Here is a 576716-nt window from a genome sequence, read left to right on the forward strand (position 1 = left end):
CTAGTATTTTAATGCCTTTCATTATGTAATCATAACATAAACCTACCTATATTCTATTCCTTACAATAGCTTATATAATATTATAACTATTATAATGATAATTGATAACATAACTGTTATAATTTATTTTTTCTCTTATAGGTAATATTATAGGTGTTCGTGTGAGTATTATAGTGAGACAACTCATTCGGTTCTCGTATGTCTCTTTTATCCTAATGAATGTTTTAATTATACAATAATTTTTCTACGAGAATTCTAAAATAATACTTTTTTTTACTAAATATAAAACCTTTTAATGAAAATTTGACAAGTATCTCAGTAGATATAAAAGTAATACAAAATATGCCCCGCGCCCGTTAAGTTTTTTCTATGACTACAGCGTATCTAAATCTTATAGTTGAGTTGAGCGCCCATACATGAAAAGTACGCAATTATAGTTAGGTATACGAAATCTTAATTCAACCAATACAGTCGACGAGTAGAAAAATTAATATATTAGCCAATCATACCCAAATCGATATAAGTTTTTTTTTATACTACGTCGGTGGCAAACAAGCATACGGCCTGCCTGATGGTAAGCAGTCTCCGTAGCCTATGTACACCTGCAACTCCAGAGGAGTTACATGCGCGTTGCCGACCCTAACCCCACCCCCCTCGTTGAGCTCTGGCAACCTTACTCACCGGCAGGAACACAACACTATGAGTAGGGTCAAGTGTTATTTGGCTGCGGTTTTCTGTAAAGTGGAGGTACTTCCCCAGTTGGGCTCTGCTCTAGATCTGGAATGACATCTGCTGTGCTGTGCCCTACCACACAAGGCGAGATGACATTCACATTGCCCATATCTCTCTTTTGGACGTAGTTTAAAGACATACCCGGGTCCAATAATTACAATTTTATAAGTGAAAACATGCTCGGTATCAAGCTTCAAGATCGAGTAAGGAATGTCGAGATCCATCGTCGCACCAAGGTGCTAGACGTGGGTTGCGTCATTAAGTACCAACATAAAATGGAGTTGGGCGGGACATATATTGCTAGGCAGAGTGATGCAGGCGGACTAAAATGTTAACGGAATGGTGGCCGCTTTCGGATGAAAGATGGCGTCCGTTGGCTCGTTGGGTGGACGACATTCGGAAAATTGCGGGTCACTTCTGGATGCGATTAGCTCAGGACCGGGACAAGAGGCGTATTATAGTCTGTATCTTTAGGTATTAAAAAAAAGGTAAACAAAATCTACCCTCAAATGGCTCCTTAAGGCAGCTGAGGGTAGATGAAAACATTACATGATCAAATAATGTAGGTTTAAAGTAAGGTCGTTCAGTGACAGATCCAGGCGGTTTTGTATTTGGTTGGTTAACCAATAAATATTAAAACTACCCGAAAATTTACAAATTGTTTGTTTACCTTTTTTTAAATGCCTAAAAATACAGACTATAGAAGAGAGGCCTTTGCTCAGCAGTGGGCGATAAAGGGCTGATATGATGATGAAGTGACAACCGTTAGAACGCTCGCATCACTTGATAATTCAAGCCAACTCGATGAGCACACAAAACATTTCACAATGTGACCCTTTCAAACGGTCATCCTTAACGATAAAAAACCCGCTATAAAATGCAAAAGCATTCTTCAACACCCAAAAAAAACTCGAACGAAGCAGTGTGCGAAAGCTAGTAGCAAATAAATTTGAATAATGGCCGGCAGAGGATTTGTTGGCAAATCTGACTTTCAAATGCGGCCCAAACACGCGATGGCGAAAAAAATTGGTATAAATGTCGTTATCTACCTACTCGCCGCAAAAAGTGGCTTAATTCCGGATAATTATGCGATTCGCGGGCTTTGCTTAGACGGCGATACCGCTCCGGTTTCTGTTTCTGGGGAGTGGGAGATTATTTTAACACACCAGCTCGTAAATACTTTTTTTAATCTTCAAAAATGGATGAGAAATTTGCATTGCACAAGTAGCAAAGTAATTTCAGACTTTTGAGTGCTTATTTCATGTTGACTGGTAATTTTATTTAATATATTTTGTATAAATCAACCCCATTTTGGAGATGCTGCAATGAGACCCCGATCTACCAGCAGATCAAGCGCCGGAAATGGAGTTGGATTGGGAATACACTCCGAAGGGATCCTAAACACATACCGAAGCAAGCCCTAGACTGGAATTCCCAAGGGAAAAGGAAACGTTGCCGTCCAAAGCAGACCTGGCGCCGGACTATAATTGCAGAGGCGAAGGCTATTGGGAACACTTGGAGCGAACTCAAGCACGAAGCTCAAGACCGATCCAGATGGCAGCGCACTGTGGACGCCCTATGCCCCATCTAGGGGACATAGGACAATAAGTCAAGTATTGACACAATAAAAAACTATATTTATAGGATTACAAAAAAAAGTCTTAAAAATCGAAATCTATAAACCTGGAATATATTATGCTGAAGCGATAGACATCAAAATCAAAGTGATTTGTTAAGATTTAGTTACTGGAAACCGTTTTCTCCCGAAAAAGAAATTTCATAGAAAAAGTACCGTTATTTCGTTAAGATCGCAAAGCTATTTTTCACTCTTAATTTAAGCTTAGAAATGCACACTTGAAACTTAAAAAGTAAAAATAAAACACGGCGTCTTCAATTTAAAATGAATTCGCCCGTAAAATACACAGAAGTATTTCAGAATGAACGTCACTGTTTTCATGATCAATTACCCTGACGGTTCTAATTGGGAGCGATCTTCAGTTACTTGCTAATTGATGGCGTAAGGCTTGAGTCAGAGGGTGAGCGGGAAGCGTGACGAGTTGAGCGTTAAGGCTATGTCCTAATAGAAGCAATAACGCGTAAGCGCATAATATTATTATTGCAAATACTATACTATGACTTATAAGTTATTAAAAATATTATGATCGGTGTCAAATGTGTGAATTAAAATTAATAAATGTTATTGTATTTCAATTATTATTGTAATTGTATATAGTACCTCCTCCTTACAAAAAACAGCAGCCAAATAACACTAGACCCTGTTGTGTTCCTGCCGGTGAGTAAGGTTGCCAGAGCTCAACGAGGAAGGGCGGGTTTAGGGTCGGCAACGCGCATGTAACTCCTCTGGAGTTGCAGCCGTACATAGGCTACGGAGACTGCTTAACATCAGGCGGGCCGTATGCTTGTTTGCCATCGACGTAGTATAAAAAAAATGAGCTTGTTATTTTCAAATTCGAAAGTATGCTTGTTATAATTTTAATCGAGCTCGTGTAATATCTTATTTCCTGAACGTTATTGTTAAATTCAAAATACCTAATAATTGTACTTATTTTCGGAGCAAAGGAATTTTGTATTGGCTATAAGTGGAAACTGCTTTGGCTTATATTTTAACTATATATTTTACCTTATTGTATTATTATGTGCTGTATATTTCGCAAATAAATAAATGAATAAGATTTTGTCGTAATTCGAACGTGTCGAATAAAGCCCCGGCAATAACGACCGATCTGGGCTGTTATTGACATCGCTGCAAATTAACTTGCTACTCATAAAGCACAAAAATGTATATTAAAGTACTGAAACACAGTAATTTGGGATTTTAAAACAGGCTTCTGTTAAAACTTCTACGCGAGTATTTAACTCAAGCCAGTGTAATTTACCTACGTGTGAGGTCACACTGGTGCGTTGCGTCGTGTTGCGTCGTTTTACATATATTTTTTATGACTTTTTTTATACTACGTCGCAAACAAGCTTACGGCCCGCCTGATGGTAAGCAGTCTCCGTAGCCTCTGTACGCCTGCAACTCCAGAGGAGTTACATGCGCGTTGTTGACCCTAACACTCCGCACCCTCGTTAAGCTCTAGCAACTTTACTCACCGGCAGGAACACAACACTATTTAGCTGCGGTTTTCTGTAAGGTGGAAGTACTTCCCCATTTGGGCCCTGCTCTAGATCTGGAATGATATCCGTTCTGTTGTGCCCTACCACACAAAGCGAGATGACATTCACAATGCCATTCTTTTAGACGTAGTTTAAGGACATACCCGAGTCCTTTTAAGGACTTATCCGGGTCCCAATAAGGACATACCCGGGATATGCCACAGTAAATGCGTTGCGACAACGAGACGCGACGCAACGCACTAGTGTGGCCTGGCCCTACAATGGCGTCCGCGCGGGTGCTCCCGCTCTGTGCACCCGCGGCAGCTATTTTAAAAAGCGTTGTACATTTTTATGTAAGGTACTGGTAGAATACAAGCAGTGTGGCATATCCCGGGTATGTCCTTATTGGGACCCGGATAAGTCCTTAAAGGGACCCGGGTATGGCCACATGGCCGCATCACTATGCTGAGCCAGCGCGTTTTCTCTGCTACGACACTTTGGCTTTATGATGTACCTACTATGTTTTTACTAATTAAGTTTGCATGCTTTTATTTATTCAGCACACAAGCTTGTAAATGCTCTCTTGATACTTCTAAAAACTGATAAGAATGGTGCACTTTATCCACAAGACATTCTTCTATTTTTTCTCTACTTGTATCTGCAATCAGTCAAACTGTACGCAGATTGACTGCACAACCTTATTCCTCCGTCCCCATTTCACTATCGGACTACCAGACAATCGGCACTCCGGCATCGCTTCATGGTAGGTATTCCACAAATACGCACGAAGCGTTTTGCTTCAACATTTCTTATGCGAACTGCCAAGGAGTGGAATGCCTTACCCGAGTCTGTGTTTCCGCATGAGTACAATCTGGGTCTCTTCAAGGCTAGGGTAAATAGGTATCTCATAGGTAAGCGTGCTCCACCGTAGACCGCATCATCACTTGCCATCAGGTGAGATCGTGGTCAAACGCTTGCCTATCGTTATATATATAAAAAAAAAGATTGGTTGAATGCTGTATATCATGACGAGCGAGTCCTCCAGTGAGGGCTTCTACTCAATTAGCTTCAACATTTTTAGGGATGTCTATGTATGAGGGAAGATGTATTTTCTTGTTAGCCTTTTTCATACTCGTTGTCTGTTAGTTTTGCTGCCAGGTCCTTTTGTGGTGTCATAGTTTATGTGATATGTTTCAGTTGCATGAAGGATTTCTTCCTTCACAGTATTGATTTGATTTGCAGGTATTACGTATTTCAAAGTTGGTTGTGACTCTTCTAATTAGATGAAAATTTTGTGTTGTATCCTCATTTTGGCAGGTGCAATTCAACAATCGGTCTGCCCTAGTGGGTAGTGACCCTGCCTACAAAGCCGATGGTCCTGGGTTCGAATCCGGTAAGGGCATTTATTTGTGTGATGAGCACAGATATTTGTTCCTAAGTCATGGATGCTTTCTATGTATTTAAGTGTTTGTATATGATATATATCGTTGTCTGAATACCCACAACATGAACCTTCTTGTACTTACCGTGGGACTTAGTCAATTTATTAAAGAATGTCCCTATCCCTGTAATATTCATATATTTATAAATGTCTTTTAAGTGATGATTTCGGAAGATAAATATTTAATAGCGTTCCTTTGGATTTGATTTGTAGTGTTTTACAGTTAGTGTTTTCATCGCATTGGAGTGGTGAAAATAATTATGTATCACTTGGTTGGTGATTTCGGCAGCAACGTCTGATGCAGTCGGCAGTTATGTCGCTGCTATTATTGCTGCAGTAACGCAGCCGACTGCATTGCTGCAAAAAACGTCATAAAGGACATTTTTTCGAGAAATGTATATTATTTTTGACATTTGCGGCAGTTGTAGGTATTCGCAATTAGACGCGAATCCACGTGCTGCGAGCGGGACAACAATATACGTGCTCAGCGGTGTCTCGCTCCCACACCGGAACGACGTGCGGGTCGACAAAAACCTTTAAGAAAACTGAAGCAAACGTTGGCTGACCGCTGTCGCTCGGTAAGGAATGGGAATACGAACACGTGGAGTCGAACCGTAAAAACCTATTTAAAATGAAATAATGTTATTTCAGACTTTTTTTTATATAGCTGTAAAATTGTTTTAACTTAAAGTTATAAAACGTGTTGATCGCTTTTTGAACAAACCTTTTTTTAATATACCAATTTTATAGGTTCAACATTTGACATTATTATTTTCTCTTCAATTCCTATATTTTTAGCAACAACCATTAAAAACTGCTAATAAACTTTAACAACGTACATTTTGCTAATAAAATGTGTCTATTGTCTATTGTGACCGTATACACTTTGATATTCAATAAGCGCTGGTGACCTAGCGGTAAGAGCTTGCAACTTGCAATCCTGAGGTCTCGGGTTCAAACCCCGGCTCGTACCAATAAGTATTTCGGACCTTATGTACGAAATATCATTTGATATTTACTAATCGCTTTTCGGTAAAGGAAAACATCGTGAGGAAACCGGACTACTCCCAATAAGGCATAGTTTATCCTCTGGGTTGGAAGGTCAGATGGCAGTTGCTTTCGTAAAAAGTCGTGCCTACGCCAATTTTCGGAATTAGTTGCCAAACGGACTCCAGGCTCCCGTGAGCCGTGGCAAAATGCCGATACAACGCGAGGAAGAAAGATACATTTTGACGCCCAGGCCAATCCGAACGTTCATTGACATCAGAATGATATTTGGATCATATTATTTATTATCGTGTCCATGTCAATACATGTGCGGACAAGTATGAGCGAAAAGCATGATAACTAAATAATATACTAACTTAAACTTTCACGATTTTACGCATGATTTAATTATAGACACGGGATTTAATCGCGTATTGAGTTTTAAAACCACCAACGTTTCGAGGACGTCGTTGTCCACGTGGTCTCGGAGAAGACTGGATAAAGTTGACATCGTCTTCTAGCCGCGCGAGTTGTTCGAACTACCCGCACTCGGTCTTGTTTATCATATAACGTCTAAGTTCATGTCGTGTCTTCGTGCTGCCCTAGCGCCACCGGAGAGATTGCGAACTATTATTTACAGCTGCCAGCTGGATACTTTAGCAGAAGTTCTCCTATAAGAGATTGTTCTCCCTACCTCTACCCTCCATACGTCGCTTTTAATGACGCGACGTCACAACTGTCACAATTGACCAAGATGTACGAAATGCATTGTCGTTAGAAATATTTTCAAAAAATAATTGTGCTCTGGTAGGTACTTAGTTAACAGAACACAACTTACTTACTGCTGTGGCGCAGCGACCCGAAGTGGATCTTGGCCTCCGACACCAAAGACCGCCATGCTTCTCTGTCCAAGACCGTTATCCAGTGACGGCGCCGAGTTCGCTAAGGAACACTTAGTTATTCGTAAAAAAAAACTTTCAGAATTGTTTCTGAGCACTAAAATATACGTCTAGTTTAAGTTTGCGGTTATATGAAAAATACACACTGTATAATGTAATATTTATCAATGAAAGATTTTTTAATATTTAGGATGCATTTAATTTTTTGGGGTTGCAATGCAAATGTTTCGTTATCAATATACAATAATAGTAGAAACATCAGATATTATATTATACCCTATAGCAGAAACGTCTACAAATTTCACCACAAAACTTAAAAATAAATGAAAACTGAAAAAAATACTGTCTCGGCCGAGACTCGAACTCACGACTCTAAATCGCTAGCCCATCGCTCTTCCAACTGACCTAAAGAGACTTTACTCGATGACAGCGCATATTTCCACCATATCACGCATCGTGACAGTGATTTTTTTTTTTTTTAATAGTAGAGGAGGCAAACGAGCAGACGGATCACCTGATGGTAAGCGATTACCGCCGCCCATGGACACCTGCAACACCAGAGGGGTTGTAAGTGCGTTGCCGGCCTTTAAGATGGAAGTACGCTCTTTTCTTGAAGGTTTGAATTTTTCCGCTTTTCGTTTATTTCTAAACTTTGAGTTAATTTTACGCAAGAACAGTAGGTCTTTTACATTAACATGAGCCTGTAAAAGGGGTTTAAAATGACCAAACCCCATTTCAGGGAAACTCCAACATAATGAGGTAGGAAACTTAACCTTTGCCCGAAACTCATTTCCTCCCTTCAACTCTTAAATTGAGGGCACCTCGGCATTTTAACTTTCTGTCCTTTTATAACATTAGAGAATAATTTGGAAGTTTTTAAACTCGTCATACCTCAATATTACTCATTATTTCGTTGGATTTGAATGTCAAATATTTCCGTTAACTAAGTTTGTATCTGTTATAGCTATAAGTATATGGATGTACGTATAGGCTAAGAACCGCTGGCTGCGTCCAACGGCCGAGCGAGGAGTTGATTATAGGACTTCTATAAGCGAGCACGTTTGTTTATCTTCCTGCCTCCTAACCTCCAAACGAACAGTATCGAGGAATTATTTTAGTTTCAGTAAAATATAATAAAAGGACTGCCACAATTTAGTTTTTGATAAATTTTGAATAATGATTATACCGTAACGTAAGTACAAAGTCTATAACGATAAAGTTAAAATCAGAGGCTATAATATATGAAAAAGCGGCCAAGTGCGACTCGGACTCGCCCATGAAGGGTTCCGTACCATTTATGACGTATTAAAAAAACTACTTACTAGATCTCGTTCAAACCAATTTTTGGTGGAAGTTTGCATGGTAATCTATATCATATATTTTTATTAGATTTTTCATTCTGTTATTTTAGAAGTTACGGGGGGGGGGGGACACATTTTACCACTTTGGAAGTGTCTCTCGCGCAAACTATTCAGTTTAGAAAAAAATGATATTAGAAACCTCAATATCATTTTTAAAAACCTATCCAAAGACACCCCACACGTATGAGTTTGATAAAAAAGATTTTTTGAGTTTCAGTTCTAAGTATGGGGAACCCATAAAATTAATTGTTTTTTTTCTATTTTTGTGTAAAAATCCTAATGCGGTTCATAGAATACATCTACTTACTAAGTTTAAACAGTATAGCTCTTATAGTTTCGGAAAAAAGTGGCGGTGATATAATCGGACAGACAGACGGACATGACGAATCTATAAGGGTTCCGTTTTTTGCCATTTGGCTACGGAACCCTAAAAACTAGTAATAAATTTTATCCACTACAGAACTTTAATCGTCTAGTGTCGCGCTGTCGGCCATTTTGTCTCGGGCTTATGAAAATGGCGGCGATGAGCGATTTACAACGCTTATTTAAGTCTTCTTTTCATAGTTGGTTTTGTTACGATAAATAGTGAAATATTAATGAAGTTTAATCACATTTCATGTTTGTTTTTGTATTTTTTTTACTACAGTCGTGGTAAACTAGTGCACGGCTTGCTTTCATGAAAGTATACGTTGTAAATGGTCGAAACTTATGACGATAGTGGACAACCCGACCATTTCTCCATATAACCGCAGTCCCCATTTTCCTACGCGAAAATATTTTTACAGAATTTGATAAAAATTGACCATAGCTATCAGTGGCGGCGCGTCACAAATATTCGTAGGGAACCCGGAGCTAATTTTGGTTTCCTTTTCTCCATGAACTGATCGTGAAAGTACTCAACGGGCTGAAGTTTAGACAAGCCGGTGGGAATCGAGTTCTTTGAACGATCCGCCACTGATAGCTATGCCTTTTTCTATTTTATTTTTTATATATAAAATATTCACCATAGCCTTTGGTGTATTTTATTTTTATTTTTAATTATTATAGGACTTAGGAGCTTTAAAAAATTTACATGGAATTTGTTTTTGGTCCTTATAACAATAAAAACCGAAAAAAAAAACAAATAAAGAGGCATAACTTTAATAAACATCTGTTTTTTTAATAATTTCCGTAATGCCAATATCGGGGACTAAATTTGTATGGAGTACCGCTCGTCCACTTTCCTCGTAAAGTTCGAGGGTTGCATCCAAACAGACCCTCTTTATTGTTACGAATATTTCTATTGACAAGAAAGTTACAAAGAACTTGTGACGTCGATAGTGTCACGCTGTCGGCCATCTTGTCTCGTGTTTATGCAAATGGCGGCGACGAGCGATTTAGCCGGTTTATGGAGCGATGTTGTTGGTTGCAGCTGGCTGGATATAGTCACGACAACGAGGACTGGCTAGTTTTGTTGAAGTTAATAGATTCGGGAGAATATCATTTTTCATTTTAAGGTTACCTACGATGTAAGTGAAACTTAACCGAACGTAATAAATTAGACAATGATAAAAAAATACAAATATTGGGATATAGTGCGTGACCTTTTAGTAAACGTTTTAGTAAACGTATACTTCACTATCGGAGTTAATTGACATTTGTTGCATCTCAATTTCTGCATCTTCATCTTCTGCCGGTATGTAAAATAAATAAAAGCCGTTGTTAGTTTGTCAAACATGATTATCAATCTCAGGGCATTACAATCCTACTAATATCGGAATCGACCTATATCCATCATCATCTGAGGCATTATAGCCACGGGTGGGTCTTAGCCTGGTCAAGCCGATCTCCAATCCGATCTATTCATGGCTTTCCTTCTCTAACTTGTCACTCCTAAGATCTTGATCCTGGTATACGCCGTCCAACCATCTGAGCTTGGGCCTGCCTTTACTTCTGCGGAGAAAATAAGAGCCACTTTCACATGTGTGACATAAAAATGATATCCCAATAAGGTCAATGTACAAATACAACTCTTTATTAACAACGCCAAAGTTACAAGTCAAGGTCTTAATTATAGGTACAATAGTACTTAAACCAAATATTTCAATATTACATAGTCATATTTTAGATAGATCTGATTCATACTAATTATTCATTTGCAATTCATAAAAAAAAACACTTAGTACATGATAATAAAGAATAGAGGTAAGAGTTCCTAAAGCATGATTGTTGCTTTTGGATGCATTAATATTTTTTCACAAAAAAAAATCTACACTGCACAATTCAGAACAACCCAAGTACAGTCACCATCTGTGCCCGTATCATTCTTCTACGCGAAATATTCTTAGTTTGTCTTAATACGCCGTCTGCAGCACATTACCATTTCTCTGCGCGACTGTACAGTATACAGTCAACTTATTGTTTTCGAACATCGTTTGCTACGTCACTGTATCTTGGGATAGTGGGGAAATATTGTGTTGGTCGCTTGAAGTTATTAAATGTTGAAATTTTTTGTTGCAGTTTACTTATATTGAAAATTCTTGAACGTATTAAATTTATAATGTAATTTTCATCGTGAAATAAAGAAATATAAATTAAATCTAAATCTTTTTATGGTTTTTGTGGTATACTTTTCTTCTTCTTTTCATCCTGTTACCCCCTGCTGGGGTGTAGGGCTCGAACCATTTTCTTCCACTGACTCCGGTCCTGGGCAGCTTGGGTAACCTCTCCCACCCCATCCCCAATACACCCAACTCTTGCTCCACGGAACGGCGCCAAGTAGATTTAGGGCGACCATGTTTCCGTTTTCCGGGCGTTTTGTGGTATACTATAGATAATTAATTGTTTAAGTGTTATTAAACATGTATTGAAACAGGTCTTCACGTATCTTAAAAATCGCTCCACTTGTTTCACTCCGTGCGTAACATGTTGAGCGATTTTCGTCTTAGAATACGTAAGTGACCAGTATATTTAATAATATGTCTGTGTGTCACGAAAATTTTGTGTAAGTAAAAGGTTTTACAATTGTGTGTGTTTTATTATTATTATAATCTTGTTTTAACATAACATTTACAGAGAGACATACATAATACATGAAGACAGAGGTTTAACTATCGTGCCTTAAAACCCTCGCAATGCTCAAGATTTTACTTCTCGAACCACTCGCTACGCTCGTGGTTCATTTTCGGAATCTTTCTCTTGCTTGGTTAACAATTAGTACGAGCAGTTAAACAACAACTTTGTCCGCTTGTACAATAACTAATACATTATTAAGATTATACCTCGCAAATGAGACAAACTTAGAGTCAAAGCAGATGTCTTCGGCCATTAAGAGAAGACAAGACTTTCACTTCATTTCGCACCTATGAGCAGTGTTGGCCGTACGTTAATTAGTATTGACCATTAACCAATACAAATTGAACCGTAAACTATAACCGTCCGTTTCGGTTTACGGTTCAATTTCTAATGGTTAATGGTCAATTCTAATTAACGTTCGGCCAACATTGCCTATGAATGTGAGGTTCTTCAAAGTCATATCAAAACAAAATCCAAACTATCACAAATAATTAAATCTGAATCGAGCTCGTGGCCTACTTTAATCTGGATTAATTACAGCATGATTGCCTCGAAACAGTTTAATTAAGTCAATCTAGCCTAGATCGATGTCTGAAATCTAGGTAATAAAGCCAGTCTAGATTTTAATTACCGCTATTTTCACTGTCTTTAATGATCCGTTGGTCGCCGACAAGAAACGTCTTTGATTGTAGCTAATTAATTCCTTGGTCATCAAAAAAATAAAATATCTTAAACATAATTAAGCCATTATGCATTATGTCCACCATGTATGTTGTGCAATAAAGTTTGAATAAATAAATAATTACCTACATATAACTATAACATTCCAAATTCTTGCGTTTTGTACACGACCTTACCTTTTTTTTATGATAGAGGAGGCAAAAGAGCAGACGGATCACCTGATGGTAAGCGATTACCGCCGCCCACGGACACCTGCAACACCTTCAAGAAAAGAGCTTACTCCCATCTTGGGGGCCGGCAACGTCTTTTTTTTGATACTACGTCGGTGGCAAACAAGCATACGGCCCGCCTGATGGTAAGTAGTCTCCGTAGCCTATGTACGCCTGCAACTCCAGAGGAGTTACATGCGCGTTGCCGACCGTAACCCCCCCCCCCCCCCCCTTTTTGGGCTCTGGCAACCTTACTCACCGACAGGAACACAACACTATGGTCTATATACCCTAGTCTAGTGTTATTTGGCTGCTGTTTTCTGTAAGGTGGAGGTACTTCCCCAGTTGGGCTCTGCTCTAGTTCTGGAATGACATCCACTGGCTGTGCCCTACCACACAAAGCGAGATGACATTCACAATGCCCGTACCTCTCTTTTGGACGTAGTACCCGTACCCGGGTCCCGGGTTTCCTGGCATCTTCATAACATAAGATAAAAGATAAAAGATAAAAAATATGTTTATTGCACAAGAAAGGACACAGAAAAAGTATACAGCGGTTGTTTTTAAGAGTTGGTGCATAACTAGATTGACAACAGAGTTTCCAGGAGTCCCCGCACTAGGCTAGGCCTGTATCGCGGGAGACCAGAAGTACATATAAATGTCATGCAAGTCAACGAAAAACGAAAATTTATTTTTATATAATAAATATGACATTCAGGTTTATACCTAAGTTGATACATGCAATTTTCAGTTTTTAACTATTTATCTAATGCTTCATTCTTTATAGCTTCGGTTCTATACTAATCTTGTAGTCAAGTTCATTTTATATAATTAATAAAGTTAATGTTAAACAATTCTTAGGAGTAATGTCTCAGTTTCGCTATAATCAAGTGACAACAACCAGTTGAAGAGTAACCTTTTGGCTACATGCACAGTGCAATTAATTAATTCGCTCTGAAACTTTACGGCCATGTTGTAAATCGAAGAGCAGAGGAAGTCGCCAAAACGTCTCCCAAAAGCAGTGTTAACCCTCGGAACAGGCAACTTGAATACGCGTTTAGATAGTAATTTCGAGTAATATTCGGATTTAGCAGCGCGTTTATGAATCGAGAGACAGACTTTATGTATGTAAAGCTGGCGGACTGTCAGTACTTTAGCTTCCTGGTAGAGGCTGTTTGTCGGATATCTGAAGGGCTTTTTGAGCATTACCTTTAAGACCGAACGTTGGGCTCTTTCAGCCATTAAGATTGACGTCTTTGCAGCACTGCCCCATACTCCAATGGCGTATGTAATTAGAGACTGACATAGAGAGATGTATGTATTTTTTAAAAGGCTCATGTTCGCGGAATGTCGAAGTTTCTTAAATATATACATCGTTTTCCTAATCCTATTGGAGAGACAGTTAATATGGGATTTGAAATTTAAGTTTTCGTCTATAACTAAGCCAAGATATTTGATAGAGTTGGAACGACATATGACTTCACAAGAACATGCTAAGTTACTGACATTGTTGCAATTATGAATTTTGATTAGATTTGTAGAATTAGTGGGACTGGAAGCGGCAGATTTATGAAAACACAAGAATTTAGTCTTTTTACTATTTAAGGTCAGTAGGTTATCTCGAAACCAACAAGCGGCGCTACTCATACCCTTTTCTGCTGCAGCAAAAGCACTCTCCCAAGTATCGCCTTTAAAAAGAATCACTGTGTCATCGGCATAGCAGATTATTTCAGCTTGGGGGAGGGAAATTTTATGAATATCGTTAATGTAGATTAAGAATAGTATAGGCCCAAGCACGCTCCCCTGCGGGACCCCGAAATCGACTTTATCCAGACCGCTGCTGTGGCAATCCACTTTAACCAGTTGACTTCTTTCTGATAGATAACTATCGAACCAGGCCAGGGACACGCCCCGAATCCCCATTTTCTCAAGCTTTTTAAGAAGTATTGGTCTAGACACAGTGTCAAAAGCCTTGGCCAGGTCCAAGAAAACGCCGATACAATTTATGTTATTATCCAGGTTTGAAGATATTACATTGACCAAGAGTGAGATTGCATCTTCAGTGGACCTGTGTGCCCTAAAGCCAAATTGTCTCTCCGAAAGCACTCCGCTCCTTTCAAGGAATTTTACGAGTCTGATATTGACTAGTTTCTCCAGCATCTTCGAAAGAACACTAAGTAGGGATATAGGTCTATAGTTGCTAGGTTCGTTCTTAGCTCCATCCTTATATACAGGGGTGATAGATGCTATCTTCCACTGCTCTGGGAATTGACCTGAACCTAAACTTAGGTTATAGATATGCGTTAATGGTTGCAATATTAAGTGACCAACAGACTTTATCAGGTCGCTGCCCATACCATCTAGGCCCGGTGCACTATTTGTTTTGAGCTGCGAAATGATATTCTTGATTTCGCTGGCATTTGTCGGATGCATGAAGAAGGATTCGGAAGGACTTTCTCCTATGTTGACTTTGGCAGCTAAAGTCCCCTCAGATTCCCCAGTTTGAGCAAAGATTTTATCTGCAAGCTTTTTTCCTGCCGACGAGAAGACGTGGTTGCACTTATCCAAAGACTGCTTGGGGTCACTAGGGTCAACTAGGTCCGGGTGTTGAGTCGGTTTCTTTGGAATGTTGCATATATTTCTTATCGTACTCCATAACCTCTTGGGGTCCTTGTTGTGGATCAAGAGAAGGCTTTGTTCATATTCGTGTTTTAGCTTTCTTAGAAGGTTGTTAAAGTAATTTTTGTACCGGTTGTAAGTTACTTTTGAAAATTCGTCATTTGGATTTTGCCTGGCCTTTAGGTGTAATCTGTCTCGATGCCGAGCACATCGAAGCAGCCCTGGCGTCATCCATGGTTTTAACGTAAACTTTTTTCTACTAAGAATAACTTCCCGCGTGTTATTTTCAACTACAGATTTGAAGGTTGTCATAAATAATTCAAGGGCCAGATTCGTATCGTCAGCTTCTAAAACCGGAGCCCAATTGACTACAGATAGTTCAGCCGCAACACCATCAAAGTCGGTAAGTGATCGGCGCCTATTTAGGACTGCCGGCCGGGATTTCGTTGAGGTGATTCCAACAGCGACCATCTTGTGATCTGTAATGTCTGTGTCGCACACCATGCCCACTACTTTAAATTTGGATCTGACAAAGATATGGTCTAAGCAAGCGCGTTCTCTGGTGGGTTTAGTTATGGCTGACGCTAAACCGTGTTCATTCATGAGACATAAATATTCTGAAATATTTGCACTATGCACATCATCTGAAAGTATATCGATATTAATATCGCCAGCAATAATAAATGGCTTTGTACTATTAGAATCGCTTATTAAGTCATCCAGAGCGACCAAGAAGTTAGCGGTATTCTTAAAGGAAGGTGACCTGTATAAGCCCAAAACTGTTAAATAATTAGGTATATCAATTTGCAGGCAGCAAGCCTCATTGAAGGGAGGTTCGCATACGGAAGCGTTCCAAGAGCTCTTTATATATGCTACAACCCCGCCATTTTGGTTAATATTGCGCTTAGAACAGTAAGAGGTATAGCCCGGAATAGGTTCTATTAATGTTAGCGGTTGTAACCTACACTCAGTCAAAATTATAACGTCAAAAGTTGCCTGAAATCTGTGTAAGGAAATTAGAAATGGATCTAGGTTCTTATTTATGCTGCGAATGTTAAAAGTTATTATTTTAAAGTTCGCGGGCTTAAGTATACCCGTGCAGGCCTCGGGGCAGTCCAGGTCATGACAAGTAATATTTAAAACCGAATCAAGATCGTCGGCTACATCAAGTACTGACATTATGTAAAAGTGTATAGTATTAATATGCATAAGGATTTGCAGAGGTGAGAATTATAACACAATTTGTTTAGGTATCCAGATTCAAAACTAGGCACTTGAGGTTCCAATTTATTACTTTGGTTTGGTATCGGTGAGAACTGAGTATAGTGGCTTCGAGTATAGAAAGTATAGAATATATGACCGTAAATAGTGGCAGAAAGAGTAACATTATAAGAGTAGCACTGCTTCTGGATTAATATGAGATTTAGTTTTAGTTTAATTGCACTATTGCATGTAACAGAAGTCATCAAAGTTAGCATACACATATATATCTGAGACTGAGACAACGGCAGGTTATCCTTAAAAATAGTAATACTTTTTAAACTTATGAAGACAAAACAACAAGTATAATCCTTATAAATATAACCGTAATGAGACATAACAAGATATAACACATATGATATAATGAGTATCAGGCTACTTACATACTTAACAAAATAGCTCAAACCCTTGTTACGCGCCCGGCCCGCCCCGGGCCGCGGCCGGCCGGTCAGCGACACCTTCTCGTAACTCATGAGGCCCTGGTACTTGCTACTTGCTAAATTAAATTTTTGGACAGTTTTTTCTCGATTTTGGCCACCGTAGCCTACGGAGACTAACAAGCAACGCTAAGCGGTCTTCGTAGTCTATGGGTGTGGCTATATTACGGGTGTAACATGCGTGTTTCTGACTTATGAAGTAATTGTTTTTACTATGCAACCAAATGAATATTTTGTAAGTTGGCAGCAATGCACTTAGTTTAAAACTGTATTCGTTTTGATTTTGTTAGGTTGGTAGCCATTAATCGCAGTAACGTTATAGCGATTAAAAGCACAAGTGCTGTTATGAGGAATAGACAATATAGACTTTTCTTGAAACCTTTTATGTATGTTCTTATATTCGTGTTAATGAATGCATAAATGACAGATAACAGTAGAGGAGTAGGAAAAATTATATAATTTAGTATACATACACACACGTACATAAATTTTAGAAATCATTACCCTTCCTTATAATAACTTTACTATAGCACAGAAGCGGCTAAAGAGTAATAAAATCATAAACAACCGATCACCCCATAAAAACATGCAAAATGGGTCAATAACTGCCCAAAGCAAAATAACCAAACGAAAAAGCCGAAATATATAATAAAATTCGGGCCGATTCCAAAGTAAGTGTTTATTTTCACCATTTTTTATGTTAATTATATTTGGATGGGTACGTTTTTCTGTTTTCACGGTCTCTACGCTCCCGTAGCATTTGAATTTCAAATTAAGAACAAATCCTGTTCCACGGTTATTCAAATTTATATTCGGAGGGCCAATGACGCTGAAATATGAATGCAGTCTTTCATTGCGTCGGTTTAATTGGGACTTTTATATGCGATTGTACTTTTGTTTCGATCTGATAATTAGCTTTTAATTAAGTATATTAATTTTACTATATATGCGATCGGAGTTCGCGGGTTCAAATCCTGGCTCGTACCAATGAGTTTTTCGGAACTTATGTATGAAATATCATTTGATATTTACCACTTGCTTTTCGGTGAAGGAATCATTGTGAGGAAACCTGCATACGTCCGTGGAGAAATTCAAAGTTGAATGTGAAGTCCCCAATCCGCAATGGGCTAGCGTGGGTACTATAGCCCATGCCCTCTTGCGCAACGGAAGCCTGTGCCCAGCAGTGGGACGTATATAGGTTACGTATTGACGACGTTGACGACCGGTTTGGCCTAGTGGGTAGTGACCCTGCCTACGAAGCTGATGGTCCCGGGTTCAAATCCTGGTAAGGGCATGTATTTGTGTAATGAGCATGGATATTTGTTCCTGAGTCATGGGTGTTTTCTATGTATAGTATTTATATATTATATATATCGTTGTCTAAGTACCCACAACACAAGCCTTATTGAGCTTATTGTGGGACTTAGTCAATTTGTGTAATAATGTCCTATAATATTTATTATTAATATTTGTATATGTATATATTTTCGATAAAAAATCTCGAGGTGACTTCGCCATTTCGAAGTTCAAACGGAAATGTTGTCAAAGGGTAACTTTTGGTATGCATTAACACTGATCAGTGCATCCTTACATTTAACTTAATTATGTCAACATTAAGTTTAAGTTTTACGCAGTGTCTTACGTAAGCGAAAATCTCGACAGCGCGAAGCGAAGCGGCGCGGTGCGGCGCGGCGGCACACGGCATTCGCATTCGCAACGGGATCACCCACGTAGGTCTAAATAGGTAGGTCGTAGGTGTAGGTAGGTAGGTCGTCTATAGATATTTGCAGGCGTGGAAGGAAGAATGGGCGGAGGCGACTACTGGTTACCACAAAAGTACCCAAAAGCTTACTCAGAAGCCAAAGGGCTTCTCGCTGCAGAGGAAATACTGGTGCCGCCTCAACGGAATCCGCACAGGTCATGGCAGGTGCAATATAATTGGTTCATTAGTACTCATTCGTCACTAATGAGGATGGAACGAGAATCCGCTGTATGACTGCGGCGTTGAAGAACAAACTACCCAGCACATTGTTGAACGATGCCCAAAGAGACGGTTCCAAGGCAGCCCGGAGGACCTCTATACCAATTTGACACCGGACGCGATTGGTTGGCTGCGTGGCCTGGATATCCACTTATAATAAGTTATTATATTAGTATATCTTACCTACAATGTCACGCTATACGCTTAAATAAAGGATTGATTCACTCGCGCCGCGTCGCTTCGCGTTCGCGAGTTGTTCGCATACGTAAGCCGCAGCGTTAAACAGGCAAAATTTTAGAACAGCATACGAAAGGGTTAAAATAAAGCAGCTACTATGGAACGATTTTTCGATGTCTCTTTTAGGTTTGAAATAGCAAAACGAGCGGTAGTAATGTTTTGTTTCAAACCAGTGAGCAAAGTAATGGAGCGTAGTGATAGCAACACAAGCTCATCTTTATTTTCTCCGGATTTTATGCTTCAACTATATAATTTTCCTTGGATTTAGACATTCCAGTTTTGCAAAACAAAAAATAAGCGGCAAACGAGCGGACAAATTGCCTGGTGGTAAGACATTACCGTCGCTCATGGACACCTGCAGCACAAGAGGGCTTTTTTATTTTTTGGAATAGGTTCGAATTATTCCAGAAATTAAACCTATTTCATCAAAATTTTGACAGACATTTTTGCAAACTCAAGGGTAGTTTAATAAATTATTTAGATGGCGAGATGACCTGCACAGCTTCCTTAACAACTGATCGTGGTAATTATGGGGAGAAGCCTTTGGAGTGGGAAACAAAAATCGGCCAAGAAATACGTTATCTCCTTAACAAAAAACAGAACCAAAAAATATTTAATTAAAAAATTTCTAGTTGTAAGTAAGGTAGAAGTACTAGTGCGCGATGCTGCACTAGTACTCGACATGGGCACTTTATGTCAACAAGGATTAAGTTCGAATACAGAAAAATCTTCGCTGTTCAAATTTAACCTATATTTCCATGAAATAAAGTGCCCATGTCGGTGACTAGTGCAGCGTCGAGCACTAGTACTTCTACCTTACATACTTTTTTTTTTTCTCCTCTCACTCGCTACTGGGTGGAGGTGGCGATTGGCAGGGCCAAGTAGAGCAGGTTCTCTGCCCTGCTTGTCCCTGGCAATACTTGTAATATTCATACAAGTATCTTTTTTATTTTATTTATTTATTTTTATTTTTATTTTTATTTTTTGATTTTTTGCTTTTGTTTTTGTACTGTGCTACTAACATAGTTATTAAGATACGCTGTAACTAACCATATATGGATCAATTTGGTCTGAAATAAATGTTTTTATTTATTTATTTATTTTATTTTCAAACCACACACGCCGAAAGGTTCCGTGCAACTATGTAAAGTGTACTCACCGTAACATAGTTGTTTTCTGTGTGGCTCAGCAGTTTAATGTGGTAGTAAACTCGTTTAACCACGCCAGTAATCACTTTGTTGTGTTTTTTAGTATTTTCCTTCAAATTGAATGAAAATTTAAAAACTACCTAATAAAATTGCCTCTTTTCTTAACAGGTACGAATTTTCATCAAAATCGTCCAAAAACCAACAGAGTTAAGAATGAGGTCATTAGGTAGGTATTTCTATGTACTTCATTTAGTTCTATGGGCAAAAAACAGAATTCCATTGCAGAAATGACTGAGATATTTGTATTTTAGTCAAGATATCATCACCCTTATTACCTACACTAGATAGATACATATTGGCTACAATAGAGTCCGTGCTGGGAAGCGTGGCGAATGGATTGCCGCGCTCGCAGCGGTGCGCAAACTCTATTGCCTAGGTAATACTTACGGTTGATGACATTTTGACTAAAATATAATCATAAAAAATACGTAACGCAAACTAACCTTAACTAAAAATATCACAAAGCTTTGCATCACTCCTAATTATAAATATGTGAACCGTTTCAGCTTGGGCAAAATGCTTTCGTATGTCCGGATGTTTTCCTCTACAGGTCACATTCTCGTGAAATTTTGTGAGAAGTTTCGATGATTAATCGCCACTTGCACCAATCACTAATCCGGGATTAACCGGTTACCTGGAGTTACTATGGTTACCAGTACTATTTGACACTGGATTAATGGTTTGACCGGTTAACCTCGGGTTGGTGGGGTGGTGCAAGTGGCCCTAAATAGATTGTTTTTACCCGACTGCCAAAGGGAGGAGGGTAATGTTTTTCGAGTGTATGTATGTATGTCTGTTTCTTTATGGCCTCCTGTAGCCTAAACGGCTTGATGGATTTTGATGTATTTTTGGGGGTAACTAAAAAGTTATAAAAAAATAAAAAAATATTAATTTAATTGTATATTTGCGTTTTTGTAATTTAATGGGTTGATACCTGAATAAATAACATTTTTATTATAAAAAAAAAAAACAAAAAACCCGACTGCACAATAAAAAAGAGTAAAACAAGCCCCACAAGAATATTGTTGTTGATGGTAAGTATCGCAGGCGGGGACCAACAACCAAAATGACTATAAGTAACCCTCTGTTGGTCCCCGCCTGCGATACTTACCATCAACAACATTATTCTTGTGGGGCTTGTTTTCCTCTTTTTTAGTGTGCAGTCGGGTTTTTTGTTTTTTTATGATAATTATCGTCGATTGTTTTTGGAAACTTTTCAAAATGGCGGCGCTATACATTTATTGAATTAAAGTTATGCTCCCGTGGTCTACAGCTCATAGTGACTAGTTAAGTAGGTAAAATCAAGAAGAAGACGCTGAAACTAGAATAACTTTTGAAAGTCTGAATAGGATGCTGCCATTATCCCGTTATATTTACATTCTAAAAATATCTGTACACTGTTGTTTTGTTGAATGAAGCTATGAAAAAATTTTCATGAAACATTAAAAAACTATTATCACCCATTCTTTCTTAACCAAACAAAAAAAAAATACAAAAAAGAAAATGCATTCATAAAAAGTCGCACGCAATTATTTCGTGTCTTCAAAGCAGCAAAGAGTTGACGAGAAGCACTCGCTCGGCTCGACTTAATGAGCTGTGTCGCGGTGGCTGGTTTAATAAGAAGGTAATTTAAACTAATTAAATTGCATTTGAATCAAGAAAATTATACAATGAAGAACATTTTTGTGGTTTTGGAAAATAATACCAAGTTATTTGTGACAAATAAATAAATAAATATTATAGGACATTATTACACAAATTGACTAAGTCCTACAGTAAGCTCAATAAGGCTTGTGTTGAGAGCTAAGTACTCTCCACCATCAGCTTCGTAGGCAGGGTCACTGCCCACTAGGCCAAACCGGTCGTCAAATAACAACAACAACGTCAACGTCGGTGACAAGTTTTAGTGACTGCAGTTACTAAAACTGACTTACTCGCTGACTTTATTAAGAATCTTGAGCAAAAAGGCGTCAATAAATAATAACCTAAAGAAAATACGTCTAGAGTCCGAACGCAATTGTCTCGCTTCTTGAAAACACGGCAAAGAAAAGAGTTGATGAGAAGCACTCGCTCGGCTCGGCTTAAAGAGCTGTGTCGTGTTGGTTCGATAATCATAATCATAATAATCATAATCAATTTATTAATAATAAAAATTACTGGTCACAGTAATTGCCTATATCTATAGGAAAATATGGCTGATAACTGCACTCATCTCATACATGCAGAGTACGTTATATTATTTACATATTTGATTTTGTAAGATCACGGCTGTAGAATTCTTTATGGTCATAGAAAGCCTGCGCGATTAGCCAACTCTTCAGTTTTGTTTTGAATATTGTGTTGCTGTGTGTGTTAACTATTTCATTGGGTAGATGATTATATACCTTCGGACCCATAACGTGCACGAGTTTGGCTGACTTGGCCAGCTTGTGCGACACGGCTGGGAGTCTTCTCCCAATTCGAGTGGAACGTACCGCATAACGGCGAGACGTTTCGTTACTCTTGCTCAAATCCGTATTTTCCAACTGTTCTCGCGCGTGCACTGCTGCTTGGAGTATCAGCAGCGATGGCAGTGTTAATATGCCCAGAGACTTAAAGTGAGGCTTCGCAGACTCCGTTTGTGAGATGCGAACTATGGCTCGTACGGCACGTTTTTGGAGACGAAATATCCTTACCCAATCTGCAGCACTACCCCACAGAGATAGCTATCAAACAATAAAGAGGTGCTTGTTAAATGTAGGAATACTAAACCTTTAAGTATGTAATTATAATAATCGGATGAAGTAACGTTTTTTGGAATTTAAATTTGACATCCGATATCACTATAGGCTAGATGACAATTCTTTATTAATGATATCAATCGTTGGGTCGTTTTTAGAATCAAATGTCTATATGGGACCCATTGTATTAAAGCAATACAAAAGTCAGAAATTCGTATTTAACTCGCGAAACGCTCCCAACAAAACGATAAGCAAACGTGACGTCACGGTCACCAAGAGCCTATCTTGAAGTGTGAAATACATTAAAATTGCGATTTTGTCGGTAAAATATTGCGTTTATGTATATATTTGCTGTTAAATATTTTTTTGATTAAATGTAAGCACGAATGGTACCCTTTCTTTATTCCTTTTTGGAAATAAAAAAACCTTTAATTTTGAAACTTTCAGGTCCTATATTTTTTTTATCATTTCCATATATTATTTTAATAAATACATTATTGAGATAAATTGCTCATTTGCTATCTATTTTACTAGATTTTGTTATAAAATTCAACATGTGTCATCCATCATCCCTATTGACAAAAAATTAAACATAAATTGACTATAAAATAAACTGTGGTAAAGAAACTATCGTGCTTTTTCACTTCAATTCGATAAGACAAAACAGCCAGCCAAGCCAAGCCAAGGTGACAACCACTATCGCTTCGACAATGAAACGCTTTGTGTCCCTCTCTCACTCTTCCATATTAGTGCGACAGGTGACAGTTGCGTTTCGATCGCGATTTGCATGTTGCCTATGCGGCCTGTTGTTACACAAAAGAGCATTGCATACTTACATTAGAGTGATTCTCAAAAAAGTGGCATTGCAGGTTAAAGTTAATAAAAAAAATTTGTATTTTTCTTTATACTACTTCGGTGGAAAACAAGCATACGGCCCGCCTGGTGGTAAGCATTCTCCGTAGCTTATATACGCCTGCAACTCCAGAGGTCTTTCAAGTACCCCAAATTTCTAAAAGGGAACGGAATGTTAATAAGAATGAAGAAGTTATGGCAAGTTAACGTTTTGAGATACAGATTAAAGTAGTGTACTACACAGGTCAGGAGGGAAATGTAGCAGGTTAAAGTAATTAAACTGTAATTACAATATCTTCTTGGATTTTACGGGTGTATAAATCCCGGTCTTTTGATAGGCTTGCATGGGGATATAGATCCAACACGTAGAGGCCCCTTGGAGAGCTTTAATGTCATGTAGAACGCCTGCTGGAACCCGTTCACAGGCCCAACAAAAGGCACCCATGAACCGGTCGCAGCAGGCATTGTGACTATTGTAGTAAAAGGGAACAGTATAACGGTCTATGGATTGAAGTTTGGGAGGACAATAAGACTGGGTTATTGCAAAGAGGTCCGGACACCCTGCCATAACAATGTTTTCACTAGTTATCGAGGCAGGCGGTGACTCGCCGCCAACTAGATGGGCCCCTGAAAATGCCGTCGTGAAGACGACCAGGAGCAACACCGGTGTGAGCGGCTCAGGGGTGTTGAGAGGTGTACGCCGCTTTCTACCCAGTTGTCGCGAACGTATTGCGAACCGGCTAAACAGCCACTGTGCCAACTCGCGTCTTAATTACAGTTATTATTACAAAAGTGATGTTTTTAAAGAGCCCTAAACAAGAAACTAGTAAAAATACATAAATATAAAAGGCGTCAGCACACAATTATTTCGCTTGTTGAAAACGCGGTAAAGAAAAGAGTCGACGAGAAGCACTCGCTCAGCTCGGCGTAATGAGCTGTGTCGTGTTGCCTCGCGAGCTATTAACTGACTAAGTGGTGCCGGGTTAATAGTAGACTGAATTTTAAAACTATGTTTAATACCTAATTATTTACGGTGACCTCTTCCGATGCTTAATTTTTTTTTGTTTTAAATTAATAAAAAAGGGAACACAACTTAAGTATTGAAAGAATGTGAAATAGCAGTGACGTTTTTTTTTACCGTAAAAAATATACCTGTTTTGCATATACTGGTAATTTATTTAAGAAAAGCGCGCAATTATTTCGGTTTTTCAAAACACAGGAAAGAAAAGAGCCGATGAGAAGCACTCGCTCGCTCGCTATTAACTCACTAAGAGGTGTCGTGTTAATATTCTTATATTAAAAAATATATAAATTATGTACGAGTCTTCTAGTACATAATATATATTTTTATATAATGCGTCATTACCAACCTAAAATGGAATTGGGCGGGACATGTTGCTAGGCAGAGTGATGGCAGGTGGACTAAAATGTTAACAGAATGGTGGCCGCTTTCGGATGAAAGAAGCCCCTGGCGTCCGTTGGCTCGTTGGGTGGACGACATTCGGAAAATTGCGGGTCACTTCTGGATGCGATTAGCTCAGGACCGGGACAAGTGGCGTACTAGAAGAGAGGCCTATGCTCAGCAGTGGGCGATAAAGGGCTGATATGTTGAATATATATATTTTGACGGCCTCCTAGCTTAGTTGGTAGTGAAACAGGAAGTCCCAGGATCAAATTCTTGTAAGGGCGTCTGTTTTTTTGATTATCACGAATTAAATTTCTGATTTATTGATGTTTTGTACGTGAAGGTATTTACTATAAGTGTATATCTATTTTTTAAGTCTGTGAACCTAAGTCAATTTCTGTATGATTGTCTCATAATATTAATGCTTATACTACGTATCGTAAGCAATCTTCGTAGCCTATGGAAGCCTGCAACTCCAGAGGTGTTACAGTATGCGCATTGCCGACCCTAACACTCCGTACCCTCGTTGAGCTCTGGCAACCTTACTCACCGGCAGGAACACAACACTATGAGTAGGGTCTAGTATTATTTGTCTGCGGTTTTTTGAAAGGTGGAGGTACTTCCCCAGTTGGGCTTTGCTCTAGATCTGGAATGACAGCCGCTGTGCTGTGCCTTACGACACAGAGCGAGGTGACTCTTTTGGACGTAGTTTAAGGGCATACTCGGTATTTATTCAAGTATGATGAAAGCTGGGTTATTTAGGAAACTGGCAAATAGAGAATTAAATATCTATTATTTATTAATAAGTAAAGCTTTAGAGCAACAGAGTTCCGCTTGATATGACTAAGATCCCCAAAATTTCTCATTTCACTGTTTTTAGCTATATATATTCAATCATTAGAAAGCAAGTAATATCACGATATTTTATCGCATCGCCCCGATTTATCCCGTATCGCCGAGTGGGAAATATTACACCTTATTCGTCCCGTTTTAATTAAACTTTTGATAGCAGCGTACGTTTGGGGGAGTGAGGTATGTAAGTGGCTGGCACTGGCATTTATAACAGTTTAAAACCCTGAATTTACTGGGATTTTACAGGAAGTTACTTTACTAAATATTACGGACAAAAACCTGATAAACTAGTAGGGAGGTCAATTCAAACTTACATTTTGATATCAGAATAATATCTTATAAATAAATTGACGTTACATAGGTATATCCAATACAAAAAATGTCATTTAATAAATAATAATATCTAAACTAAATCTTTAATTTAATTCCAACATACAGTGACATCAAAACTATATTTGAATCATGGTATTTGCTTATCGTGCGTCTCGCTCTCGTCAATACATGTACGGATAAATATGAGCAAAATACATAATTTAGATGTAGGAATGTAAGTTAGAATTGGCCTCAGGTATTCCAGCAAAAACGTACCAGTGCCAGTAATTAATTAAATATCGACTCAAGTGTTATTCAATATTAATTTAATTCAATCGTTTATTTCAGACATAATAAGCCCATATTATTTGTTAGTAATATAATAAAATAAATATTAATATGCTAATGTTAGTAAAAACGCATTCAGATTAAAATAAAAATACAAATACAAATATTTTTTAACATAAAGAAGACTGTCACATTCTAAAAAAACTACCGCTGCACATGCAGCAGCATCTACTGGTGCTGGAACGGGCAATCTAACCTCTCAGCCAGCACACGTAGACTATTGGAGCTGCCACGCAACCGATATCGGTAGTAAGAAATTTCTAAATCATAATAAGAAATGTGACAAATCCTTAAACATTATATTTATATTAAAAGTATTAGTTCTTCTAATATCTAATACCGCATCTCCAGCATTTCCTGAGGTTGCCTCGTGGAGTGGCGAAACACGTGTAGAGTTTTTTACTTTTGGTGGTGGGTTGTTATATTTATTTGCGTATTCATTTTTGCGGTGGGAGGGTGTACATTAATTGCATGTAAAAATACGTAAGTAAGTATAACGGGTTAGCACTGATTGACTAGCACGTTATCTTTCCGCGGATCCGAAAAGTAATATTTTTTGTCCTAATTTCTTTTAATTACCATTTATTCTCATCGCAACTGTAATGTAAATATCCAACTTTATTCACTTCATCGAAAAACGTTAAAAATAATTCATAAATTATGCCAATATCATGCCTAACAGCACCCTAAAGCGGCAGGCGTTGAAATCGAAGCTGCTCTCAATAACTGAACTGATCAATTGTAACTGCGAATATGAACGATTAATGAACGGCTTGATCAAAGTATCGAGAACTCTAGCAGTTATACGTAGGTATATTACGCGATACGAACGTGTGATTTATTATGATATTTAGCTTTTACATTTATAGATCGTGTCATTCACGAGGACGTGTGTCTTGACTCGTAAGGTCATGTTATTAAAGGTTAGATTTGACTAATCTGCGTGACATCGTGGATGACACGAACTATAGCATCAATGGAAGCAGATGAAAGAACGCGCCAAAAGTAGTTGCCACTCTGGGACACTTTTTCAAATAGAGATATATCTCTACAGATCGCATTCGAAAGTATCTGTAACAATGCAATTCCGCCGTTCCAGCAATTGCCGGCTCCGGCGGTCCAGGACGCGATCTGTTTCTATATTGAATAAAACTGACCTTCTTTATTTGATACAAGAAAGTAATTCTTGGTCCAAGATCTATAGAACAAGGCATTTTATAGTTCATATTCGCATTATATCGAAATACAAAAAGATTTTCAGAGAAGTTCAAGACCTTTTTTTATCTTTTCCGTTACAAATCATTGATATTTGTCTTTACATTCCATTATCAGAAAATCACCTACTAAGAACTTAATTAAGAACCTCTTCAATAAAATAATGTCGATCAATAAATAACTATTATGCCTACAGAAACAGCTAGTCGTGCTGAATCACAGCCATCCATCACAGTTCTATTAAACCGCTCGACTAGGCCTTTACCTCGCGTTATTACCATTGTTTAACCCAAACAATCCAGTATAATGTGAGCTCAAGATCTCAATCAACTATACGTAATCGGAGGCCGTATAATGGTTGTTCATTAACTTGTTCTTACTCTGTCGTGGTAAGCGGTTGGGATGACTTGAGGGCTGAAAGCTGAAATTATGCGCATATGGCCGTTATTATGGTGAAAATAAATAAAACATTACCTGAATTACTGTACAGTAGAGTGCTACTACTATTTTTATGAATCATTTTATGAATTTAGTCCAATAGTCAAAATCAGAAGGCTTACGTCCTTGACGACCGGTCTGGCCTAGTGGGTAGTGACCCTGCCTATGAAGCTGATGGTCCCGGGTTCAAATCCTGGTAAGAGCATATATATTTGTGTGATGAACACGGATATTTGTTTCTGAGTCATGGGTGTTTCTATGTATTTAAGTATTTGTAATTATAATATATTATATATACATATATCATTGTCTAGGTACCTACAACACAAGCCTTATTGAGCTTACTGTGGGACTTAGTCAATTTGTGTAATAATGTCTAATAATATTTATTATTTATTTATTATTATTACGTGAATAATGAATGAGTGTGTCAGTTTTTCTTTCTTGTTGCAATTGTTTTAAAGCACCCCAGCGGTGCAAAGGGCCTTCACAGGCTCGCGCCACGCCTTCCTATCTTCAGCTCGCATTCTGGCCTGGCTCCAGCTCAGCCTGACCGCTCGTTGCTCTCTTAGAATGGACCGTTTCCAAGAGTGTACTGGGCGGCCGGAGCCACGGCTTCCATTCCGCGGCTCCAAGATGAATGAGATACTTGTATAAATGCTGTAACAACTCCTGATTTTTACCATGATAAATGATGATGATGATTGATTGATTGAAAGCTATGGTAGCGTTATTCGTTCCCCCTCTTCCAATAGTATGTCATATCCATCTCCATTTCAATGTCGCGATTTCTTCGTCAATGTGTGTTTGCCGGCATATACTTCATAGGTTTTCATTTCGAATGATTTATGGCCAGAAAACGCGACGGATCGACCTGAGCTGAGGGCCTTGTTGGCGAAGACCTGAAGTCAATTTGTTAGACCCTTAGTCACTTTCCATGTTTCGCAGTCAAAAAGCAACACAGATTTCACAATGGATTCAAAGAGGGAAAGTTTAACACGTCGCGTAAGCAAATTCGACTTCCAAACAGCCTTTCACTGTTTTTTTTAGTATATGACATATATTTCAGTTTTAATTTGATTCAAACAATTCAATTCTGCAAATGGTTACTTGACTGTTTTTTGAAAATAATGTCAAACGATCTTGATTTTCCTGAGGATCAAATGTCTATATAGGACTCATGGCATTAAAGCAACACAAAGATCAGAAATGAGAGTTAAAGTCTGACGCTCGCACTCGACGATTGAAACGCCTCTAACAAAATGATAAAGTGATGTGACGTCACATCATATAAGTCTGTCCTAAATGTATGGAAGATCAAGGAAATCGCCATTTTGACCCTGAAATATTGCGTTATGTGTATAGTTGTCATACAATAAAATGCCTATTTCAATAAAATGTAAGGAATCGAATGGTACCATTATCTTTTCTATTTTTGAAAGACAAAAAAATATATATATATGAGATTTCAGAGCCTTGTATTTTTTTTAGATCTCAATATAATTTTTTAAATTCCACTTTTTTATAATGGATGGCTCATTTTCTATCCATTTATAATATTCAACATGTGTCAAGTACCCAATTAAAACAATTCTGACGGCAAAATAAATATAAATAATATATGAATAAATAAAAATATTTGGGAACAATCTTATACAGATTGACCTAGGCCGAAACTAAGCAAAGCTTGTGCTATGGGTCCTAGGCGACGATATAGATACGCATATATAAATACCCATGAGTCAGGAACAAAAATCTGTTTTCATCACACAAAAATGCACTTATCGGGATTCGAGCTATCGGCTTCATAGTATAGGCAGGGTCACTACCTACTAGGCCAGACCGCTCGTCAAAACCAACTCATAAACTTGAATATTTAATTTAAAATGCCATTTAGTTATGGTCTTATTTTAATTTATTCGAAACAAGAAAACAGTTGTGCCAATTATGCTCTTACATCATTATACTCGAAAACTCAAAACGCTTCTACCACCTCACCTAAAACAAAAACGCGCTGCAGTGCCACGGCACAATGTAATAGCAGTAGGTTCATTTCTTACCTAATAATCATAATCAGGATCGCAAAATAAAAACTAGGTTTAGTATAGAGTTATAAAAGCCTTTTATTTCGAGTCCAGGATTACATTACATTACATTTGTTTTTAAGTCAGCGTTTACATAATTTGTCCGCTACAAATAGTTAATCATTTGTTAAAAAAAAAATATGTTACTTAATCTCTTCTTCCTCGCGTTGTCCCGGCATTTTGCCACCGCTCATGGGAGCCTGGGGTCCGCTTGACAACTAATCCCAAGATGTGGCGTAGGCACTAGTTTTTACGAAAGCGACTGCCATCTGACCTTCCAACCCAGAGGATAAACTAGGCCTTGTTGGGATTAGTCCGGTTTCCTCACGATGTTTTCCTTCACCGAAAAGCGACTGGTAAATATCAAATGATATTTCGTACATAAATTCCGAAAAACTCATTGGTACCTACCGAGCCGGGGTTTGAACCCGCGACCTCCGGATTGAATATGTTACTTAATATCTAAAAAAAAAATGACTGAACAAATAACAATCTAAATTAAAAGAAAATGACATACTTACTTAAATTAAGTATAGAGTTACTATGGTCGTATTGTGTTGAGTTAGTTATGTCAACAATTTTATCATTCATGCCAAAACAAAGTACGGTAATAACCTAAGCACGAGTATCTCATTTTCAAAAATAAAAACTAGGTAAAAATTACGTAAAAATCAATAGATAACATGGCAAATTCACACAATTCGGTACTTGACACATGTAGAATATTATAACAAAATTTAGTTAAATGGATAGAAAATGAGCCATCCATTATAAAAAAGGTGGAATTAAAAAAAAAATATACTGAGATTATAAAAAAAATACAAAGCTCCAGAGTCTCTAAAAAAATTTTTTTATCCTTCAAAAATAGAAAAAAATGGTACCATTCGATTTCATATATTTTATTGAAAAATAAATTGTACGACAACTATACACATAAACGCAATATTTCTAGGTCAAAATGGCAATTTCCTTGATCTTCTATACATTTAGAACAGACTTATATGATGTGACGTCACATCACCTTATCATTTTGTTAGAGGCGTTTCAATCGTCGAGTGCGAGCGTCAGACTTTAACTCTAATTTCTGACCTTTGTGTTGCTTAAATGCCACGAGTCCCATATAGACATTTGATCCCCAGGAAATTCAAGATCGTTTGACATTATTTACAAAAAAGCGGCCAAGTGCGAGTCGGACTCGCGCATGAAGGGTTCCGTACAATTTAAGACGTATTAAAAAAAATCTTCTTACTAGATCTTGTTCAACATTTTACCACTTTGGACACACATTTTACCACTTTGGAAGTGTCTCTCGCGCAAACTATTCAGTTTATAAAAAAATGATATTAGGAACCTAACTATCATTTTTGAAGACCTATCCATACATACCTTACACGTATATGTTTGATGAAAAAATTTTTTTTTAAATTTTATGACGTATTAAAAAAAAAACTACTCACTAGATCTCGTTCAAAACAATTTTCGGTGGAAGTTTGCATGATAATGTATATCATATATTTTTTTTAGATTTTTCATTCTGTTATTTTAGAAGTTACAGGGGGGGGGGACACACTTTTTTTCACTTTGGAAGGTTCTCTCGCGCAAACTATTCAGTTTAGAAAAAAATGATATTAGAAACATTAATATCATTTTTGAAGACCTATCCATAGATACCCCACACGTATGGGTATGATGAAAAAAATTTTTTTTTTTTAATTTCATGACGTATTAAAAAAAAACTACTTACTAGATCTCGTTCAAACCAATTTTCGGTGGAAGTTTACATGGCAATGTATATCATATATTTTTTTTAGATTTTTCATTCTGTTATTTTAGAAGTTACGGGGGGGGGGGGACACTTTTTTTCACTTTGGAAGGTTCTCTCGCGCAAACTATTCAGTTTAGAAAAAAATGATATTAGAAACATTAATATCATTTTTGAAGACCTATCCATAGATACCCCACACGTATGGGTATGATGAAAAATTTTTTTTTTTTTAATTTCATGACGTATTAAAAAAAAACTACTTACTAGATCTCGTTCAAACCAATTTTCGGTGGAAGTTTACATGGCAATGTATATCATATATTTTTTTTAGATTTTTCATTCTGTTATTTTAGAAGTTACGGGGGGGGGGGGGACACACATTTTACCACTTTGGAAGTGTCTCTCGCGCAAACTATTCATTTTAGAAAAAAATGATATTAGAAACCTCAATATCATTTTTGAAGACCTATCCATAGATACCCCACACGTATGGGTTTGATGAAAAAAGATTTTTTGAGTTTCAGTTCTAAGTATGGGGAACCCCCAAAATTTATTGTTTTTTTTATATTTTTGTGTAAACATCCTAATGCGGTTCATAGAATACATCTACTTACCAAGTTTGAACAGTACAGCTCTTATAGTTTCGGAAAAAAGTGGCTGTGACAGAATCGGACAGACAGACGGACATGACGAATCTATAAGGGTTCCGTTTTTTGCCATTTGGCTACGGAACCCTAAAAACTGTCAAGTAGCCAATTCAAATTACAGGCATATAACCATTTACCCCATTATTCATAAACGTATACTAAAGTTACGATGCCGCTAATAATCGTTTGTCCCTTTCTATCGTACCAATACGTCGGATAGGGACAAACGATTATTAGCGGCATCGTAACTATAGTACATGTTTATGAATAAGGGGGATAGTGAATAAAGTAGACTATCCAATAAAAGGTTTCTCAATTGACATATGCGAAGATATGAATAATACGTTTTGAAATGTTATTGCTAACATACCAATACCTATTTAATTTAGATGGATTTGTTTTCACCTATGTTGTTCTGAATGATGGGTATTAATTATTATGTTTATTTCCTTTTATGACGACCGGTTTGGCCTAGTGGGTCCTACGCTACGAAGCTGATGGTCCCGGGTTCAAATCCTGGTAAGGGCATTTATTCGTGTGATGAGCATGGATATTTGTTCCTGAGTCATGGGAGTTTTCTATGTATTTAAGTATTTATATATTATATATATCGTTGTCTAAGTACCCTCAACACAAGCCTTATTGAGCTTACCGTGGGACTTAGTCAATTTGTGTAATAATGTCCCATAATAATTTATAATTTTATACACTTTGAGCAGGCTTTTTATAAATGACTGTTTTTCTTTTGGCCAGTCCACTTTTTCGTTCACCTATCTCACGTTCACGTTGGGTGCGAATACCTGACGTTTCAACTAAAAAGGTAAACTAAGCCTTATTGGCATTAGTCCAGTTTCCTTATGATGTTTTCCTTCCCGGAAAGCGAGGGGTAAAATATCAAGTGATACAATTTGTACGTAAGTTCTGAGAAACTTATTGTTAGGTATGAGCCGGGGTTCAACTGTGACTCAATGTAAAATGAAAACTGAACTTTCTTGACTTTCAGTAACCGAAAATTACTATAATACGCGCATAGAGTTTTCACGCTCAAACAACAGAGCGACGTGTGAAATGGCGCCTTTCACCCGAGTTAAACACTCTATTTCTTTTTTTTTAATACTACGTCGGTGGCAAACAAGCATACGGCCCGCCGGATGGTAAGCAGTCTCTGTACGCCTGCAACTCCAGAGAAGATACATGCGCGTTGCCGACCCCCCCGTTGAGCTCTGGCAACCTTACTCACCAGCAGGAACACAACACTATGAATAGGGAGTGTTATTTGGCTGTGGTTTTCTGTAAGGTGGAGGTACTTCCCCAGTTGCGCTCTGCTCTAGATCTGGAATGATATCCATTGGCTGTGCCCTACCACACAAAGCGAAATGACATTCACAATGCCCATACCTCTCTTTTGGACTATGTAGTTAAAGGACGTACCCGGGTCCAATTTCGAATACGATGTACAATTTCCATTGTGACAATTAACTCCTCATTTCATAACTAATGATACTTATTTTAACCTGAATTCTTAATTGAAAGTACCTTTTAGAAATATTACTGAAGGTTCTTGAAAATACATACCTAAACTTGCCCTACTCACTAGGGTTGCTTCTGTATTAATTTCGAATTTTAAAAAGGAGTAGGTAATATAAGTTTACAGACATACATACATCGATTCGTTTATACATACATCTTATCATGTTCACATTCCTTAGAGACTGCATTTTGACGTACATGACAGTAGGTACCTACGTAGCGGCGGGGACGTGTCAAGTGAGCAACGCGCGCACAGCCAGACTAAGCTCTGCCCGAGAGTGCCCGAGAACGCCTGTAAATGTAACGTCTGTGTGCGTAAATGTCACGTCTGTGTGCGTGCGGCGAAAATGGCACTTTGTACTGAGCGGACTCTCTGCTCCGGCGCGCGCCGCCGCTATTTACTTTGTACACATGTATTCGAAATGTGTGGGTGAAATGCATCATTTCAGTCTCGGACTACTACAAACCGACTACGTCGACAGAAATGGGTGCCTTTCATCCCTTGGTTAACAATCCACTATTTCAAACGTTTTACTTGTTTAACCACAACCCATAAAACTTCTGCCCATATCCACCCTGCGGCCACTCACGGGAGCAATTTGCCCTGCGTTTAACCCTTCCACGCGGAATTATGTTTTTTCTCATGCTCTTAGTTTTTTTTTAATGATCGCTTGAGAGTTTAATGGGTGTCGAAGCGTTGTGAGCTTAAGTGCTAAACGTGCGGTGATTTTTATGTAGGTATTTTGTACAGTAAAGTTATCAAAAGTAAAAAGCATTTATTTGTCCAACATAGGTATATGTACTTACATGGATTTACGATTTTATTCTGTATTAACACTTTGGCTGCCATGAGCTGATGCTCACCGGATCACGTAATCTTCTCTGTGTGGCGATGAGCATAACCAGTGGGATCACGTAATCTTCTCTGTGTGGCCCTGAGCATCACCGGTGGGATCACGTAATCTTCTCTGTGTGGCCCTGAGCATCACCGGTGGGATCACGTAATCTTCCTTTAGATAGTAAACTGCAATGGGCCCCTCACATATCTGCCCTGGCGAAAAGGTTGAGCTCTGCCGCGTATGCAGTAAGAAGAATCAGGCAGTTTACTGACGTGGAGACAGCTCGCCTAGTTTACTTCAGTTACTTTCACAGTATTATGTCTTATGGCATACTGGTGTGGGGCAAAGCAGCTGACATAGAAACCATCTTCGTTCTTCAGAAGAGGGCAATCAGATCCATTTATAACATGGCTTCTCGTGACTCACTGAGAGAACGATTGAAGGAAATAGATATTCTCACAGTAGCTTCACAATACATACTAGATGTGATAATGTATACGCATAAGAATATAAAGTCCTTTAAGAAACTGTCTAATATCCATAGTTATAATACGCGAAATAAACATAAGTTAGTAGTCTCCAAGTTTCGTCTACAGAAAGTTAAAAAATCGTTCATGGGAAACTGTGTAACATTTTATAACAAAGTACCCTTAGAGGCATGGAACCTGCCCTATACTTCATTCAAGCAATACGTCAAAAATGCACTTCTCAAAAAGGGATACTATAAAATAGATGACTACTTGGGAGACACGGAATCATGGCCAAGTATCCAGTCTCAAAAGCTGTAATAGTTTTGCGTGCAGTGTCCCGGAGAGGCATATGGCGCTGTTGTTTCTAGCTGTTCAACCTTATGTATTAATGTTTGTTATGTTTTAGTTATTTTGATGATGCCATTGACATATTAAATACATAGTAGTTATGTATTCTGTAGAACTAGTTTTAAGATTGTTAGCTTAACAGTCTCTTGACGTGAAATATGTATTTCATACAATTTTTTTTTTATTCTTTGACATTTGGAGAACCTTTACACCTCCAAATCTTATTATTGTGTATTATTATTTTTCTCAGACCGTGGGGACCTTATACATCTCCAAACTTAATGTATTAACCGTGGAGACTATACGTCTCTGTCATATTGTATAATATACTTGACTTGGTACATACTAGTTATGTACAGAATGTAGCATTAGTTTATGAGACTGCTAGTTCAACAGTCCAGACGCGGTTTATTTATTTTGTATAAATTTTATTTTGACACTTGGAGAGACTTTACACCTCCAAATTTCATTAGTATTAGTACTCTGACATTGGGGACCTTTTACATCTCCAGATTTAATGTGTTTTTAACCATAGAGACTATACATCTCTATTGTATTGTAGTAATTATTTATTTTAAGATTATTATAATGTAATGTTTACCCAGGTATTGGCTGTTGTATTTATAAAATGTTGTTGTGTATTTTTCATGTCACTATATGATGTTACTATAAATGTTGTATTGACTTGTAAAAGAGCCCTTGAGGCCTACTTGCAGAATAAAATTTTGAATTTTGAATTTTGAATTCTCTATGTGGCCCTGAGCATCACCAGTGGGATCACGTAATCTTCTCTGTGTGGCCCTGAGCATTACCAGTGGGATCACGTAATCTTCTCTGTGTGGCGATGAGCATAACCAGTGGGATCACGTAATCTTCTCTGTGTGGTCCTGAGCATCACCGGTGGGATCACGTAATCATCTCTGTATGGTCATGAGCATCACCAGATTTCGTAATCTTCTCTGTGTGCCCATGAGCATCACCGATGGGATCACGTAATCTTCTCTGTGTGGCCCTGAGCATCACCAGTGGGATCACGTAATCTTCTCTGTGTGGCGATGAGCATAACCAGTGGGATCACGTAATCTTCTCTGTGTGGCCCTGAGCATCACCGGTGGGATCTCGTAATCTTCTCTGTGTGCCCATGAGCATCACCGGTGGGATCACGTAATCTTCTCTGTGTGGCTATGAGCATCATCAGTGGGATCAAAAGCTGATTATTCTCTTTATTAAACCTCAGTAATAGTCCGATGCTGTGATCACCGGTGGGATCACTAAATTTGTATGGGGCGTGGGAGCAACACTTTAGGTGAAGTATGCCAGGATCTGTATTGTTTCCCATAAAATTTTAAGTCATAATGTATTGTTTGTCCGCATTTTCGTTAGCCATAATTTGGTTTTCCTCAGAAACGCGTAACTTTTCAGGATTGCCATAAAACAAACCTAACCTAACTTAACCTATCTATAGGGTAACTTAAGGAAATTCCTGAAAAGTGAACGGTTTCAGAGTTATGACTAATGATAATATGACTATCATAATGTTATGACTTTCAATAATTATGCCAAACAAAGGGATCCGAGTATGACCAACGTGTTAATAAATTGCACGTGTACGAGTAATGCGCCTACATTTACTAATTTCCTGGTTGAAACTTAAAAGGTCTGGGGTCCATTTTTGAAAACATAATGTCAAGAATTGACGCAGGTTTTTATAAAAGCAACTGACATTTGACCTTCCCAGAGTCTTCTTAAATTTTTTAAATAAATAAATATTTGCCTTTGCTTGGGTTCGAACCCATGACCATCGGTTTGAAAGCCTGCCTTACCGCTCTTGGCAGTTTTATATCTTCTCTACGCCTTTATTTATAATTAAATTCCCTGAATTAATTTTGTATCAAGCAGAAGCTTCTGCCAATGCGTTTATCCTTTTTTTTTTCTTTTTTTTTTTTGCCTATTTGACTAAAGAATATTTGACTCTGAAATAAAATAAAAGTGGACAAATTCACTGTCTTGGGACTTAAACCCATGACTACTGGATCACTAGTTCAGTGCTCTGCCATCTGAGCTACCAAAACCGTACCTAATACAGCGAATATTTCCACCATATATGAGCCCTGGTATCGCAGTCGGCGGATACGTCTGAGAGGATATCATTAATTCACTACCATTAATTATATTCCATTGACATGGGGTTCTTCAAGAAGCAGGTATTTAGGGTTCTCAAAGGTTGGCAACGCATAAGTGGCTCCTCCGATGTTGCTTATGTCCATGGGCGGCGATGACTGCTTCCCATCAGGCGGCTCGTCTGCTCGTTTGCAGCCTATGACAAAAAAAAACTTTAAGTTGCAATTCCTTTTAGATTCCATAGTTCTTAAACAGGGGAAAATCCAAGCTGATAATACAGGGGAAAAAAACCAAGGCAAACGAAAACGTGGAAGAGGACGTACCTCGTGGCTCAAAAACCTCAGGTGTTGGTTCAACATGAACACCAGATCGGTGTTTCGAGCTGCCGCGTCAAAAGTAAAAATAGCCCTGATGATAGCCAACCTCCGGCAGGAGACGACACCATATGAAAAAACCGGCCAAGTGCGAATCGGACTCGCCCACCGAGGGTTCCGCGTACTTTTTAGTATTTGTTGTTATAGCGGCAACAGAAATACATCATCTGTGAAAATTTCAACTGTCTAACTATCACGGTTCATGAGATACAGCCTGGTGACAGATGGACAGACAGACGGACGGACGGACAGTGGAGTCTTAGTAATATGGTACGGAACCCTAAAAAAGAACGAGTTCTGATCATAATCATACACTAAATATAATCAATTTAAACTTTATAAACCCTAATGTGTTAACCGATAACTCTTTCTTAACTAAAAGGCACAAGCTACTAGGATGGTCTATATAAGATACATCCTTCTAGATGCTGCATTAGTAGGTTAACACAATTTATAGCGGTCCGCATAGCCATTAGCTAGTGATTACTTTAGAGCTGATAATTACCTTCTAAATACTAATGTTTCCTTTGAATGAGCGTCCAGCGACAGCCCTTTGGTAAAGATGGGGTTAACGCAGAATTTGAGTATTTACCATATACGCAATAAAAATCATACTCGGCCCGATTCGAAGAATGAGATACACTAACGATAAGTTCTGGTTTAGATAAGTTCTCATTAAGATATCGTTTATACATCGTATAATTTTATTGATAGAAGCAGCTCGATTCGGGCAACCAATGTCACTTTGATGTTAGAAATATCGTAGATAGATCTTATTGGGATCACAGCGGAATCGAAAGAAACGTCAATTTTGACATGTCGTTTAGTTATCGATCTTTCCAAAATCTTAAACGTGTCTTAATCATTTTTCGGATCGGGCCGACTGTCATTTATATTAATAGGTAATTATTAACTGAAAAAAAAAACATTTGAAACAATGAAATTGCATTAACGTTTAATGCTTTAAGCAGTTCCATATGAGCATATGGAACAAAACAGTAAATTTTACTGTTCTTAAAAAACAGCAAATTTTACGGTTTTGAGTCGCTAAAATTTAGTGAATGTTCGTTTATTTTTATCGCTTTTTCAATACTTAGATATGTTCAAACAGTTAACGCTACTGTTTTATATTTTACTGTTATTCAAACAATTCTTGATATTGTATAAAGCAGTTAATCTTAATGAAAACCACTTTATTGTGTGATCTATTTTTTTTTTCAGTGTACCTAATAAGCAGTTGTAAGCGTGTTACCAAAACCGTACATTTCTAAATTTACCCATAAACAGGCCCAAGTTTTCGGCATATAGAAGACAAAGTTCAATTTGCGATGCTTATTGCGCATCCTCCGCAGGATTAAAGTAATGGCGCTGAATACTAAATGAAAGCGGACCAGGCCCGTGGAGAATAAAATCGGGGAACAATAGAAGCAGAAGCGACGTGTAGGTAAATATTTATTTATTTTATAGCTGGCATTTATTTATATATATGTCGCAGAGTGACGACAGTGGCACCGCACGTGATAGATTTTTAAACTCTTAGGCTTGATTTCCTCCTACGCTGACGTCGGTCGCTGACTTCGGTCGCGCGTACCATCGGTCGCGTATGACATTTAAAAATTCCCGCAGTGCGAAACCGATCGCTGTGCGGAACAGTATCAGCCATAGTTACCCGGTTAAACCCTTTTCTGATCGCCTGTGCCACGTACACGTGCGTACAGCGCAGCGGTCAGCTTCGCACTGAGCGCGCAATAGTGATCTATAACGCGTCAGCGCACCGACGTACGCGGCGCTGACGAGCGAGACCAACGCGCGCCATCAGCGCCGCGTAGCAATAAATCGTCGGCGTTGCAGTGCGGCGGCCCATTGATATTGTGGATATTCGTAAGCGCGACTGACGTCAGCGTAGGAGGAAATCAAGCCTTAGTTACGTCGGCGCCATCGTTTACTGATTTTGTAACTTGTAATGTCATTTATTGACAGTTATCGAAAACGTCAAGCGTTTACTGATTTTCATTACTTGTAACGCCATCTATTGGCAGTTCTCGGAAACGTCAAGCATTTTGCTTGGGTGCGGTCGGCGCAGAACTAGTAATGGTTAGTTGGCTAACTTCAAGGTAAAGAAAAGTGACAGTTACCATCCTGACGATAAAAGTTGGCGGGGAAAAGGAAGCATGGCCGCCATTCTGGATCTTGCCTTCAATCGTGACGGACGTTAAGCTAGTTCTGCGACGAACACACCACGTTTCCAACTTAAATTAATTTAAATCGATCTGTATCGAAGTAATCGTGTAACATTTTGTTTTAACTGTGATTTGAAAATACACATTTGAACTTCACATATTGGATCTTATTTCTTGATTACAAGCATGCACGAATCTACTGATGACGACACCCCGGGCGGTCCGACATATATACATGTCGGAGAACGACAGAATCGTGCCATCTATTGCCTTTAAGAGGCGTTTCATCACGCCATATTTGACAAATAGAGCAGGCTAGAGTGTTACGTTACACCTGAGTGGCGTTCGACGCAGTTCCGACAAGGCATCATAGAGTGCGTTGTTAAAACAATTGAAATCGAGAACAATTGAAGTTATGCTGTCTATTATTCTTCAGACGAAAACGGAAGATAACCTCGGTGGCGGTTCCTGGGTCAAACGCACTGGCTTGCTTAAGATAAGAAATGTAACGTGTGCTATGATTTGTAATCAGTCTTGTGCAGTAAAGACTGTGAGTTGAACATCGTATTTCATTGAAAGCCCTCGTCAACCACTATTGAAGGTTACGATGTGATATCTCTAGTATGATATGCTCACAATTCCGGACATAAATATATGTATGTATTTTATTATGTTTTTATTTGTATGATATATTGTTTTGTTATATGTATTCTGTGCTAGACTTTTTTATTGCAACTGGAACACCTACTGACATGACATAAATTTATTTAATTCCACTACCTAAATGTTGCCTGGAAGAGATCGCTTTTTAGCGATAAGACCACCTGTTTTTTACCATTTCTTAATGTGCTGTATTTTTTGTATTGTTAATGTATTGTGGTGTGCAATAAAGCGTATTTCTATTTTTTATACCAAGCATTTATGGCTGACTGTATTTCTCATTCAACAGGCATCTTATACTTATCGAGATAATTCTAACTGTTAGCGCGTTATTGCGCTATTTAAACAAAAAACAATATATTTAAAGTAGTACCATTGTTTAATGGTGTATCACAAGTTACAAATGATAGGTTCTTAGTCTAGGACACGCGCGTTCAGTTCAGTGGTTAAAATGCAAGAGGTCGATGCTCGGGTCGCGCTGCTCGTCGATGTGTCACATGTGCGAAACTCCGGCGCTGCTGGCATCGCGCTCTCTGGTTGGCCGCCGTTTTGTCGTCTATGTTGGCAGACTGGACCCGCATCTCCATCAATCATTGGTTGTAGACAAAACTAGCGGTGATGCCACAGCGCTAACACTAACAAATCCAAATACAATTAGGTTGCATTGTTTAATCACTATGGCCACCTCCTGTGGCAATCATCAGATCAGCTCAATGATACTATAATATTGGATTGTTACCCAATTCACATATTTATGTGAAGTTTCAGCTCAATTTTATCCCACCAACTATTGACATTACATCCCGAAAATTTTGTTTATCTGGGATAATCCAAACCTAAGTTGAGGGTTAACAAAAATTACGAAGCGCTTAGAGAACAGATAGGGAGTGCCCTCGCGTTTTGCTTCTACTACTACACCGTGCCCCCAGATAATAGGAAGTGAAGCTAATTTTTCTTGCAAGGTTTATCCCGAACAAACATTTCAAGATAGGTCGATGAAAACTTGTTATTCCAGTTGCTTTTATAAACGATATGCCTGGATAATAATTTTGTAGATTGTTCTTTGTTTAAAATCAAATTTTAAACTTATATGAGCATGTTGCCTCAGAGAGGCGCGTAGGTATTATACACTCCACTTTATCGGGCATTATTCTCGTCTCTATCCTAAAACGCCTCGGGCCGCCCACGTCCACATCGCGAATTGAAGAACAAACAGGATTATGTCCGCGGCCCTGTTTGTTTGTGGCATAATAAATGGCTGTACGAATTTTCGTACAACTGTACGAATTAAGAAATGGAAAAAATATTAGTCCGTCTAAGTTAAGATAACATAAGATAAAAGTTACTCGTGACAGTCACAAACATGTACGAATATGTACAGGCAACAAAAACAGAAGAACAGAACATTAAGTGCGCATCACGAAATGGACCCAACTCCAGCCCAATGCTGGCCTCATTGGGCTGGAGTTGGGTCCAGTCGGTGATGCCACGACGGATAACACGTACAGTTACACACGTACAGTTGTTTTCATTATACTTAATATTACAAAGAAAAAATCAAAGAAAAAGAAGAATTACTACTACAGAGCAAAACACATGAAGACAACAAACACAAAAACACATCGCTTTTTAGGGTTCCGTAGTCAACTAGGAACCCTTATAGTTTCGCCATGTCCGTCTGTATGTCTGTCTGTCTGTCTGTCTGTCCGAGGCAATGCTCAGTGGTCGTTAGTGCTAGAAAGCTGAAATTTGGCATGGATATATACATAATTAAAGCCGACAAAGTCGTACAATAAAATCTAAAAAAATATTTTTTTAGGATACCTCCGCTTTACGTAAAGTGGGGGTGAATTTTTTTTTTTTGCTTCAGCATTACAGTGTGGGGTATCGTTAGAAAGCCTTTCAAAACTAATAGGGGTCTTCATCAAACATTTTTTTATAAAATGAATATGTTCGGAGATAATCGCTCCGAAAGAAAAAAAAATGTGTTCCCCCTCTAACTTTTGAACCATAGGTCCAAAAAATATGAAAAAAATCGTGGAAGTAGAGCTTAAGAAAAACATTATATGAAAACTATAGCGGACATGATCTGTTTAGCTGTTTTTAAGTTATTACAAAAAGTTTACCCTTCATAGTAAAAAGACGTACATCCACAGTTCATCCCTTGGTTAACAATCTACTATACTTTAAGCTCCATTTTAGCTTATTGTGACGGAAAAGTAACTACGGAACCCTACCCTGAGCATGGCCCGACATGCTCTTGGCCGTTTTTTTTTCACATTTCATCGACTTTACAGAGAAAATAGTGTTCCTTTATTTTCATACTAGCGCTTAGCATTTGGGCGCAGAATTACCTATTTCGAAACGTCTTAATAGTAGATTGTAAAAACCGAGGGATAAAATGGTACCTTTCACCTTGTGATGTATGTAGGTAGGTATAAAAAAAAAACCCATACACACATCCCATCCTCGTCGCCAGTTAGAATGTATTAAATGAAACACAATGGCGTTCATGCAATACTGTTTTATTATAGATAGTGACGGTGGGTACCTATACTTATTTTTATACCTACCTACATACATCACACACCTGAGTTAAACACTCTACTTTTCATTTCGAGGAAAGTAAAATACATGTGCATTAAAAAAATACGACGAAGTTTAAACTTCAGTACCTAATATTTCTTGAGGGTTTTTTCAACTTACAATTTAGGTAAAAATATCGTTAATTATGGAATGGAGAGTTAAGCATCAGAATGAAAATTTTACAACAAATCCATTTAAAACCACCATTTTAATTGCTTATAGTAAAAAAAGAAAACGTATTCAGAAAAACCGTGCTCTAGATCAGAAACGTATAATTTTCGGCACACTTTTAGAACTACAACGACCCACTTTCAGAGAATGAAAAATGTAAAAAACGTATTAACTTTTTTTATGATGTAAACGTCTTGGTTTTAATGGTAAAGCCGATGGTCCCGGGTTCAAATCCTGGTAAGGGCATTTATACGTGTGATGAGCATGGATATTTGTTCCTGAGTCATGGGTGTTTTCTATGTATTTAAGTATTTATAAATATTTATATATGATATTTATCGTTGTCTAAGTACCCTCAACACAAGCCTTATTGAGCTTACTGTGGGACTTAGTCAATTTGTGTAATAATGTCCTATAATATTTATTTTTTTATCACAAAATATTCGCTAACAGGTAAAATTACTTGGATACTATTGAATTATTATTTATTAAAAAAAAATTCTACTTGCCAAACAAAAGATTTCTTCTCTATATATTATACGGCTTTGTTTACTCCATTAAACATTATACCTTATAAATCTACAAAACATCGATAACTTCCTATAAGATAGGGCAAATAAGATGGCTAGGAGGCCAATTCAAACTTACATTTTGACATCAAAATGATGTCATTTTGTTTTCATTTGCCCGTGCGTCTCGCTCGCGCTAATGCATGTACGGGCAAGTGCGAGTGAAATGATGGCGCGAATGATAGAACTGATATATCATTAAGACATCGTTTTGATGTCAGATACTCGTTCAAATTGGAATATGGCGCGAGCGAGGTGCAAGTGCGAATGACATCATTAAATTTAGATATCGTTTTAATAATAAATAGAATGTAAGTTTGAATTCGCCTCTCGCACTATATACAATTTTTTATTTACTTTATTCTTTGACATTTGGAGAACCTTTACACCTCCAAATCTTATTAATGTCATTATTATTGTGTATTATTATTTTTCTCAGACCGTGGGGACCTTATACATCTCCAACAATCTTATTATTCTACATACTAGTTATGTAAAATAATAAAATAAAAATATTTTTTTTATTTTATTTATTTTAGTTATGTATTCTGTAGCATTAGTTTATGAGACTGCTTGCTTAACAGTCCAGACCAGACGCGATTTATTTATTCAGTATACATTTTATTTTGACACTTGGAGAGACTTTATGTAGCCGCCGTGCAGGTCAGGATCTCGACGACTTAAATAAAACTTCGATTTATAATGAAGCGAAGTATAATCTTCCAAAGGGTACTGGTTTACAAGGGTTCTTGTCAAAACGGTTCAATGTAGAAAGTAGGTGTTGATAGTATGGAGGATGATGAAAGAGTGATTTGCTATATATGATCAGTACAAAAAGGTAGTTTAAATTTAGATGCTTCTAATTGGCCGCGATACAGAATATGTGGAGCGCTCCTATTGGTGCTTTTAAAAAGCCTCCGAATACTAGCCGAGCCCGACGGCTGCGTTTAGCTACTGCATTGATTTTTATATAATAATAAGTTGCATTCGCAACACTTTACACTTCCAAATCTTATTAGTATTAGTACTCTGACATTGGGGACCTTTTACATCTCCAGATTTAATGTGTTTTTAACCATAGAGACTATACATCTCTATTGTATTGTAGTAATTATTTATTTTAAGATTATTATAATGTAATGTTTACCCAGGTATAACAGCCAATAATTGGCTGTTGTATTTATAAAATGTTGTTATGTATTTTTCATGTCATTATATGATGTTACTATAAATGTTGTATTGACTTGTAAAAGAGCCCTTGAGGCCTACTTGCAGAATAATTTTTTGAATTTTGAATATTCCATCTTGTGGAGGGTGATCAATACTATAAATATAACCCAGACAGAATATCTTTTTTCATACCTGCGGGGAACTATCCGCGTTTTACGGCGTCTATTCCAAAGCTCGTAACATCGGGGCATCGATTTAAAATTCATAGCGATCGACGCATTTATAGTTTTGTACTGGGAATATTTATTTCAAAGAAGGATTTTTTCGATGTACATATGTATGTATGTCACTTTATTGCACATAAACAGGTTAACATAAGACAGACAAAAAAAATGTTATGTACAAAGGCGAACTTATCCCTAAAAGGGATCTCTTCCAGCTAACCTTCCTTAAAAAGTAAGTCCTTAAGTCCTTCCGTAAGTTCCTTAGAGAAGTCATTTTGGCGTAACCCGGGTAACTTTTTACAATAAAAAAAATTTTATTTGCTTGAAATTGACCAGAGCCCATACTTTAGCGCCGTACACCGGCATTTTGAACTTTCCCTGAGATTCGCAGGCCAATTCGAACATACACTGATATCAGAATGATATCTCCATGATGATATTTAGCTATCGTGCGTCTCAGGGCATGTAAGATGGCTAGGAGGCCAACTCAAACTTAAATTTTGACATCAAAATGATATCTTAATGACCACATTGTTCTCATACATGTCCGTACATCACAAGTACGAGCGAAATGCATGATAACTGAATAACATGATTCAAATATCATTCTGATAGCCTGTAGGTTCTATCTAGTGAAGGCTGATCAATGCTGTAAATTTCCTTTTTCCCTACACCTGCGGGGAACTATCTGCGTTTTATGGCATCTATTCCAAATAACGAGGCATCGGTTTAAAATTCATAACGGTTTATTCATAGTTTGTACTAGAAATGTTTATTTGTTTGTATAAGTATGAAGAACAAGAATTGTTTGATAAGCCTGGTTGCGGATTTTTGTTATAATTAGATACTGTACAATATGCCAACTTTGCTCTGCAGAGCGACAAATTTGCGTGCGGCAACGACGGTATGCTGGTGCGGGTTGCTTCGTAACTTCGCCCAGATCATAGGGCCTACCGCGAACCACGTTCGACATGTTGCCTCCCTGTCACACTTACGTACGAATTTACAAGTGCGACAGTGAGGCTACATGTCGAACGTGGTTCGCGGTAGGCCCTCTGCGGTGTGCGGTGAATCGCGTTTATGAACCAAATACCGTGATACGGAGCTGGGTATCGCATGCCCCGCGGCACGCACCGCATCTCCATCTTCATCAAAACAAAAACATACGATGAGACAGAGAATATAATTCGATAATCTTTCACACACACTCACACACACACACACGCACGCACGCACGCACGCACGCACGCACGCACGCACGATTTTTTGTATTTGTATCTGAAAGCACGAACCGTCGCGTCGCGCAATTCTCACCTTTGCACAAAGAGGCGGAATCAATGTATTGTACCATAGTACAAGCTTAAAAACTGTAGCACCGGATGCAGCAGTGTGATAACCGCATACAATTTTGGAATGACGCGGATAGTCGGATACTGGACAATGAAACTTGAAAAAGTATCATTAAAACTGCCTAACATCAGCGTCAGTGTTTCCTTATAAGAAACAGAATAATCCGATATTTATGAACTTCCACGTGTTCACATAAAATTGTAAAACGTTAATACAGATATTTTTGTTCCACTACATGCTTATAAATATTTGAAAAATCCTTTGCGTAGTTACTTGTGTACTTTCACTTGATTAAATAATTTTGAAAAATATTAGTACAGACATTTATCAGTTTTCAGTTGCTTACATATTATTGTGTGACTTGCTCAGATTAATATGTGTACATATTTTTGATTGGTTAATCTGTTCAGATGTATATGTACTTTCCTATGCTCATTTATTTTTGAAGCCTTGGATTTGCTCATATATTTATGAACTCGATTGTACAAGTATTATTTCCGCCATAATAGTAGGTAAAATGGTTTCGTCCAATAACAAACGGGGTCTGTGTAACGGGATCTGGGTACTGAAGTCGTAATAAATTGAAACGCCCTGGATGTGATGGAAATACTATAAAGCTGCGTCCACATTGATGTTCACCAAACTGTACTATATAAAACAAATTCGGCTTAATACCATTTAGAACTCAAAAACGGCTAGACCAATTTTTAATATTTTGTTTGTGTGTTAGATTCGTCATTGCCCCAATTAGCAGAAAAGGTAGTAATATATCAGAAAAATCATGAACATAATTGTGAAGAAAATTAATGGGTGATATGTGGGTACTTTTACGTATCATGGATATAGACAGAATCAAATTGCTTGACAGTTCTGTTATCAATTTAGTTTTACTCGAGGTCGATCAACTACTATACTATTGGGATACCCTCCTCCAATTGAGCGGAAATATAATCTTCTCGGGTCAGAGTTAGAGCCGATGTAGCTTTATTTGACGTTCATAAGCGCATTGTATAATGCCTACTTGAATAATAAATTATCTTTATCTTTATCTTAACTGCTGTACTTCTAAAATACATCTTTGACGCCTGAGAAAATGCAACAAAATGCTGTTCGATTTTTCTGTGATTTGTCAAAAGCATTTGATACCGTTAATCACGAGAATTTAAAGAGCTGTTTTGTGAGAGCTGATCTTGTGAGGGCGCGTCACTGTCTGCCGGAAATAAAATTGCGTACCGTTTTATAAGCAGGAGAGGCTTCCGGTTTTTTATCCCGTAGTCCAATATTTAGTTTTTTTTTTTACTACGACGGCGGCAAACAAGCATACGGCCCGCCTGGTGGTAAGCATTCTACGTAGCCTATGTACGCCTGCAACTCCGGAGGAGTTACATGTGCGTTGCCGACCCTAACACTACGCACCCTCGTTGAGCTCTGGCAACCTTACTCACCGGCAGGAACATAACACTATTAGTAGGGTCTAGTGTTATTTGGCTGCGGTTTTCTGTAAGGTGGAGGTATTTCCCCAGTTGGGCTCTGCTCTAGATCTGGAATGACATCCGCTGTGCTGTGCCCTACCACACAAAGCGAGATGACATTCACAATGCCCATACCTCTCTTTTGGACGTAGTTTAAGGACGTATCCGCGTCCAAGTAGTTTGTCGCTTTCACCCAGTAGCCCAGTTCATTTTAGATTTCATCAACTCTCAAATAGTCCTTCAACCCTGGCGGGTGCTGCCTCTGCGTGCGTCCTACGACTTGTGTTGGCTTCGGTTCCGCGCACGGCTCCCAAAGGGCCGGAACACTGTTCCGTGATGGGAAAGACGTCCAATAATAATGATATGATATCGCACGCATGTGAGGACCCAGCTTTACAACACGTAGAGCGCAGTGGAAAACTAAAGAAAATACACTTTGATTTACCTGGTTCGGAAACCTGTTCTTACACTAGAGTAATCCCGTATGCAAACGTGGGTAAAAACTTAAGATATGTTGTTGTGTTACCACTATACTTTATAATACAAAGTTCCCTGTGCGTTTGTTTGTGTGTATGTATGTTCGCGATAAACTCAAATACTACTGGACGGATTTTCATACGGTTTTCAACTATCAATAGAGTAATTCTTGAGGGAGGTTTAGGCATAAAATATATATTATAGGACATTATTACACAAATTGACTAAATCCCACAGTAAACTCAATGAGGCTTGTTTTGTGAGTACTTAGACAACGATAAATATACAATACAATACAATACAAATCCTCTTTATTGCACAACCTCTGAAAAAAATGTACATGGAAACATATAAAAAACATGAAGATAGAGGTAAACAACAGGCGGCCTTATCGCTACAGAGCGATCTCTTCCAGACAACCTTTAGGTAGTGGAGAACTGAAACAAAAATAAAAAAAGAAAATAATATGATAAAAATATAATATAGTGAAATATAATATATATAAAAACTTAAATACATAGAAAACACCCATGACTCAGGAACAAATTTAATATTCGTGCTCATGATACAAATAAATGCCCTTACCAGGATTTGGGACGGGTCGCTAGTTTTATATATTTATCTCAGGTAATAAACATTTAATTTTATAGAAATATTTTCCATATTGTCAATGCCTCTGCGCATGTAATGCCTCTGATGTTGCAGGCGTCCATAGGCTACGATGACTGCTTACCATCAGGCGGGCCGTATGCTTGTTTGCCACCGTCGTGGTATAAAAAAATAAAATATTGTCAATATTCGGAGAAGAAAATGAAGCCTACTTTTGTATGGAGAACCGATAGTCCCCTTTCCTTTTAGTAGAGATAGTTAATTTATGAAAGATCAAACAGAATTTCTAAATTTAACATCTAACTAACTAACTAACTAACTGCTTTGGCTCAGCGAACCAAAACGAATCTTGGCCTCCGAAACGAGAGAACGCCACCTGTCCCGATCCAGCGCGGTTTCCTGCCATGAATTGGCATTCAGCCGACGCAGGTCCGCCTCCACGACATCACACCAGCGGTACCTGGGGCGCCCGATCGAATTTAACATCAGCATTCTCAAATTTACACATGTACTTAAGATTTATATACTCGAATAGTATCGAAAATTGTCTAGCCATAGACCAAAGAGTGAGAAACATGTATCCTTACCACGAGTTTGACAATGACCTGACACTCACATATACTAGCGTGTGTACTTTCTATGCATCTCACTTGTACTGGCATAGTGAAAGCGAGATACATAATATATAAAAATAATAATAAAATAAAATAAAAATAAAATAAAAATCATTTATTTCAGACCTTGGTCCATACAGTGTTAGTACGACTTACTCTAAAAAATTATATTAAATTATTATTGAAATAAATTAAACTTACGATAATTACGATAAAGTAAGTTACGCAGACGTTAGCGAATATGTCAGTGACAAACTTGTGGTAGCCGTACTGGTTTAAAAATTATAAAACTCACTGAAACTTACATCGATAGTGATAGACCTAAAAAAGACCTAGCGATAGACCTAAGTGAGTGACCCATTTTTAAGGTGCAGTCAGCAGAGCTTTAAAAAATCGTACCGCTAAAATTAGATCATAATAAAGTTGCTAAAAATATGAATAGCAATCTTAGGCCTTTTTCTAGTAACTCCATTGATTCGAAACCTGTACCCCTAGTGTAAATTTAGTCGATAGCGAAACGTGACGTACGCGTTTGCGTTAAGTCTCATTTTGTATGGATTTTTGAACAGCGCGCCAAGCGGGACGTTTTGGAAAGTCAAAAATCTCATACAAAATGACACTTAACGCAAACGCGGACGTCACGTTTCGCTGTCGAAAATATTTACACTAGGGGTACAGATTCAAAAACTTTCACTCGATAGATAAAAACACGAACATACCTAGTTGGTTACTAAGTTCTGTTACTCGATTTGCACCCCCTTTATTTCCGTTAAAACAAATGCTACCGAAAAAATAAAAAATAACGTAATGTGGTGGATTTGTGAGCTATAATTATTGGGAGCGTGCACGACTTTCACGCAACCTAGTGTCCGCAAGTCTAGGGGAAAACGTCAATTCACGACATCTTATAAAACTACTCCAAAACTAAAAACTACTGAACGGATTTTCATACGACTTTCATCTATCAATAGAGTGATTCTTGAGGAAGGCTTAAGTATATAACTTGTTAAGGTTTTGTGTAAATTGTTTGAAATATAACGATGTTGTCGGAAAAAATCACGCTGGCTAGGAGCTTTAATCGAAAACGCTGCCTAATCCGTTTGAGCTATAACAACACAATGTATGGTGGAGTTGTTTCTCATTCATAGGTCTACAAAAAAGTCCGCGATATTAAATGTCTATCTTTTAAGGATAACTTACTATATCCATTCTTAACTTCTAGAAAAAGATCACGTAATATGTGGCATTTGCAAAGCTATTTACATGGATACATTATTAAGAATTATCATAATAAATACGTTAGTTATATTAAGTATTTCATACAGATTACAATGGTCCCTTACACCATTCAATTTAAATGAATATTTCAGGAGTAATCGTAAATCAAAGTTTCATTTCGAGCCATATAATTGTACGAAATGTTATAGACGCTATCCGCAGTTAGTTCAAATTTTTACCACCTTATGCGCTGGGATCGCTTTACTTACCCCCACCATGCACTTCGCACGGTCCCAATATACCACATATAACGCTTATCTCGTATCTATAATGAATTGGGGCCTAAAAGACAATTGCACAGACAAAACAATTGCTTCTTAAATGCGTAATTTTATAACTGACCGAACTCATGGATTACGTTTTTGTTAACTAAAAAAAAATAAAGCGATCCCCCACACGCACGGCCGTCCGCTCAGTGCTCAGCTGCGTTCGGAGAAGGACCTGAACTCACGGCGCCTAACACATAAAATGTACTAAGGTAGAAGTGCTAGTGCTCGACGCTGCACTAGTACTCGACATGGGCACTTTATGTCAAAGTGACAAAGATTAATTTCGAATACAGAAAAATCTTCGTTGTTCAAATTTAACCTATATTTCCATGAAATAAAGTGCCCATGTCGGTGACTAGTGCAGCGTCGAGCACTAGTACTTCTACCTTATGTGTCTTATGTTGATCAAAGGCCCATTTCTCTAACGGTATAAGTCTAATATTATTAGTGTGTTGCCATGGTAACCCATACGACTTGACAGTTCATGGACTAATATTGTCCAATATCGTTCGAGAAATGGGCCCCAGGCGTTGAAATGTATCCATAGCAGCTCCATCTGGTGAGAAAAGAAACTTTAATATTATTTGTTCCAAATATTTCATTTCTGATACTGGCTTTTATCGCTGAATGTACTTTTCTTTCATCAGGCAACTAATACTCATCGAGACAATACTAACAAACCCAAATATAGTTGGCGTTGTTATATCACAGAGCTTCTATGTCCATCTCATATGCCCGTTGTCAGATCAGCTCTATCTTACCATAATATTGCATTGTCACCCAACTTACGTATGTGAAGTTTCAGCTCAATCGCAGAAGGCTAACTGTCTCCTTTAGATTTCAAGTTTATAAATATCTATAAAGGAGTAAGTAAATATACAATTATGATTTTCGTGAATATAAGTTTTTTCTTTTATATTTTGGCTGGCGAATTTTTGCTGGATTTTTTTGGCGGCAATGACAGGCAGTGGAAAAATCCCCTGAGACTCAGATATTATTATTTAAATATGGTCACTATATATTGCTAGTCATTCATCGATCTGTGAAGAGGATCGCCAACAGAATAGTTACCTACCTACTTACTGCCAAAACGTGGAACATTCTAAGCCCAGATGATGGCCCACCATACAAGAAAAATTAACAGTCAAATTTGAATCAATGGTATTAGAGAAAAGAATAGATTTTGTTTTGTTCTAAATCGAACGAAACAAAATCAAAACAATTCTGTTACGTTAATAATGATTTAAATTTTACTACAGGTAATTTGTACTAGTATTACTACTTCGAACCGCAAGAGGTTACATATTCCAATATGACAATATTTGAAGGAAAAGAAAGAAAGAAAATACATTTATTTAACGCCACAACACATTACATTTGGAAAAAGAAGAACATACAGAGAACGCTAAAAAAAGTAACGCTAATATATTTGATACTTCGGTGTAACAACGTCCATCCCAAGTGCTCTCGTCTGAGTGTTTGCAAACGTACGAAGCGTCTATAACAGCTCCTCCAACCAGACGTAGGTAATATAAGTGGTTAATTGTATCGACGACCGGTCTGGCCTTGTGGGTAGTGACCCTGCCTATGAAGCCGATGGTCCCGGGTTCAAATCCTGGTAAGGGCATTTATTCGTGTGATGAGCATGAATATTTGTTCCTGAGTCATGGGTGTTTTCTATGTATTTAAGTATTTCTAAATATTTATATATTATATATATCGTTGTCTAAGTACCCTCAACACAAGCCTTATTGAGCTTACTGTGGGACTTAGTCAATTTGTGTAATAATGTCCTATAATATTTATTTATTTATTTAATTGTGGACAGCCATTTGTATTAAAGAACAACGCATGATGACATTAAAAATAATTTCAATTAAATTATATAAAAGACCCATGATGCACGATGACATTAAAAATAATTTATTGCGGAATCTTTAATGATTATTGTTTTTTCCTACATATGTATTTTAGTATGTTAACACGTGGTCGTTTTGCCTCTACGAAGCATTTCCGCTACATGCCGGGAAAACCATGTTATCGGCTATGACCGTAGCTCAGCGGTGAATATGTTAAATCATTTATTTCCATTGCAGGCTGATTCTCTATTGCCTACAGTATCAGTGGCCAATTTAACATACACTGCAAAATCAAAATGATGTCAGTCGCGCGTCCATTTCGATCCTATTTGTTGGTTCATGTATTGGTGCAAACGAGACTGCGTGTGACTGACATAATTTAGATATAATTTTGATGTCAGGCTTTAAGTTTGATTTAGCCTCAAGATCATTTAATTTAATGGATTTAAGACAAATGCAGCTATGCATCCAAAGCTTGGAACACTTTTCGTCCTTTAGATTTAGTTATAGATTTATTTACTTCATAATACAGATTACATTATAAATTGCAGGCAAGGCAAAACAGATATACAAAAACATAATCAATAAAATATCAATCTAAAAATTAAATCATTACAGGAGACTAGGATTCCAAACTAATATCAAGATAGTTTCTCCTGTAGAGGATCGTCTAAATTCACTAACAGAGTCCAACAAAAAAATCTCTCAATCGGCGTTTGATTTTTTGATCACATAGTTCTTTTCTTATATCGGCCGCAAGTCGTTAATAATAAGTTGGTCCTATCACACGTAATAAATATTTATTTAAAAAAATTATACCATATTTGGCCTAAAGAACATTTGATTAACTGGATTTAATACCAATTCAGCAATGCAGCTAAAGGTTGGAACACTTTTAAGCCTTGCGACCGATTATCTTATACCTTTAAACGAGCGATTCTTGTATATATATATATATTTCTGTGATCTCGGAAACGGCTCTAACGATTTCGCTGAAATTTGGTATATGGGGGTTTTTGGGGGTATACAATCGATCTAGATTAGTCTTATGTTTGGGAAAACGGCTGTTTTCGAGTTTTCATGCGTGTTTCTTTCGACGCAGAATATGGTCGCTAATTTCGTGTTGCCGGCCACTGTCCGTCTGGTCCAGCGGGTTAAAACGCGGACGGCTAAGAACGAGTGTTACGGGTTCGAATATCGCCCGGTGACTAACTTTTGTTTTTTTATATGTTCAAGATTATATATAATTTTTTTTAATTTTTATTGTTTTAGACAAGTTTAATTTAGTAAAAAATGTAGTTAAGATTATCACCTATACACCACCATATTACAATAAATAGTTATAACCGAGCAAAGCTCGGTCGCCCAGGTACTAAATATTTATTTCAAGATTCACTTGGTCGCACTTCGGTGTAAAAACATCCATTCCAAGTGCTCTCGTCCGAGTGTTTGCGAACGTACAAGGCGTCTATAACAGCTCCTCCAACCAGACGGAACACAAGTGTTTTAATTGTGGATAGCCGACGGAACATATCCAATTGGGCAGACGTAGACATTTAATTTACTGGATATAAGACCAATTATTTCTGGAGTGAAGCAATTTTTCTTAATTGGTGGGATGTGGATGTTTAGTTTGACGGCTGTTTGACCATTTTGCTTCTGATTCGGAATGTTTGTCTGGTTATTGGGTTGGTAATGTTTATCTAAGGTGGATGGAGTGATTTTTTTCATAGCAATAGCCAGCCAGGTTATCTTTGTCTTTAATATATGGTTCTCTGCCTTTTCGCCGAATTTCATTTGCCAACCAACTTTTCGCCGAAATTTCATTCGGGCGAATTTCATTTCCCAACTTTACATAATCCAACCTAACCTAACCCAACCTAGTACGCAATTTTCATTTCCCAAATATGGGGTTGGGAAATGAAATGGTAGCGAAATAATTATTTGGTAAAAATTATTATGCCGACTAAAACGTCTGCAAAAAATTTGGTTGGCAAGTGAAATTCGGTATTACAATTTTCGTCAAAAATGCAGGATACCTTAATATATTCATGCTAAATTATAAATTAATAGATAGAGACCATCCCGATGAACTAAATGAAACTAACAAGATTAAAATTAATTTGGTCTAAGCATCTAAATTTAGGTTTCATTATAATTTTTTTTTACCAGTATTTTTATATACAATGAAATATAAAATTCTTAATATTAATTATAATTTTTATGAACATTAATAATTACATCAATAAATTGCTCTGGTAAATAGGCTAAAGATCATCATTTTTAAATAAAATTGTACAATATATAACGATTTAGTACCATAATATAGCATTGTGACCCGACTTACATATGTATGCAAATTTTCAACTGCATCGTAAAACGGGAAATGGGTCAAATTGAACTTGCAAGATTTGATTAGCAACAGACAGACAACGGGACTGAAACTAAATAAAAGTTTATAATATGTCATAATTCACGTAAATCCTGGCGAAATAGCGTGGACGGATTCTAGTGACGGACGGAAAACCACGATATAGCGTCATTCTTAAAACAACAATAGACCCCAACCATATTGGAGCCATAAATTCGCATGTTGAGCAGGTATTTACTAGAAGAGGACGTAAATCACCAGGCCGGCCAATTTCTTGACCGAAAAATTTATAACTCCGTCCCTCGGTGGATTTATAGAGGAGACATTCTGATGTCTATGGAGACATCACTCACGGGCATAGAGGTGCGGCCATAAGATCCCCCATTGTGATAGAGGAAGAGGTGTTAAATTTTTGTGCCTGGGAAACAAAGTTTAATGTATTTTTTATACAAACTATCTTTCGTATTAGGACTTTATAGAACTGTAGGCCGACCTCTTCTTTTGTTTGCGATAATCCCATCTTGAAGATTTATTCTGCTACACCTAACCACTTGCGGTATACCGAGTGATTCCTGGGAGAAAATTGCGATACGTAGAATGGAATGGCACGCAACTGTTCATAAAAGAGTAGAGATCAACGGGAGTGCGGAGTGTTAGGGTCGGCAACGCACAAACTCCTCTGGATTTGCAGACGTACATATGCTGTGGAGACTGCTTACAATTAGGCGGGCCATATGCTTGTTTGCCACCGACGTAGTATAAAAAAAAGAGCAATACGAGCAGCTGCGCTTGGATAACCTGCATGCTAAAAACCATTCTCCGTCAGACGCCTACCTACCTACGAGTATATCTACAACCCAGCCGGCCAGATTCATTGCGCACCATGTAATCGCATTTTCAAAACCAAGTTTGGCTTCGCAAGTCACATTAGAGCGTTCCATGTTTACGATTAAAACAGTTGGACGAGTCGCCGTCGTCGGATAAGGCGAGGAGGACTATATATAGAATGCAGCTGCATTTGACATCCGAACATTGCAGTTACAAGATCAACCGTGCCAGTGAGTAGTGTGCTGGTGAGAGCGAGTATTCACATAACGTTCTGTCTAGTGAAGGTAATCTCCTCTACAGAAGAGGGTGCGGGCTTGAGTGATTTTTTAACCAGTTGAGACAAAAAAGGTTATTGTGATAAGGAAGGGGCGGTTGATGAAGTATTTTGGCCTGAATTGTTTTGTTTTGTAGCACGCTTTAATGTGACGACGCAGAAATGTTCTCGAAAGTAAATTGAATTTTAAATGTGAAATAGCCTTGGTTAAAAAACTTGCGGATGTAAATGATGACGGTTCGGAATTTTAAGTAAAGTTTTGTAAAATATAAGCATTTTGAGATTATTCAATCACAGGCTTTATACTTATTAAAATTTTGTCGTATTTATGAAATATACCTACTTACTTATACTTGGCTCAGCGACCCAAAATGAGACTTGGCCTCCGACACAAGACAGCGCCACTTTTCTCGGCCCTGTGCGACCTCTCGCCAATTGTTGACTCGAAGTTCGCGCAGATCCGCCTCCACCATGTCGCTCCAGCGATACTTGGGGCGTCCGATAGGACGTCTTCCTAAGCTGTTAAGCGATCCAGGAACGCTTTTTTCACATTCCGATCTTCATCCATTCTCTCAAGGTGTTGCCACGAACTCAGTCTGTGAGCTTTACTTCTCCCATCATGTTAGGTTCAGCCACTAGGTCTTCAATCTCACGGTTCCTAAGGACTGTCCAGCTTCCATCCGGTCTTCATTTAGAACCCAGTATCATACGGAGGATTTTTCTCTCGGCAACTAGCAGCATAATATATTCCTCGAGTGTTAGTGTCCATTGTCATATATATACTTCCATATGTGTGGGTAGATGAATAAAGTTAGTCTTACAACCAGCTTACGTGTGTTACTTATTCCTCCGTCACAATACATATTTTGTCTTATGGATTAATTTGTAATATTGTAAAAGTATAGGTTTATGAATTGTAAAATAATCATGAAAATGTATATTTCTCAAAGAATATATATAACTATTAAAAATAAATAAACATTTTATAACAATGTATTGTAAAAGTAGTATATTTAAAATAAATAATAAATTAGAATTTAAAACTAAAAATACCAAGATATTGTAAAAATGAAATTTTATGAATTATAAATAATCAGCATGTATAATTTTGAAATAAAAATTGCATGTAGCTAATTAAATCATCTAAGAAATCCTCTCATGGATTCAGCATTTTTTATTATTATTGTTTTTATATAAAAAGGGAGATGTCATATATATACTTCCATATGTGTGGGTAGATGAATAAAGTTAGTCTTACAACCAGCTTACGTGTGTTACTTATTCCTCCGTCACAATACATATTTTACATCCATGCTTCGCTTCCGTAGATTAGGATATTGGGCGAATCATTGTCTTATAATTTCGGATCTTAGTGCGTCTGCTTAGAAGCTTGGACACTAACACCTTATGAAGGGCTGCACTACTGCATCGCAATGTATTCTTGTGTATTATTAAATATATATTTAAGTATGTAAACTTAATTGCCTGAAATGCAAAAAATATACAAATGGCAGGCTTAATGCCTGATCACATTCTCATTCGAAAATAACTGTTTGCAAACATACAGCCCTGCTAAAGGAAAAAAGATCTGCAGGCGATGCAGTGTGAGAGGCAAGCATCAACGATAGTCGATATTTATGAATCCAAATAATAGCTGCCAGTTATCTACCATGAGACTGTAAGGTTTCCAACCATGAGCTTTGGCAACCTTACTCACGGGCAGGAACACAACACTATGAGTAGGGTCTAGGCTGCGGTTTTCTGTAAGGTGCGGTACTTCTCCAGTTGGGCTCAGCTCTAGATCTAGAATGACGTCCTCTGTGCCCTAACACACAAAGCGAGATATTATACTATTTTGGACGTAGTTTAAGGACGTACCCGGGTCCAAACTTGTTTATGTAAGTACTCTATCTAATTATTACGATGTACGTACAGAACGTACATTCTAAGAAAACATCAAAGACGTAAACCAATATTTACACTTCCCGCGAATCCATATATTTACAAATATACGCAATTAAGTTACGTTGAGAGCAAATATTAATATATTATTTACCGAGAAAATTATTATAATTGAACAAATACATCGCTAATTGAGTGAGCTTCAACTTAACGTCAATAACTCGAACTGAAATATACAGGACAATCGAACAAAGTTTATATTACTTTTGGATGGCGCAAGTTACAAGCGAAAGCGGAGCGGCGGAAAAATTTCGAACATTAACCCGCGGTTTCTTATCTCTATTGCTGTCTAATTATATAACTGTCCCGCTTGCAGAGGCATTGACCACCGGCATCATCCGCAGGACAACAATATCGTACGATAGAGATAAAAACAGGCGGGTCAAGGTACGAAATTGCTCGAGCTTAGCGTCCTTTTTTTTATGGTAGAGGAGGCAAACGAGCAGACGGATCACCTGATGGTAAGCGATTACCGCCGCCCATGGACACCTGCAACACCAGAGGGGTTGACTAACTTTAGATATAGTAACAAAAATTTGTGTATTACGAGGATTTATTTCATTTAATTGACTTATTATTTTATTTACAATAATAATATATATAATGGAATTATACAGAGGATTACTATAACCAGCCTAAATCTAAAATAGGACCTTGGTACGATGCCCAAGGATGCTGACGGCATTTTCTCGTTGTATCGCAATACTGATATGTTGTGCGAAGAAGCCGCCAGCTCTTCGGTCACCAGTTACGTCAAACACACTTACTTTACTTACCTAAACAAACTTACCTACTTACTTTACTTACTACTTACTGGACCTAGAGTTTCAACGCCAAATGGTACAAAATGGTACTCCTCGGTAGCTCTTATATTTATGCATTTTTATTTATTTTTATCTATGTATTTAAGTATTTATATATTATATATATCGTTGTCTAAGTACCCTCAACATAAGCCTTATTGAGCTTACTATGGGACTTAGTCAATTTGTGTAATAATGTCCTATAATATTTATTTATTTATTTATAATTTACGAGTACATACATGGACCCTACTAGGCTCTAGCTATGTTACACTTACATCTAGGAATATACAAATATTATTTACAAATTAAAGCATAGCATGCAATTTTTGACACATTATAGGCACTAGTTTATAAGGAACAGTTTAAGTTTTTTAACAAACTTGCGAAGTTTATTATATTTTTTTTCCATCACATAGGGACCTTGACATTTGAAAGCCTAAAAGTAGGAGCTCCTCATAGTAGAGTAGTATCCTCGTAACAATGGATTTTAAAAACTGAAAAAATGTTATTTATAAATAATTACAATAAAAACTTATTTTTTAGACCTTGGTCCATACACTGTTGGTTTCAACTTAATTTCTTAAGTACACTAAAAATTAAATTATTATTGTACTAAATTTAACTTAAAATTAAATATTCTAGTGTTTAATTGGAGCCAGGCACATACACCCGTAATAACTACATACTTTCTAATCACACACACGCTATACTTCCGCACACGCTAGCGAATTGGCTCGATTCGAAAAATGAGATACGATATAAGTTCTGGTTCGTTTATGCGTCGTATAATTGACAGAAACAGCTCGATTCGGGCAACCAATGTCACTTTGAAGTTAGAAATGTCGTAGATAGATGTTATTGGGGTCACAGCGGAATCGATATAAACGTCAATTTTGATATGTCGTTTAGTAGTCGATCTTTTAAAGATCTTAAACGTATCTTAATCATTCTTCGAATCAGGCCGAATGTCACTATCAACTTGGTGGTAGCCCAATTAGTTTTAACTGGAGAAAACAAGTTTAAACTAGAAACGGGTTTTAACTGTAAGTTATCGATTACCTTCGTAAGATGTTTAAATCATCTGTGCCTTATTTTTAAACGTAAATTTAAGCAAATTTTTTAATTGTTAGTTACATAAACTCAACTCATTACGCAAGTGAACTTTTTAGTCATTTAAAAGTATAGTTTGTCGGAATTTTTAGCCGCAGACAAATCTGGACGTTATTTTGAGTATAGCAAAACTTAATTTGTTGACTTTATCTATAAATTATATTATTTCATTTTCATTTCATTTATTAATTGTATAGTTATGTACATACATTATTAAGGTGTTGCAATACGATTCAGTAAGTCAGTCCATGACGCCCTGTGAGGACACATTTATATGCACTGGTTATTATATAGGTACAAAATCTCATAAATTCGACATCCCACTTAAATGTTTAATGTACGTGGAATTATATCTATATTTATTATGCTTATTTTTAATATATTTATTTATATAGGTAATAAATAATTCCCCTCTCAAAACTTCAACCTACATCTATTCACACGGCACTTTCGCGGCTGATTAATTTGCCCATATTCCTATTATATAGTTGCTCTATATTTTTTTACTTCTTTCGAATTTTTTGTTTATTTTCTCCATTCATTTTTGTGTAATACATGTTTATCCTATAAATTATGTATGTATTTATATCCTTTGTGTTTCTGGTACCTTGTACATTTTGCTGCATTTGTCACCCTCTTCTCACTCTCTCCTCTCATCTACTCAAAGATTAACTGGTAGAGATCCCTTGAAGGGATAAGTTCGCCTTTGTACTACTTATTAATTTTAGTTACTTTTTATATGTATTTTTGTACATTAAAGAGTTTTGTACTACTACTAATACTTTCTGATGAATTTTGATACTGGCGTTTTTGTCATGGGTTCCACAAGTTCCATAGCCCCCTGTATCAGGAACTCAGGATTGATTAATATAGGCCTCCATATGCATTCTACAACGACAACTCTTCCGCCTCCTTCCAAAACCTAATATTTCTCGTTATTCATACGGATACGGAAATTGCGTACGCACCTCGCGAACTCACATTTTTCATCTGTTACAGAACATTTACCTTATAGACGGGACATTACTATGTAAAACACTACATTGCACAAAACAAGTACATTACAAAGAGAGAATACAATAGATGTGTATCACTCTCTCCATCCATCCACTCTTCCATCAGCTAACAATAAATTAGGCATAAATATTGCGAATAATGTTCATCTCCATATTTTATGTATGTTATGTCTTACGTTATCTGAATAAAACAATTTTAATACCATAGCTATGCCCCTTCGTTTGACTTTTGTATTATAAGAATTAGGAGCGATAAATAATTTCTATATGAATTTTCAAAAAAGCTCCTAACTCTTATAATAATTTGAATTTCAAAAAATATCAAACAAAAGGGCATAGCTGTGGTAGATATACATCTAATTGTGTACAAATATTTTCAATGTTAATATCCAGAAAGGAACATGAGGACTCTTTGTATGAAATGGCGGTTTGAACGATTTCACGCGGTCATCCACTTTCGTCTACGGAATTACAATAATAAGGAATTACGGGCATTAGTAATGAACTTGAAAGGGCTGTCACAATAGATCACTGCCTGGTCGACGTGGTGCTTTAAGTTCCACAAACTCCAAAAGAAATAAATAAATAATAATAATAAATAAGAAATACTGCGAACGAAGCTTGAGTAGTCTGTGCAAGGTTGTCCGTGACACCAGGTGCGGACGGAGTCAAGCGGTCATCAATCATCATTCTCGGAGGACGGCAGCGTTGACCCGTGAGAGGCTAAGTGCTGCGAATGTCACATTTCTGAATACTTTGCAGGTTATATATGAATTTGGGAGTTTTGCTTTTAAGGTTTAACTTGAAATTGTTATTTTTCAAATTCCTGTGCTTTATAGTGGACGAACTAAGAAACTGGAACTCAGTTTAGGTTAGTTTGCAGTATTATTACTGACAGTTTATAATTGAACTAGCGAGATTGTAAACTGACGTATGTTTACAATTTTATGGTGACATATATAAACAAATACCGAGTGATTTTATGTCTGACGATACTCTGAAGGGTGAATATATACATTTGTAGGTCATACTGAACAACTTTTACTATGGTGGTAACGCCGAAAATCCCAATGGGTTAGATTTTGTTATCTTCTTACACATATTATTAGGAATATCAAAATTACATCATTTAGATATTTTAGTTATTATTCATTTAAACTTAAATGCAAAAAAAAAAACTGAAAAAAAGTTACAAATGGCAGACTTAATATTATATAGTATTGTGACATCAAAATATATGTTTGAATTAGCCTCCTGGGCAGGGATCGGAAACCGGTATTTTTTGTATGGAAACGAAACGGTATTTTTTCGTTCTTTGTTAATTGTTTATTACTAATTGGGAAATCGAATAATACGAAGTCTTTATTTCAGAACACAACTGAGTTCTACATTTGGAGTATAAAATAAACCGAAATATATGTTTCGGTTTCGGGTTTCGGATTTTATAATAACCATATGGTTATTTAGAAGTTTTTGCATAAAAACCGGTTCCGATCCCTCCTCCGGGCATTTCACCTGAAAATCGCTACCTCTTGTGCCTTAGTCCGGCTTGCCGCTCGAGTACTATTGGCTGCATTACCATACAAATTGCCCCGACATACACTACGGTGAACTTACGCACTATAAAATTGGTTGTATGTCGATGGAGCGGACAGATCACACACTTGGTTATAAGTTTTTCTTACGGGCTTTATTTTAATCTACCGAATTGGTGTCACAGGCTTTTATATTTCACAAAAAAATCCCTTGCTGCTGTACCTTCCTAGACATATATATAATAATATTTCGGAGTAGTACTCATATGATATTACAGGGCAATCACGTATTTATAATTATATTTCACAAAAAATAAACACTATCTCCTGTACCTTGCTAGGCTTATGTTATATATATACTATTTCAGAATTGAAAGGTACTTCTGAATTGGTATGATATGGTTATTAGTGCTCGATTTTCACTATTGAATATCGCTATCTCCTATACCTTGAAGCCTTGCGTCGCTCGAGTGCTATTGGCTGCATTACCATACAAATTGCCCCGACATACACTACGGTGCACTCTTGAGTGAACTTGCGCACTATAAAATTGGATTTAGTCGGCTCGGCAATCGATACTTGGTTGTAGATGCAGTTTAGAACTTTAGACACTAACTAACTATACAAATACCGTAGGCCCGACGTAAGCTTGTCAAGACAATTTGATGATAACTATACAAATAATTGAATTGCCCGGGCATTATACATGTCTCACACCTATTGGGCAGAGTAATGAAAAAAACATGTTTCTATACTATTTTTTTTTTTGTCATTTAACCTAAATAGTACGCAAATATCGTAAAATTCCTTCGTTTCCTAAGATGCATTTACCTATACTCAAGTCTTTTTTACTGGAAGTATGGATAGATAGATAGATAAAGCGTTTATTTGTTTGCTGCAAATACACACAATTTAGAAACACATAGGCAAACATAGGAATACACAATTAATAAAATACACAATCAATAAAAACAAAATATATAAATATTATAAACATAACAGGAATGGTGGAATAGCAGCAATGGCAAATTAGAAAAAAAATATAATAGCTGATTTCTTACTATGATTAGCAGAGATCGGACAAATTTGCGTCATTGCTCGCAATAAAGTGGACATGACTCCAAAATTAATCAATTATGTAATCATTTAATTAATTTCTTACTTGACTTAAATTTTAATTCCTAGTCAATAAATACAAAAGTTTGTTAAAGTATAGATTTATTAAAGAAAATAATCAGTATTTCTTCCAAATTTTCTACAGTCAGTCTATTTCTTTTTACATCAAAAATATACTTAAGTGCTGAAAAACTCCGATCGCACTCCACTGATGTTAATGGGGCAAACTTAAGTAGTTTTATAGGAATATTCTTATTCCAGTATAATTCAGAGTTTATTTTCTGTTCTTTGTTTAGTTTATCCCGATTTTGAGGTTATCGCCCACAAAATTTGGAAAAAATACTGATTATTTTCTTTAATAAATCTATACTTTAACAAACTTTTGTATTTATTGGCTAGGAATTAAAATTTAAGTCAAGTAAGAAATTAATTAAATGATTACATATTTGATTAATTTTGGAGTCATGTCCACATTATTGCGAGCAATGACGCAAATTTGTCCGATCTCTGATGATTAGTGACTTAGTGAGTGTTGGTTGTTACTGACGATATTTGTAATGGGGCCCACTGATTAACAACAAAATTAAGTTCGCCAAACGATATCGGCCTGTAAGTTATTGGCAAAAGCTGAAAATCGCGAATAACTGACAGGGTGACATGCCGATATCGTCCGGCGAACTGGTAATCACTGGGCCCCTTAAGAAACACACACACACACACACACACATGAATAAACAAATTGAAAAATGAAAATTGAAGTTTATTGATAACAATGGTTACAAGTCGTCAAAATTCAAAATTCAAAATTCAAAAATTTATTCTGCAAGTAGGCCTCAAGGGCTCTTTTACAAGTCAATACAACATTTATAGTAACATCATATAGTGACATGAAAAATACATAACAACATTTATAAATACAACAGCCAATACCTGGGTAAACATTACATTATAATAATCTTAAAATAAATAATTAATACAATACAATAGAGATGTATAGTCTCTATGGTTAAAAACACATTAAATCTGGAGATGTAAAAGGTCCCCAATGTCAGAGTACTAATACTAATAAAATTTGGAGGTGTAAAGTCTCTCCAAGTGTAAAAATAAAATTTATACTAAATAAATAAACCGCGTCTGGACTGTTAAACTAGCAGTCTCATAAACTAATGCTACATTCTGTACATAACTAGTATGTACCAAGTCAAGTATAGTATACAATATGACAGAGACGTATAGTCTCCACGGTTAATACATTAAGTTTGGAGATGTATAAGGTCCCCACGGTCTGAGAAAAATAATAATACACAATAATACACGTCTGTTTACTAAAGTATCTACATATACTGAGGCCTGTAAATTATTATGAATAAGGGGTTGCTATCTTCCGACATCCAAGCCTGCGAGCCTGGGGGGCTCCCATGAGCTGTAGCAGTAATGCCGGAACAATGCGAGGAATAAATAAATAGATGGTTCTTCCCACATTCGATATTTGATTGGACAAAATAACAGAACGCTCTTAATTGTTTAAGGACTGAAGATTTTTGTCTCTAAATACGTATGTATGTTACGATCTTCAATCGCGCGCCAAGAAAAAATTCTCACAGGCGTCGAAGGAGAGGAGGCCGCGCAAGGCGCCTCGCAACTCTCGCAAGAGCCAGTGTGGCACTGCAGAGCCGGATATTGCTTCTGGCCTGAGGGTTGCCACACCGAACACGGCGCTATATGTGTCGCGCCTGCATGTTTCCGCCACGGAAGAAGATGTGGTGGAATATGTCCGCAAGAAGATTCGTTACGAGCTGAAAGTATTCCAGCTGCGATCGTGGCCTTACGTCCACTTCAGCTCGTTTGTGGTGCGCGTCCCGCGGCCGCTGCTGGAAACCATCGCGAGCGCGGACTTCTGGGAGAAAGGTGTGATATTTCGGCGGTTTCGTGGGAATCTGCCGAATCCCGCACCAGAACAGGTGGCGCAACCGAAAACTGCGTCGTCAAAATGATATTTATATTTAAGATTTTTATTATTGTATGTATGTTAGTCTGTAAGGTATGTATATATTATGGGCCATAGTTGCCTGAAAATAAATGATATTTAATTTAATTTAATAACATTAAAATAAATAATCGTTGCGAATATTGTCTCTAATAATACAGATATACTCGTACAAATAAAACGGTAATTCTATTTACAAATAATATCTCGACAGTAAACGTGTCATTATCATCAAGATATTTGTTATTTACTTTGTCTGTTTACCTTGTTTCCTAGTTATTAATAAATAATACTTGTTTACAAAGATATACTAATGTAATATGCACTATTTTGCGATTTCAACCATGATGGAAATATATTCAAAAAATGTATATTTGGGGACAAATCTACTCATAGTGTTGTATTCCTGCCGGGAGTAAGGTTGCCAGAGCTCAACGAGGGGGGGGGGGGGGTACGTATATACTCGTACATAGCAAACATCCATAACTCTGGGACAATTATTTAATTATTTGTGATAAACACACAAATGCCCTTACCAGGATTCGAAACCGGGACCAACTACTTCATAGGCAGGGTCATTACCGCCTAGACTAGAACGCCGTCAAATATTATGAGGGCTAGGTTTCGATATATTGAAGATTTGACATTTCTGTGACGGCTGTAATATCAGTTATATTTCCGTGAAATTCCGACCGTTTGCTCGAGCTCTCCACGCGTTTGGGTCACCAAAGCTATAGACTACCTCCAGTGGACTTCACGTTATTCTAAATTGAAATTCTAGTACACAGAAAATTTAAATTTGAAATTTGAGGACACACTTTGCGCAGTCTTCGAGATCAGTAGGGAGTGCTCCACTTTAGGATAAATATCTGGTGAGATTTAGAAGGAACTCAAATTAGGCCAGGAGGAGCAGGGGTTTCTTCAAGGTGCGGGGTATGCCTTGGCCCCGCACGGACCCTTAGTTTTAGAAGAAATCTCCGTTTAAGAGCTGAAATCAGACTGAGCTAAAATGGTTGCTGATTCAATTAATTAGACCTGATAAAGAACTAGGAATATATAATTTTAATATTTCAAAATTAGTTCTATACCAGTTACATACTAGTATAAAATTATCATGACATTGACAAATTACTTCAATCATGTTAATAAACATAAACATGTTAGAGGAATAATAATAAACTAAAATGAAGAAAATATATAATTATATAAGCAAGAACCATACGAAAATAATAAGGTTAGATATCAGGCGGCTCAGAACTACATGCAGTATAGTAGGATTTAAGGGATTTCGAGTTGCTTGTCAGAAAGTAAGTTATTTTCAAATTACAGAGAGTATTTGGAAGCTGAGAATCAAAGAGAAAGACTGGTGCCCGAAGAGCTGACGGCTTCCTAGCACAACGTATTTTAGATTTAAACTAGTTATTGATTTCGTATTTGTACAGATTGTAATGCTTCTGTATATATCTATTATATAAATAAAGAATTGCAAAAAAGAGAGAAAGACAAACCAAAACACTATGTAGCATTTACCGACTCGTCCTAGCCGTGTCGTGTCGCTCGTGGAAACTCGACACGTGCTCGCTCCGTCTAGTAGCAATTCATCTGTGTCCAAAGGTAGCGTTTAAAGGCTCGTCACTGGCCGTGTCGTGTCGCCCGTGCCCAACACTCGACACGTGCTCGCTTTGAGGCTAATCCCGTTACGCGCCAGGTGACACACTTCTCGCTTGCTTTTATAACCGCGTGAAGTGTACTATTACAAGCCGTAGTTCTGTTCAAATAAAAAGGGTATCATTAACTTCTTTTGAAAAAGCTAACAACTGCTAGGTTATTTGGGGACGACTAGTGATTAAAACGAAGAAAAAAGCGTCCTCAGTTTTCTTTACGACGTTCTGTAGAAAATGTACGTGAAAACGCGTCATGAAACAGACAATTTCATTCCGAAATTCTTACTTTTTTAATGGTGAAAATTTGATGGAAATTTTGAGAGGAAACAGAGTGCCTATTACGATGAGTACCATTACACACACATACACACACGCGCACGCGCACCCGCACACGCACACGCACACGCACACACACACACACACACACACACGCACAGAACGCGCAGTCAATTTGGCCCACCGATCCGGGTGCATACGGCAGACGTGTCCCGCTCAACCCCACTTAAGCTAAGCGGCCTTAACACCCACATCTAAGATACCAGTTCTGGAACGCAGTTCGGTGTTCCTAACCCGATCGGTTCTCCGAACTATGTTGTACTGTATGCTGCGCTTCATTGCTCGCTGGAAAATCTTGAGTCGGAACTTCTGGGCTTCCGTTAATGACCAAGATTGGGCGCCGTAGGTTAGGATACACATGTCGACGAGTTTGCGCTTTAGTGTCAGTGGAAGTCATTAGTGCCTTCATGGAGAAGCTCTTCCAGGCATTTTCGATGCGTCGATCGATTTCTTAGACTGCCTGTCATCGAAGGATGCTATCTGGCCCAAGTATATGTATTCGTCGACATATTGGATATCCTGCCCATCAACCTTGACCCCAGGTTTCGCGCCATTGGTCAATAACTGGGTTTTGGCCCTGTTCATTTCGAGTTCGACTTCAAGACTTGCCGGGCTAAGGTCTTGCAGCATTTGTTCTAGATGGGGTACACTTTGATACACTAAACGGCTTCGTATTAACATTATAATTATATTTTTGACTATAGCATCAGGAATTGTAAAGTTAATTAAAACATGTTAAGTTTTACATCACACTTTGTATTTTAAGGAGTTTTTTTTTGTAAGATTTGACCGATGTATGTCTTAGGGCCCATCATGTTACGCGAGAAGTAAACGAAAATGAAGATGAGATGACAACATTAGAACATACGTCTCACGTCATTACGTCACAAAGCGAACAAAGCATTACGAACCGTTTGCGGAGCTCGGTTTGTTAAGGTGAGTATAGACGGGATTATGACGTCATCTCGAGTGCTCACTGGCGCGGGGCGGCCCGATAAGGCGGGGGACACACGGCCGACCAATCTTACCAACTTAGAAATTTTTGTTTCAATTGGCCTGATAGGCTGATAGCCGTCACGCGAGTTTTTACCTTTACGCCATTTTCCCGTCAATTTAAAGTAAAAAGATATTGTTTAGCTTTCAAGTAATTTACTTTAAAGTAAAATTATAATTAATGTTGGATGTATAGTTGTTCGTTTTGTAGCTGGCCTCGTACGGCTAGTCCTTTGTCTATTGTAAATAAAACCGCACGTGCTACTTATAAAAAAAGGTTTAGTCGTTTTAACCGATGATTGAATTCCGACTCTATGCTGATTGCAATAAAATTCAAAATGAACTAATGGGAAAATATTTTGAAAAACTGTGGGCATATGGATATATACTGAGTGCCGGCGAGACGAACGCTTACAGAACCAGTCCTAAATGTGTCATCGAGATGCGTAACAAAGGCGCTTTCTCGGAGAGCGAAACTTACACTGGTTATGGCGTTTAGGTGCTAATTAGAATTATGCGCAAAGCCAGAAGAGGACAGCGGTATTTCACAATTTGCCTATGCGTTATGTATAGTAGACTCGATCGAGTCCGCCTGGAGTCGTCCGCGTCCGCGAGGAGCTCACCGGCACTCCAACGCCACCCGGTTGGTGAAAATCGTACAATAATCTGCGTTGCTGGCTAATTTGTGCGTCTGTGTGTGTCCCCTCCAAATAGATGATGACTGAAATAACTCCATGTGTTAAAGCGCGCCGTTTGTCTCGCTTTAGCGAAGCTATCCGTCTCGCAGCGATAACGAAAACGTATAGCTATTACAAGAGATTTATCGTGTGCGTTACGTGGGCTATTATATTGACCGTATATCGGACCTACAGCTAATGTAGGGTATATTAACAATCTGATATCAGAAATGATTCAGGCACACTGAAGGTGCAAGATTAGACAATGCGTTATAAAGACAAACTATTGCTGCCAGCCTCACAACTTAAGATGATTTCAAGTTTCTTTAATGTATACGCGCCACAAAAAAAGTGAAACTGAATGAATATTGTAACGTAATGATATTTTAAACAATCATCGTCATTTATATTGATAAATTAACAAACATTTTTTTTTTCATACATAAATTAATATTATACGACATTATTACACAAATTGACTAAGTCCCACAGTAAGCTCAATAAGGCTTGTGTTGAGGGTACTTAGAGAACGATATATATAATATATTAATATTTATAAATACTTAAATACATAGAAAACACCCATGACTCAGGAACAAATATCCATGTTCATCACACGAATAAATGCCCTTTCCAGGATTTGACCCGGGTCCATCAGCTTCGTAGGCAGGGTCACTACCCACTAGGCCAAACCGGTCACCAAAGTCACCGATTTCATACATTTAATTATTAAATACAAGTTGTATATTTTTAGGGTTCCGTACAACGGGACCCTATTACTAAGACTCCGCTGTCCGTCCGTCCGTCTGTCCGTCCGTCCGTCCGTCTGTCACCAGGCTGTATCTCATGAACCGTGATAGCTAGACAGTTGAAATTTTCACAGATGATGTATTTCTGTTGCCGCTATAACAACAAATACTAAAAAGTACGGAACCCTCGGTGGGCGAGTCCGACTCGCAGTTGTCCGGTTTTTTTTAATAATGCAATGCAATTGACAATTTTTTTTTCGATAGTACTTATACTTAAGTGTAAAAATGCGGAAGCTAATATGAGAGCTTAATAAAGCTTATAAACTAAATAATATGGCATATATTGCTGTCAGCCGTTGCTCGAAGGACAAAAAAAAATCTTTCCACCCTAGGGTTGAAATTGCAATTTTCCACCCGGCTATCAGCCCGCGAAAAGTTGACGTTCCGAATATTTTAAACTAAATACCAGCTTTCAAAAGCCGAATCGCATTATTTCGCATGTAATTATCGCGCTGTGACGTCATTGTGCTTTAAATAGGACCGTACTATTTATAGGACACAGTACTTTATATAGGACATACTAACGAGGGCGCATTGTGTGACGCTCGTTAAAACGGGCCGACCATTAAGAAAGTCTTTTATATAGAGAAATCGCGCTTTCGAGTCAACGTGTGATTTTTATACTACGGTGGCAAACAAGCATACGGCCCGCCTGATGGTAATCAGTCTCCGTAGCCTATGTACGCATGCAACTCTAGAGGAGTTGTTTGCGCGTTGCCGACCCTAACACTCCGCACCCTCGTTGAGCTCTGGCAACCCTCACCTCTACAGAGTAGTTCGTTATTTGAAATATTTGAATTCAGTACCCCTAGTGTAAATAAATTCGATTTCGAAACGTGACGTACGCGTTTGCGTTTAGTCTCATTTTGTATGTGATTTAGAAAGAGCGCGCCAAGCGGGACGTTTTGGAAACTCAAAATCTTATACAAAATGAGACTTAACGCAAACGCGTTCGTCACGTTATGATGTCGATTAAATTTACACTAGGGGTACAGTACCGCTAGTGTAAATAAATTCGATTTCGAAACGTGACGTACGCGTTTGCGTTTAGTCTCATTTTGTATGTGATTTAGAAAGAGCGCGCCAAGCGGGACGTTTTGGAAACTCAAAATCCTATACAAAATGAGACTTAACGCAAACGCGTTCGTCACGTTATGATCTCGATTAATTTTTTTTATTTTATGTTTATGAGACTGCTAGTTTAACAGTCCAGACGCGGTTTATTTATTTAGTATAAATTTTATTTTGACACTTGGAGAGACTTTACACCTCCAAATTTTATTAGTATTAGTACTCTGACATTGGGGACCTTTTACATCTCCAGATTTAATGTGTTTTTAACCATAGAGACTATACATCTCTATTGTATTGTATTAATTATTTATTTTAAGATTATTATAATGTAATGTTTACCCAGGTATTGGCTGTTGTATTTATAAATGTTGTTATGTATTTTTCATGTCACTATATGATGTTACTATAAATGTTGTATTGACTTGTAAAAGAGCCCTTGAGGCCTACTTGCAGAATAAATTTTTGAATTTTGAATTTTGAATTTACACTAGGGGTACTGATGTTCCAATAAAAATGTATGTCAGTCGTGGCTCATGATCCTTGCGTTTCCTTTGTATGTATATTACGATCTGTGTAAGATTGTCCCAAAATATTTATTTATTTTTCTTTAGTCTTCGTGCGCCTCGCCCGTGCCAATTTTTTTATACTACGTCGGTGGCAAACAAGCATATAGCCCGCCTGATGGTAAGCAGTCTCCGTAGTCTATGTACGCCCGCAACTCCAGAGGAGTTACATGCGCGTTGCCTACCCTAACAACCCTCCCCCCCCTCGTTGAGCTCTGGCAACCTTATATGCAAATAAATGCACTTTACATATAACACCAGTTAGATGACATAGATGTCATTCTGATCTAAGTACGTTCTATTTGCCATGTTAAATAATTTTGCAATCTCGATGTCAAATCTGAATATTTTTGATAGTATGGAATTCAAAGGTACTTTATTTTAATGCTTTAGGCATCTGCATCTTTGGTAAGCTATTGCCGGCGCCCATGGACAACTGCAACATCACAGGGGTTGTAAGTGCGTTTAAGATGTAAGTACGCTATTTTCTTGAAGGTTTGAAGGTAACGGTCCGGAAATCAGGGATCGGAAACCGGTATTTTTTGTATGGGAACGAAAACGGTATTTTTTCGTTCGTTGTTAATTATTTCATTCCTAATCGGGCAATCTAATAATACGAAGTCGTTATCTAAAAACACAACTGAGTCCTACATTTTGAGTATAAAATAAACCGAAATATATGCTTATTTCGATGTTTTTGCAAAAAACCGGTTCCGATCCCTGCCGGAAATACCGCAGGCCACAGTTCATTCCACAGTTTAGCCGGGTCAAACAGTGCGGAATTAACTCTGTCTGTCTGTCACTTCTCCACAAGGCTCAGAACCGGTTTATAAAATACCGGTTTATTTCGGGTTTCCTCCGAGCTTTTATAAGAACGTAAACGTTTTAAGAACTTAGTTGTAACCTACAAAAACTGGTTTATTCGACGAGCGACCGGCCGGCCTGGTAGTGTGTCAAGTTAACAACCGGTGTCAAGTTTACATGAAGAAACCGGTTTTTATTGCTCTAAACAGGTTAATTTTACATGAACTGTTCTCATAAAAACCGGTTTCAAAATAACGGTTTTTGGAGCGAAACCGAAATTAAAAGGTTTTGCGCTAAGTACATGATACTAGTTTAGAAATTGATCCGGTTTCATTGAGCCTTGCCTCTCCACGCGTAAACTGCTGAACCAATTTTTATGAAATTTGGTATAGACAAAGTTTGAGGCCTGAGGTAGGATATATAGGGGAGGTAATCAATCATCATCATCCCACGCAGACAAAGTCACAGGAAGCAGCTAGTATAGTATTATAATAATAAGAGCAGCCACCAGATACAAGATAAAATAAATAAATATTATACCAAGCTCAACGAGGAGTGTTAGGGCAGGCGTCCATAGGCTACGGAGACTGTTTACCATCAGGCGGGCCGTGTGGTTGTTTGCCAAACACGTAGTATTAAAAAAAATAGGACATTATTACACAAATTGACTAAACCCCACAATAAGTGCAAGTAGTGTTGTGGATACTCAGAAAACGATATACATAATATATAAAATATAAATACTTAAATACAGGTAATTAAATAATTTATTTGGATAAAAACAAGACAAATTACATAATATAACAAAAACAATGAAGATACATACTAAAATATATCTAAAGAGAAGTGTTACTACACGGTAGAGGAATTTTTAAATGTAGGTAACTAATAGGTATGAATCGACTTTTTTTTTACATTTATTTATTGTATTTCCGGTTATTTTAATTATTCCAGTAGGCACTTATACATATTTTATTCAAGGTTTTTGACATGTTGTATAATATTAATGATTGTTGTAAATATTTTTTTCTGTTTATTTTCAAGTTTTTTTGTAATGGTAATGTGTACCTATATTGATTATTGATTGATTGTATAATTATGTTTCATACACACTTAATGGTGTTACTGAATAAAAAATAACTAAACTGAACCTACCTATTGGCTACCGGGCCGCCCCCGATGCAAAGGTGCCCATCACGCTCGCTGCATTGCCGCGTTGGATTGCGATGGATAGCCTTTGCATCAGGAAAAACCCAGAGCGGGGGTCAAGGCCCCTTTCTAGCAGGCGACGACCCAGATCCCGGAGGAAGGACTTACCCTCAACGCACCAGCACCCCGAAGTCTCCACAGAAATCGTTCCGTCTTAAATACATCGAAAACACCCAACTCGGGAACAAATATCCGGGCTCATTACACATAAATATATATGTCTTGGATTTGAACCCGGAACTATCGACTTCATAGGCAATGGGTTAAAAGAATGTAAATAAACCACAATTAGGTATTTCTAATTGTGCAGGAATATTATTCAGGTCAATTAATTCAACTCGATGTGCCAAACCCAAAACTTACTGAAGATTTACTACGAAATAGTTAGGTTATAGCCAGAACGATGAAGGAACAGATCAGAGCCCCTAATATAAATTTATTCGATAGCCAAACGTGACGTACGCGTTTGCGTTAAGTGTCATTTTGTATGGGATTTTGAGTTTCCACAACGTCCCGCTTGGCGCGCTCTTTCTAAATCCCATACAAAATGAGACTTAACGCAAATACGTACGTCACATTTCGCTATCGAATAAATTTACACTAGGGGTACAGATTCAGTCAATTTTCTATTTTTATTTGGTCAACTGATAAATGTATCTAGTACGCGAAAATGTAAACATACATTGGTTACATTTATTTAACTACCTAAAGCTACAGACTATAGGTCAGAACGGTCGTCTAATAAATATAAAATAAATATTAATTTTAACTACTTGAATAATACACTAAAACAAACTAAACTTTCATGACATTTCAGCTAAGTACATAAGCGTGGCACTGAATTAATCTAAATTGCTGCCCTTTGAAGGGCTCCACAATTTCTCATGGAAAATTAAGGCCTTCAGGTGAAAATTGCGTTGGACGGCAGTGAGCGGAATTTAATCACGCCGCCGGCCCAGAGATGGCGTTGTAAATAAAGATATAAACAACGAGGAAAATTGTAATTCTCGTAGTTGCATTTGTACGCGACATTAAAAGGCCAAATACAGTTTTCTCTGAACCGAAGGTGTCCTTTGGCTGAATAATATTTGTGTTCCTAAGTATTTAAGAAGTGGAGCCACCCAGATTTTGATGTAGGTGGTGGGAGGGGGGGGGGGGGGTCAGTTTTGGTGACAGCTGAGGTTGATAACTGTTTAAGTTTAGGTTCTAAGTCACGTTTGGTATCATTGTGAACTAATTCAAATATATAGACCATACCAAATTTCATCTTACGGCCCGATTCGAAGAATGATTAAGACACGTTAAAGATCTTTAAAAGATCGATAACTAAACGACATGTCAAAATTGACGTTTTGTTCGATTCCGCTGTGATCCCAATAAGATCTATCTACGATATATCTAACGTCAAAGTGACATTGGTTGCCCGAATCGAGCTATTTCTGTCAATTATACGACATATAAACGATATCTAAATGAAAACGTATCTAAACCAGAACTTATCGTTATCGTATTTCATTCTTCGAATCGGGTCGTTACTCGGTTTAGCGGTTTGAGCGTTAAGAGGAATCAAAAAAAGGTTTTTGTTTTTAATTTTATACAGCGTGTATTTTTGATACGACCGCATAAACAAAGGATAGTGAGTTCAGGCTTTAATGAACACACTTTCATAGATTTTATACAAAAAAACAGACGGCTTTCATTTTTCCGTATACAATAATTCAGCAAGAAATGCAAGTGACTATGTTGTACGAAATACATTGCTGGTGCTGGCTACTTCGAAATGGTGTCAATATTATACCATAAATGAATTTGGCATGCCTTATACGAAAACAATACCAGACTTGGCCAAGTATGTAGCTTAAATGATATAGATATCAAGACAAAGTTGAGAGATAAAATATTTACATCAAAAAGCTTGTTAGCTCGAGTTCTTAAATGAATATATGTCTATACATAAAATTTTTAGAAATATAATATTATGTTTTCGAAACGCCGTATTTCATCGGTTGCCCCGGGCACTATAATGAGTCAAAGGTATGTTTATGTACCTACATTTTTTGCCTTATTACAAAGGAGTTACAGTTAAACATATCTTTGACGGGGAGTACTTTCGGGACAGCGAAATAACATTAAAATACATACTTCTAAAACTTATTTAACGAATAATAGGTTGTTGGCATAAATTTCATTTTTGGCACAGGCTTTTTATCGCTGACTGTACTTTTTTTTCCACAGGCAACTAATACTCATCGATACAATTCTAAGAACCCTTTTTTTTCAGAGATGTTCGAAATTTGAATGTCATTACCAAATCGATTTTGATATAATAATGAAGCCATTACAACATTTTCACAGATAAGAAATTTGTTGTAAAAAAAATATATATCTTAATTCCGGTAATTATTTGTGGATTTTGAAAGCATCATAGAGGGTTTATGATATGTGTGTAGATAAAAAAAAACTAAAATTTTTGCCGTATTCCAAAGTATACATACAATTATATAACACCAAACTATGTACAAAATGGAAGCTTTCAGGTGAAAATTCCGTCGGACGACTGTGAAAGGAATTTAATCATGCCACGCTTCAGAAAATAAGGTCGGGACGTTATACATAAAGATATAAACTAAAATTAGACGAGAAACATTCCGATTACTAAAATACGATCTTGATTTGATACTACTCTCCGTGCGTATGCTTATAAGCGAGCGAGCGACTGAGACGAAAATATATTTTAATCAGTTTTTTTTTTATTTTTTTTTTGATACAAGCATTTATCGCTGACTGTAGGTACTTGTCTTTCAACACACAACTAATACTCATCGAAACAATTCTTACAAACCCAAAGGTTGCGTTTTTTATCACAGAGAGGGTCTCCCCAAACCAGTCATTTAGCCGATCGACCGTCTCCGCGGTTGGACACCTGCGTTTAGCAGTCTCATCCTCCTTGCGGCCGTAGAGACGCCCGATTGCCTGCGACTTGCTATCGCAACAGTTGTAAAGCGACGGTCGGCTCTCCCGTGCTCCGTCCTGCTGTCGAGACGTCAGACAGCACACGTACAGCCGTTGAGTCCGACGAACAGATGTAGGACAGCGGGTGATCGGCAATCGTAAATCTCATTTTTGGAGACTGGTTGTTAGTAACAACCTGAGTTTGAAATTGAACAGACCTGTAAGATTATTTTCCTTGGTAATTATTACATATTATATAATAACCTGTGATGATGGATATTTTACGTAGACGGGCATGGAAAAAAAGGCTTACCAGCATTTTTATCGTAGCCTACTTGTTGGAAGAGCTAGAACAGCAGCAAAAGCGGAGGCGACCGTGGGTTAATTTTTTGTGGCAATATAGATTAAGTGAAGGTGAATTTAATTTACGATATCCTCGTTTGAGACTCGATCCAAAAATGTTTTACGATTATTATGGAATGACCGCAACAAAATTTGACTTCTTATTGGATTTGCTAAGACGAACGGCTTCCGCCAGCTCTGACCGGTCCTTATCGTAGGTACTCGGCCGTGATCGGAGCCGTTCAACTCTTTCCGGCACCGTACGGCGGTATAAGGAGATTTATGAATGCGAACGTGTGCGGTAGGCTGCAAACAGCGTCGTACGAACGCGAACAGCTTTACGGCAAAACGCCGTTTTCCCGTCGAAAGACGTCGTTTCGCGTGGGCCGAGCCGATTTACGACTTATTCGCTCTTATTGCGTTGACATAAAGCTTTTTCCGTACGCGATTTGCCGAAACGGCGTCGACTAGTTTGGGGAGACCCTTACTCCTCCTGTGTCCATCATCAGATCAGGTCGATGGTACCATAATATTGCATTGTCACCCAACTTATATAAATAAATATAAATATTATAGGGACATTCCTACACAAATTGACTAAGTCCCACGGTAAGCCAAGAAGGCTTGGGTTGTGGGTACACAGACAACGATATATATAATATACAAATACTTATATACAAAGAAAACAACCATGACTCAGAAACAAATATCTGTGTTCATCACACAAATAAATGCCCTTACCGGGATTCGAACCCAGGACCATCGGCTTCATAGGCAGGGTCACTAGGTCACTACCCACTAGGCCAGGCCGGTCGGCAAACATATGTATGTAAAGTTTCAGCTAAATCAATCAATGGGAAGTGGCAAAATTTTCCCCGAATATCCCGTACAAAAATATACAGTCACGAACTTTACTTAATTGTTGAAATGTTATTTAATTGTTTAGGGTCTTACATTGGACATTTCATATCGTTAGTATTGAAAACCAAATTAGCTTGAACCCTAAATGGATCAGCAATTAAAGTCCGTGTCTGTACATACTCGTGCATACGTACATACATGCAAAGATTGTAAGTTAAATAAAAGCTTGAAAAATGTAATTAACCTTCTAATTATTACAATGGTCTACAATAAACTCTTCAACCTTAATTAGAAATCTTTACCACACACAGGGAACATCAGAATGATAGCCTTAAGGTTTACTGGTAGGAAATGCCTCGTGGCATTAAGTCCGCATTTTATACTGTAAGTGCAATAAATATTAAATATATAGATAAATAAATGATGACATGTAGTCCTGAAGAAAGGCCAGGTCAAGAGCACCCTAAACCGACGAGCGTGTATGAGGAATGTCATGAAAGTGAAGGAAGCGAAAGAGGTATGTCAGGATCCTAGCAAGTGGAAATCCGTGGTCTCTGCCTACCCCTTCGGTAAATAGGCGTGATTATATGTATGTATGTATGACATTTAGTTATCAATATCATGCGTCTCGCTGGCGCTAATACAAGTAGGTACGGATGAGTATGAGTGTTTTTAATAAGAAGTGACCCATTTTCTTGCTACTCAGTTTTTCCCGAAATCGTCGACAAATTCTGAATTTAAAATCTCAACTGCCTGATAAGCGTTGGCCAATTGAAACTTAAATTTAAACATTAAAAAAATATCTATACCTACCTACATGTATTGGCGTGAGCGAGATGCACGAGCGAATTATAACAAAGTGATATCATTTCGATGTTAAAATGTAAGTTTAAATTACGCCATTGAAGCAACTTGCAGTGTTTCGCACTCACCAATAAATAAATAAATAAACATCGCAAAAAAATAAGTTTTTGGCAAAATACTCATCGAGCGAATTCTAAAAACCCCAAACACAATTAGGTTGCGTTGTTTTATCACAGAGTTCCTATGTCCACCTCTTGTCTCCATCATCAGATCAGCTCAATTGTACCATAATATTGCATTGTCACCCGACTTACATATGTATGCAAATTGTCAGCTCAATCGGAAACCGGGAAGTGGATCAAATTTAACTTGCAAGATTTGATTACAAACAGACAACCGTCAGGTGAAAGTAAATAAAAGCTTGTAATTACAAATCAAATCAACATCCAAAACAACAGATTTCAATATCTGAATACCGCTCTAAGTATTACAGTTATGTACAGAATCTGTTTCATGTCTCCATTCATTATTCCTCTGATCTTCATTAAATCCGTATTATAAAACTACAAAGCCATCGTGCGCTAAGTGATTTCCATATTGCTAAGGATTTAAGACAGAAATTCAAACAGACTGCTAAATATTCCGCTCACGTTGTGTGTTGAGCGTCTTTTTCAGCTCGCGGTGCGCGCAGTGGCAGAAATGACAACAGTAAGTACGGGTTCGTACGCGAACTCCTGGCTTAGTTATGGTATAATACTCTGGGGTGCTAGCACGGACGCACACCTGCTCTTTGTTATCCAAAAGGAATGTATACGTATCTTGACCAACACGCAGATACCTAACAGCTGTCGTCCGCATTTTGCACGACATAAAATTCTTACTTTACCAAGTATCTACATAATTGAAGCGGCAATGTTCGTTAGGAATAACCCGAACTTATTCCCATTGCGAAAAATCACATCAAATAGACGTAATCATAATAAACATCAGTACTTCTTGCCAATGTCGAAACTAGCTATGTACAGAAACGGTCCTTACTGTCGATGCGTCATCATAGCGAACAAACTACCCGAAATATTAAAACAGGAAAGTAATGACAAAATATTTAAAAGTAAGTTAAAAATGCTGCTCACCGAAAAATCTTACTATTCAATTGACGAATTTTTAAATGATGACACTTTGTTAAATGAAATGCGTAAATCATTTTAATTTGATTAATAATATGTAGTAGGAATTAAAATGATTATGTATAACAATAATTGTTAATAATAACATAATATGACATCGCATTGTATATACTGCTTAAGTTAATTTAATTTTTGTTTGACATACCATTTTTTTTGTTGCATGTACTTACCAGATTAATAATTTTAATTAGAGTTGTAAGTACCTACCTGTTAACATTTTGTGCCCTATCAGGGTGTCATGTACCAACTACCTGTTACTAACATCTTTTGTAATGAACATGACATAGAATGTTGAATAAATTGAAATTGAAATTTTAAATTGAAATTGAAATTTAATATTGCCTGATTGGATGCTCGAGTTGGGCGTGCATATTAAATAAATGCAAACGTAAGGAGTGACCTTAGTGCACGCTGTCCAATACACTTGTGAGGCCGACGCCATGCTGCACGCCCCGCCAAACGCTTCGAGTGTCCACTCAGGTCTTACATGCAAAGCAAAGCATCTAATGTATTGACCCATTGAAAGTTATAATTTGATATCATTTTTCTGTCATTGTTTTAAAATTCATTCTTCAGGTGGCCACGTAATGAGAAGACCAGACGATCACGTGGTTAAAAAGTGCCTTTCCATCGCTACAAAAAAGAGGGGAAGTGGAAGGCCCCAAACAACTTGGATGACGAATGTCCGAAAGGATATGAAGGTGTTGGGACTCCACGAACAAGACACCCAAGAAAGGAGCAAGTGGCGTCGCATGATTGGGAAAGCCGATCCCGCGTAACGGGAAAAAGGCGAGGCAGAAGAAGAAGATTCTTCAGGTGGCTTATCCAAGGGCCACAGAACGCATGCTCCGAGCATGCACACTTTACGTTGACTCCGAACTCCATACATTTGTTTTATCAAAAGTATGTGTGGACCGACGCCATACTTGTGTTGTGGTTGGATTGGAAATGAGAGTTTTCAGTTTTTCGATAATAACTTTTATTGTCCTAAAATTTAGTCTTAATCTTGGTAATTCCTTCAGGACATGGATTATACATTTTACGATTCTTTATCAACGCTTTAAAAAGTTATCATCGAAAAACAGAAAATTCATCAATCCTGCAAATAAAAAGATCGTAGTCTGGTCTTCATTGAGTGTGGTCATAAACAGACTGTAGATTGCGTGGTGCAGGCTGCCGCTCGCTGGCTTCTTCGCAGCATTAAACCAGCTCATGAGTGTATAAACACAACTCATTCGAACTATTGATAACTCGGGTGTGGTAGATTTGGAGGTTACTTGAAACTCAACCTTGAGACGAATACTTTTATTATTCCACTTGTAGTAAACTAGGTAGGTGTTGTACACGACTGTCTTTCTTCACGACCGACACTAGAATGTCGCAACTGGCCCGGTTCCCAATCGTCGAACCTCGTCATCCCCTCCAATCGATCATCACCTGACAGATTTCAACCAATCACCGATCAGTATTATCGCGCCATTTTACTATAGACAGCTGTCTATGGTAAAATGACGTATCGCGCATTTCATCGACCAACCGTCGATAAGTGTTTGCCCGCCATTTCAATATAGACCGATATTGTTATTATCCATATGATTAAGCGCTGGTGGCCTAGCGGTAAGAGCGTGCGACTTGCAATCCGGAGGTCGCGGGTTCAAACCCCGGCTCGTACCAATGAGTTTTTCGGAACTTATGTACGAAATATCATTTGATATTTACCAGTCGGTTTTCGGTGAAGGAAAACATCGTGAGGAAACCGGACTAATCCCAACAAGGCCTAGTTTACCCTCTGGGTTGGAAGGGCAGATGGCAGTCGCTTTCGTAAAAATTAGTGCCTACGCCAAATCTTGGGATTAGTTGTCAAGCGGACCCCAGGCTCCCATGAACCGTGGCAAAATGCCGGGACAACGCGAGGAAGAAGATTGTTATTATCCATATATACCATTAATATTTTTTAATTAATTTATTATTATTATTTTTTTTTTTTAAAAGCAATCAGATACACGAACCCTAACAAGTGCTGTTTTTAATATGTAGACTGTGAAGTTTGCGCTAAAATTCTCAGTTCGAGTACATTTGCATGACAAAGGTAGCGTGTTTATATATCTGCGATCTCTGCTTGCCTTGGGCTGACTGTCAAAAGATGACACGGACCTTAATTCAGAAGACATAAGTGCTTTTGGTCAGACGCTCAGAGGAAATAAGATTTACTAAAAAAACAAATTGGTGTCCGTGAGCGATAATTAAGGTGACGTTTGTATGTTAACTGCAGTTGAATTACTGTTGCGGCGTAGTTGTTGCCGCCGCTGTATCCGTCAATTTCTTTGATAAAGTGAGTGACGTTCGGCTCTAATCAAACTTAAAGATAAGTCAATATTTACCTGATGATACGATATGGATGTTTTTGTTTGAAGAAACGTCACTTTTGACACTGACATATCTAATTCATGTCGTATGTATGGAGTGTGGAATTAAAAGGAGTGAAATCTCTTATAGCAGAACTGTTGCAAAAGCTTCCAGCTGTCAGCTATAAATAATAGTTCCAAATCTCTCCAGAGTAGCGCTAGAGTAGCTAAGAACCTAGGCGTTATTGACCGAGTGAAGTGCGCTGTCTATGATTAGATTTTTTTTTTCAAGTATTCTATGTATCGTAGCGCCACCTATTTAAGGTTTTTTGATGACACTTTTTGGTACATGGAGATTTCATTCCTTACCTCCACCTTCATAATCGTACGTTTAACAAATGTTTGACATATCTTAAAGTTCGAGTCGGATCGATTCGCCACGACGATGCCGAAACAGTAATGCTGCTGCAGTTGACATCCAAACGTCAACATACAAATTAATTACTCTTAACTTCATAGAATCCTTGTTTGGTTCTAACACATTTGTGATGATTATTTTTAAAGGACCTATTTATATATGTCCGTTTTGAACATCACGCGGTTGCTACGACACCAACTAGGTAGTACACTAACACTAACGTTCAAAGGTACTTTATTTATTCCATATTTTATCGATAGTTCTGCTATAAACATTGTGGTATAGTACTAGAGTTGGCATCTCCAACGAAATGATTCCACACCTCATTGGAGTGCCGGCACTTCATTGCGTTTATTACGTCGCCGACTACTGGCGAGATGCCACAGATGTAACGCAAATAAAAAATAAAAAATTGAAAATGCCTATATGCGTTATGAAAATGTATTCTAATAATATCTAGAAACATAATAAAAGCAATATAATAACAATCCACTGCGAAAAATGTTTTGTTTTAAAGCTTATTTAGATTATTTTGAAACGTCACTTTCAACACTCGCGGTGGTACGCCATTTTCTTTGGCGCATAGATTACATTTCTCAGATGTAACACGGAGGTGCTAATGATAATCTACCTTATTGTTTGTAGAATATATACACAAAAATGATTTATTCATTGTTATCTTGTAATGTTTTAAAGTGATTTTATTATATTTAAACAATATATTATGTTCTAAGCGCGATTTGATCAAAATTAATACAAGTACGAGAGTCAAACACAAAAGGTTTTAAGACTATATAAATATTTATAAATTTTAATATCGGCAGTGACACAAAATAAACAAAAATCATTACACTTGAATTGTAATTAATAGATTCTTTAGAGTACGTATTTTGGCAGAAATCGAACAGTTGTCATAATCATAACAGTTTCGCCTCTGACTAGCTATTATTCCTAAGCTTAGTGACATATGTCAAACGCCGAAAATGGCGGACACAAGTTGTTCTCGATAGCGTGTCTAGTACGTAGTACATTTATGTCAGTGGCTATAAAAAAGGCAGTAATGTTATTCATAATTTATCGTTAAAATCGCATTGCGTCACTTTTGTAACTCAACTAATAGTTCGTGTCATCCACGACGACGCGCAAATTTGTGAAATATAACCTTTAATAATATGGCAATACGTGTCAAGGCATGCGTTGTCGTGAATGACACGAGGTAACACCTCGTCACAATTGAGAAAACAGCAAAAATTGGCTGCATATTTGAAAATAACTATTCGAATTTCCATCTCAAACCACTGTATACAAAAGGCTCGAAAATTAACTGCAATATATCAAAACTCGATACAATTTGCACACACGAGCAACAAGGCTATCAAAGTTACGAATTCATACAGAAACTTTTAACAAAACGTTTAACTGTTAACGTTTGTTCGGTACAGTTTTGTTAAACGAGTCTTTGATGCTGCGGTTGGTAGCTGCGGATAAAGTTGTGAGTTTTCGCCGAAACCCAGCTCTGTTTCGCCGAAACACATTTCATTATTCGATATATTTATCTATTGATAACGGAACAAAGGAGTGACTAAATAGGGTCCCATAACATTTTGCACTACTTTATGCGTCTTAGGGCCTGTTTCGCAATGTCAAAGTCCTCTATAGGTACTTGCCACTTATCTGACGAATAAAGTCATCGTTGGCGTTTCACAATCTTAAAACAAGTTGAACTGATAGATAAAGTGAAAAGTTTTGTAGGAAATTATATCTGGCAGTTAATTTAGTTGCCAATTAGTTATCCAATACTTTACTTGGACATTGTGAAACAGGCCCTTGGCATTCTTTTGTATAATATACCATAAAAGGCAAAAAATGGCTGGGTGCAATTAAATTTGATTATTGTGTTTTATACTGTAGAATTTTCTACGATTATTAAAAAAATGTTTCCAATGAATGTAAATATGTAACTATTTGGAATATGAACATTTTGTGTACGAATAAAAAATAAAATTAACAAATTAAGGGGAAATACTTTATTGATCCTAGTGTAAAAAAAAAATGTAATGAGTACTTTATTGGTAAACACAGATACAAAGACGAAACTTATTGTAAATAAACAGAAAAGAGAGTCTGTCCTGAAATGGCTTCATCTCGGCATAGTGGCTGACCTTGCCATGAAAATTGTATTTACGTGTTTTTTTAATATATTTTTAGCCAAACAATGTATCTACGAGGTAAAATAAGTACTTCGTCAGTTTTATTTAAGCCCTCATTACTTGAGCTCGGATTATAACCAAGTAAATAAAATTCTCGGGATATAATGTCAATACAGGGTGATTTCTGGGTCGTGATCCAGAACCACTTTTTCTGAATCTATAAACGATTTACATTATCATACGGTAGTATTTGATTGAAAGATAATTAGTTTGACTTTTATTATTTTTCAAGTAAAATTAATCTTATACGAAGTAATCATGGTCAGCCTATGACTTTTGACACGCTGTATGGAAAGCGACAAGACGTCACATTGAGTAGGGTGACCAAACTGTATGCTTACATGTTTTTTTCTACTTGTCATCTGAAAAATAATCATAATTATTGGTGATATAAAATAATGAGCAACATCATTAGACTCATCTTTGAATTTTGTGTGATGTCTTGTTCCCTTGCTCCACGACCCGGAAATCAGCCTGTATATGTAGTAGACTTATTATACATAAAAAAATTTAATTGCGTAGCTCTTATACTTTATATTTTAATTAAATCTAAAAAAAAAACGATTTCGTCTCCCTGAAATGCTAGAAAGCTGAAATTTGGTATATAAGCTTGTATTAGTACACAAACAACAAAAAACCTAAAACATGAAACTTTACTGCTTTCAGCTGAGTTGACTTTTACATTACGCGCGTTGTTGTGAAACATAAGTATTGCAGGTGTGCGAAACGGTTTTTGCCGAAACCCAAGTTTCGGCTACATCGCTCGCTCCCCACAGCTGAGTTGACTGTTTGCAATAATTTTATATTCCATAAATGAGTTTCGAAATATTGACTAACACACTTTTATGTCAAACATAAGTAATGCAGGTGTGCGAAACGGTTTTCGCCGAAACCCAATTTTCGGCTATATCGCTCGTGTATAAAGCTGAGTTGACTGTTTGCGATAGTTAGAAGTTGTTCCGCACATGAGTCCACAAACTTCAACTTTACCAGCCATAGAAAACGCATTAAGCACTAAGATAGAACTTTCAAATTCAAATGTAATGCGTGGTTGCGGTTCTAAAAAGTTTTGGTGATATGACAGTTTAAGTTAGGTGTCACAATATTGTATATTGACTGTTAAGGTACTGTTCGGATTCAGAGTTCAGACTACACTGGCATTACTGCTGTAGTAGTGCAAAGCAACAATACTGTCGACTGCATTGCTGCCGACAGTATACGACAGTATTAGACAACGTAAATACAGATTTATAATGTAGATGGCGCCACATGTCGAAATAATAGTTTAGTCACAAATCTCTCTCCAGCCTAAATATACATTTTACTGCTTTGACCTGCTGGAAAAAACTGTGAATAATACGGATGTGGCCTGTAACAGTAGCAAAAAAGTTAAGGTACTGTTCGGATTCAGAGTTCAGACTACACCGGCATTACTGCTGCAGTATTGCAGTGCACCAGTACTGTCAACTGCATTGCTGCCGCAAATGTCAAAATTCCGGGCAGCAACGTCGATTTTGACATTTGTGGCAGTAATTCAGTCGATTGAATTGTTGCAGGAAATGTCAAAACGGTAAGTTTTCGAGAAATTTATATTAAATTTCATAATTGCGTCAGAAATACAGTTGGCAGCATTACTTCAGCAGTATTGCAGCGCAACACTCATGCAGTCGGTTAGCGTGATATGGTCATGCGAGGCGAGCTCTTAATACAAAAATTACACATTTACTTTAACACATTTTTATAAGAGATTAAGTGGGAAATAGTTTCCCTGTTTAGTAACTAATAAGACAACGAAAATACAGGTTTATAATATAGATGGCGCCACGTGCCAAAATAAAGTTTTGTCACAAATCTCTCTCCAGCCTAAATATACACTTAACTGCTTTGACGTGCTGGAAAAAACTGTGAATAATAGCGGGTGTAGCCTGTAACAGGAGTAATAAATTAAACTGTAGGCTGTACTCCTCAAACTGACCAATATTTGTTCAGCTGTGTTTTAATTTTTAGCACACTGTAAAGTTTATTCCAAGACGCAATGTAGCAACGTATATTACACTGATGATAGCGTGCATTGAAAATAATATTTAATTAGTATGAGAAATTCTAGAGACTTCATATTTTTTTAAAGTAATTGCAAAAAAGTGTCATAGTTTGAGAAATACAATCTATGGTATAAAATGATTTTTAGTCACTCGTGAAAACATAAATTTGAATAGAAATATATTATTTATAGAACGGACAGAGATAATGTACATATTACGTTGTTACGTTTGATCAACGTCCGTGTATATATGAATACAATATTTCCCTACGGAGCACCGACCATTGTATCCTGCGCCATACGCTCAAATACAACACTTGCCATTACAAAGAAGACCAGTGAGGCAAAGGGCTCAAGATATTCTGGTTCCTAATACTCCATGAGTTGAAAGATGATACGAGAAAATATAAAGAGGCTTTTAGAAGACGTTTTGGGAGTAATTTTGTGTCAAAGAATATTTAAAATAAGGACAAAAAGTATTTAATAATGTATTTCAATATTAAGTTACAAGATCTATTATTTCTAAGTAGAAATAATAATAATACCTTTAAGTTTTGGCACACTCACAACATAATTTGTGTTTGACGTCGACATTTTCACTAATTTATTAGCGCAGCATATTCCCAAACTGCAAAAAACTTATCCAGCACTAAAATGCAAGTTTATTGCGAGAATAAATAGGATTTTACTGGGGACATACTTAACCTATAATGAAACCACCATGTCGTGTGCAGAATAGCAAAAGCAATATATTGAAGTATTCCATATTCAAAATAAGACATCAGTCACACAGCTACAATAGAATCCAAAAAGTCTATTAACTTAATAGTTTATATATCAATATAGGTGGCGCTGCTATCTATTATTAGGATATCAAAACACAACAGATCTTGTAACTTAATATTGAAATACATTATTACTTTTTGTCGGTAGGCATACTTATGCCTACCGACAAAAGCAGGTTGTTATAATAATGCCCATAGTTTTAAATATTATGAATTGTTATTGTGTAGTTCTAAATAAATTCATTGTGGAATTTGTTTACTGATTAATTACTTTTTTAAATATTGAAAATTCAGCATCAAAAGTAGCGGATCAGACTGCACGCCAAAAGTACCGTTTTCAAATATGTAGCTCAACAAAAAGAGATATGACTCTATATGTAGAACATTATCGTTCGTTTTACAAAAATACACAGCGTGGTCCAAAATAAGGCAACGAAAAGAATTTCGACCCGAATACGTTTGGACGCAAACTGTACAGTACCCCTAGTGTAAATATTTTCGACAGCGAAACGTGACGTACGCGTTTGCGTTAAGTGTCATTTTGTATGAGATTTTTGACTTTCCAAAACGTCCCGCTTGGCGCGCTGTTCAAAAACCCATACAAAATGAGACTTAACGCAAACGCGTACGTCACGTTTCGCTATCGACTAAATTTACACTAGGGGTACTGATATATCTCTAACTGGAAAAGTATCCCAGGGTGGCAAATATTTTTGACGCGTTGTTTCATCTGACTGTACCGATGGCAAGTCGATACACACCACATTGGTTATACTGATACTTATATATTAATAATTTGATTTTGATAACGATTTTATGTACTTATAAAAAAAAGTATTTACTCCGATCCGTTTTCAAGGGATCGAATATTCTCAAACTCAGTGGTGGGGCAAGGCCAAGATTTGGTGTGGACAAGGTACATTTAGCGAGGCCCTCTGGTGGCGCAAGACATAATGAATATTTATTACGTTCCATCCGAGTTACACGTATTTGAGGCGCGAGGCCCTCGAACCGCGAGGCCCTCGGTCCGCGAGGCCGTAGGCGGTTGCCCACGTCGCCCACGCCTAGCGCCGCCTCTGCTCAAACTTGCAATGAAATATTGACATAACTTATTTCAAAGTAGGTCCGGAAATACTACGTATCCGGTGCGCTGAGTGAAGATGATATTTAAAGGAATTTCATACAGCCTTACACACTGCCTCCTGTTCCTGCCGGTGAGTAAGGTTTCCAGAGCTCAACGAGGGCGGGGCGGGTTTAGGGTCGGCAACGCGCATGTAGCTCCTCTGGAGTTGCAGGCGTACATAGGCTACGGAGACTGCTTAACATCAGGCAGGCCGTATGCTTGTTTGCCACCGACGTAGTACAAAAAAAACACACACCTAGACCGTAAAAGCAACCTTCTTTTGTTTTTAAACGTCAATTTGTGACATATTTTGGTATTCAACCAACAAATAGTAGTAGATTCGTAATTTGTTTTTAGCTGTGTACTACGAATAAAACAAATTGACCACATATTTTTTTACACACAAATCTCGGCAAGAAACGGCATTGCCGGCTGCGTATCCCTATCCGGTTTTTCCCGGATTTTAAATTAAAGCGCCATTAGATCATTTTAACCAATTAAGAAGTAAGGGCAAATTATTCTAACCTATGTGTAAACAAAAGCATATCCACTCAAATAAAACAGATACCTTCAAATGAGCCTACTTTGCTCCAAAATTCTATTTTTTCAAAATTCTATTCTATGTTGGTATAACTAACTTATACGTTGATTTAAAGTAGACATCACTCTTATCATGTTAAATGAGGTCATGATATAGTTTTCATAAGTATATAAAAACTGTTGGGGTACAGTTAACCAGTGGCAATCAAAGTAGGCACATTTTATGGTACCTACTCTTAATTGTACTGTTGTTCTTCAATTTCTTTACATTCGCATTATTTTAATTAGAATTCAGTAGCAAAATTAACTCCAAACCCCGCAATATAGATACGTTAGTCTCCTCACAGCATGTACCGCGCAGATAAAACTAAACAACAGTACAAGTTCGCAGACGGGGAAAACGCTTAGGCACAGGTTGAGAGGAGGCGCGGGTAGCGGGAAGCGTAGCCCCACACATAAAGGCCAGGGGCCTGCCCAAGACAATCGTATAAACACCAAATAACCTACAATATTGGTAAAAAAGACAGCACCATGTTCAGAGCGTGCATGGAAGAAGAGGAAACAACCAAACACATTTTCCTAGACTGCAAACAGGTAGAAGTATACAGGAACAAATACTTACTCCGTGTATACTGAAGAAGGCAGTTAGCAACCTGAAAACATTGCTAGGCTTCGTGGAGGAGCTGGGATAGTTAGAGTAGCGCTACCTCGTTTCACGCACAATAGGCAAAATGGTAGTCGATGTGCAGAAAATGTCCAGACAGAGGCACTAACTTAACACCGAACGAAAAAATAAAATATATCGGGATGGCAGATGCTACGAAAAGTCACTTGATTATTTCCATACATTATTTAAATTTTGATTGGCATTTTCACGTCCCAGCTGGAAGCCAAATACATACAACCCAAATGATGTCATTTTGTTATCATTCATGAGTGCATTATTTCGCTTGTATTTGTACGTACATGTATTGGCGCGAGCAAGACGCACGGGCGAATGATATTTGGCCTCCTGTGTACATTGTCTGCTATGCGTGTCGCATTCATTAAGAGTATATACGAAACGCAAGCAATGTTCTTCGATAGATAACGGAACCGTGCTACATTAGGCTGCGGACGGGACGCAAGCGGCGTGCGGAGTGGCGAGCGGCAAATCCTTGCAAGGCCTTGATTTGCCGCTCGCCGCGCCTCGTACCGCTTGCCTCCTTCCAGTCCGCGACCTAACGCATCGACCTTAACATTCGATCGCCACTTTGTATTGTGGGGAAGAATTGTCAGTGCAAAATTTAAAAACCAGAAAAGTGCGAGTTGGACTCGCTCACCGAGGGTTTCGTGCTTTTTTTAGTATTTGTTGTTTTAGCGGCAATAGAAATACATCTGTGAAAATTTCAACTGTCTAACTATTACGGTACATGACATGAGAACCTGGCGACAAACGGACAGCGGAGTCTTAGTAATAGGGTCCCGTTTTACCCTTTGGGTACGGAACCCTAAAAGAGCAATTTAATTAGCGAGACGGAATTCAAAGCATAAAGGAAAACCGTTTCAGTTCGCACCCTATTCTCTCCCTTAAAAGGGCTATGATAAAACATTAGTAAAACAGCGCCATCTGTTGCAAACACCCCGAACTTTTATCACCACGAGCTTGCGTCACAGTTCAAACACTCCCGATAATACGGTCCGATGTCTTAATGAGTCTTAATGCTTGTTTAGAAGTTGGGCAAATTGAATTGGGGTTGCCGCAAGGGGGGGAAAGTAAAGTTCGAAGTGTTTGTGACGCGTTTGCTGCTTGTGTGGGTGTTATGAAGAGTTATATTTTTATAGGTATTATGCTGGACTTACAGCTCAATATTATTAAGATTTTGATTTGAACTAAAGGCCAAATTAAGTCTTTTTACTTCGTCCATATTGATTGATTGATTGATTGATTTATTTATTTATTGGTAAAATCGTTGTTTTACAAGTCAGGATTACATTAAATATTTACATAATTTATAAATTAGTTAAAACTCCATTGCGAATGTAAACAGCAATTTTTGATTATTTTTGTTAGACTAGTTTAGTGTCCCAATGCTCCACTCGACCCTATCATTGGCATTTTCACTATTTTGGATGGAATGCGTCCAAGTCGTCCCGCCATCTCCTTGATTTATTTTTTATGATTTGTATTAAAATAAAAACATAAGTAGTTATTATAAAAAAAAAACTTGCCTCCAGTATATATAAATGTTAGTAGCTTCTGCCCGCGATTTTGTCTATGTTAAATGTTTTTCCCCGAACCTTAAATTATCTTTATACAAAATTTCAATTGGGTCATCGGTTTAAGCGTGAAGACGTGACAGACGGCCCGATTGGAAGAATGAGATACGATATATAGTTAACGATAAGTTCTGGTTTAGATAATTTTCCATATAGATATCGTTTTTATGTCGTATAATTGAAAGAAGCAGCTCGATTCGGGCAACCAATGTTACTTTGAAGAAATATCGTAGATAGATCTTTTTGGGATCACAGCGGAATCGAAATAAACGTCAATTTTGACATGTGGATTTAGTTATCGATCTTTTAAAGATCTTTCTGATATCTTAAACGTGTCTTAATCATGCTTCGAATCGATAGATAGAGTACTTTCGTGTTTATAAATTAGTAGGGGTTGCTTTACACATCAATACATGCTTACAAATGAATTATTGAAATATTTATGATTTTTTTTTCCAAATAAGGATACCAAACAATTCGCATTCAAAGTTAGTGTCACAATCTTATTCCTCTAGATATTATAGAGACATAATCTTTTTTTGTCAAGTTATTAAAAAATGCTTGATACTTTTGACGCCTAATTTGATACGCTACGTTTATTGCCTTTGCTCATTTCCTCTATTTATAATGTGAAGCAGACTCTTTTACCCAAACTTTAAATGAATGACTGTAATTTCCTCTTCTCACCTTAAACCTTTTTCCTTAGGGGTTTCATAATGGTCAACACAAAAAAAATCGTACTAAATAAAGATGAATATGGATCCCTAAAGCCAACCAAAGTTTTAATATCAATTACTAGTCTCTTGAGAGTTTTAATGACAAAATGGTCGCTAGGGATCAATTAGGACCAGCCGAAAGATTGATTTTGGCTTTAGTTTCCAGCCGTACCGACGACACGTGTTTTCTTCTGTAAATCTCCTCTAAAAAAACTGTGTTGTTTTTATGATGGTTATCAAAAATACCATTGTTTGTTTCAAGAATTTAATTATCTTTGAATGTTTCTTGTGCATTAATCGATCATATCTCCTGATGAATAATACAATTAAAACCATCTGTGACTATTTATATTATTCTATCTATATATTTGTCTTCAGTGCCGCTTCGTATGACTTTATTTTTTACTATTCAGATATTAATTTTAACATGTTAGTGTTTCAAGTGATAAAAGCATTTGAATTGATAGCTTTATCTATCACGGCTAGATATTCAAGAAAAAAATATATTGCTGTTGACAAACTTGATAATAAATTTGGTTTGGATGATGAATATATAAATATATTGAAAAGTAAAGCTGATGTGGCTACAATAGCAGCAGTGGTTTCATTGTTAGCTGATGTTTGTGGAGTGATGCAATTAACAGTGAGACCAGGTCTGATGATGATATTCTGTTTGGGATCTGCCGCTCATGATGCTGAATTGATCTTCATTTCTTTATTCATCAATATCATAAACATCAGGTTGTCGAAGTCCATGCATTCCCATCCAAGTTTCGGTTGCACTGTTTACAGGCATATCTTGATTGCATCTTCTTATTTCAATGATGGATTTCAATTTACTGTACGTATTTGTAGCAGTAGTTTTACTTTGCCTTTCTTTACTTATATAGGTACTTTATTAAAATTTATTTGCAGATTCTCCTCATGTGGTTTGTCACTTTGATTAATACCATTGTATTTGGTTTTACCATTGTTCTTGCATATACTGATATGGTACGTAAACATTATTTGTAAGTTCATTGCTATCAGTCTTCTTTTCATTTATGAAATCAAATACCTACCTTGAAACTACAACGTTATAAATAATAATTTAATATTTTATTACCAATTATGTTAAGGTTTTCATACAAAATATTCTTATATTTTTTTCAGACTATTTTACTATTTGGATACCTCCTATGGCGTCAATTAAAATCTTTTTACTGTTTATGGGTAGTTTGTGTAGGAGCGTATAGGACTGATATGATTTGCAAGCAAGTAGGATTTCACCTGGCTTCAAGATTAATTTTTGATCCGAGATTTTCTAATGGTAAGGAAGACATATTATTATTACTGCTAATTTCGAATTGTTTTATCTTTTATTCCTCACTGATCACTATCTTACCGCTCCCTTTCTTTGTTATATTCAATTTTTTGTTTCTTTTTCTTTCTATTTCTCTAGTTCTCATCAAATTAAACCTGATATTTTGTCACATGGCTTTCATCCTTCCGCATACGTATTTACCCATCATTTAATCAATCATACATAGTCATAATCAATTATTTAAAATATTGTAATTGGAATTATTTTATTCAGGCACATAGTGTTAGTACAAAAATTATTATTTAGCTACCTTATATTATATATATGTTATTGTACAATATAACATATGTCATACAAGTTATTAGACGTTATTCAATTGTTATATAACATTCAAATTAATTAAAATACAAAGTAGGTACAATGTCATATATTCAATAAAATTATTAAATTTGGATTATTACATTATTATTGATAAATTCCATTTATAAATTGTTAGGTTGTAATTATTATCTTGTCAATTATCATCATTATTATCATGTGAATAAGCCAAAATATTTCACTTATCTAAGTACCCACAAGACAAGCGCTATTGAGCTTACTGTGGTACGTAGTCAATTTGTGTAATAATAACCGAAATATTTATTTATTTATTGTTTTCTTTTGTGGCCTTATCCTCTAGCTGCCCAAGGACCTTAAACATGCCTCCCATTCCATTCTATTTTTAATCTTTATTTTGACAAATTAAAACTGCATTTGCTTTGGCAAGTTCTAATATGTAGGATAAGAGGATAAAGCATTTTTTCTACTTATCGACTGTAATGGTTGAATTAAAATTTCGCATACCTAACTACAATTGCGTACTTTTCATGTATGGGCTCAACTATAAGATTAATTTTGATACGCTGTAGTCAACTGTAAAAAAATTAACCAATGACGTGCCGCCGCGCTCTCATAGAAAAAACTAAACGAGCGCGGGGCGGGAGTCGCGCGTTTATGTCTACATTTTCTTCTATTGAGTTATTTACCAATTTTCATTAATTATTTTAGATGACTCGTAGAAAAAGTATTGTATACAATAGTGATATAATCAAGCTTTTCAATCTCGTACCTTACTTAGGCGACTCAGCAAGCTTCGTTGCCTAAACTTGGTACTCGACTGAAAAGCTCTCTATTATATCACGATTCTATAAATTTATTTTATTTTATTTTATTTTATTTTATTTTTATTACAAGGAGATAAAACAGAAGCATACAAGTCAAGAACAATATAGGCAGTGTATACGTAACTAGTACAGTATAGATTATGATGATTCCTTAAACATATCTCACTGAGAACATAAGTGGTATCAGAATGTAAACCTAGCAACATGCAAACTCTAATATAACTATTTCCGCTACAAAACCTATATGCATTTACAACGAATCCTACTTCTTATTGTTTTATTTTGTACAATTTTGTGACAGCAGCCTTGAATGAGGCACGGGAGCATGAGAATACATCTACATTTGAAAGTAACTTGTTGTGGTGGTCGCAAATTCTGTGTATAGGAGCCCGTTTGCCTGACTTGGAACGCGTAATCGGTAAGCTAAATAAGTGTTTGGACCTGGTCAACTTCTGCGGAGTGCGGAACTGTAAGGCTGCGAGGAGCTGCGGGCAGTCTACATCGGCTACACATATTTTGCGCAGCATCACTATAAAATACTATTATCGCCACTTGAGTATTTTCAACAGACACATCATCAAAATCCTACCAGACCCTGTTCCGCTGGTACGCCAGTGTGACGACCGAGAAAACGAGCTTTAAGGCTGGACAAGATTTGCCCATCGGACTGTCCGTTCCGGTTACCATCCTGGACGTTAGTTGCAACTATCTACTACTAGTAATTCAGGTAAATTCCTTTATTCTACCTACTGTTTTTTGGGTTCCGTACCTGAAAAGGAAAAAACGAAAGCCTTTGGATCACTTTGTTGTCCGTCTGTCTGTCGCCCAAGACGCGAGAAGGTATCGAGTTGACATTAAAACAATATACTGAGGTCTATCTAAATTAAAGTAAATAACCGGCCAAGAGCATGTCGGGCCACGCTCAGTGTAGGGTTCCGTAGTTACTCTTACGTCACAATAAGCTAAACTGGAGCTTAAAGTATAGTAAATTGTTAACCAAGGGATGAAACGGTACCTTTCACCCGAGTTAAACAAATAGGCAAAGGAGAATGGGCAATTTGTCCCATGGATGTATACTGTTGAGACATATCTCGTTTGAAAGGGTTTACTCTTAGCATTATTTTATTGTATGACACCAACTTTGGATAACGTGCAGGGACTGAGCAATTTAAAAAAAAGAGTGGCCAATATAAACTGTTGTTTTACAAAGTACTTGTTATGTAGCCGGTTGTTAGGTGTTTTGTATGAAAGAATATGAGAAATTCTAGATTTCTGTTTACCACTACTTACGTTTAAGTACGTACAGGGCTGGAATTAGTTGATATAACATATGCTTGAATTAAAAATACTGCTATTAAACACTGAAACTTGCTTGTATACTCAAGCCATATATATCATTTAAAAGACATTTTTATAAGGTATTTTAATATATATATACATGCACTCAAATGCTTGCAGGGGCGGTAATAAAACGAGTTTTTTCGTTAATTAATTGTGGTAAATGCCGCTTTGTTTGTTCTACCTGGCACTAGATGGAGCCTTGGTAGCAGTTTGGGTAATTTTTACTATTGGTATATACATTTGAGTCATATCCTATTTGGAAGGTCTTCAATTAAGCATTAATTACTTATATGACACCAAAGACCGAAAGTGTCCAGGGAAGATGATATTAATAATTTTGATCATGCGCTGCGGCGTAAACTGGAACTAAAAAATGTCATTCATATAGAGTTACTTTTGTAACCATTTACATCACTTTGCATGCCTGAAATATAATGAAAAAGTAATTTATATATTTTTTTAAATTATTACCGCTCAATAAATGGCACTAAACTACTTAATTATGATTTTTCAAATCCTCTCTAGTACTGACATCTTGCGTGCAATAGGAGAACCGAATGAGCGGCAAATGCTGGATCCGTATAGTCGCTTATAAACGCTAAAAAATGTCATCGAAGAATAAGTTTGTTTAATTCGGAACTTTGACAATAAAACGAGTGGTTACCTTGAACTAGTAAGTTTCGTCTATTTATCTCTCTTGCTCTTACATATTCGAGTGATAAAGGTAGAAAAAGCATTATATTTTTTAAAGTTCGCCTTATGTCCCGCTAGAAACGTTATATAAACTTATTATTAAACATGAAATAAGATTCCTAAGCAATAAGTAGGTAAGTAAATGTATTTATGGAGTAGTTGGAGTACCATAATTAGCAGCAAGAAAATAAATCTAAGTTTATATGTTACGATAAAATAAATCGTAAAAAGGTACTATGTACATACTTGTTTTGTCTCTCTGCAGGAAAATTGTGTAAAAGTGAAACATTTGAGATTGCGTCGCGGTTCAAAGCAACGTTCCCTTCGTTTGCCATATGAAGCAGGATTAAATTGTGTAGTTTTAAGTTCTCATGTAAGTGAATTGTCAAATTCTTAGTGAGAATAAAGAATCTTAAACCTAAAATTAACGCAGTGAATACATTAAAAGTATCAGCGACTCTTAACTGCTTGCCAAGCTAAGATAGTAGCTGTATTTCGTTCCATTATATATTATATACATATAAAATAAAAACTTTTGAATACATTTAACCTTTATTTCATATAAATTTAAAAATAACTGACGGCATACATTTTCTTCACGGTCGCACAAATATTATCAGGACGAGTCGACAAGTTACTTTAAAGCAAGCATTGGTGAATAGGTGCATCCAGATCCAGATAAGGGAATGCATAGTTATTGCGCCAATCTCGGACCATTTGCGATTAGTTTGCTAGCTGGAGCGGGTTAACGAAAAACAGTAACTGGCGCGGACGCATGCGACGAATTTTACCTACAAAGGCACCCGCGCGCGTGCACCCGCTCCGTGCACTCGCGCCAGCTAGCAAACGCCCTTAACCTTTTGAACGCCAAGAATACCTTAAGGCGTCGTAACTAGCTATGCTCAAAGCGTCATAAATACATTATAGCTGATATAGCGGCTGTCAGAGTATCCTTCACACTTTCAAGTAAGGTTTAGGGCATAGGGCGTCCGCAACGTCGCGCGTGTGCATGGAGCGGGCGTGCGGCTTACAGTATGAGCAACGCTAACTGGCGCGGACGCGTGCGACTGATTTTACTTACAAAGGCACCTGCGCGTGTTTGCCCGCTCCGTGCACTAGCGCCAGCTAGCAAACGCCCTTAACCTTTTGAACGTCAAGAACACCTAAAGGCGCCGTCACTAGACATGATTTAAGGGCCATGAACACATTAATGATTATAGCTGTTATAATCGCTGTCAAAGTCCCTAATGTAATACTCATGCACTTTCAAGCTCACTTGCGCCTGTGACCTTTGCATGTGAGTAACGTTTTTGTTATGGCGTTCAAAGGGTAAAGTATCAATGTCGTGATGCGTCGCTAGCACGTTATTTTCGAATCGCACCCGTGCTCCCGTGTTGGACTGCACACGCGGTGTACACTTCTTGTTATTGTAACCGTTTGTGCGCCTAGATAACACAAGTACACATACACAACTCGCAAAATGCTCGCGTGCTCTTGTTTATATGTAACGTACGTTTTCTAGGGCCGCGGATTGGACCCACGCGACCGGCGGGGCGGTGAGCGGCATACATTGGTCGCAATGCAAGTTGTAAAGCTAGTGCAGTGCATTAGGGACGCGCGGCTTTCTCTCACCACATCTTTAGGTGTTCTTGCCGTTCAAAAGGCTAAAAGCACCTAATGAGGTGGCTTTACATTAGCTAGATGACGGCCCACACGCCGATCCGGTGTGCAGGCTAAGGAAATCGCTATGTAGGCCAATTCGAAAGTGCAACTGACATTAAACCAATTTTAGAATAATATTGGAATGATACCAGTTAGCTGTCATTCGTGCGTTCATTTCGCACTTATACGCATGTATTTGTCCGAGCGAGACGCCCGCAACTAACTGATATGATTCCAATATTACTCTAATATATCGGTGTGCACGCCCCTTTTTATTCATAAGCAAGGTAAGATTGAACCACTATAGAAGGCAGCGAAGAGGCCGGCAATGGAACTGGTAGCGTTTGATGGAGACAATCAGTTTTCTGTCAAATGCAAGTTCAAATTGGCCTGACTGTCTCACTCGCACACCGGAGCAGCGTTTCATATAAGCGTACTTTGTTATATCCAATCGACCCGCTCTATTCAGTAGGTTTCATTATCTCGATCCATCAGTTAAGTAACAATCTCTTCAATCTGGTGGATCGAGATGGTGGATCCTACTGGACAGATGGAACCTATGGATAGGAAAACGTTATGCTCATCAATTTGATAGCAGAAGCGATGTGATTTTTTTAAATCGCGACTGTGTCATTGACATAATATGTATATCTGAGGACGGGTCTTACGGGCAATAAGAATGGGGCCAGTACAGCGGTGTTACGCACACGAGTTTGAGCCAATCGTGCAGTCTAACGCCACAAGTACCACAACGTTATTGGTTGATGAGTTCGCATTACGCACGCGATTGATCGCATCTAGTTGCGTTAGACAGCACGATTGGCTCGAATTTGTGAATGACACAACTGAACTAGCACTATCGTTATTGCCCCTAAGGTCAGTCCTTAGATATATGGTAAGCGTCAGGATGGCGGTGGACCTCAGCGAATTTCAAGGAAATATTTATAAACATATTGTACCTTCTGTGTACCTCAGTGTACCTTTAATAGACCGAGACGAGATATTTTACTAAACGGTCCACCCGCCAACCTGACGTCAGGATGGCGGGTGGACCTATGAAATCTTGCATTATACCGCACTAAAAGTATGCAGTTATATTGTGCATGAGCTTAGCCTAGCTTGTTTTGGGGAGAGGTACACCGGTTTCTATTTCTATTTACAGAGGTACACTGAAGGTACAGTGCGTGTTTAGATATCTTTGAGCACCTCGGCCACTCCGATATATCTGATGGTGACTGTACCATATAACTGCATACTTTTAGTGCGGTATAATGCAAGATTTCATAGGTCCAACCGCAATCCTGACGTCAGAATAGCGGGTGGACTTTTTCTTAAATATCTCGTTTTGGGTTAGGTACACAGAAGGTACAATATGTTTATAAATACTTACTTACTGCTGTGGCGCAGCGACCCGAAGTGGATCTTGGCCTCCGACACCAAAGACCGCCATGCTTCTCTGTCCAAAACCGTTTCCATCTAGTCGACGGCGCCGAGTTCGCTAAGGTCTTTTTGCATTTCATCTCTCCAGCGGGACCTACCTGTCCTGAGGACGTCTAGACGGTCTTCGGCCATTTGGAACTTCAGAGTACGCCCTCCAGGCTGCACGATCCTCACCCATCTGGACTACGTGCCCGAGTCATCGGAGTCTGGCAGCGCGAAAAATCCTAGGACCCACACGTGGAGAGGATGGAACCTGGAGACTCCACAGGAATCAGGAGATTGAAGATCTGGTGTCCGAGCCGAACGTCATTGGATGTTTATAAATATTTCTTTGAAATTCACTGAGGTCCACCCGCCATCTAGACGCCAGATGTCAATGCCGTGTGCGACCGCCCTTAAAGCGGTGTATTATCTCTAGTCTCTCCAATATGTTCTCCTGGTGGGTCCACGGGGTTTATTTTAAGTGTTATCATAAACAGTGTTCACCAGTGGGTCTACGGGTACCTAATTATTTTTACCATGGGCCGACCATGAACACGATTCTATTTTGAAAACGTTGCACGCGTAGCTACTTCAGTCTTAGGCGGTATATACTCTACACCACGTTCACAAAATATTGATATTTTAGGTAAAAACTCATATTTCGCTATTTTGTCCATAGTAAATACTAATTCAAAAACTACTGTAGGGCCTAAAATCTTCTGTGATAGTAATGTAGAAATAAATACTGTTGACAGGCGGTCAACGGTATTTAGTACAATAATTACACTAAAACAATTCATATAGAATACAGAACCTATGAATAATATATACCTAGAGAATCTAATTTTAATGCAATATAAATTGAACAAAAGAAATACATTAGTACGAGTAGTACGATCAACCTATATGTCTATTTTTAATAGTCTTAATGTTCATGTATCGGTTCTGTATTCTATGGCCATTAATTATGCTTTATTTTTCAACTTTCTTTGACTACACACAAGTACACATTATATTTGCTTTTTTCTTGAACTTTATCTTGCCCATGTTCGATTCTTCTTATGTCGATGCATCCTCATTATTGCCGTATGGTTTCTGAAAATACAATAACAGTTTTTGTATTGTTTTCTAATACCTATGTTTGAAGTCGGTTTCCTATTTTTAAGAGAAGTTTTTTTTTCATGTAAGTACCGTCAAGTGGGGTAAATTAGAGCAGATGGGATACCTATTGACAATTATGTCAATAAACAGTTTTACGTTCCATCAAGAATTGAGAGGTTGCCTCAATTCCTCATGGAACCCATGATGTAAGCTAGACCTTTACACAAATATTCCTTAAACCTCGTTAAGCAAGTAGCTTCTTTACAAACATAACAAAGAAGACAAATCGTCTAGCGTGAAATACACATCGTTAAAGAGTTCTTTTCTGGTCCTGATCAGAAGTTCCACTTCTTCAAATAGCACTTTTTTGAATGGCAATGCTTGGTCTGTTGATGAAACTAAAAAACGCCTATAAGATTTGGGGATTTCCCTCAATTACTCGTGGTTTTGTCAAAAATAGGACCATCTTGGAACTATATACCCACTTTCAAACGATAACTAATTTTCAACATTGGTTCAGAAATGACGAAGATCTTACTTAACATATATGTATACAAAAAAAAAGTTTTTGAAGTCGGTTAAAAAGTAGTATCTTTACAATACTTCCGTCCTTTTACTAGGAAGGGATGACTACTACAATTTGCTTACTAAATAAGTACTTACTATTAGTATCAGATTGGAGTCGACTCTAGAGTCGATATAATGGGCGTCGCTACCCTTTCCGGGTGGGGGGATTTCACCGCATGAAAAAGAGACACATATAGTGAGTTCTTACTGTTCTACCAAACTACATATATAAAGTAGTCGTACTTTTTGAGTCAAATTAGTTTCATTCTAAAGGTGCGACGTAATGGCCTGAAGCCCGCTCTTAGCATACCTAGTTATACTATTTGATGAAAATTGGTGTCAATTTATAATACGTTTAATTATTCATTGTCTTTACCTAATTATCTTTACCTTTTGCCGACCGGTTTCGCCTAGTGGGTAGTGACCCTGCCTATGAAGCCGATGGTCCCGAGTTTGAATCGCGTAAGGGCATTTCTTTGTGTGATGAACACAGATATTTGTTCCTAAGGCATGCGTGTTTTCTATGTATATACGTAAATATATATTTATCTAAATAAGTATGTTTAACGTCGCCTAGTACCCATAGTACAAGCTTTGATTAGTTTGGGGCCAATCTGTGTAAGATTGTCCCTACATATTTATTTATTTATTACCTAACGTAACCTACATTAGGTAATGAAAGCATTTTTTTTTTGTAAGGGTAACAGTTTTGTTGGGATATAAAATGGTTAATGATAAAAACTAATACTTTTACCAGCATTTTAACTTTATATTCATGTATTCGAAACCTATACATTTATGACAATAACTTTTGCAAGACGATAAGATTTTTTATTCACAATAACTTGTCCATATTCGAACTGTCTGGCGACCCGGCTAGCCGTGGCTAGCTGTGTACCCGGCTTTTATACTCTGAAACTGGAACTAGTGACAGATAAGAGTCGATTGATGTTTTTTTTTAAAGTTACTTATACTTAAATAGAATTACTTACCTATGTTTAATTAAAAGAAAGACTACTTATACATAATAATCCTTACAGTTCTAACCTATTTAACCTACCTACCTACTTTTAATAGTAGCAGTTCGGTTCACTTAGTAGAAATACCTGTTCTAAGAATAATGAAAAAGAAAGAAGAGTAATAAAAATAAAGAATCTGGAAGTTGTTGAGGTGTTCCGTTCTTCATCAGCAATTCTATAGCATAGCAATCAAATGTCACTTTATTGAGTAAAAATGCTTGTAATATTGATGAAAATCCTAAAATGACTTAATATATGTATGCCTATACAATATGAGAAGCTCCTTCGGTTTCTCGTAGAACCTATCATCAGAACTGGAATATGACACAAATGTTCCTTAAAAGCCTTACATGCTATAAACGAAATGAAATAAAAAAACGCCTCAGGTAAAATACTTGTTTTTGCTCAATATCAGCAGTTTCACTTCAACAAATGTCACTTGTTCAAATAAAAAAAACTTGATATGTTGACGAAAATCCTCAATTCCTCCCAATTGAGAATTCAAATCTATTTAAAATCCTCAATTCCTCATTGAATCCATCATCATAGCTGGACCTTGACACAAATGTTTCCTAAGAACCTAGCTTGCTACAAACTTAACAAAGAATAAGAATCGCGCGCGTTGAAGAGTTCCGTTCTGGTCAATATCACTAACTTGTTTAAATAAAAATGCTTGATATGTTGACGAGAATCCAAACATTACTGTATGTATTGTATGCCTATAAGATTTGAGGAATTTCTTCGATTTCTCATGGAACCCATCCTCAGAACTTATGACACAAATGTCTTCAAGAACTTTACTTGCTACAAAATAAACAAATAAAACATATCGCGCGCGAATTGGCGAGTTCCATTTTGGCCAGCATCAGCTGTTGCATTTCGTCAAATGTCACTTTTTAATAAAAATGCTTGATATGTAAATAAAAATCCAGAAATTATAAGATGTCAGGAATTCCCTCGATTATTTATGAAACCCATCATCAGAACTGAACATTGATATAAATACACCTTAAGAACGTTACTCGCTACAAGCTTAATAAAGAATACAAAACGCGTGAGTTGAAAAGTTCCGTTCTGGACAACATCAGCAGTTCCATTTGATCAAATATAACTTTTTTTTTAATAAAACACCTAGAGATATTGATGAAAAAAAAACTATATGTATTTCTATAAGGTTTGAGGTGTCCATCATCAGACCTAGACACTAGACACTGGTGTCTAGCACAGATATTTCTTAAGAACCTTACTTTCTACAAACTTAAAAGTTCCGAGGAATTGGTCGGATTAATTTCTGCCGCCTCTTTCCGTCACCGCTTTACGCTACATCATTTATATCTGATGAATGATCTGTCGCATGCGGTATTTCCGGCCCAATACGATCTTTAAAACTTTAAGGAAAGAGCGTATACCTATATTAAATGCCGGCACCGCACTTACAATCCCTATGGTGTATCAGGTGTCCATGGCCAGCGGTAATCGCTTACCATCAGTTGATTCGTCTGCTAGTTTGCCTCTTATATCATAACAAACAAAAAAAGAAAAAAATCTCGCGCGTTGAAGAGTTCCGTTTTAGTCAACATCACTAGTTCCACTTCATCAAATGCCACTAATGTGAATAAAAAAAAGCTAAAGATATTGATGAAAATCCAAAATGACTATATGCCTATAAGAATTGAGGAGAATGAGGAGTTCCCTCGCTTTCTCATGAAACACATCATCAGAACTGTACTTCGACAAAAATGTTTCTTGAGAACCTTACTCGCTACAAACTTAACAACGAAGAAAAATTGCGCGCGTTGGAGTTCCGTTTTGGTCAACATCAGTAGTTCCACATCATCAAATGTCACTTTTGTGAATAAAACTTGATAATATGTTGATGAAAATCCAATAAGTACTATATATATATATACCTATAACATTTAAGAAATTCCCTCGATTCTTCATGGGACCCATATATCAGACCTTTACCTTGACACAAATGTTCCTAAAAACCTTAGTACTTAAAACTTACTTGCTACAAACTTAACTAATAAAACAAATCGCGCGCGAGTTGGCGAGTTCCATTCTGGTCAACATCAGCTGTTACACTTAGTCAAATGAATTTTTTTAATAAAAATGCTTGATATGTAAATAAAATCCCAGAAATTATTACATGTATGCCTATAAGATTTTACGAATTCCCTCGATTCTTCATGAAACCCATCATCAGAACTGTACTTTGTCAAAAATGTTTCTTAAGAACCTTACTTGCTACAAACTTAACGAAGAAAAATTGCACGCGTTGGAGTTCCGTTCTGGTCAACATCAGTAGTTCCACATCATCAAATGTCACTTTTGTGAATAAAAGTTGATAATATGTTGATGAAAATCCAATAAGTACTACATATATGCCTATAGCATTTAAGAAATTCCCTCGATTCTTCATGGGACCCATCATCAGACCTTTACCTTGACACAAATGTTCCTAAAAACCTTAATACTTAAAACTTACTTGCTACAAACTTAACTAATAAAACAAATCGCGCGCGAGTTGGCGAGTTCCATTCTGGTCAACATCAGCTGTTACACTTAGTCAAATGACAATTTTTTATTAAAAATGCTTGATATGTAAATAAAATCCCAGAAATTATTACATGTATGCCTATAAGATTTTAGGAATTCCCTCGATTCTTCATGAAACCCATCATCAGAACTGTACTTTGTCATAAATGTTTCTTAAGAACCTTACTTGCTACAAACTTAACAACGAAGAAAAATTGCGCGCGTTGGAGTTCCGTTTTGGTCAACATCAGTAGTTCCACATCATCAAATGTCACTTTTGTGAATAAAACTTGATAATATGTTGATGAAAATCCAATAAGTACTACATATATGCCTATAGCATTTAAGAAATTCCCTCGATTCTTCTTGGGACCCATCATCAGACCTTTACCTTGACACAAATGTTCCTAAAAACCTTAATACTTAAAACTTACTTGCTATAAACTTAACGCTTGATATGTAAATAAAATCCCAGAAATTATTACATGTATGCCTAAAAGATTTTAGGAATTCCCTCGATTCTTCATGAAACCCATCATCAGAACTGGACATTGATGTATTAAGTACACCTTAAGAACCTTACTCACTACAAGCTTAATAAAGAATACAAAACGTGTGCATTGAAAAGTTCCGTTCTGGAATACATCAGCAGTTCCACTTGATTAAATGTAGTTTTTTTTTTAATAAAACGCCTAAAGATATTGATGTAAATCCAAAAAAAACTATATGTATTTCTATAAGGTTTGAGGTATCTATCAGACCTGGATCTAGACACAGATGTTTCTTAACAACCTTACTTTCTACAAACTTATCAGGACAAATCTATTACGGCGAGTGTTCCATCGAATTGCTCGGATTAATCCTTGCCGCCTCTTTTCGTCAGCGCTCTACGCTACAACATTTTTATTTTCACCACTTAGATGGTTGGCAGTCCTCAACTGTGCATTTCTCTAGAAACTTCCTGCCTCATACAGCTAAACTATGAAATGATCTGTCGCCTACGGTATTTCCGGACCAATACGACATTTAAAACTTTAAGAATACAGCGTATTCCTATCTTAAAGGCCAGCACCGAACTTACAACCCCATTGTTTAGCAGGTGTCCATGGGCGGCGGTAATCGCTTACCATCAGGTGTGACGTCTGCTCGTTTGCCTCTTATATCATAAAAAAAAACAAAGAAGAAAAATCTCGCGCGTTCAATAGTTCCGTTTTGGTCAACATCAGTAGTTCCACTTCATTAAATGCCACTAGTGGGAATTAAAAAGCTTAAGGTATTGATGAAAATCCAAAATGACTATATGCCTATAAGATTTGAGGTGTTCCCTCGCTTCCTCATGGAACCCATCGTCAGACCTTTACCTTGACACAAAGGTTCCTAAAAACCTTGGTACTTGAAACTTACTCGCTACAAACTTAACAAAGAAGACAAATCACGCGCGTGGAAGAGTTCCGTTTCTGATCAACATCAGCAGTTCCACTTCACCAAATGTACTTACTTACCACCCATTTATTTGAAACAGTACCTAGGTACTCCATTTTGATGCCGCCAGCTTAAAACTTCAATGGCCTCAGTGTCCGATGAATAACTTAAAAATGCTGAAAGTAATAACAATTATAATAAGTTGGGGAGTAGCGACCTTACACACCCGAGTGCTCCTGGGGAGTTCTGTTACCGGACATACAATAATAATAACAATAAATAAATATTATAGGGACATTCTTACACAAATTGACTGAATCCCACGGCAAGCCGAGAAGGCTTGTTTTGTGGGTACTCATACAACGACATAATAATATATAATATACAAATACTTAAATACATAGAAAACATCCATGACTCAGGAACAAATATCTGTGCTCATCACACAAATAATGCCCTTACCGGGATTCAAACCCAGGATCGTCGACTTACTAGGCCAAACCGGTCGTGAAAAAAAGAGCAAAAAAAAAAGAAAAAAGAAAGATATGTCAAAAGAAAATGCGATTTGGAAACGTTATTCGTCACATAAAACACTTTATATATCTGGTTCACAGCATTTATTTGGTGCTGATATAATGCCTGCAATATTACCCGAATACATTCAAATATGAATAATAATAACTCAGCCTATATACGTCCCACTGCTGGGCACAGGCCTCCTCTCATGCGCGAGAGGGCTCGGGCTATAGTCCCCACGCTAGCCCAATGCGGATTGGGGACTTCACATACACCTTTGAATTTCTTCGCAGATGTATGCAGGTTTCCTCACGATGTTTTCCTTCACCGAAAAGCTAGTGGTAAATATCAAATGATATTTCGTATATAAGTTCCGAAAAACTCATTGGTACGAGCCAGGATTTGAACCCACGACCTCCGGATTGAAAGTCGGACGTCATATCCACTCGGCCACCACAGCTTCTAAAATATTTATTTATTATATTCTTTTAAATATGAATAAATTATCATAAATTCAAAAGATGGTCCCTATAACAGTTCATTTTTACGTGGAAAAATGGCTTTCATGTAAAATGTTTGTCAGACATATTTTTGGAAGTATAGTACAATCATTAACTTAGAAATATAGGTAACATTTCACGAATAAAAATACGGTAACACATATTTTTAATTATTTTTTTAACTTATCCTACGCAAAATAGAATTGGAGAAACTGACATAGGGACTATCATTCGACACGACACGTATAGTAAAGTATGAATCCGCTCTAAGTCCCCTTACATAGACAGTGGGAAGTAAAATAATTCTTGTTCTGAAAACAATAAAATGTAAAATGATTAGGTAGGACAATCCAAACTTCTAAGGTCGCGTAGATCAGAAGTAGATATGAATTTGTTCGACAATACGATAGGAAACTTTCAGCATTTACATTGGCGCATTTTTTTCTGGAATACTATCTAAATTGCACTTTGTATATATGCTACATTTTTTATATAATTTGGAGCCTTTATTTTCCATGGAGTCGAACGCTATATAGCAGCTATACGAGAAAAAATAATACTTTTATCTTACCTACCCCATGAATAGTGAAGATCATCAAGGAGCATACTCTCTGAGATCAATGGAATGGAGTGCCTTTCGATTGGAGAAAATTATAGCGTATTAGAAATATACTATTTTGTAATTACAATGTTGAATATTTTAAATTGCGTGTTTTGACAATTATTGTTGACAATATTACATTCAGAGTCATCTTGACATAACTTTAGAAATCCATAAACTAGTCTATACTTTTTAAAATGATGGAGTAAGACTGACGAGATTACCGCTATGTATAAATGTTTTACGTCAAGTAGAATTTTGCTTTAGAGCGACATCTGGCGTTGAGTAGAAAAGTTAAGGCGTAATTAACTACAATTAATTAACTCATTAAATGGTTTTATTTTGGTCCCTGCAACGATTTGACCCCAGTTATATTATACGAAAAATAGCTTATAAAAATACTTTTCACATGATATACATGGCATTTGTATACACTCTTATTTCGCTGTGTATTAAGTAATTTTTAGAATAACGATTTTTTAAAACTGTACATTGTGTCCCTTTAAATACTTTATCATTGGTGTTGATACAAAAAACATAAAGCATTTTTTATATTCTTTCGAATAAAATACGCTAAAACTTGTTATATCCCGCGTATAAGGAAATATAACTGCTTATATGCGCAACTTCTTTTTTTATATAGCTCGGTCCCTGCAAGTGGTCCAAGGTTGGTGCCATACAATAAAATAATACTACGATTAAGAGCTTTAAAACGACATATGTCTCAACAGTATACATCCATGGGACACTCCCCATACAAAAGTGCCCATTGTCCTTTGCATAATCAGTACCTAATTAAAGTAAGTCTTTTTACTATGAAAGGAAAACTTTTTGCGATAACTCAAAAACAGCTAAACTGATCATGTCCGCTATAGTTTTCATTTAATGTCTTTCTTAAGCTCTACTTCCACGATTTTTTTCATATTTTTTGGACCTATGGTTCAAAAGTTAGAGGGGGGGGGACACAATTTTTTTTTCTTTCGGAGCGATTATCTCCGAATATATTCACTTTATCAAAAAATGTTTCTTGAAAACCCCTATTAGTTTTGAAAGACCTTTCCAACGATACCCCACACTCTAGGGTTGAAGCGAAAAAAAAATTTCACCCCCACTTTACGTGTAGGGGAGGTACCCTAAAAAAAATTAAATTTTTAGATTTTATTGTACGACTTTGTCGGCTTTATTGATTTATATATCCATGCCAAATTTCAACTTTCTAGCACTAACGACCACGGAGCAAAGCCTCGGACAGACAGACAGACAGACAGACAGACAGACAGACAGACAGACAGACAGACAGACAGACGGACATGGCGAAACTATAAGGGTTCCGTTTTATGCCATTTGGCTACGGAACCCTAAAAAGACACGGCCGTTTATGCCGCAAAAAACGTGTCGTGTCTCAAGGGAATCAAAATGTATACGGTATTTTTGTTGACCTAGAACTATGAAATATGGCAAGTAATATCGTCTATAGTACAGTCAGTATCAAAAGTAGCGGATCAAACAACGCTTCAAAAGTATCTACCATTCTGTAACAGCTTAACAAAAAGTGATAGTTCTATAATGTAGATCAATTTAGACTGTAAAATATTTACTTTTGGACGTGAATTTTAGAGATTTCTCTACATTCAGAAAACCTATCCGGAATATCAGATACTTTTGGAGCGTTGTTTCATCCGCTACTTTTGATGCTGACTGTACAAGAACAGGAAAAACTCTGAAAACTATACATAATTGTATAACAATAAGATGTTACAATAATGCTACTGTTAATTCAGTTTTTCGCACCTCCTAATTGGCTAAATTAAAAGTTTAATTTCTCCACTACCTAAAGATTGTCTGGAAGAGATCGCTCTGTAGCGATAAGGCCGCCTGTTGTTTACCTTTATTTTCATGTATTATATGTGTGTCCATGTACATTTGTTCTGAAGTGGTGCAATAAAAAGGAGTTGTATTGTGTATTATCGGTTACGCTGCACTGAATGTTATGTTAACACATTCACCGCTGAGCTACGGTCGTGGCGCTACGTCGCAGCCGATACCATGGATTTCCCGGCATGTAGCGGAAATGCTTTGTAGAGGCAAAACGGCAACGTGTCGTGAATGTTGTGATTAGCGATGAATGTGTTGAAAAGAAAAAAACTGTTCAAAAATTGAATTTAGCAAAGAGCAAGTATCAGGGCCGGGGCGGGCCAGGCGCGTTAGAATGTATGCTCTCATATCTTAGCTGTATACTTTTGGTTTGTTTTTCTATATGCTCTTCATGACTTAATTACAATATCTATTAATAAGTTTTATTTAAATGTTATACAAATACTTGAAATAATATATGTTTCTTTTCAGTTCTACATGGCTTACAACTGAAGATTCGTAGCTGATGCTGTATCGTACTACTTCGATAATTGTTACTGTTTATGTCATAACTATATAAATTAACCCTATACCAGGCTGATAGTTCAAAAATGACAATCGAATGTCAGTCTTAATCATCGAAAATAGAACACATGTTTGAAGAGCCGCATGTTGGAAATATATACCCCTTAGCCTGGTAAAGGGTTAATAAATTCATTTATTCAAGACCACCTAGGATCATTTTGTGTTGGTTACAGTTTTGATCTAGGTATGGAGGGTAGAAGTAAGGAGAACAATCTATGTGTATGAAAAGTGTCCATCGAAAAACGAAAGTAGTACCTAAGTGATAAATATCTCGAAAACAAGTTTAAACCAAATTTAAAGTAAATCCACTTACTTATTTATATAAAAGTCGTCAATCCTCTACGCAACCATGTTCACCGTGAAACTCAAAGTTCGTAAATTTCGGCGAAAAGATTAAAGTAACTGTCAACTGTCAACGCTTGCTGACTTGTTGGCAATGCGGATGTCATTCCAGATCTAGAGCAGAGCCCAACTGGGGAAGTACCTCCACCTTACAGAAAACAGCAGCCAAATAACACTAGACCCTACTCATAGTGTTGTGTTCCTGCCGGTAAGGTTGCCAGAGTTCAACGAGGGGGGGCGGGTTTAGGGTCGGCAACGCGCATGTAACTCCTCTGGAGTTGCAGGCGTACATAGGCTACGGAGACTGCTTACCATCAGGCGGGCCGTATGCTTGTTTGCCACCGACGTGGTTTTAAAAAAATTAAAAAAATGTCGGGTTGCTGCAGAGCATGACGTCAATTAATATAAAAAGCTCGTATTCTATCTCGTAATGTCATGTCATGTTTTGTCCCGCAATGTTTGCAGAACATTGCTGCTCGGTAAATGTTCGAAAATTAATTATGGAAAATAAAAAATAAACTTCTTAATAAGTGATTTTTAAATATTCTATTTATTGACAATAACAATATACATAATGGATATATACAGATGATTACTATAACTAGCTTAAATCTAAAATAGGCCCTTGAGATATTGTACCAAGGATGCTCTGGCGGCATTTCCTCGTTGTATCGCAATACTGATACGTTGTGCGAGGAAGCCGCCAGCTCTTCGGTCACCAGTTACGTCAACCAGACGTTTCGCGATTTCTCCAAAAAACTTGTGCGCGCTGGGACCCCATGGACCTAGAGTTTCAACGCCAAAAATAAGTGATTAATATGATAAATTCTATAGTATCTGGTTTCATTTATTGCCCGTATTGGATTTACACACCTTTAATGCACGGATAAAAAGGTCGTGTATATATTTTTGAAGCGTTATCTTGTAAATATGTTTTTAAACTCGACCGTACCAAATGAACGAATGAAAACGGAACCTGAAAATGCTGAATCAATCGACAAATGAGTAAACCCAATTATTCCAATTGTTTCATTCAATTAATCGGTAATAACCGGTGATTTCGATGAAAACGGTTCATTTCATTGGTTTTCAAAATTCATAATGTTGATTGGAGATAATTTTGAAAATTGCCTATGATTCGGAAAATATTTGTTTAGTATTTCGTTAAATTACGTAGATACTACCTTAAGCACCAGGGCGCACATTTTTTTTTGCAGAAATCGCGATTTTGTGAAGCGTCTGGTTGACGTAGCTGGTGACCGAAGAGCTGGCGGCTTCCTTGCATAACGTATCAGTATTACGATAAAACGAGGAAATGCCGCCAGAGCATCCTTGGTACAATATCTCAAGGACCTATTTTAGATTTAAGCTAGTTAGTATTACCTCTGTATATATCTATTATGTAAATAAAGATTGTAATAATAATTACAGTACCTACCTAATATAATTTGCGCCATCGACCCTGAGCGTTGGGAGGAGCTTGCTGGAAGGAGGTCTTCTTGGCGTTCTACCATCCATAACGGTGTCAAAACATTCGAAGATAACCGCCTCACTAGCCTGGACATAAAACACCAGTTACGGAAAGAGAGACCTAAGCCGTCCTACGTGTACACGTTCAACGCAGCTGGCCAACTTTATTGTCATGCGTGCAATAGAGTATTTAAGAGCAAGTTCGGCCTGGCCAGCCACATTAGGGCTCATGCTAGACAACGACCATAATGTGTTTATTTAGGGTCGCCGTCGTCGAAAGCGATGAGGAGGACTATATTATATATAATATAATTTATACTACTTTAGATCGTAAATACTTCCTTGTCTTTTTTCGGAGCTATATGAAATACTACTAAGTAGAAAATGTTTATAATAAAATCGTTTAATTGTAAACCTAAAAAAAGTAGACAAATGTACAAAGGAAACAAACTATTGTGTCACACACGAAATCATAAGTGCGAGAATATGACGCCATCTTGAAGACTGTGAAGTGGGCGTTGTTGATATTGGCGTGAAGTGGTCTTCACGCTTTTATGAACCCTGTAATAAGGGTGTGGATATGGAAGGGTGATAGATATAACATTTCAATTATTTTTGCTGTTTTCCTCAAATATTTTATTCGTTTGGCTTTTCGGAAAGTTAGATTTCGAGCTTCAAACGGACCTTGAAAATAAATAAATAAATAAAATAAATATTATAGGACATTATTACACAAATTGACTAAGTCCCACAGTAAGCTCAATAAGGCTTGTCGTGCATGGAAAAAGAAGAAACAACAAAACATATTCTCCTAGACTGCAAACAGGTAGAAGTATACAGGAACAAATACCTAGGGAATCCGTGCACACTAGGAGAGGCAATTAGCAACCTGAAAACTTTGCTAGGCTTCGTGGAGGAGCTGGGGTGGTTAGAGTAGCGCTACCTCGTTTCACGCAAACTAGGCACAATGGTTGTCGATTTGCGGAAAATGCCCAGAAGCACTAACTAAGGCTTGTGTTGAGGGTACTTAGACAACGATATATACAATATATAAATACTTAAATACATAGAAAACACCCATGACTCAGGAACAAATATCCATGCTCATCACACAAATACATGCCCTTACCAGGATTTGAACCCGGGACCATCAGTGTCGTAGGCAGGGTCACTACCCACTAGGCCAAACCGGTCGTCAAAATAAAGTGAAATGTTAGTAAACTTATTGCCAGAATAGCCAAGATTTCATAATTTAGGATGACCCGGCAGGTACAGCCGAATTTCAAATTCTAAAACTACCGGCCCGATTCGAAGAATGATTATGGCACGTTTAGGATCTTGGAAAGATGTTTAAAAGAGCGATAACTAAACGACATGTCAAAATTGACGTTTATTTCGATTCCGAAGTGATCCTAATAAGATCTATCTACATGAGTGACATTGGTTACCCAAATCGAGCTGCTTCTGTCAATTATACGATATTCAAACGATATCTGAAAAAGAACTTACCTAACCCAGAACTTATCGTTATCGTATCTCATTCTTCGAATCGGGCCGAAAGTGTTGTATTTTAATGTAACTTTCCACATATAATGACATGAGTTATATCTAGTCCTGTCTGTAGGGCTAAGATGGTGGGCTCATTATCATTTGTCACCATGCCTGTCACGTTCTAACAAGTATGAAAGCGCGAAAGTGACGAGCATAGTGACAAGTGATAAAAATGGAAACATGATGCCACCGCTGTAATTAGTTTATATAGTTTCATTTTCTAAGACAAACAAGATATAGCAAAAACAAGTGTTGTATAACTAACTGCTCTGGCTCAGCGATCCAAAAAGAATCTTTGCCTCCAAAACGAGAGAACGCCACCTGTCCCGATCCAGCGCGGTTTCCTGCCATGAATTGTCATTCAGCCGACGCAGGTCCGCCTCCACGACATCACACCAGCGGTACCTGGGGCGCCCGATCGGTCGACGGCCGGTTGGTCGCCTCAAGTACGCTTCCTTGACTACGCGATCCTCCCCCATTCTGAGTAGGTGACCGAGCCAGCGAAGTCTGTGGGATTTAGTTCCGCCGAAAAAAAAATGAAAAATTTAAAATTGCTGTATTTTTTAACTATGCTATCTGGATAAACTAATTACAGGCATAGATATACATAATATTTTCCATTATGTCATTATCCGGAGAGAAAAATTGGGACTACGTTTGTGTGGAGAACCGATCGTCCTCTTTCCTCTTACCATCGTTATCTTAGCTCAGTAGTGCTTCTTTAACCTCCTACGACCTTGCGTACAATCTTTTGTACATATTTGACAATCTACAATACAATACAATACAAATATACTTTATTGCACACCTCAATACAGAAACAGTACAAATAATACAACACATAAAGAAGAGGTAAACAACAGGCGGTCTTATCGCTAAAAAGCAAATCTATTTTGAACTTTTCTTGTGTAACTAAGTGCCTATTTCACTTTTTTTTTTTTAAATAGCCTATCTTGTGTCCCACTGCTGGGCAAAGGCCTCCCCTTTTTTCCGCCACTCATCACGGTCTGAAGTATGTTCCCGCCAGTCTCTGCAAAAAGCGTCGAGGTCATCCCGCCATCTCTTTTTTGGTCTGCCTTTTTTTCACTATGTCCAAGTAAATTGGATAGCTAATTAATAAATAAATTAACTGCCGGATAAAACCTCCTACGAAACTTAGCACTTTAAAGGCTAATTAGAATAATTATAATTAACCTTGCATGCTTAGTTAAGGTGCGACCAGACCGCAGCTTAAAAAACGGTCACGATACGGAATCGCAGTGATGCGTCAAAAACGGTACCCATACGACGCGTCACTGCGATTCCGTATCGTGACCGTTTTTTAAGCTGCGGTCTGGTCGCACCTTTATGAAGTTAAAATAATACAGCATGGTTATATTCAACTGACACAAATGGATATCAAAAGTGAAATTAACTGCCATCAAACCACTTTGGTAGTACTATTCTGATGTAACACATATGTACCGTGTATTAAGAGAATAAATGATTAATTAATTTATTTATTTATTTAATCTTTATTGCACAAAAGAAAACCTTATAGTACAAAAGGCGGACTTAATGCCATAAGGCATTCTCTACCAGTCAACCTTTAGGCAAAGCAGAGAGATTGTGGGCGGTGCTACTTTAACAACAACAACCAAATATAATACAATAACATACCATACATACATAATACATACATACATAAATATACATACTTATATTTCTTATAATATATACCTAAATAACGACAAAACATATAGAGCTTACCCATACATTATTATTTTTTGATTCTGCTAGCAAAGAAAGCACGTAAGGATTTTTTAAATGCAAACTTATTTTGAGCATTTTTGATGCCGTAGGGAAGTCCGTTCCAAAGACGGACGGACGGAAAGATTAATAATTATTAACAATAATAATCTACTAGTTAATAAGCTTATATGAAGATTGTGAAACGCCAACGATGACTTTATTGATCAGATAAGAGGCAAGTAGGTTATTCAGGACTTTACTTGGACAGGGTTCCAAATTCAAAAACAAACAATTGCTTCAGGGCCTTAGGAGGTTCTTTAAAATTTCCACTCAAGATATACACACAAACTTAAGACTGCACCTCAAACACCCTTGACACAGAAGCTGAAACTTTTTCGCAGGAAAACGCTCATTATCGCGACCCGAGGCCGGGAAATTAACCCTTTCGCTGCAGGTACGGAAAGATTTGTATGGATCTGTGGATTAAAAAATGCATTTACCTAAGGCATTACTGAAAACAATAATGTAAATGTAATTGTCAATACAATCAGCGTCTAAAAATGTAGTATAATATCATGATATTACATTGAAATACTTTCATCTTTTATTTACAATAATATTATACATAATGGATATACTATTAGGAGTATTAGAACAAATTAAATTATTTACAGAATTTTAATTTGTTTTTATTTCAAGTAGAACTACTTTATAAATTATAAGCTGAAATAAATGTCCCCCCAGGCTGGAATCGATCCAGCGTCCTCTGCTATCGCGGCAGGTGCCTGAGCCACTCGCCCACCGGGGTCACGGCAGCATTGGTCGCTGGGTCTCCATGGACCTATAGTTTCAACGCCAAATGGTACAAAATGGTAGTCTCTACCGAGGCTCTTATATTAATTACTTTTCAAAATTTCTCCGCTTCCCTCCGCATCACCCGCTTTTACATCGGTCCGTTGGAGGTGGGACGGTGCCAGTGTATCTACGCAGATAGTATCCCACACTAACATCCGTCCCAAGCTCTAAGGAAGCAATGACACCCCATCATACCTGCTTACCATCATACCTCACCCCTCTTACCATCATACCTGCCCATTGAAATTATTATTACAATCGTAGCTAAGTTCCAACCGCTATGTGGCACTGTTCGTCATGCACAGTCTCAATATGAAGTACTTGAATTATATTACACTTGCCTTAAGTTATTCATACATCAATTTAACAAGCCTAAAATCCTCTGTATTAATTGGATTCCTTTAAGCACATATCTAAGATACCTCGCGGAATCGAGCACTCGAGACTGGTGGAGATTTGCATAAATTAACTGGCTGGTTAATGAACGTTGTATTACTCGTGTTATCGAGAAGACATTTATAGAGATTTTCGGTTTACCTAGCTGTTAAAATGGATGAGAACGTTTGTTAGTCAAAGTTAAAGTCAATATATTCTTTATTCAAATAGGCCTAGCAACAAGCACTTTTAAATCGTCAAATTTTACAAATATCTTAATCTGTATATCAGAGCAATTTATTGATGCAGTTATTATTGTTCTAAAAAAAACATTGAATTATTATAGATATGGTAAACTTAATAATAAGAATTTCACAAAAGGATCGTCAAACATCAAAATTGTATAAAAATACTAGTCTAGAAACTTTCTAGAATAAAATCTAAATGTCAAAACATTGAATTATCAATTTCATAATTATAAACATAACAATAAATAATTCATTATTTACAATCACACTTAATCCTACGGTGTTTCATCATTCATGTAGTCTTGTGTGCTATAATATGCTTTAGAGATAAGCTTATGTTTTACATAATTTTTAAATTTACGAACAGACAATTCAGTTATAATATTAGGAAGTTTATTTTAAAATCTTACACAATTACCCATGAATGATTTTTTAATTTTATGGAGCCATTGCGAGCTTATGCTTATTTCTAGTATTAATAATATGTATTTCACAGTTTTTCTTAAAACTGGCAATGTTTTTATGTTAATCCTTTAAAGGTACAGATTAAAAAATACATGTTTATAGCCATAGACTGCATAACTGAAAAATAAAGATACCTTTAAATAACGGTATGACGTCATACCAGTTTAATCCAAACCATTTATGTAGCCGAATAAATTTATTTCGCTTCCGAAAAATTGGTAGCGATACATTTATATCGGAGCCGCGCGTCCTAACCGGTATAATATATCGGTATCGTAATTTTAAACCGCTACCATACCGTTATACCGTAACCGAAATCAGTCCCTGATTCTAGCCTTATCACCTTTTTAAGGTCCTATAAATTCTGCGTAAGAAAAAAATAATATTTTTAATTCTAAATATTGTGGTGTTTATAAACAAAACACTATATAAATGTATAATAATATACATAGAGGTATACAGCTAAAGTTGGTAAAATTACAACTTCTGGCAATTTAAAAGTAGAATGACCCTAGAAGGAGATGAAAAAAAATCAGTTTAAGTCGCATCTATGTTACACCCGTCTGTCCCCATTAGGGCTATTCCACGGTTTATAAATGAACTCTAATGGCTGCCTTTGTTGCCCCATCGCTCGCCGTTCATTAAAACGGACAATAATTAAGATCACACTTTACTCGAAATTGTTGCTTTTAAAAGGGAATATAGTTCGGATACAGATGTCACCAGTATTTCAGCGCGACGTTACTGCCGACTGCATTAGTGTCGTAAATGTTTTTTTTTTTATACTACGTCGGTGGCAAACAAGCATGCGGCCCACCTGATGGTAAGCAGCCTCCGTAGCCTATGTACGCCTGCAACTCCAGAGGAGTTACATGCGCGATGCCGACCCTAAACCCGCCCCCCCCCTCGTTGAGCTCTGGCAACCTTACTCACCGGCAGGAACACAACACTATGAGTATAGGGTCTAGTGTTATTTGGCTGCTGTTTTCTGTAAGGTGGAGGTACTTCTCCAGTTGGGCTCTGCTCTAGATCTGGAATGACATCTGCTGTGCTGTGCCCTACCACACAAAGCGAGATTCACAATGCCCATACCTCTCTTTTAGACGTAGTTTAAGGACGTACCCGGCTCAAAAATACGGGCGGCAACGTTGATTTTACTGGCATTAATGTCACACGGCCATACGGCTGCAGTAATGCCGAACGATTAAATTTCAAAATCGTTGTCTTCAACTTTAACTTCAAAATTTATTCAGCAAATAGGCCACAACGGCACTTTTACACGTCAACATGGAATTTTCATACAATAAAAAAAATCTACAAATTATAAAATAAAAATTTAATGAAAATATCAATTCAAACTAAATTATTATTGTTACTTAGAGAAATATAAAGTCTCGTTTGTTAAACGAATTAACAAATAAATGCATTAGCTTGATTTTTCCCTTAGGTATACGATTTAATGAACCCTATTTCAAAGTCTATTAAGAAAACGCTACTTTTTAGGGTTCCGCAGTCAAATAGAAACTCTTAGAGTTACGCCATGGTCGTCTGTCGCCCGTGGTTTTGCTCCGTGATCGTTAGTTCTAGAAAAATTAGGGTAACTACCTCCCATACAAAGTCTATATCTTTGAAATTTATTTTTCGGTTTTATCTACTGTTTTGGGCGTCCAAAATAAAGTTTCATTCTTATTTACACTTATAAATCATACAGTTAATGATTTATCCTAGATGTAGACATAAATCCATGTCAATTATAATATTGGCAATAAAATTATAGACAGAAACGTATTTTTTTTTAAATTATTGGCTCACTGGCAATATGTAAATCATTATATTATAAACAATTTTTCTTCCAAATACAACTTTATAAAATTCGCAATTAAATAAGATATGGTACTTTATTGACCATGTAATATACAATACATCATATTTTACAAGAGATTTAAAAATTATATATAAGTATTATAAATAATATCTCAGAACCTTTTTTTATAAATCGTTCAAAAAATATTTTATAAAGTATCTACACAGGGCTTTGTAAACTCTTGATTTGAATAATAAAAATAACGAAATAACAATATTAATTGTAGCCCCAAACAAAGAAAATACAAAACTTACAAAAGTGCACTCTATTAAAAGGCGATGAAACTCGTCGAACCATATTGATAACAGCGCCATCTTTGTTTCACCAGCTGAACTCTGTAGGGCGCGACGAGAGCTTTCTCCTAGCCGAAGGGATTTTGTTTGGAAGGAAAGTTTGGAGCGCTTTCGGCGTTTTATAACGCGTAAAAGAGTCGTTAAGTTCCAGGTGTGAAACTTACATTTGACATCCAAATAATGTCATTTCGTTATCATTCGCGCGTAAATTTCACTCGTGTCCACTGTACATGTACGTTGACGTTAAAAAGTTATGCACAAAATATATAATAGGCCTCAACTATGTCAAAAATGGTTTTAAGTAATCATAGATTAGCCTGCATTATCGTTAATTTTTAGTTACAGAAGAGTAATCTTTTTAGGGTTCCGTATCCAAAGGGTCAAACGGGACCCTATTACTGAGACTTCGCTGTCCGTCCGTCCGTCTGTCACCAGGCTGTATCTCATGAACCGTGATAGATAGACAGTTGAAATTTTCACAGATGATGTATTTCTGTTGCCGCTATAACAACAAATACTAAATACAGAATAAAATAAATATTTAAGTGTGGCTCCCATACAACAAACATAATTTTTTTGGCGTTTTTATAAATAATGGTACGGAACCCTTCGTGCGCGAGTCCGACTCGCACTTGCCCGATTTTTCTGAGTATTTTTCTTTGCTGTGCGGATAAGCACTATTATTACATACCATTTTTTAGGGTTCCGTGGCCAAACTCGCAAAACTGAAACCTAACCTCATAGTTTCGTCTTGTTCATATATTTTTGTTTTTAATTTGTTTTACTGTTTTATAACAGCTGCTGCTTTGCGATATTGAACTATAATTACTACGTATAGAACCGGCACAAAGACCATTTCTTTGCGACATGAGTAGTTGTTTCGACGACCAACCATAGAAGCGGAGCATGAGTCTTGTGATCTAAACGTCGTAAGCGCCATTTACAGATTGCGATTGCGACAAATTCATTGTTTGGTATGGCTTTTCCAGTAATAAAAACCATTGACATATATCTAAGGACGGGCCTTACGGGAACTAAGAATGATGCTAGTTTAGTGGTGTCCCTCACGAATCGAGCCAATCGTGCAGTCTAAGGCAGTCTTACGTGAGCGAATAACTCGCGAACGCGAAGCGGCGCGGGTGAATTCAATCCTTTGATACCTATAGAAGTGTCCTACGTGGGCGATCTCCGAATGCCCTTGGGCCGCCGCGCCGCGTTGCATTCGCGAGTAAGCTCACGTAAGCCGCTGCGTAACGCAACTAGTTGTGTTGCGACCAATCGCGCGCGTGATGCGAACTCATCAACCAATCTCATCCTTAGATATACAATAATTCATTTACTTTAAAAGACACTGCACCTACTGTCTGTCTTACAGTTTGGCAGAAGAAAATAAAATTGTAAAATCAGGGTTTTTTTTACCAGAATAAATGTTTTTTTTTTTTTTACTTAATATTTCTGGTTTAATCCATTGGTTGACTGGTAGAGAATGCCTTAAGGCATTAAGTCCGCCATTTGTACCTTCATGTAGTGTGCAATAAAGATTAAATAAATAAATAATAATTGTGATAATGATAATAACACAATGCTTTGTGATCAATAAAGCATACTTACCACACTTACCATTCTATACTGTTGTACTGCGCATCGCCATAAACCAAGTAGTTTTACTGTCTGGATACAACCTACATAAATTAATAACTTCAGGTTCACAAAATATCGTATCTACGCCACGGCTGCGCAGCCAGTTGACCAAATGTATAATCAGGGGCATTCGCGGTGAACCACCTTAAGGGCGAAAATCTTATTTGCCTTGCAGGCGATGAGGCGATAACTCAAAAATTGATGACCAATAGTATGGCACTTTTCAAAAGTGAGTGTCGAAAAGAAAAGATTAGCTCAGGTAAAATTATTGTCGTCCATTGTCTTTGTGACGGCCGGCATTTGCAAACTAAGATAGTGTAGCCGCCGTGCAGGTCAGGATCTCGACGACTTAAATAAAACTTCGATTTATAATGAAGCGAAGTATAATCTTCCAAAGGGTACTGGTTTACAAGGGTTCTTGTCAAAACGGTTCAATGCAGAAAGTAGGTGTTGATAGTATGGAGGATGATGAAAGAGTGATTTGCAATATTTGATTTGATCAGTACAAAAGGTTTAGATTTAAATGCTTCCAATTGGCCGCGATACAGATTATGTGGAGCGCTCCTATTGGTGCTTTTAAAAAGCCTCCGAATACTAGCCGAGCCCGACGGCTGCGTTTAGCTACTGCATTGATTTTTATATAATAATAAGTTGCATTCGCAACAGATAGGAATCCTAAATGCATTTTAATTGGTTATCTTTATGGGGAGGCGAAGTTTAGCCTGAACAACAATAACTAATAAACAGTCCTTACTACCTATTGTTTGTCTCATTACCTGATTTTACCCTTTTCAATATTAAGATGAAGAATTCTAAATGTGTCGTAATTGGTTATCACTATGGGAGGCGGAGTTTAGCTCGCTCGTAAGGATCGAGACAAAGAATTTCCGAACTGGTTCACGCGAATGTCCCCGATTGTATCTATAGCCCGAGACTAGCAAATCTTTAAGACAAACAACCTCCATACAACACCGTGTTTCTTGCGTGCCTCTTTACTATCTTCCATTTCAGCTTTATAAATATAAATAATAAATAAATATTATAGGACATTATTACACAAATTGACTAAATCCCACAGTAAGTACAATAAGGCTTGTGTTGAGGGTACTTAGACAACGATATATATATAATATATAAACATTAATAGATACTTAAATACATAGAAAACTCCCATGACTCAGGAACAAATATCCATGCTCATCACACGAACAAATGCTCTTACCAGGATTTGAACCCGGGACCATCAGCTTCGTAGGCAGGGTCACTACCCACTAGGCCAAACCGGTCGTCAAATATGATTCGGTTAAGTTATGTTCTACTTTATGTTATGGGGAAGGCGAACAAATTATAGCCACTTTGAATTATGAATAAATTATGTCCCATTGTTATGTGCAATTTTTTGGTAAATCTCACCACATTCATGTAGTTATTAACTTGTTGAAGTTCAATATGACATAATTATGTAGTACTGCTACTATAAGAAATTGTATAGGGAAAACAATACAATACAATACAATACAATACAAATACTCTTTATTGCACACCTCAATACAGAAACAGTACAAATAATACAACACATAAAGAAGAGGTAAACAACAGGCGGTCTTATCGCTAAAAAGCGATCTCTTTCAGACAACCAGCTTGTTCAACGGCTAAATTTTGATGAAGTTCATCTAGCTACTACATGAATATGGTGCATCATATCAAAAAATAAATAGAATCTTTTGGTTAAGAATTTAATCATAGTATGATTTCCCCAAAAAATAAAATGAAACCGGATATTAAACCGGGATAGATTTCATGATGAAAGAGTGGGTTGTGTCAGGGGGAAGGGATGGGACGCTAGTGTGTGTAAATCACCACACCCACAGGGTATATATTCAGATATCATAGTATATTCATTTCAAGGTGTCTATCCCCCAAAGGAGGAAGGAGTCTCCGCTCTGCGAGTGCTCCGAAGAAGAACAAACCATGAGCACATATTTCGGCGCTGTCCACTTCACTTCTATCCTGGCCTAGCTGAGGATCTGGATGTCTTGACACCCGACGTAGTTACCTGGCTTAACAACCTCAAAGCTGTTCTCTGACTGCCTAACCATGCATGCCATACGATTAAATAAATAAGGTGTCTATAAATTTTTTTTTAAGACAATTTAAACGAATCAATAGGTACTATAATATTATAAAGCTAACATGTATAAATTTGTCACCTACTGCTTTTCTTCTTCCTAGCGTTGTCCCGGTATTTTGCCACGGCTCAAGGGAGCCTGGGGTCCGCTTCGCAACTAATCCCGAGAATTGGCGTAGGCACTAGTTTTTATGAAAGCGACCGCCATCTGATCTTTCAACCCAGAGGGTAAACTCGCCCTTATTGCTATTAGTCCGGTTTCCTCACGATGTTTTCCTTCACCGAAAAGCGACTGGTGAATATCAAAATGATATTTCGTACATAAGTTCCGAAAAACTCATTGGTACGAGCCGGGGTTTGAACCCACAACCTCCGGATTGCAAGTCGTACGCTCTTACCGCTAGGCCACCAGCGCTATCACCTTATGACTTTTAAACGTAAAATTAACTTTCCTGCAGTGGCAGCATGGTTCCATTTTTATCGCTTGTCACTATGCCTGTCACATTCGCACTTACATACTTGTTAGAACGTGACAGGCATGGTGACAAATGATAAAGAACCGACCATCTTAGCCCTACTGGCCGCTTTCATATACCGACAAAGTAGGTATAATCAAATAATTTAAGGCATACTCTTATTAAATAGCAGTCTTTTTTTTAAAAGATTTTTGAACCTTTTCTAAGGACTCTAAATGCTTCAAATCTACTTATGTGTCTATAACTGTGGTCAGTCGCGTCCAATTTTATGTTTTGTAAGTAACAGTAACCCAAATAACTAAAACGTAAAAATAATATTGTTATTGTTATGCTCTTTATTTCCTTTGGTCCGTTTTCATAACTATGGTTTTCGTAACTGGCTGCCAAAGAAGATTATTTTTTCCTATTTCATAATTAATTATCAAACAAGAATTTACTTTCTAGTTTCGTAATCGAGTTTCGTAACTGGTTATGAAATAAGTTTTTTTTTCTGTTTTCGCTTGGATTGGCTACGAAATATGAATTATTTTTCGCTGCTTCGTAATTAGTTATCAAACAAGAATTTATTACTCTTTTAGTAATCGAGTTTCGTTATTAACTTCGATATATTTTTTGGAAGTTAAGTTCCCCTTTTGTTGGCAATTTACCCTGTGAGTGACTGACTGGGTAAATTGACTACAAAAGAGAAGAGAGCAACATCCAGGCTCTTTCTGTACCAATTTTGATTAAAAAAATTAGATACAATAAAAGTACCTACATAGATTTACCTTTCATCTTAGGCTAGGCTTTTATAATATTAATATAAAACTAACATACGAAGTTATCCAAAAATAATACAAACATATTATAAAAACTTAAGCTAGGGTGCCGCCAGCAGCGAGGCAGTGCCCTAGCTGCCGGTGGTCAGGGCCGCAGAGAGCGGAACCGACGTACGGTCACGTCTGAAAATATCGATACGGACAAAGTGCCGGAAATATGTATACACTACGCTAATATATGTACTATACGCGTCGTGTCCAAGATCACCGCCTTCTGCATCTGACCCTTGACCCAGCCACCCAGAGAGTCTCTCCAGGTGTTGGTCGAGACTCTTCGCTATGAGACCGTTCGCTGACACGACGTATTTTTAATACAGTTGTTGTTATTGTTGCATTGAGTATTCTCGTAGCGTTGACGAGGGGCTGTCAGTCTTCTTTATTTACGGCCATTTATTCTAGTCAAGAAAGATAAATAAGAATCAAAACTAGCGTTTAAATACTTTTAACGACCGGTTTGGCCTAGTGGGTAGTGACCCTGCCTACGAAGCTGATGGTCCCGGGTTCAAATCCTGGTAAGGGCATTTATTCGTGTGATGAGCATGGATATTTGTTCCTGATTCATGGGTGTTTTCTATGTATTTAAGTATTTATATATTATATATATCGTTGTCTAAGTACCCTGTGTGACTTAGTCAATTTGTGTAATAATGTCATATTAAAAAAAAAACAAAAAAAAATCTAGAGTTAGACCAAAATAAGTCTGCGACGATTTTGATAGCACATGTGTATTAGGTTTTATTTATACCAGCATCCAGCTCTGATTTTATCACAACAGTTAATACTTACAAAAGGAGTATCCCTTTATGTGAGTAAGGGTTCTATCATATCAGAAAATTTCTAATCATATCATATTAGAATATCGCTTTGTGTGGTAGGGCACAGCACAGCGGATGTCATTCCAGATCTAGAGCAGAGCCCAACTGGGGAAGTACCTCCACCTTACAGAAAATCGCAGCTAAATAACACTTGTCCCTACTCATAGTGTTGTGTTCCTGCCGGTGAGTAAGGTTGCCAGAGCTCAACGAGGGTGGGAGGGGGTTATGGTCGGCAACGCGCATGTAACTCCTCTGGAGTTGCAGGCGTACATAGGCTTACGGATACTGCTTACCACCAGGCAGGCCGTATGCTTGTTTGCCACCGACGTAGTATAAAAAAAAATTGCTTTCATACGCCTTAACCCTTTTCTTGGCATAGTACGATTTATCGACCACATACGCGTCATTAAAATTTCAACTTTAGCATTCCGTTTTAAGGTTCAAATTAGATTACACTTTCAGGAAATGTTACTTGTCTTCAAATGAATCATCAAAGCTGGATTAATTGGAATATATTTGGCTTTTTTGGGAAAACCTTGTAGATGGGTGCGGCCTGAAAAAGGGTTAACTTTGTGTATGTCTGCAGGATATATATCGTTAAATTAAAAAAAATCACAATTATTTTCCAGTGGCGCTAGTGAGCACGTTGATGGCCTCTTAATACTAATATGTAGTAAAGTAACTAAAAATACTTCAGTAAATCCATGCAATTATAGCATACTTCATTTAATTCCAATAGAATAACCCAGAAGGCGAGAACCCCGCTCAAAGGAACGCTCATAACGTCATAATTCTAAACTGATTCATGGTAATCTTATTCCTTAGGGGAGAGTCGGCTATATTGTACCACCGGTTAAATCGTACCACCTCTAGATTTCCCAATAAACTACTTACCTAGGTTAGTAACATGTAAGGCACCAAACAATGCTCAAATCTATCTAAGTATCATGCTTGTATTTTCATATTGATTATTTCAAAAATAGCTAGTCGTTTAAATCGACACTACTACTGCATCCAATTCATTATTTGCATATTAAATGGACCCAGAATTTTTGAATCACACAAAAAACGTTATATTTTTCTATCAAAGTAACACCAAAATAACGTTTTCTGCGTGGTTTCTGTATGAAACATAGTATTTCTATCAATTTAGCGCAAACTAATAGTCGAAAGTAGATAGATGCGCACATATTTACGTAGTAATAGTGTGTAATGACTTCATAAAACGCAATTGTTTTTTGTATGGAAATCGAACCACCTTAAATAAAACTGGCTTCATAAACAAAATGCTAACTTTAATTAAAAACTGGTACGATACTACCGACTCTCCCCTATAAGGCGCGAATAGCTAGACCGAAGTTATATTGTGCCATTTAAGGCAGAACTCACTTGAATGTTGTATTTGCGCAAATATTTGGTAGCTGCATCTGTTATGTTTGTTTTATTCAAAAACAAACAACTTAAATTAACATTTGGACAACATCAGCTCAGTACTTTAAGAGGAAAAGTGGCGTTTACTGGCGAACTGCTATCAACACAGGTCTTGGTAACTTCGAGCACACCCGACTTGAAGATCTTGACGCCAAACGCCAGCTCCGAAAAACTCAGCCCAAGCCCTTCTACCATTACACATACAACGCATCTGGGCAGCTCTGTTTCGTGTTGCCGGACTTTCAAAACAAAATTTGGATTCGCAAGCCACGTCCACGCCCATGCACGTAATAGTTAAGACCCTTTTTATTTGTCAGGATGTCGCCGTCGACGGATACGTCTGGGAGGACATCATCATCATCATTTCTGTTCAATCAAATGTAAACCTTAAACACTTTAATAACAGGATTCATTTTAAATTCAACATCTTACGCTCCCGCAAAAATGTCTTATTCAAAATGATTAATAGAATCGTGCCTCTTTTGTTTTTCTTTTGTATTTGTAATTCAAAATACATTAATTATAGACTTTTATACTTCGGATCCTATTCAAGCTTTCGCAAAAAAAACTAACTGCAATAAGAAAATCAAATTAATTTTACGATGAAATTCCTAAATAAGTTAGGTATGAATTTTAAGTGAAACTTGCACCAAACACTAACTTGAAGTTAACCCGTTAAACCTGGAGTTAACATGCATACTAATACAATTTGACACCGGGTTAACAGTTTAACCCAGTTGACCCCGGGTTATTGGGATGGTGCAAATGGCGCTTAGAAAAGAAAAAGAACGCCAATCTATTAATTTTTGGGAAAAGACGAAAAATAACAAAAAGATGAGAATAAAAGTAATCACATATTAATAATTTTATTTAAACCATCACAATGACCTTAACATCACTAAAAATACAATCAGTCGATTCTTAACCTTAAATTTATCTTACCATTTCACTTAACTACAACAATAATTATTAACATTTATATCTTTCAATTTCGTAACTTACATCTATGTAATTTATATTAATTTACCATTGAAGTAAATAACGTTTAATCAACCTCATATTGAACTCTCTTTTCGTTTTTTGTAAATTGTAAAATAACAAATATTTTGTAGTGCTGAAATAGTTATTTGTTCTACAAGGAGGCAAAATGTTGTTTTTAACTCCTCGTGGATAGTATTGATATCCGAGCAAGCGAAAAATTCCGAAATAGAACCACCAGCATAGTGGAATCTTGAGCGCTGGCTGGAAGGCACGAGGGTTAAACAAACTTTGCTCCCAAGTGAAACTACATTTTTCACCATGCCAACGCGAGGAAATTATTAACTGTGAAACATTTCACATCTTATTAAATATGTATCATTGAATATCATCCCTTAAAAGCCAATTCTATCAGCCAACATGAGGAAACAACTCAAAATTTGCATCAGATTCCTTTGCCGCTTGCATGCATAAAATGTAACTTTCTCATTAGGTTTTGAAGTGTAAAGAGAGCCTTTTCTAGCTATATTGGTGAAAATAGATAAAACATATAGCTGAGTAGATAAATTTACAAGTTATAAGTACCCTAAACCCTCATTGGTGTTCTGTTATATTTACTCATAAAACTATACAAGTCTCAATTAGTGAATTTATGTTTTATCCCTTTCTTACAAATACATAAGTCAAAATGAATGAAAGTGATACTTGTAGCTCGTTTATGAATGATGTCAATTGAAATTAAATTGTCAGCACTTGGAAAAATTACTTTTTGATACGAATAATTTTTAGTAAAAAATATAAATGAGCAGTTGCAAAAACCATCAAACTTAAAGGAATTTTAAAACAAAAGATGAAATTGAAACATAATTATAATCTCGTTAAAATACATTTAAATAGATAAAAAAAACTCTTTCTTAATCTTGATGCCACCGTTAAAGTCCAGAAGATGTTGTACTTGTTTTAAATTAGAATTTATGATCGACTTTTTTCCTAACTAAAACCCGCTTCTCACCTAGGTATTTATTAAAATTAATCATAAGTAACAGTTACATCTAAATAAAGATAAAAAAGAAGTATGTAGCGTGGAATGACAGTTTTTTTTATTTGTGAGGTTTTACGACCGGCAACCAAACATTATCAGAAATAGTAGAAAATTGCAGTTTTCGATAGTACGTTGTTGTGCAAATATTGAATTATCACTTCAATAATATTTCACTACTTTTATTTAACATTTCACGCGATTCCCTTCAACCAAGTTCCCAAGTTCAACTCCAAAAATACGGGTTCATAAATAATTTGTCAAAGCAAAGTGATAAAAATTGATTAAAACTAATAAAACTCTATATCAAAAGCAGTCGTTAAAACTGAGGATAACTTTATCTTTTAAAGTGTTTTTTACTCGTTTAATAAATAGAAAATTCAAAAGGTTTTATGCGTACTAACAGCAACTGACCATCAGTAGACATATTTTAGTGATGAGTTATAACTGGTCTAACTCAATATATTTTCCTTCTTTTTATATTATCCGACGATTCAACTGGGTTGCACTAGGTCACGCATGACTGACGTCTCAGCAAAATGTGTATAAAAAAATACTATACAGGGGGGGTCTCTTTAATTTGTAGCTTTGGTACGATACAAAAGACAAAGAGTTTAATGTGTTAAATTTACTATCAGTAGGTCTTATAGTATTGAAATAAGGTATAAGAATTGTAAGTGAACAGCGTGGTTGATATTTAGGGAGCGTGCATAAACTGTAGGCAGCACAAGAGACGTTAGATTTTTGGCGCGAGGTGTAAATATGAAGTTTATGCCTTCAATGTAGGCCACAAGATGGCAGAACTTACTATGCACAAGAAATCATACGAGAACGGTGATAGCAGCACTTGCTTTGGCGAGAAGTGTCAAGTGTATCTATGTCGTTTATGTTTCCGATTCAGGCCTGTAGCCGCCGTGCGGATCAGTAATAAAGTGATGTAATATTCCAAAGTACTGGTTTTACTTTGGGTTCTTGCTAAAATGGTTAAATGCAGAAAGTAGTGTTGATTGTATGGAGCATGATGAAAGAGTGGTTTAGCAAAATTGAACAGTATAAAGTTGCTTTAAATTTAGGTGCCTCTAATTGGTCGCGATACAATATATGGAGCGCTCCCATGGGTGCTTTTGAAAAAGCCTCCGAATACTAGCCGAGCCCAACGGCTGCGTTTAGGTACTGCATTAGGAATATATTGATTTTATATGAATAAAAAGTTACGTCAACAGGCCACAAGATGGCAGACCCTCCAACGCCCACGGTCCTTATACCTCTAGCATATTTGATGCGTCGTTTTGTCTTGATAAAGAGACATCAAAGCAGTAATGTGATGGCTCGTTACTGCTGAGGGAAATCAAAGGAGGTATTTGGTTTGAAACGTGAAATTATTTTATTTCACTTACCCACCAAAAATGTTTTTATTTTATTTTATTGTGTTTAGTTTAACTTTTAGATTTTTAGTTTAAGTCATACATGTACCTACGTTTTTTGTTATAAGTGTGCGCTCAACGCTAAAATGTTTTTTGCATGAAAAAAAAAGAAAAATTCTCATGTAAGTGAATATTTTGTATTCTTATGAGAAATAAAGATCTTTAAACCTAAATGTACCCATCAAGTGTAGCAAATGAAAAGTATTTGAATTCTTGGTATCCCTACTAATATTTTAAATAAATGCATACGTAACTCTGTCTGTATGTCTGTCTGTTACTTCTTCACGCTTAAACCTCTGACTATTTAAATAAAACTTAGTATGGATATAGCATGAGGCGCGAGGAAAAAAACTAGGGTAGTTTTAATCCATCATCATCATCATCCCACGCAGATGAAGTTTCGGGTAGAAGTTAGTACGTTAGAAATAGAATACCTGGATAGAAAAACGACGCTTTATTTGTACAGATCTTTAAATCGAACTAAAAACAGCAACACTAACTTCAACACAATTGAATTGCTACAGTTTTTAAAACTGAGCAATTTACTTAGACCGCGGACTGTTGTGTTGACGTGGCCATGCAGTTGCGCCAACGTTGCGTCGAGCACTCGAGCAGCAGCCATAGAGTTAGTTGGCTAGACGCCGACGCTCGGGAGACGCTAGTGTGGGAATATTAGGAGTGAAGTATTAGTAGTGGCAACATCGAAATGGCCACCGTTAAATTTAATGAATGGTCCAATAGCAAATTCAGGAGAAATAATAAACTCAGAAAATTCATTATTAATATTAATTAACCAATAAGGCAGCAGACTGGACGCACGTGGCGCCGCTGTCGTCCAAAATAGCCGCGCGTCATTAAATTTAACGGTGGCCATTTCGATGTCGTCACTACTAATACTTTTCCTCCTAATATTCCCACACTAGCGTCTCCCGAGCGTCGGCGTCTAGCCAACTCGATGGCTGCTGCTCGAGTGCTCGACGCAACGTTGGCGCAACTGCACGGCGACGCAATTTTCCATAGCGCTGACTATACGCCTACTGTCAAAAGACGCTAGCGTGTGTTGGCTGTACGAGGCTGTTAATTTACAGTTTTGAGGGCCAAAATCCTAACGTAACAAAAACCTGCAGATTTTTTCAAGATGACTGTATTTAGGCTTTTTACTGTATGTCATAGCAAAACACATGTGATTTATAAATTTACATTTCGTCTGTTCAAATGTCGTTGTTCATTACTCTTTAGACAAATTAATGAATACCTATTATTTCACAAACGTCTTCTGTTTCAATAAAACCCTTGCTATTAAAGCCATTCTAATGATATTAAACTGTCGGTTTGTTTTAGACGATTTGAAATTCAACCTTATAAACATCGTTATTTAGGTCGACTTTTAAATACAAAATGAAGACAAAATTGAGATACACTCCCACACAATGGAAACTTAATTGGACATTATTCTGTAGGTATCTTAGAAACTTTTGCTAATTCAATAAACTACCCAATAACTGACGTGGCACCAATAAAGAGACGTGAATCACAAATCCTGTAAAATGAGTATGTAATTAGTTTTTGAAAACTGGCAACATTTTACCATAAGCAAGCCTTAGAGCTGCTAAAGATTGCCGTTTCATTGATTTCTGCCTATTTTAAAAGAAATGGTGTAAATGGTGCAATACTGTCCAGGACTGGAAAAAAATAGTTTAATTTTTTTTATTATGTTGTTTTATGTTGTTGTTATTAAATTATGTGCATTTGTATTTTAAACATGACATATTGTTCTTTTTGGAATATTTTTATCTTTATTTGACTTTTTACGACAATTCGAAATTAATTTTAAGTTGGTTTATATTCAATTGTTTGACATATTTTTCTTTGTACATGACGATCCTTATTTTTTTATGTTAGAGGAGGCAAACGAGCAGACGGATCACCTGATGGTAAGCGATTACCGCTGCCCATGGACACCTGCAACACCAGAGGGGAGAGACAATTAATATTATTATTTATAATGCAATGTTTTGGCGATCATGATGAGAAGATAATAGTACATTACGATACAAGTGCGAAAAATAGGAAATTCGAAACGAGTGGCGATAAATTAAAACACGAGTTGCGAATTACCTATTCGCACATGTATCGTACAACGTTTTACAGTACATATGGCCCTTTAAATGTTCGACACAGTAACGTAATATGCTACTTCTCGCACTAGTGCTATAAAGTAGCCCCATATGTACTGTAAATATACTTTTGACGAATGTAGCAAATTTATAGAGTAATTTTCATCATGAAAAAAGAAATATAATCTAATCTAAACTACTCAAAATATTTTCTTAAATACCTTATTATTGGTGCCGTTTAGGAACATGTATATTGTTTTAATTATAGCTAACTGAAATCCATAATTTACCAACAGTAATCTAATAATAAATAGGTAAGGAAGGCAATGAACTTTAAACTGTGTTTAGAACTTTTACAAGCACGTTCGAACAAAGTTTCGAGTTCAAGCCGAGTGAGAATGCTTAACAGTCTTAATGTGTTTAGAAAATCCATGACCATAGTCGAACGTTTTGAAAAAAGAAAAACGTTTTGATTCTTAAAAATCTGGATTTTCTTGGGATCATTTTACTCAGAATCGTCAGCATTCCCTATCCTACCATTAAAATAATATATCCCAAAATGTCCATTGCATTACGTCACGTTTTAGTGTGATTTTAAGTGTTCCGTAGCCAAAGGGTAAAACGGGACCCTATTACGAAGACTCCGCTGTCTGTCCCTTTGTCTGTCTGTCCAACTATCACCAGGCTGTATCTGATGAACCGTGATAGCGAGACAGTTGAAATTTGTCATGTTGTATGTGCGTGACGTAGTGGAAACTAAAATGTCTATACTAATTTTTGAGATATTTTCTTTTAGAATCAGGATTGAATATGCTAGTGATTTTGCGTTGGAAGTACACAACAAGATCAAGAATCTGTGGAAATCAGGTTTTCAATATTTTTTTAGGAAAACGCCTAGTTATCAAACCAAAATTTGGCTTTGTCGAAATCAAAAGTATAGCGTTCCTGTATCTTCGGCGGAATGCTGCATTTGATTACTAGAGAGTGAATTCAATTTTATTCACAAATATTCTCGTTTTAGGTTTATAGGTCCATTCCGTTGCCATATTTCATACAATTTTTATGGCAGTAACGAAATGGAAAGATCGAAAAATGTATGGAAATTTTATGACACTCTTTTTCACCTATTAGAATTGAAAGAACTCTTATAAATTCTGAGTAAAAATAACGTAAAAAATCCTAAATTTCAAAAAAATGTAGGGGACAACATTAAACGTTTCATTTCCTAACCAGCATATCGCAAAACGTTTGCCCCCGTATTCATAAAACATTACGGGCCTGATTTACTTAAATAATGTTTTATCCCTTTCTTACAAATACATAAGTCAAAATGGCAGATAAAGACAAACGATTCATAGCTAATTCAGGCCAGTAACGCGTTTACGAATAACGTCATTAGTCAGCAAACCAACGCTAACAAAATTAAAATTTTGCAGTTGTATGAATTGTAAGGTCCACTCCACACTAGCGTCTTTTGAACGTCGGCGTCTAGTCAGCGCTATGGGAAATAGCGTCGTTGCGCAGTTGCGCCAACGTTGCGTCGAGCAGCAACCATAGAATTGACTAGACGCCGACGCTCGGGAGACGCTAGAGTGGGGTGCCTTTAAGTGCTTTTTCTTAAACCAATAATAAACATAACAATAGAAACTAAACTTATTTAAACTAATAGATTAATTTGGATGATTTATCATTTGGCATAGGCAAGTCAGATAATTATGTAAAATATTGTGTAAAATACCGTCAAGGAATGTGATTTCTGTACCTCTTCGTACGGCCAAAGAATTCAATTTCAGTACCATTTTGTACCTTGCCACAGTGACAATAGTGTGAGGTCCCTAGCGACTTACATATTGACTGTCAGTATGACAAGGTGCGAAATATATCGGAAATAAAATTTTTTAACAGTACCCCGCGGAAAGCGGACCCCGTCACAGTATGGGACAAATGTTAGGAGAACGATGATGATGTAATTCGTTAACAGTACAGCCGCCATCAGATATATCGGAGCGGCCATTGTGCTCAAAAACATATACACATATTTTTTAAGACATACTTAGGAGGCAAACGACGAAATGTCTGATGGTAATCAAGAGACAGAAGTTTTTGTGGCTATAACGAGTGCTTGAGAAAATGAAACATCGACAAATAATGTTATCGATAAGTCAGTCATATATTATTAATTAAAATATGTAACTTCTACTTTCTGTAACTTACCAGAAATTACAAGAAATCAAATCAATTCCAAATCGGACCATTATTTCTTGATTACATATACTTAGTACTTACTTAAATAAAAACGTAAACTGTAGAATACAGTGTCAAAAAATAAGAAAACTACCAATGATTGTATTAAAGAAGATATCGAACGTGTTGTGTATTTGGCGGTAGCTATCTTTTTATATGCAATCGGCCCGATTCGAAGAATGGTTAAGACACGTTTAAGATCTTGGAAAGATCTTTAAAAGATCGATAACTAAACGACATGTCAAAATTGACGTTTATTTCGATTCCGCTGCGATCCCAATAAGATCTATCTACGATATTTCTAACGTCTAAGTGACATAGGTTGCCCGAATCGAGCAGCTTCTGTTAATTGATATGACATTGAATATGACATACAAACGATATCTAAATGAGAACTTATCTAAACCAGAACTTATCGTTATCGTATCTTATTACACACGTAACATCGATAATAGACATGTCGATATTTGATATTGTCAATCACTTTATTTTGCCAGAAAAACTTCTATGTCTGGTGATCAATTACCGTCGCCCATGGACACCTGCAAAACTAGATAGTTTGCAAGTGCGTTGCCGGCATTTAAAATGGAAATACGCTCTCGGCTTGATAACAGATTTTTTGTTCAGATATTTGTGAACACCTTGGCCGCTTCGATATATCTGACGGTGACTGTACAGACCATTATATACCATTTAATGAATCGACGAAATTTAATTACTTAAAAAAAAGTTTGGAACGTTTATTATAAATTTTCACCTTATATAATTAGTACACTTCAATTTGTACACAGCTTCTTACATACTAGGTACCACAAATTCCATGCACCCTTTTCTAAATGTCGACTCAAAAGTTTCCGATCTCATACACACTTGATACTTAATTGTATGATTTAACAAATAATTTCATTTTGAGCGTTCGAACACCATTGATGTCACCATTTCACAAGATGGCAAAAAATTGTAAAAATTTGTTTGTTCTTTATATATTAAATAAATAAATATTATACCATAATTATAAAAAAAAAAAAAAAAACAAAAAAAAAATTGCAATAATTGCTAGGATATCTAGGAGAAAAATAAAATTGTGTGTGTGTTCTACACTAACTGGCTGCATATGTAAAAATCGATAGTTGCTGCGCGGATTTTTGACATTTGCGGCAGCAACGCAGTCGACAGTAATGTCTCACTGCAATATTACCGGTGTAGTCTTGATCTTGAGTGAGTGTTCAGTAGTTTTTGATTACTTTGGGCGCTCTGTCTCAATATCTAATCATTACTTTAAGTGCCAGGACTCGTGAAACGATATCATCTTGTACAGTGAGCTGCGAAATTGCATGGAGAAATTATTAATGAATAAAATCGCCATGCACTTTTACGGCTAATTGTACCTACATTTAGGGTGCAAATACACTGGGATACCAATTCAACTTTACACCTAACATCAAAACGATATCTAAATAATGTCATATTCGTATTATTCTCATTTGCCCGTGCATGGTGCTGACGATATACATCAATCCGAGCGTAATGAACGCGCGACGATAAATGACATAATTTAGACATCGCTTTCATGTCAGGTGCATGTCCAAAATGTCCGATGGTTCCCACCTTATGTGGTCAAAATGATATTATTTTGCCAGGCAACCAAATTGTTTTCATTCAGTGTAATTGCACCATTACGCTCTTTCCAAACATTAGTAATACGTAACTCTTGACTTAGGACCACGTCAATCGAAAAGCTGATCTTTTATCTTACTTTATATATATATATACTGTATCTTTTTTTTCGATTGCTGTTTACGGGTTACCTATCGCAACTTCGAAACATTATTTGTTCAATGTTTCAATGCCGAATTTTCATTTGACCCAAGGCGTTTTTTTAACCGTTGAACTTTTAGAAGAACATCAATGTAACTTAACCTAACGGCCCGATTCGAAGAACGATTAAGATACGTTTAAGATCTTTAAAAGATCGATATCTAAACGACATGTCAAAATCGACGTTTATTTCGATTCCGCCGTGCTCTCAATATGATCTATCTACGACATTTCTAGCGTCAAAGTGACATTGGTTCCCGAATCGAGCTGCTTCTGTCAATTATACGACATAAAAACGATATCTAAATGAGAACTTATCTAAACCAGAACTTATCGTTATCGTATCTCATTCTTGGAATCGGGCCGTAACCTAATGGATTCTACAGGACGCTTTTTTTTTAGTTTAGGAAAATAAACGTTTTTGATATTATATTATCAAATGAAAATTTGACAAATAAAACATCGGCCAAACTTGTTTTGAAATTGTGATATGATTACGACTAACCACTGTCAATGTTCTAACTATAAAACTCCAGTGAGACTCAAATATATTAAAATTACTGTTAGTCACGCATTATTGAGTCGAATAGACCCTCGAAATTTCTCGATCCAATTTTTGAGGATTTTCTGCGTTTTTTAACCTTTGTATTCACCTCGCTCGATCAGTAAAAGCGGTGCAGTCGGTGCTCCCTGAAGTAGATGCTCGAAACATTTATTCGACTTGATAATACGTGTACATCTCCTTTAAAATAATTTTAATACACTGTTACTCTCGCTAAGCCCGTCTCTCAGACCCTCTTACCCGGACGGAGACTGTTCCCTAGATGCAACTCTCCTTGACCCGCCTGCTGGTGGTGACCACTTCTGGCCGAAACCTCGCCGATGCGATGTCAGCGCTGCGGGCGGTGACACCCCGGTTCACCACCGATATGCTCTGTGAAGACTGCAAATATGTTAATTACATCATTATCATTAAAAGCTGAAGTAGGACTGGGGGACACGTTTTCCGTATGCCGGGTGACTTGTGGGCAATAACAACCAATTAAGTGAGCTACGAGCGGTCTGGTTGAGCTGGAGCGAGGCCAGAAGGGTCGCTGAAGATAGGAAGGCGTGGCGCGAGCTTGTGAAGGCCCTTCGCACCTCTGGGGTGCCTTATTACAACAACAACGAGAATAGGGTCTCACAAAATCGAGGGGTCGCGGCAAACCTCGACGGGGTCGGCGAGATGACCTTGACGCCTTGAATTGGCCTGAAAAACTGGTGGGAGGAGAGTTATTTATTTTAAGATTATTATAATGTAATGTTTACCTAGGTATTGGCAGTTGTATTTATAAAATAAATGTTGTCATGTATTTTTCATGTCACTATATGATGTTACTATAAATTTTGTAGTCCTTGAGGCCTACTTGCAGGATAAATTTTTGAATTTAGATTTTTAAAATTTTGAAAAACTGTTGTCATTCATTTTATCAAGAAATTTAAGAAATACAACGCCGTAGCAGGAATGTCGCAACAGTAATGCGGCTGCAGTTGACATCCGAATGTCACCTTGAAGTTTGCTAGATTTGTTCTAAACAAATATTAAGTACAAGTAAAATAGAAGCTTTCAAAAGTTTTAGATCGGATCGCTCAATAAGGAAAATGCAAAAACCCTCCAAGATTAGGTACATGAAACTAACGACCCGCCCCGACTTCGCGGGTAGCAAAGCGTGCTTTTTTTCCAACATCATTAGTAATAATTATCATATTTCAACCAATTTACACACAATCTTAGCAAATTATACATCTAAACCTTCCTCATAGATTCTTTTTAGTAATAGGGAAAAAACAACGCAAAACAGCGTAGGGGGCGCGATTAGCACAGACTGTAAACAAACCGCCTTGATGCATAATTATCATATTTATTCGTAACAAAAAATCTGTGGAAATTTGTCAAAAAACTGTTTAAGGCATAAGTGTAGTCATTTTCCTCTCTCTCCTCTCCTACGTTTGATTTTTTACTTATCTTTAATTATTATAAGAATAAGGAACATTTAAAAAATTATATGAAATCTGTTTTTCGTTCCTAATTTTTACAATAATCCAAAAAACACTTAACACTTAACCCACTAACAAATAACACTTGACCCTACTCATAGTGTTGTGTTCCTGCCGGTGAGTAAGGTTGCCAGAGCTCAACGAGGGGGGTGGGGTTAGGGTCGGCAACGCGCATGTAACTCCTCTGGAGTTGCAGGTGTACATAGGCTACGGAGACTGCTTACCATCAGGCAGGCCGTATGCTTGTTTGCCACCGACGTAGTATAAAAAAAAAAAGCGAATCGTAGGGGCATAGTTATGGTTAATATATACCAAATTGTATTAAAATATTTTCGATTAAGTCAATATCCAGAGAGGAAAATGGGGACTACGTTTGTATGGAGACATGACCGTCCCCTTTCGCCATAAGGTATAAGTTACCTATATAAGTTACTCTATGGTTTACGGTTTGTACTAGTGCTGCCTCCGGCGACAGAACATTGTAATATTATTCCCTATTGTTCACAAAACGACTATTTGTAATTATCCTACGTATGGCTTGACATCATAATGCCAAATAAGCTTATATTTACCATCATAAAATACACATGGAACCGGGTGGCCTTAATAGCTTATCTTGCCTTAGGAGCTCATTTAAGTCATTAATGACTTTTAGAGCGACAGGGTAACAACGTGAATAGTGTGACTGACAGGTTAAGATTAGAATCTGTACCAAAATCCATGTAACACAGTACGGGTGTTTTCTAATAAATACCTACAATACATAGCGAGCGAAATAATAGTACACAGTAACTGTAATTAATCTTAGAGCATTCAACAATCCGGAGTTGCGTTTAAGCGTTTACCCCTCTGTCGAAAACCTCGTCCAATGGTCATACTAACGTCAAACTTATTTTATGAACTGATGTTTATCTGACATTATTAATTCTACCCGGGTATGTTCTTAAACTACGTCCAAAAGAGAGGTATGGGCACTGTGAATGTCATCTCGCTTTGTGTGGTAGGGCACAGCACAGCGGATGTCATTCCAGATCTAGAGCAGAGCCCATCTGGGGAAGTATCTTACAGAAAACCGCAGCCAAATAACACTAGACCCGAAGGTTGCCAGAGCTCGGCCAGGGTGCGGGGTGTTCGGCAACGCGCATGTAACGCCTCTGGAGTTGCAGGCGTCCATAGGCTGTGGCCAGGCGTAAGTCGGCCTGGGCTACCGGGGGGGCGCCGTGGTAGAATGTTCGCGATCCCATGACGACTAATTTTCAGTGTTCAAAATATTACACTAAAATCACAGTCTGTTAACGAGCCAGGTAATTAAAACTGACTTTTATTAAAAAAGTAAATTTTAATTCTTTTTCACGTCACTCGCAGACAATTAGTACCTGCACATCAAATAGAAAAATCTGAACGCTCCTTTTATTTGAAGAAAGCCATCTTGCATTTTTTTGTTCCTTTATCTGTCCTTGACAACCGACCGCGGAAGCGATTAGCGAGCAATTTTACATTATTATTTGACAGTTAGGAGGAAAGGGGACGATCGATTGTCCATACAAACGTAGTCCCAATTTTCCTCCGTGGATGGGCATTATGGAAAATATTTTTACAGAATTTTATGCTTATTAAACATAGCTTTGACTTTTATTATAAAATTTAGGATCATTTAAAAATTTGTATGAAACCTGTTCTTCGCTCTTAACTTTTATGCCCAAACGTAAAAAAAAAAATCGTTTTTTTTTTTAATAACCGTAAAACTACACAACTATAGTCCAATACTGCAACTATGGTCCACAAGTTCGAAAGGAAATTAAGTATCTATACCAATGTTCCTTTTGGTTTACTCCTAGTTTTACCTTCCATTTATAAACATACTTTGCCTTAGAACTACAAAAATATAGTAAAATACACACCTGAACGAGAAAAATTGAGTTTATTTGTGGACCATAGTTGGGAGCTTTGGACTATAGTTGGGTGGTTTTACGGAAATGTTAAAGGTTTGATAAGGAAACCGGACTAATCCCAATAAGGCCTAGTTTACCCTCTGGGTTGGAAGGTCAGATGGAAGTCGCTTTTGTAAACACTTTACGCCAATTCTCGGGATTAGTTACCAATCGAACCGCAGGCTCCCATGAGCCGTGGTAAAATGCCGGGGCAACGCGAAGAAAAAAAAAATAGAAATATTCCATAAACCAGATTACTCTCAGAACTATCATAGCACAACTCCATTATAAAACCCCCCGCTGTCATGCGTCAGGGCTCCGCCATTTCTCAACGTCGGCAACGCAGACAGCCCAAGTTATTTGCCATCGCACGGAACCATGTAGAGTGAATGGATTCATAATTTATGCACCACTCATATCCGACTTCGTGGAAATGGGTGATAATCAATTCATGTTTTTTTTGTGTAAAAATTGGTAGAAGGAAGTTTTGGGACGTTTTAACACGTGACGACGTCTTTGCCCAAGTTCCATACTTATTATATTAACTTAAGCTAACTACAGATGTGGTGAATAATCCTTTACCATCGTGTTTTTACGGAAACGCACGAACGTGTTATGCTATTTCAGACAGTCTCAATACAAAAAGTACTGTCAGTGTCAAAAGTGACGTTTTTGGTTGAAGACATGTCACTTTTGACACTGACAGGTCAGTTTCATGTTTTTTGTGTGAAAAAATATTGGTAGAAAGAACATTTTGAGCGTTTTTAACGCGTAATTACGTGATAACCTCTTTGTCCTATTTTATTTTTTAAAAAAATACTGTCAACGGTATCATGTCGGAAACAGATCGAATAAATAAAACTCGAATTGGCGTATTAGGACCACCACACACTAGCGTCTTTTGAGCGTCGGCGTCTAGTGCTATGAAAAATGGCGTCGCTGCGCAGTTGCGCCAACGTAGCGTCAGGCAGCAGCCATACAGTCGACTAGACGACGACGTTCGGTAGGCGCTAGTGTCGGGTAGCCCTACGTTATTATTATTATTATTATAAGCCCTAAGTTAAAGCTTCAAAATAGAAAGTTGACAAACAGCCAATGGGGACATAGTGTGGCGGGGGTATAAAGCGCGTCACAGACGGCGTGATCATAAATATACATTAATATATCGTAAGATACAGACAGATACCGACAGATATCTTAATCATAATCATAATCATTCTTTATTGCAACCATGGTACAGTATAGATGTTATACAATATGATATACAATGTCTCACATGGACCCTGCAAGGGCACAGCATATAATATCTTATTATTCATAACTCATAACATATTATCATATTATCAAAATTATTTACTTATTTAAGAAAGTCATGAGGCAATTCTTATATTACACATGAGATCACTAATAAATGCCAAACAAATAAATAAATTAATGTACAATATTCATAATACAGATTTAGTTTTTGGTTATAAATTTAGGTAAGTTTGTAAATAAATGTCATTGTTTTCATTAAGTATAGTTAATTATAATTGCTTAGAAGGTGTCTGTAACATCATCATCAAAAAAGTCCTGTAAGTTGTAGTAACATTTATTTATCAGAAAGTCTTTCAACATTTTATTAAATTGTTTGTAATTTTTTTGAGCCTTGATATCATTTTTAAGGTGGTTATATATTTTAACTGCCATGACGTTTGGACTTGTACTATGGAGTTTGAGTTTAGAGGTTGAAGGCAGAGCTAAATTATGTTTAAACCTTGTTTCGAAGCGTCGGGGCTGGTCTACTAATTTTGTAAATAGGTCCGAATGTTTTCTTACGAACTTACAGATTTCGAAAATATACATAGAGGTTAGGGTTAGGGTTAGGTTATCTTATAGACCTTATAGAATAGCTAAGCACCACACATGCCAACGATACCAAAATATTGTATATATCGCTCTCTATCTAGCACCTACATTGTGAGAGAGATGTAGGTACCAAAATATATCGTAATATACCGAGCTATAATATCGCAAGGTATCTTAAGATGCCTTGCTATAAGATATCGTATGATACCAAAGTATATATTAGCTTCGTGTTTGGACTCTGTCAAATGATACGTAAAATATATCGTAAGATGCCTAGATATCTTTAGGTATATTATCGCACCGTCTGTGGTGATAGGCTTGAAAACGAATGAGAGCATTTGAATATATTTGAATAAGACACAAAGGCTTTCTTCACGGGTGGTTTACACGCTAGTGAATGAAATTTTAAGATTCGCGCTTTAAGTTAAACAAGTCTTTTCAAAATGTCGGTTTGTTTCGTTTTGAAATTAAATTATGTATTATCGTTGCAGCATCTTTGTTGCCGCCGCTGTATCTGATATTTTTCTTTATAAAATGAGTGACGGAGTGAACGTCACAATCGCGGCAGTAAAGGTGACAGTCCATTTCTGACCGCAGCTGCACTACTGCTCCGACATTACTGCAGCGGCCTGAACGCGTCGGTGTTATTGTCAATTTCCATAGTAAAATCAATGACGGTACCGACTGCACGTAATATGGTAATTTTAACGTATTTCCGACCGCAGCTGCACTACTGCTCCGACATTACTGCAGCGGCCTGAATACGTCAGTGTTATTGTCAAATTCCATAGTAAAATGATGACAAGACCGACTGCACGTAGCATGGTGATTTTTAGTGTTTGGTGTACATACGACCGCAACTGCGAACCGCACGTCAAATCTTTACAGAAATGTCTTTGGTCACAGATATTAGTAGCTCTAAGCAAAGAGGATATAACCACTACAATATAAGGAGTTTATTACACCCGCGGATAAACAACCCCGATAGTTTCTGTGTTTCGCGGTAGTTCCTCTGTATCTTGGCGTTGCTCTTATTGTTTTTTTTAATGTTTCCTGATAAATTCATTAAATAAACAGTTCTTTCCTTTTTTCCGAGAACAGCTATAAGCTCGAAAGGGCAAAAACGATAGAGAAGCAAATATACGATTTTCAAATTAAGATTTTCATGGTAGGCAATAAGTAGATAGTAGCCATGTATGTATGTATATATAAATTATTTACAAACTAATAATAGTGAAAAAACTGGAAAACTAGTTCGCCTTTGTATTAATGATGAGTGTTTTTTTCCTGTTTTGTGTTCATTTTTGTACAATAAAAAGTTTTACTACTACTACTACTAAATTACAGGACGCACTTATGTGTTAGAATAAGATCGATGTAGGTATGCTAACCATTATCGTACAATCATGTACACATAGCATAAAAATGTGACAACATAATATTTCTATGATGATTCTAATACTGAACGGAGTGGTCGTATGCAATTTCCTCTCTCTTTCCTCTTTCTCTCTTTTTCCAAATTTTGACTGAGAAAATGTTTTGAATGAAATAGCTTATATTTGTGTTAGGATACTACGAAACCACAGTAGATTAAATTTTTTAGTGGCAACAATGGTCGCGCACTGTGCGGCTTAAGAGGAATTTCCTCCCGCGGGCGCTCCGGCTTTAGTATGAGCTCCCTGCCGAGGTTTTTCTGAAGGTCTACAGTAGGGGTTCTTGAAAAAAGAAGTGTACAGGTTTTTAAAGGGTCGGCAACGCGCATGTATCACTTCTGGAGTTGGAGGCGTGCTTAGGAGTTTCAGTGATGCTTATATTTAACAGGATTAATTACTGAATTCTCGCTGACAGTACCGTGGCACAGTGAATTTGGCGTGATAAAATGTGAAAGTGTCGTAATTTCATATTATATACACCGTGGGTTGGTAAAATCCGACAGATCTTAACATTCCTGAGGATCAAAAAATGTTTAGTAAAATTCGGAAAAAAAATGTTCTGTTTTTTTTTTAGCCGATTTAAAAGCCATTTTCTGCACACAGCACGTTATTTCTTTCTACATCTTGGCGAAAAAAAAACATTACAACGAAGAAGTAAAGTTTTCTTAATTCATCTATAGATCAAATTTGCGAGTGTTCTTTTTAGTTGAGTAATGTTTGTCAGAAGGTACAACCCACATACCAACCACATACCAACCCACACACACCAAGTCACATAGAGGCAGCGCCGCAGCGAAAAAGGCGTTTTTCACAAAGTTATTGCAGAAACAAATTTTCGCAAGAATTGCCATTATCTCTGAAAGAAGACCGATTACAGAAAATTTGTATGATATTTTAGCCTCTAAATGCGATTAAGAATACGAGTACAACTTTAAATCTATCAGGTTTTACCAGCCCACGGTGTATAATATCGTGACACTTTCTCACTTTGTCATTTCAAAGCCATTTCTGAAATAAAAGAAGCAATAATTCAGTTGTATTACCTAGAAATACAAAAGGCAAAGTTGTTGTTTAACACCTCATGGTAGCATATGGATACTCAAACGTAAGAAAAATAACAAAATTGAACCACAAGACAAGCGACAGCGGTTTTAAAATAAAATTGTATTGACAGTTGCTTCAAGACTGGGGACTGGGGACTTCAAGGCATGAGGGTTAAACAAACTTTGCTACAGAGCGCAACACGAATTTATTTTATCACACCATCACGAGGAAAATATTTATTATTCCAATTAATTTATTAAATATTCTTTCTATCAGCCCCTTGGCTAACGTAAATAGCTTTCTTCATAAAGGATTTCTTGTCTCGCCCATCAAGTTTTATATGGTCTAGTGATAAACTGTATCTGCCACGACCACGAGTGCCGTCGCCCATGGACACCTGCAACACAAGAGCGATTATAAGATTTAAATTTGTGCTTTAGTTTGAAATAGGAAACTGGACAACATTAAGTGTAAATTGCGTAATTATAGCTCTTACAAATCAATTTATTCGTTTATTCTTTACTTTTAGGTAACTAATGAAAGATTGGTTTAATATGAAAACTCAGAAAGATAAATCTGTAATATTTTGCTAACACTGAACGACTGCATTGGAGAATTTATTTTGTCGCATCGCCATCTCCGAAACCCACGAATCCCTTTGCAAAAATAAAGTAAACCCGGGATAAAAGAGCCTACCTAGCTTTTTGACGGGACTCGCAGACTTCTACATCCAGGCGGTACTAGGCCACCAAAAACGTGCAGACACCACCGGCTGGATTTGGCTGGATCACGTGATGCAAGTGGATCAAGTGCGCATACCGTATCCATCACGAGCAACATGAGTCCCGCTCTCGTCGGGTTGCTGTGTGCGGTGGTCACGCATTTAGTCAAGAGGATGGGGAAGATAATTTCAAAATGTTAACTTACCTTAAGTGAAGAAATATTTCTCTTCTGCATTCATTTAATTCGAGTAATTTGGTTGTATTTCTTCAATTTGAAGTTAAATTGTTATTCATTTAATCGGCAAACAAACGATCACCCACAATATCTGGTTTTTTAATAATATTGCGTAGCTGCCTTCGACTGAATGTGACTTTTGTAGAAAGGCAAACTGTTTTTCGTTTTCGTGTACCATGTAGCATTATCGTCACTTACTTCTTCTCGTAAAAAATACAAATAAGTAAATTAGTAATTTTATTTATACGTCTGACAGTGACATTATTCATTGACTTTGACAATCAACTGACGAACGCTGCCGCGACTGCACGCCGCAAGCAGCAGCAGTCGGCCGCTGCAGTAATGTCGCACCAGTAATGTCGCAACGGTAGTGCAGCTGCAGTTGGAAATGGACTGTCACCTTAATGCGGCGGCAAACGTCACTCATTTTATCAAGGAAATTGACAGATACATACAACGGCGCAGCAACAGTCATGCAGCAGCTTTTTTTCGCCTATTAGGATCGAAAGAGCTCATGTTTCTGGGTTGACATATTTAGGTAACATAAAAAAAATCAAATTTAAGAAAACTTATTGAATAGAATCAGGCGTTACTTTGCAAAGAGTGTGGAAGTGCATGTTACCGAGTATCTTGAATAGATTTCCACAGGAATTATTAAAACTTATAGAAGGACGAACGAGTGGACAAGCTAGAAATATTATTAAAAAATACTTTATTAAAATAAGAGGGCAGTCTACCGAAATCATTTAATTAGATGACCTATGTACCTACCTAAAAACAATAATAATTAAAATGTATAAATATTTCATATAAGACTCCTTAACTCAAAAAATCTTTTGAATTTAAGATTAGTAGTTAAGTTTAAGATTATGTAATGTGATTTTTATTGAAATAAACAGCTGAAATTTTAATTTTTTTTTTGCGGAAATCCATATTAATTAAAACAGAAAATATTACTTTGCTAATCCGCGAAAAGATAACGTGGTAGTCGGTTTGTGCTCGCCCGTTATACTACATGTGAAAATACGCAAGTAAGTAGTTAGCACTGATTGACTAGGACGTTATCTTTTGGCGGATTAGCAAAGTAACATATTTTACTTTTATTTAAGAAAACTTGTAGTGGTCAATTTAAAATGGCCCTAATATCCTACTGAACTATTAACCTCAATTGCTCAAAGAGAGGAAGAGATCTCTCAAAGGGATAAGTTCGCATTTGTTCTAATGATGAGTGTTTTTTTCCTGTTTTGTTTTCATTTTTGTTAAGTGTTGTACTAGTACTAACTACCTATTAAAATTATATTATTGAGTAACTACGCAAGTGTAGCTCTAGCATTATGCACATTTACATTCTAGCGCACTAGAAATCTAAAATGATTTTTGTACGCCGCTGAAATGCTTTGTGGTGTGGAATTCCGCACGTTGCGGATTCTCGCCCGAATTGTTTAAACAGTTTTGTTGGCCGTAATGCAAGTCTTCAGATATGCAAAACATTGCGATGGCTTTCGTTATCATTTTTAGAAGCATGCGTGGAAATATTGTTCTTAATATGTTCCTTCTAAATTAGGTGTTAAGATATTACGAATATAATCGAAATACAAATACAAACTCGTAGTATTTATTAACTACTGGCTTCTGTATTTATAAAGTATTTATTAACTATTTCGTCTGCGTTGAATGATTATAATAATTGATAAAAATTATCCTATGTCTCCGAAAGTCCGAACCTTAAAGTCGTGGACTGGACGCACGCGGCGGGCGATGCGGCCAGCTGTATGCGGTGGTAAGTAAATTTCCCAAGCAAAAAAATTACAACATATTTTTGGGTCAATCGATGTCAATCGGGATAATCAATGAATAAATTACCATAATCCACGATGCATAGTTATTCCTATCCTGTATACATTTCGGCTGACTATTAATGGTAACCTATGAAACGATTCACCACCACTATAATATTATTTTTTATTTATTGTATCTATTTGACGATCGGTCTGGCCTAATGGGTATTGACCCTGTCTATGAAGCCGATGGTCCTGGGGTTCGAATCCCGGTAAGGGAATGCACTTACCGGGACTTAAAATAAATTTATTTGTGTGATGAACACAGATATTTGTTGATAATTTGTTTTCTATGTATTTAAGTATTTGTATATTATATATATCGTTGTTTGAGTACCCACAATACAAGCCTTCTTGGCTTACCGTGGGACTTAGTCAATTTGTGTAAGAATGTCCCTATAATATATATTTATTTAAATTGAAATAAAAGAAAATGAAAATATGTATTTCAGATACCAGACATCCATATTTTTGTCTAAATTGTCTAAAAGACCCACTTGAGTCCAAATCACCTTGCATACAATTTGTTCTAGATTTGTACTCGGAAGAGATATTAATATAATAAATGCTGTGTTTTATATTCTCAGCCGTTAATATTGCCATTAATGGCCACTTCCAGTGTTTTAGCAGTAGAACAGCAATTATTGTGTTAACAAAATTATAAAGTCCGTGAATACTTTATTGGCAAAAAATGTAGTTCCGGTATTATGGCTGAAAAATAAGTTAACAAATTATTTTACTGCGGTGCACTGTTGATAATTTTACCAAAATGTTTGAGTTTGTTTTTAAGATAATTTTTCTGAACGTTTCCGACCAAATTGAAAAACAAAATAAATTGTATCGGGCGGGCCCTAATTGGGACAGCGTAATGAAACAGCGTTCGCGGCGTTATGTTTTTCTTTGTGTTGAACACTTTATTAATAGTTTTTGTACAGTCAGGAGCGCAAGTAGCTACGGAATAACTGGAATACGTAAAGCATATAAGCAACAGAAAAATAAAAATCCGCCGCTGTTTATTAATACTTGGAAATCATACCAAAAAAGAGGTGTTGCCTTACATCAAACCAGGTAGTTTTGTTTTTTATACATATTGGTAGTGATGAAATAGTAATCCAAGTACGAGCGAATCGAGGCACTTAACCAGCAATGTTAACTATAATTACTACGTATAGAACCGGCACAGAGAACCAGTATTTTGCGACATGAGTTGTTGTTGTTTTAACAACAAACCGTATAAGCGGAGCGTGAATCTCGCGACCTAAACGTGTAAGCGCCATGAACTTTACAACGCTTACGGCGTTTTGGTCGCGTGGCAAAGATTGCGACAATTTCATTGGTGGGTATGGTTTCTCAATAGTAAAAATAACGCAATACAACGAAATGCCATCGAGTTCTATGGCAACAAAACTGGAGCGACCACCGAAATTACAGAACATTGTGTTATGTTTTAGAACTGCTGATCTTTAGGCCAACATTCTCCCATTTTTGCCGCCATTTCTCAAGTCTGCTCTGTAGTACTCTGTACCTCGAGTCCGTCTTCACTCACAAGCACAATGTTGTTTTGTCTCTACGAAACAGTTCGCTACATACCAGGAAACCCATATTATCGGCTACGAGGTAGCGCTATGACCGCCCGCCGCTGGCTTGCGACGCCCTCTACTTTTAGACCGCGGGCCAGGAGCTTAATCGTCAGTCATCGCCTCCCAGCTGATATTAGAGATGATAGTTTAGATTCTATTTTATATTTAAAAAGACCTTCAACCAGTTGTATCACGGTGGAAAGACCGTCAGCTGGTCACATCTAATTCAGTTTATAATTTATTCATACAGTAGCGTTTCTACTTGAACTAACACAAATTAAAATATTTTTTTTAGAAATAATATATTTTTTTAATGATAATTTGTGTAGTTTATAAAAGTATTATATATATTACCTATTAGTTTGTATACTGGCTTAGTAGTATTAGACTTAGTATTTAATTTTGGAATATTTTTTTTTCACACTGCACCCACCTTAGCAAATTTCTGTTTGGCCCAGTGGTTGACTGGTAGAGAATGCCTCAAGGCATTAAGTCCGCCTATTGTACGTTATACTTGTACTTGTGCAATAAAGTTTAAATAATAATAATAATAATAAGTAATCTGTATTTGTTTGCTCATAGTAATTTTGCTATTTATTTCCAAGTTCCTATCTGCGCCCGCTGCTGACTGTACAATTCGTTTATGCTCTTACAATTTGCCTGCCGAGAGAACCCTCATTTGTTTCTGCAATATCACCATCGTTTATCATATTCCGCCTTTATCCTAGTTAGGAAATAAGTAGTACTTTACGATAATTTCAAATTAAGGGTACAGTAAACACCCTTATAATGGACGTGAAATCAATAATGAGATTTAACGGGCTTGTGCACAAATCACGCGAGGTTTTTTCAGCAAATTTTTGATCCCCTTGGTAATATTTGGTGAGGTTCTTGGCTACCCCTCCCTCCCCCACATAACCTCACGTGTGTTTTTTTTCATGTGATCTAATTTTAAGATAAATAGTATTGTATATAGTAATATTATTTATTGTTCTATTTTCGTTATAAATGTGATGATATTTTCGCGAAACAGATTCGCTATTTTGAAGTGCGAAGTAATGATTTATGCTTAACGAAGGCGGAAAAAAGTACGTACTCATGTAGTATATATTGTTTCTTAGTTTCGTTCCTGTAGAAAAATACACGTGGGGTCTCCTTCCCAACGTGATTTGTCGTGATTTTTTCGTGATCCCCCTCCCTCTATCGAACTTCGCGTGATGATGCACAAGCCCAAACCATAAATCAATCAATCATACATATGTATCATATACCTGCTTAAGTTTGAAGTTTCTTTAATTTTTGTTTGTTTTAACAGAAATAGCACCATATTAAGCTTAGAATACATTGAAAAGTGGAAAAACTACAGTCTTGGGTGAGACTTGAACTCACGGCCTCTGGATCGATATTCCAGCGCTCTGCCATCTGAGCCACCAAGGCCTCATCCATAGGCAGAAAATTTTCCCACCATGTGGGTCTAGGGGACCTTAGCGACATCTACCGTAAGAACGTTAAATTTCTTAGACGGCTACCGGAGTTCCAAGTCATATTGGAAATTTATTCTAAGCTTAATAGCATCGTTCGCAGACATTTCTGCTTGTTAAAAATTAATATAGTCCATGACTGTCCATGACTGGAGAAATAATATTTTATATTGCTAATTATGTATGTTGAAATCAAGTTTTTGCAGTAAGTGTATTTCATTTATTAGGACAAAAACATAACACACGAATAGGACATTCAATTTTTAACGAGAAAACAGTAAATGTATTAAAGCTTATCATATTAAACGTCTTGTTGCGAACGTATTGCGAACCGGCTAATATTTGCCAACGTCATGGAGTAGATGGCGCTAGTAGTCTTGTTTAAGTTAAATAACCGTTTCTAGGTTAATGGGATTTTCTGGCAGAAGTTAAGAGGGTAGATGAGAACGACAGTAGGAAAAAGGAGGTTGTGTGCGAACAAATCTACGGGGGAGTTATATTTGCTTTTAGATCAAGTCAAGGACATTCTTATGGTGTTATTAGAATAATGATGTGTCTCTTGTAGATTGTGACCAACGTTATCAGTGCTCAGAGTGAACAGTGATCCAGTGAGGCTAATATTAAGGTGAACTTTGTGTTAGGAATGGGGTCGCTATAAGGGGAAATATGGAGGCGACTATTAAGCTCAAGAAACCAGGTGGATAATCATGTGAAACTCATGCTATATGTAGGTAATAAAGTCGGACACCAGCACAACTCATATCGTCATCTCACTGACGTCCAGGCCTCGTATCGGTATGTAAATAGTACATTTACATATCGCTTTTCAGTATCCGTAAAAGCATAGCTCATTCGATAGGTTAATAAGTATGGTGAGCTTGACGACACGTCTCATGGTTTGTGCCGTTATATTAAACCATTTACCAAAATTAGACTACTCCACGAGTAGTACCTACAGTTCCCTGTACTGCACAATCGCTTTCAAATCTACTGTAACAATGATAGTGGGAATAATTTTCATCTCCACAAAACGGCTTAGCTCGACTACTGCGAATCACATAATCACCATACTGGATATTGTCAATAGAGATAACCGAGCTCGGTAACCGTTTTATCTTTCAAATTGTTTCCGTTCATTCACCCGGGAACGAAAAGGATTCCGTTTCCATTTGCGGTTACCTGTTAAAAGACTGTTTTATTGAGATACCAGGTAATGCAAAATTGGTTTGTCTTTCGTTATTGTCTAACGAAATTAACCAGTTTAGTTAAACATATGGAAGCAAGATAGAAATAGTATTGGTATCTCTTTTTCCGTATAGAAACAAGTTTAACTGAGAGTCTCCGAAAGTCGAAAGTATTTTAATACACACCATAAAATTTCGTTCCCTCTTCTTACTGGTAAGGAGAGAGAACTTTTTTTTAGTTCACGTTCATTAAATTAACCTGTTTTGAATGGACAAAATAATGTAACAGGTTAGGAACGATATTTACAGATATTTCAATACCTAGAAAACATATATCGTTAATAGAAAGCAAATTTATTGAATTATTTTAATTATTAATATTTCTTAAGAAAAACCTGTGGTCGATATATGCCCTCAGCCCGTAACCAACGGTACTACGTGGTATAAATGTGGCCACTACCCTGCTAGCCATAAATACAAAGATTTTTAAGAGTTAGTCTGGACTTTAATACTCGTACACGTAATCGTTGACATAATAAAACTACAAAGTTATAAAATAGAGCCATTTATTCGTTTTTATACTAGAATATAGTGAAGTAACCACATAAAGACCACTTGTATTGTTCCTATACAGGCAGAGGGTCATATACAAACCACAAACTTTAAGAGCGGATATTGAACTAAAAAACAATCATTGGGATAAGCTGTGACATACCACAAATGACATCTAACTGATATGATTCCAATATGATTCAAATATCGGTTTGATGTCAGGTGAACGTTCGAGTTAGCCTGACAGTCTCAGTTCGTTTAGCAACACGATGACGGAAAATTAAATTGCCGCTATATTATGCTCTGTAAAGGTAAGATATGTATAAAGTATATTAAATTTCAGTAAATAACGACTTTTCCTTGTAGCAGGTTACCATAGTTACGACAAAAAATTTCAACTAATTGAGATCTATATGGGTGCCAAATTCCATGTGTTATTATGCCAGCGAAGTCAATAACGCCGCATATTCTTAATATTGAACTTGACTTTCATTTTACAAGTATGTTTTATATAGGTACATTTTATATAAATTAATATGATAATGGCTGCCTATCATGCATATGTAACTTCGACATTAAGATACGGCGTCATGTTCTGGGGCGATTCCACTGATCGCGGGTTGCCTTTAAGGCGCAAAAAAAATGTTTAAGATCTGTTTGTGGATTACCCTCAATGGAAACCTGTAAACTACTATTCATTAGGCTCAATATACTAACCTTGCCATGTCTATAATTTTTTTAAACTGCGGTTGTCATTAAAAACAACATGCATCAATTTTCAACGTTTAAGCACTCTCGCAGATGTGAAAAAATTAACATTCGGCTTTGCTTGCAAAAAGTATTTTTGGGATGGCACCAAAAGTTGCCAAAACATAGTATTATAATAGATAATTCAATTGAATTTAAGAAATGCTTGTATGGATTTTTGGTACAAAAAGCATACTATTTGATAATGGAATATTTACTGGACATATATTGAATTTAAGTTAATTTCGTTTAGTTTTAAGTACACTCTTTTTATTGTTTGACTAAATTAACATATTATTTTCGTTTGACATTATGTTACAATTTAATTTGGAATTTGTATGCCAAATGGCAAAACATAGAGAAACATAAATTATTGTATAAGAGCTATATTTAACCTATGTTTACAAATAAATATATTTTGGTTTTGATTTTGATAATATGGACCCTCATTAATCAAAAAAAAAGTTACTTTGCTAATCCGCGAAGTTATAACGTGCTAGTAAATCAGTGCTAACCCGTTATATTATGTATTTAAGGTCAAAATAAATAAATTATATCGTGTCAGACCCGATATACCTAATAACTGAATAAACCACTCTAGGTTTTTAGAGGAAGAAGGAATCGGATGTATTTGACCCCACCGGGCACAATTGGGAATAAGTTTTTCATATAAATCATTCCCATTCATCCCCGCCTCATATTTCTCGATAAGGTTCGCAATGAATATATACGCAGCTCGTTCAAGGTAGCACCTATTACCGAAAAACTCAACGAGAGTAGAATGAGGTAGTATGGTCACGTTATGCGAACGGACGAATACGCAGTGAGGAAGGCTATGAACATCCCAAGTAAACCCCAGAGGTAGAGGCAGAAGACCAGCCTGGTAGTCCAATGTCGAAGAAGAGATGAAGACCCAAAATCTGACAACACAGGTAACCCAGGATTGTCCTGGCGCCGACGTACGAGGAGGCCCGACCCCAGCTGAACTGGGACAAAGAAGAGGAAGATATGGGTGGGTATAGTTTAACTTACCATACTAGGGGGTAGAGGCTGGTCGCTGTACAGCCTCAGCGGGTCGCTCTCGGACTGAGGCAGCGGCTGCTTGCAGTAATCGCTGCATTTCTTATCTGTACAAATAATAGGAATTACATAGATATAAAATAATGCAAGTATTATATGAAAATAATTCCGTACACGGCGGGAAGAAGTTGATAGTTCGAGATAATTTGAACCTTACAAGCCCCGTCACATCTCCATCGAGCATCAAATTCCGCGAGGGCAGCGGCATAGGCAAGGTAGAAAAATATAGAGGTTTCGGTGCCAAGTATAATGTTATTCCATTCGGTGTCGAGACCCTTGATCCGTGGGGCCCTGGCGCTCTGAGTCCCTTCAAAGATCTGTCTAAGAGACTTAGAGACGCCACAGGAGATCAAAGAGCTGGCAGCTTCCTCGCTCAACGCATCAGTCTAACGATCCAGCGAGGAAATGCTGCCAGCGGTACGATGCCGCAGGGGCCATTTTTAGATTTATTTCAGTATTAATTCTTATAAATATTTAACAAATGATATACGATTTACGTATTCTAAGTTTAACTAAATTTCTTCAATTCTATATCTCAAATTATGAACTTCTTCCCGCCGATGGTCAGAAGGAATTAAGAGAACCTACCGGGAAACACGAAACCCGGAATTTAGTTATCTACCTCTCTATCGTACGAATACAAAAGTGATAGAGAGGCATATAACGAAATTGCAATTTTCGTATTTCACGGCAGGCCCTCAAAGCTGCAGCGTCAGATCTTTTTAGGGTTCCGTAGTCAACTAGGAACCCTTATAGTTTCGCCATGTCCGTCTGTCTGTCTGTCTGTCTGTCTGTCTGTCTGTCTGTCTGTCTGTCTGTATGTCTGTCTGTCCGAGGCTTTGCTCCGTGGTCGTTAGTGCTAGAAAGCTGAAATTCGGCATGGATATATAAATTAATGAAGCCGACAAAGTCGTACATTAAAATCTAAAAATTTTTTTTTTGAGGGTACCTCTCCTACACGTAAAGTGGGGGTGAACTTTTTTTTTTGCTTTCATCTCTACTGTGTGGGGTATCGTTCGATAGGTCTTTCAAAACTAATAGGGGTCTTCAAAAAACATTTTTTGATAAAGTGTATATATTCGGAGATAATCGCTCCGAAAGAAAAAAAAATGTGTCCCCCCCCTCTAACTTTTGAACCATAGGTCCAAAAAATATGAAAAAAATTGTGGAAGTAAAGCTTAAAAAAGACATTAAATGAAAACTATAGCGGACATGATCAGTTTAGCTGTTTTTGAGTTATTGCAAAAAGTTTCCCCTTCATAGTAAAAAGACTTACTTTAATTAGGTACTGATTATGCAAAGGGTCTAGCCGCAATCCTATAGTGAAACTGCCCCTGGCTGAAATGTATACATTTCTTAGAAGCGTTAATTGGTCTTATTATAAGATATCATTTTACAATATTTCAAGCCTGGAATCCCCTTGGTTTGGATAAAAAAACAAAAATATATAAAATCTTTTTTAATTTTTTTAAGCTAAACTAATGGTTAGATTTCTTTGAAATTCGGATTATACATGGCACTAATAGCAATACATTTTCACAAAAAAAATCAAGGTTCTAACTTATTTACAAAGGCCTAAAAAAATATTTTTTTTTGTTTAATTTTTTTTTTATTATTTACAAGAGGGCGACAACCTCAATTTTTAGGTATTTAATGCACAATACAATATTGCATGAAATATATTTTTTTCATAAAAATCCATTTGTGGCAACAAGGTAAAAATGTCTTACTAATGCAGGCCATTCGACTTAACGCGTCTGTAGGTTACACATTGGGCCAACGTACTTGGCTCATTGTGTACTTCCGCCTTTACAACCATTTAGTAGGTATTAACGAGCAGCAGCTAGTCGAGCAGAAAAATTGTTTACACTAAGTATATATTTTTTAATGCAGTATTGCGTATTTCATAATAGGAATGTTTACGTAGTAGTTGTTTACGTACAGCAATGGTAGATTACATACCGAGGCCAATAAAATAAGAAATGTCTCAGAACACATCGGACTCGCCCATGAAGGGTTCCCTACCATTTATGACGTATTAAAAAAAACTACTTACTAGATCTCGTTCAACATTTTACCACTTTGGACACACATTTTACCACTTTGGAAGTGTCTCTCGCACAAACTATTCAGTTTAGAAAAAAATGATATTAGAAACCTCAATATCATTTTTGAAGACCTATCCATAGATACCCCACACGTATGGGTTTGATGGAAAAAAAATTATTTTTATTTTATGACGTATGAAAAAAACTACTTACTAGATCTCGTTCAAACCAATTTTCGGTGGAAGTTTGCATGGTAATGTATATCATATATTTTTTTTAGGTTTTTCATTCTGTTATTTTACAAGTTACAGGGGGGGGGGGGGGACACATTTTTTCACTTTGGAAGTGTCTCTCGCGCAAACTATTCCGTGTAGAAAAAAATTATATTCGAAACCTAAATATAATTTTTGAAGACCTATCCATAGATACCTCACACGTATGGGTTTGATGAAATTTTTATTTTTTTATTTTATGTCGTATTAAAAAAAAAACTACTTACTAGATCTCGTTCAAATCAATTTTCGGTGGAAGTTTGCATGGCAATGTATATCATATATTTTTTTTAGATTTTTCATTCTGTTATTTTAGAAGTTACGGGGGGGGGGGGGGGGGACAAACATTTTACCACTTTGGAAGTGTCTCTCGCGCAAACTATTCATTTTAGAAAAAAAATATATTAGAAACCTCTATATCATTTTTGAAGACCTATACATATACCCCACACGTATGGGTTTGATGAAAAAAGATTTTTTGAGTTTCAGTTCTAAGTATGGGGAACCCCCAAAATTTATTGTTTTTTTTTTTCTATTTTTGTGTGAAAATCTTAATGCGGTTCATAGAATACATCTACTTACCAAGTTTGAACAGTATAGCTCTTATAGTTTCGGAAAAAAGTGGCTGTGACATAATCGGACAGACAGACGGACATGACGAATCTATAAAATAATAAAAAATTTTTTTTTTATTTTTTTTTAATTATTTACAAGAGGGCGACAACCCCAATTTTTAGGTATTTAATGCACAATACAATATTGTATGAAATATTTATTTTTCATAAAAATCCATCTGTGGCAACAAGATAAAAATGTCTTACTAATGCAGGCCATTCGTCTTACGACCATTAATCATAAAATATAGATACATTCTCGGCATATGTCTAAGAAGGTATATAGATGCTTCATAAAGTATGATGGCGAAAAGAGGGGCATTTTTACCTTGTTGCCACAAATGGATTTTTATGAAAAAAAAAAATTTCATACAATATTGTATTGTGCATTAAATACCTAAAAATTGAGGTTGTCGTCCTCTTGTAAATAATTAAAAAAAATTTAAACAAAAAAAAAATTTTTTTTAGGCCTTTGTAAATAAGTTAGAACCTTGATTTTTTTTTGAAAATGTATTGCTATTAGTGCCATGTATAATCCGAATTTCAAAAAAATCTAACCATTAGTTTAGCTTAGAAAAATTAAAAAAGATTTTATATATTTTTGTTTTTTTTTATCCAAACCAAGGGGATTCCAGGCTTGAAATATTGTAAAATGATATCTTATAATAAGACCAATTAATTCTTCTAAGAAAGGTATACATTTCAGCCAGGGGCAGTTTCACTATAGGATTGCGGCTAGACCCTTTGCCTATTTGTTTAACTCGCGTGAAAGGTACCGTTTCATCCTTTGGTTAACAATTTACTATACTTTAAGCTCCAGTTTAGCTTATTGTGACGGAAGAGTAACTACGGAACCCTACAGGCCTACACTGAGCGTGGCCCGACATGCTCTTGGCCGGTTTTTATTTAAATTTTTAGGGTTCCGTAGCCTAAATAGGCATGATTTATTTAATTTATAATGTATCATTCAAACACAATATATTATGAATAAATGAAATCAAAATAGCACAAACTTATAGTTTCGTCATGTCCATCTGCCTGTCTGTCCGCTGTCCGTCTGCCCGCCCGTCCGTTCGTCGATCCATCAGGCTGTCCATATATCACAGTCATTTTACTCGAAAATATACAACATATTTTATTTAAAAATTTGAAACAAGCCGATTGTCCCGGGTTCAAATCCATATTTGTTTCTGAGTCACGGATGTTTTCTATGTATTTAAGTATTTATAAATACGAATACTTATATATAATGTATATCGTTGTCTTAGTACCCACAACACAAGCTTTATTGAGCTTACCGGTGGACTTAGTAAATTTGTGTAAAAATTTAACTCACCGGTTGGTAAGAATCTATTTGTTTGTTAGTTGTTGTGTAAGACATTAATTCTGGAGACGCCTTTAATATTAGACATTCATCCGTACATACTCGTAAAGGCACGTCAGCTATTTTTATTTGACACAAAACACGAGCGGTTGCAAAAAATAGGACAAAATCTCATCTAGGTGGCCATATTGGATTCCAAGGATGTTCTTCGGAAAGCTTTAGCGCATAGGCTTCGGCCGTCCAGCGCCAGCGGTAGGCAGCATGGTTCCATTTTTATAGCCTGTCACTATGCCTGTCACTTTCTCACTTACATACTTGTTAGAACGTGACAGGCATGGTGACAAGCGATAAAATGCGACCGTGCTGCCACTGCAGCGTAAATACATATGTTCTTTCTATCTACTAGCCCCCAAAAATCAAAACTTGCCACGAAAGAAAATCTGACGTCAGATTTTCAACAGCTAAACAAGATGTTGTTTAGCTGTCGTGCGTTTCACCCGCGCGAATACATATACTGAAAAGTACGAGGGAAATGCACGATAACTGATCATTTAGATATAGCAATGTGCCAAAGAGAAATTTCAAAAATGCGAAGTTCCCATGAAATGTACTCGGTATTATTTCTGCACTTTTGTTGCCAAACCACCTTACGTGGTTTTGATTTCTATAACACTTGTAATAGTTGCCAATGAGTCACAGAAACAGTCGTCAGCAGTTAAGAACATTGAATAATAATCCCTAATTTGAACGGGAACTTTCTAAGTGGAAACTTGCATGAGAATTTTTTCATGTATTAGCGCGAGTGAGACGCACGATACCTAAATGGCATTATTTAGACATTATTCGGAAGTCTGGGTACGTTCGAATTGGCCTTCAATTCAAGTACAATTAATTATCTTATGTAGAATGTCAAAATGAATGTCAAAGTTGTGCTTACTCATTGAGAAGATGAATTAAATGAAAAGCGTGTCACGATCACAATTTTGCTGTTTTCCTATTACTTCAGAAAGTTAAAGGACTTCTTGAATATTTTATTAATAAATACCTACATAATACCTATGTGTTCCATTTTGACGTTGAAGTAATATAATTATCAATGAGTTACAGAAATTTGCATTTTTTTTTTTCCTGACAGAAAAGTATCTCGTGAAACTAAGTAGAGTTCTTAAAGATGCAGCGTCCTTGAAGATGCACGTTCTAACAGGAAGTATGTAAGTGCGAAAGTGCTGCCCTCCTAATGTTAAGTGCAATAACTTATTTTGAAATCTCATTTAATTGTGTGACACATCGTATGAGAACAAAGTACATAATTACTCGTAAATATTATTTTAATATGAGTTATTGCACTTTACGTTAGGAGGGCAGAGTGACAGTCGTAAAAATCCTACCGCCGCAGGTCCACCAAACGCAGCTCCGAGCACCGAGCTGACGGCCGTGCGTGCCCGGTCGAGGATATCATTGTTATAGAATTTTTAGTTATTTAAACAAAAAAGGGAGGTACTCGAGTGAGTTGAGTTCCAATAAAAATAGCTTTACGCATTTTTAGAAGCAATTCGCATGTTAATAGCTATTGTGCAAAATTATTTTATTTACAAATGTTAAATGGTGTGTTTAGACCTGTGTTTTTATTTTTTCTATAAAAAAAATCTACGAAAACTCTTGGATGAACCTTAAATTGAGAAATATGTGAGTCCCTACGAGAGAAATATTTGTAGATCCCAAAGTCTCGGTTATACTGGTTTACAAAAATGCGATGGAACTAACAGTCCTAATCTCCAGTCCCTCGTTCAATTTGGACGATTCATTTGTTATCCCGTTATTAGTGTTGCCTATCAGATCAAATCATTTTTTTTGTATTACCACAAAGTTCAACTTACAATTGAATGTGGATTTTTAGGGATGTCTTAAAAAATCTGTAATTTAGTATTTTGTCGACCTGTCTGGCGTAGTCGGTAGTGACCTAGTAATCCTGTCTATGAAGCTGATGGTCCCGGTTTTCATATCCTGGTAAGGGTTTTGTGTGATGAGGGGATATTTGTTTGGATGAAATTTTTCTATGTATTTCAGTATATATATTATATAATATATCGTTGCCTAAGTACCCACAACACACTAAGAATGTCCTATATACAAAACGAAACGTAAATATTATATTATTAACCTAATTATGTACCGTTGCACAGCAAACATATGAAATGATAAATAAAACCGAAATGAATATGTTAAATATCAGTGTCAAAAGTGACGTTTCTTCAAACAAAAACGTCACTCTTGAATTGGAATTTAGGTTGGTTTTAAGTTTATGAAATTTTATGTACGAGTACCTATGTTAGTTAGACCGCCTGTTATTACCTCTATCAAATTGTCTTTGTTTGTTTCTGTAAATGTATTGTCAACTATGTGAGGTGTTCAATAAAGAGTATTGTATTGTATTGTATTGTTAGTTGTAAATTATAAAAGTTATGTATCTGTGCGTTTTTCTTATAATTATAAATATCACAACAACCTTAAATATCAAATGTACAAAATTCTGTCCAACACAAAGTAAAGATAATAAGCATTGTTCCAAATGTAATTATCAAACACAGTAGGAAGTTAATTGCTTTTATAATTTGCGGTTAAACTAATGCGGTTCAGGTAGCCTAGGATAATCTAAACTAGATTCAACAGCATTTACCGTTTATTGAGTGGACGTTAATGTTAACTTTGATTGGAAAATAGTCTCAGCTTACTAATTAATGTTACTATGTAATGTCGCGCCGATAAAAATGACGCAATGATGCTTAGAATAGAATTGAGGTACTTGCCTACGCAAAAACGCAAAGCGCCTCGTTGCTTGCTCGTTATCAGACGCAAACCTGCGTCACTCAATTAGCCCTAATGCCTCTTGCCCACGCAAAATAAACCTTTTTAATCCAATTAAAAAAAAGTTGAAATACTCTAACTGTAGACCAAAAGCATTTATGTCATAATTTTTTTATTTTTTATTTATACTACGTCGGTGGCAAACAAGCGTCTTATACCTTCATACATATAATAAAATGGGATGTAATGGGAACCCTTGATAGTCCCCACCTTAATTATCAGGGGTAGTTATTATTTTTTCCTACTCTACTGTTATCTGTCATTTATGCATTCATTAACACGAATATAAGAACATACATAAAAGGTTTCAAGAAAAGTCTATTTTGTCTATTCCTCATAACAGCTCTTGTGCTTTTAATCGTTATAACGTTACTGCGATTAATGGCTACCAACCTAACAAAATCAAAACGAATACAGTTTTAAACTAAGTGCATTGCTGCCAACTTATAAAATATTCATTTGGTTGCATAGTAAAAACAATCACTTCATAAGTCAGAAACACGTATGTGACACCCGTAATATAGCAACACCCATAGACTACGAAGACCGCTTAGCGTTGCTTGTTAGTCTCCGTAGGCTACGGCCAAAATCGAGAAAAACCTGTCCAAAAATTTAATTTAGCAAGTAGCAAGTACCAGGGGCTCATGAGTTACGAGAAGGTGCCGCTGACCGGCCGACCGCAGCCCGGGGCGGTTCGGGCGTCTAACAAGGTATGCTCGCGCGTCTTGGCGATATACTTTTGGCTTTGTTTGCCTAAATTAAGATTTATTTTTGTTGACTCGTAGGAAAAGTATTGTATGCAACGTGGTATAAGTAGGTCAAAAAATGCTCGTGGCGTATTCCTTTACAATGTACCTACGCCTTCGGCTCCGGCTCACTTTGTAACTCACGCCACTCGCCTTTTTTGACCCTTCTTATACAACTGTTGCATAAAATACTATAAAAACTTTAAATGTTACTCTGGACTTTGCAGTATTTCTGGTGGCTTTCAATTTGTTTAAAAGAAATCTTTTATTTGTATATGTTTTCGTAAAAATACCTTCTCTAAGTCGTTTAATAAACATCTAAACTAAACAAAGTACTGTAACTGTTTATAAACATTCGTTTCTAGTAAATTGAGACATGTAGGTATCACCCGCGGCGTACAATTATCTTTACATGAACACATTTACTTTGATTTCGCTTTTTGTTTTTGCTATTTCAAAACTGTTTATTTCTCTATTTAGTATGTAATACAATAACCAGGTAATGAACAAAATAAATAAACTAATCATTAAAATTAAAACTAAAATATAATAGAACTTAAAATAAACAATGCTCCCCAGGCCACCTTCATGCATTATGGTACCCAGAAGGCTGGCAGCGTTACCTTTTTGGATGGCCAGGCTTATCCATTGGCCAGGCTTATCCATCCCAGCTTTTTATTGATTTTAAGCAAGAATGTCGGTATGCTTACAAATAATAATTATAATAATTGTTTGAAAAATAAAACTACTTCCAGCGATAATATCTGTAGGATCCCTGCATATTATATTATTTGCAAATATCGTATTAGAATGATAATTAAAAAAAGCGGCCAAGTGCGAGTCGGACTCGCCCATGAAGGGTTCCGTACCATTTATGACGTATTAAAAAAAACTACTTACTAGATCTCGTTCAAACCAATTTTCTACTCTTCAGTTTAGAAAAATAATATATTAGAAACCTCAATATCAGTTTTGAAGACCTATCCATAGATACCCCATACGTATGGGTTTGATGAAAAAAAATTTTTTGAGTTTCAGTTCTAAGTATGGGGAACCCCCAAAATTTATTGTTTTTTTTTTAATTCTATTTTTGTGTAAAAATCTTAATGCGGTTCATAGAATACATCTACTTACCAAGTTTGAACAGTATAGCTCTTATAGTTTCGGAAAAAAGTGGCTGTGACATAAACTGACAGACAGACGGACATGACGAATCTACGTTTTTTGCCATTTGGCTACGGAACCCTAAAAATCTGCCTATTATAATTGTATGTTTTGCGCAACCGTATATTTACTGGGCTATCAGGTGTATACAATGAATAATCTTGGTTTATTTTTATCCTTCAAAATCTCATTCACTTTGATCATTCACATCTAAACGTAACTTTACTAAATCCCTTCGCGTTTCCTTATTGTTTCCCTTAAATTACGTACAAACAAGCTACTGTTGATCCGAAGGAATCCTCTTACCATACCATGTCTATCATTTTGACTGACATATGCCTTGTTACGCGAAAATGTAAAACATTCATGGGAACAGATTGAAAATAAGTAGTCCACATTTTGGTATATGAAGCGGAATGTACGAAGTTGGCGAATATAGTAGGTAATTTTACTCAAGAAAATAAACGAAGTACAGTCAAAAAAATTATTTGTGACCCATTTCGTACCTTGTCACGGTGACAATATGAGGTCTCTAGCGACTTTCATGTTATTTGTGACTGTGACAACGTACGAAATGGGTCACAAATTAAATCTTTTGTCTGTTTCATTCATTAAATTCAAGCCTTGGAGACCCTCTACATCTCTAAGGATAATTTAATATCTTTTTTTATATTTTATCTCTGACAATTAGAGACTTATACATCTCTAAAGAATTTTAGTATTTGTTGTTTTTTTTTTATCATAGTTTTTTTTGTGTAATTTGACATTTTGAGACAGTATATATCTCTAATAAAGTATTTATTATTTCATCGATTCCATATTTGTAATTGTTTTTATTGTTTGTAAAAATGGACATGTAAAAGTGCCCCTATGGCCTATTTGCTGAATAAATGTTTGATGTTTGATGTAATTACCTATTGGTATATAACACAATTTTCGCTCATATAAATAAATATAATAAGACTAAGCCCCACAGTAGGCTCAAGACGGCTTGTGTTGTTACTCACAACACACAAGCCTTTTTGTACCTACTGTCATACAACGATATATATAAATGTATAAAAACTTAAAAGTTATAGAAAACACCCATTACTTATAAATTATAAAACTTTGAGACTGAAATGGGACTCAATTGTCGTGTCGTGTGTAGGCGAAGTGACAACCCTAGCTCTAGCGTCCAAATCAATAATCAAGACCAAGTGCGGGTAGTTCGCAAAACCCAGATGTTGATACAATTCCTAGCCATCCTGCCTCTGGCCACGAACGTAATGTCATGTTCAAACAACAGGCCAAATAAATAGTTAAAATAGGAGCACGCGATTAAAAACCGTTTCAGTTTAAAAATTATGAACAAAATCCTTTAAGCTGAAGTTTTCGACTGGCTACTACGGCCCTTGTCTGACAGGCCAACTCGAACGTACACTTGTCATCAAAGCGATATTTGAATAGTTAGCTGTAATTCGCGCGGACGTCTCGCTCGCACTATGTAATACATGTACGGACAAGTCCGACAAGTCAGAACGAAATGAACGCGCGAATGACAGCTACCTGTCGTGATTCCAATATCCCCACCTCCAACGGATTAATGTAAAAGTGGGCACAGCGGCGGAAAGCGGCGAAATTTTGAAACGTAAAAATATGCTTGGTTGAGAGTACCATTTGGCGTTGTAACTCTAGGTCCATGGGGTCCCAGCGCGCATAAGCGTTTTGCAGAAATCGCGAAGCGTCTGGTTGACGTAACTGGTGACCGAAGAGCTGGCGGCTTCCTCACACAACAGCACTATCAGTATTGCGATCCAACATCCTTGGTACAAAGCCTCAAGTGCCTATTTTAGATTTAAGCTAGTTATAGTAATCCTCTGCATTATGTATATTTGACGTATCTGGAAATTCGAATCGGGCCAAGAGTTTCATTTTGATACAAATTTTTCCTTTTGTCTTAGTACAGAACAGATATAATTACATCATATAACCCTTTCGTGCACTTTGGGAATAGTTGGAAAAAAGGTAGTGAAAAATGGATTTTGACGGCCTTTGTCCTTCAGTACACCTGCATGAAGCAAGTTTTTAGAGCAAGTGTAATAAAAAATAAAGATATCGCGTAGAAGCGAGTTTCGCGCAGTTACTTATGAGTTTTCGATCCACAAGATGAGGCAATCTCTGTTGCTCAGGAAATAAGAAAGCCTCTGAGTAAAGCGATTTTGCATCGAAACGAAACTGATTGCGGATTTATATGGATAAAGCTTATCTACACCGAATATTTGTATGCTTAGATGATAAACAAATATGTACAGGTAATTCGGTTGAAATAAGTTTTACATTGGCTAGATGAATATTAAATTTTACGGTGTTCATTTTTTAGTCTCTCATTGTCTTTCAAAGCTGTCTCTCTCCAACTCACCGTAATGACACGGAATGATGTCAGGATCTGACTCGACCTCGTCCTTCAGCTCGTGCCGACTGCAGTAGTCGAGCCTGGGCGTCGCCGTGTATGTGTTTAAACTGTCCGGCTTGGAGAACTCGAGGCTTCGCTGCATGTAGAGGGTGTTTCTGAGAAAATAAAAAAGTTGAATTGAATTAAATTATGAGGTAAGTTTCTTGAATTTTTAAAATGGTCCGACACTGTTTACTTAGAATCTGATCAATAACCAACTCGTATTTTCTTAAGTAACGAAGGCAGCAAAATTTGACGTAGTGTTCAGTGGAACTATTTTGTAATGTGCAATTGTACCAGAATTACCATATACGTATTAAATCATACGCAAAGACGCGAGAGAAGAAAATTTTAATCTGCGATTTACTTTGCAACTGAATTGGTTACTTTCTGATTTTAGCACCGTGGCGAGTCTACAAAGCAATGCAATCAGATCAGAGTTAAAAGATTCGCGAACTTACTATTATTCTTGTACCTACTTTAAAAAAATGGCTTCTTTTTACCATTGACGCGATTGAATAAAACGTGTGAAAACTCAAGGTGGCTGCCGTTTTTTTATAATGTCGACTACGGATTTATGTCAAAGTGCTTTCAAAACCTCATTCATCCAATTTCATTATGATCGGGACAAAAATTAAGAAATTCAAGATGGCGGCTATTTTTTACAATTTTGAATACGAATTCATAATAGTAAAAGTTACTTACGCTGACGGCGGCTGCTTGTCTAAGTGATGTCGGCGCGTCATATGCCGCCGATATAACGCTGTTATGACGCCGCACACAGCAGCGCATAGCAATGCTGATAGCGCTACTAGAGACGCTAGCATTGGTGACAACGGTAGCGTTGTGCTTGCTCCTGAAGGAAAAAACTAAGGTCAACGCGGCCAAATCCGTCTGTAGAAAATTCTGTATAGGTACGAGCGATTTTTTCAAACAATAGTACACGATCGTTTAGTTTATCGACAAAGCAGCAATTGATTTTAGTTTCAGCAGTCAAAGGCAGATGGGCTCTATTTTCTACGCTTGAAAAAAAAATAAACTGGACAAATGCGAGTCAGACTCGCCCACCGAGTTCCGAGTTCCGTACTGTAATCTGTAAAAAAATTCAACTGTTTAGCTGTCACGGTTCATGAGATACCTACAGCCTGGTGACAGACGTACAGATGGACGAACGGACGGACGGACGCACAGTTCCCATGGCCACCTTCAAATTTGATCAACAGATCAGCTCGGTGGTACCATAATATTGCATATCAAAATTCCAGCTCAAACGGAAACCGAGAAGTGGCTAAAATTTAACTAAATAAATAAATAATCGTACTATTATATTTTTTCAAGAAAGATCCATCATATGATGAATGTTTTTTTCTAAATCCGCCCATGGATTGATGAGTAATCACTAAATTAACATCGCGGATAAGGGTCATTTTAGCTCCGGGTGCGTCGTTTCTAGTCTCTCTGACAGCGGTATATTCAAGCCCGAGTAATATTTTTTTTTGTCTAAACATCAATATATTTTTTTTTTTGCATATTTATCATAGGTACATATACTAAGCCACCGCGCCATAACACTTTCCGTCTCATCTGGTTTTTTATCCGAACCCTAGGGGTTTTAAAAGACGTTTTACTCAGATTTCTCATCAAAACAACATGGTGAAAAATTGTGTGATGTATATGGAACCCTTGGAACGCAAGTCCGACTCGCACTTGGCCGGTTTTTTGTTTTTATTTCAGCCATAGAATAAAGAACAGAGCTGCATTTGACAGCTGAAACTAAAAGCAATCGCTGCTGTGTCGATGAAGTTAACAATTGTGTTTTAAAAAAGCGTGTATGGATTTGCCGCAGACAGATTTGCCCGCATTGAACTTATTCATTTACTAATTACTTCTTAGATAAGATATTACGAGCTCACCAGTAAATTTATCGCGAGATCGTAAAGCTACTGCATATACTTATAAAGGCACCATTTCGCTGTATATCTTTACAGATACCTGGTAAGTTACTCAATCCTTGTTTGCTATGAGACGCCTTGCCCGCATTTCTACTTAGAAGGCTGCATCGGTTCGCGCCCCACCATGTAGGGCGGTCATTCACCGTCTTTGTGTTGACGGCTGTGCGTCGGGTGTGGGCCAGCTTTAGCACTACTGGCCGATATCCAACCCTACGACCCCTAGCTAATAACAGTGGGTACCTGAATTTCTACTTTAGAGTCTCAGCAGAAAACTGACCCAATCGGAGAAGGGCGAGACGAGGCAAGTACCTACGAGCGAGACGAGAACGTGAAGGGAATAGTGTGTACACAGTCTTTCTCGGGTTCTCTCGACGAGTGAGTAAAGCTGGCATAACAATTTTAAACTATAAACTTACCAGTAAACTTGTCAGGTGACCTTAAAGCTACTGTGTACAAAGTCACCGCTTCGCTCCGTCCTTTGGCGTTAGCGGCGTACAGCTTCAGCGCGTAGCTTGACCTTCCATGTAGCTCCACTTCGAAAGTGGAACTGTTTGAAGTTACGTTGGCATGGACCTAAATAAATAAACAAATGTTTTGAAATCGAATGGGCCAAAGGTGGCCATCAACGGCCATCACTTTAACGTGAGAAAATAACACCTAAGAGCTCTTTCCCATTTACGTCCAGTTTACGGGTACGGTTTTCTGGAGGATACAGTTTTCTGTAGTATCCGTGCAGTACAAACAGAATGCCCGTGTGAACGTTACTATATTAGCACGTATACTAAAACGGGGTCCTGCAGAAAACCGTACCAGCAAAAAACCGGACGTCGGTGGGAAAGAGCTCTGACGCCATAGGCGATAAAAGTAAAATCGTCTTATTCATTTTTATTCGAGTCGTCGTCCTACCCCTACCTGTACGGTGGCTAAATGTTCAAAAAGAAAAACTTTTATCAAGATCCATACAAAATGTAAGGTTATATAAAAATACCTTATATGTCTTACCAGCAAAGAAGGTAACTCCAACACCTCCATATAGAAGACTTGTGGTAGTCCTCCATCGAAGCCCTCCAAGCACTCCACTTGCAACCCAACAGCGCTTTGGTTCATCACTGAGCAGTTCTGGAGGGGCATCGGCTTACCTGTAAAAATGTTTAAATATATAAAACAGATCCGTTATACACCATCGTCGGAGAATACATTTTTGCTATATCCATTATTGAGGAAAATTGTTTTTTATTATTACTAAAATAACAAAAAATATGCTATAATTGACACTATACGGTTTTTAAGAAACTTTATTTTTCAGAATTGTGCCATATCCGCATTTTATAGGATAATTTACACTCTATCAACAGAAAATTACCACAAAAATTGTAACATATCCAAAACTTTGTGTTATGTCATTGTACGATTAACATTAATAGTAAAAATGCTTTTATTTCATGATTATAACCATATTCAAAATATTTGTGTGGTAGTATATATAGTAAACATATGTGCCATGTGCCTAAATGATAAATCAGAGTTGAATATTTCCTAAATATAAAACCTTTTGGAAAAAAAAAATGTTTATGCTTCTTTTCGGTCTCCTGCAAACCAATGTAAGTGGCGTATGGCACAAACGTATTCTCACCCGACGACACAGTCATAGCCTAAAGGTGATATTCGGATGTCAACTGCAGCTGCATAACTGTTGCGGCCTGGATGCGGGATTGTTATTTTTCGTGATAAAATGAGTGCCGTTCGCTGCCGCATTACTGCCGCAATTATGACGTTCAATTTTCGGCGGTGAACGTCACTCATGACACTCTAGTTCTAGTTCACATACCAGCAGCTACGACCTTTTACACTCAAGGGGCTTCTTGTCGTCCCACAGTGTTGGTGGCTGTACACGACATGGTGCCAAAGCCCACCATGTCTGTCACCGGATGGTCGTGGAGCATGATGTTGCTTACTTTGCTTTATTTTATTGTACTCTACTTTACTTAACTGTACTCTACTCTAGTTCACATACCAGTATCTACGACATTCTACACACAAAGCGCTTCCTGTCGTCCCACAGTGTTGGTGGCTGTACACGACGACATGATGCCGAAGTCCATGTCTGTCATCGGATGGTCACGGAGCATGACGTTACTTTACTTTACCTTACCTTTTCTTTGCTCCATTTTATTTTATACAATTGTAATCTATCCTAGTTCACATACCAGCAGCTACGACCTTGTACACACAAGGCGCTTCCTGTCGACCCACAGCGTTGGTGGCTGTACACGATAGGGTGCCGAAGTCCATGTCTGTTACTGGAGTATAGCGGAGCGTTGACGTGAAACCCGATTTTGTGTAAGACCTGGTAAAAAGTATAGTAAAATTAAATTAACTGAGTAACTCACAGAAATTTCGCAGATACATACACCGAAAGAAATGGCATAACAATTAAATATTTTGTTACATATTTTTACTATAAATTTTCGTAATTAAGAAATTTAAATTAAATTAAATATATCTTTATTTCAGAGTTTTCAGACCCAGAAGTCCATATATAGTTAGTTAACTTAAAAGCTATGTTATTTACAGAGGTTATGCCATTCAGACCTACTTGACACAGGTCAAAGTAGATCTGACCTGCTCCATCCAATGCCACATTATGGGGCAGCTAAATCTGTCCGCAATCACCTTCAGAATGCTTTTTCAACTTTCCCTTACGCGACCCATTAGCGACGTGATCTTTTTACGCATTATCGCGTGAAAATCGTCCATGTGCGCTTGGGTGAACATTCCTGATGCACTGTACCATTTTAAAATACGGCACCATTTTTACATTGTAATACGGGCCCAAATAACATTTAATCTACTTTTCTAAAGTACCAAGCTTTGCCTTATTAAGACCAGTCCGATTTCCTCACGATGTTTTCCTTCACCAAAATAATATTGCCAAAAAATATGCTTGAATTATGTTTTTTTTTCTTTTACAAAAAAGAATATAACTAAAGTAAAGAAACATATCTAAATACATATATTTACAAATAAAAAATGGGGGCTAGCTCGTCGCCCGATGGTAGGGTGCCCAGAAGGCTGGTGGCATTACCGCGCTGTATGGCGATGCCAATTCGCTGGGCAAGGAAAGATCCAGCCCTCTGGTCACCCGTAGCATCAATGAGACGCTTCGCCAGCTCTCTGAAAAATGTTATGTTTTAAAATTGTTACGAGATATTACGGTAGCTATGTCTATATACATGCCGATTCAAAGTAGACCATCAATACTATCAATTTGTAACGTTTAAATGAAGTTGTAATATAGTTTTCATATATAAAAACTTATGGAGCACAATTACCCAGTGGAGAGCAAAGTAGGCACATTTTACCGTAGTAATTAATAGTTATTTGTGTCCCAAGGCAGGAAAAGTAGGAAATTACGTGCCGCGTGTAAAATTGTTACCCGAGCCGAAGGCGAGGGTGGCAAACACGCGAGATGGAATGTCCTACGTTTCCTCCCGTGGTGCGCATACTATTTTTCTGCTCGGCGGAGGCGGAAAGCGGCAACTTCGTTTAGCGCAGCGGAAGCTAAGTTGACGCTTTCCGCCCGGAGGGCATACAAGTTTAGAACCGGCACAGAGCACCAGTATTTTGCGCCATAAGTTGTTGTTTTGACAACAAACCATAATTGCGGAGCGTGAATTTCGCGACCTAAACGCGTAAGCGCCATGAATATTCTATTAGACCGCGAGCCAGGAACAGATTTCAATGACCGATCGCCTCCCGAACGATAGCTCGTGTAGTTAACGGCTATGTATGATGAACCCTCGTGGACGTCGGCTGTCGCTCCGTTAGTGGGCTGGCGAATAGCAGCCACCGAAACACGTAAAAAAAATAGTCGTCGCCTTCCGTCCGATACCTTGCCAGATGATGATTTAGATGCTATTGTTATTTAAAAAAAAATAACTCAATGTTGCTATGAACTGGGGAAAGTGGTGTATTCAGAATCGTGTCTCATTATAAAAATGAAAAGTCAAGTCGAGGTTTTAAGGTTAAGTCCTCATGAATTCAGGTTCTTCTCTCACCCTCACTCAGCGTAAGCGTGAGCGAGACAGCTGGCCCGGGATCGCGGATGTTATGTTTAAACAATTAAATTGTGAGTAAGTGAAACTTCTTATGCGACTTCCAACATGGTTGCGTTAAACGTTTAACGCTATCATGGAGGGGGTATCTATTACTTCAAAAACATTTCGTATCTTACTTTAGTTATCATAATCCCATTGTAAATGTTGTAGATTTGAATATTTCTCCACTCCAAAATGATAATTAAAAGATGCGATCATTTGTAAGCAATGTTCAATTTCTACCCCTTCCTATTTTCATTCCACATTACGAAGTTTCACTTCTTCCGCGCGGATGGACTCCACGCACAATTTTTTTTTAATGTAAATTTTAACAAATAAAAAGCAATCTATGAGTGCGATCAAAAATAAATCTACTCATTCTTAGAAGCCATTTTCATTAATAGCTTTTGTGCAACAAAATTTTGCAAATTTAGGGCTCGTTTCAGATTTAGACCTATGTTCGTGATTGTTTTTTATCAGAAGCGCTGGTAGCCTAGCGGTAAGAGCATGCGACTTTCAATCCGGAGGTCGCGGGTTAAAACCCCGGCTCGTACCAATGAGTTTTTGGGAACTTATGTACGGAATATCATTTGATATTTACCCGTCGCTTTTCGATGAAGGAAAACATCGTGAGGAAATCGGACTAATCCCAACAAGGCCTAGTTTTACTGTCTGGGTTGGAAGGTCAGATGGCGGTCGCTTTCGTAAAAACTAGTGTCTACGCCAAATCTTGGGATTAGTTGTCAAGCGGACCCCAGGCTCCCATGAGCCGCGGCAATATGCCGGGACAACGCTAGGAAGAAGAAGAAAAAAGGTACGTGATTTTTTTATATCGATCGAAAGTTGTGTAATAAGGATGAATCGATGAAGTTTTTAGAGAAGTTTTGGCAACCGTATTGTAATGTAAAAAGTTTAAAATTTGATTTTCCAAAAACTCTGCTGGCTGAACCCACTTCACCATAGAATCGGCCTTCTACTCTGCATACTCGTATTTCTGTATACATACTCTCTGCTATTAGTACCAAGCTGTGCTAAGCCTACGCTGGTCAGAATATACAATGCCTAACCTAATACCTACATGTTGCCTAAGCTGTTTGGTGTGTTACAGGCCAATTCGAACGTGTACCTAACATGAACACAATATTGGAATCATATCACATAGCTGCCATTCGCGCGGGCGTCTCGCTCGCGCAAGTACGAACAAGTGCAAGTGAAATGAACGTGCGAATGACAGCTAACTGGTATATTATAATTCCAATAAGAATAAAATTATATTATATTAAACTTACAATTTGATATCAAAATGATATCTAACTTCCTAAGTCCCGATGTACTTTTAAAAGGACACATTAAAATTGAATTAAAAACTATAATGAAATAACAGAAAGTTCCAAATTCAAAACTGCAAAAATGACCCCAGAATCAAAATGATGTCAGTAGTTGCGCGTGCATTTCGCTAGTACTTGTCCGTACATGTATAGGCGCGAGCGAGACGCACGGACGACTGAAATCATTTAGATATTATTTTCATGTCACAACATAAGTTTGAATTGGCCTCCGAGTCTATTCGTGGAACAGGATTAGAACGTAGCTTAGATTTCAAAGTACTGCTTCGCCCTATTTATAAGTACGAACCTGGCAATATAATAATAATAATTCAGCCTATATACGTCCCACTGCTGGGCACAGGCCTCCTCTCATGCGCGAGAGGGCTCGGGCTATAGTCCCCACGCTAAATACCAATTGGTATGATAATATATATAAAAAAATAAACAGGTTTTAATAATACACTCTACGGACGTCAGAAGCTTAAAAACGAAACTAAGAAACAAACTACAATTACAAACAAATAAAGAAAAATAAATATAAAAAGTCATACGTAGACCTGCAAAAAAAATCCACCTAAGCATCTGGAACAACGGTACTTTGCAGCTTAAAAACAGTGAGACAAAATGACATCCAAATGAACTTTATATTCGAATTCAAGTTCGAAATATTTGGATTCTTTTCTCTCTGTCCCTTTCACGTCATTAGCAAGTTTAACGGTATATTGACGGTTTATAATAGAACCCCGAAATAAGTCAGACCGCATCGTTCCACAACACCTTACGAGTATTCAATCAATGAAAAAAAAAAGTTTAAAATTGAAAAAAAAACAACATATTGACCTTAAAAAATATAATGATTATCACGCAATATAAATAATTATACTTTTAACGACCTTTATGACAAATAGTAGTATCCGCAATTCGGACCGTATCTTACAAAGTTATTTTTTTAGAAAAAAGTTGTCGATTGAACTGTCCATTGATCGTTATTTGTTGCGGTAATTAAAATTAATTGTAAGAACACCTTAAGAAAACACGAGTGAAATAGTGATAAAGAAGGATTACCTTCCAAATATGTTTACAGTGCTACGGTGAAAACTTGAAAAGTCTTGTGTACTACACGAGATCAAAGTTATTTACATCTCGGGCGCTTTTGAGTCCCTTACTACGCTCAAGATTCTAAATTAGATTATAGAATCATTCGCTTGCACGGGACTCAAAGTAAGCACTCGAAGATATAACAAACTTTGCTCTCTTTTTGTACAAATAACTATAATCTATGCTCCAGGCATTCCCAACAAATGACAACCACGAAAATACTACATTCATCACTTTGAAAGCTCACAGACAAAGGGAATTAATTAATTAGAGTGTAAGTTTCGCGCATTTCATTAATTCATAACATTTAATAGCGTTTGTCATGGTAGCCGATTCTGCTGTAGAAATTTGGTATTTTTTCTTTTTTCTTTTATCATATTGAAGGCAAACAACTAGACGAATCGCCTAATGGTAAGCGATTACCGTCGCTCATGGACACCTGCAACATCAGAAGGGTTTTAAGTGCGTTTACGGCCTTTAAGAATACTCTCTTTTCTTGACGGTTTGAAGGTCATAACATTAAATATTTAAGAAGTATGTGCATTGTGAATGTCATTTCGCTTTGTGTGGTAGGGCACAGCACAGCGGATGTCATTCCAGATCTAGAGCATAGCCCAACTAGGGAAGTACCTCAAACTTATAGAAAACTACAGCCAAATAACACTAGACCTTGCTCATAGTGTTGTGTTCCTGCCGGTGAGTAAGGTTGCCAGAGCTCAACGACTGCGCGGAGTGTTAGGGTCGGCAACGCGCATGTAATATGGAGTTGCAGGCGTCCATAGGCTACGGAGACTGCTTACCGTATGCTTGTTTGCCACCGATATAGTTTAAAAAGAATGTCGTATCGGTCCGGAAATACGGCAGGTGACAGTTCATTCCTATTTTAAATTAGTGTTTGCTGTACCTACTAACCCCTTAGTTTGTAAGTTCTACTAATAAATATATGTGTCCATGTGTGAAATAAAAATGAATAAAAATATTTATTCATTCATTCATTCATTCCAGAATGTACGTGTGCGAGACAGGAAAATTTCCGGAGAAACGCAAAGTTGAGGACTGCCAACTGCCAACCATCTATGTGGTGACAATGCAACCATCTAAGTCAGTCGTGGGTAAAGTACGGCCCTCAATTACGGCTCTCCTCTTAAATTTCTTAAGTTTCCTGCCATCCTGGAAAAAAGTTTGCCTACCGCTGATCTAAGTGGTGCAAGCGAGATACACTGGGTTTACATAAATAAATATTATAGGATATTTTTTACACAAATTGACTAAGCCCCACGGGGGTTTGAGTTGACTCAGTTGTTGCGAATGCAACTTATTATTATATAAAAATATTTCCAATGCAGTAGCTAAACGCAGCCGTCGGGCTCGGCTAGTATTCGGAGGCTTTTCAAAAGCACCAATAGGAGCGCTCCAAACATTCTGTATCGCGGCCAATGAGAAGCACCTAAATTTAAACCACCTTTTGTACTGATCGAATATTGCAAGATCACTCTTTCATCATCCTCCATACTATCAACACCCACTTTCTACATTTAACCGTTTTGGTAAGAACCCTTGTAAACCAGTACCTTTTGGAAGATACCTAACACTTCATTATAAATCGATTTTTATTTGAGATGCCAAGACCCTGACCTGCACGGCGGCTACAGCAGTCGATATCGTTTTTTACCGCGTAAAACTCATGGTGAGGGTACTGCTATACACACGCAACACTCACCGCGGGCTAACGTCAAGGTCGTATCAAAACCCATAACAAAGGTGCTAAATCAGAATCGGCCGTAGGATGAGCTCAGCTCTTCTATTAAAGTAGGTTCTATTATTCGATGAGAACCTCATAAGGAAAGTGGGTTTAGTAATTATGTAACTAAGTCATTTTAGTTCTCATCGTGCCTGACAGTCGTCAAATCTGGTGTATTTTTTTTTTTGATTTGGCGTATTAAGGCAGTTTTACTTTAAAATTAAATTGACTTGACCATAAGCTTCTCTAGGGGTCCACTGATTAACAGTCCGCAGGACGGTATCTGCCTGTCAGTTGTTCTGAACTGTCAACTTTTTGTTCTAACTCTCAGTGGACCCTTATACTTAATTGATCTCAGTGCGAGACACAGCTAGATTAATATCAAATCAATTATTATAATTTTAAATTCTGACTAACGATTGGCATTAGTATGCATATATTATTTTGTATAAATATTCTGCCAAAAAAAAATTTTTCACTATGAGCTGAGTTTTTGCGAGCTCGGGTGGTGAAAATAATTATAAATATAAATAATAAAATAATAAATCAATATTATAGGACATTTTTACACATTTTGACTAAGTCCCACAGTAAGCTATTAAATGCCTTTATTGTGGGTACTTAGATAACTATATATGTAATATATACATATTTATAGAGACATAGAAATACTGTTCAATAAATGCCCTTACCAGGATTTGAACCTGGAACCATCGGCTTCATAGGCAAGGTACTACCTACTAGGCCAGACAGGTCGTTTATACATTAAATTTCAATTATATTTTTGCGTTCGGCAACAAAATTATTAACTAATATTGATTTAAACCAGGAAAGTCATAAACCGGACCAGTTTTAAGTGCCACTATATGTTCTGGTTCATACCTATTTATCTTCAGTCTTAAAATTTAGTACGTACGGCCACGTATGAAAATATCGATACGAAAAAAGTGCCAAAAATATGTATACACGACTTTATTGCACATATATTACCAGACAGGGAGTAAGTGTTCACATACTGTCATTGTGTTGTTCACAGCCTTTGAGGAACGCCCCTTATACACATGCTGACTAAATGTGTATCAAATATATAGTAAAGTGTCCATGTAAAGTATCTCACCGAGCTGGTATTTGAGTTTGCTCCCCTGAACTGTTGAAGGTCCACGTGAAGCTGACAGGAGCAGGGTTGGAGTCCACTGAGCAGAGTAGCTGGACCGTCTCCTGCTTCAGGGCTCCGTAGACCTCGCCATCTTCCACCACCTTGCAAACTGGGGCGTCTGTTGGCAAGTTAAAATAGATTACTTAGAAGTTTAGTCCCGAGTTGGGATACCCTCCTCCAATTTAGGAGGGATTTAATTTTTCTCAGGCAGAGGTGTAGGGTTAAAGCCGGTGTAGCTTTATTTCACGTTCATAAGCGCGTCGCATTGTAATATGGCTTTTTGAAAAATAATCTGTATTTATCTTAGCATTTAATAAATATTAACTATAGAAGTCCGAAGTTCAGAAATGACTCCACGTATATTGTGCTGCGAGCGAATCAACTATATTGCGCGCAGCTTGACAACGTCAAATATACCTAGTCGGTTACTAAGTTCTGTTACTCGATTTGCAACCTCTTTATTTCCGTTAAAACAAATGCTACCGAAAAACTAAAAAATTACATAATGTGGTGGATTTGTGAGCTATAATTATATACCACACATAACGCTTATCTCGTCGTATCTATAATGAATTGGGGCCTAAAAGAGAATCGTATCGTAGTAATTTCGTTGCACAAATGTGGGCACCCGCCAATCATGATATTGAGGTTGCTTGAAAACCTAAAAATCAACAAACAATTTGTTGATCGCACAATTAATAGATACAATAGTACTAAGAGCTTCGATGACCGCAAGAGGTCTGGAAGACCACGCACCGTTCGAATCCCAGCTCTAATAAAGGCAGTCAAGGCGAGAATTGCAAGAAACCCCGTTCGGAAGCAAAAGTTGTTGGCAATACAGATGTCTGTGAAGAGAAGCTCCTTAAAAAAAGTTATCAATGAAGACCTTGGACTACACGCTTACCGCAGACAAAAAGGTCATTTGCTAATGGACGATTAAAGACTATGAGGCTAGACAGAAGTCGCGTGCTATTGAAGCGGTACGCACAAAATGGCCACCGAAAAATAATATTTACAGATGAAAAAAAAAAAAAAATTACCATTGAAGAATGTTGTAACCACCAGAATGACAGAGTGTATGCAAGAAACAGTCAAGTTCGTTCGTATGTATGTAGATAAAGATTATTGCAGTAATATAATTTAACCAACTAGGTATACACGGCCGCGGACGGACGGACAGGTGGACATGGCGAAACTAGAAGGGTTCCTAGTTGACTACGGAACGGAACCCTAAAAGAGGGTACATTTCAATTTAAATACCTATAAATAGTACAATAACCTTTTCTATATAAATATAATATTATCAAACAAGATCAAAGATTCAACCAATTCCTTGATCTTACCAACTTAATCATTCCCTACTACAAAGGTATGTAAAGATATTGCCTTTTCTCATAAGTTAAACGTAAATCTCCTTTTATTGAATATATAAGAAAGGACGGGAAGTCTTTTGAAAATAATGCTATTCACTTTAGCGTTTTGAAGAAAACAGTGAGATAAACTGTTAAAAATATAATAGTACATTGTTAACCAAGGGATGAAAATGATGCCTTTCACCCGAGTTAACACTTTATTTTCATTTCGAATACGAGGAAAGTATAAAAATGTGTTTTTTGAAATATGACTAAGTATATTGTTTTATAGCAAATCTTGAGGGTACTTTCAATTAACCATTTAGGTAAAAGTATTGTTATTTCTGGAATGGGGAGTTGAATATCAGAATGGAAATTTTATAATAAGTCCATTTGAAATTAAAATTTAATTGTTTATCGTAAAAAAACGAAAAAAATCGTACTTGTAAAGTAAAGTGCTCTAGTGCAGAAGCGTATCACTTTCTACACACTTTTTAGAACTGCAGCGACCCACTTTCAGAACATGAGAACAGAAAAAAAAAAACATTGTGCAACGAAAGGGTAAGTGAAATTTTGCAAACGAGGTCTTTAGATGCTCGACAGCCGCAGGCTGGAGTACATTAAAGGATCAAGTTTGCAATATTCTTACCTTCGGAGTTACACACAATGTTTTTCATCACACTTGCGAAGAAAAAAACTAAATTTTAAGCGAAATAATTCTTAAATTCATAATTTAAAACATATTTTGTCAGCCATATTGTCATTCTTTGACAGGTTAGGCATCGAGCGCACAGACCTTTCCGGAATTCAGCCACCATTCCGTCAGCCAAATTAAATATTTTTTAACGTAATCAATAAAAATAAATTAAAGAAATATTTCATTATATTTCGTCGCAAGATGTATAGTGTATAGTAGAGTGTGTATATGTACCGAACTTGATACCGTACATAAACACACCGTACCGAAAATATACAGAGAAGCAAGAAGGTTACCTACAATAAAGTATTTTTACAATACATATGGTGCTACTTTACCCCACTAGTGCGAAAATTAGCATATTATATTACGTTACTGTGTCGAACATTTAAAGGGCCATATGTACTGTAAAACGTTGTACGATACATGTGCGAATAGGTAATTCGCAACCCGTGTCGATTTAAAACACTCCCTTCGGTCGTGTTTTAATTTATCGCCACTCGTTTCGAATGTCCTATTTTTCGCACTTGTATCGTAATGTACTATTACAGTACATATGGTTCTACTTTTTCGCACTAGTACGTAAATTAGCACATCATGTAACTATGTCGAAAACTACTCATGTCGATTTAAAATACTCCCTTCGGTCGTGTTTTAATTTATGGCCACTCGTTACGAATTTCCCATTTTTCGAACTTGTATCGTAAATAACTATGTTATTATGAATGAAAGCACAAGATACGATAAATTCAGTTGAAAAACGGAATTGTACCAATGATTGCCTAAATATTTTTTAATTTCGCATAAAAACTGGACATTCAAATTAAGGCAGAGGAACAGAATAAAATCAAAGGAAAACGTCTCGATTTGAATAACATTACTCTGATTCTGCTGATTCAAAATAAAAATTACGTTTTCTTGATTGGAATGAGACTAGAACTGGTTGTTTATAGGAATACACAGTAAAATACATTCTGTGTTTTAAACAATAAATCTGACTCTAACTATAGTACATTTTCTAAATAGTACATTTCGATGCTAGTGCGGAAAGTATGTCATTACGTGACTCAGGACGAGTGAAGAATGACATTTCAGCACGTACAGCGAACGACGTTTTTTAATATAGTTGCGAAAAAATAAGAAAAACAACAAGTACTTTTTTATGCATGTTCTATAAGACAAAAACAATTGTAAATATGAAATATTATACTATTATTACCTAAGTATCGTTATTTACGGATATTTGTGTATCATATATTTATATTGTATGAAAACGATATCGAATGTTGCCTTTGGAAACTTAAAACATTCTTGCAGTAAGAAAAAACGCCTCTGCTTTGACAGGCGTTTCGGCAGCTATTCCGTTCCATTCAGACAACTTATTAAGAACGGTTTTTCAATATTAAATATTAATTAATAAACGTGTTATAATAATGAAGAGGTAAGTAAGTAATAAAATATGAAATATGCTTATATTTATTATTTTTACATTAACAGTAGGTTTTTATGTTGATTGCGACTATAAAGGAAACTAACATTAACACTCATCATGCATAAGTAGTCATGAATTGGAACAAGTGGAAAAGTAAAAAGCACTAGTTCGCGAAATACAACTTTCCGCACGCGAAACAGCTACGTAAAGTAGCACTTTTTGAGCAACTGTATTAAACTAACTAAACTAACTATTGTGGCGCAGTGATCTAAAAAGGGTCTTGGCCTCCAAAACGAGAGAACGCCACCTGTCCCGATCCTGTGCCACTTCCTGCCAGTTATCGGCTTTGAGTTGGCACAGATCCGCCTGTACACTGCCGCTCCAGCGGTATCAGGGCCGACCCACTGGACGGCGACCAGTCGGTCGTCCCAAATAAGCTCTCTTAACACCTCGATCCTCACCCATCCTCAGTAAATGGTAACTGTATTAAAAATATATTTTATTTTTTCGTTGAATTGCATGACATTTAAATGTACATCTGGTCTCCCGTGATACACGCCTAGTGCGAGGACTCCTGGAAACTCTGTTGTCAACCTAGTTATGCACCAACTCCTGGAAACAACTACTGTATACTTTTTGTGCAGTGAAAATATCTTTTTTTAAGAAAAAAATGTCGAAAGTTACTCTGCCGCGCCACACATTATAGCCGTACCAGTATAATGAGGAGTGTCTTTTCAAAAGAGCTTATTTTTCTATGAAACACATACAAACATAAGCCCTTTTGAAAATAGACTCCTCTATATAACTACCACTATTTACCCGCAGCCAAATACTCGTAACACTAGAGTCACTAGACCCTACTCATAGTGTTGTGTTCCTGCCGGTGAGTAAAGTTGCTCTGGCTCATCGAGGGTGCGGAGTGTTATTAGGGTCGGTAACGCGCATGTACCTCCTCTGGGGTTGCAGGCGTCCATGGGCTACGAAGACTGCATACCATCAGGCGTAGTATAAAATAATATAGTAACGGTTGTTATTAGATATTTAAGAGGATATTATATGTATATTTATGACAATAACTATATTTTCTTATCTTTAACTATAATGACATCATTGAATTCAATTCAATTAGATTTAATACTTTATTGATAAAATAAAATTTTACACGTCAAGTACATTATACTTATAGCTAAGTGTTATAATTTATTGTTGCATGGTTTGAGAAGCAAGGCAAGTTTTACTCAGTATAGTGTTAGGTCTCGTAAAAGGCTTTGATGGAATAGTACGCGTCAGACACAATACAATATAAATCCTCTTTATTGCACAACCTCTGAAAAAATGTACATGGAAACACATATAATACATGAAGATAGAGGTAAACAACAGGCGGCCTTATCGCTACAGAGCGATCTCTTCCAGACAACCTTTAGGTAGTGGAGAAATGAAACTTAATTTAACTAATTAGGAGTTTAGATTTAAGTTTGTTATTGAAACATTCGTCGCTCGCGGTTTGTTTTAACTCCAGCGGTCTTTTGTTACATACTTTATATCCTACTCAGGGGCGTAGCTAATACCGCCGTATCTGCCGTATCAATTATACGGGGCCCCTGGGCCACGGGGGCCCCCAACGTGCGTTTTTGTGAGAAATCTTTACCCTTCCTAAGGGCCCCCGAACAAATTTTTATACGGGGCCCCGCCAAGGCACGCTACGCCACTGATCCTACTGTATGTGTACATAAACTTTCTAGACTTGGCAAGTCTTTTAGGGGGATAAAGTTCGTTTTGCCTTCTTCAACTTGGACCTTCTACGTTACCACATACCGGAAATTGCGTTACGTTACATCTTAAAGAGAAAGTTCTTTTTAAGATGTAGAAGTACGAGTATAAACTCGGTAGGGTGAGAATTCCTGTTTGTTAAAACAGTTCCCTTGCTGGATGGTCCCATGGGACCCCAGATATACACCTAATCGCTCGTTTTTTGGAGTTTGAATGGCCTCAGTTATTTCGCAGCGTCGCCCCATAGGTAGATACCGTATGTTAGTGGTGAATGAAAGTAGCCGTAATAAACTTTCTTTATCATTTAGATAGCAAAATATACGTTCGAATTGCAAATTCAACTCAGTATTTTTAGTATCTGCAGCGAAATTCGCAGTTAAACTTTTTGAACTTATTGACATAGCTTGCTTTGCTACTCCTTTTGTAACCATGTTTATAACAAACAGTTTGAAAAGAAAGCGTAAAAACGAAGAAAAACGCGTGCTAACTAGTCAGACAGCTGAATTCAATGGCGCTATACGGCGGTTGTATATTATGCTCTGTCGTAACTGAATCAACTTCAACTTTTAACAATCAGTTCAACCGCTGCTTGAAAACGTTAACGGTACGGAATCACGCTGACGAATCGCAATGATGCGTCGCGTCGTAAACCTTTATCACACGCTCTCCAATATAACATACCCCATTATGTACAGAGCCCTAAAGACATCTACTTTAGCTGTCAAATTGACAGACGAATAGTCAAAAAAATAATTTCAGCACCATTTCGCACCTTGTTACATAATTGTCACTGTGACAAATTGACAAGGCACGAACTGGTACGGAAATTAAATTCCTTAACCCTACTTAAATATTAGTGCGAGTTGGATGTATCGCGATTTAATATCAAAATAATATCAGAATTGGGATCAGATTTTAATATTCCAAATGCTGTTCCTTATTTATTCCAAAGTAAATCGATGAGTTGGCCGCTCTTTTTAAAGCCAACCCAGATGGGAAATACAATGAGTATTTTAAGAATTCGAATATTTTATATTGTTTTTTGTTATAAATTCTGTCTTGTATTACCGTTCATTTTGCGTAATGTTTTACTAAATAAAAGAAGTTTTATACAATAAATAAACATTTTTGACACCAGCTTTTATCGTTAACTCTACTTTTCTTTCAACAGGCAACTAATAAACATCGAGATAAATTGATTAACCACAAACACAATTAGGTTGCGTTGTTTCAACAGAGAGTTTTCGTGGCCACCTCCTGTCTCCATCATCAGATCAGCTCGATGGTAACATAATGTGGCATTATCACTGTCACCCAACTTACATATTATGTTTGTCAAGTTTTAGTTTAATCGAATAACGAGAAGTGGGTCTAATTGAGATTCCAAGATTTAACCCAAACATACATACAAAAATTGCTAGTTTAAAAAATGCATCAAATTATGAAATTTAATATTAAAAGATACTCACATCTGACTTGAAGTGACACTGGATTGCTAGTAGCACTGCCTTCAGTGTTAGAAGCGAGACAGCTATAGTCACCAGCAGCTGTCCTGTTCACGCTCTGTAGCACCAGACTTTGGTCGCTGAGGATGATGCCGGAGCTCGCGTTGTGGGAGATCTCTTTGTCCTGCGAAATGATAAAAAGCCATTATAAAGAATAGTATAATGATAATAAAGCCATTTTATTTCCCATCACATAAGTTATTTATTAAATTATTGATTTGTTTCATCATCGTTTTCTTGGATAGGCCAAATAACACTAATCCCTACTCATAGTGTTGTGTTCCTGCCGGTGAGTAAGGATGCCAGAGCGACGAGGGTGCGGAGTGTTATTAGGGTCGACAACGCGCGTGTAACTCTTCTGGAGTTGCAGGCGCACATAGGCTACGGAGACTGCCTACCATCAAGCGGGCCGTATGCTTGTTTGCCACCGACGAAGTATAAAAAAAATTGGTATACTCTCCTCCTCGTCCTCCACTCCTTCCCAGCTAGTGCAGAAAGGATATTATAATATTTTTATTATTTATTTATTGGGAACCCATAGTCCCACTACTGGGCAAAGGCCTCCCGCACTTTTCCAGTCTCCTCAAAAATCCGGGGCAGTCAACGTCTCTCTGCAGTAGGGTTTTAAAAAACGAAACTATGTTTGATTTGGAAACTTTCACCAAAAGCAACCCGAAACAGCCATGAGCCACGTGTATTTCGGTCTCCGTGATCATGGGGCCCAATGACAGTTGTGTCATCTAGTTCATTACTTTTGCCTATATTGGCGTTAAAATCATCAAGAACCAGGTTGTATGTGGCCCTATGTTCTTCGCATGATATATTTCTTCATCAGGTTGTGTTGATGTTGGCGCATATGTTTGAAATTAGGTCAACATTTGTTTTTCATCTAAGGGCTCTGGTCAGACTAAGCTTAGTTGGCAGCAATTTTGATAGCCCAGCTTATGCAAGTGTTAAGTAAACATGATAGTTTCATAGAAGTGTCACGTTTAACCCTTGCACTGTCTAGGCTGTCAAAATCGCTGCCAACTTATCTTGGTCTGACTCTATTACCAAATCAGAATCACTTACCCCTTTATACCAAGTCAGTCGATAGCTCTTCGGGTTGGCCTTGACGCTGCACTCGAAATACACGTCGTCCCCTTCTTTAATATGGCCCGGGTTCAAGCTGGAACCCATCCTCAGCGTCACTACGGGAACATCTGCAGATAAAGTATAAACTGGAAATCTGGCGTTGCAAAATAGTACCGTATAATGTGCCTACTTTGCTTACAGTTTTATATATATATGACAACTATATCACAATCTCATTTATTGTACCTAGTTATAATTCATCAACACCCTCATCATCTTCTTCTTCTGGTGCCATGCCCAGTCTAATGGGCGTCGGCGGTCAGCATGGCATTCAGTTCTCTGGTCTTTGCCAATCTCTTGAGGGTGGCTGCGTCTTTTGTATGCGTCCAGTCTTTAATGTTATTTATCCATTTATTTCTAGGTCTACCTCTCCCTCTTTTTCTCTCATACGTTCCCTCATCATAATACAATAATTTTCAAAACTAAAATAAATTTCGAATTTTGGAGTGACAGTTTAGGCTTTAATGAACACACTTTCATAGGTTATACATTGCTTGCTGTATATGAAATAATACAGCAAGCAATAAATAAATTATAATAAAATTTCTTTATTTAGATAACTAGGATCCATTGGGGTTAGGTACATAGTGACTTAAAATATATTGTTAAAATTTAAAAATAAATAAATTAATTAAATTGAAATTCAAATATTATAAATAAATTAACTTAAAATTCACAATAAAATAACTGCATTAAATTAAAATTCAAAATTAAAATTCACGCAATTAAACTACCCATGATCATTAATTTATTAATATGTTTGTGCATGGGAGAATCAGGCTTTCCTACAAACATTTTCAGGATGCCGTTAGAGCTGCTCCGCATCCTATTCACTAGCGAGGCAGTTCTTTTGCGTATGATGGCGTGAAAACCGTCTGTGCGCGCCTCCGCAAACATTTTTGAAGCACTACAGAAGCGGGGCAGCTTCAACAACGCCCGAAAGCCGTTATTATATTGAACTCTCAGGGCACTGAGCGACTTCTGAGTGCAGTTGAACCACAGGCTGCTCGTATAGAAGCTCTGACAGAACGCTTTGAATAGCGTGATTTTGACTTGATTCGAGCAACGAGCAAACCTGCGGGCCAACATATTACTCCTCACCGCCAGCGCCCTGCGTTCTCTTTCAATATCTAAATGATCTTTAAGGTCAATGTTTGGCCAATGATGAAATTTAAGGGCAATGTATCACTACTTTGTTTTAACTCAAAACGTCGCATTTAATGACGCGACGATGCTCAAAAAAAAAATTATGCCCTGACTAAATTAAAAAAATATTTCAGAACTGTTTTATTGCACTAAAACCTACGTCTAAAAATATACACTTTATAATCGCCAACTCATAATCAAACTAGGTACTAAAATCAAACAGCATCTCTGGACAACAGCGTAAATCAGACAACCAATTTATTCTGAAGAATCCTCAATAAATATTATAATTTATTTTCCTCAAAGTTTTATTATTATTCCGGAAGCGATGGAATTCTGATTGGCTTAAACGCTTATCGATTTTCCTGTTTTTCCTGGTTATTTTTAGGGTCGTAATTTGTGAGATAATTGATTGTTGAGTGCGCAAGACAAGCTGATCATATTTTATTTATTACCTTTTACTCGGGAATTTCTTGTTAAGTTGTCCTTAATTAACCCCTTATTTTCCGCATGGTCCGAGAGTTTTGTCCGAGTATTTTAATTCGTCACGGTTCGACTAAAAATAATTTTACATTCCACTTAGTTCTACCATGACCGCGAGGAATTCCTAAATTCCACTTGGTAGGAAATGTAAAATTCCACTTAGTTCGACTATGGAACTGACCAATTTTCAATTTCATTTATTTTAATTATTCTGAAAACTGGTTTTGAACATATATTTTTTCGCGTGACTTTGTCAGTGCAAAATAAGTAAGAAAGTAAAATATTCTTTATTGTGCACTATACAGTAAAAAAATACACAGAAAATAATATACTTTAAAATTGCGCTTTCACAATCCCTTCTTATGCCTATATTAGACTATGCTGACATCAGTTATCTGGATCTTACTGACGACCAGCTCAATAAACTTGAGCGCTTGCAAAATTTTTGTATTAGATTTATATTTGGACTACGCAAATTTGACCATATATCCAACTTGAGGGGGTAACTAAATTAATATCAATGGTGTATGCTCAAACCGTATCATTTTGCAAGTAAAATTACACCTGATGTGTGGTGACTTTATGCTAATTCTAAACGGGTAAGTAATGAAATGTATACGTACTTATGATATATTCCATAGAACATAATATTATAAACTCTAATAAAAAATAAAAAATAATAATAATAATCTGTTTATTTCAGCGTTTGTTTTTTTGTTGAGGTACAGTCTAAACTCAGTTACAATCTCTATATTTGGAGATTATCTTAACTAAGCTTAGCCTTAACTAAGTATATAATTAGTCCTGTTGGCACTTAGTGCTTACTATTTGTAACAAAATTAATTCATTTTAATCAGTGCTTTCTTAAGTGTACTCTTTGTTTTATCAGGATGTTTTTCTAAAGTTTCTACTACTTGTTTGGGTAAGCTGTTCAGGATATTAGACAGGTATGTTGGCCAGCCTTTTCCCATATTCATTGTTACTTTTAGTTATTTTAAAGTATGGTTCATTGGTTAAGGTCGGGAGGTGGGATGGTCTCCGATACCTGTCCAGCTGCCCCAGCAAGTGTTTATATTCTAATATTACACCAAGTTTTACTTTGTCATATACACTAATATTCTACAGTACTTAAACAATTTGTGATAAATATTTTTATATTGAAGTTTTATTTTCAAGGGAACTATAGTTTTTAGTAATCTTATTAATAGTATAATATTTAAAAATATAACATTCACTGAGAATAACGATTATAACGAATAACTACGCAAAATATAATTTCATAATCAATAACAACCTTTAAGTATACTAATTAATATAACTTTAAAATATATAACAAACATTACCAATAATAATCTAAAAATAAGTCAGTTCAATTAGCTCGCAGTTCACCTAACATGCTCCTCCTCGCTTCGCTCGTCGTCGCACCTATCTATACTCTGTCAAACAATTCTCTTCCGTGACAATATCTACACGCTCTGCTGCTTAATATTGAAATATTATTTAAAATGTTATTCGACATTTTGATATGTACACTAAATGTAGATTATTTCAAACGGAATTATTTCTTATGCTCGTTAGGCGAAACAATGATATATTTTATGTATGTAATATCATCATGAGCTTATACTTTTTGAAAATAGACAATTCGTACATTATATTTAACGTTATTATACGTTATGAACGTTTGTAAAGTAAAATTATACCAAAAGTGCGTATACGTTTCATGACGCACCCATTGTAAACGCTTTATAAAGCGGTATCTGCGTAGTCTGTGACTACGAGCCTCCACTTGTACCTCAAAACTCTGCGAATTCCGTTTTTGGTATTATATTGGGATATCTATTGTGGTGTACAGCTTGTTCTGCTCAATTACAGGGAACATTAAACTTTCAAGCGACCACAGACAAGCGACCTTGTAGTCTGGTGGTTGTGCAGGCTGTAGTTCCTATCATACCGGGTGTTTCCTATAACAGCAGCAATAATTTAAATTGTAGGCTGTACTCCTCAAACTGACCACCATTTGTTCAACAACTTTGAAAAATAACTTATGTTTTGATTTTTATTAAACATTGAAGTTAATTCTAAGACGCAATGTATTGCGAATTTTGTTATGTTTAATAATAAAAGCTACTTCAAACACATTGATGTCAAGGTACATTGAAAATAATATTAAATTTGTATGAAAAAGTTAAAATGAAAAGATTTGATAATTTTTAAAAGTTGTTAGTCAAAAGTTATATCGTTTTAGGAGTACAATATATGGTTTAATTATTTGCTCGTGTTACAGGAAACACACGGTATAAGTGTACATTAACTAAGCATCCACTTGTCTTCAACTGCTGTATGATATCTGAAGATTGTCCGCCCTACTAAGATGGCTTGATGGCTTTTTGCCTATATCATAGAATGTTGGAATTCTTAAAACTCGACGTAATAAGTATATTATACAATCGTGATATTATAGAGAGCTTTTCAGTCGAATACCGTGTTTAGGCGAGTTTGAGTTAGGATTACATACATTGGAGTACGCAATTATAGTTTGCTATACGAAATTTGAATTCAAATTTTACAGTCAACAAGAAGAAAAAAACTATAATGATCACTTACAGTGCACATTGAGCGTCCATCTATCTTCAACGACTGCGTCCATTATCCGAGGGTTTTCCGCTCGGCAGACCAGCGTTGCCTCGTGGTCCTCCGCCTCTGGCACGAAGTGGAGGATGCTGGTGGTAGCGTTGGATTCTGAGAACTGGAAGAAGACACATTTTTGATTAGACTCTGCAGTCAACGAAAGTAGAAAAGCTTATAGACTTTGATAGTGGATCTCCAAGTCTTTTTTTTACCACGTCGGTGGCATATAAGCATAACTAGGTCCTAATACTTGTTGGTAAGCGGTCACTATAGCTTATATTCGCCTGCAACTCCAGAGGTATTAAATACGCGTTGCCAACCCTTTAAAAACCTGTTTAAACTGTTTTTTTTAAGAACCCCATAATGTAGCCCCTCGAGATTTTTGTTTTGTTTTTAAATATAGTTATTTTAATTGAATTATGTTGTTTTAGAATGTTTTACGGTAAATGAAACAGAGAACAAAAAAAAAGATGCCTGTCACTGAAGCAGTTTCCTCGATCTAAATCTACAGATACTTAGTTGAATATAATAATGTCAAAACTGAGGACGAAATAGTCCAGAATTATGACACGGAATTGAGATACTACTAGACTTCCTAAAGTAGTGAAGTGGAAATCAATTACACATTATATACCTGCGGCACTAACGTCGACGTCCTTGGACACCATGGGCTCTCTTGCCAAAGGAGCGCCGGCCGCTTCTCCCGACACGCCGCGCTCAACGATATTCTCCGCCGGTCTCTCGCCAGCGTCAACGTGCCAGCTCTACTTGAGCCCGCCGGCATTTTAAGAGACGATGGTAAGAGACCGGACGGAATGACACTAATTCCGTGGAAGATGGGACGGGTGCTGGTATGGGACGCCACTTGTGTAGACACCCTAGCCCCGCCTCATCTCCACGGCACATCTGCTAAGGTCGGCGCGGCGGCAGTAGCGGCCGAAAATTTAAAAATGACCAAATATAGGGTTCTCGGCGCCGAATACAATTTCATACCTTTTGGCGTCGAGACCCTATATTATATATATCGTTGTCTAAGTACCCTCAACACAAGTCTTATTGAGCTTACTGTGGGACTTGTCAATGTGTGTAATAATGTCCTATAATATTTATTTATAATACAGCGAGGAAATGCTGCCAGTATCTACGGCACCATGCCGCAGGGGGATATTTTTTAGTATTGAGCTTACTGTGGGACTTGTCAATTTGTGTAATAATGTCCTATAATATTTATTTATAATACAGCGAGGAAATGCTGCCAGTATCTACGGCACCATGCCGCAGGGGGATATTTTTTAGTATTTTATTTTAAGTTTAGTATTATTTATTTTTAGATTTAGGTTTTAAGTTTTATAGTTTAATTATGTTTTATACGATTACACTAATATATGACATGATATTTACATACTTATATGATGTAAGAAAATGTACTTATGCATGCCTGTTCTATATTTAGTAAATATAACCAAATTCCATGTATTACACATTATATAAAAAAAAACTACCGTAAAAATATGGAATTGATATATTATTGGTCAGTACTGTACCTACGTAATTGATTTGGTATACTGCCTTTTCGCCGAAAATTGTATTCCCGAATTTCACTTGCCAACCAACTTTTCGCAGACGTTTCATTTGCCCGAATAACTTTTACCAAATAATTATTTCGCAACCATTTCTATTCCCAACCCCACGGTTGGGAAATGAAAATTGCTTACTAGGTTGGGTTAGGTTAGGTTGGATTATGTAAAGTTGGGAAATGAAATTCGCCCAAATGAAACTTCTGCAAAAAGTTGGTTGGCAAGTGACAAGTACAATTTTCGGCGAAAAGGCAGAGGACCAATTGATTTGTTTAGTTTTGTTGAAGATTTTGTTTAGTTGAAGGAGCAGGGAACCTGTCGTCAACATTAAAGATGACTTACGCTAGACCGGGCCGGGGCTGGAGCCAGGCCGGAGCACCAGGTTATCATCGATCAACCGATAACTTACATGTTTTTAGTCACTCGCGCGACATTTTTGGGGTCCATTATCCTTGAAGAAAAAGACAAAGTTTTATAATTAAACTGCGAGACCTTAAGTTTTTGGCTTGTATACCTTGGTTTGGGCTTAAAACTTGAATTAGATATCTATGCAAATGTTTCAACTTTGGTATATTTACCAAACATTCAAATTTCTGAGACGTGCTTGTAAATATTTATAAACTGAGCTTAAAGTTTAGTCAAAGATACTTTGTGTAAATAAACTTTTACAGACGTATATAGGAAGCCTACGTGTCTCGTGTCTGTATGTCTGGCGTAGCCGTACAGGTAGATATCTTGGATACTTAAATTTGCTTAATTAATGTAAGTACACACGAAAGAATTTGTAACTGACGTTACAGTCTCTTGGAATTACCCTTCTTATTATTTTCCTAACTTAAGTTATTATTAACTCACGTAAGAATATTAAGTAGTAATAAGTGGGAGTTATAAACATGTTATATAAAATTATATTACTCGTAACAACCCGAGATTATTATATTCTATTTTGGGTTTCCACGTGGAAAGTTGGAAACATCTCGCGTGTATGTCGGCCCTGACTTTGAAATTCTACGCAACATTTTCATATCTACTTAAGAGGATAAAGGAGCAGAGCGCCTTCTCAGATTTGAAAATTTTAGGTGAATATATGCGGCGCGCTAACTGGGGCTCAGCTTTAATTAGTGCGATAAGGACAACTGCAGCTTATTTGAAAAATCCTGCGTAAAAATCTGAAATGAAATGAAAATTGTGAATGCTTTTACTCGTATTCCATTTGTAACTAAATGATATGCTAGTGTCTGAAGTTAGCGTATCATTTTGTAAAAATCCATAGTATTGGTTTTTATGATAAAAACGCCAGAACTATTGCTATAAAGTATCAGTAACTCTATAATTATGGTGCATGCTGTTAGAACTCCAATAAAAACGTGATCTGCTAGACTTGAATATATTACGCCAACTTCACAGACATAAAAAAAATCGAGGTTTTATACACGAATGTTTCGTCCTTCTAAACTTAATCAATGTAAACGAAATTTTGAATTCTTATTTGTAACAAAATTATCTGTATCGGACTGTACCTACTTATTATACGTAACCAAGATACATTTTATTAGTAACACTTACAAACTAAGGGCTTAGTAGGTAGCTATAAATAAATAAATATAATAGGACATTATTACACAAATTGACTAAGTCCCACAGTAAGCTCAATAAGGCTTGTGTTGAGGGTACTTGGACAACGATATATATAATATATAAATATTTATAAATACTTAAATACATAGAAAACACCCATGACTCAGGAACAAATATCCATGCTCATCACACGAATACATGCCCTTACCAGGATTTGAACCCGGGACCATCAGCTTCGTAGGCAACCCGGTCGACAAACGCACACACACGCAAGTTATAGCACGACTTAAATTTAAAACAAAATAAACACTGACGGGAGAATGCAATCCCTCGCAGTGTCACAAGTAGGGACAGTCAACCCTGTCCGTTATCATTCGCAGGATGCTGTTAGGACTGCCGCGCACCCGGCGTACCAGTATTAATATTGCTCTAGGGTTAAAAAACATTGAGGAAAGAGTCAAATACGTTTGTATCGAGACATGACCCCTCCCCTATCCTCTTAAAATCTCGATATTTCATCCCATTAACGTATTTCCTGCTCGTTATATTTTAACGTGACGTTTCTTCTTATACCGACGTCACTGACAGGAATTCGATCAGGATCCGAACATTTCGGGCCGAATAAGTCAAATTGAACGACTGCCAGGCCAGGAATTCAAATGAAATGAAATGACACCCAGAAATACTCATTATACGGAAGACATTTTAATTAACTGATGTACCCGTTGATGTTAGAAAAGTACGATTCATAATTAATTTAGTTTGTTATCATTAATGTTTTCTATTTACATTTAATTATAAAGTAAATTAGGCCAAGCAACAATAAGATATGCTTGGAACACAAATTTGAAGTCTGGACTAGTTTCACTTTCAAGAGAGGAACAGGCACTTTCACGAAAACTATTCATTTAAATTTAACCAGATTTCTTCAGCTCAGATAAATACGTAAGTGCGAAAGTGTCGCAAGATATGACAAGTGACAAACACACGACAATGATACCGCTGTAGAAATACCTATAAAGTATAGCGTCCTTACCTTATAGACATTCGTTTTTCACCTTCTGTCCCGCTCTCACCGTGTCATTTACCGCCACTAGCATGGGCGGGACAGCAATATGATTAAGCGCGTGCGATAGAAATAGCAACAGGTGGGTCGCGTCAAAAAAATATCTTCAATATTTCGGATACGGAATATGTCCTTAAACGGATCTCCCCGTATTTTTGTTACACCTTGTATTTGACATCCGCTTAGTATGACGTGTTGGTCACTTTCCTTAGTATGATGTGTTGGTCACTTTCTTTAGTATGACGTGTTGGTTACTTTCCTTCGTATGACGTGTTGGCCACTTTCCTTAGTATGACGTGTTAGTCACTTACACCTTGTATATGACATCCTCTTAGTATTAACGTGTTGGTCACTTTCCTTAGTATGGCGTGTTGGTCACTTTCCTTAGTATGACGTGTTGATCACTTACACCTTGTATATGACATCCGCATTCCTTCGAGGTCATTATTATGCGGATCCTACAGCACGTTCGAATTGGCCTTCTAAGTTATTAATAGACACGTCTGAAAATATCGATACGGTCAAAGTGCCAAAATATGTATACACTACACTAATATATGGGCCACAAGGTCGTGTATACATATTTTTGGCACTTCTATTATGTCGATGTTTTCAGACGTGACTGTACCTACTAACCGCAGAAAGAAAAGAGCCATATCGTATGCAATCCTTTTCGTTTATAACGAATGGAATACTCTAACAAACTCAAAGTTTCACGGCACTCCGCGAATTCTAGTTCCCAAACGAACCGAAAGAAGAACAAACTCCCGTAGTTCTGGGGGTTCTGGGGTGATGTTGGGAACAGTTAATATAGTCGCGTCAGCCGCTTCTGTTAGCTATGTACGCAAACACGACTACACACACTTTGCGAAATAAGTTTACTGGCAATAATTTTATTTTTGATACAAGCGTTTCTCGCCGACTGTACTTTTCTTTAAGCAATGATTTTATCAATATAAAATATAAATAAATATTAGGTGACATTAACTTTGACGGCCGATCTTATTTCTTCCCGAGTGTGTTTTCTATGTATTTAAGTATTTATATATTAATTGTCGTCATCTGAGTACAACACATACAATCTCGAGCTTACTGTGGGGCTTAGTAATTTATTGTAAAAATGTCCAATATTTATATATTTATTTATTAACTACGGGTAATAAAAAGGAAACGTGCAGTCAATTAATTATACGTCTGCTTTTATACCCGTAGGTATTAAACACCAATAGGGACAAAGTTCCAAAAACATGTACTCACGAACTTAATGTATAGGCAATACGGTCTAATATGTATACATATTATGGTATTTTGTACCTGCCGATATTTAATAGTATTAAATGGGTATAGTGAAGGTATTAAATTATTACCTTGCCCAGGACTTGAGTCAGTCGAAGAAAATAGTTCGAGCCCTACATCCCAGTAGGGGGTAACAGGATGGAAAGAATAAGAAAAAAACCTTGCCATTTAATAATTTCTTCAGATTAGTTATCAACTACAGCAATATATAGTCTGTCAAGCAAAGTATGTCAGTAGCAATGTACAGCAAGGTGTAGTAGGGCAACTCAAAAAGCACTATTGCGTTGGTATTGCGCTAAGAAAAGCAGCAATGTTCATCGAACCAAAACGTGTTATTATCTTAACCTCAAATGATACATATAACACTAGACCCTACTCATAGTGTTGTGTTCCTGCCGGTGAGTAAGGTTGCCAGACTCAACGAGGGGTGGGAGGGGGTTAGGGTCGGCAACGTGCATGTAACTCCTCTGGAGTTGCAGGCGTACATAGGCTACGGAGACTGCTTACCATCAGGCGGGCCGTATGCTTGTTTGCTACCGACGTAGTATAAAAAAATATTTACGATCAACAAGCGTGATTGTCTATTGTAGGTACTTACCTTGACTTTGCTTAAGTTCATGCACAAGCTTATTTAATATATTGGTATTGAATGGTGACAGCAGAAATTTCTCTTGAAATAGCAACGATTCAGAATGTAAACAAACATGATGGCTGTCATTCACTATCCACATTCCACAGATAAAACACAGATGACACGCGCATTTTGGAATTATTCAAAAACAGTGTTGCTAACCCGCGATGTTTCAAATTTGGCGCCTTTTGCTACTGACTAGATTTGCTTGACCAAGTGTAATTACCACAGTCTGCCATGTTGCCGTGCACACCCTGCCTTATATTCAATTCTGTCTACATGAAGGCCTAATGAGTCGGATGCCTAGCGAGTGTTTAGTTAGTCATGTACCTAGGTATTCCCTTAATGCAAAGTTCTGACTTGCAGAGGATGTAGGTTAATTATTTAGGAAAGGTATGGCTGGCCAGGGCGGTAGTTTCCTGTAATTTTATATTCTGCAAGTAGATATAAAATTTCACGTTTAAATTTTTCCTCATTATTTGTTATTATTTTTTCCTGCACCAACATACACAAATGTCTCTGTATGACCCAATGGTTGACTGGTAGAGAATGGCTTTTGGCATTAAGTTCGCCATTTGTACTTTTTCTTTAACTGTGCCATAAAATAAAATAAAAAATATTGAATTCCACAGATGCCATATTTTATTAATAATCGTGTTTATCTGCGTTTGAAATATTATTTAATATCAATCTGCAATACTTAAAACCTGCACTGACTGATTAAAACCTGTTAGTGCTATGTGTTCATATTTCGCAAGCGTATGTTTTTCTTTTCGTTAAAAATCTTTGATTGGCGCCCAACGTGGGGCCGGTAAAAATCCCAATTTTAGCGATTGTCAGAACCAACCACGTGACCAACGTGACTAATATTCATTGATTAAAACAGGAACAAACTTGTAACGTTGCTTAGTAAATAAAACCACTAAAATATTCTTCGCATAGCCAAACTACCGTCACCAAAACGTCTTATGTTTGGACAAACCTAACTAACATAAGGCATTTTAGTTAAGATAACTAAAACCCCTGACACACCTGTAGGTTGCCATCGCTTGGCAAGTTGACAGCTCGAACAAGCCAGTGTAAGAATGATCTTCGTATACGCGCTGTTTTTAAAGATCTCAAGGTCGTTTTGAGAGCTCGACTCGTGATTATCTCGACCAATGGCAATATAGAGCCTGCTCTGAATACAAATACACGGGCAGTAACAGGTAGAAGCCCCTTATTATGTATTTGTGAAACCCGGGGGATCATCCCTAAAGTGGTCTTATAAAAATAAGCAAATATGTTTGAATATTATATAAGGAAAATGAAAGCAGTTGTAAATGTGTTGGCGTGAAAGATACTTTTGTAAGTTGTAATATTATTATATTTTTATGATTCACTAAAACAGATTATTTTAGGTTAGAGGCTACAAAAAATATACTTTGTATAACTGTAAAATATTGAAATAGGAGATTAAACATGAACATAGTTTCGCAAACACAGAACAACATTTATTGCAGCTGCAATTTATTAATTATGGAATCCATATGTAAATAAAATGATGTCAATTAATCATAACATTTTAGGTATAAATGATTATTTGGAAATATGGTTGTGTACTTTTATTAAACCTGCATATTTAAAAACGTATCTATACGTCTACATAAAAAATCTAAACATCGTGCGTTATTTTTTAACACCCGACGCAAAAAGAAGACGGACGGACCAATTTCGATGCGGATTTTTTTTTGTGAAAGCGAATTTACTTATTAAATATATAGTGGTTCATAGCTATGTTTCCTAAAATTGATTCAACACTTTAAAGAATATGAGCACTTTTCCGAAATGCTGTAAGGCATTTTGGCACAAATGGTTCGAAATCTTATGAAATCTGTGCCTATCTTTATCTAGGCTGTAATTTTAACATGAAGATGAGATGTTTTTTTGCTAAAATCTATGAATTTCTTCATGTATATAGGCATTGGATTGTATTTATTCGATTGGGTATGTTTTAGTAAAACGCGCATTTTCTTTCAGATAAGGGCATTTGGAGACGTAAAACTACTGACGAAAACCAGAAGTTAAAAGCATTCGCTTTTTTTAAAGTATATTATTGATTTGCAAAATTTTATTATTTATATACAAATAAAATCAAATCTACCAGCCAACATAAGAAAACAACTCAAAATTTGGATTAAATTACTTTGCCACACATGTGGATAAAATGCAACTTTCTCATCAGTTTTTAATAATCAATAAAGCTTTTACGAGCTGGTGTGGTGAAAAAGCTATTATCTGTTTACATTTCTGTTTAGTAACTATTTTAAATTCAGAATGACATAAATATCCGGATTCGCAAGATGACATTTTCGATTTTAAATTGCGGATTGAGAAGTATAAAATGAGAAGATTTAAAATCCACAAGTCTAAACGTAAATAAATATACGAACGGAAGGCTGCGGTCAGAGAACTTTACCCGTAGATGCTGCATCAAACACTACTTGCTGGAGGGAGGGGATGTTCTCTGTGACAAAAATGTAACGGAGTGTTTTTTTTTTACATACGAAGTGGTCTGGAACTATAATTCAACCGATATACCTCCCACTGCTGGGCACAGGCCTCCTCTCATGTGGTTGTATTTTATATACTTACTTGATATTAAAATATTCATCACACTACACTTAAATCAATCGGGATGAGGACCGCGATTATCTTTTATATTACTCGTATTTTCATAATCATAATCATTCATAATCATTCTTTATTGCAACCATGGTACAGTACAGATGTTATACAATATGATATACAATGTCTCACATGGACCCTGCAAGGGCACAGCATATAATATCTTATTATTCATAACTCATAACATATTATCAAAATTATCAAAATTATCTACTTATTTAAGAAAGTTATGAAGCAATTCTTATATTACACATGAGATCACTAATAAATGTCAAACAAATAAATTAATTAATGTACAATATTCATAATACAGATTTAGTTTTTGGTTATAAATGTAGGTAAGTTTGTAAATAAATTGTTTTCATGAAGTATAGTTAATTATAATTGCTTAGAAGGTGTCTGTAACATCATCATCAAAAAAGTCCTGTAAGTTGTAGTAACATTTATTTATCAGAAAGTCTTTCAACATTTTATTAAATTGTTTGTAATTTTTTTGATTTGATTATTTTTGAGCTCCCGATATTTCGACGCAGTTACATGCATCTTGTTAACTACTAAAACTGTTGTATTACATTCAAAGATATTAAAAATAAACAAACCGCGATAGCCCGAAACAAGGAAATTAGGGATAAAGTAACTATACTTATTACGAGTACTATGGTCGAGCACGAATTGTCCTAAAAACCTTATAAATGTACAATACATATCGTGGCTAGATCTGAACAGATGGTTAGGTTATATTTGACTTGAAATTATTACCACATCGTGAAATAATTAATTCTAAGTTCTGGCCACGACTAGCAATGAAAATGTCATGGTCAAAGATACTATCTTTCAAACGCCCCTGTATTTTTCAATAAAATACAGTATTTTTCCTTGCGGATCTTCGGTTGAATCTTTCGTAAAATTAAGTTTTTTACGTGTAAAATACAATGTATTTTTTTTATGATACACGAGGCAAACGAGCAGACAGATCACCTGATGGTAAGCGATTACCGCCGCCCATGGACACCTGCAACACCAGAGTACGCTCTTTTCGTGAAGGTTTGAAGGTCGTATCGGTCCGGAAATAACGCAGGAGACAGTTTATTCCACAGTTTAGCTGTGCGAGGCAGGAAGTTTCTGGAGAAACGCACAGTTGAGGACTGCCAACCATCTAAGTGGTGAGGATGGAAATGTTGTCTCGTATTATATTATGAAAAGTGACTCGGTATGTATTGACTTTCATACTATCAGGTGACTTTTCATTCCTTTTCAAGGGATTATTAATTAATCAAATAATTATTAATGAAATATGTAAAATACACAGTATAAAACAGATATTATACGTGTATGATTGTATTTGTCAGACAATAAGTTTTGTTTTTTTGAAAGTTAATGTAATTTATAGGAATTATACAAAGAGAACATGAATATTTCACCATTTTTATCGCTAGCTACGACATACACAATTTATTCGCAAGTAATCTACACTCGCATAGCATTTCAAAGCGTCGTCGGGAGCGAGCCAGAATGCCACTAAGAGATGCTCGGAATTAATCTCGACTTAACGCGTCTTCCCGAGCCTTGGAGTACCAGAAAAATATATTCAAACGCGAATTAAACGCAATTTCAAGAAACTAGGAATCGTGTTCAAGAAATGAAATGAGTTAGATAACACGAACTGACTGATGATGATGACTAGCAAGCCAATTCGTGCACCTGATAACAAGAATGTTACTGGACTGAAGAATGTTATTACAATCGCGAATAACAGCTAACTGATATTAGCTAATGTAACCTGTTAAACCTATGAAATGTACCCGGCTGGTTACATAATACCTAGGGATGTACTAAAGGAAAGAAAAACAAGAGAGTTCACTTGATATATGTTTTATTTCTTCTTTCAAAACTCCTACATACCCTAAAAATTCAACTTCTAGCTCAGTCTGCTAATGGTAGAGCTGTTGGTTCATTCGTATCTGTATTCTTACACTATAGGATAAATCACCAACAAACTAGTTGTTTAATTAAATTTTATTCTGGTAAATATTATATGAAAAGTTACACCTAAGCATTAAATTTGGCGAGCAACACTGTCCATCAGACCTTAGTAAACCTTGATTATGATATTAAAATTATTCATTATAAATGTGACAAAAGCAAAAGGTTACCGATCTATGACAATGACAAAACTTATTCTACAAGTAAACTATGAGCTTCTTAAGGGCTACCTAAGGGTTTTCTAAGGGTTTCCAAAGGATTTCCTAAGGGCCAACACATACCTGCTGCCACAGACGATGATTATTCCTCCGAATTAACTCCTCTGCATTCCGCCTGACGAACAAGACAGACGACAGAAAAGTCTGCTGCAGTCAAAAATAGCATTTGGGTTGGAACTCGTAACAATGGCCGTGAAGGCGTCCCGAACTGGACGAAGAGAAGACCCGTCTCTTACATCAGCCTGCCACGCTCAAGGGCACGCTCCTCTTTCCTCAGCAACTTGGCAAAGGAAAGCAACATTTGCCTCGACCTATTAAAATTTGGAAAGAATAAATAACTTAGTCTTCCGAATTTGGATTAAGCTGGTTTGCAATGAAAACACTTTGTGAGAATTGCTTACCCAGAAACCAAATCTGAATCTCCGGAACTATATAATATATTTACTCGTATGGCGACAATAAATTTCCACGCTGGGTTTTATAAATATCTATTTTAATTTTGTAACAAATCAGTATTCTGACACTAACCCATGCCGTCTTTTCTTCTCCTTCTTTTTTTCCCTACATTTCAAATTTAGTGCTCTTTTCAGCCAGAACTGTGTGTTGTCAGTCAAATTGTGCTACCTTTTAAAACATGTAAGTTTCATTACCTAACGACACAATATCCAGAAAGAAATGCTGAAATACAACTATTTATATTTGTAACTAAACAAATTAAATTAAATCATGTTTCATATTTCTAAAAAAATATAACACTAAGAGAAATAAAAAAACGACGAAGTTACGCTAACACCACTAGATGGCGCTATGTGACAATAATATCAGTTTGATGTGGTGCACGATCGAATTGTCCTATTTATGGTTTCTCACTGCTGTTTTGAAATGTCAGGGTAGTTACATATGCGTGTCCGACCTTTTAAGTGCAGAGGATACGAAAGATTGTATACTCTTGTCATGAATCAAAGTCCTTGGTACAATCAATTATTTCTATTTTACTCCTTCTTACTTCGACACTCTTAAACTATCTTAACAAATAGTAGCCTTCCTACTAAATGTTACTGGTCCAAGCGCCATAGCGAGAATGAGCGTTCCACCCAAGGTACGTTATATTTATGCTTTTTCATCATAAGAATTGGTGGGTAGGAGAGAAAGATCATTTTCGCGACTACCGACAGATTAATCAATAAATATTCGGGTAAACACAAATCAACACAATGCTGCTGCGGTGTTAATCAAAATATTATATAGCTTTTATAGCACTAGTTTAAAGTTTTCACAGCAGTAGTCCTAAGGACCTGTCTGGCTTCGTCGGTATTGGCCTTGTGATCCTGCGTTCATACCGATAAGCCGATGGTGGGTTCAAATCCCGGTAAGGGCATTTATTTATTTAAACTTTATTGCACAAAAGAAAAAACTTAATGTACAAAAGGCGAACTTAATGCCACTGGGCATTTATTTGTGTGATGAACATAGATATTTGTTCCTGAGTCATGGATTTTGTTTTTTATGAAGTTAAGTTTTCGAAAATATTTATATATTATATATATCGTTGTCTAGGTACCCAAAACTCAAGCTTTACTGAGCTTACTGTGGGGTGGGATTGTGGGGCTTAGGCAATTTGTGTTATAGTACTTATAATGTCCTAAGTCTTATTTATTTATAGTTTCACATCACGATTTATGAGTTAATTTGTTTCCCCAATCTCTGTATTAATCAGAATAATGTAAAACGTCAAAAACGGCACAATCAGAAAAGTAATAAATCTGTCGTTGCATGACGTCAGACTGTAGTGATCGTATCGATGCTAGCGCTCGAAAGGCAAGCGTTCACAATGGAAACTAACATTTTAATAAAATAAAGTAACTAAAAATAAAATGTAAAAACTGTGCTCGCGGCTCTGCCCGCATAAGATTCACTCTGTGCCACAAAATGCAAAAACACCGTATAATGTTATGAAGCTTTTACAAATACCAAGAATGATTTATGATTTGAAGTAACCACACACAGGTGCAAGTTTACACATAAATTGCTACGATTCAATTTGAACAATTGAATTGTATTCTACACAATTTTACAGTATAGCAGCCTAGGTCCACATCTAAAGCGTAATTTTTGTAAATACTTTCAATTTACATGAGTAATGGGCGTAATTCATGGCGCAACTAAAATAGGTCACACAACATTAGAAGAAGACCGAGAAGTTTCAAGAATGCAAATTTATTCATAATCAGTAAATATATATGTAAATTTACAATGCAAAGAACGTAAATCAAAGAAGATATTCTACATGCTCTGCATTTCGCGGCAGCAATCTTTTAGGGGTGTCAAAAATATCTATCACGTTAAAATAACATCGATAACAGACATGTCCATATTTCATTTTGTTAATCACTTTTTTTACCAAGAAATTTTCTATTCCTATTTATGATGGTGGATCAAGGTTATTATAGGCGATTATCATATTAACGCGGGTTTATCCTCCTAAAACCCCGCCATACGAATGAAACAACCAAAATTTGTTAATGAAAACCTAGAGAAGGAAATATAGTTGATAGTATTTTCTTTGAAAATTGATGAAAACATAACAAATGGAACTCTGTTCCAATTGAAAATGACATCGAACTAAATAGGATCGTGAGCCACAGGAGGCTTTGAAGTGGCGCCAGTGTGTTAACCGCCTAAGACTGAAAAGCCATCAAATATCTATGTACAGATGTAGTGAACAATCCTTTGACATCGTATTTTCTTGGAAACGTTCGTATTTGTCATAATACTTCAGCCAACCTCAGTACTTTTTGTACTGAGACTGACTCAAATAGCATATCACGTTCGCGAGTTACCTCTGTAACCCTTCAAATTCTGGTAGTTTCAATTCAGAAGTGGGTCGCACGAATACAAATTAAATTCACATTATCGGGCGACGACGGAATATTGTTAGAAACCCCAGAATGGCGATCATAATTATATGATAAGGATATATGTATTAATTTGTCTTGAGGAGGGTAAAATAGAACCCACATTAGAGATTACTATGCTTAAACAACAGCTCTTGATTATTATATTAAATATTTTTGGATTTCCGATTTCATAATTTTTTTATTATTTAAGCTTTGTTCTCACACATCTGTTATAAAATGACTGTTCTTTTATTATATTTCTATAATGTGTGACCTATGAGGGTAAAAGCCTCCTCCATCTTCTTCCATTTTTCTTTGTCTTCAGCAGTATTTTCCTAATTCTTTCCTGCTATTGCTATTATGTCATCAACCCATCTCTTTCTTTGTTTTCCTGAGTTCCGTTTGCCCAGTGGACCTTTCCATTTGGTTGTTTGAATAGTCCACCTCTTGTCGATGTATCTAGCCAAATGTCCAGCCCATCTCCATTTTTGTCTTAAACTAAACTGTAGTGCGTCTGTCAGTTTTGTTTTCTTTCGGATATCTGTGTTTCGTACTTTATTCATTTTTCTTAATTTTAAAAGGCTTTTTTCCATTGCATGTTGGCAATATAAAAAAAATTCTTTAACTTTCTCAGTGAAAACCCATGTCTGGCATCCGTAGGTTAAACTGGGGAGGATGCAGGAATCCATAACTATCTTTCTTTTTAAACTATAATTTCCTTTTAGGATTTCTTTATGTGCGATTTCATTACTTACACTAATTTATAAACCGAAATAGATGTCTTGATGGCCGGAACTTCGTTTTCTATGGAAAGCACCACGTGATCACCGATCAGCCGTCATAGAAAACGACGTGTCGGACGTCTCGGTCCGGGCCCGGCCCGGTCTAGCGTGGGTCATCCTTTAGTTGGCCACCGGTGACCGGTGGACTTGGTCAGTATTTTTAGTATAAGTATTACATCTATGTTTTCAGTTTGTAACAGCTCTTGTTATTCACTTTGTGTCTCCAAGCAATATTTATTTTTTACAAGCATTTATTTAACTTGCTATATTTGTATATATGTATACACAGGTCAAATCTTGCAAGCTAAATACCTACCATTATTTGATTGAAATGTAACTTCTCATGTACGTTGTAAGTTGGGTGACAATGCAATATTATGGTACCATCGAGCTAATCTGACGATGGGCACAGAAGGTGGCCACAGAAACTCTGTGTGATAAAATAACGCAATCTCATTGTGTTAGAAATTATCTCGATGAGTGATAGTTCCCTGTTGAAAGAAAAGTAAAAAGCGTGTATTTAAATTACATTTTAAACTTATTTTTATTACTTCTAGCACCCGAAATGCTTACATTTCGATGCGATTTTTCATTTACATTTGTCTTTGTAGCTTTTGCTTTGTGGGCTAGTAGAGTTATAATATTAAACAACGTAGTATCGAACCTAGAAACTTCAGGAAACCTAATAATGTATCCCTTTCCAGGCTTATTCACCAGATGAACGCTAACGCTTCAGTAATTTCAATTTGTCAAAGAGAGGATGTTCTATATATTGAATGGATTCTGAGACTCAAGATTTAGCAGCTAATCAAGTTTGGGCTCCATAAAGATAACGTGCAGATGCAGACTACATCAGCGTTACTGCTTTTTTAGAAATTAAGTTTTGTACCGATGTTCCTTACAAGGCTCGGAAACCGGTTAAATTTCCAAACCGTTATCATGTACTTGGCGCAAAACCTTTTAATTTCAGTTTCGCTCGAAAAACCGTTATTTAAACCGGTTTTTAAGAGAACAGTTCTTGTTAAATTAACCGGTTTAGAGCAATAAAGAAAATCTCTTATAAAAGTTCGGAGGAAAACCGAAATAAACCGGTATTTTATAAACCGGTTCTGAGCCTTCTTTCCTTATCGGACAGATAGCAGATGGGAGGCGAAAAAAAAAAAAAGATTTTTCCGTCATGGCCTCTTTTGTTTAAATTCTATCTAGAGAGTAAGTAGCTTAATTTCACCGACTTATAGTGGCAAGTGGTGAACTTCAAAAAATGTGCAACGATCAATTTCAACAACTTTATAAAGTAAAGCCTTATCAATCATACAAATAGGTATCCAATAATCAAAACCATCTCACAGCCGAATTTACATTTCTAAAATAGGTTACCAGGAATCGGTGCCAAAATAATTAAATAAACGAAACACCCTGAGAATCTACGCAATTGTCGCAAGAGTTACACAAAAACAACGTATGATCTCCATAATAATCTCGGAGACATACAGCATTTTAGCTTTAGAGGGCAAGTAGTGATAAGCCTAGGGCTCGGGAGTGGATATGAATAATTAATTTGTCTCAATCTACAGAATAATAGTTTAAGCCTGGGTGTATATGTTGGATTGAGAGAAAAGCTGCTCCCACATTATTGGTGCTACAAATTGTTACATAATGTTATATAACATAATAACATTTTTTACAGTACATATGGTGTTACTTTACTGAACTAGTGCGATAATAAGCACATAAAGTACTTAATTTATCGCCACTCGTTAAAGATAACATAAGATATTTTATTATTCAAGTAGGCATATTACAATGCGCTTATGAACGTCAAATAAAGCTACACCGGCTCTAACCCTCTACACCTCGGACCCGAGAAGATTTAAATCCCCCCTCTTAAGAATTTTCTATATTTTCGCACTTGTTTCGTAATGTACTAATAATATTTGTTACATGTTTGAAATGCTCCCACACTGGTAAAAATGTATAACATGTTGTATAACAATCGTTTTATATTTTTTTCACAAATTGTAACAAATCTTTGCACTTTGTTACCATGATATATGACAAATTGCAACAAATTTTCTCAAGAGTTCATTGTTAGCGCTTATAACAGGTAAAATCTTTCATAATGTTATAAAACAAAAGTTACAATTTGTTCTTATTCTTCTTCGTCTTCTCAGTCGTATACTCTTGTCAGAGCAGTCGTTAATGCGTAACTTTTGTTACAATGTGTAATATTTCATAATCATAACGTTATATATAAAACTTTATAACACCAATGTGGGAGCACCTTAACTTTTCAAGTTTCGTGGTTTCCATGCATATTTGCATGAGGATTATAAGTTGAGTTAAGATAATAATGATCTTTGTAAACAGACTAGCTTTTAAATTATTAACTTAGGTAGCTTAATATAAGATAAGATAATCTTTAGTGGTACAATACGGGTACCCGTCAGATAAAATTTGGTACAATAATCATACAAAATTACATATTACAAAGTATTTCGACAGAAATATAGGTACACAACATTGTAATGTCAACGATACATAATAGAAAAAAGTAAAATAAATAATAAAAAAATTACATAGTCGTTGGCAGTTCCATTATTTCATTAAAAGTATAAAAACTTTTTGAGTGCAGCCACGATTCTAAGTTCCTTTTAAAGAATAGGTGAGACGGTGCAGCTGTTATGCTATCTGGGAGGCGGTTGTATATCATGCTTATATTTTATCCTATCTGCTTTTTATTGATTGCCGATAGTCAAAGTCAATATATTCTTTATTCAAATAGGCCTAGCAACAAGGACTTTGAGTATACAAAACCAAACGCTACATGTAGCGTTAAATTTCAAGAAATTTCATTAACTTTAATCAAATGACATATTCAGCGTGAGCTACGTCAAAAGTATTTCTCATTCTCTAATAAATTAACGAAAAGAAATATTTTGGACGTCCTGTTAGACCCGGGTACGTCCTTAAACTACGTCCAAAAGAGAGGTATGGACATTGTGAATGTCTTCTCGCTTTGTGTGATAGGGCACAGTACAGCGGATGTCATTCCAGATCTAGAGCACAGTCCAACTGGGGAAGTACTTCCAGCTTACAGAAAACCGCAGCCAAATAACACTAGATCCTACTCATAGTGTTGTGTTCCTGCCGGTGAGTAAGGTTGCCATAGAGCTCAACGAGGCTGCGGAGTATTAGGGTCAGCAACGCGCATATAACTCTTCTGGAGTTGCAGGCGTACATAGACTACGGAGACTGCTTACCATCAGGCAGGCCGTCTGCTTGATGCCACCGACGTAGTATACTAAATAACTAATTCTACAATTTTATTCATGTTTTAAAATGTATTCTAGGGTAGTAGATACTTTTGGCGCGTTGTTTTTATCCGCTACTATTGATGACGACTGTACGAGTACTATAATACCACTACTACTATAATATTACTAGTGGTACAGTCAGCGTCAAATAATTTGTAGCAACCAAAGTAGCCAAATAGTTCGGTACACCATATATTTAGTATGGTGTACCGAACTATTTGGCCACTTTGACTGCTACAAAGTATTTGACGCTGACTGTACTAATAGTACTACATGTAATACGATCATGCTCTTCGTCAATCCTGGTAGTATATGAATAATCTATGAATTCAAATTGCCCCCCGTTAATCCGTCTATTGAATGCTTTTAAACATTCAATTTAGACATAAAACATTTAGTTTGATTAATGGATTATTTGTTGTATGTAAATCATACAAATACAAGTCACCCCGTTCAACATTTCTGATCCAAAATCAACTTTATGTTTTGGAATTAAAAATGAAATTCAAGGAGAGAAATGAAATGATACGACGTTTTAAAAGCGACGCGTGTTGGAAATGAAATAACAATCTACCAAAATAATTCAACGTATTGACGCGTTTCCAAATATAGCTTGAAATGTTCATAATTAATAATCTGTTGTTTTCAGCGCTCCTAGCAATCACTAAATGTATTATTTTTGACCGACGGGGGCAATATTTTGATAAGTATTATCTGGCAATTCAATCATGTCACAAGTAATTTTTTTTGACAAAAATTCCGATTACGTCGACTGAACTCCTTTCAACAATCGTCTACTATCAGGCCAATTCGCGATAGCTAAATGACATCTTTTAGATACCATTATAATATCAGTGTACGTTTCTATTATAACTGCAAAGCCCGGATGAAGGGAGCAAAAATGCACTTTTCCTAGTGCTTAAGTAAATATCGACTATTCTATCGACATCCATACGAACGATTTTTGAATCAGATTTTTTTTGATTTACATCCTCAAGGTAAAGTTATTCACAATAAATATCAGTACCCCTAGTGTAACTTTGATCGACATCATAACGTGACGAACGCGTTTGCGTTAAGTCTCATTTTGTATAGGATTTTGAGTTTCCAAAACGTCCCGCTTGGCGCGCTCTTTCGAAATCCAATACAAAATGAGACTAAACGCAAACGCGTACGTCACGTTTGGAAATCGAATTTATTTACACTAGGGGTACAGAATGTGTTAAAGAAAAACGTTTGCGTTTTAACTTTAAAAATCTTAAATAATTTGATATATGGCAAAGAAGTGGAACTGCGTAGTACAGAAGTAATTCATTACCGCTTTAAATTATTTAAACGTGCTCCGATTACTACAGTAGATTTAGAACGGTAATTTAGTTGGCTGAAATGGATTTGGAAATAGAAAAATTTAGGGAAAATTGTCATAGTTCATTTTAATTTTGTTTACAACTATAATATTTCTGAATTTTATAACGGTGGTCCAGTACATCGTGCTTTTTTATCGACATCGACTCATAAAATGTGTGTCCTCGCACTATTGAGACGTCAACACAATTTCTCCCGTCATCGTCATTCGGGCTTTGAATTATAAGTTGCAGGTATTTTTATGTATGTATGCTCACAGGTCTAATAGTACACATTTTGTGGTCATGATTTGACACCTAGAAAATCTAGCAAGAATTAATAACCCATAGTCGGATGCTAGCCCATTATCATCATCCTAACAAAACGTTCGACCACGAAATATCTCGAATCTTTAGGTACTTTTGTTCTCACCTAACGCATAAATTCGCTCGTGTTCTTTTCGCTCGTTAAACTGGTATAGCTATAAGCGGTGGTGACCAAAGGACGCTGACTTTACTAGTTGCATATTCTCACTTCTTGGTCCTTAACTATTTGAAGAAACAATTAATAACATGGGAACAAATCAAATTATTTTATTAAATAGGTATTTTCATCTTTCATGTAGGTACTTGTCTGATGTAGTGATGACGTTGCGTTGAGGGGACCACGGGACTGAAGAGCTCCCATCGAGTACATAGGCTTAATTACTTGACGATAGTTAAATAAAATAAATAAATATTATAGGACATTATTACACAAATTGACTAAGTCCCACAGTAAGCTCAATAAGGCTTGTGTTGTAAGTACTTAGAAAACGATATAAATAATATATAAATACAAATAGAGTCTGCGCGGAAAGAGAAGAGTCGTGCAATGTATGGGGCCCAATACATTTCACGACTCATCTCTTACCGAACAGACTATAAATTTACTTTTAAGAGAGGTATGGGTATTGTGAATGTCATCTCCCTTTGTGTGGTAGGGCACAGCCAGTGGATGTCATTCCAGATCTAGAGCAGAGCCCAACTGGGGAAGTACCGCCACCTAACAGCAGCCAAATAACACTAGACCCTCCCTACTCATAGTGTTGTGTTCCTGCCGGTGCGCAAGGTTGCCAGAGTTCAACGAGGCGGCGGGCTTAGGGTCGGCAACGCTCCTCTGGAGTTGCAAGCCTACATAGACTACGGAGACTGCTTACCATCAGGCGGGCCGTATGCTTGTTTGCCACCGACGTAGTATTAAAAAAAAAACAGAAAACACCCGGCTGACTCGGGAACAAATATCCGTGCTCATCTCACAAATACAAATGGATGGACACCCAGGATTTGAACTCGCGACTATCCGCTTCATACTTGACAGCCGTGACAATTATATGTTCCTTGACCCTTTCCGCTATGACAACGAACGTTATGGAGTGCCACGTTCGAAACGTGCCAAATAATAAAGGTGGTCGCCATTAATTCCAGTTTCAGTTTAAAAATTAGGGTGTTTTCTCTTGTACATTAGGCCGTGTGACTGCTTCCTAAATGGCAAAACCTATCTCCTGCAGATTTCAAGTTAAATACCTAACCTAAAAGTTGTAGTCATGAATCATGCAGCACATGTTAGAGCTAGTAGTTTTGCACCGTGTGCAAACACCAAGAACTACACTGCAAAAGGCGAACTCGCCTCAGACTTTTGGTACGCTGGATGCTATTTGACAGCACCATTTTACTTGGGTCGTAATATCACATTGCTTTCATTATGGCCGTTCATTATGTAGCAGTTAAAAATATGATAATTATAAAGTAGATGCTTTAATACATCTAGTGTTGTTTGTTTCTTGAAGCGTAGTAATGACAAGAGCTCAACGAGGGTGCGGAGTTTTAGGGTCGGCAACGCACATGTACATAACTCCTCTGGAGTTGCAGGCGTACATAGGCTACGGAGACTGATTACCATCAGGCGGGCCGAATGCTTGTTTGCCACCGACGTAGTATAAAAAAATGACGAGTCAATACCACAGCTACCTAACTAAAAAAAACGAAATGATCCATAACCTCACTTGGGTTTAAGAATGAAATGGAAAGGTGAAAATTATTTTTTACGGAACGATAGAATTATAATTCTATAAGTAATTGTTTAACCCGAGTGTAACTATTGTCTGTTACACTCGGGTTTGATAATGAAATGGATGCATGCATTCACAAAATGTACCAAAATGTTTCGGTTTCCAAGGAGCAGTAAATACATACCTAATTCTATAAACAACTATTTCAGTATACAACCTCCACGGGACAAATATCCGCATGACATCGTGTCCCAACTTCGCTAAAATCAACATAATGTATTCTGCAATCTAATCCCGTATAACCATTGTGGATTAACTACAAAAAGGACCGCATTTTAACGACCCTGAGCCATACTAACTAAAAACTTAACTTAAGACGACGCATTGTAAATTTTGACGTCCGGTATCTTGATTTATCTCAGCCATTACAAAACTCATGAAAGTATTGTTTGGTGAACTGGTTACTCATGGCATCGACTACATTTCTCTACTTGCCGTTACACATTAGTTAACTTTCATAGCAGAGAAAATCGACTCAAAGAGGCCTCTTTAAAAAAAATACAAGCAAATGGGACCGATTCAAGCCCCTAAATTCTTCTAAACACACACTTCAATTTCGTAGTTGTGATTTTTTCATTAATTCTTGTTTTTTTTAAACCCTTTTGCCGCGTACGACCTTATAGAATAAGCTAACGCAAAAGCATAATATTCACTACGCGCGAAATATCGGCATTGGTTGCTTATAGTTTTAGAGAAATGTTGACCTGGGACAAACTCCCTGTCTACATCTCTTGCATCAAGTATCTTTTGCTTAGGCTTCATTTGGCTGGATGTCGTGACAGCGGACATGGAAGAGAACAATCTCACACCTGAGGATGCCGAAGACCGGGCAAAGTGGAGAAGATTAAGTAGGAAAGCGGACCCTGGCGCTAGGCCGGGAAAACGCTAGGTTGAAGAAGAAGAAAGTAACATTTTAAAATAAATGAATGTGCTTAACTTTCAAAAATGGCTACCAGCATTTTTACCTGACAGGTACTCCATATAAAAATTAATTGACATAGGGACCAACATGCGACGCGAGAGGTGTCATGGTTTGTATGGTTATGAGGTTTATAGGTATAGTTAGGGTTCTATAGAAAAGGATTGTACTCGTTTTTAGAATGTTGGCAAAGCGCAGTTTTCCTCGAGATACGACCCCCGTATCTTGTGTTAAATAGGAGATTGAAATGAATAATCGCGTTTAGAAGACGCGGATTAAACGGTGATGAATGACTGGAAATTAGTACCTAAACCAAGGCTAGGAAACCGGTTAAATTCCAAAGCCTTATCTTTTACTTAGCGCAAAACCATTTAATTTCGGTTTTGTTCGTAAAACTGTCATTTTTAAACCGGTTTTCAGGAGAACATTTCCATAAAGTTCTTCTCAAATGAACCGCTTTAGAACAATAAAAACTAGTTTCTTCCTATGTGGGTGTTTTTGTTTACACGGCTATCTTATCGCTCGTTGAATAATCCGGTTTATTTACGAGTACGTTACAATTAAAGTTCTTAAAACGTTCGCGTTCTTATGAATGTTCGGAGTAAAACCAAAATAAACCGGTATTTAATCCTATTTTAAAACCGGTTCCAAGCCTTGACATAAACAATGAATATAAGGATTGTGATCAAAATGCTTAATTTAGTTTGTATATTAATGTGGCCTCTTCTTACTGTACGGCGCCTATAAAAAATGAAACGCTTTGTTGGTCTTACATCTATTCAAAGACTTGCAAGCATCTATAAGCTGCGGTGTCCACTTACCAGGCACGCCGTAACTTTCTTTGTTGCTGTTATAGAGCTAAAGGCCATCTTTAGCGAAAAATAGGTAATTTACAATTAGGTCGGATGGGTGCTGAGCTGCAGCAAGAGTGGTCCTTCGCTGCAAAAGTTGGCTATGTCAGTCACCTGAGAGCGCACCAGCGATGCTCCCAGTGGTAGAACGCTGTGGCCAAAAACGGTTAGGAAGAGATGATGATGACCTAAGTAAAGTATATATAAAAGAAGTGATGACCTAAAGCGCTAAGCTAGTTACTTAGAGACACTTACGTTTTTCACCCCCCTCTTGATCTGACGCCCGCCCTTCCACCACGTCAGCACAGCCTCAGGTCTCGATCCCGTGGAATGGCACTCCACCTCCTGAGGCCGGTCCGCCCGTAGCTGGCCGCTTTTGTTCAAGATGGCCACCGTGAGGGGACGCACTGGAACCAACTGGTGTGGTTAGGATGGAGTAGTTGTAAGTATTTGAATTAATTCAAAAGGTAAATTTGACAGATGTAGCAAAATATGGCTACGTTAAAAAAAACTTTTTTTTATTCCTCTTCGCGCTTTAACCACTGAACCAATATAGTTGACATTTGGAAATATAGGGGAAGAACATAGGATAGTTTTTATCCCAAAAATCATCCCTTACGGGTGTGGAAACGGAGGTGGAAATTCGTATGAGAAATTAATAACTGCTTGACCGATTTAGATGAAATCGATATTTATATGACGACCGGTTTGGCCTAGTGGGTAGTGACCCTGCCTACGAAGCTGATGGTCCCGGGTTCAAATCCTGGTAAGGGCATTTATTCGTGTGATGAGCATGGATATTTGTTCCTGAGTCATGGGTGTTTTCTATGTATTTAAGTATTTATAAATATTTATATATTATATATATCGTTGTCTAAGTACCCTCAACACAAGCCTTATTGAGCTTACTGTGGGACTTAGTCAATTTGTGTAATAATGTCGTATAATATTTATTTATTATTTATATCTTTGATTTAATTGAAAAGACGTGATTGAAGTGGACACCCCACTTGTCCTTCTTCAATTGTAGAAAAAATACTTTTGTAGAAATTTGAATGGAAATTGTGATAACAAATCTTTCTTTTGGGCTTTGTGAGCTACCGATTTGTAGCACCTTTCAGGGGATAATGCACTAACGAACAACGATCAGGACGAATTCGTCTACAATCCGTCACCTTTTTACAAAACTCGGTCTCCCATATATTTTCTATTAAAATCATAATTTTTAACGAATATGAGTAATACACCATCATCTAAATCCACAGCACAGGCTTCGTCAAAAGCGTAGTTACTAAACGGAATCTGCAACAAACTTCGTTCAATCTACATGAGTGATAATCCGCCACAGAGTTCAACAATTTCTTAACCACATTCCTATGTGGTTTTGTGTTAACTCGTCAAATAAGTAAGCTTAGAGTGCTGGCTCCATACATAGCTTTCCTTGCTTAACAATAATAAGTTGTATCCTGGGAGGTATGATAAAACTTATTTATAACAAGTTTTAAACTTGATACTAACTTCATATCTTTTCATAAATAAGTACTCTTACCACGAGCCACTGGCAGTGTCAATAATGACATATTCACTAGCTTGTGCCTAACTTACTTTATATGCATCTCTTTCGTACTGGTATTTTATTTTATTTTATTCAAACAGATTACACAGTATTACAGTGAGACACTAAGGCACTGTGGAATGCATACAATATAATTACTATCCAAAAACGTTAACGTAAAGTTGTGTTATACAATAACAAATAAACTTAAATACTAACCGAAGACGCGTGATCATCCATCGCCTCACATAACCTCTTACATTCGTCACATAGTATCTTCCAACTTCTGGCAAAAACATCACAGTCAGGAGCTGATTTGACAAGTGCGTTTAGGTATTGTAAGGCGCGAACTAATGGTGAGTTCCTGTACGCCACAGTGCGCGCTTTGGGAACTGCCAGTAAATCGCGCTTACGTGGCCTAAAATTCGTCTTTGATTGAAACAGAGGGGGCACTAGAAGGCGTAAAAGTTGCGATACCTAATAATGTTAGTGCGAGAAGGAAGTATAGAACGTAAGTTTCCTAGACGTTAGTGAATATGTCAGTTTCGACACTGTCCGTGTCTAATGGTAAGGCTAGATAAAGCTCGCTTAAAACTTTAATAAGTTTTTGGCAAAAATGACATTTTTGTTACAAGCTAATTGTCTAGACGATTTTTAAAATCCTAAACACAATTATATTGCGTTGTCTTATCACAGAGTTCCTATGGCCAACTCCTATCTCCATCATCAGATCAGCTCGATGGTACCATAATATTCCATGTCACCTGACTTACATATGTATGCAAAATTTCATCTCAATAGGAAATCGAGAAGTGGGTCATACTAACAGGGCAAGATAAATAAGAGCTTGTAAAAATGAGGTTTTATCTATGTGTGGAGTGAGCTTAAGGTTACTTATTAAAGTTTGCTTTCCTTGAGCGTTTTTGCCATTAAAGCGTATTAAACGTCAGAATAATTTTCTCATATGTTTGCAGCACATTAAACGTCGACAGCGCTTCAGAAGACAGTGCCGGTATAAGGCTGAATTGTTTACTGCATGACCCTGCCTGCACGGCAAATACGCTGTTTAAATAGGACGGATTTACCAGTACTTTGACGTAGTTTTTTCAGTGCTGTATTAGTAAATTACGATACAAGTGCGAAAAAGCGAGTTGCGAATTACCTATTCGCACATGTATCGTACAACGTTTTACAGTACATATGGCCCTTTAAATGTTCGACACAGTAACGTAATATGCTACTTCTCGCACTAGTGCTATAAAGTAGCCCCATATGTACTGTAAAAAATGATTGAGGGCGCCACTGAGCTTCAACAGGAAACACAGAATGTTTATTATTTCACCGCCAACTTTATAATATATAAATTAGACCAAAATACTGTGTATTTCATCAGTAATTGTACATCGATGCCTCAAAATATCAACATACAGGGTAACCTTAGCCAAGGGACAAACCCTGAAATCCCACGTAGAGTTACTTCTCAGGAATGCTCGGACGTTAATATATTTTAAATTAGATCAAAAGGTAAAAAAATAAAATTTTCGAACAAAGGTTATTTGCAATATCGACAACAAAAAGAAACACACTGTGTTAATCTTTTGCAGTGTTTTTGACAATTTGTTCGAAATATTTGATAATGATGATATTTGTCAAACGTCAGAAGTAGTATCATAAATAAAAAAGATAATCGAAAAGGTCGAAGGAGGTTCCATACTATTCTTTGAGGATATTACCTTAGGAGCTACTAACACATACAGGCTGCTCCAAAGTAAAAAACGTGGTAATTTGTTAATTTCTTCGAAACGGCTCCACCGGTTGTTATCATACTTTGTACACTGGTTCTAAATACCCTAATGCATTATGTATATTTCGGCTTTGTCCAATGGCTAGGGACACACTATATAGTTTTGTGTAAATATTTTTTTCTTTATTTATTGTGGAACGTACTACATTATTATCTATAAATTGTATATACAGATGTCAATCCCAATGAAAAAATCAACAATGATCAACTCTGGCCAACGTGGGACTCGAACCCACATCATTGGATTGCCGGTCCAACTCGCTACCAATTGCGCCAGCTGACCATCCGTCATTTACAGCGAATTGTGATTGACATCTGTATACATTATATAAAGTGATGTATTAAAAGATACTATTTAGTTTACCCGTCGCTTCGGCAGATCATTCAGCACATCTATAAATCATGTCACAATCTGCCAACTTTATACCTCCTTTATAATTAACACGTTTTATAATGAGTTTTACTTTGAAAATACTGACGTTTATATATTTTTTTATGTACGTTTAAAATATTTTTACACAATTTTCTATCGAGGCTAAATGGACGAATGTTTGAAATGTCACCGCATTTAAGAATTATTTCGTTTTTTCCTCACGAATATGATGAATTAGATTGTGTGTTCCACGGTCGATACAAGAATTATGAACTCGTGATAATTAAGCCCTCGCTTAAGGACTTCGGGCCTAAAACTAACACTTGTTCGTAAATTTTTGTTTACCATCCATACACAATGTACTATTAATAAATGATCCGCTGAAATGACTGGTAAGTCTCTTAATAGATTAAATTGATAAATCAAAGCATCGATGTACAATCAATGATGTCTTCACAATGTCTAATTAATATTGGATATCTAATTATCAAATAAGCGGTGGTGGCCGAGTGGATATGGCGTCCGACTTTCAATCCGGAGGTCGGGGGTTCAAATCCTGGCTCGTACCAATGAGTTTTTCGGAACTTATGTACGAAATATCATTTGATATTTACCACTAGCTTTTCGGTGAAGGAAAACATGGTGAGGAAACCTGCATACATCTGCGAACAAATTCAAAGGTGTATGTGAAGTCCCCAATCCGCATTGGGCTAGCGTGGGGACTATAACCCGAGCCCTCTCGCACATGAGAGGAGGCCTGTGCCCAGCAGTGGGACGTATAGAGGCTGAATTATTATAAATTATAATTTTCAAATAAATTAACTGCCAGATAAAACATCCTACAAAACTTAGTACTTTATCTACTAGTTAAGCATATTTGAAGATTTTGAAACGCCAGCGATGACTTTATTCATCAGATAAGCAGGCAAATAGCTTATTCAGGCCTTTACTTGGTCATTGTGAAACAGGCCTTTAGTATTTTGGTCCAACTTGTCTATTGCAAAGTTTTCTATTTCTACGATTTCATGTAGCACTTTACTTTGCCACTCACTGCCACTCGTAATTTTCTATATTATGTTAACGACCTTCTTTTATCAGTTCTCATTTTAATGACATGTCACGTATTGATTTCACAAAGCTATTTCTTATTTATATCATAACATATCTTTAACTAACTACCATGAAAGGCAGAGAAAGCTTAAGTTATATTTATACCGATTGAAGCTTTCTCGATTTTCATCATTAAAACGAGACACAGAGAATGTTTAAATTGATATATATAATTAAAATAAATAAAATAGAAAATTCTTACACATAAGCTCAATAACACGTGTGTTGTGAGTAGGTACTTACATAACCATGACTGGGAAATAATTACCAGCATAAATTTTGACGACCGGTCTGGCCTAGTGGGTAGTGACCCTGCCTATGAAGCCGATGGTCCCGGGTTCAAATCCTGGTAAGGGCATTTATTCGTGTGATGAGCTTGGATATTTGTTCCTGAGTCATGGGTGTTTTCTATGTATTTAAGTATTTATAAATATTTATATATTATATATATATCGTTGTCTAAGTACCCTCAACACAAGCCTTATTGAGTTTACTGTGGGACTTAGTCAATTTGTGTAATAATGTCCTATAATAAAAAAAAAAAATAATAATATTTTTTTTAAATTTAATTAAACAACTAGTTTGTTGGTTGTTTATCCTATAGTGTAAGAATATCAATATGAATGAACCAACAGCTCTACCGTTAGCAGACTGAGCTAGAAGTTGAATTTTTAGGGTATTTAGGAGTTTTGAAAGAAGAAATAAAGCAAGTAACAAGTGAAAGCTTCTGTTTTCTTTCCTTTAGTACATCCCTAGGTATTATGTAACCAGCCGGGTACATTTCATAGGTTTCCAGGTAACAACATTGACTCTTCACGCCAAAGTAGATGCTGCCCAATACAGTACACGCACGTTTTCTTGCACGTAGTGGGTTCTGCCATCTTGTGGAATGTGTGGAAAAATAACTAACTAACTATTGTGGCGCAGTGATCCAAAGAGGGTCTTGGCCTCCAAAACGAGAGAACGCCACCTGTCCCGATCCTGTGCCACTTCCTGCCAGTTATCGGCTTTGAGTTGGCACAGGTCCGCCTGTACACTGTCGCTCCAGCGGTATCTGGGCCGACTGCTTCCGACGCCGACTTCGCTGGTTCGGCCATTTACTGAGGATGGGTGAGGATCGGGGTGTGTTGTGGAAAAATAAGCTTGACAATAAGTTTCACGAAAATAAACAGGGGGCTCTTGTGCTGCAGTTCATGCACGCTCCCTATAAAAACTGTGATCCCAGGCTCGGAACCGATTTATAAAATACCGGTAAATACCGGTAATACCGGTTTATTTCGGTTTTTCTCCGAACTTTTATAAGAACGTGAACGTTTAAAGAACTTTAATCTATAAAAAAAAAACCTGTTTTTTGGACGAGCGGCGAAACGGCTGGCTGGCATGGTGGTGTGCCACGTAAACATAGACACCGAAATTTGAAGAAACCGGTTTTTATTGCTCTCAACCGGTTAATTTGACAAGAACTGTTCTCATAAAAACCGGTTTATAAATAACGGTTTTCGAGCTAAACCGAAATTAAAAGGTTTTGCGCAACGTACATGATAACGGTTTGGGAAAACAGGTTTCCAAGCCTTGCTGTCATCAAACATAAGATACTGCACACAACCTTAACTCCACCATGTGACGGAGATGCAACGAATTGTTTGTGTCTGCTCGTTACTCGCAGTTAATTAAGGAGGCTCCGACAACGCGAAATTAAATTATGGCGCTTCGCTGTGGACGGTGTCAGTAAAGCAGTAATTACGCGCCTAGAGCGGAATAGCGCCTTTGTGAGGCATTTAGCACTAAGTAAGCACGATATAGAAATATTAGTGTTTGGCGTTGAGATAAACCTTGACTACATAAAAAAAATCATTCATGGGTGTTTATGAAATATGTTATAATAAACTTAACGTAAAGCTTAAACGTACATTACTTAAGAGGCTGTCAATACCTAAAGCGCGCACACTGTCTATTTGTATCGGAGTAAATGAGATAGCACTGTAATTTTTTTTCGTGATCTTATAGGTGTTCGGTGGAGAGTAGGTAACTCGATATCGATCAAATTATGTCACTTTTTGACAGCTCAAATGCTTACCTTTATCCAAAAATCCAATGCATGTAAACTGCTATGGTTTGGTAAAATTTCAGTTTGTTTGAACAAAGAGAAGATACAATCTTACCATACATACCGTATGTACCGAAGGGTTAAAGCGGCAGCCTGGGGCTACCAATTAAACTGCGATACAGTCGCCATCAGATATATCGGAGCGGCCAAAGTGCTCGCATATATCTAAACACGCCTCTATTGTCAAGACGTTAGAGTGCGTATTCAGATATTTTTGAGCGCCTCGGCCGCTCCGTTATATCTGATCGCGACTGTAAATGTTGCACGTCAGTGTGCACACAACATACGTCCTTGTTCCGTGGGAATAATTAACAGAATGTCATGATGGGTTTCTGGACTAACAAGAACTTGAAATTTTGGGTAGTATTTCTAGTTTACGCACTGTTATGTCGCTTATTAAATTTCAGCGGGTTTATTGTCTGTACCTCATATTTGTGTTGTTCCGGCATCCGAGGAACCTCATATTTGACATTACGAGTACGTCTGACATTTGAGAAGCTGTGTTTTGTGTAAGTATAGTTTTAATTAATACATACAGTACCAGCCAAAAATATATTATAATTAGGTTTTTACGGAACGTAAAAAGAGCGTACCTGGGTCGCCTAGCAGGAGGACGTCCTATCGGACGCCCCAGGTATCGCTGGAGCGACATGGTGGAGGCGGATCTGCGCGAGCTTCGAGTCGACAATTGGCGAGAGGTCGCACAGGACCGAGAAAAGTGCACTGTCTTGTGTCGGAGGCCAAGTCTCATTTTGGGTCGCTGAGCCAACGGAGTAAGTAAGTAGGTTTTTACCTACTAAAACTTTTTCACTTATCCAGAATAGAACCTAACAAATGGCAAGCAAAATGCTCTCTTTAAAAGTGGACTATCTCTCATCTACTCAAAGGTTAACTGGAAGAAATCCCTTAAAGGGATAATTTCGCCTTTGTACTGCTTATCCTGTGCCATATTTATATTTTGTCTTTTGTACAATAAAGAGTTTATACATACATACATACTATTCACATGCGACCGTATGAAGTGAAACGAGATTTAATGATTACTCACAGTTGATATCCAATATGATCATCTTAGTCTGCGGCGGCGCCAAGTTGGTGTTAGCGGCCTGGCAGACCAGCCGCGCGTTCAGGTGCTGCCGGCCCACGTTGGGGAACGTCAGCGTGTTGACGGTCACGCCGTCACCACGCTGCTCGTAGGAGTCGTCGATCACTGTGTTCTCGAGGTACCAGGTGAGGCGGGGGCGGGGGTCACCTGCAGAGAGAAGGATGTAGGCAGGTAGGTTTTTAGATGCCCTAAACTCTCGCAGAAAGGAAAAGGATTACCACAACGTCTACAAGAATAGGCTAAAGAATTTCTTAAGGGCTCTATTTCTTCTAATCAGTGGGCGATTAGAGTACCAGGTATCGGGCCGACATCGTCCGGCGAACTGGTAATCAGTGGTCCCCCTTATCCTCCAAAACTAACTCAGTTAAAGAGTTTATGACGGATAAATTATACCAATTGACCTCGAAATTATTTATACCTACTTAATTATGAAGCTCTTATTCGAACTTAGCTATGTTTTTTCAATAATATTTTGTCTCTTAAATATTTATTCGAACTCTATTAAATATTTATCATTCAATATCTTCACTTAAAAGTCAGTTCCACCAGCCAAAATAAGGGAACAAGTCAAAAATTTTATTTGTATATTTATTTATTTATAATGAACTGCACATAAAATAATAAATATAAATGGTGGACTTAATACCTTAAGGCATTCTCTACTGGTCAACCACTGGGTCAAAAAGAGAATTAAAAAAAAAAGGAATAAAGACATCCTTTACGAGCTGGTGTGGTGAAATCTATGTTTATATAGTTCGTGTCATCCACGATGACGCGCAAATTTGTCAAATCTAACCTTTAACATCATGGCAATACGTGTCAAGGCAGGCGTCGTCGTAAATGACACAATCTATAACGGGTTACATACATAATTTTGGTCATTTCTACTTTTCTTGTGGGAAGTAGTTAGTTGCAGAGTGCGGCCGAAATATTTTAATTTATAAATTTATAATCTACCATTTCATACGATCAAATAAATAAATGGATAATTTATATGTCTACTATGAATATTGACATTTTGACGTAAACCACAACTAATTAGGTAAAATGTTTGATGATGAAAACCGAATTTACGATCATAACCACGCTAACTATTTAGAGAAATATTAGCAGAGTTTCAGACAATAATTACATCATTATTAGTAGCAGTAAAGTTTTTCTGTTACATTGGTAATTAACTAAAAGTTTGTAATTAATGTTAATTAAAATAACTTATCTCGAGTTTTTAGTCATTCGCATATTTTTAATCACTTTGAGGCTAAACCGTCGGCAGCTTGTTTGCCACCGACGTGGTATAAAAAACCGGCCAAGTACGAGTCGGACTCGCGCACAGAGGGTTCCGTACAAACCTATATTATTATATGATGTAACTAAAAATTTACGGCTTTCGCATTTTTTCCTTTATCTGTGCTATAAGAAGTTGCTTCGTACCAAATTTCAATATTCTGAGTGCACGGGAAGTAACTTGTATGTTTTGATTCCCTTGCGAGTGTCGAAAATTTGCGGAAATTTGCGGTATAAACGGCTGTATCTTTTGATTGCGTTGGCTTAGAAATTTGGATTTTTTATACTACGTCGGTGGCAAACAAGTCTCCGTAGCCTATGTACGCCTGCAATTCCAGAAGAGTTACATGCGCGTTACCGACTCTAATACTCTGCACCCTCGTTGAGCTCTGGTAAACTTACTCACTGGCAGGAACACAACACTTTAAGTAGGGTCTATTGTTATTTGGCTACGGTTTTCTGTAAGGTGGAGGTACTTCCCCAGTTGGGCTCCGCTCTAGATCTGGAATGACATCCGCTGTGCTGTGCCCTACCACACAAAGCGAGATCGTATAAATCGTGAAATATTCAAACAAGTTAATCACTACACTTCTAAAACAAGTCCCCGCCGCGTCTGTTTGTATGTATTGTTCAACTAAATACGCCAATCATCATTAATTAAATAAGTTTAATAACACGATGCAATACGTTACTTACCTATTTGTTTTGCTTGTGAATTTCGAACTCGTGGCTACAATATTTACATTTAATATTTTCTTTAACCCTTAAGTTTACGGTAAACAAAACATTTAATTTAATATTCAACAGTAAACATAACATTCACTTTGTTAATATTTGTGCTGGATTCAGTATTGATGCGATAATAATTTATTAGCGACCCGCTCGTGCGACGCACGGTTAGTTATCGTCATATTTTTACCAATTTATACAAAATCTTTTCAATTTATACACTTAAACTTTCCTCGAGGAAAAGTTGAAAACCGCATGAAATTCCGTTCGGTAGTTTTTGAGTTTATCGCGATCATACATACTGATAACCGATGATGAGGCTCTCGCAAGTGCAGTCTACAATCGGTATTGGATGTGGTCACATCACCATAGCGCGGCAAGCACTGACAGATAAGCATCGCGGCAATGGCGGCACCCAAGTGGAGTTCTCAAGTATCTGTTTTAATGCTAGCAAAATGTTTTTATTCAGTTGAAGAGTTTTTCCAATAATTAATTTTCTGTTTTAATTGTATTAAATCCTTTGTTTGATGATAATAATAAAATAAATAATAATAATAAATATTATAGGACATTATTACACAAATTGACTAAGTCCCACAGTAAGCTCAATAAGGCCTGTGTTGAGGGTACTTAGACAACGATATATATAATATATAAATATTTATAAATACTTAAATACATAGAAAACACCCATGACTCAGGAACAAATATCCATGCTCATCACACGAATAAATGCCCTTACCAGGATTTGAACCCGGGACCATCAGCTTCGTAGGCAGGGTTACTACCCACTAGGCCAAACCGGTCGTCAAGAGGGAGATGAAAGCCCAGAACCTAACCCCTATGACAACCCAGGATAGAGCGTCCTGGCGCCGCGCTACAAGGAGGCCCGATCCTAGATAAAGACTAAGGGAAGAAAGAAGAAGAAGAAGAAAGAAAGAGAAGGAGGCCTTTGTCCAGCAGTGGGACACAACAAGCTAACAAATAAATATAATATCATAATCATTTATTACAAATACAGGTGAAACTTACAAAATTAAAGCAAAATATGAGACCCTATTAGGGTATTGCAAAACTATAGCTAAAAACACACAGAAAACATAGCAATATATATATATAATTAATATATTACTACATACTCAATAATATAAATATTATAGTGACATTCTTACACAACTTGACTAAATACAAATACAAATAATTTATTTGCCAGAATACAGGGATTGTAGATGGTGACATAAAGTTTGTTGTACAGTGGACTCGACTCACAATTGAGCATGCAAATATTACAGTCGATCATGTCATGCAATCAAAAGAACAATTAAAATTAAAATAAATATAAAATAAAATCCCAAAAAATAAGTCCCATGGTAAGCTGAAGAAGGCTTGTGTTATTTGTACTCAGACAACGATATTATATAGTATACAAATACTTAAATATATAGAAAACATCCATGACTCAGTAACATTTATCTGAGCACATCACACAAATAAATGCCCTTACCGGGATTCCAACCCAGGACCATAGGATTCATAGGCAGGTGCACTACCCACTAGGCCAGACCGGTCGTCAAATATATAATATATAATGATGGACGCTACTCGAACTCTTGTTTCAACAGATACTTATGTAGCAATTGACTTGCTAACATACGGCCCGATTCGAATTTTAAGATACGTCAAAAATTACTAAAGATACGATATGGATTCGATATGTCAATGTTAAAAATTACGTTTCTTCAAACAAAACATACCTTTACTAAATTTGGACTATCTTAACTTAAACTTCGAATCGGGCCGTTATTTAAGTGTCTTACTAAATAGGTACGTTAAAAGTTTGGTTTTAAGCTTATTAAACATGAATTATTTTAACTAAAAGCTTTTATATATATTATTATTCATGTCCGCTTCCTCGTAAGTACAGACTTCCCACGCAAAATTGAAATATGAAAATTGTTTAAACATCATTGCCGGCAAACAGAATATCAATAAGTATCCGTGTATCGTGAAACCAAGACGATTTTTGATTGCCTGCCAATTTTAGGCAAATATAATTAAATTTCTAGGTTTCATCACGAATTGCACGAATATGATAATTACGTTTACATACGAGTATAGGCGTGTTTGATTATATATTATATTCCTTTTTTACCCGAGATAAAAAGGGGGGGGGGGGTTATACTAAGTCGGTGGCAAACAAGCATATGGCCCGCCTGATGGTAAGAAGTCTCCGTAGCCTATGTACGCCTGCAACTCCAGAGGAGTAAAATGCGCGTTGCCGGCCCTAACACTCCGGACCTTCGTTGAGCTCTGGCAACCTTACTTACCGGTAGGAACACAACACTATGAGTAGGGTCTGGTGTTATTTAGTTGCGGTTTTCTGTAAGGTGGAGGTACTTCTCCAGTTGGACTGGTTGTTGTTGGGTTGGATTTATCGAAAACATCTACCGGCAATAATGTTCATGACATGAAACTCTGGCCTAGTGGGTAGTGACCCTGCCTATGAAGCCGATGGTCCCAGGTTCAAATCCTTGTAAGGGCAATTGTTGCTATCTGGATTATGATGTTATCTTTAGTCATGATTAGAATTTATTTTTGACAATCACAATATAGATTCATATAAATTGACATGAATCTAATTTGTAATCCAATCGTATGTTGTGTAATAAATAAATCTAAATCCACTGACCTATCACACATAGACAGTTAGTCCTCATAAGGCTAATCTGCCAAAAGTGAAGCCGAAACTCGATCGATGTGTGCGTGCGACGCTCGTGTCTTACGCTCAGCGACACACACATATATACAAAAATGGGTTGCCAGAGTTCATTTATTCCCCTTAAAGTAGATGGATTTTAACCACATCCTTATACTTGGCTATCAATCATTTGGGAGTGTGTATGTAGATATTAAATTTGTAGCAAAAGCTTTCAAGGTTTCTTTTAAGGACTTTGCACTGCAGGAGTGTACTTTGTGAAATAATGTTTAAATAAAAAAAACGTTTATTTTTTTATTTTACAAATGTACACAGATAATAGCTGGTAGAATTGACTTTGGAATAATGATTTTAAATGATAAATATTTAATGACGATCATTTGGATTTGATTTGGTTTGATTTTATTTGACTAAGTAATATTTTCTTCGGGTTGGTGCGGTGAAAAGTTTTGTGTTTCACTTGGGGCAAAATTTGTTTAACTCTCGTAACTTGAAACCCTCGCAACGCTCAAGATTCCATTTTTCGACATTTTGAATCTTTATTTAGCTCGAGTAGCAATATTAGCACGAGCGGTTAAACAACAACTTTTCCACTTGTAAAACAAATAACTATTTATCGTCAGTACTAGTAATTGTACCTGCAGGCCTAGCCAAGGTGGCAATCGCTATTGCTTCGAACAACGAAACGCTTTGTGTCTCTCTATCAGTCTTCCATATAAGTGCGACAGTGACAGTTGCGTTTCGTTTTTACAGACCTTAACTGTAACACCTGTGTTCCACAAATAAAATTTACTTTACTTGCTCATCAAAATGGCGAGAGCATATTCGACTATGTTTAGTCGGTTTCCATATTGCATCGTTCCTATTTAATCTAATTTTTTCCGTCCATCTCGCAGACAGAAGCGGATCAGTCGGAAATCTAAAACGAATATCACACAAAATAAAAATATGAATTTAAACTGTATATTTATAAAAGACAAAACATAATTTGAAATAAAAGAATGAAAAACTAAAAAAGAATATTTTCTATAGTCATACAAGGAACTTAAAGTAAGCATATTAATTTTATCAATGTAATCGTCATGCCTCATTTGGAGGAAAAAAGATTCATATCACCTGGCAACATTTATAAGTAATGGCGGCTGACGAAAATTTGGATTTTTGTATTTACAATTACGTAAAAATATCACATTATACTGGATACTTACGCGTGAAATGTTATATCAGGCGGTTTGTTTTTATTCACTGATGTGTTGTGACACCAATTCACCGCACAAACAACCATCTTTCTTGTATTTTTTAATTTATAACCGGGAGGTGTACACAAACCAACTCGACCTTGAGTACTGCGAGGGCCGTTCGGATACGATGACACGAGGGCGACATAATGTCGTACTCGAAATGGCTTCACTAGGGATGTACAGACTAGGCATCTAGGCTAGTTATAAATCTATGTCTAAATCTATCTAAATCTAAATCATAGGAAAGCAAAATGCCCGAGTCAAAAGGGAAACCTTCCTTTACACTTCGGTCTATTAAACATAATTGTTTACGAAGTTGATTACAGGCCCTATATTACTATGACAAAGAATTTTAAAGTTTTTTTTTTTTCTAAGTCGCAAAATTATTTTAACTAAAACAAAATCTATTAAGTATCTTCAAAATATTATCATTTAACTTTGATACACAAACGCAAATCATAAATAAAAATATCGATAATATACCGCTCCAAAAATGTTTGGAACGTATTTTGGGCTAATGTATAAAGCCTGTGTCACCGCTTAATCATCCATCATAATCAGCTTAGTAACTTTACCTCCATATACACACGTAGGCTAAAACCGGCACTCCTTTGGGCTTTGCTGCAGACGGGTGGAAATAAAATATATCCACATGAGTAACTTGTTTAACCTTGTAACTGATCAATCACTTTACCGAACTTGATGCAACGTTTCCACTAACGTAGTTGAAAAGGTTTGGAATTTGGATAAAAAGGTACACTTATAAATAAATAAATAAATATTATAGGACATTATGACACAAATTGACTAAGTCCCACGGTAAGCTCAATAAGGCTTGTGTTGTGGGTACTTAGACAACGATATATATAATATATAAATATTTATAAATACTTAAATACATAGAAAACACCCATCCATGTATCCAAACAAATATCCATGCTCATCACACGAATAAATGCCCTTACCAGGATTTGAACTACCCACTAGGCCAGACCGGTCGTCGAGCTTATGGTTTTGAAATTTGGTATCCTCATGTGGGTTATTTTCTTAGAAATATGAGAGTATACACAACAAAGCTTGTTTCATATAAATTTACCTAAAGAACAGTACCCCTAGTGTAAACATTTTCGACAGCGAAACGTGACGTACGCGTTTGCGTTAAGTGTCATTTTGTATGAGATTTTTGACTTTCCAAAACGTCCCGCTTGGCGCGCTGTTTAAAAACCCATACAAAATGAGACTTAACGCAAACGCGTACGTCACGTTTCGCTATCGAATAAATTTACACTAGGGGTACTGGTTTTTCTCAGAAACTTTGAAACTGGAAATAACGTACGGTACGTCGTCTCAACAATTTCACTTAGAAAGCTTTAGAAAGAAACAAAAATAGGTAGATCAATAAACGAATAACACACCATTATGTTTCCATTTTACTGCCCTTTTCCGCTTAGTTAGGCTGTTTAATTCTAAGAATTTTCTCTCTGAAAAATAGGTATCGGAAAAAGATTTTCTGTTAGGTGTTTCGGGCACACGCTGTCTATTTGTTAAATATCGTAAACCTCCAATGTAGGACCAGCAAACTGTCCGGTCGCCTATTTGGGTAAAAGCGACTAGCATTCGTATTCAAATAAAACCTTTGATCCCCCCGGGGTTTTATACGTGGCTACAAAAATTTTGATAGCGCGATGCAGAAAAGTGTTTCAACGTGTCAACGCCATCTGTAGAATCATGCGGACAATTTTATCTCGCCAGTCGTGCTTAGAATTTTGTGAATGTACACGTTAGAAAGGTCTGCCCATGGGAAATTGACAAGTCACTGCCGTTGCCAGGGTTGCCAGGTGAGCGGCAATGAATAATCGTATTTGAGTATCTAAATTATCGTACCGATGAAAAAAATATCGCACGTCTATCAAAACGGCACTACTACTAAAGAAAAACTTGCAAAATAATCTAATATATCCAATACATATTTAAAAACAACATTTTCATTTATTAATATTTGCAGGCGTGCAGAGAAGCTGTGTGCACAAAATAATAACAAATATTATAAAAAAAGTAAAAAAACAGGACTTAATCGCCCCGAAATTATCTTAATTTCTTGAAAAGTCGGACGTAAATTAAAAAAAATATTATACTCATACGCAATTAAGTCCTGTTTTGTTAAATAATAACGAATAAAAAACCCTGCAAGTGCGAGTCGGACTCGCGCACGAAGAGTTCCGTACCATTATTTATAAAAACGGAAAAAATAATATGTTTGTTGTATGGGGAGCCCCCCTTAAATATTTCTTTTATTCTGTTTTTAGTATTAATTATTATAGCGGCAATAGAAATATATCATCTGTGAAAATTTCAACTGTCTAGCTATCACGGTTCATGACATACAGCCAGTTGACAGACGGACGGGCGGACGGACGGAGTGAAGTCTCAGTAATAGGGTCCCGTTTGGCCCTTTGGGTACGGAACCCTAATAATAGGGACCCGTTTGACCCTTTGGGTACGGAACCCTAAAAACCTTGAATGTTTAAACCAGAGTATTTTTATCTACATTTCGCAAATATCAGATTATACTTGTGCATTTTATCCTAGAGTCAGGGCAAGATAAGTTGGCAGCGTTTTTGATAGCCTAACCTGTTGCTGTGATAAAGGGCATAATTTCATGGAAGATTGAAATAACACTACAGTGCAAGTGTTATGCCAAAATCGCTGCCATCCTGGTTTGACTGTAGTCCCAAACGGTTTAGAAGTGTCATTTTTGACGCCATAGCCTTACTCAGAGTATAACATCCAAAAGTGAAAACTTTAGCCTATTTCTACTTTATTTCTGAGTGAAAGTCTCATGTTTCGCTTCAAATACTATGCTTGTTTGGGGACATCGTAGGTTGAAATTATACTCAAATATACCCATTTAATCAGTTGAAAATAGGCGCGACAGTCACATTTTCTATTGGAAATCAACCCTTGCGCCTACCTTTTTTTAATTTACCGCCTTTTTCTACTGACACAGTGGGTGTGCCAGAGTATAGATATCGTATATTTGCGTACGATAATGCTCATTGGACGGTACTAATGGCCTAGCCAAAATGACATCCTTGATAGAAAACGCTGACAGAGACTTAAATTATATGTGGAAATAATCACGTTACTTTTCGCAGCATCTGTAAGCCCGATATATCTTTTCTATTCATTTCGCGTTTGCCGATGTACGACTGTCATGGGTACAAATTATCGTACATGTAAGGTAATCACTGTACGCCTGGCAACCCTGTATGCCACTTCGCTTGAAAAAGGTGTGACAAGGAGCAGCTAATGGACATTTTAATGTCTACCCGTCCCGGACGAGTGGCTTTGGTATTCCTGAATTTATTATGTTACTAGCCTGAATGTATTGTATAGTGACATGTGGAAGGGTTTGTTGTACCCTAAGAGGAAGTCGCATGAATATAATATGTCTCATAGTGTTGTGTTCCTGCCGGTGAGTAAGGTTGGCAGAGCTCAACGAGGGGGGTTTAGGGTCGGCAACGCGCATGTAACTCCTCTGGAGTTGCAGGCGTACATAGGCTACAGAGACTGCTAACCATCAGGCGGGCCGTATGCTTGTTTGCCACCGACGTAGTATAATATTTATATATATAACCGTACGTTCGGTTAGATTATTAAAACACTCGTGTATTTCAATGCCTTTTATTATGTCAGTCACATAAACTACTATTATAGTTAGTATTTATAAGAACTCTGTGATACACCAACTGTCTACCACCCATTCGTTCACGGGGCGTTCACGCTCACAATCTGGGACGTAAATAGTCAAGCGCTGTACATTTTCAGGGAAATTTTCAGCCGTAAACTCTCCAGCTGTGTAATGAACTCCGCCGAGATTTTCATGAATATGTAGCTACAGTTTGGGGTTCTTTCAGCAAATCGGGTGCCGTAAACTGGGGTTCATTTGAATCGCCGGGTAACATTAATCATTGGGTGCTGAATTATTTTATAAGGAACAATAAAAATCGTATTTTTTTAGTAAAAGATATTAATTAAAGTTTTTTTTTTTAGCATTTTAAAAAAGGTAAACATACTTGACTTGTCTTTTTATTAAAAAATATTTTAAAACTCTTTTTATAAACCACAGACACCAGACACCAGAGACCACACACACCACACCACCACACCACACACCACCACACCACCACCACCAGACACCAGACACACCAGACACCAGAGAGGAGGAGATCAACATACGCATCCAAAACGCCCTGCGATGCAGCGCAGCCCTCCATAAGGTGTTGGCGGCCAAGCTTCTCAGCAGTAATACTAAGTTACGGGTATATAAAACTATAATAAGACCAATCCTTATGTATGGCTGCGAAGCTTGGACACTAACACTGAAAGAAGAGAGTCAGCTCCTGGTAGCGGAAAGAAAGGTGTTACGGAAGATCCTGGGACCTATCAAAAGAGATGACGGCACCTGGAGGATCCGTAAGAATGCCGAAATCGATGAGTTAGTGGCCGAACCCAATATCATAGGCGAAACGAAAAACAGACTTAGCTGGTTCGGCCATTTACTGAGGATGGGTGAGGATCGAGGTGTTAAGAGAGCTTATTTGGGACGACCGACTGGTCGCCGTCCAGTGGGTCGGCCCAGATACCGCTGGAACGACAGTGTACTGTGTCAGTACGTTTTGTTTTTTTTTTTTTTTTTTAATAACTAGGTTACTTCAAAAAGCGTAAAATACTTTCAAATAAATGCGCTGCAAACAGACGCCTAGCATACAAAGTCGGCAACAATAATCGACAAAATGAAAACGGTCAGATACAGATAATATCTTCCTCATTCCGTTTCCAAAATTATGTAAGTAAGTAAATATTCTTTATAGCACCACAAAGAAAACAAATTTCAACAACAGATTTACAATGTAAAGAAGGGTAGCAACAGGCGGTCTTATCGCTGTAAGCGATCTCTTCCAGACAACCTTAGGGTAGCAGGATATTTAGGGTATTATGGTATGATTAGATAAGATTTGGAGATAAGCAACATTGGAGGAGCCACTTTAGAGTTGCCGACCCTTGAGGACACTAAATACCCGCTTCTTGAAAAACTCCATGTCGTAGCGCAAAGGAAATACCGCAGGAGGTAACTCATTCCATATTCCACAGTCATGTCTTGTTCAGTAAAGACTGTGAGTTAGATATCTTATATCATTGAATGCCCTCATCGTTCACGATTAAAGGATCGGATATGCTCTCTCTAATGATGGTATCATCATTGCCGACAGGTAAACTGAAATAAATTGCAAAATCTATTGTTACCTCCATAGGTTTCACAACTGAGTTCCAAGGTGTCGCCCTCGTTGTACGGCTGCAGCAGCCGCGTCTGGTCTTTGGTCTTGGTGTCCACTATCGTTGGCCGGTTTGGAGGAGCTGCGGACAAAAAAGTGGATAAACATACATATTATTATATCAACAGATCAGCGCAGGAAATCGCCAGCGTTATGCTGAGATGTGACCATTTTGTGGCACTTTCTTCTTCATATGTTGACCTAAAAAAGCGGATGATCTTGGGCCAAATGGATGGCAAACGTGCGCAAGGAAGAGCACCCACGAGATGGTCTGATGCTGTGAAGAGGGTGGTTGGCGGGAACATGCCGTGCGTGTCCCATATGATATGGATTATGACCGCACACTGTGGAGACGAAGCATACATCAGGAACAAATAACCATGCTCATCACACGAATAAATGCCCTTACCATGATTTGAACCGGGGACCATCGGCTTCGTAGGCAGGGTCACTACCCACTAGGCCAAACTCGTCAAAAAATAGTTTGTGGTTCTACATAAAAAAATCCTCCACATCTTTGTCTGTATGGTCGATAGAAGCATTGTGATGTGACACCAAAAAGAAGGTCTCCGCTTCAGCTTCGAAAAAATCTTTCATATGTCTTCTTCTTCAATTCGCAACCGATTTTCGTGTAATTTTGTAAGCATGTCCGATAGTTATGTATAAATGTTGGTCGATTTGGGTTATTAGAAAATTGTCAAACCACAGTTCACAGAACCACTAGTATTATAATGATTAGTACCTCTTTAACTACAGGCTATGTGAGCTGTAGACCACGCGGTACAATTTATAAACTAAAAATGTAAAAACTAAATATACTTCATTATCACAGCGTTACTTACACATATCACATTTTACAGTGACAATTAAAAAAGTTTTGTTTGCTATACAAAAATAAATACTTAGCGTATCAAAATTACGTTCTTAATCATTTTTTTCCGATAGCTCGTTTTCTATGCTTACAGAATATTGTTAAATAATACAGCAAAAGTCTAAATATAGTTTTAATTTATTATAAAAAATCCAAATTTCGAATGTAAGAAAAAAACGAATGCCCCAAAAGTGCCATAGACCCTTAAGTCCTTTATGCCAATTTCCACCATTTTGAACATTACCCAATAAACGAAGTGACAGAAAGTTATTTTCTAACAACTGAACCTCCTCACACCTAAATTCTTAAACCTAAACTTACCTTAATTCTCGCCTAAATTCTTTGTGCCAATTTCCGCATTTCGACAAATTCACAAAAACTGGATCGACAAAAAATACTATTAATCATTCAATTTCACGAGAATTGGTTAAGAATTGCGACCTGTAGAGGACAACATCCAGACATACGTAAGCAAAATGCCCGAGTCAAATCGGAGAGCTTCGGACAATTAATTATTGTCAGGGACAATTTCTTGCACATATCAATATCTCGGTGTGTTTGTATCGTGTTTATAGGGCTCTCCAAAGAGCGGTAATAGGTACGGTCACGTGTGAAAATATCGATATGAAAAATGTGCCAAAAATATGTATACATGACTTTATTGCCCATATATTAAGGTAGTTTAGATATATTCAGTGGTGACTGTAACTACATAGAAAACCACTGTAAAGAATTGGCAAATAAAAAAACCTATACCCCGAAGAAGCCCTGATGTAAATTTTCTATTAAAATGATATAGGTACTAGTTTTGAATTTTGTTTTTTGCAATTGACTTGCAATCTGGAGGTCGCGTCTTCAAACCCGGTTCGTAGCAATGAGTTTTTCGCAACTTATGTACTAAATATCATTAGATATTTACCAGTCGCTAAGGAAAACAACGTGAGGAAATCTGACTAATCCCAACCAGGCCTAGTTTACCCTCTGGGTTGGAAGGTCAGATGGCAGGCGCTTTCGTAAAATCTAGTGCCTACGCCAAATCTTGGGATTAGTTGTCAAGCGGACCCTAGGCTCACATGAGCCGTGGCAAAATGCCGGGACAGCGCGAGGAAGAAGGAGGTTCTCATTTTGTAATATTTGTGTAGTCGCGAAATATATACTTTATAATGATGTTACGGTCTTCAACCGTTTGATCTCAAAACATCAACTCCTAAATACTCGTAGTTACCCAATTTCTAATTTTAAGTCTGTCAAAAGTCAATAGGTAATTTAAGTAACTGTCAAATGTTCTCAAATTATTTGGTCTTTGATTTTCTTAATCATACGGAAATTGTTCCAGATTGCCTGGACTTCGTTGAAATTAATTTCTTTGAGCTTTGTCCTTGGTTAGCCGGAATTTCAAAGGGATTTCCGGCAAAGATGAATCTGGGTTAAGTGTTAATGAAATAAACTTTATTTGCATGCAATTAAGAGAGTTGTTTTTAAAAATCAAACAATGTTGAGAAAAGACAACGTAAACATAAGTCTGTAATTGGTTACTTGACAGTTTTTTGTAAGACTCATGGCATTGAGGCAACAGAAAGGTCGGAAAAGAGAGTTAAGAGGCTGTCAATACCTAAAGCGCGCACACTGTCTATTTGTATCGGAGTAAATGAGATAGCACTGTCGCATGTTACTGAGCCTGGGCAAGGGAATAATAAGAAAAATATTTAAATAAAAAAAAGTGGATTACTAGTGTAATATTTAACTCGACCACGGTTTAGATATAAATGTTTTGAAATTGTGATTTTAATTGCAGACCCATAAGTCAAAACAATAAAGACATAAAACCGTTTAATTGTGATGTTAAGACCAATCTTTGCAATTATTTTCTATCGAGCCGATTTCGTTCAATCGTGTATCGAGTACAACCACGATCTTTGAAATATAATTGATATGAACATATATTTTTCTTACTTGACTAAAACAAATAGTCTTTCTTAAAAAACTGTTTAAGTAACATCAATTTCAAGGACATTGGGTGTTGAGAGCCTCTTAAAGTCTGACGCTCGCACTCGACGATTGAAACGTCTCTAACAAAATTATATTGTAATGTGACGTCACATTATATTAATCTGTCCTAAATGTATGGAAGATCAAGAAAATTGCTCTTTTGACCCTGAAATATTGTGTTTATGTATATAGTTGTAATACAATTTATTTTTCAATAAAATGTAAGATATTGAGTACCATTTTCTTTTTGAATGTTAAAATTTTCAATATGTGCTTTTAAACCACTTTTTTATAATGGATGGCTCATTTTCTATCCATTTAGCAAAATTTTGTTATAATATTGAATATACCCAGTTTTTATAAGTTAGATTATTATAAAATTTTATAATATCAATAAAGTATTGAATTGAATCAATTTTAGGAACTATACATAACCATAAAAATAATACTTCAATGTATCTAAATTAAGAAATAATCTACTATATTTTATTCAATAAGACATTTTCTTCTTTCCCATACATTATTTTATTAAAAGATAATTCATCTCCCTTCTTCAGGTAATTACACAAAAAACACCACTTACACGTGCCGTAATTTAATTAACTTCATTAATCTGAGCACACATCAAAGAATTATAAACTTAATTACAACCAAATTAACCTTTTTGGGAATGGAATTGCCTTCCCTCCAATTTTAATGAAGTTTAACAGGGAACGTTTTTAACAAAGACGTAAATATACCTACCTACGTACAGTCACGGACTTTAAATATTGAGCCGTTTATGGTTTATTTTACATTGGACATTTCATATTGTAGCCGCCGTGCAGGTCAGGATCTCGACGACTCAAATAAAACTCGATTTATAATGAAATGTTAGATATAATCTTCCACAAAGGTACTGGTTTACAAGGGTTCTTACCAAAACGGTTAAATGTAGAAATGTTGATAGTATAGAGGATGATGAAAGAGTGGTTTTGCAATATTTGATCAGTACAAAAGGTGGTTTAAATTTAGGTGCTTCTAATTGGCCGCGATACAGAATACTTATGTGAAGCGTTCCTATTGGTGCTTTTGAAAAGCCTCCGAATACTAGCCGCGCCCGACGCGACGGCTGTGTTTAGCTACTGCGCTGGGAATATTTTTCTATAATAATAAGTTGCATTCGCAGCACATATCGTTAAGATTGCGGACCAAATTAGCTTGAACCTTAGGTGGATTAAAAATAAAAGGAACTATACATACTAAAAACAGACTTACAAGATAACGATTAAAACTTTTTATAAACAAAAGAAAACCGACTTCCAATAGGATAGGATAAAAATATTACGCTATAAGTATATGCGTTAACAACTGATATGTTTGAATTCGGTGTCTAGTCAAACAGTAAAAAAACTAGTCAAAAAATACTTAATCCCAAAACATCTGTACACATATTATTAACGTGAAAGCAACTGTTGTAGTTTCTTTACAAATTACTCAAGTCAGATCACAGGTCAAAAATTCAAATTCAAAATTCAAAAATTTATCCTGCAAGTAGGCTTCAAGGGCTCTTTTACAAGTCAATACAAGATTTATAGTAATAGTAACATCACATAGTGACACAAGGGTCTCGGCACAAGGGAGGTTTCAGACTAGCGTATTTTTCTACGCGTATACGGTAATTTCGGCGGTAGGAGATTACACGCGCGTTACATTCAAAGTCAAAATCAAAGTCATATTCTTTATTCAAATAGGTCTAGCAACACGCTCGCTCGCGTGTACTCATACGTGTACACTCGTATAATACGCTAGTCTGTAGCTACCCTAATCGAAAATAGTATTTTATGCAACAGTTGTATAAGAAGGGTCAAAAAAGGTGAGTGGCGTGAGTTACACTACGCCTTCGGCTCCGGCTCACATTGTAAAGGAATACGCCACGAGCATTTTTTGAGCTACTTATACAACGTTGCATACAATATTTTTCCTACGAGTCAACAAAAATAAATCTTAATTTAGGTAAATAAATTACAGCAAAAGTATATAGCCAAGACGCGCGAGCATACCTTGTTACGCGCCCAGCCTGCCCCGGGCCGCGGCCGGCCGGTCAGCGACACCTCGTAACTCATGAGGCCCTGGTACTTGCTACTTGCAAAATTAAATTTTTGGACAGTTTTTTCTCAATTTTGGCCACCGTAGCCTACGGAGACTAACAAGCAACGCTAAGCGGTCTTCGTAGTCTATGGGTGTTGCTATATTACGGGTGTCACATGCGTGTTTCTGACTTATGAAGTAATTATTTTTACTATGCAACCAAATGAATATTTTGTAAGTTGGCAGCAATGCACTTAGTTTAAAACTGTATTCGTTTTGGTTTTGTTAGGTTGGTAGCCATTAATCGCAGTAACGTTATAGCGATTAAAAGCACAAGAGCTTTTATGAGGAATAGACAATATAGACTTTTCTTGAAACCTTTTATGTATGTTCTTATATTCGTGTTAATGAATGCATAAATGACAGATAACAGTAGAGGAGTAGGAAAACATACATAAAAAATAGCCACAACCGAATAAATAACGTCCTCCTTCGTGGAATGGAAGTCAATTAAAACAGGGCAACTCGAACGCGACAAAGATCATGCAGCACGACAAATATTGTGGTTATTTATTGAGGGCCCCACTAACTTCAATAGGCAACACATAATGCTACGGTCCATCCTTCCCTGAGGACATAATTTTATATTAAAGGAATAAATGAAAACATCACGGGCTCCGGCAAAACTCACACTTTCAACCTTTCGGAACACCATTCCGATCGCTACTACCAACTATACCAAAGCTTACCATCATTGCGTCTATTGCAGACGATTTATGCATTGCTGTTTAGACAACGGGTTTGGCAACTATGGAGGCCGAGGAGGAGTTCTCAATAAGTTTCTTCAGCTTCGCTTCAGCCCATTCCCGACCCACAATCGAGATAGAACACACGTCACATGGATCATCGGTGTCTGATACGTAATCATTTTGGAAAATGTAACCGAAATAATTAATATTCATGTTCTCGTCTTTTAACGTTCCTCGAAGTTTTTAACGTCGTAAATACGTTAAATAACGCGAGTGTGAATAAATCCTAAATTGAGGTCCAAAATTCGGGCTGATATCTTGGGTTGAGGATCCACCGCAGCCACACCTACCACCAACGCTACTCTCGTCAGTCGAAGGGCGAGCATTTCCTCAAGCCCCGGGCAGCCAAGTACATTCGACCACAATTGCGGCGCCCGCGCACACCACCGACGGCACAATCCAGGCGAGAGTACCTAACCGCAAAATAGATACGGCACGACTTCCCAAATTTTTGGCAGAAAATGCTCATGCCATCTGAGGTTCCAGTCCCGGTTTGCTTTCTGCGACACCTTCTGCTATCTAACGCTTTAAACCAGGCTTGGTCGTATAGCCTTCTCCCCTCCACAACACGCTATCCATCACGGTCACGAATTTCAAATGCTGACATGTCTTGCTTAACACCGTCTTTAAAGCGCGCCTAGGCTTACCAGAAGCAAAATAATCTTTTAATTCCTTCCTTTATCTTTTACATAAACTTAAGAATGTTCTACCTTAACGGCAGGTTAATTTGTAATCGTTCGCAGACGTTTCTGCTTGAAATAAAATAGCGTGCCTATATAAGGACCTCCAGACCTGTACACAATGATTTCCTGCATTCTCCACAAGATAATCGTTCCATTTTGTTAGGGTCCTTCCCACAAGCAATGTTTCCTGCCCACTGCCTCTTAAATCTGGCAACTCTTTCAAACTCGGTTCTTATTAATGACTAACTAAAACCATCACAACGAGTTTTTCGAACGGGCCGAGCTGACAACATCATGTTGAATCAGCTGTTTGCTAAGATTCTTAAAATAATATAAACCTTTGTAATAATGTGATGTTCTGTACATTAAAAAAGTATAATAATTGTAGGAATAACGTTAAACAGTAATTATACACAATATTACATTACTCTTTGTACTTACCGGCCTTTGTTGAAGCTGAAGTGTCAAGTAAAGGACGTTGGAATTTTTATTTAAATCGGGCGAGTATTTGGTGTTATTATTTTTTTAATTTATAAGACAATCGTTCTCACTGTATTGCATACATGAGACGACTTACATTTTACCAAGCTCATAGCGGCATGAGCAATGTCCCGTAACGTAATTTAGATTTTTTATTTAAATTTCATCTTATGCCTTCTTTACCATATTGCATATCCATCGGCCGCCCTTTCTTCATGACCTCTTTTGGCATAGGTTGGCTCGCTAAATTGTCCTTTGAGTGACTCCAATCTTTCATATGACGCCCGTTGTAAGCGACTATAAAATTCGCAACCAAAACCGAAAAATTTCCCGATTTTAAAATTGTTATCAACTTCTCAATCTATCTTACTTACCCTCGTTCTCAATTCATTACAGCTTGAAATAAATTGTTCCTTCCCTTCCCGTAAAAGGTAGAAATCAAATTTTCATTAAACAGCCACCCAAAAAGGCATCGTAGCGTAAACGTCCAATCAACGCTCTGCTTTTTATGTTTAAAATCAAATATTCTTTTGCCTTCTTAATTAACTTTTAATAGGGTTTATAGTCTGTATTGGGTTATTGTTTAAAGGTATAAAAAAGATTAAAACTTTTCGTTGCGCAACTTTTTTATTCCTTATTGGTATTGAAAACATAGAAGTGTTTTCTGATTTACGTTTTAGTTTCTTTGCATCAATATTATTTATTATAGCAGTAATAAATCCTTTCAGGGTAGAGGGAGAATAATTTTAGGGTAAGGCATCCAAAAGGTTCCAAAGGTTCGTCCATTTTGCGTTATTGCGCAAAGAAAAAGTGCACCATTTACATTTTTATCGAAAAACTAACAAATTTTGGGTTATTGTATTTTACCATTAGTTTTTTTTATACCACAACGGTGGCAAACAAGCATACGGCCCGCCTGATGGTAAGGCTATGGACGCCTGCAACTCCGGAGGTGTTACATTCGCGTTGCCGACCCTTTAAAAATCTGTACGCTCCTTTTTTGATGAACCCCATACTGTATACCCTATGTATTATGTCATAGTCAGCATGATGGGAAGCAGTCATCGTCATCCATAGACATGAGCAACATTAAACGAGCCACTTAATCATGGTCAACCCTTGAGAACCCTAAATACCCGTTTCTTCAAAACCACATGTCGTAACGCAAAGGAAATACCACAGGAGGTAACTCATTCCACATTCTGCATGTTCTTCTCATCCCGTTCGTAGTATCCTCAGTTTTCCATACAAAACTGATGGGTTAAATTTGTGAGAATAAATACAACATGTTCGTATCTGAAAATTCCCGATTACGTAAACATCTTCCGATAGAAAATCGAATCGGCATGAGCATTATCCTACATTAAATCTAAGACTTCAAAGACGAACAAACGATGTCTTCCTCACAACTGACAAACTTCGTTGATAGTATCTTCGCGTTATCGCGTCAAAGTTCCCGGCGGACTGTTGGAAGGGTCTCTCATTTAAAACTAGTTTTGACAAGTTTGGGGACATTTTTTGCTAGTTTGCCGAGTTAGAAGTTTGACCTCTAGAGTGTAAAAAGGGCCTAGGTTCGAATAATTTATTTCATTGTGCGCCAACGTTGCGTTTACAGCTTCAATCTATTTTTCCTTATATTTAAATAGTTATTGCTTGCCCGCGTTCCCAATCTCGACTTTATTTTTAAATTTACGTTTTAGGAAAAATACCTACCGTCTTGTCGTTTCAATTCCAGGGAACAATTTTGGTGTACTCGTAAAAACTATTGAGAGTTGATAAAATGTAAAATTGACTAGGCTGTTGGATGAAAGCGATGAACTAAATACTGCTACCCTATGTATTATTAAATAATTTTGACTGTAGCAATATTAAAGACATCGAAAACACGATCATACAAATAAATTGCTGCCAATATCGATTTCGGCGTTTTAGAATAGCCCCGATGACTAAAGATTATTGTTTTTATAAATTTAATGTACAGTCAGTGATATGAACTTAAATAAAAAATAATCTTTAACAATTTATTTATCATTTCTTTGGTAGAGAAAGCCTCTTGGCATTAAGTCCGCCTTTTGTACGATACGTTTTCTTTTGTGCAATGAAGTTTAAATAAATAAAAAATGAATCGAATTCACTGCAAAGTTTAAAATATGTACAGTCATGAAATGAATCTATCGTCATTATCACCAGAATAGATCTACCCTGCAAAGTGGTATTTTTCGAGAGCTAATACAGGCTGCAGGGTGGGCCAAAGATAAATTATCTTTTCGTCCCGACCTTTTTCGTTAAATATAAAATCTAGACAAATGAGAAAGGTGACATTTAAAAGAAAAACAAAAAAAAACAATTTTTTATTCAAAATATTGCATTACACGAGAACACAGCGATTCGAGGCTACTGGATCGATTCAAATCTCGACGTCAAGGATGTGCATGGTGAAACAATGAATACATCGAACGGGTGAGAGCGTCTGTGAGAGCGATGCAAGCAACTCGACGCGTAAACGACCTACGGCTTTGGGGTTGTCCAGAACAACATTGACTACAGCCTTACAAAAACGTAAAATTTATTTATTATTTGTATCTCAATTTATAAATATACTTTTTATTTAAAACACAAAAATTGGTTGATTACTTCAATGTTGTAAAATGAATTTATCATTGGCCCAACCTGTGTAAAATTTGAGGAGTTCCTCAATTTCTATAGAATCCACTCATCACATGGTGAATTTTATTTTTTATGATATAGGACGCAAACAAAAATGGAAGTATCCGAGTAATCAGTGAACATATATAAAAAAGATCATACCGATGAATCGAAAACCTTGTATCTTTGAAGACTGATAAAACTTTATTTTTGTCACTAAAATGATTCGTAACGTAACCTAATAACGGCTTGGCAACATCATTACTGCCTCAGATAAATAATTCATTGTTTTTCTTCCAATGGACGTCGAGTAATCTCCGTACATCCGCCTCCGGTTTGAGAAAATGGGCGAATAATAAAATATTAGAAATAATAAATATATCAACATTGCTTTGAGGAAAAACTGAGGTTGGAAGATTGTGTAGGATATTGAGTGAAGGTTATTTTGAATCAGAAATAAATAGGTTGAAGATAGTACAAAACATAAAAGTATTCCACGTTGGACCTGGATATGTCCTTAAATGCCCAAAAGACAAGTATGGGCACTGTTAATGTCATCTCGCTTAGTGTGGTAGGGCACAGCATAGTGAATGTCATTCCAAATTTAGAGCAGCGCCCAACTGGGGAAGTACCTCCACCTTACAGGAAACCGCAGCCAAATAATACTAGACCCTACTTCATAGTTTTGTGTTCCTGCCGGTGAGTAAGGTTGCCAGAGCTCCATGATGGTGCAGTGTTAGGGTCGACAACGCGCACGTAATTCCTCCGGAGTTGCAGGCGTACATAGGCTACTGGCTTACCATCAGGCGGGCCGTAGTATATAAAAAAAATGTCATGGTCTTAGAAATTTTATTTTATTTGCTACACGTTCGTTTAGGTACATTATTTAATAAAAGTGTTTTTGTTATGTTTACCCATCTTATTTACTTTTCCTTACACTCAATTGCCTCATGACATGATACTCGTATTAGTGACATTAACGCATTCACTGCCACCGACGCATATTATATGCGTTCACCGTCATACAAGTTTGTTCCTAGGCCACGCCCCCTGGCAGTGAATGCGTTAAAGTTTGTGACAATATTTTAGATTGCGCTGATAGGTTAATAATAATAAATATTCTGTATCGTGTGCCACACAATGACAAACATAATACAGAAAAGAACAAAAATTACAAGTAGGTGACAACATCTGGTCTAATCGCTAAACGGCGATCTCTTCCAGCCAATCTTTGAGTAACAGGACACCAATAACTTACAACAATAAACGAATAGTGCCGTGACGCTTTGTTTTCATTGCACCTATATCATGTCATTTATAGTGTATGCGACCTCCGGCCTCATGCCGGCCGGATCATGTTCGCTATAATTTTTAGTGAGTCTCTATTAAACTCGGAAACTATGTGTTACCTACTACAGAATGGATTCTAGGATATTGAGCAAAAAGCTCTTTAATACGAGTTGTTTTTTTGTTACTCAATGATTTCGGCTTATTATTTTTTTATAGACTAACACATTATTGTTAAGTATCTACTCTGCATGAATTCACGTGTAAAACTTAAGTAAATTAATCAAAATATAACTGAGCGTAATAATTAGGTACTGTCTGTAATTTTAGTTACTTCCTCCATAATTTGCATGCACAGCAAATAACGGCAACACGTTATTAGAGTCAATATTGGTTTTACCACATGTTATAATTAGCGAATGATTTGTTCATGGAATACAATTTGTGTAGGTACAGTTACTGGTGTGGCGCTGGGAAGATTCCAAAATTGCGAAATTCCGCAAACCTCGCATATTTTCCGATGGAGATTGATTAATTTCCTCTTTACGCTTAAACAGCTGAACTGATTTCGTTTAAATTCCGTATAGACATAGTTTGATTTCCGGGACAGGACATCGGATAGTTTTTATAACCAGAATCATATTTTGAGAGTGTAAAAAGTGGAGTGGAAGTTTGTAGTGGGAATCAATAATCGCTGAACGGATTTAGATGAAATTTGGGATAGTCTTCATTTGCTGAAAAACGATACCAAACATGACTTCAAACCTAATCTTCAACAGTGTTAACCTCAGAAACTCAGTTTTGGCGAAGAAGCTAAATTCCCCCCATACCCTATTTCACAACGTTAAACGATAATTTTTGAGATAAAAACTATCTTATGTACTGTTTTGGGAGTCAAAATATCTCTATAGCAAATTTCAACTAAATCGGTTCAGCGGTTCAAGCGTGAAGAGTTTAAAGTTATATGTTTTTACTTTGGAAAGGTGTCAAAGTAATATCATAAATGAATTTGGCACTTCCGATTTCGGGCTTCACTGATATAGATATCAAGGTAAATTGAGAGCCTCAAATAAACTTTCAAGAGATGATACCTCTAAAACTATTCAAGATAACGAAAAACTTGACTCAATGAAACATGTAGCAAATTTAATCAGCTTTCGTTTTGTATCCAAGACGCAAACTTTTAAAGATATAAACGGAAAACCGAAACATAGGACCTTCAAATCCTCCGCTCTCCACCGGATTAAGGACCACGGCCTACGTTGACTTTTGATATGTTCACCTAACTAGTCCAAACAAAGGCTACGGTGACTGCTTACCATCAGGCGGGCCGTATGCCTTTTTGCCACCGACGTAATATTAAAAAAAAAAAGTTACGAAGCCCAATATTGTGTTCCAAGCATTTCCCTCTTTACCTTCTTATTGCTTGACCAATTCAAGATGACATGGATGACATTTAGTTATCATATGGGCGTCTGCGCGTGCATTTCGCTCGTACTGTTATTTATTGTCATCATTTGGATATATCATTTTGATGTCAAAACGTAAGTTTAAATTGACCTTTGATTTGTGTAAGACTGTCCCATTATAATTTTTATTGTTCCACAATATTAATTGTTAAGCCAGTAAAGGTTTATTTTACATTGGGAATTTTTTGTGTGACGTAAGTGCCTACAACCAGTTCAGTTCAGTTGAAATTTACTTCAACTTCAACAAATACTTTATTTATGTAGGCCTAGCAACAAGCACTTGAATGAATAGTAAGACAGTATTACATATAATTATTTTAAGCTAATTATCAAAGCGATTTATTGATGTTAATATTATTCCATAACAATCCAACAAAATTTGCTTCAGTCATCAATTCAAAGTTTAAGTATATAAGATTTCCACCATCCAGGCGGAACGGAAAATATAAAATACAGCTAAATTTCTTATGAAAGACTTCAATTATGAAAATACTGCTCTCACTCAACTTTTTCTAAAGTGAAACTAATTCCTTTCTATAGCAGCTAATTTCAACTTTAATTTCGATGAAACTATGAGAGAAAATACAATATTCTTTTCAATCTCTAAGTTCGAATTAGTAATAAAATTTGACATTTTAATAGAAACGTTCGGAGAGTTTTGAAGCAAAGCTTTAGTATATTATTTAAAATATTCTGTATATACCTGGCTTTGAAATTATTGACTTGATAATACACAATATATATGAGAAAGAAAAAAGAAAGAAGAAAGTAAATTGGTACTCAGACCCGACGGCATGTCGCTGATACCGTGGTGGATGGGCCTAGTGCTGGTGTGGGACGCGACTTGTGTGGACACACTGGCCCCATTCCACCTTCACGGTAGACTACAATGAAAGCAGGCGTGGCTGCAAAGGCTGCTGAGACCCCCAATAGGCAGAAATACGGAGGTCTCAATGCCAATGACAACTTGGTGTCGAGACCCTCGGTCCGTGGGGTCCGGGCGCTCAGTTTGTTTGCGGTAATGGCCAAGCGGCTGGTTGATGTTAGATTGATGAAAGAAGAGAGACTGAGGTGGCTTGGCTATGTGTGTTGAATGGAATGGACTTGTTTACTACGTCAAATCCTGCTAGGGGAGGTTGTAGACGCAAAAAGTCCGGTCGGGCGGCCAATGCTGCGCTTCTCAGACTGCGTCAAGCGTTATATGGGTGCTTTTTAATATCTCATGTAACCAAAGTCAAAAACTGGCCGAAGTCAATCCAAGCACGATGATAGACAACCAGGCGGTTTACCTCTTTAAAGAAGAAACGCATGAAGCGCCACGAGCAGGCCTTCAATCCTACAACCCTAGGGGACCATACACCTGCCGTGTTTGTGGACGTAAGATCCTCTCTCGCATAGGGCTATATAGCCACGATAGCAAGTGCTGCTTAAAACAATGAGTTGCCTGCCTCCTTAAGGCAATCGCGGTCCGTAGCATCGCTTAAGGGGCAGTTAAAGAAGCTGTGGCTATGTGACCAGATTTAACTTATTTGTGACCACAAATATATAATTATTGTATATAATATAGGTATTCTCTATATTTGTTATACTATTACTTCTATTTTATTTTATTTTTTTCCTTTAATTGTTTTATTTTTCTCGCCCTCTTTTGTAATTTTATTGATTTTCCTCTAGTCTATTGTACTCAGTGCTATATTTGTCTACCATTCTTCATCAATTCTCATCTACTCAAAGGTTAACTGGAAGAAATCCCTTAAAGGGATAAGTTCGCCTTTGTACTGCTTATCCTGTGCCATATTTATATTTTGTCTTTTGTACAATAAAGAGTTTATACATATAACATACATACATCTCACATAGATGAAAAGGCCTCTGATTGCTACTGTACTAAAAGACCGAACTTGTACATTTGTGAGATTGTACTAGTTTGGAGCGATATTTTCAGTGAACTATTACGTACAACTCTAGTACATTGCAGCTCTGTAACCACAACGCTTTACAATCAATGTTTTCACAATCTGATTCTAAGTTTCCTTAAGGAATAAAGATCTGTGTTTGTGGAAGCGAGATCGTGTTTTATCAAGCATAAAGTAATTGATTTGAAACATTTTACTTCAATTGCTTTTGATAAGTGCTTGGTCTGAAATATCGGCTTATCTAAATCTTAAAATTCTAATATTATGGAACAATGGTATTGTTTTGGTTCATGACAATGGCTCGTGAAATAAGCGGTATTTCATGAATACCTATAGTAATAAGGATATATTTGGCACACAGGTATTGACATAAATGTAAGTCTAAGAAATATTCTAATAACGACTTCAACATTTAAAAAAAACTTTTGGTAGGTGATAGCATGAAACATAGATAGATCGAAGTCAAAGATATGTTTCCACCTTTTCACGAAAATCAAGGATAAAGTATGTCTTACAAATAGGAAAATCCTTTTTAACGTTCACATCCTTCGAAAATATCCTACAATCCAACCTCGTACAACTCATACAAGTTTTGTAAACGATTTATTTCCTTTTCTGGGTTCAGTGCCTAAGACGACAGTGGACGACCGCTTCTCAATATAAACGTAGTCCCTCTTTCCATCCATAGGTATTGACAGTATAGAAAATATTTTTATACAATTTGATGAAAAGCACGACCAGAAATATATGATCATTGTCAAGAAGGCGCTGTTACTCTCGTGTGACAGTTTAGTATGAAAAATTTAGTTCCAATGAAATTCCACAATATGGCAATATCAAGAGTAGCTATGCCCTTTCGTTTGCTTATTTCCGATGTTGTAATTATAATAACACCTCTGGAGTTGCAGGCGTCCATAGACTGCGGTAACTGCTTACCATCAGGCGGGCCGTATGCTTGATTGCCACCGTCGTGGTATAAAAAAAATAATAATTAGGAGGTTATGAAACAATTTCTGGAATTTGTTTTCCGGTCCTAACTCTTTAAATCCGGTTCGCTCTAAAAATCAAACCAAGGAGCATAGCTATAGTTGAATCTGACGCGCTCGAGTATTTCTGACGATCATTTTTTCTAATATTCTGATAGGTTGTCCTGGACGCGTGATCCTGTTTTAAGGGCTCATATACTTTAAGATACGTCGAAATTCTCTTAAAAATACGATAATTATGGATTGGACATGCGTAACCCATGTCAGTGTCAAAAGAGACGTTTTTGTTTGAAGAAATGTCACTTTGGTCACTGACACATCTAATCCATATCGTATATTATGTACCTATAGCAATTTTTTCACGTACCTTAAAGATTGAATCGGGCTGATAGTGGACGTACTCAATAGGATGCAAGGTATCTTCCCTTATGTTAATCTGACGTGTTCGAGTAAATCCCAAAATCCTCTCTTAGGCTCCCCTAGAATAAAATATAAAATTATCAATTCCGTTTGACTGTACGCGTAACACAAACGTGGCCAATTTCCGAAGTAACGTCAAGTTAAGAACAATGAGAGCTTGTCGGAGTATAATTTTATTTCATTAGCGTTACTTTGGGAAGAGTACGTATTTACGCTATTTACGTGCAAACACTGCCTTAATGGATTCGAAGTCTTTCTCAGTATTATACAGAGTGATTCATGAGACGTGAGCAGGACTAAGTCTATACAATCAGTAAATGTTAATGGATCACCATCACATTTTACTGAGGTGTGCCAATAAAGAGTATTCTATTTATCTATCTATCTATCATATTTAAGTGAAACAATCACACTTTCTTCCTGTTTTTTAACACTTTGGTATGGACTTTAACTATCTACAATCATGGACACCCAACAAGATTTAATTAATGAAGGAAAAATCTATTTAACCGTTATGTCAGCACTTTAATTAAGAATAAAATAAAATGTCACTATTGAGTGAGATACGTTTTTTTCAAAAGTAACCAGACTCCGATGACATTCGATTTGACACTTAGATAAAACAAGGAGTATCGGTATTTGTCTAAAGTATTCTAATTTAAGGGTGGCCATGCATGCCGCATATTTTTTTATAGTAATTAAATATTAAAGTTTTTCACAATTACTGGAACGAAACACTGAATGCGCAGGCTTGATTCTGCTCGCATTCGCTGCTACTCATGAAAGCAAAGTATTTAAAATGATCGTATATGATTTGTAATAGTTATATATTTGCCGTGACTTATTTTTTTAAAGTGTTATTCAATAAAAAGACACGTCAATATCGCTTACTTTCTGTCTTTTCCTGAATCCATTCATTATCAGTGCTTTCATCGTTTAAGACGAATGAGGTCGCGATAGGTTTGATTAACCCGTTCTGCCAAATCCAATCGGACCGAACCAGCGCCTAATGTTATTGCATGCAAGGCGTTCGCGAGAAGTCGCCTCGTCAGGGACAATTAGAAAGTAAACTAAGTTGGAGGCAAATTTGAACTGACAACTTACGATATTTTGTTATCACTCGCTCGTGCGTCTCACTCGTGGCAATGGTAATTGTTTTTTTTGTACGTAACAAGCATACGGCCTGCTTGATGGTAAGCAGTCTACGTAGCCGATGCACGCCTGCAACTCCAGAGGAGTTACATGCGCGTTGCCAACCCTAACACTCTGCACCCTCGTTGAGCTCTGGCAACCTTACCGGCAGGAACACAACACTATGAGTAGGGTCTAGTGTTATTTGGCAGCGGTTTTTTGTAAGGTTGAGAGGTACTTCTCCAGTTGGGCTCTGCTCTAGATCTGGAATGACATCCGCTGTGCTGTACCCTACCACACAAAGCAAATTCACATTCACAGCGCCCATACCTCTCTTTTGGACGTAGTTTAAGGACATACCCGGGTCCAATGCAAGTACAGACAAGTTCGAGAGAAATACATGCTCGAACAATAACTAAAGGACTTCATTTGGCTATCCAAATTTGATGTCAAGTGTAATTTATATTAGCCTCAATCAGTCAGATTTTTATTGTAATCAAAACATCCGCCAAGATTAAACTACTCACTGACTCCATTCATTATCAGTGCTTTTATCGTTTGAGACAAATGAGATCGCGATAACGTCCATTATCCCGTTCCGGCAAATCCAATATGACCGAACCTGCGCCTAGTGTTATTGCATGCAAGGCGTTCGCGAGAAGTCGCCTCGGCAGGGACAATTATAGGGAATAAACTATGATGTAGGCTAATCCGATCTTTTATTTTGAAACGATTTTGATTCTGATGTCAAAATGATGTCATTTGTGCGTGCGTACTTGTCTGTATGTAATAGCGCAAGCGAGACCCACGGGCGAATGATAATAAAAAAATGTCACCATTTAGGTGTCACAATGTAAGTTTTCATTGCCCGCCTGGTTGAAGAAATCCGTTACAAATGAATAACAAGAAAGGAAGCGTGTGAACGTTGCACACTAGGCGCTAGTACGATTCGCCTGAGCATTTAAAATCGATCAAATATATTTTACCCTGGGGTTTTGTGTTCGAAAATTATTTCGTGTTTTTACAACTTTTTTTATTGGAAAATAGTTAAAAACAGGCAATGAGCTCCAAATGTGCTCAGAAACGTTAAAATAGTTTCTGTTTTTAAATTTTTTACCTATTTTTTGGCTGGTGTAAAACATTCCCGCACCCCTAAACCCGTATCGCAATGCTATATGTCACTTAATCGGTTGATGACAGCTCCAAGCTTGTTTGAACTTGGTTCTGTGTTAGTAACTATGGCCCAATGAAAACTACTGAACCAAGTTTCTTATGAAAATTTGCTTGAGGCAAGCACTCGCCTGCATTCACTTAGCGAGGGTAACAAAACTCCAGCTATAAATTACTAAGTCAGGGACGGAAAACGATATAACTGCCGTGCTTCTCGTTTTGATTCATGCCGTCATTAGATAAATAAATATTGGCGATAGATTTTGTCTTTTGTATCATCAGTTCTCATATACTCAAAGGTTATCTGGAAGAAATCCCTTAAAGGGATAAGTTTGAATTTGTACTGCCCCGTACAAATTTGTGAACCCCGCATGCGAACTCGAGCAATGAAACTGAGCCTTAATAGTAGTCTATTAAGGGTTAGTTTCATTGTTCTATGCGACTGATACATAATTAAAGTCATTACAATACGAGTGTGGGTTTATGAAACGAATGAAATGAGTTTTATTAAAGGATCACACGAGTGTTTAAATGCCTAATTATTTACAGCTACTTACATTGCTTTATCTACATCTATATCATAAACATCAACAAATCCATTTTTATACTTACAAATTAATTAAAAGTTAACTAAACGTCAAATGGCGGTAAATGAAAAGTTTTTAACGCATGGCACGCATCCGTAGTTTTTTTTATTCAGTGTGGCAAACTAGAGTCGGGCACCGACTGCCATTATATTGTTCAATATCAAGTAAATGTGAGATTTGTCAAAATTATTTGCATCTGACACTTAATTTAGAATGAAACGTCTTCTCGACTGATATTACAATAAAGGTCAAATCAAATTGCTTTATTTCTCAGAGATGTTCTAAATTTGATTGTTAATTACAGTCCAATCGTTCGGGTGACTAGCAAAACTCGCTAATTACTTAAAAATTATTAAACAACAATCAACCTTATTTCAGTTGTAATATTGTTCATTATGGCTATGAATTTGTGGTGAGCTTGTCACCTGACGATTAATAAAGTATCAGTTATCGATACCTTAGAGTAAAAATTAGAATGCAACTACTGATAAAGGTGTATTAAATTAAAACAGTCCATTAGCTTATCGTTTCTTAACATATTGTAGGTTGGATGTAGATAAACTATTATGCAAATTATGCAAAATAATTTATAAATATATACAAATAAATAAATAAATAATAAGGACATTATTACACAAATTGACTAAGTCCCACAGTAAGCTCATAAGGCTTGTGTTGAGGGTACTTAGACAACGATATATATCATATATAAATATTGATAAATACTTAAATACATAGCAAACACCCATGACTCGGGAACAAATATCTGTGCTCATCACACAAATAAATGCCCTTACCAGGATTTGAACCCGGGACCATCGGCTTCATAGGCAGGGTCACTACCCACTAAGCCAGACCGATCGTCAAAGACAAAAACAATCTTATTAATATGCAGTTAGGTATTTCAATCTGTTTACACTCGACGTTTCAATTTGTGTGGAATATGCACACTAAATCTTATCGAACACAACAACGTTGAGGTACCGTCATACATCAGGATTTTATGATTTTATCTTACATATATCGGCCCTACGCCATCTACGTATCGACCGGCAGGCATCCAGGCGAGCAGAGGGTTGGTTATTACTTTCATGAGTTTCATGGATACAATAAAACCGGACGAGTGCGAGTCAGACTCGCCCACTGAGGGTTCCGTACTTTTTAGTAGGTATTTGTTGTTATAGCGGCAGCAGAAATACATCATCTGTAAAAAATTCAACTGTCTAACTATTACGGTTCACGGCGACAGACAGACAGAAGGACGAACAGCGGAGTCTTGGTAATAGGGTCCCGTTTTACCCAAACCGGAAAAGGGCCAATTCAAACTTACATTTTTATGTCAAAATGATATGACCATTTGTCACTTTGTTATTATTCATCCGTGCGTCTCGCTCGCGCCAACATTATATACGAAAAAGTACGAGCGAAATGCAAATGCAAATAATAAAAAAATTACATCAATTAGATATCATTTTGGCATCGGAATGTGAGTTCGAATTGGTGTCAAAATTATACGTAGGTCTGTAAAATCAATGCTCTCTTCTTCTTTCTTTTCATCCTGTTACCCCCTGCTGGGGTGTAGGGCTCGAACCATTTTCTTCCACTGACTCCGGTCCTGGGCAGCTTGGGTAACCTCCTCCCACCCCATCCCCAATACACCCAACTCTTGCTCCACGGAACGGCGCCAAGTAGATTTAGGGCGACCATGTTTCCGTTTTCCGGGCATCTTCCAATCTAAAAATCAATGCACTTAAACAATTTGACGGTTACTGAGGTCCTTTGCGATAGCGAGCAATTATTATCTTGATCGCAATAATGTTCCCAGGGCCAGCGAAGATTAATGGTTTGTTCAAATAAAAAGGTTTTGAATGTTGTAAATAAACTTTGTTAAGATAGTATATTATGTCAGAGTCAAAGGGCAATCAAGTCTCGTCCCGGAAAGACTGGTTTATCCTAGGTTTGACCAAAGCTTCGGGCAAACCCCGAAATAAATTCTAAGTTCGGACTTTGACTGAAGTATCTGTAGACAAACTTAGAAATTCCCTACTTTGGAAAGTCGGTCGGGCAAATGTCGATCTGTACTCGGAAAATTCACCCGATTGTTATGTTCCTGTGAAATGTTACATTAAACCAATAGATAGGTAGGATAGGTTCGTTTAGGTTCCTTCAGATGTCCACAGGGCAAATTAAGCAAAAATAGCAGCCCCGCGAAGCGGAGCTCCGTTGACTCAGGGAATGATATTTTAAAAAGGACAATATTAAACAAATACACAAGTGATTAAATTACAGAAATATCGTTTTTTTATACCTAATCTACAAAACTAAGGCATTATTTTTATACCTAATTGAAGTTTGTCAAACCTATGAGCGTTGGATATTTGATGTTTGACGAATGAAAATGATTTTTTATTTATTTATTGGTAACAATTGTTACATTTGTGTGTAATAATGTCCTATAATATTTATTTATTTATTTATGTCGGTATAACATATATACCAGTCTTAAAGGAAAATACGTTTTCATGGTAAAAACTAGTTTTCCGCTTCGTCTCAGCGAAACCGTGTTTTTACGAGTGAAAAATAGTTTTCCGTAAGGCCTTGGTAAAAACTAGCCTTAACTGGATTTTTCCGGTCAAAACTGATTTTCGTAAAGTTCCTTAGTGAAAATTAGTTTTGACCAATTGTTCATCATATTATTTTCAGTTATTAAAACTTTTTTCTAGACAATGAATGTGATACAGAAAAGTTTTTTTTCTAAATTAACGTTATAATATATAGGTAACTTACATAAAGTAGATTCTGGCGGTCGCCGCCTGGCTTCGACAGAAATTTAGTTAAGATTAACCTAACACGCTCCTCTTCGCTTCGCTCGTTGTCGCATCTATCTTTCGAATCTGGCAGAATACCGTGAAAACTATTTTTGACTGGTGAAAACCAAACGCGTTTTTACGAGCATATATATGCTCGTAAAAACGTATATATTTATTTATCCCATACGTAAATTCTACGGTAGTATCGGATTCAATTCAATTTTATAAAATATTACGACTTGCAAATTATTGTTTCTCTTTAAAATTTACAAACGATTAAAATTAATATTTCAAAAGGACGATTCAGTCTGCAATATTGCCTTTTAAATACACATCTACTCTATTTAATAACAGCTGAATTGTTATTTTCTACACAGAATGATAATATTTTATACTTGTATAATATATAATAATTAAGGTTACATTCGTTTTGCGACTATAGCAGCTAAAGTTGCGGGAAAAGGACGATGTCATTTTCAATTATCTTGATTAATTGAATGACAGATCAAATCAAAGCTGCAGAAGCAAAACGGTAGCAGTAACGCTTCTGTAGTCACCAACCAAATACTGAATACTACCTAAATAGGCAGTATCTTCATTAAATTTTACAATTAGTTATTCTTTTTGATAACTGACTGTTGACTCATGTTCTACGAGTTCCTTCTTGAGATGTTACTGTGCTTTTTCAGAAAACACTCAAGCCACATATAATAATTAAAATATATCTCTCAAGCTTCTAAAAATTCCAAAAGAATAACGAGTTTGTAAAACTTAGTCGAATCCAAAGACGAAAGATCTTTATTCCTAGCCATGTTCAAATGCTCTTATGAATGTCAAAAAAAGCAAAAAGGTTAGTAGTTTTTCCTAAGTATGATCTAATCTAACCTAACCTAACCTAATTTGTTAAGGAGTTTCTTGGGCTCAAAAGACACAAAACCTGCGCGGTGACCAGAATATTAACTGGACACTGTAAGTTGAACAAACACATGTTTCAAATTGTGAAGAAACAAGATGCGACATGCAGGTTTTGCAAGGAGTCAGAGGAGACGGCAATGCACATTCTCTGATCCGGTGGACCACTAATGTCAAAAAGAAGTACCCACTTAGGGCGGCACGTATTGCAACCCTAAGAGGTACAGAACTTTACGGCCCAAAAAATCTGGAATAGATTCAACGGGCATTAGTAATGAACTCTAAAGGGCTGTCACAATAGATCACTGCCTGGTCGACGTGACACTCAAAGGCCCACAAACTCCAATAATAATAATAACCTAACCTAACCTAACTAACAGGTGCTGGGCATCCCTGCGTTTTCCTTAACTCCGTCCCAGGCGGTGTAATGTCTCTAGACATTGCACCATAGATCATCTGAAATAGACGCTAAGGCCCGTAGTAGTAGTAGTAACCTACAAAAGTGATCCGAAAATATACTACAAACAGTAATTTTAACTACCATTAGCTACCCGAGCGTTAGCGAAGGTCTCCGTTCTTCAAAAATGCTTGCGTATGTCCGATTGTTCCGCTCCACAGGTCGCATTTCTTGAATAATTCTTGTGAAACTTTGTGACCATATCTGACAGATACATAGAATTTTCATGTACGGTGTTTGCGCCGCATAAATATAACCTTTTTTATTATCTATTCTGACCTCCTTGTCGGGTTTTCAAATAAACGGCAAGGCGGAAAAAGAAGTATATGTACATGACACATTTTTCAATGTCTGAAGAGAAAAAACCCACAAATTACGATATTGCATGCACTACAAATAAATATATAAAAGAAAGTGAGATCCATATAATTCAAGCACATCAATATCCAAAGTGCCGCCGCTCTGTGGACGCTCAACAAGGAGTAATTCAGAACCAGTATAATTAATAATCAAACGAACTTACCTGTGAAGTTTGATTACAATTATGCGAGTATCCAAATCCAAGACAACAAATATAATTTACTAGTAGCAGTACACGTTATCGTGCAGTCCAAGTCACACATTTTAGAGATTATAGTATTTAAAAAACAAGTTCGCGCTGTCCCTCTCACTCGCTACGCTGCGTTCCTCTTCCTGCTTCGACATCGCTCCTCCAGTACTCATTATTTCAGAGTTATTTTTGTGTTATTAACAGAGACTATTTTATTTTCATTTTTGGGGATGGGGGGCGGGTCTTTGTTGTCTTGGATTTGGATACTCGCATAATTGTAATCAAACTTCACAGGTAAGTTCGTTTGATTATTAATTATACTTCGTATCCAAATCCAAGACAACAAATATAATTTACTAGCAGATGTTCAGAGCTTTGTATTTAAATTCAAATCCTGAATGCGAAAATAAAATAAAATATCGATATCATCATCATCATCGTCTCCTAGCCGTTTTCGGCCACAGCAACTGCTTTCTACCGCTGAGAGTGTCGCTGGTGCGCTCTCAGGTGACTGACGTATCGATATCAGTATGTTACGAACATACTGATATAGATTTTGACTAAAGAGAACAACGTACCACCTAGAAGTTATTAATTTATATCCAATTTAAATAATTATTTATGTATCTACATAGTATAAATGTAAAATGTATGTATAGCATAATAAAATATTATAATGATAAGCGTCATGCATTAAGGAGTGAAATTGCTCTTGGTATTTCATTTCGTTAATATTAAAAAAGTATAAAACTTTCTTTGATTTCACTGTAGTATATTGATAAAGTTGTATATATCTTAATATTCACAAGGTACAACTATTTCTATGTCATTTACAAGCAAGGACGCCATTAAGTGTAAATGTGTTTTCAAGCTTTAGTTGGCTCTAAATAAGTTTTAGATGGGCATTTTCTGTCTGTAACCATATAAACAAACCATTTTGTATAATTTAGAATTTACCAACCATTCTCTGGATGTAATTACAACGGCGACAAACAAGCATACGGCCCGCCTGATGGTAAACAATCACCGTAGCCTATGAATGCCCGCTACTGCAGAGGTATATTACATGTGCGTTACTGACCCTAAAATATAATCTAATTTTATGTTACGACACTTTAAAGTTAATTTTGAATACAGCAATCAATACTTTCCTCGGTAAATAGCCTTTGAGTGAGGTAGATAAAGGAGAATTTTCTTCATTGTAAAGCTACCATAAATATCAAGGCTATATGTAAGTACTTTAAAACTAAGTCTGGACAATTACTAGTAGAGTATCCTGTAGGTATTAAGTATTTGAAACTTATCACTTTGAAAATATAGATGGACTAATTTTAGTTATTACCACAGATCAAGAAATAGTAATATGATATTATTTATAACTAAATAGCTAATCTCATCTGCTTATGCGTATCTGAACGATGATGGCTACTACGCTAACAAGTGGCAAGGAACTTAGGTAGATTATGTGTTGAGTTATGATATATTTGTGAACAAAATATCTGGCATGACTTGTAACTTGTACTTCATTTTAAGGAGTAACATTTTTTAACGTTACCTACAATAAAACTGTACAGTGTGCATTGCGACGAAAAATGAAAACTATTTAAGCTTTCTTTTACAGCAAGACAATATGACAACCCGAGCATTTACATTTCAGACAATAATAATGTTATTGTTAAAGGATTTCAACCCTTTATTGCGATTATTAATCTAGCTACTTAGCGCAAGCGACTGCAACACGTGGCAGCATAACTCTAGTTGCATGGTTGCACAATTTACAGCACTTATTTCGCGTCGCGGGATAGTGCATCAACGGCGGTTCAGCTCTTGTTTGATGCGGCGATGTTCCCCTGAAGTTTGGAGCTGAGAATCCGTAAGTAAATTATACCGGATTTATTACATTAGGCTCGTTGATATGGTATATTCTTGACAGCATATCAAAGCTGACGTTTGAAGTTATTAGGAGTATATAACAGCGTGATATGAGTACGAATCATAAATTTGGGTTAAAGGGTTTACAGATATATTTTTTCCTATATGTTGTTTACATACAGCATTTCTGTGTCTGTAAGGGCAATGACATTGCGTACATTTTGTTTAAGGTATTTTAGGCCGCATTAACACCTATTAAATTACCTCAGCGTAACAAGAACCTCCTTTATATTTCATTATTTTTACAAGTCCTGTAAACTTTAGCTCAACCTTAAATATTCTTGCTCTTTAGTCCCTTATATTTACATGCGTAAAGCTACTTCCAATACTATTAAAGTCTTCAATCATTACATTGGCATCAACACTGTTATAGTAGAGCAACGTTATATATCTTTGACGATATCATTTTGAGATATGTATAATGACCGACTGTAGACCGAAGAGCGAAGCGACCGAAGAGCGTAGCGACCGAAGTGCGAAGCGACCGAAGAGCGAAGCGACCAAAAGGAGCAAAGCAACCGAAGAACCAAATGACCATTATTGCATGAAGCATTATAACCTCGACACTTAAAATGAAGCACATATAGCCTCGACGCTGCGGAAATGGAGGCCTCGATACGATTATTGTGGAATTGTAGAGTACATATAACTTAAAGTGCGGCATATATCTTCGTCACTGCGACAGCTGCGACAGCAGACCTCTTGACACAATTATTGTGGAGTAATGATAGCATCCTCACTATGACGTGGGGCAAACTTAGCCTCAACACTACGACAGCAGAGCCCTCGACACAATGATTGTGGAGTAATGATAGCCTCCTCACTATTAAAGTGGGGTACATATAGCCTCGACGCTGTGAAAGCGGAGCCCTCGACACAATATTGTGGAGTAATGATAGCCTCTTCACTATTAAAGTGGGGCAAATATGGCTTCAACGCTGTGAAAGCGGAGCCCTCGACACAATGACTGTGGAGTAATGATAGCCTCTTCACAATTAAAGTGGGGCAAATATAGCTTCGACGCTGTGAAAGCGGAGCACTCGACACAATGGTTGTGGAGTAATGATAGCCTCATCACTATTAAAGTGGGGCAAATATAGCTTCAACGCTGTTAAAGCGGAGCCCTCGACACAGTGATTGTGGAGTAACGATAGCCTCATCACTATTAAAGTGGGGCAAATATAGCTTCGACGCTGTTAAAGCGGAGCCCTCGACACAATGGTTGTGGAGTAATGATAGCCTCATCACTATTAAAGTGGGGCAAATATAGCTTCAACGCTGTTAAAGCGGAGCCCTCGACACAATGATTGTGGAGAAATGATAGCCTCTTCACTATTAAAGTGGGGCAAATATAGCTTCGACGCTGTTAAAGCGGAGCCCTCGACACAATGGTTGTGGAGTAATGATAGCCTCATCACTATTAAAGTGGGGCAAATATAGCTTCGACGCTGTTAAAGCGGAGCCCTCGACACAATGATTGTGGAGTAATGATAGCCTCATCACTATTAAAGTGGGGCAAATATAGCTTCAACGCTGTTAAAGCGGAGCCCTCGACACAATGATTGTGGAGTAATGATAGCCTCATCACTATTAAAGTGGGGCAAATATAGCTTCGACGCTGTGAAAGCGGAGCCCTCGACACAATGGTTGTGGAGTAATGATAGCCTCTTCACAATTAAAGTGGGGCAAATATAACCTCGACGCTGTGAAAGCGGAGCCCTCGACACAATGATTGTGGAGTAATGATAGCCTCTTCACTATTAAAGTGGGGCAAATATAGTACCATGTCGACATCTCATTTATAAGAAAATATTTATTTAATATGTGTTTTAATTTTGAACTATTAATTAATGTGCATTATAAAATTACATTAAAACTTTAATCAACACAGTTAATACCGATTTTCTGTTTGATGAATATCTTGTTGCACAGTAAACCTAAGCTTCTAAGTACTCACGGAAAGGAGAATTATTATTAGACGGAGTCCACAATATTACACAAATCAAGTATATCTTTCCATAATATATTTCATTTTAAAATTATATTATATTATGTTAATCAAAGCTGTCTAATAATAACAAAGCGGGTAACTAACTGATGATCAAATTTAGGAGGCGACCACATCGATTGGACCCAAGACTCGACGATACCGCGATGTCCGATTAAAGCCTACTACCTAATCCGTCATGATCCATACGATAGATTCACTATGGCCCTCATATGGGGCATGGGGCGCACGGTATCGGAGCACGCATAGCACGTCCCGTTTGTATACGTCGATTAATGGCATTAAACACTTTAAACTGTCAGTCAGACTAAATAGTCTTCCAATGTCTTATAGATTGTGTATTGATTGACATTACTCCTGTATATTTATACCTATAGGTATCCTTTAAGACGCTCATTAAACTTGTTGGTACTGTGTATGTACATTTGCATAAAGACGCGTTTTGTTATCATTCATAGGCACTTATTACCAATCGGCAAGGATTACCATTGTTATCTGTTTTATTATATGGTAGGGTAGATCGGACATGGTAAAAGCCGCTTTCGTGAAACGATTACCTAGTATATATTAACTTTATTCAGATATGGTTTGTATATTTAAATCTGTACGCGAAAGCATCTCGTAAAAAAAAATTGTGAGTGAACATTGCATTTTATGCAATCATAAAATGAAATCTAAATAATATTATATTAGTAAATAATACTATAATAGTACGTATTACAATTATTTAAAGTTCAAATTGTAATCTATTTGTAGCCCCATACTTATTTTTTCCGTAATTTATTTATTCAAAAAAGAAGGTAGTTGTAGTAAGTGATTTCGTATGAACGTAAAAATTACTTACTTGATTTCTTAGGTAATAAGTTTATTACGCTAAACGAATATACCTACAATTTCAAATTGAAAGTTTAACTGCCATGTAAGTATGGCAAACGAGACTAGACTTGCCGAGCTGAATAAACATCAATTTTTCGTTCGAGGGTACGGCGGTCGGCAGTTCAAATAATGTTTTGATTCTATACTTCTTATTCAGCGCACAATAAACATTAATCGAAACACAATTATTTAGAGGAACACTATTTTGGCGAAAATACGTGTGACTCGGACTAACACAAAAACATGTAATGGGTACTGGAGGAGCGATGTCGAAGCAGGAACGCAGCGTAGCGAGTGAGAGGGACAGCGCGAACTTGTTTTTTAAATACTATAATCTCTAAAATGTGTGACTTGGACTGCACGATAACGTGTACTGCTGCTAGTAAATTATATTTGTTGTCTTGGATTTGGATACGAAGTATAATTATTTCGGTAAGTTATTCCGCATCTCCATTTTTGGCCTATGAACCGGATTCCAAATTTACCTTTAAAATTCTATAATTCATCCTTGTTGCTCACTGAATCGCGGTTTCTTAATTCTTTATCAAGATGTTCCCGTAGGTAATTAATTTATCCAAAGGTACAGTCAGTATACTAAGTTATTGTTATTGTCTGTTATTTTTACGCGTAGTGTGTGGAAATGTGTGGAATTATTCATCGCGCTACCTTATTCATAAATAGATGTGTTACAAATAATATTTCGTAATTTGTAACTGTCATGTTGTGTTTTAATTTTCACGGGACATTTTTGCATGCAATGTTCGTTATATAATTTTTATGTATTTTAAGTTACAAAATACATTAAAATAAACTGAAAACTACGGGTAAATTATTCCTGAAGGCCTCAGTTTTTCTTTAACTGTAATTAACCTATTGCGAAAGTTACACTTGTATTAAGGTATCATACAAGCGGAACGTTCGTATTTACTTCATTTTCCTTCGACTTGTATTAAGATATTATTCAAGTTGAATATAATTTACAATTACTTGTGTATTTTAGGCACTTATTCATACTTTTCGTGCTGTCATAGTAACAACTAGGTAACCATGGCAACGAGACTTAAGCTCGCCGAAGCAAAGCGTGCTCAATGTTTCATACGTTTACAAAACATTTACGATATGATTCCAAAGCTAAGCAGTGACAAGAAGGCTCTATCGCAGTTCATCGCGCAAGCTCGATTGGTCGATCAACTGAGGAAAGAATTTATTAACTTGGAGTTGGACCCGGAGTATAACGTGAACTACAGCGCAATGAACGCGTTTGAAGATCTCTACTGCGTAATCAAATGTCAAATTACAAAAATTGATGCACCTGCTCCGAGCCTCTCGACATCCAGGGATTCAAGCCATACCTGTAAGGACGACTCCATTAAAATCCCACGGATTGATCTTCCTTCTTTCGATGGAGATATTCAAAATTTCCCATACTTCTATGAAACATTTAAGCGTATCATACATGAGAATAAAAAACTTACAGATTCTGAGCGTGTTCATTACTTATTTAGTCATCTGACAGGAAAAGCAAAGTCGATCTGTTTGGGAGTTATATCTGCCGCAGAAAATTACAACACAGTTTGGGAAGCATTGATCGCAAAATATGATGATAAACGCGCATTGGCAACGTCTTATTTAAACCAGCTGTTTTCGATGAAACCTGTCAACGTCAACGGTCCTTCGGCATCTATTTTAGAAAAAACAATTGATTCGTTTGCTGCTACTATTTCAGCAATAAAACAACTCAAGCTCGAAAACTTAAGTGACTTTATTTTCATTCATCTGGGTCTTAAGTTATTAGATTCAGATACCACAAAGAATTTTGAGATGTCTATTCGGAATTCTTCTAAAATGCCTACATATGACGAATTCATTTGTTTCGTTAGTGAACAAGTGAAGATTTTATATCGGACATCGCAACGAACGCCAACTAAGGCTGAAAGCGGCTCCGCTGCCAGCACTAGCAGCGTGCGAGCTCCTCTTCCTCGCACACCCCAAGCGTATGTTAGCACGCAAGGGCATGACAACGGAAATCCATGTGCTATGTGTAAGAGTAATGATCACTCGCAACTTTATAATTGTAATTCCTTCATGAAACTCCCACCTAACGAAAAATTTAATTTCGTTAAGGAAACTCACGCGTGCACTAATTGTCTGAACACGCATCATACTGCATCGAAATGTTCCTCAAAGAAAACTTGTCGTAAATGTCAAGGCAAACATCATACAACGTTACACTTTGAAAACTCAAAACCTGTAATGAATAGAAACGAGTCCAAGTCCTCACCTAAGGATGATAGTGAAGCTAGCACAAGTTCATCTGTGACGGACAACGGTGCCTCCGTATGTACTCATTCGGCATTGAGACAGACTAAATCACCCTTGACGGAAATTCTCGCCACTGCTAAGGTGCTAGCTAGTGGGCGTAACGGCAAGGACAAGGTTTTGAGATGTCTGCTGGATCCAGGATCACAGAAACATTACGTTACATTGAAGTGCTGCAAGAATTTAGGTCTTCCTGTACACAGCAGCCCCGTGACTTCAATAAATGGATTAGGGGGAACAACGATAACACAACCCATTCGAGGAACTGTCAACTTAACATTTAGGTCAAGATATGATCCTAAATGTCAATATACTATCGAAGCGCTTGTATTAGATGAGATCACGCCTGATTTACCGACCTGTCATATTGATCAATCTTCATCTGATCTGTTTGATAATTTACATCTAGCAGATGATTCCTGGGCGATCCCAGGAGAAATTGACGTACTTCTTGGTGTTAAGTTATTCACCAAATTGTTAATGTCGGATAAAATTGAGAACCAACCTGGTTTGCCTGACGCTTTAGAAACTACACTGGGGTACATCATATTAGGTGATGCTCCCGCAGTAAATGCTTCCTACTCAGCAGCTGGGTATTTTACTTCGGTTGAAGTGGGAAATTTGATGCAAAAATTTTGGGAAATTGAAGATTTAGATGGAGTCATTCATAGTCCTGCCGACAAACAAGCTGAAGACATATTCAACAATACAGTGAATCGTTTGGAAGACGGGCGGTACGAAGTTGCACTTCCATTTAAATTGGAACCAAACAATTTAGGCAATTCTTACAAGACTGCTGAACGCAGATTTTTAGCACTTGAAAGAAAATTTCTCAAACAACCTGAGTTAAAGCCAGCTTATGATGAAGTTATCCGTGAACATATTGATAAAAAATACTTATCTGAGGTTCCGAATGATAAGTCAAATGATGCTTATCACATACCCCATCACGCAATTGTCAAAAGTGACAGAACAACCACAAAGGTTAGAATTGTGCTGGACGCTAGTGCACAGACCACAAGCGGCTTATCATTAAATGACATACTTCACGCAGGACTAAGTCTACAGGCTGACTTGTTCTGCATTCTCCTAAACTTGCGATTATTTCCTATTGCCATCACGTCTGATGTACGTCAAATGTATCTGTGTATTGACGTACGGGGGGAGGATCGTCCTTATCAGCGTATCCTTTATAGGTTTAGTCCTGAAGAAACTATAAGGGTGTTTCAATATAACAGGGTAGCTTTCGGTCTACGTAGCAGTCCTTTTCTGGCACTGCGAACGGTCAAACAGTTAGTAGCTGATGAAGGTGATAAATACCCACTCGCAAAAGAAATCGCATCTCGTGATATTTATATGGATGATGTAGCCAGTTATTGATGAAGACCAGGCTGTACAAGCGACTAAACAACTGCTGGATTTGTTCTTGAAAGGCGGATTCCAACTGGCAAAATGGTCGTCTAATTCTGCAGCTGTTCTGAAAGAAATACCAAAGGAACTACATTTGTCCCAAAGTGTCACCTTCGACGATGATACAACGTTGAAGATTTTAGGTCTTCGTTGGTATCCTGGTGAAGATGTATTCAAGTTCCAGGTTAGTCCCGATGATCGACCGTGTAGTAAAAGAAACATTCTTTCATTAGTAGCTCGATTATTCGATGTTCTGGGCCTAGTTGCCCCTGTAATCGTGTTCGCTAAGCTTCTAATAAAGGAGTTATGGCTTTTGAAAATCGATTGGGATGAATTGCCGCCTGATCAAATTGTACGCCAATGGCAACAGTTCCAAAGTGAACTACCGCTACTATCTAACATTAGCATTTCCAGACATATAGGTGTTATTGAAAACTGTTCATTAACTATAGTTGGTTTTTCGGATGCTAGTGAAAGGGCTTATGGTGGAGTAGTTTATGCCTACGCCACCTTTCCTAATAATGACCGGGGTGTCATTAATTTAATTTGCGCTAAATCTAAGATAGCGCCCGTGAAGGTTGTTAGCCTAGCAAGACTGGAATTATGCGCAGCATTGCTATTGTCACAACTAATGAAAAGGGTGGTTGATACCTACTCAACCAGATACCCAATTGACTCTATGTTGGCCTTTTCCGATTCAACAGTGACACTCTGTTGGATTCATTCGTCGCCCCATCGATGGCAAACCTTTGTGGCCAATCGAGTTACTAAGATCCAAGAGAACTTGTCAGGCGATCATTTTTATCATATCAAGGGAACAGAGAATCCAAGTGACTGCCTGTCTAGAGGCTTAACTCCAGCACAACTGGTGAACCATCCTCTATGGCTATCAGGCCCTCCATGGATGAAACTCCCAAAAAACGAATGGCCGATTCAGGCGTTTATTCCAGACGAAGTTAACGTTCCTGAAGAAAAAACGGTTTCTTTAATGACTTGTGACAATTCGAACGACAGCATAATTTATGATTTGTCTAAACGGTTCTCGTCATGGATGAGATATGTTCGCACAGTTGCCTATATCTTAAAATTCATAAAACGATTACCTAAAGGTCTTATTAGTGCTGATGACTTAACAACAGCCGAACTGGAAATTGTACGAGCTCTACAAAGAGTGTATTTCAGTCAACATATTTTAGACATGACCTTGAAAAAAGGGCTTACAAAGGCTTTAGCAAGCCTAAAGCCATTTATTGAAGATGGAATTCTTCGCGTCGGAGGACGTCTCAGTAATTCTAATGAAGATTACGATTATAAACATCCTTTGTTATTGCCACGTCGTGATCACATCATTAATCTACTGGTCGATTACTACCATCGACACCATTTACATGCAGGACCTGAAACTCTTATATCTATTCTGCGACATCGATTCTGGATTATAGCAGCTCGATCGAGAACTTGCAACTGACTTAAGTACAGCAAGTTTTATGTCAGCATTTAAGCGGTTTTATCCAGACGCGGTCCTGTTAAATACATATACAGCGATAACGGAACAAACTTCCAGGGAGCCAATACATATTTGCAAGAAATTCATAATTTCCTTGCGAATGAGTATAGAGAGGCTTGGGAAAATGAACTATCAGCCAATAAGATAATTTGGCGATTTATTCCCCCCAGTGCTCCACATTTTGGAGGATGTTGGGAAAGTAATGTTAAATGCGTCAAATTACACTTGTATCGTACTATAGGTAAACAAATTTTGTCATTTCAGGAATTAATGACAGTTCTATGTGAAATTGAGGCTTTATTAAATTCTAGGCCACTATCCGTGTTAAGCTCTGATCCCGCTGAGCCTTCCGCATTGACACCAGCTCATTTTCTTAATGTTACTCCATTGAAATATCTTCCAGCTGCGTCTGTTGCGGAGGTAACATCTGATCATCTTTTGCAAAGATATCAATTATTAGATCGTTTAACACAATCATTTTGGAAGAGGTGGCGCGATGAGTATTTGCACACGTTGCAAACCAGACAAAAATGGAATACTCCTTCTCAGCCTATTAAGGAAGGAACAGTTGTAGTTATTCTTCAAGAGAATGTTATGCCTTTACATTGGCCGTTAGGTCTTATAACTAAACTCATGCCGGGCAAGGATGGTATTGCCAGAGTTGCTTTGGTTAAAACAAAATCAGGCATACTTAAAAGACCTTTAGTCAAATTATGTCCTTTGCCTTCTCAATAATATATGTATTTCTATTAGTAATTCGTTATTAAGTTATCTCTTAAGTTATGTAGGCCTAATTTGTTTATGTTCATTTAGTTTTCTCTGAGCAATAAGGATGCTATTATGTAGTAAATGATTTATTTAAATAACTTTTGAAAACTATTCCTTTCAAGGCCGGGGGAATGTTTGCGCCGCATAAATATAACCTTTTTTATTATCTATTCTGACCTCCTTGTCGGGTTTTCAAATAAACGGCAAGGCGGAAAAAGAAGTATATGTACATGACACATTTTTCAATGTCTGAAGAGAAAAAACCCACAAATTACGATATTGCATGCACTACAAATAAATATATAAAAGAAAGTAAGATCCATATAATTCAAGCACATCAATATCCAAAGTGCCGCCGCTCTGTGGACGCTCAACAAGGAGTAATTCAGAACCAGTATAACCCTTTACGGCCGGGAAAAATATTTTGCAAAGATTCATAAAAAATGCATGTGAACCGTTTTTAATTGTTATAAAATACGCGTATAAAATGTTTAAAAAAATCCTAGTGTCCTTTATCATAAAAAAAATCGCGTGCACGAAAGTGACGTTCAGGAACTATCTGGAAATGCACGAACGTGCAAATTCATTGAGTTTTGTAAAATAATATGACTAAAACGCAACATTTTACAGAACAATGCACGTGTATGCTGCACATGCATAACATATGAAGTAATCACTATTCAATTTAGCATAATTATCAGAATTTTCTTTAAGAATCAACATCTTAACGATTAAAGAATAATTAAAAACAATAATCAACAATTGTAAAGTACTCTCAATTCAACTACATCTAAAGGAAATGCTTGAAAAATATATTTTGCCGTGTAACGAACACGTTGCATTTAATACAACGAGTAATAGCCCTGCTGAAGCAGTCTGAAATTGGCGGGCTCTTGGAGATTTGGTATCGTCAAATTGAAGCATCATCTGAAACATCACTCAGACGCCTCAGACATGCTTCACTACGTCGTTTTCTTGGTGGTTTAACCAAGATTTTGAAGCGAAAATCAAGTAAATCCAGTATTTCGCACCTAGGACGGCCTATGGCATCACAATCAAGCGAATATCCATAAAATGAATATTGATTCATTCACATGTAAAAAGAAAGAAAGAATTTAGTTTCAGTGTCCATCTCCTTGTTTAAAAAAAGGTATATCAACGCCTCCCATGGGTTTATTAGTTCATAACTTTTTCTGAAGCTGTAACATACACGTATGACCGAATCTTTATCTCCCATCTCTTGACAACCTTAATGCTGATCGTTCCCGAGCAGTTAGACAGTAGGAAAACATATTTGTTGTCTTTCCTCCTAACTAGTGACACTGGGTCTGTCACCATCAGCAGACTCTCTTTAGGTACATCTCATCGTATTCGTCGTTGATTCTTTGATTTCGTTTTCAATTCATTCAAAAAGCGAATAAGGGAATTCTTCGAGGTCATCGTATAATTCCTCAATATGTGATATACTCGTATCATTATTGCACAAAATTTCAAGGAATTTTTTGCCTCTTAATGGACGCTTAAAAATAACACAAATCTAACATTACAAAACGAAAAGTATTATAAAACTATCAAACATATGACTATTTATTTTGATTTGATTTTCTGCGCAGAAGCCGGATAGACAAAAACTTGCAAATAGTTATGACCATCGATTTACGGGCTACGGCCGAACCCACAAATTTGTGCACTTCTTTTTTACGAGCATGTAGTTTCCCCTTAATAACTTATTGTTACTCTAATTTGTGATAAATAAACACACATAACTCTTTTACTGTAATAATTAAGTATTAAATAACAAGTTTGATACCAAAATTATACAAAATTAAGAACTTACGTGTGCCACTACTCCCATCAAAAAATGCCACCATCTTCAAAGCAGTCTCGCGACGGACTGATCCTACTGACCTGCGGTATTTAGTACTGAAACGTGTCGCTAATGTCTGCAGATTCGATCGGAATAGGTCTGAGCTCGAAAAGACAATTTACTTGCGGGCAGGATTTTTTTAAAGTAATTTGCAGAATTATATCGAACCGGTCGTAAAGGGATAATTATTTCGGTAAGTTATTCCGCATCTCCATACGGCGCTAATCCGGAGTAATATAGCGTCTTAGACGGCCCGCTCTAAAATCCAGGAGTTAATTTTATTTTTGATTTATTATACTTTATTGGGTAACCAGCCGAAGGCCGATTACAGAGCGGTTGCATTATTCGGAAATGTCACGTGTTTGTTTTCGTGCTTTTATTTCTCATATAAATCCCCTAATCCAGCAGTTCCAAATTCGGCAAAGGGGGAAAAATCGGGTGTTGGATTACCTTAAACAGTCGAAGTTGGTACAAACAACTTAAACGCCATGGCACTTAAGACCATTGTGAGTACATGCTGAATGACTGAACAAAATATTTTTTTCACATTTTTTAAGCTTCTTGCGAGTTCTACAGCTCACAGACTGGCAATTTCTTGTTACTGCATAATCAACACAAATATTCCTTCGATTTCATAAATATTTTTCCTTACAGCCGTTGACTGTAATTGTATCGGGTCATATCTGTTTTTGCTATGTCAACGTCACGTAACAGCTTGTTTGATTTAATTGGATCTGTTCCTTCTTGTTTTCGTTTACCTACTTCATATATTATGTGAGAATATTCGTGTTTTTGTATGCCTTCATCGGATACTTCATCTACAATATGGCAGTCTTATTTAAATTTACAAAGGGAATTAAATCGAAATTCAACCTTTTTTGATGAATTTATATCGCTAAACTTTCGCTTTGGTTTTGGAAAAGATCGCTCTTAAGCGACAAGACCGCCCGTTGTTTAACTCTGTCTTTATGTAACATATTTTTATTGTATTTATAAATAATATCTAAGCTTAACCAGCGGCGTAGCGTATGTGTTTGCCGCCCGGGGCCGATCAAAAATTTGCCGCCCCAATTTATGATCAGCATCACTTAGTCAGGTCATAAGTTCTGTCACAAAGATTTTTACTGATAAAAAGTAATAGATACAGTTTTGCATTAAGTATTCAATTTTTTTTTATATTACGTCGGTGACAAACAGGCATACATGATGGTAAGCAATCTCCGTAGCCTATGTACGCCTGCAACTCTAAAGGAGTTACATGTGCTTTGGCGACCCTGACACTCCGCACCCTTAGTAGGGTCTAGAGTTATTTAGTTGCGGTTTTCTGTAAGGTGGAGGTACTTCCCCAGTTGGACCCTGCTTCAGATCTGGATTGACATCCGCTGTTCTGTGCCCTACCACACAAAGCGAGATGACTTTCACAATGCCCATACCTCTCTTTTGGACGTAGTTTAAAGACGGATCCGGGTTCAAACATATGTAATATTCGAAAAAAAAGTTATATTTTATTTTATTTTTTATTTCGCGTGTAATCGCGTTTAACGACAATTCCAAAATAAATAAGTAGTAAATAAAGACGAGCTTTACATTTTAAAATAATTATATTACATTTAAGTATATCAGTATAAAACAAGCTTTCAAATCATGGCAAACTTTATTTATTAAAAGCTTTGTATAACATTTTATTTGTAAAACTTGTGACCTGACTAAGTAGTTAATAGACAAGACAAAGTTAGTTGGAAAAGGTAAAAATCAAAAATATCTTCAAAAACTAAAACTCAACTACTGAAAATTTGGCTCTTAAAATTATGCAAAAAGAAAAAAAAAACATCTGAAATAATCACACAGAAAATATTGTACATTTACTTAATTATGTACGTTTATACAGTGTATACAATTACACGGTATGAACGAGAAACCCGTCAGATTTTAAGCACGTATTCCTGTCTTAAGGAGCAAAAAAAATTATTTGTATTTTGATCAAATTCGGCAAAACAAGTGTGTGTGTGTATGTGTTTTCTGCACACGACACGTTATTTATTTTTACATGTTGGCAAAAAAATACTTTACAACGAATAAATAGTTTTTTTTATTTGCAGATAAATTTTGCGAGTTTCCTTTATAACTTTAATGTCTCTTAGTAAGGCCACATAGTGCTTGCGTCGTCGCAGCCATAAAGGCGTTTTTCACTGAGTTATTACAAAAACGAATTTTCACAACAATTGTCATTATCTTTATAACAAGACCGATTTAAAAAAAACTTGATATGACATTTTAGTTTCTAAACTTGCGGTCAAGAATACACTTTTAACATCTGTCGGATTCTCATTGTGTATATTCAATATAAATAAATAAATTATAAATAAATAAAATTAGGTAAGGGCATTTATTCGTGTGATGAGCATGGATATTTGTTCCTGAGTCATGGGTGTTTTCTTTGTATTTAAGTATTTATAAATATTTATATATTATATATATCGTTGTCTAAGTACCCTCAACACAAGCCTTATTGAGCTTACTGTGGGACTTAGTCAATTTGTGTAATAATGTCCTATAATATTTATTTATTTATTTATTTATTATTGACACAATGAAAAAACTAAGTTTATAGGTTTTCCTTTTTTTCAAAATTTGAAAACAATAAATACATAAATAATTCTTTAAAAAAGCGAAACCTATAATAAACTATGCTGAAGCGATGGACATCAAAATCAAAGTGATTTGTTAAGATTTTAGTTTGGAAAACGTTTTCTCCCGAAATGTAATTTAATAGAAAAAATACTATTATTTCGCAAAGATCGCAAAGCTATTCTTCCCTCTTCAGGTAAAGGTAAATGATTATTTCAGGTGAGAATGTTTACTTATTTCATACGTTTTAGAGCGCGATTTTCAGTAGTCTGCCTTACATTTAATTAATTATGGGGTTATAATTTCGTATTTAATTATTTTCTGCCTTCCGGGCGGAAAGCGTCAACTTTTCTCTCGCTGCGCTAAACGAAGTTGCCGCTTTCCGCCTCCAGCAAAAAATAGACAAATGTATTTGTGTTCCAAGGGAGCATCCTCCCGTGGTGCGCATACTATTTTTCTGCTCGACGGAGGCGGCAAGCGGCAACTTCGTTTAGCGCAGCGGGAGCAAAGTTGACGCTTTCCGCCCGGAGGGCAGAAAATAACTATTAAAGTCATTTTACATTATTTTTGTGGCAGGGCGCCTTCTGTACAGCAGCAAAGCGCCCAATGCATTTGGTTACGCCCGATGCTTTTACATGAGGGCGCCGAAAGCGCCCGTTATTCGATTGCCCGCAGCGCGACACGTACGTCGAGCTACGCCCGACTTTTTCAATATGAGGGCAACGAAGGAGCTCGGCATTGAACCGCGCGTATCGCGCCACGTTTATAGGGCTGCGCCCAACTATTTTTGAACGAATGTTGGCGCCGAGGGCGCCCGGCTGTAGATCGCACGCAGAAGGCGCCGTGTTAAAATTGATGTGACGTCATATAGGGTTATAGGCATGTTAAAGGTTATATGTACCTATAACCAGCGGACAAGCGTGTAAGCTCGTCGGTGGTTTGGAACGCCGCACTCCGGTAGCGATTGACCGCCCCGGCACACCCGCCCCACGCCCCACGCCGTTCGCTCCCGCGGTGCGTTAGTTCGTTTCGTGGCTTGATTTGAAAATATTGATTTCTTAATTTTATATTTTTTTAAATACCGTTTTTGCCGCCCCCTCTCATGTGCCGCCCGGGGCCATGGCCCCCCTAGCCCCCCCCCTCGCTACGCCTCTGAGCTTAACACAGAATCACCAATCATTTTAAATTAAGGATTGCCTTACACGTGAATATATTTTTGGCACAAATGCTAACTACTTAGCTAACCTAACTCCGCTGTCAGAATTACTAACAGGATTTAGAGAAGGGCAAGACAATAATACTGAAATTCCTGGTAAACATAATGTTCGCATTCCACATTCAAAACACGAGGCATGTACTTGCTTTGCCTAAAAACTTGTTTACATTGATTAGGGTTTAGTAGGTAAGTATGTACGAGTTTATTTATACCTTGGCTACATTTTTAAACGTAAGTACTATCTCAAACGATTGATGTTCGAAATGACATTTATATGTCACAGTTTTCAATTATAATTAATAGTTAAATGTAATGCCCGTGTTACACCATCCTTTATAAGATATTTGATTACTTTTGATTAGAAAAAACTATGTCATTAGGTTTTCTTAAACGTACTTACCCATACCCCCAAAGTAAACGGAATTCATTTTTTATTGAATTCCGTTGTATTACACAGTATTGGCCGTACGTTAATTAGAATTGACCATATTGAAAATTAACCATTACAAACTTTAACCGTCCGTTACGGTTTACGGTTCAATTTTTAATGGTTAATTTTAAATATGGTCAATTATAATTAAGGTCCGACCAGCACTGGTACTTAGTTTTGAAAAAAGCAAAAACATTGTCAGATATGCAATGTCTTGCATTATAATTATAAACAACACATTGTCAAATATCAAACATTTATTCAACAAATAGGCCACAGGGGCACTTTTACATGTCCATTTTTACAAACAATAAAAATTACAAAATACAATTACAAATATGGAATCGATAAATAATCAAAAGACAAGAAATTAAATCAGACAAACAGACAAGAATCAAATGAAGTGTCTCACGTTAATGCCACTCAAAAGTAAAGTTACATATTTATAACATAACATGTAGCCCGTGAAAATTGTTCCAGAGTTACTTGTGTAGTAGAAAGCAGGCTCTACAATACAATAAGTAAAATAAAACTATAGAGAAACTGTTGTTAGGCTATGAGGAAGTAGTTGTTGGCGTACCTCAAGGAAGCGTACTTGGGCCGCTCTTATTCCTTATATATCTAAATGACTTTCCCACTATAGCGGACCAATTGTGTGTTCTGTTTGCCGACGCCACCATATTTTTTTCTTGTGATCGTTCCAATATTACTTTTCAAAAGGGTATAAATGTAGCTCTCACTAAAATTATAGATTGGCTTAACCAGTTAAATCTCAAATTAAATCTAAATAAAACCAAGCATATTCAGTGTAGAAACTATGGGACCTCTCCTGTCTCTCTAAGTATTTCGGAATCAGGAACCACTATAGATGAAGTAAACAGTATTAAATTTCTAGGTGTACAAGTAGATTCACATTTAAATTGGAAGACTTACAACGAACAAATAAAAAAAAAACTATCCAAAAACTGTTACGCTTTATCCATACTAGCAGAGAATTGCTCTGAAAATATAGTTATTAGTGCCTACTATGGTAACGTGTATCCTCTATTAACCTACGGAGTTATTTTCTGGGGTAATTAGAGATTCACTTCGAGACATTTTCCGAGAGAAACGTTTCCTTACACTGACCGGAATCTATATTCTAGAAGTAAGTTTATTTGTAAAAAAACAGCCTAATTATTTTACAGCTCTCTCTTCAACAAAGTGCAACGCTAGGACGCAATATAGATATAATATTATGCTACCAAAAATAAACACATCCATATTCAAAAAGAGCACTTTTGTAACAGCTATTCAGGTATTTAATCACCTTCCAGCTGCTATTAAGGCACTCGAAGGTAACCGAATCCGGGTAAAATTGAACTGGTTACTTAACAAATCATTTTATAGTTTAAAAGAATATTTTCAACATTAATTGGTATGTAATTAATTATCTTTGCATGCTATTTAAGTTTAGTTCATAAGTTATTTATGTACTGCATACCCGAAATGGGTAACTGTTGGAACTAATAAATTGTATCAGGATTACCATCTACAAATATAAACAGTACTGCAATAAATCATTCTTATTCTTATTCTTATAAGCTTAAACAGACCGGTCTCCACAAACAGCACCCGTTCACGAGTATGACGCGTATCTCAGCCATCGTCGTACGCCAAACACCGGCTGATTGTGACGCACTTTATGTAACATATGCTTTAGAAATAATTCTAAAGCCCTATTGAGACGGTATGCAACATTTAATACATTGTTTACTACACACCTACAATGAATTCAGTCGATCGACTGAATACCGCAATGTAACGAAAATCGCATGCAAGTTCTTGAACCATCTAAATTGGGTTTAAAACTCACCTACAAAAATATTAGTACATGTATTTGAATGAGAAGTTTTACGGTCCCCGTGAGTGTGGTTTGCGGATAGGTCAGCCGACCGTCTGACCGGAGTCGGTGATGCATGGCTGCAGCCGAGGACAGTTGCTCGCATCCATGAGTTTCCAACCACTGCCGTGGTGTGTCATTACGAATATGAACTCTAACTACTGAATATAAGTATCAAATTCAAACAGCTAACAAAAGCGATTGGTTCTGATGTGCCAAGCTGTCCTTAATCTGAAATCTAAATTTTAAATTCCTTTGAAGTATGTGATGATTCTTAACTAAATTTGAGGCCAAATTCGTTTATATGGCGGGTAATAATCTTAATAAAACGTCGCTGAATGATTTTGTATCATCGTTTAGGTCAGTTTTAATACCCTGTGTAATCTGCGTAGTCATAGAATGTATTGTGTAAAATAGGTTTAACAATTTTACACAATACATTCTATGACAATACTTAAAATAAAATATTGAAATTGTATGACTTTCACGATGGCAACACTGCCATATATGGTAGGGCGTTTACGCCAGAATGTCGGCGAGAGATGGAAAAAAATTACTGTTAACTTGAGATTGTGGTAACAACGAATAATGGGAAGAAAATTGAATGATTTAAAACATAGTCTGGATTTATTAAACATATAATATAAGATGATTGGGACTGACTTCGCCCAGATCAGTCGATGTAAATCGTACACAAAAATGGCTGAAATCCTTAAGAGTAGGGTCGCCGGGTCAAAGGTGCCTGAAGACGAAATGGCGTTTAAAGCTTCTTATATTCAAAGGTCAAATCGATTTTCTCTTGGTCGAATATTATGTAATCGTGTAGGCAGTTATTCTTGTTTGAAACTAATTTAGGTAACAAACGTTTGACAAAGGTTGGTATCAAACCGTTAATTTACATTTTCAACACAACTTTATTGAATAGAGGATTACTTGTGGCGTGTGTGTGTGACTGTGTGTGTGTATCATTTTCCGGAGCAGTGTCCAGAATTTTCAATTATAACACGTCTCATAATGCATCACCAAGTGCGATCGTAATAATATCAATTTCTAAAGTATAACACATTTAAAACGCCGACGCTCCACTGTACGAAAACAAGTTCTGTCTTTATGGTTGATTTAGTACGTCAAAGCCAGCGATCGCTCTTACAAGTAGTAAAATGGTTTTATAGTACTTACTTATAACGGTAAAGTTCAGCCTCATGTTCCTTGTAGGCGAGTTCTTAAAGTCCACCCTGCAGCGGTACATTCCAGCGTCCGAGGCCGCTACGGCCTCAACCAGAAGTACCGCCGTTGAGGCCGCGCGAAAATATGCGCGAGACCCAAAGCCGGCGGGCGAGGACCAGAGCTTGGGCTGCGAGGCCAGGCGACCGCGCACGTCATAGCTGGGGACAAAAGACCATATCAAACAGAGTAGTGCATGAGATTGCGTGAGAGGCCTACAGCCTAATGTCGAGGCCGAGGGTAAGGTGGCTGCTAAGAAATTATTATAGTCAACTCCGGATTAAAAGTATGGCTGCATGAAAGAGATTTATGTTATGTAAGCAAATAAATATGTACTTAACATACAAATTAGTTTCATTTCCCAAAACTCAGCTACCTTACACTAGAAAATCACTGGGCAACTTTTTTATCAACCGTTGTTTTTCATACAAATTTTGGGGGTCCGTTTTGTGACGGTCTACAAAAATTTATGTTAAAATGCGTCATAAAACTCTAATTTATGGGACACTTTATTTTTAAATCGATAGTCCTCGTCATTCTGCGTAGAAATAACCCAAAAGTTGATAGTTTTTCGAAAAAAGTAGATGGTACCTACACTTATTTGTAAAAATTCCCGACTACGTTGTATAGAAAGGCGTTTCCGCGCGGTCCCCTTTCGTCTTAATTAAATGGACTGCCGCAACGAACGTGTTAACTTTGTACTACGACGAACCATCTGTTAATGAAATCACAATATTTGAAATAAAGGAAAAATGGAACGACTTTCCGCCTCCGTCGAGATTCGAGCTCGTGACTCTAGGATAGGTACAGTCAGCATCAAAAGCAGCGGATCAGACTACGCGTCAAAAGTATCTACTATCTTGAACAATCATCAAACATTTATTCAGCAAATAGGCCACAGGGGCACTTTTACATGTCAAATTTTACAAGCAATAAAATTACAACATTTAATTGCTTGTATAATTTGACATGTTTAAGTGAAATATGTTGAAATATTAGATACTGTGTTTGAGACGTATACAGTCTCTAAATGTCGAATGACACAAAAAAACTATGATAAAAAAATACAGACAACAAATACTAAAATTCTTTACAGTTGTAAAAGTGTCAGAGATAAAATATAAAAAATATATCCTTGGAGATGTTAAGAGTCTCCAAGACTAGAATTCTTATATAATTAATTAAAAAACAAAAAAAAACGGAAAAACAGACAAGCAAGGCTTGGAACCGGTTTTAAAAATAACAGTAAATATAGGTTCATTTCGGTTTTACTCTGAACTTTCATAAGAACGCGGACGTATTAAGTTAAGACCTTTATTGTAACCCAAATGTAAAAGGTTTTACGAACAAAACCAAAATTAAGTAAAAGGTTTTGCGCGAGGCTATTTGCCTTTTCATACAAACAAATAAAATACAATAATCAATTTCTGTCATTATTGAAAATATTTTACACAATTAGATGTACATCAACCACAGCTATGCCTCTTCGTTTGTTTTTTTTTCTAAGTTTTAACTACTATAAGAGTAAGGAACGTAAAAAAATTGTATAATACTTGTTTTTCGCTCCTAATTATTAATAATATTATAATTAGGCGCTTCTAATAATGACATAATCGAAAAAAGTCAAACGAAGGAGCGTAGCTATGGCTAATATATATCAAATTATCTAAAAATATTTTCCATAATGTCAATATTCAGAGAGGAAAATGGAGACTACGTTTGTATGGAGAAGTGGTCGTCCATTTCTTCTTAATGAAAATAAATATGTCTGTAATATGTCAATATGTAGAACAATTAGACCTTAAAATATAGCTATTTTAACAAGAATGATAGCAATATATCAAGGAACCAGAAAGATTTTAACCACGAACTTTTGAGGCCAAAAAAAGGAAAAAAATGTTGAGTTTAAGTAAATTTAGCCAAAAAAAAAATTTTTTTTTTTTCAAATTTTTGAATGTGATTGTACATAAAAAGTTAATGTTATGGTAAAACTGGCACTGAAAATGAATTTTAACGTTTATTTTTTGTAAAACCTAGAAAGCTTAAGCTTAAGGTTACTTGTCACTTTTTGACATCTATCAATAAGGATACTTAGACTACGCCCCATAATGGTATCATTGCCATCAAAAAGGCGTTTTCCACTAAGTTACAATAAGATGTTTTTTTTAATGGTATTAATTCTGAAACTAGGCGAAATCCAGAAAAGTTTATATGACATTTTAGTCTCTAAATGTGATCAGGAATACAGTGTTAAAATCTTTCCGTTTCCTCATGTTACACTGTGTAGATGCTGGCTTGGAGAATTTAACAACTGGAGACGCCTTATCTGTAATTTTAGTCTCTAAATGTGATCAGGAATACAGTGTTAAAATCTTTCCGTTTCCTCATGTTACACTGTGTAGATGCTGGCTTGGAGAATTTAACAACTGGAGACGCCTTATCTGTAATTTTCTGTACAAAACAGTCTGCCGATTTTTGCGGGGGAGGGCACGTCAAATGTATGGCTACTGTACGTAACGTACAAATAGCCAAGTCAGATAAACCTCAGTCCATACAATACATATGACCATTGGCCGAGGTTTTTGACACAGGGGTAAGCTCATAAAGGCAATTTCGGTTGTCAAAGTCAAAGTCAAAGTCAAAATATTCTTTAAGTTGTTAAGTCCTCCAAGAATGCTGACTTTACCAGCGCGCCGTTCCCTATCAACTGAAGTACTCATTTAACCGCAAAGCAACTGGAAACTATCGGGCTACTTCGATCGTACACTGACATCAATTAGTTAGTTATTTTGCGTCTCGCTCGCGCCAATACATGTACGGAAAAGTACAAACGACAGGCACGATAGCTATATGACATCGTTTAGATATCATTCTGGCCTGTATATCAAACAGTATTTTTTTCCTGCACAAATAATGAGAAACTATTTTTTTTTGGGTATTTGTGGCTTTGGTCCCACGACCTTTATTTTAGAAGAAGCTCGATAAAGCTAATATGTATTAATACATATACCTATCCTTATATTCCTTATTAACCTTTTAACCGCCAAAGACGTCATATGACGCGCGCGGCTACAGCCCAATATCATCCTTCATGCGTACCGACAAGGTTCACGATTACGCGTCGCGTACGATAGGCGTGGCGTTCAAAAGGTTAAAGGTCAACTAAAACAGGATCGCCATGTGAGGTTTGGCGTCATTTGATACAGCTTGTTGGTTGGAAGTATTGTTTAATTGTGGAATATGATCCTTAACATACGGAATATGTATAAACAGATTATGTGAAGATGTGTGTAACGTACAGTGCACACCACACAAACTTACATTTGACATCAAAATGATATCTAAAAGATATAATTTCGTTCTCATTCGTCCGTCTCACTCGCGCCAATACCTGTAGGATAACTAAGGAATCATTTAGTTATCATTTTGATGTCACAATGTACGTTCGAAATGGCTTCATAATTATAATACCTCCCTGAAACAATACTCGCCGTTAGGTAGGTATGTTTGTAGAAATACGTATTTCCTTATAAATATTAATAATCTTATAAGTTCCGAAGAAGACGAGAAACTCATTAGTGATGAGAACAAATTCGGCTCGCGACTGATAGAAGGTTCCGTTCGGATTCAGACTACATCAGCATAACTGCAGCAGTATTGCAGCGCGACATTACTGCCTCCATTGTTGCAAACGGCAAATCCGGGCAGCAATATCGATTTTGATATTTGCGGCCGTAATGCAAACGGCAAATCCGGGCAGTAATATCGATTTTAATATTTACGGCAGTAATGCAGTCGGCAGTAAAGTCGCGCTGCAATGCTGCTGCTCACTGCATTACTGCAGGAAACGTCACAAGTAATATTTTCTTGATAAAATGACCTTTTGACGTTGAAAATCGATGTGGGTGCCCGGATTTTGACAAGCTTTTATTTAACTTGCCCTGTTAGTAGGTATATAGGTTTTTTAATTAGTGTTGGTCAAATCTTGAAAGCTAAATTTTACCCACTTTCCGATTTCCGATTGAGCTGAAAATTTGCATACATATGTAAGTCGGGTGACAATACAATACAATATTATGGCACCATCGAGCTAATCTGATGGTGGAGGCAGGAGGTGGCCATAGCAATTAATTGATGAACCAACGCAACCTAATTGTTTTTGGGGATTTTAGAATGTCTCGAGGAATCAGGGATCGGAACCGGTTTTTTGCAAAAACATCGAAATAACCATATATTTCGGTTTATTTTATACTCTAAATGTAGGACTCAGTTGTGTTTTCAGATAACGACTTCGTATTATTAGATTGCCTAATTAGAAATGAAGTAATTAACAAAGAACGAAAAAATACCGTTTTCGTTCCCATACAAAAAATACCGGTTTCCGATCCCTGCGAGGAATAACAGTTGCCTGTGGTAAAAAAAGTACAGTCAGCGACAAAAGATTGTACCGAACATGAAAGTTTTGCCAAAACTTATTCACAGTAATATTAGCGGCAGAAATGCAGCCCGCAGCAATGTCGCGCCGCATTACTGAAGCAGTAATGCTGGTGTATTCTAAATTCAAACGATACATTCATCCGACTGCCTATACATATTTACACACATAAGAAACACGAAAATAGAAGTTTCAATATCTGCCTCTCTATCAGTCTTTTTTTTTTATACTACGTCGGTAGCAAACAAGCTTACGGCCCGCCTGATGGTAAGCAGTTTCCGTAGCTATGTACGCCTGCAACTACAGAGGAGTTACATGCGCGTTGCCGACCCTAAACCCCCCCCCCCCCCTCGTTGAGCTCTGGCAACCTTACTCACCGGCAGGAACACAACACTATGAGTAGGGTCTAGTGTTATTTGGCTGCTGTTTTCTATAAGGTGGAGGTACTTCCCCAGTTGGGCTCTGCTCTAGATCTGGAATGACATCCACTGGCTGTGCCCTACCACACAAAGCGAGATGACATTCACAATGCCCATACCTCTCTTTTGGACGTAGTTTAAGGACGTACCCGGGTCCCGGGTCTTGCATGTTCGAGCGATAAAGACGCAGATATTCGAATTTCGATTCGCGGTGGGCCTCTGTAAACCAACCGCCTTGATGCATCAATTTCATAGTAAAAGCTTTTCAAAGAACTGTTTAAGGCGCTCTTATAGACAGATTTTAGGTTTTTGAGGGGGTGAAGCAGACGAAGTGGTAAAGCAGGCAGGCGGGCGCCCCGCGCGCCGCGCTCGCAGCAAGCCTACGTCCTTATTCTGACGCCATCCGTATTCTGGTTTGTTAGTTCTGGGATCTTTTCCGGAAATTTATATTGATTATGATTTAAACTTAATGAAATTAAAAATTTGATAATTATATATAATACTAGAGTATACCGCGGCAAATTGAGAACCTAGTAAAATGATACCAAATCGTTTTGTGTCGAAATAATATTACTTACTAATTCAGACAAAAGTTACAACTGTCTGCTTTAAATCATATATAGATACCTATTCAAAACTTAGCTGACCTTAAAAATGCAATAGAAGTCAATTTCGGGCAAGTAGTGAAAAAAGGAAGAATACTAGCAAAGCTAAGTAATTTGTGGAAGTGAACGTAAAAAGGTAGCATGTTTTTGCTGGTATTGAGATAACTGAAAACATAAGCATAAGGTATGCACAAGCATATGTAGCTTCAAAAAGTAGATAAATTATGCTATCTTCTCAAAAAAGAACCATGACTCTAACTGTAACGACTATTTCTATATAATTTTTTGAATTGACGACAATGAAGACGATTATAAATTTTAAATGCAAAAGTCGAGAAAACTGCTATTATTATTTATTATTTAAAGTTTATAATGGCAAAAATGCACTTATACTACTACTACTACTACTTCGAAGTTATATAGTAATGAGTATAATTGACTGACTTTAATTAATGTCTAATAAAGAATCAGTCTGTTGTCTGTCTACTCTGTCTGTAATCAAATATTACAAGTATATTTGACCCACTGAGGTTTCAGATGAAGTTGAAAATCTGCATACATATGTAAGTAGGGTGACAATGAAATATTATGATACCATCGAGCTAATCTGATGCATGAGAGAGGAGGTGGCCATAGGAACTCTGTGTCAAAATATCGCAACCAAATTGCGTTTGTTTGAGGTTGTTAGAATTGTCTCAATGAGTATTATTTTCCTTTGGAAAGAAGTACAGTTAAGACCTGTTCCGTAAAGTTAATTAACATACAAAACTTTCCGATGAACAAAATTATTTTATCGTCAACTATGTTATTTATCCCATCAAGTGGTGGTCCACCACTCACGGGTCGATGCGATAGCCAGAAAGCTGTCGGCCAACAGAGGGTGGTTAGTGAGGTGTTGCCATATTTAATGGCAAAATTAAAGGCTTTGAAGTATATTTACGCTCTTCTAGCGCCCAAAAGTAGCTAGCAAGTTAGACAAGGAAAACATACATACACACGCTTGTTAACGCTTGGTTGCTAAGGACCATTCATCCTAGATCGAACGCCTAGGTCGAGTTCTGTCTTGATTTTTAAAGAGGTTATTTTGTAAATACACGGTACCCTCGAGGAAACGGAAAGATTTTAACAGTATATTCCGGATCGTATTTAGAGGCAAAAATGTCATATAAACTTTTTTAATTCGCCTAGTTTCAGAGTTAATACCAATTTAAAAAAATATTTTTCGTTGTGTTTTAGTGCATAACGCCTTTTTGATGGCTATGTCGCCAGTCGCCACTTTGGGACCTAGTCTAGACTACCTTCTTGACAGATATCAAAGTCACAAGGTACCATTTGAATAGACTAATTTTTACGAAAAAAAATGTACCAATTTATATTAATCGATAAATTTTCCAAGAACATGAACTTAATATGTTTAAAAACATACAAAAAGTAAAAAAAAAAAACAATTTATTTTTGCGGAATTGACTTAAACTTGTACATGAAATTCTTCTTATGACCTCAGGAATACGTGGTTAAAAAAAATCCGTTTCCTCACGGGCACTTTTTATGACTTAACCTTTGAATTTTAAGCCCTACGTAGAAAATTAATTAACAATTACCTCCAATCATAACTTTGTTTTGTGGTGGTAGTCATTTTTAATAAGGAAACTGGAAAACTGTCACTGTTGCTAGGTTTGATTAGTTAGGTGCATGTGGCGAAATGCATAAACATTACAATAATTTAACAACAACAAGGACAACTTCAACAGAAGGACATGATGTCACGATCCTCAGCATTGAGGGACCAAGAAGAAGAAGACAATAATTTAATTGTTCTATTCGAATAGCGTATTTAGTGCTTATTCTAACGATATATGCTTCAATATATACTTTTATACATAGATAAGCTTAAATAGTTGAATTTGTAATATTCTCTAAATCCGCGCTGAACACCCGACGGGGCCCCGCCACGTGACTACTTTTTACGTTTTGGCTTCTGCCACTTGAAGGGATATACTATAGGCCTTGACTAGTGATTCATTTCAAAATAAACTATTTTAATATATACATATTACACATAAGCACCCTAATGCAAAAATGAAGAAAATATATTTTGCGAAACTTTCGATCGATTTTTCCACTTATATTTTGTATTGGCAGGAAAAATAGTAAAAGCATATCACAAAGACATAACAAGGTCCAAGGTTTTAAAGAAGAAGGTAAAATTGGCTGAGACCTGAAATTGACGGCAGAGTGTCATCGAAATTTATACTTGAAAAAAGAAATAAAATGTCACCAGTTTTCATTTCATACAAAACAGAAATAGCATGGTATAATAGTATTATACCAAACTTTTACAAAGGACTTTATGTTTAACATTATCAAAAATGGAATTTAGTTACATTCTTGAATTTACAGAATAATTAACCAGTGAAATAAAAATATTGGCGAGAGGTACAAATATATACGAACTTCCGAACCGAGTACTTGCAAAATTTTGAATGGAATTTGAAGGGTAAATATCACTCCTGCTCACCTTACAAAATAAAATAGTTGATAAATGTTGTAAATAAAGTCTTAAGTGTATACCATATGAAAGTTAATAAACCAGAAATACCAAACAAATTCAACACTTATAACATAAACTATTACAGCCATTTGAGCACGTCCACAAAAACGTGAAATGGTACCTTTCACTAAGCACTATTTAAATCCCACATATTTAAATCCAGTATATCTCCTGCATCCTGTATGTGTTAAAAATGAAGCTGTTCCAATATAATGACTTATATAAATTAAACAAGCGGATTAATTTTATTTGTTTACGTTTAAAAATAGGTATTCAATTTGATTATTACTGTAATAGCCATTTAAAATATTATTTTACCTAAATTGATAATTAAAAGTAGGTACCCCTCACGACATAAGTACTACTGAATTTTATACTTAGCAGTGTTTTTTAAAATGTACATGTATTTTACCTTCCTCGTATTAAAAATGAAAAGTAGAGTGCTCAACTCGGGTGCAAGGCACCATTTCATCATTTGGTTAATCGTGGCTGTATGCCGGACAGGTGCGTGTGTAAAACTTGTCAAAAAAGATAATATGTAGGATGGATGTCTGAAATGTCACCGTATTTAAGAATCAATTAGCTTAAAAATTAGTTTTTTCTTCGTAAGAGTGATGAAAACATTGTGTGTATAACATATTTGTGTATTAATAGTGTGATTATCCATTTTATGTAACGTCCGCTAAACTAGCACAGGTCCGACGCTGACAGTGGTCACGGGCGTACTGGCGTACTGACGGTATTGCCGCGCAGGGTAACGTTTAGTAGACAAAATGTTGAATTCATAATTATGAATGAAAAATTTAACGCATCGATAAACTGACAAGCAAAATGTTAGAGTTACTTAAAAGCTATTGAATGAAGTAAATTTCACATTGATATTCATCATAGTACTTCTAAAATATCGAAATAAATACAGTTTTAAGCATATTTTCAAAGCAAAAATCTATCGAGAAAAAGATGAGCCATCGTGTTTCTGACAAGCATACGGCTAGTTCAAAGACTGAAGTTATACATACTAGAAAATAATCGATGAAATCCTTGTACAAGCCTGTAAATATCGATTTAAAAATAGCGCATTTTACTATACACCGCGCCTTAAGGCATAGTATTATAGAAGGTGGAGGTAAGGAATGAAATCTCCATGTACCAAAAAGTGTCATCAAAAAACCTTAAATAGGTGGCGCTACAATACCTAGAATACTTGAAAAAAAATCAAATCACAGACGGTGCACTTCACTCCGTCAATAACGCCTAGGTTCTTAGCTACTCTGGAGAGATTTGGAACTACTATTTATAGCTGACATTTGAACACTTTTGCAACAGTTCTACCACAAGAGACTTCTCTCCTTTTTAATTCCACACTTATACCATAGCATAGTATGTTTAACTCTATGGTCTAAAATATGTGATAGTGCTGCTCTCTGGCGACAGAACATTTCTGTGATAATCCCTATTACAATAATTATTAGGGCCCGGAATTTTGATTGCGATCGATATATCGATATGATCAGAATTTTCTTGTATAAATATAATATAATATAAAGGTTTTCGTAATTATCTCATTTCAATAAAGCAATTTAAATGGATTTAATTTAAATTGTTATTTAAAAAAAAAACTGACGAAGTAAAAATTTAAACGGATTACTTGCGGGACGCATACTTTAGGGCTCCAGAAACGGGACGTCCCGCGTGTTGCGGGACGGTTGGCAACCCTAGTCACTATCCACAAGCCAGACCGGTCGACCCTGCCTATGAAGCCGATGGTCCTGGGTTCGAATCCCGGTAAGAGCATTTATTTGTGTGACGAGCACAGATAAATGCCCTCAGACATGGATATATTCTATGTATTTAAGTATATTATATATATCGTTGTCTGAGTACCCACAACACAAGCCTTCTTGGCTTACCGTGGGACTTAGTCAATTTCCCTATACCTAATATTTATTTATTTTTCATCATTGACGGTTGAAAAGAGTACGTATCGGATAGTTCAATATAAGTTTGAGATTTTATTGAATAAAGAGACTAATAAAATAATTATCGTATTGCCGAAAACATAAATAATAAATAAAAATAATATATATATAATTTTTTTTTCGTTTTCTCCCTACAATCCGCGGTCAAAAATTCTGGGTCCTAATAATTATATTAACCTTAAGGTCGAAGATAAGTTCAGACAGTATTGGTTAAGATTCAGCCTAAGGTCATTGTTAGCGAAGGACAAGAGGCCAATTCCGACTTACATCGTAACATTAAATGATATCTAAATGATGTCAGTAGCCCGTGCGTCTCGCTCGCGCTAAGTACGGACATGTACGATCGAAATGCACGCCCGACTGACATTATTTAGATATCATTTTGATGCCACAATGTTTGAAAGTCTCTAATCCTCATGACTTAAATTTAGGTCCTTAGAACCAAAAGGTTCTTGCCAGTAAAAAAAGGCTTTTATCTAGAATTAGGGCTTATAGCCTTTATCTTTATTGATTTTATGGCAGACATGTCTGCGAAATAGAGGAATTTTTGTCAAAATGAGCTCGATTAGACAATATTTTTCTGGGAATTATTGCAATTAGATACGAGTACTGTTAGCAGGAACACGAGTCTTTAGTCTGGATTGGCGCTTAGGGGTCATGCATTACCTACATCACACGTTTAGGGAAAGGGAGCCTTTTAAGAAGATATGACATGTTGTGACAAGGGGGAGGGGGGAGTCACAAATTTAGTGACGTCACTTTAACTTCATGAGTAGCCGAAAAATTATTTAAAGGTTTTCTATTGGCTGTACAGTTAAATGACGAGCTTATGGAGCGATAATCGTTTAATTTTCTTTCCTGATCTGTTTAGTGTTTATAAAATTACTAATATTTCTTTTGACAAAAACTGTTTGATATTATATTAATATTAACTAATTCGAATTGACGATTTCGTTGAAAACAAAATTTCCAAAAATGTAACGTCACACAAGGGGGGAGGGGTTAGCCAAATGTGACCAAGTGTGATAAGGAGGGGGATGGGTCAAAAAACTCTCGCAATTCGTCTGACGTAATTAATGGATGATATTAGTTTTACAAAGCGGGTTTCTCCTTTTAATAGTAATACTTGAGAGACAAAGTGAAGTTGTCACAGATAATATATATCAGCCCTACGCGCTAACAGTATTGCTTTTGGCAGGATTTCAATAACTTTCATTAGAACTAATATTACAATCACCAATTAAGTTGGTTCACTGTATTAGCCATACTGTTTTAACAAGCATTAATTCTGTGTTGACAGATACTAGATAAATTGTTTAGCCGTTACGTAACTAAGCCTGGAATAATACTATATAATAAGTAGTTTAGAATATAAAATGCTAACACTCGCAAAGTCTACTGGTCACAGAGCCACTAGGTTACCTATTCAGAGACCTGTCATATCAGCAAAGCATTCATAAACATCTTTAAATCAGATCACAATCCACCACCTAGAAATTTTGGCTAACCGCCGTTTAAACACGTTTTGAAACAATTTTGTATAATTTCTAATATTTCGTATAGCACTGTAAGCGACGAATATACGGAAATGCCAATTTCAAATGGCTGTCAATCAAACTTTATAAAATACAAGAAATGTTAAATGCTTTTCAACATCTCAAAGAGCGTTGCTTACTAAGATTTGAATAAATATCATTCAAGCAGATGTGACAGCCGATATTACTTCGTTTTATCCCAGACGGCAAAAAACCTCAAATATTTTATTACGAGAGGTCATTTAGGGAACGAAATACTTTTGTTCAATTCACGCACAATTCGTAGTTCATGCCAATATTCATAAAAAGAGACGTAATTTATTAATATTAAAACTTAATGAATCTTTTTGTAGTCAACAGAGCCATCCGGCTAATAAGTTTTTTTGATAAAATTTGCTAAGTTTGAAGAGCTTCCAAAACGTAATGGAATAAAACATGATATTTTGCGTTGACTTCCGAAAATTTAATATGTAATTTCTGCGTTTAGTTACGAAAATCTTAAACGATTGCGTAGCTTAGAGAAAAAAGTTCTCTGAGAGGGGTCCTTACGTGTGATTAAAACTTTTTTAATCTTTTTTTTATTCAACAGAGCCGTGTGGTTACAATATTTTTTAACTGATGGAAATTGATAATAATCATGGCATCTGAATTAAAATTGTTGGAATGCATAGAAGCTTAAGTAGCCAACTCAAACTTACAAACTTGTATTCTAGCATCTAAATGATGTCCTTTTGGGTTTCATAGTCACCGAGAAACCCACATATTTCTTTATTTATTTATTGCATCCATAGTTACAGGTGTTACATAGTAGTGACAGAGTAGTGAGTTTCACATGGACCCTGATAGGGTACAGTAATAGTCTTAAATCTAAGTTATGTAAACAAGGTTTTATAACAATGGTTAGTTGATTTTATTATAATATACTAATTCCAATTTTAAATTTTATGTCAACAAATTCATTCACAACTAAGAGATTATATTATTGATAGTTAACATTTTATATGCAATTAAATTGTAGTTTATATAATATTAATTTTAATAGTAATGTCAAAAAAAATGTCATATCATGTAAAATTTTAACAATAATGAATTTAAATTGATGAAATGAAATATAGCGATGAGTAGATATCTAATAGCATTCGTCATTATTTTTATCATCCAAAAAATCATCAAGTTTATAATAGCATTTTTTATATTTTTATTGCCATTATTTTTGGGCTCGTTTTGTGTAGCTGTAGTTCTGATCGTTCGGGTGGCGCCAGGTTATGCTTGAATCTACTTTCATATCTTCGAGGTTTGTCGACCAATTTTGGGAAAAAATGAGGATATTTTCTGACGAATTTACAAATTTCGAATATGTAAATGGATGACAATGTCAGGATTTTAAATTTAATAAAATAGGGTTTACAACTGTCAGGTGCTGTTATACTCGTATTTGCTAGTGTTCGTATGCATTTTTTTGTAGTAGGTATAAATATATTCTCTATATCGGTACTGTTTCCCCATAGGTATCCCGTAATTAAACGACGAAAAGGCATATGCATAGTAAGCCATTAGGGCACATTCCAAATTCGTTGATTTTTTTAATTCTCTCAGAGCATATAAAAATGAGTTTACTTGTAATTTTTTTTATATGTGCTTTCCAATTAACCCTTATAGTTTCGCCATGTCCGTCTGTTCGTACGTCCTCGGCTTTGTTCCGTGATCGTTAGTGCTAGAAAGCTGCAATTTGGCATGGATACATCAATCATGCATGGCGACAGAACGGTAAAATAAAAACATATAAAACATTTTAAGGGTTAGGTACCTCCCGTACAAATAATAATTCAGCCTATATACGTCCCACTGCTGGGCACAGGCCTCCTCTCATGTGCAAGAGGGCTCGGGCTATAGTCCCCACGCTAGCCCAATGCGGATTGGGGACTTCACATACACCTTTGAATTTCTTCGCAGATGTGTGCAGGTTTCCTCACGATGTTTTCCTTCACCGAAAAGCTAGTGGTAAATATCAAATGACATTTCGTACATAAGTTCCGAAAAACTCATTGGTACGAGCCAGGATTTGAACCCACGACCTCCGGATTGAAAGTCGGACGTCATATCCACTCGGCCACCACCACCTCCCGTACAAAATATATATTTATATATATTTTTTGCTTTGATACAATAGTGTGTGGTATCTTTGGATAGATCATTCAAAACGAATAAGGTTCGAAAATCATTTTTTGATAAAGTTAATATTTTCGGAAATAACCGCTCCAAATGAAAAAAATATGTGTCCCCTGTCCCCCCTCTAACTTTTGAACAATGGGTCCAAAAAATATGAAAAAAAAATCGTGAAAAAAAAGGTTCATAAATACTTTCAATGAAAACTATAGCGAACATGATCGGTCCAGTCGTTTTTGAGTTATTGTAAAAAATCTTCTCTTTTTAGTAAAACGCGGTACAAAGCGCTGCAAAGGTACTCCTTATTTATTTATTTAAACTTTATTGCACAAATTTGCAAAAAAAAGAGTACAAATGGCGGACTTAACTCCTTACAGCATTCTCTACCAGTCATCCATTGGGCTAAACAGAAACATGCTTGTAATGTACATAAAACTTATTAATAGCCCCCATTTGGCCTATTCTGTCCTGCTCTTGGCCGATTTTACCTATGAACTTAAACCTGCTATGTTCACAGCTGCTGTAAAAAGTAATGAAATAAACAGATCTGAATTTGTACTTTTTATCATTTGCCCGTACGTGCGCGTTTTAAAGTTAATATGGCGGCGTCGCGTCGTTGATTGGGTCGCCGCTTTTCCGAATAAAGTTGATGAAGACGACGGTTGAGATACGCGTTATAAGTATGTAACATTACTAACTCTTAGGTGCCATTAATGTGAGACACTTCATTCGGTTCTTGTCTGTTTGTATAATTTAATTCCTTGTCTTTTATTTCATTTAATATCTTGTATTTTATTTCATTTCATTTCGTTTCATTTCATTTCATTTCTTTTTTTTATTTCATTTTATTTTAATTTATATTATATTTTGATTCAGACTATAAGGCCCATATTACAAATACCTTAAAGACTAACATACAGATACATTTTATAAAACAAAACACTATTTAGCCGACAAAACGGCGTAGCTCCGTTAAATCGGCTGCTCTTGTGTAGGATTTTGCCCCGGAACCTCCGAAACACTACATTAATTACCTATACAATAGGAATTCAAGTAAGGAATACTTTGAGACCCTGGATGCTATCATTCGCAGTTTCTGTTTAATAAAAAAAACCTAGCGTGTAACACTCTTACGGTAGATGTCGCTAGGGCGTCCCTATAGGTCTATATGGTGGAAAGATTCACAGGCTATGGATGAGGCCTTGGTAGCTCAGATGGTAGAGCACTGGGCGAACGATCCAGTTGCCGTGAGTTCAAATCTCACCCAAGACAGGATTTTTCCACTTTCATTTCTAAACTTAATATTAATAGCATCGATCGTAAACGTTTCTGTTGTATATAAATATAAAATATGGTATATTTGAGGAGCTCCTCATTTTGGGTGGAATTAACACAAAACCCCAATTTGAGACAAAAAATCTGAATTAAGCAAAATAAATCCGATGTCGTAGGAGGCGATTTCGATACTCAGAATTTTTCAAGAGATAAGGTGATATTGCGCTTCTACTTTATAGTACGCTGCAGAGTTAATTGAATTGTTTGAGAGTCACGCACTCTAACGATTGATAATAGAGGCGTATTCAGATATTTGTGAGCACCTTGGCATATACCCCCTCCCCCCTCCCCCCGTGCATAGAAATTTGTTTGCAGGGAGAGTCACGCACTCTAACGCTTGATAATAGAGGCGTATTCAGATATTAGTGAGCACCTTGGCATATGTCTGACGGCAACAATAGGGAACTCTATCCGTCCACGCAATTTTATCGAAATCAGACGAAAATTTAAAAACAACAATCAATCAAATCAGAATCGGCCTCAATGCCATATTTTGTTCTGTTATCTAATTGTTGACATGTTTCTGTGCGTCGTTATTATTTTTAGGTCGATCTTTTGCACGTCATCTTCGATAATAGGTCGGTTACTTAAATTGGTTGACAAATTGCCATCCTCGGTCCTTAGGCGGTCGCTTTATCTGCAGCGGACAGCCGAGCGATAATAAATCTTGTTTTGTGACAAAGGGAATGAAAAAATTACCGAAAAATTATCAATTCAAATTGTTTCTGCAGTTTATTTATGTGTAATAAAATAAGCATCAACTACCTCTTACTGTTTCAAATTTTGTTTGCATTCAACAACCACAACATCCTTTCCAATTTTGTTAAGTATACGTAACCTATTTGTTGTAAACATAACTAAATCCAAATTTAAATTTATATATATTATTATCCCAACATAAAACCTAAAAATACACATACTAATTACCTAACTACCTAACTACTAAGTAACTTACATGCTTGGTATATCTGTTAGTGTAAGTTAGTTAATTAATAAACAATAACCTAAAAAAAGTTCTGTGTCATGCCACTCATGCCCGGTCCAAAAGTCCCACTACACTCACAGCGTGGCCGCGCTGTATGGCGATGAAGTCCTGTTAGACCAGCCAAGACTGTTGTAAGATTTTTGTGAACATGAGTTATAAACGCAGTAGGCCATTTATTGTCACATACATTATAAATAGTTTGACAATAAGCATCATCATTATTACCCGCATAAAAAAGGTCTTATACCAAGGAATATTATTTAAGATCTTTTCGAATTTGTCTTCGAACGCGAAAATGTTTTCGTGCAATAAATAAAATGTTTTAGACAAAGAAATAATTCCTTGTATCAAAAAACAAATGATGACATAAAAAGTTTAGTTTTGATCCAATATTTATATCTTGAACCAAGTAATAAAATTCTTGTCACATGACTTTCATTCTTGAGTATTAAGAACCGAACCGTTAGTGAACTTGGATATCTCGGATCAAGGTGAGATATGATGATGTCCTCCCAGACGTATCCGTCGACGGCGACATCCTGACAAGTTATTTTTATTTTTTTTATTAATATTGTTTTTAAATATTATTTATTAACTATTACGCGCATGGGCGCGAGCGTGACTTGCAAATCCAAATTTAGTCTTGAAAGTTCGGCTGCACGGAGCACAGTGGTGGTGAACATGGTTCTCGTTTCAAAAAAGACATTTAGATCGTCGAGCCAATTTGTTTGAGGGCTTCTATTGTCACCTTCTAGGGACCGACGACAGGTCGCCACTTAATTCATAATTCATTTATTGTCTGTAGAATACTGGTATGGAACACAATAGTATAGAATCATCATGGTCTTGCCATTAGGCGTACATAAAGGCAAACTTATAAATCTCTGTGATATGATGAGAGAGACTTAAAAGACAACTTGGACGTTGAACGGGAGCGAAGGTCGCTGGCCGTGCGATGCAATATGTTGGCCCGCAGGTTTGCGCGTTGCACAGAAAAAGTCAAGATTACTCTTTTTAAAGCCTTCTGTGTATCTTTCTACTCATGTAGCCTGTGGGTCAATTATACGCAAAGAGCGTACAGCGATCTTCGCGTTCAATACAATAACGCGTTCCGGGTGCTGATGGGGCTGCCGCGACACTGTAGCGCGTCTGGCATGTTTGCCGAAGCCAGGACAGATGGCTTTGCGGCCGTCATGAGGAAAAGGTGTGCCTCGCTCATGTCCCGTCTGCGCGGCAGTCCCAATCACATCTTGAGCATGTTTGCTAACCGCTGGGACAACCCTATGTTAGCCCGGTGGACGTCCATGCATGTTGTCAAACACTGCTGACCCTATGTTGTGCTTATTATGTTTATTTATTTATTTTATTTTATTTTACTTTTTAGTTAGTTAAGAACAGCCATTAATAATTAGTTTTTAAGATTAACTAACAAGATTGTATGGGCTCTGTCTGAAATAAATGTTTTTATTATTATTATTATAAATACTTAATATAGAAGTCATCAAAAAAATTTCAACCTTTCTAACCTTTTTGATCTAACGGCAAAAAAAAAACGTTATACCTAGTCGTATTGTAGCTTACTTACTTACTGCCGTGGCGCAGCGACCCGAAGTGGATCTTGGCCTTCGACACCAAAGACCGCCATGCTTCTGTGTCCGTTATTGTAGCTGCTATTTTTTTGGTGACAAACTTAATAGCTACATCTAAGACCGGTCCTTATGTGACTTTTCCTGTCCCTTAACATATAAACACTCCTTATTTTTTGTATCGACACGTGTAAAATGATACTGAAACGTGACATGGGACTTGTTATCATTAAGCTGTCAAGTGTATCCTCTGTCCTAACGTAAAATGGGATATAAAAGGCAATTTTTAGACAAAAACGGACACACAATTTCTGTCCTCGATGTCTCAAAATGTTATTGATTAGGTCACATAACAGAGCATTCTTAGATGATTTTTTTTAATGGCTAATATGATTATAGGCCTATGAGAGTGATGGTAATGATAATGATGATGACAATGATGGTGATGTGAATGATTAATAAGAAGATAATGTACTTGTACAGCGGCTCCCCGTCGCTCTCCTTGGTCCTCAGCACCACGGACACATGGTCTCCAGCAGCGAGGGGCTAGATATCGCACGGTAGCGTCATTTTCTTCCCCAGTACTTGGACTTCGCTGCTTGTACTGTAACATAATGTACCTGTGCAGCGGCTCCCCGTCGCTCTCCTTGGTTCTCAGCACCACGGACACATGGTCTCCAGCAGCGAGGGGCTAGATATCGCACGGTAGCGTCATTTTCTTCCCCAGTACTTGGACATTCGCTGCTGGTATTGTAACATAATGTACCTGTACAGCGGCTCCCCGTCGCTCTCCTTGAACCACAGCACCATGGAGACCTGGTCTCCAGCAGCGAGGGGCTGGATGTCGCACGGCAGCGCCGCTTTCTTCCCCAGTACTCCTTGGACGTTCGCTGTTGGTACTGTAACAAGATAGGCACAGTTTAATGAAAGAATTAAAAAGCTTTGATGGCAACTCGCTAGTAAAGCTGCCTGAGAATAAATAGAATTGGCCACCGTAAGTAATCTAAATGATGTCACTCAATTATCGTGCGTTTCGCTTGTACTTGTTCACACATATATAAGCGTGCGAGTGAGACACACAATAACTTAATGACAGCATTCGGATCCACTAGTTTTAACTTACGGCGATTCTAACCAGGACCACAAGCTTCGCAGGCATGGTTAACTAGGCTAAAGCAGACATCCTTTGACAAATTATCTTCGCATTGCGTGGTGATAGCTCGTTTGTCGCTCAGGGCAAACAGCGCAGCTAACGAGCTGACATACAACAGACGAAGCATTTAATAAACGTTCCTGAGATAAAGTTGTGTGATTAGGTAGTTACGCCGATCAACAAAGCCGACACAAGTTCGACTGTTCGAGAGTTCAAAGTTCGACTGGCAGAGGAAGCAAAATTCATTTGTTTTGATGCAGATTTTTTTGCCGAATGTATTTTCTTTGATCTTCGCTCACCATAAAAGTAAAATTGTAACAAAGTGGAAATTAACATATTTACGCTGCGCTTTCGCCAGAGGTGTAGGAAGTAGGTAAGCGGTGTGAGGATGCGTAGCGAGGATGTGGAACGTTGTGATTAATGTTTCCACCAGAGTTGTGCGAGGTAGCTGAGCGTTGCGAGGATGGGTAGCGAGCGAGCTTTTTTTTTCAATTAAGTACGGTGACGCGTGGGCGGAGCTTTTTTATTGTTTTTCCTTCGCGTCCGTACCTCGCAACACATTCCTCGCAACGCATTCCTCTCACACATCCTTCGCTTATTTTGTATGTACAAAACCCTCACTCCACTGGGCTGTTTCCAACTTTTCACTAGAACTGCGATGAGCAAGGATAGGTAAATGAAGTGTTTCTGTTGGTTCATGACAAACACATTCCTCGCTGTGCACATCGTGCACATCTCTTGTGGAAACGCAGCTTTAACATAATCGCGTTGTTTCTCACTTGGGTACTTCGTTCGGGCTTCACTTCTTTTTTTAATATATTTTTTTATTCACTGTTACTTAAGAATAAATTACTAATGGATGTAATAAAATGCAGGTTATTTTTATTTTGGCTAGAATAATATAAAACAGACCATTTTATATTGTAATATTTAAGGTTTATTCAAAAGTAGTCCTTGAATCCGGAACCCCACTGCAGCGCACGTGAGTACAAAAACGCTTCGTACCAAAATATAGGCTGATACTTCCACAGCAGTGCGTAGCGTGCGCAGCAGTGGGGTTCCAGCTTAGTCATAACAATCTTTTTTGTATTGTACCTACATAATTACATTGCTGATTATAGACAGAATCCAAAAATACCTTGTGTGAATGCAACACTTAATATTAATAAACGTTTTCCTGCAACCACTCATATAGACAACGTAATTACGAGTAGGCAGGCGTTAGACCGATCAAAGGAGTTATCTCCTAAATAAAAAAGCTTCTATTACATCTGATATGAAATTAAAAGCTGGTGATAAATACAAAATGTAAAAAAAAATTTACTGTTGTCGAAGTCGAAATCTCTAGAAAAACATCGTGAGTAAACCAAACATATTTTAAACATAAACAAAATATTAAATTATAAACGTCAGTATTTTAAAAGTAAAACTCATTCATACTATTTGGTTTGTATGAATAATTGACATAATTATAACTCCTGTAACTCCCTAGGGAGTTATAGCTTTTTTTTTTTTCACAGTCCCGCGGGAACAAAATAGGCCTTTGTCCTTCAGTACACCTGCATGAAATAAGAATTTTTTCGAGCAAGTGTGATGATTATGCTATATCAATCTACACGAATTTATATTACTTATGATCGTCACTATTCAATTTGAAATCAATTTGGAATTTCAAAAGTGCGAATGCCGCTGGCGGGCTGTCACCGGATCTCGACACGCACGACACTTGACACCTGTCACGACAGGCTCCAGTGGGTGGGAGAGCGGGCAGGGTGTCGGGTATCGGTCAGATTTTACTATTTTTATCGACAAAGATATCTGGAGGCCAATTCAAACGTACATTTTGATATTTAAAAGATGGAACCGATGAATGGATGAATGGACCCAGGTATGTTCTTAAACTACGTCCAAAAGAGAGGTATGGGCAACTGTGAATGTCTCGCTTAGTGTGTTAGGGCACATCACAGCGGATGTCGTTCCAGATTTAGAGCAGAGCCCAACTGGGGGAGTACCTTACAGAAACCCGCAGCCAAATAACACTAGACCCTACTCATAGTGTTGTGTTCCTGCTGGAGAGTAAAGTTGCCAGAGCACAAACAGGGTGCGGGGTGTTAGGGTCGGCAACGCGCATGTAACACATCTGGAGTTGCGGGCGTCCATAGGCTACGATAACTGCTTACCACCTTGTATGCCACCGACATAGTTTAAAAAAAATGTCTTTTGATTCACCCGTGCGTCTCGAAATGCACGCCCGAATGATAACAAAATGAGATTATTTTCCTTTTATCTTATACGTACTTACAGCCATTTATTAAAAACACAATTTAACATCATATCAAGACAGCGGCAAGTCCCACAATGCATGCTTCGTTAATATATATACATAAATAAGCAAAAAACATCCACAACACGCTTCGTCATCATATTATGCACCTATCCTACTAAATAAATATCCACAACACGTTTCGTCAACGGCCTACCTAGTACCTAACATTAAACAAATAGAAACGTACGCCCCACTCTGATTTTCACTCGGACCAAAGTGCCAAAAATACTGGTGGTATTGCCTCGCTGAATGGCCAGTCTTTGCTGGACCAGGAAAGAACAAGAGCGAGGGTTACAGCCCCTTTCTTTTAGCCGTCATTATTACATTACTCGTATTTTTATATCGGGATTCAGGATGTAAGTTTGACACGGAGGCCAATTGTGACTTATATTGTGACATCAAAATGATTTGTCATGCACTGGTGCGTCTTGCTAGCGCCGATACATGTACAGACAAGTACGAGCGAAATAGTTATATATGAAGTTAATTATGTTTATAACGAGGTACCTACCAAACTCATTAAAACCTAAATTAAAAAGAAGACAATGAGCTCATTATGAGCCCATTAGCGTTATTCGTCTAGAAAAAATAATTACTTGAACCTTGACAAAAGCGACCTTCTCATTTAGAAGACCTACGCATTAGAGCACTTTGTAGGCTTTTACTGCTGGCAGATTTTTCAGTGAGTTTTAAAGTATAGATTTTGCGCATTGAAGCGCTGGTGGCCTAGCGGTAAGAGCGTGCGACTTGCAATCCGAAGGTCGCGGGTTCAAACCCCGGCTTGTACCAATGAGTTTTTCGGAACTTATGTACGAAATATCATTCGATATTTACCAGTCGCTTTTCGGTGAATCATCGTGAGGAAACCGGGCTAATCCCAACAAGGCCTAGTTTTATCCTCTGGGTTGGAAGGTCAGATGGCAGTCGCTTTCGTAAAAGTTAGTGCCTATGCCAAATCTTGGCATGAGTTGTCAAGCGGACCCCAGGCTCCCATGAGCCGTGGCAATATGCCGGGATAACGCTAGGAAGAAAAATATTGATTTTGCGCATTAAACTGCTTTGTGAAAAATGTTTTTAAGGAATAATATTTATTCTGTTGCGCTCAATATTCGTGAGCGCCTACAAAAGTACAAACTTACCAATGCTAGGTGGCGCTGCCACCGTGCACCCGGCTAATATCGTTATGGTGTGTTACACACCGTGCTTACCGTCTTTACATTACCTACAGTAGGTAAAGTAAGAACGGTAAGCACAAAAAATTGCGTACATTAACCCGGCCCATCTCTCCTATGGTGCCGGCGGTCAATAACACTGTGTGTTTTGTGCTAGTGGGAGAGTTAATGCCACTCAAAAATGAAGTTACATACTTATTACATAATATGCAGGCCGTGGATAGTAAATATTACTTATTAAACCGAAAGGATGAAAATGATCACATACGCTTTATATTTTTTACATAAAAAAAATTTAAAAAATAATTTGCTAATGCTGCAAATTATTTTTCAAAACTGTTTTTCAATAAAAATACACGTTAACATCACTTGCCTTATTTCTAATGCTAAAACACGTAGTAGAGATACTAACTAAAGGAGCTTACTTATTTTCAGGAGAATTGTTAAAATATTACGGAAATTTTTGTGAAATAGAATATTCTAAATAAGCTGTATTCATCACTGGACCAGAACCAATGGACGGTGAATGAGCGCGGGTCATTTGATACTTAAACTTTCAAAGTAGGGAGCGGCATTAGAACTTTATTAATTGATCTCTACTTGATATCATTTTGTTATCAATAGCATTTTGCTTATACTAAAAACTATATCTACGTAAAGCGATAGTTAAAGCTTGAAACATTTTTTCTGCAAATGTTAACCAAGGGCTGAAATGATGCCTTTCACCCGAGGTGAAAACTCTACTTTTCATTTCGAATATGATGAAAGTAAAATAGATGTGTTTACAAACTATTTTTTGAAATTCAACCCCTAAAAGGAGGCGAACGAATAAATTTGTGAATTACATATCTAAGTTACCTGCAGCAAATATTCAATTTCAATTCAATTCAAATATACTTTATTCATGTAGGCCTAGCAACAAGCACTTATGAATAGTAAGACAGTATTACATATAACTATCTTAATCTAATTATCAGAGCAATTTATTGATGTTGTAAATGTTATTCCATATATAATACTAATGAATATAATTCATAGATCAAATTTAATACTAAAACTTTCACAAAATATAGTCATACAAAAAAAAATGTATACAAAATACTAGTATAGATTCTTTCTAGAATAAATTCTAAATGTCAAACAAATATTGTTGGCGACTGGCCGGCATGCAACCTCTTTTATTCTTCTAGTTGTTTTTGTTATTCCATGTCATGTGTCAGTTCTGCCGTTGCCACTGATAGAATTGTGCCTAATATTTATTGTAATTTTATTTATTAAAGTAATTAATTTATAATACGTGTTTCCATCATCCCATCGTTCATTATACAGTCCACAGTCCACCGCTAGTTATCATTTTGGTCCATTCTCGCCGTAGTTTTACCATCCATCGAAATTCAATTGTCAAACTTTTTTTCACGTAAGTCATTGTAATTTTTTTCATTTCATTTAGAAACATTGTTTACATTATTTACGTACATTTTTCACCATGGTGGAAACACGTAGTAAGGCAAAGGCAGACCCGACGGCTACGGAATCCGACCGGGCGCAGCGCGAACGTCGCAGCGTCCGGCCGGGCTCAGCTACGAATAACGATGGTGCTTCGGCATTGCCCGGTAGTTCGAACATACAAACAACGGGCAACATCCCGACCAGCGTGGCACAACCTAAGCCCGCTACCGAACGCCCGGATGCTCGAACTAGCTCGCTTACGCTCGCACAAGGCGATGCCAAAGCGCCACCTAAATGCGCTTCTAGTATCCACAGTAAGCAATCACATACCGTGCGCACACATTCAACGCGTTCTTCGGCAACCGTCCGCGCACAGAAGTTAGCTCTTGAAGCGAACGTAATGCGGCGTCAAGTGGAACGCGAGCGCGAACTCGCCCGTCAACAAGCGGACCGGGATCGAGAGCAGGCAGAGCGCGAGTTAGAACTCGCGCGTCAGCAAGCCGTGCTCACCCGCCAAGAAGCGGAGCGTGAACTCGCCCGTCAACAGGCCGTGGCGGAGCGCGAACTCGCTCGTCATCAAGAGGATCGCGAGCGCAAGCTCGCACATCTCGAATTCGAAGCAGAACAGACGGAGCTGCAAGCAAGAATCGCTGCTCTGGAAGCTTCAGATAAGTCTGCCAAATCTCGTAGTTCGTATTTTTCTGATCATAATGCTGAAAGGCGTACTGCGACTTGGGTATCCGAACAGAATGCTAACATGACCATGGCAACTCATGAAATTATGCCTGGCGAGGCACCAGCTGTCACCTCGAGTGATGCTCTAGGACTTCATTTACAGCCGGCCGTCCCCACCAACAAGGTATCTTTCAACATGCCTAATGTCAACCAAGCAACTAACTCGAAACTCACTAATGCCGCCTTAAACTACGATATAGTAGCACCTCGACAACCGTCTGAACTATCCTCATTAGACCCAATAACAAAACTTTCTCAGGCGATTAACGCCCTTTCAAACAGGCCAAAGAAACCCGAACTTATAACGTTCTCGGGTGAAGTCGGCCAATGGATGGCTTTTAAAAGTAGCTACGAGAGGACTAAATCAAATTTTTCCGCTTCAGAGAACTTAGACCGTTTGAACAACGCCGTCCGCGGACAAGCGTACCAGTCCGTCGCGTCGCTCATGTGGACCTGCGGCTCGCCCGACGAGATCGTGAAGGCCCTGGAGCAGACGTACGCCCGCCCGGAACTTCTAGTCGCCCGCGAGGTTGCCGAGCTACGCAACAGTCCAAAGCTAAGTTCTCCTCAAGACTTAAATGGTTTAGCAAATAAATTGCGAAATTTTATTACAACGCTCACCTTACTCAAACAAAATGAGTATTTATCATCTCCAGAACTTTTTCGGAGTATTTTGGTGAAATTGAGTGAGCACACTAGATCCCGTTTTACAGACTACGCATCGGCTCACGCCCCAGAGCAACAAAGTGTAACAAAACTTGAACTATTGTCACGTTTCCTCTTAGCCGAGGCCGACAAACAATTGAAATATAATTTTGTTGCCGACAGTACAATTAAGGCACCGCCGCCACCAATGCATTCAAATGCACCACGAACTAATGCTCCGAAATTCCCATTAAAAAGGGAAACAATACATGCCACGGTATCTAGCGAGAATACATATGAGCATTGTGCATATTGTAAACAAGGACCTCATAAGATAAAAACATGTAAGAGTTTTTTAAACCTAAAATTAGAAGACAGATGGCGCTGGGTCCGAGAGGCTAAAGTGTGTTATCGTTGTTTGAAGTCTAACCCACACACGTGGAATAATTGCCGCGCGAAACGCTGCGGTGTCGATGGTTGCCCTAGACGTCATAACGCGCTCCTCCACGGCACAGGGACAGCCGACGCCAATCCTGGCGCAGCTCCAAGTGGACAGAGCAATTGTCTTCTAACTTCCTCTGTCAACCCTACATGTCCTGCCAACATAAATACTACTAATAACGAAATTGAACCTTCTGACAAAATTGCGAATACTACTGATTGTTCAATTAATGTGACAGGATCCTTCCCATCGACTTCACGTCCACGTCCCCGCGGCCTGCTGAAAGTGGTCCCGATTGTACTCGAGGGTCCTGACGGCGCGTTTGAGACAACAGCGCTACTTGACGATGGCAGCGTTTCAACTCTCATTGACGCCGAGGTAGCAGCACGCATCGGCGCGAAGCCCACCTGTCCGGAGCGTCTTCGCATTGAAGGTGTTAGTAATATGACGACGGAACTTGACGTAAGTTATGTCGATTTTTATATACGCGGTCGAAACAGACCCGATCGTTATCTAATCGAACACGCGCGAGCCATGAAACCCTTAGGGCTTCGCGCGCGATATCCAGATACGATTAATATCATGGATTACGATCATTTGTCAAGTCTAGCGAACGAACTGTCACATACCGATGTTTATCCAACCGTCCTAATCGGCGCGCCTGATTGGTATTTATCTCTAAGTCGCGAAGTGCGGTGCGGAAAAAAGAACGACCCTGTTGCCTCAAAAACCTTATTAGGTTGGGTACTCCATGGCGCACACTCTTTGTCATCTAAGCCACTTGAATTCGTCCATCACGTCACGGAAGATTTGGACACACTTATAAAATGCCAATACGACATCGATGCATTGGGTATCCTAAAAAAGGTTCCACGTCAAAACAGTGAGGATCAACGGGCTTTAGACATCATAGAATCAACCGCTCGTCATCTTGACGATGATCACTTTGAGGTTGGCCTGCCTTGGAAGGAGGTGCTACCGACAATTATACCAGATAGCTACCCACAGGCACTCTCACGCTTCAAGGCCCTCGAGCGACAGATGTCAAAGGACCCAGCGTTTGCCGCAGCTTTCCAACAATTTATAGACGACATAATCAGTAAGGGCTATGCCGAAGAGTGTGATTCGAAGACCTACCACCATCGACCCGCACCAAACGCCTCTTGCGTCAACCCAGATGGCTCCATTCGCTGGTACCTGCCTATCTTTGGCGTCTATCATCCTCAGAAGAAGAAGCTGAGAGCAGTCCATGACGCGGCTGCCACAACAAAAGGCGTAAGCCTCAACAATCTGCTTCTCCAAGGTCCTGACCTATTGTCTCCCCTACTCGACATTCTATTCCGTTTCAGAGAAGGCGCAGTAGCCCTAAATGGCGACATCAAGGAGATGTTCCCCCAGATTAAAATCGCCACAAGGGACAGGGACGCCCAACGCTTTCTCTGGCGCGGCAAAGACGGTGAGATCAAGGAATACCGCATGTCATCAATGATTTTCGGCGCGGTTTCGAGTCCTTTCATTGCCCTTTATATCAAAAACAAAAACGCGATGATGCACGAAGGTGATTTCGCTACCGCTTGCAAGGCAATAATAAAAGATCACTATATGGACGACTACCTCGGCAGCCACTCTAATGTTGCCGATGCAGCTCAACTAGCCGTCGACATCATTACAGTGCACAAGAAATGTGGTTTCGAGATGCGAGCGTGGACGTCTAACCATCCAGAGGCACTCTCTCTTGTCCCGAAGGAACTTCGTAGCGACGCAACTTCTGATGTTTACCTGCCTCCCAGTAGTGACGTCGGCGTCTTGGGCGTTAAATGGAACCCACGTCAAGATTTCTTAGGGTTTCGTGGCGTACCTCAGATACCGACCAGCATTTTAACAAAACGCATTCTGCTATCGAACGTCATGAAAGTCTATGACCCTCTTGGCCTACTGATGCCGGTCGTTATTTGGGGTCGCATTTTAATTCAGAGATTATGGCGGGCAGGTGTTGGTTGGGACACAGACTTACCTGAGATGTACATAAGCGAATCTAAGGACTGGTTTGCACAGCTGCAGGTTGCAGCAGATATTAAAATCCCTCGCTGGTACATGGTCAGGTCAGATTTGTCGGACGTTCAGCTGCACGTCATCGCCGACGGTGGCGAACAAGCCTACGCCTGCGTTGCCTATTGGCGTTTCACTTACAGCGATGACTCTGTATCGACAGCCCTCATCGGTAGCAAGGCCCGAGTTTGTCCCCTGAAACCGGTTTCCATCCCAAGACTGGAATTACAAGCGGCGCTCATTGCGTCGCGTTTTGCGCAGACAATTCTGCAAGCCCACCATTTCAAGCCCTCCGCAACCATTTTCTGGACTGACTCAACCACTGTCCTAAAGTGGATCCGGAGTGACGCTCGCGCTTTTAAACCTTTCGTAGCACACAGGTTGGGAGAGATATTGGAAACCACCAATCCATCCGATTGGAGGTGGATCCCTACCTTTCTCAACGTCGCTGACGATGCGACAAAACCAAAACGAACTGACTTTACTGCATCTCATCGGTGGTTCACCGGCCCACAGTTCCTTGTTGAACCGTCCTGTACTTGGCCGACCGAACGCGTCACTGACGAGGAAGAGATCTCACCAGACCCTGAATTAAAATCAAATCTGGTGGTTCTGCTGCTCGACACCCCACACTTGAATTTGTTACCTGATCCAACGCGTTTTAGCTCCTGGCTACGTTTACTACGTGCCACGGCCCGTTTTCTTCAGGGCGCACGCCTATTCCGGCTTAAACTGTCTCGGCCAATAGATCCAAATTCCAAACTTTACATTGATAACACCACGTCTCCCCACCAGCTTCACGCGGCAGATATAATAGAAGCAGAGAAGATGTTGGTCCGTCATGCACAGAGAGAGAGTTTTCCTGAGGAAATATCGAACTTACGATCTTCGAAGCCAGTGCCCAAGGAGAGTCGGATTAAGAAACTCGCACCCACACTAGATGGAGAAGGCCTAATGCGTCAAAACACGCGCATAAGTTCCGCACCGGGAGTGAATGACGAGATGAAATCACCCATGATCCTCGACGGCCGCCACTACATTTCACGACTCTTGATCCTCCACGAACATATCAAAGCCGCGCATCAGTTTAATGAACTCATCCTGAATGAACTTCGGCAAAGATATTCAATCTTAAGAGCCAGAGGAACCATCCGTAGCGTAGCAAGCGCCTGCTTGAAGTGCAAGAGATGGAACATGAAACCTATCCATCCCCAGACCGGCAACTTACCACCAGAACGTCTGGATCACCATAAACGACCATTCACCCACGTGGGTCTCGATTACTTTGGCCCGATCCTGGTAACGCTATATCGGCGGAGCGAGAAACGATACATTGCCTTATATACGTGCCTCACAACCAGAGCGCTTCACCTCGAAGTCGTGAACTCACTCACTGCAGATAGTGCTATAATGAGCCTCAGACGCTTCATTGCTCGCCGTGGATCGCCCACCACCATATTTTCCGATAACGGGACTAACTTTGTTGGCTCTTCCCGCGAACTGCGCACCCTACACGACAATTCGGTCATAGATTACGCCACTAACCATAAAATTGACTGGCGTTTTATACCACCTGCATCCCCGTTTATGGGTGGCGCCTGGGAGCGGCTTGTGCGGACAGTGAAAGCAGCCCTCAGATCCTGCCTAACAAATCGACCATTAAAGGAAGAGGTCCTGTCAACGCTCCTACTCGAGGCTGAATCAATAGTGAATTCAAGGCCACTAACATACGTCCCGTCTTCCCCAGATGCACCAGAGGCAATAACACCTTTTCATTTCATCCTGGGCTCCTCATCAGTAGTACCATGGACCACGTCGCTGACAGACGCAGATCTATCCCGACGATGTGACTGGCGGAGAACCCTGCGCCTAGCAGATCAGTTTTGGGCACGTTGGCTACGCGAGTATTTACCGACGCTTCGACCGAGGGGACCCAACAACAACGCGTTAAATCTTAGCGAGGGTGATGTGGTGTTGATCGCCGACCCTACCCTTCCTCGTGGTTTGTGGCCACTAGGAAGGATAGCAAAGGTTTACTTAGGACCCGACGGAGCGGTCCGCGTGGCAGACGTCCACACCAAAGGAGGCATGCTACGCAGACCGGCCCGGAAACTTATTCTGATGGAGGCCGCACCTCAGCCAGTAGCCACCAGTGATTAGTGTTCCACTGGGGGTCCGGTATGTTGGCGACTGGCCGGCATGCAACCTCTTTTATTCTTCTAGTTGTTTTTGTTATTCCATGTCATGTGTCAGTTCTGCCGTTGCCACTGATAGAATTGTGCCTAATATTTATTGTAATTTTATTTATTAAAGTAATTAATTTATAATACGTGTTTCCATCATCCCATCGTTCATTATACAGTCCACAGTCCACCGCTAGTTATCAAATATAATAAAAACAACAAAGGAAATACATGCATTGGAATATCCATTACATCATCATTATTCAAATATAATAAATAATTAATCATTTCGAATCACAATTCATCCCACGTTGTTTTATCATTCATGTAGTCTTGTGTGGTATAATAAGCTTTAGAAATAAGTTTACGCTTTACATGATTCTTAAATTTATTAATTGATAACTCAGTAATATGGTTTCGAAGTTTATTATAAAATCTCACACAATTACCCATGAATGATTTTTTAATTTTATGGAGCCGAGTGAAGGGCACGGCGAGCTTATGTTTAGTTCTAGTATTAATATTATGAATGTCACAATTTTTCTTAAAATCGGCAATATTTTTATGCATATACAGAATATTCTCATAAATGTATTGACAGTGCACTGTCATGATGTCAATTTCCTTAAATTTATCTCTCAGTGAGTCTCTATGGTTCATTTTATATATTGCTCGAATAGCCCTATTCTGCAGAACATAAATGGTATTTATCTCTGTAGCACCACCCCACAGTAAAATACCATATGACATAATGCTAAGATAATAGAAGTAACTAAAATATACTAATCGAGCTGTTATGACATCAGTTAACTGACGGATTTTGCTTACTGAACTCAGTCTATTCGAAAGAGTAGCAATATGGGGACCCCACTGGAGTTTAGAATCTAAAAACCAAGAAAAACTGTACTATCAATAAGGCCTTTAAGTATACTTAAGTACTTTCAAAATTTCATGCTTTTAAATGTGTGAAGGGGTTCAAATTTTGCATCCATGTTCGCTACTAAGAGACAAAACTACGGGCTCATATTAGACATAAGAAAAATAAAAGATAAAAATAGCGATGGGTCTTCTTTGGCTACGTATTTGGGCCAAGGGTAAATTCACAAACAGTATCTTGTAGAGAATCCGTTCCCATACTTAAAATATTAGGGTAAATTCTATATCGCTAAAATATGAGAAGCCTTTGAGGTGTCCGCAAAATTGTGGTCCGATACCGGAATGTGAGCGGGCCGGAAAGTGCGGTATTGTTATCTTTGAACGGCCAGAGAGCTGTAAAAGAATGTTTACGCTGCCTTCTCTAGAAATATCGCATTTTCAATGCCAGAATACTGTTTTTAGGGTTCCGTACCCAAAGGGTAAAACGAGACCGTGATAGTTAGACAGTTGAAAATTTTCACAGATGATGTATTTGTTTTCACTACAACAACAAATACCTACGAAAAACAGTACCCCTAGTGTAAATAAATTCGATTTCGAAACGTGACGAACGCGTTTGCGTTAAGTCTCATTTTGTATAGGATTTTGAGTTTCCAAAACGTCCCGCTTGGCGCGCTCTTTCTAAATCCAATACAAAATGAGACTAAACGCAAACGCGTACGTCACGTTTCGAAATCGAATTTATTTACACTAGGGGTACAGAATAAAAGAAATATTTAAGTGGGGCTCCCATACAACAAACGTGATTTTATTGATAATGGTACGGAATCCTTCGTGCGCGAGTCCGACTCGCAGTTGGCCGGTTTTTATTTTATTTTGATCAGTGGTGGAGCGGCTTCGGATATTTAAAATTTTGTAAATTATACTTAATTAATTGGACGATTCTACTAACGTATTTTTATCACTCGCGGCGCGACAAGCTAACTAAATGTGGGGGTAGTTTACGTCCGCTACGAGTAGTATTACTCACGACTGTAGAAGATACAATCTTTACGAGTACCATTTTGTACTATTTGGCGTTGAAACTCTAGGTCCATGGGGTCCCAGCGCGCACAAGTTTTTTGGAGAAATCGCGAAACGTCTGGTTGACGTAACTGGTGACCGAAGAGCTGGCGGCTTCCTCGCACAAAGTATCAGTATTGCGATACAACGAGAAAATGCCGCCAACATCCTTGGTACAATGCCTCTATGACCTAATTTAGATATAAGCTAGTTATAATAATCATCTGTATATACCCATTATGTATATTGTTATTGTACCGGTTTGGCCTAGTGGGTAGTGACCCTGCCTACGAAGCTGATGGTCCCGGGTTCAAATCCTGGTAAGGGCATGTATTTGTGTGATGAGCATGGATATTTGTTCTTGAGTCATGGGTGTTTTCTATGTATGTAAGTATTTATAGATATTTATATATTATATATATCGTTGTCTAAGTACCCTCAACACAAGCCTTATTGAGCTTACTGTGGGACTTAGTCAATTTGTGTAATAATGTCCTATAATATAAAAAAAAAAAACAATTTAAAAAAATATATAAAAATCTGGTTAAGATTTGAGGTATTTCCACACTATACTGTCCGCAGTACCAAAATACCCCGTTATCTACAATTTATAAAGCCCAGTTCGTGTCATCTACAGTGACGCGCATATTTGCCAAATCTAACCTTTATTTACATGACAATATGTGTGAAGGCACACGTCGTCATGAATGACACGATTTATACCTTTAAAATAATCACAGATCGTTTTAAATAGGCTAGCATTAATGAATTCGTTTGAATTCCTCACTGCGCTCTCGTTCCATCTCCGGTATGTTGACACAGCGGCTCTCTCTCAGTCGTGTTTGCGCGGCACAGTGCTCAGAACAGACTATATTAATGTTCGTCTGTGTTTTCTTAGCCTCCTTTCCTTAAACTAAGGATAACACATACACGAGTAATTAGGTAAGTTCCTAAGCAATAGTACATTTTATTGCAAGTGTGCAAAGTGTGTCAAAATGTAAAAGTCTAAGTCTGACAAGACACGAGACCAGTACGAAATCTTGCCTCTAATTTAATATATACATATTATTCTCAATCGGAGGAAATGGCTACATTTTGATTCATATCGTGCCTGCGGAGCGGCAGCTGACGTTTAATGGCAGTTATCAATATAATCATGGAATATACCGGTTGTTTTGCACTTGGACGGGTTTCCAATAATTTTCTGTGCACTGCGAAAACATTGTCTTTCTTAAGAGTACTCGATTTTACGCCCGTCTGTTCTGGATGGTCTTCAATTTCAAGATCTCTGCGATTGTCTCCACAGCGGGAATAAAATCGATAGTTTTTATTCGGTTGGAATCATTGTGTCGCCAAATGCGCATGTCGATGTCGTTTAAACACTAAGGTCATTGCGGAGAAGACCGGCATATAACATTTTTGGAATGACCGTCATAGGGAAGAAAGTTAAAAAGTGACGTTTTTGGTTTAAGAAATGATACTTTTGACAATGAGAGATCAGTATCATTTCGGAAACAGATCGAATGACTCTCGAATTGGTCTGTTAGAAACCTTTACTGATAGGTATTCACCTAATTGACCTTATCAATAATATTGACAATACGTAGGTACTATCAATAATATCAGTCATATAAAGAGGTAAGAATAGCTTTGCGATCCTAACGAAGTAACGGCACTTTTTCGATGAAATTCCATTTCGGGAGAAAACGGTTTCCACTCACTAAATCTTAACAAATCACTTTGATTTTGATGTCGATCGCTTCAGCATAATATATTCTAGGGTTATAGATTTCGCTATTTAATTTTTATTGGTTTTGCAAATATTGAAACAAAAGAAAACCTATAAACCTAATTTTTCATTGTGTCAATATGGAAAATGGAAAATATTTAGAAGTGGAAAAACATTTTCTCTTTATGTATAGACGAGTACAATCTATACTCCCCTTAACACTAGGTAGTTTTAACACTAGGTAGTTTTAACACTAGGTAGATTTAACACTAGGTAGATTTAACACTAGGTAGATTTAACACTAGGTAGTTTTAACAGTAGGTAGATTTAACACTAGGTAGTTTTAACACTAGGTAGTTTTAAGTAATGACGATTTGATTGAAAATAATGAAAAAAAATCAGGAATGCCATTATTATTCATTTTTAATGAATAATCATTATAACCTCGTTTTACCGAAGCTTTTTATGAAACTTAAGGATTCTGTTCAATGTTCTCAATCAGGAACTCTTTTCTTCAAATTTTGAAATTAGCAAAAATTAAAATTAGAAATTAGCAAGTTAAGTCTCATTTTGTATGGCATTTTGAATTTACACAACGTCCCGCTTGGCGCGCTGTTTCTAAATCTCATACAAAATGACAGTTAACACAAACGCGTACGTTACGTCACGCTATCGAATAAATGTACACTAGGGGATCTGTAGTATATAGGTAGATAGATACCTTTATAGGTATAAGTACTACACTACACTACATTATAGGTACTTATGTAAGTAAATATAATAATTATACTATATTCTAGTTCTAGCAACTCAATTTGCTCTTGTTTTCATAACTCTTAGACTTTATTCAGACCAACCTCTTTCGCCGACTCAAATAACTTAAAATCACATAGTTCAGATAAAACTAACTTGTCAAATAAAACAGAAATCTTGCAGAAATTAATTAAAAAGATTTAGTCAAGTTTTAGAACTACTCGTAAAGCATTTTGTTGAACCTTTAATATCTATGATTAAAATAAAATACCCGCTTAAACTTTTGGCAACTAGTTTTCGCGTTAGTGAACGGTTAATTTTTTTTTGAAAAATTAATAAGGTTCTATAATTTAAATATCACAGATTGAAACTTTTCATACCGAAGTTTGGTCTTAATTAAAAATTAGTTTCGGGCAAAAAAAGTATTTTAAAATGTCCAATTTGTCCAAGTGCTTTAACAACTTTAATTTATTCCCAAAAATATTTTATTAAATTAGTCACATTGATAACTTCTCTTTACAAGTGAATTGGACCCGGGTATGTCCTTAAACTACGTCCAAAAGAGAGGTATGGGCATTGTGAATGTTATCTCGCTTTGTGTGGTAGAGCACAGCACAGCGGATGTAATTCCAGATCTAGAGCAGAGCCCAACTAGAGAAGTACCTCCACCTTACAGAAAACAGCAGCCAAATAACACTAGACCCTACTCATAGTGTTGTGTTTCTGCCGGTGAGTAAGGTTGCCAGAGCTCAACGAGAGTGGGCGGCTTTAGGGTCGGCAACGCGCATGTAACTCCTCTGAAGTTGCAGGCGTACATAGGCTACGGAGACTGCTTACTATCAGGCGGGCCGTATGCTTGTTTGCCACCGACGTAGTATAAAAAAAAAATTAACAAAAAAACAACCAAAATAATATATAAAGCCATGAGTACAGTACATTAGAATCATTGTGATATCAGTCAAAAAACCATCCACTGCTGGATAGAGTCCCCCAAGGATCTTCACTAAGTGCATAGCCCGGTTTAGCATTACTTTCAAGTTTCCGCGGTTCTCAACGATCATTAGTTTGTCAGTCTACCTTATTGAGGGCCTTCTTTAACTCGGTTCTTCGGTTGCAGTTCGATTCTACTTCGGTGTTTCCGATTTGGTTCTTCCGGTCATCACTGAAGAATCTAATTATAGGTACGCATCCGTTCCTGACTTAGACTCAAAGTGGTTTATAGTAAACAAATGCTTATTTACTGAGGTGGGCCTGACATGTTTCAAATGCTTACAGAAATCAGGCGAGCGACTTGGAATATCATTTTGACATTAAAATGATACATATAATACATACTTATTATTGATTTAATTGGCCTCAAGTACGAGCGAAATACACGCGCAAACGATACCTAAAATACATTAATTAGATATCATGTCAGAATGTAAGTTTCAATTGGTTTCCAGTTGAAAGCGTAGGTACTTATAGTATCCGCAGAGCAAAATCGGACGTTAAAAATCGGAGAGGACGACGGTGTTATGGCTCCCTTACACGAAGGCCCAGCGCTGGGCCAGCAAGATGGCCATGCTATAGTTGAGAGCACGCACTATGTGAGCCACGTGTAAATGCGTACGCCCCGCGTACACCTTTGATGTGATGGCGAATAACCTACACCGCGGCCATCCCATCACCATCTCTCCGCGCCATAAACCATCCGACACTACTACCCTCTCTCCACGATAGCCCATCTTACTGAGCCAGTATGATGGCCTATCGTATAAAGGAGCCATAAGCAGTCATGGTAACGCCTTACCACCAGTTTGACACTGGCACATTTGCTAGCGTGAGTGTAACTTACTTTCTATGCATCTCGCTCGTACTGGCATATTAGTGCGAGCAAGATCTATAAAAAGTAACTAAGCTTCGCAGACTTTAGCGTATCAGTTTGACACTGATAAGGCAGTCATGGTAAAGCTACTATTGACGCCTGCTACTCCAAACACTTTTGTTTTAGAAACTTCCCACTAAACCCAGTCTTTTGAGAAAACGATAATGATTATAACATACATACTTACATATAATCACACCTATTTCCCGGAGAAAACCGCAGCCAAATATCACTAGACCCTACTCATAGTGTTGTGTTCCTGCCGGTGAGTAAGGTTGCCAGAGCTCAACGAAGGGAGGCGGGTTTAGGGTCGGCAACGCGCATGTAACTCCTCTGGAGTTGCAGGCGTACATAGGCTGCGGAGACTGCTTACCATCAGGCGGGCCGTATGCTTGTTTGCCACCGACGTAGTATAAAAAAAAACCCGGAGAGGTAGTCAGAGACCAAGGATTTTCTCTTGCTACGATCCTTACATACCTCTTCTCTTTCGCTTCCTTCACTTTCATAACATACCTCATACACGCTCACCGGTTTTGGGTGCTCTTGACCAGGCCTTTCTTCACAATTTCCCCAATTTCATCAGAGAAAGTTCGTCAAGGTCTACTACTTCCAGCTCCCTCTTCTACTTCTCCCTTATACACTATTTTGTTAGCCTTCTTTCACTCATTCTTTCCACGCGTCTAAACTATCTCAACATACCTTTCTCAATTTTGTCACTACATCTTCGTTCAGTCAACACTTTTCCCTTATCAAACTTAACCATCTTGATACCGTATGATTTAGATATATAATTGTCTCTTAAACTATTTTCGATGTTTTAATAAAGGTATTATTAGAATGATTTTAGGGTCGTCCAAAAAAAGTAATTAAAATGTCAATCGCAGATATTTATTACGTAGGTAACATTGAACGTTTTTAGAATGTCTATAGCAATATTAATAAGGCAATAAATTTTGTATTAAATACTTTCTAGCTGAACTATTTCTCACGACGCGTATAAAATGTTCTATAGGTATTTAGCTAAGTACGTATTTAGATTTAGAATATCGAAAATAGTTAGCTAGGCAATCAATCTTTTTTAATGAGTAGGGATTTTCGGGATCACCAAAACGGGTCTGAATATTTCGATGACATTTGCTATGTGGAGGTTTTTGGGGTGAAAAATCGATCTAGCTAGGTTCAATCTCTGGGGAAACGCGCATTTTTGCGTTTTCCACCCTTCAATAGCGCCTTCATGGACCAGAAGCTCTTCCAGGCGTTGTCAATACCTATTTATTTAATTATATATTTACTGTTTCGTTCAACCAAAAACTTCACTTTTGACACCGATAGATCGGTATCGTATCACTGTGACATCGTATATCTAAGCATTGTTCGAATTGAGCCGTAGATTAATAGACACTGTCGGCCCGATTCGAACTTTAAGATACGTCAAATATTAGGTCTAGATACGATACAGACAGGATATGTCAGTGGCAAAAGTGACGTTTCTTCAAACAAAAACGTCGCATTTGACATTGACAATCCGATCGATAACGTATCTAGACCTAATATTTGACGTACCTTAAAGTTCGAATCGGGCCGTGTATAGAATAATATTGTTTTGTCTACACGACACGTTTTGACACGCTCAATATCTGTAGATATAAACCAGCCCCCCCTCAGTTTTCATCGACTTTTGACAAGTTTTGAGTCATTACTCCTGCATTTGCACTATAGATAGAATTATAAGACAAATAACAGCTCAATCTTTCATCTTTTTATTTTTTTATTCTTCAATATCTTATTTCTTTTCTGGTCTGCCGGATTTTGAATAGTGCACTTATAACTATAGATAGAATTATAAGACAAACAACAGCTCAATCTTTCATCTTTTTATTTTTTTATTCTTCAATATCTTATTTCTTTTCTGGTCTGCCGGATTTTGAATGAAATGAACACTTATTTTCTGTTTTTTTTTTATTGACAAAAAAACTCTTTTTTTGTTTCTCCCTTACTGTAAAGGATTTTACATATACGAAATCTACACATTTGGGTTCGTCTTTGACGTCTCTAAAAACTGGTCAGAGATTATAAATTTTAATCTAATAAACACAAAAGTTATGGCCAGTAAACCAGTTTTTTGGCCTAAAATTATTCAACTTTGATGCCAAATATCCCGAAGACATTGAATTTTGAGGTACATATGGGATACTATATTGCTTAAAACTGTTGCTGTTAATATGATAAGCTACAAAAAAACATTAGAAAAATAAGGGATTCAGATCGAAGGTCATTGGCGCTAGGGAGCCCCTTAAGAGAGTTTCTATTAGTTCAATGGCGACGAACGCTCTCAGTGAGATAAGAATACAGTCCCAGGAATCAATTGTTACAAACAAAAACCATATGTGTACACGTGGAGGGTTCATCGATCTGGTCATTTTACTTTAAAACTGAACCTTAAGGCTTTAGAAATACAGTTACTTTTTATATTCAAATGCAATTTCAGTGTTGATTCTTGGTCATTGTGGTGTTATTTAAGTTTCAGTTACTTAATGTAATTTTTTTACAAGCTTTTATTTAATTTGCCCTGTTAATATGTATGTAAGTTAGTCTGGGTCAAATCTTGGATGCTAAATTTGACCCATTTCTGATTGAGCTGAAAATTTGCATACATATGTAAGTCGGGTAACAATGTCATATTATGATACCATCGAGCTGGTCTGATGATGGAGACAGGAGGTGATGTGATGTGATGAAACAATGCAGCCTAATTGTGTTTGGGGTTCTGGAATAGTCTTGATGAGTATTAGTTGCCTTTCTCGGGGGAGCCTCACCCCTAGAGAACGCATCCCCAGGTAGGGATAGGGGAATTGCTCGCCAGATATGGAGGGTAGGGGCGAAATAAAATAGCTCCCGCGGACCAACAGGCCGGAGAAGGAAACTTCGTTACCAAACCCATGTCCCCGAACTTACTCATCATGTTTGGGAGTAGAGGTCTGGACAGTGCTGTGAGTTTGGGCTGGAGCTCACAGTAGGGATGACTGTGGATGAACCAAGATGGTCAACGGCGGCGCCCACATTTTGTAATAAATGAAGGCCTTGGCGTCAGGTGGCAACCGGCCGTAAAACCATATAGCCAAAACAATACTTTAATATTTTAACTTAATATAGTTAAAATTTAAAAACAAAATGTATACTTCTTATTTGCCCACCCTGTAGTTACTGCACAAGTTTAAAAATGCCTAGATAGACAATTAGGCACGATGAGACTGGCTCTTTCTGTCGTCGAACTGTAGCTATTCGAGCGTAGATCGTACAACTGCCTGCGGGCGGGTTGTATACGAGAAACCCGTTCGTCCGTGTGACCGAAACAACATAAACACAAGCGCACTGCTCAGTATGACCTATATATTCACCCCGTAAACTTTGTGTGGACACACAGCGGACGTCATTCCAGATCTTGAGCAGAGCCCAACTGGGGAAGTACCTCCACCTTACAGAAAACAGCAGCGAAATAACACTAGACCCTACTCATAGTGTTGTTCCTGCCGGTGTGAAGTTGCCAGAGCTCAACGAGGGTGCGGAGTTTTAGCGCATGTAAATCCTCCAGAGTTGCAGGCGTACATAGGCTGCGGACACTGCTTACCATCAGCCGTATGTTTGTTAGTCACCGACGTAGTATAAAAAAAAGCTTGCCATTTTCATTGCCGACCGTCTTAACGTTCCACCCGTTTTTTAAGTTCCCCTTTTTTAATTTCCCCTTTTTTAAGTTCCCCTTTTTGTAAAATGTAGCTGTAATAGAATGAACAAGTGCCACTAAGCCTACACGGGGGTTACTCCCCCCCCCCCCCCCCCCCCTCCTCGTTAGCCTGCCCCGCATTACCGCTGATCCTTCTATTTAATCTTTATGCCAGCTTCGCGTAAAGAACCAACTAAACCAAGAGGCCAATTCGAACTTACATTGTGACATCAAAATTATATCTGAATAATGTATCGCGCGTGCATTTCGCTCGTACTTGTTCGTACATTGGTGCGAGCGAGACGGCAGCGCGAGTTATATCATTCTGATGTCACAAAATTGTATAGTTTGAATTGGCCTCCAAGTTTGAAGGGCCGGTAAGCCTGGTAAGGTTTTGTGCAGTTTAGGGAAGTTATTCCTACCGCCTACGAAATAGTACATTGTGTGATTTGTGTATTAAGGGCGGTCAACAAGAATTACCAATGAGTGTGAATTGAAGCCCGAAACCGAAGGCGAGTGCTTTATTAACATGTGTTCGTAATTCCTGTACCGCCCACACTGTGACACACACGTTTTTTTTTTATTTAATCCAAAATGTGATTACAGTAACAGTTATAAATACTTACTGTACCATCCACCATACTAGTATTATTAAGTCTTAGAAATTAATAATTGTAACCCCTTACTAACTTATAAGTATATTTATTAATGTAGATTATTAATATTCTACTAATACTTATCCCGAAAATTATAGAGATGTAAGTTTTTAAAATACATATATGTCGCAGGCCAGCCATATATGTCGCAAGGATGATGACCGATGGGGCCGCCAGCGAATACTGTTCTGGAGCCATCGACTGGGACGCCGAGGTGACGGAAAACCACGACCAGCCAGATGATCGGACGATATCAAAAAGACGGCAGGGCCGACCTGGCATAGAACCGCCGCATACAGAACAACATGGAAATCCATGAAAGAGGCATCTGTTCAGCAGTCGGAGCATATAAGAAGAAGAAGTTATTAAAAATATAACAATTTAAAAGAAAAGCATCAAAATTTCTCTACTCACCCCTTGATTTCTAGAGACTCCGTTTTACGGTATAAATTCAGCCTAAAACACTCGCCAGCTCTCGGTAAGTAGGGTAATAACGCCCCAGTTCAGTTTTATTATGTGAGGGTCGCTTAAGTTTACTTTCAGGATTTAAGGGCGGATAATTATATAAATGTTTGTGGTAAGTTTATCTCCCTTATTCAGTTGGGCCATATACAGTATTATACGGGTTAAAAAGACCGTGTTTTTGAGAGGATAACGGGGTCACAGCGGCTTGTATCAACATTGTGGAAATGTGGATGCTTACAATGTTTTTATTAACATACTTAAAAATACTTAAAAAAGGAAATGAGTCCTCATTTGGACAATGAACGACGGGAGGGAGAATCTCATGGGCATCAAGATACGGCTTGGTGAAATTCGGATGGAATTAAGTGTGTGAAATTAACCAACCGATTTAGATGAAATTTGGTATGGTCTACATCTTTGATTTAGTTTAAAACGAAAAAAGCGGCCAAGTGCGAGTCGGACTCGCACATGAAGGGTTCCGTACCATTTATGACGTATTAAAAAAAACTACTTAATTGATCTCGTTCAAACCAATTTTCGGTGGAAGTTTGCATGGTAATGTACATCATATATATTTTTTAGGTTTATCATTCTCTTATTTTAGAAGTTACAGGGGGGGGGGGGGACACATTTTACCACTTTGGAAGTGTCTCTCGCGTAAACTATTCAGTTTAGATTTTTTTTTATTAGAAACCTCAATATCATTTTTGAAAGCCTATTCATAGATATCCCACATGTATGGGTTTGATGAAAAAAGATTTTTTGAGTTTCAGTTCTAAGTATGGGGATATATCTTAATGCGGTTCATAGAATACATCTACTTACCAAGTTTGAACAGTATAGTTTCGGAAAAAAGTGGCTGTGACATAATCGGACAGACAGTACGCACATGACGAATCTATAAGGGTTCCGTTTTTTGCCATTTGGCTATGGAACCCTAAAAATGAAAATGAAAATTTATTTGAAACAACACACAATCTTGAAATTAACATTAGACACACGTTTGTTACTTGTGGTCCCAAAGAGGATACCACTCGACATGTCTCGGAGCACATAGTGCAACGACGCTGATTTTCAGAGGACCTTTAAACTTAAGACCTAACTCTTAAAATAGAAATAAAAAACTTAACAACGTAAGGATAATAAAAACAATGCGGAGCAGGTAGTCTTATTTTTTTAATACCACGACGGTGGTAAACAAGCATACGGCCTGTATGATGGTAAGCAGTCACCGCAGCCTATGGACGCTTGCAACTCCAGAGGTGTTACATGCCCATTGCCGACTCTTTGAAAACCTGTACACTCCTTTTTTCTTATAAATAATAGCCAGCAAGAACAGACTAAGAATTATTTAAAAATAGATAGAATGTGAACAAGAGATTACAAGAGACGACCGGTTTGGCCTAGTGGGTAGTGACCCTGCCTACGAAGCTGATGGTCCCGGGTTCAAATCCTGGTAAGGGAATTTATTCGTGTGATGAGCATGGATATTTGTTCCTGAGTCATGGGCGTTTTCTATGTATGTAAGTATTTATAAATATTTATATATTATATATATCGTTATCTAAGTACCCTCAACACAAGCCTTATTGAGGTTACTGTGGGACTTAGTCAATTTGTGTAATAATGTCCTGTAATATTTATTTATTTATTTATTTTATTTAAGATAGAATGGGGAATTTAATAATGCAAAAAAAAACGTTAAACCCTAATAGAAATAGGCCACTAGGAGTGAGAAATTTGAAGTGTGAAAAAATGAAGTTTTAATTTGCTTTTGAATTTAAAAAGTGATGATACCAATTGTATTTTAAGTACTTAATTTTTTATGCCCATACCCCAATTATTCGAATTCAATAAAAACACGGTGTATATAGCTAAATACATACTTAGTCATCATCATTAATTTCTATTCCCTAGGACTTGTCTTCAGATGTATTAGTTTGAGCGAGACGCCCGCGAGAATGACTGCAAACTGATATGAATACAATTACTATCATTCTAATATCGGTTGATGTCAGTGCACGTTCGAATTGCCCTTCAACACACGACTGGTTGTTACAAGTCAATAGCGCTTTGTGTCCCGCATAGCACTAGATTCTCGTTTGATCCGATGGTGGAACCAGAGGGCCTACCCCGAACCACGTTCGACGTGTTGCCTCCCTGTCACACTTACTTACGAATTTACAAGTGCGACAGAGAGGTAACACGTCGAACGTGTTTCGCAGTAGGCCCTCAGATATTGGGGCATTCCATGAGCTTTACCGTACAAACGCATTTATTTCGTATTCTAGCTACTTTTTTTCAACCTTTTAAATCTATTATTATTTTACTGAGCATATTTTATATAAACAGAAAACCTCGTAGACCCGTAAAGCTTCAGAAGTAAGGTTGGGTAGGCCGAAGGCCGAGCAGCGGGAGGTTAGTGCTCAAACTCAGAATAATAGTAAAAATTTAGTGTTTGATGCAAAGGCCGAAGGCCGAGCTTCAGTAGGGCCGATGGCCCGGTTTGGTAGGCCGTAGGCCAAGCTGCGGGAGGTTAGTGCTCAAACTCTGAATAATAGTAAAAGTTTAGTGTTTGAATGCAAAGGTCGAAGGCCGAGCTTCAGTAGGGCTGATGGCCCAGTTTGGTAGGCGGAAGGCCGAGCTGCGGGAGGTTAGTGCACAAACACAGAATAATAGTACAAGTTTAGTAACTAACATTTATCAAAATAAAAAAGTATTAAGTGAAGTAGCTCAACGAGGGTACGGAGTGTTAGGGTCGGCAGCGCGCATGTCATTACGCAGAAGAAGAAGAACTAGGCTACGGAGACTACTTACCACCAAGCAGGCCGTATGCTTGTTTGCCACCGACGTAGTAAAAAAAAAGTAACTTACATATCTGAAAATTAATAAGCTTTTCAGCTTTTAGTTCACTATTAAACTGATGCCGTCCTGTTTTTAAATTATTAATTACCTAATTAATTTTATTACGTACTTATATCATTTTGATGTCACAATATAAGTTTGAATAAGCCTCCAGTTAAGATTATTGCTAATAGTATTTTCGAAACAGCTTTGTTCCATCTGGCGAGTACAAAGTAAACAAACGCAATGACTAATTTACTGGGAATCGTCTTGTTTGAGATCAATAAAGTAAAGTAAACAATGAATTAAGTTGCAGGAGTTCATGTCCTTCTCAGAACGCAGCTCGCTGAGCACTGGGCAGACGAGACGGCCGTGCATGCTCTGGATCGTGGATATCATTGTTATTTTTAACAAAAAATAATAATCGATGAGTTCGATCGCATTTTCACAAGCAATTTTCATGATATAGTTTAATTGTGCAAAAATAGGTCAAAAAATTTACATTACATATGGCGCTCATTTACCGCCCTAGTGCATTAACTAGCACTATAAGTGAGTATGTCGAAAATTTAAAGGGCCATATGTACTGTAAAACGTTGTACAATACACGTGCGAAAAGGTTATTCGTTACTCGTGCGCATTGAGACCTAAACTCTTTGAAACATGTCGCGCGAGTCACTAAAATACGTGAGTTAAACCGTATAATTAGCTTAGTGTTATGACTCAAGACAATTTTTAATGATAAAAACTGTTTATAGGATGAGCTATCTGTAATGTGACGAAACCTGTACTGTGGATCTGATTGTATGATATTTTTTGGTTAGTAAAATTCAAAATTCAAAAAAAAATTCTGCAAGGAGGCCTCAAGGGCTCTTTTACAAGTCAATACAACATTTTTTATAGTAACATCATATAACATGAAAAATACATAGAATCATTTATAAATTAGCAGCCATAACCTGGGTAAACATTACATTATAATAATCTTACCAAAAAGAATTACTACAATACAACAAAGATGTATAGTTTCTATGGTTAAAAATACATTAAATCTGGGGATGTAAAAGGTCCCCAATGTCAGAGTACTAATACTTATAAGATTTGGAGGTGTAAAGTCTCTCTGCAAGTAGTAATCAATAAATTACTAGGTTTTTAATTATGAAATCATCATCAACTAATTCCCAAATTTAAATGGCAGCTAGAACACATCAGGCCGTTCATTTTAAGATTGATTTTACTCCCGTCAAATACAAATCAGCTCTGCATATACCACCCATCATGTCCGCACGTTCTCTCTATGGAATACTGTAAATTAGTCAATGCCCGGAGGTTTGTTTATGTTATAATTACGGACAGACTGACGCATGCAGAGATAACATTAGGGAGGCCAAGGATAACACTCGCTTAGGTAAATAAATCATAACATGCTCGGGGGAGCTGTTTGTACAGTGGAAGTTCTGAATTGCTCGATCGGCACAAAGGAGTACATTCTTGACCGAGAGTAAGTGAAAGTATCCGTTTCATCTTGGGCAAAAACGTTTTAGTACTTCCTGATGTTCTCTTCTACAGGTCGCATTTCTTAACCGATTCTCTCGAAAATATTTGAGTCCGTTCGGAAGTTAGATATTTTTTTGTCATTTCGTTTTTTGGAAAATATTCAAAATAGCGGAAATTGGCGTAAATAACTTAAACGCCAGGAACCCTCTATAGCAATTAAAACTATTGTGAGTTTGCTGTAAAAATGACTCAACGACGTATCGATTTTTTGGTGTATCACGAGGTCTACAAAAAAAAATATCATAATAATCAGCATTTAGACGTCCCACTGCGGGGCACATGCCTCCTAAAAATCCTGTAAAAAAGGGGTTTGGGTGACTACACTCATACCTGTTTTCATAATACATTAAGTAAATACATATTATAAGCATATTTACTCACGATGTTTTCCTGTACCGAAAAGCGACTGATAAACATCAATTGATATTTCCTACTTCACTTCTGAGAAATGTCTTAGATCCCTCAGATAAATATTTCACGATCTGACTGAACGGGTTACACGCGACACTACTACAGCGACAAAAAATGATACCTAAAAGAAGAAAGATGGGAGTACGCTATTTTCTTAAAGGTCGTATCGATCCGGAAATTGCAGGTGACAGATAATTCCACATTTTAGCTGTGCGAGGTAAAAAAATCTGGAAAAACGCACAATTGAGGATTCCTAACTATCTAAGTTTTATTAGCGCTTAAGACTTTAGGTGACTTACTAAGGTGAGGTGATTTACTTGGCGCCGTTCCTAGTACCAAGAGTTGAGTGTTGGGGTTGGAGGAGGTTACCCAAGCTGCTCAGGACCGGAGTCAGTGGAAGAAAATGATTCGAGCCTACGCCTCAGTAGGTGACCTTCGAATGCCCACTGCAACTGCATTACTGTTGCGGCGTCATGGTTACCGTCGCTGTATCTGTCAAACCTGACTGAGGCCTTGGTAAAATGAGTGACGAAATGAATGAATTATCGCGGCAATAATGCGCGGCGAATGTTATTCATTTAATCAAGGAAATTGATGGATACAGTGACGACAACCTGACCTTTTAACGCATAGCGATAGCCACTGCAAGTAAGATTACGTACTGATGACAAATAACTCAAAGAAATCTTCAAGTCGACTTTCAAATGCATAATTTACATCAAAATGGACCAAAGAACAAGAAGATTCAATGAAATCTTTTGAGCACTCAATAGTGCTGAAAGTTATTATATTTTATGAATTTTCTTCGCATCGCGTTCAAAGTGCGCATGTAAAGGATGCAGTTCATAATCTCAGCCCAACTTGAGGAAATAAAAGGACGGGTGCATAAAGATTTTGATTTATGTGCACAAAAGCATTTTATAAAGCTGGGTATAGAGGAATTTCCTGTGTAGTGGTTTTCTAGCTTTTTGTATTATAACAAAAGGGATTATATTATTATGTAGCTTGATGACTGGCTGTAGCTTGAGTATAGTGACCTCGCCGATGGAACCCCATCCCAAAACTGGGTTCAAATCTAGCGAGGCATGAAACGAGCTGTTTCCAAACTGTGTTAAAAACGATGTCGTATCTGTTATCATTCACGATGCGTCGATAAATCGGAAACGTGCTTACTGGCTGGATGTAAATCTAATCTTTAATGGCTTCGTACTGATTTAGACAAAGATCGTAACCAAGCCATTACGTCTACCGAATCAACCCCTTTTATACTGGGTGTTCCAGCCACTCGACAGAAGATAAATAAAATAACATATTATTTTGCTAACATACATATAGTTCGTTTATTTAACATTAGAAATAAGGTAAACAATCTTGACGTGTCTTTTTATTGAGATTTTTTGGAAAAATCTTTTTAAAAATTCGTTTATATTATTAGTTATAAAAGCAAAAGAATGTAAATAATCGTATATGATTATAATTGATATATATTTGCTGTTACTTTTTTTTTAAGTTAAGATTGCTTACATTCTTTCTAAAGCTAAAAAAACGAACTATAGTACTTAATTACAAAAAAGGTTGTAATCTTCTTGAAGTATAACTTTTCCTATAACTTAGGTACCTACCACAACTCTACCGAAAGATTTATACCTACTGAACAAAGCCCCAAGGACCCTTTTATAGACACAGGCAGCAATGGACCGGAAGAATAAGCTTGAGAAGACTCGCAACAAGATGAAATAATTTCGTCATGATCACAAAAACCCGTTCAACGCGGCAGTGTATGACTATATATTATGGAGATTCTTATAAACGTATTGTTTATGACATGTCTATTCAGAAAGAACACCATGTATAGAGGCAATATAGGCTTTCATTGGTGAAACTTTCAAAGTTCCGGCAAGAGCTTAGGCAGCTCTAACCGACCCCAACGGTGCCGCTTTCAAGTTCAACAGGATGTACAATTAGAGTAAGTCTGAATTTAGTTTCTTGGAGTTAGTGTTAGTAAACTAATGCTTAGACTGCCTATTCACGGATAAGTTGATTTAGATCACCCTTCCTACGATTCAACATTATCATGAACTTAAAAATTATCTTGATGGTGGAGTATCTTTCAGTTTTTTCTATCTTGCGCTAGCTCTTTGACATTTCGATACAAACGACCCATACTTGTACTTTACGGTTACATAAATAAAAATAAGAATGTTAATATTTGAGCTAAGTTAAAAATGTAAATAACGTATAGGTAAAAACTTACATATAGCCTTTTGTTGCATGTAGTTGTATACAGATTTCAATATAAAAATAAATTATAAACATTTACTAAGAAGTAGGTAATCTATCTAAGTTATTAGATAAGCCCAGCAAGAATAAAGGTACTGTTTGGATTCAAACTACACAAGCATCACTGATGTAGTATTTTAGCGCGACATTACTGCCGACTGTATTGCTCCTGAAAACCTACGACAGTAATGCAGTCGGCAGTATTGTTGCGCCGCAATACCGCTACAGTAATGCAGCCAACTGTATTGCTGCAAGAACGACAAGTAGAATCTTACATCAAGACTTTTATATTAAATTTAACGTTGTAGGGTAAACAATGGTTAGACAAATCATACTAATAACAACATTCCTGACTTCTTTATGTTCAAATGAATTCAATCGACTGCCATTGGGTCTAAATAGCGCACCAACTTCCAAACGAACTATTCCACCAAGCTGGTTAGAAACCGTAAAACTTTCACATCATCCACCACTACACGGAACCCTCACTTTGAAGCTCCTTCCAAGAAAGTAATAAAGTCATGGACCAAAGTTATAAACAACGTGAAGTGCAAACTATCAATGCTGGAACCAATTACTGGTTCCCGGGATCGGTTTGGATCGAAGATGTAAACAGAGGCCGAACTGTGGTTTATAAGAATTAATATCAGAATTGTCTGCTGTGTGGTCTAAGAAAGAAGCGGATACAACAAAAAAAACTCATAAATAGTTCAAGGCTGAAAGATTTTCTTAGAATTGGCTGTGTGTTAGGGTATGTGTCAAAGAGTTATCAGTATTTTTTTTCTGCCCGTTTGTTACCAAACCTTCTTACAGTTAGTTTCTATTTCTATGACGTTGAAATAGACGCCAATGAGTGACGTAAATGTTAAATGAAACAGACCTAATCTGAACGGGAACTTTCTATGTGGAAGCTTTGAGAATTTTCTACGACTTGCACATTACTAGCTGTGAAACAGACTTTTATTTTAATAATGGCCTTGATAAAAGTGCACAAGGTGTCACGCAGAAATTCTCTGTTCTCACGACCATTGCCGCTACTCAATGAGCTTCTGATTGTGATTTGTTTACATGGAGATGGACGACTGTCTAGAGATATGTGTGATGTGTTGTAAACGTAAATCGTTCAGACTTCGTTAGTAAGGAATAGCTTTACTCCTTCCGCTCTACCGACCTTCTATACGCGAAATAGGTATGTGTACAAATGCAATAATTAAAAGCGACGAAAGAGCTTGTAGACGTTCTTCCCGTATGTACGTTCTTCTTCACATTAATCCTAATTTATTTAATAGTTTGTTATTGCAATAAAGAACAATTTTATTGTATTGTTATTAAATTGTAACTCGCTTTTTGTATCTCCATGGACCACCCGTGTTTGTATACAGGGTGACCCCGCGCGGCGCGCGGGAATACATTATTGGACTTGTGAACGGACAATTTCAATGTTGATATTGACATGAAAATAATTATGTTTGCCGGCCAACTCTACAATGCCGACCTGATTCGATCTCCGTTAAATAGAAATACTGTTTGCTTGGAAAAATTGAAGTGCTGATCGTATCTTTCGAGCTAAGTTTGAGCTGGGAATAATTGGATTAAACTGGATAGAACTGGAAATCGATTTTCTACACTACGGTATACTTTTGTACTTTATTTTTGAGTATAATTGACGTGAGACACCTCATTCGGTTCTTGTTTGGTGTTAGTTTCTTTTATTTGAACACTAGGACTAGTTTCAAACACATTTAGTTGCTACGGGGTCCACTAGACCCAGTTCTTAGTGAGCATAAAATGAAAATGTACACATATATATTTTTAATAAAATGTTTAAGCAATTTCAATAAATCTCTCCATTTTTTACCTTTTTGTCACTTACAAATGTTATGCTAAAAACGTTCATAATACTTTTTATCTCAATTTTTTTGAATAAATGTTCTCAATACTTCACAAAAAGAAATCACAATGTAATTATAAATCTGAATTTCACCCAATAGAAAATTCAATAAAAAACACCTTTATTTTCTGTTTCAGAACAGTTTTAATAGTACTCTATTAGTTCTATTATAAAATTTGCTATCTTTTTTGAGAAAAGTGTGCTAAAAGAATGAAAAACTTCAAAGACAATCATTTCAGATCACGTAAATACTCTAGTCACGTAATTAGTCCAGTGGATCCAGACATAACATATTTTCACATCCGGAAACGGTCGCTACCGGGTGCAATACCTAACGAGCAAGTTAACGTTCATGAAGTTCCTGGGTCCAGCAGACCCATTAGCGACTGCAGAAATGTTAATGAATATCTATTTAAATAGTACAGTATTTCAACTTTTGGAGACCCTATAAATCTCTAAGGATAATTTGATGAACTTTATATTTTTTTAATTTTTAGCTCAGTTGGCAGAGCACTGAAGTATCGAACCAGAGGCCGTAAGTTCAAGTATCACCAAAGGCAGTAATTTTTCCACTTTTTAATTTATTCTAAGTTTATTTTTTGTTTAGTTATGACACATAGAGACATTATACATCTCTAAGTAACTTTAATACCTGCTTCATGCTTCTACTTCATTTGGAATTTATAATTGTTGATGATTTATTTTTATTTATTGCTTATCGAATGGAGACCACGGACTAGCAAGCGCAGCGTAGGACGACCACCCACAAGATGGACAGACGACCTTATTAAGGTCGCCGGAAGACGCTGGATGTGGGTCGCTTTCAACCGGTACATGTGAAGGTACAAGGGGGAGGCCTATGTTCAGCAGTGGACGTCTTATGGCTGTAATGATGATGATGATGATATATAAATTGCATCTTGAAGTGTAAAAGTGCTCTTTTGGCCTGTTTGCTAAATAAATGTTTGAGTTTTAGTTTGTGCTAAGCTGTGGCAGGCAGAAACAGTAACGATAGATAAGGCTTTGGAAAACTCTAAAAAAAGAATAGATACGAGTTAGGACAACTCTTTGGATTAGGACCTTTTACTAAAAATAAAATAAAAGACAAACTACAAATATAAAATAAAAATAGACTAAGATGTAAATCTAGTAATAATGATAATAATAGAAATAAATACATAAACATATGACAAAAGAAGCTATAACAACAAACAGGATTTTCAAGAAAAAAGGGATAAATTTATGAAACAGAAAAATAATGAGCTTTATAATCGGTTTTTAAAAATAAAGAACAATTTAGCACGTCTGATATCAATAGTATCTACATGCATATTTTTAAATATTTTCCCGCTCCGCAAATACATTGCTCGACCTTTTACGTCACGAGATTTATTATGGGTGTCAAACCGAGAATTTAGTTTACACTACGGCGCTCTTTCCATTAACATATGATCACCATGATAAATAAAACATCTCCGATACGAGTACATATGTTGTGACAGATGGATATGTCAATACGAAATCAATATACGAATAATACACGGAGGGGTAAAACTCCGTGCTCAGGTCGTATACCGGATATTAGCTTGAAGAATACGTATATAGTCGTTCGTTTTGTAGCTAGCCCCGAACGGCTAATCCTTTGTATAGTTTCTTAGCAATGAATTGTATGTCTTCAGTTTATACGAAAATGATACCAAACTTGCCCTAGTAGCCAACAAGACGATAATAGATTTTTTAAAGTTGACGGGTGGCGGCCATCTTTGTACCCCGCCCTCCCCGATTATTTCATTGCCTCCCAGACTAGAAATGTTTAGAATGAATCAAGGAACATATATGATGAAGCTCATAGCTTAATCTTTTTTGGATAAACGTCATAACTGCCTCCACGTGTGTAATAATGTCGCATTTTTTTTTGTTATCAGCTTTTCTGTGAATATCATTTAATTTAAAGATACCTAGTCTTTTTCAATAAATAACAGATCAGAGCACGTATTTTAATACTTACTGATTTTGGTACTATTTTCGTACCGCACGGTCCCGTAACGTGGCGATGCGCGTCCTCGAAAAGCTCCGTGTATTATCCCACTATATTTACGTATTCAGCGAAGATGACGAAGGAAGAAATCTATTATTCAGACATAACTGATTGAGGACGCTAGGATAGATAGATAGAATACTCTTTATTGGCACACCTCAGTAAAAGATACAGCTTAAAGAAATACAATTGATTAATGATAGAAGCAGCCAACAAGCGGTATTATCGCTAAAAAGCGATCTCTTCCACACAACCTTCAACATATTCTTTTTTGAATCACTTTTCCGGGAGGTGCAAAAAGTTATTTTAGGCATCGTTTCTGTTTCGGCGAACACTTAAAAAAAAAACTAAATACGGAATGAAGAGGATGGCGGACGACCGTCAATCCATACAAACGTTATCCCCATTTACATTATAATTTTTTTTTACACCATTCGATGTATATTAACCATAGCTATACAGGGGCGAAAAACAAAATCCATACAATTCAATTCAATTCAATTCAAATATGGGGGTCCAGGCAGGAGGAGTCAAGTATAAACAGCGGTATAGTCAGTTAAATAATGAACATTTATTGAAATGTATCGTCGTCTTATATACTATTCCTAAACCTACGAAAAAATAGAAAGATAGGTATCTTAGAACTACAGAATCTAATCTACCCTTTGACGTAAATCGCACCTCTCTAGAGTGCGATGGCATATCTTCTATCCCGCTCACAATCGCCGGTTGCATGAAGTGGGTAGTAGAAAATACAGCAATTCAGGTCTACCGCAGAGAATGTCGCTTGCGAGAGTAGCACGCCCTGTCTTCCATCTCGCTCCAACCGCTGCATAAATACGTGCGCGCCGCCTGCGCGCGCCTCAGTTGCGTCCGGCCGTCGATGCGAGCGCATGTCCCATAGCACTCCCTCTCAAGCGAAGCGAATACGTTTCGTGACCCTGCCCGATCTCGTCACATACGTCTGAGTGTTTGGGCTAGATGCAGGAGTCTGGCTGTCGCTTGTGACGTCTTCATTGTAGATGTAGGCTGGCTTCAGGCGCTCTATAGTGACGACAGTAGTTCGTTGTGGCATTTGTATCTTGAAATACTTGTCGTGGCGTTTGAGGACTTCGAACGGGCCATCATATGGTGGTGTGAGCGGGGGTCGCACGGTGTCATTACGCACGAATACGTGAGTGCACGACGCAAGGTCCTTATGCACGAAAGGTCTCCATTGCGTGGCGTGCGTCCGGGTTACAGGAACAAGTGATGACATTATCTCTGACAAACGTCGTACAAACTCTGCATCTTCAATCGTCGACTTTGTAGGTACGAAGAAATCAGCTGGCATGCGTAGTGGGGATACATACAAATATACTTTATTCATGTAGGCCTAGCAACAAGCACTTATGAATAGTAAGACAGTATTACATATAATTATCTTAATCTAATTATCAGAGCAATTTATTGATGTTGTAAATATTATTCCATATATAATACTAATGAATATAATTCATAGATCAAATGTAATACTAAAACTTTCACAAAATATAGTCATACAAAAAAAAAAATGTATAAAAAATACTAGTCTAGATTGTTTCTAGAATAAATTCTAAATGTCAAACAAATATAATAAAAACAACAAAGGAAATACATCCATTGGAATATCCATTTCATCATCATTATTCAAATATAATAAATAATTAATCATTTCGAATCACAATTAATCCCACGTTGTTTTATCATTCATGTAGTCTTGTGAGGTATAATAAGCTTTAGAAATAAGTTTACGCTTTACATGATTCTTAAATTTATTAATTGGAAACTCAGTAATATGGTTTGGAAGTTTATTATAAAATCTCACACAATTACCCATGAATGATTTTTTAATTTTATGGAGCCGAGTGAAGGGCACGGCGAACTTATGTTTATTTCTAGTATGACTAGTAGTACAATATGTTGGAAGCTCCATACTCTTATAATAATTAATAAAATCACAAACAATCAAACGAATGGGCACAATTTGTGGTAAAAAAATATTGAATTGTGTAAGCGTTTGTCTTAAATCCATAGAGGAAAATTGGCACTAAGCTTGTATGAAAAAGTTATCGCGCGGTCGTCCGCTTTCCTCTTTAGAAGATGGTAAACCAAAAAAATATGTAATATTCTTCATAAAGCTCGATTACAGCCATGTTTACACTATTTTGGCCTAGAATTTAAGCTATTTTAATGATTTGCATTTAATGAAATCAGTAGTACTCACTTAAAAATACTTTTTACAAAATTACCTCGCAATAAAAGCAACCATCAATAATTTATATAGCTCTGAGGCTTCTAACGAAGCACTCAAATATTTTTGGATCGAATTTAAATTACTCGTATAATTAAAAGTCCCCGTTTGAAGCCAAGTTAATTATAAGGAGTCTCGGAGTTACTACTCCCGGAGTACCCCAGGGGACGGTGCTAGAGGGTAACATTTGTTCAATGGAAATGTGATTGTGTTCCCAGTTCCGAGATTTGTGCTCGACTTTAAAATAAGCTTTTCGATGTAAAAGGAGAGAGCAAATGAAATTGAGATTTCAATGGATATTGATGCGGTAGGCGCGAAGTTTCGTTGCAATATTCATGCCAAGTATGGATTTACCGACTCGCCTTGCCTGTTTCACAATGTCCAAGTAAAGTATTGGATAGCTAAGTAACGAGTAAATTGACGACCGGTTTGGCCTAGTGGGTAGTGACCCTGCCTACGAAGCTGATGGTCCCGGGTTCAAATCCTGGTAAGGGCATTTATTCGTGTAATGAGCGTGGATATTTGTTCCTGAGTCATGGGCGTTTTGTATGTATTTAAGTATTTATAAATATTTATATATTATATATATCGTTGTCTAAGTACCCTCAACACAAGCCTTATTGAGCTTACTGTGGGACTCAGTCAATTTGTGTAATAATGTCCTATAATATTTATTTTATTTTATTTATTTAATTAAGTACCAGATAAAGTTTTCTACAAAACATAGCCCTTTATCTACTAGTTAAGCTTATTCTCAATCGTTGGGGTTTCTCAATCTTCATTGTGTAACGCCAACGATGACTTTATACGTCAGTCAGATAAGTGGCAAGTAGCAAGGACTTTACTTGGACAATGTGAAACAGGCCCGTAATCTAAGAGTTATTTTACTTAAGTACAATAACATTATAATAGTTATATACAGAGGTATTACTATCAGGGATCGGAAACCGGTATTTTTTGTATGGGAACGAAAACGGTATTTTTTCGTTCTTTGTTAATTATTTCATTTCTAACTAGGCAATCTAATAAAACGAAGTCGTTATCTAACAACACAATTGAGTTACACATTTGGAGTATAAAATAAACCAAAATATATGATTATTTCGAAGTTTTTGCAAAAAACCGGTTCCGATCCCTGATTACTATAACTAGCTTAAATCTAAAATAGGCCCTTGAGGCATTGTACCAAGGATGCTAGCGGTCTTTCCTCGTTGTATCGTAATGCTGATACGTTGTGCGAGGAAGCTGCCAACACTTCGATCACCAGTTACGTCAACCAGTTGCTTCGCGATTTCTGCAAAAAACTTGTGCATGCTGGGACCTCATGGACCTAGAGTTTCAACGCCAAATGGAACCAAAGGGTACTCTCTACCGAGGCTCTTATATTTTATTACGTTTCCAAATTCGGCTCTTTTACATTAGTCAGTCGTAGGTGGGTCGGTGCCAGCATGTCTACGCAGGTAGCATCCCACCGACTTATTAATATTACGACAAAGACAAAAGGATTACATCCCTAAAAAAAGAGACGAGTCGGACTCGCCCATGAAGGGTACCATTTAGACGTATTAAAAAAAACTACTTACTAGATCTCGTTCAAACCAATTTTCGGTGGAAGTTTGCAAGGCAATGTACATTTTTTTTAGATTTTTCATTCTGTTACGAAGTTACGTTAGTGTTTAGAAGTTACGGGGGGGGGGGGGGACACATTTTACCACGTTGGAAGTGTCTCGCGCAAACTATTCAGTTTAGAAAAAAATGATATTAGAAACTTCAAAATAATTTTTGAAGACCTATCCTATACGCCACACGTATGGGATTGATGAAAAAAAAAAATTAGTTTCAGTTCTAAGTATGGGGAACTCCCAAAATTTATTGTTTTTTTTCTATTTTTGTGTGAAAATCTTAATGCGGTTCACAGAATACATCTACTTACCAAGTTTCAACAGTATAGTTCTTATAGTTTCGGAAAAAAGTGGCTGTGACATACGGACGTACAGACAGACACACACACATGACGAATCCATAAGGGTTCCGTTTTTTGCCTTTTGGCTACGGAACCCTAACCAGCAACGGCGGTTGTTATGTATAACTAGCGTTTGCCCGTGACTTCGTTTGCGAGGATTGATGATATGATGATGATTGATGAATAGTATCCTATGTTCCCAAGGCCTCAAATTTCATCTAAATAGGTTAAACGATTAAAGCATGAAGAGCTAACAGACAGATAGACAAGAGTTACTTTTGCATTTAAAAATTAAGTTGTGTATACAATAAAAATGAATTTTAGAAATATGCGTCCTATTTCTAATTGTTAAACTAAAATGTTCAAATAGAAATCGTTTCTACAATTAACCTATGGAAATAGGATCAAAATTATTTTAGTTCTTTTGATTTTGACCAATCGGTCACTCTTTTATCAAATAAATAAAAAAGTGGAGTGCAATTGTATGTCTTTCAAGCTGTAGATTATATTTTCCACGAGAAAAATTAATTGGAGACAAAAAACCAGACAACGAAATTTTTTTTGGCCCAGTAATGTTTAGTCTTAATTTGTATTCATTACAGTTAAAACCAATTTTATAAGTAATTTTACTATAGAGAATTAACTTTTGGTCCATTATTTGTCAAATCCAAAAATTAAAAAAAAAACTATTGTATACTTTTACGTATAAGTTACTTAAAAACTCGAACAGTATTTTGACTTACGCATTGAAACTTGTAACTGTTCTTTAAGCAGTGGTTACAATCACAACTTACGAAGTCTATACGGAATTTTACCGTTCCAAAGCATCCAATATTACATCCCTTTTCAACAAAAGACAGGAAAGCTAACAATACTGCAACCAGTCCAAAATGAGCCATATACCTTCAAGTTACTTAAGTTTTAAGGCTTTTCAGAGTTGCGGAAATCGTGTAAGGTCTCATGTGGAGGGATCAACGTTTTTCCCATTGCAGTCGAGACATCGCGTAGAAACGAGAGCTCTGGCTTCTTATAACAGGTAAATATCTTGAGGCCAACATACGCTGGTTTAAAAAGGTAACAGGCAAGCTGTAGATGTAAAATGGGTCTGGTCCAATAAATTAAAGCGATAAGAAACGTGTGGGATCGCGGGGAAATGTCCGGGTCTACTTACGGGATTATCCGTCTGTGTAATAGATTTTTATTGCGATTTTGTACAAATACGGTAGAATTGCTTTCTTTATGGTCATTAGCTCTTGTTGACATGATAATTTTTAAGAAAAAAAACCGACTTCAATGAGGGAGACGTGTGAAAGAACGATTATTGTTGATTTTGGATTACATACAATGAAATTAAAAAGACAGCGTCCTATTTATGCCTACTTATGTAGAAAAGGAGGTAACATGTTTTTTTGTCACTGCACCCACCTTGACACATTTCAGATTTGACCTATGGTTGAGTGGTAAGATACCCGCAAAAGGGTATTCGACTGTATTTAAGATACATTATTTCACACCATGCATGAAATAAAGCACCAGATAATTATTAAAAAAAACTAAATAGGACGAACAAATATAAAAATGTGCCTTGAAAACCTAACTGCTTGACAAACATGCAAAGAGAAAAAATTGCCAAACGTGAACTAATTATGCATCGTTGAAGAGTTCCGTTCTATTCATCATCAGCAGTTCCACTTCATCAAATGTCACCTTTTTAAATGTAAATGCTTGTTTTGTTAAAGAAAATACAAAAATCACTATATAGATGCCTTTCACATTTGAAGAGTTCCCTCGATTCCTCATGGACCCCATCGTCAGAACCAGGGGTCGTACAAAAAGTGCGGATGACGTCAAACCACTTATAGGATGATTTCAAATAGTATTTTTGATTTTCATAAACAATTATCACTTATCATTTATCAACCTCTTTATTAAACGATATCGCCACTTGAAATGAGTAAGTACGTTTTTGACTGACACATTGTCAATCAGATGAACAATAAATTGACTTCGTTATTGTTTAGTTATTGTATCTTCACGATTATATTTAGCTAAAATTTATATTTACTAATGTATAAGAAAACGCTCTAAAATGTCATCTTTACTCGAATATTGTGGCAATTTTCCGTATTTTTTGTATTTTACTAAATGTCACACGGAAGTTTAAATACAAACTCAAACATCATCCTGTGTGCAAGATTACGTCATTTTTACGTCATCCGCACTTTTTGTCCGACCCCTGGTCAGAACTAATCATTATTTTACAGATTTTTTTTAAATATACTTATGTCACACACTTTCCTTATATGTTCAGGTAATCTGTTATATACTCTAGAAGCCCTACCGAGGACGCTTTTTGACAAGAGAGCAGTTCTTGACGGATGTGCACAGACCATGTGTTGCAAACGTTGACTGTTTACTCATCGAAATATATCTGGATGTTTACACCAGCATTACTGCTGCGGTATTGCGGCGCATCATTGCTGCCGACTGCATTGGTAGCAGTAATGACGCGCTAAAATACTACTGCAGTAATCCTGCTAGCTGCATTACTGCAGGAAACGTCAAATTTCCTGCATGCAGTCGACAACATTACTGCAGCAGTATTGCAGCGTGACATTACTACTGTTGCTGCCCGAATTTTCGACATTTACGACAGCAATGTAGTCGGCAGCAATGCTGCATTATTGCGGCTGTAATGCTAGTATCGTCTGAAACCGAAAGGTACCTTATAAGCGTTCTTCATATATATATATATATTCTCAAATCTGTAATATAGGTAGATCAAATTACTTCCAATCGATCGAAAAATAAATACAAAATTTTATAACCCCTTTTCATAAAATCATTTAGACTGCCATGTAAAGTGATGTCCTCGTGAAAAAGTTGTGTAGGTACAAGAAAAGATAGCCGAGAGTCGAACTCGATATCTAGCGTTAGCTAAAGGGAGCGAATGCGATCCTTATGAAAGAAATGCGCGGCACAATTTATATAGCTATTTAATTTACACTTACAGAAGGAAGTTACAAAAGGCACAGTAAATAAAGAAAGAAAGAACACTAAATTTAGAAGAGAAACAATTAACACTAAATAGGAAATAAGGAAATAACTAAACACAACAAAGTAGAACACAAAGCGAAAAAGCAAAGTGAATTGCAAAGAGAATTGCAAAGGGTGATTCGATACAAAGCAAGCGCGCGTGTGTGTTTGGCAAAGGCTAGGATCGCATTGAACGGCGATCGACTGAGCGGCGTTAGGTATAGCGGGGCGAGGGCGCGCGGGTGCGCGTGCGCAGACCGGCCGCTTGGACAATAGGTGACGTACGGAGGTGGCGTGATCTGCGGTTGCCCAAGCTCATGAGCGGTAGCGATTTTGCTCGCGTGTCAGTCCGCTACAAGTTCTCCCCCGCTGAGACCGTAACTACGGTCGATAGTAGTCGGGAAATCTGACCACTCGTCCGCTCTTCGTCTTTTTCTCTGGAGCAGGTGGGATGACGGTGTCCTGGATTGGTGCTGGAACTGCTGGAACCTCTTCCCTCATGACGTAGGCTGGCTTCAGTCTGTCGAGTGTCACCGTGACCTCTTTTCCTGACACATCTATGTCGTACGTCTTGTCGCGACGTTTTATGACCCTGTGAGGACCGGTGTAGGCAGGCTGAAGAGGACGACGTGCTGGCCCTTGACGCAAGAACACGTGGCTGCTTGTCTGGAGATCCTTGGGCAGGAAAAACAGACGGTTGGAGTGCCAAGCTGTCGGTTGAGGAGCTAGCTTGCTCATGTAGCTTCGTAATCGACCCGCGAAGTCAGTGACGTCTACCGGCTCCTTGGATGGCGTGAAGAACTGCCCAGGCAAACGGAGTGGTTCACCGTAGACAAGTTCAGCTGCTGATGCCTGTAAGTCCTCCTTCCAGGCGCTGCGGATGCCCAGAAGAACCAAGGGAAGTGCCTCGCTCCAGTGCGTGCTGGTGTGGCATGCTATTGCAGCCTTGAGCTGCCGGTGCAGCCTCTCGACCATTCCGTTCGCCGCAGGATGATAAGCTGTGGTTGTGTGATGATCAGCGCCAGTTAGTTTTGCTATGGCCTTGAAGAGCTGTGACTCAAACTGCCGGCCGCGGTCTGTGGTTATGTGCTCGGGGCAACCAAAGCGGGCTACCCAGCCTGACACGAAGGCGGCAGCGCAGGTGTCAGCGGTGATGTCCGGGAGAGGGTACGCCTCAGGCCAACGGGTGAACCGGTCGATGGCAGTGAGGCAGTACCTGTAATTATGAGACACAGGTAAGGGACCGACGAGATCAAGGTGCACGTGCCTGAATCGTGCTGATGGTAACCTGAACTCCGCCAAAGGTGTGGATGTGTGCCTATGCACCTTGTTACGCTGGCATTGCGGACACGCCTTGGCCCATCGTCGACAGTCACTTCGCACCCCAGGCCACACGAACCTTTGCGTAACCAGACGTATTGTAGGCTTGACACCGGGGTGGCTGAGGTTATGCAGAGCAGTAAAGACGGTATGACGGAAACTGGGAGTGATGAATGGCCTTGGCTCACCAGTAGAGATGTCGCAATAGACGGGAGAGTTGGCATATTGTACCTTCTCGAGCTTCAGTGACGTAGCTGACCCATCTCGTAGCATGTTCTGCAACTCTGTGTCTGTCTCCTGCTCCTGAGCTAAGAGCTGATAGTCAAGAACTGGTGGGCTGTGTACCTCTTCAATGCGGGATAATGCATCAGCGACTGTGTTGTCTTTTCCCGCAATGTACCTGACATCTGTGCTGAACTGGCTGATGTAGTCTAGGTACCTGAACTGACGAGGTGAGCAGTTGTCTCGACGCGTTGTAAAGGCGAAGGTAAGAGGCTTATGGTCCGTATATATAGTGAACGTGCGAGCCTCTACCATGTGCCTGAAATAACGTATTGCCTCATATATCGCCAGAAGCTCGCGGTCGTAGGGGCTATATTTCTTTTGGGAAGGGCTTAGCTTGCGTGAAAAGAAGGCCAAAGGTTCCCACGCGCCTTCCTTCCTTTGTTGCAGCACAGCTCCTATGGCTGCGTCGGAAGCATCTGTTTCGATGGCTAGCTCGGCTTTCACGTCTGGGTGAGCCAAGAGAGTGGCTTGAGCGAGACTGGCCTTACACTTTTCGAAGTACTCCCGAAACTCTGCAGTTGGCTCAATCGGATGTGAAGCTTTTTTTTTCGGGCCGGCGAGGAGTGAGTTGAGTGGTGCTTGTAATGATGCTGCCCCAGGAATGAACCGTCGGTAGAAGTTCATCATTCCCAAGAAGCGTCTCAACTCCTTGATTGTTTTTGGCAGCGGGTACTCGTTGACGGCGGTTACCTTGGAGTCCATCGGTCGAACTCCTGCTGCAGACACTGTGTAGCCCAAAAACGAGACCTCCTGACGCCTAAAAACACACTTAGCTGTGTTGATGAGGACGCCGTACTCCTGGAGGCGTTCGAAGAGTTGCCGTAGATGCTGTTCATGCTGTGCTTCCGACTCCGAATGAACCAGAATGTCGTCGATATACCCATAGCAGAAGTCCAGGTCTCTCAACACTTCGTCGATGAAGCGCTGAAAGGTTTGTGCAGCGTTCCTCAAACCGAAGGTCATGTATGGGAACTCAAAGAGCCCGAAAGGAGTAGTTATGGCAGTCTTCGGTATATCCTCGGGATGCACTGGAATCTGATTGTAGGCCTTCACCAGATCGATCGTACTGAAGACTGTCTTACCCGCCAGCTGGTAAGCAAAGTCCTGAATATGCCTGACTGGGTACCTGTCTGGAATGGTCCTAGCATTTAGTGCTCTGTAATCTCCACACGGTCTCCAGCCGTCGTTCTTCTTACGTGCTAGATGTAGGGGAGAAGACCAGGCACTTTCTGACCTGCGTGCCGTACCATTCTGCAACATATCATCGAACTCCTTCCTGGCAATCTGTAATCTTTGCGGATCTAGGCGACGCGGACGGCTGGAAACCGGTGGGCCAGGAGTAGTTCTTATGTGGTGCACTGTCGTATGCTTAGGAGTAGTAGGCTTACCAGTTGGACGAGTTACCTCTGGATACTCTCTGAGCAGTTTGTGATAGACTGTTTCGCCAGTAGTCGTGCGGACTGACGAGATACTTTTAATCCCCTTCTGGTGTGGTACGTAGACCGTGAGTAATGTGACGCCATCAACTAGCCGATGCTCGCGGCAATCGACGAGTAAGTGATAGTGACTTAAAAAATCGACGCCGATGATCGGTTTGGAAACGTCAGCTATAGTAAACTGCCATACAAAGTCTCGCCGTAATCCCAGATCAAGATGTAGATTGAGGTGGCCATACGTGCTGATAGGTGTACCATTTGCAGCGAAGAGGAGGTACTTGGTCCTGCTGTTGGGAGGCACCCGGACGGCTGACCGCGGAAACACACACAAGTCCGAACCTGTGTCTACTAGGTATTGTACCTTTGATTTGCGGTCTGTCACGAACAGGCGGCCTTTTGACACGGGGCAGGCATTTGCGGCCACTAAATGCTGCCGTTTTAGTTTAACGACGAGTTGAAACTGCACGGAGGCTTGCAGTTCTTCGCGTTGCCCCCAAACTGGTAGTGGTACCAACAATGCGCATATCCGTCTGGCCGTTCACGGGATCTCTGACGTGACCTTGACTTCGATCTGGAACCACGACGATGGAATTGACCTCTGCTGCGGGAACGAGAGCGAGAGTAAGTACCTTGATTTCGGAGTAAGGTTTCTACGTGCCGTGTGAGCTCTTCTACTCTGGCTTCTAAGGTAGAACTTGGCATGGCGTTGACTGCAGGGGCGGGGTTTGCGGTAGCGGCTGCGACTTGGGCGGAAGACTGCGTGACGTCATTGACTCGATCCGCCAATTCTGCAACGTCGCTTAAACTCTGGCTTGGCTGCGAAGCAACAATGGTATGCACATTAGGTGGGAGACGGCTTGCCCAAATGGTACGAATAAATTCATCAGGAATGGTGGGTCCCGCTAAATCACGTAAATGACGCAAGAATTGGGACGGTTTACGGTCGCCTAATTCCTCGTGTTGAATAAGCTGAAGCGTTTTCTTCTCTCGCGTCGCTGATATGCGCTTGATTAGCTCACTTTTAAATTTATCGTACCTGCCTGTCTTGGGTGGATTGACCAAAATATCCTTCATCGTCCTTGCATACTCCTGGTCCAGCTGAGATGCCACGAAATTAAATTTAGTACCGTCGCTCGTGACGTTCGAAAGTTCAAATTGGAGTTCTACTTGTGCAAACCATACCTCAGGTTCCTCCGGCCAGAATGGTGGAATACGTACACCAACACGAAACAGCTCACTGGATATTCCGCTACCGCTTGAACTTGGACCACCGCCCGACATGTTTACGCCGCCAGCGCCGGTTGACGCGTCAGCAAACGTCGAATTCTCTCCACTGTTGCTGCCTTGTGCTCCCGTTCCCGGCTTTACAGATCCAGCTCCATTACCGCCAGCCATGATGTCCAAAGTCGGGTTGTCACCAGTGTAGGTACAAGAAAAGATAGCCGAGAGTCGAACTCGATATCTAGCGTTAGCTAAAGGGAGCGAATGCGATCCTTATGAAAGAAATGCGCGGCACAATTTATATAGCTATTTAATTTACACTTACAGAAGGAAGTTACAAAAGGCACAGTAAATAAAGAAAGAAAGAACACTAAATTTAGAAGAGAAACAATTAACACTAAATAGGAAATAAGGAAATAACTAAACACAACAAAGTAGAACACAAAGCGAAAAAGCAAAGTGAATTGCAAAGAGAATTGCAAAGGGTGATTCGATACAAAGCAAGCGCGCGTGTGTGTTTGGCAAAGGCTAGGATCGCATTGAACGGCGATCGACTGAGCGGCGTTAGGTATAGCGGGGCGAGGGCGCGCGGGTGCGCGTGCGCAGACCGGCCGCTTGGACAATAGGTGACGTACGGAGGTGGCGTGATCTGCGGTTGCCCAAGCTCATGAGCGGTAGCGATTTTGCTCGCGTGTCAGTCCGCTACAGTTGAATACGGCTTTTTCGTTTTTATATAATAATTAACCGATGGGTCTCGAATGGCTAATGAAATATAAAACCAGCCTGTATACTGGTATACTGTTTTTTTTATATATAAAGGATGCTTGTAAAATAAACACAACTGTGTACAAAAAAAAGATTTGGTGTTATTCGATATTCATAATTTTATGATTTGCATGGATACTTTATGTATGAGACCAATTAGCATATTGACAAATATGTAGGTTTCGTTGACCAAATGTAGGTAATGAATAAGTAGCTGAAATGTTACAAGTACAATAGCAGCTTTGCAACCAAAAATCACGGATGTTGAAGTTTTTATTACAGTTTGTATTTCTGTAAAACTAAGTAAATAAAAATTACATCTTTAAATCATAGAATTAAAATTACCAAAATAAATTATCTTAGCGTGTTGTATTTTTGTAAAAAGAGAATATACTTATGTACAAACATTTTATTGGAGTGGCAACATTGTCTTAGTTTTTTTGGCCTTGAATTCCAGTTTCGAGAATAGACTATTTAACTTATATTTTTGAACGTAAACTGTAGAGATATTTATTTCTGGAAAAGTATTCCAAGGTGTCACATATATTTGGCGCATTGTTACATCTATACTGACTATACATGGTGAGGTAATAAAAATAATAAATTCCTTATTTAAGACCATCAGCGGCAGCAGCGTGACTTACGTACTTGATAGAACGTGACAGACATGGTGACAGGCAACAAAAATGCAACCGTGCTTAGCCCGCAGGGATCATTATGTTATTAAATAAATAATCTTATCCAAGTGTTAGAACTATCTATACCTAACTATACTTAATAACTATAGCTTTTTTTATATAACAATAGGCAGGCGTTTGACCACGATCTCACCTGATGGTAAGTGATGATGCGGTCTACGGTGGAGCACGCTTACCTATGAGATACCTATTTACCCTAGCCTTGAAGATGCGGAAACACAGACTCGGGCAGGGCATTCCACTCCTTGGCAGTTCGTATAAGAAATGTTGAAGCAAAACGCTTCGTGCGTATTTGTGGAATACCTACCATGAAGCGATGCCGGAGTGCCGATTGTCTGGTAGTCCGATGGTGAAATGGGGACGGAGGAATAAGGTTGTGCAGTTCCTCGGCACACTCTCCGAAATGTATCCTGTAAAAGATCGTTAGACTGGCAACCTTGCGACGATGCTCCAGACTTTGGAGTCGAGCATTCGTCAGATCGTCATCATTAATGATTCTCTTGGCTCTCCTCTCAACTGACTCGAGCGCCTCAAGCTGGTATTTTGCTGAACCATCCCACAGATGCAAACAGTATTCCACACACGATCGCACTTGTGCTAGGTAAAGGTCGAGCAGCTGCCTAGGTGTAAAATACTGTCTCACCTTGTTGAGGATGCCCAGCTTTTTTGCTGCTAACTGTGCTTTTGACTCGATATGCGGGCCGAAGTTGAGTTTCGAAGTCAGCGAGATTCCGAGAAGCTCAAGATGGTCGGTTATCGGAAGGGATACATTTCGGAAAGTAGGAGTCAGATGGAATGGACTCCGTTTGGCGGACATAAGACACGCCTCGGTCTTACTAGCATTGAACGAGACCAAATTGACTTCACCCCAATCGGAGACTGCCTTTAGTGACACGTTCATGCGTTCGTACATTTATTTATAGCTGTACATTTATTTATGCGTATTTATGTATCAAGCAGCAGTTATTCAAACGTGCAATCAAATCTTGCTAACATACACAGAATGCTGTTGGAGCAGTCTACCCACGCCTCTGCGAACATCCCCGATGCACTACAGAATTTAGGGAGCCCCATCCGCACTCTAAAATTGACAGTATATTGAACACGCAGAGTGCACGAAAATTGAAGCCGGGAAATGGGATCGTATGCTCGATGTTATTGAAGCACTAGTGGCATCTGTTGGCGTTTCCAATTTTTTTATACCCTTTGTCTAGACAATAAACGCCCGGATATAATAGTTAGGGCTTTATTCTACATAATCGTGTAATGGCTCCTTTAGCAGCACGGTTGCATTTTTATCGCCTATCACTATGCCTGTCACTTTCGCACTTACATACTTGTTAGAACGTGACAGGCACGATGAGATGCAATAAAAAGGCCACCATGCTGCCACTGTTGGCGTTATTGTAAATGTTTGTCAAATCATACTATTTTGTGTGAAAGTGAGCAAACGAGCAGACAAGCGGCCTGATGGGCAGCGGTCACCGTCGCCTATGGACATTAAGCAACATCGGAAGGAGTCAGACGTTGCCGATCCTTGAGCACCCTGAATACCCGCTTCTTGAAGAACCCCACGTCGTAAAGGAAATACCTCAGGATGATTCTTATCTGCGCTCTTTTACCTGTAAAGAAAAGATAAACACAGTTTATGTTTCAGGTAGGCATATTACAATACGATTTTGGACGTCAAATAAAGCTACACCAGCTCCAACTCTACACCTCAGCTTCAGAGTTGCAGAGAGCTTAGGCACCAAATTCACAAAACACACACACACTTAACACTTTATTGGACAAAATAAAACAGGAAAAAACATAAGTAGCATAAAGACAAACTATCCCTTTCAGGGATCTCTTCCAGTTAACATTTGAGCAATTAAGGGAAATTGGAGAGTAGATATTCAAGGTTTTTATTTTTATTTAGCCCGTTAGTGTCCCACTGATGGGCGGAGGCCTCTCCCCGTGATCGCCACAGCTCCCGTTTTTTTGCTATTTCTGGCCAATTACTGATGATGGTTTCTAATAGTTCGGACGGGGACCGTATGATCTACAACGTCATTTGATACAAGGATAAGCCCCACGGCAACAATTCATAAAAGTGATGCTAAGTTTGGAACAAATAGTAAAAAAAATTAGTATTGGCCGAAAGCACGAAAAAAGTACCACTTACGGTTGCGAAAAAAGTGAAAATTACGTCATCCGATACAAAGATGAGACTGGTGGAACAAATAGGAATTTATATGTAGCCTTATCCTTGTATCAGATGACTTAGTAGATCATTACGGTCCCCGCCCGAACTATAAGGTCTATAAGTCGTCCCGCCATCTCTGTGTAATATAAAATACATTATATACAAAAACTACTAAACCGCATACACCTTTTAGATTAAGTAAATTAAGAAATTGATGGGTTTTCCGATTGCGCAAGTATGAAATCGATCTATTAAGTCCTCTTAGCCCCCTATAATGTTCCCAACAGCAGTTTTCAATCACGAAAATCAACATGTCCTTGAAGTAAACTAACAATTGAAAATCCCTTCGACGCAAAATAAACAGACAGAAGCCTGCAAGTTAACTAGTTTGAGATAGTTTCAAGCATAATTAATATTATACTAAGTCTAATTTTAACAGCCATGAAAAGCAACGAGCAAGCAAGCGTTAATCTTATACCTTTAAACGAGCAATTCTTGTATATTATTATATATATTTCCGGGATCTCGGAAACGGCTCTAACGATTTTGCTGAAATTTGGTATATGGGGGTTTTTGGGGGTAAACAATCGATCTAGATTAGTCTTATGTTTGGGAAAACGCGTGTTTTCGAGTTTTCATGCGTTTTTCTTTCGTCGCAGAATATGGTCGCTAATTTCGTGTTACCGGCCACTGTCCGTTTGGTCCAGCGGGTTAAGACGCGGACTGCTAAACGAGTGTTACGGGTTCGAATCTCGCTCGGTGACTAACTTTTGTTTTTTTTTTATATGTTTAAGTTTATATATAATTTTTTAATTTTTATTGTTTTAGACAAGTTTAATTTAGTAAAAAAATAACCTATGGAATAAGAGAAATTGACAATAGATGGCGTTACTCTGTGACAAGTGCTGTAAGGTTAAAATCGATTGTAAATAATAATTATTGTCAGTTCATATTTTACTTTTTAAGTTTATGTAGATTATCACCTATACACCACCATATTACAATAAATAGTTATAACCGAGCAAAGCTCGGTCGCCCAGGTATATTTAGTTTAATGCTTGTCATAATGAAGCAACGAAACGTAATATAACGACACAGCGACAAAAACAGTGATATCGGTTTGAAATTCAAAATGGCGACATGGTCTCGAGAATTTTGTATTAGTTTTTGCTCATGAATGTTTTTTTAAAGTGTATTGATAGAAATTTCTTCAGTAAACTAATGTGGTAGTATGCAGCTAATAAAGAATCAGTCTTGACACAGGAGGTGGCCATAGGAATTCTGTGATAAAACAACGCAATCCAATTGTGTTTTAGGGCTCCGTACCCAAAGGGTAAAAGGGTCGCTTTCCGACCATCCGTCCGTCTGTCCGTCTGTCACCAGGCTGTATCTCATGAACCGTGATAGACGGTTGAAATTTTCACGAATGATGTATTTCTATTGCCGCTAACAACAAGTACTAAAAATTACGGAACCCTCGGTGGGCGAGGCCAACTCCGACTTGCCGGTTTTTTTAGGATTATTATAAATATAAATATTATAGGACATTATTACAAAAATTGACTAAGTCCGACAGTAAGCTCAATAAGGCTTGTGTTGAGGGTACTTAGACAACGATATATATAATATATAAATATTTATAAATACTTACATACATAGAAAACACCCATGACTCAGGAACAAATATCCATGCTCATCACACGAATAAATGCCCTTACCAGGATTTGAACCCGGGACCATCAGCTTCGTAGGCAGGGTCACTACCCACTAGGCCAAACCGGTCGTCAATTATCTCAATGAATATTAGGTGCTTTTTGAAAGAAAGGTACAGTTAGGATAATAGTTATTTGTTTTACAAGGGGGCAAAGATGTTGTTTAACCGCTCGTGCTAATATTGATGCCCGAGCAAGCGAAAGATTCCAAAATTTAACCACGAGCGTAGCGAGTCTTTCGAGAAGTGGAATCTTGAGCGTTGCGAGGGTTTCAATGCACGAGGGTTAAACAAACTTTGCCTCCGAGTGAAACACAAAAAATTTCACCACACCAACACGAGGAAACTTCGAACTATGAAATATCATAAAATTCAAATGAAATCAAATTCAAATGAACGTAATAAAAAAAATATTATTCCAAATCATCATTTAAAAGTCAATTCTACTAGCTAACATAAAGGAAACAACTCAAAATTTGCATGTGATTACTTTGCCCCACATGTGGGTAAAATGCAACTTTCTCATTCGTTTTTGAACAATCAAGAGGGCCTTTACCAGTTGGTGTGGTGAAAAATCTTTTATTTGGGTAACAAATAAAAACGGAATATGATAGGACACGGCAAAAAATCATGAATATGGAGGAGTGCAGCAAATTGGAGGACCGCTTCAGATTTAATAGCTTTTATGGTTTTGATATTGTCTTGTTACGACTGTGTAGATCGCTCACGCTGAACGGTGCATGCGAAATGAAGCGTCGGCGTCTAGTCAACTCTATCTCTCTCTAACATGTTATTTTAGAGATGGCCCTCAGAGCACGACAACGCGACCTGTTGGCCGTGCCGCCGGCGCGCACCGTATCGCGCAGGAACTCGCCGCTGCCCCGCGCCCTCTCACTGCTCAATGCGCTCCTGGCATCGACGCCTGAATGCGATCTATTTGCTTGGCGATGGGCGGCAGTGTATAGTGAATGCTTGAGATTCTGTGAGGCGATGGATGCTAGGTGCTCAACTGTTCCAATTTAATTTGTCAATGTGCCATTATTGTTTTATAATTGTTAATACTTATAATTATTATTGCTGTTAGTCTAAGTTTTGTGACTCATTGGTTCAACTGTAATGTCATGTAAACATTTTTATCAATAAAAAAAATATATATATAAGTAACTTTACTTTTGAGTGGCATTAACGTGAGACATTCGGTTCTTGTCTATTTGTCTGATTTAATTTCTTGCCTTTTTATTATTTATATAAGATTTCAAGTCTGTGAGACCTATCTCTAAGGATAATTCAACTATCGTTTTTTTTATATATTTTATCTCTGACACATAGAGACTTACATATCTCTAAAGAATTTTAGTATTTGTTGGTTGTATTTTTTTATAATATATTTTTTTCGTGTAATTCGACATTTAGAGTTTGTATAAATAAATGATTATGAATTATAATTTATCTCTAATAAAGTATCTGTTATTTAATTGATTCCATATTTGTAACTGTTGTAACTATATTTAGTTATTTTTATTGTTTGTAAAATTTGACATGTTGGCCTATTTGCTGAATAAATGTCTGATATTTGACATCGCAGCTGCTCGACGCAACGTTGACACAACTACGCAGCAACGGCCATTTTTAGGGTTCCGTAGCCAAATGGCAAAAAACGGAACCCTTATAGATTCGTCATGTCCGTCTGTCTGTCCGGTTCTGTCACAGCCACTTTTTTCCGAAACTATAAAATCTATACTATTCAAACTTGGCAAGTTGATGTATTCTATGAACCGCATTATGATGTTTACACAAAAATAGAAAAAAGACAATAAATTTTGGGGGTTCCCCATACTTAGAACTGAAACTCAAAAAAACTTTTTTCATCAAACCCATACGTGTGGGGTATCTATGGATAGGTCTTTAAAAATGATATTGAGGTTTCTAATATCATTTTTTTCTAAACTGAATAGTTTGCGCGAGAGACACTTCCAAAGTTGTAAAAAGTGTGTCCCCCCCCCCGTAACTTCTAAAATAACAGAATGAAAAATCTAACAAAAATATATGATATACATTGCCATGCAAACTACCACCGAAAATTGGTTCGAACGAGATCTAGTAAGTAGTTTTTTTTAAATACGTCATAAAAATTAAAAAAAAATTTTTTTTTCATCAAACCCATACGTGTGGGGTATCTATGGATAGGTCTTCAAAAATGATATTTAGGTTTCTAATATCATTTTTTTTCTAAACTGAATAGTTTGCGCGAGAGACACTTCCAAAGTGAAAAAATGTGTGTCCCCCCCCTGTAACTTCTAAAATAACAGAATGAAAAATCTAAAAAAAATATAGGATATACATTACCATGCAAACTTCCAACGAAAATTGGTTTGAATCAGATCTAGTAAGTCGTTTTTTTTTAATACGTCATAAATGGTACGGAACCCTTCATAGGCGAGTCCGACTCGCACTTGGCCGCTTTTTCATAGCGCTGAGTGAGAAGACGGCGACGCTCAAAACCAAGACTCACCAAGACGAATTGTCAACGTCAAACCCAGTTTACAATCATAACAATCTGTTAATTTAGAATCGATCTCCGCGTCATGGATGGTTGTAGTATTTTCACTATTTTTCGATATGTGATATTTTTTGATCCTTTAGCATTGATGGGTTGTATCCGGCTAACTAGAGCGGTAAATGAAAACTAGTTTGTTTAGGTAAAAAAAACCGGCCAAGTGCGAGTCGGACTCGCACAGGAAGGGTTCCGTACCATTATCTATAAAAACGGTCACCCATCCAAGTACCCCCGCCCGACGTTGCTTAACTTCGGTGATTGGATGAGAACCTCGAGATTGGAACGAAAAAAAGTTAGTATTTGTTGTTATAGCGGCAACAGAAATACATAATCCGTAGAAATTTCAACTGGCTAACTATCACGGTTCATGAGATACAGCCTGGTGTCAGACGGACGGACGAACGGACAGCGGAGTCTCAGTAATAGGCGGGACCCTATTTGACACATTGGGTACGGAACCCTAAAAAGCTTATATAATAATAGAAAAGTGTGATTCTTTAAGTGATGTAATATATACTACTCATTAGGAACAAAATGGTAAATGTAATAGTAGAAAATTACTCATATTAGTCGTGGCTATGATATTTGCCAGTTCAACATTTTTCAAAGCAATTAAAAGGCTATAATTATGTTACTTTTTATTATTTGACAATATTTTAGGATGTTTTGATATTTAACGAGTATTTTTAACCTATTGTGGTTGTTTAATGTAAATTTTAGGTTACATTTATAAAACAAAGACAGAAACATGAGATATTAAAAAAAAGCAACCTTGTTTCCATACGTTTGGCCTTGGGTGTATAATTTTGATGTCACAATGTAAGTTTGAAAAGACCTCATTAGAGCGAATGAGATGCGCTGCAGATAATAAAATAATACATTAATAACAAATATTCTTTTCTAATACAGCCCCTAATAAATGACAGAAGCGACGCTGTTAGCTGTTTAACCCTCTAGCTTTTAACTCAAACCTACGTCCCTAAATTGACGCAAAGCACACAAACCAAAACGGAATCTAGAAGCTAGAACATAGAGCTGAAACTGGCATAGCATTTCAGTCAGAACACATATTCGGCAGCCATTAAAATTATTTACAGTGCCAGAGAGTACAGGGTGTGTGTTCGCGTTAATACCGCGAATGCGGGCGATTTGAGTTTTTCAACGAACTGGGTTAGCCACGTGAAATTAAGCTGAATATGGGCAATAAATCCGAGTAGTTGTGTAAATTTGAACAGTTATACCTTGTGATGAACATACTTAAAGTCCTCGGGGGTGAGGGTTGTGCTGAGGGTGTAGGGGGGGAGGGGTGAAGGTACCTTTTTTAGATAGCCACGTGAAATTAAGCCGAATATGGGTAATCAGGGGAATCAATTCGTGTAGTTGTGTAAATTGGTACAGTTACACCTTGTGATGTCCAGATGAACATACTAAAAGTCCTCAGGGGTGGGCATTATGCTGAGGCTGTAGGGAGGGGGGGGGGGGGGAGGGGAGGGGTCGGGGTTGAAGGTACCTTTTTCAGATTTCATCTCTCGAATAGAATTATAATTACTTCGAACAAAATAATGAACATCAAATTTCCTACACAATTCATTATAAGAGCTACAGGATGTTTAAGTTAACAAAGGGATTAAAAAATAGCTGATCAATAAAAGCGGTCAAGAGCATGTCGGGCTATGCTCAATGTAGGGTTCCGTTCCCTGCTGCTGCCGTCAAAAACGGCTGAACCGATCGGCTGAAGGATGCTGCTTGCAGTAATGCTGATTTAGATGGTGCAGTGACTTCAGGTCCTTCTTTGAACGCAGCTCGCTGAGCATTGTGTGGACGGCCGTGCGTGGTCGGGATCGCAGATATCATTGTTATTAAATTCATATTTTTAGGTATTTTTTACAAAAATAATGATTTTCATGTTAATAGCTTATGTGCAAAAATTGTTACAAATTTTTAATTTTTTCGTTCGTAATTTTTTTCTATCGAACGAAAGTTTTTTAATCAGATTTTTATCGATGAAGTTACTAGAAAAAAAACTAAAGATTCCTATTCGTATTTTAGGGCAACCGTATAACTAATGCTCTATCAAAGCGCTACGATTTTTCAAAATCTCGGCAGACTGAACCAACCGCAACTTAAGAAGTAACTGATTTAACTGGTTAGTACTCTATAGAGTAAATACTCTTAGGGTCGCTTGCACCATCCCACTAACCCGCGGTTAACCGGTTAAACCTGGAGTTACTATGGTTACCAGTACAAGTTGACACTAAGTTAGGGCTACTTGCACCAATCATTAACCCGGGGTTAACCGGTTAAATTTGGAGTTACCATGGTTACCAGTACAACTTGACACTGGGTTAACGGTATAACCGGTTAACCCCGGATTAGTTGGATAATGCAAGTGGACCTTAACAGTTTAACCAGTTAATCCCGGGATTCCCGGATTAGTGGGATGGTGCAAGTGGGCCTAAACAGTTTAACCGGTTAACCCCGGATTGGTGGGATGGTGCAAGTGGCGCTTACTCGGTTAGCAATAACAATGAAACTCACTAAAGTGCGTGAACTCGCAAACGTAATTGCTATCTACAACGTACACTGGCGGGCAATTTAATTAGGTCAGCTTGTATGGTTTAATATGACGGCTAAGTTTTAAAGCGTGTTTCTTAAATTTATAACCCCTGACGCAAAACAGGATGTTATAAATTTTATATACGTATCTGTGTGTGTGTGTTTGTGTGTCTGTCTGTGGCATAGCAGCTTCCAAACGGATTAACCAAAATAAAAATAATAATGAAAAGTCTTGTTTGGCGACACGGTTCTTCTGTCGCGGTTTTAGTTACCTAACAATAGACAAAGGATAAGCCGTTGGGGGCCTGCTACAAAACTAATGACTATAAGTCTGTATTGGCCTCAAAATCATATTATACAGGGGCTCCGAAAATGCACCAAGTTGATATCGAAAAGAATTTGGCCTTCTAGCACTGCAGAGGATTTTTGGCTCTTTTGCCGCTCAATGGCCTCTTATAACCCCATTTGCACTTAGAAAGTTTCTTTTGTAACTTAAAATGCGTTATTATTTCAAGTGACTTCGCACAACGGGACACGCAATATATTGGCCAATAACATTGCCATGGAAACATACATAAAACTAACCTCTTTTTCGGCTTCGTACCCGAAGCGTAACACGGGACCCTATTACTAAAACTCCGCTGTCCGTGCGTCCGTCTGCCCGTCACCAGGCTGTATCTCATGAACCGTGATAACTAATTGAATTTTTCACAGATGATTTTTTTTTATACTACGTCGGTGGCAAACAAGCATACGGCCTGCCTGATGGTAAGCAGTATGCGTAGCCTATGTACGCCTGCAACTCCAGAGGAGTTACATGCGCGTTGCCGACCCTAACCCCCTCCCACCCTCGTTGAGCTCTGGCAACCTTACTCACCGGCAGGAACACAACACTATGAGTAGGGTCTAGTGTTATTTGGCTGCGATTTTCTGTATTTCTGCTGCCGCTATAACAACAAATACTAAAAAGTACGGAACCCTCAGTGGGCGAGTCCGATTCGTACTTGCCCGGTTATACTGATCGTAATTGTAAGCGCAACTGGAATAAGCGCTTGCACTCCCATACTAAATTTGTACTGGAGCGCTTATGTATGGTGACCTCGATTGCCTTATAATGCTCCGTCTAGTGATTGAGGTGATCTGTGGCTATCACATACCAGTCTCAGCCATAGCTTACTTTCAGGAAGTGGTTACCAATTAAAACGGAACTCACTTCGCTAGGAAGCAGATAATCCACTTTACGTCCAAAACGCCTTGGAATTCTAGAAGCAGGAAGCTATATAGGAGCACGATTTTGGCGCGTTTCCACATTTCCGAAGCCATTTACTTGCAGGCCAATTCGAGTTTTAGTTCTTGTCAGTGTGAAAAATGACATTTTATCAACCAAAAACTAAACTTTTGACAGTAACAGATCAGTACCCCTAGTGTAAATATTTTCGACAGCGAAACGTGACGTACGCGTTTGCGTTAAGTGTCATTTTGTATGAGATTTTTGACATTCCAAAACGTCCCGCTTGGCGCGCTGTTCAAAAACCCATACAAAATGAGACTTAACGCAAACGCGTACGTCACGTTTCGCTATCGACTAAATTTACACTAGGGGTACAGTACCCCTAGTGTAAATATTCGATAGCGAAACGTGACGTACGCGTTTGCGTTAAGTCTCATTTTGTATGGGATTTAGAAACAGCGCGCCAAGCGGAACGTTTTGGAAACTCAAAATCCCATACAAAATGAGAGTTAACGCAAAAGCGTAAGTCACGTTTCGCTGTCGAATAAATTTACACTAGGGGTACAGTATCATGTCGGAAACAGATCGAATAACCAAAACTCGAATTGGCCTGTTTAGCCATTTACTTGCTCAAATAAGCAGAACTCTATTGCCTAACATAAATAGATACATTAACTGGGATTCGAACTTTTAACTTCGTAAGCAGAGTCATTACCCACTAGGCCCTAGGCTAGAAAGTCGTTTTCATTACCTAATAAGCTAAGAGCGAAGCCCAAAAAAATGGTAGTGTTTGTAAGAGCTCGAGTCTAATCAAATGAGTCTAAATTTGAAAAACTGTACTCGTATTTCCAAGACTGCGCTAAACATTATTTTGAATCCCGAGTCGAGGTTTTTATTGAGTCTTTTAAGCGCAACTAAAAAGACTCGAGTCTCGGAATATAGTTTCTAAAAACAATTTTGTAAGCTTCATTTAAACACTAATAACACAAATGAAAATAAGCATTACGAGTATTTTATGGTGAAATATATTTCGGCAAAAAATGAGTTTTCTGAGAAGTTTACACAGATAATTATGTTTGAAGTGATCGAAGTGTTAACAAAATAAATACAACTAATAGAAAATGATTTTAATTTCATAGAACTTAATAAGTACTGTACAGTCAAGGTATTAAATATCGACACGGACAAAGTGCCAAAAATATGTATACATGACCTTATTGCCTATACTTTAAGGCGGTGTATACATATTTTTAGCACTTTGCCTGTGTATATATTTATTACCTTGACTGTACCTACTCGTACGTACGCCCTCCCGACTGAACGATCTTCACACATCCGGACTACACGGTCCAGACGGTCTTCGGCCACTTGGAACTCCAAAAGCGTGGAGACACGTTAAGAGGATGGAAGACTCCGAGGGAACCAGGTGATTGAAGATCTGGTGTCCGAGTCATCAATCTGGCGGCTTTCGTTTCTCCAATGCTGTTCGGCTTGGATAACAGATCTTCAATCTCCTGGTTTCTGCGGAGTTTTCCATCCTGTCCACGTATCTCCACGTCTTTGGAGTTCCAAATGTCCGAAGACCGTCTGAACGCTGAACCGCTGGAGAAACGAAGTGGAAAAAGACCTTAGTGAACTCGATGCCGTCGACTGGACATAAACGGCTTTGGACAGAGAAGCATGGCGGTCTTTAGTATCGGAGGCCAAGATCCACTTCGGGACGCTGCGCCACAGCAGTAAGTAAGTAAGTATACCTACGTATAACCTTTATCCTTACGAGGTTAAGGGCCTGTTCCACAATGTCCCAGTAAGTCCTGAATAAGCCACTTGCCACTTATCTGACGAATAAAGTCATCGTTGGCGTTCTACAATATTCAAATAAGCTTAACTGGTAGATAAAGTGCGAAGTTTTGTATGAAGTTTTATCAGACAGTTTATTTGTTTATTAAATTATTAGCTATTCAATATTTTACTTGGATATTGTGAAACAGGCCCTAAATAAACGACATATAAACCTGGCATCACTTTAAACATGAAGATTAAGAGATTGTTTTGCTCTTTTGATTATTAAATCCGATCTGAAAGCTTCAAAATATCAAATTCCTGAAACAAGGCTTAATATCCTTAATTACCTACATGAAAAGCTTATTTACATAATTTGCTAGGCTAAATTGCGCTCTACTGTTACGAATTAAGACTGAAAGTTATTTAATGGAAAGTACAAATAAACATAACTTTTGTCATGTACCTGAAGTTATTACCTGTACCTAAGTATATAATATTTATTTAGTATGTCTCAAGTTTTCGAGACAGTTTAAATTCGATTTAAATTATAATTGACGTCTCCTGCAGTAATGCAGTCGGCCGCATTACTGCAGAGTAATGCTAGTTTAGACTAGAATCCGAACGCTACCTTAAAGGTGACAGTCCATTTCTGACCGCAGCTGCACTACTGCTCCGACATTACTGCAGCGGCCTGAACGCGTCGGTGTTATTGTCAATTTCCATAGTAAAATCAATGACGGTACCGACTGCACGTAATATGGTAATTTTAACGTATTTCCGACCGCAGCTGCACTACTGCTCCGACATTACTGCAGCGGCCTGAATGCGTCAGTGTTATTGTCAAATTCCATAGTAAAATGATGACAAGACCGACTGCACGTAGCATGGTGATTTTTAGTGTTTGGTGTACATACGACCGCAACTGCGAACCGCACGTCAAATCTTTACAGAAATGTCTTTGGTCACAGATATTAGTAGCTCTAAGCAAAGAGGATATAACCACTACAATATAAGGAGTTCATTACACCCGCGGATAAACAACCCCGATAGTTCCTCTGTATCTTGGCGTTGCTCTTATTGTTTTTTTTTTCATGTTTCCTGATAAATTCATTAAATAAACAGTTCTTTCCTTTTTTCGTAGTTTCCGAGAACAGCTATAAGCTCGAAAGGGCAAGAACGATAGAGAGGCAGATATACGATTTTCAAATTAAGATTTTCATGGTATGCAATAAGTAGATAGTAGCCTGATAGTAGCTATGTATGTATGTATGTATATATAAATTATTTACAAACTAATAATAGTGAAAAAACTGGAAAACTAGTTCGCCTTTGTATTAATGATGAGTGTTTTTTTCCTGTTTTGTGTTCATTTTTGTACAATAAAAAGTTTTACTACTACTACTACTAAATTACAGGACGCACTTATGTGTTAGAATAAGATCGATGTAGGTATGCTAACCATTATCGTACAATCATGTACACATAGCATAAAAATGTGACAACATAATATTTCTATGATGATTCTAATACTGAACGGAGCGGTCGTATGCAGTTTCCTCTCTCTTTTTCCAAATTTTGACTGAGAAAATGTTTCGAATGTAATAGCTTACCCTGTATCCTCTGTATTTGTGTTAGGATATTACGAAACCACAGTAAATTACATTTTTTTAGTGGCAACAATGGTCGCGCACTGTGCGGCTTAAGAGGAATTTCCGCCCGCGGGCGCTCCGGCTTTAGTATGAGCTCCCTGCCGAGGTTTTTCTGAAGGTCTACAGTATGGGTTCTTGAAAAAATTAGTGTACAGGTTTTTAAAGGGTCGGCAACGCGCATGTATCACTTCTGGAGTTGGAGGCGTGCTTAGGAGTTTCAGTGATGCTTATATTTATTTATTTATTTATTTATTTATTTTTTATTTTTTTTATACTACGTCGGTGGCAAACAAGCATACGGCCTGCCTGATGGTAAGCAGTTTCCGTAGCCTATGTACACCTGCAACTCCAGAGGAGTTACATGCGCGTTGCCGACCCTAACCCCACCCCCCCTCGTTGAGCTCTGGCAACCTTACTCACCGGCAGGAACACAACACTATGAGTAGGGTCAAGTGTTATTTGGCTGCGGTTTTCTGTAAGGTGGAGGTACTTCCCCAGTTGGGCTCTGCTCTAGATCTAACAGGATTACTTACTCGCTGACAGTACCGTGGCGTCCGTGGCACAGTGAATTTGGCGTGATAAAATGTGAAAGTGTCGTAATATCATATTATATACACCGTGGGTTGGTAAAATCCGACAGATCTGAACCACGCATTCCTGAGGATCAAAAAATGTTTAGTAAAATTCGGAAAAAAAAATCTGTTTTTTCTTTTAGCCGATTTAAAAGCAATTTTCTGCACACAGCACGTTATTTCTTTCTACATCTTGGCGAAAAAAAAAACGTTACAACGAAGAAGAAAAGTTTTCTTAATTCATCTATAGATCAAAATTGCGAGTGTTCTTTTTAGTTGAGTAATGTTTGTCAGAAGGTATGACTAAACCAAGTCACATAGAGGCAGCGCTGCAACGAAAAAGGCGTTTTTCACAAAGTTATTGCAGAAAAAATTTTTCGCAAGAATTGCCATTATCTCTGAAAGAAGACCAATTACAGAAAATTTGTATGATATTTTAGCCTCTAAATGCGATTAAGAATACAACTTTAAATCTATCAGGTTTTACCAGCCCACGGTGTATAATATCGTGACACTTTCTCACTTTGTCATTTAAAAGCCATTTCTGAGATAAAAGAAGCAATAATTCAGTTGTATTACCTAGAAATACAAAAGGCAAAGTTGTTGTTTAACACCTCATGGTAGCATATGGATACTCAAACGTAAGAAAAATTACAAAATTGAACCACAAGAGAAGCGACAGCGGTTTTAAAATAAAATTGTATTGACAGTTGCGGGGACTTCAAGGCATGAGGGTTAAACAAACTTATCACACCATCACGAGGAAAATATTTATTATTCCAATTAATTTATTAAATATTCTTTCTATCAGCCCCTTGGCTAACGTAAATAGCTTTCTTCATAAAGGATTTCTTGTCTCGCCCATCAAGTTTTATATGGTCTAGTCATAAACTGTATCTGCCACGACCACGAGTGCCGTCGCCCATGGACACCTGCAACGCAAGATCGATTATAAGATTTAAATTTGTGCATTAGTTTGAAATAGGAAACTGGACAATATTAAGTGTAAATTGCGTAATTATTGCTCTTACAAATCAATTTATTCGTTTATTCTTTACTTTTAGGTAACTAATGAAAGATTGGTTTAATATGAAAACTCAGAACGATAAATCTGTAATATTTTGCTAACACTGAACGACTACATTGGAGAATATATTTTGTCACATCGCCATCTCCGAAACCCACGAATCCCTTTGCAAAAATAAAGTAAACCCGGGATAAAAGAGCCTACCTAGCTTTTTGAGGGGACGTTTATCGCAGACTTCTACATCCAGGCGGTACTAGGCCACCAAAAACGTGTAGACACCACCGGCTGGATTTGGCTGGATCACGTGATGCAAGTGGATCAAGTGCGCATACCGTATCCATCACGAGCAACATGAGTCCCGCTCTCGTCGGGTTGCTGTGTGCGGTGGTCACGCATTTAGTCAAGAGGATGGGAAATATAATTTCAAAATGTTAACTTACCTTAAGTGAAGAAATATTTCTCCTCTGCATTCATTTAATTCGAGTAATTTGGTTGAATTTCTTCAATTTGAAGTTAAATTGTTATTCATTTAATCGGCAAACAAACGATCACCAACAATATCTGGTTTTTTTAATAATATTGCGTAGCTGCCTTCGACTGACTGTGACTTTTGTAGAAAGGCAAACTGTTTTTCGTTTTCGTGTACCATGTAGCATTATCGTCACTTACTTCTTCTCGTAAAAAATACAAATAAGTAAATTAGTAATTTTATTTATACGTCTGACAGTGACATTATTCATTGACTTTGACAATCAACTGACGAACGCTCCCGCGACTGCACGCTGCAAGCAGCAGCAGTCGGCCGCTGCAGTAATGTCGCACCAGTAATGTCGCAACGGTAGTGCAGCTGCAGTTGGAAATGGACTGTCACCTTTAGGAAGATATTTACACACCCGAATTTGACAGTTAACGAACAATTTTCGAACTTGGCTGGTATTTTGACAGCCTTATTTTCGCCACTGAGCACTTAGTCAAATGAAATTGTTCGTAAAAGCACGAAAACAACCAGGGGCCTAGTTCGGGAGGTCTGTATTCCAACTTGTGACACAACTATTTAGAGATATAACTTCACCTATTCGGAAAAGGCGTTTTTACCTTTGCTTGGAGGGACGGATAGACGGACGGACGGACAGAGTCTCAGTAATAGGGTCCCGTTTGACCCTTTGGGTACGGAACTCTAAAAAAGTCCAATTATCGAACCTGCTCATGTCACCGAAATTCGATCTGCAGAGAAGAATATCCGGACATAAAAAATAATTTTCACCCAAGCTGAAATGAAGACCTGCGCTTTCGCTCAGTCAGTAAAAAAGTGGAAACTACATTAAGAAAATTGTTTGCTATTTTCGCGGCAGCGGTATTATGAATCATCAACGAAAAATGCCGAGTGCAATCAAGAGGATTTCCCGAGAAATTAGTACAGTAATCAGTCGGAAATATTATGACGTTATTGGGTTAACGGTATGCTTCATTAGTGTGGGTATTAAGAGGATAGTGTTCGACCGCTTCTTCATACAATCGTAGTTCCCACTTTCCTCCCTGGATATTATATGGAAAATATATTGCACAATTTTTTTATACTACGTCGGTGGTAAAGACAAGCTTACGGCCCACCTGATGATAAGCAGTCTCCGTAGCTTATGTACGCCTGCAACTACAGAGAAGTTACATGCGCGTTGCCGACCCTAACATCTCCCCCCCCCCCCCCCCTCGCCACACCATTGTACATATATTGTACAAATGTACAAGGCTATGCTCCTTCGTTTGCCTTATTATTTTTTGGTAGGTACTTATAAAATTTTAGTGTGAAAAACCAATATCATACACATTTCTAAATTCTTCTACCTCTGTTAATATTAAAATAAAATTGCGTATAGATTATTTTTCTATTATGTTAATATCCATAGACGAAAATGGGCACGTTTATATGGAGAAGCCGTCGTCCCCTATCGTCTTACGGTCTAAGGAATTATGAGGATATATTGATGGTTTCCTAGTCTAGGAAAAGGTTTCGAAGCAGGAGATCCCGTCTTCGAATCCTGGTAAGGGCATCTATATCAAATGTTTGTTCCTGAGTTATTGATGAGTTCTAAGCATACAAGTATTTGCCTATATCTATCTGTTATATCGATGTCTAGTACCCACAACACAAGCCTTATTGACCTCACTGTGGGAAATTCTCCTATAATACTCGTAATATTCATGTATCTAATTGAAGCAATAATAGTGGTAGTAAGAAAATTATCGAGAACATTTCACGGATACTGCAATTTTTGGAAATATTCTTTGGCAAATTGCTAGGCAAATAGCGCAAACTTTTTGTAGCGTTTACACATTCGCGCGCGTCACCCGCCTCGCACGAGTAACCGCGTTATATTTTTTTACGTTACCATCTAACCGATCATCTAAGGAATTTTCCAAACGAATTCCAGCTTGTTTTTGGCCAATATTGAGCTAAGCTGTGTAATGAACTGTCGCCTGCGGTATTAAATTTTTTAAAGCAGCTTTAAAAAATATTAAAAAACCTAGGGATTCAGATCGAAGGTTATTGGCTCCCCCCTTAATGGCGCAGCGACCCCAAATGAGTCTTGGCATCCGACTCGAGACTAACGCCAGTTTCCTCGCTCCTACACAGTCCTTTGCCTCCTAAACCATAAAAAAAAAATCGCATGCGAGCTCGCGAGCCACCTAAATGAGCCCTTATAATGTTCAATTTCAGTACGTAGCTATCCACCTCACCAATTACGCGACTACCCAAGATTTTTTCCAAGCAAACTAACCCCAGTTTTTGTTCAACATCGCTGAGTACTTCAGTCCAGCTGGTCCTTAGGGAATGATGTGTTTCCATTAACGTGCGGCCACATTTCGCTGCCTTTGTGTCCCGGGGGGAAATAACCCATTGGGCCTAAGAGGTCTTGATAAATAGCCATTTCAAAAGGGATTTAAGACTTTAATAAGCTTAATAGCCGACTGGTCATAAAACCTTCGTCCTTCTTGAAAATTATACGCCATCTTGGAATTCGGAATTTAAATATTTAACCGTTAAGTAATGAAGGTAACGAAGTCGTCTAAAAGCCACTATAATCAGCGCTCTAAGAGAACTTGCTCTTTGATGTGTTTGTAACATGTCACTCATAGAGAGGCCAATTTGTCTCGCCTATTACAGGTTTTGACATCCTTAAGTCCAGTTTTGAAATTTTGAATGAAGCTGATGGTCCCGGGTTCAAATCCTGTTAAGGGCATTTGTTCGTGTGATGAGCATGGATATTTGTTCCTTAGTCATGGGTGTTTTCTATGTATTTAAGTATTTATAAATATTTATATATTATATATATCGTTGTCTAAGTACCCTCAACACAAGCCTTATTGTGCTTACTGTGGGACTTAGTCAATTTGTGTACTATACAATTTATTTATTTATTATATATAGCGTTGACAATAGGGCAAGTATTTGAAACGCTTGCATTACGTTCTATATTAAGCAAACTTTGCCCTAAAATTTAACTTTTGCCCTATAAACGGCTTTAAAAATGCTAAATTAACAAAATATATTTTGACAGATGCTTTCGCGCCCAAAACGCTCTTTGAAAATTGTGTGACGTTATGACATCACAGTTTACGGTTTGTTGTTGATCGCCTACCTGTAAACAGTGTCAAATTGAGAAGAGTACTGAAATTGAATGAAATTATCCGGATTTGGATCTGGATCCTCGGATCTTCCCATACATTTCGGATCCATCGTGCAAACCCTACTTTAAACACAATTTTCGCGGCTACTTTTTTAGTGGTTCTGTACAACATTTTGAAGAATTTGTTTCAATCAAATTCCTATCTTTAACTGTGTAAATAGTGCGTTTTCATTTAGTGTTATAAGTATTAAAAAGGAGTTCAAAATTCTGGAACTGTTTTATGATATAAAGTAGACCGAATAAGTCAATATCATGCAGACATATTATTACATTTATTGCTTTAATAAATTTTACGAATTCGTAGCTTTTGGTATCGAGACAATCGGTCCGTGGGGCACAGCGAGCTCGAATAGCGGTTGAGGGAGGCAACGGGGGACCCTCGCCTCGCGCGGGCAGCTTTCTCGCGCAAAGGCTTGCTATCGATATACAATGCAGAATGCTGCCTGCGTGATGGGCACCTTCCCAATAGGCCAGGGTTTTTTTGTAGGATTTTCTTTTATTTTGTCTAGATAGGTAATTTTGTTACTCCAAATTTTATATTAAAGGAAAAAATTGAAAAAGTTACGCTTGCGGCAGGTCTTGAACCCGCAACCTCAAAAAACGTAGTTTATAATTTTGGGAGTTTTATCTTATAAGTACTTAGTCATAATTTTGTTTTACACAATTAATATAAGTAGTTTTTTTTTATTTAAACTTTATTGCACATTCAAATAAAAATGTACAAATGACGAGTCAACCATTTTATCAAATAAATAATTTGGCAAAATAAATAATTTCATAATTTCATAATTTCATCATCTTTTCAATAAATAATAATATTAGATTTGGAACAGGCTTATTTTGCACGGCATTTTGTAATAACAAAGTGTAAGAATGTCATCATAAATGCCAAAATATGAAAATATGAAGTTTGTTCTTTTCATCTCGGTGCAGGGTCAGCAAAGACAGACGGTACGATTCGTACGCCAAATATTAGGTTACAATGTGGATCCGATATGTCAGTGTCAAAAGTAATGTTTCTTCAAACAAAAACGCCACGGTTTGCAAACCCTAGTTAAAAGTGTTTAACAGCGAACGAAGTGGCGCGCGGAGACAAGAAGGTTGATCCTAATTTTAAAGAAGTTATGTTTTTGGAACTGGTTTTGATACGACCTTGACGATCGTCGATCTCAAGCACGACATTCACTTTATTCCACATGCACCAATTAGAATGAGCGATCTTCAAGGCAGTTTCAAAAGAAGATTCAGGGGGGCGTCGTGGTAGAAATGGTAGAATGTTTGCGATCCCAGGACGGGGACTCCCTTCTCGTCGCATAATAATTTTTGTCATATTTTTTAATTGTCATAACACTTTATGCATAAAATTATAAGTCATAAAAGTCTTAAGTCAGAATTATTCCTGAGCATAACTGGGTTTTTGTCATAAATGAATTACCTATATCATAATTTTTATAGTTATAAATTTAATTTGCATATTATTGTAGGTTAGGTTCGTTGCACAAAAATATATGACAACTGATATGTATGATGTCATCAAATATTGTGGCAAAAAATTTATGACACGATATACTCGTAATATGACTTTTAATTTGTATACGCAATGATGATTATGACACAAAGTTATGCGTACCAAAGATATGACATAAACTTGTATATAACCCAATATGGGGATCCAGGACGCCTCCCCAAACAACATATGGGAAACGCCGGTGTGGGTTTAATGATAGGTGATAGTCCCACAAACCCCCCAAAATGGGCCCACCTCAGGCCAGGGGGACGATGCGTAACAGCATTCCCAACCGACAGAAAAAAGTTTCAAAATAATCATAATCAAACCCGTAATAAGCTGCATTGGATCCGAATCGGGCTCCAGTGCTGGTATATCTAATATACCAAGCTACTGCTTGAGCGTTCCAAACTAACACAATATGAATAGTAAACAAACTTCTCCATATATAACCCTCTCAAACGTTGTCTTGATTAGACTGTTCGATATTAACAGTAGGTAGTGTACCTAATCTTGTTATAATTAGGTACATATCTATGAGCTGTATACATTCTGTTTGTTTACTTTATATATTACGTACTGGGAAGCGTTATTCTCACATTAAAACTGAAATAGATATATTTTTTTATACTACGTCGGTGGCAAACAGGCATAAGACCCGCCTGATGGTAAGCAGTCTCCGTAGTCTATGTAAGTCTGCAACTCCAGAGGAGTTACATGCGCGTTGCTGACCTTAACACTCCACACCCTAGTTGAGCTATGGCGACCATACTGGCAGGAACTGATTATGAGTAGGGTCTAGTGTTATTTGGCTGCGGTTTTCCGTAAGGTTCAGTTCAGTTGGGCTCTGCTCAGATCTATGCCTGCCACGATCTAACAAGTGTTATATAAGTGCAAAAGTGACCGGCATAGTGACAAGTGATCAAAATGCGTGCGTGCTACACTACAGGCGCTGCAATGACATCCGCTGTGCTGTGCGCTACCACACACAGCGAGATGACATTCACAGTGCCTATAGTCACTATACCTCTCTTTTCGACGTAGTTTAAAGACATACCCGGGTCCTAATAAGAATGTCATATATAAAAGAAAGAATTATCAACCTCCGGTGGCCAAGGCCGGAATCGATCCGACCTCTTTATCTTAGGCTGGCGTCCTGACACAGCCGCATATATCCGTACTTCATCTTAATGCTTTCTTCATAATTCTAAGCTATCTGTTTATCTTATTGCACCTGTATTTACCTCAGTAAATCATACGATATGATGTATTTCCAATTCGCCAACACTCCATCAATCGTGGTACGACCGCGCTACTCACCGGTCTGACATCGACTGACTGTAACTGTCAGTGACGTCACTATGACGTAAGGGCTCTAAACGTCTATACACTACAGCACCTAAATACGTTAAGCCCGTATTGCACAATTAAGTAATAAACAACTAATAGTACATTACTATAGAGGCCGGGAAAAGTAGGGTTGCAGGCCAAGTAGATATATACGGCTGAGCGAAGCGAAGCCGGATAGAGATACGCGGCCAGCAACCCCGTTTCTCGCCGAGATATGTATAGTGCTTTTCTCAAACTTGCAATTAAAACAAAAAAAAATTGTTTAGTCAATTTGTTTTGTGGCGACCTATTCGGCTCGCCACTCTACCAGCGGTGTACAACCTTACGCGCGTAAGTCCGCGCGCCTGCGCGATGCGCCACCGCCGTTGCTTAGCAACGAATATGCACAACAGATCAGCGTACCAAGCTAACTGATGGTAGAAGCTAGTTGATGGTTGGATGCCAAGACGTTGTGTCACAATTTGACGTTAAAAAACAAAAGAAGGTTGCTTTACAGTCCTAGGTGTGTAGGCAGTATGAAATTCCTTTACATATCATCTTCACTCATCGCACCTGATACCTATTTATGTAGTATTTCCGAACCTAATTTGACGTAAGTCATATCATCGAATTAATCGACATTCATGCCAATATCATTTCTTCCTATTCGCAATTCTACACAGTCTAAATTCCTCACAGTAAGTATTTAACCACATTCGCTATTGTGCACAGTCATTATTTGTGTACAGTAGCGATTCAGCCTTTTCGCAATTCTGCACAATCTGAATTCTACACAACGGCATTTCACCACAGTCGCTACTGTGCACAGTCATTATTTGTGCACATTAGCGATTCAGCCTTTTCGCAATTCTGCACAATCTGAATTCTACACAACGGCATTTCATCACAGTCGCTACTGTGCACAGTCATTATTTGTGCACATTAGCGATTCTCCCTGTTCGCAATCTCGCACAATCTTAATTCTACGCAATATCATTTAATCGCATTAATAGTTTATTTTTTCGTTTTTAGTCGATATATTTAGTCAACTGTAATTTTTTGGGTTTGATGGTACCTCAAAAGTTTAAATATAGTCAAGTACAAGTCAGACTCGTGCATGAAGGGTTCCATACCACTAGAAAGTGGTCAAGAGCATGTCGGGCCATGCTTAGTTGTAGGGTTCCGTGGTTTTCCGACAGTCATAGTAAGTGATTCCGATTTAAAGTGAACTATTTGATATATGCTATTGAGATTACATATACTAAAAAAATCCTACGTTATGACGGGTATCATATTACAAATTATTTTCTGACCTAAAAACCTTCCTAATACCTCACACATCAAGGTTTTTATGGAATAAAATACCTCCTGCCCTATAACATATTACCCTAAAAAAATCATTTGCCACTTTTTATTTCACCACTTCCGCACGTTTAATATACAAGGTGTTACAAACTGTCAAAAAGTGATAAAGATAGACAGTCGCGTGCATCCTTAAGTGCAACCTTAAGTGGGTCACAAATGTATGCACGCGACCGTACCTACTGAACCACTTTTACTATGGGACCAACCCCGTAAATGTCAAAAAAATATCGACCTCACACAAAACATCGATATTCGATCGATCAAAATGTATTTCAACGGCTATAAGTTTTGGTTAATTTCGTGGTTAGTCCCATAGTGGAAATTGTTTAGTACGTCCATCATCTATATATTTTTTGGCAGTTTGTATCATGAATAAAATAACACCTAGGTACTGTACCGGGTGTCTCATTTCAATTGGTCAATAAGAGAAACTTTTCACTTATATTTTTCAGTAGTCACACTACTATGTTTTCTAATCTACTTTCAGTACCTATGGGAAAGTCTGAAATTAAAAAAAAAAAAACATACGAAGATCTGTTTTTAGGAACCATGTCTTCGACTTTAACCTCAAGAAAAACTGCATTTTAAAAAAGTCGACACTGGTTTATTCAAACATTACAAAAAAAAGGTACAAAAATAAATTAAAGAATATGAAATAAAATACCCTGCATTTTATTCATTTTAGACGTCATATTTCATAGTAAAATTTACTGCTTAAGACTTACACAATTGATATCTAAGTAGAGATGATATATATAAGTTATATTTTTTCAAATCCTCTAGTTTCAATTTCCGAGCGAGATTAGTTCTTTTTTTTAAATGTATGAATGCAGTTTTCCTTGTTATGAAAATCGGTTACATGGTTCCTAAGAGTAAGAACAGATCTTCATATGTCTTATAGATTCAGACTTTCCCATACTGACCGATCTAAATGAGCCATCCTGTATAATATTCAAACTAAATTTTAGCGTTCTAGTATTTACGGTCACTGAACATAGCCCAGAACAGACATACAGATAGACATGGTGAAACTATAATATATGTTTCAATTGTCCAGTTGTCACGGTTCTACAGATGCGGCCAGACAGACGGCAAAGTCTTAGTAATAGAGTTCTGCTTTTCCCCTTTGGGTACGGAACTCTAAAACAAACACCTATAGCATCACTTTTTATGATGACTTTCAAAAATACGAGTATTTAACAAATAGGCAAAAAATATTAATAAGCTGTTTATAAAGTTGCCGCATATCTGAATATTGTTTTTCCGTTATAAATCTAGATATTTGTGTATGCCTCTCACAAAAAAGAAAAATGAAACCATATGAAAATTTATTAGCTCAAAATTGTATTTTATTGCTTGTATTATCGAGTTTTAACTCCTAGCCCTTGATATGCAAACTATTTTCATATTAGCGTAAATAACACCTAATCATGTCACTGGCCACTTCATAGCAGTATTGACATATCAATGACATTGATAGACGTAATTTATGATTACAATTATTCTATTGTTGTTTTGTTATAAGAGGCAAAACCTAAAGAATGGAGCAAAGAGAGGACAAAATAGTGTTAATTAAAAGCGAAAAGGGCAAAGACGTTTTACTCAAAAGTGGATTTAAATATTATTTCCGAGGCAAACGTGTGTGCGGCACAAATTGGCGATGCGTCAATCAGTTATCGTGTAGTGCATCTATAACTATCAGTAAAACTAACGAGGTGCTTAGGCAGAGCGTTCATATGTGTAAGCCAAATGCGTTTAAAAATAAAGTGGATATTTGTATAGATAACTGCAGATCAAAAGTCACTAATACTATGAAACCAGTACAAAAAGTTTTTGAAAAACAGTTTGAGAAATTGCGGGAAGAAGCATCCGTGAGTGAGTCGAAACTGATTCCAAGTTTTGTATCGGTCAGAGATTCGATGTATAGGCGACGCTACAAAGCACTGAACATTAAGAAGAGTGTATTTAAAAACATCGAAGATATATCACTGCCCGAGATCATTTCAGAAGACTTTTTGGTTAGTAGTGAACATAATATTCTTGTGTTTGCTACACCCCTAGCTAAAGATACTATTAAAAAAACGACGAGTTATTTGGGAGATGGTACTTTCAAGGTTACTCCACTACCATTTTATCAACTCTACACGCTCCACGCAGACTTAAGAAAATTTAATGATGAAGTAACGACAATAGTACCCTTGGTATACGCTCTGTTCCCGAATAAGTTGGAAGATACTTATGTATTATTCTTTTCAATTTTAAAAGAAAAACTTGCACTCAATGTCGAAAACTTCAAAAGTGATTTTGAAATTGCAGCCGTAAATGCCTTAAAAAAAGTTTTTAAAACTGTGACATGGAAAGGATGTTTTTTTCACTACCAACAAGCAATATGGCGAAATGCTGAAAAACTTGGAGTTACTGAACACCCGATCGGAAAAAATGTCACTAAACAGCTTTGCAAATTGGCATTACTACAGCCACTAGATGTACCAAAAGGTTTCCGTTGTATAACGGAACATATGCCTGACATTGATGTGTTCACTAAATTGGCCGAATACTTTCAGAAAGAATGGATGAACAAAATAACAGCTGAGGTATTTAGTTGCTACAACGAACTCAATAAAACAACTAGTGCATTAGAAGGGTGGCACCACCGAATCGCTCTAAGATTTGGTCGACATCCAAAACTATTTCTATTTCTGAACAATTTAAAAAGAGAGGCCAAGTACCAAGATTTCAGGATCAAAAGAAACTTAGCTGGCTGTACAAAAAAAAAAAGACAACGATGTGATACTTACACGGCTAAAGATATAATTGAAAAATATAGAAAACAAGAAATGACAATACCAGAAGCCTTACAAACCTTAAGTGATTGGGATGACTATGTTTTTCAAGATTATGATAGTTGTACTGACGAAGAAGTGAATGAAAATTCGGACTCAGAAGTAAATGAAAATTCAGACCCAGAAGTGAATGACCGTTCCGACCCAGAAGAGAATGACAATTCGGATCCAGAAACGGATTCTGAACAACACTCTAGTGATCACTTTGATGTGCAAAACTCTGACAGTTCTAGCTATGACATTTTTTAACAATAAGACCAGTTTTTTTAGTTTACTACGAAGTTCTAAATGGTTAATGTTGTGTTCCAGTACGTGAATTATATTTTTTTTTAATATGTAGCCATATTTTTCATTTTCATTTTTACCTCCTATTACTAAACTAAATACAGGGATCTTCGCATTGTTTTTATTCATTGATAAAACACAGATCAAAGCTTTTTAATTAGTCAAAATTCCTGCCGATAGGCTTATAAAAGGGTTGTGTGGGATATCGATCGATTGGAATTTTATTATCATTAAATGCGAGGACTCCAGTACTATACTTATTTAGTCTAAAAACTATTAGTTTTAGATGCTTCCCGAGTTGTTTATTTAGTGAACAGAAACCTGAATATTTTTTTTTTGTTTGTTGTTTGACACCTGACATCTTATACTCGTACTGCACTTTACATATAAAAGGTACAGTCACCAACATAAATATGCGACTACTTTTTACCGTATAACAATGGAATAAGGTAAAAAATTAAAGACACATTTTGACGGTGACTGTACAGGTCTAGCCTTACGCAGAATTCTTGACAACGAATTTCGATAGGTAGGTGCCGTAAAACGGGGTGAGTTGGCTGGAAATCGAAGTTTAAACCTAGATAATATTTTATTGTGACACATGCGAACTGAATAATTATAATAAGTAGTTCGGACGCTTGTATTTTAGTTTTATGATGATTTTGAGTAGTTATATTCAATAACTTTAACAATAAACTAAACACGAAAACCCGCCTCACCCCGTAGTCACTCGTGTTCGGGGTGAGAAGGCTTTTCATACAAAAGTGATTTTGGAAGTTTGTTTGATCGATTCTTTTTTGTAATGAATATTACTATAGCTCCATTTTAAATTGAAATACATTATTTAGGTAGCAGTAGCCTTAAAAAATCTTCTCACCCCCCTCTCAATCCTTCTCACCCCATTCGTCATCCACCTCTCCCCGCGAAACCTACTCACCCCGAATTACGGTACTGTGTTCAGTATTGTGTACTATGAAATATTACCTCGCCACCCACAAAACAACGAGATACATTTAAAAAATTTGACAATACAAAACTTGCGAAGTGTAAGGTTGCCGACTTGCCGTTTGAAATCTCGCGATGGAAAAATCTCATTATTTATTTGTTAGGATAATGAAAAGACGACTAAAAGCTAAAAAATATACTATAAATTCTATTAATAGAACATTATTACAGAGGCCGGGATGAAAGGGGTTGCCGGACGAATGCATATAGTTATGAGGCAGGCAACCTTTTTTCACGCCTAGGTATGTATAGTGCTTCTCTCAAACTAGCAATGAAATTAAAAACAACTATTATAATGCAGGTTCGAATATAGAAACCACCACGGCAGAGTTCGAGACGTTTATTGTCAAGAAAATCGCACCACAGTAAATATTACAGGAACAGTATGACAAGCGTTAGCTAAAACTAAGAAATTACAAAACTAAAAGAAATGAAATGAATGTATCACAGAAAATGTTGTGAAAACAGTACGGCAAGCTAGTACTAAAAGTAAGAAATAACAAACCTAAACAGTAAGCAACAAGCGTAAATTATTATTGTGCAAACATTAACATTAGACAAGGCTAGCGTTTAAGAAAACTAAAAGTTTACAATGAAAAATAATAGTGCAGAGCAAGCGAAACTAAAATAATGCTAAGCGTTTAGAAAATCAAACATATGCAAAACAAGTCAACAGAGTTCATGTTAAGATTTTAACTTTAACAAATAAGCGGCAAGCTAGAACTTAGCGTATGAAACTATTTAAAGGCACAACATAACAAAAGAGACTTATTAAATGTTACAACTTACGATTTACTTAACCTAACATGCATACGAAACGTAGTGCAATGCCAAAAAGATATCCCGTGCTACGGAAGTATCGATTAGCGCAACTACTCCTAAGTACAAAGTGTACGTCCTAGCAGTTAGATAAGTGCGTCGCGGCTGACTGGCACTGTACCGTGCTACGGAAGCAATACCGGGCGGTCGCGATGCTTTGCTCGTCAAGTCAGCTACTCCGTCCCATGTCAATGTGATCGGATCGCTGCGCGAGACAAACTGGGCGAGCCGGGGCCGCGCTGTGCCTTATAAAGGCCAGGCGCGGGCGACCGTGCGGGCTGCGCGCGCGCGGGGTAAGGCGGGTGCCTACGATACCGGGCGCATCAAATAGCACGTATGACTAATATTATTACTCCGCGCGGTGGTTTCTTTTACGTTGCATTACACTATTAAATAAGAAATATTGTTTTCAATTATTTTTTTCATTTCTGAATGTCATGATGCTGTGTTCCTATATCTGTGAAATGAAAATTAAAAAATAGTACTTAGTCGGCCTAGGCCTTTAATTTAATTGCCGGCTTCTTAGATGTGCTCCGCCCGAAACGAAATGTTTGAAGCCGAACAGAATGACAATATTTCATTGCATGCTTGAGAAAATGATATTGCGTAGAATTAAGATTGTGCGAGATTGCGAACAGGGAGAATCGCTAATGTGCACAAATAATGACTGTGCACAGTAGCGACTGTGGTGAAATGCCGTTGTGTAGAATTCAGATTGTGCAGAATTGCGAAAAGGCTGAATCGCTAATGTGCACAAATAATGACTGTGCACAGTAGCGACTGTGGTGAAATGCCGTTGTGTAGAATTCAGATTGTGCAGAATTGCGAAAAGGCTGAATCGCTACTGTACACAAATAATGACTGTGCACAATAGCGAATGTGGTTAAATACTTACTGTGAGGAATTTAGACTGTGTAGAATTGCGAATAGGAAGAAATGATATTGGCATGAATGTCGATTAATTCATATCATCATTTCATAGCAAGTTTGAGAAAACCACTATTACATCCAATGCCGACCCTCATATATATAGTTCATGTCATCCACAATAACACGCAGATTTGTCAAATCTGATCTTTAATAGTATGGCAATACGAGTCTAGGCCCGCGTCTTCGGGAATAGCACCATCTATAAAATATTACGATAACAACACAGAGACAAATTGATATCACTTCACCATTATTGATATGTGACCCACAAGTTTGAACAACAATATAACAACAGTTTTACTTCTTAATTATATCTGTCACGTCTGAAAGATTGGGAGAAAATTGCCTGGACAAGGGTATGACTACAGAGAAGTATTGTCGGATACTTCTCGAGCTAATATAGAAGTTATTTTGGTATAAATAGGTTCGGAAATATGAAGGATATTGTTGGAAAACATTCTTCAAAGAAGTCCTAGGTCACAAACGCTTTTAGATTAGTATGACAGAAATACGTTATACGTTACATTTGTTTTTTAACCTTCACTTTAGATATTTTTCAACACACTTGCTCGAAAAAGATCTTATTTCATACAGGTATACTGAAGGACAAAGGCCTATATTGATCCCGGGGGAGTTATGGATTGTGAAAAAACATATAACTCCCTAGGGAGTTATAACTTTTTTTGGGTCTCTATTGTTTCCCATAAAGTTTTACGTCATAATGTATTGTTTTTCCGCATTTTCGTTAGCCATAATTTGGTTTTACTCAGAAACGCGTAACTTTTCAGGATTGCCATAAAACAAACCTAACCTAACCTAACCTATCTATGGGATAACCTAAGGAAATTCCTGAAAGTTAACGGTTTCAGAGTTATGACTAATGATAATATGACTACCATTGCATTATGACTTTCGATAATTATGCGAAAGAAAGTGATTTCAAAGTTTTGTTTTATACAAATAAAAATTGTGAGTCTTCTTCTCAGTAGGTATGTCTAAACCAAGTCAGCGTTAGTCGTAGTGGCAGCGTTGTAGCCAAAAAATCGTTTTTAACTAACTTATTACAAAAACGTTTTCACAAGAATTGTCATTATCTCAAACAATATTGCTTTCAGAAATTTTATGTGACATTTTAATCTCTAAATGCGGTCAAGAATACACCTGAATAATCTGTCGTGTTTATAGTTATTTTTTTATAAAAGCAATTAACTATGCATATTTTAAGTTAAAATAAAAGTTAAACTTTCATAAGTTCATTTAAGTAAATTTTTTGCCCAGCGAGATAAATTATAATCTTCGTTGGCCGAATCTAACAAAGTTATCAAGACTGCGAATCATCAAAAGTTCCTTGAATTAAGACAAATCGCTGGAGATTTTAAGGTCTAACCTTTTGCACTTTTGCTTAAAGGACGTTGTTACACCGTGTTGACTTGTTTTCAACCGACTTCGTAATTTCTAAGGCGATACGTCGGGATCTTTGGTTATTTTTATCCTTTTGTCCGGGTCTGCCTAAAACGTAGTCTGACTAATTCGTGTTATGATAAAACTTCATTTGAAATTCGCTATTCGTCTAAATCGCTATTGACCTATTACTTATATTACCTATTTCGCAATATGTCCCAAACGCAGTATTACTTATAGCTTAAGTAGCTGTTTGTCCATTTCGCGATACGCCTAGTTACCTAGTCGCCCCCCAAAGTGTAATGTTTTCAAGGAAGTCACAATTAGTCAGGTTAATAGTTAGGTAGGTTAGGTTCGTTAGATAGCTTCAGATGCCCGGAGGGCAAACTACCCAGAAATAGGAGACCCGCAAAGCGGGGCTCCATCTAGTTACGTATAAGAGGAATTGTTTTTGGAAAAGAAATTATTAGATAAAATCTATTATAGGTGAAGTAACACTAGATTCGCTTTTGGATACAAACTTAATACATAAGTGTAAGTCTCTCTGCCAGATTCGCTTTTCGACTATAATGCAAGAGGCTTAAGTCTTCTTGTGCCAGATTCGCATTTGGACAAAAACTCATTAAGTCACAGTGCGACTATTTCTCGGTTGGTCTAGGCATAACGCGAATTAGTCAGACTACGTTTTAGGCAGACCCGGACAAAAGGATTTTTATGTACCTACTCATATGGGTCTTCGACCATTTGGAACTTCAAAGTATGCCCTCCAGATTGCAAAATCTTCACCCATTCGGACTACGTGCCCGAGCCATTGGAATCCTGCGCCCTACAGCTGGAGAGACGAAGTGCGAAAAGACCTTAGCGAACTCGGCGCCATCGGCTGGACGGAAACGGTTTGGGACAGAGAAACATGGCGGTCTTTGGTGTCGGAGGCCAAGATCCACTTCGGGTCACTACGCCACAGCAGTAAGTACTCATATGGGTAAAGGTGACGTTAACTTTTTTGTTCCACATAATATGACTAGGTAAAGCCCGACCAGAAATATATGATCATTGTCAAGAGGGCGCTGTTATTCACATGTATAGGTATGACAGTTGAGTTTAGTATGAAAAAATCGTTTCAATGACATTCCACAAATGACACGTGATCATAAATTACTGGTCAGGTTATATAAAGCCTGTGTAATCACGTGAAAAAAAAGCCTAATCACGTGATCTAAATCGAGAGAACTCTTCAAATATCATGCCACCCTGAGTGGTTTGGGTATTTTTTATAGTAAGTGAATGATACGATGACTGCGGGACTAGATAATTTTTCCTGAGCATAACTGAGTTTTTGTCATAAATGAGTTATGTTATAATTTTTATAGTCATAAATTTAATTCGCATAAATTTGTATGTTAGGTTCGTTAGGTATGCACGACAAATATGACAACTGCATCAAATATTATGGCTAAAAATGTATGACACAATGTAATATGACTTTTCATTTGTATGCGCGATAATGATTATGACACAAGTTGTTATGCGTATCAAAGATATGACTTAAACTTGTATGCAACTCAATATGGACTCGATGACTGCTGATGATGAAAACCAGAAAATTTTAAATTGTTAAGTGTTTAGTTCATAGGAATGACTAGGATCAGGCCACTTTATATCTTGTTAAATACGAGCGAATAAGATAAACTCCTCTCAACTTTCCTGCTTCAAGTTTTGAACGCAAATGGATTTGTTGTGTATCATACATTTTGCATTCATGAAACGTTATGAGTTAAGTAGTGATAACTCTTTTGCAAGATTCGCTTCGTTTTCTGAAGAAAATAATGATACTTTAGTAGTCACTTTTGAAAAAATAATATCGTATACACAGACAGTAGTATGAGTACAAGGTATTAATAGTAAGCGTAAAAACTGAGTGGACGCTTGAGCGGGGCGGGGCGTGCGGCGTTCAAAATAAACACATGCACATGTATGTGAGCGGCCTCATTGCAGGCTCCTTATTACTTTGACGCTGCCCGCCAAACGCGTTGAAAATACAGGCGTGTTCATATATTTCGGATCACCTTGGCTGCTCCGATATATCCGATGGCGACTGTACATTAAGTGCCTAATATGGCGGAAACTCAAGTCGGTGTAAGGAAAAGTAAACTCCCTAAAATAAAGATACTACAAAAGTGTATTACTTGGTCCATTTTTCTTCCAAACAAAAGTTAAAGTGTTTAGCCACGGTTTTTAGAAGTTCTTATTTAAAAGGTTCATATTTTCTTAGGACGGACACGGAGGGTTAAACGTCCACTGAGGAGTGATTTTCGTTAACGGTAGTTTTGAAATTTGGAAGAATTTCTAGAAGGATCTGTTATTTTGAATATGGATGTTGATTTTAGGATACAAGAATAGGTTATAATAATTCAACCTATATACGTCCCACTGCTGGGCACATGCCTCCTCTTCAAGCCTCTCCACATAAGTCCCCACGCTAGCCCAATGCGGGTTGGGGACTTGACCTTTGAATTTCTTCGCGGATGTATGCAGGTATCCTCACGATGTTTTCCTTCACCGAAAAGCTAGTGGTGAATATCAAATGATCTCAAATTCGAAAAACTCATTGGTACAGCCAGGATTGAACCCACGACCGCTTAAGAAAAGGTTACAGATATAAAAAGCAAAATATGAATGTAAAATTAAACCTACACCTCTGACCCGAGAAGACGTAGTCGGAGGTGTAGTCGTGGTCCACCTTATACTATTGAAGGAAATAAGCAATATCTCATAGGGCGTCTTTTGAGCGTCGGCGTCTAGTCAGTGCTATGCAATTGCGCCAACGTTGCGTCTAGCAGCAGCCATAGAGTTGACTAGACGCTGACGCTCGGAAGACACTAGTGCGGGGTCTCCCATAGGTTATGTACAAGTCAAAAACGCAGTCGCACAGCGGCACCTGATGAAATAAGGTACCTATTCATCAAAATCTCGGAGATCCATTTATCCTCAACGCTCGTGAAACGGGGTGTAAGGTATGCGATAAAGATGACAAAATGTGTCAGAGAGGGAAATTATGAAAAGGATTTAAGTGGAATACGTATAAATGAAGTCAGTCAATTGAGAAGAGAATACGGAGTCAGAGCTAGGTGTAGGTAAAATTTTATTTTGATAAATATACTAGCGAACCAGTATTATTACAAGGCCGAGTCATGTGAGAGTTTGCGAGGTCTATGTATAGCTCACAAATCTACTAGTATAATATGGAGATACTTCTAACTACAGTCTTCCAGGCAGAATGTATGGGCATCATAATGGCAGCACACGCAATCGTCTCAAGGAAAGTAGTGGACTACCCCATCCGCATACTCTCTGATAGTCGGTCAGTACTGCAAGCTCTGCAAAGTTATACTTTGACCTCAGGGCTAATCTACGAATGCCACAAGGCTCTGTCAGAGGTAAGCAACACCACCAGCGTAACTCTGCAGTGGATCAAGGGACACAGCAACTCGCGAGGGAACGATGCAGCCGACATGTTGGCGAGAGGTGGCTCGGAACTGAGGGTGGCAGGACCGGAGCCAATCATACCTCTGCCTTATGCCTAGCTCCGGAACATGCTGAGATGCAACACCAAGGTAAAACACCAACAGTACTGGTCTAACCTAGGCACGTGCAGGCAGGCGAAGGGGGCCCTCCCGACAATCGACCCCGGTTTGTCGAGGAGGCTGAGACAGCTGAAGAGGCCACAGCTCCGGCTTTTGACTGGGGCCATAACCGGCCACGCCCCACTAAACAAACACCTACTAACCCTACGTGTTACAGATAGCCCCCTCTGCAGAGCGTGCATGGAGGAGGAGGAGACAGCCGCCCACGTCATTCTTGAATGCCCAGGGGTGGCAGAATACCGGGCACAATACCTCGGTTCTCCGGGGTCTCTCCCAGAAGTCGTCGGCAACATCAAGGGTCTGCTAGGCTTCCTGGTAGAGTTGGGTTGGCAGGAGTAGTGCCGTCAACCCACCATCACGCAAAATAGGCGCGAATTGCGACGTCGAGTTGCGGAAACCAAGATGAATACGAATACGAATATGGAGCCAATTCGAACGTACACTGACATCAACATTATATTTGAATCATGTTATTTACTTATCGTCGGTCTCGCCTGCGTCAATACATGCTCGGATAAGTACGAGCGAAATGGACAATAACTGAATGATAGCAATTAAATGTAATTTTGTTACCAGTGTACGTTCGAATTGGCCTGTTAGTCTTTGTTGTTTTTATGCTTGGTTTGAATATTTATTGTGTCAAGGGCTTGAAATGTTAGAATACTAATTACGTTTTTTAGTCAAAGAAGAGTGAATAATACAGACGGTATACTACATACCTACACAATTGTAAGAAAAAAACAGTTTATACATTGACCTTCCCACCGCCCTGGAGGCCAATTAAAACTTACATTTTGACATCAAAATGATATCTCAATTATTTCGTCATGTGTGCATTTCACTCGTACTTGCCCGTAGATGTATAGGCGCGAGCGAGACGCACGGGCGACTGACATCACTGATGTCACAATGTTCTTCTGCAGCTGCTGCAGAAAACGTCAAAGTCATTTTATCTAAAAAAAATATGAAATTTGACGTCTTATGCAGTATTGCAATTGACTTTACGTTAATTACAGCCTGATATTACTGCTGACCGCATTACTGCCGCTAATGTCAAAGTCAATGTTTCTGCCCGGATTTTTGACATTTGCAGCAGCACGTTGCGCCACAGCGGTGTAGCTTGAATCCAAACGGTACCTTTAACCTTTAAATGCATAGTGTAGTATGCAGCCCACACAACAAAATAAGTAACACCAAAATCAAATTGTTCCTGTATATTATTTCTATAGTAAAACGAATTCATTTTCCGATTGTTTCCCTAAACTTACGCAGTTTTTAAATTTGTAAAAAATATTTTTTTTTTTTTTGACGATTTTTAGTATGTGATTTTGGGCGCTTTTTCCGTGTAATTATTTTATCATACGTATATCACAAATGTTGTACCTTTCTGATGGTAGTAAGATTTTTAATATATCCCTTACTGAAAGTTCTATAATTACAAAAATATGATTTAGTCTATGTAACTTCTAACACTGACGTCACAGGAAACATCGATGTTATAATTTTACTATTTTTCCCAGAATCAGCAAACAATTACGTGACACATATTCATTTCCGGCAAGAAAAAAATATCATGCATTTAATTCAGGTAATTCTTCGTACCTACGCGCATTTTTATTTATACACAGATTAGCAGTCTTTATTATTTAACCCGTCTTATCTTTACGATTATGGAGTGGTGTCGGGTGCTAAAGAGCTGTTAAAAATACAATTCCATTTTAGAGACCAGTTCATGTTCCACAGGTAAAGTGAGATCACAGAGGGGTCATTTATTTTCTCCTGTTTTGGAACTCAAAGAGATTTACATTTAAAAGGGGCGAAAAGCCAGGAAATCAGAAAGAAACAAAAGATATGGCGCGCCGCGCGATAAGTGCGCGGGTTTTTAACTTATATCTTAACTACTTTGTAAATATACAGGTTGTTTATTAAAAAAAAAAACATTTTTTTTTGCTTATCAGATCCCTTCGCTATATCACTAGCTATTTTATGCTAACCCTACTCATAGTGTTGTGTTCCTGACGGTGAGTAGGACAGACTAATGTAATGTGACGTCACATTACAATATCATTTTGACAGAGGCGTTTCAATCGTCAAGTGCTAGCGTCAGAATTTAACTTTCATTTCTGACCTTTACCTATATGTTGCTTAAATGCCATGAGTCCCATATAGACATTTGATCCTCAGGAAAATCAAGATCGTTTGACATTATTTACAAAAAACTGTGAAGTAGCTGCAAGTAGCCAATTGGGGCTCAATATAATATAATATAAAGATAAGACAAAGCTGCTTCGGAAGTTTTGGGTTTCATGAAATATAATAGTTTATTATGACTGCCTAGAAACACTATTATGTTGAGAGAATACTATAATAATAAGATCGCTTCAACGACGCATTGCTTATTACACTCAAAAGCGATTTAAACAGCTCACTATTTCTTTATTACTCATACAATGTTTCGTTGCCCAAGGATGTTAATAAAAAGAATGTTTTGTACAGTCCCATTGGAGGTTACCCAAGCTGCCCAGGACCGAAGTCAGTTGAAGAAAATGGTTCGACCCCACACCCCAGCAGGGGGTAACAGGATGGAAAGAAGAGACAGTGCCCATCAGATATATCGGAGCGGTCGAGGTGTCCTAAAATATCTGAACACGCCTAACGCCTTGACAATAGAGGCGTGTAGAGATATTTATGAGCACATTGGCCGCTCCGATATAATCAGATGGTAACCGTAGGTAAAATGTAGGTTTTATTTTATACGAGTACGCAGACACAACATTTATATTAATTTTATTACTCAAGAATATGTATATGACTTTCAAAATCACAATATTTCTCGTAAATTTTCAAATTATAGTTCGTGTCATCCACGATCACATCACATCCATTTTAATAATATGGCTATACGAGTCAAGGCATGCGTCTTCGTGAATGACACGATCTATATTCCATTAATAATAATAAAATGTAACATCGGCAAAGATATAGAAGCAGTAACTTAAAACAAAAATAGTACATTGTGCAACGAGGGGGGTAAGTGAAATTTTTGAAGCGGGGGTGGTTGAACCCGAGGTTGCAATATTCTTACCCCCGGAGTTACACACAATGTTTTTCATCACACTTGCGAAGAAAAAACTAAATTTTAAGCGAAATAATTCTTATACGGTGACATTTCAAACATTCGTCAGCCATTTTGTAATTTCTTGGCAGGTGAGGCATCGAAGGCACAGACTTAGTCGGCATTCAGCCACGATTGAAAATTATGTAAAAATATTTTAAGCTGCGATTAAATGCATCAAATTAAATATTTTTAAACATAAATAAACATATTAAATTATCAACGGCAGTATTTTTAAAGTAAAACTCATTTACGTGTTTTTTTTTATACTACGTCGGTGGCAAACAAACATACGGCCCGCCTGATGGTAAGCAGTATCCGTAGCCTAATGTACGCCTGCAACTCCAGAGGAGTTATATGCGCGTTGCCGACCCTAACCCCCTCCCGCCCCTCGTTGAGCTCTGGCAACCTTACTCACCGGCAGGCTTATTTGATTTCTATAAATTCGTGATACTAAAAAAACACAATCACAATTTTTTCACAATCCATAACTCCCGGGGGAATAATATAGGCCTTTGTCCTTCAGTACACCTGCTTGAAATAAGATCTTTTTCAAGCAAGTGTGATGAAAAAAATGTTTAGTTCAATGCTTTTACGTAAAATATTTGTCTGAGTTGTCATTTTGGCTGCTCATTAATTGTTAATGAATTTGAGTAGGTTTGCTCAATTAATTAAAACCCATTTTATTAGCTAATTAAAGGGCTAAGCGCTCTGGGTACCTTTATCTTGCCCTGACAGGTCGGTGGCAAAAACCCTTCTTGCGTGGGTTGACAATAATCCCACAAAGACTAATTTTACAACCTATTGGTTTACGGTATGTAAATTCAATACGGCCGAATATTTAAACGGATAGTTAACATAGGATTTATAAGAAGTATATTGAGATAAATATTCCTTATAAATACAAAGACGGCCCGATTCGAAGAATGAGATACGATAACGATAAGTTCTGGTTTAGATAAGTTCTCATGTAGATATCGTTTATGTCGAAAAATTGACAGAAGCAGCTCGATTTGGGCAAACAATGTCACTTTGACGTTAGAAATATCATAGATAGATCTTATTAAACGTCAATTTTGACATGTCGTTGAGTTATCGATCTTTTCAAGATGTTTCCAATATCTTATACGTGTCTCAAACATTCTTCGAATCGGGCCGTGAAAATATGAATTCGAACGTACACTGACATAATAATGATATCATTTAGTTATCATGCGTCTCGCTCGCGCCAATACATGTACCGACAAGCATAAGCGAAATGCACGATAACTAATTTTCAAATTTAGATATTATTATGATGTTAGTTTATGTTCGAATTGGCCTGTCTGCATAGAGTCTGACCCCTTTTCACGCAACGGGTAGTATTTTCCTATAACACTGTATTTTCTCCAACTAGGGCAGAAAGGTTATATAAATAAGCTGACCTACACGCCCTCTGGGCGATTGCTACTGCAAGTTATACATTGCAATACACATAAACGCTGCGAGTTAAAATTGGATCACGCGTTACACCATGGCAAATGTTCGCTCAGTAGAAAATGTGGGAAACAAGGCTCTGGACCGGTTTATAAAATACCGGTAAATACCGGTTTTTTCTTTTTTTTTTAAGTTTCAAAAAAGTATGGTACATTTTAAACTTATGTTAGGTTCGCAAAACTTACGTTTAACGTTATGAGGCGCTCATTTTCAACGTTAGTACCTTAATCTAAATTATATGATTAACTTATAATACTAAGGTTAATACATAAATTATATCATATTAACACAGTATAATATAAATTGATTTACCTATCCTATTTATTTATTTAGTCATGCGTTGTATCTATTAGCAACTTCTTAATTTTTGATTTAAAGATGTTTTTACTATCACATTCGTCTTCTATTCATAACTTATCAAATATTCGCGGTGTGATCTATCGGTTTTCCTCCGACTATTATAAGAACGCGAACGTTTTCAGAACTTTATTACTACCTAAGAAGACCGGTTAATTTGACGACCGACGAAACAGCCGACCGGCCTGTTGGCTTGCCACGTAAACATAGACACCGACATAGGAAAAAAACAGTTTTGATTGGTCTAAACCGGTTAATTTGATAACTGTTCTCATAAAACCGGTTTCAAAATAACGGTTTTTCGAGTGTGACCGAAATTAAAAGGTTTTGCGCCAAGTACATGATAACGGTTTAGAAATTTAACCGGTTTTCAAGCCTTGGTGGAAAATAAATGAAGTCAAAACAAGTTTTTATGAGCAAATGAACCATATTATAAACTAAATTGAATCACTAAATCTAAATATATTTGTAATATAAATACAAAAGAACACTCATATGTAAAACTTTTATTTACGGCTGTTGTTGTCCTAAATATCAATAAATAAATAAATATAGAAAAGTTTTCCGCTAGATAGGGATAGATTACTCACAATAGTCGATGATTCAGCTTTGTGTACATTTTTATAGCGACACATCGCCCCCGTGGCGCAAAACTTTGCTAAATTTATTGTTTCATTTGTATTTTATTTGATCGAGCGTTAGCAAAGGTCTTGGTTTCAGCTTGGGCAATAATGCTTTCGTATGTCCGCATGTTCGTCTCTACGAGTCGTGATTCTCAACAAAGGTCATGCCAGGATAAGCTAAGTGAATTTGCCCCCAGCGAGTTTTGGCTTGTAATTTTTTTTTATGAGTTGGGTATATATTAGTAGCAAGTATGCAAAACATCAGCCCCCCAAATAATAGATTTTGGTAAAAAAAAGGTCTTTCTTCAATATATTTTTTTCTAGCTAGTCGATTTTGACGTGCGTCACATATATGCGCGCTTTTTCAACTACGTTTTAACCGTCGTGGGTTTTTTCAAAATTTTTAATTTTGTTTTTATATTAATTAAAAATTGCTAAACAAATGTTGGTCAGTTTGAGGAGTACAGTCAGCATCAAAAGTAGCGGATGAAACAACGCGCCAAAAGTATCTGATATTCCGGATAACTTCTCCAAATATAGATAAATTTCTAAAATTCGCGCTCAAAAGTACATCTTTTACAGTCTTAGTTGTTCTATATTATAGACATCATTTTTTGTTAAGCCGTTACAGAATGGTAGATACTTATGAAACGTTATTTGATCCGCTACTTTTGATGCTGACTGTACAACCTACTTGCTCGTGTTACAAGCCACACTCGGTATATTGGCGCGAGCGAGACGCAGGCGATTGACATCATTTTGATGTCACAATGTAACTTTCAATCTCCGGGACAAAGAAAAGTTTTTCCACAGGTACTACCAAAGTCAGAATCGTTGTCGCTACCGCTTTGTGTAAGAATTTATAGCGACGCATCGCCCGAGGCCCGAACTTGGCCAAATTTATTATTCTGTTTGTCTTTTTGTTACTATTTGAGAAGTCGATTTTGCCTTTGCCGTGTATTATATGATTCTCGTAGATATACGGTATGATTCAAATTTTAAGATACGTAAATGTTACGTGTAGAGGATGTCTTCTCTTCTTCTTCAACCTAGCGTTTTCCCGGCCTAGCGCCAGGGTCCGCTCTCCTACTTAATCTTCTCCACTTTGCCCGATCTTCGGCATCCTCAGATGTGAGATTGCTCTCCACCATGTCCGCTCTCACGACCTCCAGCCAGCGCTTCTTAGGCCTACCGCGGCCGCGTGATCTAGGGCCTTGGACAGTGAGATTGAGGCATCTATTTCCGACGTAGTCTACTGGTCTGCGGCTTATATGGCCATACCATCGGAGGCGACTTTCCTGCAGCTTATCCGCTACGTCACGAATTCCAAGGCTGCCACGAATGTGAATGTGTAGAGGATGTAACTAACAAAAATAGTGGAGATCCGTTTAATGTTCAGTATCGTGTTCTATATGATCCTCGTAGATAAATAAATAAATAAATAAATAAATATTATAGGACATTATTTCACAAATTGACTAAGTCCCACAGTAAGCTCAATAAGGCTTGTGTTGAGGGTACTTAGACAACGATATATATAATATATAAATATTTATATATACTTAAATACATAGAAAACACCCATGACTCAGGAACAAATATCCATGCTCATCACACGAATAAATGCCCTTACCAGGATTTGAACCCAGCACCATCGGCTTCATAGGCAGGGTCACTACCCACTAAGCCAGACCGGTCGTCAAAAATACATACGGTAGATATACGGTATGATTCAAATTTTAAGATACGTAAATGTTACGTGTACAGGATGTAACTAACAAAAATAGTGGAGATCCGTTTAATATTCAGTATCGTGTTCTGATCAGGAAAAAGTAGAAAACTAAGAAAATAGAAAAAAAAAATTGGAAGTCGAAGAAAACTTTTTTGTAGCGAAACTTTTTTTTTGGTACAAACTTTTATCGCTGAATGTACTTTTCTTTCCATAGGCAACTAAAACTTACTCATCGAGACAATTCTAACAACCCCAAACGCAATTAGTTTGCTTTGTTTTATCACATAGTTCCCATGGCCACCTCCTATATATTGATATTGATGACATAGAGCTAATCTGATGATAGACACCGGATGACAATGCAATCATTGTCGTAAAATACATAACCTAAAATTAACTAAAAAGTTTTTTATTTTTTATTTGGGGATAGACTCTCAAATACATTTTTTTAATTTTTCGATGTCAATCATAGGTATGTCTAGACTAGACCTCAAAGTGGCAATACCGCAGTCAAAAATGTGTTTTGTACCGACTTATGGCGAAAGAATGATTTCGAAAAACATTTAATTATCTCTGAAACTAGGCCTAATCCAGAAAATTTTATATGACATTTTAGTTTCTAAATATCAGGGATTGGAACCGGTTTTTTGCAAAAACATCGAAATAACCATATATTTCGGTTTATTTTATACTCGAAATGTAGGACTCAGTTGTGTTTTCAGATAACGACTTCGTATTATTAGATTGCCTAACTAGAAATGAAGTAATTAACAAAGAAGGAAAAAATACCGTTTTCGTTCCCGTACAAAAAATACCGGTTTCCGATCCCTGCTAAATATTACCAGGAATGCTTAGTTAAAATGTCTCGCAATGCTCACGAGCACCTTGTATATGTATTGTCTATACAGACACCGCATTATAAAACGTTTACAAAGCGATACGTATTTAAGTCAAAGTGAATATATTCTTTATTGAAATAGGCCTGGCAACAAGCACTTTTAAATTGTCACATTTTACAAATATCATCTTAATCTAAATATCAGAGCAATTTATTGATGCAGTTACTATTGTTCTCAAAAAACATTATTTTATTATAGATATTTCAAACTTAATAAGAAGAATTTCACAAAAGGATCGTCTAATACCAAAATTGTATAAAAATATTAGTCTAGAAACTTTTTAGAATAAAATCTAAATGTCAAAAAAACACGAATATATTCATTGTATTATCAATTTCATCATTATTAACATAATGATAAATAATTCATTATTTACAATCACACTTAATCTCACGGTGTTTCGTCATTCATGTAGTCTTGTGTGCTATAATTTAGAGATAAACTTACGTTTAACATAATTTTTAAATTTACTAACAGACAATTCAGTTATAATATTAGGATGTTTATTGTTAATTTTATGGAATTATTTACTACCCCATTGTCCCGTATCAGTTCCAAATAATAATGGCAACCCTATATATAGGTAAGTATACATATCATTTCCCGTATCCATATTACAAGCGATTACCATATTGCTTAGTTTCGGGATAGGTTGATCTCTCTAGGATTAGGACAGTGTTGAATATTTGTTTGCAAGTACCTTGCCTTTTGACCTGTTTGCTCCTAGGGAATTAATTGCCTGGTAAGCAATTAATCTATAGCTGCTAATGTTATTGAAGCGCTTTTGAATGGTTTAATACAATGATGCAGTTGAACCGAATAATTCGGGCGAACATGCCGACTTAAAGTAAAATATCGCTACTATCATGTTTTAACACTTAAATGGGTTATCTGAGAATACATCTGCGATTGTGTCTAATTGCCACAACTTTCTTATACGTTTTTTATGGTTTGCGGCAAATAAACCGCAGGAATATTTTTTGAAAATAACTCAAATGAGGATTAATTTCTTTAGTTTGACCAACAATGATCATAGACACAGAGTACATACTGTAAAAACAAGTAGCAATTAAAATCATTGTATTATGTGTATATGTAAAATCATTATATAGGTGAGACAGCTCAGGTAAGAAAGCACATCAAATATTTTTTGTAGGTATAGCAATCTGTCAGCTTTATATAATGTATATTCTCATTTCTCTATTTTTATTTCCTTTGTAAGAAGTCGATATGTTTTCTGAAAGACGTATACGTATTTGTATGATTTGATATGACATATATATATTTTTTTCAAATTTCTATAAAGAAAAGTAGCTACTGTATGTAATTGCATGATTTCTATAGTTATTTAAATTGTATTTTTTTCTTATTTAATGCCTGTTAATTATAAGATGTAATGTTTTGAAAATATGTGTTCCGCCGAGTCTCCTCCAACTGAGGGGGGATTTAAATCTTCTCAGGTCAGAGGTGTATGGTTAGAGCCGGTATAGCTTTATTTGACGTTCATAAGCGCATTGTAATATGCCTACTTGAATAATAAACTATCTTTATCATAATTATCACAAATCATAAACATTAAATTACATTATTAAAACAGTAATTAAAATAAATCACATAATTCATATAAAAACTGTTTAAGCACAATTAAAAGTAGGCACGGTACTAAATAAGCATGGTACCGTCGTGTGCTGACCACGAGTACACTTACATGCTCCGTCTAGTTTGAGGTGGTCTGTACTGTGACCCATGCTCCGTCTAGTTTGAGGTGGTCTGTACTGTAACCCCTAAAGATGGCCGACGTAACCCTTTGACATTTGTTTCTTTGATCCAATTGAGGGCACGATTAATTGAGAATATTGGCCAATCTCGGGTTACAAATGTTCAAATACCAATTGTATGGCTATAGTAGGTACTTAATATACAATCACACACTCTAACTGCAATGTTTGTGTTATTATTAACTTGACTAGTGGAACACCAACCTCGTGCCCTTAATGCCTACACCTTCTCCATTTAATCGTGGGCAAAGCGGATTGTTTGTTATACAACCTTGAAATCACTCGTAGAACATCTAGCGTGCAATAATAAGTAAAAGTAATGACTCGTATATTTCGCGAGCACTAATAACCGCGAGCTATTGTTTCGAATCAAAATCGGATTACCACTTAGCGACAATATCAGAGAAAAGAACTGTGGTAGCATACAAGTCATGTACACTGTACATGCTAATAATACTTTGACGCCCAGTCTGGCGCGGAATCGAAGCCAACAGGTAGATGCCCTTTTAATAATTTAATGAGATGTAAGGGGTACAGTGAGCGAATGCTGCCCTTGCCCGTGTAATGGGACTCACTCATTAGCACCCGCTATGGACTTTTGAGAATTCATGGAGTCTAGTAAAAAGAACTGGGTTATTGGGTAAACGCGGTTAACTGGACTATGGGATAAAAAACCAGACGCCTGCCTAATAAAACGGTATACATTTTTTTTCCGGTAGACGGTGATAGCCCTCCACTAAAAGCCCCCACAGGATAGCCCTCCACTAAAAGAGACATGTAGAATGGCTCAAGGGCAAGACCGATATATTATTATTATATTCGTACTTATAACCTTAACCTTAAATTATTTGTAGGTTACGTCGCGCCAGAAAAACACGTAAATATAAGCAATCATTACGTTTACAGATAGATAGAAATATTTGTAACAATAAAAGTAAATTATGAAAATTGCCAGTAATAATTCAATATTTTCATTACAAAAATTGTCATAAGCTAAGATTCTTAGCGCAGAAACTGATTATAGTTTCTACCACCGCATCGCTAACTATGTTACTGAAGAAAAACTACAAAAAGCTTGCTATAAGACACATTTCATAAGAACTTATTAAACTTCTTCTAAACTATGAAGTTTGTTGTCAACTGTGAGTGCACTGGGAGTTCGCAAATTCATTTTATTATTCGATTGAACATAGGAAAGAAGAGGGAGCAGTTTTCATACCAAATGGAAAACGTTTGTTTTCATAAAGTCCCCACTTTTTTATAAAATGCAGTTCTTTTGAATGATCGGATACTTTTGGCCACGTTTGGCTTTTGGCATGCTCGTAGCATTCTAGAGATTTTCATTTAATTCATTGTGAAGATTCCGAAGATAATGACTTTTTCGGAACTTTTGTTCGAAATATATGATATTTAACACTATCTTTTCGGTGATGGGAAACTTCACGGGGAAACCTTTATGCATCCGCGAAGAAATTCAAAGGTGTATGTGAAGTCCCTAACCCGCATTCGGCCAACAGGGAGACCATAATCCAAGCCCTGTACCACATCAAAAGAGGTCTGTGCCCAGCAGTGGGACGTATATAGGCTAAAAAAAAAGAATTGCCTCCAGAGGTTATTTCAACGTCAACGTTCAACCTCAGTCCTTACCCCTTGTTTATATATTTTTTCGGGGCTGGTCCGACTCCGATATCTGGTTGTATATACGTATTATATGAATTATTTATAACACAGTACATGATAGTACAAATAGAGAACGTAATGCCGGCATTCTCTACCAGTAAGCTAAACCAGAAAAAATAAGTAGGTGAGCCAGTGTCTTTTAAAGTAAATGAAATTTTAATAATGACTATAGATGAATATTAAGCTATATTGATAAACTTACACTTTACACCCGCACCACCAACCACTCCTGGTTCCCGTGTGAATTCCTAGTTTTGTCACATAGATTTTTCGTTTTAGATTAACATAGTTAACCAGTGACCCACCTATCCTAATTGTATATTGTAAACCGCACTCGCAGATGGCCAAGATCAGACCTCTAGAGTCAGACCAAAAGTTGGCAGCGATTTTGATAGCCCAGCCTGTGCAAGTATTAATTAAACGTCATAATTTTATAGAAATATGACGTTTAAAATAGCTGCCAACTTATCTTGGTCTGACTCAAATGGATATCTACATTTTCCGTATGTAAACTGTATTTGTAAATATACCTTTTTTGTATTATATTATTGTATTTTCGACAGTGAATTTGTTTGGAGATTTCAGGCTGGTTCTATGGTATATTATGATAAAACCTACTTACATATTTACCGTGCGCAGTATGACCATAATTAAAAATACCATAATCAAAAATACACTATGTATATCCAGCTAATTGTCGCTGGAACTTGAAACATTTAATTGTACATTACGATACAAGTCAAGAGTAGGAAATTTGCAACGAGTGGCGATAAATTCAAACACGACCGAAGGGAGTATTATAATCGACACGAGTTGCGAATTACGTTTTCGCACGTGTATTGTACAACGTTCTACAGTACATATGGCCCTTTAAATTTACGACATACGTACTGGTGCTAGTTACCGCACTAGGGGGGCAAAGTCGCACCATATGTACTGTAATAGTACATTACGATACAAGTGCGAAAAAAGGAAAATCGAAACGAGTGGCGATAAATTAAAACACAAACGAAGGGAGTGTTTTAAATCGATACCAGTTGCCAATTACCTATTCGCACATGTATCGTACAACGTTTTACAGTACATATGGCCCTTTAAATGTTCGACATAGTAACGTAATATGCTAAATTTCGCACTAGTGCGGTAAAGTAGCACCATATGTACTGTAAAACATATTTTTCTTACGCAAGCATGTTATATTTAGCTACAATAAAGATAGGTATTTGACGACCGGTTTGGCCTAGTGGGTAGTGACCCTGTCTACGAAGCTGATGGTCCCGGGTTCAAATCCTGGTAAGGGCATTTATTCGTGTGATGAGCATGGATATTTGTTCCTGAGTCATGGGTGTTTTCTATGTATTTAAGTATTTATGAATATTTATATATTATATATATCGTTGTCTAAGTACCCTCAATACAAGCCTTATTGAGCTTACTGTGGGACTTAGTCAATTTGTGTAGTAATGTCCTATAATATTTATTTATTATTTATTTATTTATTATAGAGTTCGTGCTAAAAATACTTTATATTGGAATACGTTTCAAAACCCTTAATTCTCCTGTCCCTTTTTTTACACTCGGAACACAAACTAAGAGACCTGTCACGTTAAGACTTTACTTACGAAACTTCAACCATTAGGATCTTATCAGATTGTCTCATATCTCGACATCATACTAACTTTGCGGACACAATGTAAAGAAAAACTGAAAGGTCCTCTTAAAACTGTCGACTCTTTGCTTTCTTGAATAAAGTCGAAATTTAAACGGCATGAACGAAATCTTACTTTGGTTACCTAACGAAGAGAGCGTTATTGAATTCTCGAATCATACATATCACATCTTTGTACTTAGGATTTCATGTTTTTTTCATTAGTTACCAAATTTCAGCTTGTTTTTTCTTCAATGTCATTGGGGTATCTTGGGATGATTGAAAATCTTTGATCTTATATGTTGTTTTTACTTTATTTCCAGTAATAATAGAAAAAAAAAGTTTATTGCATTTGCAGCGAATGATTGAACAAAGACGGATTTATTTTACTTCTGCAGCGAAATTACGAATTACATTGGCCTTTCTGCAAAAAAATATATATTATTATTATCTACAGAGACGAGTAGGCAAAGGATTATTTTTAGTAGTGGGTGTCTTTTATTCCGTTATTTATTTAAGGTAATTTGTAATGAAGTCTGAATTTTATTCGTTTCTACCATTAAATTATTATTACTTTAGAGAAGCCATATCAAACATTGAAATTGTCACAATACCTGTACCACGCGACCAAAACGTCGTAAGCGTTGTAAAGTTCATGGTGCTTACGCGTTTAGGTCGCGAGATTCACGCTCCGCTTTTATGGTTTGTTGTCAATACAACTACTGTTTACTGGGATAGTGGTCAGCGCTTGAACGTTTTCCTTCTTTCAATTTCATCTTCTTCTTATAGTTAAGTTAATTCAGGTCCATTGCAACAAAATTAATAACTATAATCTATAACATTTTCGACACTGTATTGTCAATATTATATGTAATATTTTCTAATGTAACTCTTTTGTAATGACTGTTTGTGCCAAAATAAAGAAAAAAAAAACAACAATCATGGCGCAAAATACTAAATAAATAAATAATAAATAATTTTTGTCACCATGCCTATCACGTTCTAACAAGTATGTAAGTGCGAAAGTGACGGGCATAGTGCAGGCTATAAAAATGGAACCATGCTGCTGCTGCAGTATAACATATCATGTCTGTGGTGGCCAGACATATTGCTAGTATTACAACTCGCATTTATTACCATATGAATAGAATTGTTACTCAATACATAGTACGTATAATATATGCAGTACTTGGGCGACCGAGCTTTGCTCGGTTATAACTATTTATTGTAATATGGTGATGTATAGGTTGTAATTATCTTAACCTGGCTAAACTCTACTACAAAAGCTTTGTAAGCTGAAATACTGTTACTTTCCTCAACTCTATTGAAACCTTTGGAAAGTAATACTGAAATTTAGTAAATAAGGGTCTAGGCTATAGGGGATGAAGTATAAAATAAACAAGGTATTAAATGCTAATAAATTTGATTTATTGCATTAAAATTGATTGAGTATGATTCAATAATTTATGAACTCTATATCCAATGAAGTCTGATTAGGACCCATTCGGATATACCGCCTTGATTACTAGGGCCAAATACCTAAGTCAGGAAAACAAGACGGAACAAAAACCTGACTGCCCAATTTAACCTGTACACAAACATAACAAAATATGCCACAGATAAAGACAAATTAAAACCTCATTTAAATTAGGTATGGCGTGATCATTTAGTGGTAAATATAGACCAACATCATGATAAATAACAACCCAAGCTCTCTGAGGTGTGAGACATGTTACATGATAAAATAAAATCTGAAATATGTTCCAACAAGCACAAAACATATCCGTTCTTAAAGAAAGACGAATATTAAACCATGTCAATAAAATGAAACACTATTTTAAGTGCATTGAACCAATAGGAAATTATAAAATCCTATCAAAATTATTGAATACTATTTACAAGACTACTATAATAAACCCTACCTTCTTCCTATAAAATGCCATTGTGGGATACATCAGGAGATCAAAATATTCCTACTTTAAGATAAAGAAAATTATGAAACAAGAAGTTGTAGCAAGTTCTATTAATAATATATAAGGTTTACTAATATGCTCAGATATAAATAAACATTTGTTAGCGTTTATGTTGTGATTGACGTATTGATAACGTATTCATAAATGTGTTATAAAGATCGACCGGGTGAAGTCTGGCTTCCCACAACTATATTACTTTAATTAGTATACTGTAAAATAGCTGGTTGCAGTCAACTATAAGGCAACCTTTTGGATCTCATAAAATTATCATGCATACGCCGCTCTATGGACAACTCCCTAATATGTCAAGCCGCAAATCCCACGTGAAATGTTTCCATAGGTAAGTCACTTGGACCTTGCACCGTCTGCAGTACCTGAGGCATGTAGCCTAATGGAATATTACACGTAAGGTTCAGACTATCAAGTACTGAAACCGGGATAATAGTAAATAAATGACATGAGTGACCAAGAACGAAAATATACAAGACAATGATATAAGCGTTGCCCCTAATATCATGAGATCAGCCATTTTACTAAATTATCATATGCAACGTCACGCAATGAGTAAGACTGTTAATTAAATTAAAAACCAGTTGGATTAAGATTTGATACCTTTTGATCAAATATAAGTAAAGATATATTAGTACTTATGATAACACATTCATAAATACGCTATAAAATTAGGTAGGATCGACGGGGTGTAGTCTGGCTTCACACAACTTTATTACCTTAATATACTGTAAAATAAAATAGCTGGTTGCAGTCAACTATAAGGCAACCTTTTGAATCTCATAAAATTATCATGCATACACCGCTCTATGGACAACTCCCTAATATGTCGAGCCGCAAATCCCACGTGAAATGTTTCCATAGGTAAGTCACTTGGACCTTGCACCGTCTGCAGTACCTGAGGCATGTAGCCTAATGGAATATTACACGTAAGGTTCAGACTAACAAGTACTGAAACCGGGATAATAGTAAATAAATGACATGAGTGACCAAGAACGACAATATACAAGACAATGATATAAGCGTTGCCCCTAATATCATGAGATCAGCCATTTTACTAAATTATCATATGCAACGTCACGCAATGAGTAAGACTGTTAATTAAATTAAAAACCAGTTGGATTAAGATTTGATACCTTTTGATCAAATATAAGTAAAGATATATTAGTACTTATGATAACACATTCATAAATACGCTATAAAATTAGGTAGGATCGACGGGGTGTAGTCTGGCTTCACACAACTTTATTACCTTAATATACTGTAAAATAAAATAGCTGGTTGCAGTCAACTATAAGGCAACCTTTTGAATCTCATAAAATTATCATGCATACACCGCTCTATGGACAACTCCCTAATATGTCGAGCCGCAAATCCCACGTGAAATGTTTCCATAGGTAAGTCACTTGGACCTTGCACCGTCTGCAGTACCTGAGGCATGTAGCCTAATGGAATATTACACGTAAGGTTCAGACTAACAAGTACTGAAACCGGGATAATAGTAAATAAATGACATGAGTGACCAAGAACGAAAATATACAAGACAATGATATAAGCGTTGCCCCTAATATCATGAGATCAGCCATTTTACTAAATTATCATATGCGACATCTCGCAAAGAGTACAACTGTTAATTAAATTAAAAGCCAGTCGGTTTAGGATTTGATACCTTTAGTCATAACTGGGATCAATCAAATGCAACGACAATCCCAAATATAACTAAAACCGCATTGTTAAAACAGCCACTTATAAAACCACTGTGACAGGTTTCAACAACTACAATTGATTAGTAAATATATATAATATCCTCTCAATTGGACATAATCCAAAATGTAATAACCACATTCTAGTCATATGATTTGATTCAATATGACAAATAAATTAGGGCAGGTATAATACATTGGCAAATACAGATCAAACTATATACCAAATGATCAAAATATATACACCCACAATAACATTTCAACATACGTAATATACTTAGGTATGTACCTATAAAACGGAATCATGATCATAAAATAAGTATCAAATAGGCACCAGTTATCTACCTACAAATAAGTAAGCAGTTAGGAATCGTGAATATTATTTAAACCGCTTGTATACTCCTATCATGACTAGACTATGAAATTAAAACCTTTTGTATAATTTATTGAAAGGTTACGTCACCGCTAGGTATTAAGATCTGCTTGATGGGGCTTCGATGCTCTCACATCATGATGAGAAGACAAGGCAAGGCAGGATCAATTCTCGTTCCACGCAAATGGACGGCGCACTGGATATAATGTGCAGGCGTGAGATACAGATGCGGCGTAGTGCAGCCAGCCTCTTCATGTAGAAGGTAGGTCTTGCATCTGGGCGCCCATGGCAGTGGGGTTGATCAGGTACCGACGAGGATGCTCGGAGACACCGAGACACTCGAAAGCCGCTGATGGAACAAGACTCGCTCCGCAACCACCGTGAACCGGAAATTGAGACAAAAATAGTGCTTAATATTCTAATCGAGTTAAACATTTACGCCCTATGGAATATATGAAGTTAAGTATCTATATGAATAAAGACAACTAGGCATTCAAAGGAAGAATCATTTCAATTATGATAATCAAACTATAATAGTGGAAGTCAAAGGATCTAAACTTAGTGACGTACAGAATACCTATAACAGTAGCCACAGTAATTAAGCTACTGTAAGAAGTCATTGAATAAAACCTATAATGTATTGCGACATAATATTACGTCATTAGCCATTTGTATAACATTCTAAATAAATAAGTATTTTGTAAAACTTATTCACCAAACAATTATATCAATCTAGTTTATGAACTTGGTTGCTAATTAAACAAACGTGGCCGTATACCTATATACGCGCGCACAAATAATTACACAACCAATTATTTTTGTAGTATTATAAAAGGTGAATTATGTATTACATCATAATTAATACACTCAACCTATCAACCTACATTTTCAATCAAAGTGCTGTAATTCACTAACACTGAAACATGAAAGTATGTGATATATAGATATGTCAGGTCAAGATTGAGATAACATATAACTCAGAACCAACGCACCGTGTCTACTAGCTTGCACCGGAGTGAATCTTCACCTTCGCCCTCATCTGCGAGGTCCGCATCTTGATTTGAAGCGTTGAAGCTCTCGAAGGCAGAACACCCCAGGAATTGATGGCGAGACACGAAGCAGGCGCCCTTAGGATCCGCTGACAGGACTCGATATTCCTCGTACATGAACCGAGAATTCAGAAATAAATAATATTAAATATATGTTAAAACATTTCATGAATTAAATTACCTACACCGTTCGTTGACTTTACGTGTTATACTATATATGGTAATAATGACTGATATTGACGGCTAAACCTACATAAAACGATAAAGAAATGACCGCCGAGTGTAACCCAACTAAAGTTATTTATCAACCTAATTGAATACATCTACTTATGCCATCTATATCTAAATCGAGACACATTCCACCCTTGCCATTGAATTAAAACATGGAAAATACATACGTTCCACTTCTTTTCGTAAACGGTTAATCCACAATAATAAACGCGCTCGTTTACTACTAAACACCTTCAATTATTTGCTAATGATTTCACAACTCAAATCAAGTACTTATCGTAATTGAATGCATCTACCTACCCTATAATCATATCACACACGAACACTGATTTACCTATCTTCAAAATTGATTATATTTAAAAAGCATATACACGATTTAGGAATTCACTGAACAAATGAAATTAAATATCTCAATCCATTTTGATGTCATATTTAAAATAACACTCTCGTTTAAGAATCCGACTTACATTCACAGAGCACAAGAATTGTCATCTCGTTCCACAATGAAGGGTACCCAACGCGATCTATTCAACCTACCCGCTATTCATATATAGAAATAATGATTTTATTTATAGGCAACTCATCGGTATCAACCAAGCCTACAATCCTACTGATATTAAGCAAACATTGGAGCCTATGAATGAACGGAATATGTATTTTAGGTTTCCTCAAGATATAAAATGATATGCAAATAATTAAGTAGGTATATGAAATTACCGCACCGTAACACGTAGTTGTTTGGCAGCTGACCCATGACGGTTTTGTGTTTTTCAACACGCCCATGGTCCGGATGAAGCTCCTACAGCGTCCCGCCCATGTTGGCCGTATCCACACGCTAAGCTTCCAACGAAGGTGGCAGCTTATACTCGTATCTGCGAACAAGTTCTAATACACGGTTTTCTTATGATTTGCCACTCACAGTGACAATTTAAGAACCTTTAAGACCCGATGCTCGTGAAATGTAGCCCTTTCGGCAGCTGCCCGTGGTAGGCTCACGCAGTTCTTCACAACCGAGGTTAAGGTCAATACGACCCGCGTGTCGCCCATTGCAGTCGCTGTTCTTTTTCATATCTCCTGAAGATGGCCGCTAATAGACGTATCTGCAAACAAGCTTAGACACATGGTTTTCCTTACAACCTAACACTCACAGGATTCCTTCTTGACTCGACGCTCTGCTGAAGGCAAAAGATCACGAATCCACTTTGCAGTTCCTTAAATAACCTCGTTCCCCCATGAGAACCCCTCAACCGCCATGTTAATCCTACTCCTAAGCCCAACCAGAATGCAGAGTTTTGATTGGATAATATTTACTATCCTCGTCTATGATTGGTCACTTTTATTCCCGCGTATTTAGATTGATCTGCCTTACAACAGATGGCATCTCTAAAGATAACATAAATAAATTAAAAGCTTACGAAGTAGTTTATTGTGTTTAATCGATTATTCAATAAACATTACTTAAGAATTTATATTGAAAAATATATTATAAACAAATATTGTACTATGCAATATTATCATGAGTAAACTACCTGCTAGTTCAGTCATTCACCGCCAGATGTCACCGGATGCCACTGTCACATTACAAGTGCGAATATTATGCGCGAAATTCACTCCAAACAAATTCAATAATTTCTAATAGAGTAAATAAATAAATGTAGATGTCAGTCTGTTACAAGGTGATAATCTTAACTAAATTTTTTTTACTAAATTAAACTTGTCTAAAACAATAAAAATTAAAAAAATATATATAAACTTGAACATATAAAAAAAAAAACAAAACTTAGTCACCGGGCGAGATTCGAACCCGTAACACTCATTTAGCAGTCCGCGTCTTAACCCGCTGGACCAGACGGACAGTGGCCGGCTACACGAAAATAGCGACCATATTCTGCGTCGAAAAAAAACGCATGAAAACTCGAAAACACGCGTTTTCCCAAACATAAGACTAATCTAGATCGATTGTATACCCCCAAAAACCCCCATATACCAAATTTCAGCGAAATCGTTATAGCCGTTTCCGAGATCACAGAAATATATATACATATATATATATACAAGAATTGCTCGTTTAAAGGTATAAGATATCAATATATAAAACGTAGGTAGGTTGGTAAACAGCGTATTTATTTCGTACCTACCTACCCTCAAGAACACAATACTGCTCGTTTAATATTGAGTGTCGAATACATTTTGATGAAACTAAAAAGCCTTAAAGTTCAAGCAGAAATCCAGAGAAAAAACTTAAAAAGATAAGCAAGGTTCAGTTACAAAAAGCTAAAAGAAAAATGGAAATATAAGAAACAATAAACTTTCACTTAGCAAACCTTCAAAACTCAAATATATTGTTGTTAAAAACAAAAACAAACTCCTACTCATGCCAATTCTGTATCGTTTCGTACCTATTTAAGTTTATAATTTATTCTCATTCTTTCGTGAACTTGCGGGAACATTATACACCTAATATGCTAATACTTTCAAAGTTCAGCAGCGAACGGACTTAAATTATAACTTCTAAATTAAAAATGAGCTCGGCTTAGTGAAGCTAGCGCTGATGTAGGTATATTAAGTTAGTATTTTTGTTGGACACTAAAATAATAGTTACAATAATTATCCAGTTTTCTACGCACAGTTAAAGCTGCACTCGCGTAGTTAAAAGTTTAGTCGGGTGAACTGGGTGCATTAATTATAGGACATTTTGTATCATATAACGTATCATACTTATCTTTGTCAAGTAGCAGCTGGAGTGTATGTTATGCCTTACCCTAACACGTGTATATAGCGCTCTAATATACACCCATATAATCCGATAGATTTTAACCACGCATTCCTGAGGGTGAGGTCATAAGAAGCAAATAATGTTATATGACTTATGGTAAAAGTCAGCAAAAAAAAAATTGCATGTATATGTGGATTTTTTGTTACTAACAGATACGTTTTGTCAAATATCTGTCATTAGGTACGTCTAAACCAAGTCACATAGTGGTAGCGTCGCAGCGAAAAAGGCGTTTTTCATTTAGTTATTACCAGTGATTGGAATAGGCAGAGTATAAATACCTAAACTCAAAAACAAAATCCGGGACTAAAGTCCCGGAAACGTACGAAGTAAATAACATTGTTTTAAGAGCGGTGGTAGCCGAGTGGATATGACGTCCGACTTTCAATCCGGAGATCGCGGGTTCAAATCCTGGCTACCAATGAGTTTTTCGGAACTTGTGTACGAAATTTCATTTGATATTTACCACTAGCTTTTCGGTGAGGGAAAACATCGTGAGGAAACCTGCACACATCTGCGAAGACATTCAAAGGTGTATGTGAAGTCCCCAATCCGCATTGGGGACCATAGCCCGAGCCCTCTCGCGTATGAGAGGAGGCCTGTGCCCAGCAGTGGGACGTATATAGGCTGAATTATTATTATTATTTAAATACGGTAAAAAGCAATGCATTCCTCGTTTTTGTCCAATACAATGAATAGGCGTAAAATAAAACAACCAATTTAGTTTATAGTCAAGTAATTATATAGTCATCAAAAGAAAATAGGGGCAACTATGCGTTTTAAAAGATAATTGAAAAGCAGAACGTGACAACAGGGTGTTTGGTGCCTTGTTTGGAATAATGGTTCTTTTATTTTACGCCTATTGAATTGATTGATTGGGCAAAAATGAGGAATGCATTATTATTTACCGTATTTATAACAATAGTATTTACTTAGTACGTTTCCGGGACTTTAGTCCCGGAAAAAAACGTTATATCACAAGGCAGTCTCCACTTTATGACTTTGTTCTACTAAGTTTAGGTATTTATACTCTACCTATTTCGATCACTGGTTATTACAGAAACAATTTTTCGCAAGAATTGTCATTATCTCTAAAACAAGACCGATTTCAAATAATGCGGTCAAGAATACACCTCTTAAAACTGTCGGGTTATATCGGGTGTAACATAAGCTCTTACACATGATATTTCAGACATTATATACCTATACTCCAACCAAATAGTTTTATTCGACGACCCACATCACACACCGACGCCACTGGGCGTTCGACTTGTCAATCTTTTTGTGTCTATTAGGCCAATTATAACGTACGGTTCAAACTCGTTAGGACCAGATCGTCAATAATTGGGCAATGGTAGAAAATTATCGGATTCAGTTTTAAGGAGGCTAAACTCGGAAATAGCGTACCTATAATTCAACCAAAATGCAGATGGAAATAGTTCCTGAAGTTCGCAAACCGCAAGACAGTAGTGACCTACCGCAAAACTGACAACCAATGTTGTAAGCGTGTTCTAAAGGTAGGGTTACTAGCGGCCCTATTCGAAGAATGAAATACGGAAAAGATAAGATAACGATAAGTTCTGGTTTAGATAAGTTCTCAATTAGATATCGTTTGTGTGTCGTATAATTGACAGAAGCAGCACGATTCGAGCAACTAATGTCACTTTGACGTTAGAAATATCGTAAATAGATCTTATTGAGATCACAGCAGAATCGAAATAAACGACAATTTTGACATATCGTTTGGCTATCGATCTTTTCAATCTCTTTCCAAGATTTTAAGCATCTCTTAATCATTCTTCGAATCGGGCCCTAGATCGGATTTCATATTTGCTATCCCCTTAAGGCCCAGCCATAAATGAAACATCTAAAATTTGAACCAGCAGATAATGAAATATAGTTGATATTGTTTTGTTTCGAAATTGAACGAAACAAACCAAATGCAACTCTGTTCCAAATGAAAATGATGATGATGAATTTCATAAACCTGACTTGACGAAACTTGTTGATATTTTTATAGAAAAATATGATTGAAAATATTTTTAATACCTATTGTCCAGAGAGGGAAATGGGGACTAGGTTTGTATAGAAAAGCGGTTTTGGAGCGGTCGTCCACTTTTTTCTTTTAATTGGTTGCCTTTAGTCGGTCACTGAAGTGAAATAAGGTGTCAAGAAAAGTTCGCTTTTTTTTTGTCGCTTCTGGTGAATAAAACACATATAGAGATAAGGCACACTAGCTTAAAATAGTTTAACTAGTACTGATTCTAAAATGGTATGACACATGCTATACCGGGTATATCCTCTTAAGGCCCAGCCATAGAAATGAAAAATCCAAAATTTGCCACTGGAATTTGAACCTATAGTGCACGGAATAAAGTATATTTTATTTTGTTTGAAAATTGCATGAAACAAAACAAATGCAACTCTGTCCTAATTGAATATCTCTTTTCGTTCTGGTGGTTATCTGCAATAACCACCTTTTATCGACCGATTATTTAGTAACAGAGCCATCTATGGTCAAAGTATCGTATTACGTGGTCAACAAGAAGGCCTAAGTAGGATAATAATGTCATTCGCAGTTCGCTCGACGGCTGTTTGTGGAACTAAATTTTTATTCGAAACCCGCCGTTTACGGAAATGTGAAAGTGTGATTTTGCTGGTCAGTAAAAAATTATAAATAATCGTTTTTTTGTTGTGTTTTGTGATACGTATTATGAAATATACTTATTCATTTATTTTAAGTGAAAAATATTTACATTTAGATTCATAACTTTTGGTAGAAGTGGACTTATTCAAAGTGGTTAACAGCGATAACCACCGTGGCACAATTGTTTTTTGTTACTCGATTTTTTTTTGTAAAAAATAGTTTCACATGTAATAAAAAGTGTTAAATATTCAGGTTTTAAAAGGTACCTTTAGGTAAAAGCTGACTTATTCAAGGTGGTTAACAGCGATGACCACTGTGACACAAATATTTAGGTAATAAAAAAGGTTTAGGTAATAATATACTTCAAAATGGTTATAAATATAACAATTATTTCTGTTTTATATAATGTATAAAAAAAGATTGACCGATCTAGAAATCGAAAACGCTTTAATATATGAAGATATACCTTCAGACAATGATAGTTTTGCCGGTGGAGATGAGTCGGAAACGGAAGACCTCCCAGAAATGGACGAAAATGAAGGTGCTCCGCCAGAGCTACTTCTTGGTAATAGTTTTGAGTTATCTGATGAGGAGTTTGATCCTGAAGACGAAGTTCCGCTAGCCAGCCTACGTGCGGGTATGCGAACAATTTCGCCCGTCCCAGATCTACCTTCACCAGCTCCATTGCCCTCGCGACCACCAAAATGGAAGCGATCATATACAATATCTGCACCAGAGGACTATACACCTTGTAGCCCATTGCCTACGGAAATATTAGACCTGGCTGCAAGACAAGACTTAACTCCGCTGAAGATTTTTAAAATGCTTTGGACTGATGAGCTCATAGAGCACATAACATTTCATACAAATTTATATGCCCAACAAAAAGGAACCTCTTATCAGCCAGTTACCGTAGATGAAATGACAGTGTTTTTAGGTTTAAATTTGGTGATGGGAATAAAACACAGTCCAAGCTACAAAGACTACTGGTCCTCTTCACCTGACTTACGCGATAATTATATATCATCTTTCATGTCTCTGAATCGCTTCTCATGGATTCTTGGGTATACATCTAAATGATAACAACCTAATGCCTACACGAAACGAGCCTTATTACGATAAGTTATATAAAGTCAGACCTTTTATTGAAATTTTAAGAAATTCTTATAAAGAAAATTATTATCACACTGAGAAGATAGCGATAGACGAATCTATGATTAAGTTCAAAGGCAGAAGTGGCCTCAAGCAATATATGCCAAAAAAGCCTACAAAAAGGGGGTAGAAAGTGTGGACAAAATGTGCTTCAAGTGGATATTGTCTAGATTTTGAAATATATGCTGGAAAAACTGGGAATAAAGTAGAAACTAATTTAGGCGCAAACGTTGTCAAAAGATTTTGCCAAGGCTTGGAAGACAAAAACCATAGAGTATATTTTGATAATTACTTCAACAGCTATGATCTGCAAGTTGAATTACGAACAAAAAACATATATGCATGTGGAACAGTCAATTACACTCGTAAACATCTTCCAACTTTGAAAGCTGACAAGCAGTTGAAACGAGGTGATTATGACTACAGAGTTAGTGGCAATCAAATGGTTTCATACATGAAATGGAAGGACAAGCGATCTGTCTTTCTCCTCACAAATTTTCACGACCCAAAAAATGCTACACAAGTAACGAGGACTGAGAAAACTGGAGAAAAGACTGAAGTCAAGTGTCCGTTAGCCCTGAAGGACTACAATGATAATATGAATTTTGTGGACAAATTCGACCAACTAAAAGGCAGTTACGCAATAGACCGCAAGTCCAAGAAGTGGTGGCATCGCATCTTTTTCCACTTTCTGGACTGTACGATTGTAAACGCATTTATTATTTACAAAGAACTCCAAAAAGACTTGAACTGTTGCCTAGATAGACTGTGCCTAAAGGATTTCAGACGTCATGTTTATCAAGACATGCTAGCCCCTGCTTATGTTATTGCCAGCAGCGGGAGAGCAAACAGCAGTTCTAGGAAAAGCAACACTAACTCGCCGACTTATGCATCTATAAAAAAACACAAACCCTTTGTACCAACTTCTATAAGGCATGCAGTAGCCAATCATCTACCAATAAGAGGTACATCGCGACGATGCAGCGTATGCAGCACAAAAGCCAAACCTGTGCGCACTGTGTGGAGCTGCAAAATATGCAAAGTACCACTTTGCTACCGTAAAGAGGGAAATGCGTGCTTTAATTCACATCACGGTCTTATGTATTAATTGATTTTGTATTGTATATAATACAATATTTTTGCAAATAAAACTGTGTACTTGTTTCACGGTGGTTACACCTACTAACCACCCTATAAAACACCCCCTTCAAACAGAAAATGAAAAAAAGTCATGGATTTTCATATTATTAGCCCAAAGCAATAAATAAATGTAAAAAATAATTTTTTATTATAATAAACAAAAATCTGTGACACAAAGAGATATGATTTAAATTTCATCGAACTGAATAAGTCCTATAGGTAGGACCTTGGGCCTTACCAGGATAAGCCACTTATGAGCAAAACTTGGAGCGGTCACTTGTATATGGGAAAGGTATTGATAACTGAATTTATCGATATAGGAACCCCCTGTCGTTAAATTTAGCTCCCTAAAATCCACTGTCTGTTCATGTCCGGCATTTTTGGACATATGGTAACCCTATCTAAGGAAACCAAGTCTTGGTAAACGTAGAGCCAGTTGCCCTCCGGCCTGATAGCTAGAAGAGCAAGGCTGAACACGACTATATTCTCAAAGCATTAGAGTGCATATTATGATGAGGATGTGCAGTCGAGTTCATGAACATCTTTACAAGCCAATCCAAAAATATATACAAACCTCTAAAACACTGATAATAAGATTTTTCTACTTGTCGACTGTATTGGTTGAATTTTAATCTTAATTGGCTACTTGACTGTTTTTTGTAAATAATGTCAAACGATCTTGATTTTCCTGAGGATCAAATGTCTATATGGGACTCATGGCATTTAAGCAACACAAAGGTCAGATATGAGATTTAAAGTCTGACGCTCGCACTCGACGATTGAAACGCCTCTAACAAAATGATAACATGGTGTGACGTCACATCATATAAGTCTGTCCTAAATGTATGACAGATCAAGAAAATTGCCATTTTGACTTTGAAATATTGAGTTTATGTGTATAGTTGTCATACAATTTATTTTTCAATAAAATGTATGGAATCGTATGGTACCATTTTTTTATCTATTTTGAAAGACAAAAAAAATATTTTTTTAGACTTTGGAGCCTTGTATTTTTTTATATTTTTGAATTCCACTTTTTATAATGAATGGCTCATTTTCTATCCATTTAACTAAATTTTGTTATAATATTGAACATGTGTCAAGTACCCAATTATACCAAACAATATTTGCGTACTTTTCATGTATGGGCTTCCAACTCAACTCAAGATTCATTTCGATACGCTGTAGTCAACTATAAAAAAAAATTACCAATCACGTGCCGCCGCGCTCCCATAGAAAAGAGTAAAGGGGCGCGGGGCGCGGGGCGGGAGACGCGCGTTTATATCTTTTGTACTAAATTTTTGTCTACTGAGACACTTACCAATTTTCATTAATTAAGATGACTCGTAGAAAAACTTGAAAACTTAGGGTCGGCAACGCGCATGTAACACCTCTGGAGTTGCAGGCATCCATACTATCTTACCATGACATGCTTACCATCAGGCGGGCCGTATGCTTGTTTGCCACCGTCGTGGTATAAAAAAAGTATTGTATACAATAGTGATATAATCAAGCTTTTCAATCTCGTATTGTACCTTACGCAACTCAGCAAGCTTCGTTTCTTAATCACGGTACTCGACTGAAAAGCTCTCTTTTCTATCACAATTGTATAATAGTACATTACGATACAAGTGCGAAAAATAGGAAATTCGAAACGAGTGGCGATAAATTAAAACACGACCGAAGGGAGTGTTTTAAATCGACACGAGTTACCATATGTATTGTAATAGTATTTTACAGTACATATGGTGCTACTTTATCGCACTAGTGCGAAAATTAGCATATTACGTTACTGTGTCAAACATTTAAAGGGCCATATGTACTGAAAAACGTTGTACGATACATGTGCGAATAGGTAATTCGCAACTCGTGTCGATTTAAAACACTCCCTTCGGTCGTGTTTTAATTTATCGCCACTCGTTTCGAATTTCCTATTTTTCGCACTTGTATCGTAATGTACTATTGTGGACTCGACCGTACAAGTAGTACGAAATAAAATACAAGGAAGCGCTTACGATAGCGTATTTCGACGGTCTCAAGTAACCATTTTTCAACGTCAAGCTTCATAAATATCAATCTTCAGTCGATGGTCCCATATAAACACAGCTGACACCAGCACCGGCACATTGTGATCAATAATTACTCAATATGACATTTATAGTCTGTCAAACCATTTTCCTCAGTGGAAAAAGCGGCAAATTTAAAAAATGTAGGCGCGTAGGATTATCGTCCCATAGAGTTTTTTAATTTCGCGCCTTTTTCTACTGACAAAGTTGTTTAACCGGCTATATTATTTATGACAAAAAAGGCAATTTTAATTTTGTATTTTTTATCTGGGGGCACGGTAGTGCCTCCGCCAAGATGAGCCAAGCGAAGCGCAAGGACACCTACCTTTTCTCGAAGCCCTTCGTCGTCTATTTGATCCCTCATAATTTGAGTTTGAATTATGCTAGATAAACCAAATTCTCAGAATATGTAGTAGACTTATTAAACGTTTAAAGTTTCAATTGCATAGCTCTTATAAGTACTTTAGATTTTTTTGATATCGAAAAAGTCCCGATTTCGTCCCTGAGTCACTGATGATCATCAACATTCTTAGCGTACCTCCTGAAGTCCTAGAAAGCTGAAACTTAGTATGTAAGCTAATATTAGTACATTAACAATAAAAAAAATCTAAAACTTGGAACTTTTACCCCATAATACCTTAAACTAGGGGAAAGAAATTTGTATGAGAATTCTGCAAATTATGATGCTAGAGCTCTGAATTTGATAATCATAATAATCATTAATAAAGAGCTTCTACAAACTAAATGAATATTTTATGTGTATAAATGGTTAAAATTATTTTGAAACAGTATTGTTGTTAATGTTTTGTTACTTTTAGTATATTTGACTAGTTTTAAGTTTATTATTGTACGTCCGAAATGGGCAAGCTGTTGGATTTTATTTTACCCACAACATCTACATGTACACAGTTCTGTCAATAATGGAATTTTATCTTTATCTTTATCATAATCATCATTTATTAATAATATTAAATTACATGTAGGTATTACTTAATTTTATTCTTATGCTATGACATAGGATTACTTATAAGCAACTCTTTGAGGTCATACAACGTGTGCTCGAGGAGACAATTTCGAAGTCTAGTTTTAAATATTGACGCACTTTTTGCAGTAACAATTTCACGCGGAAGGCAATTGTAAACTTTACGACCCATCAAAAACATGGGTTAGCTTTTTGTTTTTCCAATATAGGGACTCCTTGTTCTAAATAACAAAATACACTTGATACTAATATCAAGTTAGATTTTCATTCTCTTTGACATTTGTATGCCAACCGGCAGAACATAGTATTCAAAAGTACCTAAGACCTATATTTTACAAATAAAACATTTTAAAGATGAACTGATAATATCATTTCAATAATACCTATATAACTCAATGAGTTTTTCGGAACTTAATGTACTAAAACAGGAAAATCGTTTGATATTTAGCACTAACTTTCCGGTGTATGAAAACATCGTGACGAAACCTGCATACATCCACGAAGAAATTCAGAGGTGTATGTAAAGTCCCCAACCCGCATTGGGCCAGGGTGGCCTATATACCAGACCCTCTCACGCATGAAAAGAGGCCTGTACCCAGCAGTGGGACGTATATAGGCTGAATTATTTTTATTATTATTAATGTATAAAACTTATCCTATATTATTATTTCAATGGACTGAACATTTTCTCTGAAATTCAAATACATTATTCATTCTATAAACTCTAAAATGACGAATGTCATAGTTAATAATCCTATGATTGACGGAGAGCTCTACAAACAATTAACAAAATTAAGCTTTCACAGAATTCGAGACTAAATCCGCACATGTAAATAATTGCTAAATATTAATTATTACCCAATATGAATAAGTGCTCTAAAATATTTACTAATTTTCAAACAATAGGTTTTGCAAAAAGCAAACGATTTCCAACCTTATTGTACATATCGGTAAGTTTTAAATTGACGTAAAGGACAAAATCGCCCAAGGATACGCGATAAACACCGGTTTTTTTAAAGTATATTTTTATTCATCGAATTTTATTTTTGATGTGTATTAGAAAAGTACTCAAATCGTTAGTAGGTATTTTTAACCTGAATTAACAATTATATCTATAAATTAAATACTGACGTTAGATGTCCTTTACAGTTGGTATGCAATTTATAAATAAAAAAATATGGAATCGTGATTGACAGTTACAGATTGTATTAAAATTATATTATAATTAGCACTAACCTGGTTTGTCAAGGTCACTAATAAACTCTTCGGTTTCCACATATCCTAGTACCCTGCTCACCAAAACCACCAAAATCAAGAGTGGTGAACACCACCCTCTCGTCAAAAACACTTTTATATGACACATCTAATCCACTCTATGGCACTCCCAAAAAATCACTATTTTAAAAATATTCTCCTTTATTTACTTTAGTTAAACAAATATTTTGCATTGCAAATGGAAATTTATCGCATCGTACACCGAAACCGAAAAACCGCAACGATCAATCACTTTCTGTCAAGTTAACACTTTGATTTATTTGAAAATTTTAACTGAATCAGTGTTAATTTTTTGAACAAGTCCTCCTAATATATTTTTTAATTATACTTTATTTTAGATTAATTAATTTTTAAATTCACAGTCACAAGCACTTCGTACCGGCACGCATAACGAATATTTCTGAATCGACGCGTCGCGGTCCGTGCGTTCTCCGCCACGCCGTGGGGCACACTGATTGGAAACCGATAGAAGCAAAGAACCAACGTTCGAAACTTCGAAAATCAGCGTTCTGTTTTTGAATTTTGCATTGCTTAGATATTCGATATTATGAACTGCCAGTGCCGTTCTTACCGATGAATACAGGAAGAGCTCGACATAGTTTGTATCCGATGAAGTTCCTAGAATCTAAGAACTTTCAGATATATTGGCGAAACAAGTATTGTACGCGGTTGTATTAATCGCGTACAAGATATATACGCGATTGTACTTATTTCTACGTTCAACTTCTACTATAGCAGCAACTCTGAAATCAGATAAAGAACCGGTTTCCATACATCGTGTCGATTATCGAATTGAACTTTAGTATGGGACACCAAAATCTGTTTTTTGAGATTTCAGGGTTGCTCTCACATCACAGGGTTCTAGACACATATAGGTATATATTTAGTATCACGTTAACAATTGCACCCTGTATGAGGCTTACCTCTAGGTATGGTACATACCTACTCATTCCATATTAATATTGTATGCATTCCATAGTGCCTTAGTATCTCGCTGTAATACTGTGTAATCTGTTTGAATAAAAAAATATAAATATACATATAATATAAAATATTACTAAATTCGTTTAAATATAAAACTTATTAAATTCTAAAATGCACAAGATTAATTAATTTAACATAATTTAAAATATGCAAAAAATTTGCACGGTATTTGGTACGTCCATGCGAATTCACTTCAAAAAATATTTTTCGTTGAAATACGAAAACTCGTTTCAATGCACATATTTATTTACCGATCCGTGGTATTGCTATTGACGGAACGAGACATCAAAATATACATATATAATAGAAAAATATTAAAAAATTTAATGCTGATACCATATTTTTTAACGCTTAGCCAAAACAATGGATATTTAATACATTTTCGCCGATCAGCAGCGGTATCACGGTCGTATTTTTATCACCTGTCATGTCATGCGTCACTTTCGCACTTACATACTTGTTAGAACGGGACAGGCATGGTGACAAATGATAAAAAGCCGACCATCTTAGCCCAGCAGATGTCGATGTATTCCATAGGAGAACCAAAAAACTTTCGCCCCATAGTTAACGTTTCTCAGTATGACCTATACACCGTGAGTTGGTAAAACTCGACAGATTTTAACCATTCATTTTTGAGGTCATAAGGACAAGGAACAAACAAAAATTTTTTTTTTTTGCCGAAAAAAGTTTTTTTTTTGCTTTTTCTGTACACGACATGTTATTACTTTTTACATCTTAGCGATAAAAACATTACAACGTAACATAAGTAATTTTTTTTTTTAAATTTACAGATAAAAATTGCGAGTTTGCTTTAAAACTTGAATGTCTGTCAGTAGGTTTGTTTAAACCAAGTCATATAGTGGCAGCGTTGTAAGCTCAAAAGGCGTTTTTCATTAAGTTATTACAGAAACAAATGTTAACAAGAATTGTCGTTATCTCTAGAATAAGACCGACTTCAGAAAACTTTGTTTGACAATTTAGTCTCTAAAGGCGGTTCAGTACCCCTAGTGTAAATAAATTCGATTTTGAAACGTGACGTACGCGTTTGCGTTTAGTCTCATTTTGTATTGGATTTAGAAAGAGCGCGCCAAGCGGGACGTTTTGGAAACTCTAAATCCTATACAAAATGAGACTTAACGCAAACGCGTTCGTCACGTTATGATGTCGATAAAATTTACACTAGGGGTACAGAATACACATTTAAATACTCTCGGGTTTTACCAATATAATCACCTCTCAAAATTTGGCTAAGGGTTGTAAAACACCCCTTAGAAAACCTCATTTCTCTAAGAAATCTTAACTAAGGGTTCCGTTTAAGACATGTAAAAAAGCCTTAAACAGAGATTGGGTAGGCACTTTCCGCAGATACTACTTCCATGGAACAGTGAAGTTTATTTCTCCGCAGAGCCTCCTGGAAATGATGCCTTTAGGCTTTTTACGACTGCTGGCCAAATATCCATCAGGTACGAACCCTCTTTGGATATAGCTCATTCATTTATTAGATCGGCTTAATAAAACATTGGGGTAAGTCAACTTTTTAGGGTTCCGTACCAAAAAGGTACAAAAGGTACTTACCCTTATTGTGCGACTCTGTCCGTCCGTCCGTCTGTCTGTCACAACGCTAAATATCTCGAGAACCACTTAAGCTATCGATTTTAAATTTGGAATAATTATGAACAACGCTAACCCAGACACATTGTAAGCTTTTTTTTAAATTGTTTAATCCATAACCATCATCCACAGCGCAGGCTTCGTCAAAAGCATAGATACAAAACAGAATCCGCAACAAACTTCGTCCAATTTACATAAGTGAAAATCCGCCACAGGCTTCGTCATTAATGTAGGTACAACATAAAATCCGCAACAAGCTTTGTCCAAAATTCTGATTACTGGTTCATTTTGACATTATAAATTCGTCATCGGGTGAAGAATTGCAGGAGATGGTAACTAGAATGCATCGGTCTTTTGAAAGTAAAGGAATGAAAATAAATGTGAGCAAGACGAAAGTAATGGTATTTGAAAAGAGAGAAACTACGACATACTGTGAAATTTTGATTTTGTGTATCTGCGAACCTTGTTCACTAGGGACGGTAAACATGATGAAGACATTGAAAGCAGAGTGAATACTGGAAATCGTGTGAATGGGGCACTCAACGCTTTTATGAGCAGCCAGAAGGTGTCGCAAAGAGCACGGTTGGCTGTGCATAGAGGGGTGTTGGTGCACTTATGTGTCGTAGCGAAAGTTGGGTATGGCAGAAGAGGCATCAGAGCCAAGTGAATGCAGTGGAAATGAGAGCGTTGAGAAGTGTGTGTGGTGTGAAATTACAAGATAGAATTAGGAACAGTGTGATAAGGGAAAAGTGTGGACTGAACGAAGATGTAGTGACAAAAATTGAGAAAGGTATGTTGAGATGGTTTTGACACGTGGAAAGAATGAGTGAAAGAAGGTTAACAAAGAGAGTGTATGAGGGATAAGTAGAAGATTGAGTTGGAAGGGATAGACCTCGGCGGACTTTCTCTGATCAAATCGGGGAAATCCTGAAGAAATGCCAGGTCAAGAGCACCCTAAACCGACGAGCGTGTACGAAGAATGTTATGAAAATGAAGGAAGCGAAAGAGGTATGTTAGAATCGTACCAAGTGGAAATCTGTGGTCTCTGCCTATCCCTCCGGAAAATAAGCGTGATTATATGTATGTAAATTCTAATTATTACTTCATTTTGACATAAATAAGTAAATTGGATTCAACTAGTTATTAGCTAACAATTTAATTAACTTATGTGCTGAATTTGAATGACTGCAGATTGACACTTAAAACTTGACGTTTGCATTTAATAATTTAATATTTTTAGTAAACACAACTTTTCTGTAATGTATTTTGCTTTGACATATATTATATGAATTGTGTCAATACAAATAATTTTCACATGTCCTAAGGCCGAGCATATTAAGGGTCAATAATGTACACTTAATTATATCAAATGTACTATATGTTCTTGTGAATAAACTTTCATTCATCCATTTCTACATTCAAAACTCGAATATCTTACTCTAACATGATCATGGTTTATGGCAAAGGCCAGTTCATTCCAATTAATACTAATAAATTAATACTAATGTAAACTACATTAATGTTGTTATTTTGTAATTACAGTAAATGCGGATTAATGTTAATTATTATCCAGGTCAATGAAGTATGCATTAATATAATAAGCAATATATATTGCTTATTAATCATGATTTATTTTATGCGATATGTAAACACCCCTATAATGGAAGAGGCACCAGTAATGGGATGGTATTGGCAAATCCTGTAAAATAAGTATTTATCATCAGTTTTTAAACACTGGCAACATTTGACCATAAAACAGAGCCATGGAGCTGCTTAAATTTGATGTTTTATTGATTTTCCTTTTTGTTAAAATTAATGGCGCCATACATCCCATGACTGGAGCAAAAAAATATAGTTTTTATTTGTTAATAATATTGTAAGCTATTGCGGTATCTTTCATTAAATACACTGAAAACATAAAGGACGAATAGAACATTCAACTTTTAACGTATAAAGTGGTAGAAATTTAACAGTTTGTGAGAAAATATCGAAATACTCCTTTTCTTCTAATAACCCGTGACTGGTGCCGTTAACATATTCATTACGATATTATGCTTTTGATTCGATACGGCTTCCTAGTCTAGTCAGTAGTGACCATGCTTATGTCTTCGGTCACGTCTGAAAATATCGATACGAAAAAAGTGCCAAAAATATGTATACACGACTTTATACATGTATGCATATTTTTGGCACATTTTTCATATCGATATTTTCAGACGTGACTGTACAAGTAAGTACGGGTTCTAATCCTGGTAAGGGTATTTACTTATGTGTTCATCACAAATATTTTGTTCGTGAGTTATAAATGTATCTACTTATCTAAGTATGTATTTATCTACAGCAGAGCCTCTTTAATCCGTACCCACGCTAATACGAACACCTCTATAATCCGAACGACCACTCTCCACCCGCGCAACCGCCATTTCGCTCAGGACTCAGGTTCTGACTTGCAGTGCCACGAAGTGCGTTTTAGGTGTTACACGTATTGTTTTATCGTCCGCAACGCGTCCGTTAGGCATTTTGTTATCGAATTAAAGCACCATACCGGAATTCTTCAAAAATACTGAGTGATTATTTTGTAGAATTGTTTGTAACTTACTTAAATATACGAAAATTGTCAAATATGCATGTTTTATTCTGAAAAATTTCTATGAAAATTTCTGCATACTATAATCCAAACGCTCCGTGAGTCCGAACAGGGTATACATTTTGGGTGTTCGGATTAAAGAGGCCCTGCTGTATAAGGTGTAACAAAAATAGTGGGGATCTGTTTAAAGGCATATTTTTTGCGTGTTTTGAGTAGGACCAAGTAGAAGAACACATTTTTAAAGCGAAATTTCGGCTTTTATATGGAGAGTTGGTCGACTTGGACGAACTGCCTCAAAGAAAAAACTTTTTTCGCCTCAATTTTTTTTTAAATTGGTATTCAGGACAAAAACAGCCATAGATATACAATTTACATAGTATTAGGCCAATAACAGTTATCCGTTGGTTGTAAAATAATATACAGATATATTATTAGTAAAACAAAGTAATATTTAAAGTGAAACTGTGCAAGCCCACAGTAACAGTAGGTGATAATCAACATGAAAATTGAAGTTAGAGGTAGGTACATTCTTCTATTTATGTCATTTAATCTGGGATACCTGGGACAAACTGCTTTATAAACAGGGTCATTACCATCTTGGCCAGACAGGTCGTGAAGGTTAATATATATTAGCAGGTATTTAATAAGTTAACAAAGGACACAACGCGTGTATTTTTGTAAATGATATTTTCTATATCAATTATCGTTCAGAAGTCAACTAAACCTTTGTTTTCACTTACCAAACACAGCAAAGAAATAGAATATCTTGCTTATATACGAGTACAATGAGCAATATCCTTAAATAAATAATATTTTGGAAGTTAATTTTGTACCCGTGTTGAGTATAACGTACCGAGACAATGCCGAAACCTGGACTTACCAATGTACGCGTAAAATTAAATGAATCCTTTTTAGTATCGACTTCTGTTACTACTACTGACGGTTTTCTATGGGGCGTGGTTACGCTTGAGGATAGAAAGCAGCAATGAACGTCGAACATTTTATGATGGTTGTTTAACAATATGAAGATTCTTATTTTCGAAGAAGCATGCATACATATATCAGCAAAGGTCTGAAATATTATAAAACCGCCTATGTTAGCCTGATGAAAGTATCTTGTTGCTCCTAAATTGGATTTGCGATGTATTTTGTTGAGTGACGTTGTGTTGTATTGGTAATATTGATTATAATTCAAGCAATTTTCAGCTTACCTTTTTTGCAAAGCATCGTGTTATATTATTTTACTGGAAAAAATAAGTACTTTGAATGTTGTTGAAGTAAGTGGGACGTCGCTGTGTATTATGTCAAATATTCAATTCCTTTTTTATTATTCGTTATTTTTTGTCGTGTAATTTTGGTTAGATTGTAATATGTTTTACTAATGATTTATTTCACAAAAAATTCATAATAATTATACTAACTACTGAATAATATACCTTAAAAAACTAAAACCGTCTTGTAACCGTTTAGTTAAGTCATGAGCTTATGTTCCATACATGGAACTAAGTTCACATAAAATATTCTTTATATAAAATAGAATCGAATGAATAAAAACTAACAAGCGTACTCTGATTTTAATAACCAGTTGTGAATTAGATCTGGATCAGATATGTGATATGATCTAATTCTTAACCTGTTATTTAAATCCGAATATGCCTGTAAAATAATTTCCTTCCTAGCGCATTTTTTTTTAAGATTTTACAATTAAAAAAAAGCAAATTATTAAATAAATAATATAAAAGTTACCTACTAGGTAACCAAGTCCTTTAATTCTGTTGAATCAGTCACGGGTCAAATAACAACAAAATGTCTTATATAATTAGATATTCAAAAACTTACGCCATAATGGTTAGTAACAGATCCATTTGAGATAGACTGACAAATTTATATAACCTACGAGTCGGCATTAAGTTTGAATTTATTGACTTAGTTCCCGGACTAGGAGCCGATTCTCTTTAACAATTTGATATAGTATTCTTGTTTTGAAACGACTTTGATCGCGAGCACCAATCAGCATTAGCTGCTGACAAAATTTATTCAGGAGTCGTCTCATAAGGCATTTCGCTTCCACTTAAGGGGATACGGGAGCTGATATTTAAATATTTTACGTGAATAAATCCGTCTCGCTAACGAAAGCAGCCCCTAAAACTAGTGCGATAAGGACAACGCCAGATTAGGCGAAAAATCCTGCGTGAAAATCTCAAAAAACTATGTTTTGTACTCAACTGTTTCCTCCTCCAAAACTTAACGAAATATAACGAAATTTTGATATTTAAATGGTAATGACATTATCTGTGTCGGACTGTCTTGCTTTTTAGACTAATTGATTTCAGTTTTGAATACCATGCTTCTCTTTGCGGCCTAGTAAATTAGGCCGTTTTTGCGAATATTTGAAGTGCACTAGCGCCATAAGAAACAAAAATATCCAAAAAAGCAAAACAGTCCGACACAGATACGTTAATAATAACTATTTGCGTTGAAAAAATCATTGATCTAGCTTCAAAAACCACGAAGGAAACAGTCGAGTTTGTATGGAGAAATGACTACTACCGTTGCCTCTTAATCGTCACACGACCTGTCTGGTCTAGTCGGTAGCGAGTCTGAGTGTCTATGATGTTGTTGTTTCTTGGTGACATGAGCACGAATAGGTATTTATTCACAACAAGCCAGAATACCAGCGGTGTGGCTTGCTGCATCATCATGCTGAGTCAGCGCCTTTTCTGTGCCACGACACATGGCGTATTAATTAACAAAAAAAAAAGGTTTTTTATTAAATTAAGTTTGCATGTTTATATTTTACACATTTCTTTTTTGTTTGTTCTGATGATAATGCAATGTATGTTGTTGGTATGAATACAGAATGTATCTATCTATCTATCTATGCCGGAGTCATGTTTTCTATGTATTTAAGTATTTGTAATTATTTATATACTTACATTTGTGCTATTTTTCTTCCCTTCCCTTGTTATATACGGTAATTTCTACTACTTGCAGGTTATCTGGAAGTAAGCTTGTTAGCGAAAATACCGCCTGTTATTACTTAACTTTTTATGTTAATTTGCTGTATTTTAATCATGTATTCATTTTTCACTACATAGAATATTATTGAGCTTACTGTGGGGCTTAGTCAATTTGTGTAATAGTATTCTATTTATTTTAATTTACTTTTTTAGCGCGTGCGATATTTGTTGACATGACTTATGGTCGTATCAAAATGAGATAAACCCCATTTAAAATTGTAATCACAGAATCGGCTCTGACTAGACAATAAATAAACCGATTTAATATTTACAAAGGGCTGTATTGGATAGGATAGGGCGAATAAACTCAATTGAATAGATTGGGATCGGTGGACAAATAAAGTATCGCAAAATGTCTGCCATTTTGTAACTAACGGATTTAATACGGTCACGTCTGAAAATATCGATACCGACAAAGTGCCAAAAATATCTATACACTACCCTAATATATGGGCCATAAAGTCGTGTATACATATTTTTGGCACTTCGATCGTGTCGATGTTTTCAGACGTGACTGTACTTATATACACTCCCGGCCGGTTTCGAATCGACCACGGCGACGGTTTCATTTCCGTTATTGAATATGTTCGTGTGGCATGTGTCTTGCGTAGCCGACTTTATTTGCGAAGACCCGTGCACAAGACAGTGGCAGAAAAGCACACTTTTAACGTAAATATATGATATGATATGATACAATATGATACGATATGATATGATATGATATGGGGTCTCTATTGTTTCCCATAAAGTTTTAAGTCATAATGTATTGTTTGTCCGCATTTTCAATAGACATGATTTGGTTTTTCTCAGAAACGCGTAACTTTTCAGGATTGCCATAAAACAAACCTAACCTAACCTATCTATGGGATAACCTAAGTAAATTCCTGAAAAGTTAACGGTTTCAGAGTTATGACTAATGATAATATGACTATCATTACATTATGACTTTCAATAATTATGCCAAACAAAGGGATCAGTATGATATGATATGATATTACATGATATGATATGACCTTCAGCCTTCAGCTAATACCTATTGTCGTTACAGTATAATATTTTAAATACTAAAGGATCGGATTAACCACCAGGTATTCAACCGCATGTGTCCGGAGAGTTCCTGAATTCGTCTAACATAGGAAGACTAGAGACAACCTGGAGAAACTTATGGTCATTGGTTCGATGTAAGGAAAGAGAGGAAGGGGCCGCAATCCAACGCGATGGTTCGACCAGGTCAGAAAATCGCTATCCATCAAGTTCTATGATGCCTTAGAAGTCGCAAGAGATCGAAAGATAGGGAAATCTGCCATCCGGAATCATGTGGTTCACATAGGAGTGCACGACTACCAGCCCTGAAAAACAAAATTTAAATTAAACTGGTTATTGGTCAAAAAATCTTACATGCGAGAAAACATTTATGACTGAGGAATATATTTTTTGTATGTTAGTATAGTCAGCAAACGAGCAGACGAGCTGCCTGATGGGAAGCGGTCATCGTCACCCATGGACATAAGTAACATCACTTAAGCTTGCCGACCCTTAAGAACCCTAAATACCCAAATGCCCGTACCAACCAGGATTCGAACTGTAGTTCTTCTAGGAGGAACAGACAAATCATATAATACCGCCATCTTAGTATGGAAGTTGGACAGTCCTTAAGAACCGTGAGATTGAAGACCTAGTGGCTGAACCTAACATCATGGGAGAAAGTAAAGCCCACAGACTCCGTTGGTTGGGCCACCTTGAGAGAATGGACGAAGATCGGAACGTAAAAAGAGCGTACCTGGGTCGCCTAGCAGGAGGACGTCCTATCGGACGCCCTAGGTATCGCTGGAGCGACATGGTGGAGGCGGATCTGCGCGAGCTTCGAGTCGACAATTGGCGAGAGGTCGCACAGGACCGAGAAAAGTGGCGCTGTCTTGTGTCGGAGGCCAAGTCTCATTTTGGGTCGCTGAGCCAACGGAGTAAGTAGTAAGTTAGTATCTTAGTATTCTGCCTTCACAGCCCGTGGCCAATTCCCAAACCCTACGTGTCAGAGTAATAATGTAATAAATAACGTCCCGTGTTAGGACGCCATGCAGCTGACCCGGAAACGGGTAAACATATTAATGCGGAAGCAACATAACGTAGTGCTGCAGCTTTTTATTTTTTCCGCGATCTACGGCATAAACATAAACAACGACAAGATAAGAGACGTCATTATTACATCTATTTACGAAAACGAAGTTAAATCCGTATAATTAAGTTTAAAAATTACCACAGTTTAGTTTACCCACTTTTCTAATGTCAAACCCAATTCCATTGATGGCTGCATTTATTTTTTGGAAAAACTAATTCTTTTTTCTCTACTCGAATCACATCGGTGCCATCTAAGCCCCTCGTGTACGTTCGATAGCGAAACGTGACGAACGCGTTTGCGTTAAGTCTAATAAAATTTTGTATGGGATTTTGAGTTTCCAAAACGTCCCGCTTGGCGCGCTGTTTCTAAATACCATACAAAATGAGACTGAACGCAAACGCGTACATCACATTATCGAATAAATTTACACTAGGAGTACCGTATAAAAAAAAAGTAAGTTTAAAAATTACCAAAGATGGCACCGATGTGATGTAGAGAAAAAATAATTAGATTTTCCAAAAATAAATGCAGCCATCAATGGAATTGGGTTTGACATTTAGTGCGAGGACATGTGAAATTAACTACAAGTCGATGTCGATAAAATTATGACGTCATAATTTTAACGATCGGTGCTGAAAATTAAAATTGCTTTCACAATAAAGTTAACTGAATTATTATTCGATGTCATTGTAATTATTGTCAGACTGACTAAATTCAATGTCAGATGTCAGATATTTACAGTTGCAATAAGGTAAGGTATTATTAAGGTTCCGGTTCGTTCGCCATCTTGATAAATTCCTTTGTTTGTTCGTACTTCGGTCCTATATGACCTCGGTCTCTTTAAAGCAAGAGTGAATAGGCTACTACTGAATCGGTGAGCTCCATCTTAGGCCCTGTCTTCACTCTCCATCAGGTGTGACTAGAGCCAATCGCCGATCAGTTTTGAATAAAAAAAAAAAAAAAACTTCGTTCCAAACGAGTGTTCCACGACATTCACGCATTTTTATGATTTAGAAATTGCTTGCTATCGATATCGTTGTGGAATGAGCTACCTTCTGAGGTGTTTCCCTTGCGCTATGACATGGGGTTCTTCAAGAAGCAGGTGTTTAGGGTTCTCAAAGATTGGCAACGCATAAGTGGCTCCTCCGATGTTGCTTATGTCCTTGGGCGGCGATGACTGCTTCCCATCAGGCGGCTCGTCTGCTCGTTTGCGGCCTATTACATAAAAAAAAATCGCGCAAAAAAAATGAAGTTCTCAACCGGCTTTAGGTAGGCCAGCGTAGGAACTATTGCCTATGTGCGAAGTTGGTGGTGACAAAGCTGGGAAACCGGTAAAATTTCTGAACCGTTAAAATGTACTTTTGCGCAACACCTTTTAATTTTGGTTTCACTCGAAAAACTGTTATTTTTAAACCGGTTTTTATGAGAACGGTTTAGAGCAATAAAAACCGGTTTCTTCCTATGTGAGCGTCTAATTTACGTGGCACACTATCAAGCCAGGCGGCCGTTTCGTCGCTCGGCGAATAAACCGGTTATTTTAGGTTACAATAAAGCTCTTAAAACGTTCGCGTTCTTAATAAAGTTTGGAGGAAAACCGAAATAAACCGGTATTTACCGGAATTTTATAAAACGGTTCTGAGTCTTGGGTGGTGAGGGAAATACGGCGCCAACGCACGATGATAAGACCTGTGCCCAGCAGCAGCAGTGAGACGTATGTAGGCCAAGTTATTATTTATATATTATTACATGAACTTTGTCACTTCTTTTTGCTTTCTTTTTTATTGATGTTAGTGTTACTAGGCTTTCTTGGCACGCAATTGAATTAGGCTAAGAGCCAGATAAGTTATAGGCAATTGATATTCAATAGTGCTCACAGTTTACTATTGATTAATATACAAAGTTATAAATAATAAATGTTATAGGAAAGTATCTGTATAAACTGATGAGAGGTTTATTCCATTGCACACTAGTTAATTGCATGATACAGGTATAGTCAGCATCAATAGTATCGGATGAAAATTCGGCAAGAGTATCTATCAGCCTGGAATACTTTCCCAGCTAGAGATTTTCTACAGTTCGCGTTTAAAAGTATTTTTTTACAGACTGATTGGTCTACATTGTAAAAATAACAATAGTAATCCGTTTAAGCACATATTCGTAACCGTGTTCTGATAAGGAAAGATCAGAAGAAACAAATTTTAGACGCGAAAACCTTTGCCTTTTTATGGAAGGTTGGCGGAATTGGACGACCGAACTGCTCATAGGTAAAAAAACTTTTTTCGCGTCAAAATTTTTTTTCTTCTCCTTTTTTTAACACGATTCTGTATATGCCATTAAACGGATCCCCGCTATTTTTGTTATAGTCAGTAGAGACATGTCTTTTTTGTTGATCTGTGAGGGAATAATGACTAACTTTGGATGCCGACTGTACTAGTTTAGTGCAAATGCAAACCACCAATCGTTAGCATGATGCCACTCTGTAATTGGCTCTCTATTACTTAAATTATTTACATATATACCGAGTTAGTTATTCTGGCCATTTTCCGCAAATCAATGAAACATAGTGTCTATTTTACAAGCTTTTATTTAACTTGAAATGTTTGTTCGGGTCAAATCTTGCAAGCAAAATTAGATCCACTTCCCATAATTCAATTGAGCTGACACTTCACTTATGTACAGTTAGCTGCGAAATTTCATGGAAAAATCATGAATTCTTTGATAAAGTCGCCATTCACTTTTACGGCTGATGGTACTGGTGCGTTGCGTTACGTTGCGTCGCGTTGTTTCTTCGTAAGCGTCGTCGCAGCGTCAATGCTGCGTCATTTTACATATTTTTAGGGTTCCGTACCCAAAGGGTCAAACGGGACCCTATTACTGAGACTCTGCTGTCCGTCCGTCCGTCACCAGGCTGTATCTCATGAACCGTGATAGTTAACCAGTTGAAATTTCTACAGATTATGTATATCTGTTGCCGCTATAACAACAAATACTAAAAACAAAATAAAATAAATATTTAAGGGGGCTCCCATACATAAGTGAATTTTAGATAATGGTACGGAACCCTTCGTGTGCGAGTCTAACTCGCACTTGGCCGATTTTATTTTTATGACATGCTACATTAATGCGTAGAGACGACGCAACGCAAACGCAACGCAACGTATCAGTGTGGCCCACTCTCATCGAAGGTGACAATGCAATAGTATGGGTGGGCATAGGAACTCTGTAATAAAACAGGGCAATGTAGATGTGGCTAAAGTAAAGTACAGTCTGCGATACAAGCTTGTGCTTATCAGAAATTATTTTTTTGCCATAAAAACTTATTGCTTAATAAACTTACCTACGTTAATATAACTACGCTAGGAAGAAGTATCAATAGCTGATCTTATTTCTTCGCCAGGCCCAATGGCTCTGACATTTGGAAAAAAAATTAAGTAAGTAAGTAAGTAAGTAAATATTCTTTATTGTGCACCATACATTTAAAAATAGACAGGAAATGAAAAAACACGTAAAAGTTAGGTAACAACAGGCGGTATTATCGCTAAGAAGCGATCTCTTCCAGACAACCTTTGGGTAGCAGGAAACAATGAACTTACAACATTGAACGGGTAGTGCCGATATACATATAATTCAACAAAATGAAGACGCAAACAATATAATACATACCTACATACTAATAAAATAAATACATATATACATACATACATTATATATTATACAATCATAAATAAAGGCAAGTTAAGGCAGCGAAAGGTAGTGAGTCTTCAAAAGATTTTTGAAAACGGGAAGGGATTTAGCACGTGTAATGTCTAATGGCAAAGCATTCCACAACCGAACAGCACGAAAAGAAAAAGAGTTGCTATAAAATTTTGATGATGAAGGTGGTGGAGCAAAGAGATGCATCTCCGCACAGCGGACCGAGGAAAGATAGTTGAAACGCTTTTTAAGATATAGAGGGGTGGAGGGGTTGAAAAGAATGTTATAAAGAAGTACAAGAATATGAGAGTTACGGCGATGACGAATAGGGAGCCACTTGAGCTGGGTACGAAATTCAGAGAATTATTAACTGAATCAAAGCAAAAATTCTATACTACATCTGCTCACATTCACGAGAATCAATTATGAAATGTGACCTGCAGAGGAGATCAGCCAGCTAGACAGACATACGAAAGCTCCTCCTCCTCTTCCTTTCGCTCGGTCAATAAACTAGTGTCTCTGTGAGCTGTATACCTGGTGAAACCACATGGCTCCGCCATTTTGAAATTTTTCCAAATTATGAATCGGCTAAAGAATCTGAACAATTATTGAACCTGCAAAAACGGGAATCTGTTGATAATGCGAATTACTGTACGGTAAATAGGATATTCGAGAGCATTTTTGCCCAAGGTGAAATGGAGAGCTCCGCTCTTTCTAGGTCAATAACTAATGAATAGAATTAGGTGTTACTTTGCGGAAATCCATACTAGGGTAAAGGCACCTATTACCGTGGTAGTTAAGGAACTTTTCAAAAGAGATCCAAAAATTAAGGGTATCAATGCTGTCTAACAGCCAGGAATATTTTTTTTTTCATCAGAGCATTTAATGAACTTTCCGTTTCACACGTTTTTGGATTCATTTTGGGTTATTATATGTATTAAAATATTTTTTGAAGCCAAAATGACCAAATCTTCTATTACCGTGGCAAGGGCCAGGCTGTGATTCTATTATCGCGAATTGAGCTTTCATTACCGAGGGTACAATTGGCATGATTTTTCTGCACTCGTTAATAGAAACCAAACTCAAAATTCGAAACCTAATACGGAGGGTTAAAACAATAATAACGACGTGGGTTCTGTATATTATTTTTGCGTCATTAAGTTTAATAATGACACAAAAATAAAAAATAAAACTATAGGAGTATGTTTAAAAATAAGAGATATATTCGTAGAGATTATAATTACACTTTGGCACAATCAAATACTATTAAATAGTTAACTTACCAAGTACCCACGAGTACCTGTATAACAAGTTATAAGTTGAATGTTTGTGTAAAACAACAAAAATTATTGTTAGTAAAGTTTTACTAAGGACGTATATGACAAATAGGCCTGCCTGTTATTAAATAAAGTAATTTTTAAATGCTATAAAGATTGATAAGAGTTTGTCTTACTGACATAATTAGCTGCACAAAAAAAACAAGTAAGTAACATTTTCTCATAAGGCACAGCGTAAATTATAGTCGAAATTTTATAAGCTGGACGTTTACCACCTGAGTGAAAGTTTACCACAGTGAAATGGTAAACGTCCACATTATAAAATTTCGACTATATATAAAAACATGAATTTTTTTAATTCTAATATTTTTGATAAGGTATTTAAGTTAAATAAAGTCTCTCACATATTATGTGTTATAATTTACCCGTTTATAACTAACAAATCACAGTACTTTTCTTATTGCTGATTTTTATAGCTAAAAAAAAACATGTCTGAGATTTTGGACTACTGTATAAATAAAATTATATAAAATAAAATCTAATCGGAATTGTCCGGCAGTTGGGTACCCTTCCTTGTCTGTCAGAGTAATAACTGAATCAGAAAACAGAAGAATTTAAATCTGATAATGATAACTGAAGTCTAAATTTTATCAACGAAATCTGTACTTGCGGTACCCTAAATGCGATATTTCAATACAATACCAAATAGTCACTCGGTAATAGATAACTCTTTAAGAGCCTATTACCGACCCATTCGATATTTCTCTGGGTCGGTAATAGATTTCTATACATTCTATTACCGAGGGTAATCTGATCATACCATCGGTAATAGGCTTAATTTGGAGTTTAATTAAACCTAATTCCGACCCATAAAAAGAATAAAACACAGATGGTTTTTCAAATCAAATCAAACACGTATATTACAAGCTTCTTGTAAAGGCAAAATCACATAACTGGCAAGTAAATTTTAGGTTTTAACTCAAAATAAAAAAAAGTTGACAGATTAAGGGTTCCCATAGAAACAAGGAAATCGGTGCTGAAGTTTTTGTCAAAATTTAAGGGTTAGTTGAATACTTTCCATACCACGGAAATAGCTCTTTAATAGCGTGAATAGATCAAGATTGGAATAAATAAAAGAAATTATAAAATTGATAATTTGTACCAAAACTAAAGAGTAAATAACAAAACTACCACTTTTTTTATTACCGTGGCATACCACGGAATTACTTACCACAGAAATAATTGGCGCCTATCACCGCTGTATTTTATTTTCAATTTTAAACGTATTTCCCGGTCAAAAACTAAGTTAAAAGTAATTCAAAATCGTGTAGAAAACAATACACAACCTCTTAAAAGGCATTGCACTAGTTTATTTGTCATAACTATTACGTAAAACACTAAGTAAGATTGGAGTGCACTTACCTGTGGTGTCACGCGTCTGTATGGAACAACCGGTTCTTGCGCCGCCGTCACACAAACTGACGAATCGCGAGTTTTTTGTTACACTCACACAAATGCACACTAATGGGCACGATAGACCAATGAATGAGCTTGTTTTGTGTATGCTTTATTTCTTAGGGAATAGATCTGTTTGCTTGCAAAATGAGTATTTGTAAACACCGCGGTGTTAGACGTCGATTTTGATACCCGCGTTAATAGCCGCCGTTACCCTAATTAAAAAAAATACTTTGCTAATCCGCGAAAAGATAACGTGCCAGTCAATCAATGCTAACCCGTTATACTTACTTGCGTATTTTTACATGCAATTCATGTTCCCACCCTCCCACCGCAAAAATAAATATACTCGTAACAAGCCGTCACCAAAGGTACAAAACTCGACACGTTTCGCCTCTCTACGAGGCATCCTCAGATGTTGGCGGTCTGACGTCCGACAACTGAAACTGGCTATGGCTGTTAGCACTGATTGACTAGCATGTTATCTTTTCCCGGATTAGCACAGTATTTTTTTTTCATTAAGTCAATAACTTAAAAAAACATCTCTTATTTCCCACCAAGCGATAAGCGTATTTAACTGGCAAATGAAATTCAAGACGCTTGCGCTCAAGTCAAAGGTAACATATTCATTTCGTTATAGGGAGGAATTACTTCATTGTGTGGGGGGTTTTAGGGTAGAGGGGGTTCTAAAATATTCATAAGGTTCTAAGTGGCACATCGATTATCATAATGCCCCATTGTGCGGTGTCATTTGCGGGTCACAATTTATAGGGAGTTAAGAGCATTCTCGTAACGGTTCACATTGTGTCGTTATGATGTAAGCGCATACTGGCACGCATTAGCTTTGTCTTGTATTCTGGTGAAACCTTCTTTAAGAGGCTGTCAACACCCAATGTCCTTGAAATTGATGTTACTTAAACAGTTTTCTAAGAAAGACTATTTGTTTTAGTCAAGTAAGAAAAATATATGTTCATATTAATTATATTTCAAAGACCGTGGTTGTACTCAATACATGATTGAACGAAATCGGCTCGATAGAAAATAATTGCAAAGATTGGTCTTAAAATCACAATTAAACGGTTTTATGTCTTTATTATTTTGACTTATGGGTCTGCAATTAAAATCACAATTTCAAAACATTTATATCTAAACCGCTGTTGAGTAAAATATTACACTAATAATCCACTTTTTTTATTTAAATATTTTTCTTATTATTCCCTTGCCCAGGCCCAGTAACATGCGACAGTGCTATCTCATTTACTCCGATACAAATAGACAGTGTGCGCGCTTTAGGTATTGACAGCCTCGTAATAAAATGTTTTGCTGCTTCTAAAACGGGGCGTAACATGAAGATGATACGGGAGCTAAGATTTAAATGTTTTAGGTGAATATATCCGTCTCGCTAACGGAAGCAGCTCATAAAACTAGTGCGATAAGGACAACGGCAGGTTAGGCGAAATCCTGCGTAAAAATCTCATAAAACGATGTTTCGTACTCGACTGTTCCTTCCTCCAAAATTTCAAATAAGTATAACAAAAATTTGAGATCTAAATGGTGATAAAATGTGACGATCCACGGTAAAAGGTACCTTATGGCGGTTGGCGCTTACGCTGTTATTTACGACGCTCCAATACTAATGCCATGCTATGCAACGTAAGCGCCAACCGCCATAAGGTACCTTTTACCGTGGATCGTCACAAATTATCTGTGTAGGACTGTTTTGCTTTTTAGGCTAATTGATCTCAGTTTTGAATATCATACTTATGTCTTTGCGACCTAGTAAATTAAGCCATTTTTGCGAATATTTGAAGTGCACTAGCGCCTTAAAAAACAAAAATATCGGAAAAAGATATAATTAAAAATAATCTGCGTTGAAAAAAATCATTGCACTAGCTTCAAAGATCACGGAGGAAACAGTCGAGTACGTTTGTATGGAGAAATTACCACTCCTATTGCCTCTTAAGAGGGGAAATATATATATATATCTATATATTTATATATATATATCTATTGAAATTACAATAAATAGAGCAGCGGAAAAATAGTTAAGCTAAATTCTAAAATAACCTAACTTATTTAACACTCGTTGGCATTCGTAAATTTTGTTTAAAAAAAATTATACTATTGGTAAAGGTATTTATTCGTGTGATGAGCACGGATAGTTGTGCCTGTGTCATGGGTATTTTTTATGTATTTAAGTATTTATAAATATTTATATACTATACCGTTGTCTAAGTACCCACAACACAAGCCTTATTGAGCTTACTATGGGATTTAGGGCCTGTTTCACAATGTCCAAGTAAAGTCCTGAATAAGCTACTTGCCACTTATCTGACGAATGAAGTCATCGTTGGCGTTTCACAATCTTCAAATAAGCTTAACTGATAAAGTGCTATGTTTTGTGTGAAGTTTTATCTGGTCGTTAATTTATTTGTTAATTAGCTATCCAATAATTTACTTGGAAATTATGAAACAGGCCACAACCTTATTAAAGAATATCTTATTCAATGTTGAATAAAATTACTAAAAACACGAAATAAATTATAATAAGTACCATAGTGGAATTATGTATATTTTTTGTTCTGAATTTTTAGGACTATAGATTGGCGATGAGGCTTGAACTGAGGTTTTTTTTCAGTCTTGCCCGTTAAAGGTTTAAGTTGAAGTTATGTACTAAAGGCGAATTTAGGGTACGTAGAATTGCCACCCTCATTTTCAATGAATATCGATAACGGAGTTTGTTGATGAGATGAGTTATCGACGCATGCCCTATTTTCCTCCATATAATGAATCCATCAAATGATTAGCATCTATATACTAAATAGTTCTCGAAATCTCGGCATTACTTAACCAAATTGGATCGGTAAACGTAACTGGTTAGATCCGATACAATGACATCACAGATCATTTGTCTATTTGGGTGGAAGGCTCATTAGGTTCTTGTATATTTGTTTGATGTTGTTCTTGTTTCTTGTCTTTTAATTAAAAATATATATATATATTATAGGACATTATTACACAAATTGACTAAGTCCCACAGTAAGCTTAATAAGGCTTGTGTTGAGGGTACTTAGACAACGATATATATAATATATAAATATTTATAAATACTTAAATACATAGAAAACACCCATGACTCAGGAACAAATATCCATGCTCATCACACGAATAAATGCCCTTACCAGGATTTGAACCCGGGACCATCAGCTTCGTAGGCAGGGTCACTACCCACTAGGCCAAATCGGTCGTCAACTTGTAATAATTAATCTTGAAATAATTTTGACCTTTTGGAGATTTATATGAGCCCCGTTTAAGGTCTCCGTTTTGAATGAACTGAAGGCTTGTCAAAGAGCCATATAGAGCGCAACATGCTTTGGATAAAATGACTAACCGGATCCGAAACACTACGTTGCGCACCAAAACAGGCATCGTCGACGTTGGGGTCAAAACCACCAGGCTAAAATAGGACTGTACGACACCCACAGAGATGGGTTAAACTAGCCACGAAGTGGGTGCCACAACGTAAACGCCAGCATTGTCGGCCTAAGAGGAGATGGCGGGACGACCTGGACGCATTTCTCAGCAACTGCACGGATGCTGTAGCTAATCGGGAAGATTGGAAGTCTAGGGGGTAGTCCATTGCCCAGCACAGACACACTTTCTAGACTCGTTAAAAAAATACGAGCCCCGATACACTGGAGTTCGTCTAATTATACACAAATATTTTGTTTATTCTCATAGATTTTACACACGTAGATCAAACTCACTCAGTAATAAGAACCGTAATTAAATAGTAATGTATCAGCAACGAGTGACAAGTACAAGTTTATTCACCCATTTTGGCGTTGACATGCTGATTTAGCGCAAGTTTAATACTGTTCCGTTCAGTTGGTTCCACATTAACGAACTGAATTAATATATTGTTGTTATATTTATACACCAATATTATACTATAGCATAAACTATCAGGAGTAAAATCACAGATTATAATAGTTCCTACGAACAGATATGTATCTCTCGAAGAAATAGTAAACACCTACCATTTAATACCTACACAAAATTACAATGGAGTGACATTCAACGCGTGGCACCCCGCACCTCGCTCGCAGCGGCACATACACTAGGGTTGTCTAACTTGCTACTTAACTAGCTACTTATACCTACAGTTGAGTTAAATAGAACAGATTCTCTATCTTGAACTAACACTGGAACATGCCAGCACTTATAAAATCGTAGCAAATCTATAACTAAGTCACAATGTAGTTGAAAGATTTAGTTGCAAAACATCGGCTATTGTCAAGGAGTGGAATGCTCTTCCCGAGTCTGAGTTTCCGCATGAGTACAATCTGGATCTCTTCAAGGCTAGAGTAAATAGGTATCTTATAGGTAAGCATGCTCCACCGTAGACCGCATCATCACTTGCTTGTTCGATCTAATTTACGTACCGAATAAAAATGAAATGGATATAAATGAAGAAGCGCAGTCTGTGGCTGGTAATCTATCACTCCACGTTTCCACAAGACTGGGTCCGATCAATGGAGACGGGCTAATTAATTAAATTATTCGTGAAATAACGCCCTCTGGCGGCCCATCCGGCTCTTCCCACGCTTTATATAATTATAAATGCTACCCGAATCTACGTAATATGTTATTGTATAGAAATAAATGCCTAATTAAAGACAAGACCTATTATAATTCCGCTCTAAGAGATAAAAGGTTGCTTTTATAATGCATAGGATACTTATTTTATACTAAACTTTGATTTCTTCTTTTATAAAATGACTAGGGATTGTATAACACACTTAGGAAGTGTATACTCGTGTTTATACTCGTAATGAGCAAGCTGAAACTGGGTGAAAAGAGAAACTTAAGTTTATAAATATAATCCTTTCGTGTTCCTCCCACGCAAGTTGTTTACTTAAGTATATAATAGGTATACCTTACTTAGGTACCGACACTGTCAGGCAAGTCAGGTAGGACAAACAGGAAACATACATTTCAAATCACTGATTTAAAGTTTCACGATAATTAAATATTATTATTTACGAAATCAGGACTTAATTGCGTAAAAAAAATTACTTCCGCTGCTTCGAGGACGGCATTGTCCCCGTCGTCTACGAGAAAGACTGGCGAAAATTGACATCAACAACTTCAAGCTGTGCAAGTTTTCGAACTACCCGCACTTGATCATGTTTGTCTTCGAAACGTCGGAAGTACCTAATTATAAAACTTAATTATAGGAAATTATTCGTAAATATTATATTTATAATATTTGTCTACTCGTCTGTATTTAATGGTTGAATTAAGATTTCGTATACGAAACTATAATTGCGTACTTTTCATGTATGGGCTCCCAACTCAACTATAAGATTCATTTCGATACGCTGTAAGCTTCGTTGCCTAAACATGGTACCCGACTGAAAAGCTCTCTATTACTTATATAAAATATTAAATGTTATAAATTGTAAAGCACCCCTAAAATAGTACATTACGATACAAGTGCGAAAAATAGGAAATTCGAAACGAGTGGCGATAAATTAAAACACGACCGAAGGGAGTGTTTTAAATCGACACGAGTTGCGAATTACCTATTCGCACATGTATCGTACAACGTTTTACAGTACATATGGCCCTTTAAATGTTCGACACAGTAACGTAATATGCTACTTCTCGCACTAGTGCTATAAAGTAGCCCCATATGTACTGTAAAGTATTTTTAAATTTAAGCCCCAAGGGGTCACAATTGCATGCTTTTTACGACTTTTTCCGTATTAGCTTTTACTATTTTCTATGATATATGAGACAAACGAGCAGACGAATCACGTGATGGTAAGCAATTACAGTCACCCATGGACACCTGCGGGGCCTACCGCGAAAACCGAAACTCGCAAATTGCGGGGATCTTTCTCTTTTACTCTCACTAAGACGCAATTAGACTGACAGAGAAAAATGCCCGCAATTGACGAACTTCGATTTTCGCGAAATTAAAAAAAAAATTGTGTCGGTATTGACGCTGCTCGCGTAGCGTCAAGCGATCCGCTCGAAGCGATTTGTCGCGACCGAGTTATAAGGGTCGAGGCAGTTACGTTTTGTAGTTTCCTACCCGAGTTTCCGGAACGTTACGTCCCGGATGCAAACTTCAACCTTGTACCACCGCCGACAAACATGTTTATATTTATATTATTACAAGCTTTTATTTAACTTGCAATGTTTGCACAACTTTGAGAACTAATCAAATATTTTTCAGTTTTTATTAGTATCCGGCCCGGCCCCCACTGGAGGGCTCCGTAACTTTTTATAAGCTTTTACTTAACTTGCATTCCATTGTACTATGTATGTATGTTTGTATACGGGTCAATTCGTGCAAATTAAATTTTACCTACTTCCCAGTTTCTGATGAAGCTGAAAATTTGCATGTTTATGTAAGCCGGGTGACAATGCCATATTATGGTACCGTCGAGCTGATCTGATGATAAAGATAGGAACTCTATGATACAACAATGCAACCTAACTGTTTTTGGAGTTGTTTGAATTGTCTCGATGAATATTACTTGTCTGTGGAAAGAAAAGTCCAGTCAGCGATAAAAGCTTGTATCAAAAATGAAATTTTTGCCAAAAACGTATTCTTTAATATATGAACTTCTATTCCAGTTTGCAATGTTTCTACGAAAACAAGAAGTACTTAAAAAAAATCACAAAGCTCTTCTACAATATTGAAGTGTGTGTTTAGACAACACGGAAAATTTAGAGGCTTGAATCGGTCCCATTTGCCTGAACAATGAAAATGTTTGTTTAAAAAGAGGCATTCTTGATAAGATTTTCCCTGCTACAAAGTCAACCAATTAAAATCCTAGGCCACTATAGAACCTTGTCGCTTTAACTACTAGACACTTGACACGCATCACTCAATAAGCACTGTCGTAGAAGTCATTATGGCATGGTTCTATAGTGGCCTAGGAATCAAATTGGTTGACTGTATATACGCCTGCAATTCCAGAGGAGTTACATGCGCGTTGCCGACCCTAACCCCCTCCCGCCCCTCGTTGAGCTCTATATATTTATTAACAATTTCTTTTTACTGCTGTACTAATAAACTGCTATACATACCTTATAAAAAAAGCGCTGCTGAAGCGCTGGTGGCCTAGCGGTAAGAGCGTGCGACTTGCAATCCGGAGGTCGCGGGTTCAAACCTCGGCTCGTACCAATGAGTTTTTCTGAACTTATGTACGAAATATCATTTGATATTTACCAGTCGCTTTTCGGTGAAGGAAAACATCGTGAGGAAACCGGACTAATCCCAATAAGGCCTAGTTTACCCTCTGGGTTGGAAGGTCAGATGGCAGTCGCTTTCGTAAAAGCTAGTGCCTACGCCAATTCTCGGGATTAGTTGCCAAGCGGACCCCAGGCTCATATGAGCCGTAGCAAAATGCCAGAACAACGCGTGGAAGAAGATATACCTTTTAAAAGCAAACTGACAAGATATGTCTCTATTTGGAAAATAAATCGAGGGTGTCAGATATTTTTGACACGTTGCTTCATACACTAATATTAATGCTAACCATACAAGCTTTTTTATTGGGAAAACAGTGGCATATGTACATATTGACCTTTTTATAAGTATGTTAAAAACCTCAACATTAAACAAAACAACGACAAAATCGAGTCATTCAGGTCACACACGTTTCCAGATTCAGTCATAAATTCCTAATACAGCCTATATTTTAAATAGTAATCTGCGCAACACAGGCCTGAAAAACCAACGTTAAAACATTTATACATTTTACACTTTATTACAACGCAATAAGTAGCAGAATAGAAACAGAATTCGCCGTCGCTAGTGCAAAAATCCTTTTAAAAAGGTTGCATCTGACTCGGCCATCCTGACAAAATACGTCCTCTTGCTACATTGTTGTTATTTATTCCCCTTCGCGCCTTTCCTCATGTAACATGCGGTCGTAAATCGTGAACGTTCCCTTTATTATGTACTTCGGGCGATTACAAACGACTACGAAGTGATTACTTTCATCATTTTGCGCACTAGGGCACTATTAATGGCTGGCTAAAGCATTAAATTTGTTATAATGTTTTATGTTTAGCATGCTGTTGAATTTTCTCGCAAAATTAAAGGTGTTTTGCCGGTACGTCGTTCTTAACGATACAAAATATCATTATATTTGTTACAAGCATCAGGTCAGGTACAAATTTATCGATTTTTTGTACCGTATAATGGTTTATCGATTTTATTTATATTCTATGAATGTTGTATTTTATGAATATTGTTTCGAAAAACTGAGACTTACCGAGTTTCGTCGTTTTGCTCAGATTTTTTTTTATTAATCGTATATGCTTTTTGACAGTTATAAGTGCATTACACTAATAGTAGTTTATGTGACTGCTACATAATAAAAGGCATTAAAATACACGAGTGTGGGTTTAAGATACGAACGAAGTGAGTTTCTTAAAAAGATCACACGAGTGTTTTAATGCCTAATTATGTACAGTTACATACACTATTTTATCTACACACATATTATAAACTTTCTATGATATATTCGCTAACCCAAATTATAGGGCATCGTTGCTCTCCTGACGGAACTCGCGGATACGTGGTGGCGTCACCGAAATATGTGTATCGCTCATTTGACACGAAACTTTTTCTATAGGTACTTTAAAAACAACAAAACATATTCATTTTATACTTAAAACTAATTAATAGATAAACTGTACGTCAAATTGCGGCAAAAGAAAACTTTTTTCACACATGTCACGCATTCGTAGTTTTTTTTTAATTAAGAGACAAACTAGAGTCTGGGGCCGATTTCCGTATCATTCGATACAAACTAACATGCGAGATATGTCAAAATTGTATGCAATTGACATTTCATTTCGAACAAAAAGGCATCTGGACCGATATTAGAATGGATGTCGAATAGAATTGCTTTTTTTTTCAGAGGTGTTCCAAATTTGAAGTCATAACCAAATCGATTTTGATGTAGTTACCTATGAAGCAATTACAACATCATCACAGATAAGAAATGTGTTGTAACAAAACAGTTTATCGTAATGTTGTCCATTATTTACGGATTTTGAAGGCATCATCTAGTGTTTATGATATGTGTGTAGATAAAAATAATAATAATAATAAACATATATGTTTGTACTTAGAATTTACAATCCGTAAAGATGTCGGCAAAGATCTTTAGTATACTCATATATCATATACCAAGTTTTGTAACCCATATTTCCCATTCTCAAGAGTTCAATCAGATAAAATTTCCCAAAAGTGGGCCAAAACTCATTATGAATATAATTTCGCATAACGCAACATCCCGTCATAAAGTTGTTATAAATCAGAAAGAACGATAAAAGCCGTAATTCAGTTAACGTGAGTTTATTTAATAGCTTCAGTAATGCTCTTGGAAATTAAACAACTCCTATTAAAAAGATTAAAATACAGGATTTCTGCATTCAAAGTCAAGATTGTACTAAACTTCTTTAATTTCAACACCATTTGTGTTGAAACAACTATATACGGCAATAAAAAAAACCGGCCAAGTGCGAGTCGGACTTGCGCACGAAGGGTTCCGTACCATTATTTATAGAAACGGCAAAAAATTATGTTTGTTGAATGAGAGCCCCCCCTTAAATATTTATTTTATTCCGTTTTGAGTATTTGTTGTTATAGCGTCAATAGAAATATATCGTCTGTGAAAATTTCAACTGTCTAGCTATCACGGTTCATGAGATACCCTGGTGACAGACGGACGGACGGACGGACAGCGAAGTCTCAGTAATAGGGTCCCATTTGACCCTTTGGGTTCGGAACCCTAAAAATGGTTAATTCATGCGATGAAAACAAAAAAACCGGACAAGTGTGAGTTGGACTCGCGCACGAAGGGTTCCGTACCATTACGCAAAAAACGGAAAAAAAACATCAGGTTTGTTGTATATAGCCCACTTCAATATTTATTTTAAAATATATCGTCTGTGAAAATTTCAACTGTCTAGCTATCACGGCTCATGAGATACAACCTGGTGACAGTCAGACAGATAGATAGACAGGCAGACGGACAGTGGAGTCTTAGTAATAGGGTCCCGTTTTTACCCTTTGGGTACGGAACCCGAAAATGTAAAAATGATAATAGAACATTTAAAAACAAATAACTCAAATTCTGGTTACTATAATAAAATTGGCAGTTCAATATTTTGTAAGGCCTTCAGAAAGGGCGATATGTGACTGTAATTTTTTTTTCTCAGAAGTAGGATCATTATTATTATTATACCAAGCAAAATAGCCAATACAGTTGTAAATAACAACAAATCAATTGACGAAGGATAAGAATAGTAAAGATAGGTCCTTCACAAAATACAAAATATCTTTTTCAAAAGATGAATATCCGCATCCCGGCGTCAAAGGCCTTTTGATGTGTAATTCCATACAGGCCCCATACATTTTACATGAGCGCGCGACATTTTTGCCGAAGAAGTTTTTGATTTATTTATCTTGGCTTATTGTTGTTTATGTTGGTTCTGATAAAGATGGTAACTGAAAATGGTCATGCGTTGCGACATCCTGAATGTTTGCAATGCAATGGTGAACCCATTTTTTCTTGTCACTCCTTGGCCTCTTTGCCATGGTAACGGCCTCCTAGGTAACTTTTATCAAGGCTCGGAACGGGTTTTATAAATAGCGGTAAATACCGGTTTATTTCAGTTTTATTGTAACCTAAATAAACCGGTTTGTTCGACGAGCGACGAGACGGCCAATGTTTTTAAAAGATGTGTTCCGCCGAGTTTCTTGCCGGTCCATATTTGGATACCCTCCTCCAATTGAGGGGGGATTTAAATCTTCTCGGGTCAGAGGTATAGGATTAGAGCCGGTGTAGCTTTATTTGACGTTCATAAGCGCATTGTTAATATGCCTACTTGAATAATAATTATCTTTATCGGCCTGGTGGTGTGCCACGTACCACGTAATTAAAGACACTGAGATAAAAAGATACCGGTTTTTATTGTTCTAAACAGATTCATCTGGGACTAGTGTTATTTGGCTGCGGTTTTCTGTAAGGTGGAGGTGATAGTGAATTGCTTAAAGGTTTAACAAAAGAAAGCAGGCGCTGGTAGCTTAGCGGTAAGCTTGGCTTCTAAACCTGACGTCGTGGGTTCTAATCCTGACGCAATCTCGGAACATAACATACGAAATATCATATCCAATTAGTGTTGGTTAAGACTTGAGTCCTTTGAGTCTCTGCTTTAAGGCTCGACTCAGTTTTTCAGACTCTCATAATTAAGATGAAAGTCTAGTTCTTTTCAACTTATTAGCGGCTCGAGTCTTTTGCAGAGACTTGAGTCCTTTGCGTAGAACTTGTGTTTTTTTACAAATAACTTCGAAATGCGTTGTCTTTATGTAAAATGCATGGATGTACATAACATAAACCATACAATAACGCCTATTTACTTTAATGTTGTTTACGTGAAACCTGTAAAATTGTTGACTGAGTGTTTATCCGGAGACTCGATTCCTTCTGAGTTGCGCTTAAAAAAGACTCGATAAAGGACTCGACTCGGGACCTAAAAGACTCAGAAGTTTTTAAAGCTCTGAGTCTCGTAAAAACAAGTCGAGTTCTTCAATTTAGACTCACAAGACTCGAGTTGCTACCAACACATATCTAATAACTAGTTGTTTCTGTAAATAAGGAAGCCAGATTACTCCCAATAAGGTTTACTCGTAATCGGAAGATCAAAAAAACTTTTGAGGCTACGTAGACTGCGCCAATTCTTAGGGTTAGCTTTCCGAGCCGTTTTCTTCTGATTTTCCTTAGAAAGTCGTGACAAAAAGCCGGGATAATACTACACAGATAAATAAAGCTCATTGGTAGCATTACTTTCATTAAAATTATCCTACTTATCTCATAAAAGTGAAACAAGTTATTTACCAAAACCGACTCCCAACAACAAGGATAATAAAGCAGTAAACAACACCTGCTTCAAAGACTTTTGTTCGCTATCAACAGAGGACTGTGTGCGGCGATTTATTCCAGTCACGTCGAGACTCCGGATTTAAATAAACTGATAAAATGAGCAAAGCGGAGTGCCACTCAACGGGATTTTTAGGGTTCTATACTTGCGAGACATATTAATATGTCTACTATGAATTTCTATTTCTACGAATATTATTGATACTATAAGGTTATAGGGTAAGAGAAACTCACCTAGGGAAAATAAACAGAGATAATTAAAGGTAATAAAAACCAAATTATACTACTTAAAAATAAAAGTAATGCATAAATAATAGTAACTTAAAAATACGTAGAAGGACCTTCCTTATACGGTTTCTCTTGCCCCGAACAACATAGCCTGTTTCTCTACACCACTAGACCTTACTATTGAAAACAGGGTAAATACCCTGGCACTCCTTGAGGAACCCCAACTGCTGTCGTCAAGCTCACCATACTTATTAACCTATCGAATGAGCTAATGCTTTTACGGATACTGGGAAGCGATATGTAAACATACTACATACCTATACGAGGCCTGGACGTTAGTGAGATGACGATATGAGTTGTGCTGGTGTCCGACTTTATTACCTACATGTACATGAGTTTCACATGATTATCCACCTGGTTTCTTGAGCTTAATAGTCGCCTCCAAACCTCCCCTTATAGCGACCCCTTTCCTCACACAAAGTTTACCTTAAGTTCATATTAGCCTCACTGGATCACTGTTCACTCTGAGTACTGATAACATTGGTCACAATTTACAAGAGACACATCATTATTCTAATAACACCATAAGAACGTCCTTGACTTGATCTAAAAGCAAATATCACTCCCCCGTAGATTTGTTCGCACACAACCTCCTTTTTCCTACTGTCGTTCTCATCTACCGTCTCAACTTCAGCCAAAAAATCCCAATTACCTAGAAGCGGTTATTTAACTTAAACGTCACTACTAGCGCCATCTATTCCATGACGTTAGCAAATATTAGCCGGTTCGCAATACGTTCGCGACAACTGCTGCTAATACTGCACTACTACTGCTACGTTGCTGTTGGGGCTGCCGCGCTATTGCAGCTCCAGCGGTATGTTCGCGGAGGCGCGCATCGACGGCTTTCACGCCATCGTGCGCAAGCGGATGGCATAACTGGTGCGGCGCGTACGCGGCAGCGCCAACAGTCTCCTTGCCACAGTCGTGGACAGGGTAGATGGCGCTTTCTGGCAATATCGGAATAGCCTACATGCTTGTAATACAATAGATTAAGTTACATATTTATAACATAATATATAGTGTCACTAGGTTAAGTATAATAGTAATACCGGTGGTTGACGACCGGTTTGGCCTAGTGGGTAGTGACCCTGCCTACGAAGCTGATGGCCCCGGGTTCAAATCCTGGTAAGGGCATTTATTCATGTGATTAGCATGGATATTTGTTCCTGAGTCATGGGTGTTTTCTATGTATTTAAGTATTTATAAATATTTATATATTATATATATCGTTTTCTAAGTACCCTCAACACAAGCCTTATTGAGCTTACTGTGGGACTTAGTCAATTTGTGTAATAATGCCCTATAATATTTATTTATTTATTATTTATTTATTTATTTAGTAATAAGCTACTAATATAATATAAAAGTTTAAATTACGAAAAAATGATTACTTAATTTAGGTAATTTAAAACTAGAAATGTTATGATCTGTCGAGAAAATTTTTGCAGGCAGTTGGTTACACAATCAAACAATTTCCTTCTGCAGAACCCTTAAAGACTGAAGAGTTCTGACTTGTCCAATTTAGTTAAAGCCTGTTGCGAGTCGCAGGACGGGACGAATAACCCGAAAATAGATATTTCACAGCCTTTCATTTAATTTATTTTCCACCCAAAAATCACTAACTTATTTTTTCCTAAATGCTAAAAGGTTTTCACAAAATCAGCATTTTCGTAGCGAAATATTTGCTTTGAGTTAATATTAGCTAGTTAATTGCCTAATTTAACGAGAGCTTAATATTTCTCTTCTTTTTTTTTCATAACCAAACAATAATTTGGCCAGGGACTGTCTCATTTCAAACATAGATAGAGAGAATCATACTGTCCTTGTCTTACGCTAGTACTAGCACCCAAAAAGAAGGGATGGGTCTAGTTTTATCATTCTTATTTACTGACAGCGCTGACCTTCTAGTCAGCATTATGCTGAGGCGAGCCCATTTCGTGGTATCGTAACAAAATGGCAATATGTTTTAGTCTTTTTTTTGTAACATATATAAGTACGAGTATATATACAGAAGTCTGTATGTAATTTCAGTTTTGCCAGGTTTTAAGTGATGACAAATTTGGTTTGCAAGACTATTTATAAGTACATATAGTTCTTACATTTCTGAAGTGAAAACTTCTTTAGCGGCGCTGTGCACTTTTTGCGATGGAGAAAAAATGTTTAACTTGCGACAGGTCACGTGACCGACAGATTCGGCAGACTGAAAATTCGTAAGACGGACACGTGACCTGATCTGAACTATTACAATGTCATTGAATTGTAATAGTTCTGAAGTGTTCAATTTTTAATGTAATATAAATTGTCATGTTTGTGTACGATGCATGGCGCAATAAATGAATATTGTATTTTACCTCATAAATGATAGTACTTTTATACTGATAATTAAAGAAATTCGTGCAAAATTATTTCCTAACCATTCCAAAATATCAGAAATAGACACGTTAATATTCAAGTTTTCACTTCTGCCGGCACTCCCGGAGTGCAGCCCGTTGTTATTTTTAAACTGTCAACAACGTGCACGTCACAGGTCACAGCCCTAATCGCTTAACATCAGCCTCCAGCCCGAGGCTTTTTTGCCACCGACGCGGTACAAGAACGAGTAATAAAATTAGGTAACGTTTGAGAGGTAATATTTCTCACATGACCCACAGGGCCGCTTGCGGGAGAATGGTCATGACCCTGGCTCCGGGTCGACCCTGACGCAGATCTTGTCCATCGCCGGTAAACGTGGCAACGCGGCGATCATGATACACTACCTTAATGTATGGGTAATAAAGTCGTCTAGGTATACATATATTTGTCACTTTTTTCGTATTGATATTTTCAGACGTGACCGTACCTATTAATTTTATTATAATAGTAAATCTTAAGGTTTAATGTAGTTTATTTTGATCGTATAACACTATTGAAATACTTAATGTAGTTGATTTCAGCCTCTAGTAGTGTAAACTGATAATTTTTTCGCGAAATAGCTTACGTGTCAAGACTTCTTTAGTTTCTGTGAAAGCTTGCTTTAAAGCAGATTGCACCCTGTCTGTCGACGTGAAAACGAGCCAGTTGAGGCGATTGCATTGCAAACACTTTCAATAGACTTGTTCAATACTGTGCAGTGAGAAAAGGGCGTAAAGTTCGTCTGCGTGTGAAGATGAAATTCAGTAAGACAGTAAGCTCGATAACGCTTGTATGTACTGTGGGTATTAGATAATGATATAATACAACAGACTATACCTGGGTAAACATTACTTACTTACTCCGTTGGCTCAGCGACCCAAAATGAGATTTGGCCTCCGACACAAGACAGCGCCACTTTCCTCGGTCCTGTGCGACCTCTCGCCAATTGTCGACTCGAAGCTCGCGCAGATCCGCCTCCACCATGTCGCTCCAGCAATACCTAGGGCGTCCGATAGGACGTCCTTCTGCTAGGTGACCCAGGTACGCTCTTTTTACGTTCCGATCTTCGTCCATTCTCTCAAGGTGGCCCAACCAACGGAGTCTGTGGGCTTTACTTTCTCCCATGATGTTAGGTTCAGCCACAAGGTCTTCAATCTCACGGTTCTTAAGGACTGTCCAAACCAACTGAGTAAACATTACATTATAAAAATCTTAAAATAGAGATACGGCCCGATTTGAAGAATAATTAAGATCTATAACTAAACGACATGTCAACATTGCCGTTTATTTCGATTCCGCTATGATCCCAATAAGATCTTACGAATTGGCCTGATAGTCTCATACAACATTCTGTCTTTGCACTGTGTTAGAACAAACACTTCACATGTAGTTTAATCCATCGTTCGCATGACAGCACGCGTTTGCCTTGTATAAACATTACCTACCCGTGATTACGAATTATTCTGTTCATATACTGTGTGTTTCCTGTAACACGAGCAAATAATTAAACCATATATTGTACTCAAACGATATAACTTTTCACTAAATATCAACTTTTTAAAATATCAATACTTTTCTTTTCCCTCTGGGAATAAAGAATTTTTGGTTTTTTATTTACAATAACAATATACATAATGGATATATACAGATGATTACTATAACTAGCTTATATCTAAAATAGACCCTTGAGGCATTATACCAAGGATGCTGGCGGCATTTCCTCGTTGTATCGCAATATTCGCAATACTGATACGATGTCCGAGGAAGCCGCCAGCTCTTCGGTCACCAGTTACGTCAACCAGACGTTTCGTGATTTCTCCAAAAAACTTGTGCGCGCTGAGACCCCATGGACCTAGAGTTTCAACGCCAAATGGTACAAAATGGTACTCTCTACCGAGGCTCTTATATTTATTACATTTCAAAATTTCGACGCTTTCCGCCGCTGCGCCCGCTTTTACATTAGTCCGTTGGAGGTGGGACGGTGCCAGTGTGTCTACGCAGGTAGCATCCCACACTAACATCCGTCCCAAGCTCCAAGGAACAAAGGACACCCCATGAGACATCTTTCTTTAAGTATTTTATATACTTTAGATTTTCTCTTTTTCATACAAATTAAATATTATTTTTAATTGTTATAAACGCTGTCATCAGTGTGTTTGTTTGCATGTCACGCTTTAAGAGGGAAATATACCAAGTACTCGATCATACAAAAAGATAATAATGTTTATCCACTTCAACTACGTTCCATTTTCCATGATTTAGTATGCTATTGACATAATGAAAAACTAGGTTTATAGGTTTTCCTTTTTTTTCTAAATGTGCTATCCAAAAAAAATTTTTTTTTTAAATAGCTAAATCTATAATGCGATTGACATCAAAATCAAAGTGATTTTTTAAGATTTAATTAGTGGAATTCTTTCTTTATTCTTTATTCATTCATAACAATAAAATATTGTGCTTAAAATAAAAAATAAAAAATTATATTATATTGAAGAAATTAAAGCTTAATTAGTGATCCCAAGATGATGATATTAATTAAAAGTATTGAAGAATATAATGTATAATATTAACTGAAATTTGTATCATGTCAATAAGATTTAAATATCATATCAAGCAAATAAAATGTCAATCAACATAAAAATTGTTACAAATTTAAAATGTAATAACTAAGATATGTCAACAATACATAATAATATCGTCACTTTACCGGAAACCGGTTCATTTCATTTCATTTATTTCCTTGTTTTAAAAATAGAAATATAATTTGTTTTATTCATAAACACACAAACAGTAATAGACAGACATAAAAGAGAACATAGTGAGAGTAAAGTGTCACGAAATGGCCTCATCTCAGCATGTTGCTGGCGACTTCCAGCGCTGATCGACTGCGAAATAATCACGGAAGGTAACAGAAAAAAGGAAAGAAACATAAAATAAACATGACGAACATACTTAACACTAAGTTTAAATAAAATTGCACGGACGAAACGAACGTCCAGTCTATACCGGTCCGGTCGGATCGTATCGTGGTGCGGCATTAAGCGTGCGTAACTAGCGCCAGGTCAGCGGTAGCTACACGAATTAAATCCAGTACAGTTCCAGTTTTGTGTGTACAGTAGGTCTTTTTAATAAATTATGTCTCAAGACAACCCTGAGCGGGCACTGCAGTTCACTTACAGATAGAATATATATATAATACACAAGTTATCATGCATTAACAAAAGATATACGTCACATATTAAATAAAAAGCGCTGGTGGCCTAACGGTAAGAGCATGCGACTTGCAATCCGGAGGTCGCGGGTTCAAACCCCGGCTCGTACCAATGAGTTTTTCGGAACTTATGTACGAAATGTTATTTGATATTTACCAGTCGCTTTTCGGTGAAGGAAAACATCGTGAGGAAACCGGAATAATCCCAACAAGGCCTAGTTTTACCCTCTGGGTTGGAAGGTGAGATGGCAGTCGCATTCGTAAAAACTAGTGCCTACGCCAAATCTTGGGATTAGTTGTCAAAGCGGACCCCAGGCTCCCTTGAGCCGTGGCAATATGCCGGGACAACGCTAGGAAGAAAGAAAGATACGTCACATATTGAATGGTTGTTTCAATCATTACAATATTATAATTTTTATAAATCAAATTTACATCTACTTACTAAATATAAAACGAATAGAAGGTAAATAGGAGTAGGAACGAAAGATAGAAATGCATATATTTATCCGTTCCTTCCGAAATATAATTTTATAGAAAAAGTACCGTTATTTCTTTACGATCGCAAAGCTATTCTTTCCTTTTAAAAAAATACAATACTTTGCGTCGTAAAATAAACGTTAAAGTGTTATAAAAATAAAGTTTTTTTAAAAGTTGCTGAACGAAGATTGGTCAGTTTGAGGAGTACAGCCTACAGTTTAATTTTTTGCTCCTGTTACAGGAACCACACTATATACATACCCCCTTATTCATAAACGTGTACTAAAGTTACGATGCCGCTGATAAAATAAATATTATAGGACATCATTACACAAATTGACTAAGTCCCAGAGTAAGCTCAATAAGGCTTGTGTTGAGGGTGTTTGTCCCTTTCCATCATACTAATACGTCGGAAAGGGACAAACGATGATCAGCGGCATCGTAACTTTAGTACACGTTTATGAATAAGGGGGTTAGCGAATAGACAGATTATCAAACCCCGTTACAAAGTTGCAGTTCATAAAATAAGGGCTGGAAAAAATATTAACTAATTATCGGAATATCAGCAGAAGTGAGTACTTCAAATACAAATACTTAAAACATGATAAGCCTATCTTATGTAGACACCGAAAATCTATTAAAGACGACATCCTAACGAGACCTAAATACACACACACACACACTAACACACACACGCACACACACACACACACACACACACACACACACACACACACACACACACACACACACACACACACGCTTGTGCTATAATACAACTTACTTTTTCTTAGCATGTTACTTACCTAGGTCATAAGTCTTATCTGTTTTTAATTGCTACTTAAATTAATTATATGTATTACCTTTAGAATAAGTACTTACTGTTGCTACTAGCCGCTAATGCTTACACTATGTTAATCTTATTATTTCCTCTACGTGACAGGCTATGCCTAGTGTGGAGGTCAGTATAACATGTAACACAAACTTATATTTGTTAAATAAACAATTTGTATTTGTATTTGTGTAAATGGTGCTGAGAACTTCCCCTCAATCTACAATATAAGGAAAGCCCGTTGAAAACTAGTTTCTCCTAAAGCAGCTTATTCATCATTACGTTCGCTGAGAAAAATAAGAACACCTACGCAAAGATATAAGTATTGTAACAACAAAATAAATGCTTCCTTTTTCATACTTATAGCTGGCATTTATTATATATATATAATATGTATTTTAATATATGTATGTATATGTATTTATATATTTTTTTTATTTATATTTGTATATGATATATTGTTAAGTTTTGTGTTTATTCTGTGTTAGATTTCTTTTATTGCATCTGGAACATCTACTGACATAACATATTTTTTTTAAATTCCGCTACCTAAAGGTTGTCTGGAAGAGATCGCTTTTTAGCGATAAGACCGCCTGTTGTTTACCTCTTCTTTACGTGTTGTATTATTTGTACTGTTTTTGTATTGAGGTGTGCAATAAAGTGTATTTGTATTGTATTGTATTGTTAGCCCGTTTAGACTTTGTTTAATTACTAGCGTACGCAACTCTGTAAAGTTAATGCTAAATGTTGTTACTGTTTATTTTACCTTTTTGTACATCTTACCTTTCTAGCGATAAATTGTAATTATATGTCTATATCCTTCCCCCCCCCCTCATCCCATCCCCCCCATCCCCATCCCCATCTGTACCCCTAGTGTAAATTTAGTCGATAGCGAAACGTGACGTACGCGTTTGCGTTAAGTCTCATTTTGTATGGGTTTTTAAACAGCGCGCCAAGCGGGACGTTTTGGAAAGTCAAAAATCTCATACAAAATGACACTTAACGCAAACGCGTACGTCACGTTTCGCTGTCGAAAATATTTACACTAGGGGTACTGAACTGTATGCTAATACTGTAATTTCCGCTATATCCTGTAACTTGTTTTATGAAATAATTTTAGAAATGTGGCCTCGCTCTGCATTTTCTATCGCATGTACAACGGGGAGTGCTCCGAGGAATTGTTCGGATTAATCCCTGCCGCTTCTTTTCGCCATCGCCCTACGCGACAACATTTCCATCCTCACCACTTAGATGGTTGGCAGTCCTCAACTGTGCATTTTTCCAGGAACTTTCTGCCTCGCACAGCGAAACTGTGGAATGAACTGTCGCCTGCGGTATTTCCGGACCGATACGACCTTCAAACCATCAAGAAAAGAGCGTACTCCCATCTTAAATGCCGGCAACGCACTTACAACCCCTCTGGTGTTGCAGGTGTCCATGGGCGGCGGTAATCGCTTACCATCAGGTGATCCGTCTGCTCGTTTGCCTCCTCTACCATAAAAAAATGAGCCAAAAAGCTATTGGTGCCACTGGGCACAGCGACAAAGTGGAAAGTTTTGCCGGCTGCGGTCACATATTATGTTGGTCACTTGGTCAGTGGTCATCACAAAACTGACTGTCAATGTCAAACGCTACATGACACACCTGTGCTTTGCACACTTGTCACTATGCCTGTCACTTTCGCACTTACGTACTTGTTGGAACGTGACAGACATAGTGACAAGTGATAAAAATACGACCGTGCCACAGCCGCTGAAAACTATAAATATGTCAATAAACATAAAACTTAACCCAACCCACAATTTTATTCAGAAAAGAATATCTTAATCCTTAGTCTGTCGGAATCTATTTCAGTGTAATAAATTCTCGTAGAATATTATTTACTGAGCCATGAATAATGAAATAGGTAAAGTTGTTTCCAACAATAAATTTACCTAAAGTAAAATTGATACACAGACAAATTTGAACTGACATCTCACCGATATTACAATGATATTGAAATTATCAGTTAGCTGTTTTTTGCGCAGGCGTCTCGCTCGCACCTATACTTGTTCGGTCAAGTCTGAGCGAAATGAACGCTCGAATTGACCTATGTTTGTCAGTGTACGTTCGAATTGGCCTCAGAATTATTGAAAATCTTGCTAGAAAATGTCGGCTTTTCATTGCAATCATAGTTTTCTGTCTGTAACTAATTTAATTTTATCTTAAGTTAGGTAATTTAACGGATTATCCCACAAAAAACATAAATGTGAAAGAATGCCAAGTTCGTTAACGGGTTCGCTAATAATAGAAGTAATATCTAACTGCAAACCACGTTTTTTCAAATATGTATAAGCTAATAATACGGTTTAATTCAATTCGGGGTGCTGGTGCGCTGAGGGTAAGTCCTTCCTCCGGGATCTGGGTCGTCGCCTGTTAGAAAGGGGCCTTGACCCCCGCTCTGGGTTTTTCCTGAAGCAAAGGCTATCCATCGCAATCCAACGCGGCAATGCAGCGATGGGCACCTTTGCATCGGGGGCGGCCCGGTAGCCAATAGGTAGTTATTTTATACATATTTAGTTTATATTTAAATTTAAGTTCTGATATATTTCGGATTAGTTTTTATTTAGATATATTTTATAGTTTTTGATATTTGCCACTAGCTTTTCGGTGAAGGAAAACATCGTGAGGAAACCTGCATGCATCTGCGAAGAAATTCAAAGGTGTATGTGAAGTCCCCAATCCGCATTGGGCTAGCGTGGGGACTATAGCCCGAGCCCTCTCGCGCATGAGAGGAGGCCTGTGCCCAGCAGTGGGACGTATATAGGCTGAATTATTATATATTATTTGTTAGCGACGCGACTGAAAACTTAGATGACGCTAAGATTAGTTAAGTTGAAATACGATTAAGGCTGTATTCGAAATAAAGATTTTATCCGTTAGGTAGGGCAAATATATAATTAGATTGTTATTAGACATAAGAATTATGTAATCGTTCGTTATATCAGATATTATTCGATATTTAGGTCACGCAAACCCTAAATCCCAATTCCTTATTCGAAGAGCGAGATGAACGAAGGAATAAGAAAATAAAGAAAACTTATTCATTGGTTCATAATTATAGCCAATCACATGCAAATAAAGACAAGGAAAGGTAAAAAACAGCGAGACAGAAAATCTCGATCGTGATTGGTCAGTCAATTTCCCGTACAGAATTCGATTACGCTCAATTGTACTATGAGACGCACATATTTAGGTTATTATCGCAGTAATTACTTTAATTAGACAAATGAATGTTACGTATAATCGTAGAGCGTGAATTGCTTAACACCCTAATATAGGTCATGTTATCGTAATCCTAGCTATTAGATAATAGCATACCGTAAACCGTCGAGAAACGGGCTATTGTTCCGAGCGCGGGCGAACAATAGGCTTTGTATTCGTGAAGTAAGCAAGTCGGACAGGTGTTATTGTTTTGTTTCACTGACCTAGTAACCGAGTTAGCGTGTTATGCAATATTTAAGTCAATAATTAGATATTTGTGAGAATTATAGTGATGTAAACGATAACGAGATAACACGATTTAACCCGAACAAAGCCGAATCAAGTAACCGACCAATCAGAGGGCTTGATTCAGAACGAATCGAAACGCGTCTTATCTCCTTATCGTAAGGGTGTTCCTTTTCTACGAGATTCGTATATAAGCGAGGAAGGAACGGAGAGAAATCGTAGTCAGTCGTCGAGTGATCCAGCAACAAGAAGCCTCAAGAAAACCAAGAAGAAGCCAACCGGAAGAGAACCAGAAGCGGTTCAATCGCGTAGTAGGGATTGTAGGAGTATTTTTATACCTTTGTATCGCGTGTAATAAAAGTCAGTTTGTGCGAAACAGTAGTTTATTTAGCTATCTCCTCGCGCATCGTATTCGCCCCTCTTCACGCGGCGACGTAGAGGGCCGTGGTCACGGTCTTGGCAGTAGGAGTGGTGGCGACAGCCCGGTGCCTTCTCCATTGAGCTATCGTCGGCAGATATAGCGCCGCGGGCTGCTATATTTTCCTGGTCCTTCGAGCACCGGATTAACTGTCAGCCCATCAAGACCGTCGAGATCAGCTTCTACTCTGCGTGAAGAACCCCATCGTGCGACATCGTCAAGATGCCGATAATTCGGACCAAGAAGGCTACGTCGGTACAGAGCGACGAAGACAGGCAGCGTTTCCTAGACGAAGGCGCGGCGGCGGCCCAACATCGTGAGGTTGCCCGCGAACACGCTGAGAGGACTGAGGACGCCGACGCGGAGCGCCCTCCCCTCCCCCCTGGCGAGTCGGCCGACGCGGCAGCGGTCACCCATCGAGCTGCTAGCGCGGAACCGTTAGGCGCAGCGGCTACATTATCGATCGACGACGTCTACCAGAGACCACCGAGGTCTCCCTCGCAAGATACGATGTTGCTATGGCGAAGGGACCTGAACAAACGCCTGCGACGTCTTGCGAGACCTACACCGATCCCGTTACGTCATTCGAAGACAGTGGTTAAAGACGTTACCACATCGCAACGACCGAAGGATACTCCAAAGGAGGCGAGCACTCCGCACGTGCACACCCGTGCGCAGTCCGTGCGCTCACAAGCGAGTACCGTCATCGAGGCCAGACTCTCGCAAGCCGAGCTGGAGGCGAGCGAGCGGCTAGCGGAGATACAGAAGAAGGAGCTGCAGTTAGAAGCCGAGTTAGTGAAGAAGAGGTTGGAAGCCCAGAAGCTGCAAATTCGTGCAGAAGCCAGTGAATCCGACGCGGCATCCGATAGGAGCGAAATCGGACCGCAACACCAGCGCATCCTGACATGGATCGACGAATCGCAGGACAAGACGCTAACCGAGCCCGTCAAGTCCAAGAAGAGGTTAGCCAACGAGCCCCCACCGGATTACGAGACTCCAAGGCGCTCCACGCGGGAAGAGAGGCATATTCGACGTCGCTCACCGAGCCGCGAGGACCGTCGGCGATCGTTATCGCCACCGATCGAGCCCCGTACGCCGCACACGGAGCGTACACAGCGCACTCAGGAAGGAACCGTAGCGGAGTCTATGTTGCAGTTATTCGAGAAGATGCAAATGGCGGCTCGACCGGCACCGAAGGATATCTTCGAACTTCCTCACTTCTACGGAGATGTGAGTGAGTGGCGAAGTTTCTACAACACGTACACCGAGACATCGAGAAGATATAAGTTTACCGACTACGAGAACGTCGCTAGACTGCGTATGGCGCTACGCGGGGACGCGAAGACATGTGTGTCACACGTCCTATCGACCGCAACTCGTCCAGATATGATTATACGAATACTGAAAAAGCAATTTGGTCGGAGCGAAGTATTGCTAGACAGAGCAATCGAAGATTTGCGCAAGCTGCCAGCGTTGGGACCTACAGCGAACGATCTCAACAGCTTCGCAATCAAAATTATGAACATAGTGTCCACTATTATGGATATAGATCGGAGACACTACGCCGACAACCCGTTGCTGATTCGCGAAGTAACGGACCGGTTATCGCCCCATATTCGAAGCAGGTGGTGCGACTACGCACGCAATCATCGTGATACCGACGAACCTGAGATCCTGCAACTTGCTGACTTTCTGATGGAGGAAAGTGAACAAGAAATGGCGTTTTGTCATGCCCGCGCAGCCCCGAGGCGTGCGCAGGTACCGTCAGCAGCACTGAACGCGCGCGCGACCGGCACTCGTACGAATACATCCGCGCCGCGTTATCCGATTCCCGCTACCACAACCGGAGGTCGATACGCCACAGCACAGAAGGTGACGTATGCGACGCGTCAAGCCAGTACATCGAAGTCGACGTGCCTGTATTGCGGCGGCAATCATTCAACGCCGGAATGTCGCAAGCTAGCCGCACAAAGCATAGGCGCAAGATGGGAGTGGGCAAAACTCAACCGTATATGCTATAGGTGCATGGACGCGAAGCACCTCAAAATACAGTGCAAGGCGAAAGGGTGCGGTGTGGCAGGCTGTCCGCACGTGCATCATCGTCTGCTCCACGCGGAGACGACGCAGGAGCTCCGTGATAATACCGCGATGGCGATGACTCATGCTACGCAACGAGCGGCCGTAGCGCGAGTTACTACGGCATCGATCGAGCCGACGGCGGCACAAGAGACGCAATCTACGCAAGTTACGCAACGAGAGGACAACGACCCACGAGTCTACGTGTCATCGACCCCGAACTACAACGTGTTGTTGAAAGTGTTGCCTGTAACGGTAACAGGCCCGCAAGGAACAGCGCATATTTTCGCTTTTATCGACGACGGATCGACATTGTCGATGATCGATCAAGATGTTGCTGATGAGATAGGTGCAGTGGGTCAAGACGAGCCGTTATGTATTCGAGGAATAAGGAATCTCAAGCACACGTCGATAACACAGACTGTTAAGGCCACCGTGAGACCGGCGAAAGGAGGTACCGAACATGAGATTACCGTCAAGACCGTAGATGGCCTAGGAATCAGGTCACAGTCGCTCAATAAGGAGCAACTACTCAAATATAAACATCTGGCGGACTTAGGCGACGAATGCTACGTCGGAACAGGCGTACCACAGATGTTAATCGGAGGTGATTATAGTCACTTGATTACACCGACGGAAATCAGGCAGGGCGGCGAGAACGAGCCGTGCGCTATGAAAACACCACTAGGTTGGGCGTTTTTCGGTAGAATGCCACGCATCATTCGTACGAACGAGCAAACCGTGCTACACTGCCGTATGGGGGATGAAGATCTCAACGAGCAAGTGAAGAAACATTGGTCGATCGAGGCGTTAGGCGTAACGCAAAAGGAGAACGTGAGTCCGAGCGATCAACGAGCCATCGATATATTTAATAAAACCGTGAGAAAAGTTGGAAATCGCTACGAGGTTGGTCAGCTATGGGCGTCAGACGACGTGAAGCTACCACCGAGCTACGCTATGGCGCGTTCAAGATTACATAGCTTGGAAACGAGAATGCGTCGCGACAAGGACTTCGCGGAGGACTACGAAGCCCAGATTCAGAAGTTGCTGAAAAAAGGATATGCCGAGCGTATTATGGAACCACCGCAAACCGATAAGACTTGGTTTTTGCCGCACTTTAGTGTTTTTAATTTGAATAAAGGCAAAGGAAGAGCCGTATTCGATTGTGCCGCGAAAAGTCAAGGAAATAGTCTGAACGACTATATTTTAGCGGGACCAGACCTGCTAAAAAGCCTACTGGGTATACTACTGAGGTTTCGCGAATGGAGCTTCGCAGTAGTAGCAGATATACAGGAGATGTTTCTGCAAATCCAGATTCGAGCCGAAGACCAGCAGAGCCAGCTATTCTTGTGGCGAGGTACGAGAAGAGACATGGAGCCGCAAGTCTACAAACTAAACAGAGTTTGTTTCGGAAACGTATCGTCACCGTTTCTCGCGCATTCAGTGCGCAATCGTAACGCAACCGACAACGAGGACAAGTATCCAGAGGCGGTCTACGATATACACAATAATCATTACATGGATGATTATGTGGCGTCCTACAAGACTGAAGACGAGCTACTGAGAGTGTCATCGCAGGTACGAGACTCTCACGCCGAGGGAAACTTTCACCTACGAGGCTACGCGAGCAACAGCGAGCGACTGTTAGCGAGCATCGAGCCAGAGCTTCACGCACAAGAACCGACGCATCTAGGCGAGAAGCAACAGACCGTTCTAGGAATGACTTGGGATCCTAGCACCGATACTCTAGGATACAATACGAAGATGCTGCGCGTACCGGACGCAGTAAAGAATCACGAGCGATCACCGACGAAACGAGAGTTACTCAGCGCGATTATGTCAATCTACGACCCGATGGGACTTATCGCTCAATTCGTGATAAGCGCGAAGATAATATTTCAGCGAGTTTGGTCAAAAGGAACGGATTGGGACGCACCGCTACCGCACCAAGAAGGTGAAGACTTTTTTCAGTGGCTGAATGCACTGAAACATGTAGCTACGCTACGCATACCGCGACAGTACGAGACACCGAGAGCTGCTACGAAATATACTCTGCATATTTTCACCGACGCGTCAACGGAAGCATATTGCGCTGCAGCATATTGGCGCATAGAAAACTCAGAGCAAGAGGTTCGAGTAAGTTTAGCAGCGGGCAAAAGCAGAGTTTGTCCACTGAAGGTGCTATCCGTACCGAAATTGGAGCTAACAGCGGCAGTCATCGGAGTACGGTTAGCAGAAACAATTTGCAACGAGCAACGATACGACATCGACGAAGTGATTTATTGGACGGATTCAAGAGTCCTATTAGGATGGATCAAAGACGACGCACGAAATTATAAGCCATTCGTATCACATCGATTAGCCGAGATCACCGAGAAATCGAATCGTCAAGCATGGAGATATGTACCGACCGATCTTAATCCGGCAGACCATGCTACACGAGGCAAGCCTACAAGGAGGATCGACATACAGGATGATTGGTACAAAGGACCGCAGTTTCTCTACCTAGCCGAGGTGGAGTGGCCGAGCCGAGATATCACAGTAAACCGCACCGAAGATCTCCCTGAAAGGAAGCTGAAAGTCAAGTCAGGAATCGTTTTATCGACTACGACATCGAAAATGGAGCCATCAAGCGTATTACCCGATATACGTCGCTTCAGTAATTACGATCGATTGATTAATTCGACAGCATACGTGCTACTTTTCATCGATAAGCTGAAATCCAAGAATAGGGGACTACAGCTACAAGTGCAACACATTAAGCGAGCAGAGCATATGTGGATACAGAATAGTCAACGGAGAAGCTTTCCAGACGAAATACGTACTCTGCACATCGGACGCGAAATCGACAGGAAATCGAAGTTATATACGCTAGCACCAGAGTTATGCGACGACGGCGTGCTACGTATGAAAACGAGATTGGGCAACGCTCCAGTACTCTACACGTCACTACATCCGATAATACTGGACGGCAGAGACTCATTTACTCGATTGCTGATTCAGAGAGCCCACAGACGATCAGCGCACATACACAACGAAGCCGTGATAAATCAGTTACGTCAAGATTATTGGATTTTGCATCTACGACCGATAGTGAAAGCTGTAGCGAGAGACTGCGCACTTTGCAAGCTACGTCGAGCTTCACCGCGAGCGCAGCCCTTCGGAGACCTACCCCCCGAGCGACTACAGGCTTATCAACGACCGTTTACCTATACCGCGCAAGACTATCTAGGCCCCATGTACGTGACAATAGGCCGGCGAAGGGAAAAACGCTGGGTCTGTTTATACACATGCCTAGTCACCAGAGCCATCCATCTGGAAAGCGTGCATAGTTTGTCGACGGACAGCGCGCTACTCGCCCTACGACGATTCGCTGCGCGACGAGGATGGCCACACACGATGTACAGCGACAACGCGACATGCTTCAAGGCGGCATCAACGGAGCTACGAGAAGCATATAAGCAGTGGCTACCACAGCTACGTGCTTACGGTCTACATCATCGGATGGAATGGAAGTTCATCCCGCCTGGTAATCCCTCTGCAGGCGGAGCTTGGGAACGCATGGTGCGTACCGTGAAGACGGCAATGGCGTACACATTCCATACAAGAGCACCGCGAACAGAAGTCTTCGAAACACTATTAGCAGAGATCGAGAATATCGTTAATAGAAGACCTCTCACACACGTTAACGTCGACCCGCAATCCGAGGAAAGTCTTACACCGGCACACTTTCTACTACTGCACAACGCAAACCTACCTATGATCGGAGTCTACGAAGAGAACGACAAGAAGCAGTGGAAGGTTGCACAGGCGCTCGCAGACCACTTCTGGCGGCGCTGGACGAAAGAGTACTTCCCACTGTTAGCACCACGTAAATCGTCCGACGAGGGAGGACGACAGATCCAGCCGGGAGACGTGGTCATCATCGCTGAACCCAATGGACCTCGCAGCGTATGGCCCAAAGGAGTCGTCGAGGTCGTCTATCCAGGCCCCGATGGACGGGTCCGCTCCGCAGACGTCAGGACGAGGCACGGGACGCTACGCAGGCCGAGCTGCAGACTGGCGGTCATCGCGTCGCAACCCATGCAACAGGAGTCTTCGACTGCGGGGACAAAATGTTAGCGACGCGACTGAAAACTTAGATGACGCTAAGATTAGTTAAGTTGAAATACGATTAAGGCTGTATTCGAAATAAAGATTTTATCCGTTAGGTAGGGCAAATATATAATTAGATTGTTATTAGACATAAGAATTATGTAATCGTTCGTTATATCAGATATTATTCGATATTTAGGTCACGCAAACCCTAAATCCCAATTCCTTATTCGAAGAGCGAGATGAACGAAGGAATAAGAAAATAAAGAAAACTTATTCATTGGTTCATAATTATAGCCAATCACATGCAAATAAAGACAAGGAAAGGTAAAAAACAGCGAGACAGAAAATCTCGATCGTGATTGGTCAGTCAATTTCCCGTACAGAATTCGATTACGCTCAATTGTACTATGAGACGCACATATTTAGGTTATTATCGCAGTAATTACTTTAATTAGACAAATGAATGTTACGTATAATCGTAGAGCGTGAATTGCTTAACACCCTAATATAGGTCATGTTATCGTAATCCTAGCTATTAGATAATAGCATACCGTAAACCGTCGAGAAACGGGCTATTGTTCCGAGCGCGGGCGAACAATAGGCTTTGTATTCGTGAAGTAAGCAAGTCGGACAGGTGTTATTGTTTTGTTTCACTGACCTAGTAACCGAGTTAGCGTGTTATGCAATATTTAAGTCAATAATTAGATATTTGTGAGAATTATAGTGATGTAAACGATAACGAGATAACACGATTTAACCCGAACAAAGCCGAATCAAGTAACCGACCAATCAGAGGGCTTGATTCAGAACGAATCGAAACGCGTCTTATCTCCTTATCGTAAGGGTGTTCCTTTTCTACGAGATTCGTATATAAGCGAGGAAGGAACGGAGAGAAATCGTAGTCAGTCGTCGAGTGATCCAGCAACAAGAAGCCTCAAGAAAACCAAGAAGAAGCCAACCGGAAGAGAACCAGAAGCGGTTCAATCGCGTAGTAGGGATTGTAGGAGTATTTTTATACCTTTGTATCGCGTGTAATAAAAGTCAGTTTGTGCGAAACAGTAGTTTATTTAGCTATCTCCTCGCGCATCGTATTCGCCCCTCTTCACGCGGCGACGTAGAGGGCCGTGGTCACGGTCTTGGCAGTAGGAGTGGTGGCGACAGCCCGGTGCCTTCTCCATTGAGCTATCGTCGGCAGATATAGCGCCGCGGGCTGCTATATTATTATTATATATTTTAGTATGTATTTTCATTAATTAATAGGCATGTCAGGATTGTGTTTGATTCGTATATTTTCAGTTATTCACGCGACATGTTTCGGAGAGATTAGGTCTTCATTTTCAAGCACTAATAAACCACACCACACACACACACACAGACAGAGTTAAACCGTGTATGAGAGTTAAAACATTAGTATCTATGACTCACGAGAGTTTAAAATCGATTCTTTCAAAGCCCCTTAGACCACAGCTCCTTTTCTCCTTCCAGGGGAGCATCACGTGCGCCGACTTCTGGCCGAAGGGTGTCGTATTTCGGAGTTTCCGGGGCAAACTGCCGAATCCAACACTAGAGCAGACCCGGGGACCCGGGTACGTCCTTAAACTACGTCCAAAAGAGAGGTATGGGCATAGTGAATGTCATCTCGCTTTGTGTGGTAGGGCACAGCCAGTGGATGTCATTCCAGATCTAGAGCAGAGCCCAACTGGGGAAGTACCTCCACCTTAGAAAACCGCAGCCAAATAACACTAGACCCTACTCATAGTGTTGTGTTCCTGCCGGTGAGTAAGGTTGCCAGAGCTCAACGAGGGGGGGAATGCTAGGGTCGGCAACGCGCATGTGACTCCTCTGGAGTTGCAGGCGTACATAGGCTACGGAGACTGCTTACCATCAGGCGGGCGGTATGCTTGTTTGCCACCGACGTAGTATTAAAAAACAAAGACGATTCAACGGACCCACGCTGTTTTGTCGTCAAAATAGTGATTAGTTTTTAAGTTTATGAAGTTGATATGTATGTTAGTATATAAGGTACATTTAAAATACAGACTCAAAAATTTATTAAAAATACAATTAAAATCATATCAAGACAGATGTCAGATCCACGACGCAGGCTTCGTCAATATATACAAGCAAAAAAAAAAAAAACATCCACAACACGCTTCGTCATCGTAATATGCACCCATCCTACAAAATATATATCCACAACACGTTTCGTCAACGGTTTACCTAGTATCTATATAACAAAAAGCAATAAACAAATAGAAACCTACCCCCCACTCTGATTTTCACCCGGACCAAAAGTGCCAAAAATACCGGCGGCATTGCCTCGCTGAATGGCCAGTGATATCTGCTGGACCAGGAAAGAACCAGAGCGAGGGTCGCAGCCCCTTTCTTTCAGCCGAAGCCCTATGCTCTTGATAAAGGCTTTGGCCTCGGCACACCAAGGCCCCGCCGTCTCAACGGCAACCGGGACAAAATCATACACTTGCTCGAGGTTGGCGTATTTGCTATGTTTTAACTTGGCCGCACTTTCAGCCGCTGCGCCTGCTTTGTTCACCGTGTGCGCGAGATGAGTAGGAGCAAAAGTACTCACACACGTGGCATCCCAAAGCAAGCTGCGGCCTTTCGCCCAAGGAACAAGCGTAAGACCATCCGGTCTCTTACCATCTAAACGACTCAGGCCCTGGGGCTGTCGCGAACGTATTGCGAACCAGCTAATATTTGCCAACGTCATGGAGTAGATGGCGCTAGTAGTCACGTTTAACTTAAGTAACCGCTTCTAGGTTATTGGGATTTTTTGAGGGAAGTTGAGAGGGTAGATGAGAACGACAGTAGGAAAAAGGAGGTTGTGTGCGAACAGATCGACGCGGCAGTGATACTTGCTTTTAGATCAAGTCAAGAACGTTCTTATGGTGTTATTAGAATAATGATATGTCTCTGGTATATTGTGACCAACGTTATCAGTACTCAGAGTGAACAGTGATCCAGTGAGGCTAATATGAACTTAAGGTAAACTTTGTGTGAGGAATGGGGTCGCTATAAGGGGAGGTTTGGAGGCGACTATTAAGCTCAAGAAACCAGGTGGATAATCATGTGATACTCATGTTATATGTAGGTAATAAAGTCGGACACCAGCACAACTCATATCGTCATCTCACTAACATCCAGGCCTCGTATAGGTATGTAATACATTTACATTATATCGCTTTCCAGTATCCGTAAATCCATTAGCTCATTCGATAGGTTAATAAGTATGGTGAGCTTGACGACATGGTGGAGCATGCTGGGAATTTTTATTCACATGCACTGTTATCATCATCAAAAGTAACATATGTTTATCTCTAACATACGAAAAGTCAATTTATTTACGCGCATACAACTAAAGAGCTACACTATTTGGTTTATTTAATTCAATTTAATGTTTTATTTCAACCATGAAGCACATATTTATATTATTTCTACCAAAAAGGTATTCAGCAGGCGAATGTTAGTGGTTCACCTGAGCACATAGGCAATTGAGTGAGTACCTACATACATTTTAACTGAACATTCTTGCTCTTTGATATACAAGAGATTGCAAGTGTCAGTAGGTATCATAATATAGTTTATAAAAAGCAGATATATAAATACATACTTTCACGATTATTAATATTTTGCGACAAAGGGTAGTCTGAATTAAAAAGCTCTCTTTAATCTTTAAAAACAGTGTGTTTATTAGCCCTATAGCAGCTGTAAGAAGTGGAATGGAATTTCAAGTTATGGTTTTGAATGATATAAATATTTAAATTTTTATGTTTTAGAACCAGTATTTGTCACTAATTGATGTGATAAAAATGTTTGTGTTTTACCAGAGCAGCAAAGTTTGTTTTCAACTCACGTGCCTTGAAACACTCGCAACGCTCAAGATTTTACTTTTACGCTCATGATTATATGTGACGTTACTAAACAGATTCAACATTTCTATGTTAAAAGAATGAGAGAGTGGCAAAGATTGTCACATCAGAAAATATAGTTATCTGTACTGAATAATAAAAGGTAATCAGTAATCATTTATGAATCAGGTAGGTCTCAGTAAACATTCGTAATTCGTGTTTATTAAGTCTCACATTTCATTATATTGAAACCAACCTAACTACATATTTCATTAAACATGTCGAAAATAATAAAAGGTGAAAGGACATTCAACTCAAGTTTTAACGCCCAAAGCGGTAGAATTTTTTTCAATTATAGGTGAAGTGTCAGCAATTCTCCAATTATTCTCTTAAATGTCTAATGAATGGTGCCATTACCATACCTGCTCATACCTAACAGGTCAAACTGCTCAAACCTAAGTTTAAGTTAAACAAGAGGTTTAACTATAATCTATATTTAGGTACCTATACGTTATGTTAATTTTGATATTTATATTTGATTATGTAGGGGACAAGGTACTTTACCTACGTGTTTAGATTTAGTTGCCTGACAAATCTTTGATATAAATTAAATAAAATCATGCACTAATAAACATTTACGACATTTTGAATTAAAATTTGCTGGTCAATTTGTGTTGTGACCCAGGATACATCCTTTCAAACAGCGACTTTATCACAGATTCAAATCATGCTGTTGATCAACAATTCATTAACAAAATAATTAACATTTTAATAATAAGAATCAAAATCTCACATTCATTGTTCTGTTTGGCGGAATAGTTGTTATAGTTAATAGTATCAAATTTAAAGTTTATTTATCATGCGGATAGTTGATATAATGCCGTGCCGACTGTTGTTGCTTACAAACCAGTTTAGGTCTGACCTCCGATTTGGTATATTTTCTGTAACTTCGGGATCTAGTTATATTGGTGTTTATAATATTTTGTGAAAAGGACCATAATCTCTTATGAATGATGCTTTTGTATAACACGCATTGCTTGCAGAATATCCGCTTAATCACAAATTATCAGCTCAGCCCTGATTTGACTCGTCGTGTGCGCAAGTGTGCGTGGTGTATGGAAACAATTTATACTGCGTGTCATTTAAAAAAAACGAATGTATCATGTTTAACGTATTAGGTAGGAACCAGATTTAACATTCGTTCATTATACTTATATGATCCATAAATATTCTCTTAGAATGAAACAAAATTTATTTTATCAAGATTAATAAAATAATACAGTACAAATATTCTTTGTTAATATAAAAACGAAAATAACATACAGATTAAGCACATAACTCAAACTATGGTGCACAACAAGCGGTCTTATCGCTGAGGAGCGATATCTTCCAAACAACCAAACTAGGCTATTATAATCGTATGTTTTGCGCATCCATATCTTCACTAAGCTAAAATCAGAAGCATTCGCATTGCGTGTAATTCAAAATTCGAAATCAACCCTTTCACTTCATTTGAAGGACTAGAACCACTCATAACATAAGAGATGTTAAGGAATGTCTTGCCTCATTGTTGTTTGTTAATTGTTACAGTTGTAAGGTATTGGTACGGGTTGGTTTCTTAGAAGTTATAGGTATCATTTAGATGCAGTAACCTGTAACGTGCCTTAGTGAAAATGCAGGAGGCACTTGAAATCAGATTACAATTTGATGTCATAATATGTACATGGCTACCCAAACTCAAAGGACCAGGACCATCATTGAGACTTAATCAGAATCGCGCAGCCACTCCAATGGCACCAGCAAACTGCCAATAATGGGGCTCTCGCTAGATTTAACAGTTGGCATGCATGATATTGCTGTCCTAAAAAAAATAAACGGTTAAAAGGATTGTAAACGAATAAAGAACTGCCGAATATAAATATTATGTTTAAATAATATTCACTTACTTTTTCTGTTCATGTAACTCAGCACAGTATCTTGATTCAATCCCAATTAACATTCCAATCTAGAGATTTTCATCAGAGAATCAGTAAATATCAACTTGTATAACAGTAAATTGCAAACGCAAAACTGTTTAGTATAAGCCACCAGGCTATTATAATATGTTTGCACCTAAGCCATACCCTATAGGTATTCATAGTGTGGACAGTCACAGATTAGCGATTTGATATAAACTAATTAGATAAATATTAACTTAACTTCTGAATTGTGTATGTCATGTACATGCGATGACCCAAACCTAGGGTTAAAAATATTAAAATATATTATTATTGAGAAGACTTCAAATGAAATGCATACTAATTGAATGGGCTAGTGGTTTCTTTATTATCTATTTTATTCCAACAAAAACAGGTAAGAGAGTGGTAGATAATTTAAAGAATAGTCACTAGTCATGCATAACTATTTTAATTTTGTTAAATGAAAGTGGAATCGAGCAGTAGATGTTAATTGATGTCGCCAACTCAATCGAGTCTACTCGTCGTAGATGTACATATTAAGTAACCTTCAACCTTCATACTCATAGTAATAATTACAAAGGCGGTAGAAGACCATGGTGGATACATTTCTAAATAAGAACAGAATTTCTCAAGTATTGTGTTATTTTAATAAATGTAATGACAGAAGTAATTCAGATATAATATCATCTATGTTGTATAATATCATCTTTAGAAACAATAAAAAGGACTTTATTATTAATTATTTTAGTATGCAAAAGCTCAGACCATTAAACCTTTAAAAGGAAGAGATTAATCATAAGCCAAATAATTATTGATAATTATTGTTTATCAGATTTAATCGGATTGAAATGCAGACTGGAGCTACACTATGATCCCAAGAATCATAATCACAATTAGAATCAGATGTCATATAAGGAAGTTCGATATCTTTCTTGATTCATTTTAATATTGCCGTGAAATATCGTAGTGTTAAGGCTGCACTCGACGCCAATGACCTCGCGCGTGTGGGCGGAGCTTTATACCCCTCACCGCACCACCCGCTGCAAAAGATCGAGCGCGCAGAGCTATGCGTTCGAAATAGAATATCGCTTGCTCGCGCGTGCAATGCAGCACGGGTCCGTCTAGCAACACGACTTGCCTCACACTGCCTCCGCAGAGGGGGGTAATGGTAGGAATCTAGGCGGAATTTAGGCTTATTGTTTTTAGGAATTGAGGCATAGTATTATGAAATTGCAAAAAGCAAGAAAACCAAATCATTTTATAGTGTCTTGTGAGAATGATTGTAAAGTTCCATATTTTTGCAGAAGTAATACCGATCTAACTGAAAGAAATATAGTTGTGTAAATTAAACTAGATTTCCAGAAAAATATATCGTTGGTCATATCTTGTAGATTGTTATATATTTTTTGCTGCTCAGAAAGTATCATCCTTTTATATAAAATATGGTTCTGAATAACTTAGTTTTACGGTATTTTGCGGGAAGAGGAGCCGTAATTGTTTTATGTACGACTCCTACAGTAGCAATAGTCACAAGACAGAATTATCAAAGTCTTATTCGTTGCCGTATCGTCATAAGTCCCTGTGGACACCTGTCCTGTGTGGTTCTTCACCAGTGCACTCGAAGCCGCTCTTTCTTGGGCGGTGTATGCTAGCCTGTAATGTGGATTTATCTTTAATGTTATTCTGTTCGCCCAACGACGTGTGACCATACGTCCATCCCTACGCTTCCTTGGCTCTTCCTTTCTTGGTTCGGCCTCGATAGCCGAAGAAACTAAGAACGCTATGGGTACAAACAGTGGATAACCTCGGTGATGTCGAGTTTGTCAAGAGTTGAAGCAGTTGTACCGTAGTAACGTTCAAGCATTCTTTGCCAGCACCATATCTCAAATGCATCTGTCCTATGATGGGTTTCAGTTTCAATGGTCTAGGTTTCGGACTTGTAAAGAATATGATCGAGAAACCAAGGCGCCCGCATTAGTCTGATCCTTGTTTTATGTTATTCCATATGCATATCCTGGCGAGTCGTTTCACCGCAGCTTTGGCCATATGAGCTCTTCTGATCGCCTTTTAGTCGCAGATGCCATCATCACTTATTTAAAATACCAAGTAAACCAACAACTTGCTCAAGATCGTGCAATTCATTGATTCTCTTAATTTTACCAGGAAGATCGACATGCATCATCTTCGTCTCATTTCTATTGATCATAAGTTATGGATCTGGATCCTGAAAATGGACTCATTACTGGCATACTCAATCTTTTGTAGCAGAACCGAAATTCATTTTCCACGGACACTTAACCTAATATAGTCATGTCATCTGCAAAACTGAGTTTATTGATTAGTTGGCCACCAACTTGGACATCACCCTCACAACCTTCCAATACTCATTGTCTATTCACAGATCTCAGTTGCACTCCTCGTTCAACTATAAAAGGATTACGTGTTACGGTATCCCCATTTCTCATAACTCTGAACATTTTACTCCAGTTAAAGAAATCAAAAGCCTTTGCGAATGTGAAGTCAATAAAGCGCAAAGCCTTAAAGAGTATACAGACGCCGCACCCACTGTATTCTTTATTAATTGGGACACGTTGAGAATTTGCTACTGAGTACCCATCTATATGTCTCGCATGGTTGTTAAAGTTGTGAAGTGGTTATTCGTGAATAAAAGAAACAGAGTGGGTCAATTTGATGGACACAGCAGTTAAAACACTGTGGTGCGGAAGGCTGGCGATATTTTGCTTAATTTAAGATCTGATCGGAATGAGGAAGAAGGATCGGTACCTCGGATGTACAGTATATGTATTGCTGTTTCTACCATCCTTAGCAGGACTGATGCATGTGCACGGGGATGTAATCAAAGAGTAAACATATCGAAAGCTGCCACGAAAAGCGGACTTACTGTGTTGCTTGCCGTTAAGCCTGAGGACACCACGTATATGACCCTTCGAAATCTTAAGTTTTTCAAATAGATAAGACGGCTGTTAATCGCGAATGACTCCAAAAAGCAATGATGCAAAGTGCAAGGTAGGTCTGGCAGACATATTTAATAGGTTATAACGGTTTAAAAATGGTGTGATGTGAGAACGGCAAGAAACAGAAAAGAAAAGCATTTTGAAGGCGGTATCAGTGTAGCTCAATTTAGACAGAATAAAGTGTGGCAAAAATGTTTATGCGTAAATCGACGTGAATAAAATCACGGACGCGATATAATACTTTAAGCCTATTAAAACAGTTGCTGACAACTTGATTATTTCACATATTACATACATATTTAAACTTGATTATTTCACACCAGGCGCGATATAAACGCACCAGAGAATGATAAGAAGAATAAAAACCACTTTGCAAACAAACAAACAGAGTTCATTTTGACTCAATATCTGCTTGATAAATCGAAATGAACGGTAAGAAGGCACCTTGCCTTGAATATCACATCACTTGTTTTGGATTTGACGGTTCGAAGTGGGAGCCTGATTTGACAAGTCTGTTGAATGTCCAATTAGCATAAAAAAAAGGAGTGTGGTCGAGTTGTAGATAGATTCTATTTTACATTCTGATTTGTGATTATATAAAAATAGCGTGATTCTCCCTTGGCTGGGGAGGGCTGCCGGATATGAAGTGGGTGCACCCAGAGATGGACATGTCAACAGTGGCCTTAATGGATAAGCGAATAGATTTAAAGCGAATATTTAACATAGTAGATTACTGCGAGTAATATTCAGTAAAGAGAAGTAGTGGGAATTTAGGTTACATACACCCGTTCGGATAAGACGGCCGCATTTGTCTGTGTGGTAACTATCATTGCATATAAAAACGTATGTTGTTTTCGTTCACGCGGTCGTCGCAGTGTTCAAAACAGTTACAGGTGTTTACGTCTGCTGTAGTAATAGTTGTGACACTTGAAGTGGTGAAATAGGTTATTAAGTTAATAACGATGTCAAAAGAGCAAAGTGACAAAGTGACAGAGCGAATCACAGATGATAGTTACAGATGGGATAGACCTATCGCGAACGGAGCTCTCACTGTTTAACAATACCGATATTTGATATCAGATCGCATTGCCACTCTCTGACACATAGGCCGCATGACGCGGTCTCTTCTCGTGACCTAAATTGCAACTAGGGACTGCTCGGAGCAATCTAGAACCGTACACGAGGGAGTGTAGGAAATAACATTGGTCATGGGTTGACGGAGAGACCAGTAATGGACCAAATATGGCAGGTCGCAGCCGTGATCCCACTCAGCTCAGCTCAGACATCGATGGACGCTCACACCAGTTTCAGGATCCTGCTTTCAATCAGTTTAGCACGGAAATTGATCAGTATTCAGATCAGTCTTAGGATCCTGTTATTAGTTGGCTTAGCACAAACATTAATGAATGCTCAGACCAGACTCAGAATCCTGTTCTTTATCAGCTCAAGACAGATCACTCACAATCACAACTCAACTCAGACCAGATGCACGATTGGATCGATCTCAGAAACGCAGTGTCTCAGCACATTTCTGTAACGTCATCAGAAATTGCACAAAGTCTCAGGCCGTGCCGATTCACGACGCAAAGGGTGAATTATGCGGTTCGAGAATGGACGGCTCAAACACATCGTTATTCACAAGTGTTCTTATTATCTGATTGTTGATTTATTTATATGTTTGCCTATAGACATCTAATTTCAATTAAGAGTAGCATTTTCTTTCTGGGCGGGAGTGTCGCGAACGTATTGCGAACCAGCTAATATTTGCCAACGTCATGGAGTAGATGGCGCTAGTAGTCACGTTTAACTTAAGTAACCGCTTCTAGGTTATTGGGATTTTTTGAGGGAAGTTGAGAGGGTAGATGAGAACGACAGTAGGAAAAAGGAGGTTGTGTGCGAACAGATCGACGCGGCAGTGATACTTGCTTTTAGATCAAGTCAAGAACGTTCTTATGGTGTTATTAGAATAATGATATGTCTCTGGTATATTGTGACCAAAGTTATCAGTACTCAGAGTGAACAGTGATCCAGTGAGGCTAATATGAACTTAAGGTAAACTTTGTGTGAGGAATGGGGTCGCTATAAGGGGAGGTTTGGAGGCGACTATTAAGCTCAAGAAACCAGGTGGATAATCATGTGATACTCATGTTATATGTAGGTAATAAAGTCGGACACCAGCACAACTCATATCGTCATCTCACTAACATCCAGGCCTCGTATAGGTATGTAATACATTTACATTATATCGCTTTCCAGTATCCGTAAATCCATTAGCTCATTCGATAGGTTAATAAGTATGGTGAGCTTGACGACAGGGGCTCCATGATACACGGGACATTCGCCGAAACCAAAGCTCGCCTTATCAGATCGTTGATAGCACAGTGCCTGGGTATCCTACCCACGCACCGCAAACAGCTCAACCCATGGTGACCATCAGCCTCTACCATTACCCCACACTTACATTGATGAGGCTCGCACACCTTGCTCCCAATTCTCAGTGCCACAGCCATCCGTAACGTGTCATTATCGAGCAAGGTTCCCAAGTGCGGTGACGGCAAGGCATGCATCCACGCCCCCGACTCCGGTTCTCTGGCAGCCTTCAGTCTAGCCACGTCCTTCCCAAAAGCACCCTCCACCAGGCCTTGATGCAAATCATGGCACAAAATATCGTCCCACTGTCTTTGGGATGAGGGGTTCTCCGGTCGTTCAACCCCCGCAAAGCGAGACGACCACTCGGAAAGAGCTTCCTGAAAAAATGCAACGCAGACATTGCCGTCTTGTTCAAACCTCCAAATTGGCGCAGTCCTCAAGATATACGTTACGCGAGACATCGCAAAACAGTTTCGCAGTAAAACGAGTGAAACGTGCGCCGACAAGTGTTCGAAATGCAAAAAAGCAGACTTCAACGCTAGAGTCTTAGCCTGAACCGCCGAACCCACCCCTTCCGCGAAAATGGGTGCCCCTAATAAAGAACGTGCGTCTGGGTACTCTGTGCGCTCAGCTGTTGTGCGAGAAGCGCCGGCCGACCATTACATAATAGGACTCGCTCTTATCAGCGAGGCCAGCGTAACTACAAATAAAACTATAAACATGTTAAATAATGAAAAACTTAAACTAGAATTAAGCCAAATAGATTGGAGCCCGGCATTTCGTTGTAGCGACCCGAATGAACTAATTGATCTTATTATTGGCAAATTCCAGACAATTTATAATAACTGTACCTATAAAACTAAAATACATGTTAATAAAAAACAACAAAGTAGCTGGATAACGGATAAATTAGTAAACATGTGTGATAAAAAAAAAGAACTGTTAAAAATATATTTAAAAGACACTACAAATAAACAAAATGAGTTAATATATAAAAAATATAGAAACAGGACGAATAGAGTTATATGTAACGCCAAAAACAATCTTATAAAGAAAGAAATATGTAATAACTTTAAAAACCCAAAAAAAATGTGGGGAATAATAAACAGATTGACTGGGAGAATTGTTAAAGCTATCGATGATGTGATCCTTAAGTCCTTTAGGTTAAGAGCAAAACAATTATGTAACAAATTTGCTATTGACTTCGATAATAATGTCAACAACATAAAAATAAATTGTGATACGCCGTTACTTGATGAGAAAGATTATATAAACTCTCCATTGGTATCAATGCGACTGGAAAAAATTAATGAACAAGTTTTACATAAAATCATACTACAAATAGATGACAAAAAAAGCCCAGGATATGACAAGATAAGAGCTAAAGATATAAAGTACATCTCCGGACATATTACCCCGGTTCTAACTCATTTAATCAATTTATGCATATCAAAATCTACATATCCCGATAAATTAAAGATGGGAATTGTAAGACCCATACATAAAAAAGGTAGTTACACGGATACTAATAATTATAGACCGATAACAATTTTATCCGTCATAGATAAAATTATAGAAAAATACCTAGGTAACTCAATAAGTACATTCCTATCAAGTAACGGCATTATACACAAAAAGCAATTTGGTTTCCAACGGAATAAAAGCACGTCGCAACTTTTGTCTTTGTTTACTGATGAAATCAATGACTACCTAGATAAAAAACACCATGTACTCGCCATAATGATAGACTTTTCTAAAGCATTTGATACTTTACGTCACAGTACACTATATGAAAAACTAAAACAAAATGGTATACAAGGACCCATGCTGGAACTCATAAAAAATTATCATACTAACAGACACAACGCGGTTAGCATCGCAGGCGAACAAAGCGACCTAATTCCAACCTTATGCGGCACAGCACAAGGCTCAATTTTAGCTCCGACCGAATATTTATTATACGTCAACGATATGTGTCAAATATTCCAACATGGATCTGTATATCAATTCGCAGACGACACATGTATAATTGTAGCTCACGAGGACGTGGAAACTGCGCAGGTCATGATGCAAAACGACTTCGATGCATTGTGCAAATGGGCCCACGATCTAGGTCTATCGCTAAATTATTCTAAAACCAAACTTATGTATATACACTCACCTTATAAAAATGTAACCTTGACGCCTAAGATCGTGGCCCACGAACATAAATGTATGCACATGCCCCGCGCGGACTGTAATTGTGCTAAGCTTGAGACTATTGTATTGTATTGTATTGTATTCGGGCGATTTTTCCGCAACTCGACGACTTGCGCCTATTTTGCGTGATATGTTGGGGGTGGGCTAGTCCTGCCAGCCCAGCTCCTCGAGGAATCCTATCAAACCTTTGATGTTGAGTAGGACCTCGGGGAGGTCTCTCGGAGATCCGAGATGTTTAGCCCTGTATGGAGTCACTCCGCTGCATTCCAGCACCACGTGAGAGGCTGTTTCTTCTGTCTCCATGCAACCTCGGCATAGGGGACTGTCTGTGACACCTGTTGTGAAAAGATGTTTGTTAAATAGTCCATGACCTGTTATGACACTGGTTACCATACTCAGTCGGACCTTCCCTAGTTGCAGGAGCGCCCTTGTGAGTTTTCCGTTGATGCCAGGCATGGCTTCTTTTGCCTGTCTGCATCCAGTCTGGTTCAGCCAGTGTTCTGTGTGTAGTTTCCCTGTACGTGCCAGCAGCATTGAGCGTACCTTGCTAAATGGTATCGGAAGAATCGGTTCCGGACCAATCGCCCCCGCATTTGATCCTTGCCTGGCAAGCTCGTCCGCAGCATCGTTACCTCGGGATCCACTGTGTCCCTTGATCCATTGTAGGGTGATCTTGTTATTATGACATACCTCCATTAGTCGTTCGTGGCATTCGTGTATAAGTTTGGATGTAACTATATGGCTATTTAGAGCCATTAAGACTGCTCTACTGTCGGAGAGTATGCGGATGGAGGATCCTACTACCTTCCTTGCAGTGATGGCAGCCGCCGCGTTTATGATGCCCATGCACTCAGCTTGGAATACCGAGTTATGGGCTCCTAGCGGAGTGGTGATTGACATGTTCAGGTCTTCTGAGAAGGTTCCAGAGCCCGATCCGCTGTCTGTTTTGGACCCATCAGTGAAGATTCTCAGCTCCCGGGGATTGAGTCCTTCCTGATTGTCGTCCTCATATAACTGTATTTTGTACCTTTTATCGAAGATAGCTTGTTTGTGAATCCGGTCCGTGCCTGACCTAAGCACTGGAAATTCGTCATACACCTTTTCCAGGCATTTTGTGTGAAGAGCTCCTGTGATGTTAGACCATATCTTGAGGGTTCGCAACCTTACCGCTGAGAGACTGGCCTCTTGTTGTATGTGTAGGTGCAGCGGTGGAAGGTTTAGCATGACCTCCATGGCTGCAGTCGGGGTAGACCTCGTGCAGCCAGTGGTGGCCGCGCATGCGAGCCTTTGAAGTCTTTGTAGTTTGTCTCGTACGTTGCCTAGGTTTGTTCTTGGCCACCAAACCAGAGCACCGTAACAGAGTAAGGGGCGGATTATTGTCTTATAGAGCCAGAGGGTAATTTTCGGGTTGAGTCCCCACCTCTTACCAATCATCCTTCTGCACTGCCAGAAGACAATTCCCGCCTTGTCTATCCGTTTGTTGATGTGGTTGTTCCAATTGAGTTTATTGTCGAGAGTTAGTCCTAAGTACTTAACTTCATCGGACAGCTGTAGCTCAGTTTGGAAAAGTGTTGGTCTGGTAAAGTTGCCAAGCGCCCTTTTATTGGTGAACATTACCATTTCTGTTTTGGTGGGGTTTACTGATAGGTCAAATTCTCTACACCAGCGTTCTACGATCCGGAGAGCTAACTGGGTGAGGTCGCATACTGTACTGGCGAATTTACCTGAGACTGTAAAGGAACACACCTACCTTGGACTAAAAATAGACCAGAAGTTCAACTGGAATCCACATATTAATCATGTTTGTAACAAACTTAGAGCTATCTTGTCAAAATTATTTGTACTTAAAAACAAAGTTCCCTACACTACATTAAGACTTTTGTACATGTCAATGGCCGATTCAGTCATAAGTTACGGTTTGGAGAGCTTTGGAAGAACATATAAAACATATCTAAACGACATTTACAACCTACAAGTACGTCTACTTAAAACGATTGTACCTACAAAAATCAAATATAAATTCAAAGATAACTATGAAAATCTATTCAAATACTGTAAAGTGCTAACTGTATATGAAAAAGTTGATCTAGCCATTGTAACTCAATACTATAATCATATAACAGAATTAAGAAAAAAAACACGACCTGCGCGATTACGTAACTTAGCCAACCTCCCGACATTTGAAGTTGCAAAAACAAACAATGTATACGGGCAAAGAGTGTGGAAGTGCATGTTACCGAGTATCTTGAATAGATTTCCACAGGAATTATTAAAACTTATAGAAGGACGAACAAGTGGACAAGCTAGAAATATGATTAAAAAATACTTTATTAAAATAAGAGGGCAGTCTACCGAAATCATTTAATTAGATGACCTATGTACCTAAAACTAATAATAATTAAAATGTATAAATATTTCATATAGACTCCTTAACTCAAAAAATCTTTTGAATTTAAGATTAGTAGTTAAGTTTAAGATTACGTAATGTGATTTTTTTTTTTTATTGAAATAAACAGCTGAAATTTAAAAAAAAAAAAAGAAAACGATTCTTTGTTCAGCAACTTAAGATCTGGCAATACCGACTGAAAGTCAGGCACGGAATCCAATGCTAAGGAGCCACATGGATACAGCTCACACTTTGTGGAATTTACTTTCAATCCAATTGATTGCAAAACCGGTAAGAGCCTACCCACATCATCCAGAACCACATTAGGGCTTCCACCAATAGTACCATCATCCAAGTACCACACATTCAATGGTGACTGCAACGTCGTTATGCACTTCTGCATCGCAAGGCAAACTAACCTAACCTAACCTAACCCAACGGATCTCCCTGTTGAGCTGCGAAGAAATCGTGCTGTCCCCAAAGAATAAGTTACTCGGGGATGAATAACACTGAAAAAGAAAGGGATACAAAGTTGGCACACGGGTTTTCACCTGTTCCAAAATTATATCCCTTTCCACCGAATTAAAAGCGTTTTTGATGTCGAGCTTCAGAATAACAGAATCGCTGTTCTCGCGAGATTCAGCAAAATACCTAGTCGCATGAATCGCCGCTTCACAACCTAAAGGGATGCCAAAACCTATCTGACGTGGCTGAAAATATGCCGCCATCTCATCCTTTACTGAACGGCAACCTAACTTAGCAACAAGCCGCCGCACGGTTGTACCTATTGCAATGGGCCTTACACCTCCATCTTTTTTCTCCAACGCACATAAAGACGCACCATATAAAAAGGGGCAAACTTGAGGGTTAAGCATGCCACGCAAAAGAAAATTACTTAACTTAGTAAGTGACTCTAGAAGTTTGGGCCCATTATCACCCACACTAGGCGAGGTGAGCTCCTTTAAATGTTGTGGACGAAGGCCATCTAAGCCAGCAGCAGAGCCATTGTAAAACGAGCCTATTGCAATAGCCACGTCAGCAACTGGTACTGATAAGGTATATATGGTACTCGTATTATGGGCCATTTGCCTAAATCAAATTTTAAAATAAATAAAATAACTCTCTTCAATTGCTTACCATAATTTATTAAGAATTAAAGCACAAAATTAAAGTATTTCTTTATTTAAAAGACCGCTCACGTTATACAGGTTTTCAAGAAATAACAGAAATGCAAACAGATATTCACTACATACATGAATAATGAATTCAGTACTATATTCCAGCAAGATCAGAAAACTAGGGATTCAGTGTGAAATATACTTATAAGTTTGCTTCGCTGCCAGAAACTGAAATGGGGCCGCGAAAGAAGCGGACAAATCATTTTTTTTATATACTACTTCGGTGGCAAACAAGCATACCGTCTGATGGTAAGCAGTCTTCGTAACCTATGGACGCCTGCAACTCCAGAGGAGTTACATGCGCGGTGCCGACCCTAACACTCCATATTCTCGTTGAGCTTACTTACCTTACCGGCAGGAACACAACACTATGAGTAGGGTCTTGTGTTATTTGGCTGCGGTTTTCTGTAAGGTGGAGGTACTTCCCCATATGGAATCTGCTCTAGATCTGGAATGACATCCGCTGTGCTGTGCCCTACCACACAAAGAGCTGACATTCACAGTGCCCATACCTCTCTTTTGGATGTAGTCTAAGGACATACCCGGGTACGGTACAGCCAATATCAATAGAAGCGTATGAAACAACGCGCCAAAAGTATCTGCCACCCTGGAATACTTTTCTAAATAGTGATATATCGCTACAATTCTTGTTAAGGAGTACACGAAAATGATTTCCGCACTCAAAATTTGTCAGTAGAAAAAAGACAAATTTGAAAAAGGTACCTATGCGCAAATGTTCGATCTTACAAAAAAAAATTGAGCTTCAAACAAGCAATTCTTGTATAATCTTATCACTCGGTTAGGTAAATCCACAAATTTTCTGTTCATTTAAATATTAATTTGTATATTATGTTCTTTTTTGTGCTAATAAATTATTCTTATCTTATCGATTCTTGTATATATTTATATATTTCGGGTATATTGGAAACGACTCTAACGATTTCGATGATTTTGCTATATGGGGGTTTTCGGGGATGAAAATCGATCTAGGTCTCATCTCTGGGAATTTTTTCTATCTAAGCGCATTTTTTTTGTGTTTATATATTTTCTAAGCCTCCCAGATATTAAAAATCAGTGCACAGTTTCATCTCGTAATGGATATTCTTGCTAACATATTCCACTATATCGTTTGCATGGCGGAAACGTGCAGACGCGATTCTTATAATACCTACTTTCTACTGCGTCAAGGGTTAATAATAAGTCCGCCTACAATGTTTCGTATCGATTACCGCCCACTTCGTTAGGTAAATCCACCAAAGACTTGCCATTTAGGAGAATTTGAACGTGCATCTGATATCAAAAAGAAGTTTTAGATATCATTTGTGCGTTCATTTCACTCTAAATTGTCAGTGTATGCATTAGCGCGAGCGAGACGCACGGGCATCGTTTTGGTGTCTGGTTTAAGATTGAACTTATTAATTAGTAAGAGCTAGAAAAATTAATGAAAATAAATATATTCATTTGAGACAGTTGGACCCGGGTATGTCCTTAAACTACGTCCAAAAGAGAGGTATGGGCAATGTGAATGTCATCTCGCCTTGTGTGGTAGGGCACAGCACAGCAGATGTCATTCCAGATCTAGAGCAGAGCCCAACTGGGGAAGTACCTCCACCTTACAGAAAACCGCAGCCAAATAACACTTGACCCTACTCATAGTGTTGTGTTCCTGCCGGTGAGTAAGGTTGCCAGAGCTCAACGAGGGGGGTGGGGTTAGGGTCGGCAACGTGCATGTAACTCCTCTGGAGTTGCAGGTGTACATAGGCTACGGAGACTGCTTACCATCAGGCAGGCCGTATGCTTGTTTGCCACCAACATAGTATTAAAAAAAAAAAAAAAAAAAAAAAAAAAAAAAAAAAAAAAAAAAAAAAAAAAAAAAAAAAAAAAAAAAAAAAATTATAAGGCCTTGGCCGCAAATACACGTAAAGTTAATTGTAGTCTTTATTATTTTTAAGATCATTATTGTTGTCTGCTTTTTAATGTTGTGAATAAAAAATCTGACACCAGGTATCCCAATTTTTGTCTACAAAACTATATTAGTAACAAAGAAAAAATAAAACTAAATGTTCATGGTAGTAGTAGTGTAGTTCATGTTCTTCCTTTGATACCTATGAAAGTATCCTATTTTTTTTCGCGAGTCATCGCCCACGTAAGCCGCGCTGTAAAAGGCCGTCAGAATAAGAAAAGCAAATTTCGGTACGTCAGCAACGCAACCCTCACCGAGACACTGAAGTGGCGCGGCCTGGAGGAGTTCGTCGAGCGTCTTACGCGGGTCATGTTTGACCGCGCAGACAACGCCGGCCACGACCATCTTCGGGACATCGCGCTGCACCACAACACCAGACCTCCGGAGAGGTGGGCTCGAGACTTGCCCCGATCCCTCCTACACCAGTAGCAGAGCAAGCACAACACATCGGACACAGCCTCACCAGCACGCCGCACACGCCAGCTAAGCTACCGGTCGCCTTCACTGCGGCCCCGCTCAAACGGTATCACCAGGCTAGGGGTCTTGGGGTTGGATAACGATCGGTAGCGAAGAGCTGGCCCACACCAGCAGCACACACCGTCCCCCAAATGAGGGCCATTTGACCTCCCCACCGATCGGTGGGGAGCGACCCGCGACAGCCGCCGCAGCCGGAAGGCGGAAGCGGCCCCTCATACCCCCCTGACTGGGGGTATCGAAAGACATCCAGTCCAAAAGCAAATTTTCGCCATTTCCGTGGCCTCAACGCAGTTGCGTCGTAAAACATCGCACCTGCAATGCTATTTCATATCTGTCTGGAATATTGAAGCACACACACACACACGTCTGAATACTTATAGCCAGCCCACATATAACGTTGCCAGATTATATAATCTTAGTAAAGGTATGCCACTCTCACACTAAAACGAAGTTTCAAGGTCTGAGATCAGTACCCCTAGTGTGAGTGAGAGAATTTTGAGTTTCCAAAACGTCCCGCTTGACGCGCTGTTTTTTAAATCCCATACTAAATGAGACTTAACGTAAACGCGTACGTCACGTTTCGCTATCGAATAAATTTACACTAGGGATACAGGGCTCGAACTTTTAAGTGCGTAAGACGTAAAATGACTTCGTTTTGGACACACGTGATAAATAAAATGAGTTTTTAGTAGATAAGTTAACTTTTTGAAAAAAAAAAATGTATCCATTTCCAAAGAGTTCATTTCGCGTAACACAACAAAAGTTTATATCTCACCAGGCCACAACAAAATGGCTAAATTCCTAAAGTTCGCATCAAAAGTGTTTAATTCAGAAGCTGTACAGTCATTGAAATAATTATTTAGGTAGAATAAAGCGTTACCACAGTATGGAAATTAAGATAAACAATTACGAAAAGGAAATCGTGGATTTATGTTTTTCTCGATTTTCTGATGTTTTAATCGAAATAAGCCTTTTTGAAACGAAACTCCTCGCTTCGTCGCTTTTGGAGTGACTTTGTAACCATACTACATTATAACTATGAAAATACACTCTTGGTGTGTCAATGCCCTAATACTAGGACAAATTACCTCCAATGAAATTTAAATCTTAACTAAATGGAACAGAATTGCTTTTTTTTTGTTTCGTTCGGTTTAAAAAAAAAAACAACTCTATTTTGTAATACCATTGATTCAAATGCCATTGTAACTTTTGAGGCCGTTAGATGATATAACCATCACAACGTACATTTATTGTTAATTCGAATGAAAATGTCACTGCTCATTTCGGGTGGGCTCATCGTTTTATAAAAGAAGTTTAAAATTGATACCTAGTCTTTACATACTAATTCTCTTAACAGATGTTATCAAGCATCGCAATCGTTATGAAACGGAATCGGAAATGGTGTCGCGGGGAGCATCTAGGACTAAGAACTTGACATCAAAAGTAGCTCCGCGACTGGAGGTTGTAGAACACAGCGCCAGAGTTCAAGCGGTCAGATTGTTTAACAAGATGCCTGAAGATTTTAAAGTTTTAAAATGTTCCGCAACATTTAGAGACAAGTTAAAATTATATTTGTTAGAGAAATGCTGTTATGACATTAGTGATTTTTAATGAATACATTTTATTGATCGTACTGACATTATAATATTTATTATTTTATTACTATTTTCAATTGATTTATGAATTTGCTTTGGCTGATTGTCGAAATGTTTTAATGTCATAATAGAATTTATTATTTGTGTTATTATTTATGTTTTGCATGCCTTTTTGTTTTTTCTTATTGGTATTCTATTGTATAGGTGTACTCACTAGGTTAATATTAATTGTATATATGTATAAGGAATATTCAAACACGATGTAAATTGTTCTTGAATAAATAAACTGAAACTGAAACTGATAAAAGCTCTCCTGAAGGTGATTGCGGAAAGGGTATCATGTCAATGCATGTTCGATCCAATGAGCATTATTCTACTAACATTAACTTTTATTATTATAGTTTTATTTTTCTTTGTTACGTACTAATATAGTCTTGTAGATAAAAATATGGATACCTGTTGTATGATATAAATATTTTTATTTCATTTCAAAAGCCCGATATACATGATCATTGCCAAGAGGGCGCTGTTATTCTCATGCATAGGGTGGTTCAGTTTAGTATAAAAAAATAGTTCCAATGAAATCCCGCAATATGGCGCGTGATCATATTACTGGTTAGGCTTTATTTACTTACAGAAATACAATTTGAAACCGTCGTATGAGTTGTTTGACGTCATCGGCACTAAAAGTTCGAGCCCTAGTCATCATTTTATGCCGCGTCGAGCATGGCAGTCAGTAATAAAGCACCCAGTGACTAATTGCAATGAAGGTCATATCACATTTTAGAAGTAGAAATAGAATAGAAAATATTTCATTCGAAACATACTCACATCAGAGTACCTAAACAAGAAAAACATGGATTTGATTAGAAGGTTAATACACGAAATAGACCTATCTCAGCATCATGGTGGCTGGGAGACTACCAGTTCACTTTCTTTTGAATTTATACAAAAGTAAGGTTGCTAAGCACAAAGAATTTCGTACACTGACCCTCCTGTTCCCATCTCTATCGTACGCGCATAATTATATGGCTGTCCCGTTCGCACGGTAGCATTGGCCGCCGGCATCATTGGCGGGACAGCGATATCACTTTACCGTTTGCAACTGTCATATCTAGTGGTGTTATGTAATCTGCACCTGTACGTGGAATGGAACTCGTTACTGTACTATTACTGGTCGAAAAGCAATCGGTGCTCTTATCTTATCTTATTAGATATATTGCTGCGTCATGTTTTCTTTTATTGGGGTTACTGAGGGCGTATTGGAAAAAGTATTGCAATATACTTGGTCAATATTGTTGGAATTTTTTTGCCTCCGAACACCACGATATATATATATATATATATCAATTGCTATTATATTTATTTGTATGACTATGCCATTGTAATTATGTCAGGTTTTGATGTAATATTGTATGTTGACATAACTCGTAATGTAATATTTGTATAATGTAAAAAAATCGGCCTTATGCGAGTCGGACGCGCACAGGAAGGTTCCGTACCATTAACTATAAAAACGGTCACCCATCCAAGTACTGACCCCGCCCGACGTTGCTTAACTTCGGTGATTGGAAAGAAATATTTATTTTATTCTGTTTTTAGTATTTGTTGTTATAGCGGCAACAGAAATACATAATCTGTAGACATTTCAACTGGCTAATTATCACAGTTCATGAGATACAGCCTGGTGACAGACGGACGGACGGACGGACAGCGGAGTCTCAGTAATAGGGTCCCGTTTGACCCTTTGGGTACGGAACCCTAAAAATGTGTATATAGTTTAATATTTGCATGTCGAAAATTTTACTGATACTGGTACAGTCAGCATCAAAAGTAGCCGATGAAACAGCGCGCCAAAAGTATCTGACATTCCGGATAACTTTTCGAAATATAGATACATTTCTAAAGTTCGCGCTCAAAAGTATATCTTTTACAGTCTTACTTGTTCTATATTAAAGACATCACTTTTTGTTAAGCCGTTACAGAATGGTAGATACTTATGAAACGTTATTTGATCCGCTACTTTTGATGCTGACTGTACAATAACTACAAATACTGTAACATCTTGTAAGACGTGTTATGAGGCAAATAAATGAATTTAATTTAATTAAATATGTCAGTAGTATAGTCGCAAGCAAAGTTTCGGGCCCTGCTTATTAAAATTAATTAGGTACTATAGAATCATAATTATTCGCCGAAAGTTAACAATTGAAAGTTTTTGGTAGTTAAACTTGAAATTTTCAAAGTGAAGTGACGGAGTACGCCTCGATGACATCGATGTAACAAGTTTTTCGTCTAGCACGTTGTCATGGTTACGCTAAAATATTTTCTGGCCCTAATGAACTTAAGAGGGAGTTAACGCAATATGTCGGTTTTTACACTGAATTTTTAAATATTTATCAACGGCACATTTGCCGTTGATAAACATTGTATACAAACTGTACACAAACTGTATACAAACTGTACACAAACTGTATACAAACTGTATACAAACTGTATTGCATTCAATACAATAATTCACACTAAAACTAGGCTATTATTTGCAAGGGCAGACTCATCAAAACAAATGTTGAAGTTCGCTTAATAGAAAAGTATCACATAAACATTTCTAAAATGTTTATTTAATTTCATTGTATATATTATATCGTTACCCGTTACAACTACTGCTTACAAAATTTTAAACAGTGGTATATTTTTGGAGTTATTGACATAAAAGGAAAAACCCGCGCGACGGTCATTGCTTCCGTCGCAAGTTTCGCGCTTCATTCTAATTTCATGGCGTTGTGCCCCAACTTAAAAACATTGCGTACCTGTATAGGTAATTATACATAGTGTATACTATGTATACAGTCTATACAGTATGTATAGGTACACTATGTATACAGTCTTTAGAGTATGTAAACAGAATGTATTCAGTATGCATACACTATGTATAAAGTATAATATACACTCTGTATTGTCGTGCGTACACAGATATTAAAGGTGATATTCGGATGTCAACTTGTGTGCATCTGCATTACTGTTGTGGTGTTCGTTGTTGCCGACGTTGTATCTGTCAATTTCCTTCATAAAATAAGAGACAGAATGCAAGTCATAATCGCGGCAGTAATGCGGTGGCTAATGACATTTGACATTGACAGTTGTTGGTAATTAAATGCATTACAGTCGCGACACAGAATAAGCAAAGAGAATATGAAATAGAGGTGTATTCTCAGATAAACTTTGTAGCTTTGTGCCATCTGACAACATTATTAAAACTTTGAGAACGCCATTTGGTAATAGTACTATCGTACGGAAAAAAAACTTCCTACAAAACCCAAACCCAAGTTTGACAGCGATTCAGGGACGAATCGTGTTGTCCCTTTCTAATGCATGGCACTATCCCTTTCGGCTATTTAGGGTTTTCAAAACTAAAGCCATTATCTCATATGTGATTGTTGTACCTTAATAATTGCTCGGAGTAATGCTCACCTGAACGGATCCGTGAATACCCGAAAGGATCAGTTTTGCCCCCTGGTCGCGATTAGAACGTTCAATACGTCACTCGTTTGTCAAAAAATTTACAGTGATGCCACCCGAGTCAAGGTGCGACCAGACCGCAGCCTAAAAAAACGGTCACGATACGGAATCGCAGTGACGCGTCGTATGCGTACCGTTTTTGACGCATGCTCCCCACACCGCTGCTTAAAAAACGGTGACGGTACGGAATCGCAGTGACGTGCTTCACGCGAATCTTTTTGTTCGCAAATCTTTGCGTCTTTTACGTCACCGGTGTGGTGTCTGCCATAAGATCTCCGTGTAATATTTTTGCGATTTTTACGCAGATCAATTTACGGTGCGTCAGCGTATTTTAAGCAGCGGTGTGGGGAGCATGCGTCAAAAACGGTACGCATACGATTCCGTATCGTGACCGTTTTTAAGCTGCGGTCTGGTCGCACCTTCAAGGGTAGCAGAGCAGTAATGTCGCAAGCTAGCTGCTATCCCAATGTCACCTTGAATGTGTCCGCTGATGCTCGTCCTAAGGCGTGACCGACCTGTGTTAATACATTACAATTACTGCGGGGATGATTTGTTAGACACGCATATGATCAACCTGTCAAAATATCAATGTACAACATGATTTATATGAAAAATGAAGTGTTATATTTATTATTGGCTGTTTTGATCTATAAAAGGCGAATGGTTAAGTGTGATTATCGAAAATAAAACTGGGTTTTGTATCATTTCGTTCTTCTGTCAAGTGAAGAAAAGATGAAAGTTAAAATGAGATCATGAGACCGATTCGGGCTTATATTTTGAATATTTTTGATATCATTTTGTTATCGTTGCCTTACACAAAAAGTGCGAACAAGTACGAATGAAATGCAATATCAAAATTTAAGTTTGATATTGCATTTCATTCGTACGTACAGTAAATTGAGCAGATTTTTTATTTATTAGCACTAACAGATAAACCTTACATGCTAACACTCAGATTACATTTAGGTATATTTACTTCTTAACTTATAATAGCAATATACAATACATTTCTTTTTTTTTAGGTAGTTTGTTACATATTTAATTTTAACAATTTAAAATATAATTTAGTTTATAAAGGCTTAAAGTATAGCTATGTTTATTTTGCATGTAACACCTAGACGTCCATAGACTGCGGTGACTTCTTACCATCAGGCGGGCCGAATACATGTTTGCCACCGTCGTGGTATAAAAAAAGGTCAATCAGTCAGTCAGTGAGAAAAATCCCGATTTTTAGATGTTTGTATTTTAATGACCGCTTGAGCTATATTCATGAAATCTGGGATTCAAGTAAGTCTTACGCGTCTTAATAAATGAACCAAATATTTCTTTTGATATATTTTGTGTTACGTAGCTCTAGGGGTCAAAGTGGCTCCAAATGGTTTGTGTCATATAACAAACGGCCGCTTCGTCGCCAATTCTCTTCTTTTGAACTTGGCTTGATACAATCCAATCCTCCCTCAATCGCTCAAAGGTTAACTGGAAAAGATCCCTTAAAGGGATAAGTTCGCCTTTGTACTAATGATGAGTGGTTTATTTCCTGTTTTGTTTTAATTTCTATACAGTAAAGAGTTTTACTACTACGACTCCCGCGTATCTTGAAAGCAGCATTATTCCTTACTTTCCTTAAAAAAAAAACAAAGTCAAACTCGCCCATCAGGGATTCCGAACAAAAACTTATTAAATTTTGTATTTTTTTAAATGCATAGTAATCAGTTGAGATAGTGTATGACTTAACAAATTTCATAGTTCTTGGTCAACTGGAAGAAGCCAATAAATTTTGATTCCCTTAAGAGTGACAAAATATAAGAATAAGAATAAGATTTTTTTTATTGCCACATATTACAGGTTCACTATAAAACAAAAGTAAAAATAAAACATTACATAATAAAGAAGGAGAAAAGAATTTTAATAATTTATATATACGAATAACGCAAAAATATTGGGCAAAGGGTTCCAGTCTCAGCGTGTGCTGGGCCGAGATGCCCGGCGCTGGTTTTCAGACCGGTCTCAGACTAGGACGGTCGGTCGGAGGATAACATAATTACCAATTACAATTATATAGGTTAACATTCGTGCTCGTAGTTAGGTACACAATTAAAAACATAATAATAACAAATTAAATTACAAAAGAAACACATCATAATGGCTTAGTTAATTATAGCGACAGTAAGATATTATTAAGGATAGTAGTAACAGTAAGTATATTGCAACAATGAGTACTTTACTAACATTCATAAAAAATACATGACATTATTCAAAATGTGTGTGTGTGTGTGTGTGTGTGTGTGTAATATACGTTTTTGGCGGCATAAACGGCCACATCTTTTTTTAAGTTAACTTAGATGTTTGGTTTGTTCACAGCTTCAAGAAACTGTAGACCTGAGTATATGGGTTTAATTTCAACTCGATACCTCCACGCGTTCCTGTGATACATGGTCTTGACAGACGGACGGACGGACGAAGTGATCATTTCATGTTTCCGTATTTTCCTTTTGAGTAGCGGAACCCTAAAAAAGTCGAGAATAAACAAACGATGGGGTAAAGCTGTTAATATCTCTACGCCGTCATTCAACTTTTGTTGACAAACTAACCAAGATGGTTCATAAATAGCAGCGGTGACCATAGCGTTCCTCAATCTGAAACAATCTAAGTAGCCACAGCGCCGTGTTCTGGTTTAATCCCGTGTTATGGTTTTGGACCAATCTCCTCCATTCGTCTACTTTTCTTTAATTTACATTATGTAAATTGTAGTGTCTAAGTTTCTTAGCCTTCATTTAATCAATTGTAAAACGATATCACATTCGTCTGGACGCATTGTATTTTGTATTTTACGGTCACCATGAATATTTCGTTCCTATTCTTAACCTCACTATTATCTGAAAGAAAAAAATTGGATTTAAGAGAAACAGCATCTTTAATTGCTAATTCGGAATTTCTATATCGAAAAACCACTTCTATAGTGTGGTGGCAAGTTTCATATCAAGTAGATGATTATCTGTTTAATTACCAAGGATCGGTGAAGACAATAGACATGAATATCAGCTTCAATCAATCTATAGCTTTGGAACAAGCGATCTTGTTTGTAACATCAACTGAGGAATTCCTTGAAATTGTGATAAATTTGGACAAGAAAATAACCTCTCCGGGTAAAGTGGTAACAATTTTAACGAATCCAAACGAACTAAGTGATATTACGAAAGTTGCTTGGAAATACGATATAGCTGATTTAATTATACTGACGGAAGAAAACCAAACTGTATCTATGTACACGTATTATCCGTATAGCAATAATGAATGTGGCAGTACAGCTCCAGTTAAAGTTGTCTTTAAGAAAGAGTTTTTCCCGAGGAAGTTTAAGAATCTCTTTGGATGCGAAACCAGATTGGGAAGTATAACAGCTCCCCCGTATTCTATATTAGAATGTGTCAATGGCTCGTCTCCTTCGTATAAAGGAATTCTTGGTGGCCTGGTGAAGCTTATAGTTGATCATATGAATACAACACTCAAAGTTTTATGTATTTTAAGCACAGATCAAAAAATGATTAGTGATCTTGAACACAAAACGGTTCATATTCTCACCTCAGTGATATATACTCAAGATTTCCTAGCAACGCAGAACACTCCTGTTTATCACTTTTTTGAAAGTGTTTGGTGTGGACCTCCACAACGGGAAATGTATACACATGTCAAAGTATTAGTACCTATGTTGAGTAACTTTACAGTTTTCCTCTGCGCTACTTATCTAATACTTGTTGCTGTGTTGAAAATAATTGACAGGCTTATTAGAGAACCACGCAACAAGACTTCCCACATGGCTTGGAAGGCTTTCGCGGTTCTGTTGGGACAGAGCTTCCGCTCTGATTCGAAATATTGGCTAATAAATTATCTTTACATGCTATGGTTCTGGTTCAGTTTGGTGTACAATATTGCTTACCAAGGATTGTTAGTGAAAGGCCTTCAAACGAAATACCTGGAGCCTCGTTTTGATAAAATAGAAAACGCTATAAGTTTAGTAGACGGCTACGGGGGAACGATAAGGCAAAGAAGCGTATACAATGGCACTCCTATATTTAACAAGTACCAGGTCAAGGAGTTACATGAAATGTTTTCATACCTGTCCCCGATATCGAGGGGTAAGCGGTTCCTGATTCTAACAGTAAAATTAGTTTTACTGGGGTACACATCACTGCAGATTTTTGAGGCAGTTAATCATGTACCGATGACGATGTCTTTGACTCCAAGGTGGGGAGGTGGTGTGGAAATAATCTCAACCCAGACCCGACTGATAGAAGGCGGTTTCTTTGAAAAAATTCTTGTCGATGAGAAACGGGCTATTGAAAGCAGAGAATCCAAGTTACGTGTTTCTTCAGATTTTCAATCAGGGCATTTGGATTTTAAAACGCTCTGCACGTGCTTCTATGGTTTGGGGATGATGAGTGTGGTATGTTTTGTTATATTTTTAATAGAGCTGCTTTACCATCGGCTAGTAACACCCGCGAAGGGAAAGCTAATGCAAGCTTTAGATAAGCTTCATGCGGCGTAAGTATCAAGTGATTTCTAACTCATCAGTACCCCTAGTGTAATTTTAGTCGATAGCGAAACGTAACGTACGCGTTTGCGTTAAGTCTCATTTTGTATGGATTTTTGAACAGCGCGCCAAGCGGGACGTTTTGGAAAGTCAAAAATCTCATACAAAATGACACTTAACGCAAACGCGTACGTCACGTTTCGGTGTCGAAAATATTTACTACGGAAGGTGGAGATAAGGAACTAAATCTCCATGTACCAAGAAGTGTCGTCAATTTTTTTTAAATAGGAGGCGCTATAATACCTAGAGTACTTGAACAAAAAAATCAAATCATAGACAGCGCAATTCACTCCGTCAATAACGCCTAGGTTCTCAGCTACTCTAGCGCTACTCTGGAGAGATTTGGAACTATTATTTATAGCTGACAGCTGGACACTTTTGCAACAGTTCTACCATAAGAGATGCCAGTCCTCTTAATTCCACACTCCATAATATTTACACTAGGGGTACAGATAATTATTACTATATGGATGTCAGTTTTTATAGCAATTTGTAGTCTCAATCAGTGTTGACATATAGTAGTTTTAAATATTGTGATTTTACGTGTATTGTATTATTAATACAACAATTTCTTATTTGATTCTTTATCAAACAGCTTAAAAAAAAATTAAGATGCATTTATCCGAATTTTTCTTGTATTTTTACCATCGGCCATATCTATGTCAGTTTAAAAACGAGGAGTAAAAAAAACAGTTGTACAGTCGGGTTTTTTTTTATTTTATAATATATATATATATTTTTATAACTTTTTAGTTAACCCCCAACATCCTATAACACTCCCGTGATCAAGACGAATCTAACGATACCTCATACATCAAAATCCATCAAGCCGTTCAAGGCTACAGGAGGCCGCAAAGAAACATACGTACATACACTCGAAAAACCTTTGGCAGTCGGGTAAAAACTCTACAACCACCTTACACTGCACTGCACCTGCAATGCACCTTACACTGGCGAGCATCAGCGTCACTACACGAATGAACATTTTGTTATAAAGTTGTGCGTTCGGAAAATAGTGACATCTGAACAAAAGGCGAAAACTTGCATTGGCGACTATAATGTTGACGCGTGAAGTAGAGCGATGGAACATTAGACAGGGTAAATAAATATTTTTTTTTTTAATTAATTTTTTTTTAAATTTATTTATCAAAAAAAGTTGATACAATATACATTTATATAATATTTCGCCAAACATAACGTTTATCGGCGAAAGTTGCACTCACTTACAGTTTTTGTGTACCCGATCTTATCTTATGAACTATTCATCTATCTAAGTATTTATGATTATGACTTATTCCAAGTACTATATGTATGTATGTAGGTGTGTATTGTTTTTCTTATCTGAAAAAACCAGTTGCCCAAGCCTGAGATCGTTTTATATATTTTATTTATTTATTTATTTTTAAGTTGAGGCACGTTTTGAGTTGAGGTATTTAGTAAGAAGAGCATGAGAAGAGCTTTCATAGATATTAAATTGATACTATTATAGTCGACCAGCGTGGACTATATCTCGGTTCGAAGAACGAAACTTGCCGTTGATACCCGAAGACTTGCGAAGTCACACGAAGCCGATTGTACCCGATGATTCACGAACACACATGAGCCCGAAGTTTAGCGAAGACCACCATAACCGGGATTTGGGAGTTAGTAACGAGTAACAACACAACACATTTTGTTAGTACAATTAGTATAAAGTATTGAGCTGTGAGCCTCTTAGAGTTGTTGATCTCTAGCGTTCAGGTGATGAGATGATTATAATAGTTATAATTTATAATATCATTTTTGAAGACCTATCCATAGATACCCCACACGTATGAGTTTGATGAAAAAAAAAATTGTTTCAGTTCTAATAAATATGGAGAACCCCCAAAATTTATTGTTTTTTTTCTATTTTTGTGTAACAATCTTAATGCGGTTCACAGAATACATCTACTTACTAAGTTTCAACAGTATAGTTTCGGAAGAAAGTGGCTGTGTCATACGGACGGACAGACAGACATGATGAATCCATAAGGGTTCCGTATTTTACCATTTGGCTACGGAACCCTAAAAAGGGATTTTGTATTACATAAAAAACTTCTACTCACTATTTTCTTTTTGCATATGAATATTTACCGACAAAACGGGGACTACGTTTGTATGAAGAAGCAGCCACGTGACTTCTTCCCGTTTTTTTTTAATCCTACGTCGGTGGCAAACAAGCATACAGCCCGCCTGATGGTAAGCAGTCTCCGTAGCCGAACGCCTGCATCTCCAGAGGAGTTCTTAAAAACCGCTCCCGTATCTACCACGAACTACGATCGGGCATTCATCGCTAAACAATGGCGCATCGACGTTTCTTCGACATCGCTCCACTCCACAAATTGCACGCTCCAGTGCACTCCGAAACGGAAAACTTGCTTGCAAACAATTTTCATTACAATGCAGTATTTGTATTAATGTCTATATCTACCATACAGACGGAATGACAAGTTTTAACCCATTCGTCGCTAATGATGGCATGTTGTTGTTTCGCCTCTACGAAGAATTTCCTCTACATATCGGGAAACCTATGTTATCTGCTACGACGTAGCGCTACAGGCTTAGCTCAGCGGTGAATGTGTTAAGACGATAGTGGATGATCGCTTCTCCATACAAACGTAATCTTCATTTTCCTACCTGGCTATTAAAATTTATGACTGTATTTTGTCCATTTGTTTTTTTTTTTCCTTTTTTTTAAGTATTGTAAAGAGGAGCTAAAAAAATATTAGTAAGAAATTTGTTTTGCTCTAATAATAATGTAAAAAATCGCAAAAAGCAAACAAAGTGGCTTTATTTAATAATTTCCATTAATGTCAGTATCCAGAGATTTCAGAGAGAGAAATATGGACTACGTTTGTATGGGGAGCCGGTCGTCCCTTTCCTCTTAAAAATAAAACCGGCCAAGAGCATGTCGGGCCACGCTCAGTGTAGGGTTCCGTAGTTACTCTTCCGTCACAATAAGCTAAACTGGAGCTTAGAGTATAGTAAATTTAAACCGAGGTAAACAAATAGGCAAATTTGCATAATCAGTACCTAATTAAAGTAAGTCTTTTTACTATGAAGGGAAAACTTTTTGCGATAACTCAAAAACAGCTAAACTGATCATGTCCGCTATAGTTTTCATTTAATGTCTTTCTTAAGCTCTACTTCCACGACTTTTTCATATTTTTAAGGCCTTTGGTTCAAAAGTTAGAGGGGGGGGACACATTTTTTTTTTCTTTCGGAGCGATTATCTCCGAATATATTCATTTTATCAAAAAATGTTTCGTGAAAACCCCTATTAGTTTTGAAAGACCTTTCCAACGATATCCCACACTCTAGGGTTGAAGCAAAAAAAAATTTCACCCCCACTTTACGTGTAGGGGAGGTACCCTAAAAATAATTAAATTTTTAGATTTTACTGTACGACTTTGTCGGCTTTATTGATTTATATATCCATGCCAAATTTCAGCTTTCTAGCACTAACGACCACGGAGCAAAGCCTCGGACAGACAGACAGACAGACAGACAGACGGACGGACATGGCGAAACTATAAGGGTTCCTAGTTGACTACGGAACCCTAAAAAGAAACCACTCGCAGTAAAAATCTTAAGAAGGAATAGGCTTGTGTCAACTAACAATGAAACCAATGGATGAATGTTTCTAGGCGTAAATTGTGATATTTAATCAAGGAAAACCGAAATAATTCCTCATAAAAAAATAAGATTATTGTTAATTTTACAAATTAAAATCAAAAAAATACCCCCCTGGCCCCTCCGCCGTGAACGCCAATTAGAACGTATTACGTCACATGGTGATATGCGCCATTGTTGTTGTTGACGTTTGGTTATGATTTTCATACAACAGCACAAGTCACTTCGTTTTTTTCTATTATTATCATTTTTCGACAAGTTGAGAGTGTTATTTCCACCCATATCGGATAATACTAGCAAAAACTGCCATGGAACCTGGATTTATCAAAGCGAACAGCAATAATTTACCCAAAATTGACGCTGTTATGCTAGGCCGATTTTTCGCGTCGAACACTGACTTTTGTTCATCGGAATTTCGTAATGTTAAAACTTCTATGTAAGTATAAACAATACTAAAATACTGCTTATTATCATTTTCACGTATATTTCACTTTAGCATGCAGTCAATTATTATTTGAAGGTATGTATACCAATTGCAAATTAATTGATTTTGAGGTTAGAATTACAATGTAAATATAGAGAGATGATATTGTAAAGACACTACTTAGTCTTAGTGTCTTAAGCCCTATCGCAAGTTTGTGGAATAGTGGGTTTTTAATTGCCTATTTCGAAAGTAAGAATTAGAAAATACTACTACACTACTTTTTTTAATAATACTTACCTACATCGAAATGATCTTCACAAAAATAAATTCTCGATGTTGTTGATAAACAATGAACATCTTTCCTCCTTGCCAGTTTTAACCACTTTTTCGCATTTTTTCCTTGACCGGAACACGTATGAATAATTTAGTCGGAGTTTTTATACTTGTATTTATACACTGGGGCACTATACAGTTTTTAAAATACGAAGTTTCCATTTTTATTTAAACAAAACAAACTTTCGCCGTAAGTGAACACAATCGCTTGCAACTATGTGACGTCATTCACGACGCCATGACACTTTCTTGTGTTTTTACGTCAGTTTAAAAATATTTTTTTCAAACTTAAAATATGTGTTTTAAATATAATTTTTATCATGAAATATTATTTTTTTGGGGTAATACAGGTACTAAACTATCGAAATAAGCCATTTTTGAAATTTACGACACAGGCCTATTATAATACTAATACTATATTATTGATTACCTAACAAATACAAAAAAAAAATCTTAATCGACAGAATAATTGTCAAAACTGCTCTAAAATTTCAGAAATCAGTTCAGAAATGGGACTTACAGGCAGGTAGAACAACTAAACAAAAGAAAACTTTTTTGTACAAGCTGAAACTGATACGCTTAGCTCGAGCTTCATACTTAGTCAATCAAAAGTTTGAAATTCAAGTGCAAAAAAAAAGTAATATCTGCATACACGTTCGGGGATCGAACCCGGATCGCCGCTGTCACAACTTGTTTCTATAACTGCTGTTTATGCTTATAGCTGCTGTTTGCCTACTGCGCCGCTACAGAATTTAGGTAAGTCAGTGAAATATGGCTGCTTAGTGCTTATTCTCGAGGAAGAATTCAAACAAAAGGGCCGTGACGGAAAATCTTACATTACACTGTTTTCCGCCTAGCCCCCAACCGCCAACCGATAAAAAACTTCATTCCAAAAAAAAACTGAATCCTTATCATGATGTGTTTTAAAAATATAACATTTGACGACCGGTTTGGCCTAGATGGGTAGTGACCCTGCCTACGAAGCTGATGGTTCAAATCCTGGTAAGGGCATTTATTCGTGTGATGAGCATGGATATTTGTTCCTGAGTCATGGGTGTTTTCTATGTATTTAAGTATTTATAAATATTTATATACTATATATATCGTTGTCTAAGTACCCTCAACACAAGCCTTATTGAGCTTACTGTAGGACTTAGTCAATTTGTGTAATAATGTCCTATAATATTTATATATATTTTTTTTTAATTTATATTTATATTATATTTATTTATATACTTAACAGGGTTATAAAATTCCTCCAAGCATCCTTAAAACGAACCAAGTACTCGCAACGAAAATATAAATATTAATACTAAAGAATACCTAAAGTACAACAATTACCTAAACAAATAAATCACCAAAGATCAAATTAATCAAAACAACTGCTAACAAACCCAGTATTTAGACAAGCCAATTATTGTCCATAATTCCCAACAAAGGCAGCAATATTTTCGCCGTCGTAAAAACAGAAATATAAATCATACAAAACGCGAAGACGATAAATTCTCGCAAGAATTGATGACACTCCGCTTGACCGATTCTCGATGAGGGTAGTGGCGTCACAACATGGCGTGAGTGACGAAGGGCTAGAGATGCTGGAAGAGCAACATATGCCTACTTTGCTCCTCACTGGGGATTTGTGACTGCTATATGTATAATAAAAGGCATTAAAATATACGAGTGTGGGTTTAAGAAATGTTTCGGCACTGTTTGTCTTCTCCGTAGTCCATTTATTGTATCTTTTCATGTAAATTACTGTTTGTTGCCATAATAAAAAAAAATAAAAAAAAAATAAAGAAGATGAGGCTTAAAAAGATTACACGAGTGTTTTAATGCCTAATTATGTACAGTTACATACACTATTTTATCTACACACATATTTTAAACATTCTATGAAATATTCACAAACTCAAATTACAGCTTCCGTTAGGAAATTGTTGCCAAATCGTTGCTCTCTTGGCAGAACTCGCGGATATGTGGTGACGTCACCGAAATATTTTTACCGCTTATTTTACACGAAATTTTTGCTATAGTTACCTTAAAAACAACAAAACATATTCATTTTATACTTAAAACTAATTAATAGATAAACTGTACGTCAAATGGTGGTAAATTGAAACTTTTTTCGCGCATGTAGTTTTTTTTTAATTCAGAGACAAACTAGAGTCAGGGGCCTATTTCCGTGTCATTCGATACAAACTAACATGCGAGATATGTCAAAATTGTATCCAATTAACATTTCATTTCGAACATAAAGGCATCTCGACTGATATTAGAATAGAGGTCAAATCGAATTGCTTTTTTTTCAGAGATGTTCCAAATTTGAATGCATAACCAAATCGATTTTGATGTAGTTATGAAGCAATAACTACATTATCACAGATAAGAAATTTGTTGTAACAAAACAGTTTATCGTAATGTTGGCCATTATCTACGGATTTTGAAGGATTCATAAAGGGTTCATGATATGTGTGTAGATAAAAGTTTTTATATATGAAAACTATATCATATCCTCATTTAAGTGTTACAAGTTACAACATGGATAAAGTCATGGTCTACTTTAAATTAGCATATATATCAACATACCTACTACGAGTACAACTCTAAGAACAAATTGAATTACTTTCTATGAACATATTTTAATTTGTACTATTTCAGGTAGACACACTACTAAGTATTTAAAATTTCGAATTTTGGAGCGAAGTACCATTTCCCGGTAACGTTTTTAAGAGGGGTCTAACGCAGAATTTGTGGTTTATATATATATAAATTAATTAGGAATTATTACACATTTTCCAATAAAACTTGTTGTAGCTTAAACGTTATTTTATTTATGTTTAATGTTAATGTGACATGTTTTATTTATTTAGAGATGTAACAAATGATTAATAAATTTACAGAAATAGAGGTACAACATTCACTATAACAATGATTTGAAGAATATGTAAATAAGTTGGGGGTAATCAAATATGCTACATTTCTATCATATTAAATTTAATGCTTTTGTTTGTTTACATGGCTAACGTAGCCAAAATAAGTATACCTACACTAACAATTCTATATAGACGCAATTGGGTCAAAAAAATTTACGTTGTCTAATTTTTGTCCCCAAAAATGTGACGGAGTGGGGATTTTTGTATGAGTTGCTTTTTTTTATTTGCTTATATAAAATATAATCTCCAGTTTGAAAGACATACAATATCACTCGATAATTTTATTATGATTATTAAGATATGGTGGTCAGAAACAAGACAACGAAAATAATTTTGACCCAATTATCTGAAATAAAGAAATACCAATTTTCGGTGGAAGTTTGCATGGTAATGTAAATCATTTTTTTTTTTGTTTTATCATTCTCTTATTTTAGAAGTTACAGGGGGGGGGGGGGGGGGACACATTTCACCACTTTGGAAGTTTTTCTCGCGCCAACTATTCAGTTTAGAAAAAAATGATATTAGAACCTCAATATAATTTTTGAAGACCTATCCATATGGGTTTGATGAAAAAAAAATTTTGAGTTTCATTTCTAAGTATGGGGAACCCCCAAATTTATTGTTTTTTTTTCTTCTATTTTTGTGTGAAAATCTTAATCCGGTTCACAGACTACATCTACTTACCAAGTTTCAACAGTATAATTCTTATAGTTTCGGAAAAAAGTGGCTGTGACATAAATGGTCAGACAGACATGACGAATCCAAAAGGGTTCCGTTTTTTGCCATTTGGCTACGGAACCCTAAAAATGAAATATTTTAAAAATGCTTTATTTAAGACCTTAACACGAAAAACTTAATAACTGCATTAGTAAAATGATAATAATCAACTTAAAACTTAAACTAAACTTACAGGAAACTTACTTACTAGAAATGGGGAATAATGTTAGTACAGTCAGTGCCCTAACACTTTATATACTATTACTCATTCAGCTAGTACGAGACTAAGACGATAGTCGACGACGGCTTTTCGATATAGACGTAGTCCCCATTTTCCCCCCAAATATTTTTACACCATTTATTTTATATTAACCGTGACTATGCCCCTTATATTATATATTTGTTTCTGCGTCATAGGTGTTTTCTATGTATTTAATAATGTATTTATCTATTTAAGTATATATATCTTCGCCTAGTACCCATAGTACAAGCTTTGCTTAGTTTGGGGCTAGGTCGATTGTCCCCAAATATATTTTTTTTTTATACCCGCCTGATGGTAAGCAGTCACCGTAGCCTATGGACGCCTGCAACACCAGAGGCATTACATGCGCGTTGCCGACCCTTTAAAAACCTGTGCACTCCTTTTTTGAAGAACCCCATACTGTAGCCCCTCGGGAAAACCTCGGCAGGAAGCTCATTCCACAGCCGAAGCGTTCGCGGGAGGAAAATTATTATTATTATTATTTATACAAATTTTGATATGCTCCTAAGTCTTATAATAATTCAAAACCAAAAACGAAGGGGCATAGCTTTACCGTATAAATATTTTCAATTATGTTAGAATGCAGAGAGGATAATGGGAACTATGTTTGTATAGAAAAGCTGTCACATAACTTCGTCCCCTTTCCCATAAGTTGGGACACTTACTACTGGCCTTAGCGTCTATTTCAGACGATCTATGGTGCAATGTCCAGAGACATTGCACCGCCTGGGACGGAGTCAAGGAAAACGAAGGGATGCCCAGCACCTGCGCCACCCTCTCGACCTCACTGGCCGGACCCACAGGAAAGGCAAGCCAATACGTGTGGAGCCACACTGAAAAAAATAGATAGCCGAACTGGTTTTGTAACTTTACTAAATAACTAAACTAGCGGTTATAAGAAAATAAACTTTGCATAAATTTACAAACTTATTTTGTAGTGTATACCCAGTACCTGAACACTGATAGCCAAACACGGTTTTGTAACATATAACACATAGTTCGCAAGTCCCAATTTTTGTGTAAACAGTAACCAAAATTTTGTTACAGTTATGCAAACATTTCTTTCAGTGCAGGTTGGCTGCAGGAGTCTACCGCACATTTCAGGTTGGACCCTACTCACGCCTAACGGAGACTCCGTCCCGGGTTTAATTTTGGAGCTTTCCTTGACGAAGCGACACAGGGGAGACACTTACTGCACAAGGATACCTAGTAACGGACACAAGCACATCTAGTAGTCCCCTACATAAGTTCCGTGGCTCATTTCCGGGACGACTTCATTATGCTTTTATTGACTCTCCACAAAGGATATGCGATTAAAATGAGTTTTTGTGAAGCTTAGGGAAAATTACTTTTGAACCGCGTTCCGTCTACCCGCCCGTTCAGTACCCCTAGTGTGCATTTATTCGATAGCGTGTCGTAACGGACGCGTTTGCGTTAAGCCTAATTTTGTATAGGATTTAGAAACAGCGCGCCAAGCGGGACGTTTTGGAAACTCAAAATCCCATACATAATGAGACTTAACGCAAACGCGTACGTCACGTTTCGTTATCGAATAAATGTACACTAGGGGTTCTGAACTTTAAGGTGCGTCAAATATTAGGTCTAGATACGAAAAGACGAATTCTTACAAAAACGTCGGTTTGAACACTGATATCCGACCCATATCGTATCTAGACCTAATATTTGTGGCATCTTAAAATTCGAATCGGGACGTAAGTACTTAAAAGAGTGTTTAAGTCAGTTTAATATATATGTACTTTTTACAATATAATACAGTAAAAATCCTCTGTATTGCACAACCTAAAAATAACATTTACTGAGAAAGACATACAGGATACATGAAGACAGATAATATAGGTAATATACATCAATATAGTTTAAAAATATTTAATTAAAAGATAAATAGAGGAACACATTTAATACTAACCAATAAATAATAAATAAATAAATAAATATTATAGGACATCTCAAATAGTATATATATAGTATCAGCAATTTCGAACACACCCTTAAAAATTTTTTTTCAAGTTCTTGATTAGGTAAGTATATAGTTTGTTCGGAAAGAGAAGAGTCGTGGAAGTGGAATGTATTGGGCCCCATACTTTCCACGACTCTTCTGTTTCCGCACAAAGTCTACAGCTAATTGATGTTCGTTATATTATCGCACTGTTATTTAATTCGTTTTGTTTTTGTCTTTTATTGCGATAATTAAATTAATACCTTAAGAAAATATGGGTGAAAATGATGACCTGATGATGATGATGAAAATAATACAAAATATATTTTTTTATACACGACGTAAACTAACGCACCACAAGATCTGCAATTCAATACGCACTGCGTGCAGAACAAGCGCTATTTCTATCAAAGATTGCCTACAGCGAGAAACAAGTTGCAACTTGCACAGCGCACGCACGCGCGCGTTCGAATTTACTTTATTTTAGGTAAAACTTCTAGCCGAATATTCGGCTATTCGGCCAAGCCACTATTCCTTGCATCTCTAGTAAAGAGACCATCATAAATAAATAAAATAATTAAGTAAAATGGATTAATGTTTGTATGCGGAGTGGCAAACCCTTTAAGTTAATTTATCAATTACCACATTTAAGAGCTAAACAAATACGTCGCTACATGCTGTTGGAGAGAACTAAACTAGAAACATGTCTAGTTCAGTCAATCTCCGGCTATTTGCAATAGTTTATAGTTCATGTCATTCATGACGACAGCAGATTGGTCAAATGTAACCTTTAATAACATGACCGTAAGAGTCAAGGCTCGCGTATTCGTGAATGACACTATCTACAGTCGTTGGAACTCCAGCTCTGGCCACCTTCATTCTTAACTTACGTGATTTTTCACACTAACACAAAATTAGGGTCTGATCAAGTACAGGTTGGACCCCAAAGACAGCTTAAGGTCCCAGCCTGGTAATCGGACCCTGAAAAAAATGGTGCTTATAGGAAATTTCAATGCAAGCCTTAGCAAAAATTAAATTGGAATAATTGCGTGACAAAAATATCTCTCTTTTGCTTGCTGGGTTGGCAACCATTGAATGTAGTGCAGTCACCATTTATTTGTTCTACATCTAGAAAAGCAAATATAAATTGTTAACATTCTATTGTGTATTATCAAGAATGTTTCTAAATTCTGGATCGATTGTTATTAGAATTTAAAATTTGTGTTGAGAAACAGTCTTGATAAATATTAGTACCCATCCAGACTAACAACACACACACTTTCACACCTTCATGAAGTAAGATTGTCTTTTTTCAGGTTGTTTTTTTTTTCTTCTAATATGTTCTGACTCATGTGAAAAGTCGTGTGTACTAACGAGATTAAAGTTATTTACATCTAGTGCGCGTCTAAGAAAATAAGCGGTCGCAGAGATGTGAAACTGCTCTCTTGGTGTACAAATAACAGTACTATTGTCTAAATAATTCCGTCGTCGACGTCGTTTGGCTTAAGTCTGTCTTGGCTACAATACAGTATTACATCCTTATTTTCTAATTCCTATTTCTTATTACACAATTTAACACTGATGTAATTATTTGAATTTAAAAAAATTATTTAAAATTACCATATGCGTCTAGACGAGTATTGAGGTAAAAAAATAATAGCCACATTACTATTTTTATATGGATTAAAAAATGATCGAGTTTGATAAAAAAAGAAATTATAAATTGGTGTATTTTTAATACAATTTGGTACTAAGTTAATTTAATAGTTACGACGCATGAAGTTTATTATTATCTAAATTTTGCATTAGCTTTCCTTTTGCGGGTGTTACTAGCCGATGGTAAAGCAGCTCTATTAAAAATATAACAAAACATACCACACTCATCACACCCAAACCATAGAAGCACGTGCAGAGCGTTTTAAAATCCAAATGCCCTGATTGAAAATCTGAAGAAACACGTAACTTGGCTTCTCTACTTTCAATAGCCCGTTTCTCATCGACAAGAATTTTCTCAAAGAAACCGCCTTCTATCAGTCGGGTCTGGGTTGAGATTATTTCCACACCACCTCCCCACCTTGGAGTCAAAGACATAGTCATCGGTACATGATTAACTTCCTGAAAAATCTGCAATGATTTGTACCCCAGTAATACTAATTTTACTGTTAGAATCAGAAACCGCTTACCCCTCGATATCGGGGACAGGTATGAAAACATTTCATGTAACTCCATGACCTGGTACTTGTCAAATATAGGAGTGTCATTGTATAAGATTCTCTGCCTTATTGTTCCCCCGTAGCCGTCTACTAAACTTATAGCGTGTTTTATGTTATCGAAACGAGGCTCCAGGTATTTCGTCTGAAGACCTGTCACTAACAATCCTTGGTAAGCAATATTGTACACCAAACTGAACCAGAACCATAGCATGAAAAGATAATTTATTAGCCAATATTTCGAATCAGAGCGGAAGCTCTGTCCCAACAGAACCGCGAAAGCCTTCCAAGCCATGTGGGAGGTCTTGTTGCGTGGTTCTCTAATAAGCCTGTCAATTATTTTCAACACAGCAACAAGTATTAGATAAGTAGCGCAGAGGAAAACTGTAAAGTTACTCAACATAGGTACTAATACTTTGACATGTGTATACATTTCCCGTTGTGGAGGTCCACACCAAACACTTTCAAAAAAGTGGTAAACAGGAGTGTTCTGCGTTGCTAAGAAATCTTGAGTATATATCACTGAGGTGAGAATATGAACCGTTTTGTGTTCAAGATCATTAATCATTTTTTGATCTGTGCCTAAAATACATAAAACTTTGAGTGTTGTATTCATATGATCAACTATAAGCTTCACCAGGCTACCAAGAATTCCTTTATACGAAGGAGACGAACCATTGACACATTCTAATCTAGAATACGGGGGAGCTGTTACACTTCCCAATCTGGTTTCGCATCCAAACAGATTCTTAAACTTCCTCGGAAAAAACTTTTTCTTAAAGTCAACTTTAACTGGAGCTGTACTGCCACATTCATTATTGCTATACGGATAATACGTGTACATAGATACAGTTTGGTTTTCTTTCGTCAGTATAATTAAATCAGCTATATCATATTTCCAAGCAACTTTCGTAATATCACTTAGTTCGTTTGGATTCGATAAAATTGTTACCACTTTACCCGGAGAGGTTATTTTCTTGTCCAAATTCATTGCAATTTCAAGGAATTCCTCAGTCGATGTTACAAACAAGATCGCTTGTTCCAAAGCTATAGATTGATTGAAGCTGAAATTCATGTCTATTGTCTTCACCGATCCTTGATAACTTAACAGATAATCATCTACTTGATCTGAAACTTGCCACCACACTATAGAAGTTATTTTTCGATATAGAAACTCTGAATTAGCAATCAAAGACGCAGTTTCTCTAAAATCCAAACATTTTCTTTCAGACAAAACTGAGGCTAAGAATAGGAACGAAATATTCATGTTGACTGAACAATACAATGCATCCAGTCGAGTATAACACGCTTTTACAAATGAAAAAAATCTAAGTAACTTAGACTCTGCGGTGTATAAAATGTAAATAATAAAAGCGTAAACAAATATGTAATAATTATGATAATTTAAGACATCATTTCATCGTCATTATTTCCTGACAAAAGTCAGGAAATAATGTTGTTAGGATTCCGCTTTTAGGTAAATACAGTAAAGAAAGTAATCCATCATATATAATGTTGTCGCATAATAGATTAAAGAAGACCGAATTTATAGGTATACAGGGCGTCCTAAGACTATGGGACATCAAGGGAAAGTACCTTAAACATCGTAGATAGGATATTTTGCTGAAAGAAGACTTTACGTTATTTTTAAAAGTCAGTAATTCTTCATTTAAAGATTTTCTAAGAATTACTTGCTTCATCTGGGAATCGAACCGACTTAATAATTTTCATGAAATTTGACTCAAACATTGTACGTTGTTCCTTTCTTTTAAAATACTATGTTACTTAAGAAGAATTATAATTTTTGTCCATTCTTTCGATTGGCATCATAAAAATAGGGGTGATTTTTTTTTTCACATTTAAGTGGGTTCGATTCCCAGACGAAGCAAGAAATTCTTAGAAAATCTTTAAATGCAGAATTACTGACTTTTAAAAATAACATTAAGTCTTCTTTCAGCAAAATATCCTATCTACGATATTTAAGGTACTTTCTCTTGATGTCCCATAGTCTTGGGACGCCCTGTATAATAGATAGACTCGCTGTGTTTAAATTTCCACAAATTTTAATATCTACAAATTGAAATTAAAACAGTAGTTAGGGGTAACTTACAATATAACGATAATTTTTCTCACCGCTATTTCGTGTTTAGTATTTTTTAACTCAGTGTAAATTTGAGTAGTGTTAGTTACTTAGTTCAGAACTTGTGTTAGAAATATTTTTATTTGAACTGTAATTAAATTATATGTTATTCTTGGTTTGCTTTATTTTAAGGGTGTGTATCACAATGTCTAAGTAAAGTATTGGATAGCTAATTAACAAATAAATCAACTGCCAGATAAAACTTCCAACAAAACTTAGCACTTTATCTACCAGTTAAGCTTATTTGAAGATTCTGAAACGCCAACGATGACTTTATTCGTTAATTGGCAAGTAGCTTAAATATTCAGGACTTTACGTGTATATTGTGAAACAGACACTTACTCCCTTATTCATAAACGTGTACTAAAGTTACGATGATTTAGTACACGTTTATGAATAAGGGGGTTAATATATTTTGTATGATAGTAGAACATATAAGAAATGTAGAAGATTAAGTAGGAAAGCGGACCCTGGCGCTAGGCCGGGAAAACGCTAGGTTGAAGAAGAAGAAGTAGCACATATAAGATAACCGAGAAGCTTAACAATTACATTATTTAGTACCCACTTTATACTAGAAATCTGCTCAGTCAGCTTTATTTAGAAGGAGGCCAATTCGGACTAATATCTTTATTTTTACTTAATTTGAAAGACGAACACAAATTATACAAACCCCGGTATCCGTTTTCGAAAATCGCACTTAACCATTCGTCTTGTGTAGATCAAAACCGCCAATGATAACAAATACCTACTCAATTTTTCATATAAATCATGGTGTACACTGATATTTTGACTGGCTGATCATAGGCGTGTGTTAAATAAATCATCCCTTCAGCAGTAATTGTAGTGTATTACTACATGCCGGAAACACTTTAGAACGGGAAAAGCTTTAACAATAAGTGACTGTCTAAGATCGGACACCGGGCAAGATCGTTTGATTCAAATTTCCGCAATGAAACAATGCGCTAAAAGTATCCGCCACCCGGGAATACTTTTCTAAATTGGGAGGATATACCCACTCACAAATTCGCATTCAAAAGTATCGTTCACAGTGTAATTGTTCTACATATGTACATAACAAATAACTTTTGTTGAAAGTTAATTTATTACGCTACTACATTCGGTTATAGCACAACGAATAGGGACCGTGCACGTTGGAGGTTCTGCCATCTTGTGGCCTGAATCGGAACCATAAACATGTACATTTACACGTCACGTGTTTTCTTGTGCATAGTAGGTTCTGCCATCTTTTGGGCGACATCGGAACAATAAACATCACATTTACGCCTCGCGCCAAAAATCTGACGGCTCCTGTGCTGCCTCCTACAGTTCATGCACGCTCCCTATAGGCCGCTCAACTTATTCTAAAATGTTGCAAGCAACAAATATTAGCACTAATGTTAAACATAAGTACAATGTTTTTTATAGCTATGTTCAGACTTGTCTCAAACAAGCCCATTTCGTGGTAAACAATGTCAATATGTATGTTCTTTTTTTGTAATTACTTCTGTATGTAATTTAAGTTTTAACACGAAAATAAATGATTTAGATTTATGATAGGGAAATTTTTACAAAAATTTACTAAGTGCCACGGTAAGCTCAAGAAGGCTTGTGTTGTGGGTACTCAGACAAGCACATACATATATATATAAAATATACAACTATTTAAATACATAGAAAACATCCATGACTCAGGAACAAATATACAGATCACACAAATAAATGCCATTACCAGATTCCGCCAAAAAATTTTTATTTCGTAAAACTAGTCTATTCATAAGTTTCCTTGTCACTGATATCTGTCAATAAGGCAGTCTAGACTACGTCCCATAGTGGCGACATACATAGGTATAAAAAAAGTTTATATGACATTTTTATCTCTAAATACGATCCGGAATATACTGTTAAAATATTTCCGTTTCCTCACGGGCACCGTATATATATATATATATATTTTCAATCAATTGAGTGTCGGCAAATGTAACCCTACCTTAATAAAATGATCGCGCAAGCTGCTAGTTGGTTGATGGCTGTTTAACAGTTGCCTTACCGAACCTTTCTCGGCCAATTTGTCGAAGTTTTCTGCGTGTCACGCTCGATACAGCAGTGATTCGTGATTCAGAAAAAATATAGGGCTATTTTATTAAGGTATTTTCGATATTTGTTTCATTTGTTGCTTCAGCTTCTCATATAACATTGGCGAGTTATGAAATAAGAAACACAACCAGTAGAATATATCTTCTGAGTTTTACTGCTTTAAATATTCTAGACAAGCTATTGTTGGCAATAAGTTAAGAGCTTCTTAAATAGTATTGATAAGCTCGAGTGATTTCTTATTTGTGAGAACGGGTTGGTCTTATATGGGGACGTAAAATAATAGGTGATCACTAGGCATCGGAGTTTTTTTCGCATGGTAAGACTTAATAGCGAGCTATGGAGTCGACAATAGCAATTAAATTCATACTCATACTCATTCATTTATTTAATTAGTGATTTTAATTTTACATGGACAAGAATGTTCGTAAACGGTCCTTTGATTTTGACTTTCAGGACATAAATATTACAAAGAAGAATAATGACAATTTTTTGTATTAAAATTAGAACTAATATTGGCGTGCCCAAACGTGGACCTGCCTTCCTAGGCACACATTCAGAGGATGTGGGACGAACCACTCTGTCGCCAGGTTCATGTTTCACTCCTTGAATCTGCTGCTTCGAGTGTCGAGAAAGCCCGCCTTCTAGCGTGTTCCAAAACGGAGTCAGGGTATTGGCTTCATGCGTATCCCTCCAGTAACTGCGCTACCCTTTTGGACAACAACTCCCTACGATTGGCTGTCGGCCTCCGCATAGGGGCTGAGTTAGTTGTCCCTCATCGCTGTCCCTGCGGAGTGGAGGTGGATAGTCGTGGCTGCCACGGCCTTTCTTGCCGGAAGAGCGCTGCTCGATTTTCCCGTCACGCCAGCCTTAATGATGTTATCCGCCGGGCCCTTGTCAGCGTGGGCGTGCCGTCCGTTTTGGAGCCACCCGGTCTTGTCCGCGACGACGGAAAGAGGCCCGACGGAATGATCCTTATTCCCTGGCGGATGGGACGGCCGCTCATTTGGGATGCCACTTGTGTGGATACTTTGGCGCCGTCCCATTTGGCCTCTACATCTACACGGCCTGGCGGTGCGGCGGCAGCAGCTGAAGCTCTAAAGCGCCGCAAATATGCGGGAATATCAAGCAACCACATATTTGCGGCGTTTGCAGTTGAGACTTTGGGACCTTGGTGTCAGGATGCCCATAGGTTATTTAATGAAATAAAAATGATGCTCCTCGACACCACTCGAGACCCTAGGGCTGGCTCATTCCTTGGCCAAAGAATCGGCATTGCGATTAAACGGGGGAATGTAGCCAGCATTATGGGCACCCTTCCGCAGGGAACAGATTTGGGGGACTTTTTTTTGTTAGTTTTAAGTTAGTTTTTATTTATTTGTAATTTATTATATAAGTCATTCATTTTTTAGTTTCAATTTTGTCTACTATTCACACAAATAAATATTGCTTAACTTAACTAAATTCTTAACATTAAAAAAAAAACTAAAATATAATAGAACTTAAAATAAACTTATAAATAAAAAATGCTCCCCAGGTCACCTTCATGCATTATGGTACCCAGAAGGCTGGCAGCGTTACCTTTTTGGATGGCCAGGCTAGCCTCTGGCCGAGATAGTTGCCAGCCCTCCGGTCACCTGAATTTTTTGTATTGATTAATTTATATTCATATTATTTTTAACTCTTTTAAATAAATAAAAGGCTTTTAATTTCAGGCAGTCAGTACCCATAGTGCGTACAAAGTTATTATTACTAAATTAAAACGAAACTAAACAAAATTGACTGTGTAAAGGGGTGCTACTCATGTTAATATACATATTGTTTTTTTAATGAAATTTTGTAATATAATCAATACAAAAAATGGTAATTATTCTTTGTAATATTTACCTATTCAAATACAAAATTAAAGGATAGTTTCTAACTCGTCAAAGTTCTAGTTCTTGATTATAAAATTAAAATCACTTATTAATAGATCAATGAGTAGAGTATTATTATTATTATTATTTAAACTTGATTGCACATAAAAAAAGAGTACAACAGGCGGACTTAATGCCAATAGGCATTCTCTACCCGTCAACCATAAGGCAAAACAGAAAAACTTCAAGGTGCGTGCAGTGAGAATTAAACAAATTAAAAAACCGCAACTTTATGAATATGAATATGAGTTGAATTTTATTGCTAATGTCGACTCCATTATAGCTCGCTATTAGTCTTACTATGCGATAAAAACTCCGATTCCTGGACTGATCACTTTGCATTAATAATAAGTTCATACCTTACCGATGAGTTAATTCCTCAGTTTTTCGTTTGTTGTCTATCCTTGACGTCAGTGTTTTAATAATACTGAAGGTCCTTTCTGTGCTTGAGAATATTGGTGGTCAACTCCACATTAACCATATCCAAAGACCATACGTTGGTCTGTTTGTAACTTTGTACTTCTGTTTGCAAGCTCTAAATTAATCAAACTTATCCCTGTGTCCACATTCACCCCGGTGACCGCGCCGTCTCAGATAGTGCTGCGTAGATTTCAGTCTATTGAGTCTATTTTTTTTTGTAGGTAAAGGAATAACAGAAAAAAAAATCACTGACTCGAGCAAGACTCGACTTGCGACCTTTCGGAACAAGGTCCGTTCACTCTTTTTGTTTAGTTTAAACTGTTTATTGGTATTCAGAAACACAATTAATAATAATAATAAATAATAAATAAATAAATTTTATTGGCATTAAGGTAAGTACATTTTAGTGTTGAAGTCCCTGACTTCTGAGCTAGGTAAAAACCTGTGTTACAGAAGTCAGTGTCCTCTCCCAAACATAATAGTAACTATTAAGACATTAACCATTTTCATTTTAGACATAAAGTAGATAATTAAGGCTTGGTTTAATATTATAAAACAAATGCCATTCTAATAAGAATACAATGCAATTTATTTTACATATATATTTTTTTGTGTAGATGTGTGTGTGTGTGTGTGTGTGTGTGTGTGTGTGAATCAGGGTAAGATGCTTTCAGTTTGTACATAGTCTAATTACATATTTATCTAACTTAGATGACTAATGTCATATTTTTTAAGATTATATGGACTAAGGCAAGGATATGGGGATTAAGGTGGATCGCTTTTGTACAGTCAAGTGCAAAAATATGTATCTAAATAATTGTCTCATAAATATGGTACTACGCTCTTATTACACTGGATTAAGATGCTATGGGACATATTTTTGAGTAAGATGTGTACACCCATATGTTTACACTTGATAGTATAATTTTTTTTTTTTTTGCGATTATCATTTTTTTATACTACGTCGGTGGTAAACAAGCATAGGGACTAGTGTTATTTGGCTGCGGTTTTCTGTAAGGTGGAGGTACTTCCCCAGTTGGGCTCTGCTCTAGATCTGGAATGACATCTGCTGTGCTGTGCCCTACCACACAAGGCGAGATGACATTCACATTGCCCATATCTTTCTTAAATTGCCCATACCTCTCTTACATTGCCCATACCTCTCTTAAAAGGTATAAAATTTTTTTTGGTCATTTACTATTTTTATAATCCATCGTCAATTTTGAAGGTTCTACATATTTATGTGGCTATTGTGACTTCGTGTTTCAAAACTGAAATATAATTATTAATTAAAATTAAAAAAAAAAAAAATTTCGTTTTTCGAGTAACATAATGACTCATACATATTAATTTGGAACACTAGACTTAAACACTATTCTACAACAGTTATACGAAGACAGATAATTGCTGTAAAGAAAGTATTTTCTAGACGGAACTCGAGTCGTACTGTCCTTAAAATATCGAGTCTTCAATGATATCTTTAAAGACTAGCTTTGATCAACACTACTTATCGCCATCAAAACCGGAAAAGACGAACTTTATCAACATCTCGCTTGAATTCTGGACCTTAACACTCTGTATTTAAGGCTTATATTTGACTGTACATTGTAATGGAGTTAGTACGTTAAGGTTCCATTTATGGGATTTGTCGTACCGAGCGTAGTAGCATTATTTATTGCAACAGGCTATGATAAATGCAACCACAACTGCTGTTCCTCGATCCAATTTATAACGATGCGGTTATTTATTTCATTTAATTATTATATTATCACGTACACTTTGCAAATGTACGCAGGTTTTCTCATAGTGTTGTCCTTTACTAAGAACCACTTATATAATATCGCACTAGGGTCTCGAAGGAGAAGTAACAATAAATGACGTGTTATATTTTACATTGTAAATAGGCGTTTATCCATTTTATTGCTGACATCCACACAAATCCTCCGAATTAATACAAAAAAGTTTTAACACCTTATGCAACTACGTTGAACTAACGTTCGCTAGTTGACAGAAGTAACAGCGCCATCTACCGGGACATTGGGTAAACCAATTACGGTTTGCGTTTCGTACACCACTTAAAGCAGACTCCGTAGCCTATGGACGTCTGCAACTCTTGAGGTGTTACATGTGCGAGTTAAACAATTATTTAAAATGGTCTATTAATTTTTTGCGTCTATAAAAGCTTAAAAACTTAATTATTTATTTAATAACATCTAGCCTTGATGGAAAGTAGGAATAGGATGCAGTCCTACAAGTCCAACAAAACTAGTTTTAAAATATTTTTATCAGACTGACATCACTGTCAAATACGAATGTAAAACACGACGCCGCAAAAAAAGAGTGCCGGGTATCATTTGTTGTCACTACTTGTGTTGTTTACGCCTAATGACCGTCTTAAGTGGAATCCCGCTATCGTAAATGAAATGGGGTATGAAATATGTTTAAATACGTGGGTTAAACCGTATAATTAACCTTGTGTATGACTGACGACAATTTAAATTCGATTAAGTAACATTTACAACATTTTAAAAGCTTGCATCCTATAAATAATATATAATCATTCAGCCTATATACGTCCCACTGCTGGGCACAGGCCTCCTCTCATGCGCGAGAGGGCTCGGGCTATAGTCCCCACGCTAGCCCAATGCGGATTGGGGACTTCACATACACCTTTGAATTTCTTCGCAGATGCATGCAGGTTTCCTCACGATGTTTTCCTTCACCGAAAAGCTAGTGGTAAATATCAAATGATATTTCGTACATAAGTTCCGAAAAACTCATTGGTACGAGCCAGGATTTGAACCCGCGACCTCCGGATTTAAAGTTGGACGTCATATCCACTCGGCCACCACCGCTTCATCCTATATCTTGCAATAATTAAAAAATCAAGTGTCAAAATATTTTCTATTATGTCAATATCCAGGGAGGAAAATGGGTACTATGTTTGTATGGAAAAACGGTCGTCCACTATCGCCTTAATCATTAGAAATTACATTTTGCCATTAAATTCCATGAAGCATGACGACGAATTGTAAAAAATGACTTTGTATTAAATTTTACATAAGATATTTCACTTTTGTAATTTTACCCATGTAAGTAAACAGTTAGAAATTAAAATTAACTCTCTAGAGTTCTAGGGACAAAGCGCCACTTGTACCATTCCACTAACCCGGGATTAACCGGTTAACGTTGACCTATGCTCTATTAGATGGCGCCACTTTTTGATATTTAACAAATTTAACACATACCTTTCTAGGTATGTGTTAACCACATACCTTTCTAGGTATGTGTTAACCACATACCTTTCTAGGTATGTGTTAACCACATACCTTTCTAGGTATGTGTTAACCACATACCTTTATAGGTATGTGTGTACGTGCTAGGTTTGGTCCTTATGGACCAAAGTCAAATGGCGTTCTAAAAATTTTAATTATGTGTCGAAATAAAGCAGTAAATTTACTGTCGCTACAAAGTTTTCTTTGACAATCCACCTCTATATTAAATTCTCTTTGGTATAAAACTAACTTGTACGCGCATAAAGACCTGTTTACACTTTGCGAAGTAGCAAGTGCAGCCGAGAAGTGATTAGTTAACATGTCTTAACATGATAATTGATAAGTGACAAGTGTTAAGCAGTCGTTTCCCGTAGGTATTTTGAACAGTAGGAAGCGTATTCTACGAACGAATTAGAAATATTTTAGCATGACGCATTTATTTATTTTGACATTTTGGACCATCAGCTGCTTGCCAGCTGTGGCATCATGGTTCTAATTTTATCACTTGTCAATATGTCTGTCACTTTCGCACTTACATACTTGTTAGAACGTGACAGGGATGGTGACAAATGATAAAGGACCGACCATCTTAGTCCCACTGGCCTATGTGTGTTTCTTAATGTTAATTATATCAAAAAATACTTAACCTAAGGTAACGTTCGCAGAATATGTTTCCTTCTAGAAGAAAACTTATTCTACAAGTAAATTACAAATATTTCAGCATGAGGCCCATATTGATTTTGGTAACCAGTTTATGTTCCATAATCTGGTTCCCAGACCAATGTAAGTATTTCTTATCTATAATTTATATGTTCTAGAACATACTATAAAATTAATTAATTCAAAATTAATTTAGTATGAGATATTGAGCATGAAATTTCAAAGACTTGCAAGTCCGGTATCGGTAGCCGTTTAATAAGTAACATTCTTACGGTAGATGTCGCTAGTTGCCACCCTAAGCCATAATATACTCGTATTGTATTTTTCATGATAATATAGGGAGCGTACATGAACTGTAGGAGGCAGCACAGGAGCAGTGAGATTTTTGGCGCGAGGCGTATATGTGATGTTTATTGTTCCGATGTAGCCCACAAGATGGCAGAACCTACTATACACAAGAAAACACGTAACGTTTAAAATGTACATGTTTATGGTTCCGATTCAGGCCACAAGATGGCAGACCCTCCAACGCGCACGGTCTCTATTATGATGTCATTGTTAATGTATACTCGAAACCGAAATTCAAGATCAAAAAACTTATTATAAATAATAAATAATAATAAATAAATATTATAGGACATTATTACACAAATTGACTAAGTCCCACAGTAAGCTCAATAAGGCTTGTGTTGAGGGTAATTAGACAACGATATATAATATATAAATATTTATAAATACTTAAATAGATAGAAAACACCCATGACTCAGGAACAAATATCCATGCTCATCACACGAATAAATGCCCTTACCAGGATTTGAACCCTGGTAAGGGCATTTATTACCATCAGCTTCGTAGGCAGGGTCACTACCCACTAGGCCAAACCGGTCGTCATCTTATATATTATATTCCTTTAATTATTGGTAATTTTAATTCTATGTTTTAAAGACGTAATTTTATTTACTTATTTTTACATAAGTACAAGACGCCATATTAAAAATTTTAAAAATCCGTGATTTTTAGTTACAAAGCTGGAATTGCACTTCAGTACCCCTAGTGTAAATTTGATCGACATCATAACGTGACGAACGCGTTTCCGTTAAGTCTCATTTTGTATAGGATTTTGAGTTTCCAAAACGTCCCGCTTGGCGCGCTCTTTCTAAATCTAATACAAAATGAGACTAAACGCAAACGCGTACGTCACGTTTCGAAATCAGTACCCCTAGTGTAAATAATTTCGATTTCGAAACGTGACGTACGCGTTTGCGTTAAGTCTCATTTTGTATGGGTTTTTGAACAGCGCGCCAAGCGGGACGTTTTGGAAAGTCAAAAATCTCATACAAAATGACACTTAACGCAAACGCGTATGTCACGTTTCGCTGTCGAAAATATTTACACTAGGGGTACGGATTTATTTACACTAGGGGTACTGGTATTCATAACATTTGGTGTGATAATTTACAAATACATATGTTATTAATAAACTCAGATGTTATTTATTATATTACATACATCTAGCTAATCGACAAAATCGCAGAATAGTAGTGTCGAGCTCGCTTTATGATGGTTATCACCGCCATTTTTATACCATATTAAAAAGAAAAAAAAAATGGACACGAGTTGCTAATTACCTATTCGCATATGTATCGTACAACATTTTACAGTACAGTCAGCATCAAAAGTAGCGGATCAAACAAGGTTTCAAAAGTATCTACCATTCTGAAACAGCTTAACAAAATGTGGTGGTTCTATATGTAGAACAATTAAGACTGTAAAAGATATACTTTCGCATGTAAATTTTAGAGATTTATCTATATTTGCAAAAGTTATCCGGAATATCAGATACTTTTGGCGCGTTGTTTCATCCGCTACTATTGATGCTGACTGTACATGTGACCCTTTAAATTTTTGACATAGTTACATAATGTGCTAATTTACGCACTAGTGTGGAAAAGTAGCACCATATTGTACGGTAAAATTACTTTTTCATCACACCAACTGGTAAAGGCCCTCTTGATTGTTCAAAAACGAATGAAAAAGTTGCATTTTACCCACATGTGTTAGTTTCCTCTTGTTGGTGTGGTGAAAAATTTTGTGTTTTACTCAGAGGCAAAGTTTGTTTAACCCTCGTGTTACGCTCGCGGTTAAATTTTGGAACCTTTCGCTTGCTCGGGTATCAATATTAGCACGAGCGGTTAAACAACAAGTTTGCCCCCTTGTAAAACAAATAACTGTTTCTTCCAGATTATTGTAATTCGGATGAAAACAAAAGAAATGTAACGATAAGATTATTATCAACACAAAAAAGTAAGTTAATACTAGTAGACGTAGATGTAGTGTAGGGACGCTCGGCCGGAAACAGGCGGGATGTCGATCACGTGTCGCGTTAATTCAGCCCAATTCCCTGAGGTTGGAGCTGCAGGTTGTCCCAACGGCATTCCCACACTATTCTCCACAAATGTTCTTCTTTTACTGCAGAACAGGACATCTAAGTTCGATGTCCTTTAGTTCGTTCTCTTTTAGGACGTATCTACCGATTTTTTTTTTTTTTTTTTTTTTTTTTTTTTTTTTTTTTTTTTTTTTTTTTTTTTTTTTTTATATATATATATATATATACAGCATTACAGTCGAGACCAAAGCACTGTACAATTCAGATTATATATCGCGGTGCCGCATACATAATACATTCTGCTAGTAAGTGTAAGCTAGTCTCCTCCTTACGACAATGTGGCCAGGAGGCATCTTTACTAATTTGCATAATCCGAAGATTGATTGAAGAACTGCTTGATATAAAAATAATCTTTACTTAATTTAGTCGTTATCTTTTATCTATTTTTCAATTTGAACTATATTATTTTATGTATTTTTCCTTCTTGTCTGTTACCTTTCGTGATTTTTATCACTTGATGGTCTCATCGGAAGATCAGCGCTGGAAGCCACCAGCAACATGCTGAGATGAGGCCATTTCGTGGCACTTTATATTTCCTTTGTTTTTGTTATATCATGTAATTTAATGTGTCTTGTTTGTGTCTACGAATAAAAAATATTCTATTCTATTCTATTCTATTCTATTTATTGAGGAAAACCAGGGTTTATATAGTGGCTGTGTACGTGCATGGCATTTAGGTGACATTTAACAATATCAAATATAATTATAATTTCTTAGATGATTTATACCCTTGACATGTCTATTGTGCGTTAATTAATCTATTTCCTATTTTCTTAATGTCACATGACGTATGCATCACGTAGGGCTTAGCTATAGTTTATCGCAACGTCGCAACGCAAGCATGTACAGTAATGAGACTGTACAAATATCTCAAATTTTGATTGTGCCTCTCTTTGTATCAGCGCCTATCTCCTGTCCACAAAGTTTCTTCTCCATTCCTTTTTCATGCTATACCAGTTTAATGGCTCTTTTCTCCATTTCAATCCAGAGTGGCTTCAAACCTAGAATTACCTCTATTGCATGTATCGGAGTCGTTCCCATAGCCCCTGTTATAATGAGGCACGCTAATATCTGTACTTTGGTTAGGTCTTTTTGGTATAATATGGGCCCTATGCCCAAATGGTGATATCACGGCCCCATATAGCACGCTGGGTAGTATAAACGCCTTGTAGATCCAGTAGAGCATACCCGGCTTCAACCCCCATTTATTTTCCACTGCCCTTTTACATTGACACAGTGTTATTATGGATTTTACCATCTGCTCCTTAATGTATGTTTTGTATCCTAGTGTACTGTCAAGAATAAGGCCCAGATTTGCAGTCTGCTCCTTGGTGTGTCTTTTGTATCTGATGGTACTGTCAAGGGTAAAACCCAGATATTTTAGCTCATCCACCATTTCTAGTTCTATATCTTGTATCTTTATGGGTTTCATCTATTTAGTCCTTATATTAGTGAACAGTACAAGCTTTATTTTAGACGGATTGAGGTCCAGTCCTCTCTCGCTGCACCATCACATTACCTGTCTGAGACCGCTTATCAATATATCTCTTATGACGCTAAGCACCGTTCCTCTCACTGGTAGCACTCCGTCATCAGAGTAAGCCTACATGTACATGCCCCCTCTGTTGAGCTCTCTCACCATTGAGTCTAGCAGTAAGCACCACATCAGGGGGGACAGACATCGCCCCTGTGGGAACCCTCTTCTTGAACTAATCGTTTTTGATACTCCTCCCAACTCCGCCGTTATGGATCTGCTTTTGAGAATTATTTCTATCCATTGTGCTAATGCCGGTCGGATCTTTAGACTTCGTTGCCTTATCAAAGGCCCCCTCTACGTCAAAGAAGCAGCCTAATGCGTGTTGTTTCGTTTCTAATGCCCTTTCCACCACCGTTAGGTTGTGTAGAGCTGTCTCCGTTGACTTTCCTGCCATGTATGCATGCTGATTCCCATGTACGGGGTCTCCGCTACTTTCCACTTTCTATCTTATATGCTTATCTATCACGTTCTCTAAAGCCTTTAGTACAAAAGACGACAGACTTGTGTTTCTAAATGACTTCGCTTCTTGGTACGATTTTTTCCCCGTTTTCGACAGGAAGAGCGCCCTTACCTCTCTCCATACCTTTGGAATGTAGCTTAGTGCTATACTTGCCCTATATATATAATCCTACTAGGTCCTCTTTTATGCATCTATATCCTTTCTGCAGTAGTGCCGGCAGGACTCCGTCGGGCCCGCAGCCTTGAAGGATGTAAAGGAGCTAATCACCTATTCTACTCTCACCTCCTCCACCCGACGTCGACATCCACTGTCGATGAAATCCATACCCTCCGTCTCAGCCTTATGGGCATCGCCCGGTACAGCACTCTCCTGCTTCAGCTCAGGTTCTTTGTTTTTAGGGTCTGAGGGTGGTTGAATTGCATTTGCTCTCAAGATCCTAACTCGTACGCAGGTAGCTGAAAAGTCCAGCACTTTCGTTTTCTCTTCGCCCCAGCTTTCCTCAACTCTGCCTTGTTCCCTTTTGTGCTCCTCCATGTTCCTCATCGGTGCCCAGACTAATACTCGTATGGGTAGCTCTGTGAGATGACAGATGAGATCAGATGAGACTACTGATGTACCCAGCTGTTTTATATCCTGAAATACCATTTTGAAAAATTCCGAAAAACAAAAAAATGCCTTCGACATTCCTCAAGAATCGGTTGAGACATAGCCGGGCAATATAATCTTTCAATCCCGCGGTGTTAAAAATTGATGATTATTTTATCATGTGGATACAGCCATCCATAATACGCCTACAGCAGCGGTATCATGGTCGTGTTTTTGTCACTCGTTATATCATGCGTCACTTTCGCACTTACATATATGTTAGAGCGTGACAGGTATGGTGACAAATGATAGACAACCGTCCATCTTAACCCTGCGATTCAAATCGATGAAGTGACGGGTGAAAGACCTCAAGAAGCATTGTTTTTGTTTTTGAATATTAACCCTTAGTTAATAAAAGTTAAACATAGATTGTCGAATATGTACAGAAATTGTACGCAAGGTCTTAGGACATTATAATAATTATATTAAAATATTTATTTATGGATAATACCATTCTATTTCTCTATTTCAGGACGAAAACCCATGAAGATGAGCGCATCAAGAGTAACTTCATCACCCATAACGTGAGTACACAACTACACACAGAGGCCGATTTGACTCGAAAAAGTTACAAAAGGTGAATCATTTACTAATGACCCTGAATTAATCAGATTTACGTCATCATTATTTTTTTTATAATATTCGAGTACATACGGTCAAGGAATTTGATTTAAATTCCATTTCGTACCTTGTCACAGTGACGATAGTATGAGGTCCCTAGCCAGCCATATGGCTTGTTACTGTGGGGTAGGTCTGTCAATGTAGAGAGAGTTTTTAAAATACAGAAAAAATGTGTAAGGGCTATTTGTCATGCTAGTCCTGATGATCCTTGTGTTCCCTTATTTGAAAAGCTGCATATTCTTCCCTTACCCTGCTTATACATAAGAGAAATATCTTTATTTGTTAATAACCACCGTGCACTTTTTTCTAAACGTAGTGATGTTATGCATAGGCAGAAAAGGCAAAAATTTGTAAATCTACTTTTTAAACCACGTGGACGTAAAATGATTTATGAAAAAAATGTATATAACATGTGTATATTAATTTATAATAGACTACCTGATGACTTAAAGATACTCAGAGGCAACATATTCAAGCGTAAGTTGACTAGCTGGCTTTTGGACAGATGCTTTTATAGTATTAAGGATTATTTGAATAACTGACTTTGCAATTATTTTTCATTGACATTTTCATATTTTTTACTAATTATTATATTATTCTTAATTCATGTTTGTATTGATTTATGATTTGATGTTAGAATGTGCTCCTCTATAATATAATCTTTGCATGTCTGCACGCAGACTGAATACACTGGAACTTTGTTTTTTTTTTTTGTACCAATATGATCTGCATGTATATACGTGTATTCTGCGCAAATAAATTCTTTGAATCTTTGAATCTTTGAGGTACGAGGTATATATATTATATTAGTTCTTCATGTCGTGTCCGACAACGGTGAACTTTACAATTTCCTCTGATAAGCATGTGTATGGCTCGCCAAACCGAAGACCTTAGTCTTAAATGCCCGGTCGCACTGTGCACAATAAAGCTGCCCTTGGTCATTATACGTGTATGCCAAAATGGCAAGAACCTTATACCCGTCCGTCTGTCCGTATGCCACAGCCATTTTACTCGGAAAATATAAGATATATTTTAATCAAATTTAGAATGTAGGTCTATTGTGTATGCCGCTGCTTAATTCTAAATTCAAGAGTTAAATATATAAAACATATATATTTAGAGGGATTTTCCATACACGTAGCAAAATTTTTTTTTTCAAGTAAAATTAATTAAAGGAAAATGTGGCATATCATTCCGATGACCCGAGAAAGAAAGAAATAAATTTATTTGCTAGAAATGTGGTACAGAGATATGGTGTTAACAATTTTTCACGAGTACAGCACATTTCGCCAATAATGTAATAGGCATGCAAATTATCTTTTTTATTTTTATTAACCTACATTACATATATACATTATTTACAACTATTTACATAATATCATATAAAACTGAATCATAGATCAACTTATACGTCGAGGAAGAATTCCTGAACTGAATAAAAAGCTTTTTCCAATAACCACTTATGCAATTTTGGTACAAACTTTGCATAGGTTAGTTCTTTAATGTCAGTTGGTAAGTAGTTATAAATTTTTATGGCCATTAGATAATAATTTTTGCTAAAAAGTTCACTGTGATATTTTCTTGTAACTACAAGCTTGTTTGGATATCTGGGGGTACACACACTTCTCAAATCTCAACTTCACGAACAATTCAGGGTGCAGCTTAATAAATTTACATGCTTTTAAAATTTATACAGACGGCAATGTTAAAACTTTTAGGCTCTTGAATAGGTCTTGAATTAGTGGTGGTACGTTATATACTGTTCTAATGCATTTTTTGAGAAATGAAGACTTTAAATATCTTTTGCGTTTCCCCATAAAAGAAGACCGTATCTGATTACTGAAGCTACGTAACTGTGATAGGCAGTTAGAGCGGTAGTTTTATTGACAGTAGTGACCAATCCTCTTAATGACATAGACATACATTGTTTAAGTCTAAGCATTGTTTATAGGACCAATTACTCGTTTGCAAAAAACGAAACGTCAAAAACATTCAGTTCACGTTTAAGGCGTTTTTACTTTTGTAGCTGTTAGTGATTTTGTTTTTTAGCAAAAACGCTTCTACTCGTAAGCTTAGAGTCGGTTTGAAGTTTTGAAGCAAGCAACAGAAAACGCCTCTTAAATGTGATAAAAAAGTAAAAAAGGCGGGATCGGAAAATACTTACTGCATTGGATAGTGTTGGTTAAATTGTGTTTTACTAAAAAATACAAGAAACACGTTAGATACGTTATAAAAATGAGTTCTTCTAGTGAAGAAAATATAAATATTCCTGGCAAAAATACATCGCTTTATTTCAACAATATTCAAATATTAATTACTATTAAAGTACTCATAGTTATGGAAATATTTTCTTATTTCCTCGCAGTAGTCGTGAAAAGCACTATGTAATGCCTCGGCCGGGAACCCTAAAGATGGACTCGTATTATTTAAGTAACAGTAGTAAACTCACTCATTCATCTTTAATCGGTTTTCCGGCCTCTTCTATAATATACTATTATATATTCAGGGTGTAACAAAAATAGTGGGGATCCATTTAAGAGCATATAAGGTATCCTGTTCTGATTAGGGAAAAAGTAGAAGAAAAATATATTTTTGACTCGAAAATTTTTGGGCATTGCATGGAGGGTTGACTGACTTGGACGACCTGCCCCATAGAAAAAAAAAACATTATTTTTATTACACCTGTTAATATAACGTACCTACTCACCACAATAAAAAATATTAAAACTTAAAATTAATTTTGAAATTTGGAGCAATGTCACATTTTACGGTATAGTTTACTTTTCCTTAAAGAAATGTATTATTTTCGCAGACCAACGTATTACAATCCCAATCCTGGCTACGACGCGTACTGGACGGATGGACATTGGATTTTTGGGACAACCACCACGAAAGCCACCAGCACTACTTCCACCAGAACCAGAATCCTCGTCTGTCAGAAGCCTTGTCCCATTGAGTACCGAAAGTGCGTAATATAAGCGTGAAAGTGCGTATAAGAGCAAAACCTATCTAGGCCTCTACGTGTTGACTTCGGCTCAACGTACGCCTCCCTAATGTCCGGAACACAAATGTTCCGCGATATTAAAGACAGCAAAATTCTTCGACCAATGGGTTCACCATAGGTCTATAATGTACGAAATTGTCTGTCAAATATCACAAATGCCACCGAAATTGAATAATAATAAATCCGTTTATTTAAGACAACATAGGTCCAACACAGTCACATTACAATGTAAAAAATGAAAATTAAAAATTAATTAAAAAATAGCATAGACATTTTCAAATATTTCAACATTAATGACATTTATAAGAAAAACCAACCATATCACAAATCAGAATAAAACATTTGAAATATAAAATATTAAGTTAAAAACAATAAGCTACGTAAAATTTTAATAAATTTATAAAAGTCTTGTATAATCATTGTCCAATATATAAATACGTCAAAAAATATCAGATAATTATTTCAAATAAGATACAATCAATCAATCAAATTAATAGATTAAAAAACAATAAATTACAAAACAATCTAGATTTTTTTAAACCTAATAAAGCCATATTCCTTACTGTTTACATTATTATTTATAAGTATTAAAATGCGTTGGTTCAGGTAAGGGCAAACAAACCTGTTAGAGATTATGTTCATAATGGTGTTGGGGTTGAGGCTATTACGCACTCTGCAAGAGCAAGGCCGCGCACCGCCTGCGCAGGGTGGTGAAGAAGCGAATCTAACATTGTTTATTGTACAAAAACGGCTGAGAAAAGAAGTGTGCAAACTACCGAGGAATTGCCGTACTCACAACAGCGTACAAAATCCTATCAAACGTGCTGCTAAAGAGGCTGGAACCATACGCCTAAAAAATTCTAGGGGACTACCAATGTGGTTTTCGAAAAAATCACAACACGACGGATCAGATCTTCTTGTTTAAGTAACTCATGCAAAACGAATGGAGATGCAAAATCCACTTATTGTTTATGGACAAAACTAGTTGCCATTATTACCCCAGCAACCAAAGAGAGTAGAATGCGACTCAGAGCAGGGGATGAGCTGTCGGAAGAATTCACGGTTATAACCGGCCTAAAACAAGGAGATGCCCATTCGCCTGTGCTCTTCAATCTAGACCTAGAACATGTTGTTCGGAAAGTTTTAGTGCTGGGCATAGGGGTGGAGCTGAACGGCAAGCACAAGGTAGGGTACGCAGATGAGTAAGCTTTATTAGGGGAGTGCCGTAAACAGGTAGCGGAGGCAGCTAGTGGAACGAGAGCCCTCAAAATTAGATCTCAGGATCAACCTGGCAAAAACCGAATACCTTCACATGAAACGTTACGAGAATATACGCGTCCAGCGTAATAGCCACCGGAGTACCATCTACCGTGAAGTTGACAAGGTTTGGTACCTTGGATGCACTGTTAGCGACACATACACCAGACAGGAGGAGATCAACATACGCATCCAAAAAGCCCCGCGGTGCAGTGCAGCCCTCCATAAAGTGTTGGTCTCCGGGCTTCTCAGCAAACATACTAAGTTACGGATATATAAAACCGTTATACGGTCTATCCTTATGCATGGTTGTGAGGTGAGGCCAGGACCCTAACACTGAAAGAAAAAAATCAGCTCCTGGTAGCGGAGAGGAAAGTTTTTCGCAAGATTCGGAGAGATGACGGCACCTGGAAAATCTGGAAAAATGCCGAGATCGAGGAGTTGGCTGAGCCTAATATTATCAGCGAAACGAAAGCTCACATACTTCACTGGTTCGGTCATCACAACAAGGTCAGAATGGGACAGTCGGGTTATCAAGACTTCGCGGCCTTGGTCACCTACTCATAATGGGAATGGGTGTAACCCCGCGTGTCACCGCAGAGCTATACCTCACACCACATCGGATAGCTAGCACGTACCAAAATTGTCGGGAATAATTTGTAACTTTCATTTAATTATTTATTTATTTAATCTTTATTTCACAAAAGAAAAAAATCTTACAATACAAAAGACGGAATTAATGCCACGATTAATTATATTGTTAAAAATTATAAAAACCATTTATTATTTTAACAAACTGTAATTCACGCATTCTGCTTTTCCTGGCGAGTCAGTCCACTTTCGAGAGATTCGTCCGTCCAACAACATGAAAACCGTCTATCTACTTTCACATTATTTAAATGGTGTCACATTAATAAAAAAAATTGATTTCTGTATAAAGCAAAGCTTTTCTATAAATTTAGCGCAAACGAATATTCGAAAGTAGATAGATGCTCACATATTTATGTAGTAATATTGTGTAATGACCAAACAAAACGTAATATTTTTTTGTATGGAAATCTAACCATACCATATACCATTTGTCAATACGAAAGAAAAAAAGAAAGAAAGAAAAATAATTAATTAGCACAATAACATAAGCTTATAAACTAACCAAAAATTAGTTAATAAAAAGTTAGTTATTAAGATATACGTAATCTGTCCCTTGAGAAGAACTTTCATAAACGTCTTAAAATCAGTACCCCTAGTGTAAATTTATTGATAGCGAACTGTGACGTACGCGTTTGCGTTAAGTCTCATTTTGTATGGGATTTTTAGTTTCCAAAACGTCCCGCTTGGCACGCCACTTCTAAGTTCATACAAAGTGAGTCTTAACGCAAACACGTACGTCACGTTACGCTATCCAATAAATTTACACTAGGGGTTCAGAGCCCCTAGTGTAAATTTATTCGATTTCGTACGCGTAGGGGTACAGATCATAATCCGCCAACTTTATATTATGGCCAACCGCTTCTTAAACACGTTTTATGTTATCTTCCGAATTTAACCTATGCTTTGTTTTTGATGCTAACTGCTTCTTTTCTTCGAAAAATAACTTGTTTAACACTGAAATATATTAATTATACTTATTTATTTACAAAAATGTGTTTGTTGTGACATTGCTGTGACAAGTCAACGGTTGTTGCTACTATGTTTCGCCTTTTTAGGGATCCGTAGTCAACTAGGAACCCTTATAGTTTCGCCATGTCCGTCTGTCTGTCTGTCTGTCTGTCCGAGGCTTTGCTCCGTGGTCGTTAGTGCTAGAAAGCTGAAATTTGGCATGGATATATAAATCAATAAAGCCGACAAAGTCGTACAATTAAATCTAAAAATTTAATTTTTTTAGGGTACCTCCCCTCCTACACGTAAAGTGGGGGTGAAAAATTTTTTTTGCTTCAACCCTGCAGTGTGGGATATCGTTGGAAAGGTCTTTCAAAACTAATAGGAGTCTTCAACAAACATTTCTTGATAAAGTGAATATATTCGGAGATAATTGGTCCGAAAGAAAAAAAAATGTGTCCCCCCCCCTCTAACTTTTGAACCATAGGTCCAAAAAATATGAAAAAAATCTTCGAAGTAGAGCTTTAAGAAAGACATTAAATGAAAACTATAGCGGATATGATCAGTTTAGCTGTTTTTGAGTTATCGCAAAAAGTTTCCACTTCATAGCAAAAAGACGTGAACTGTGGGTGTACACCCACAGTTCATCCCTTGGTTTACAATCTACCATACTTTAAGCTCCAGTTTAGCTACGCTACGCTACGGAACCCTACTCTGAGCATGGCCCGACATGCTCTTGGCCGATTTTTATTTTTATATAAAGATAGGCAGGCGTTTGACCACGATCTCACCTGATGGTAAGTGATGATGCGGTCTACGGTGGAGCACGCTTACCTATGAGATACCTATTTACCCTAGCCTTGAAGAGACCCAGATTGTACTCACATGCGGAAACTTGGCAGTTCGCATAAGGAATGTTGAAGCAAAACGCTTCGTGCGTATTTGTGGAATACCTACCATTAAGCGATGCCGAAGTGCCGATTGTCTGGTAGTCCGATGGTGAAATGGGGACGGAGGAATAACGTTGTGCAGTTCCTCGGCACACTCTCCGAAATGTATCCTGTAAAAGACCTTTTTAGCCTTTAGTTCCATTTTATTTAATTGTAAATCTTATTTTATCCTAATTTTTAGCGTGGACAAAGTATGTGCACATAAAGTGTCCCATATAGATCAAAGGTCTACAATATCTCCCGGGTATGCGAAGGATCCTGTAAAAACAGACAACACTTACATACATTTTAAAACATTTCCCACCTATTGCGAATTTTTACATGAACGATGCAAGACGAAAATTTGGAACAATATGAGTAAGTAAGACACGAGTGTCTAGTTGTTAGCTTTGTAGCTGGCCTCCCAACGGCTTATCCTTTGTCTATTGTTAACTAAAACCGCGCGTGCCACTTACCTGTAAAATAGGGCAGGGTAACTTTAAGCGGTTATTTAATTAGAACTCCTATGATAACTGAAATAAGATTCAAAATGAACAAATGGAAAAATAATTTGTGATTTCTTGTGTGGTCTCTATACGGTTACTGAGTGCCGGCGAGTCGAACGCTTCCGAACCAGTCTAAAATGTGTCCTCGATATGCGAAACAAAGGTGCGTTATCGGAGAGCGCACCTACACTGGTTTTTTGAGCGTTGAACTAGCCCGCGCTCAGATGCCAATTAGAATTATACGACCCTTTTTTTTGCAGGTAGTAGCACGCGCGGTTTTAGTTAACAATAGACAAAGGATAAGCCGGTGCGGGACAGCTACAAATCTAACAACTATAACACTCTTACCATTGAGATGCAGTAGGTTCAGCTAGCAGGGTTTTTTGGTTAGCAGGGTTTGGGTTTGGATTTTTTTTTTTTAATGGTCCGAAATAAACAATTTTTATTTATTTATTTATTTATTTATTTTGATCGTAGCTTTTGTTTAGATCACAATACAGTTGCCAAAAATTAAATAAGCAGTTTTAAAGCCATTTGTAGTAACTTCACCGATTCTAATCTGATCAGATATTTTGACTTTCGATGGTAGAAAATCGCGAACTAAGCATAGGTCTTACAGATTTAAAAATTCGTTACAATTTTTGCACATAACCTAAAAATATTAAAATTGCTTTTAAAAATGCGCATTATTATACTCGTTTTTCATCAAACCCACCAAATAAGGAAGTTTGTATGAAAATCAATAAAAAGTAGATTAGACAAAAAATTAGCTTATTTTAGCCTTTTAGGTAGCTACCTAAATCACTAATTCCACACAGACAAAGTCGCGGGCAAAAGCTAGTAATAAATAAAATTTGTGCGTGGAGTGCCTTCGCGTGGAAGAAGTGAAACTTCGTAATGTGGAGATGAAAATAATGCTCTAAAATACATATGGTTTACATTTTTACAATAAACTTCCTAATATTATAACTGAATTGTCTGTTAGTAAATTTAAAAATTATGTAAAACGTAAGCTTATCTCTAAAAATGAATGATGAAACACCGTGGAATTAAGTGTGATTGTAAAGAATGAATTATTTATTGTTATGTTATTAATGATGAAATTGATAATTCAATGTATATATATATACCGTATTTTTTGACATTTAGATTTTATTCTAGAAAGGTTCTAGACTAGTATTTTTATACAATTTTGATGTTTGACGATCTTTTTGTGAAATTCTTATTATTAAGTTTACCATATCTATAATAGTTCAATGTTTTTTTAGAACAATAATAACTGCATCAATAAATTGCTCTGATATTTAGATTAAGATGATATTTGTAAAATTTGACGATTTAAAAGTGCTTGTTGCTAGGCCTATTTGAATAAAGAATATTTTGACTTTTGACTTTTGACTTTGACTTTTGACTTATATTACAGTTTCACTTCAAAAAATATTTTAAATTAAGATTTATAAAATAGATTTAATAATACATATATTTAAATATATATACTCTAAAATACCTAAATAATAGAAAATATAAAAAGAAAAAATACAAAAAGTCAGGTTCCACCGAGATTTGAACTCGGATCGCTGGATTCAGAGTCCAGAGTGCTAACCATTACCACCATACCATGGAACCGGCTAAGCTAATCGACGAATTTACTCATCATCATCACAAACTCTTACTACTTTATGTTACCGATTATAGCGTTAAACGTTTAACGCAACCTTGTTGGAAGTCGCATAAGAAGTTTCACTTCTAACAACTTCTCTCGGGGGAAGTCTATATCCGTAGAGAGCGCGTCCCCGGGTGGCGGATAGGGGAGGCCCTCCTGGTGGTCGGAAGAGACTACCGGAGGGCTGGAGGGAAATAAAATACCTCCCGCGGACCACACAGGCCGGAGATGGACACTCCGCAAAAAAACCCCGCCTAAAAGGCTTCTCTGACGTATTCGGAGTAGAGGCTGTGCGCGTGCTGCTGGCTCGGGCTGGAGCAAGCAGGAGGACAGGCGGCGGATTAATCTTTTGAGATCAACGGCGGCGTCTAAGCCTTGCAGCAAGGTTACAGCTGGTGTATAAGGAACTGGGGCCCCACTACACCCTACTTTGCTCCGAGAAAGCCACCATGCAAAGTCGATCAAGTGAGCCAATTCGATGCGATCCGGGCCATACCGGGCGTTACGAGATTTCCGGGTCTTGTGATGGGATATATACTACCGCGAGAGAAGAAACAAATGATACCATGACAGGAAATATCAACGGGAGATTAAAACTAACAAAGAAGAAGAAACAATGCTTAAAATTTGCGACGTGGAATGTAAGAAGTTTAATTAAACCCGGACCCGGGACCCGTCGGACCCGGGTATGTCCTTAAACTACGTCAAAAAGAGAGGTATGGGCAATGTGAATGTCATCTCGCCTTGTGTGGTAGGGCACAGCACAGCAGATGTCATTCCAGATCTAGAGCAGAGCCCAACTGGGGAAGTACCTCCACCTTACAGAAAACCGCAGCCAAATAACACTTGACCCTACTCATAGTGTTGTGTTCCTGCCGGTGAGTAAGGTTGCCAGAGCTCAACGAGGGGGGTGGGGTTAGGGTCGGCAACGCGCATGTAACTCCTCTGGAGTTGCAGGTGTACCTAGGCTACGGAGACTGCTTACCATCAGGCAGGCCGTATGCTTGTTTGCCACCGACGTAGTATAAAAAAAAAAAAAACCAGGTAAAATTGAGAACACTATACAAGAAATGAAATGATTAAATATTGACATAATGGGCCTTAGCGAAGTACGATGGAAAGACAATGGAAAATATGCTGCTGATGACACCATATTTTACCCGTCTACAGAAAAACATCATTACCATGGGGTTGGAATAATGATCAAAAAGGAACTGAACCGATTCGTCACCAACTTTCTACCTGTGTCAGAACGATGTATTCTACTACAGTTAAGCCTTTCGACTTGAACATACTACAAATTTATGCACCAACAGCAAAAACAGTGGAAAAAGACCCTACCATCTTAGAGAACTTTTATAAGGAAGTTGACATGGGCGACCTGAATGCAAAGATTGATAAAGGAGCGGTGGGTAAATATGTAGGAAATCATGGGTTAGGAGCGAGAAACGAGTGTGGGGATCGATTGTTACATTTCTGCATGGAAAATGATCTCATCATTGCAAACACATGGTTTGAACATCCGCCCAGACGATTATATACATGGACGTCACCCAAACATACATCAAATAACATAGTGCGAAACCAGATAGACTACATTTTAGTGCCTAATAGATATAGAAACTTAATAGTTAATGTAAAAATATATCCTGGTGCGGATATTGGATCTGACCATAACCCGGTAGTAGCTAAACTTAATCTAAAATTGAAAATTGTTAAAAGGAACAATACTCAACATGGAAAAAATGCAGTCGATAAGTTAAAAGACAGTGAAGTAAAAACAAAAACTCTTGCAAAAATTAATAATGAACTAGGAAGACACTTTCAAGATAGTATTCCAGGCGATGATAACAGTATTAGTAATGAAGACTTTTGGGAGAAAATCAAAACTACTGCTCTTGATGTTGGTAAAGAAGTATTAGGCTACTGGAAAAAGGAAAGCAAAAAGCCATGGATAACCAAAGATATATTAACAAAAATGGAAGAGAGAAGACAGTATAAAGAAAGAGATTGCGCAAAATACAAGATAATAGACAATGAAATCAGAACCAATATCCGGACAGAAAGAGACAAGTGGTTAGAATCAAAATGGTCAGAAATAGAAGAATTAGACCTTAAGCATGACAGTTTCAGTTTGCATAAAAAGGTAAAATAATTCACAAATACAGGAAGAAAATTTACCACAGCAAAGTTGTTTAACAATAAAAATGAGCTCCTGATTGAAATAGATGAACAGAAAAAGGAATGGGAAACCTATATAACAACGCTATTTCAAGACAACAGAACTCAAATCCCTCCTCATATAAATAAAGATTTACAAGGACCACCCATAATTCATAGAGAGGTGGAAAGAGCCATCAGTAGCATGAAAACCGTAAAAGCTGTAGGTCCAGACGGTGTGCATGTAGAATTAGTCAAATTATTAGATAACTTTGGAATAGACTTACTAGTAAAACTATTTAATACCATCTATGAGACTGGAGAATTGCCTAACGACTGGCTGAAATCGTCCTTCTTACCAATCCCCAAAAAACCCAATGCAAAGACCTGCAATGAATATCGCCTTATAAGTCTTATGAGCCACGTCCTAAAAAAATTCTTGAAAATATTACACAATAGAATGTACAACAAAATATACAACATAGGTGAAACCCAATTTGGATTAAAAAATGGACTTGGAACCAGGGAAGCTCTGACAGCAATCCAGGTACTCGTACAAAACTGCCTAGAACACCAAAAAGACGTTTACGCGTGTTTTATAGACTTCGAAAAAGCTTTCGATACTGTGAACCACGAACAACTGTTGGAAGCTATAAATCGTACAGATGTCGACAGCAAAGATATAAGAAATATCAAGAATCTATACTGGAACCAAACAGCACATATCAAGGTCGGACAATCTGCTACAAAAGAGCTGAAAATTCTAAAAGGTGTACGTCAAGGCTGCATATTATCTCCAAGCCTATGTAACCTTTACTCAGAACGCTTGTTTGTTGAAGCATTGGACGGTGTTGAGATGGGCATAAAGTGTAACGGAAGATATACAACATAAGATATGCAGACGACACTGTAATACTATAGCTAATAGTATAGAAGACCTACAACAGCTATTGGACCGCTTAAATACCAAGGTAAAACACTACAACCTTAAAATGAACGTTAACAAGACCAAGCTGATGGTAATAAGCAAATCAACATTTCCAACAAATCGACTGCTCATCGATGGTAAACAAATAGAAAGAGTTTCAAAATATAGGTACCTGGGCTGCTGGTGAAAACTGGGATCCAGAACAGGAAATCAGAGTGAGAATAGAAATGCTTTCGTTAAAATGCAAAAAATGTATACCAATAAAGGTATTAACTTAAAACTAAGATGGAGACTAGTAAAATGCTACGTACTATTCATACTTTATTATGGTGTTGAAACACGGACCCTGAATAAAAAAATTGAAAATAAAATAGAGGCCTTCAAAATGTGGCTGTACAGGCGTATGCTGAGAGTATCATGGACCGCAAGAATAACTAATATAGAGATCCTAAAAAGAATGAAGAAGAAAAAGGAAGTACTAGCCACAGTTAAGCGAAGAAAGATTACATATTTTGGACATCTACATAGACATGAAAAGTATAAACTGTTGAAAGTTATAATAGAAGGAAAAGTAGAGTGAAAACGGGGAAGGGGAAGAAGGAGGATGAACTGGCTCGACAACATCAAAAAATGGACAAACATCAAGGCCAAGCATAGAAAAGACTTTGCAAAGGTGGCCGCCGACGCCCGCTAGGGCATGACAGCAGAAGAAGACGATGTAACACAAACGCAACCGCACATTCGCGCAAGCGCCCTGCGCTGCTTAAACGAAACAGCAGGCGCAGGCATACATTCTCGCCGTGCGGTAGAAAGAGAGGGGGATACATTCTCTCCTACGCCACGCTGCGGTCTACTGGCTTATCCGATGTATATAAGCTAAAATTTAAGATAAAAATGTCTTATTTTTCTCATTCTATTTTCCGTTTGTAAGTCGTATACCTCGAAATCAAAAATTCCTTGTAGCTTTTCACCTATTCGCGTTTTGCCGCGATCTCATAATTTCTGACCAGATTTTTTTCCCTGTAGTATGATTTCTGGTCGCCAATTACAATGGTGTATAAAATTCATAGACTTTATTTGGCCTGACGTTTAAAACGTGACGTTACGTTTGCTGTCACAGACATGTAGATGCAGGAATAGCCTTATCTTGGGGTAGACATCGTGGGTGTTTGGGCGATGAGCGTTGACGATTACAACACTATCCCCCTATTCATAAACGTGTGCTAAAGTTGACGTGCCGCTAATAATCGTATTTCCCTTTCCAACGTATCGGTATGATGGAAAGGGACAAACGATTGTTACCGACTTGTCAACTTTAGCACACGCTTATGAATAAAGGGGTATGTGATCAACTAGCATTTTAATTTACAAGATTATAACCAATAAAACACCATATACCCACTAAATTCACAATTGTATTCAATTCAGGCACGAACTAAACTAAATGAGGATGCAACAACTAGCGATTCGTCGAGGACGTGGTGCGCGTGCGACCGTTGAGTTTTTCTTATTATTCTACTTGATTAGCGTTAAGTCATAACGGTCGCCCCGTAACCATTGATACGACGCTTCGCTAGAGCGAACCTACTACGACCGGTGAGCAAGTTCGCTCTTGATCGGATAGATGGCGCCACTTTTGTGTGCTGTCACCTCACTACAATCGGATAAGATTAAAATTAACAGAGTAATTTCAATCTTATTTGCATAGACGGCGCTATTGCTAAGCGCCGTCAGACAGACTGGCGAACAATATCAACACCTTGCCACGCGAGTTTTGCGAACTACCCGCTCTTCGAAACGTCACGCCAAATAATAAGCGTACATAAGTGTAAACTACGTACGCGTTTAATTCAGTCGTTTATTATTTTTAGGCTGGGTCTTCATTCATTTTGGCGAGTGTTTGACAGATGAGGAAGTTAATTTGAACATAGATAATGATTTGGTTGTTTTAAATCGAAAGAAAGATGTTTTGACCACATACTATAATAAAACCTTCAAAAATATCCACAGTGAGTATTTTAAAAACAAGGTAATTAAGAGTATAGGCTTTTTCCATGCAAATTTGGATATTGACATTATGGGAAATATTTTTACATAATATAATATTGTATATTGATCATAACTATGCTCCTTCGTTTGACTTATTTGGATTTTTTTATTATTATAAGAGTTAGGAGCGAAAAACAAATTCCATAGATACAATTTTTTAAAGCTGACTTTTATAATATTAAAAATAATCAAACAAAGAGTCAATCAAACAGCTGTGGTTAGTATACAACAACATGCGATATATTTTCTAAAATATTCATATCCAGAGCGGAAAATCGGGACTACATGTATGGAGAAGCGATCGTCTCCTTTCGTCTTCAACGTAGATCATAATCAGAATCAAAAATATTGATTGTGTAAACCAGGGATCGGAAACCGGTATTTTTTGTATGGGAACGAAAACGGTATTTTTTCGTTCTTTGTTAATTATTTCATTCCTAATCAGACAATCTAATAATACGAAGTCGTTATCTAAAAACACAACTGAGTCCTACATTTTGAGTATAAAATAAACCGAAATATATGGTTATTTCGTTGTTTTTGCAAAAAACTGGTTCCGATCCCTGGTGTAAACTGTGTATATTTTTTTATTAGTATCCACAGTTTTACCCTATCTTCTTCTTTCACTGGCTCAGTGACCCAAACAGGATCTTGACCTCTGACACATGGGAGCGCCACTCTGCCCTGCCCTGCGTAAATCGCAACCAGCTCCTCTAGCTCCTTATTCTTCCTACGCCTCCAAGTTCCATCTTCACCCTACCCTACCCCCTACGTACGCTACTCTACCCCCCTACCCCCTACCCTACTCTACCTACGTAAGTTCCCTATACGTAAGTAGATATTAGATGAGATATTAAGGTTTTAGACAATGATATTATAAGTAAAGATAAGTTATAGGCGTTCCAAAATTGAAAGTGTTGAATATATAGGTCATACTGAGTAATGGCTCCTCTACATGATGGCCCAGCGTAGGCCAGTCCTAGGGACGCATTTATGCGTTAGAGGGAGCAAGTGATATTGCTATCTCATTTCACCGCATAGCTGCGTCCCTTGGACTGGCCTACGCTGGGCCATCGTGTAGAGGAGCCCTAAAAAAATTATTCTCCCATAGAAAATGTCAAGGTCAGATCAGACAGCCAAAATGTATAAAACCGCCAATTTTGTTTCGCGACGTCGGGGTTGGTTCCATAGTAAAAGTTGGTCAGTATGACCTATATATTCACCCCGTAAATTATTGCAGGTGACTAAATAAAAACCGGGTGTACCGGCCGTCTCCATACAAAATACTACTCATCCATATTTAAGCATATTATTTTGTATGGAGACGGCCGCTATATGACGGCACCGCTATCCTAGAGAATCTAAAGGTATCTAGATTACCTTGTACAAATTATACAAGTTGCCTTTAGTACATTTTAGGCAAGCGAGCAATGTGTACGTGCTAACGGGAGCACGCCGAAAGAGAAAGAGACAAAGTTATGTTTAACAACGAGTATGACAAAGATGAATGGTATGAGAAAATTAATCAACAAAAATTTCATTCTTACGGAATGAAATAAATATGGAAGTATTTTTACAGTACATATGGTGCTAGTTTATAGCACTAGTGCGAAAATTAGCATATTACGTTACTGTGTCGAACATTTAAAGGGCCATATGTACTGTAAAACGTTGTACGATACATGTGCGAATAGGTAATTCGCAACTCGTGCCGATTAAAAACACTCCCTTCGGTCGTGTTTTAATTTATCGCCAGTCCTTTCGAATTTCCTATTTTTCGCACTTGTATCGTAATGTACTACAATACATATACAATACATATGATGCTACTTTACTACACTAGTGCGATAATTGGCAAACTTACGTAATGAGCTATGTCGTAAATTCAAAGGACTATATGTGCTGTAAAACGTTGTACGACACATGTGACTAAATTATATCATTCAGTTATCATGCATTTTGCTCGTACTTGTCCGTACATATACTGGCGTGAGCGAGACACGCGATGACTAAATAATATCATTCAGATATCATTTTAGTGTACATTCATAAGAGATAAAACATTTATTCAGCAAATAAGGTTTTGTTGAATTATATGTATATCGGCACTACCCGTTCAATGTTGTAAGTTCATAGTTTCCTGCTACCCAAAGGTTGTCTGGAAGAGATCGCTTCTTAGCGATAAGACCACCTGTTGTTACCTAACTTTTAAGTGTTTTTTGTATTCCTGGCTATTTTTAACGGTATGGTGCACAATGAAGAATATTTGGTTGTAAGTTGTTTCATAGACTACATTTTCGCAGAATATTGTTTCATAGAAAATGTTTCTCATATTTTCATTTCATAGAATGATCATTTTTCAGAGCTGTTACATTATATAGTCTCGTTTTGTATATGTTTTATTGTTCAGATAAGTAGTTCTTAGAATTTCAGTTCATAACGTTTTAAATCAAATATTATTAATCCGTATAGTAATTAGTTTGGATAACACTTGTTTCAAAGCCTGCATATTCATAGAATGTTGTTTCTCATTTTATCAATCTTAATATTTTCGTTTCATAGAAGAGTCAGTATCTCAATATTTATTGTAACATACATAACATCCTATATGTTTTTATTCAAAGAGAATTAAACTGTAGAATTTTCATATTATAATCTAAATACAATTTATTTATTATTTACCTGTATGTTACTAAAATTTTTCTGGCAACAGTTTGTTTCCGAGAAGGTCGCAGTTCTAACCTAACCTAACCAACTTTTCTGGCAACAGTTTGTTTCCGTGGGGGTCGCAGTTATAACCTAACCTAACCTACTTTTCTGGCAACAGTTTGTTTCCGTGGGGGTCGCAGTTCTAACCTAACCTAACCTACTTTTCTGGCAACAGTTTTGTTTCCGTCCTTTTTTGCATTGAGTAAAATTCATTTAAATGAAGTGCAAAAGTTCTGAAATAATAATATTAGAAAAGAAAATACTCGAACTACTTAAATATTCTATGAAACAATTCCTGTGAATCAACAATCAATGAAATCTGTAGCTTCTGTTTAATAAATTTAAATGTAGTGTAAAAGTTCCGAAATAATAATATTTGAAAAGAAATTACTCGAACTAAATATTATATGAAACAGTTTCTATGAAACAGCAATCTATGAAATCAATGTTTAAGAAATAAAAATACATGAAACATAATTGTACTGTTTGATAAGTTTATAAATTAAAAAGTTGAAAAATAATATAAGTACTTTGAACTGGATGTCTGTAAAATATGTTTCAACGAACTAAATATTCTATGAAACAATAATATTGGAACTGAAAATGTATGAACCAAATAATATATGAAACAATTTCTGAGAAACGAAAATCTATGAAACTTCTGTCTATAAAACAGGGTGCCACCAGAATATTTACTTACTTACTTAAAGTAAAGTTATAGGTATAATAAATAATAAAAACATTTATTTCAGACAGAGCCCATACAATCTTGTTAGTTAATCTTAAAAACTAATTATTAATTGATATACTTAACTAGCATTACAATTTACAACTAAAAAGTAAAATAAAATAAATAAATAAACATAATAAGCACAACATACGGTCAGCAGTGTTTGACAACATGCATGGACGTCCACCGGGCTAACATAGGGTTGTCCCAGCGGTTAGCAAACACGCTCAAGATGCGGTTGGGACTGCCGCGCAAACGGGACATGAGCGAGGCACACCTTTTCCTCATGACGGCCGCAAAGCCGTCTGTCCTGGCTTCGGCAAACATGCCAGACGCGCTACAATGTCGCGGCAGCCCCATCAGCACGCGTTATTGTATTGGACGCGAATAATTGACCCACAGGCTGCATGAGTAGAAAGATACACAGAAGGCTTTAAAAATAGTAATCCTGACTTTTTCTGTGCATCGCGCATACCTGCGGGCTAACATATTGCATCGCACGGCCAGCGCCCTTCGCTCCCGTTCAACGTCCAAGTTGTCTTTTAAGTCTTCGGTGACCCAGTGACCCAAATATTTAAATTGGCTAACTTGCTTTAAAGGCACACCTGTTAATGAAATTGCTGGTAACGTGTAGGTTTTGGTACCTGCCTTAAAAACCATTAGTTCACTTTTGTTAGCATTATATTTGAGTCCATGGGCCACCGCATAACTTTCACAGATCGCCAGAAAGCGCTTGAGGGCCCCAATCGAAGGATTCAGCAGTACCATGTCATCAGCATAGCTAATGTTAGTGACACAAATACCGTCAATATGACATCCGACTTTGGTACTGCTGATTTCCTCGATTAACCCGTTCAAATACAGGTTAAAGAGCCGAGGTGAGGTTAACCCGCCCTGCCTCACCACGCACTCCAACCCATGCTCTTCCGACACAGACCCTGCCCACCTGACACTGTTATACCAATAACTCATAAGAGATGTAATTTCATAGGGTAAGGTAAGGTCGTCTCATTACTTATCTTGTTCCAGAGTACGTAAATCATTAAAAAATAAACAATAATTAAAATAAATTTAACTTAATTCACCTAAAAACTACAAAGCTACATAAAATATTTAATTCAAAAAGACCTCCATGAGCTGTACCAGGTTCAAAGGAGCCCATCACACTTGCCGCGTTACCACGTTGGATATTACCATGATGGCCAACATTCGAATAGGCTTAATGTCAGCTACCGCACCGTTGCGTTGGTGTAATAAGGAACTTGTTTGTAAGAAGCTGTAAAAAAAACTTATATTATTGACAAGTGCTTTTGTGGGTCGCCCACTGCGTCAGCAAATTCACCGCCACGCACCTTGGCCGCACTGTGAGGTCAGCAGGAGCTGTTGCTAAGCAGGCAGCGTCCCTAAAGAAGGGCAAGTACTCGTTCGGCTAACAAACTACTTGTTCGTTCCCCTTCACGGGAACTGGGGTTCCCATGTCTGGGAAGTGGGAACTGGGGCGTCGCCTGCGGGAGAGGGGTCTCGACCCCCGCTCCGGGTCGTTCGTGGCGCAGAGGTTGTCCATCGCGGTTATTAAACGCGGAAACGTGGCAAGCGTAATTCTTAAGTGTTTTTAATGATTGTATTTTTTTGTGTTGTAGTTACCTGGTGTTGAAATTTATTGATAACATATTGATCGAATGGGTGAGTATCAACGTATCTTTCAGATTACAACAGCATTAATGCAGCAATATTGCAGCTCGATATTACTACCGACTGCATTATGGCCACAAATGTCAAAAATCCGGGCAGTAATATTTTTAAATTTACAGCAGTAATGTCACACTGTCATACTGCTGCAATCATGTTGCCGACTGCATTATTGCCGCAAAAGTCAAATTTAATATGAATTTCTCGATCATTCAAAATACTTAAAAACTAGGGAATCCATTCGTTATAAATTAAACTTAACCTAAACTAAACCCTAAAAACTATTCGAACAACCCACCCCGCATCGTTCCCGGCGCAAAGGTGCCCATTACGCTTGCCGCGTTTCCGCGTTGAACCGCGATGGACAATCTCTGCGCCAGGAACGACCCGGAGCGGGGGTCGAGACCTCTCTCCCGCAGGCGACGCCCCAGCTCCCCGAGAACAGCTTTCCCCTCCGCGCTCCAGCACCCAGATGTCTCCACAGCAAGGGGAACGAACAAGTACTTCGACAACCCCGAGTACTTATCCCTCGAGTATTTCTCGATAAAATTACCATTTTGACGTTACATTCATATGTGACATTACAGCTGACTGCATTTCTAAGCAAATGTCCATAACGATACTTCTTCCTGGATTTTTGACTTTTGCGACAGCAAACCATCCAGCAGTAATATCCCGCTGCAATACTGCTACAGTAATGCTGGTGTAATCTAAATCAGAATGGTACCTTTAATCACATTGACAGTTGGACATATGGGTAGCAGATAACAATAACAATAAACAATATTGCGGGCGGGAGTGGTTTACGTATTACACACGCTGTCAGGTGTCAGGACGCAGTGCGAGAAGAACAGTAGAAAAGGGCAGACATAGTACGGAAATCGTTTAAAGATCAACTGGGGTAAATGCGCTGTTTTTTTACTATTCTTTAATTAAAAATATTTTTCATCACACTCGCTCGAAAAAGATCTTATTTCAGGCCGGTGTACTGAAGGACAAATGCCTATATTGTTCCCGTGGGCGTTATGGATTGTGATAAAAAAAGTTGTAGCTCCCTAGGGAGTTATAACTTTATTTTTATTACGTTACTTATTCATACAAACCAAGTAGCACAAATTAGTTTTACTTTGAAGTTTATAATGTAATATTCTTGTTTATGCTTAAAATTATTTAATTTGATTAATATAAGCCCTTTAAAATATTTTTACATAATTTTCAATTGCGGCTGAATGCCGAATAGGTCTGTGCCTTCAATACCTAACCTGTTAAGAAATTACAAAATGGCGGACGTTTAATATGTCACCGCATTCAAAAATTATTTCGCTTAAAATTTAGTTTTTTCTTCGCAAGTGTGATGAAAAACATTGTGTGTAACTCCGGGGGTAAGAATATTGCAAAGTCAGGTCTTTACCACTCTCGTATCCAAAATTTCAATTACCCCCCCTCGATGCACAATGTACTATAATTAGAGTATAGAAATATTATTCCATATTTTGCTTTCTACTACTCTTTACCAAGAGTATTCGTGAAGAAACTTTTGGGTCCTCTAAAATTACCATATATCTTACTATGTTCACTAAAAATCTCAATAAAAATCTTTTAAATCTTTTTAAATCGCATAAATACATATTTTTAAAAAGTATACGTGAATTTAAACGTCTATGTCTCAGTGTGGGAAATCGGCTTAATGTCCTATGTCGTCCCCTAGATGGGACAGAGGGCGTTCACAGTGCGCCACCATCTGGATCGGTCTAGAGCTTCGTGCTTGATTTCGCTTCAAGTCTTTCCAATAGCCTTCGCCTCTATAATAATAGTAAGTCGCCAGGTCTGCTTTGGACGGCACTTATATCTTTTTCCTTGACTGTAATCGTCCAAAGACATTGGAGGTTGGCAAAATTAAAATAAACATAACTTTTTGTTCTTGAACAGTATATATTTAGTAGTGTTGTTTTATTGTTATAATTAAATTAATTATATGCGACGTAATCCGTTTGAATAGCAGTATTTCTTAGCTGTTCCACTGCAACATTCTTACTGTGAGGTAATGGTGCGGCCGCAAAGTGTGATATTTCCCTTATAAATAAATAGTAAATCACCCGCCGCTGACATATTAAGCAGACGTGGATGCTGAAAGATAATCCCGGAATATTAATGTGACGTTTTGCGGATTAAAGGGCCAAAGTGTGGAAATATGTATATCTATGAAAGCTTTATATCTATAACATATTTAAGTTTAATTACATAGATATAAGATCATCTATAAGATCAGGCCAATGCAAACCTAAGTCACAGAATCGCGCCTACGCTGGTACGGCCATGTCATGAGAAGACCAGATGACAACATGACGAAAAGTGCGTTAAGCCTCATATCGGGACCAAATCCTCGTGGCAGACTCCTTACTACATGGTAATTAAAAAAGACCTCTCCAATAACTTCTTCTTTTCGTGTCGAGGTTCCCTTTTTTTTTTTATACGATGGAAGCCCAATAGGCAGCGGTGTTGACAGCCCTGGCTGTCGCGTCCCTCAGATCCAGCTCCGAGCAATGATGCGGGCATGTGGGGCACGCCAGTAGATGTGCCATGGTTTGCGTTGCTGTGTCGCAGGTACATTGAGTCGAGGAGCTACGGAGCAATCCCCATTACAATTTAGACCAATAACAATTTAGACCCAGCGACGACCCAGAAACGATATCTCTGGAGAAGGAGGATTAGGAGAGCCGACCCCAATTAGAAATGGGACAAGGCCGGAAGAAGAAAAGACATAGAGATAAATAAAAATATAACCTAACCTAACTGGCGTGAAGTGGCGCAGGATAGGGCAGAGTGGCGCTCTCTTGTGTCAGAGGCCAAGATCCTGTTTGGGTCACTGAGCCAGTGAAGAAGAAGAAGAAGATAACCTAACCTAACAGTAGTTTTTAACTTCACGGACAGAATAATCCTCCCCGAAATTTTCATAGTATTATTGTTGATGAACATAAAAATCACAATATAAATACAGAATACAAAATATAAGTTGATTTTATATATAAAACAAAAAAATCCATTAACAATATCTATCTACAATAATTTATAACTTAAAAATTATAAAAACCCCTACGCTATATCCCAAAAATATCCGGTTTTTGCCAAAAATGCATGACATCATTTTGGAAAAGAGCTGATACTCGTCAAACGGCTGACTTGATGGCTTTCAAACATAGCTTAGATCCGCCGCAAGGAAACTCGCTTTCACTTACAAAAATTTCTTCGAAATCGGTCCATCCTTTGGAGAGCTACGTGGCCACAGACAGATAGACATGTAGGAAGTGGATGCGAAGGTAAACCCACTTTTAAACTAAACTTGTTGTATTTAAAAGGATTTATAGAAATTAACACAACGGCACGTCTTTTCAGTAAAGCTCTCCGAATCATCTGACCATAGCGGACGGCCTGCACCTAATATTTTAAGACTTTACTCAGTCATGCTATCTCTTTCATACTTGTTGACATGGTCTTAATTCTATCTCATTCATTCACAATACGTCATTCATACGTTCCAATTCACTCAATCCTACAGACATAAGTATAACACTTTTTTTCGTGAGGTGGTTAATAAAAACATAATTAATACTATAATACAGGTCTAGACCTCTTAAGGCTGTTTCTAAAATGTATTGTTCAAAGTCTAGACACTGATTTACGTCTGAAATATTTATGTATAACAAGAAAATGCCTTTATTCGTATGATGTACATTATGTTTTGAGTGAGACGTCTTTAAAAACCCGTAGAAGGGTTCGGATCAAAAACTAGATGTAACGAAAAGTGATATGCCACGGTAGGTTACCTATATCTTTGTAATTATAACTCCTATATGCATATTTTGATATGGATTCAGGTCAAAGTGGTGTCATTTGATAGATATTACTGGGATTTAATAAAATAATACAAAAAATACGTGGGATTTTAACAAGCCCCTGTGCCTACGTATTAATACAATTGACCGACCTTCAACGCGTGGGCGAAGCACGCTAAGGTTAAGCCTATGAAAGGTGGACTTTACAATTGAATGAATTTCTTCCGTTTTCTTTTTTTTTCCCGTCTTATTTTCCTTCATCAGACAACTTACATATAATAGCGTGAAAATACCAGTTAATAGTAGCTACATATTTGAACTTGCGTGAAGTAGCTCACTATAGTTGCATTAAAATACAAATTCGATAACGCGTTGAATTTAGACGAGCATATTCTAAACGTTCATAATTAATTATTATATGTCTTTGCAGCAGCCGTGGTTTTTTACGTCCTTTTAATAAACTACAAAATTTACTTCGTTAACTATTATGATAAAAACTAAAGATTTTCGACACATTTGAAAGACAAATTATACATAAATAACTCGATGGTTTTACGAGTCGAAGTCATTTTTGTCGTAACATTAAAACGATCGTGACGCCGTCCGAGCGCGTGTGGCAGCCTACTGATTTTTGCACGTTCTACGGTGCGCGACGCGTAGATATAAATCCAGGGTCGCACAGGGAGTTCCATAGGCCTGCCACTACTTGCCAATACAGTAATGATCTTCCACTACATTGAATTCGTTACTGAATTCGAGGTTACACCACTGGTCGCCGAAGCATTGCGCTCGCCACGCAACTGGAACAACGACATCCTCATCAATGCGGACCTAAGTCGGCGTTAAGCCAGATTAACCAAAATAATAAGGGAGGTTCGAGCAAACCCACGATTTTTCCCTAAAATAACTTATTTTGGAGGCTTCAGAATACCTACTACCTTTTTGTTTAATTTAAAAATGTACAAATAATTTGTCCAAAATTTTATTATTGACAAGTTTTTATCCTACCGCGAAAACTGAAATTCGCAAATTGCGGGGATCTTTCTCTTTTACTCCAATGAAGGCGTAATTAGAATGTCAGAGAAAAATTCCCGCAATTTGCGAACTTCGATTTTCGCGATCACAACTTCTAAATGAAGATCCTTTTAAGTTATTTGCTAAATTAACCTTTCGAAACTGTATCAGCAACATAAAAGGCTCAGTAACTATAATTTAAATATCACGAACAGACAAATTGGATAAAACGGGTAACCCACTGCGAACCCAAGCACGTTCTTCGCTTTTATTCAGTTTCAACCAGGGGGCGTATTCAGAAATCGACATGCAAAGCAACAGTCTTTCCCGAGATAATGGAACGCACGCACGATGTTGAGTCCGACAACGTTGGTTATGGTGCAGTTAGGTCCTCCGAACGCAGTTTGCTGAGCACTGAGCGGACGGCCGTGCGTGCCTGGGATCGCGAATATCATTGTTGTTGAATTGTAATTATTAACAAAAAGAAGTAATCGATGAGTTCGATCAAAAATGACACTTACGCATTTTAGTTTAGACGATGTTATAATTACATAGTTTTAGTATTTAAATAGTTACAAAATTTGAATGGTGTGTCATCATGTTCAGTTTTTTTTTTCTATAGGTTGATATTTTGGACCCGGGTATGTCCTTAAACTACGTCCACAAGAGAGGTATGGGCATTGTGGATGTCATCTCGCTCTGTGTGGTAGGGCACAGCACAGCGGATGTCATTCCAGATCTAGAGCAGAGCCCAACTGGGGAAGTACAGACCTTACAGAAAATCGCAGCTAAATAACACTAGACCCTACTAATAGTGTTGTGTTCCTGCCGGTGAGTAAGGTTGCCAGAGCTCAACGAGGGTGGGAGGGGGTTAGGGTCGGCAACGCGCATGTAACTCCTCTGGAGTTGCAGGCGTACATAGGCTACGGATACTGCTTACCATCAGGCAGGCCGTATGCTTGTTTGCCACCGACGTAGTATAAAAAAATATATATATTTAATCAGGTTTTGAATCGATGAAGTTACTAGAGAAAGACCTCATAAAACATATCAACTTGATTTGTTATTGATATGCTACGACCTCGACTCATCTCGCAGTGCGCAGCGCAAACAAATACGCGAGCGACTGTATCAAGTACATACTTTTCTGGCGACCACTGAAACTGTAATGTAGAACGAATTCAACTTTTAAATGATGATTTTGAATGATAAATATTTAATGAATGCAAAAAAAAAAAAAAAAACGATCATTTGGTTTGATTTTGTTTAATATCTTATAGTCAATATATTCTTCGGGTTGGTGTAGTGAAAAATTTTGTATTTCACTCGGGGGCAATATTTGTTTAATCCTCCCTGGAATCTATCGCTTGCTCGGGTATTAATATTAGCACGAGCAGTTAAACAACAACTTTGCCCTCTTGTGAAACAAATAACTATTTCAATGTTATTCCCTATGCACAAATGAACGCTGGAAAATAAAGTTCCAGTGTCAACAGGGTAATCCTGTTTACTAGTTTAAATGAATCAACCCCGTTCCTGGTGACTCATTGGGCGTATCTGAATTTACTTAAAATATGTGAAAGTGCGATATTAGGAGATTACCATCTATAATCCCCATTAACAGCCCCACAGCTCCTCGCTCTGCTGCTCGCATTGTGGCGATGTTGCCCTTTCTGGCCTCACACTGTCTTAAAACGCCACCTTTCGGCCACCAGCATATCATGCGAGTCGTGGGAGGAGCTTGCATCTCGGAGATCGGACTGGCGAACTGCTGTCTACACAGGTTTTGGTAACTTCGAGCACACCCGACTTGAAGATCTTGACGCCAAACGCCAGCTCCGAAAAATTCAGCCCAAGCCCTCCTACATTACACATACAACGCATCTGGGCAACTCTACTATGTAAGATTTTCTCAAGAATAAGTAGCCTAATTTTTTCACATTTCATTTCATTTTATTCGTTGCAACCATGGTATTACAGATGTTCTTTAAATAGAGTACAATCATGTACCCTACTAGGGCGTAGGAACATTTTTATGTCTAAGTACTTATTTCTAAGGCACTCTCTTATAAAATAAATCTGTAAACAATAATGACAAATAGAATAATAGGTAAATAAAATCAAATATTTACAGCATTACAATAATTAAAATCACGTATTATCCATATAAGTAGTGTGTCTTTCCCATCACGGAACAATGGTGTTCCGGATCTTTGGGAGGCGTGCGCGGAGCCGAAGCCAACACGTAGAGGCCCTTTTGACACTTTAATGAAATGTAAGGGGTACACCTAGCGGATGTTGCCCTTGCCCGTGTCATGGGACGCACGCAGAGGCAGCACCCGCCAGGGTGTAAGGACTATTTGAGAGTTGATGGAATCTAAAATGAACTGGGCTATTGGGTGAAAGCGATGGACTAAATACTGGGCTATGGGATAAAAAACCGGACGCCTGCCTAATAAAACGGTATTCAATTTTATTTCCGGCAGACGGTGACTCGCCCCCACAAGATGGGCCCCCACAAAAAGCGACATCTAGGATGGCTCAAGGGCAACACCGGTGTGAGCGGCTCAGGGGTGTCGAGAGGTGTACGCCGCTTTCTACCCAGTGCCTGCGAGCAGCCACTGTGCCAACTCGCGTCTTATGCAATTTTTCACTTCCACCCCTGGAGCTTATAGCTCTAACGACTCCACTCTGGCCGGCCGGCTAAGGCAAGCCAGAGGCAGAGAATCCTGTCCCTAAGTAGTGTTTGTATTGTATTGTATTCGGGCGATTTCCTGTCCCTAAGTAGGTAGTGTTATTATTATATCACTCTAACATTTATCATGTTCCATTTTTATTAAGTACAAGTACATAATTATGTTTATTATTAAGTATTTATTTATTCGAATTATTCATAAATTCTTGTAGGTTGTATGGACATTCAGTTAGAAGGTAACTCTTAAGCTTATTTACAAAATTATTATATTTGGTTTCATTTTTTATATACTGAAGGATGTGGTTATAAATTCGAATGGACATTGAGTAAGGGCCGTTACTGAACATTTGGAGGTTGGCTGGAATTGCTTGCACAAGTTTATTCCGATTACGCAAGTTATGTAGTTGTGGCTTGGGGTTTTGGATTTTAAACAAGTCTTCGTATTTTCGCACAAATTTACAAGTTTCCAAGATGTATAAGGATGATTTTAACGACTTATAGTGGCGCAGTCGGCAAACAGCCGCTTAGAAACAGGTGGTAACAGCGACGATCCGGGTTCGATTCCCGGACATGTAAGCAGATATTACCTACATTTTCAAGCGTATCAGTTTCAGCTTGAACGAAAATGTTTTCTTATGTTTAGTTGTTCTCCCTGCCTTTAGTCGTATTTCTGAACTGATTTGTGAAGTTTTGTGTTGCAGTTTTGATAGTTATTATTTTCTCAGTTACGTTTTTTTTGTATTTGTTAATCAATAATCAGCAGGCTCTTACCAATGAGTTTTCGGAACTTATGTACGAAATATCATTTGATATTTACCACTAGCTTTTCGGTGAAGGAAAACATCGTGAGGAAGCCTGCATACATCTGCGAAGAAATTCAAAGGTGTATGTGAAGTCCCCAATCCACATTGGGCTAGCGTGGGGACTATAGCCCGAGCCCTCTCGCACATGAGAGGAGGCCTGTGCCCAGCAGTGGGACGTATATAGGCTGAATTATATATATAATCAATAATACATATAAAACATTTTACAGTACATATGGGGCTACTTTATAGCACTAGTGCGAGAAGTAGCATATTACGTTACTGTGTCGAACATTTAAAGGGCCATATGTACTGTAAAACGTTGTACGATACATGTGCGAATAGGTAATTCGCAACTCGTGTCGATTTAAAACACTCCCTTCGGTCGTGTTTTAATTTATCGCCACTCGTTTCGAATTTCCTATTTTTCGCACTTGTATCGTAATGTACTATTTCATTAATAATATAACCGTTCCAACCGAGTATTCTACGATAATCACGCATTTTTTAATAATGATAGTGTCTAGAGAGGAAAATGGGGACAACGTTTGTGTAGAGAAGCGGTCATCCCCTTTCATATTAATTACGCAATTTATAATTAGGAAAAATCACATGTCAGTCAAACCTTTTTGGATTGCTTTTAAGAGGGAGAAAAATACAGAATGAAAAGGTATTGCTTGAAATAAGTTTATCCTGAAAATTATCTCGCTTTTTACAGGCTATTAGTAGCCTTAAAACTCCCAACCAAGTAATAATTCATTAACAGCTACAAGCCTACAGGTATCTCGACCTAATTGCCTTGGGTAATTAGCGAGCTATTTCTGGCTAATAAGGACACTAATTACAGTCAGCACACTTGGTTGACAGAATTAAAATTAATCAACGAAAACCGTACAGTAAAAGAATTGTAAAGTTTCTATTCTGGAAGGTAGAGGTAAGGAATACAATCTCCATGTACCAAAAAGTGTCCGTCAAAAAACTTTAAATAGGTGGCGCTACAATACCTAGAATATTTGAAGGAAAAAAATCAAATCATAGATAGCGCACTTCACTCCGTCAATAACGCCAGCTCTTAGCTACTCTGGAGAGATTTGGAACTATTATTTATAGCTGACAGCTGGACACTTTTGCAACAGTTCTGCCTATGGAGACTGAATAAAAAGAAGAAATAATATACTATAAAAGTGACTTTTATAGTATATTATTTTTTGTGTGACTAACACATTAAAATACGAGGATGGGTTTATTCATAAAAACATCCCACGTGTATTTTAATGCTTTATTATGTACAGTTACATACACGGCTTAACTGCAGACATATTATAAACTCTCTTTAATAAAGAAAATAAATATTATAGGACATTATTACAAAAATTGACTAAGTCCCACAGTTAGCCCAATAAGGCTTGTGTTGTGGGTACTAGTAGATAACGATATATGTAATATATAAATATTTATAAACAGGAACAAATATCCGTGCTCATCACACAAATAAATACCCGTACCATGATTTGAACCCGGAACCATCATAATGTGTTCAGGAACCTCATGTTACGACCGACAAAACGACAACTCAACAAGGGGGGGTTAGGGTCGGCAACGCGTATGTAACTCCTCTGGAGTTGCAGGCGTACCCAGGCTGCGGAGACTGTTTACCATCAGGCGGGCCGTATGCTTGTTTGCCACCGACGTAGTATACAAAAAAAATAATCATTATCATAAATTCGAAAAATAAATAAATAAGGGGCATAGCAGTGGTTCATATACATCAAATTGTGTCAAAATATGAGTAAGGGTCAGATGCAGAAGGCGGTGTTCTTGGACACGGCGCGGATAGTCCGCCGGTTCCTCTCTCTGCGGCCCTGACCACCGGCAGCTTGGGCCCTGCCCCGCTGCTGGCGGCACCCTAGCTTAGGTTTTTTATAATATGTTTATATGTTTATGTATTGTTTTTGTACGTGTTTTTTTTATATTCATGTTGTAAAAAGCCTAACATAAAAATAGAGATAAATAAGGGAAATGATAATAGCTCTAACGGCATTCTGAGAATGTTTGTACGAAAGCCTGATTCTCCAATCCAGTACACAAACACATTAGTAGGTAGTTTAACTGTTTAAATTTAATTTTAATTTATTTATTTTACTGTACTATTTTTAATTTCATTAATGTTATTTATTTATTATTTAAAATATTAACAATATATTTTAAGTCACTGTGTACATAACCCCAATGGATCCTAGTTATCTGAATATAGAAATTTATTATTATTATAACCAGAGACGAAAATGAGGACTACGTTGGTATGAAAAGGAGATTTCACTCCGGTCTCTCACTTTCATCTTAACCTCCTGAGACCCAGAAGCAATTGTTTTGTTTTTGAATTTGGAACCCTTAGTTACATAATAAAAGTTCAAAATAGATTTTGGAATATGTACAAAAATTTGTACTCAGGGTCTTAGGAGGTTAAGCCAAAGAAATTTCAACTATATAGTCTGTATTTTTTATATAACCTCAAACTTAATTACAGCCTAAACTAACTGCCTTTTGACTGTGTGTGCCCGCGTGTAATGATCCCACGAGTGATAATTATATTTCAGAACACCATTATTACACCTTGTTCTGTATAATAAATGAATTTTCTTGTTGTACTTAATTAAATTTCTCTGTAGACAAGTTCTTACACACTTTCTTATTCTTGTGAGTATTGTATTTCTGAGAATTAATTAAATTTAATCGTGCTTACTCGTAGGTACATATACATACCTACATTTGTAGAACAGTTAAATACAAAGGATAGAAAAGATTATTCATAATAAAATTGTTAACGATAAAAAAATGCGTGTGTCGTGGAACACTCGGTTGGATCGAAGTATATTGTTATTGATAAACATAGTATATTATTGATTAACAAATACAAAAAATATATAGAAACTGCTCACAAAATTTCACAAATCTGTTCAAAAATGCGACTTACAGGGAGAACAACCAAATTTTAACATTTTTTTTTTTGTAAAAGCTGTAACTTATTCGCTTACCTCGAGCTTCATACTCGCTTAGTCAATAAATAAAAAATCAAGTGCAAAAAAAAAAAAAAAAAAAAACAAAAAGTAACATACATCTGAGTTCACGTCCGGGGATCGAACCCGGATCGTCTCTATTATCGTTCCTGTTTCTAAGCGGTTGTTTGCCAACTCTGCCACTATACGATATACGTATGTTGGTGAAATTAGGCTACTTATTCTCGAGAACGACGAATAATTTAAACATAAAAGGGCCGTGACGGAAATATCTTACACTTTTTTCGTCAACCGTCCAATTAAGGGACTTCGTTCCAAAAATATTTGAGCTAAAATAAGCGCTAGAGTCCATCTCAGTTAACATTGCACCGTTTTGAATAATATTTTTGGAAAAAAAATCGCTCTAAAAGTATAAGTTTTGACGACCGGTCTGGCCTAGGCGGTAGTGACCCTGCCTACGAAGCCGATGGTTTCGGGTTCAAATCCTGGTAAGGGCATTTATTCGTGTGATGAGCATGGATATTTGTTCCTGAGTCATGGGTGTTTTCTATGTATTTAAGTATTTATAAATATTTATATATTATATATATCGTTGTCTACGTACCCTCAACACAAGCCTTATTGAGCTTACTGTGGGACTTAGCCAATTTGTGTAATAATGTCCTATAATATTTATTTATTTATAAAAAATGTGTAAACATTGTAACTGAGTCAAAAAATCGGGAAAGTAAAACTATAGTGAACCTAATCGGTTTAGCCGTTATTTTAAGTTTTTGCAAAAAGTCTATTTTGACAGACGGGTAACTACGGAACCCTACACTGAGCATAGCCCGACATGCTTTTCGCCGGTTTTAGCTTTTGCATTTAATTTAAGGCAACTCTACCCTATTGTCTGTATCTTAAGGTATTTAAAAGATTGTAAACAAATCACAAGTAGGCATATTGGGCAAGATAATTCTTCAAGTCAATTAATATAACTCGATATGCCAAAACTTTACAGAAGTTTCATTACGATGTTTTGCGTACTCAACGTAACAATGAAGCTAATATAATCGTGCTATTTTGTTAATCGGAATACATTGGGATGATTTGATTATTCAATAGTAATTTATTAGTTATGTAATATTTGTTATTACGTCGACGTATTGTAGTAAAGAATCAAAAAAGGGATCGAATATTTAGCCATTTAAGGGTAGAGTACCTGGGCGACCGAGCTTTGCTCGGTTATAATTATAACTATTTATTGTAATATGGTGGTGTATAGGTGATAATCTTAACAACATTATTTACTAAATTAAACTTGTCTAAAACAATAAAAATAAAAAATAAAATTTGAACATATAAAAAAAAACAAAAGTTAGTCACCGGGCGAGATTCGAACCCGTAACACTCGTTTCTAGCCGTCCGCGTCATAACCCGCTGGACCAGACTGACAGTGGCCGGCAACACGAAATTAGTGACCATATTCTGCGTCGAAAGAAAAACACATGAAAACTCGAAAACACGCGTTTTCCCAAACATAAGACTAATCTAGATCGATTGTATGCCCCCAAAAACCCCCATATACCAAATTTCAGCGAAATCGTTAGAGCCGTTTCCGAGATCACAGAAATATATATGTATACAAGAATTGCTCGTTTAAAGGTATAAGACACACGATACGATACACGGTACACTACACGATTAAATAGGTTAAAGCCAAAATGATGAAAGAACAGTACCCCTAGTGTAAATATTTTCGACAGCGAAACGTGACGTACGCGTTTGCGTTAAGTGTCATTTTGTATGACATTTTTGACTTTCCAAAACGTCCCGCTTGGCGCGCTGTTCAAAAACCCATACAAAATGAGACTTAACGCAAACTCGTACGTCACGTTTCGCTATCGACTAAATTTACACTAGGGGTACTGATCCAGGCAGTTTTCTATTTGGTTGGTTAACATCAATGTGTCAAGTACTCGAAAATGTAAAGAACACATTATTTGCATTTATTTATCTACCTAAAGATACAGAGTATAAGCCTTAAGAACGACATTGCGACAAAAAATCATTAGCTGAAAGTATTTAGAAAGGTTCAAGAAGGCCGTTGTATAAATATAGTACAAAATAATGTAAGGCGTGCCTAATTGGGTATTTTCCGTATCTGTATACGGAATAACACTCAATGAGTATTTCCGGAATTAATCCTGCGATTAATTCCGAAAATAAAAAATATCTCAAATTAAGCGATGCTAAATACGCTGATAATATTATTGTGCTTAGATCGCTAGTCAAATTTGATGGCTCCTCTACACGATGGACCAGCGCTGGACCAGCGAGATGGCCATGCGATTTTTATAGCTCCTGTACACGATGGGCCAGCGAGATGGCTATGAGATAGTTGAGCCCACTACCTTTGATATGCGGACGAAAAACCAACACCGTGGCCATCCCATCGCCATCCCGCCGCACCGTGAGCCATCTGACACCACTACCCTTTCTACACGCTGGCCCATCTTAGTGGGCCAGTATGATGGCCCATCGTGTAGAGGGGCCATGACAATTCTTATATTGTTATGATACGACAGTGAGTCGCTCACAGTAGACACAGTACAGTACCTACATCTCGCACACCAATGTGAACGTCCATCGTATCATAACCGTATCAGATTTTGAAAATTCAGATTTTGAAGGCGTTGATGAACACACTTTCATAGGTTTTATAAAAAAACAAATGACTTTAATTTTTCCATGTAAATTAATTTAGCAAGCAATGTAACTACTTTGTTTTAATTAAAAAAGTCGCATTTAATGTCGCGACCGTCATAAGTGACCATGTACGAAATACATTGCCGCTAGAAAAAAAAACAAAAATTAACTATGCTTTGGTAGATAAGACTTTTTTTTTAATTCTCAAGAATTGTTTTAAAGCACTAAAACGTAAGTCTTGTTTAAGTTTGCGGCTATATCAAAATACACACTATATGTATTCTATGCTGATGGATCAACCAATTAATAAAGAATAAATTAATATTTACAAATCAATAAATATTTAAAAAAAAACATGTTATCATCCTCTCTCGCTATCCCGAGTTGATTCGGATCGGATAGGAGGTTGATACAAACCACACTTTTCTACCTTAGAGTTGGCCAAAGGGTGCCTTTAAAAGATTTCATACCTGACCGCGGCCGGCAAAACGTCCCGCTTTGTCGCTTGCCATAAAGTTATTTGTATAAATATACAAGCGAATCTCGTCTTTATGGCAAGCGACAAAGTAGGACGTTTTGCCGGCCGCGGTCACATATGCTTGCTTACTTTATAGTCGATATAATTCTGTTCATTCACTTAGCAGTGCCTAGATATCCAGGAATATAAGAAAAAGGCGCTTTAAGAAAATAAGTATAGTCGTATTATATTAAGTATATAATACGTGAGAAAATTCGACCCATGATACTATGACCTGTACGGGTAATATGGTCGGCTCTTTATCATTTGTCACCATACCTGTCACGTTCTAACAAGTATGTAAGCGCGAAAGTGACGGGCATAGTGACAAGTGATAAAAATGGAACCATGATACCGCTGCTGCGGTAGCAGCATGTTTCCATTTTTATCACTTGTCACTATGCCCGTCACTTTCGCACTTACTTATTTGTTAGAATGTGACAGGCATGATGACAAATGATAAAGAGCCGACCATCTTAGCTCTACTGAGTGGACGACTAGTTCAGGCATCTTATATAAAAATATTTTTATTTGCTTCCTAGTAATAGCAATTATTATTGAATCAAGCCGTCCGGTTCACAATTCAGAAATGCCTACAATAGAATAATGTCATGTCGATTAAGTATGATATCATTATCACAATATTTTGATGTTGTATATAATGTATATCTGCTAATGTTTGCATCATTCGATATTTTTATACATTAGCAGCATGAGGTGGCATGGGAACATCGATTTGCTTTTGATTTTTGCTACATTTTATTTCGAATGGACTTTGGTAAGTGGACATATTTTTTAGTAATTAGTTTAGTAAAATATTCAATGTACGCCATCATTATTGTAATTGACGTTGCTTGTCACGCCTTAAACATAACAAAATTCGCAGTACATATCGTCTTAGAATAAACTTTAAAGTGTACTAAACATCAAAAAGTCGCTGAACAAATGTTGGTCAATTAGAAGACCTAGAGAATTAGATAACCTAGATAACACTAGAAAGTCACCCCGCGACCCCCCAGAAAAAAAAGTACCTATGACGCTCACCGATCTGCTACGTTGAACGGCGATGGATAACCTTTGCGTCAGGAAGGTCCCTGAGCGAGGATCCAAACCTCTCCCTTGTATACTTCTCCCCACTTCCTCTAAAAAGGCCTTGGCCTCGGCACACCAGCACCCGAACCGCTGCCAACTTGGCTATTGCCCCTGCTGCTCACCATACGGTCAATATGCGACACCGCGAGCTGACGCACGTTGCGTCCCATGCTAAACTAACTCTTTAATTGTTAAGAAGTCTTCTTCTTGTTCACTAGTTAATCATTGTTGAAAGTTTTTGTTTCTAGAGTGTCCATATCATCCCCGAGCATACTGAAGTGAACTACGTGAACGAGAAGTACGTATACAACGTGTCCGCGCGCGTGGTGCGGTACAGTAGGAAGAGTACCTACTACTACAACCTTGTAGCTGGAATCAAGCATACTTGGGGAAATAATGTCACGGTAATTTTTTTTTGGGTTCCCTTCCCCTAAACGAAAAATGGACCCTTATAGGATCACTTTGTTGTCCGTCTGTCTGTCAAGAGTTCAAGACCTCGATCGAGATCGAGATCGAGAGAGAAACGATCTTCGGACGAGTGAAGGTATCAAGTTAAAATTGAAACCATATACTTAAGTCTACGTCTAGTCCATTGAAGCTGTCAAAAAATTCATCTTCTAAGTTAACGTAAAAAAAGATACGAAAAATTACAATGCAAAATTATGGTACCATCGAGTTGATCTGTTGATGAACACAGGAGGGCATAGGAACTCTGGGATTAAACAACGCCAGCTAATAGTGTTTGGGTTTGTGAGATGTTTTGATGAGTATTAGTTGCCTGTTGAAAGAAGAGTACAGTCAGCGACCAAAGCTTATAACAAAAAATTTTTTTTTTGATTTTTTTTCAAAAACTTATTTATAAATCTAACCAACAATTTTCCAGCTTAATTTGGTATTCTTCGAAGGCCAAAACAACCAATACAATCGCAGCCCAGTGGAGATAAAACTGAAGCTGTGCGACCTGTTCCAGCGAGACCAGTACTTCGGGAAGATGTTTAGTGTAGTTTTAAACAAATATGGAATGTCCTGCCCCTTTGCGCCGGTATGTACGCTCACAGACTTTAATTGTATTAACAATGGATCACCATCTAAGGTTCCAGCTAATTTGCTTGTCAATAATAATGATGATCATTACTCCTGACCGATTTCGGCCCCAGCGACTGTGTTTTCTGGAATGGACATTTTTAATTAATTAGTGTAGCTGTTCCACTCTCTGGTGCGCTTCTAGATGACTCGTGCATGATCAAGTCGGCGACTTTGAAGCTGAACGTCGCAGCGAACTCGACCGAAAGCGAGATAAGCTTAAGGCTCGGCCGCCATACTCTATTTACTACAATGGTGTCAACACACCACGTTGACGTGCCCAAAATATGCTCGGAAATTTAGTAGGAAGGTTGCTTGTCAATACTAAGGGTATGAAATGTCCCATTGGACATGGATGAATTGGATTGGAATTGTTGGATTGGAGAAGGAGGAGAGTAATGACTCAAAAATTAAAGTACGGACTTTTCCTTCTCTTCAGTCACGGCACTGTACCTATAATACATACAGGATGTAACAAAAAATAGTGGACATCTGTTTAATGGCTACACGATGGCCCAACGTAGGCCAGCCCAAGGGACGCCTTTATGCGTTAGAGGGAGCAAGTGATATTGCTATCTCATTCCACCGCATAGCTGCGTCCCTTACGGCTCCTCTACACAATGGCCCAGCCTAGGCCAGTCTAAGCCACGCAACTATGCGGTGGAATGACATAGCAATATCACTTACTCCCTCTAACGCATAAATGTGTCCCTTGGACTGGCCTACGCTGGGCCATCGTGTAGAGGAGCTATTAGATTGGCCAACGGTGGGCCATCGTGTAGAGGAGCCATTAGACTGGCCTACGCTAGGTCATCGTGTAGAGGAGCCATTAGACTGGCCTACGCTGGGCCATCGTGTAGAGGAACCATTAGACTGGCCTACGCTAGGCCATCGTGTAGAGGAACCATTAGACTGGCCTACGCTGGGCCATCGTGTAGAGGAACCATTAGACTGGCCTACGCTAGGCCATCGTGTAGAGGAACCATTAGACTGGCCTACGCTGGGCCATCGTGTAGAGGAACCATTAGACTGGCCTACGCTGGGCCATCGTGTAGAGGAACCATTAGACTGGCCTACGCTAGGCCATCGTGTAGAGGAACCATTAGACTGGCCTACGCTGGGCCATCGTGTAGAGGAACCATTAGACTGGCCTACGTGGGGCCATCGTGTAGAGGAGCCATTAGAGGGAAGTATACCACGTGATCGTCCATACAAAAAGAGGAAACGTTTTTCCACGTCTAAATGTTTTCCATTCTCCATTTTTTAGTATGTTATTGACACAATGAATAACTAGGTTTATAGGTTTTCCTTTTTATTTAAAAATTTGCAAACCAAAACAAAGTTTTTTATTTTTTTTAAAAGCGAAAGTTTTAAACCTAGAATATATTATGCTAAAGCGATTGACATCAAAATCAATATGATTTGTTAAGATTTAGTTGGCGGATACAGTTTTCTCCCGAAATGGAATTTCATAGAAAAATTACCGTTATTTCGCTTGATTTCAAAAGTTATTCTTCCCTCTTAACTATTGACTAGTGTGTTCTAATTAGGAAAAATTTTAATATTTTAGGAACGGATAATATTTTCGACAAGATTTTTTTTTTAGGTCGTTCAAGTTTTACTAAACCCTCCGATAACAGCCAAAAATTTTCCTGTCAAAATTTTTTTTTCTTCTACTTTTTTCTTATCAAAATACGATAGCGAATATTATTTTTGTTATATCCTGCATCTTTACTATTATTAACCATTTTTTCGTAATATAGTTCAGTGTTTAGTCCAATGATTGATGCCAAGGTACGAGGGTTCCGTAGCCAAATGGCAAAAAACGGAACCCTTATATTCAATTCGTCATGTCCGTCTGTCTGTCCGATTATGTCACAGCCACTTTTTTCCAAAACTATAAGAGCTATACTGTTCAAACTTGGTAAGTAGATGTATCCTATGAACCGCATTAAGATTTTTACACAAAAATAGAAAATAATAATAATAAATTTTGGGGGTTTCCCTTACTTAGAACTGAAACTCAAAAAATCTGTTTTCATCAAACCCATACGTGTGGGATATCTATGGATCAATATTATGATGACACGGAGCTGATCTGATGATGGAGACAGGAGGTGGCCATGGGAACTCTTGCGATAAATAACGCAAACTAATTGTGTTTGGGGTTTTTAGAATTTTCTCGATGAGTATTAACTAATACGCAGGTAACTACTTGTGGAAAGGAAAGTATATACAGTCAGTGATAAAAGTTTGTACCCAAAATGACATTTCTGCCGAAAACTTATTTTTCTCAAACTTGCTATGAAATGATGACATGACTTACGTCAAATTAGGTCCGGAAATACTACATATCAGGTGCGATGAGTGAAGATGATATGTATAGGAATTTCATACTGCCTTACACACCTAGGACTGTACAGCAACCTTCTTTTGTTTTTTAACGTCAAATTGTGACACGAAGTCTTGGCATTCAACCATCAACAAATATAGGTACGCTACCGTTGCTTAGCAACGAATATGCACAACAAATCACCGTTGTTGTGCATATTCGTTGGCGGTGGCGCATCACGCAGGCGCGCGGACTTACGCGCGCAGTGCACCGCTGGTAGAGTGGCGAGCCGAGTAGGTCGCCACAAAACAAATTCACTACATTTTTTGTTTTAATTGCAAGTTTGAGAAAAGCACTATACAAATCTCGGCGAGAAACGGGGTTGCCGGCCGCGCTACGCTCAGCCGTCTATATCTGCTTGGCCTGCAACCCTACGTTTCCCGGCCTCTATGGTAAATAGTAATTTACTATTAAATCCATTTCAGGGTTAATAATATTATCACGCGTATATTTCTGTTTTTATGTGCAGGAGTGACGTCACGGACGGTAACACAGACTGTCACGCTCGCGGTAATTCCTCTGTTTATAAATAGTATTCTTGTGATTTATCTGCATCCGCAGTTGTCGGTGTGTGCATATGTGCTCCCTTAAGCTGTGTGAGTGTGCGCAACCTGCGCGCGCCTGTGATAGTGAAATTGATAGTGATTAATTTCTGTGCATCACTAAGTGACTTTTTGTGTGTGGTGGGTAGGTGCCAATTATGAAAATTCAATCGTTTGATCACTACCTTTTATATATAGGTATATATTCCTTAAGTATATACAATTTAGAACTGTAGCATATACTTGCAAACACTTAACAACACCACCTTAGTCCGAACATTATCTTTTTGCTATAAATTATATAGACGCTTTAGTTAATATTAGCGCCATCTAGCGGCACCCGTAGGAACTTTTAAAGCGTCTTACGATCATAATCAATAGTGAGCGAAATGGTTGTCTGTGCGGCGGCTTGTGGTAGACCCCTTGGGGCGACAGGTGTCGCTAAATGCGGCTGCGGATTGACTTACCACAAGGCTTGCGTGGGCATGGGTCAGAATGCGCGCGTCCTGAGTACTTGGGCGTGCCCCGCGTGCAAAGCGACGACCCCTCGGCGTGACAACTCCGACAATACGCCGGTGAAGTCGAGTGAAGCCGGCGAGGACGATGCGCCGCTGGAGCAACAGCATGACGTCGCTGAGCAGCTGCGTTTGCTTCGCGCGGACTTCGGATCTGTGCGCGGCGAAGTTGCGGGCCTGCGCCAAGAGGTGGCGCACTTAAACAATCTCCTCAGTGGTCTCACTGGCCGCCTAGATGTCCTAGAGGCGAAGGTCAGGCGCTTAGAGGAGCGGCCCGTGGACCCCGCCAGCAGCGAGCTGGACGGTGGATTGCAGACAGGAGCAGCGGAGCAGTTGCAGCAGACGGTGGCGCGCCTTCAGCTGGAGCTGAATGACCGCGACCAGGACGTATTGCTCTCCGACCTAGACATTGGCCACGTTCCCGAGGCTAAAGGAGAAAACGTTGTCCACACGGTCACAGTCCTCGCAGCCAAGTTGGGTGTCACCTTGGAGCAGCGCGACGTGGTGTTCGCCGAGCGAGTCGGGGCGGTGGCCCGGGCCGAGGAAGGGGCCGAAAGTGGGGCCGGAGGCCGGCCGCGTCGCATCGTCGTCAGGCTGGGGCGGCGACAGCTGCGGGACGAATTGCTGCAGGCCGCCCGGGTGCGGCGAAATTTCACCTTCTCTGATGACAACCTGCCGGGCCCCCCGCGTCGCATCTTCGTCAACGAGCGTCTCACACGCACGAACCGCCTGTTGTTCCACAAAGTCCGAGAGCTGTGTGGGCAACAGCAGTGGAGGTTCTCGTGGACAAGGAGAGGCCGAATCTATGCCCGTCAAGGAGAGGGAAAGCCAGCTTTCTCCATTCGCTCTGACGCAGACCTGCATCGTGTTTTTGGAGTCAGCTCCGTCTGAGGTCTGGGCGGGCATATGTAGCATATCTTTTTTTGTTATTACACTATGGCACGTTAATGTCTGTTTGTTTAATTCAGCTAATGTTGGTAACTATATAATTAATTTGTGTCTGTATATTTTATTTGGTATCTTTATGTTTATAATCTGCAGGCTATGGTATCTATTCCAAACTGGTTCTGTGTCTACTATCCGTTTTGTCAAAGTAACATCATCTGTTAGGTGGATTGAGGTATATAATTATAATTATTATAATGGCAAATAAAACACTCAGGATAGGTTTGTACAATGCAGGTTCTCTTGGCACAAATCATGATAATTTCATAGCGGCTACTACTCGGCAGGATGTTGATGTACTGGCGATCAACGAATCGTGGTTAAGGGCGGGTGAAGAGGGGCGGGCGCCTGCACTTCCAGGATATAGTTTTCGGCATATTCCCAGACCGCAGGGCGACCGGTCGCGCGGTGGAGGCGTGGGCTTTTATATTAAGCGGAATCTCAATGCTCGGACCTGGCCTCATCCCGTTGACCCGCTGCATGAATTGGTTGAGCAGATGTGGATTACTTTTGCTCTCAACGGAAAGAAGCTGGTAATCGGAACGGCATACCGTCCACCTTGGATGGATGTGCAACTATTTTTTGATGCCTTAACTGACTCAGTTAGTGCAATTCGTAGCTACGATAATCTTATTATACTTGGTGACTTCAATGTTAACTTACTGAATAGCACCGACACAAAAACCACTCAGTTCAATAACTTTATATCGAGTACTGGATTATCTCAATTAGTGTCTCAGCCTACGCATTTCACTGACACCAGCCAGACGCTGATCGATGTTGTCTGTTCTGACTTGCAGGTCACTAGCACTACCATGGAACATGTGGGTTCCTTGCATGGTCATTGTCTTGTTGTTTGTAATTTTAATATTAAGCGCGAGAAACTAAAACCTTACCACGTTACCTACAGGCCTTTTAATAATATCTGCGACGAAGATTTAGATGTGGACTTGCGGTGCGTGAAGTGGGACTCAATATCAAATCTTGGAAATGTAAATGATATGACTGATGCTTTTAATAAACAAGTACTTAGTATATTTAATGTACATGCCCCTGTAAAGACATCCTTGGTTAAAGCACAATCCTACCCTTGGATTACTGACACCATCAAACTCATGATGAGGCTGCGTGACAGTGCTGCGGCAGACTTTCACAAGAATCGAAGTGATGTTAAAAAGAAATACTACAAAGACCTCAAATCTGTTGTAAATAAAGCTCTGCATTTCGAAAAAGTTGCATATTTCAAACAAAATATAAATAATAAAATAAAAGATCCTAAAACTTTATGGAAAAACTTGAAATCAACAGTCTTACCTAAAAAGAATAAAGAGTTGCCTACTTATTTCAATAATCCCGATATCTTGAATAAACATTTTCTAGAGCTGCCGGGAACTACAGGTGTCTCTATATCACAGCTAACTTATTTTGAGTTCCACAAGTACAATGACTCTGTTTTCCGCTTAGAGACTATCAATTCTAGCCAAATTATCAAAATAATTAAATGTTTAAAATCGAATGCCGAGGGTTTTGACGGGATAAATTTAAAAATGCTTATTTTAACTCTCCCATACACAATTGACATCATTACAAGCCTAATAAATACCTCTATTCTTACATCCACCTTTCCAGATATCTGGAAGTTAGCATTAGTAAACCCCTTGCCTAAAGTATCAAACCCATCCATGCTTAAAGACCTTAGACCTATAAGCATACTCCCCTGCCTATCTAAAATAATGGAAAAAGTTGTGTGCTCACAGTTAACCACCTATTTAGAAAACAACAATATTTTGCCTGATGTCCAATCAGGTTTCCGTAAAGGACGTAGTACAATGACTGCATTACTTGATGTCACTGATAACATTCTGGATGCTCAAGACAAGGGAATGTGCACACTTTTAGTACTCCTCGATTTCTCAAGGGCTTTTGATTGTCTGAATATTAACCTGCTATTATCAAAACTGAGCTACTATGGTTTTGACCACAAAACTGTAATGTGGTTTGCAAGCTATCTTTGTAACCGTTCGCAAATTGTGAAAGTGCGTCTCAGTGATGGTTCTTCACTTTTCTCTAAAAAGGCTGAGCTTACTAGAGGAGTTCCTCAAGGATCCGTAATCGGGCCGCTCCTGTTTATATTATATTCCGCAGACATTACATCTCATATCACGCATTGCAAGTACCACATTTACGCAGACGACATACAGGTGTATATATCATGTAAGCCAGCCGATATCAACAGTACCATAGAAAAACTAAATGAAGATCTCACCAGAATTGCTAGATGGGCTACAGAAAACTGCCTACTACTTAACCCCAGCAAAACAAAATATCTTGTGTTTGGCAGCAATCAGCAACTGGCCGGTGTCAGTAGTTCTGTGAGTGTTATGCTGATGAACGAACCAGTCGAGAGGGTGTATGAGGCCCGTAACTTAGGTCTCCTAATGGACTGTGGACTGCGATATGAGAAACATACCGCTGAGGCTATTAGGAGTTGCTTTTATAAACTTAAGGTGCTATATAAAATCCGTCCATATTTAAGTGAAAACCTGCGCATACAATTAGTTGAATCACTCGTCCTGTCAAAATTGAATTATGTTGATGTTGTGTTTGGGCCAAGACTTCTTGCCAAAACTAAACGACTCATACAGCGTGTTCAAAATGCCTGTGCTCGCTTCTGTTTTGATATTCCGTTGAGAGCTCACGTGACTCCGTATCTGAATAGCCATAAGATCCTTAAAATGCAACACCGCCGTAAACTTCACTTAGCTTGTTTGCTCTTTGGCGTACTGAACTATAAAACTCCTGCATATCTTTTCAAGAAGCTATCTTGCATTAAGCTCCGCGAGCGCCGTGATTGTGGAATTCATCTGTTGACGCCGCGTCATGCCTCAGCCGCTTTCCGAGGAAGTTTTAAGTATTCTGCATCCCGCTGTTGGAACAATGTTCCGCCGCCAGTGAGAAACCTGCAAAGTATTCATAGTTTTAAGACAAAGCTTAAACAGTACTTGCTCAATCACCAGCTTAACCAGGAAACCTGCAGATTGGAAACAAGTTGCCTGTAGTCAAGACTATTATTACTTACCACAATGTTTTTGCTCCTTCCGCAATGGAATCGACACCATTCCCCACACACCATCCTTATAATCGTTATTTTATTTAAGCTGATTATGCTACTATTAGTTTTTCTTTTGTTTACATATTTTAGTCAACTTTGTTTTATGGTTTTCATGATCGAAAACGGATTGAGATTATGAGTTTCATCTTATTATTATGTTTGTCAAATCTGTCACTGGATTTAATTCGTGTAGCTACCGCTGACCTGGCGCTAGTTGCGCACGCTTAATGCCGCACCACGATACGATCCGACCGGACCGGTACAGACTGGACGTTCGTTTCGTCCGTGCAATTTTATTTAGTGTTAAGTATGTTCGTCATGTTTATTTTATGTTTCTTTCCTTTTTTCTGTTACCTTCCGTGATTACTTCGCACTCGATGGTCTCATCGGAAGATCAGCGCTGGAAGTCGCCAGCAACATGCTGAGATGAGGCCATTTCGTGACACTTTACTCTCACTATGTTCTCTTTTATGTCTGTCTATTTCTGTTTGTGTGTTTATGAATAAAACAAATTCTATTTCTATTTCTTTCTATTCTATTTTCTTTATTGGTATTCTTAGTTTTTTTATCAAGCATGCTGTTTACATAAATAGCTACAATAAAAATTAGTGTCACAACACTCGTACACACACATACTCGTACATAACACACACGTGTCGCACACGTGTACAGTGTTATTAGCAGCACTGGAACCTCTAAATTACTTAGTTTTAATCGTATTTTAATGACAGTGTCTGTTTGTGTGTTTCGAATATTCACGAATATATTGTTATTATTATTATTAAAGTAAGGACGCTAAGCACGAACAGGTGGCGATAAGATTAACAGTGACACTAGTGACGTGACATATTCTTTAATTACCGTATATCCACATATACGAGTATGTAGGCTGTTCCGATGTATTCAATCGTAAATCATTCATTTCTCCGTGAATACCTTGGTGTTTGGAATGAGACTTTGTACTCACTTTTTTTTAATTCTTTGACACTTGGAGAGCCTTTACACCTCCAAATCTTATTATTGTGTATTATTATTTTTCTCAGACCGTGGAGAAGGACATTATTACACAAATTGAGTAAGTCCCACAGTAAGCGCAATAAGGCTTGTATTGAGGGTACTTAGACAACGATATATATAATATATAAATATTTATAAATACTTAAATACATAGAAAACACCCATGACTCAGGAACAAATATCCATGCTCATCACACCAATACATGCCCTTACCAGGATTTGAACCCGGGACCATCAGCTTCGTAGGCAGGGTCACTGCCCTCTAGGCCAAACCGGTCGTCAAATGTATTAACCGTGGAGACTATACATACTAGTTATGTATTCTGTAGCATTAGTTTATGAGACTGCTAGCTTAACAGTCCAGATGCGATTTATTTATTTAGTATAAATTTCATTTTGACACTTGGAGAGACTTTCCACCTACAAATCTTATTAGCATTAGTACTCTGACATTGGGGACCTTTTACATCTCCAGATTTAATGTGTTTTTAACCATAGAGAATATATATCTCTAATGTATTGTAGTAATTATTTATTTTAAGATTATTATAATGTTATGTTTTTCCAGGTATTGGCTGTTGTATTTATAAATGTTGTTATGTATTTTTCATGTAACTATATGATGTAACTATAAATGTTGTATTGACTTGAAAAAGAGCCCTTGCGCCCTACTTGTAGAATATTTTGTATTTAGGTTCTAATTACCCTAATCGACACGTCCTATCATCATATCTATCTATATATCTATATATCATCTATGTCCAGGGGGTAGAGACACGTTGTATAATCGCAGACAAATTGCGACTAGATTAGAAATAGAAACAAGCGGGTCAATGTATGAAATTATTTGTGCTTAGCGTCCTTACTTTAACGCAAAACTATAAAACCACTCTTTCAGGGGCTGTACCGCTTCATGAACACCACGTTGCCCTCCGACAGCTTTCCCAACGTCCTGCCGTTCCGCAGGGGAAAGGCGGAGATGATCTACAACCAGCTGCCCACGCAAGATGTTATTGTTAAGGTTTCTACCACATTTACCGTCAAGAAGTAGGCTTAGAGGAAACTTAAATACCGTAACGGCCCAATTAATAGCTCGTCTCCTAACATTATTATCGACTTTTGAAGCGATTGTTCTCAAAAGTACCTATTTACTTAATTAAATCACTGTTTTAGAAGAACTTCAAGTTATTATTAAAGACATAAACAAATGTATAACACGTTGATGTACGGCCCGATTCGAAGAATGATTAAGACACGTTTAAGATCTTTAAAAGATCGATAACTAAACGTCATGTCAACATTGACGTTTATTTAGATTCCGCTGATTAGATCTACGATATCTCTAACGTCAAAGTGACACATTGGTTGCCCGGATCGAGCTGCTTCTGTCAATTATACGACATACAAACGATATCTAAATGAGAACTTATCTAAACCAGAACGTATCGTTATCGTATCTCATTCTTTGAATCGGGCCTATTGACCACAATAAACCAACAATGGAATAGAAAACCTCCTGCTTTTGGAATTTTTAAGTCAGTTGAATAAACTCCCAACATTGTTTGTACAAATTTAAACAGAGTTCGGATTTATGTGCAATCAGTTTGTAGCTCGTTAAGCATTTTCTTGCTTCTCTTCAGATTAAAACTATGCGGGCTCTGTCTTTGATTTGGATTGACCTCAACTGTACCGTAAGATGTGCCTACTTTGCTCAAGCAATTAAGTTTGTGCTCCAAAATTCGAAATATAAATTATAAAACTATTATATTCTGGTACGTATGTTAACGGGGCTTATTTCCGAATGGTATTAGTCTAATATTATTAGTGTGTTGTCATGGTAGCCCATATGACTTAACAGTTCGTGGAGTAATAATATTAGTCTAATACAAGAGCCCATTACTCGAACGGTATTAGTCTGTTGCCATGGTAACCCATACGACTTGACATTTCGAGGACTGATAATATTAGTCTAACACCGTTCGGAAAATGGGCCCCTGTTCGAGAAATGGGGCCTACAACAGAGGCAAAAAAAGTAACTGAGGCCGTAAGCTTTAAACTGACCAACATTACGCATATCACAAAGCCTATCTAGCACGCTTCCTCATCATCAACACTGATACCTGCCCATGCGATGACACGACACCTCAAACTATCGACCATCTACTCAAACACTGTCCCAAATATTCATACTTGCGCTGTGACCACGAGTTTCTCTGTGAACTACATCAAATACCCGTACGATGTATCTAAAATAATAGAAAAAGAAGTAACAAAAACATCGTTCGAAAAATTTATTAATAAAATAATAAACACACTAAAAAAATGTAATAGTACATAAACCAGAACGTACATAGTGTTAGTACAGTACAGAGAATCTTAAAATTAATTGGGGTTAGTGACATAGAATTTACAAATAACTTAAAACACACACACACATATGGCACATTAAGACAACACAAAATGTATTATAATAAAATAAATAAAATCTAGGCAATCTAGATGCACCATTTCTCAGCATCTGTTGCTGCCACATGCAGACTATTCCAATGCTTGAGTCATGGTGCATCTAGATAGTATCCAGAAGAATTAGTCAACTTAGGTCTATAAGGAAAAAATACTAAGTGTAAAAATGTTGGTAATACGAATATTGTCGAGAAAGAAAATTGGAGGAAAATATTATTGAGTAAGTGTAAAAATGCCAACATTTTAAAATGACTACTATGACTTTTGACTGCGAATAAAAATGACAAGAATGACTGAATGTAGAAATGCCGACATACATGTAAATTATTTGAAAATTAGACGAGACTCATTGAAATCAATTTTGACCGGAAGAAAATGACCAAGAATGCAGTACCGCCCATGGTCATTGATTTTAAAACATTTTTTCCTACCTTTTCCTATCAGTACCCCTAGTGTAAATATTTTCGACAGCGAAACGTGACGTGAGAGATTTTGTATGAGATTTTTGACTTTCCAAAACGTCCCGCTTGGCGCGCTGTTCAAAAACCCATACAAAATGAGACTTAACGCAAACGTGTACGTCACGTTTCGCTGTCGACTAAATTTACACTAGGGGTACAGAACTCAACAGATTACGCCCTTAAACAGATCACCAGCACTTTGGTTACACCTTTATAAGCAAGTGACCGAATCTATAATTAGACGTTCTACATTATCAAAGTTTTTACGACTAAATTATTTGTGGACATTTTTACTTGGTATTTTTATATTTCAAAACTATATATGTGCATTTTTATTTATCGTAATTTTTATTCACAACATAAAAATATTCCGACTATTTTATATTTTTGAAATAGACATTTTTACATTTAGTATTTTTTCCTTATAGATCTAAGTTGACTAAAGGATCCAGAAAACGTTGGCAGGTAAGATTACCTGCCAACGTTTTCAGGTAATCTTACCTGCCAACGTTTTCAGGATACTATTGTTACTGCTCCCCAGTCTACGCATAAGTGACGCCGATCTGTTGCGTATAATCGCAAAAAAGTCGTCCGTGTGCGCCTCCGCGAACATAGCGGATGCACTTCAGTGACGTGGCAGTCCCATTAGCATCCTGAAAACGTTGTTGTACTGTATTCGTAGCGCATTGTACGCATGTATATATTCAACAAATGAAACCACCGACTGGGAAAGGGAGGCTGAAGACCGCGAGCACTGGAGGAATACCCTGGGAGATGGAGTAGTTGCACACGATGAAGCATGGCTTAAACTCCTTCACACTAGGCGAGAACTGAGACACCAGCGCGCTGATTTCCCACCTTCGTCACCGGGCATGACATTCTCCTGCTCGCTATGCGGTCGCGGCTACCGCTCCCGAATTGGAAGTACTAGTCATTTACGTAAGTGCCGCAATGTTATGGGCGCTGTTTAAACCATCATTTAATTGATGTTAAAGGCCAATGATGATGATGATTTTATATACTAATACTTCACGATAACAGTAATAAATATTCATTAAAATGCTAAATATAAACCAAGTAATAAGAGTTGAAGGCCGCCCGTACTGTAAGCGAGGACCTGTAACTTTAAAAATAGAGGAATAAAAAAAAACTGACCAACATTTGTTCAGCAACTTTTAAATATAACCTGTTTTAATTTTTAGTACACTTTATAGTTTATTCAAAGACGCAATGTGTTACGAATTTTGCTATGTTTAAAGCGTGACCAGCAACGTTGCAGAAGCAATATTGTGTTGCTGCCGGTGAGTAAGGTTGCCAGAGCTCAACGAGGGGGGGAGGGGGTTAGGGTCGGCGACGCGCATGTAACTCCTCTGGAGTTGCAGGCGTACATAGGCTACGGATACTGCTTACCATCAGTCCGGCCGTATGCTTGTTTGCCACCGACGTAGTATTAAAAAAAAAGTCAATTACAATGATGACGGCGTACATTAAAGATAACATTGAACTAGTTTGAAAAAGGGAAATCTAAATTTTAAAACTTGTTGAATATTAGTGTCGTCAAACTCGTCAAACAAATTAAAAGTGAAAAAATTCACTATCTTCTCTGTCATAGGTAGGCTCTAGCGACATCTACCATAAGAGTCGTACACTTCTTAAGCGGCTACCGTACAAAACACAGTGCGTTTTTTATTATAAACTGACATTAGGTATTTTTCAAACCCAAAAGTTAATAAGTAATGTAATTTTTTTAATAAAAACCAAATGGTACATTTTTTTTTAGTATACCCAGACACACTCACATAGAGATAAAACACATTTTGATTTATCGATATGCACGGTCAAATAATTTAATTTCCGATCCATTTCGTCCTCGGTCACAGTGACAACATCAAAGTCGCTAGAGACCACAAAGTCATCTATATACATACTAGAAGATCCTAACCATTGAATATTAACCTGTATTTATTAACAGAAATGGTAGGTATATTTTAGTTTATTTTAGTACGAGTATAGTATACAATTATGTAACATAAACAAACCGACTCAAGGCTGGCATTTTTTTGCTCATCTTACTTTTTTTTTAATACCAACTCGGTGGCAAAGAAGCATACGGCCCGCCTGATGGTAAGCAGTCACTGTAGCCTATGGACGCCTAAAATATTATAGACAAAGTGTAACTATAGAAACTGTAAGTTCAGCTTACGTGTGTAAGATGGGATAATATACATGTACGAGTATTATCGCACCTCAGTTAATCAATCTAATTCTATAGGTATCGTGGAACTTAAAGTTTCCAAACAGGTAGGTACTTAATATTCCTCAAACGTTTCATTCCATTCCACATTCCACAGACAGACATCCCCATAATAGTGTATATAGACATACAAGGTGTAAGAAAAATAATGGGGATCCGTTTAAGCATATTCGGTATCATGTCCTGATTAGGATAAAGTAGAAAAAACATTTTTTGACGCGAAATATTTTTGGCCCATGGATGGAGGTTAGGCCGACATGGACGACCTGCCCCATGGAATAAAATTTTTTTTTGCTTACTTTTTTTTTTCTTTTTACTTTTTGCTATAATGAAAACACGATACCGAATATGCTCTTAAACGGATCCATGCTACTTTTGTTACAGCCTGTATATGTATAGATTGTAGGTATAATAGCGTTTACATTGTAATTCAGTTTGTACGTCCGTCGGCCAACTTTGCCGGTCAAGGCAGGTGGACGAGTAGACTAACATACCAACAGTGGTTCTACTGTATATTATTACATATTTGTCTTTATTCATCCTTAACATAAGCCTTATTCACTTTTTGACTTATATTGTGTACCATAATGTAGAAATAAATAAGTATATCAAATCAAATAAAAAATACGTACCTTACAGACTGACGATTCCCATACAGGGATAAGTTCGCATTTGTTGTATTTAATTTACTCTGTTTTTCGTGTTTTTATTTCTATGTACAATAAAGTATATACATACATAGTAATTACATACGATTCATAAACATAAAAAAAAAAACATTACGGCGCGATCGAAGCTGGAACATTATGGGCGTGTAACTGGTCTTGGTCGATTTGTTGTAAATATGTATATCAACCACAGCTTTTCCCCTATGTTTGATTTCTTTTCGAATTTTTCATTATTATATTATAAGAGTTAGGAGCATTTAAAAATTTGTACGAAATCTGTTTTTCGCTCCTACTTATTTTTTACAATAACCAAAAAATATAAAAAAATATAGCTATGGTTAATATACATCAAATTGTGTAAAAATGTTTTCCATTATGTCAATATCCAGAGAGAGAGTTGGCAAATGGCCGAAGACCGTCTGGACTAAGGCTCCCGGTATCCGTGTTACACGCCGAAATGGATACCCGTGTTCTTAAGCCCGGCGGTGCTAAGAACACGGTTTACACGGAACCGCCGGGATCCGGATCCTTCACCAAGAACCGCGTCTCCAAGGCGTCCAGACTCTGGACGCCCTAGGTAGCCGCTGGAGAGACGAAGTGCAAAAAGACCTCAGCGAACTCGGCGCCGTCGACTGGATAGACCGCGTAGCCAACGTTACAATCGTTAACGCTCCGTAGCGAAGCGTAGTCATAGCTCTTTGTCACTCATCCATGCGACTGTGACAGTTGCGTTACGTTCGCCACGGAGCGTGAACAATATGCACGTAGGCTACGCGGGCAGAAACAGTTTTGGACAGAGAAGCATGGCGGTCTTTGGTGTCGGAGGCATCCACTTCGGGTCGCTGCGCAATAGCAATAAGTAAGTTATATCCAGAGAGGAAAATGGGGACTACGTGAGGAAGCGGTCTAAAACCTCTGTAAATTTCTTACCTATAGACCGTCGGAAAGTTGAACAGTGGATTTACATGTGTAGCTCGTCCGTGCAAGTTCGGCGATACAACTTTTTGCGGTCGCGGCCAAAAGGAACTCGCGGTGTTTTGTTGTGGATATTTTTATGTTGGTATTTGCAATTCTATAGACAAGTTAGTAGACTAAGGGCCTTCACAATATCCAAGTAAAGTATTGGGTAGCTAATTAAGAAAAAAAGTACGAGTAACTGCCAGATATAACTTCCTACAAAACTTAGCACTTTATGTACCAGTTAAGCTTATTTGAAGACTGTTAAACGCTAACGATGACTTTATTTGACAATTACGTGGCAAGTAGCTTATTCAGAACTTTACTTGGACGAATACGAATACGAATACGAATACGAATATTATACGACATTATTACACAAATTGACTAAGTCCCACAGTAAGCTCAATAAGGCTTGTGTTGAGGGTACTTAGACAACGATATATATAATATATAAATATTTATAAATACTTAAATACATAGAAAACACCCATGACTCAGGAACAAATATCCATGCTCATCACACGAATAAATGCCCTTACCAGGATTTGAACCCGGGACCATCAGCTTCGTAGGCAGGGTCACTACCCACTAGGCCAAACCGGTCGTCATATGGACATTGTGAAACAGGCCCTAACAGGCCAATTCGAACGTGCGCTGACATCAAACCGAGATTTGACTGATATTGGAATCATATGATGACGACCGGTCTAGTCTAGTGGGTAGTGTCTATAATGACGATGGTCCCGAGTTCGAATCCCGGTAAGGGCATTTATTTGTGTGATGAGCACAGATACTTGTTCCTGAGTCATGGGTGTTTTCTATGTATTTAAGTATTTATTAATATTTACATATTATTATTTATCGTTGTCTAAGTACCCACAACACAAGCCTTATTGAGCTTACTGTGGGACTTAGTCAATAAAATTGGTGTAATAAATGTCCTACAATATTCATTTATGTCGTATTTCTAGGAATTTTTTGACGTTTCTAAAGTTCGAATCGCGCCTAATGTCTTCTAAGTCCGCAAGTTACATAGGTTTCATTGAATTGATTAGATTGAATGACCCGGCCGCCCTGTCGGGTGTGGGTATAAGTAAAATAATTAAAGCATTGCCTTCATTAACGCTTTACAGCCTTTGGCTGTTGTATTTTATAAATGTTGCTATGTATTTTTCTTGTTGTATTGAATCACTTATGAAAGAGCCCTTGAGGTCTAATTACAGATTATTATTTTTTTATTTTGAATTGTGAGCCGATTTATATTCGATAATACATCAAACTACTTTATATGAACTGTATGAACGTGTTACTTTTGAGAGGTATTCATGGAACTTACTATTCAGGACAAACTAAGACATTCTCAATAACATGAAACTAGCTAACTTTGCCCGCTTTTTTCGCAAAAAACACGAATTTCTCACAAAAATGATATGACATCTTATGACTTTTGTTTACTCAGCATGTCCATTGTCATCAAACGCATTAGTTTATTTGAAGAAAAAAAATTAAACCGTATTTTTACCCACTTTTTTGACGTATTAGAGGGCAGGCAAAGATATCCGGAGTTTTCACCAACATTGCCAACGTAAATTGGGTGCTCAAATACAGCTCGTATCATGATGATATCAAAAGTATTTATAACATTACTTTGGTGTACAAACATAAGCTTCTTTCACTTGCGAAGTTGGGTAATTTAGCCAAAACTGATAACCCTAAGCCCTTATTTGTGGTGGGCAATATTGGCATTCATAGATCTGTAAAGTACCGGATTACATTGCCCCCCGTCAAAAGTTCTGTGTCTTTGAGCCTTTTTGGTTTAAACCTCAATAGAAATTATCTATGCTTCAGGTTTTATAACTGAAATCCGGAAATATTTCTCAATGTGTTCCCAGTTTTTTTATACTTGCATTAAGTTTCAACAAGTTTTTGCCCGCATAAATATACCCAACATTTGACAACTCGCTCAAAATTCCCAAGTCAAGCTGAGTATATGACTAAATGTATTTTATTGTTTTTTTCTACTAAAATAGTAGTGTTACTATAACTATTACACATTTTTGAATTTGCATAAAAATGTGTTTTTGGGCAAAGATACCTCTGGAGGCAAAGTTGGCTAGTTTCACGGTACCTAAATAAAAAGGGTGACAATATTTCAGTCTTCCAATTACGTCGTTCTCGACAAGAATACACACGCGACATAATGACGTCACTAATTAGTACTCCAGCTCGTTAGCCATCCAACAAGTCTGTACCTACATACACACAAAATAGATATACGATTCTGCACCCTATTTCAACGGGTTAAGGTGAAAGGTACACGTATTTATGGACACATAATACCAGAATAATGAACGTTCTTTGTGAATGTGAAGATCTGTCGGAGATACAGGGTTTACAAGGAGGTGCAAGGAGTAAGGACATAATTAGGCGGTGTTTAAAGCTTTGCTGAGTCATGAGTTGACTGATTGGTTGACTGGTAGAGAATGCCTTAAGGCATTAAGTCCGCCATTTGTACCTTCATTTTTTTTATACTACGTCGGTGGCAAACAAGCATACGGCCCGCCTGATGGTAAGCAGTCTCCGTAGCCTATGTACGCCTGCAACTCCAGAGGAGTTACATGCGCGTTGCCAACCCTAAACCCGCCCCCCCTCGTTGAGGTCATGTATTGTGCAATAAAGATTAAATAAATAAATAAATGAGTCCAAAAGCGGTCTCTCCCTACATGCCCTAAGCTAGGTATGACAAAAAAATTTTTTTGGTTTTTTTTAATGATATATGAGGCAAACGAACACAATCACCTGATGGTAACCAATTACCGCCGCCTATGGACACCCGCAACAACAGAGGGGTTGTAAGTGCGTTGCCGGTAGTTAAGATGGGAGACCTCTTTTATTGAAGGTTTGAAGGTCATATCGGTCCATTCCACAGTTTAGCTGCTGCGGCTGTTTATTTATTTGAACTTCATTGCACAATTTAACAAAAAAGAGTACAATTGGCGGACTTTTAGTTATTCTCTACCAGTCAACCATTGAACTAAACTACGATCCTCGCCATGGCCTCCATGTCGCTTTTGTTTTGAGCCTATAGCCCCCAGTCATCAGCATATCCAATGATCTAATGTTTGCCGTTGAACTCTACACCCTCATCACAAATAAACAATTTTGGGACGATGCGCGATGTATTCGAGTGCCAAGTTGAACAGCATCAGTAAATGAGGCAAAAGAGCTTGTTTCAGTCCAGTGACAAGTTCAAATTCGGCAGTTATTCGTGCTTTATATTCATATACAAATAAAAAGAAATACATTTTTTTATACTACGTCGGTGTCAAACAAGTATACGGCCCGCCTGATGGTAAGCAGTCTCTGTAGCCTATGTACGCCTGCAAATCTAGAGAAGTTACATGCGCGTTGCCGACCCTAATACTCCGCACCTTCTTTGAGCTCTGGCAACCTTACTCACCGGCAGGAACACAACACTATGAGTAGAGTCTAGGAAATATAGAAATCAAATACTTTCTTCTGGGGCCAAAAAACCTGCAGTAAAAAGTAGAATGACCTATTTAAATAGTGTTATGTTTTATCTCTTTAAATTAAAGAACGTAAAACCACCCAAATATATTTGTGTGAAAATCCGGCCCTGTTTTTTACCTGCTCTGCGAGAAACATAACATTGCTTCCTTGGCGCTAGCTAGCCGTGCGCTCGCATTACCAGTGCAAGCGAGGTCTTCGAATACGTATCTTTGTTTCGAATCGCAGTGCCACAAGTTAAGCTGGTTTGAGAGCGTTTAGTCGCCTACCTTAGACGCACCAATAGAGATTAGACAGCTATTCTGTTAGAATTCTGTATTGGTTCATAATGAATCTTATTCCGTGCTCAATAGAGTAGTAATTCAATAAACGCTACCTATGCGGCCTCACCATTTTTTCATAGTGGCACGCGCCTTTGCGGTTTTTAAACAATAGATAAGATGATAATCCGTAGAAGCTCACGGAGAAAAATAGAAACTATACCTACTGCTTAACGTGTCCGATAACAAGATTAATCAGCCTGTAAAACGACTCCTGCGCATCAAAACAACGTAAGCGTCGCACGTCACCAAATCACATACGTCCTTCTGCCATTAAGTCGCGAACCTAGTAAGTCACCGCTTTTAACAGGAATTGAATACATCCATCTCCATAAAAACACCTCTTATTTACTTAAATCGTGTGCGAAATTGAGTTTTATGTTTACGTGTTAAGGTTCAAAGGTTTTAAGACAGGATTGAAATCCTTGGCGTTCTAAAGAACTTTACAAGTCCATTAAGTAGGTGGATACTTTAAGTGGTTTTTCACTCTTGGGAACTAATTTGTTGTTTGGTTTTTCATTGCTCTTTGCGGCCACAGAAAAACAATAACAAAAAAATTTTTACGATAGAAGTGCGAAAAGTAGGAAATTCGAGTGTCAATTTTTTTTTATACTACGTCGGTGGCAAACACGCATACGCCCCGCCTGATGGTAAGCAGTCTCCGTAGCCTATGTACGCCTGCAACTCCAGAGGAGTTACATGAGCGTTGCCGACCCTAAACCCGACCCCCCTAGTTGAGCTCTGGCAACCGTACTCACCGGCAGGAACACAACACTGTGAGTAGGGTCTAGTGTTATTTGGCTGCTGTTTTCTGTAAGGTGGAGGTACTTCCCCAGTTGGGCTCTGCTCTAGATCTGGAATGACATCCACTGGCTGTGCCCTACCACACAAAGGGAGATGACATTCACAATGCCCATACCTCTCTTTTGGACGTAGTTTAAGGACGTACCCGGGTCCGGGTCAATAAATGAATTACAAACATTAAGAACATTATTACACAAATTGACTAAGTCCCACAGTAAGCTCAATAAGGTTTGTGTTGTGGGTACTTAGACGATATATATATAATAATATATATACAATACATATTTATAAATACTTAAATACATAGAAAACACCCATCACTCAGGAATAAATATCCATGCTCTTCACACGATAAAATGGTCTTACTAGGATTTGAACCCGGGACCATCGGCTTCATAGGCAGAGTCACTATCTGCTAAGCCAGACAGGTCGTCAAATAAATAAAACACGACCGAAAGGAGTTACTAGTATGCAAAGGTGCCAAGCTATGTAATAGTATTGCTGATTGTACTGTAATGAATATTATAGTTGAGTTGGGAGCCCATACATGAAAATACAATCGACGAGTAGAAAAAGGTAGTTTGCAGCAGTTAAGTAACGCTGTAGCAGTCGGAAGTATACAATTGCGACGAATTTAACCACACCACAGGCGTGCCGTAACCTGTGGGGAGACACTAGAGCGTTCGGGCTTACTCGACACCGTTCGGATCAGCATTGCTCCGAGCAATTATTAGGTTTGGCACAACTTGACGTCCCTTTACATGCACTACCACAAATCAGATAATGACTTGAATTTTGACATCTCTGAATACCCGAAAGGGATAATGCCATACATTAAAAAGGGACAGCATGATTTGGCCTTGAATCGCTGCCAAACTTCGCTTCGGTTTTGTAAGAAGTCTCATTTCTGTACGATAGTACTATTATGTATCTGTGCCGCAACTCAGATAAAGCTTGACTAGTAATATATGATCACGCGTCATATTGCGGAATTTCATTGGAACTATTTTTTTCATACAAAACTGAACTATCACCCTATACATGAGAATAACATCGCCCTCTTGACAATGATCATATATTTCTGGTCGGGCTTTACCTAGTTTATGCAGCCGCTTACAGGAGTATTTTAATTATAATCCTTATAGGATATAAAAATCGATCTGGATTAAATATGTATCGGATCTGTTCGTTTTAAAACTATGTAAGATGGAGGTAAGGAATGAAATCTCCATGTACTAAAAAGTGTCAACAAAAAACCTTAAATAGGTGGCGCTACAATACCTAGAATACTTGAACAAAATCATATTTCATTTCATTTCATTTATTTATTTCAACATAAACTTACAGTGCAACACCAAGTTTTACATATAGGTACGTTATTTATATCTAAAACATTAATATATTAGGAAATAAAACTAAAGAAATAAACAATGCCAGCAATGGATAAATAAATGAATACACATTATACATTAAAATAAAATAATTAAATCACAATAAAAAACAATGATAGACAGCGCACTTTACTCCGTCAATAACGCCTAGGTTCTTAGCTACCCTAGCGCTACTCTGGAGAGTTTTGGAACTATTATTTATAGCTGACAACTGGATACTTATGCAACAGTTCTACCATAAGAGATTTCACTCCTTTTAATTCCACACTCCATAGTTAAAACTGTTAAAATGACGTTTTTGGTTCAAGAAATGTCATTTTTGACACTGACCGATCCGATCTATATCTAATCCAAATCGAATTAATATCCTATAATTAAAATTAGAATACGTCATTTACTATCTTTTAGTATGCTTATATGCTATGTTTAGTTTCTAAACGAATGCATAGGCCAATTCTTGAGATTAGTTGCCAAGCGGACCCCAGGCTCGCATGAGCCGCGGCAAAATGCCCGGACAACGCGAAGAAGATGATAATGTGCTATGTTCAGTACATGCCATGCTATAATTTAATCACATAAACAAACCGTAACTTAGTTTATTTGACAGTATATTTCTATCCAAAGCATTTATCGTCATGCGAGCATAAAGTAGGAATGTAATTCCAACCGCATGCCTAAGTCGATAAGAATATTTAAACTTTTATTACTTGTCCCACTGCTGGGAAAAGGCCTCCCGTCTTTCCCACTAATTAGTCCTACCCAATGCACACTTCCGCCACTCGGGTTATTCCCACTAGTTACACCACCAAGTTGTTACCATGGGCACAAAGTAAATAAATAGCGGCGGCGCGCGCCGAAGCAGAGAGTTCGCTCAGTACAAAGTGCCATTTTCGCCGCACGCACACAGACGTGACATTTACGCACACAGACGTGACATTTACAGGCGTTCTCGGGCACTCTCGGGCAGAGCTTAGTCGGGCTGTGCGCGTGTTGCTCACTTGACGTCCCCGCCGCTACGTAGGTACCCACTGTCATGTGTCATGTACGTCAAAATGCAGTCTCTAAGGAATGTAAACATGATAAGATGTATGTATAAATAAACGAATCGATGTATGTATATCTGTAAACTTATATTACCTACTCCTTTTTAAAATTCGAAATTAATACAGAAGCAACCCTAGTGAGTCGGCAAGTTTAGGTGTGTCGGTATGTAGTCGGCGAGAACCTTCTGTTTATTTTTTATATTGTGCCACGGGTAACCACTCTGGGAAAAAAACCCACAGTTACCACCAACTCGGTTTCAAGGTAACTACTGGGAAATATTGTGTTTTTTCGTATGAGCATGGAAAGAGTAAACAATATAATTTACTAGTCATTTTATACAAATATATGATGATACTGCAATGTAATACTAAATAAACCGGCCAAGAGCATGTCGGGCCATGCTCAGAGTAGGGTTCCGTAGTTACTCCTCCGTCACAATAAGCTAAACTGGAGCTTAAAGTATAGTAGATTGTTAACCAAGGGATGAACTGTGGATGTACGTCTTTTTACTATGAAGGGGAAACTTTTTGCGATAACTCAAAAACAGATAAATTGATCATATCCGCTATAGTTTTCGTTTAATGTCTTTCTTAAGCTCTACTTCCAAGATTTTTGTCATATTTTTTGGTTCAAATTTGGTTCAAAAGTTAGAGGGGGGGGGGGGACACATTTTTAGGGTTCCGTAGCCAAATGGCAAAAAACGGAACCCTTTTAGATTCGTCATGTCCGTCTGTCTGTCCGATTATGTCACAGCCACTTTTTTCCGAAACTATAAGAGCTATACTGTTCAAACTTGGTAAGTAGATGTATTCTATGAACCGCATTAAGATGTTTACACAAAAATAGAAAAAAAAACAATAAATTTGGGGGTTCCCCATACTTAAAACTGAAACTCAAAAAATCTTTTTTCATCAAACCCATACGTGTAGGGTATCTATCTATGGATAGGTCTTTAAAAATAATATTGAGGTTTCTAATATCATTTTTTTCTAAACTGAATAGTTTGCGCGAGAGACACTTCCAAAGTGAAAAAATGTGTCCCCCCCCCCCCCCTGTAACTTGTAATAACAGAATGAAAAATCTAAAAAAAATATATGATATACATTACCATGCAAACTTCCACCGAAAATTGGTTTGAACCAGATCTAGTAAGTAGTTTTTTTAATACGTCATAAATGGTACGGAACCCTTAATGGGCGAGTCCGACTCGCACTTGGCCGCTTTTTTTTTTCGGAGCGTTCATTTCCGAATATATCCACTTTATCCAAAAATGTTTGTCAAAAACCCGTATTAGTTTTGAAAGACCTTTCCAACGATATCCAACACGGTAGGGTTGAAGCAAAAAAAAATCACCCCCACTTTACGAGTATGGGAGGTACCCTAAAAAAATTTTTTAGATTTTATTGTACGACTTTCTTGGTTTTATTGATTTATATATCCATGCCAAATTTCAGCTTTCTAGCACTAACCACCACGGAGCAAAGCCCCGGACAGACAGACAGACGGACATGGCGAAACTACAAGGGTTCCTAGTTGACTACGGAACCCTAAAGAGTAATAAAAAAAAATATTTTGACTATATATTTAATTGATATAATAAAATTTACCGGTACTACTGTAAATGTCAGTCAGTTATCATTCACGCGTTCATTTCGCTCCGACTTGCCCGTATATGTATTAGCGCGAGCGAGAACTGACATCATATAGGGCCACCCCACTTTAGCGTCTTTTGAGCGTCGGCATCTAGTCAGCGCTATGGGAAGTGGCGTCGCTGCGCAGTTGCGCCAACGTTGCGTAGAGCAGCAGCCATAGAGTTCACTAGACGCCGACGCTCGGGAGACTCTAGTGTATCGTGTTGAAGTCAAGTGTTCGTTCGAATTGTCCTGTTAAAAGACTGTACAGAGCTATCTTTTCAGGATCATAGAGTTCCTAAGTCGCTTGTAATCGGGTTGCTAAGCAAATGGCTCGCTAGAAGGAACTTATATTAGTAAGTTATGGTGCCCCCTGGTCCCAGCGTCGATGCGTGGGAAATACTTGGAGTATTTTGGGACATAAAGGGCTTTTGAGTCATAACTCGGGTTCGCTCGACGCAAGAAGGAACTACTCGTAATTTTAGCAAGTTATTGTACCCTCTGGTCCCAGCGTCGATGCGTGGGGAATACTCGGAGCATTTTGGCACCTCAAAGTAAGGCTTGAGTCACAACACAACTCGGGTAGCTATATGAATGGCACCCCAGAAACTAATATTAGCAAGTTATGGTACCTTCAGCGCAGATGAAAGAATAACATTTTATTTTAAGTAAAATTAAAATAAAATGAAGAAGCGTTTTTAGGACCTAAGTAAGGCTTTTGAGTCATAACTCGGGTAGCTATATGAATGGCACACCAGAAGGAACTAATATTAGCAAGTTATGGTACCCCCTGGTCCCAGCGCCGATGCGTGGGGAATACTCGATGAGATGTTATCGCGCATGCCATATGTATGTTTCTGCATGCTAGTTATTTACGGGGAGCTTCTTATGTAAACTTGGGGACAGATTACTTACTTATTTATCGTATGGCTTTGACTTTAAGTTATCTTCTAAAATTTAAAAAAAACAAACTGTAACATTTCTAACTTTCGCGTGTTGGACACGTTTTAAAACATACTTTCCGCGACCACGGTCAGACCTACGTCGAAACTTTGGAAATAAGTGTAACAAAATAAATTCGCGATAGACCCAAGATCGAATATGTTTTAAAATCAAACTTTAGGTATGCGATTCGTCGTATAGTCTTAATATGGATGGTACTGAGACACTCAATGTGGTGATCCGGATCGCCAGACTGGCATGCCGCTGACTCTCGCCATCCCCATTTACACCACAAAGATACTTACTTATTATCGTGACAAAGTTTTATCTGGCCTTCGCCATGTTGCGGATTTCCAGTGGTAAGTACTAATTTATTTTACTAGCAAGGAATCTCTTTGACCACAGACAGATGAAAGTCATCGAATTTCACCGATGTGAACAAGGAGAAAAGATTTCGCAATTTTGAACCTTGAGTGAAAGAACAACAACCAGGTAAAAGAACAACAACCAGGTAAAAGAACAACAAAATTGTCAAAAAAGATTGTCAAATATGCAAGAAAAAACATTTTGAATATAAAAAAATATTTGCAAATTTAAAAATAAAACATCTTTATTGTGCGAACAAAAATTAATATTGATTACATCAGATAAATCATAATTAAACTATAAAACTTAAAACCTAAATCTAAAAATAAATAATACTAAACTTAAAATAAAATATTAATAAATATCCCCATGCGGCATGGTGCCATAGATGCTGGCAGCATTTCCTCGCTGTATTGCAAGACTAATTCTTTGAGCGAGGAAGCTGCCAGCTCTGCGGTCGCAGGTGACCTCTGCTAACCTTTTTGAAAGGTCCTTAATGAGCTTAAGGGTACTTGGACCCCACGGGCCAAGGGTCTCGACGCCAAAAGGTATGAAATTGTATTCGGCGCCGCGCCGACCTTAGCAGATGTGCTGTGGAGATGAGACGGGGCTAGGGTGTCTACACAAGTGGCGTCCCATACCAGCACCCGTCCCATCTTCCACGGAATTAGTGTGAAATATTTACATCAATAAAAGGACGATGGATTGCGTAGCATTTCAATGAGCAATATTTTGAAATTAGTCATTGACATGTCCGGTAGATACTTACATTTTATTTGACTATACGTGACGGTTTTATACTACGTCGGTGGTAAATAAGCATACGACTCGCCTGATGGTGCTTACCATCCGGTCTCCGTAGTCTATGTACGCCTGCAACTCCAGAGGAGTTAATGACGCCGACCCTAACACTCCCCCTCATTACGTACATTATGACCATATGGTCACACTTACATATGTAAGCTGCTTGTAACGACATTATTTCAGGCCCAAATATAATCTTTTCAGGCTTTAATAGGAGGAACAGGGCCTGAAACACCCAAAACCCTGGTGCAAAATTGGAATTTTAAAAGTTACATAACGGATGTCGCGTAAGACGCTTGGCTTTCGAGATATTCCTTACTTTTTAAAATTATGGTAATACATTCCTAAAGTCGGTCGGTCCTCCCCGTGCTCGCCCGTCAAACAAGACATAACCAGTAGAATCCAGGTGTTTTTAAAGAAGTGTTTGCGGCGAATCGTAGGAGTCTACTGGCCACGGACCATTGCGAATACTAAATTATGGGAATTGACCGGACAAAACCCTTTAGCTAAGGAGATACTTCTGCGGAAATGGCGCTGGATCGGACAGGTTTTATGAAGGTGAAACAACCACCTAACCAAGCAAGTGCCGACCTGGAAAATTCTCGGAAAAAGAGGGTAAGGTCGCCCTCGTAACCTGGAGGCGCACAGTGGAAAAGGAGGCTGCATCAATTGGCCTCGGCTGGGCGGAGCTGGAGGAGGCTGCGCTGGACCATGAGAAATAGAAATATCGTCTGAGAGCCCTATGTCCCTGATGAGGGATAACAGGATACCATCATCACAACCCTAAAGAATAAAGGATGACTCACATGTCTAGTTATACCGATCCGGGCCGAAAGGTCCGACACTCCAGTTTCATATAATCACCTCCACCGGTCACCCGCCATAGAAAATGAAGTGTCAGAAGCCTCGGCCGGACCCGGACCTTTCGCTGAAGACAGCTAACTAATATGAATCTAATTTTTGTCTTTCTCGCGTTGACCTGGCATTTTGCCACGGCTCATGGGAGCCTGGGGTCCGCTTGGCAACTAATCCTAAGAATTGGCATAGACACTAGTTTTTACAAAAGCGATTGCCATCTGACCTTCCATTCCAACCCAAACAGTAAATTAGGCCTTATTGGGATTCGTCCGGTTTCCTTACGATGTTTTCCTTCACCGAAAAGCGACTGGTAAATATAAAATAAAATGTCGTACATAAGTTCCAAAAAACTCATTTGTACAGCCGGGGTTTGAACCCGCGACCTCCTGATTGTAAGTGGCTTTTACCGCTAGGCCACCAGCGCTTTTTATACCAATATGATTTAAAAAAAAAATATTTATGTGATTCATATATCGGTGCCTGAAACTTAAAGTATTTGGGTACAATTTTTATATCAAATATATTAAAACGGGTGAGTGCTCACGTTTTTAAATAAGTAAAATTACTCAACAGCGATAATTTATTTATCAATTTTACGGACTCTATATACTATATATGTCCGTATGTAATCCTATTATATAATCTGAATTGTACAGTGCTTTGGTCTCGACTGTAATGCTGTATATTATTACGTTTCAAAATAAATAAATAAATATAATATAATAATTCAGCCTATATACGTCCCACTGCTGGGCACAGGCCTCCTCTCATGTGCGAGAGGGCTCGGGCTATATCCCCACGCTAGCCCAATGCGGATTGGGGACTTCACATACACCTTTGAATTTCTTCGCAGATGTGTGCAGGTTTCCTCACGATGTTTTCCTTCACCGAAAAGCTATATACTATATATGTCCGTATGTAATCCTATTATATAATAAATATAGGTAATAATTATTAGTAATAATTATTACCTATATTTATTAGTACTAATAATTTTTTCGCTACAATATAAAAACTGCACTACATGACAACGCAATAGTCTAAAACGACAAACCGGTATCTTTCAAAACCCGCTCCGAACCCTCTTAAAACCACCTTTTTTCAAAAAGAATAGCTCAACGCACATAATACCTTTCATATTTTAAATGGCACACCGCATTGTGTAAATAAAGCGTACAGTCGCCATCTGATATATCGGAGCGGCCGAAGTGCTCAAAAATATCTGAATACGCACTCTAACGCCTTGACAATAGAGGCGTGTTCAGATATTTGTGAGCACGTTGGCCGCTCCGATATATCTGATGGCGACTTTACCTACACCCGAACGCAACGCGGGTGAAAGGCCGTGCACCGCGCCACGCGGTAATGGCGGAAACTCCGTGAAAAGGTTTTTTTTATGTTTTTAACGGCTATTGTTAAGGGAACCTTTAAAACGTACTGGTGGTTCTTTGTATTTTAAACCAGTTAGTGCTCAGTCTTAGTTATTCGAAAATGTTTTCTCTTAGAATGAGTATCATGTCTCTAAAACCCTGAATAATTATCTTTAGGGATAATTTGATAATTTATTTTTATTTATTTATTTATACAAGGAATTCCAACAGCTATAAAAAATACATTAAATAATACATTAATAGTTTTATGTACCTATATAATATATGTATTTTTTTTTCAGGCCGATACAGAGATTTTGACATCTCCAAAGAATTTTTTTTTGTCCATTTGAAATACTTTTTTATGTATTTGTTTATTTTTAATTCTGTTACACGTTAAAAAAGTTACAAATGGGGGCTTAGTGCCTCATGGAATTCTCTTACATATAATATAAGAAACAGGCGTTAGGTCCTTTGCGGGAATACATACTAATGAAAGCAAACAATATTACTTTGCTAATCAGCAATAAGATATCGTTCTAGTCAAAGCCAAACCGCAAAGCAAATTTGCGGATTAGCAAAGTAATATTTTTGTTTTTCTTACTAAAATTGTAAAACAAAATACCACAGTATACCGGGTGTTTCCTGTAACACGAGCAAATAATTAAACCATATATTGTACTCCTAAAACTACATAACTTTTGAATAACAACTTTTGAAAATTATGAAATCTTTAGATTTCAACTATTTCATGGGAATTTAATATTATTTTCAATGTACGCTGATATCAGTGTGTTTGACGTTGCTTGTCACGCTTTAAACAAAACAAAATTCGCCATACATTGCGTCTTAGAATTAACTTCAATGTGTAATAAAAATAAAACATAAGTTATAGTTAACACGGCGCAAATGCTGTATAGATTAGCTGAAGTTATACTTAATAAATAGATTTTAATTTTTTATAAATATTTACTTATATGGATGCTATTTTCGTAATTTCTGAAGCTACAAGAAGCTGACTTGATAGGGCCGATGTGTACAATAGTGTAAAGAACCTATAAAATAATAATAAAATAATTTTAATTTTTTTTTTTTTTTTTTTAATTTTTTTTTATTATTATTTCGTTCGTCAGTTTGAGGAGTACAGCCTACAGTTTAATTTATTGTTCCTGTTACAGAAAACACCCGGTATAGGTCATTGCGTTAAATAAACAGATGCAAATCCTCGTCTGGAAGATAGGTCTTCTGTTACACCGACTTCAACTTCAACTTCAACATTTATTCAGCAAATAGGCCACAAGGGCACTTTTACACGTCAACATGGAATTTCAACAATTAAGTATAAAATACAATTACAAAAAAATAACTAAAATAATAATAATAAAAAAAACAAATACAAAAAAGAATCTTAAATTATTCAGAGGTGTAAATATCTATAAATGTCACAACTAAATGACTTTTATCAAATTATCCTTAGAGATGTATAGAGTCTCTAAGAGTCAAAATTCATCCGACATCAATCAATCAAAATAGTAAATTATTAAATGCCACAAAATGAACTTGCGTGCTAAATTAATGACATCCTAACCTAGTCGGTTGTGACTGTGCCTACGAAGTAGGGGGTCTCGGGTTCAAATCTTGGTAACGGTCATTTATTTCTGAATCGTTGTCTAGTACCCACAACACAAGCCTTAATCGAATTTAAACTGTCGTAAGAATTATTATTTTGTCGATAATGTTATTGTATTTTTTTTTTGTATTTGATAATCACTAATATAATAAGTTCATTCATAACACTATAGTTAACAACAGGTGGACTCTCCCGTATCGCTAAAAGCGATATCTTCCAAATAACCTTACGTAAGTAAGTAAGTAAGACTATTGTACGAAACTATCAGGCCAATACGAAACTTCACTGACATCAAACCCATATTATGTTTTCAGTGTAATAAAACTAGAGGTTAGTCCTACATTATGACATCAAAATGGTATCTTAAAGATGGCAGTCGCCCGTATTCCAGGCCAATTCGAACGTACACTGTCATGAAACTGACATCTAACTTATGTCATTCAGTTATTAAGCACTTTTTGCTCGTACAGTCACTTGTGAAAATATCGATACGAACAAAGTCCTAAAAATATGTATCCACGA

The 576716-nt window shown here is 37.5% G+C and overlaps 4 protein-coding genes, 1 long non-coding RNA gene and 2 other non-coding genes across 7 annotated transcripts; 4 read left to right on the plus strand and 3 right to left on the minus strand.

Moving 5' to 3' along the window:
* Positions 1–138661: 138661 nt before the first annotated feature.
* LOC133528591 (nephrin-like) lies at positions 138662–407217 on the minus strand. Its single transcript, XM_061866029.1, has 17 exons — positions 406397–407217; positions 295131–295263; positions 276724–276929; positions 233430–233540; positions 222096–222299; positions 214354–214505; positions 190842–190983; positions 186543–186673; positions 185436–185595; positions 178674–178830; positions 171500–171639; positions 170295–170431; positions 169709–169865; positions 168046–168196; positions 167308–167456; positions 155826–155920; positions 138662–139104 (listed from the first exon to the last, which is right to left on the minus strand). The coding sequence occupies exons 1-17, from the start codon at positions 406521–406523 to the stop codon at positions 138982–138984; spliced, it is 2475 nt and encodes an 824-aa protein (XP_061722013.1). The 5' UTR covers positions 406524–407217; the 3' UTR covers positions 138662–138981.
* Trnaa-ggc (transfer RNA alanine (anticodon GGC)) lies at positions 217669–217740 on the minus strand. The gene has a single exon. It is a non-coding gene; the product is annotated as a tRNA-Ala (tRNA).
* Positions 291658–291730, plus strand: Trnav-aac (transfer RNA valine (anticodon AAC)). Its single transcript has one exon. It is a non-coding gene; the product is annotated as a tRNA-Val (tRNA).
* Positions 407218–480679: 73462 nt separating the features above from the next.
* On the plus strand, positions 480680–481570 carry LOC133528093 (uncharacterized). The gene has a single exon (XM_061865310.1). The coding sequence runs from the start codon at positions 480734–480736 to the stop codon at positions 481463–481465; it is 732 nt and encodes a 243-aa protein (XP_061721294.1). The 5' UTR covers positions 480680–480733; the 3' UTR covers positions 481466–481570.
* An 11938-nt stretch (positions 481571–493508) lies between these two features.
* On the minus strand, positions 493509–495416 carry LOC133528087 (uncharacterized). The gene has a single exon (XM_061865304.1). It carries the CDS (start codon positions 495265–495267, stop codon positions 493558–493560), a length of 1710 nt encoding a protein of 569 aa, XP_061721288.1. The 5' UTR covers positions 495268–495416; the 3' UTR covers positions 493509–493557.
* A 7274-nt stretch (positions 495417–502690) lies between these two features.
* LOC133528170 (uncharacterized) lies at positions 502691–524379 on the plus strand. The gene is made up of 7 exons (XM_061865432.1): positions 502691–503659; positions 504564–504625; positions 506745–506807; positions 510064–510115; positions 513025–513177; positions 517204–517379; positions 524130–524379. Exons 2-7 carry the CDS (start codon positions 504565–504567, stop codon positions 524354–524356), a joined length of 732 nt encoding a protein of 243 aa, XP_061721416.1. The 5' UTR covers positions 502691–503659; position 504564; the 3' UTR covers positions 524357–524379.
* Positions 524380–544912: 20533 nt separating this feature from the next.
* Positions 544913–556359, plus strand: LOC133528526 (uncharacterized). The gene is made up of 3 exons (XR_009801007.1): positions 544913–545498; positions 545978–546136; positions 555599–556359. It is a non-coding gene; the product is annotated as an uncharacterized LOC133528526 (long non-coding RNA).
* The last annotated feature ends 20357 nt before the right edge of the window (positions 556360–576716 follow it).

Source organism: Cydia pomonella, chromosome 19 (genome assembly GCF_033807575.1).
Source record: "Cydia pomonella isolate Wapato2018A chromosome 19, ilCydPomo1, whole genome shotgun sequence".
In the NCBI taxonomy this organism is placed as follows: domain Eukaryota; kingdom Metazoa; phylum Arthropoda; class Insecta; order Lepidoptera; family Tortricidae; genus Cydia; species Cydia pomonella.

What these genes read in the sequence shown, in the direction of transcription:
- LOC133528170 (XM_061865432.1), top strand. Translation starts at nt 504,565, where the DNA reads ATGAGGCCCATATTGATTTTGGTAACCAGTTTATGTTCCATAATCTGG. An exon ending in AATCTGGTTCCCAGACCAAT is followed by an intron (nt 504,626 to 506,744) that starts GTAAGTATTTCT and finishes TGTTTCTTCCAG; the next exon opens with ATTATTGTAATTCGGATGAA. An exon ending in GTAACTTCATCACCCATAAC is followed by an intron (nt 510,116 to 513,024) that starts GTGAGTACACAA and finishes TTATTTTCGCAG; the next exon opens with ACCAACGTATTACAATCCCA.
- LOC133528093 (XM_061865310.1), top strand. Translation starts at nt 480,734, where the DNA reads ATGGCTTGGAAGGCTTTCGCGGTTCTGTTGGGACAGAGCTTCCGCTCT.
- LOC133528087 (XM_061865304.1), bottom strand. Translation starts at nt 495,267, where the DNA reads ATGAATATTTCGTTCCTATTCTTAGCCTCAGTTTTGTCTGAAAGAAAA.
- LOC133528591 (XM_061866029.1), bottom strand. Translation starts at nt 406,523, where the DNA reads ATGTGTCATATAAAAGTGTTTTTGACGAGAGGGTGGTGTTCACCACTC. An exon ending in TAGTGACCTTGACAAACCAG is followed by an intron (nt 295,264 to 406,396) that starts GTTAGTGCTAAT and finishes ATCTTGTTACAG; the next exon opens with TACCAACAGCGAACGTCCAA. An exon ending in CAGTTGTGAAACCTATGGAG is followed by an intron (nt 222,300 to 233,429) that starts GTAACAATAGAT and finishes TTCTCTCTGCAG; the next exon opens with GTGACCCCCGCCCCCGCCTC.